Source organism: Taudactylus pleione, unplaced genomic scaffold (assembly GCF_031769625.1).
Source record: "Taudactylus pleione unplaced genomic scaffold, aTauple2 ptg001928l, whole genome shotgun sequence".
Taxonomy (NCBI): Eukaryota; Metazoa; Chordata; class Amphibia; order Anura; family Myobatrachidae; genus Taudactylus; species Taudactylus pleione.
Window position 1 is genome coordinate 770,761 of NW_028286325.1, and position 576,716 is coordinate 1,347,476.

The following is a 576,716-nucleotide window of genomic DNA, read 5'->3' on the forward strand; positions in this document are numbered from 1 at the left end:
TTAATCTATCCTGCAAGAATATTTATTTAGAGCTCAAACGTCAGATTTACAACTGTTTGTACTGTACATACCTCCTGGTACGAGACACGTTTGTTCTTGGTGGATCCCCGGTTCTATTGTCCTCTGTTACTTAAGTGCTTCATTTTGTGTTAAATGTGCTGGGCTGCCGGCCATGCCAGGTTGTGATGGTTTGTACTGTTATTTTCCTCATTTTCTTGTATGTTTACAGTTACACTGTTTTGAAGTGGTGACATTTTTGTATCATCAATCATATTAATCTGTATGTACTATTGTTCCAATAAATATAGAAAATAATGGTGGAGTTTTAAAACTTTTGAACTGTGGTCTGTCTCTGTCTATCTATCTATCTCATATCTATCTATCTAATATCTATCTATCTCATATCTATCTATCTAATATCTATCTATCTCATATCTGTCTATCTCATATATATCTCATATCTATCTATCTATCTATCTATCTATCTATCTATCTATCTATCTATCTATCTATCTCATATGTATTTATCTATCTCATATCTATCTATCTCATATCTATCTATCTATCTATCTATCTATCTATCTATCTATCTATCTATCTATCTATCTATCTATCTATCTATCTCATATCTATCTCATATCTATATATCTCATATCTATCTATCTATCTATCTATCTATCTATCTATCTATCTATCTATCTATCTATCTATCTATCTATCTATCTATCTCATATCTATCTATTATCTATCTATCTATCTATCTATTTATCTCATATCTATCTATCTATCTCATATATATCTCATATCTATCTATCTATCTCATATCTATCTATTATCTATCTATCTATCTATCTATCTATCTATCTATCTATCTATCTATTTATCTCTTCCATAATGTTTTTAAACTGTTGTATAAGTAAGTATGCTGATATATAGATATAAGTGTCTAATTGCTGCTTTATATAACAATGATAATGTATATTTTTTTAGGACTCGTGCAAAGGCCAAATTCTGTGATCCCTGAGAGGAAAGGCAAGGTACACATATGAAGATTTCAGTTGTGTTACATGTATGACAGCTGATATGCGCTTAGTCTATGGAAGTTCAGTCAGACTAAACAGAACACTGTGGACCTGATTCAGACCCGGTCGCTAAGTTGCGCTCGCTCTGAGCGATTTTCGCCCATCTGTGCATGCGTATAATTCGCAGTGCGTGTGCGCAAGCCAGTCTTTGCGATTGGATTTTGGTTGCTCGTAAGCCACTATCAGGTCGTTGCTTGGAGTTACAGATAGCGCCGTTTGTGGGTGGTAACAGGGGAAGGTGCTTGTGAATGGGGGAGTGGTGTTGCGGACGCAGGCGTGTCAGGCCGCCAAAATGCTGTTGATAGGGCGTGCATAATTAGCAAAGTAGCGTCATTGTACACGTCACCTGCATGTATTTCAGCCAGCGATGACCGCAGTGCTTGTGGCAGGTAAAGGCAACCTCAAGGGCTGCGAGCTGCTCCGATGGCTCACGATGGTCCCGATTAATCCTACAGTTCCCGGAGATGACGAGTGTTGCGAGTGGCAAGGGCTCATCTTTATTCACTAGCGAGCGATCAGTGGGGTAGCTCGCTAAGACATAGAGGGCGTCCTTACGTGAAGCAGTGCGAGCGCTTAATTTAAATATCCGGCCCCTTTTTGCCAGCGAGCGACCGCCTTTATTTTTCACTTTAGTTACTTTTCTCATTGTTACAAGTACAGTACACTCTCTGAGCAATATAACCTGTGTGTATATAGATGGTCATAATGACATTAACAAACATACATATACTGTACTTGCTTTTATTTTGCCCTGGTACGTTTAACCATGAATGAAAACATGAGTAGAAGATGGCGTCAGTAGTGCGCATTCTAAGCTTGTTTGTGTATAATATAACCACATACCATGACACTTATCTGCGCACCCATCGGACGCCGTTATCCACCTTTTCCGGCTGGCCCACTCCTTCTATTCACAAATCAATGTAACATACAGCAGTACGTCAGCCAATCTGCACTATGGAGGTCTGAGCATTGCTAAATGCTGTAATTATTCTTCATCATGTATGTTACGCCCTAAAGATGTCAATCTGTTCCTAGGTCCACACAGAGGCGCACACAGAGACCCACACAGAGACCCACACAGAGACCCACACAGAGACCCACACAGAGGCGCACACAGAGGCGCACACAGAGACCCACACAGAGACCCACACAGAGACCCACACAGAGGCGCACACAGAGACCCACACAGAGACCCACACAGAGACCCACACAGAGGCGCACACAGAGGCGCACACAGAGACCCACACAGAGGCCCACACAGAGGCGCACACAGAGACCCACACAGAGACCCACACAGAGACCCACACAGAGACCCACACAGAGGCGCACACAGAGACCCACACAGAGACCCACACAGAGACCCACACAGAGACCCACACAGAGACCCACACAGAGGCCCACACAGAGACAACATCTCTATATAAAATGTTCAATGAGCAAATACAGAGCCCCGATGTGAAAACCTGGTGCCAGTTTCCTCTACATCAGAGAGAGAACTAATGGCGGGTACACTAGACGTTGTGTGTACCCGGCCGACGCACGATGCGATGAATGACATATCATGCGGTCGTTTGACAACGCACGATCTGGTGAATTACCGCACAATATGTCGCTCACCATCCACAAGCATGGGATCGTTCATCACATTGGTAGATTGAGCTGCATGTAGGCTCGATCTGCCGATGCGATGAACGACCCCGCGGGAGCGCGCACGGTCGCTTATAGTGGATACACACTTGCCAATAAGGACAATATGTCGGCCCGATCCGTAGGGTCAGGCGACATCTCGTCTGACGCAGTGATTTTCAACCTTTATCAACTTGCGGCACACCAAACACGTTTTTAAAACTTCCAAGGCACACCATCAGTCCCCACGGGGAAAATACACACATACATTGGCCTCCACATAAAAAACACACATACACTGGCCTCCACATACAAAACACACATACATTGGCATCCACATAAAAAACACACATACACTGGCCTCCACATAGAAAACACACATACACTGGCCTCCACATAAAAAACACACATACACTGGCCTCCACATAAAAAACACACGTACATTGGCCTCCACACAAAAACACACATACATTGGCCTCCACATAAAAAACACACATACACTGGCCTCCACATAGAAAACACACATACATTGGCCTCCACATAAAAAACACACATACACTGGCCTCCACATAAAAAACACACATACACTGGCCTCCACATAAAAAACACACATACACTGGCCTCCACATAGAAAACACACGTACATTAGCCTCCACATTAAAAAACACACATACATTGGCCTCCACATAAAAAACACACATACACTGGCCTCCACATAGAAAACACACGTACATTGGCCTCCACATAAAAAAACACATACATTGGCCTCCACATAAAAAACACATATACATTGGCCTCCACATAAAAAACACACATACACTGGCCTCCACATAGAAAACACACGTACATTGGCCTCCACATAAAAAAACACATACATTGGCCTCCACATAAAAAACACATATACATTGGCCTCCACACAAAAACACACATACATTGGCCTCCACACAAAAACACACGTACATTGGCCTCCACATAAAAAAACACACTTACATTGGCCTCCACATAAAAAACACACATACATTGGCCTCCACATAAAAAACACACATACACTGGCCTCCACATAAAAAACACACATACACTGGCCTCCACATAGAAAACACACGTACATTGGCCTCCACATAAAAAAACACATACATTGGCCTCCACATAAAAAACACATATACATTGGCCTCCACACAAAAACACACATACATTGGCCTCCACACAAAAACACACATACATTGGCCTCCACACAAAAACACACGTACATTGGCCTCCACATAAAAAAACACACTTACATTGGCCTCCACATAAAAAACACACATACATTGGCCTCCACATAAAAAACACACATACACTGGCCTCCACATAGAAAACACACATACATTGGCCTCCACATAAAAAACACACATACACTGGCCTCCACATAAAAAACACACATACACTGGCCTCCACATAAAAAACACACATACACTGGCCTCCACATAGAAAACACACGTACATTAGCCTCCACATAAAAAAACACACATACATTGGCCTCCACATAAAAAACACACATACACTGGCCTCCACATAGAAAACACACGTACATTGGCCTCCACATAAAAAAACACATACATTGGCCTCCACATAAAAAACACATATACATTGGCCTCCACACAAAAACACACATACATTGGCCTCCACACAAAAACACACATACATTGGCCTCCACACAAAAACACACGTACATTGGCCTCCACATAAAAAAACACACATACATTGGCCTCCACATAAAAAACACACATACATTGGCCTCCACATAAAAAACACACATACATTGGCCTCCACATAGAAAACACCCAATCACATTGCTCCCCACATAAAAAAAAATCACATTGGCTCCTAATGGTCAGTAGCTGAGACTGCCCCTGTCCTGCCCCTCATCGCCGGCTGGGGTTGTTGCTGTCACACTGAGCTCAGCACCGTGTGCTGAGTGACTGTGGGCAGCATGTGGGCAGGCTGGTCAGCGGGTGTGCAGGTGGGCAAACGCGGCGTGCATGACCATTGATGTCACACCGCCAAGTCCCCATAGGTCATGGCCTGGGCACGTCTGAGCCTCCCATAAGAGCCCAGTGCTACCTGGGCCCACAGTACAGAAGAAGGCAGCTCTGACTGTGACTACACTGCCGCTGGCTGAAGTGTGCGCTTCCGGCGTGGCACAGCGGTTGAATAACGCTGCTGTAGTGTGTACCCGGTGTCAGAGTCAGCAATCTATGGGATATACGTACAGCAGACTATCTCTGGTATATGCTGTACAGAGAAATCACAGTCATATATTTATTTCCGTATATGGTTGGCCTCCACCGTAACAAGTGGTATCTATAAACTCCCTTGTGGCAATATGTGCCGGCCTGGCAGTGATTACAGGGGGAAAATAACCATTTAGGCCCATATTCAATTAGCCGCGATAATTTCACCACCATCAGCGGAATCTACTTTCCGCCTACATCGCGTGTTTTTGGCGAATTCGCTTTTCGTGTGCGCCCCCGCTTTTTGCCCTATACAATTCCGGAATCCGGCGAAACTCTAACAGGCGGAAAGTGCTGTGAAAAACGAGCAAACCAGCCTGACACCCCCAAAAGATGAACTAACATTGGGGATCACTATAGATGCCCCCGAATAGCCCTGCTGAAGGTATTTGGGGTACTTAAATGCTCTCAGTAGCTGCTATTTAGCGTCTTTGCACAAGTGGAGAATAATAGCATTTAGCAGTTTTTTAGGGTGAATATAAGTAGTCCTGTCACATTTGGGGCACTTGGAAATGGGTGCTGCATATTTTGAAGTCCCTAAAGTGAAGTTTTAAACAATGTGAAAAACGCACCTGCTGCAAGGTCCTGCAATCCCAAAAACACCTGTCCCATACTTGGGGGCACCCAGAAGTCTATTTCGCTATTTTTTATGTTTGTACCCCAACTTAGAACTTTTTCGCCTCCATTTTCAAAGTCATATTTTGGGGAGTCTCTCATTTTTGTTTAGGTTTTTTTTACGCAATTATCCTTTGGGGGGCTGTCCCAAGGCTGCAGAGTGGTTTTCCGTAGTTTGCACCCCAAAACCCCAATTCTGCACTTTTTTCCGCCTGCTATTCATATACGAAACTTTTCCGCCTATTACATTGCATTGACTTTCCACATACACGAAAAGTCTTTGTAATTGAATAGGGCGAAAAGTTTCCGCCTGGCGAAATGAAGTCACCTGCGATACTTTTACGTGGATTCGGACTTATCGCCTCTAATTGAATACGGGACTTAGTTGTACACATTTTATTATCTCTTTCTGGGAAACTAGGGAGCCAATTTACCAAGCATCGGTTTTGCTGTCAATACAAAACCAACTGGCGCTATCATGTAGCTGTTTATATGAGCACAGGGGTCAGGGCCGGCACTACCATTAGGCAGCTAAAAAAGCCTATGTAGCTGCATATATAAGCGCAGGGGTCAGGGCCGGCGCTGCGATTAGGCAGCTAGAAAAGCCTATGTAGCTGTTTATATGAGAGCAGGGGTCAGGGCCGGCGCTGCGATTAGGCAGCTAGAAAAGCCTATGTAGCTGCATATATGAGTGCAGGGGGCAGGGCCAGCACTACCATTAGGCAGCTAGAAAAGTCTATGTAGCTGCTTATATGAGCACAGGGGTCAGGGCCGGCGCTGCGATTAGGCAGCTAGAAAAGCCTATGTAGCTGCTTATATGAGCGCCGGAGTCAGGGCCGGTGCTACCATTAGGCAGCTAGAAAAGCCTATGTAGCTACTTATATGAGTGCAGGGGCAGGGCCGGCGCTACCATTAGGCAGCTAGAAAAGCCTATGTAGCTGCTTATATGAGCACAGGGGTCAGGGCCGGCACTACCATTAGGCAGCTAGAAAAGCCTATGTAGCTGCTTATATGAGAGCAGAGGTCAGGGCCGGCGCTGCGATTAGGCAGCTAGAAAAGCCTATGTAGCTGCATATATGAGTGCAGGGGGCAGGGCCAGCACTACCATTAGGCAGCTAGAAAAGCCTATGTAGCTGCTTATATGAGCACAGGGGTCAGGGCCGGTGCTACCATTAGGCAGCTAGAAAAGCCTATGTAGCTACTTATATGAGCACAGGGGTCAGGGCCGGCGCTACCATTAGGCAGCTAGAAAAGCCTATGTAGCTGCTTATATGAGCGCAGGGGTCAGGGCCGGCGCTGCGATTAGGCAGCTAGAAAAGCCTATGTAGCTGCTTATATGAGCGCCGGAGTCAGGGCCGGTGCTACCATTAGGCAGCTAGAAAAGCCGATGTAGCTGCTTATATAAGCGCAGGGGTCAGGGCCGGCGCTACCATTAGGCAGCCAGAAAAGACTATGTAGCTGCTTATATGAGCGCAGGGGTCAGGGCCGGTGCTACCATTAGGCAGCTAGAAATCCTATGTAGCTGCTTATATGAGTGCAGGGGGCAGGGCCGGCACTACCATTAGGCAGCTAGAAAAGCCTATGTAGCTACTTATATGAGCGCAGGGGTCAGGGCCGGCGCTACCATTAGGCAGCTAGAAAAGCCTATGTAGCTGCATATATGAGTGCAGGGAGCAGGGCCAGCACTACCATTAGGCAGCTAGAAAAGCCTATGTAGCTGCTTATATGAGCACAGGGGTCAGGGTCGGCGCTACCATTAGGCAGCTAGAAAAGCCTATGTAGCTACTTATATGAGCGCAGGGGTCAGGGCCGGCACTACCATTATGCAGCTAGAAATCCTATGTAGCTACTTATATGAGTGCAGGGGTCAGGGCCGGCGCTACCATTAGGCAACTAGAAATCCTATGTAGCTACTTATATGAGTGCAGGGGTCAGGGCCGGCGCTACCATTAGGCAGCTAGAAAAGCCTATGTAGCTGGTTATATGAGTGCAGGGGGCAGGGCCAGCACTACCATTAGGCAGCTAGAAAAGCCTATGTAGCTACTTATATGAGTGCAGGGGTCAGGGCCGGCGCTACCATTAGGCAGCTAGAAAAGCCTATGTAGCTGCTTATATGAGTGCAGGGGCAGGGCCGGTGCTACCATTAGGCAGCTAGAAAAGCCTATGTAGCTGCTTATATGAGTGCAGGGGTCAGGGCCGGCACTACCATTAGGCAGCTAGAAAAGCCTATGTAGCTACTTATATGAGTGCAGGGGCAGGGCCGGGGCTACCATTAGGCAGCTAGAAAAGCCTATGTAGCTGCTTATATGAGTACAGGGGTCAGGGTTGGCGCTACCATTAGGCAGCTAGAAAAGCCTATGTAGCTACTTATATGAGCACAGGGGTCAGGGCCGGCGCTACCATTAGGCAGCTAGAAAAGCCTATGTAGCTGCTTATATGAGCGCAGGGGTCAGGGCCGGCGCTGCGATTAGGCAGCTAGAAAAGCCTATGTAGCTGCTTATATGAGCGCCGGAGTCAGGGCCGGTGCTACCATTAGGCAGCTAGAAAAGCCGATGTAGCTGCTTATATAAGCGCAGGGGTCAGGGCCGGCGCTACCATTAGGCAGCCAGAAAAGACTATGTAGCTGCTTATATGAGCGCAGGGGTCAGGGCCGGTGCTACCATTAGGCAGCTAGAAATCCTATGTAGCTGCTTATATGAGTGCAGGGGGCAGGGCCGGCACTACCATTAGGCAGCTAGAAAAGCCTATGTAGCTACTTATATGAGCGCAGGGGTCAGGGCCGGCGCTACCATTAGGCAGCTAGAAAAGCCTATGTAGCTGCATATATGAGTGCAGGGAGCAGGGCCAGCACTACCATTAGGCAGCTAGAAAAGCCTATGTAGCTGCTTATATGAGCACAGGGGTCAGGGTCGGCGCTACCATTAGGCAGCTAGAAAAGCCTATGTAGCTACTTATATGAGCGCAGGGGTCAGGGCCGGCACTACCATTATGCAGCTAGAAATCCTATGTAGCTACTTATATGAGTGCAGGGGTCAGGGCCGGCGCTACCATTAGGCAACTAGAAATCCTATGTAGCTACTTATATGAGTGCAGGGGTCAGGGCCGGCGCTACCATTAGGCAGCTAGAAAAGCCTATGTAGCTGGTTATATGAGTGCAGGGGGCAGGGCCAGCACTACCATTAGGCAGCTAGAAAAGCCTATGTAGCTACTTATATGAGTGCAGGGGTCAGGGCCGGCGCTACCATTAGGCAGCTAGAAAAGCCTATGTAGCTGCTTATATGAGTGCAGGGGCAGGGCCGGTGCTACCATTAGGCAGCTAGAAAAGCCTATGTAGCTGCTTATATGAGTGCAGGGGTCAGGGCCGGCACTACCATTAGGCAGCTAGAAAAGCCTATGTAGCTACTTATATGAGTGCAGGGGCAGGGCCGGGGCTACCATTAGGCAGCTAGAAAAGCCTATGTAGCTGCTTATATGAGTACAGGGGTCAGGGTTGGCGCTACCATTAGGCAGCTAGAAAAGCCTATGTAGCTACTTATATGAGCGCAGGGGTCAGGGCCGGTGCTATAATTAGGCAGCTAGAAAAGCCTATGTAGCCGCATATATGAGTGCAGGGAGCAGGGCCAGCACTACCATTAGGCAGCTAGAAAAGCCTATGTAGCTGGTTATATGAGTGCAGGGGGCAGGGCCAGCACTACCATTAGGCAGCTAGAAAAGCCTATGTAGCTACTTATATGAGTGCAGGGGCAGGGCCGGTGCTACCATTAGGCAGCTAGAAAAGCCTATGTAGCTGCTTATATGAGTGCAGGGGTCAGGGCCGGCACTACCATTAGGCAGCTAGAAAAGCCTATGTAGCTACTTATATGAGTGCAGGGGCAGGGCCGGGGCTACCATTAGGCAGCTAGAAAAGCCTATGTAGCTACTTATATGAGTGCAGGGGCAGGGCCGGGGCTACCATTAGGCAGCTAGAAAAGCCTATGTAGCTACTTATATGAGCGCAGGGGTCAGGGCCGGTGCTATAATTAGGCAGCTAGAAAAGCCTATGTAGCCGCATATATGAGTGCAGGGAGCAGGGCCAGCACTACCATTAGGCAGCTAGAAAAGCCTATGTAGCTGCTTATATGAGTACAGGGGTCAGGGCCGGCGCTACCATTAGGCAGCTAGAAAATCCTATGTAGCTGCTTATATGAGTGCAGGGGTCAAGGCCAGCGCTACCATTAGGCAGCTAGAAAAGCCTATGTAGCTGCTTATATGAGTGCAGGGGGCAGGGCCAGCGCTACCATTAGGCAGCTAGAAAAGCCTATGTAGCTGCTTATATGAGTACAGGGGTCAGGGCCGGCGCTACCATTAGGCAGCTAGAAAATCCTATGTAGCTGCTTATATGAGTGCAGGGGTCAAGGCCGGGGCTACCATTAGGCAGCTAGAAAAGCCTATGTAGCTGCTTATATGAGTACAGGGGTCAGGGTTGGCGCTACCATTAGGCAGCTAGAAAAGCCTATGTAGCTACTTATATGAGTGCAGGGTCAGGGCCGGAGCTACCATTAGGGCAGCTAGAAAAGCCTATGTAGCTGCTTATATGAGTGCAGGGCTCAGGGCCGGCGCTACCATTAGGCAGCTAGAAAAGCCTATGTAGCTGCTTATATGAGTGCAGGGGGCAGGGCCAGCGCTACCATTAGGCAGCTAGAAAAGCCTATGTAGCTGCATATATGAGCGCAGGGGGCAGGGCCGGCACTACCATTAGGCAGTTAGAAAAGCCTATGTAGCTGCTTATATGAGCACAGGGTTCAGGGCTGGCACTACAATTAGGCAGCTAGAAAAGCCTATGTAGCTACATATATGAGCACTGGGGTCAGGGCCGGCGCTACCATTAGGCAGCTAAAAAAGCCTATGTATAGCTGCTTATATGAGAGCAGGGGTCAGGGCCGGCGCTGCCATTAGGCAGCTAGAAAAGCCTATGTAGCTGCTATATTAGCGCCCATGATCACATTGCAGTATTCGATTATAGTGCCAAATGTATCAAATAGCACAAGCAGGGACCGTCCCTACGATGTACTCAGATTGAAGTGACCACATCAGCCAGGGGCGTATTAAGAGAGGAGGGGGCCCATGCTCATTCCCCATCGGGGTCCCCCTCCTCTCTCCCCGGTGGCCGGCAGCAGACCGACGTTTCTGACCACCGACCACAGCAACAGTGGACTCTGGGCACTACAGTAGAGTGCGCCCAAAGTCTACTGCGCATGCGCAGGGGGAAGTGGCACAGCCGCTATTTTCCCGGTGATTTCCTCATTGTGCGAATGCACAAAATGCCGGAAAAATGGCCGCGACGGCCATTTTACGGTGTTTTGTGCAAGGCTGAGACACCTGACGCGTGACCTCGGCGAGGTAGGTATTAGATAATATGGGTGCAGGGTATGTGGTGCGGGCCCCCCTGGACCCTGCAAGTTTATAGATATGCCTCTGACATCAGCGGTCTTTGGACTCCTCTACTGGGCCTCATGTGCATGTCTACAGACAACGCATGTGCTGCGGCCATTGCTGGGGAGGATTCCAGAGAAGCTCTTTCCTGGTAAATTTTGGTAAGCGTACCCCATAAGCTACAGCAGCACAATGGGCATAAGCTGCGGGGGGCAAACTCTGCAATGAGCTTGGTAAATCTGACGACATCGCATGCCCTATAGAAACCTATGGGGGCTGCGGTTGCTCTCAGACATGGAAGGATCCCTTCATAGTACATCTGGGGGATACTTAATATTTGCGGCTATCCCTTAAAATATGCAGCAAATATTTAATGATAAATAGGCCCCATAGTCTTGATATCCCAGGACATAGCTTGCCGCCATCTTTGAGCGATGCTGGTAACTGCTGCCATTTGACGATTCCTGTTGATACTTCCTTTTGGGAGGTGAGGCGTGAGGCGTACTGGGGGAGGACTGAGATTGTATGTCCCATATAATTTATTTGCGAGGTTCCCTGCCATGTTGACCTATATGTCTATAATGCACCCATCATGCCTGTAGCTCCAGGTTTCAGCTGTGGCTTCCTGCACAGGTGACGATGTGACTGTGGGTCTTGGAGGAAGTGTGGTTTGGGATGGCTTTACTTACTGGGCTGATGAGGGGGTTTCCTTGCCAGCACAGGGCACCGCAGAGCAGGGGGCGCTGCTCGGGCCTGTCAATTTTCTGTTTACAATCACACTCCTCTTCCTCCTTCCTCTCCTCTTTTATCCCTGGCATCTCCTAGCCGCCCCTATCTCCTCCCTGACACACGCCCCCTCCATCTGGCCACCTCCCCAAGCACCTTCAGTCACATCCTGTTTTATTTAATACACACAGTTCAACATACTGTCATACCCAGGATTCAAACCTTTCACCTCTCACATGTCAGTCAGACACCTGCAAATGTAGATATCTGCCCCACATTTTCTGATGGCAGTCCTGAACACAGCCAGCAATTCCCGACCAAGGTGTTACCAGAATACCTCAAGTACCTTTACAGGTGAGTGTCCCATGCACAGATCTCCCCGCTGCTGATAATTGCGCATCTTATGTCCCTATTTGAAAAAGAGGGGGGGGCAATGCTCTTTCTGGCCCAGGGTACCAAAAAGTCCAGTTACAACCTTGCCTGTGGAAAAATAAAAGTCTGGTCTTCCCGGCCTGTGTCTGGACAGCCTGACTCTGAGTTATTGTTATCATAGATAGATCACTCTCCCCTCTAGATAACTCTTCTGAGGAACTGGCTGCCAGTTCTCTCTGACTATGGAGGAAGCCTTGCTGCCTAAGGTCCTGATTCAGACCCGCTCGCGAGCGCATATCGCTCGCAGACGGGTTAATGGTCGGGCAGTGCGCACGTGCGGCGTGCGCGAGCCCCAGAGCGAGTGAGAACTTCACTCGCTCGGGGCTCGCAGCAAAACGGGGCAGCTGTCGATGTTGATCGACAGCTCGCCCCGTTTTGTAGGCAGGTTGGGGGGTGGCTGCATTTCGGAGGCGTTCCTTGCCATTTGTGGGCAGCCCTACTGACATCACACGTGATGTCAGTAGTGAACTTCCTGCTCTATTAGAGCAGGAAGTTCACTGGGGCTTGCGGTGGACGAGACCCTACTACAAGGGTCTCGTCGCAAGCCCGATGGTCGCGATAATCACGACCATCGCCAGGCCGCCCGCACAAGCTGTGGGTGGTCACCCACAGCTTAGCGAGCGGCCTGGAGGCCGGGTTGCAAAAAAAAATTAAAAATCCTGATTCAGAGCGAGCGCCTCTGAATCAGGGCCTGTTTCATGGTTCCTGCTGCTCTTTTACCACCAGGCGGCGCCCTAGCAGCTCTATTTCTGTAATTCAACTGCCCCGAGCCACTCTGCTCCGCCATTTTACTTGTTGGCTGTGGTCCATTTTCCCTTATAACCAAGTTTCCATACTTCATTTTTGCCTTATGTCTCCCACTCTTTTATATCGCTTGAACTTTTGATTAAAAAAATAGATTGTGTAAAATAAACAAACAGACATCAATAAATCTACAACAGAATACTGTATATACTCATATAATATATTCAAAAAGGAAAAATAACTTCATATCCGTGATTGTGAGAACAATTTATTTTTATATACCACATCTTACAGAATATTGCCTAAAGCAAATATAAAAATATAAACTCGGTACAATAATATATTGAATAAATGTTAATGTTTACGCATATATGATACAGAGCAGCATTAAAACTCTGATAACTGATAGTAGAGCTTTAATTAAATGCAGCTAATAAAACCTCAGTTATCTAGGAAAGACGCGTGTACCCTGTAACCAGCAATTAGCAGAAATATATATCGCATACAATCACTGCGCTCAGATGACATCATTCCTCCCAAACCGTGGTGATCATCTCAAACCTATCTGACAACAGTGGCCCTGATTCAGAGCCGGACACTCTGAAAGAGCGCTCGCTCTGAATCAGGGAGGTTTTTTTTTATTTTTGGAGCGGCCTCCTGGCCGCTCGCATAGCTGTGGGTGACCACCCACACCTATAGTGAGTGGCCATGATGATGGTCGCGATGGTCAAGACCATCGCGACCATCGGGCTTGCGACGAGACCCTTGTGGTAGGGTCTCGTTCATCGCAAGCCCCAGAGAGCTTCCGGCTCTAACAGAGCCGGAAGCTCTCCACTGACATTATTCGTGATGTCAGTGGGGCCACCCCCAAACGGTAGGCTTGCGACCGGGTCTGAATCAGACCCAGAGTCCTAATCAATTACAGCGATATATACATATATATATATATATTATCATTATTATCTTTTAAGGCACCATAAGGGTTCAATAGTGCCACACAAGGAGGCAGAACAAACAAGTGTCTAATGTACTGTACAAACAGATATAGGCAATTGCACAGCATAATATATAAATACATAATTACAATGTGCAGCTAACATAATTATGCAGAGATAATAGAAGGGGAGATGCCCTGCTCTCAAGAGCTTACACTCTAGATGGGAAATGCTTGGAGAAAACATGAAGGAGGGGACAGAGAGTGAATTAGGGGGACGGGTGGTAACTCTCACTAAGTACTACTGTAAATTGTTTCTAAAGCTAAAACCCTAGCCCCAGTCACCCCCGCACTCCACAAACCCTCCCACTCTGTAACACTAATGTGCAATAATGTAAATATAATGCTTAGTTCTCAACAAAGTCACTGACTAGTGGCCATTTATAAATTGGTGCACTTTCCAGCATTGTTGGACCCGGGTCTTACAGTATGGAATAATAAACCCAGGGTCTGATTCAGAGATGGACGCTAATGCCACAGCGGCGGCAAATTTCTACACAGCGGCTGTACGAAAATATGCAAATGATACAGCCACCATGATTAGTTTTGAGACTCCCACCAGCGACAGCTGTGCAAATCCAAGTGACTGCATACAAAGACGCAGCTCAGTCGCAGATCAGTAGATTATCGGACTTCTGAGTAACACTATGGCCGCACAGAATTGCTGTGGGAAATGAGAGGAAGGAGCCATTTTGACTGTGTATTGGATCGCAGGCAGAGACATGACCTGAAGAAAGTCACACTTGCATTTGAGTCACCACCTCCCAGTTGCCGCCAACAAATAGTCCCTGTCTGTCAATCACTTTGTGAATAAATCCTCACTTAGGGTTCCATTCATCATCACTTAGGGTTTCATGCATCATCACTTAGGGATCCATGCATCATCACTTAGGGTTCCATGCATCATCACTTAGGGTTCCATGCATCATCACTTAGGGCTCCATGCATCATCACTCAGGGTTCCATGCATCATCACTTAGGGATCCATTCATCCTCACTTAGGGTTCCATTCATCCTCACTTAGGGTTCCATTCATCATCACTTAGGGTTCCATTCATCATCACTTAGGGTTTCATGCATCATCACTTAGGGATCCATTCATCATCACTTAGGGATCCATTCATCCTCACTTAGGGATCCATTCATCCTCACTTAGGGTTCCATTCATCATCACTTAGGGATCCATTCATCATCACTTAGGGCTCCATTCATCATCACTTAAGGTTCCATGCATCATCACTTAGGGCTCCATGCATCATCACTTAGGGTTCCATTCATCATTCCTTAGGGTTCCATTCATCATCACTTAGGGTTCCATGCATCATCACTCAGGGTTCCATGCATCATCACTTAGGGATCCATTCATCCTCACTTAGGGTTCCATTCATCTTCACTTAGGATTCTATTCATCATCACTTAGGGCTCCATGCATCATCACTTAGGGTTCCATTCATCATCACTTAGGGATCCATTCATCATCACTTAGGGTTCCATTCATCATCACTTAGGGTTCCATTCATCATCACTTAGGGATCCATTCATCATCACTTAGGGATCCATTCATCATCACTTAGGGTTCCATGCATCATCACTTAGGGTTCCATGCATCATCACTTAGGGATCCATTCATCATCACTTAGGGATCCATTCATCCTCACTTAGGGATCCATTCATCCTCACTTAGGGTTCCATTCATCATCACTTAGGGATCCATTCATCATCACTTAGGGCTCCATTCATCATCACTTAAGGTTCCATGCATCATCACTTAGGGCTCCATGCATCATCACTTAGGGTTCCATTCATCATTACTTAGGGTTCCATTCATCATCACTTAGGGTTCCATGCATCATCACTCAGGGTTCCATGCATCATCACTTAGGGATCCATTCATCCTCACTTAGGGTTCCATTCATCTTCACTTAGGGTTCTATTCATCATCACTTAGGGCTCCATGCATCATCACTTAGGGTTCCATTCATCATCACTTAGGGATCCATTCATCATCACTTAGGGTTCCATTCATCATCACTTAGGGTTCCATTCATCATCACTTAGGGATCCATTCATCATCACTTAGGGATCCATTCATCATCACTTAGGGTTCCATGCATCATCACTTAGGGTTCCATGCATCATCACTTAGGGATCCATTCATCCTCACTTAGGGTTCCATTCATCATCACTTAGGGATCCATTCATCATCACTTAGGGTTCTATTCATCACTTAGGGTTCCATGCATCATCACTTAGGGATCCATTCATCATCACTTAGGGTTCCGTGCATCATCACTTAGGGTTCCATGCATCATCACTTAGGGATCCATGCATCATCACTTAGGGATCCATTCATCCTCACTTAGGGTTCCATTCATCCTCACTTAGGGTTCCATTCATCCTCACTTAGGGTTCTATTATCATCACTTAGGGATCCTTTCATCATCACTTAGGGTTCCATGCATCATCACTTAGGGTTCCATTCATCCTCACTTAGGGTTCCATTCATCCTCACTTAGGGTTCCATTCATCATCACTTAGGGATCCATTCATCATCACTTAGGGCTCCATGCATCATCACTTAGGGTTCCATGCATCATCACTTAGGGTTCCATGCATCATCACTTAGGGATCTATTCATCATCACTTAGGGTTCTACTCATCATCACTTAGGGTTCCATGCATCATCACTTAGGGTTCTATTCATCATCACTTAGGGATCCATTCATCATCACTTAGGGTTCCATGCATCATCACTTAGGGTTCAATTCATCATCACTTAGGGCTCCATGCATCATCACTTAGGGTTCCATTCATCATCACTTAGGGTTCCATGCATCATCACTTAGGGTTCCATACATCATCACTTAGGGATCCATGCATCATCACTTAGGGTTCTATTCATTATCACTTAGGGTTCCATGCATCATCACTTAGGGATCCATTCATCATCACTTAGGGTTCCATTCATCATCACTTAGGGTTCCATGCATCATCACTTAGGGTTCCATACATCCTCACTTAGGGTTCCATTCATCATCACTTAGGGTTCCATTCATCATCACTTAGGGTTCCATGCATCATCACTTAGGGTTCCATACATCCTCACTAAAGTTCCATTCATCATCACTTAATTTCTACAAAAGTAGGTGAAAATGTCACTATCTTTTGTAGAAATTAAGGATCGGGCCATTCATTATGAAGGTAATGCAGGAGATATTAGTGATATCTCCTGCTTACCTTTTAGCCAAAATGTGTCCCGCTGTCCCCATACACTAGTATTGGGACCTAAATTTATCAAGCTCTGAGAATATAAGATTTTTGGAGTTTAACTGCGGGTTATTTGCCATATTCAGGTGACATTTGCTCCCACACCCCACTCCTTCTCTATGGTTGTGAAGAAAGATCCTTTCGGATCCCTCCACCCTTGTCCCGTTCCTTCCATCAGACGCCAGAGCTTTGTGAAGCCCACGCAGGCGCACCAGCACTGCAGGGTCAGACTCGGCAGTGCTAAGTGTCACTGCTACAGAAGTAGGTGTCAGTCACTGATCACTGGAGAGGACACACATTCCTTCCTCTATAGGTGATCTCCATAATACACACATCACAGTCTGTGCTGTCAGTCACTGATCACTGGAGAGGACACACATTCCTTCCTCTATAGGTGATCTCCATAATACACACATCACAGTCTGTGCTGTCAGTCACTGATCACTGGAGAGGACACACATTCCTTCCTCTATAGGTGATCTCCATAATACACACATCACAGTCTGTGCTGTCAGTCACTGATCACTGGAGAGGACACACATTTCTTCCTCTATAGGTGATCTCCATAATACACACATCACAGGCCGTGCTGTCAGTCACTGATCACTGGAGACGACACACAATTCTTCCTCTATAGGTGATCTCCATAATACACACATCACAGTCTGTGCTGTCAGTCACTGATCACTGGAGACGACACACATTTCTTCCTCTATAGGTGATCTCCATAATACACACATCACAGTCTGTGCTGTCAGTCACTGATCACTGGAGAGGACACACATTCCTTCCTCTATAGGTGATCTCCATAATACACACATCACAGGCCGTGTTGTCAGTCACTGATCACTGGAGACGACACACATTTCTTCCTCTATAGGTGATCTCCATAATACACACATCACAGTCTGTGCTGTCAGTCACTGATCACTGGAGAGGACACACATTCCTTCCTCTATAGGTGATCTCCATAATACACACATCACAGTCTGTGCTGTCAGTCACTGATCACTGGAGACGACACACATTCCTTCCTCTATAGGTGATCTCCATAATACACACATCACAGGCCGTGCTGTCAGTCACTGATCACTGGAGAGGACACACATTTCTTCCTCTATAGGTGATCTCCATAATACACACATCACAGTCTGTGCTGTCAGTCACTGATCACTGGAGAGGACACACATTCCTTCCTCTATAGGTGATCTCCATAATACACACATCACAGGCTGTGCTGTCAGTCACTGATCACTGGAGACGACACACATTTCTTCCTCTATAGGTGATCTCCATAATACACACATCACAGTCTGTGCTGTCAGTCACTGATCACTGGAGAGGACACACATTTCTTCCTCTATAGGTGATCTCCATAATACACACATCACAGTCTGTGCTGTCAGTCACTGATCACTGGAGAGGACACACATTCCTTCCTCTATAGGTGATCTCCATAATACACACATCACAGGCCGTGTTGTCAGTCACTGATCACTGGAGACGACACACATTTCTTCCTCTATAGGTGATCTCCATAATACACACATCACAGTCTGTGCTGTCAGTCACTGATCACTGGAGAGGACACACATTCCTTCCTCTATAGGTGATCTCCATAATACACACATCACAGTCTGTGCTGTCAGTCACTGATCACTGGAGAGGACACACATTCCTTCCTCTATAGGTGATCTCCATAATACACACATCACAGTCTGTGCTGTCAGTCACTGATCACTGGAGAGGACACACATTCCTTCCTCTATCGGTGATCTCCATAATACACACATCACAGTCTGTGCTGTCAGTCACTGATCACTGGAGACGACACACATTCCTTCCTCTATAGGTGATCTCCATAATACACACATCACAGGCCGTGCTGTCAGTCACTGATCACTGGAGAGGACACACATTTCTTCCTCTATAGGTGATCTCCATAATACACACATCACAGTCTGTGCTGTCAGTCACTGATCACTGGAGAGGACACACATTTCTTCCTCTATAGGTGATCTCCATAATACACACATCACAGTCTGTGCTGTCAGTCACTGATCACTGGAGACGACACACATTCCTTCCTCTATAGGTGATCTCCATAATACACACATCACAGTCTGTGCTGTCAGTCACTGATCACTGGAGACGACACACATTCCTTCCTCTATAGGTGATCTCCATAATACACACATCACAGTCTGTGCTGTCAGTCACTGATCACTGGAGACGACACACATTCCTTCCTCTATAGGTGATCTCCATAATACACACATCACAGGCCGTGTTGTCAGTCACTGATCACTGGAGACGACACACATTCCTTCCTCTATAGGTGATCTCCATAATACACACATCACAGTCTGTGCTGTCAGTCACTGATCACTGGAGACGACACACATTCCTTCCTCTATAGGTGATCTCCATAATACACACATCACAGTCTGTGCTGTCAGTCACTGATCACTGGAGACGACACACATTCCTTCCTCTATAGGTGATCTCCATAATACACACATCACAGTCTGTGCTGTCAGTCACTGATCACTGGAGAGGACACAGAAATGAAACACGAGGCTGACATGGGGGATAGGCCTAAAGATGTGTAGTTAGGACACTAGGGGAACACATTTCAGGTGGATGAGGTATAATTAGAGGTGGGAACATGTCAGGGACGTCTGGAACTAATTGTACACTGGTGTCCCGGGGCCGCTGGTGCAAACAATCCCAGTACACACTGACTGTCTGCTAGAGAAAGCCTGGATGAACTCATTATTCCTTTTGGGAATCTCAGATATCTTGTTATTTAATATATTCACTTTATCTAACATTGAATTATCAGTGGCTGTAATATTCTGGATAACAATTAGTTCTGCATTTCCAGACATTGAAGAGACTTGCTGAGGAAATCCGGATAATGTGTAGAGTCTGCAGGATTTTCTGCCAGCGGCTGAGAGGATTCCCTGGATTTCAGCTCACAGCAACAGATTACGCATTATCGGTGGAAGACGTAAGTAATATGGCTGCTTTATAGTGTAGTACTGCAATAAACTGTAATAGATCAAAACAAATAAAGCAGATGGATAAGAAGTTTAGTTACAAATTGGAAAATAATAATTGTACGTCCCCTTACTGGCAGAAGAGTAAATGTGAGCATGTGTAAGGTCACGCTAGCATAGAGTTTGTACACGGAGACCATGTAGCTACTGCACGCTAGCCTAGAGTGAGTACACGGAGACCATGTAGCTACGGCACGCTAGCCTAGAGTGAGTACACGGAGACCATGTAGCTACTGCACGCTAGCCTAGAGTGAGTACACGGAGACCATGTAGCTACGGCACGCTAGCCTAGAGTGAGTACACAGAGACCATGTAGCTACGGCACGCTAGCCTACAGTGAGTACACAGAGACCATGAAGCTACTGCACACTAGCCTAGAGTGAGTACACGGAGACCATGAAGCTACTGCACGCTAGCCTAGAGTGAGTACACGGAGACCATGTAGCTACGGCACGCTAGCATAGAGTGAGTACACGGAGACCATGCAGCTACTGTACGCTAGCCTAGGGTGAGTACACGGAGACCATGTAGCTACTGCACGCTAGCCTAGAGTGAGTACACGGAGACCATGAAGCTACTGCATGCTAGCCTAGAGTGAGTACACGGAGACCATGCAGCTACTGTACGCTAGCCTAGGGTGAGTACACGGAGACCATGAAGCTACGGCACGCTAGCCTAGAGTGAGTACACAGAGACCATGAAGCTACTGCACATTAGCCGCTGTCAGCGACACGACCGTATCTGGCTAACCACCTTCCTGCATCCAAATTTATTCTGTGTCTCAGAGCGGTTACCATCAGAACACATGTGCAGACTTAAAAGATCTGCCGTTTGTGTGCAACATTGCCGGTGTGTCCACCTCAAGTAATTAGACCTCTGTCATTGGCTGCTGGTGTATAGGAAGCCCCCCCGCTGTGCTCGTGCATAGGAAGCGCCCCCCGCTGTGCTGGTGCATAGGAAGCGCCCCCGCTGTGCTGGTGCATAGGAAGCCCCCCCGCTGTGCTGGTGCATAGGAAGCGCCCCCGCTGTGCTGGTGCATAGGAAGCGCCCCCGCTGTGCTGGTGCATAGGAAGTGCCCCCCGCTGTGCTGGTGCATAGGAAGCGCCCCAGCTGTGCTGGTGCATAGGAAGCCCCCCCGCTGTGCTGGTGCATAGGAAGCGCCCCCGCTGTGCTGGTGCATAGGAAGCGCCCCCCGCTGTGCTGGTGCATAGGAAGCGCCCCCCGCTGTGCTGGTTCATAGGAAGCGCCCCCGCTGTGCTGGTGTATAGGAAACCCCCCCGCTGTGCTGGTGCATAGGAAGCCCCCCCGCTGTGCTGGTGTATAGGAACCACCCCCGCTGTGCTGGTGAATAGGAAGCGCCCCCCGCTGTGCTGGTGAATAGGAAGCACCCCCGCTGTGCTGGTGTATAGGAAGCCCCCCCGCTGTGCTGGTGCATAGGAAACCCCCCCGCTGTGCTGGTGTATAGGAACCGCCCCCGCTGTGCTGGTGAATAGGAAGCGCCCCCCCGCTGTGCTGGTGAATAGGAAGCGCCCCGCTGTGCTGGTGTATGGGAAACGCCCCCGCTGTGCTGGTGAATAGGAAGCGCCCCCCGCTGTGCTGCCCCACTTGCACAGATCTACCCTTTCACACAAATCCCCCCACACACAGATTCCCTGTAGCACAGATTCCCCTCACACATATCTCCCACTATCACAGAAGATCCCCCCTAGCACAAAATATGTCACACACACCTGCCCCTAGCAGCGGAACCTCCTCACCTTTTTCTCCTTTGTTTGTTTCCTCTACATATTCCAATTTCCTTCCCTCCTCAATGCTGCTGCTGCTGAGCTCCGATGCCTGAGTACATCATGGACTGGTCACCTGATCGTTTTAGAGGTGTCCATCAGAACTCAAGGCACGCCCCCTCACAGTGAGGCATGCCTCCATTAGCTCTTTTTTTGTGTGTTTTATTGGCAGCTTCGTGGCCTAGCACCCAGCTCCAGGCTAGGTCTGAGCTATCAGAGGTGAGGCTGAGCTTTTACTGCCTCATCTCTCATCTCTCATCTCTCCCTGAGCGAGATATACTAAAGGGGAAAAAGCGGTAAAACCCCTGAAAAGTTCCTTTTTCGGGGGTTTTACCGCATACCCCATGTGTCATCCCAGTGGGTAACGCCATCTTCAGGTGGCTTTACCCAATAGAAGCCTTTGGGCTTCTTTTCGGGACGCCTGTACTGAGACCACCACCCCCCGCGGTCCGCGGCCATCTGCGCATGCGCAGGACGCCATAGGGACTTTTGCCTGTTAAACCCGGAAGTCCCTCTCTCTGGAGCCATCGCAAAGGACAAGAGCTGTCCTTTGCGATATTCTAGGTGCATACCGGGATAATTAACATGCAGGATGTACCACATTGCGGACATGATACTTAGTACATCCCACCTCCTGTATTTCCAGGGAGTGCTGCAATATTGGTGAGTTTTGCCTGTAAAAACAATCAGAATAATACAAAGACGATATTTATAAGTTATAAATAAATATCTTATTTTTATTATTCTAATAATTTTTATGCAAAACCAAAGTGTACGCAGATAAAAGACATATTGCCTTAATAATAGCCATATAAAATATATGTTTCTTAACCTTTGTACAAACAACGAGAGAGGCCGCATGTGACACTTAATTCTGTTTTATTTCAGAGAAATGTGGAAGACAAAATGGCCTTTGACCGTACTCTGTTCAGGACCAGAAAGGTGCCACATATATAACTATTATCATTCTTTATTCTATATCAACATGTACTTTTTAATGAAATACCATATATATATATACTGTATATTTATACACACTGCACATATAGAATCATACAAACTTGGCTCTCACTTTTCAAACTTTCCTTTATATCTATCTATCTATCTATCTATCTATCTATCTATCTATCTATCTATCTATCTATCTATCTATCAATCTCATATCTATCTATCTCATATCTATCTATCTATCTATCTATCTATCTATCTATCTATCTCATATCTATCTATCTATCTAATATCTATCTATCTATCTATCTATCTCATATCTATCTATCTATCTATCTATCTATCTATCTCAAATCTATATCTATCTCATATCTATCTATCTCATATCTATCTATCTAATTTCTATCTATCTATCTATCTCTCATATCTATCTTTCTCATATCTATCTATCGCTATCTCATATCTATCTATCTATCTATGTATCTATCTATGTATCTATCTATCTATCTCATATCTATCTATTAAAGAAAAATAAACTGAGTTTCTAGATCTGGTGCTCAGTATGGACCATTGTAAGGGTGATTGTAAAGAACTATAAACTTAAGGGGGCATCCACTACATGATTTTAGCAGGCGATTGAACGATACCGACGTCATTATCGTTCAATCGTTTAAAAATCATTTATAAATCGTGCATGGTTTGGTCGTTAACGATCAACGATGCGCGCTCCCGCTGTTCGTTTGATCGTCTCGTCAGTCGACTGAACATGCAGGTTAATTTCACTTGATCTATTAAAGATTGTTTGCAAATCGTTCAGCCTGAAAGATAAAATTTCAAGGGAAAATTGTTTAGAGATTGGACAGGGAGTAGATCGTCTAGTGGATGTGCCCCATTACACATTCTTTTTAAAAGGTGACAGTAATAGTTACTTAGATTTTCGGAGCTGCCATCATTTTAAGTGGACAAAGAATTTACCTTCTTCTCAATTGGTTAGACTGAAACGAAATTGTAGCACCCATGAAAAGTTTGATACATAAGGGGGCATATTTATTAAAGTGTGGGAGTTTAGAAGTGGAGATGTTGCCCATAGCAACCAAACAGATTTTAGCTATTATTGTGTAGAAGGTGCTAGACAGGTGTGAAACAGAATCTGATTGGTTGCTATGGGCAACATCTCCACTTCTAAAAACCCGCCCTTTAGTAAATATGCCCCATAGAGAGAGGTTTTTATAGAAAGGATACTCAGCCTCACTTATTAATGCCGATATTAATAGGTCTATATCTTTAGAAAGAGTCTAATTACTTATCAGAATCTCATTATAGTATATTGGGTAACAATCGGCACATTTTAAGTTCCCGTGTTCTTCTACGTCATTTCCTTCCCTTTTCTGATAAGAAATTAGACTTGGCGACAAATGAGACATTAAAGTCCTTGCCCTCCGGAAATACTGGAACATTATAGAAATGGACCCTGTATTATCCACGTATGTTCCTGAGAGACCGGAGAACAAGGACTTTACAGTCTCATTTGTCGCCAAGTCTGTTCCCTGTTTTAAAAGATGATGATAAAAAATATTAATTTTGAAATAAAATTGCTGGGTGTTATACTTGTGGTGGCTGTAAGGTGCTTACATGGTTTACAGGGGAAAAAGTCATTTAGTAATGAAAAGGGAAAAGAAGTTAAAGTAAAAGGAATAATCACTTGTAATAATAATACTTAAACATAAGGTAGAGAAAATCAGTGTACCTAGAGACATTCAGACAATGTACAAGGTAGGAGTCCTGCACCCCTGAAGTTTATGGGAACAGAATATGTACAGGCGGATAAGGGAGGAGATTGGGAGAACGTACGACTGTAGCTAAACGTCAAACCTTTTCATCATCACTTTAAATACTCTGCATCCCCAATGGGTTAAATGAGGGATTCAAGATTACCCCTTTTTTAAAGGGTTAAAAAACATTTGTTTAGTGGTATATTCCCTCTTCCCATCAATTTTTATATATTCTTTGTTTCCCATGAAACATTATATATCCCTTATTTTTATTCATTTTTATTCATTTTTTCCTTCCCATCAACCTTTTTATTATTTTCATTGCAGCGTATGGTTTATATACATAACTTTGTTTTATGGCTATTATTATATGATTATTATAATTGCTATCAGCCTCATCATTATGTGCCACAATTGAGTTAAATGTGGAGTGATCCTAGGGGGTAAATTTACTAACAATCTCGGGTGATTTAAGGGATGATTTTCATCTCGCAAATTTACTAAAGGTAAAGTTGGGTGAGATATAGAGATTTCTCTCTTCTCACTCGTAAAACTCAGGGGATATAGCTAACTCGAATCAACTCACCATCGGGACAACTCGGAAGTACTTTTCACCTAAAATATACATCTCTCAAATTTACCAAGAATCGGGATGACAAGCTCGGGTGAGATAGGTACAAACTCTCTGCCCAAATCACTTTTCTAACTCTCCACCTCCTGAGCCGCGAGTTAGTCTGAAACATTCACAAATCATCGTGATATGTGTATGTTTCTGCCTTTAATTAGTGAAAAACGGGTTAAATTAATAAAAAAAAAATTATGTGAGGTCCCCTCCCCAAAAACCTAACCAGCCCCGGACTTGTCAGCCTGTCCTGGTTCCTAAAATTACGGGAAACAAAACGATTAGGGTTCCACCGTGATTTAGGTACCAGCACCAGGAATAGGACAGAAACATCTGGTAGAAGGTTAGTAAATATTTATTACACACATACCTCAATCACACATACTAACTATGTTGTGTGTGTCATGTCTATTTAACTATTTATTTACAGTGGGGGTACGGTGCCGGCCGCCTGCTGGCACTTGTAGTTCCACAAGTGCCAAAGGGCAGGCATGCTGGCACCTGTAGTTCGACGGTAAAATACAATAGTTTCCATCTATTTTATACTTTATTACTCCCATACCCACAGCTCAGGGGTGCGGGGAAGAGCCCCGGACTTAAGACCAAGCCTGGCATTGCGGGAGAGGGGGGACCATTTTTGGGGGGGTCGACCACCTCCCCTGAGATCCCCAGCTTGGCCTGAGTAGCTTGGGGTGATAATGATTTGGCCCTGGAGACCCGGTAATAGGGTCTACAGGCTGTGGCATTACACCCCGGCCGTTTTGGGTCCGGTGCTGGTTTTAACTATAGAGGGATCCCTACACAATTTTTTCCACCCTATATTTAAAACCAGGACTGGCCCTGCAGCCTGGTGCTGGTTCTTAAATTACTTAAACTCACTCGAACTTGCTTTAAAATCACCCGAGAAACTTGACCTACATCACCATCGGCAAACTTGTTTGGCCTCAAATCGCCTGTTGGTAAATTTGAGAGATAAAAAGTGATTAAATCACCCGAGTTCAGGCGATCTGGAGCGAGATGAATTTCATTGCAAATTGGGAACATCTCAAATCTTAGTAAATTTACCCCTAGGAGCGTCTCTCTATGTCCAAAAGAGCAGTGAGTTCCTTTCTAGCAACAATTAGGTATATAATTATTATATGACCAATGCTCGTCTTTATAAATATGTAGTTGTGATCCAAGTAATTATTATGCCACTATATGTCTTCACTTTATATAATATTGTTTCATAAAACTTGAAGTACTTTGTAATTGTATTTGTAATGTTTTATATAATCTTGTTGTACGTTGTATAAATTATTGTAATAACGGCGCTGTATATATCAGCGGGTGGTAGCGTGTATAAGGGCTATGTCTGTCACGCTATTTTATTGTAACTTTGTTAATACATTGTGATTATGTTTGAAAATTATTGTAATTGTATTGTATGAATATATTGTTATCTGTATGTAACTTTAATAAATACCGTTGTTGTAATCTGGATTTCAAGTCGAAGCCTGTCTTTGTTGCTGCTTTGTTAGATTCTAGAGCAGCTGGAAATTTCACGACTTCCAGTCTAGTTGACAATCTACAGATTCCTTGTTCTTCTCTCAAGCCTTTGACTTCCTTGACTTGACCGCTGTAGATGGCGCCCTCTGACTAATGGAGTTGTTACCAAAGAAATTCTGCCAGTACTGGTCCATATTGGAGCATTGTATTCTGAGTCTCTGAAATTCCTAGTGATTCCTGAAGCCTCTCAAGGCATCATTTTAGGGCTACCCTGGTTACGCCAGCACAAACCCAGGATAGATTGGTGCTCAATGCAAATCATTTCTTGGGGGGCTGTCAAAAATCCTGTCTTCCCAAGATATAACCTGTAAGGAGAACAGTCTCATTAACACCACCAGCAATTCCCAAAGAATATCAAATGTTTACTGAGGTTTTTTCTGAACAGCAAGCAAATATCTTACCTCCTCACAGAGAATGGGATTGTCCAATCGATTTATTGCCAGACAAGATGCCTCCTCGTGGTCGTACCTATCCTCTATCCTTGTCAGAGACCAAAGCTATGTCTGAGTACATCCAGGAGAATTTGGAGAAGAGGTTTATCAGTCCTTCCACCTCTCCTGCCGAAGTTTGGTTCCTTTTTGTTGCTAAGAAGGATGGAGGCCTAAGACCATGTATAGACTATCGCGGTCTTAATGATATAACGGTCAAGAATCGGTACCCACTTCCTTTAATCACAGAGTTATTCGACAGAGTCAAAGGATCCGTCATATTCTCAAAACTAGATTTGCGAGGGGCCTATAATCTCATCCATATCCACGCAGGCGATGAATGGAAAACTGCTTTTAATACCAGGGATGGTCATTTTGAATACCTTGTGATGCCCTTCGGATTATGTAATGCCCCTGCTGTCTTTCAAGGATTTGTAAATGAAATTGTTCGGGACTTACTATATATCTCAGTAGTTGTCTATTTGGACGATATATTAATTTTCTCGTCTTCTCCAGAAGAACATCATAAACATGTGAAGGAGGTGTTATCTCGATTAAGGAAGAATCATCTTTACTGTAAACTGGAGAAATGGATCCCAAGAAGGTTCAGGCAATCCTGGATTGGTCCCGACCTCAAACTCTGAAAGCCATTCAGAGACTGCTTGGATTTGCAAATTATTACAGACGTTTTATCAAGGGATTTTCTTCTTTGTTGGCTCCCATCACGGCCCTGACTCGTAAAGGCGCTAATCCTGCTCTATAGCCACCTGAGGCAGAGACAGCCTTCCAGCTGTTGAAGCAAGCGTTTATTACAGTCCCAGTTCTAAGACAACCAGACCTGGATAGACCCTTCTAGTTGGAGGTCGATGCTTCATCAGAGGCAGTGGGAGCCGTCCTATCCCAGCGCTACGAAGACAACTCTGCAGAGAAAAACTACGCCATAGGAGAACAAGAGCTCTTGGCAGTAAAGTTGGCACTAAAGGAATGGAGATACCTCTTAGAAGGGGCCAAGTTTCCCTTTACTGTCTTCACCGACCATAGGAACCTCCTCTTCCTCAAAAATATCCAGTGTGTAAGTCCTCGCTTGGCCCGGTGGGCAATATTCTTTGTTCGCTTCCAGTTTACTCTGACCTTCCATTCTGGAGCTCTCAATCAAAAGGCAAATGCTTTATCAAGGTCTCTTTCCTGCAACAACAATTCTGAAATTCTGCGCAGTACTCCCGTGTTGGAGTCAAGGGTGTTTGCCACCATACAAATGCAACCACCTACTGGGAAAACCTTCGTGGCCCCAGAGTTAAGAAAGCAGCTTCTCACCTGGGCTCACTCCTCACGCTTTGCAGGCCATTCTGGTACTTGATAAACTCTGGAGCTCTTGAAGAGAGCCTATAGGTGGCCATCGATGAAAGCTGATGTCTTGGAATTCATCTCGTCATGTACCTCACGTGCCCAGCAAAAATCCTCCATGGACTTTGTGACTGATTTGCCAAGTTCCCAGGGTTATACTACCATCTGGGTCGTGGTAGACCGATTTTCGAAAGATGATCCATTATGTTATCCTAAAGAAACTTCCTACTGCTTCGGATTTGGCTCATCTGTTCGTCCAACATATATTTTGTCTCCACGGACTCCCTACAGAAATAGTATCTGATCGTGGAGCTCAATTCGTGGCAAGGTTTTGGAGAGCTCTGTGTTCCGTTCTGCAAGTAAAGTTAAACTTCTCTACAGCTTACCATCCACAAAGTAATGGATCCACGTAGAGGGTTAACCAGGACCTTGAAACCTTCCTAAGGATCTTCATGTCATCCTCTCAAGACAATTGCAGGTGTATTCAATATGAAAAGTAAACTTCGCCGTATATGCGGGTCGAAGTTTTCGCCGCACATCGGAGCTTTTGCCGGCGAAAAAGTATCGCGCGCGCCCCCGATTATACCCATATTCAATATGAAATCATCGAAAACGGCACCCGGCGAATGTGAAATCAGCGAAAACTTCGCTGTTTTTTGGGGAAATCACCCTAACACCCCCAAAAAGATGCTCTGACATGGGGGATCACTCTGGATACCCCCGATTAGCCCTGCTGAAGGTTTTTGGGGTCTTTAAACGGGCTCAATAGCTGCTATTTTGGAGTTTTGGGAAGGTGGTGAAGAATAGTATTTAGAAGGGTTTTATTGCAGAATATAAGTAGTTCCAGCAAATTTTGGGTACTTGAAAAGGGGGTGAGCATATTTAAAAGTTGCTAAAGTGAAGTTTTAAAAAACGTGAAAAATCCACCTGCCGCAAACACCTGCAATGAAAAAACACCTGGGGCATACTTAGGCACCCCCCTAGATTGTAGTTCGCTAGTTTTTAACTTTGTACCTCTCAATTTTTTTTTTCGCCCCCAAAATGAAAGTGCTTTTTCGGGGGTCTTCTGAGGTATTTTTTTTTTTCATTTTTTTTGACACAGTTTACCTTTGGGGGACTGTCTGAAGGTTGCAGGGTGGTTTCCGAAATGTTGCACCCCAAAACCCCAATTCTGCACTTTTTTTCGCCACCCATTTCTTGGTGATACTTTTTCGCAGGGTCGAATGCAATATACTTTTCGCACTGGCGAAAAGTTTTGAAATTGATTACGGTGTAAAAGTAAAAGCGGCGAAAATTACGTCATCCGAGCGAAAACATCGCAGAAACAGCGTTTTCGCTCAATATTGAATACCCCTAATGGTCTGAATTATTGCCCTGGGCTGAATTTGCACATAATGCTTCATATCATTCCTCCACAAAGCAAACCCCGTTCCAGATTGTATACGGTCTCCATCCCCGAGTACCCGAGTTCCAAAGCCTTCCTGCCTTTGATGTTCCAGCTGTGGATGATACTGTACGGAGGTTTGCATCAAATTGGGCTCAGGTATGTGCTGATTTAGAGAAGGCGTCCTCTCGCTACAAACATCAGGCTGATAAACGGAGAAAGGTGCCCTACATGCAAGTTGGAGATCAGGTTTGGTTGTCTACCCGGAACCTGCGGCTCAGAGTACCCTCAATGAAGTTTGCTCCACGTTTTATCGGACCCTTCTCCATCATTGAAATAATTAATCCTGTGGCTTATCGCCTTCAGCTCCCTTCATATTTGAAAATCCCAAACTCCTTCCACATTTCCCTACTCAAACCTCTGATCCTGAACAAATTCCGCAAGGTTCTTCCTGTTCCTCCTCATGTTCAGACAGAAAGAGGCGTGGAATTTGAAGTCTCCCAGGTCCTGGATTCCCGTATCCACAGGGGTCGTTTACAGTATCTCCTGGATTGGAGGGGTTACGGCCCTGAAGAACGCTGCTGGACCGATGCCCGAGACATCCATGCTTCCGCACTCGTCAGGAAGTTTCATACTGCCCATCCTGAAAAGCCTGGTGAGTGTCCTGAGGCCACCCATAAGGAGGGGGGTACTGTCACGACCAGGGTTTCTCGGCATGGTGGTCGGCGGGCGTTACTTGTGAGGATGCTGTGGCGGGGGGCGTCTGGCGGTGGTGCTGGTGCCTGGCATGGAGCATTGGCTGTGCGTGGACCTGTTTGGGCATATTGTCACTCTGTGCTGGGTAGGCCTGGCGGTGCTTCCGTTCCGCTCCGGCATGGGCGCCGCCATCTTACTTTCAGCCATGTGACCTAGTCAGCCAATCCTGGCGTGTCACATGCTCACTCTCTGACCAATCACGGCTTAGCACTGGGTATTTAAGGGAGTTCAGAGCTCCCTTGCATTCCCAGTGCAACGTGTTTCTCAGCGCAAGCTGATAGAGAGTTCCTGAGCTTGTCCGCCTGCCTGTTGGATCTTTGTCTAAGCCTGCTTTACCTGACCTGCTCCACACCCTGCTGGAATCCCCTGCCTCCCCCCATTGCCTCTCCCTTGCCTGAGTACCTATGTCAGCTGTTACCCTGCACCCTGCCTCCACTTACATTTCCTCTGGACATTATTCCCCTCATCCTGCAATTCACCTCAGCCTCCAATTCACCTCAGCCTGCAATTCACCTCGGCCTGCAATTCACCTCAGCCTGCAATTCACCTCAGCCTACAATTCACCTCAGCCTACAATTCACCTCAGCCTACAATTCACCTCAGCCTGCAATTCACCTCAGCCTCCAATTCACCTCAGCCTGCAATTCACCTCAGCCTGCAATTCACCTCAGCCTCCAATTCACCTCAGCCTACAATTCACCTCAGCCTGCAATTCACCTCAGCCTGCAATTCACCTCAGCCTGCAATTCACCTCAGCCTCCAATTCACCTCAGCCTGCAATTCACCTCAGCCTGCAATTCACCTCAGCCTCCAATTCACCTCAGCCTACAATTCACCTCAGCCTGCAATTCACCTCAGCCTGCAATTCACCTCAGCCTCCAATTCACCTCAGCCTCCAATTCACCTCAGCCTACAATTCACCTCAGCCTGCAATTCATTTCAGCCTCACCACACCTGCATACTGGACTGTTCCTGCCTGTCACTATCTGGACATTCTCCCATTTGCTTCACTACAGTTCAGAAGTGCACTTCAGTGCTATACCTGGACTTTTTCTTTTGCCATTTCCATGTCTACTAAACCACTCATTAAAAGTTCCACATTTTCATTTAAATCTGCTTCTGTGTCTGCTCCTATCACCACCCGGGTCAACAACAAAACCAGAACCTCACACCCTGCACCGATTGGGATGAAACCAACACGAAGTGGTCCAGTTGGATCCTGGCCAGGTTTTAAGGGGTTAGGGTCCTGGTCAGACCTCCCATTGGTGTACGCTGGGCGGAACTTTGAACCGGGGACGATGGGCAGAACTTTGACCCAGGGAGCCTTTCTGGGCCTTCCACTAGATGGATTTGGATGAACACTTCAAAGAGGGGTGGCAATTGGTCTGGGATGCCTAATGGAGTGGTTGGGGTCCCGGTCGGACCTCATGGCGGAGTGCGCTGGGCAGAACATTGACCCAGGGAACCTGGTCTGGGCCTTCCACTGGATGGATTTGGACGACATCACATAATTTGGACAAGAACTTTACAGAGTAGTAACATTGGATCCCAGAAGACATATTAGGGGGGTTGAGGTCCCGGTCGGACTACCCATTGGTTTACGATGGACGGAACTTTGACCCGGGGACGCTGGGCAGAACTTTGACCCGGGGAGCCTGTTCTGGACCTTCCACTAAATGGATTTGGATGAAAACTTCACTTTGACCCGGGTAGCCTGTTCTGGGCTTTCCGCTGGATGGATTTGAATTAAAACTTCACAGAGGGGTGGCAATTGGTTTGGGATGCCTAATGGAGTGGTTGGGGTCCCGGTTGAACCTCACGGCGGAGTGCCACCGGGCAGAACTTTGACCCGGGGAGCCTGTTCTCAGCCTTTCACTGGATAAATATGGATGAAAACTTCACAGAGTGGTAACATTGGATCCCAGAAGACATACTAGGGGGTTTAGGTCCCGGTTGGACCTCCCGTTAGTGTACACTGGGCAGAATCTTGACCCCGGGAGCCTGTTCTGGGCCTTTCACTGGATGGATTTGGATGAAAACTTCACAGAGGGGTGGCAATTGGTCTGAGATATCTAATAGAGTGGTTGGGGTCTCGGTCGGACCTCCCGTTGGTGTACGCTGGGCAGAACTTTGACCCAGGGAGCCTGTTGTGGGCCTTCCACTGGATGGATTTGGATGACATCACATAAAAAAACATAATAACTTGAAGATTCAAACCCAGGCAACGCCAGGTACTTCAGCTGGTATATATATATATTAACTCTTATTTCCATTGTACAAGAAATGGTCTCTCTAGCTATATTTAGTAGAGGATATTACAAGGTTGATGGATCTACATAATTTATTTTATTGCCATTTTGGAGTAAAAAAGGAATTGGTGTCCCAGTCTTACACTGGTATCACCAGAATAAGATCTGCATTGTGCTGGTATCACCAGAATAAGCTCTGCATTGTACTGGTATCACCAGAATAGGCTCTGCATTGTGCTGGTACCACCAGATTAGGCTCAGTGTCATTTGCATGTCACCAGAATAGGCTCTGCATTACACTGGTATCACCAGAATAAGATCTGCATTACACTGGTATCACCAGAATTAGCTCTGCATTGTACTGGTATCACCAGAATAGGCTCTGCATTGTGCTGGTATCACCAGAATAAGCTCTGCATTATGCTGGTATCACCAGAATAAGCTCTGCATTACACTGGTATCACCAGAATTGGCTCTGCATTGTACTGGTATCACCAGAATAGGCTCTGCATTGTGCTGGTATCACCAGAATAAGCTCTGCATTGTGCTAGTATCATCAGAATAAGCTCTGCATTATGCTGGTATCACCAGAATAAGCTCATCATTCTGCTGGTATCATCAGAATAAGCTCTGCATTGTGCTGGTATCACCAGAATAAGCTCTGCATCATTTGGATGTCACCAGAATAGGGTCTGTATTGTACAGTCTTTACCACATTAAGTTCTGCTTTACACTGGTATCACCAGAACTGGCTCTGCATTGTGCTGGTATCACCAGAATAAGCTCTGCATTGTACAGATGTCACACATTAGGATTTGCATTACACTGGTATCATCATAATAGGCTCTGCATTACACTGGTATCACCAGAATAAACTCTGCATTGTGCTGGTATCACCAGAATAAGCTCTGCATTGTGCTGGTATCACCAGAATAAGCTCTGCATTGTGCTGGTATCACCAGAATAACCTCTGCATTGTGCTGGTATCACCAGAATAAGCTCTGCATCATTTGGATGTCACCAGAATAAGCTCTGCATTGTGCTGGTATCACCAGAATAGGCTCTGCATTGTGCCGGTATCACCATAATAAGCTCTGCATTGTGCTGGTATCACCAGAATAGGATCTGCATTGTGCTGGTATCACCAGAATTAGCTCTGCATTGTACGGATGTCACACATTAGGATTTGCATTACACTGGTATCACCAGAATAAGCTCTGCATTGTATTGGTATCACCAGAATAGGCTCTGCATTGTGCTGGTATCACCAGAATAAGCTCTGCATTGTGCTGGTATCACCAGAATAAGCTCTGCATTGTGCTGGTATCACCAGAATAAGCTCTGCATCATTTGGATATCACCAGAATAAGCTCTGCATTGCACTGGTATCACCAGAATAAGCTCTGCATTGTGCTGGTATCACCAGAATAAGCTCTGCATCATTTGGATATCACCAGAATAAGCTCTGCATCATTTGGATGTCACCAGAATAAGCTCTGCATTGTGCTGGTATCACCAGAATAGGCTCTGCATTGTGCCGGTATCACCATAATAAGCTCTGCATTGTGCTGGTATCACCAGAATAGGATCTGCATTGTGCTGGTATCACCAGAATTAGCTCTGCATTGTACGGATGTCACACATTAGGATTTGCATTACACTAGTATCACCAGAATAGGCTCTGCATTGTATTGGTATTACCAGAATAGGCTCTGCATTGTGCTGGTATCACCAGAATAAGCTCTGCATTGTACGGATGTCACACATTAGGATTTGCATTACACTGGTATCACCAGAATAAGCGCTGCATTGTACTGGTATCACCAGAATAGGCTCTGCATTGTGCTGGTATCACCATAATAAGCTCTGCATTGTGCTGGTATCACCAGAATAGGCTCTGCATTGTGCTGGTATCACCATAATAAGCTCTGCATTGTGCTGGTATCACCATAATAAGCTCTGCATTGTGCTAGTATCACCAGAATAAGCTCTGCATCATTTGGATATCACCAGAATAGGCTCTGCATTGTGCTGGTACCACCATAATAATCTCTGCATTGTGCTGGTATCACCAGAATAAGCTCTGCATTGTACTGGTATCACCAGAATAGGCTCTGCATTGTGCTGGTATCACCATAATAAGCTCTGCATTGTGCTGGTATCACCAGAATAGGCTCTGCATTGTATTGGTATCACCAGAATAGGCTCTGCATTGTGCTGGTATCACCATAATAAGCTCTGCATTGTGCTGGTATCACCAGAATAGGCTCTGCATTGTGCTGGTATCACCATAATAAACTCTGCATTGTGCTGGTATCACCAGAATAAGCTCTGCATTGTGCTGGTATCACCAGAATAGGATCTGCATTGTGCTAGTATCACCAGAATAAGCTCTGCATCATTTGGATATCACCAGAATAAGCTCTGCATTGTGGGGTATCACCAGAATAAGCTCTGCATTGTGCTGGTATCACCAGAATAGGATCTGCATTGTGCTGGTATCACCAGAATAAGATCTGCATCATTTGGATATCACCAGAATAAGCTCTGCATTATGCTGGTATCACCAGAATAGGCTTTTCATTGTGCTGGTATCACCAGAATAAGCTCTGCATCATTTGGATGCACCAGAATAAGCTCTGCATTATGCTGGTATCACCAGAATAGGCTCTGCATTGTGCTGGTATCACCAGAATAAGATCTGCATTGCACTGGTATCACCAGAATAAGCTCTGCATTGTGCTGGTATCACCAGAATAAGCTCTGCATTGTGCTGGTATCACCAGAATAAGCTCTGCATTGTACTGGTATCACCAGAATAAGCTCTGCATTGCACTGGTATCACCAGAAAAAGCTCTGCATCATTTGGATGCACCAGAATAAGCTCTGCATCATTTGGATGTCACCAGAATAAGCTCTGCATTATATGGATGTCCCCGTAGTAGGCTCTGCACTGTGCTGGGGTTATCAGTTTGGGTTTATCACAATGTTTCTTCTTTGGCAAAGTTCTTACACTTCTCGGCGCACTACAAAGCGCAGTAAGATTTGCAATGAGCAAAAGGCAGCAGCGCTATTCACAGCTTGCTCATCTCTATAAGTGGTATAAAGGGGTCAGGATTGGGGGGTCCTGTGTCTGTTGTATTATAGGTTATAGTACATCACACGACAAATGTCTGTATAGACTTTCATCTGTATGAGGGAATAAGTCCTCCCTGCTTAGTGCAATATTCTGATGTCATCCATAGAATCACTTCCCCAGGAACGCCGAGCTCATCACCCGGAAAGGACCTGACAGGAGAACGGAGGCCGAGACCAAGCTCCTGTGCAGTTTCCTGCAGGTTATCCCAAGCTACCAGCACTACAGTAACCAGCTGCAGATGCTCCTCGCCAAGGTTCTCCGCTTCCAGAGGTGCTATACCGCTACCTGTTATAGGAACGCTGGGTGGGCTGCGCTGAATAATTTAGGGCAACAAGATCCCCAACATTTTTTGAGGGTTATTACTCATATTGCTCAGAGGTGCAAATCTGCTCCATAGTCACCAATTAACTTTTTGCCTTTGCTAAGGCTGCGTTTGCACTGAATCACAGCAACCAATAAGCCACTAGCTCTTGTCCGACTAATGCAAGTCAGATAATGAAGCAAGCGTGCGATTGGCTGGTTTGATGCAAGTTTTGCTACTAAAAGATACAATGTAATTACTCATCCTAATAGAGATTGTATCTTATTGTAGCGTCTGAGGATACTTTCACTTCTTCCCTACACTCGCCCAAAAACAGCTTCTCATCGCCCAATCGTTACACATCGCTGGTGATCTGGGATAAGCGCTAATACATTATTTGCATTTTCACTCAACCTTCCCCATTTATCCTACTTTATAGTAACATTTGCCCCTTGGTTAGCAGGGGACATAGGGCCTGATTCAGACCCGCTCACATGCGCAAGCTCCGTAGCGAGTGAGAACTTCACTCGCTCCGGGGCTCGCAACAAAACGGGGCGGCTGTCAATGTTGATCGACAGCTCGCCCCATTTTGTAGGCGGGGAGGGGGGGTGGCTGCATAAACGGAGGCGTTCCCAAAATAACGCCTGCTGTTTGTGGGCGGCCCTACTGACATCACTCATGATGTCAGTAGTGGACTTCCGGCTCTATTAGAGCAGGAAGTAAACTCGGCATTGCAAGTTCTGAGACCCTACCTTAGGGTCTCCTCGCAATGCCGATGGTCACGATAATTGCGACCATCGCCAGGCCACTCGCACAAGCTGTGGGTGGTCACCCACAGCTGTGCAAGCGGCCTGGAAGCCGGAGAAAAAAAAAAAAAGAACGTCCTGATTCAGGCCCGAATCAGGCTACGAACGCAATGACTGAGGTCTGATTCAGAGATGTACGCTAACCCGATGGTTACTGCACATCTCCGATGATTGAAGGACTGCACATGTGCAGCTCTCCGACTGCGAGCCCGCTCGAAGTGTGTCCCAGCCGCAGCCTGATTGACAGGCTGCAGCGTTTGGGAGGCGGAGTGGGGCCATTCCCTGGCAGCATTCCCGGTAACGTGGGCGTGTCGCCCCCGTTTTGTGGGAGGGACGAGGCCAGGGTCTGCGTAGGTGCACGCAGACTTCCTAGCCTCGCAAACTGCCACAAACCTCCGGGCTGCGGGAAGCTTTAGCTCCCGCAGCCTGGCCAATGGAACATTGACAACAATCACAACCGAATGGTCGCGATTCATTCGATGGTGAACGATGCTGGGATCGCGCAAATGCAGCAAGGAGGTGTATGACACCTCCTTCTGCATTTGCATTTTAAATGGACGGAATAGCACAGCCGCTTGTGTGCGGCTTGTGTGTGCGCTTGTGTGCGGCTTGTGTGTGCGGCTTGTGTGCGCTTGTGTGTGGCTTGTGTGCGCTTGTGTGTGGCTTGTGTGCGGCTTGTGTGTGCGGCTTGTGTGCGCGGCTGTGCAATCATGTCCATCTCTGAATCAGGCCGTTAGACCAGCTTCCACTAAGAGAGTGATTCCCAACCTCGGTCCTCAGGGCACACTAACAGTCCTGGTGTTAGTGATATCCAAATGGTTAAATCAAAATAACTGAGGTACTAATTAAGTCACTTGTGCTCAAGTATGGCTATCCTTAAAACCTGGACTGTTAGTGTGCCTTGGGGATTATGGGTCTCATTCAGACCCGGCCGAAAGCACCGATGCACTCGCAACCGGGTCAGTGGTTAGCCCTGTACACGCGCAGAGGCCGCACTATACGTGCGCAAGCCCCGGAGCGAGAGAGAAACTCTCTCACTCCGGAGCTCTCTACAAAAGGGGCGGCTGTCGATGTTGATCGACAGCTTGCCCCGTTTTGTAGGCGGGGAGGGGGGTAGTTTCACAAACGGAGGCGTTCCTTAAGGAACGCCTGCCGTTTTGTGGGCGGCCGCACTGACATCAGCAATGATGTCAGTGGGGAGCTTCCTGCTCGATCAGAGCAGGAAGCTCCCTGGGGCTCGTGGTTGCTGAGACCCAACCTTAGGGTCTCGTCGCAAGCCCCAATGGTCGCGATGGTTTTCACCATCGCGACCATCAACCTGGTCGGTCGCTAAGCTGTGGGTGGTAACCGACAGCTTAGCTAGCGAGCAGGAGGGCGCACTAAAAAAAAGGAAGCGGCCGCCCTCATTCAGAGAGAGCGATCGCTTCTTGCGACCGCCTCTGAATGAGGGCCTATGTTTTGGAACCCCTGCACTAAGAGATTCATTTCCACCTTATACTCTCGGCTAACAGTTCAGTATTTCAGTTCTCTTGGTCCTCACATACTCGCTTGGGGGGATTGGAGAAAATAGAGGGGATACGAGTGCTAATAACCACAACACGGGCATTAAGCAGCACAGAAAGAGAGCTAATAGAGGCATGCCTCTGAGTATGGGGGGCGTGCCTAGAGCACTGATGGACACCTTGGATGTGTCATGTGACCAGGAAGTGCACTGCAGTGTTTAGAGATCAGAGGGCTAGATTCAGAGCCGCTCGCTAGATGCGTACGCTCGCACCCAGCGTATGCAAATTTGGCTAAGTGACGGCATGGCAGGCGAACGCACGGCAAGGCATTAGCACGCCCACTATGTCCTGGCGTGTGATCGCTTTGTGTATTTAGACACACACCAGCCTGTCTTAGGACGCCCACTTTCGCACGTCATCTCCAGGAATTGTAAGCAACCATCGGTACATTGGGTACCATCGGAACAGTGATGGAGGTAGGAGAATCAATGGTCACTGAGGCTTAGTGTAGTGAGGGGAGAGTTACAGTGAGTAGGGGGAGAGACAGGCTCCCAGCACTCAGACACATCTCCATGTGTGTATCCCCACCTCACTGCATTTACCCCTCTCTCTGCCACAGCCCTCAGGTAATACTCTCTCTCACTGTGACAGCCCTCAGGCTCTCTAATATTCTCTCTCTCTCACTGACAGCCCTCTGGCTCTCTAATATTCTCTCTCTCTCTCACTGTGACAGCCCTCAGGCTCTCTAATATTCTCTCTCTCTCTCACGGACAGCCCTCAGGCTCTCTAATATTCTCTCTCTCTCACTGTGACAGCCCTCAGGCTCTCTAATATTCTCTCTCTCTCACTGTGACAGCCCTCAGGCTCTCTAATATTCTCTCTCTCTCACAGACAGCCCTCAGGCTCTCTAATATTCTCTCACTCTCACTGTGACAGCCCTCAGACTCTCTAATATTCTCTCTCTCTCACTGACAGCCCTCAGGCTCTCTAATGTTCTCTCTCTCTCACTGTGACAGCCCTCAGGCTCTCTAATACTCTCTCTCTCTCTCTCTCACTGTGACAGCCCTCAGGCTCTCTAATGTTCTCTCTCTCTCACTGTGACAGCCCTCAGGCTCTCTAATATTCTCTCTCTCTCACTGTGACAGCCCTCAGGCTCTCTAATATTCTCTCTCTCTCTCATGGACAGCCCTCAGGCTCTCTAATATTCTCTCTCTCTCACTGTGACAGCCCTCAGGCTCTCTAATATTCTCTCTCTCTCACTGTGGCAGCCCTCAGGCTCTCTAATATTCTCTCTCTCTCACAGACAGCCCTCAGGCTCTCTAATATTCTCTCACTCTCACTGTGACAGCCCTCAGACTCTCTAATATTCTCTCTCTCTCACTGACAGCCCTCAGGCTCTCTAATGTTCTCTCTCTCTCACTGTGACAGCCCTCAGGCTCTCTAATACTCTCTCTCTCACTGTGACAGCCCTCAGGCTCTCTAATGTTCTCTCTCTCTCACTGTGACAGCCCTCAGGCTCTCTAATATTCTCTCTCTCTCACTGTGACAGCCCTCAGGCTCTCTAATATTCTCTCTCTCTCTCACTGTGACAGCCCTCAGACTCTCTAATATTCTCTCTCTCTCACTGTGACAGCCTTCAGGTAATAATCTCTCTCTCTCACTGTGACAGCTCTCAGGCTCTCTAATACTCTCTCACTGTGACAGCCTTCAGGTAATAATCTCTCTCTCTCACTGTGACAGCCCTCAGGCTCTCTAATATTCTCTCTCTCTCTCTCTCTCTGTGACAGCCCTCAGGCTCTCTAATGTTCTCTCTCTCTTTCTGTGACAGCCCTCAGGCTTTCTAATACTCTCTCTCTCTCTCACTGTGACAGCCCTCAGGTTCTCCAATACTCTCTCTCACACACTGTGACAGCCCTCAGGCTCTCTAATATTCTCTCTCTCACTGTGACAGCCCTCAGGTTCTCCAATACACTCTCTCTCTCTCACTGTGACAGCCTTCAGGCTCTAATATTCTCTCTCTCACTGTGACAGCCCTCAGGCTCTCTAATATTCTCTCTCTCACTGTGACAGCCCTCAGCCTCTCTAATGTTCTCTCTCTCTGTGTGACAGCCCTCAGGTTCTCTAAAATTCTCTCTCTCTCTGTGACAGCCCTCAGGCTCTCTAATACTCTCTCTTTCTCACTGTGACAGCCCTCAGGCTCTCTAATTCTCTCTCTCTCACTGTGACAGCCCTCAGGTTCTCCAATACACTCTCTCTCTCTCACTGTGACAGCCCTCAGCCTCTCCAAAACTCTCTCTCTCTCTCACTGTGACAGCCCGCAGGCTCTTTAATACACTCTCTCTCTCTCTCACTGTGACAGCCCTCAGGCTCTCTAATAATATCTCTCTCTCTGTGAGATCCCTCAGGTTCTATAATATTCTCTCTCTCTCTCTCTGTCACAGCCCTCAGGTTCTCCAATACTCTCTCTCTCACTGTGACAGCCCTCAGGCTCTCTAATATTCTCTCTCTCTCTGTGACAGCCCTCAGGCTCTCTAATATTCTCTCTCTCTCTCTGTGACAGCCCTCAGGTTCTCTAATACTCTCTCTTTTTCACTGTGACAGCCCTCAGGCTCTCCAATACTCTCTCTCTCACTGTGACAGCCCTCAGGCTAATATTCTCTCTCTCTCTGTGACAGCCCTCAGGCTCTCTAATATTCTCTCTCTCTCTCTCTGTGACAGCCCTCAGGTTCTCTAATACTCTCTCTTTCTCACTGTGACAGCCCTCAGGCTCTCCAAAACTCTCTCTCTCTCACTGTGACAGCCCTCAGGCTCTCTAATATATTCTCTCTCACTGTGACAGCCTTCAGGCTCTCTAATACTCTCTCTCTCTTTCTCTGCAACAGCCCTCAGGCTCTTTAATATTCTCTCTCTGTGACAGCCCTCAGGCTCTCCAATACTCTCTCTCACACACTGTGACAGCCCTCAGGCTCTCCAATACTCTCTCTCACTGTGACAGACCTCAGGTTCTCCAATACTCTCTCTCTCACTGTGACAGCCCTCAGGCTCTCTAATACTCTCTCTCTCTCACTGTGACAGCCCTCAGGCTCTCTAATACTCTCTCTCACTGTGACAGCCCTCAGGTTCTCCAATACTCACTCTCTCCCTGTGACAGACCTCAGGCTCTTCAATACTCACTCTCTCACTGTGACAGCCCTCAGGTTCTCTAATATTCTCTCTCTCTCTCTGTGACAGCCCTCAGGCTCTCTAATACTCTCTCTCACTGTGACAGCCCTCAGGCTCTCTAATACTCTCTCTCACTGTGACAGCCCTCATGTTCTCCAATACACACTCTCTCTCTCTCTCTCTCTCTCTCTCTCTCTCTGTGTGACAGCCCTCAGGCTCTCTAATATTCTCTCTCTCTGTGACAGCCCTCAGGCTCTCTAATATTCTCTCTCTCACTGTGACAGACCTCAGGCTCTCTAATATTCTCTCTCTCACTGTGACAGACCTCAGGCTCTCTAATATTCTCTCACTGTGACAGCCCTCAGGCTCCTCGATACTCTCTCTCTCACAGGGCTCTATTTACTACAATCCGCATATTGAATGCAGATTGTAGTGTGATATTACCGAGTGAATTCGCATTGCGAATTCAGGCAATATCACAGGGATTTACAATAAATCCCTTGCAAGGACAGAGCTTGCGATAAAGCTCTGTCCCTGCGGATCCCATCCGCACTCTAGTCGCGGTATTTTCGGAAAAAATACAGCGGCTAAGAGCCCGCGCATGCGCCGACCAACCACCGCTACTACACCCCCACCGACGCTAAGCCCCGCCCCCGCGATCGTGGACCCCCGCGACCCCCTTCCCCCTTCATTACACTTACCTGCATCCTCCTGGCCTCCGGTGATCTTCTCCTGGCTTCCCGATCAGGTGATCCCCATTCTGCACTGGGGCCCGATCACCTGATGACCGGGCCCCAGTGTACTATGGGAGACCAGCTGACCGGAGAGGAGTCATCACCGGAGGCCCGATCACCGGTCCCTGGATTCAGGTAAGTAAAAAAAAAATGTTTAATTTTTTTTTTTTACAGCAATCAGCTTGCGGTCTGCTTAGACCACATAGCTGATTACTGGTACCGGCTCCCGCCTCTGCTCTCCCTGTTAGAGCAGAGTGGGAGCCCGGTAACCGGGGGAGACCCTGGATAACGCCACCTCCAGGTGGCGTTATTATCACAGGGCTTCCCCCGGTATTTTTTTACCATTTATTTTTAGTAACTGTGGTCGGATCACATTTCCCATTACAATTATGGGAAATGCGATCTGCTTTACTAAAAATAAGTGATACTGGGGTTTGGAGTAGAATTTTACTAATTCTACTCCAATTGCCCTGTAATAACGACAGGTGAAACTAAAATAATGTGAAAAGGGTGTGACAACACAAAACAGCATTTATCACTTTATTTTAGTAAAAATAATGTTAATAAATAGAGCCCACACTGTGACAGCCCTCAGGCTCTTCAATACTCACTCTCTCACTGTGACAGCCCTCAAGTTCTCTAATATTCTCTCTCTCTGTCTCTCTCTCTCTGTGACAGCCCTCAGTCTCTCTAATATTCTCTCCTCTCTCTCTCTGTGACTATCCTCAGTCGCTCTCTCTCTCACTGTGACAGCCCTCAGACTCTTCAATACTCTCTCTCTCACTGTGACAGCCCTCAGGCTCTCTAATATTCTCTCTCTCTCTGTGACAGCCCTCAGGCTCTCTAATATTCTCTCTCTCTCTCTGTGACAGCCCTCAGGTTCTCTAATACTCTCTCTTTCTCACTGTGACAGCCCTCAGGCTCTCCAAAACTCTCTTTCTCACTGTGACAGCCCTCAGGCTCTCTAATATTCTCTCTCTCACTGTGACAGCCCTCAGGCTCTCTAATGTTCTCTCTCTCTCACTGTGACAGCCCTCAGGCTCTCTAATATTCTCTCTCTCTCACTGTGACAGCCCTCAGGCTCTCTAATATTCTCTCTCTCTCTCACTGTGACAGCCCTCAGACTCTCTAATATTCTCTCTCTCTCACTGTGACAGCCTTCAGGTAATAATCTCTCTCTCTCACTGTGACAGCTCTCAGGCTCTCTAATACTCTCTCACTGTGACAGCCTTCAGGTAATAATCTCTCTCTCTCACTGTGACAGCCCTCAGGCTCTCTAATATTCTCTCTCTCTCTCTCTCTCTCTCTCTCTCTGTGACAGCCCTCAGGCTCTCTAATGTTCTCTCTCTCTTTCTGTGACAGCCCTCAGGCTTTCTAATACTCTCTCTCTCTCTCACTGTGACAGCCCTCAGGTTCTCCAATACTCTCTCTCACACACTGTGACAGCCCTCAGGCTCTCTAATATTCTCTCTCTCACTGTGACAGCCCTCAGGTTCTCCAATACACTCTCTCTCTCTCTCACTGTGACAGCCTTCAGGCTCTAATATTCTCTCTCTCACTGTGACAGCCCTCAGGCTCTCTAATATTCTCTCTCTCACTGTGACAGCCCTCAGCCTCTCTAATGTTCTCTCTCTCTGTGTGACAGCCCTCAGGTTCTCTAAAATTCTCTCTCTCTCTGTGACAGCCCTCAGGCTCTCTAATACTCTCTCTTTCTCACTGTGACAGCCCTCAGGCTCTCTAATTCTCTCTCTCTCACTGTGACAGCCCTCAGGTTCTCCAATACACTCTCTCTCTCTCACTGTGACAGCCCTCAGCCTCTCCAAAACTCTCTCTCTCTCTCACTGTGACAGCCCGCAGGCTCTTTAATACACTCTCTCTCTCTCTCACTGTGACAGCCCTCAGGCTCTCTAATAATATCTCTCTCTCTGTGAGATCCCTCAGGTTCTATAATATTCTCTCTCTCTCTCTCTGTCACAGCCCTCAGGTTCTCCAATACTCTCTCTCTCACTGTGACAGCCCTCAGGCTCTCTAATATTCTCTCTCTCTCTGTGACAGCCCTCAGGCTCTCTAATATTCTCTCTCTCTCTCTGTGACAGCCCTCAGGTTCTCTAATACTCTCTCTTTTTCACTGTGACAGCCCTCAGGCTCTCCAATACTCTCTCTCTCACTGTGACAGCCCTCAGGCTAATATTCTCTCTCTCTCTGTGACAGCCCTCAGGCTCTCTAATATTCTCTCTCTCTCTCTCTGTGACAGCCCTCAGGTTCTCTAATACTCTCTCTTTCTCACTGTGACAGCCCTCAGGCTCTCCAAAACTCTCTCTCTCTCACTGTGACAGCCCTCAGGCTCTCTAATATATTCTCTCTCACTGTGACAGCCTTCAGGCTCTCTAATACTCTCTCTCTCTTTCTCTGCAACAGCCCTCAGGCTCTTTAATATTCTCTCTCTGTGACAGCCCTCAGGCTCTCCAATACTCTCTCTCACACACTGTGACAGCCCTCAGGCTCTCCAATACTCTCTCTCACTGTGACAGACCTCAGGTTCTCCAATACTCTCTCTCTCACTGTGACAGCCCTCAGGCTCTCTAATACTCTCTCTCTCTCACTGTGACAGCCCTCAGGCTCTCTAATACTCTCTCTCACTGTGACAGCCCTCAGGTTCTCCAATACTCACTCTCTCCCTGTGACAGCCCTCAGGTTCTCCAATACTCACTCTCTCACTGTGACAGCCCTCAGGTTCTCTAATATTCTCTCTCTCTCTCTGTGACAGCCCTCAGGCTCTCTAATACTCTCTCTCACTGTGACAGCCCTCAGGCTCTCTAATACTCTCTCTCACTGTGACAGCCCTCATGTTCTCCAATACACACTCTCTCTCTCTCTCTCTCTCTCTCTCTCTCTCTCTCTCTGTGTGACAGCCCTCAGGCTCTCTAATATTCTCTCTCTCTGTGACAGCCCTCAGGCTCTCTAATATTCTCTCTCTCACTGTGACAGACCTCAGGCTCTCTAATATTCTCTCTCTCACTGTGACAGACCTCAGGCTCTCTAATATTCTCTCACTGTGACAGCCCTCAGGCTCCTCGATACTCTCTCTCTCACAGGGCTCTATTTACTACAATCCGCATATTGAATGCAGATTGTAGTGTGATATTACCGAGTGAATTCGCATTGCGAATTCAGGCAATATCACAGGGATTTACAATAAATCCCTTGCAAGGACAGAGCTTGCGATAAAGCTCTGTCCCTGCGGATCCCATCCGCACTCTAGTCGCGGTATTTTCGGAAAAAATACAGCGGCTAAGAGCCCGCGCATGCGCCGACCAACCACCGCTACTACACCCCCACCGACGCTAAGCCCCGCCCCCGCGATCGTGGACCCCCGCGACCCCCTTCCCCCTTCATTACACTTACCTGCATCCTCCTGGCCTCCGGTGATCTTCTCCTGGCTTCCCGATCAGGTGATCCCCATTCTGCACTGGGGCCCGATCACCTGATGACCGGGCCCCAGTGTACTATGGGAGACCAGCTGACCGGAGAGGAGTCATCACCGGAGGCCCGATCACCGGTCCCTGGATTCAGGTAAGTAAAAAAAAAATGTTTAATTTTTTTTTTTTACAGCAATCAGCTTGCGGTCTGCTTAGACCACATAGCTGATTACTGGTACCGGCTCCCGCCTCTGCTCTCCCTGTTAGAGCAGAGTGGGAGCCCGGTAACCGGGGGAGACCCTGGATAACGCCACCTCCAGGTGGCGTTATTATCACAGGGCTTCCCCCGGTATTTTTTTACCATTTATTTTTAGTAACTGTGGTCGGATCACATTTCCCATTACAATTATGGGAAATGCGATCTGCTTTACTAAAAATAAGTGATACTGGGGTTTGGAGTAGAATTTTACTAATTCTACTCCAATTGCCCTGTAATAACGACAGGTGAAACTAAAATAATGTGAAAAGGGTGTGACAACACAAAACAGCATTTATCACTTTATTTTAGTAAAAATAATGTTAATAAATAGAGCCCACACTGTGACAGCCCTCAGGCTCTTCAATACTCACTCTCTCACTGTGACAGCCCTCAAGTTCTCTAATATTCTCTCTCTCTGTCTCTCTCTCTCTGTGACAGCCCTCAGTCTCTCTAATATTCTCTCCTCTCTCTCTCTGTGACTATCCTCAGTCGCTCTCTCTCTCACTGTGACAGCCCTCAGACTCTTCAATACTCTCTCTCTCACTGTGACAGCCCTCAGGCTCTCTAATATTCTCTCTCTCTCTGTGACAGCCCTCAGGCTCTCTAATATTCTCTCTCTCTCTCTGTGACAGCCCTCAGGTTCTCTAATACTCTCTCTTTCTCACTGTGACAGCCCTCAGGCTCTCCAAAACTCTCTCTCTCACTGTGACAGCCCTCAGGCTCTCTAATATTCTCTCTCTCACTGTGACAGCCCTCAGGCTCTCTAATGTTCTCTCTCTCTCACTGTGACAGCCCTCAGGCTCTCTAATATTCTCTCTCTCTCACTGTGACAGCCCTCAGGCTCTCTAATATTCTCTCTCTCTCTCACTGTGACAGCCCTCAGACTCTCTAATATTCTCTCTCTCTCACTGTGACAGCCTTCAGGTAATAATCTCTCTCTCTCACTGTGACAGCTCTCAGGCTCTCTAATACTCTCTCACTGTGACAGCCTTCAGGTAATAATCTCTCTCTCTCACTGTGACAGCCCTCAGGCTCTCTAATATTCTCTCTCTCTCTCTCTCTCTCTCTCTCTCTGTGACAGCCCTCAGGCTCTCTAATGTTCTCTCTCTCTTTCTGTGACAGCCCTCAGGCTTTCTAATACTCTCTCTCTCTCTCACTGTGACAGCCCTCAGGTTCTCCAATACTCTCTCTCACACACTGTGACAGCCCTCAGGCTCTCTAATATTCTCTCTCTCACTGTGACAGCCCTCAGGTTCTCCAATACACTCTCTCTCTCTCTCACTGTGACAGCCTTCAGGCTCTAATATTCTCTCTCTCACTGTGACAGCCCTCAGGCTCTCTAATATTCTCTCTCTCACTGTGACAGCCCTCAGCCTCTCTAATGTTCTCTCTCTCTGTGTGACAGCCCTCAGGTTCTCTAAAATTCTCTCTCTCTCTGTGACAGCCCTCAGGCTCTCTAATACTCTCTCTTTCTCACTGTGACAGCCCTCAGGCTCTCTAATTCTCTCTCTCTCACTGTGACAGCCCTCAGGTTCTCCAATACACTCTCTCTCTCTCACTGTGACAGCCCTCAGCCTCTCCAAAACTCTCTCTCTCTCTCACTGTGACAGCCCGCAGGCTCTTTAATACACTCTCTCTCTCTCTCACTGTGACAGCCCTCAGGCTCTCTAATAATATCTCTCTCTCTGTGAGATCCCTCAGGTTCTATAATATTCTCTCTCTCTCTCTCTGTCACAGCCCTCAGGTTCTCCAATACTCTCTCTCTCACTGTGACAGCCCTCAGGCTCTCTAATATTCTCTCTCTCTCTGTGACAGCCCTCAGGCTCTCTAATATTCTCTCTCTCTCTCTGTGACAGCCCTCAGGTTCTCTAATACTCTCTCTTTTTCACTGTGACAGCCCTCAGGCTCTCCAATACTCTCTCTCTCACTGTGACAGCCCTCAGGCTAATATTCTCTCTCTCTCTGTGACAGCCCTCAGGCTCTCTAATATTCTCTCTCTCTCTCTCTGTGACAGCCCTCAGGTTCTCTAATACTCTCTCTTTCTCACTGTGACAGCCCTCAGGCTCTCCAAAACTCTCTCTCTCTCACTGTGACAGCCCTCAGGCTCTCTAATATATTCTCTCTCACTGTGACAGCCTTCAGGCTCTCTAATACTCTCTCTCTCTTTCTCTGCAACAGCCCTCAGGCTCTTTAATATTCTCTCTCTGTGACAGCCCTCAGGCTCTCCAATACTCTCTCTCACACACTGTGACAGCCCTCAGGCTCTCCAATACTCTCTCTCACTGTGACAGACCTCAGGTTCTCCAATACTCTCTCTCTCACTGTGACAGCCCTCAGGCTCTCTAATACTCTCTCTCTCTCACTGTGACAGCCCTCAGGCTCTCTAATACTCTCTCTCACTGTGACAGCCCTCAGGTTCTCCAATACTCACTCTCTCCCTGTGACAGACCTCAGGCTCTTCAATACTCACTCTCTCACTGTGACAGCCCTCAGGTTCTCTAATATTCTCTCTCTCTCTCTGTGACAGCCCTCAGGCTCTCTAATACTCTCTCTCACTGTGACAGCCCTCAGGCTCTCTAATACTCTCTCTCACTGTGACAGCCCTCATGTTCTCCAATACACACTCTCTCTCTCTCTCTCTCTCTCTCTCTCTCTCTCTCTGTGTGACAGCCCTCAGGCTCTCTAATATTCTCTCTCTCTGTGACAGCCCTCAGGCTCTCTAATATTCTCTCTCTCACTGTGACAGACCTCAGGCTCTCTAATATTCTCTCTCTCACTGTGACAGACCTCAGGCTCTCTAATATTCTCTCACTGTGACAGCCCTCAGGCTCCTCGATACTCTCTCTCTCACAGGGCTCTATTTACTACAATCCGCATATTGAATGCAGATTGTAGTGTGATATTACCGAGTGAATTCGCATTGCGAATTCAGGCAATATCACAGGGATTTACAATAAATCCCTTGCAAGGACAGAGCTTGCGATAAAGCTCTGTCCCTGCGGATCCCATCCGCACTCTAGTCGCGGTATTTTCGGAAAAAATACAGCGGCTAAGAGCCCGCGCATGCGCCGACCAACCACCGCTACTACACCCCCACCGACGCTAAGCCCCGCCCCCGCGATCGTGGACCCCCGCGACCCCCTTCCCCCTTCATTACACTTACCTGGGGCGGGGCTTAATACGTTTTTCCGCTCCGTGTTCTCCTAAGCAGGTTTTTCAGAACTAAACAGCTGCTCGACTGGACCGGCCCATCTGGCCATCGGCCCTTCTGGCATTTGCCAGATGGCCAGCCCGGCCCTGGTTACAAGCAGATTGGTTGGTACTTTGGGCCTGATTCAGAGTTGGGAATAGAGTGAGAATTAGCACTTAGCTGTGTACCTGGACAAACCATGTTGCAATGCAAGGAGTGTAGATACATAATTTTTTTTACATGTGGGGTAAATACTGGCTGCTTTTACATGTAGCCCACAAATACAGCACAGCTTTATTATTACTACAAATTAGATGTCAGTTTGGACACCTCCCTCCCAAATCTAAATCTCTCTGCACATTATAAATCTGCCCCCCTGCAGTGCAGCCTGGTGTCACCAAGATAATCAGTGAGAGAGATCTCTCTCTATTCCCAACTCTGAATCAGGCCCTTTATCTCTCTACAAGGTTTGATACATCTCCCCATGTGGCCAGCTGGCGGTTGGTAATCATCATGTTGCCATGTTGATGGGCCTATTTGTATGTAAAGGCCTGGGGCTGTAGTCCCATCAGACCAGGAATGCTGGGAGTGAGGGGTAGAGGGTACTAATTACCTGGGCCCAGGCCAGCTGCTACGGGGGTAAATGTTCCCCTTTGCAGAGTGCAGTGACGCTTCCCGAAGCCACGCATTGTATTTGTCATTGCTTTATTACTCGGAGGGGGCGTGACGCCTCAGGGATTTTGGTCATGCCCCCGTCAGTACCAGGGCCTGGTGCCTGGCTCAGCGGCAGTGCATCAATTGTAGGGATGGACATCGGAAGCCCACTATCATATGATGGCAGTGCTTCAACCATTGAATCTTTCGATGCAAAGGTAACTAATCATAACATCAAAAGCATTTAATGGTAACAACTATTCATATGAATAGTAAAGGGGCGGGGTTAGGGGAGGGGCTCGGACATGAAGCAAAAAAATACACACAGGCAAACATCAACCATCAATGTCCATCACTACCCCATTGTGTAGGAGGCAGCTCCCACCGATCGTCTCACTACCAGAGCACGGTCTCTAACCGCTCCCCCAACTGCTCTTCCACAACCGCCAGCACTGTCTGCTCACCTCCAGCCGCACGCACCTCGCTCCTCTCTGCTCACTTCCACCTGCCCGCACCTCGCTCCTCTCTGCTCACCTCCACCCTTCAGCACCTCGCTCCTCTCTGCTCACCTCCACCCGCCAACACCTCGCTCCTCTCTGCTCACTTCCACCTGCCAGCACCTCGCTCCTCTCTGCTCACTTCCACCCGCCTGCACCTCGCACCTCTCTGCTCACCTCCACCCGCCAGCACCTCGCTCCTCTCTGCTCACCTCAACCCGCCAACACCTCGCTCCTCTCTGCTCACCTCCTCCCGCCCGCACCTCGCTCCTCTCTGCTCATCTCCTCCCGCCCGCACCTCGCTTCTCTCTGCTCACCTCCCCCGCCAGCAGCTCGCTCTTCTCTGCTCACCTCCACCCACCAGCACCTCGCTTCTCTCTGCTCACCTCCACCCACCAGCACCTCGCTCCTCTCTGCTCACCTCCACCCGCCAACACCTCGCTCCTCTCTGCTCACCTCCTCCCGCCAACACCTCGCTCCTCTCTGCTCACCTCCTCCCGCCCGCACCTCACTCCCCTCTGCTCACCTCCACCCGCCCGCACCTCGCTCCTCTCTGCTCACTTCCACCCGCCAGCACCTCGCTCCTCTCTGCTCACTTCCACCCGCCAGCACCTCGCTCCTCTCTGCTCACCTCCACCCGCCAGCACCTCGCTCCTCTCTGCTCACCTCCACCCGCCAGCACCTCGCTCCTCTCTGCTCACCTCCACCCGCCAACACCTCGCTCCTCTCTGCTCACCTCCACCCGCCAACACCTCGCTCCTCTCTGCTCACCTCCTCCCGCCAACACCTCGCTCCTCTCTGCTCACCTCCTCCCGCCCGCACCTCGCTCCTCTCTGCTCACCTCCTCCCGCCCGCACCTCGCTCCTCTCTGCTCACCTCCACCCGCCAGCACCTCGCTCCTCTCTGCTCACTTCCACCCGCCAGCACCTCGCTCCTCTCTGCTCACTTCCACCCGCCAGCACCTCGCTCCTCTCTGTTCACTTCCACCCGCCAGCACCTCGCTCCTCTCTGCTCACCTCCACCCGCCAGCACCTCGCTCCTCTCTGCTCACCTCCTCCCGCCAACACCTCGCTCCTCTCTGCTCACCTCCTCCCGCCCGCACCTCGCTCCCCTCTGCTCACCTCCACCCACCCGCACCTCGCTCCTCTCTGCTCACTTCCACCCGCCAGCACCTCGCTCCTCTCTGCTCACTTCCACCCGCCAGCACCTCGCTCCTCTCTGTTCACTTCCACCCGCCAGCACCTCGCTCCTCTCTGCTCACCTCCACCCGCCAGCAACTCGCTCCTCTCTGCTCACCTCCACCCGCCAACACCTCGCTCCTCTCTGCTCACCTCCACCCGCCAACACCTCGCTCCTCTCTGCTCACCTCCACCCGCCAACACCTCGCTCCTCTCTGCTCACCTCCTCCCGCCACCACCTCGCTCCTCTCTGCTCACCTCCTCCCGCCCGCACCTCGCTCCTCTCTGCTCACCTCCACCCGCCAGCACCTCGCTCCTCTCTGCTCACTTCCACCCGCCAGCACCTCGCTCCTCTCTGCTCACTTCCACCCGCCAGCACCTCGCTCCCCTCTGCTCACCTCCACCCGCCTGCACCTCGCTCCTCTCTGCTCACTTCCACCCGCCAGCACCTCGCTCCTCTCTGCTCACTTCCACCCGCCAGCACCTCGCTCCTCTCTGTTCACTTCCACCCGCCAGCACCTCGCTCCTCTCTGCTCACCTCCACCCGCCAGCTCCTCGCTCCTCTCTGCTCACCTCCACCCGCCAACACCTCGCTCCTCTCTGCTCACCTCCACCCGCCAACACCTCGCTCCTCTCTGCTCACCTCCTCCCGCCAACACCTCGCTCCTCTCTGCTCACCTCCTCCCGCCCGCACCTCGCTCCTCTCTGCTCACCTCCACCCGCCAGCACCTCGCTCCTCTCTGCTCACTTCCACCCGCCAGCACCTCGCTCCTCTCTGCTCACTTCCACCCGCCAGCACCTCGCTCCTCTCTGCTCACTTCCACCCGCCAGCACCTCGCTCCTCTCTGTTCACTTCCACCTGCCAGCACCTCGCTCCTCTCTGCTCACCTCCACCTGCCCGCACCTCGCTCCTCTCTGCTCACCTCCACCCGCCCGCACCTCGCTCCTCTCTGCTCACATCCACCCGCCGCACCTCGCTCCTCTCTGCTCACATCCACCCGCCGCACCTCACTCCTCTCTGCTCACTTCCACCCACCAGCACCTCGCTCCTCTCTGCTCACTTCCACCCGCCAGCACCTCGCTCCTCTCTGCTCACTTCCACCCGCCAGCACCTCGCTCCTCTCTGCTCACTTCCACCCGCCCGCACCTCGCTCCTCTCTGCTCACCTCCACCCGCCTGCACCTCGCTCCTCTCTGCTCACCTCCACCTGCCTGCACCTCGCTCCTCTCTGCTCACTTCCACCTGCCAGCACCTCGCTCCTCTCTGCTCACCTCCTCCCGCCCGCACCTTGCTCCTCTCTGCTCACCTCCCCCGCCAGCAGCTCACTCCTCTCTGCTCACCTCCGCCCACCAGCACCTCGCTCCTCTCTGCTCACCTCCTCCCTCCAGCACCTCGCTCCTCTCTGCTCACCTCCACCCGCCAGCACCTCGCTCCTCTCTGCTCACCTCCTCCCGCCCGCACCTCCCTCCTCTCTGCTCACCTCCACCCGCCAGCACCTCGCTCCTCTCTGCTCACCTCCTCCCGCCAGCACCTCGCTCCTCTCTGCTCACCTCCTCCCGCCCGCACCTCCCTCCTCTCTGCTCACCTCCACCCGCCAGCACCTCGCTCCTCTCTGCTCACCTCCTCCCGCCAGCACCTCGCTCCTCTCTGCTCACCTCCACCCGCCAGCACCTCACTCCTCTCTGCTCACCTCCTCCCGCCAGCACCTCACTCCTCTCTGCTCACCTCCTCCCGCCAGCACCTTGTTCCTCTCTGCTCACCTCCACCCGCCCGCACCTCGCTCTTCTCTGCTCACCTCCACCCGCCAGCACCTCGCTCCTCTCTGCTTACCTCCACCCGCCCGCACCTCGCTCCTCTCTGCTCACCTCCACCCATCAGCACCTTGCTCCTCTCTGCTCACCTCCCCCCCGCACCTCGCTCCTCTCTGGTCACCTCCTCCTGTCCACACCTCGCTCCTTTCTGCACTTCTCCCTGGCGATAGTGCTGGTGGCTAATTGCATTAATTCCTTTCTAGCATCTGAATTATTTATTTTGCAAATGTTCTTTATACCAGTAGTATTTGGACATAAACAGGAGAGATTCTAGTTACATCCTCTATTACCAGTAAGTTAGTCAATAACGCAGTCACTTCTCACTTTAATATTATGGTGCATACACACGGTCAGATTATGGTGCATACACACGGTCAGATTATGGTGCATACACACGGTCAGATTATGGTGCATACACACGGTCAGATTATGGTGCATACACACGGTCAGATTATGGTGCATACACACGGTCAGATTATGGTGCATACACACGGTCAGATTTTTCTTCAGATCTGAACGATAACGATTTCAAAAATCGTTCAATCGTTCATATCTGAAGGAAAATCTGACATGTCTGAACGATGCGCGTTCCCGATGGTCAAATAACGATATCTGATGTGTTTGCAGTCAGATTTGGACGATTCCATTCATTTTAATGCAGTCAAAAATCGTTCAAATCGTTGGTCAAATCGTTCCGATCGTTTCAATCGTTCATCTGACACATCTGACAAATCTGACCGTTTTATGCTCCATAAGGTTAAATGATTCCCGTTTCTATTGTCTGCATGAATCATAGGGGACTTGATAGAGTTGTGATGTGTACATTCGAACAGGACAGACGCTGTATAGAAATATGTTTCATAATTATATATAACTAGTATTTTTCTCCTATCATTCGTCTGGTCATCAGGCAGTGTGGCTAGGTACTGTGACTAGGCAGTGTGATTAGGCAGTGTGGCTAGGTACTGTGACTAGGCAGTGTGATTAGGCAGTGTGGCTAGGTACTGTGACTAGGCAGTGTGATTAGACAGTGTGGCTAGGTACTGTGACTAGGCAGTGTGATTAGGTAGTGTGGCTAGGTACTGTGACTAGGCAGTGTGATTAGGCAGGGTGGCTAGGTACTGTGACTAGGCAGTGTGATTAGGCAGTGTGGCTAGGTACTGTGACTAGGCAGTGTGATTAGGCAGGGTGGCTAGGTACTGTGGCTAGGCAGTGTGATTAGGCAGGGTGGCTAGGTACTGTGACTAGGCAGTGTGGCTAGGTACTGTGACTAGGCAGTGTGATTAGGCAGTGTGGCTAGGTACTGTGACTAGGCAGTGTGGCTAGGTACTGTGACTAGGCAGTGTGATTAGGCAGTGTGGCTAGGTACTGTGACTAGGCAGTGTGATTAGGCAGGGTGGCTAGGTACTGTGACTAGGCAGTGTGATTAGGCAGGGTGGCTAGGTACTGTGACTAGGCAGTGTGATTAGGCAGTGTGACTAGGCAGTGTGGCTAGGTACTGTGACTAGGCAGTGTGATTAGGTAGTGTGGCTAGGTACTGTGACTAGGCAGTGTGATTAGGCAGGGTGGCTAGGTACTGTGACTAGGTAGTGTGATTAGCCAGTGTGGCTAGGTACTGTGACTAGGCAGTGTGGCTGGGTACTGTGACTAGGCAGTGTGATTAGGTAGCGTGGCTAGGTACTGTGACTAGGCAGTGTGATTAGGCAGGGTGACTAGGTACTGTGACTAGGCAGTGTGATTAGGTAGTGTTGGTAGGTACTGTGACTAGGCAGTGTGATTAGGCAGGGTGGCTAGATACTGTGACTAGGCAGTGTGATTAGGCAGTGTGGCTAGGTACTGTGGCTAGGCAGTGTGATTAGGCAGTGTGGCTAGGTACTGTGACTAGGCAGTAGGCTAGGTACTGTGACTAGGCAGTGTGATTAGGTAGTGTGGCTAGGTACTGTGACTAGGCTGTGTGATTAGGTAGTGTGGCTAGGTACTGTGACTAGGCAGTGTGATTAGGTAGTGTAGCTAGGTACTGTGACTACGCAGTGTGATTAGGCAGTGTGGCTAGGTACTGTGCCTAGGCAGTGTGGCTAGGTACAGTGACTAGGCAGTGTACTTAGGTAGTGTGACTAGGCAGTGTGATTAGGCAGTGTGGCTAGGTACTGTGACTAGGCAGTGTGATTAGGCAGTGTGGCTAGGTACTGTGACTAGGCAGTGTGATTAGGCAGTGTGGCTAGGTACTGTGACTAGGCAGTGTGATTAGGCAGTGTGGCTAGGTACTGTGACTAGGCAGTGTGATTAGGCAGTGTGGCTAGGTACTGTGACTAGGTAGTGTGGCTAGGTACTGTGATTAGGCAGTGTGATTAGGCAGTGTGGCTAGGTACTGTGACTAGGCAGTGTGATTAGGCAGTGTGGCTAGGCAGTGTGATTAGGCAGTGTGGCTAGGTACTGTGACTAGGCAGTGTGGCTAGGTAGTGTGGCTAGGTACTGTGACTAGGCAGTGTGATTAGGCAGTGTGGCTAGGAACTGTGACTAGGCAGTGTGACTAGACAGTGTGATTAGGTAGTGTGGCTAGGTACTGTGACTAGGCAGTGTGATTAGGTAGTGTGGCTAGATACTGTGACCAGGCAGTGTGGCTAGGTACTGTGACTAGGCAGTGTGGCTAGATACTATGACTAGGCAAAGTGGCTAGATACTGTGACTAGGCAGTGTGGCTAGGTACTGTGATTAGGTAGTGTGGCTTTGTACTGTGACTAGGCAGTGTGATTAGGTAGTGTGGCTAGGTACTGTGACTAGGCAGTGTGGCTAGGTACTGAGAATAAGCAGTGTGATTAGGTAGTGTGGCTAGATACTGTGACTAGGCAGTGTGATTAGGTAGTGTGGCAAGGTACTGTGACTAGGCAGTGTGGCTAGGTAGTGTGGCTAGGTACTGTGACAAGGCAGTGTGATTAGGCAGTGTGGCTAGGTACTGTGACTAGGCAGTGTGGCTAGGTACTGTGACTTGGCAGTGTGGCTAGATACTGTGACTAGGCAGTGTGGCTAGGTACTGTGATTAGGTAGTGTGGCTAGATACTGTGACTAGGCAGTGTGGCTAGGTACTCAGAATAAGCAGTGTGATTAGGTAGTGTGGCTAGATACTGTGACTAGGCAGTGTGATTAGGTAGTGTGGCAAGGTACTGTGACTAGGCAGTGTGGCTAGGTACTGTGACAAGGCAGTGTGATTAGGCAGTGTGGCTAGGTACTGTGACTAGGCAGTGTGATTAGGTAGTGTGGCTAGGTACTGTGACTAGGCAGTGTGATTAGGTAGTGTGGCTAGGTACTGTGACTAGGCAGTGTGATTAGGCAGTGTGGCTAGGTACTGTGACTAGACAGTGTGGCTAGGTACTGTGACTAGGCAGTGTGATTAGGGAGTGTGGCTAGGTACTGTGACTAGGCAGTGTGGCTAGGTACTGTGACTAGGCAGTGTGATTAGGTAGTGTGACTAGGCAGTGTGGCTAGGTAGTGTGACTAGGCAGTGTGATTAGACAGTGTGGCTAGGTACTGTGATTAGGCAGTGTGGCTAGGTAGTGTGGCTAGGTACTGTGACTAGGCAGTGTGGCTAGGTACTGTGATTAGGTAGTGTGACTAGGCAGTGTGGCTAGGTAGTGTGACTAGGCAGTGTGATTAGACAGTGTGGCTCGTTACTGTGACTAGGCAGAGTGATTAGGCAGTGTGGCTAGGTACTGTGGCTAGGTACTGTGATTAGGCAGTGTGGCTAGGTACTGTGACTAGGCAGTGTGGCTAGGTACTGTGACTAGGCAGTGTGGCTAGGTACTGTGACTTGATAGTGTGATTAGGTAGTGTGGCTAGGTACTGTGACTAGGCAGTGTGATTAGGTAGTGTGGCTAGGTACTGTGACTAGGTAGTGTGGCTAGGTACTGTGACTAGGTAGTGTGATTAGGTAGTGTGGCTAGGTACTGTGACTAGGCAGTGTGATTAGGTAGTGTGGCTAGGTACTGTGACTAGGCAGTGTGATTAGGTAATGTGGCTAGGTACTGTGACTAGGCAGTGTGGTTAGGTACTGTGACTAGGCAGTGTGGCTAGGTACTGTGATTAGGTAGTGTGGCTAGGTACTGTGACGAAGCAGTGTGATTAGATAGTGTGGCTAGATACTGTGACTAGGCAGTGTGGCTCGGTACTGTGATTAGGTAGTGTAATTAGGTAGTGTGGCTAGGTACTGTGACTAGGCAGTGTGATTAGGTAGTGTGGCTAGGTACTGTGACTAAGCAGTGTGGCTAGGTACTGTGACTAGGCAGTGTGATTAGGTAGTGTGGCTAGGTACTGTGACTAGGCAGTGTGATTAGGTAGTGTGGCTAGGTACTGTGACTAGGCAGTGCGGTTAGGTACTGTGACTAGGAAGTGTGGTTAGGTAGTGTGGCTAGGTACTGTGACTAGGCAGTGTGGCTAGGTACTGTGATTAGGTAGTGTGGCTAGGTACTGTGACTAGGCAGTGTGATTAGGTAGTGTGGCTAGGTACTTTGACTAGGCAGTGTGGCCAGATACTGTGATGAGGCAGTGTGGCTAGGTACTGTGACTAGGCAATGTGCCTAGCTACTGTGAGTAGACAGTGTGGCTAGGTACTGTGATTAGGTAGTGTGGCTAGGTACTGTGACTAGGCAGTGTTGCTAGGTACTGTGACTAGGCAGTGTGATTAGGCAGTGTGGTTAGGTACTGTGATTAGGTAGTGTGGCTAGGTACTGTGACTAGGCAGTGTGATTAGATAGTGTGAATAGGCAGTGTGGCTAGGTACTGTGACTATGCAATGTGGCTAGGCAGTGTGGTTATTCAGTGTGATTAGGTAGTGTGACTAGGCAGTGTGATTAGGCAGTGTGGCTAGGTACTGTGACCAGGCAATGTGGCTCGGCAGTATGGTTATTCAGTGTGATTAGGCAGTGTGGCTAGGTACTGTGACTAGGCAGTGTGATTAGGCAGTGTGGCTAGGTACTGTGATTAGGCAGTGTGGCTAGGTACTGTCACTAGGCAGTGTGGCTAGGTACTGTGACTAGGCAGTGTGATTAGGCAGTGTGGCTAGGTAATGTGACTAGGCAGTGTGATTAGGTAGTGTGAATAGGCAGTGTGATTAGGCAGTGTGGCTAGGTATTGTGACTAGGCAATGTGGCTAGGCAGTGTGGTTATTCAGTGTGATTAGGTAGTGTGACTAGGCAGTGTGGCCAGGTACTGTGACTAGGCAGTGTGGCTAGGTACTGTGATTAGGCAGTGTGCCTAGGTACTGTGACTAGGCAGTGTGGCTAGGTACTGTGATTAGGTAGTGTGGTTAGGTACTGTGACTAGGCAGTGTGATTAGGTAGTGTGAATAGGCAGTGTGATTACTCAGTGTGGCTAGGTACTGTGACTAGGCAATGTGGCTAGGCAGTGTGGTTATTCAGTGTGATTAGGTAGTGTGACTAGGCAGTGTGGATTAGGTACTGTGACTAGGCAGAGTGATTAGGCAGTGTGGCTAGGTACTGTGACTAGGCAGAGTGATTAGGCAGTGTGGCTAGGTACTGTGACTACGCAGTGTGATTAGGTAATGTGGCTATGCAGTGTGGCTAGGTACTGTGACTAGGCAGTGTAGCTAGGTAGTGTGGCCAGGTACTGTGACTAGGCAGTGTGATTAGGCAGTGTGGCTAGGTACTGTGACTAGGCAGTGTGATTAGGTAGTGTGGCTAGATAGTGTGATTAGGTAATGTGGCTAGGTACTGTGACTAGGCACTAAGCAGTGTGATTAGGTAGTGTGGGTAAGCAGTGTGGTTAGGCAGTGTGGCTAGATAGTGTTGCTAGGTTGCTAGGCAGTGTGACTAGGCAGTGTGGTTAGGCAGTGTGACTAGGCAGTGTGGTTAGGAAGTGTGGCTAGGTTGCTAGGTAGTGTGAGTAGGTAGTGTGGTTAGGTACTGTGATTAGGTAGTGTGGCTGGGTACTGACTAGGCAGTGTGATTAGGTAGTGTGGCTAGGTACTGTGACTAGGCAGTGTGATTAGGCAGTGTGGCTAGGTACTGTGACTAGACAGTGTGATTAGGTAGTGTGGCTAGGTACTGTGACTAGGCAGTGTGGCTAGGTACTGTGGCTAGGTACTGTGATTAGTTAGTGTGGCTATGTAGTGTGGCTAGGTACTGTGACTAGGCAGTGTGATTAGGCAATGTGGCTAGGTACTGTGATTAGGCAGTGTGGCTAGGTAGTGTGGCTAGGTACTGTGACTATACAGTGTGAAAAGGTAGTGTGGTTAGGTACTGTGACTATACAGTGTTATTAGGTAGTGTGGCTAGGTACTGTGACTAGGCAGTGTGGCTAGGTACTGTGACTAAGCAGTGTGATAGGTAGTGTGGCTAGATACTGTGACTAGGCAGTGTGGCTAGGTACTGTGATTAGGTAGTGTGACTAGGTAGTGTGGCTAGGTACTGTAACTAGGCAGTGTGGCTAGGTACTGTGATTAGGCAGTGTGGCTAGGTACTGTGACTAGGCATTGTGGCTAGGTACTGTGATTAGGTAGTGTGGCTAGGTACTTTGACTAGGCATTGTGGCTAGGTACTGTGATTAGGTAGTATGGCTAGGTACTGTGACTAGGCAGTGTGATTAGGTAGTGTGGCTAGGTACTGTGACTAGGCAGTGTGATTAGGTAGTGTGGCTAGGTACTGTGACTAGGCAGTGTGATTAGGCAGTGTGGCTAGGTACTGTGACTAGGCAATGTGGCTAGGCAGTGTGGTTATTCAGTGTGATTAGGCAGTGTGATTAGGCAGTGTGGCTAGGTAGTGTGATTAGGCAGTGGGGCTATGTACTGTGGCTAGGCAGTGTGATAACGTACTGTGACTAGGCAGTGTGGCCAGGTACTGTGACTAGGCAGTGTGGCTAGGAACTGTTATTAGGCAGTGTGGCTAGGTACTGTGACTAGGCAGTGTGGCTAGGTACTGTGACTAGGCAGTGTGGCTAGGTACTGTGATTAGGTAGTGTGGCTAGGTACTGTGACTAGGCAGTGTGATTAGGTAGTGTGGCTAGGTACTGTACCTTGGCAGTGTGATTAGGTAGTGTGACTAGGTACTGTAACTAGGCAGTGTGATTAGGTAGTGTGATTAGGCAGTGTCGCTAAGTACTGTAACTAGGCAGTGTGATTAGGTAGTGTGGCTAGGTACTGTGACAAGGGGGCGTGGCCACGCCTCCCAAGATTATTCCACGCCCCCCTCTTTACCGGGGTCCGGCGGCGCTCTCTACGGCCCTGACTAGGCAATGTGGTTAGGTAGTGTTACTAGGTCGCTAGGCAATGTGGTTAGGTAGTGTAACTAGGCAGTGTGGTTACGCAGTGTGACTAGGTAGTGTGGTTAGGCAGTGTGGCTAGGTAGTTTTGCTAGGTCACTAGGTAGGGTGACTAGTTAGTGTGGTTAGGCAGTGTGGCTAGGTAGTGTTGCTAGGTCGCTAGGTAGGGTGACTAGATAGCGTGGTTAGGCAGTGTGGTTAGGCAGTGTGGCTAGGCAGTGTTGCTAGGTCGCTAGTTAGGTTGACTAGGTACGGTGACTAGTTCGTGTGGTTAGGAGGTGTGGCTAGGTAGTGTTGCTAGGTCGCTAGGTAGGGTGACTAGTTAGTGTGGTTAGGCAGTGTGGCTAGGTAGTGTTGCTAGGTCGCTAGGTAGGGTGACTAGGTACGGTGACTAGATAGTGTGGTTAGGCAGTGTGGCTAGGTAGTGTTGCTAGGTTGCTAGGTAGGGTGACTAGGTACGGTGACTAGATAGTGTGGTTAGGCAGTGTGGCTAGGCAGTGTTGCTAGGTCGCTAGGTAGGATGACTAGGTACGGTGAACTAGATAGCATGGTTAGGCAGTGTGGCTAGGCAGTGTTGCTATGTCGCTAGTTAGGTTGACTAGGTACGGTGACTAGTTCGTGTGGTTAGGAGGTGTGGCTAGGTAGTGTTGTTAGGTCGCTAGGTAGGGTGACTAGTTAGTGTGGTTAGGCAGTGTGGCTAGGTAGTGTTGCTAGGTCGCTAGGTAGGGTGACTAGGTACGGTGACTAGATAGTGTGGTTAGGCAGTGTGGCTAGGTCGCTTGGTAGGGTGACTAGGTACGGTGACTAGATAGTGTGGTTAGGCAGTGTGGCTAGGCAGTGTTGCTAGGTCGCTAGGTAGGATGACTAGGTACGGTGAACTAGATAGTGTGGTTAGGCAGTGTGGTTAGGCAGTGTTGCTAGGTCGCTAGGCAGTGTGACTAGGTACGGTGACTAAATAGTGTGGTTAGGCAGTGTGGTTAGGCAGTGTTGCTAGGTCGAAAAAGGAGGGGGATTTAACCCCCTATTGTACCTCAGCACACTGAATAATACCTGCAACAATATATGAAGACTATATGGTCATAGAAATTCAGAGATATTAGTTGCATGCATTTGCAAATACATGGGAGGCTGTTGGGCCACGTCACGGCTTCTCTGTTACCAGCAGTCCCTAACACTAAGCCCAGGACCCCCCCAGGGGGGGTCCAGGAATGATGATGTTCGTCCATATAAGATGACGTTTTGCCTCTTTCTGAGTTCCGTTTTTTTGGAGGGAAAAATCCGAACTCAACCTGCAAACTCGAACCTATCCGAGCCTGCACATCCCTACACAGAACATTACATTATATTACAGTAACCTACACATGGAGGCTGGGACAAGGGGGCGGAGCCAGCGCCGTACATACAGTAACAGCAGGACACTACAGGGTACACAGAACATTACATTACATTACAGTAACCTACACATGGAGGTTGGGACAAGGGGGCGGAGACAGCGACGTACCTACAGTAACAGCAGGACAGTACAGGGTACACAGAACATTACATTACATTACAGTAACCTACACATGGAGGCTTGGACAAGGGGGCGGAGCCAGCGCCGTACATACAGTAACAGAAGGACAGTACAGGGTACACAGAACATTACATTACATTACAGTAACCTACACATGGAGGCTGGGACAAGGGGGCGGAGCCAGCGCCGTACATACAGTAACAGAAGGACAGTACAGGGTACACAGAACATTACATTACATTACAGTAACCTACACATGGAAGCTGGGACAAGGGGGCGGAGCCAGCGCCGTACATACAGTAACAGCAGGACAGTACAGGGTACACAGAACATTACATTACATTACAGTAACCTACACATGGAGGCTGGGACAAGGGGGCGGAGCCAGCGCCGTACATACAGTAACAGCAGGACAGTACAGGGTACACAGAACATTACATTACATTACAGTAACCTACACATGGAGGCTGGGACAAGGGGGCGGAGCCAGCGCCGTATATATAGTAACAGCAGGACAGTACAGGGTACACAGAACATTACATTACAGTAACCTACACATGGAGGCTGGGACAAGGGGGCGGAACCAGCGCCGTACATATAGTAACAGCAGGACAGTACAGGGTTCACAGAACATTACATTACAGTAACATACACATGGAGGCTGGGACAAGGGGACGGAGCCAGCGCCGTACATACAGTAACAGAAGGACAGTACAGGGTACACAGAACATTACATTACATTACAGTAACCTACACATGGAGGCTGGGACAAGGGGACGGAGCCAGCGCCGTACATACAGTAACAGCAGGACAGTACAGGGTACACAGAACATTACATTACATTACAGTAACCTACACATGGAGGCTGGGACAAGGGGGCGGAACCAGCGCCGTACATATAGTAACAGCAGGACAGTACAGGGTACACAGAACATTACATTACAGTAACCTACACATGGAGGCTGGGACAAGGGGGCGGAACCAGCGCCGTACATATAGTAACAGCAGGACAGTACAGGGTACACAGAACATTACATTACATTACAGTAACCTACACATGGAGGCTGGGACAAGGGGGCGGAACCAGCGCCGTACATTCAGTAACAGCAGGACAGTACAGGGTACACAGAACATTACATTACATTACAGTAACCTACACATGGAGGCTGGGACAAGGGGGCGGAGACAGTGACGTACATACAGTAACAGTAGGACAGTACAGGGTACACAGAACATTACATTACATTACAGTAACCTACACATGGAGGCTGGGACAAGGGGGCGGAACCAGCGCCGTACATATAGTAACAGCAGGACAGTACAGGGTACACAGAACATTACATTACAGTAACCTACACATGGAGGCTGGGACAAGGGGGCGGAACCAGCGCCGTACATATAGTAACAGCAGGACAGTACAGGGTACACAGAACATTACATTACATTACAGTAACCTACACATGGAGGCTGGGACAAGGGGGCGGAACCAGCGCCGTACATTCAGTAACAGCAGGACAGTACAGGGTACACAGAACATTACATTACATTACAGTAACCTACACATGGAGGCTGGGACAAGGGGGCGGAGACAGTGACGTACATACAGTAACAGTAGGACAGTACAGGGTACACAGAACATTACATTACATTACAGTAACCTACACATGGAGGCTGGGACAAGGGGGCGGAACCAGCGCCGTACATATAGTAACAGCAGGACAGTACAGGGTACACAGAACATTACATTACATTACAGTAACCTACACATGGAGGCTGGGACAAGGGGGCGGAACCAGCGCCGTACATTCAGTAACAGCAGGACAGTACAGGGTACACAGAACATTACATTACATTACAGTAACCTACACATGGAGGCTGGGACAAGGGGGCGGAGACAGTGACGTACATACAGTAACAGTAGGACAGTACAGGGTACACAGAACATTACATTACATTACAGTAACCTACACATGGAGGCTGGGACAAGGGGGCGGAACCAGCGCCGTACATACAGTAACAGCAGGACAGTACAGGGTACACAGAACATTACATTACATTACAGTAACCTACACATGGAGGCTGGGACAAGATAGCGGAGCCAGCGCCGTACATACAGTAACAGCAGGACAGTACAGGGTACACAGAACATTACATTACATTACAGTAACCAACACATGGAGGCTGGGACAAGATAGCGGAGCCAGCGCCGTACATACAGTAACAGCAGGACAGTACAGGGTACACAGAACATTACATTACATTACAGTAACCTACACATGGAGGCTGGGACAAGGGGGCGGAGCCAGCACCGTACATACTGTAACAGCAGGACAGTACAGGGTACACAGAACATTACATTACAGTAACCTACACATGGAGGCTGGGACAAGGGGCGGAGCCAGCACCGTACATACAGTAACAGCAGGACAGTACAGGGTACACAGAACATTACATTACAGTAACCTACACATGGAGGCTGGGACAAGGGGGCGGAGCCAGCGCCGTACATACAGTAACAGGAGGACAGTACAGGGTACACAGAACATTACATTACAGTAACCTACACATGGAGGCTGGGACAAGGGGGCGGAGCCAGCGCCGTACATACAGTAACAGGAGGACAGTACAGGGTACACAGAACATTACATTACAGTAACCTACACATGGAGGCTGGGACAAGGGGGCGGAGCCAGCCCGTACATACAGTAACAGCAGGACAGTACAGGGTACACAGAACATTACATTACATTACAGTAACCTACACATGGAGGCTGGGACAAGGGGGCGGAGCCAGCGCCGTACATACAGTAACAGCAGAACACTACAGGGTACACAGAACATTACATTACATTACAGTAACCTACACATGGAGGCTGGGACAATGGGGCGGAGCCAGCAACGTACATACAGTAACAGCAGGACAGTACAGGGTACACAGAACATTACATTGCATTACAGTAACCTACACATGGAGGCTGGGACAAGGGGGCGGAGCCAGCGCCGTACATAAAGCAACAGCAGGACAGTGCAGGGTACACAGAACATTACATTACATTACATTACAGTAACCTACACATGGAGGCTGGGACAAGGGGGCGGAGCCAGCGCCGTATATACAGTAACAGCAGGACAGTACAGGGTACACAGAACATTACATTACAGTAATCTACACATGGAGGCTGGGACAAGGAGGTGGAGCCAGCGCCGTACATACAGTAACAGCAGGACAGGACAGGGTACACAGAACATTACATTACAGTAACCTACACATGGAGGCTGGGACAAGGGGGCGGAGCCAGTGCCTTACATACAGTAACAGCAGGACAGTACAGGGTACACAGAACATTACATTACATTACAGTAACCTACACATGGAGGCTGGGACAAGGGGGCAAAACCAGCACCGTATATACAGTAACAGCAGGACAGGACAGGGTACACAGAACATTACATTACACTACAGTAACCTCCACATGGAGGCTGGGACAAGGGGGCGGAGCCAGCGCCGTACATACAGTAACAGCTGGACAGTACAGGGTACACAGAACATTACATTACATTACAGTAACCTACACATGGAGGCTGGGACAAGGGGGCGGAGCCAGCACCGTACATATAGTAACAGCAGGACAGTACAGGGTACACAGAACATTACATTACATTACAGTAACCTACACATGGAGGCTGGGAAAAGGGGGCGGAGCCAGCGCCGTACATACTGTAACAGCAGGACAGTACAGGGTACACAGAACATTACATTACATTACAGTAACCTACACATGGAGGCTGGGACAAGGGGGCGGAGCCAGCGCCGTACATACAGTAACAGCAGGACAGTACAGGGTACACAGAACATTACATTACATTACAGTAACCTACACATGGAGGCTGGGACAAGGGGGCGGAGCCAGCGCCGTACATACAGTAACAGCAGGACAGTACAGGGTACACAGAACATTACATTACAATAAAGTAACCTACTCAAGGAGGCTGGGACAAGGGGGCGGAGCCAGCGCCGTACATATAGTAACAGCAGGACAGTACAGGGTACACAGAACATTACATTACATTACAGTAACCTACACATGGAGACTGGGACAATGGGGCGGAGCCAGCGCCGTACATACAGTAACAGCAGGACAGTACAGGGTACACAGAACATTACATTACAGTAACCTACACATGGAGGCTGGGACAAGGGGGCGGAGCCAGCGCTGTACATACAGTAACAGCAGGACAGTACAGGGTACACAGAACATTACATTACATTACAGTAACCTACACATGGAGGCTGGGACAAGGGGGCGGAGCCAGCGCCGTACATACAGTAACAGCAGGACAGTACAGGGTACACAGAACATTACATTACAGTAACCTACACATGGAGGCTTGGACAAGGGGGCGGAACCAGCACCGTATATACAGTAACAGCAGGACAGTACAGGGTACACAGAACATTACATTACATTACAGTAACCTACACATGGAGGCTGGGACAAGGGGGCGGAGCCAGCGCCGTACATACAGTAACAGCAGGACAGTACAGGGTACACAGAGTATTACATTACATTACAGTAACCTACACATGGAGGCTGGGACAAGGGGGCGGAGCCAGCACCGTACATACAGTAACAGCAGGACAGTACAGGGTACACAGAACATTACATTACAGTAACCTACACATGGAGGCTGCGACAAGGGGGCGGAGCCAGCGCTGTACATACTTTAACAGCAGGAGAGTACAGGGTACACAGAACATTACATTGCATTACAGTAACCTACACATGGAGGCTGGGACAAGGGGGCGGAGACAGCGACGTACATACAGTAACAGCAGGACAGTACAGGGTACACAGAACATTACATTACAGTAACCTACACATGGAGGCTGGGACAAGGGGACGGAGCCAGCGCCGTACATACAGTAACAGCAGGACAGTACAGGGTACACAGAACATTACATTACATTACAATAACCTACACATGGAGGCTGGGACAAGGGGGCGGAGCCAGCGCCGTACATACAGTAACAGCAGGACAGTACAGGGTACACACAACATTACTGTACAGTAACCTACACATGGAGGCTGGGACAAGGGGCGGAGCCAGCGCCGTACATACAGTAACAGCAGGACAGTACAGGGTACACAGAACATTACATTACATTACAGTAACCTACACATGGAGGCTGGGACAAGGGGGCGGAGCCAGCGCCGTACATACAGTAACAGCAGGACAGTACAGGGTACACAGAACATTACATTACAGTAACCTACACATGGAGGCTGGGACAAGGGGACGGAGCCAGCGCCGTACATACAGTAACAGTAGGACAGTACAGGGTACACAGAACATTACATTACATTACAGTAACCTACACATGGATGCTGGGACAAGGGGGCGGAGCCAGCGCCGTACATACAGTAACAGTAGGACAGTACAGGGTACACAGAACATTACATTACATTACAGTAACCTACACATGGAGGCTGGGACAAGGGGACGGAGCCAGCGCCGTACATACAGTAACAGTAGGACAGTACAGGGTACACAGAACATTACATTACATTACAGTAACCTACACATGGATGCTGGGACAAGGGGGCGGAGCCAGCGCCGTACATACAGTAACAGCAGGACAGTACAGGGTACACAGAACATTACATTACATTACAGTAACCTACACATGGAGGCTGGGACAAGGGGACGGAGCCAGCGCCGTACATACAGTAACACAAGGACAGTACGGGGTACACAGAACATTACATTACATTACAGTAACCTACACATGGAGGCTGGGACAAGGGGGCGGAGCCAGCGCCGTACATACAGTAACAGCAGGACTGTACAGGGTACACAGAACATTACATTACATTACAGTAACCTACACAGGGAGGCTGGGACAAGGGGGCGGAACCAGCACCGTATATACAGTAACATCAGGACAGTACAGGGTACACAGAACATTACATTACAGTAACCTACACATGGAGGCTGGGACAAGGGGGCGGAGCCAGCGCCGTACATACAGTAACAGGAGGACAGTACAGGGTACACAGAACATTACATTACAGTAACCTACACATGGAGGCTGGGACAAGGGGGCGGAACCAGCACCGTACATACAGTAACAGCAGGACAGTACAGGGTACACAGAACATTACATTACAGTAACCTACACATGGAGGCTGGGACAAGGGGGCGGAGCCAGCGCCGTACATACAGTAACAGGAGGACAGTACAGGGTACACAGAACATTACATTACAGTAACCTACACATGGAGGCTGGGACAAGGGGGCGGAGCCAGCCCGTACATACAGTAACAGCAGGACAGTACAGGGTACACAGAACATTACATTACATTACAGTAACCTACACATGGAGGCTGGGACAAGGGGGCGGAGCCAGCGCCGTACATACAGTAACAGCAGAACACTACAGGGTACACAGAACATTACATTACATTACAGTAACCTACACATGGAGGCTGGGACAAGGGGGCGGAGCCAGCAACGTACATACAGTAACAGCAGGACAGTACAGGGTACACAGAACATTACATTACAGTAACCTACACATGGAGGCTGGGACAAGGGGGCGGAGCCAGCGCCGTACATAAAGCAACAGCAGGACAGTGCAGGGTACACAGAACATTACATTACATTACAGTAACCTACACATGGAGGCTGGGACAAGGGGGCGGAGCCAGCGCCGTATATACAGTAACAGCAGGACAGTACAGGGTACACAGAACATTACATTACATTACAGTAACCTACACATGGAGGCTGGGACAATGGGGCGGAGCCAGCGCCGTACATACAGTAACAGAAGGACAGTGCAGGGTACACAGAACATTACATTACAGTAACCTACACATGGAGGCTGGGACAAGGGGGCGGAGCCAGCGCCGTACATACAGTAACAGAAGGACAGTACAGGGTACACAGAACATTACATTACATTACAGTAACCTACACATGGAGGCTGGGACAAGGGGGCGGAGCCAGCGCCGTACACACAGTAACAGCAGGACAGTACAGGGTACACAGAACATTACATTACATTACAGTAACCTACACATGGAGGCTGGGACAAGGGGGCGGAGCCAGCGCCGTACATACAGTAACAGCAGGACAGTACAGGGTAAACAGAACATTACATTACATTACAGTAACCTACACATTGAGGCTGGGACAAGGGGACGGAGCCAGCGCCGTACATACAGTAACAGCAGGACAGTACAGGGTACACAGAACATTACATTACATTACAGTAACCTACACATGGAGGCTGGGACAAGGGGACGGAGCCAGCGCCGTACATACAGTAACAGCAGGACAGTACAGGGTACACAGAACATTACATTACATTACAGTAACCTACACATGGAGGCTGGGACAAGGGGGCGGAACCAGCGCCGTACATACAGTAACAGCAGGACAGTAAAGGGTACACAGAACATTACATTACATTACAGTAACCTTCACATGGAGGCTGGGACAAGGGGGCGGAGCCAGCGCCGTATATATAGTAACAGCAGGACAGTACAGGGTACACACAACATTACATTACAGTAACCTACACATGGAGGCTGGGACAAGAGGGGAGAGCCAGCGCCGTACATACAGTAACAGCAGGACAGTACAGGGTACACTGAACATTACATTACAGTAACCTACACATGGAGGCTTGGACAAGGGGGCGGAGCCAGCGGCGTACATACTGTAACAGCAGGACAGTACAGGGTACACAGAACATTACATTACAGTAACCTACACATGGAGGCTGGGACAAGGGGGCGGAGCCTGCACCATACATACAGTAACAGCAGGACAGTACAGGGTACACAGAACATTACATTACATTACAGTAACCTACACATGGAGGCTGGGACAAGGGGGCGGAACCAGCGTTGTACATACAGTAACAGCAGGACAGTACAGGGTACACAGAATATTACATTACATTACAGTAACCTACACATGGAGTCTGGGACAAGGGGGCGGAGCCAGCGCCGTACATACAGTAACAGCAGGACAGTACAGGGTACACAGAACATTACATTACATTACAGTAACCTACACATGGAGTCTGGGACAAGGGGGCGGAGCCAGCGCCGTACATACAGTAACAGCAGGACAGTACAGGTTACACAGAACATTACATTACATTACAGTAACCTACACATGGAGGCTGGGACAAGGGGGCGGAACCAGCACCGTATATACAGTAACAGCAGGACAGGACAGGGTACACAGAACATTACATTACATTACTGTAACCTACACATGGAGGCTGGGACAAGGGGCGGAGCCAGCACCGTACATACAGTAACAGCAGGACAGTACAGGGTACACAGAACATTACATTACATTACAGTAACCTACACATGGAGGCTGGGACAAGGGGGCGGAACCAGCACCGTATATACAGTAACAGCAGGACAGGACAGGGTACACAGAACATTACATTACATTACTGTAACCTACACATGGAGGCTGGGACAAGGGGCGGAGCCAGCACCGTACATACAGTAACAGCAGGACAGCACAGGGTACACAGAACATTACATTACAGTAACCTACACATGGAGGCTGGGACAAGGGGGCGGAGCCAGAGCCGTACATACTGTAACAGCAGGACAGTACAGGGTACACAGAACATTACATTACATTACAGTAACCTACACATGGAGGCTGGGACAAGGGGGCGGAGCCAGCGCCGTACATACAGTAACAGCAGGACAGTACAGGGTACACAGAACATTACATTACATTACAGTAACCTACACATGGAGGCTTGGACAAGGGGGCGGAGCCAGCGCCGTACATACAGTAACAGCAGGACAGTACAGGGTACACAGAACATTACATTACATTACAGTAACCTACACATGGAGGCTGGGACAAGGGGGCGGAGCCAGCGCCGTACATACAGTAACAGCAGGACAGTACAGGGTACACAGAACATTACATTACATTACAGTAACCTACACATGGAGGCTGGGACAAGGGGGCGGAGCCAGCGCCGTACATACAGTAACAGCAGGACAGTACAGGGTACACAGAACATTACATTACAGTAACCTACACATGGAGGCTGGGACAAGGGGGCGGAGCCAACACCGTACATACAGTAACAGCAGGACAGTACAGGGTACACAGAACATTACATTACATTACAGTAACCTACACATGGAGGCTGGGACAAGGGGGCGGAGCCAGCGCCGTACATACTGTAACAGCAGGACAGTACAGGGTACACAGAACATTACATTACATTACAGTAACCTACACATGGAGGCTGGGACAAGGGGGCGGAGCCAGCGCCGTACATACAGTAACAGCAGGACAGTACAGGGTACACAGAACATTACATTACATTACAGTAACCTACACATGGAGGCTGCGACAAGGGGGCGGAGCCAGCGCTGTACATACTTTAACAGCAGGAGAGTACAGGGTACACAGAACATTACATTGCATTGCAGTAACCTACACATGGAGGCTGGGACAAGGGGGCGGAGCCAGCACCGTATATACAGTAACAGCAGGACAGTACAGGGTACACAGACCATTACATTATATTACAGTAACCTACACATGGAGGCTGGGACAAGGGGGCGGAGCCAGCGCCGTACATACTGTAACAGCAGGACAGTACAGGGTACACAGAACATTACATTACATTACAGTAACCTACACATGGAGGTTGGGACAAGGGGGCGGAGCCAGCGCCATACATAGAGTAACAGCAGGACAGTACAGGGTACACAGAACATTACATTACATTACAGTAACCTACACATGGAGGCTGGGACAAGGGGGCGGAGCCAGCGCCGTACATATAGTAACAGCAGGACAGTACAAGGTACACAGAACATTACATTACAGTAACCTACACATGGAGGCTGGTACAAGGGGGCGGAACCAGCGCCGTACATACAGTAACAGCAGGACAGTACAGGGTACACAGAACAGAACATTACATTACAGTAACCTACACACGGAGGCTGGTACAAGGGGGCGGAGCCAGTGCTTTACATACAGTAACAGCAGGACAGTACAGGGTACACAGAACATTACATTACAGTAACCTACACATGGAGGCTGGGACAAGGGGGCGGAACCAGCGCCGTACATACAGTAACAGCAGGACAGTACAGGGTTCACAGAACATTAAATTACAGTAACCTACACATGGAGGCTGGGACAAGGGGGCGGAGCCAGCGCCGTACATACAGTAACAGCAGGACAGTACACTGTACACAGAACATTACATTACAATAAAGTAACCTACTCATGGAGGCTGGGACAAGGGGGCGGAGCCAGCGCCGTACATATAGTAACAGCAGGACAGTACAGGGTACACAGAACATTACATTACATTACAGTAACCTACACATTGAGACTGGGACAAGGGGGCGGAGCCAGCGCCGTACATACAGTAACAGCAGGACAGTACAGGGTACACAGAACATTACATTACATTACAGTAACCTACACATGGAGGCTGGGACAAGGGGGCGGAGCCAGCGCCGTACATACAGTAACAGCAGGACAGTACAGGGTACACAGAACATTACATTACAGTAACCTACACATGGAGGCTGCGACAAGGGGGCAAGCCAGCGCTGTACATACTTTAACAGCAGGAGAGTACAGGGTACACAGAACATTACATTACATTACAGTAACCTACACATGGAGGCTGGGACAAGGGGGCGGAGCCAGCGCCGTATATACAGTAACAGCAGGACAGTACAGGGTTCACAGACCATTACATTATATTACAGTAACCTACACATGGAGGCTGGGACAAGGGGGCGGAGCCAGCGCCGTACATACAGTAACAGCAGGACAGTACAGGGTACACAGAACATTACATTACATTACAGTAACCTACACATGGAGGCTGGGACAAGGGGGCGGAGCCAGCGCCGTACATACAGTAACAGCAGGACAGTACAGGGTACACAGAACATTACATTACAGTAACCTACACATGGAGACTGGGACAAGGGGGCGGAGCCAGCGCCGTACATACAGTAACAGCAGGACAGTACAGGGTTCACAGAACATTACATTACAGTAACCTACACATGGAGGCTGGGACAAGGGGGCGGAGCCAGCGCCGTACATACAGTAACAGCAGGACAGTACACTGTACACAGAACATTACATTACAATAAAGTAACCTACTCATGGAGGCTGGGACAAGGGGGCGGAGCTAGCGCCGTACATACAGTAACAGCAGGACAGTACAGGGTACACAGAACATTACATTACATTACAGTAACCTACACATGGAGACTGGGACAAGGGGGCGGAGCCAGCGCCGTACATACAGTAACAGCAGGACAGTACAGGGTACACAGAACATTACATTACATTACAGTAACCTACACATGGAGGCTGGGACAAGGGGGCGGAGCCAGCGCCGTATATATAGTAACAGCAGGACAGTACAGGGTACACAGAACATTACATTACATTACAGTAACCTACACATGGAGGCTGGGACAAGGGGGCGGAGCCAGCGCCGTACATATAGTAACAGCAGGACAGTACAGGGTACACAGAACATTACATTACATTACAGTAACCTACACATGGAGACTGGGACAAGGGGGCGGAGCCAGCGCCGTACCTACAGTAACAGCAGGACAGTACAGGGTACACAGAACATTACATTACATTACAGTAACCTACACATGGAGGCTGGGACAAGGGGGCGGAGCCAACGCCGTACATATAGTAACAGCAGGACAGTACAGGGTACACAGAACATTACATTACATTACAGTAACCTACACATGGAGGCTTGGACAAGGGGGCGGAGCCAGCGCCGTACATATAGTAACAGCAGGACAGTACAGGGTACACAGAACATTACATTACATTACAGTAACCTACACATGGAGGCTGGGACAAGGGGGCGGAGCCAGCGCCGTACATATAGTAACAGCAGGACAGTAGAGGGTACACAGAACATTACATTACAGTAACCTACACATGGAGGCTGGGACAAGGGGGCAGAGCCAGCGCCGTACATACAGTAACAGCAGGACAGTACAGGGTACACAGAACATTACATTATAGTAACCTACACATGGAGGCTGGGACAAGGGGGCAGAGCCAGCGCTGTACATACAGTAACAGCAGGACAGTACAGGGTACACAGAACATTACATTACATTACAGTAACCTACACATGGAGACTGGGACAAGGGGGCGGAGCCAGCGCCGTACATACAGTAACAGCAGGACAGTACAGGGTACACAGAACATTACATTACAGTAACCTACACATGGAGGCTGGTACAAGGGGGCGGAACCAGCGCCGTACATACAGTAACAGCAGGACAGTACAGGGTACACAGAACAGAACATTACATTACAGTAACCTACACATGGAGGCTGGGAGAAGGGGGCGGAGCCAGCGCCGTACATACAGTAACAGCAGGACAGTACAGGGTACACAGAACATTACATTACATTACAGTAACCTACACATGGAGGCTGGGACAAGGGGGCGGAGCCAGCACCATACATACAGTAACAGCAGGACAGTACAGGGTACACAGAACATTACATTACATTACAGTAACCTACACATGGAGGCTGGGACAAGGGGGCGGAGCCAACGCCGTACATATAGTAACAGCAGGACAGTACAGGGTACACAGAACATTACATTACATTACAGTAACCTACACATGGAGGCTGGGACAAGGGAGCGGAGCCAACGCCGTACATATAGTAACAGCAGGACAGTACAGGGTACACAGAACATTACATTACATTACAGTAACCTACACATGGAGGCTTGGACAAGGGGGCGGAGCCAGCGCCGTACATACAGTAACAGCAGGACAGTACAGGGTACACAGAACATTACATTACATTACAGTAACCTACACATGGAGGCTGGGACAAGGGGGCAAAGCCAGCGCCGTACATACAGTAACAGAAGGACAGTACAGGGTACACAGAACAATACATTACAGTAACCTACACATGGAGGCTGAGACAAGGGAGCGGGGCCAGCGCCGTACATACAGTAACAGCAGGACAGTACAGGGTACACAGAGTATTACATTACATTACAGTAACCTACACATGGAAGCTGGGACAAGGGGGCGGAGCCAGCGCCGTATATACAGTAACAGCAGGACAGTACAGGGTACACACAATATTACATTACATTACAGTAACCTACACATGGAGGCTGGGACAAGGGGGCGGAGCCAGCGCCGTACATACAGTAACAGCAGGACAGTACAGGGTACACAGAACATTACATTACAGTAACCTACACATGGAGGCTGAGACAAGGGAGCGGGGCCAGCGCCGTACATACAGTAACAGCAGGACAGTACAGGGTACACAGAGTATTACATTACATTACAGTAACCTACACATGGAGGCTGGGACAAGGGGGCGGAGCCAGCGCCGAACATACAGTAACAGCAGGACAGTACAGGGTTCACAGAACATTACATTACAGTAACCTACACATGGAGGCAGGGATAAGGGGGCGGAGCCAGCGCCGTACATACAGTAACAGCAGGACAGTACAGGGTACACAGAACATTACATTACATTACAGTAACCTACACATGGAGGCTGGGACAAGGGGGCGGAGCCAGCGCCGTACATATAGTAACAGCAGGACAGTACAGGGTACACAGAACATTACATTACATTACAGTAACCTACACATGGAGGCTGGGACAAGGGGACGGAGCCAGCGCCGTACATACAGTAACAGCAGGACAGTACAGGGTACACAGAACATTACATTACAGTAACCTACACATGGAGACTGGGACAAGGGGGCGGAGCCAGCGCCGCACATACAGTAACAGCAGGACAGTACAGGGTACACAGAACATTACATTACAGTAACCTACACATGGAGGCTGAGACAAGGGAGCGGGGCCAGCGCCGTACATACAGTAACAGCAGGACAGTACAGGGTACACAGAACATTACATTACATTACAGTAACTTACACATGGAGGCTGGGACAAGGGGGCGGAACCAGCGCCGTACATACAGTAACAGCAGGACAGTACAGGGTTCACAGAACATTACATTACAGTAACCTACACATGGAGGCTGGGACAAGGGGGCGGAGCCAGTGCCTTACATACAGTAACAGCAGGACAGTACAGGGTACACAGAACATTACATTACAGTAACCTACACATGGAGGCTGAGACAAGGGAGCGGGGCCAGCGCCGTACATACAGTAACAGCAGGACAGTACAGGGTTCACAGAACATTACATTACAGTAACCTACACATGGAGGCTGAGACAAGGGAGCGGGGCCAGCGCCGTACATACAGTAACAGCAGGACAGTACAGGGTACACAGAACATTACATTACAGTAACCTACACATGGAGGCTGGGACAAGGGGGCGGAGCCAGCGCCGTACATACAGTAACAGCAGGACAGTACAGGGTACACAGAACATTACATTACAGTAACCTACACATGGAGGCAGGGATAAGGGGGCGGAGCCAGCGCCGTACATACAGTAACAGCAGGACAGTACAGGGTACACAGAACATTACATTACATTACAGTAACCTACACATGGAGGCTGGGACAAGGGGGCGGAGCCAGCGCCGTACATATAGTAACAGCAGGACAGTACAGGGTACACAGAACATTACATTACAGTAACCTACACATGGAGGCTGAGACAAGGGAGCGGGGCCAGCGCCGTACATACAGTAACAGCAGGACAGTACAGGGTACACAGAGTATTACATTACATTACAGTAACCTACACATGGAGACTGGGACAAGGGGGCGGAGCCAGCGCCGTACATACAGTAACAGCAGGACAGTACAGGGTTCACAGAACATTACATTACAGTAACCTACACATGGAGGCTGGGACAAGGGGGCGGAGCCAGCGCCGTACATATAGTAACAGCAGGACAGTACAGGGTACACAGAACATTACATTACAGTAACCTACACATGGAGGCTGAGACAAGGGAGCGGGGCCAGCGCCGTACATACAGTAACAGCAGGACAGTACAGGGTACACAGAACATTACATTACATTACAGTAACTTACACATGGAGGCTGGGACAAGGGGGCGGAACCAGCGCCGTACATACAGTAACAGCAGGACAGTACAGGGTACACAGAGCATTACATTACAGTAACCTACACCTGGAGGCTGGGACAAGGGGGCGGAACCAGCGCCGTACATACAGTAACAGCAGGACAGTAAAGGGTACACAGAACATTACATTACATTACAGTAACCTACACATGGAGGCTGGGACAAGGGGGCGGAGCCAACGCCGTACATACAGTAACAGCAGGACAGTACAGGGTACACAGAACATTACATTACATTACAGTAACCTACACATGGAGGCTGGGACAAGGGGGCGGAGCCAGTGCCGTACATACAGTAACAGCAGGACAGTACAGGGTACACAGAACATTACATTACATTACAGTAACCTACACATGGAGGCTTGGACAAGGGGGCAGAGCCAGCGCCGTACATACAGTAACAGCAGGACAGTACAGGGTACACAGAACATTACATTACATTACAGTAACCTACACATGGAGGCTTGGACAAGGGGGCAGAGCCAGCGCCGTACATACAGTAACAGCAGGACAGTACAGGGTACACAGAACATTACATTACATTACAGTAACCTACACATGGAGGCTGGGACAAGGGGGCGGAGCCAGCGCTGTACATACAGTAACAGCAGGACAGTACAGGGTACACAGAACATTACATTACAGTAACCTACACATGGAGGCTGGGACAAGGGGGCGGAGCCAGCGCCGTACATACAGTAACAGCAGGACAGTACAGGGTACACAGAACATTACATTACATTACAGTAACCTACACATGGAGGCTTGGACAAGGGGGCAGAGCCAGCGCCGTACATATAGTAACAGCAGGACAGTACAGGGTACACAGAACATTACATTACATTACAGTAACCTACACATGGAGGCTGGGACAAGGGGGCGGAGCCAGCGCTGTACATACAGTAACAGCAGGACAGTACAGGGTACACACAACATTACATTACAGTAACCTACACATGGAGGCTGGGACAAGGGGGCGGAGCCAGCACCGTACATACAGTAACAGCAGGACAGTACAGGGTACACAGAACATTACATTACAGTAACCTACACATGGAGGTTGGGACAAGGGGGCGGAGCCAGCGCCGTACATACAGTAACAGCAGGACAGTACAGGGTACACAGAACATTACATTATAGTAACCTACACATGGAGGCTGGGACAAGGGGGAGGAGCCAGCACCATACATAGAGTAACAGCAGGACAGTACAGGGTACACAGAACATTACATTACAGTAACCTACACATGGAGGTTGGGACAAGGGGGCGGAGCCAGCGCCGTACATACAGTAACAGCAGGACAGTACAGGGTACACATTACATTACATTACAGTAACCTACACATGGAGGCTGGGACAAGGGGGCGGAGCCTGCACCATACATACAGTAACAGCAGGACTGTACAGGGTACACAGAACATTACATTACATTACAGTAACCTACACATGGAGGCTGGGACAAGGGGGCGGAGCCAGCGCCGTACATACAGTAACAGCAGGACAGTACAGGGTACACAGAACATTACATTACATTACAGTAACCTACACATGGAGGCTGGGACAAGGGGGCGGAGCCAGCGCCGTACATACAGTAACAGCAGGACAGTACAGGGTACACAGAACATTACATTACATTACAGTAACCTACACATGGAGGCTGGGACAAGGGGACGGAGCCAGCGCTGTACATACAGTAACAGCAGGACAGTACAGGGTACACAGAACATTACATTACATTACAGTAACCTACACATGGAGGCTGGGACAAGGGGGCGGAGCCAGCGCCGTACATATAGGAACAGCAGGACAGTACAGGGTATACAGAACATTACATTACAGTAACCTACACATGGAGGCTGGGACAAGGGGGCGGAGACAGCTACGTACATACAGTAACAGCAGGACAGTACAGGGTACACAAAACATTACATTACATTACAGTAAACTACACATGGAGGGTGGGACAAGGGGGCGGAGCCAGTGCCGTACATACAGTAACAGCAGGACAGTACAGGGTACACAGAACATTACATTACATTACAGTAACCTACACATGGAGGCTGGGACAAGGGGGCGGAGTCAGCACCGTATATACAGTAACAGCAGGACAGTACAGGGTACACAGAACATTACATTACATTACAGTAACCTACACATGGAGGCTGGGACAAGGGGGCGGAGCCAGCGCCGTATGCCGGGCAGTATGCTACTTTCCTGCCCTGTTCGGCTTGTGGTACTGATGAAATAGGGGTCCCACACGCTGGAGAAGGAAAACCCTCCTCCACGGTAACCCTCTCTATGAATCGCCGAAAGCAGTGAAAATCCCCGTGTTCAGCTAAACAGGACTTTCCAATGCTTTCTGACTATACCACAATGGGCTATGAGTGAGAGGAATTCCAGGCTACTTGGCCAATGAGTAGGTGAAGTGCTAAAGAAGAGGTATGGGAGAACAGGAGGGAAGAGGACCCTGCTCCTAGGAGCTTACAATCTAGGGGAGATAGATGACATGAGGCGTGAGCATGTGGATGGGGTGGGAGGGTGGGGTGAGTGACGTGGTTATGTGGGGGAAGGGTACGCTTTGATGAACAGGTGGGTTTTCAGTGCACGTTTGAAAATTTGCAAGGTTGAAGAGGGCCTGATAGAGCGAGGGGGCTCATTCCAGTGAAGGGGCAGCACGGGCAAAATCTTACATTACAGTGTGAGATGCAGTAACCAGGATAGAGTGCAGGCAATGGTCATTGGCAGAGCGGAGAGAGCGGAGGGGGTATGTAAGGAGAGGAGATAAGAGATGTAGGGAGCAGTGGTGGTAGAGAGGGAGTATGTAAGGAGAGGAGGTAGGAGATGTAGGGAGCAGTGGTGGTAGAGAGGGAGTATGTAAGGAGAGGAGGTAGGAGATGTAGGGAGCAGTGGAGGAAGAGAGGGAGTATGTAAGGAGAGGAGGTAGGAGATGTAGGGAGCAGTGGTGGTAGGAGATGTAGGGAGCAGTGGAGGTAGAGAGGGAGTATGTGAGGAGAGGAGGTAAGAGATGTAGGGAACAGTGGAGGTAGAGAGGGAGTATGTAAGGAGAGGAGGTAGGAGATGTAGGGAGCAGTGGAGGTAGAGAGGGAGTATGTGAGGGTGAGGAGGTAGGAGATGTAGGGATCAGTGGAGGTAGAGAGGGAGTATGTAAGGAGAGGAGGTAGGAGATGTAGGGAGCAGTGGAGGTAGAGAGGGAGTATGTAAGGAGAGGAGATTGGAGATGTAGGGAGCAGTGGTGGTAGAGAGGGAGTATGTAAGGTGAGGAGGTAGGAGATGTAGGGAGCAGTGAAGGTAGAGAGGGAGTATGTAAGGAGAGGTGGTAGGAGATGTAGGGAGCAGTGGAGGTATGGAGGGAGTATGTAAGGAGAGGAAGTAGGAGATGTAGGGAGCAGTGGAGTTAGAGAGGGAGTATGTGAGGATGAGGAGGTAGGAGATGTAGGGAGCAGTGGAGGTAGAGAGGGAGTATGTGAGGATGAGGAAGTAGGAGATGTAGGGAGCAGTGGAGTTAGAGAGGGAGTATGTGAGGATGAGGAGGTAGGAGATGTAGGGAGCAGTGGAGGTAGAGAGGGAGTATGTGAGGATGAGGAGGTAGGAGATGTAGGGAGCAGTGGAGGTAGAGGGAGTATGTAAGGAGAGGAGGTAGGAGATGTAGGGAGCAGTGGAGGTAGGAGATGTAGGGAGCAGAGGAGCTAGAAATGGAGTATGTAAGGAGAGGAGGTAGGAGATGTAGGGAGCAGTGGAGGTAGAGAGGGAATATGTAAGGAGAGGTGGTAGGAGATGTAGGGAGCAGTGGAGGTAGGAGATGTAGGGAGCAGTGGAGGAAGAGAGGGAGTATGTAAGGAGAGGAGGTAGGAGATGTAGGGAGCAGTGGAGGTAGAGAGGGAGTATGTAAGGAGAGGAGGTAGGAGATGTAGGGAGCAGTGGAGGTAGAGAGGGAGTATGTAAGGAGAGGAGGTAGGAGATGTAGGGAGCAGTGGAGGTAGAGAGGGAGTATGTAAGGAGAGGAGGTAGGAGATGTAGGGAGCAGAGGAGGTAGAGAGGGAGTATGTAAGGAGAGGAGGTAGGAGATGTAGGGAGCAGTGGAGGTAGAGAGGGAGTATGTAAGGAGAGGAGATTGGAGATGTAGGGATCAGTGGAGGTAGGGAGGGTGTATGTCAGGAGAGGAGGTAGGAGATGTAGTGAGCAGTTGTGGTAGAGAGGGAGTATGTGAGGATGAGGAGGTAGGAGATGTAGGTAGCAGTGGAGGTAGAGAGGGAGTATGTAAGGAGGGGAGGTAGGAGATGTAGGGAGCAGTGGAGGTAGAGAGGGAGTATGTAAGGAGAGGAGGTAGGAGATGTAGGGAGCAGTGGAGGTAGAGAGGGAATATGTAAGGAGAAGAGGTAGGAGATGTAGGGAGCAGTGGAGGTAGAGAGGGAGTATGTCAGGAGAGGAGGTAGGAGATGTAGTGAGCAGTTGTGGTAGAGAGGGAGTATGTGAGGATGAGGAGGTAGGAGATGTAGGTAGCAGTGGAGGTAGAGAGGGAGTATGTAAGGAGAGGAGGTAGGAGATGTAGAGAGCAGTGGAGGTAGAGAGGGAGTATGTAAGGAGAGGAGGTAGGAGATGTAGAGAGCAGTGGTGGTAGAGAGGGAGTATGTAAGGAGAGGAGGTAGTAGGGAGCAGTAGAGGTAGAGAGGGAGTATGTAAGGAGAGGAGGTAGGAGATGTACGGAGCAGAGGAGGTAGAGAGGGAGTATGTGAGGAGAGGAGGTAGGAGATGTAGGGAGCAGTGGAGGTAGAGAGGGAGTATGTAAGGAGAGGAGGTAGGAAATGTAGGGAGCAGTGGTGGTAGAGAGGGAGTATGTGAGGATGAGGAGGTAGGAGATGTAGGGAGCAGTGGTGGTAGAGATTGAGTATGTAAGGAGAGGAGGTAGGAGATGTAGGGAGCAGTGGAGGTAGAGAAGGAGTAAGGAGAGGTGATAGGAGATGTAGGGAGCAGTGGAGGTAGAAAGGGAGTATATAAGGAGAGGAGGTAGGAGATGTAGGGAGCAGTGGAGGTAGAAAGGGAGTATGTAAGGAGAGGAGGTAGGAGATGTAGGGAGCAGTGGAGGTATAGAGGGAGTATGTGAGGATGAGGAGGTAGGAGATGTAGGGAGCAGTGGTGGTAGAGAGGGAGTATGTAAGGAGAGGAGGCAGTAGTGAGCAGTAGAGGTAGAGAGGGAGTATGTAAGGAGAGGAGGTAGGAGATGTAGGGAGCAGTGGAGGTAGAAAGGGTTTATGTAAGAAGAGGAGGTAGGAGATGTAGGGAGCAGTGGAGGTAGGAGATGTAGGGAGCAGTGGAGGTAGAGAGGTAATATGTAAGGAGAGGAGGAAGGAGATGAAGGAAGCAGTGGAGGTAGAGAGGGTGTATGTAATGAGAGGAGGTAGGAGATGTAGGGAGCAGTGGAGGTAGGAGATGTAGGGAGCAGTGGAGGTAGAGAGGGAATATGTAAGGAGAGGAGGTAGGAGATGTAGGGAGCAGTGGAGCTAGAGAGGAAGGAGGTAGAAGGTGTAGGGAGCAGAGGAGGTAGAGAGGGAGTATGTGAGGAGAGGAGGTAGGAGATGTAGGGAGCAGAGGAGGTAGAGAGGGAGTAGGTGAGAAGAGGAGGTAGGAGATGTAGGGAGCAGTGGAGGTAGAGAGGGAGTATGTAAGGAGAGGAGGTAGGAGATGTAGGGAGCAGTGGGGCTAGAGGGGGAGTATGTAAGGAGAGGAGGTAGGAGATGTAGGGAGCAGAGGAGGTAGAGAGGGAGTATGTGAGGAGAGGAGGTAGGAGATGTAGGGAGCAGTGGAGGCAGAGAGTGAGTATGTGAGGATGAGGAGGTAGGAGATGTAGGGAGCAGTGGTGGTAGAGATGGAGTATGTAAGGAGAGGAGGTAGGAGATGTATGGAGCAGTGGAGGTAGAGAGGGAGTATGTGAGGAGAGGAGGTAGGAGATGTAAGGAGCAGTGGAGGAAGAGAGGGAGTATGTAAGGAGAGGAGGTAGGAGATGTAGGGAGCAGTGGAGGTAGAGAGGGAGTATGTGAGGAGAGGAGGTAGGAGATGTAGGGAGCAGAGGAGGTAGAGAGGGAGTATGTGAGGAGAGGAGGTAGGAGATGTAGGGAGCAGAGGAGGTAGAGAGCGAGTATGTAAGGAGAGGAAGTAGGAAATGTAGGGAGCAGAGGAGTTAGAGAGGGAGTATGTGAGGATGAGGAGGTAGGAGATGTAGGGAGCAGTGGAGGTAGAGAGTGAGTATGTAATGAGAGGAGGTAGGAGATGTCGGGAGCAGTGGAGGTAGGAGATGTAGGGAGCAGTGGAGGTAGAGAGGGAGTATGTAAGGAGAGGAGGTAGGAGATGTAGGGAGCAGTGGAGGTAGAGAGGGAATATGTAAGGAGAGGAGGTAGGAGATGTAGGGAGCAGTGGAGGTAGGAGATGTAGGGAGCAGTGGAGGAAGAGAGGGAGTATGTAAGGAGAGGAGGTAGGAGATGTAGGGAGCAGTGGAGGTAGAGAGGGAGTATGTGAGGGTGAGGAGGTAGGAGATGTAGGGATCAGTGGAGGTAGAGAGGGAGTATGTAAGGAGAGGAGGTAGGAGATGTAGGGAGCAGTGGAGGTAGAGAGGGAGTATGTAAGGAGAGGAGATTGGAGATGTAGGGAGCAGTGGTGGTAGAGAGGGAGTATGTAAGGTGAGGAGGTAGGAGATGTAGGGAGCAGTGAAGGTAGAGGGAGTATGTAAGGAGAGGAGGTAGGAGATGTAGGGTGCAGTGGAGGTATGGAGGGAGTATGTAAGGAGAGGAAGTAGGAGATGTAGGGAGCAGTGGAGTTAGAGAGGGAGTATGTGAGGATGAGGAGGTAGGAGATGTAGGGAGCAGTGGAGGTAGAGAGGGAGTATGTGAGGATGAGGAGGTAGGAGATGTAGGGAGCAGTGGAGGTAGAGGGAGTATGTAAGGAGAGGAGGTAGGAGATGTAGGGAGCAGAGGAGGTAGGAGATGAAGGGAGCAGTGGAGGTTGAAAGGGAGTATGTAAGGAGAGGAGGTAGGAGATGTAGGGAGCAGTGCAGGTAGAGAGGGAATATGTAAGGAGAGGAGGTAGGAGATGTAGGGAGCAGTGGAGGTAGGAGATGTAGGGAGCAGTGGAGGAAGAGAGGGAGTATGTAAGGAGAGGAGGTAGGAGATGTAGGGAGCAGTGGAGGTAGAGAGGGAGTATGTAAGGAGAGGAGGTAGGAGATGTAGGGAGCAGTGGAGGTATGGAGGGAGGATGTAAGGAGAGGAAGTAGGAGATGTAGGGAGCAGTGGAGTTAGAGAGGGAGTATGTGAGGATGAGGAGGTAGGAGATGTAGGGAGCAGTGGAGGTAGAGAGGGAGTATGTAAGGAGAGGAGGTAGGAGATGTAGGGAGCAGAGGTGGTAGAGAGGCAGTATGTGAGGATGAGGAGGTAGGAGATGTAGGTAGCAGTGGAGGTAGAGAGGGAGTATGTAAGGAGAGGAGGTAGGAGATGTAGGGAGCAGTGGAGGTAGAGAGGGAGTATGTCAGGAGAGGAGGTAGGAGATGTAGTGAGCAGTTGTGGTAGAGAGGGAGTATGTGAGGATGAGGAGGTAGGAGATGTAGGTAGCAGTGGAGGTAGAGAGGGAGTATGTAAGGAGAGGAGGTAGGAGATGTAGGGAGCAGTGGAGGTAGAGAGGGAGTATGTAAGGAGAGGAGGTAGGAGATGTAGGGAGCAGTGGTGGTAGAGAGCGAGTATGTAAGGAGAGGAGGTAGTAGGGAGCAGTAGAGGTAGAGAGAGAGTATGTAAGGAGAGGAGGTAGGAGATGTACGGAGCAGAGGAGGTAGAGAGGGAGTATGTGAGGAGAGGAGGTAGGAGATTTAGGGAGCAGTGGAGGTAGAGAGGGAGTATGTAAGGAGAGGAGGTAGGAAATGTAGGGAGCAGTGGTGGTAGAGAGGGAGTATGTGAGGATGAGGAGGTAGGAGATGTAGGGAGCGGTGGTGGTAGAGATTGAGTATGTAAGGAGAGGAGGTAGGAGATGTAGGGAGCAGTGGAGGTAGAGAAGGAGTAAGGAGAGGTGATAGGAGATGTAGGGAGCAGTGGAGGTAGAAAGGGAGTATGTAAGGAGAGGAGGTAGGAGATGTAGGGAGCAGTGGAGGTAGAAAGGGAGTATGTAAGGAGAGGAGGTAGGAGATGTAGGGAGCAGTGGAGGTATAGAGGGAGTATGGGAGGATGAGGAGGTAGGAGATGTAGGGAGCAGTGGTGGTAGAGAGGGAGTATGTAAGGAGAGGAGGCAGTAGTGAGCAGTAGAGGTAGAGAGGGAGTATGTAAGGAGAGGAGGTAGGAGATGTAGGGAGCAGTGGAGGTAGAAAGGGTTTATGTAAGAAGAGGAGGTAGGAGATGTAGGGAGCAGTGGAGGTAGGAGATGTAGGGAGCAGTGGAGGTAGAGAGGTAATATGTAAGGAGAGGAGGAAGGAGAAGAAGGAAGCAGTGGAGGTAGAGAGGGTGTATGTAATGAGAGGAGGTAGGAGATGTAGGGAGCAGTGGAGGTAGGAGATGTAGGGAGCAGTGGAGGTAGAGAGGGAATATGTAAGGAGAGGAGGTAGGAGATGTAGGGAGCAGTGGAGCTAGAGGGGGAGTATGTAAGGAGAGGAGGTAGGAGATGTAGGGAGCAGAGGAGGTAGAGAGGGAGTATGTGAGGAGAGGAAGTAGGAGATGTAGGGAGCAGTGGAGGCAGAGAGTGGGTATGTGAGGATGAGGAGGTAGGAGATGTAGGGAGCAGTGGTGGTAGAGATGGAGTATGTAAGGAGAGGAGGTAGGAGATGTATGGAGCAGTGGTGGTAGAGATGGAGTATGTAAGGAGAGGAGGTAGGAGATGTAGGGAGCAGTGGAGCTACAGGGGGAGTATGTAAGGAGAGGAGGTAGGAGATGTAGGGAGCAGAGGAGGTAGAGAGGGAGTATGTGAGGAGAGGAGGTAGGAGATGTAGGGAGCAGAGGAGGTAGAGAGGGAGTAGGTGAGGAGAGGAGGTAGGAGATGTAGGGAGCAGTGGAGGTAGAGAGGGAGTATGTAAGGAGAGGAGGTAGGAGATGTAGGGAGCAGTGGAGGTAGAGAGGGAGTATGTAAGGAGAGGAGGTAGGAGATGTAGGGAGCAGAGGAGGTAGAGAGCGAGTATGTAAGGAGAGGAAGTAGGAAATGTAGGGAGCAGAGGAGTTAGACAGGGAGTATGTGAGGATGAGGAGGTAGGAGATGTAGGGAGCAGTGGAGGTAGAGAGTGAGTATGTAAGGAGAGGAGGTAGGAGATGTCGGGAGCAGTAGAGGTAGGAGATGTAGGGAGCAGTGGAGGTAGAGAGGGAGTATGTAAGGAGAGGAGGTAGGAGATGTAGGGAGCAGTGGAGGTAGAGAGGGAATATGTAAGGAGAGGAGGTAGGAGATGTAGGGAGCAGTGGAGGTAGGAGATGTAGGGAGCAGTGGAGGAAGAGAGGGAGTATGTAAGGAGAGGAGGTAGGAGATGTAGGGAGCAGTGGAGGTAGAGAGGGAGTATGTGAGGGTGAGGAGGTAGGAGATGTAGGGATCAGTGGAGGTAGAGAGGGAGTATGTAAGGAGAGGAGGTAGGAGATGTAGGGAGCAGTGGAGGTAGAGAGGGAGTATGTAAGGAGAGGAGATTGGAGATGTAGGGAGCAGTGGTGGTAGAGAGGGAGTATGTAAGGTGAGGAGGTAGGAGATGTAGGGAGCAGTGAAGGTAGAGGGAGTATGTAAGGAGAGGAGGTAGGAGATGTAGGGAGCAGTGGAGGTAGAGAGGGAGTATGTAAGGAGAGGAGGTAGGAGATGTAGGGAGCAGTGGTGGTAGAGAGGGAGTATGTAAGGAGAGATGGTAGTAGGGAGCAGTAGAGGTAGAGAGGGATTATGTAATGAGAGGTAGGAGATGTAGGGAGCAGTGGTGGTAAAGAGGGAGTATGTAAGGAGAGGAGGTAGGAGATGTAGGGAGCAGTGGAGGTAGAGAGGGAGTATGTAAGGAGAGGTGGTAGGAGATGTAGGGAGCAGTGGAGGTATGGAGGAAGTATGTAAGGAGAGGAAGTAGGAGATGTAGGGAGCAGTGGAGTTAGAGAGGGAGTATGTGAGGATGAGGAGGTAGGAGATGTAGGGAGCAGTGGAGGTAGAGAGGGAGTATGTGAGGATGAGGAAGTAGGAGATGTAGGGAGCAGTGGAGTTAGAGAGGGAGTATGTGAGGATGAGGAGGTAGGAGATGTAGGGAGCAGTGGAGGTAGAGAGGGAGTATGTAAGGAGAGGAGATTGGAGATGTAGGGAGCAGTGGTGGTAGAGAGGGAGTATGTAAGGTGAGGAGGTAGGAGATGTAGGGAGCAGTGAAGGTAGAGAGGATGTAAGGAGAGGTGGTAGGAGATGTAGGGAGCAGTGGAGGTATGGAGGGAGTATGTAAGGAGAAGAAGTAGGAGATGTAGGGAGCAGTGGAGTTAGAGAGGGAGTATGTGAGGATGAGGAGGTAGGAGATGTAGGGAGCAGTGGAGGTAGAGAGGGAGTATGTGAGGATGAGGAGGTAGGAGATGTAGGGAGCAGTGGAGGTAGAGGGAGTATGTAAGGAGAGGAGGTAGGAGATGTAGGGAGCAGTGGAGGTAGGAGATGTAGGGAGCAGTGGAGGTAGAAATGGAGTATGTAAGGAGAGGAGGTAGGAGATGTAGGGAGCAGTGGAGGTAGAAAGGGAGTATGTAAGGAGAGGAGGTAGGAGATGTAGGGAGCAGTGGAGGTATAGAGGGAGTATGTGAGGATGAGGAGGTAGGAGATGTAGGGAGCAGTGGTGGTAGAGAGGGAGTATGTAAGGAGAGGAGGCAGTAGTGAGCAGTAGAGGTAGAGAGGGAGTATGTAAGAAGAGGAGGTAGGAGATGTAGGGAGCAGTGGAGGTAGAAAGGGTTTATGTAAGAAGAGGAGGTAGGAGATGTAGGGAGCAGTGGAGGTAGGAGATGTAGGGAGCAGTGGAGGTAGAGAGGTAATATGTAAGGAGAGGAGGAAGGAGATGAAGGAAGCAGTGGAGGTAGAGAGGGTGTATGTAATGAGAGGAGGTAGGAGATGTAGGGAGCAGTGGAGCTAGGAGATGTAGGGAGCAGTGGAGGTAGAAAGGGAGTATGTAAGGAGAGGAGGTAGGAGATGTAGGGAGCAGTGGAGGTATAGAGGGAGTATGTGAGGATGAGGAGGTAGGAGATGTAGGGAGCAGTGGTGGTAGAGAGGGAGTATGTAAGGAGAGGAGGCAGTAGTGAGCAGTAGAGGTAGAGAGGGAGTATGTAAGAAGAGGAGGTAGGAGATGTAGGGAGCAGTGGAGGTAGAAAGGGTTTATGTAAGAAGAGGAGGTAGGAGATGTAGGGAGCAGTGGAGGTAGGAGATGTAGGGAGCAGTGGAGGTAGAGAGGTAATATGTAAGGAGAGGAGGAAGGAGATGAAGGAAGCAGTGGAGGTAGAGAGGGTGTATGTAATGAGAGGAGGTAGGAGATGTAGGGAGCAGTGGAGGTAGGAGATGTAGGGAGCAGTGGAGGTAGAGAGGGAATATGTAAGTAGAGGAGGTAGGAGATGTAGGGAGCAGTGGAGCTAGAGAGGAAGGAGGTAGAAGGTGTAGGGAGCAGAGGAGGTAGAGAGGGAGTATGTGAGGAGAGGAGGTAGGAGATGTAGGGAGCAGAGGAGGTAGAGAGGGAGTAGGTGAGGAGAGGAGGTAGGAGATGTAGGGAGCAGTGGAGGTAGAGAGGGAGTATGTAAGGAGAGGAGGTAGGAGATGTAGGGAGCAGTGGAGCTAGAGGGGGAGTATGTAAGGAGAGGAGGTAGGAGATGTAGGGAGCAGAGGAGGTAGAGAGGGAGTATGTGAGGAGAGGAGGTAGGAGATGTAGGGAGCAGTGGAGGCAGAGAGTGAGTATGTGAGGATGAGGAGGTAGGAGATGTAGGGAGCAGTGGTGGTAGAGATGGAGTATGTAAGGAGAGGAGGTAGGAGATGTATGGAGCAGTGGAGGTAGAGAGGGAGTATGTGAGGAGAGGAGGTAGGAGATGTAGGGAGCAGTGGAGGAAGAGAGGGAGTATGTAAGGAGAGGAGGTAGGAGATGTAGGGAGCAGTGGAGGTAGAGAGGGAGTATGTGAGGAGAGGAGGTAGGAGATGTAGGGAGCAGAGGAGGTAGAGAGGGAGTATGTGAGGAGAGGAGGTAGGAGATGTAGGGAGCAGAGGAGGTAGAGAGCGAGTATGTAAGGAGAGGAAGTAGGAAATGTAGGGAGCAGAGGAGTTAGAGAGGGAGTATGTGAGGATGAGGAGGTAGGAGATGTAGGGAGCAGTGGAGGTAGAGAGTGAGTATGTAAGGAGAGGAGGTAGATGTCGGGAGCAGTGGAGGTAGGAGATGTAGGGAGCAGTGGAGGTAGAGAGGGAGTATGTAAGGAGAGGAGGTAGGAGATGTAGGGAGCAGTGGAGGTAGAGAGGGAATATGTAAGGAGAGGAGGTAGGAGATGTAGGGAGCAGTGGAGGTAGGAGATGTAGGGAGCAGTGGAGGAAGAGAGGGAGTATGTAAGGAGAGGAGGTAGGAGATGTAGGGAGCAGTGGAGGTAGAGAGGGAGTATGTGAGGGTGAGGAGGTAGGAGATGTAGGGATCAGTGGAGGTAGAGAGGGAGTATGTAAGGAGAGGAGGTAGGAGATGTAGGGAGCAGTGGAGGTAGAGAGGGAGTATGTAAGGAGAGGAGATTGGAGATGTAGGGAGCAGTGGTGGTAGAGAGGGAGTATGTAAGGTGAGGAGGTAGGAGATGTAGGGAGCAGTGAAGGTAGAGGGAGTATGTAAGGAGAGGCGGTAGGAGATGTAGGGAGCAGTGGAGGTAGAGAGGGAGTATGTAAGGAGAGGACGTAGGAGATGTAGGGAGCAGTGGTGGTAGAGAGGGAGTATGTAAGGAGAGATGGTAGTAGGGAGCAGTAGAGGTAGAGAGGGAGTATGTAAGGAGAGGTAGGAGATGTAGGGAGCAGTGGTGGTAAAGAGGGAGTATGTAAGAAGAGGAGGTAGGAGATGTAGGGAGCAGTGGAGGTAGAGGGAGTATGTAAGGAGAGGAGGTAGGAGATGTAGGGAGCAGTGGAGGTAGGAGATGTAGGGAGCAGTGGAGGTAGAAATGGAGTATGTAAGGAGAGGAGGTAGGAGATGTAGGGAGCAGTGGAGGTAGAAAGGGAGTATGTAAGGAGAGGAGGTAGGAGATGTAGGGAGCAGTGGAGGTATAGAGGGAGTATGTGAGGATGAGGAGGTAGGAGATGTAGGGAGCAGTGGTGGTAGAGAGGGAGTATGTAAGGAGAGGAGGCAGTAGTGAGCAGTAGAGGTAGAGAGGGAGTATGTAAGAAGAGGAGGTAGGAGATGTAGGGAGCAGTGGAGGTAGAAAGGGTTTATGTAAGAAGAGGAGGTAGGAGATGTAGGGAGCAGTGGAGGTAGGAGATGTAGGGAGCAGTGGAGGTAGAGAGGTAATATGTAAGGAGAGGAGGAAGGAGATGAAGGAAGCAGTGGAGGTAGAGAGGGTGTATGTAATGAGGGGAGGTAGGAGATGTAGGGAGCAGTGGAGCTAGGAGATGTAGGGAGCAGTGGAGGTAGAAAGGGAGTATGTAAGGAGAGGAGGTAGGAGATGTAGGGAGCAGTGGAGGTATAGAGGGAGTATGTGAGGATGAGGAGGTAGGAGATGTAGGGAGCAGTGGTGGTAGAGAGGGAGTATGTAAGGAGAGGAGGCAGTAGTGAGCAGTAGAGGTAGAGAGGGAGTATGTAAGAAGAGGAGGTAGGAGATGTAGGGAGCAGTGGAGGTAGAAAGGGTTTATGTAAGAAGAGGAGGTAGGAGATGTAGGGAGCAGTGGAGGTAGGAGATGTAGGGAGCAGTGGAGGTAGAGAGGTAATATGTAAGGAGAGGAGGAAGGAGATGAAGGAAGCAGTGGAGGTAGAGAGGGTGTATGTAATGAGAGGAGGTAGGAGATGTAGGGAGCAGTGGAGGTAGGAGATGTAGGGAGCAGTGGAGGTAGAGAGGGAATATGTAAGTAGAGGAGGTAGGAGATGTAGGGAGCAGTGGAGCTAGAGAGGAAGGAGGTAGAAGGTGTAGGGAGCAGAGGAGGTAGAGAGGGAGTATGTGAGGAGAGGAGGTAGGAGATGTAGGGAGCAGAGGAGGTAGAGAGGGAGTAGGTGAGGAGAGGAGGTAGGAGATGTAGGGAGCAGTGGAGGTAGAGAGGGAGTATGTAAGGAGAGGAGGTAGGAGATGTAGGGAGCAGTGGAGCTAGAGGGGGAGTATGTAAGGAGAGGAGGTAGGAGATGTAGGGAGCAGAGGAGGTAGAGAGGGAGTATGTGAGGAGAGGAGGTAGGAGATGTAGGGAGCAGTGGAGGCAGAGAGTGAGTATGTGAGGATGAGGAGGTAGGAGATGTAGGGAGCAGTGGTGGTAGAGATGGAGTATGTAAGGAGAGGAGGTAGGAGATGTATGGAGCAGTGGAGGTAGAGAGGGAGTATGTGAGGAGAGGAGGTAGGAGATGTAGGGAGCAGTGGAGGAAGAGAGGGAGTATGTAAGGAGAGGAGGTAGGAGATGTAGGGAGCAGTGGAGGTAGAGAGGGAGTATGTGAGGAGAGGAGGTAGGAGATGTAGGGAGCAGAGGAGGTAGAGAGGGAGTATGTGAGGAGAGGAGGTAGGAGATGTAGGGAGCAGAGGAGGTAGAGAGCGAGTATGTAAGGAGAGGAAGTAGGAAATGTAGGGAGCAGAGGAGTTAGAGAGGGAGTATGTGAGGATGAGGAGGTAGGAGATGTAGGGAGCAGTGGAGGTAGAGAGTGAGTATGTAAGGAGAGGAGGTAGATGTCGGGAGCAGTGGAGGTAGGAGATGTAGGGAGCAGTGGAGGTAGAGAGGGAGTATGTAAGGAGAGGAGGTAGGAGATGTAGGGAGCAGTGGAGGTAGAGAGGGAATATGTAAGGAGAGGAGGTAGGAGATGTAGGGAGCAGTGGAGGTAGGAGATGTAGGGAGCAGTGGAGGAAGAGAGGGAGTATGTAAGGAGAGGAGGTAGGAGATGTAGGGAGCAGTGGAGGTAGAGAGGGAGTATGTGAGGGTGAGGAGGTAGGAGATGTAGGGATCAGTGGAGGTAGAGAGGGAGTATGTAAGGAGAGGAGGTAGGAGATGTAGGGAGCAGTGGAGGTAGAGAGGGAGTATGTAAGGAGAGGAGATTGGAGATGTAGGGAGCAGTGGTGGTAGAGAGGGAGTATGTAAGGTGAGGAGGTAGGAGATGTAGGGAGCAGTGAAGGTAGAGGGAGTATGTAAGGAGAGGCGGTAGGAGATGTAGGGAGCAGTGGAGGTAGAGAGGGAGTATGTAAGGAGAGGACGTAGGAGATGTAGGGAGCAGTGGTGGTAGAGAGGGAGTATGTAAGGAGAGATGGTAGTAGGGAGCAGTAGAGGTAGAGAGGGAGTATGTAAGGAGAGGTAGGAGATGTAGGGAGCAGTGGTGGTAAAGAGGGAGTATGTAAGGAGAGGAGGTAGGAGATGTAGGGAGCAGTGGAGGTAGAGAGGGAGTATGTAAGGAGAGGTGGTAGGAGATGTAGGGAGCAGTGGAGGTATGGAGGGAGTATGTAAGGAGAGGAAGTAGGAGATGTAGGGAGCAGTGGAGTTAGAGAGGGAGTATGTGAGGATGAGGAGGTAGGAGATGGAGGGAGCAGTGGAGGTAGAGAGGGAGTATGTGAGGATGAGCAGGTAGGAGATGTAGGGAGCAGTGGAGGTAGAGAGGGAGTATGTAAGGAGAGGAGATTGGAGATGTAGGGAGCAGTGGTGGTAGAGAGGGAGTATGTAAGGTGAGGAGGTAGGAGATGTAGGGAGCAGTGAAGGTAGAGAGGGAGTATGTAAGGAGAGGTGGTAGGAGATGTAGGGAGCAGTGGAGGTATGGAGGGAGTATGTAAGGAGAGGAAGTAGGAGATGTAGGGAGCAGTGGAGTTAGAGAGGGAGTATGTGAGGATGAGGAGGTAGGAGATGTAGGGAGCAGTGGAGGTAGAGAGGGAGTATGTGAGGATGAGGAAGTAGGAGATGTAGGTAGCAGTGGAGTTAGAGAGGGAGTATGTGAGGATGAGGAGGTAGGAGATGTAGGGAGCAGTGGAGGTAGAGAGGGAGTATGTGAGGATGAGGAGGTAGGAGATGTAGGGAGCAGTGGAGGTAGAGGGAGTATGTAAGGAGAGGAGGTAGGAGATGTAGGGAGCAGTGGAGGTAGGAGATGTAGGGAGCAGTGGAGGTAGAAATGGAGTATGTAAGGAGAGGAGGTAGGAGATGTAGGGAGCAGTGGAGGTAGAGAGGGAATATGTAAGGAGAGGAGGTAGGAGATGTAGGGAGTAGTGGAGGTAGGAGATGTAGGGAGCAGTGGAGGAAGAGAGGGAGTATGTAAGGAGAGGAGGTAGGAGATGTAGGGAGCAGTGGAGGTAGAGAGGGAGTATGTAAGGAGAGGAGGTAGGAGATGTAGGGAGCAGTGGAGGTAGAGAGGGAGTATGTAAGGAGAGGAGATTGGAGATGTAGGGATCAGTGGAGGTAGAGAGGGAATATGTAAGGAGAGGAGGTAGGAGATGTAGTGAGCAGTTGTGGTAGAGAGGGATTATGTGAGGATGAGGAGGTAGGAGATGTAGGTAGCAGTGGAGGTAGAGAGGGAGTATGTAAGGAGAGGAGGTAGGAGATGTAGGGAGCAGTGGAGGTAGAGAGGGAGTATGTAAGGAGAGGAGGTAGGAGATGTAGGGAGCAGTGGAGGTAGAGAGGGAGTATGTAAGGAGAGGAGATTGGAGATGTAGGGATCAGTGGAGGTAGAGAGGGAGTATGTCAGGAGAGGAGGTAGGAGATGTAGTGAGCAGTTGTGGTAGAGAGGGAGTATGTGAGGATGAGCAGGTAGGAGATGTAGGTAGCAGTGGAGGTAGAGAGGGAGTATGTAAGGAGGGGAGGTAGGAGATGTAGGGAGCAGTGGAGGTAGAGGGAGTATGTAAGGAGAGGAGGTAGGAGATGTAGGGAGCAGTGGAGGTAGGAGATGTAGGGAGCAGTGGAGGTAGAAATGGAGTATGTAAGGAGAGGAGGTAGGAGATGTAGGGAGCAGTGGAGGTAGAGAGGGAATATGTAAGGAGAGGAGGTAGGAGATGTAGGGAGTAGTGGAGGTAGGAGATGTAGGGAGCAGTGGAGGAAGAGAGGGAGTATGTAAGGAGAGGAGGTAGGAGATGTAGGGAGCAGTGGAGGTAGAGAGGGAGTATGTAAGGAGAGGAGATTGGAGATGTAGGGATCAGTGGAGGTAGAGAGGGAATATGTAAGGAGAGGAGGTAGGAGATGTAGTGAGCAGTTGTGGTAGAGAGGGATTATGTGAGGATGAGGAGGTAGGAGATGTAGGTAACAGTGGAGGTAGAGAGGGAGTATGTAAGGAGAGGAGGTAGGAGATGTAGGGAGCAGTGGAGGTAGAGAGGGAGTATGTAAGGAGAGGAGGTAGGAGATGTAGGGAGCAGTGGAGGTAGAGAGGGAGTATGTAAGGAGAGGAGATTGGAGATGTAGGGATCAGTGGAGGTAGAGAGGGAGTATGTCAGGAGAGGAGGTAGGAGATGTAGTGAGCAGTTGTGGTAGAGAGGGAGTATGTGAGGATGAGCAGGTAGGAGATGTAGGTAGCAGTGGAGGTAGAGAGGGAGTATGTAAGGAGGGGAGGTAGGAGATGTAGGGAGCAGTGGAGGTAGAGAGGGAGTATGTAAGGAGAGGAGGTAGGAGATGTAGGGAGCAGTGGAGGTAGAGAGGGAATATGTAAGGAGAGGAGGTAGGAGATGTAGGGAGCAGTGGAGGTAGGAGATGTAGGGAGCAGTGGACGAAGAGAGGGAGTATGTAAGGAGAGGAGGTAGGAGATGTAGGGAGCAGTGGAGGTAGAGAGGGAGTAAGTGAGGGTGAGGAGGTAGGAGATGTAGGGATCAGTGGAGGTAGAGAGGGAGTATGTAAGGAGAGGAGGTAGGAGATGTAGGGAGCAGTGGAGGTAGAGAGGGAGTATGTAAGGAGAGGAGGTAGGAGATGTAGGGAGCAGTGGAGGTAGAGAGGGAGTATGTAAGGAGAGGAGATTGGAGATGTAGGGATCAGTGGAGGTAGAGAGGGAATATGTAAGGAGAGGAGGTAGGAGATGTAGTGAGCAGTTGTGGTAGAGAGGGATTATGTGAGGATGAGGAGGTAGGAGATGTAGGTAGCAGTGGAGGTAGAGAGGGAGTATGTAAGGAGAGGAGGTAGGAGATGTAGGGAGCAGTGGAGGTAGAGAGGGAGTATGTAAGGAGAGGAGGTAGGAGATGTAGGGAGCAGTGGAGGTAGAGAGGGAGTATGTAAGGAGAGGAGATTGGAGATGTAGGGATCAGTGGAGGTAGAGAGGGAGTATGTCAGGAGAGGAGTTAGGAGATGTAGTGAGCAGTTGTGGTAGAGAGGGAGTATGTGAGGATGAGCAGGTAGGAGATGTAGGTAGCAGTGGAGGTAGAGAGGGAGTATGTAAGGAGGGGAGGTAGGAGATGTAGGGAGCAGTGGAGGTAGAGAGGGAGTATGTAAGGAGAGGAGGTAGGAGATGTAGGGAGCAGTGGAGGTAGAGAGTGAATATGTAAGGAGAGGAGGTAGGAGATGTAGGGAGCAGTGGAGGTAGGAGATGTAGGGAGCAGTGGAGGAAGAGAGGGAGTATGTAAGGAGAGGAGGTAGGAGATGTAGGGAGCAGGGGAGGTAGAGAGGGAGTAAGTGAGGGTGAGGAGGTAGGAGATGTAGGGATCAGTGTAGGTAGAGAGGGAGTATGTAAGGAGAGGAGGTAGGAGATGTAGGGAGCAGTGGAGGTAGAGAGGGAGTATGTAAGGAGAGGAGATTGGAGATGTAGGGAGCAGTGGTGGTAGAGAGGGAGTATGTAAGGTGAGGAGGTAGGAGATGTAGGGAGCAGTGAAGGTAGAGGGAGTATGTAAGGAGAGGAGGTAGGAGATGTAGGGAGCAGTGGAGGTAGAGAGGGAGTATGTAAGGAGAGATGGTAGTAGGGAGCAGTAGAGGTAGAGAGGGAATATGTAAGGAGAGGTAGGAGATGTAGGGAGCAGTGGTGGTAAAGAGGGAGTATGTAAGGAGAGGAGGTAGGAGATGTAGGGAGCAGTGGAGGTAGAGAGGGAGTATGTAAGGAGAGGAGGTAGGAGATGTAGGGAGCAGTGGAGGTATGGAGGGAGTATGTAAGGAGAGGAAGTAGGAGATGTAGGGAGCAGTGGAGTTAGAGAGGGAGTATGTGAGGATGAGGAGGTAGGAGATGTAGGGAGCAGTGGAGGTAGAGAGGGAGTATGTGAGGATGAGGAGGTAGGAGATGTAGGGAGCAGTGGACGTAGAGGGAGTATGTAAGGAGAGGAGGTAGGAGATGTGGGGAGCAGTGGAGGTAGGAGATGAAGGGAGCAGTGGAGGTAGAAAGGGAGTATGTAAGGAGAGGAGGTAGGAGATGTAGGGAGCAGTGGAGGTAGAGAGGGAATATGTAAGGAGAGGAGGTAGGAGATGTAGGGAGCAGTGGAGGTAGGAGATGTAGGGAGCAGTGGAGGAAGAGAGGGAGTATGTAAGGAGAGGAGGTAGGAGATGTAGGGAGCAGTGGAGGTAGAGAGGGAGTATGTAAGGAGAGGAGATTGGAGATGTAGGGAGCAGTGAAGGTAGAGAGGGAGTATGTCAGGAGAGGAGGTAGGAGATGTAGTGAGCAGTTGTGGTAGAGAGGGAGTATGTGAGGATGAGGAGGTAGGAGATGTAGGTAGCAGTGGAGGTAGAGAGGGAGTATGTAAGGAGAGGAAGTAGGAGATGTAGGGAGCAGTGGAGTTAGAGAGGGAGTATGTGAGGATGAGGAGGTAGGAGATGTAGGGAGCAGTGGAGGTAGAGAGGGAGTATGTGAGGATGAGGAGGTAGGAGATGTAGGGAGCAGTGGAGGGAGCATGTAAGGAGAGGAGGTAGGAGATGTAGGGAGCAGTGGAGGTAGAAAGGGAGTATGTAAGGAGAGGAGGTAGGAGATGTAGGGAGCAGTGAAGGTAGAGGGAGTATGTAAGGAGAGGAGGTAGGAGATGTAGGGAGCAGTGGAGGTAGAGAGGGAGTATGTAAGGAGAGGAGGTAGGAGATGTAGGGAGCAGTGGTGGTAGAGAGGGAGTATGTAAGGAGAGATGGTAGTAGGGAGCAGTAGAGGTAGAGAGGGAGTATGTAAGGAGAGGTAGGAGATGTAGGGAGCAGTGGTGGTAAAGAGGGAGTATGTAAGGAGAGGAGGTAGGAGATGTAGGGAGCAGTGGAGGTAGAGAGGGAGTATGTAAGGAGAGGAGTTTGGAGATGTAGGGAGCAGTGGAGGTATGGAGGGAGTATGTAAGGAGAGGAAGTAGGACATGTAGGGAGCAGTGGAGTTAGAGAGGGAGTATGTGAGGATGAGTTGGTAGGAGATGTAGGGAGCAGTGGAGGTAGAGAGGGAGTATGTGAGGATGAGGAGGTAGGAGATGTAGGGAGCAGTGGAGGTAGAGGGAGTATGTAAGGAGAGGAGGTAGGAGATGTAGGGAGCAGTGGAGGTAGGAGATGAAGGGAGCAGTGGAGGTAGAAAGGGAGTATGTAAGGAGAGGAGGTAGGAGATGTAGGGAGCAGTGGAGTTAGAGAGGGAATATGTAAGGAGAGGAGGTAGGAGATGTAGGGAGCAGTGGAGGTAGGAGATGTAGGGAGCAGTGGAGGAAGAGAGGGAGTATGTAAGGAGAGGAGGTAGGAGATGTAGGGAGCAGTGGAGGTAGAGATGGAGTATGTAAGGAGAGGAGGTAGGAGATGTAGGGAGCAGTGGAGGTAGAGAGGGAGTATGTAAGGAGAGGAGATTGGAGATGTAGGGAGCAGTGGAGGTAGAGAGGGAGTATGTCAGGAGAGGAGGTAGGAGATGTAATGAGCAGTTGTGGTAGAGAGGGAGTATGTAAGGAGAGGAGGTAGGAGATGTAGGGAGCAGTGGAGGTAGAGAGGGAGTATGTAAGGAGAGGAAGTAGGAGATGTAGGGAGCAGTGGAGTTAGAGAGGGAGTATGTGAGGATGAGGAGGTAGGAGATGTAGGGAGCAGTGGAGGTAGAGAGGGAGTATGTGAGGATGAGGAGGTAGGAGATGTAGGGAGCAGTGGAGGGAGCATGTAAGGAGAGGAGGTAGGAGATGTAGGGAGCAGTGGAGGTAGAAAGGGAGTATGTAAGGAGAGGAGGTAGGAGATGTAGGGAGCAGTGGAGGTAGAGAGGGAATATGTAAGGAGAGGTGGTAGGAGATGTAGGGAGCAGTGGAGGTAGGAGATGTAGGGAGCAGTGGAGGAAGAGAGGGAGTATGTAAGGAGAGGAGGTAGGAGATGTAGGGAGCAGTGGAGGTAGAGAGGTAGTATGTAAGGAGAGGAGGTAGGAGATGTAGGGAGCAGTGCAGGTAGAGAGGGAGTATGTAAGGAGAGGAGATAGGAGATGTAGGGAGCAGTGAAGGAAGAGAGGGAGTATGTCAGGAGAGGAGGTAGGAGATGTAATGAGCAGTTGTGGTAGAGAGGGAGTATGTGAGGATGAGGAGGTAGGAGATGTACGTAGTAGTGGAGGTAGAGAGGGAGTATGTAAGGAGAGGAGGTAGGAGATGTAGGGAGCAGTGGAGATAGAGAGGGAGTATGTAAGGAGAGGAGGTAGGAGATGTAGGGAGCAGTGGAGGTAGGAGATGTAGGGAGCAGTGGAGGAAGAGAGGGTGTATGTAAGGAGAGGAGGTAGGAGATGTAGGGAGCAGTGGAGGTAGAGAGGGAGTATGTGAGGGTGAGGAGGTAGGAGATGTAGGGATCAGTGGAGGTAGAGAGGGAGTATGTAAGGAGAGGAGGTAGGAGATGTAGGGAGCAGTGGAGGTAGAGAGGGAGTATGTAAGGAGAGGAGATTGGAGATGTAGGGAGCAGTGGTGGTAGAGAGGGAGTATGTAAGGTGAGGAGGTAGGAGATGTAGGGAGCAGTGAAGGTAGAGAGGGAGTATGTAAGGAGAGGTGGTAGGAGATGTAGGGAGCAGTGGAGGTATGGAGGGAGTATGTAAGGAGAGGAAGTAGGAGATGTAGGGAGCAGTGGAGTTAGAGAGGGAGTATGTGAGGATGAGGAGGTAGGAGATGTAGGGAGCAGTGGAGGTAGAGAGGGAGTATGTGAGGATGAGGAAGTAGGAGATGTAGGGAGCAGTGGAGTTAGAGAGGGAGTATGTGAGGATGAGGAGGTAGGAGATGTAGGGAGCAGTGGAGGTAGAGAGGGAGTATGTGAGGATGAGGAGGTAGGAGATGTAGGGAGCAGTGGAGGTAGAGGGAGTATGTAAGGAGAGGAGGTAGGAGATGTAGGGAGCAGTGGAGGTAGGAGATGTAGGGAGCAGTGGAGGTAGAAATGGAGTATGTAAGGAGAGGAGGTAGGAGATGTAGGGAGCAGTGGAGGTAGAGAGGGAATATGTAAGGAGAGGAGGTAGGAGATGTAGGGAGCAGTGGAGGTAGGAGATGTAGGGAGCAGTGGAGGAAGAGAGGGAGTATGTAAGGAGAGGAGGTAGGAGATGTAGGGAGCAGTGGAGGTAGAGAGGGAGTATGTAAGGAGAGGAGGTAGGAGATGTAGGGAGCAGTGGAGGTAGAGAGGGAGTATGTAAGGAGAGGAGATTGGAGATGTAGGGATCAGTGGAGGTAGAGAGGGAATATGTAAGGAGAGGAGGTAGGAGATGTAGTGAGCAGTTGTGGTAGAGAGGGATTATGTGAGGATGAGGAGGTAGGAGATGTAGGTAGCAGTGGAGGTAGAGAGGGAGTATGTAAGGAGAGGAGGTAGGAGATGTAGGGAGCAGTGGAGGTAGAGAGGGAGTATGAAAGGAGAGGAGGTAGGAGATGTAGGGAGCAGTGGAGGTAGAGAGGGAGTATGTAAGGAGAGGAGATTGGAGATGTAGGGATCAGTGGAGGTAGAGAGGGAGTATGTCAGGAGAGGAGGTAGGAGATGTAGTGAGCAGTTGTGGTAGAGAGGGAGTATGTGAGGATGAGGAGGTAGGAGATGTAGGTAGCAGTGGAGGTAGAGAGGGAGTATGTAAGGAGGGGAGGTAGGAGATGTAGGAAGCAGTGGAGGTAGAGAGGGAGTATGTAAGGAGAGGAGGTAGGAGATGTAGGGAGCAGTGTAGGTAGAGAGGGAATATGTAAGGAGAGGGGGTAGGAGATGTAGGGAGCAGTGGAGGTAGGAGATGTAGGGAGCAGTGGAGGAAGAGAGGGAGTATGTAAGGAGAGGAGGTAGGAGATGTAGGGAGCAGTGGAGGTAGAGAGGGAGTAAGTGAGGGTGAGGAGGTAGGAGATGTAGGGATCAGTGGAGGTAGAGAGGGAGTATGTAAAGAGAGGAGGTAGGAGATGTAGGGAGCAGTGGAGGTAGAGAGGGAGTATGTAAGGAGAGGAGATTGGAGATGTAGGGAGCAGTGGTGGTAGAGAGGGAGTATGTAAGGTGAGGAGGTAGGAGATGTAGGGAGCAGTGAAGGTAGAGGGAGTATGTAAGGAGAGGAGGTAGGAGATGTAGGGAGCAGTGGAGGTAGAGAGGGAGTATGTAAGGAGAGGAGGTAGGAGATGTAGGGAGCAGTGGTGGTAGAGAGGGAGTATGTAAGGAGAGATGGTAGTAGGGAGCAGTAGAGGTAGAGAGGGAGTATGTAAGGAGAGGTAGGAGATGTAGGGAGCAGTGGTGGTAAAGAGGGAGTATGTAAGGAGAGGAGGTAGGAGATGTAGGGAGCAGTGGAGGTAGAGAGGGAGTATGTAAGGAGAGGAGGTAGGAGATGTAGGGAGCAGTGGAGGTATGGAGGGAGTATGTAAGGAGAGGAAGTAGGAGATGTAGGGAGCAGTGGAGTTAGAGAGGGAGTATGTGAGGATGAGGAGGTAGGAGATGTAGGGAGCAGTGGAGGTAGAGAGGGAGTATGTGAGGATGAGGAGGTAGGAGATGTAGGGAGCAGTGGAGGTAGAGGGAGTATGTAAGGAGAGGAGGTAGGAGATGTAGGGAGCAGTGGAGGTAGGAGATGAAGGGAGCAGTGGAGGTAGAAAGGGAGTATGTAAGGAGAGGAGGTAGGAGACGTAGGGAGCAGTGGAGGTAGAGAGGGAATATGTAAGGAGAGGAGGTAGGAGATGTAGGGAGCAGTGGAGGTAGGAGATGTAGGGAGCAGTGGAGGAAGAGAGGGAGTATGTAAGGAGAGGAGGTAGGAGATGTAGGGAGCAGTGGAGGTAGAGAGGGAGTATGTAAGGAGAGGAGGTAGGAGATGTAGGGAGCAGTGGAGGTAGAGAGGGAGTATGTAAGGAGAGGAGATTGGAGATGTAGGGAGCAGTGAAGGTAGAGAGGGAGTATGTCAGGAGAGGAGGTAGGAGATGTAGTGAGCAGTTGTGGTAGAGAGGGAGTATGTGAGGATGAGGAGGTAGGAGATGTAGGTAGCAGTGGAGGTAGAGAGGGAGTATGTAAGGAGAGGAGGTAGGAGATGTAGGGAGCAGTGGAGGTAGAGAGGGAGTATGTAAGGAGAGGAGGTAGGAGATGTAGGGAGCAGTGGTGGTAGAGAGGGAGTATGTAAGGAGAGGAGGTAGTAGGGAGCAGTAGAGGTAGAGAGGGAGTATGTAAGGAGAGGAGGTAGGAGATGTAGGGAGCAGTGGTGGTAAAGAGGGAGTATGTAAGGAGAGGAGGTAGGAGATGTAGGGAGCAGTGGTGGTAGAGAGGGAGTATGTGAGGATGAGGAGGCAGGAGATGTAGGGAGCAGTGGTGGTAGAGAGGGAGTATGTAAGGAGAGGAGGTAGGAGATGTACGGAGCAGAGGAGGTAGAGAGGGAGTATGTAAGGAGAGGAGGTAGGAGATGTAGGGAGCAGTGGAGGTAGAGAGGGAGTAAGTGAGGGTGAAGAGGTAGGAGATGTAGGGATCAGTGGAGGTAGAGAGGGAGTATGTAAGGAGAGGAGGTAGGAGATGTAGGGAGCAGTGGAGGTAGAGAGGGAGTATGTAAGGAGAGGAGATTGGAGATGTAGGGAGCAGTGGTGGTAGAGAGGGAGTATGTAAGGTGAGGAGGTAGGAGATGTAGGGAGCAGTGAAGGTAGAGGGAGTATGTAAGAAGAGGAGGTAGGAGATGTAGGGAGCAGTGGAGGTAGAGAGGGAGTATGTAAGGAGAGGAGGTAGGAGATGTAGGGAGCAGTGGTGGTAGAGAGGGAGTATGTAAGGAGAGATGGTAGTAGGGAGCAGTAGAGGTAGAGAGGGAGTATGTAAGGAGAGGTAGGAGATGTAGGGAGCAGTGGTGGTAAAGAGGGAGTATGTAAGGAGAGGAGGTAGGAGATGTAGGGAGCAGTGGAGGTAGAGAGGGAGTATGTAAGGAGAGGAGGTAGGAGATGTAGGGAGCAGTGGAGGTATGGAGGGAGTATGTAAGGAGAGGAAGTAGGAGATGTAGGGAGCAGTGGAGTTAGAGAGGGAGTATGTGAGGATGAGGAGGTAGGAGATGTAGGGAGCAGTGAAGGTAGAGGGAGTATGTAAGGAGAGGCGGTAGGAGATGTAGGGAGCAGTGGAGGTAGAGAGGGAGTATGTAAGGAGAGGACGTAGGAGATGTAGGGAGCAGTGGTGGTAGAGAGGGAGTATGTAAGGAGAGATGGTAGTAGGGAGCAGTAGAGGTAGAGAGGGAGTATGTAAGGAGAGGTAGGAGATGTAGGGAGCAGTGGTGGTAAAGAGGGAGTATGTAAGGAGAGGAGGTAGGAGATGTAGGGAGCAGTGGAGGTAGAGAGGGAGTATGTAAGGAGAGGTGGTAGGAGATGTAGGGAGCAGTGGAGGTATGGAGGGAGTATGTAAGGAGAGGAAGTAGGAGATGTAGGGAGCAGTGGAGTTAGAGAGGGAGTATGTGAGGATGAGGAGGTAGGAGATGGAGGGAGCAGTGGAGGTAGAGAGGGAGTATGTGAGGATGAGCAGGTAGGAGATGTAGGGAGCAGTGGAGGTAGAGAGGGAGTATGTAAGGAGAGGAGATTGGAGATGTAGGGAGCAGTGGTGGTAGAGAGGGAGTATGTAAGGTGAGGAGGTAGGAGATGTAGGGAGCAGTGAAGGTAGAGAGGGAGTATGTAAGGAGAGGTGGTAGGAGATGTAGGGAGCAGTGGAGGTATGGAGGGAGTATGTAAGGAGAGGAAGTAGGAGATGTAGGGAGCAGTGGAGTTAGAGAGGGAGTATGTGAGGATGAGGAGGTAGGAGATGTAGGGAGCAGTGGAGGTAGAGAGGGAGTATGTGAGGATGAGGAAGTAGGAGATGTAGGGAGCAGTGGAGTTAGAGAGGGAGTATGTGAGGATGAGGAGGTAGGAGATGTAGGGAGCAGTGGAGGTAGAGAGGGAGTATGTGAGGATGAGGAGGTAGGAGATGTAGGGAGCAGTGGAGGTAGAGGGAGTATGTAAGGAGAGGAGGTAGGAGATGTAGGAAGCAGTGGAGATAGGAGATGTAGGGAGCAGTGGAGGTAGAAATGGAGTATGTAAGGAGAGGAGGTAGGAGATGTAGGGAGCAGTGGAGGTAGAGAGGGAATATGTAAGGAGAGGAGGTAGGAGATGTAGGGAGTAGTGGAGGTAGGAGATGTAGGGAGCAGTGGAGGAAGAGAGGGAGTATGTAAGGAGAGGAGGTAGGAGATGTAGGGAGCAGTGGAGGTAGAGAGGGAGTATGTAAGGAGAGGAGGTAGGAGATGTAGGGAGCAGTGGAGGTAGAGAGGGAGTATGTAAGGAGAGGAGATTGGAGATGTAGGGATCAGTGGAGGTAGAGAGGGAATATGTAAGGAGAGGAGGTAGGAGATGTAGTGAGCAGTTGTGGTAGAGAGGGATTATGTGAGGATGAGGAGGTAGGAGATGTAGGTAGCAGTGGAGGTAGAGAGGGAGTATGTAAGGAGAGGAGGTAGGAGATGTAGGGAGCAGTGGAGGTAGAGAGGGAGTATGTAAGGAGAGGAGGTAGGAGATGTAGGGAGCAGTGGAGGTAGAGAGGGAGTATGTAAGGAGAGGAGATTGGAGATGTAGGGATCAGTGGAGGTAGAGAGGGAGTATGTCAGGAGAGGAGGTAGGAGATGTAGTGAGCAGTTGTGGTAGAGAGGGAGTATGTGAGGATGAGCAGGTAGGAGATGTAGGTAGCAGTGGAGGTAGAGAGGGAGTATGTAAGGAGGGGAGGTAGGAGATGTAGGGAGCAGTGGAGGTAGAGGGAGTATGTAAGGAGAGGAGGTAGGAGATGTAGGGAGCAGTGGAGGTAGGAGATGTAGGGAGCAGTGGAGGTAGAAATGGAGTATGTAATGAGAGGAGGTAGGAGATGTAGGGAGCAGTGGAGGTAGAGAGGGAATATGTAAGGAGAGGAGGTAGGAGATGTAGGGAGTAGTGGAGGTAGGAGATGTAGGGAGCAGTGGAGGAAGAGAGGGAGTATGTAAGGAGAGGAGGTAGGAGATGTAGGGAGCAGTGGAGGTAGAGAGGGAGTATGTAAGGAGAGGAGGTAGGAGATGTAGTGAGCAGTTGTGGTAGAGAGGGATTATGTGAGGATGAGGAGGTAGGAGATGTAGGTAGCAGTGGAGGTAGAGAGGGAGTATGTAAGGAGAGGAGGTAGGAGATGTAGGGAGCAGTGGAGGTAGAGAGGGAGTATGTAAGGAGAGGAGGTAGGAGATGTAGGGAGCAGTGGAGGTAGAGAGGGAGTATGTAAGGAGAGGAGATTGGAGATGTAGGGATCAGTGGAGGTAGAGAGGGAGTATGTCAGGAGAGGAGGTAGGAGATGTAGTGAGCAGTTGTGGTAGAGAGGGAGTATGTGAGGATGAGCAGGTAGGAGATGTAGGTAGCAGTGGAGGTAGAGAGGGAGTATGTAAGGAGGGGAGGTAGGAGATGTAGGGAGCAGTGGAGGTAGAGAGGGAGTATGTAAGGAGAGGAGGTAGGAGATGTAGGGAGCAGTGGAGGTAGAGAGGGAATATGTAAGGAGAGGAGGTAGGAGATGTAGGGAGCAGTGGAGGTAGGAGATGTAGGGAGCAGTGGACGAAGAGAGGGAGTATGTAAGGAGAGGAGGTAGGAGATGTAGGGAGCAGTGGAGGTAGAGAGGGAGTAAGTGAGGGTGAGGAGGTAGGAGATGTAGGGATCAGTGGAGGTAGAGAGGGAGTATGTAAGGAGAGGAGGTAGGAGATGTAGGGAGCAGTGGAGGTAGAGAGGGAGTATGTAAGGAGAGGAGGTAGGAGATGTAGGGAGCAGTGGAGGTAGAGAGGGAGTATGTAAGGAGAGGAGATTGGAGATGTAGGGATCAGTGGAGGTAGAGAGGGAATATGTAAGGAGAGGAGGTAGGAGATGTAGTGAGCAGTTGTGGTAGAGAGGGATTATGTGAGGATGAGGAGGTAGGAGATGTAGGTAGCAGTGGAGGTAGAGAGGGAGTATGTAAGGAGAGGAGGTAGGAGATGTAGGGAGCAGTGGAGGTAGAGAGGGAGTATGTAAGGAGAGGAGGTAAGAGATGTAGGGAGCAGTGGAGGTAGAGAGGGAGTATGTAAGGAGAGGAGATTGGAGATGTAGGGATCAGTGGAGGTAGAGAGGGAGTATGTCAGGAGAGGAGTTAGGAGATGTAGTGAGCAGTTGTGGTAGAGAGGGAGTATGTGAGGATGAGCAGGTAGGAGATGTAGGTAGCAGTGGAGGTAGAGAGGGAGTATGTAAGGAGGGGAGGTAGGAGATGTAGGGAGCAGTGGAGGTAGAGAGGGAGTATGTAAGGAGAGGAGGTAGGAGATGTAGGGAGCAGTGGAGGTAGAGAGTGAATATGTAAGGAGAGGAGGTAGGAGATGTAGGGAGCAGTGGAGGTAGGAGATGTAGGGAGCAGTGGAGGAAGAGAGGGAGTATGTAAGGAGAGGAGGTAGGAGATGTAGGGAGCAGTGGAGGTAGAGAGGGAGTAAGTGAGGGTGAGGAGGTAGGAGATGTAGGGATCAGTGTAGGTAGAGAGGGAGTATGTAAGGAGAGGAGGTAGGAGATGTAGGGAGCAGTGGAGGTAGAGAGGGAGTATGTAAGGAGAGGAGATTGGAGATGTAGGGAGCAGTGGTGGTAGAGAGGGAGTATGTAAGGTGAGGAGGTAGGAGATGTAGGGAGCAGTGAAGGTAGAGGGAGTATGTAAGGAGAGGAGGTAGGAGATGTAGGGAGCAGTGGAGGTAGAGAGGGAGTATGTAAGGAGAGGAGGTAGGAGATGTAGGGAGCAGTGGTGGTAGAGAGGGAGTATGTAAGGAGAGATGGTAGTAGGGAGCAGTAGAGGTAGAGAGGGAGTATGTAAGGAGAGGTAGGAGATGTAGGGAGCAGTGGTGGTAAAGAGGGAGTATGTAAGGAGAGGAGGTAGGAGATGTAGAGAGCAGTGGAGGTAGAGAGGGAGTATGTAAGGAGAGGAGGTAGGAGATGTAGGGAGCAGTGGAGGTATGGAGGGAGTATGTAAGGAGAGGAAGTAGGAGATGTAGGGAGCAGTGGAGTTAGAGAGGGAGTATGTGAGGATGAGGAGGTAGGAGATGTAGGGAGCAGTGGAGGTAGAGAGGGAGTATGTGAGGATGAGGAGGTAGGAGATGTAGGGAGCAGTGGAGGTAGAGGGAGTATGTAAGGAGAGGAGGTAGGAGATGTGGGGAGCAGTGGAGGTAGGAGATGAAGGGAGCAGTGGAGGTAGAAAGGGAGTATGTAAGGAGAGGAGGTAGGAGATGTAGGGAGCAGTGGAGGTAGAGAGGGAATATGTAAGGAGAGGAGGTAGGAGATGTAGGGAGCAGTGGAGGTAGGAGATGTAGGGAGCAGTGGAGGAAGAGAGGGAGTATGTAAGGAGAGGAGGTAGGAGATGTAGGGAGCAGTGGAGGTAGAGAGGGAGTATGTAAGGAGAGGAGATTGGAGATGTAGGGAGCAGTGAAGGTAGAGAGGGAGTATGTCAGGAGAGGAGGTAGGAGATGTAGTGAGCAGTTGTGGTAGAGAGGGAGTATGTGAGGATGAGGAGGTAGGAGATGTAGGTAGCAGTGGAGGTAGAGAGGGAGAATGTAAGGAGAGGAAGTAGGAGATGTAGGGAGCAGTGGAGTTAGAGAGGGAGTATGTGAGGATGAGGAGGTAGGAGATGTAGGGAGCAGTGGAGGTAGAGAGGGAGTATGTGAGGTTGAGGAGGTAGGAGATGTAGGGAGCAGTGGAGGGAGCATGTAAGGAGAGGAGGTAGGAGATGTAGGGAGCAGTGGAGGTAGAAAGGGAGTATGTAAGGAGAGGAGGTAGGAGATGTAGGGAGCAGTGAAGGTAGAGGGAGTATGTAAGGAGAGGAGGTAGGAGATGTAGGGAGCAGTGGAGGTAGAGAGGGAGTATGTAAGGAGAGGAGGTAGGAGATGTAGGGAGCAGTGGTGGTAGAGAGGGAGTATGTAAGGAGAGATGGTAGTAGGGAGCAGTAGAGGTAGAGAGGGAGTATGTAAGGAGAGGTAGGAGATGTAGGGAGCAGTGGTGGTAAAGAGGGAGTATGTAAGGAGAGGAGGTAGGAGATGTAGGGAGCAGTGGAGGTAGAGAGGGAGTATGTAAGGAGAGGAGTTTGGAGATGTAGGGAGCAGTGGAGGTATGGAGGGAGTATGTAAGGAGAGGAAGTAGGACATGTAGGGAGCAGTGGAGTTAGAGAGGGAGTATGTGAGGATGAGTTGGTAGGAGATGTAGGGAGCAGTGGAGGTAGAGAGGGAGTATGTGAGGATGAGGAGGTAGGAGATGTAGGGAGCAGTGGAGGTAGAGGGAGTATGTAAGGAGAGGAGGTAGGAGATGTAGGGAGCAGTGGAGGTAGGAGATGAAGGGAGCAGTGGAGGTAGAAAGGGAGTATGTAAGGAGAGGAGGTAGGAGATGTAGGGAGCAGTGGAGTTAGAGAGGGAATATGTAAGGAGAGGAGGTAGGAGATGTAGGGAGCAGTGGAGGTAGGAGATGTAGGGAGCAGTGGAGGAAGAGAGGGAGTATGTAAGGAGAGGAGGTAGGAGATGTAGGGAGCAGTGGAGGTAGAGAGGGAGTATGTAAGGAGAGGAGGTAGGAGATGTAGGGAGCAGTGGAGGTAGAGAGGGAGTATGTAAGGAGAGGAGATTGGAGATGTAGGGAGCAGTGGAGGTAGAGAGGGAGTATGTCAGGAGAGGAGGTAGGAGATGTAATGAGCAGTTGTGGTAGAGAGGGAGTATGTAAGGAGAGGAGGTAGGAGATGTAGGGAGCAGTGGAGGTAGAGAGGGAGTATGTAAGGAGAGGAAGTAGGACATGTAGGGAGCAGTGGAGTTAGAGAGGGAGTATGTGAGGATGAGGAGGTAGGAGATGTAGGGAGCAGTGGAGGTAGAGAGGGAGTATGTGAGGATGAGGAGGTAGGAGATGTAGGGAGCAGTGGAGGGAGCATGTAAGGAGAGGAGGTAGGAGATGTAGGGAGCAGTGGAGGTAGAAAGGGAGTATGTAAGGAGAGGAGGTAGGAGATGTAGGGAGCAGTGGAGGTAGAGAGGGAATATGTAAGGAGAGGTGGTAGGAGATGTAGGGAGCAGTGGAGGTAGGAGATGTAGGGAGCAGTGGAGGAAGAGAGGGAGTATGTAAGGAGAGGAGGTAGGAGATGTAGGGAGCAGTGGAGGTAGAGAGGTAGTATGTAAGGAGAGGAGGTAGGAGATGTAGGGAGCAGTGGAGGTAGAGAGGGAGTATGTAAGGAGAGGAGATAGGAGATGTAGGGAGCAGTGAAGGAAGAGAGGGAGTATGTCAGGAGAGGAGGTAGGAGATGTAATGAGCAGTTGTGGTAGAGAGGGAGTATGTGAGGATGAGGAGGTAGGAGATGTACGTAGTAGTGGAGGTAGAGAGGGAGTATGTAAGGAGAGGAGGTAGGAGATGTAGGGAGCAGTGGAGATAGAGAGGGAGTATGTAAGGAGAGGAGGTAGGAGATGTAGGGAGCAGTGGAGGTAGGAGATGTAGGGAGCAGTGGAGGAAGAGAGGGTGTATGTAAGGAGAGGAGGTAGGAGATGTAGGGAGCAGTGGAGGTAGAGAGGGAGTATGTGAGGGTGAGGAGGTAGGAGATGTAGGGATCAGTGGAGGTAGAGAGGGAGTATGTAAGGAGAGGAGGTAGGAGATGTAGGGAGCAGTGGAGGTAGAGAGGGAGTATGTAAGGAGAGGAGATTGGAGATGTAGGGAGCAGTGGTGGTAGAGAGGGAGTATGTAAGGTGAGGAGGTAGGAGATGTAGGGAGCAGTGAAGGTAGAGAGGGAGTATGTAAGGAGAGGTGGTAGGAGATGTAGGGAGCAGTGGAGGTATGGAGGGAGTATGTAAGGAGAGGAAGTAGGAGATGTAGGGAGCAGTGGAGTTAGAGAGGGAGTATGTGAGGATGAGGAGGTAGGAGATGTAGGGAGCAGTGGAGGTAGAGAGGGAGTATGTGAGGATGAGGAAGTAGGAGATGTAGGGAGCAGTGGAGTTAGAGAGGGAGTATGTGAGGATGAGGAGGTAGGAGATGTAGGGAGCAGTGGAGGTAGAGAGGGAGTATGTGAGGATGAGGAGGTAGGAGATGTAGGGAGCAGTGGAGGTAGAGGGAGTATGTAAGGAGAGGAGGTAGGAGATGTAGGGAGCAGTGGAGGTAGGAGATGTAGGGAGCAGTGGAGGTAGAAATGGAGTATGTAAGGAGAGGAGGTAGGAGATGTAGGGAGCAGTGGAGGTAGAGAGGGAATATGTAAGGAGAGGAGGTAGGAGATGTAGGGAGCAGTGGAGGTAGGAGATGTAGGGAGCAGTGGAGGAAGAGAGGGAGTATGTAAGGAGAGGAGGTAGGAGATGTAGGGAGCAGTGGAGGTAGAGAGGGAGTATGTAAGGAGAGGAGGTAGGAGATGTAGGGAGCAGTGGAGGTAGACAGGGAGTATGTAAGGAGAGGAGATTGGAGATGTAGGGATCAGTGGAGGTAGAGAGGGAATATGTAAGGAGAGGAGGTAGGAGATGTAGTGAGCAGTTGTGGTAGAGAGGGATTATGTGAGGATGAGGAGGTAGGAGATGTAGGTAGCAGTGGAGGTAGAGAGGGAGTATGTAAGGAGAGGAGGTAGGAGATGTAGGGAGCAGTGGAGGTAGAGAGGGAGTATGAAAGGAGAGGAGGTAGGAGATGTAGGGAGCAGTGGAGGTAGAGAGGGAGTATGTAAGGAGAGGAGATTGGAGATGTAGGGATCAGTGGAGGTAGAGAGGGAGTATGTCAGGAGAGGAGGTAGGAGATGTAGTGAGCAGTTGTGGTAGAGAGGGAGTATGTGAGGATGAGGAGGTAGGAGATGTAGGTAGCAGTGGAGGTAGAGAGGGAGTATGTAAGGAGGGGAGGTAGGAGATGTAGGGAGCAGTGGAGGTAGAGAGGGAGTATGTAAGGAGAGGAGGTAGGAGATGTAGGGAGCAGTGTAGGTAGAGAGGGAATATGTAAGGAGAGGGGGTAGGAGATGTAGGGAGCAGTGGAGGTAGGAGATGTAGGGAGCAGTGGAGGAAGAGAGGGAGTATGTAAGGAGAGGAGGTAGGAGATGTAGGGAGCAGTGGAGGTAGAGAGGGAGTAAGTGAGGGTGAGGAGGTAGGAGATGTAGGGATCAGTGGAGGTAGAGAGGGAGTATGTAAAGAGAGGAGGTAGGAGATGTAGGGAGCAGTGGAGGTAGAGAGGGAGTATGTAAGGAGAGGAGATTGGAGATGTAGGGAGCAGTGGTGGTAGAGAGGGAGTATGTAAGGTGAGGAGGTAGGAGATGTAGGGAGCAGTGAAGGTAGAGGGAGTATGTAAGGAGAGGAGGTAGGAGATGTAGGGAGCAGTGGAGGTAGAGAGGGAGTATGTAAGGAGAGGAGGTAGGAGATGTAGGGAGCAGTGGTGGTAGAGAGGGAGTATGTAAGGAGAGATGGTAGTAGGGAGCAGTAGAGGTAGAGAGGGAGTATGTAAGGAGAGGTAGGAGATGTAGGGAGCAGTGGTGGTAAAGAGGGAGTATGTAAGGAGAGGAGGTAGGAGATGTAGGGAGCAGTGGAGGTAGAGAGGGAGTATGTAAGGAGAGGAGGTAGGAGATGTAGGGAGCAGTGGAGGTATGGAGGGAGTATGTAAGGAGAGGAAGTAGGAGATGTAGGGAGCAGTGGAGTTAGAGAGGGAGTATGTGAGGATGAGGAGGTAGGAGATGTAGGGAGCAGTGGAGGTAGAGAGGGAGTATGTGAGGATGAGGAGGTAGGAGATGTAGGGAGCAGTGGAGGTAGAGGGAGTATGTAAGGAGAGGAGGTAGGAGATGTAGGGAGCAGTGGAGGAAGAGAGGGAGTATGTAAGGAGAGGAGGTAGGAGATGTAGGGAGCAGTGGAGGTAGAGAGGGAGTATGTAAGGAGAGGAGGTAGGAGATGTAGGGAGCAGTGGAGGTAGAGAGGGAGTATGTAAGGAGAGGAGATTGGAGATGTAGGGAGCAGTGAAGGTAGAGAGGGAGTATGTCAGGAGAGGAGGTAGGAGATGTAGTGAGCAGTTGTGGTAGAGAGGGAGTATGTGAGGATGAGGAGGTAGGAGATGTAGGTAGCAGTGGAGGTAGAGAGGGAGTATGTAAGGAGAGGAGGTAGGAGATGTAGGGAGCAGTGGAGGTAGAGAGGGAGTATGTAAGGAGAGGAGGTAGGAGATGTAGGGAGCAGTGGTGGTAGAGAGGGAGTATGTAAGGAGAGGAGGTAGTAGGGAGCAGTAGAGGTAGAGAGGGAGTATGTAAGGAGAGGAGGTAGGAGATGTAGGGAGCAGTGGTGGTAAAGAGGGAGTATGTAAGGAGAGGAGGTAGGAGATGTAGGGAGCAGTGGTGGTAGAGAGGGAGTATGTGAGGATGAGGAGGCAGGAGATGTAGGGAGCAGTGGTGGTAGAGAGGGAGTATGTAAGGAGAGGAGGTAGGAGATGTACGGAGCAGAGGAGGTAGAGAGGGAGTATGTAAGGAGAGGAGGTAGGAGATGTAGGGAGCAGTGGAGGTAGAGAGGGAGTAAGTGAGGGTGAAGAGGTAGGAGATGTAGGGATCAGTGGAGGTAGAGAGGGAGTATGTAAGGAGAGGAGGTAGGAGATGTAGGGAGCAGTGGAGGTAGAGAGGGAGTATGTAAGGAGAGGAGATTGGAGATGTAGGGAGCAGTGGTGGTAGAGAGGGAGTATGTAAGGTGAGGAGGTAGGAGATGTAGGGAGCAGTGAAGGTAGAGGGAGTATGTAAGAAGAGGAGGTAGGAGATGTAGGGAGCAGTGGAGGTAGAGAGGGAGTATGTAAGGAGAGGAGGTAGGAGATGTAGGGAGCAGTGGTGGTAGAGAGGGAGTATGTAAGGAGAGATGGTAGTAGGGAGCAGTAGAGGTAGAGAGGGAGTATGTAAGGAGAGGTAGGAGATGTAGGGAGCAGTGGTGGTAAAGAGGGAGTATGTAAGGAGAGGAGGTAGGAGATGTAGGGAGCAGTGGAGGTAGAGAGGGAGTATGTAAGGAGAGGAGGTAGGAGATGTAGGGAGCAGTGGAGGTATGGAGGGAGTATGTAAGGAGAGGAAGTAGCAGATGTAGGGAGCAGTGGAGTTAGAGAGGGAGTATGTGAGGATGAGGAGGTAGGAGATGTAGGGAGCAGTGGAGGTAGAGAGGGAGTATGTGAGGATGAGGAGGTAGGAGATGTAGGGAGCAGTGGAGGTAGAGGGAGTATGTAAGGAGAGGAGGTAGGAGATGTAGGGAGCAGTGGAGGTAGGAGATGAAGGGAGCAGTGGAGGTAGAAAGGGAGTATGTAAGGAGAGGAGGTAGGAGATGTAGGGAGCAGTGGAGGTAGAGAGGGAATATGTAAGGAGAGGAGGTAGGAGATGTAGGGAGCAGTGGAGGTAGGAGATGTAGGGAGCAGTGGAGGAAGAGAGGGAGTATGTAAGGAGAGGAGGTAGGAGATGTAGGGAGCAGTGGAGGTAGAGAGGGAGTATGTAAGGAGAGGAGATTGGAGATGTAGGGAGCAGTGAAGGTAGAGAGGGAGTATGTCAGGAGAGGAGGTAGGAGATGTAGTGAGCAGTTGTGGAAGAGAGGGAGTATGTGAGGATGAGGAGGTAGGAGATGTAGGTAGCAGTGGAGGTAGAGAGGGAGTATGTAAGGAGAGGAGGTAGGAGATGTAGGGAGCAGTGGAGGTAGAGAGGGAGTATGTAAGGAGAGGAGGTAGGAGATGTAGGGAGCAGTGGTGGTAGAGAGGGAGTATGTAAGGAGAGGAGGTAGTAGGGAGCAGTAGAGGTAGAGAGGGAGTATGTAAGGAGAGGAGGTAGGAGATGTAGGGAGCAGTGGTGGTAGAGAGGGAGTATGTAAGGAGAGGAGGTAGTAGGGAGCAGTAGAGGTAGAGAGGGAGTATGTAAGGAGAGGAGGTAGGAGATGTAGGGAGCAGTGGTGGTAAAGAGGGAGTATGTAAGGAGAGGAGGTAGGAGATGTAGGGAGCAGTGGTGGTAGAGAGGGAGTAAGTGAGGAGAGGAGGTAGGAGATGTAGGGAGCAGTGGAGGTAGAGAGGGAGTAAGTGAGGGTGAAGAGGTAGGAGATGTAGGGATCAGTGGAGGTAGAGAGGGAGTATGTAAGGAGAGGAGGTAGGAGATGTAGGGAGCAGTGGAGGTAGAGAGGGAGTATGTAAGGAGAGGAGATTGGAGATGTAGGGAGCAGTGGTGGTAGAGAGGGAGTATGTAAGGTGAGGAGGTAGGAGATGTAGGGAGCAGTGAAGGTAGAGGGAGTATGTAAGGAGAGGAGGTAGGAGATGTAGGGAGCAGTGGAGGTAGAGAGGGAGTATGTAAGGAGAGGAGGTAGGAGATGTAGGGAGCAGTGGTGGTAGAGAGGGAGTATGTAAGGAGAGATGGTAGTAGGGAGCAGTAGAGGTAGAGAGGGAGTATGTAAGGAGAGGTAGGAGATGTAGGGAGCAGTGGTGGTAAAGAGGGAGTATGTAAGGAGAGGAGGTAGGAGATGTAGGGAGCAGTGGAGGTAGAGAGGGAGTATGTAAGGAGAGGAGGTAGGAGATGTAGGGAGCAGTGGAGGTATGGAGGGAGTATGTAAGGAGAGGAAGTAGGAGATGTAGGGAGCAGTGGAGTTAGAGAGGGAGTATGTGAGGATGAGGAGGTAGGAGATGTAGGGAGCAGTGGAGGTAGAGAGGGAGTATGTGAGGATGAGGAGGTAGGAGATGTAGGGAGCAGTGGAGGTAGAGGGAGTATGTAAGGAGAGGAGGTAGGAGATGTAGGGAGCAGTGGAGGTAGGAGATGAAGGGAGCAGTGGAGGTAGAAAGGGAGTATGTAAGGAGAGGAGGTAGGAGATGTAGGGAGCAGTGGAGGTAGAGAGGGAATATGTAAGGAGAGGAGGTAGGAGATGTAGGGAGCAGTGGAGGTAGGAGATGTAGGGAGCAGTGGAGGAAGAGAGGGAGTATGTAAGGAGAGGAGGTAGGAGATGTAGGGAGCAGTGGAGGTAGAGAGGGAGTATGTAAGGAGAGGAGATTGGAGATGTAGGGAGCAGTGAAGGTAGAGAGGGAGTATGTCAGGAGAGGAGGTAGGAGATGTAGTGAGCAGTTGTGGTAGAGAGGGAGTATGTGAGGATGAGGAGGTAGGAGATGTAGGTAGCAGTGGAGGTAGAGAGGGAGTATGTAAGGAGAGGAGGTAGGAGATGTAGGGAGCAGTGGAGGTAGAGAGGGAGTATGTAAGGAGAGGAGGTAGGAGATGTAGGGAGCAGTGGTGGTAGAGAGGGAGTATGTAAGGAGAGGAGGTAGTAGGGAGCAGTAGAGGTAGAGAGGGAGTATGTAAGGAGAGGAGGTAGGAGATGTAGGGAGCAGTGGTGGTAAAGAGGGAGTATGTAAGGAGAGGAGGTAGGAGATGTAGGGAGCAGTGGTGGTAGAGAGGGAGTATGTGAGGATGAGGAGGTAGGAGATGTAGGGAGCAGTGGTGGTAGAGAGGGAGTATGTAAGGAGAGGAGGTAGGAGATGTAGGGAGCAGTGGTGGTAGAGAGGGAGTATGTAAGGAGAGGAGGTAGTAGGGAGCAGTAGAGGTAGAGAGGGAGTATGTAAGGAGAGGAGGTAGGAGATGTAGGGAGCAGTGGTGGTAAAGAGGGAGTATGTAAGGAGAGGAGGTAGGAGATGTAGGGAGCAGTGGTGGTAGAGAGGGAGTATGTGAGGATGAGGAGGCAGGAGATGTAGGGAGCAGTGGTGGTAGAGAGGGAGTATGTAAGGAGAGGAGGTAGGAGATGTACGGAGCAGAGGAGGTAGAGAGGGAGTATGTAAGGAGAGGAGGTAGGAGATGTAGGGAGCAGTGGAGGTAGAGAGGGAGTAAGTGAGGGTGAAGAGGTAGGAGATGTAGGGATCAGTGGAGGTAGAGAGGGAGTATGTAAGGAGAGGAGGTAGGAGATGTAGGGAGCAGTGGAGGTAGAGAGGGAGTATGTAAGGAGAGGAGATTGGAGATGTAGGGAGCAGTGGTGGTAGAGAGGGAGTATGTAAGGTGAGGAGGTAGGAGATGTAGGGAGCAGTGAAGGTAGAGGGAGTATGTAAGAAGAGGAGGTAGGAGATGTAGGGAGCAGTGGAGGTAGAGAGGGAGTATGTAAGGAGAGGAGGTAGGAGATGTAGGGAGCAGTGGTGGTAGAGAGGGAGTATGTAAGGAGAGATGGTAGTAGGGAGCAGTAGAGGTAGAGAGGGAGTATGTAAGGAGAGGTAGGAGATGTAGGGAGCAGTGGTGGTAAAGAGGGAGTATGTAAGGAGAGGAGGTAGGAGATGTAGGGAGCAGTGGAGGTAGAGAGGGAGTATGTAAGGAGAGGAGGTAGGAGATGTAGGGAGCAGTGGAGGTATGGAGGGAGTATGTAAGGAGAGGAAGTAGGAGATGTAGGGAGCAGTGGAGTTAGAGAGGGAGTATGTGAGGATGAGGAGGTAGGAGATGTAGGGAGCAGTGGAGGTAGAGAGGGAGTATGTGAGGATGAGGAGGTAGGAGATGTAGGGAGCAGTGGAGGTAGAGGGAGTATGTAAGGAGAGGAGGTAGGAGATGTAGGGAGCAGTGGAGGTAGGAGATGAAGGGAGCAGTGGAGGTAGAAAGGGAGTATGTAAGGAGAGGAGGTAGGAGATGTAGGGAGCAGTGGAGGTAGAGAGGGAATATGTAAGGAGAGGAGGTAGGAGATGTAGGGAGCAGTGGAGGTAGGAGATGTAGGGAGCAGTGGAGGAAGAGAGGGAGTATGTAAGGAGAGGAGGTAGGAGATGTAGGGAGCAGTGGAGGTAGAGAGGGAGTATGTAAGGAGAGGAGATTGGAGATGTAGGGAGCAGTGAAGGTAGAGAGGGAGTATGTCAGGAGAGGAGGTAGGAGATGTAGTGAGCAGTTGTGGTAGAGAGGGAGTATGTGAGGATGAGGAGGTAGGAGATGTAGGTAGCAGTGGAGGTAGAGAGGGAGTATGTAAGGAGAGGAGGTAGGAGATGTAGGGAGCAGTGGAGGTAGAGAGGGAGTATGTAAGGAGAGGAGGTAGGAGATGTAGGGAGCAGTGGTGGTAGAGAGGGAGTATGTAAGGAGAGGAGGTAGTAGGGAGCAGTAGAGGTAGAGAGGGAGTATGTAAGGAGAGGAGGTAGGAGATGTAGGGAGCAGTGGTGGTAGAGAGGGAGTATGTAAGGAGAGGAGGTAGTAGGGAGTAGTAGAGGTAGAGAGGGAGTATGTAAGGAGAGGAGGTAGGAGATGTAGGGAGCAGTGGTGGTAAAGAGGGAGTATGTAAGGAGAGGAGGTAGGAGATGTAGGGAGCAGTGGTGGTAGAGAGGGAGTAAGTGAGGAGAGGAGGTAGGAGATGTAGGGAGCAGTGGAGGTAGAGAGGGAGTAAGTGAGGGTGAAGAGGTAGGAGATGTAGGGATCAGTGGAGGTAGAGAGGGAGTATGTAAGGAGAAGAGGTAGGAGATGTAGGGAGCAGTGGAGGTAGAGAGGGAGTATGTAAGGAGAGGAGATTGGAGATGTAGGGAGCAGTGGTGGTAGAGAGGGAGTATGTAAGGTGAGGAGGTAGGAGATGTAGGGAGCAGTGAAGGTAGAGGGAGTATGTAAGGAGAGGAGGTAGGAGATGTAGGGAGCAGTGGAGGTAGAGAGGGAGTATGTAAGGAGAGGAGGTAGGAGATGTAGGGAGCAGTGGTGGTAGAGAGGGAGTATGTAAGGAGAGATGGTAGTAGGGAGCAGTAGAGGTAGAGAGGGAGTATGTAAGGAGAGGTAGGAGATGTAGGGAGCAGTGGTGGTAAAGAGGGAGTATGTAAGGAGAGGAGGTAGGAGATGTAGGGAGCAGTGGAGGTAGAGAGGGAGTATGTAAGGAGAGGAGGTAGGAGATGTAGGGAGCAGTGGAGGTATGGAGGGAGTATGTAAGGAGAGGAAGTAGGAGATGTAGGGAGCAGTGGAGTTAGAGAGGGAGTATGTGAGGATGAGGAGGTAGGAGATGTAGGGAGCAGTGGAGGTAGAGAGGGAGTATGTGAGGATGAGGAGGTAGGAGATGTAGGGAGCAGTGGAGGTAGAGGGAGTATGTAAGGAGAGGAGGTAGGAGATGTAGGGAGCAGTGGAGGTAGGAGATGAAGGGAGCAGTGGAGGTAGAAAGGGAGTATGTAAGGAGAGGAGGTAGGAGATGTAGGGAGCAGTGGAGGTAGAGAGGGAATATGTAAGGAGAGGAGGTAGGAGATGTAGGGAGCAGTGGAGGTAGGAGATGTAGGGAGCAGTGGAGGAAGAGAGGGAGTATGTAAGGAGAGGAGGTAGGAGATGTAGGGAGCAGTGGAGGTAGAGAGGGAGTATGTAAGGAGAGGAGATTGGAGATGTAGGGAGCAGTGAAGGTAGAGAGGGAGTATGTCAGGAGAGGAGGTAGGAGATGTAGTGAGCAGTTGTGGTAGAGAGGGAGTATGTGAGGATGAGGAGGTAGGAGATGTAGGTAGCAGTGGAGGTAGAGAGGGAGTATGTAAGGAGAGGAGGTAGGAGATGTAGGGAGCAGTGGAGGTAGAGAGGGAGTATGTAAGGAGAGGAGGTAGGAGATGTAGGGAGCAGTGGTGGTAGAGAGGGAGTATGTAAGGAGAGGAGGTAGTAGGGAGCAGTAGAGGTAGATAGGGAGTATGTAAGGAGAGGAGGTAGGAGATGTAGGGAGCAGTGGTGGTAAAGAGGGAGTATGTAAGGAGAGGAGGTAGGAAATGTAGGGAGCAGTGGTGGTAGAGAGGGAGTATGTGAGGATGAGGAGGTAGGAGATGTAGGGAGCAGTGGTGGTAGAGAGGGAGTATGTAAGGAGAGGAGGTAGGAGATGTAGGGAGCAGTGGTGGTAGAGAGGGAGTATGTAAGGAGAGGAGGTAGTAGGGAGCAGTAGAGGTAGAGAGGGAGTATGTAAGGAGAGGAGGTAGGAGATGTAGGGAGCAGTGGTGGTAAAGAGGGAGTATGTAAGGAGAGGAGGTAGGAGATGTAGGGAGCAGTGGTGGTAGAGAGGGAGTATGTGAGGATGAGGAGGCAGGAGATGTAGGGAGCAGTGGTGGTAGAGAGGGAGTATGTAAGGAGAGGAGGTAGGAGATGTACGGAGCAGAGGAGGTAGAGAGGGAGTATGTAAGGAGAGGAGGTAGGAGATGTAGGGAGCAGTGGAGGTAGAGAGGGAGTAAGTGAGGGTGAAGAGGTAGGAGATGTAGGGATCAGTGGAGGTAGAGAGGGAGTATGTAAGGAGAGGAGGTAGGAGATGTAGGGAGCAGTGGAGGTAGAGAGGGAGTATGTAAGGAGAGGAGATTGGAGATGTAGGGAGCAGTGGTGGTAGAGAGGGAGTATGTAAGGTGAGGAGGTAGGAGATGTAGGGAGCAGTGAAGGTAGAGGGAGTATGTAAGAAGAGGAGGTAGGAGATGTAGGGAGCAGTGGTGGTAGAGAGGGAGTATGTAAGGAGAGATGGTAGTAGGGAGCAGTAGAGGTAGAGAGGGAGTATGTAAGGAGAGGTAGGAGATGTAGGGAGCAGTGGTGGTAAAGAGGGAGTATGTAAGGAGAGGAGGTAGGAGATGTAGGGAGCAGTGGAGGTAGAGAGGGAGTATGTAAGGAGAGGAGGTAGGAGATGTAGGGAGCAGTGGAGGTATGGAGGGAGTATGTAAGGAGAGGAAGTAGGAGATGTAGGGAGCAGTGGAGTTAGAGAGGGAGTATGTGAGGATGAGGAGGTAGGAGATGTAGGGAGCAGTGGAGGTAGAGAGGGAGTATGTGAGGATGAGGAGGTAGGAGATGTAGGGAGCAGTGGAGGTAGAGGGAGTATGTAAGGAGAGGAGGTAGGAGATGTAGGGAGCAGTGGAGGTAGGAGATGAAGGGAGCAGTGGAGGTAGAAAGGGAGTATGTAAGGAGAGGAGGTAGGAGATGTAGGGAGCAGTGGAGGTAGAGAGGGAATATGTAAGGAGAGGAGGTAGGAGATGTAGGGAGCAGTGGAGGTAGGAGATGTAGGGAGCAGTGGAGGAAGAGAGGGAGTATGTAAGGAGAGGAGGTAGGAGATGTAGGGAGCAGTGGAGGTAGAGAGGGAGTATGTAAGGAGAGGAGATTGGAGATGTAGGGAGCAGTGAAGGTAGAGAGGGAGTATGTCAGGAGAGGAGGTAGGAGATGTAGTGAGCAGTTGTGGTAGAGAGGGAGTATGTGAGGATGAGGAGGTAGGAGATGTAGGTAGCAGTGGAGGTAGAGAGGGAGTATGTAAGGAGAGGAGGTAGGAGATGTAGGGAGCAGTGGAGGTAGAGAGGGAGTATGTAAGGAGAGGAGGTAGGAGATGTAGGGAGCAGTGGTGGTAGAGAGGGAGTATGTAAGGAGAGGAGGTAGTAGGGAGCAGTAGAGGTAGAGAGGGAGTATGTAAGGAGAGGAGGTAGGAGATGTAGGGAGCAGTGGTGGTAGAGAGGGAGTATGTAAGGAGAGGAGGTAGTAGGGAGCAGTAGAGGTAGAGAGGGAGTATGTAAGGAGAGGAGGTAGGAGATGTAGGGAGCAGTGGTGGTAAAGAGGGAGTATGTAAGGAGAGGAGGTAGGAGATGTAGGGAGCAGTGGTGGTAGAGAGGGAGTATGTGAGGATGAGGAGGCAGGAGATGTAGGGAGCAGTGGTGGTAGAGAGGGAGTATGTAAGGAGAGGAGGTAGGAGATGTACGGAGCAGAGGAGGTAGAGAGGGAGTATGTAAGGAGAGGAGGTAGGAGATGTAGGGAGCAGTGGAGGTAGAGAGGGAGTAAGTGAGGGTGAAGAGGTAGGAGATGTAGGGATCAGTGGAGGTAGAGAGGGAGTATGTAAGGAGAGGAGGTAGGAGATGTAGGGAGCAGTGGAGGTAGAGAGGAAGTATGTAAGGAGAGGAGATTGGAGATGTAGGGAGCAGTGGTGGTAGAGAGGGAGTATGTAAGGTGAAGAGGTAGGAGATGTAGGGAGCAGTGAAGGTAGAGGGAGTATGTAAGGAGAGGAGGTAGGAGATGTAGGGAGCAGTGGAGGTAGAGAGGGAGTATGTAAGGAGAGGAGGTAGGAGATGTAGGGAGCAGTGGTGGTAGAGAGGGAGTATGTAAGGAGAGATGGTAGTAGGGAGCAGTAGAGGTAGAGAGGGAGTATGTAAGGAGAGGTAGGAGATGTAGGGAGCAGTGGTGGTAAAGAGGGAGTATGTAAGGAGAGGAGGTAGGAGATGTAGGGAGCAGTGGAGGTAGAGAGGGAGTATGTAAGGAGAGGAGGTAGGAGATGTAAGGAGCAGTGGAGGTATGGAGGGAGTTTGTAAGGAGAGGAAGTAGGAGATGTAGGGAGCAGTGGAGTTAGAGAGGGAGTATGTGAGGATGAGGAGGTAGGAGATGTAGGGAGCAGTGGAGGTAGAGAGGGAGTATGTGAGGATGAGGAGGTAGGAGATGTAGGGAGCAGTGGAGGTAGAGGGAGTATGTAAGGAGAGGAGGTAGGAGATGTAGGGAGCAGTGGAGGTAGGAGATGAAGGGAGCAGTGGAGGTAGAAAGGGAGTATGTAAGGAGAGGAGGTAGGAGATGTAGGGAGCAGTGGAGGTAGAGAGGGAATATGTAAGGAGAGGAGGTAGGAGATGTAGGGAGCAGTGGAGGTAGGAGATGTAGGGAGCAGTGGAGGAAGAGAGGGAGTATGTAAGGAGAGGAGGTAGGAGATGTAGGGAGCAGTGGAGGTAGAGAGGGAGTATGTAAGGAGAGGAGATTGGAGATGTAGGGAGCAGTGAAGGTAGAGAGGGAGTATGTCAGGAGAGGAGGTAGGAGATGTAGTGAGCAGTTGTGGTAGAGAGGGAGTATGTGAGGATGAGGAGGTAGGAGATGTAGGTAGCAGTGGAGGTAGAGAGGGAGTATGTAAGGAGAGGAGGTAGGAGATGTAGGGAGCAGTGGAGGTAGAGAGGGAGTATGTAAGGAGAGGAGGTAGGAGATGTAGGGAGCAGTGGTGGTAGAGAGGGAGTATGTAAGGAGAGGAGGTAGTAGGGAGCAGTAGAGGTAGAGAGGGAGTATGTAAGGAGAGGAGGTAGGAGATGTAGGGAGCAGTGGTGGTAAAGAGGGAGTATGTAAGGAGAGGAGGTAGGAGATGTAGGGAGCAGTGGTGGTAGAGAGGGAGTATGTGAGGATGAGGAGGTAGGAGATGTAGGGAGCAGTGGTGGTAGAGAGGGAGTATGTAAGGAGAGGAGGTAGGAGATGTAGGGAGCAGTGGTGGTAGAGAGGGAGTATGTAAGGAGAGATGGTAGTAGGGAGCAGTAGAGGTAGAGAGGGAGTATGTAAGGAGAGGTAGGAGATGTAGGGAGCAGTGGTGGTAAAGAGGGAGTATGTAAGGAGAGGAGGTAGGAGATGTAGGGAGCAGTGGAGGTAGAGAGGGAGTATGTAAGGAGAGGAGGTAGGAGATGTAGGGAGCAGTGGAGGTATGGAGGGAGTATGTAAGGAGAGGAAGTAGGAGATGTAGGGAGCAGTGGAGTTAGAGAGGGAGTATGTGAGGATGAGGAGGTAGGAGATGTAGGGAGCAGTGGAGGTAGAGAGGGAGTATGTGAGGATGAGGAGGTAGGAGATGTAGGGAGCAGTGGAGGTAGAGGGAGTATGTAAGGAGAGGAGGTAGGAGATGTAGGGAGCAGTGGAGGTAGGAGATGAAGGGAGCAGTGGAGGTAGAAAGGGAGTATGTAAGGAGAGGAGGTAGGAGATGTAGGGAGCAGTGGAGGTAGAGAGGGAATATGTAAGGAGAGGAGGTAGGAGATGTAGGGAGCAGTGGAGGTAGGAGATGTAGGGAGCAGTGGAGGAAGAGAGGGAGTATGTAAGGAGAGGAGGTAGGAGATGTAGGGAGCAGTGGAGGTAGAGAGGGAGTATGTAAGGAGAGGAGATTGGAGATGTAGGGAGCAGTGAAGGTAGAGAGGGAGTATGTCAGGAGAGGAGGTAGGAGATGTAGTGAGCAGTTGTGGTAGAGAGGGAGTATGTGAGGATGAGGAGGTAGGAGATGTAGGTAGCAGTGGAGGTAGAGAGGGAGTATGTAAGGAGAGGAGGTAGGAGATGTAGGGAGCAGTGGAGGTAGAGAGGGAGTATGTAAGGAGAGGAGGTAGGAGATGTAGGGAGCAGTGGTGGTAGAGAGGGAGTATGTAAGGAGAGGAGGTAGTAGGGAGCAGTAGAGGTAGAGAGGGAGTTTGTAAGGAGAGGAGGTAGGAGATGTAGGGAGCAGTGGTGGTAAAGAGGGAGTATGTAAGGAGAGGAGGTAGGAGATGTAGGGAGCAGTGGTGGTAGAGAGGGAGTATGTGAGGATGAGGAGGTAGGAGATGTAGGGAGCAGTGGTGGTAGAGAGGGAGGATGTAAGAAGAGGAGGTAGGAGATGTACGGAGCAGAGGAGGTAGAGAGGGAGTATGTAAGGAGAGGAGGTAGGAGATGTACGGAGCAGAGGAGGTAGAGAGGGAGTATGTAAGGAGAGGAGGTAGGAGATGTACGGAGCAGAGGAGGTAGAGAGGGAGTATGTGAGGAAAGGAGGTAGGAGATGTAGGGAGCAGTGGAGGTAGAGAGGGAGTATGTAAGGAGAGGAGGTAGGAAATGTAGGGAGCAGTGGTGGTAGAGAGGGAGTATGTGAGGATGAGGAGGTAGGAGATGTAGGGAGCAGTGGTGGTAGAGAGGGAGTATGTAAGGAGAGGAGGTAGGAGATGTAGGGAGCAGTGGAGGTAGAAAGGGTTTATGTAAGAAGAGGAGGTAGGAGATGTAGGGAGCAGTGGAGGTAGGAGATGTAGGGAGCAGTGGAGGTAGAGAGGTAATATGTAAGGAGAGGAGGAAGGAGATGAAGGAAGCAGTGGAGGTAGAGAGGGTGTATGTAATGAGAGGAGGTAGGAGATGTAGGGAGCAGTGGAGGTAGGAGATGTAGGGAGCAGTGGAGGTAGAGAGGGAATATGTAAGGAGAGGAGGTAGGAGATGTAGGGAGCAGTGGAGCTAGAGAGGAAGGAGGTAGAAGGTGTAGGGAGCAGAGGAGGTAGAGAGGGAGTATGTGAGGAGAGGAGGTAGGAGATGTAGGTAGCAGAGGAGGTAGAGAGGGAGTAGGTGAGGAGAGGAGGTAGGAGATGTAGGGAGCAGTGGAGGTAGAGAGGGAGTATGTAAGGAGAGGAGGTAGGAGATGTAGGGAGCAGTGGAGCTAGAGGGGGAGTATATAAGGAGAGGAGGTAGGAGATGTAGGGAGCAGAGGAGGTAGAGAGGGAGTATGTGAGGAGAGGAGGTAGGAGATGTAGGGAGCAGTGGAGGCAGAGAGTGAGTATGTGAGGATGAGGAGGTAGGAGATGTAGGGAGCAGTGGTGGTAGAGATGGAGTATGTAAGGAGAGGAGGTAGGAGATGTATGGAGCAGTGGAGGTAGAGAGGGAGTATGTAAGGAGGAGGTAGGAGATGTAGGGAGCAGTGGAGCTAGAGAGGGAGGAGGTAGAAGATGTAGGGAGCAGAGGAGGTAGAGAGGGAGTATGTGAGGAGAGGAGGTAGGAGATGTAGGGAGCAGAGGAGGTAGAGAGGGAGTATGTAAGGAGAGGAGGTAGGAGATGTAGGCAGCAGTGGAGGTAGAGAGGGAGTATGTAAGGAGAGGAGGTAGGAGATGTAGGGAGCAGTGGAGCTAGAGAGGGAGGAGGTAGAAGATGTAGGGAGCAGAGGAGGTAGAGAGGGAGTATGTGAGGAGAGGAGGTAGGAGATGTAGGGAGCAGAGGAGGTAGAGAGGGAGTATGTAAGGAGAGGAGGTAGGAGTTGTAGGGAGCAGTGGAGGTAGAGAGGGAGTATGTAAGGAGAGGAGGTAGGAGATGTAGGGAGCAGTGTAGCTAGAGAGGGAGGAGGTAGGAGATGTAGGGATCAGTGGAGGTAGAGAGGGAGAAGGTAGATGATGTAGGGAGCAGTGGAGCTAGAGAGGGAGGAGGTAGGAGATGTAAGGAGCAGAGGAGGTAGAGAGGGAGTATGTAAGGAGAGGAGGTAGGAGATGTAGGGAGCAGTGGAGCTAGAGAGGGAGTAGGTAGAAGATGTAGGGAGCAGTGGAGGTAGAGAGGGAGTATGTGTGGAGAGGAGGTAGAAGTAGGGAGCAGTGGAGCTAGAGAGGGAGGAGGTAGGAGATGTAGGGAGCAGTGGAGCTAGAGAGGGAGGAGGTAGAAGATGTAGGGTGCTGTGGAGGTAGAGAGGGAATATGTATGGAGAGGAGGTAGGAGATGTAGGGAGCAGTGGAGCTAGAGAGGGAGGAGGTAGAAGATGTAGGGAGCTGTGGAGGTAGAGAGGGAGTATGTAAGGAGAGGAGGTAGGAGATGTAGGGAGCAGTGGAGCTAGAGAGGGAGGAGGTAGGAGATGTAGGGATCAGTGGATGTAGAGAGGGAGGAGATGTAGGGAGCAGTGGAGGTAGAGAGGGAGTATGTAAGGAGAGGAGGTAGGAGATGTAGGGAGCTGTGGAGCTAGAGAGGGAGGAGCTAGGAGATGTAGGGATCAGTGGAGGTAGAGAGGGAGGAGATGTAGGGATCAGTGGAGGTAGAGAGGGAAGAGATGTAGGGAGCAGTGGAGCTAGAGAGGGAGGAGGTAGGAGATGTAGGGAGCAGTGGAGCTAGAGAGGGAGGAGGTAGAAGATGTAGGGAGCAGTGGAGGTAGAGAGGGAGGTGTATGTGAGGGTGATCAGGTAGGAGATGATTCTGTAGGGGAACGGGAGCCAGCGCAGGTTTGGCGGAGGGGATGGATAATGTGATCTGTAGTAGTCTGAGCACATGTGAATGTAATTTAATGACTGTCGCTGTTCTAGGTTTGGCCGCAGGAGAGTGATCATCAGAAAGGGTCACATTGGAGTCAGTTTCTACTTCATCTACTCGGGCTGCGTCGCTGTTACTAACGATGAGGACGGCGGCAGCACCTACCTAGACCAGGAGCCTGTTCTTCTGGGCGCAGGAGCTAAATTTGGGGTAAGGAATAAGTAGTAAAGTTTGATACAGGGGAACGACGCAGCGAATGTCCTGGTTGCTAGGGAACGGTCGGGCTTTTCTATGGTAAATGTGTGATTTGGAATTTGTACGTGTACACAGAATAGTGATGTATTCAAATTAACAGGAGTAAATTAAACAAGATCTCCAGTTATTCAGGTTTACTGACAAATTGCACCTATAAGAGGTAAATTAATTGCTCTGAAAGTAAAAATATGTCACCCTTCAGCCACTTTCCCTGTATGGGCGGGATGTACATCTCGCCTGTCTTTGGGTACATTCCACGGTTTATTACCACCGTATGTACCAAGAATATCACAAAGGACAGCTCTCCCGATCCTTTTGCGACGGCTCCGGAGAGAGGGACGTCCGGGTTTACCACCCAGAAGCCCCTCTGGCGTCCTTCTGTGCATTCCGGTGCTTAGTACATATGGGGTATGCGGTAAAACCCCCGAAAACCGCATTTTCAGGGGTTTTACTGCATTTTACCCTTTAGTACATCCCGCCCTATGTCTTATATCCGCCTGTACAGCTGTAACTGCTCCAAATACTAAGACGTTCCGTGTGTAGAAAGTAAATACATTGAAAAACCAGCAGATAGTTAATAATATGTAAATAAATAATTATTAATATACAAAATAAAATGTGAACAAAAGCAGTTATGTGTGATAGCCCCCGCCCCCAGCCCCCGCCACCTCAGCACCAGCCCATTCGGCCTTTCCCTAGCCCATACGGCCATCGGCTGATGCAGACTAGTAACAGACAGATGACATTGTACAAGCAGGTGAGAGTATAACCGCAGTGACTCGCACACCCTCTAGGACATTGCATTGCTGAGAGGACACAGGAGGAATGCCACAGTGCTCTGCATGGAGGAGTCGGAATTTCTGGTGGTGGACAAAGAGGATTTCTTCACAAATAAGCTGGATGCAGAATTGCAGAAAGAATTTCAGTCTCGCTATGAATATTTCAGGTGAGTTTGGGAGTGAGATCCCGCATTATTACTATGGGTGTCATTGGGCATTTTCCCAAGCGCAGAGCGTTATGGGTGTCATTGGGCATTTTCCCAAGCGCAGAGCGTTCTGGGTGTCATTAGGCATTTTCCCAAGCGCAGAGCGTTCTGGGTGTCATTGGGCATTTTCCCAAGCGCAGAGCGTTCTGGGTGTCATTGGGCATTTTCCCAAGCGCAGAGCGTTCTGGGTGTCATTGGGCATTTTCCCAAGCGCAGAGCGTTCTGGGTGTCATTAGGCATTTTCCCAAGCGCAGAGCGTTCTGGGTGTCATTGGGCATTTTCCCAAGCGCAGAGCGTTCTGGGTGTCATTGGGCATTTTCCCAAGCGCAGAGCGTTCTGGGTGTCATTGGGCATTTTCCCAAGCGCAGAGCGTTCTGGGTGTCATTGGGCATTTTCCCAAGCGCAGAGCGTTATAGGTGTCATTGGGCATTTTCCCAAGAGCAGAGCATTATTACTATGGGTTTCATTAGGCATCCCCAAGAGCAGAGCATTATGGGTGTCATTGGGCATTTTCCCAAGCTCAGAGCGTTATGGGTGTCATTAGGCATTTTCCCAAGCGTAGAGCGTTATGGGTGTCATTGGGCATTTTCCCAAGCGCAGAGCATTATGGGTGTCATTGGGCATTTTCCCAAGCTCAGAGCGTTATGGGTGTCATTGGGAATTTTCCCAAGCGCAGAGCATTATGGGTGTCATTGGGCATTTTCCCAAGCGCAGAGCGTTCTGGGTGTCAGTGGGCATTTTCCCAAGCAGAGAGCGTTATGGGTGTCATTAGGCATTTTCCCAAGCACATAGCGTTATGGGTGTCTTTGGGCATTTTCCCAAGCGCAGAGCGTTAGGGGTGTCATTGGGCATTTTCCCAAGCGCAGAGCGTTCTGGGTGTCAGTGGGCATTTTCCCAAGCGCAGAGCGTTATGGGTGTCAGTGGGCATTTTCCCAAGCAGAGAGCGTTATGGGAGTCATTAGGCATTTTCCCAAGCACAGAGCATTATGGGTGTCATTGGGCATTTTCCCAAGCGCAGAGCATTATGGGTGTCAGTGGGCATTTTCCCGAGCGCAGAGCGTTATGGGTGTCATAAGGCATTTTCCCAAGCACAGAGCGTTATGGGTGTCATTAGGCTTTTTCCCAAGCTCAGAGCGTTATGGGTGTCATTAGGCATTTTCCCAAGCACAGAGCGTTATGGGTGTCATTAGGCTTTTTCCCAAGCTCAGAGCGTTATGGGTGTCATTAGGCATTTTCCCAAGCTCAGAGCGTTATGGGTGTCATTAGGCATTTTCCCAAGCGCAGAGCGTTCTGGGTGTCATTAGGCATTTTCCCAAGCGCAGAGCGTTATGGGTGTCATTGGGCATTTTCCCAAGCGCAGAGCATTATGGGTGTCATTGGGCTTTTTCCCAAGCGCAGAGCGTTATGGGTGTCATTGGGCATTTTCCCAAGCGCAGAGCGTTATGGGTGTCATTGGGAATTTTCCCAAGCTCAGAGCGTTATGGGTGTCATTAGGCTTTTTCCCAAGCGCAGAGCATTATGGGTGTTATTGGGCTTTTTCCCAGGCGCAGAGCGTTATGGGTGTCATTGGGCATTTTCCCAAGCGCAGAGCGTTATGGGTGTCATTGGGAATTTTCCCAAGCTCAGAGCGTTCTGGGTGTCAGTGGGCATTTTCCCAAGCGCAGAGCGTTCTGGGTGTCAGTGGGCATTTTCCCAAGCTCAGAGTGTTATGGGTGTCATTAGGCATTTTCCCAAGCTCAGAGCGTTATGGGTGTCATTAGGCTTTTTCCCAAGCGCAGAGCATTATGGGTGTCATTGGGCATTTTCCCAAGCGCAGAGCATTATGGGTGTCATTGGGCATTTTCCCAAGCTCAGAGCGTTATGGGTGTCATTGGGCATTTTCCCAAGCGCAGAGCGTTCTGGGTGTCAGTGGGCATTTTCCCAAGCAGAGAGTGTTATGGGTGTAATTAGGCATTTTCCCAAGCACAGAGCGTTATGGGTGTCTTTGGGCATTTTCCCAAGCGCAGAGCGTTAGGGTGTCATTGGGCATTTTCCCAAGCGCAGAGCGTTCTGGGTGTCAGTGGGCATTTTCCCAAGCGCAGAGCGTTATGGGTGTCATTAGGCATTTTCCCAAGCACAGAGCGTTATGGGTGTCATTAGGCTTTTTCCCAAGCTCAGAGCGTTATGGGTGTCATTAGGCATTTTCCCAAGCTCAGAGCGTTATGGGTGTGATTAGGCTTTTTCCCAAGCTCAGAGCGTTATGTGTCATTGGGCATTTTCCCAAGCGCAGAGCATTATGGGTGTCAGTGGGCATTTTCCCAAGCACAGAGCATTACATAACAGATAGCGAAGGTGTGAGATCCATATTATCTAAGGAATTCATCCCTGCTCTTATCGTATTCCACCAAGGGGTCAGACGAACCTCTGATAGTCCTCCTGGGTCTGATGATAATTATTTAAGAACGAACTTTAACAAAATGTTATATAGTGAGCTGTTCCTGAAACAAGTTAGAAATGTTTTACTCTTATAGAATATTTCAGTCACATCTTAATACTCTTCAGAGAATTGTATTCAACCATGGGATATAATGTCCACTGGTAGGCTCTGAGTATTATTAATGGGTGACAGATACTGTAGGCTCTGAGCATTATTAATGGGTGACAGGTACTGTAGGCTCTGAGCATTATTAATGGGTGACAGGTACTGTAGGCTCTGAGCATTAATAATGGGTGACAGGTACTGTAGGCTCTGAGCATTATTAATGGGTGACAGGTACTGTAGGCTCTGAGCATTATTAATGGGTGACTGGTACTGTAGGCTCTGAGCATTATTAATAGGTGACAGATAGGCTCTGAGCATTATTAATGGGTGACAGGTAGGCTCTGAGCATTAGTAATGGGTGACAGGTAGGCTCTGAGCATTATTAATGGGTGACTGGTAGGCTCTGAGTATTAGTAATGGGTGACAGGTAGGCTCTGAGTATTTGTAATGGGTGACAGGTACAGTAGGCTCTGAGCATTACTAATGGGTGACAGGTACTGTAGGCTCTGAGCATTATTAATGGGTGACAGGTAGGCTCTGAGCATTATTAATGGGTGACAGGTAGGCTCTGAGCATTATTAATGGGTGACGTGTAGGCTCTGAGCATTATTAATGGGTGACAGGTACTGTAGGCTCTGAGCATTATTAATGGGTGACAGGTACTGTAGGCTCTGAGCATTATTAATGGGTGACAGGTACTGTAGGCTCTGAGCATTATTAATGGGTGACTGATACTGTAGGCTCTGAGCATTATTAATGGGTGACAGGTACTGTAGGCTCTGAGCATTATTAATGGGTGACAGGTACTGTAAGCTCTGAGCATTATTATAAGGTGACAGGTACTGTAGGCTCTGAGCATTATTAATGGGTGACAAGTACAGTAGGCTCTGAGCATTATTAATGGGTGACAGGTACTGTAGGCTCTGAGCATTATTAATGGGTGACAGGTACTGTAGGCTCTGAGCATTATTAATGGGTGACAGGTACTGTAGGCTCTGAGCATTATTAATGGGTGACTGGTACTGTAGGCTCTGAGCATTATTAATGGGTGACAGGTACTGTAGGCTCTGAGCATTATTAATGGGTGACAGGTACTGTAGGCTCTGAGCATTATTATAAGGTGACAGGTACTGTAGGCTCTGAGCATTATTAATGGGTGACGGGTACTGTAGGCTCTGAGCATTAATAATGGGTGACAGGTACTGTAGGCTCTGATCATTATTAATGGGTGACAGGTACTGTAGGCTCTGAGCATTATTAATGGGTGACTGGTACTGTAGGCTCTGAGCATTAATAATGGGTGACAGGTACTGTAGGCTCTGATCATTATTAATGGGTGACAGGTACTGTAGGCTCTGAGCATTATTAATGGGTGACAGGTACTGTAGGCTCTGAGCATTATTAATGGGTGACTGGTACTGTAGGCTCTGAGCATTATTAATGGGTGACAGGTACTGTAGGCTCTGAGCATTATTAATGGGTGACAGGTACTGTAGGCTCTGAGCATTATTAATGGTTGACTGGTACTGTAGGCTCTGAGCATTATTAATGGGTGACTGGTACTGTAGGCTCTGAGCATTATTAATAGGTGACAGGTACTGTAGGCTCTGAGCATTATTAATGGGTGACAGGTACTGTAGGCTCTGAGCATTATTAATGGGTGACAGGTACTGTAGGCTCTGAGCATTATTAATGGGTGACAGGTAGGCTCTGAGCATTATTAATTGGTGACAGGTACTGTAGGCTCTGAGCATTAGTAATGGGTGACAGGTAGGCTCTGAGCATTATTAATGGGTGACAGGTACTGAAGGCTCTGAGCATTATTAATGGGTGACTGGTACTGTAGGCTCTGAGCATTATTAATAGGTGACAGGTACTGTAGGCTCTGAGCATTATTAATGGGTGACAGGTATTGTAGGCTCTGAGCATTATTAATTGGTGACGAGTAGACTCTGAACATTATTAATAGGTGACAGGTACTGTAGGCTCTGATCATTATTAATAGGTGACAGGTACTGTAGGCTCTGAGCATTATTAATGGGTGACTGGTACTGTAGGCTCTGAGCATTATTAATAGGTGACAGGTACTGTAGGCTCTGAGCATTATTAATTGGTGACGAGTAGACTCTGAACATTATTAATAGGTGACAGGTACTGTAGGCTCTGAGCATTATTAATAGGTGACAGGTACTGTGGGCTCTGAGCATTATTAATAGGTGACAGGTACTGTAGGCTCTGAGCATTAGTAATGGGTGACAGGTACTGTAGGCTCTGAGCATTATTAATGGGTGACAGGTACTGTAGGCTCTGAGCATTATTATAAGGTGACAGGTACTGTAGGCTCTGAGCATTATTAATAGGTGACAGGTACTGTAGGCTCTGAGCATTATTAATAGGTGACAGGTACTGTAGGCTCTGAGCATTATTAATAGGTGACAGGTACTGTAGGCTCTGAGCATTATTAATGGATGACAGGTACTGTAGGCTCTGAGCATTATTAATGGGTGACAGGTACAGTAGGCTCTGAGCATTATTAATGGGTGACAAGTACTGTAGGCTCTGAGCATTATTAATGGGTGACAGGTACTGTAGGCTCTGAGCATTATTAATGGGTGACTGGTACTGTAGGCTCTGAGCATTATTAATGGGTGACTGGTACTGTAGGCTCTGAGCATTATTAATAGGTGACAGGTACTGTAGGCTCTGAGCATTATTAATGGGTGACAGGTACTGTAGGCTCTGAGCATTATTAATGGGTGACAGGTACTGTAGGCTCTGAGCATTATTAATGGGTGACAGGTAGGCTCTGAGCATTATTAATTGGTGACAGGTACTGTAGGCTCTGAGCATTAGTAATGGGTGACAGGTAGGCTTTGAGCATTATTAATGGGTGACAGGTACTGAAGGCTCTGAGCATTATTAATGGGTGACTGGTACTGTAGGCTCTGAGCATTATTAATAGGTGACAGGTACTGTAGGCTCTGAGCATTATTAATGGGTGACAGGTATTGTAGGCTCTGAGCATTATTAATGGGTGACAGGTACTGTAGGCTCTGAGCATTAGTAATGAGTGACAGGTACTGTAGGCTCTGAGCATTATTAATAGGTGACAGGTACTGTAGGCTCTGAGCATTTTTAATGGGTGACAGGTACTGTAGGCTCTGAGCATTATTAATGGGTGACTGGTACTGTAGGCTCTGAGCATTATTAATGGGTGACAGGTACTGTAGGCTCTGAGCATTATTAATGGGTGACAAGTACTGTAGGCTCTGAGCATTAGTAATGGGTGACAGGTAGGCTCTGAGCATTAGTAATAGGTGACAGGTACTGTAGGCTCTGAGCATTATTAATGGGTGACGAGTAGGCTCTGAGCATTATTAATGGGTGACGGGTAGGCTCTGACCATTATTAATGGGTGACAGGTACTGTAGGCTCTGAGCATTAGTAATGGGTGACAGGTACTGTAGGCTCTGAGCATTAGTAATGGGTGACAGGTACTGTAGGCTCTGAGCATTATTAATGGGTGACAGGTACTGTAGGCTCTGAGCATTATTAATGGGTGACAGGTAGGCTCTGAGCATTATTAATGGGTGACAGGTACTGTAGGCTCTGAGCATTATTAATAGGTGACAGGTACTGTAGGCTCTGAGCATTATTAATGGGTGACTGGTACTGTAGGCTCTGAGCATTATTAATAGGTGACAGGTACTGTAGGCTCTGAGCATTATTAATGGGTGACTGGTACTGTAGGCTCTGAGCATTATTAATAGGTGACAGGTACTGTAGGCTCTGAGCATTATTAATGGGTGACAGGTACTGTAGGCTCTGAGCATTATTAATTGGTGACGAGTAGACTCTGAACATTATTAATAGGTGACAGGTACTGTAGGCTCTGAGCATTATTAATAGGTGACAGGTACTGTGGGCTCTGAGCATTATTAATAGGTGACAGGTACTGTAGGCTCTGAGCATTAGTAATGGGTGACAGGTACTGTAGGCTCTGAGCATTATTAATGGGTGACAGGTACTGTAGGCTCTGAGCATTATTATAAGGTGACAGGTACTGTAGGCTCTGAGCATTATTAATAGGTGACAGGTACTGTAGGCTCTGAGCATTATTAATAGGTGACAGGTACTGTAGGCTCTGAGCATTATTAATGGATGACAGGTACTGTAGGCTCTGAGCATTATTAATGGGTGACAGGTACAGTAGGCTCTGAGCATTATTAATGGGTGACAAGTACTGTAGGCTCTGAGCATTATTAATGGGTGACAGGTACTGTAGGCTCTGAGCATTATTAATGGGTGACTGGTACTGTAGGCTCTGAGCATTATTAATGGGTGACTGGTACTGTAGGCTCTGAGCATTATTAATAGGTGACAGGTACTGTAGGCTCTGAGCATTAGTAATGGGTGACAGGTACTGTAGGCTCTGAGCATTATTAATGGGTGACAGGTACTGTAGGCTCTGAGCATTATTAATGGGTGACAGGTACTGTAGGCTCTGAGCATTATTAATGGGTGACAGGTAGGCTCTGAGCATTATTAATTGGTGACAGGTACTGTAGGCTCTGAGCATTAGTAATGGGTGACAGGTAGGCTCTGAGCATTATTAATGGGTGACAGGTACTGAAGGCTCTGAGCATTATTAATGGGTGACTGCTACTGTAGGCTCTGAGCATTATTAATAGGTGACAGGTACTGTAGGCTCTGAGCATTATTAATGGGTGACAGGTATTGTAGGCTCTGAGCATTATTAATGGGTGACAGGTACTGTAGGCTCTGAGCATTAGTAATGAGTGACAGGTACTGTAGGCTCTGAGCATTATTAATAGGTGACAGGTACTGTAGGCTCTGAGCATTATTAATGGGTGACAGGTACTGTAGGCTCTGAGCATTATTAATGGGTGACTGGTACTGTAGGCTCTGAGCATTATTAATGGGTGACAGGTACTGTAGGCTCTGAGCATTATTAATGGGTGACAAGTACTGTAGGCTCTGAGCATTAGTAATGGGTGACAGGTAGGCTCTGAGCATTAGTAATAGGTGACAGGTACTGTAGGCTCTGAGCATTATTAATGGGTGACGAGTAGGCTCTGAGCATTTTTAATGGGTGACGGGTAGGCTCTGACCATTATTAATGGGTGACAGGTACTGTAGGCTCTGAGCATTAGTAATGGGTGACAGGTTCTGTAGGCTCTGAGCATTAGTAATGGGTGACAGGTACTGTAGGCTCTGAGCATTATTAATGGGTGACAGGTACTGTAGGCTCTGAGCATTATTAATGGGTGACAGGTAGGCTCTGAGCATTATTAATGGGTGACAGGTACTGTAGGCTCTGAGCATTATTAGTGGGTGACAGGTAGGCTCTGAGCATTATTAATGGGTGACAGGTACTGTAGGCTCTGAGCATTATTAATGGGTAACAGGTAGGCTCCGAGCATTATTAATGGGTGACGAGTAGGCTCTGAGCATTATTAATAGGTGACAGGTACTGTAGGCTCTGAGCATTAGTAATAGGTGACAGGTACTGTAGACTCTGAGCATTATTAATGGGTGACAGGTACTGTAGGCTCTGAGCATTATTAATGGGTGACAGGTACTGTAGGCTCTGAGCATTATTAATGGGTGACAGATACTGTAGGCTCTGAGCATTATTAATGGGTGACAGGTAGGCTCTGAGCATTATTAATGGGTGACAGGTACTGTAGGCTCTGAGCATTATTAATGGGTGACAGGTAGGCTCTGAGCATTATTAATGGGTGACAGGTACTGTAGGCTCTGAGCATTATTAATAGGTGAGAGGTACTGTAGGCTATGAGCATTATTAATGGGTGACAGGTACTGTAGGCTCTGAGCATTATTAATGGGTGACAGGTACTGTAGGCTCTGAGCATTATTAATGGGTGACAGGTACTGTAGGCTCTGAGCATTATTAATGGGTGACAGGTACTGTAGGCTCTGAGCATTATTAATGGGTGACAGGTAGGCTCTGAGCATTATTAATGGGTGACAAGTACTGTAGGTTCTGAGCATTATTAATAGGTGACAGGTACTGTAGGCTCTGAGCATTATTAATGGGTGAGAAGTACTGTAGGTTCTGAGCATTATTAATAGGTGACAGGTACTGTAGACTCTGAGCATTATTAATGGGTGACGTGTAGGCTCTGAGCATTATTAATGGGTGACGTGTAGGCTCTGAGCATTATTAATGGGTGACAGGTACTGTAGGCTCTGAGCATTAGTAATGGGTGACAAGTACTGTAGGCTCTGAGCATTATTAATGGGTGACAGGTACTGTAGGCTCTGATCATTATTAATAGGTGACAGGTACTGTAGGCTCTGAGCATTAGTAATGGGTGACAGGTACTCTAGGCTCTGAGCATTATTAATGGGTGACAAGTACTGTAGGCTCTGAGCATTATTAATGGGTGACAGGTACTGTAGGCTCTGATCATTATTAATGGGTGACAGGTACTGTAGGCTCTGAGCATTAGTAATGGGTGACAGGTACTGTAGGCTCTGAGCATTATTAATGGGTGACGGGTAGGCTCTGACCACTATTAATGGGTGACAGGTACTGTAGGCTTTGAGCATTAGTAATAAGTGACACGTAGGCTCTGAGCATTATTAATGGGTGACAGGTAGGCTCTGAGCATTATTAATGGGTGACAGGTACTGTAGGCTCTTAGCATTATTAATGGGTGACAGGTACTGTAGGCTCTGAGCATTATTAATGGGTGACAGGTAGGCTCTGAGCATTATTAATGGGTGACAGGTAGGCTCTGAGCATTATTAATGGGTGACAAGTACTGTAGGTTCTGAGCATTATTAATAGGTGACAGGTACTGTAGGCTCTGATCATTATTAATGGGTGAGAAGTACTGTAGGTTCTGAGCATTATTAATAGGTGACAGGTACTGTAGACTCTGAGCATTATTAATGGGTGACGTGTAGGCTCTGAGCATTATTAATGGGTGACGTGTAGGCTCTGAGCATTATAAATAGGTGACAGGTACTGTAGGCTCTGAGCATTATTAATGGGTGACAGGTACTGTAGGCTCTGAGCATTTGTAATGGGTGACAGGTAGGCTCTGAGCATTAGTAATTGGTGACAGGTAGGCTCTGAGCATTAGTAATAGGTGACATGTACTGTAGGCTCTGAGCATTATTAATGGGTGACAGGTAGGCTCTGAGCATTATTAATGGGTGACAGGTAGGCTCTGAGCATTATTAATTGGTGACAGGTACTGTAGGCTCTGAGCATTATTAATGGGTGACAGGTACTGTAGGCTCTGAGCATTAGTAATGGGTGACAGGTAGGCTCTGAGCATTAGTAATAGGTGACAGGTACTGTAGGCTCTGAGCATTATTAATGGGTGACGAGTAGGCTCTGAGCATTATTAATGGGTGACGGGTAGGCTCTGACCATTATTGAAGGGTGACAGGTACTATAGGCTCTAAGCATTAGTAATGGGTGACAGGTACTGTAGGCTCTGAGCATTATTAATGGGTGACAGGTACTGTAGGCTCTGAGCATTATTAATAGGTGACAGGTACTGTAGGCTCTGAGCATTATTAATGGGTGACAGGTACTGTAGGCTCTGAGCATTATTAATGGGTGACAGGTACTGTAGGCTCTGAGCATTATTAATAGGTGACAGGTACTGTAGGCTCTGAGCATTATTAATGGGTGACAGGTACTGTAGGCTCTGAGCATTATTAATAGGTGACAGGTACTGTAGGCTCTGAGCATTATTAATGGGTGACAGGTAGGCCCTGAGCATTATTAACGGGTGACAGGTACTGTAGGCTCTGAGAATTATTAATGGGTGACAGGTACTGTAGGCTCTGAGCATTATTAATGGGTGACAGGTACTGTAGGCTCTGAGCATTATTAGTGTGTGACAGGTACTGTAGGCTCTGAGCATTATTAATGGGTGACAGGTAGGCTCTGAGCATTATTAATGGGTGACAGGTAGGCTCTGAGCATTATTAATGGGTGACAGGTACTGTAGGCTCTGAGCATTATTAATGGGTGAAAGGTAGGCTCTGAGCATTATTAATGGGTGACAGGTACTGTAGGCTCTGAGCATTATTAATGGGTGACGAGTAGGCTCTGAGCATTATTAATGGGTGACGGGTAGGCTCTGACCATTATTAATGGGTGACAGGTACTGTAGGCTCCGAGCATTATTAATGGGTGACAGGTACTGTAGGCTCTGAGCATTATTAATGGGTGACAGGTAACCTCGGAGCATTATTAATGGGTGACAGGTACTGTATGCTCTGAGCATTATTAATGGGTGACAGGTAGGCTCTGTGCATTATTATTTGGTGACGAGTAGGCTCTGAACATTATTAATAGGTGACAGGTACTGTAGGCTCTGAGCATTAGTAATAGGTGACAGGTACTTTAGGCTCTGAGCATTATTAATAGGTGACAGGTACTGTAGGCTCTGAGCATTATTAATAGGTGACAGGTACTGTAGGCTCTAAGCATTATTTATGGGTGACAGGTACTGTAGGCTCTGAGAATTAATAATGGGTGACAAGTACTGTAGGCTCTGAGCATTATTAATGGGTGACAGGTACTGTAGGCTCTGAGCATTATTAATGGGTGACAGGTACTGTAGACTCTGAGCATTATTAATGGGTGACAGATACTGTAGGCTCTGAGCATTATTAATGGGTGAAAGGTACTGTAGGCTCTGAGCATTATTAATGGGTGACAGGTACTGTAGGCTCTGAGAATTATTAATGGGTGACAGGTACTGTAGGCTCTGAGCATTATTAATAGGTGACAGGTACTGTAGGCTCTGAGCATTATTAATGGCTGACAGGTACTGTAGGCTCTGAGCATTAGTAATGGGTGACAAGTACTGTAGGCTCTGAGCATTAGTAATGGGTGACAGGTAGGCTCTGAGCATTAGTAATAGGTGACAGGTACTGTAGGCTCTGAGCATTTTTAATGGGTGACGAGTAGGCTCTGAGCATTATTAGTGGGTGACGGGTAGGCTCTGAGCATTATTAATGGGTGACAGGTACTGTAGGCTCTGAGCATTATTAATAGGTGACAGGTACTGTAGGCTCTGAGCATTAGTAATGGGTGACAGGTACTGTAGGCTCTGAGCATTAGTAATGGGTGACAGGTACTGTAGACTCTGAGCATTATTAATGGGTGACAGGTACTGTAGGCTCTGAGCATTATTAATGGGTGACAGGTAGCCTCTGAGCATTATTAATAGGTGACAGGTACTGTAGGCTCTGAGCATTATTAATAGGTGACAGGTACTGTAGGCTCTGAGCATTAGTAATAGGTGACAGGTACTGTATGCTCTGAGCATTATTAATGGGTGACAGGTACTGTAGGCTCTGAGCATTATTAATGGGTGACAGATACTGTAGGCTCTGAGCATTATTAATGGGTGACAGGTACTGTAGGCTCTGAGCATTATTAATGGGTGACAGGTAGGCTCTGAGCATTATTAATGGGTGACAGGTACTGTAGGCTCTGAGAATTATTAATGGGTGACAGGTACTGTAGGCTCTGAGCATTATTAATGGGTGACAGGTACTGTAGGCTCTGAGCATTATTAGTGGGTGACAGGTACTGTAGGCTCTGAGCATTATTAATGGGTGACAGGTAGGCTCTGAGCATTATTAATGGGTGACAGGTAGGCTCTGAGCATTATTAATGGGTGACAGGTACTGTAGGCTCTGAGCATTATTAATGGGTGAAAGGTAGGCTCTGAGCATTATTAATGGGTGACAGGTACTGTAGGCTCTGAGCATTATTAATGGGTGACGAGTAGGCTCTGAACATTATTAATGGGTGACAGGTACTGTAGGCTCTGAGCATTAGTAATAGGTGACAGGTACTGTAGGCTCTGAGCATTATTAATGGGTGACAGGTACTGTAGGCTCTGAGCATTAGTAATGGGTGACAAGTACTGTAGGCTCTGAGCATTAGTAATGGGTGACAGGTACTGTAGGCTCTGAGCATTATTAATGGGTGACGAGTAGGCTCTGAGCATTATTAGTGGGTGACGGGTAGGCTCTGAGCATTATTAATGGGTGACAGGTACTGTAGGCTCTGAGCATTATTAATAGGTGACAGGTACTGTAGGCTCTGAGCATTAGTAATGGGTGACAGGTACTGTAGGCTCTGAGCATTAGTAATGGGTGACAGGTACTGTAGACTCTGAGCATTATCAATGGGTGACAGGTACTGTAGGCTCTGAGCATTATTAATGGGTGACAGGTACTGTAGGCTCTGAGCATTATTAATGGGTGACGAGTAGGCTCTGAACATTATTAATAGGTGACAGGTACTGTAGGCTCTGAGCATTATTAATAGGTGACAAGTACTGTAGGCTCTGAGCATTATTAATAGGTGACAGGTACTATAGGCACTGAGCATTAGTAATAGGTGACAGGTACTGTAGGCTCTGAGCATTATTAATGGGTGACAGGTACTGTAGGCTCTGAGCATTACTAATGGGTGACAGATACTGTAGGCTCTGAGCATTATTAATGGGTGACAGGTACTGTAGGCTCTGAGCATTATTAATGGGTGACAGGTAGGCTCTGAGCATTATTAATGGGTGACAGGTACTGTAGTCTCTGAGAATTATTAATGGGTGACAGGTACTGTAGGCTCTGAGCATTATTAATGGGTGACAGGTACTGTAGGCTCTGAGCATTATTAGTGAGTGACAGGTACTGTAGCTCTGAGCATTATTAATGGGTGACAGGTAGGCTCTGAGCATTATTAATGGGTGACAGGTACTGTAGGCTCTGAGCATTATTAATGGGTGAAAGGTAGGCTCTGAGCATTATTAATGGGTGACAGGTACTGTAGGCTCTGAGCATTATTAATGGGTGACGAGTAGGCTCTGAACATTATTAATGGGTGACAGGTACTGTAGGCTCTGAGCATTAGTAATAGGTGACAGGTACTGTAGGCTCTGAGCATTATTAATGGGTGACAGGTACTGTAGGCTCTGAGCATTATTAATTGGTGACGAGTAGACTCTGAACATTATTAATAGGTGACAGGTACTGTAGGCTCTGAGCATTATTAATAGGTGACAGGTACTGTGGGCTCTGAGCATTATTAATAGGTGACAGTTACTGTAGGCTCTGAGCATTAGTAATGGGTGACAGGTACTGTAGGCTCTGAGCATTAGTAATAGGTGACAGGTACTGTAGGCTCTGAGCATTATTAATAGGTGACAGGTACTGTAGGCTCTGAGCATTATTAATAGGTGACAGGTACTGTAGGCTCTGAGCATTATTAATAGGTGACAGGTACTGTAGGCTCTGAGCATTAGTAATGTGTGACAGGTACTGTAGGCTCTGAGCATTAGTACTGGGTGACAGGTACTGTAGGCTCTGAGAATTATTAATGGGTGACAGGTACTGTAGGCTCTGAGCATTATTAATAGGTGACAGGTACTGTAGGCTCTGAGCATTAGTAATGGGTGACAGGTAGGCTCTGAGCATTAGTAATGGGTGACAAGTACTGTAGGCTCTGAGCATTAGTAATGGGTGACAGGTAGGCTCTGAGCATTAGTAATAGGTGACAGGTACTGTAGGTTCTGAGCATTATTAATGGGTGACGAGTAGGCTCTGAGCATTATTAGTGGGTGACGGGTAGGCTCTGAGCATTATTAATGGGTGACAGGTACTGTAGGCTCTGAGCATTATTAATAGGTGACAGGTACTGTAGGCTCTGAGCATTAGTAATGGGTGACAGGTACTGTAGGCTCTGAGCATTAGTAATGGGTGACAGGTACTGTAGACTCTGAGCATTATTAATGGGTGACAGGTACTGTAGGCTCTGAGCATTATTAATGGGTGACAGGTAGGCTCTGAGCATTATTAATGGGTGACAGGTAGGCTCTGAGCATTATTAATGGGTGACAGGTACTGTAGGCTCTGATCATTATTAATAGGTGACAGGTACTGTAGGCTCTGAGCATTATTAATGGGTGACGAGTAGGCTCTGAGCTTTATTAATAGGTGACAGGTTGGCTCTGAGCATTATTAATGGGTGACAGGTAGGCTCTGAGCATTATTAATGGGTTACAGGTAACCTCTGACCATTATTAATGGGTGACAGGTACTGTACGCTCTGAGCATTATTAATGGGTGACAGGTAGGCGCTGAGCATTATTAATGGGTGACAGGTACTGTAGGCTCTGAGCATTATTAATGGGTGACGAGTAGGCTCTGAACATTATTAATGGGTGACAGGTAATGTAGGCTCTGAGCATTATTAATAGGTGACAGGTACTGTAGGCTCTGAGCATTAGTAATAGGTGACAGGTACTGTTGGCTCTGAGCATTATTAATGGGTGACAGGTACTGTAGGCTCTGAGCATTATTAATGGGTGACAGGTACTGTAGGCTCTGAGCATTATTAAAGGGTGTCAGGTACTGTAGGCTCTGAGCATTATTAATGGGTGACAGGTACTGTAGGCTCTGAGCATTATTAATGGGTGACAGGTACTGTAGGCTCTGAGCATTATTAATGGGTGACAGGTACTGTAGGCTCTGAGCATTAGTAATGGGTGACAGGTACTGTAGGCTCTGAGCATTAGTAATGGGTAACAGGTACTGTAGGCTCTGAGAATTATTAATGGGTGACAGGTACTGTAGGCTCTGAGCATTAGTAATGGGTGACAGGTACTGTAGGCTCTGAGCATTAGTAATGGGTGACAGGTACTGTAGGCTCTGAGCATTATTAATGGGTGACATGTAGGCTCTGAGCATTATTAATGGGTGACGAGTAGGCTCTGAGCTTTATTAATAGGTGACAGGTTGGCTCTGAGTATTAGTAATGTGTGACAGGTAGGCTCTGAGCATTATTAATGGGTGACAGGTACTGTAGGCTCTGATCATTATTAATAGGTGACAGGTACTGTAGGCTCTGAGCATTATTAATGGGTGACAGGTAGACTCTGAGCATTATTTATGGGTGACAGGTACTGTAGGCTCTGATCATTATTAATAAGTGACAGGTAGGCTCTGAGCATTATTAATGGGTGACAGGTAGGCTCTGAGAATTATTAATGGGTGACAGGTACTGTAGGCTCTGAGCATTAGTAATGGGTGACAGGTACTGTAGACTCTGAGCATTAGTAATGGGTGAGAGGTACTGTAGGCTCTGAGCATTATTAATGGGTGACAGGTACTGTAGGCTCTGAGCATTATTTATGGGTGACAGGTACTGTAGGCTCTGAGCATTATTAATGGCTGACGAGTAGGCTCTGAGCATTATTAATGGGTGACGGGTAGGCTCTGACCATTATTAATGGGTGACAGGTATTGTAGGCTCCGAGCATTATTAATAGGTGACAGGTACTGTAGGCTCTGAGCATTATTAATGGGTGACAGGTAACCTCTGAGCATTATTAATGGGTGACAGGTACTGTAGGCTCTGAGCATTATTAATGGGTGACAGGTAGGCTCTGTGCATTATTATTTGGTGACGAGTAGGCTCTGAACATTATTAATAGGTGACAGGTACTGTAGGCTCTGAGCATTATTAATAGGTGACAGGTACTGTAGGCTCTGAGCATTATTAATAGGTGACAGGTACTGTAGGCTCTGAGCATTATTAATAGGTGACAGGTACTGTAGGCTCTAAGCATTATTAATGGGTGACAGGTACTGTAGGCTCTGAGAATTAGTAATGGGTGACAGGTACTGTAGGCTCTGAGCATTATTAATAGGTGACAGGTACTGTAGGCTCTGAGCATTATTAATGGGTGACAGGTACTGTAGGCTCTGAGAATTAGTAATGGGTGACAGGTACTGTAGGCTCTGAGCATTATTAATAGGTGACAGGTACTGTAGGCTCTGAGCATTATTAATGGGTGACAGGTACTGTAGGCTCTGAGCATTAGTAATGGGTGACAAGTACTGTAGGCTCTGAGCATTAGTAATGGGTGACAGGTAGGCTCTGAGCATTAGTAATAGGTGACAGGTACTTTAGGCTCTGAGCATTATTAATAGGTGACAGGTACTGTAGGCTCTAAGCATTATTAATGGGTGACAGGTACTGTAGGCTCTGAGAATTAGTAATGGGTGACAGGTACTGTAGGCTCTGAGCATTATTAATAGGTGACAGGTACTGTAGGCTCTGAGCATTATTAATGGGTGACAGGTACTGTAGGCTCTGAGCATTAGTAATGGGTGACAAGTACTGTAGGCTCTGAGCATTAGTAATGGGTGACAGGTAGGCTCTGAGCATTAGTAATAGGTGACAGGTACTGTAGGCTCTGAGCATTATTAATGGGTGACGAGTAGGCTCTGAGCATTATTAGTGGGTGACGGGTAGGCTCTGAGCATTATTAATGGGTGACAGGTACTGTAGGCTCTGAGCATTATTAATAGGTGACAGGTACTGTAGGCTCTAAGCATTATTAATGGGTGACAGGTACTGTAGGCTCTGAGCATTAGTAATGGGTGACAGGTAGGCTCTGAGCATTAGTAATAGGTGACAGGTACTGTAGGCTCTGAGCATTATTAATGGGTGACGAGTAGGCTCTGAGCATTATTAGTGGGTGACGGGTAGGCTCTGAGCATTATTAATGGGTGACAGGTACTGTAGGCTCTGAGCATTATTAAAAGGTGACAGGTACTGTAGGCTCTGAGCATTAGTAATGGGTGACAGGTACTGTAGGCTCTGAGCATTAGTAATGGGTGACAGGTACTGTAGACTCTGAGCATTATTAATGGGTGACAGGTACTGTAGGCTCTGAGCATTATTAATGGGTGACAGGTAGCCTCTGAGCATTATTAATGGGTGACAGGTACTGTAGGCTCTGAGCATTATTAATGGGTGACGAGTAGGCTCTGAACATTATTAATAGGTGACAGGTACTGTAGGCTCTGAGCATTATTAATAGGTGACAGGTACTGTAGGCTCTGAGCATTATTAATAGGTGACAGGTACTGTAGGCTCTGAGCATTAGTAATAGGTGATAGGTACTGTAGGCTCTGAGCATTATTAATGGGTGACAGGTACTGTAGGCTCTGAGCATTATTAATGGGTGACAGATACTGTAGGCTCTGAGCATTATTAATGGGTGACAGGTACTGTAGGCTCTGAGCATTATTAATGGGTGACAGGTAGGCTCTGAGCATTATTAATGGGTGACAGGTACTGTAGGCTCTGAGAATTATTAATGGGTGACAGGTACTGTAGGCTCTGAGCATTATTAATGGGTGACAGGTACTGTAGGCTCTGAGCATTATTAGAGGGTGACAGGTACTGTAGGCTCTGAGCATTATTAATGGGTGACAGGTAGGCTCTGAGCATTATTAATGGGTGACAGGTAGGCTCTGAGCATTATTAATGGGTGACAGGTACTGTAGGCTCTGAGCATTATTAGTGGGTGACGGGTAGGCTCTGAACATTATTAATGGGTGACAGGTACTGTAGGCTCTGAGCATTAGTAATGGGTGACAAGTACTGTAGGCTCTGAGAATTAGTAATGGGTGACAGGTAGGCTCTGAGCATTAGTAATAGGTGACAGGTACTGTAGGCTCTGAGCATTATTAATGGGTGACGAGTAGGCTCTGAGCATTATTAGTGGGTGACGGGTAGGCTCTTAGCATTATTAATGGGTGACAGGTACTGTTGGCTCTGAGCATTATTAATAGGTGACAGGTACTGTAGGCTCTGAGCATTAGTAATGGGTGACAGGTACTTTAGGCTCTGAGCATTAGTAATGGGTGACAGGTACTGTAGGCTCTGAGCATTATTAATGGGTGACAGGTAGGCTCTGAGCATTATTAATGGGTGACAGGTACTGTAGGCTCTGAGCATTATTAATGGGTGACGAGTAGGCTCTGAACATTATTAATAGGTGACAGGTACTGTAGGCTCTGAGCATTATTAATAGGTGACAGGTACTGTAGGCTCTGAGCATTATTAATAGGTGACAGGTACTGTAGGCTCTGAGCATTAGTAATAGGTGACAGGTACTGTAGGCTTTGAGCATTATTAATGGGTGACAGGTACTGTAGGCTCTGAGCATTACTAATGGGTGACAGATACTGTAGGCTCTGAGCATTATTAATGGGTGACAGGTACTGTAGGCTCTGAGCATTATTAATGGGTGACAGGTAGGCCCTGAGCATTATTAATGGGTGACAGGTACTGTAGGCTCTGAGAATTATTAATGGGTGTCAGGTACTGTAGGCTCTGAGCATTATTAATGGGTGACAGGTACTGTAGGCTCTGAGCATTATTAGTGTGTGACAGGTACTGTAGGCTCTGAGCATTATTAATGGGTGACAGGTAGGCTCTGAGCATTATTAATGGGTGACAGGTACTGTAGGCTCTGAGCATTATTAATGGGTGAAAGGTAGGCTCTGAGCATTATTAATGGGTGACAGGTACTGTAGGCTCTGAGCACTAGTAATAGGTGACAGGTACTGTAGGCTCTGAGCATTATCAATGGGTGACAGGTACTGTAGGCTCTGAGCATTATTAATTGGTGACGAGTAGGCTCTGAACATTATTAATAGGTGACAGGTACTGTAGGATCTGAGCATTATTAATAGGTGACAGGTACTGTGGGCTCTGAGCATTATTAATAGGTGACAGGTACTGTAGGCTCTGAGCATTAGTAATGGGTGACAGGTACTGTAGGCTCTGAGCATTAGTAATAGGTGACAGGTACTGTAGGCTCTGAGCATTATTAATAGGTGACAGGTACTGTAGGCTCTGAGCATTATTAATAGGTGACAGGTACTGTAGGCTCTGAGCATTAGTAATGTGTGACAGGTACTGTAGGCTCTGAGCATTAGTAATGGGTGACAGGTACTGTAGGCTCTGAGAATTATTAATGGGTGACAGGTAATGTAGGCTCTGAGCATTATTAATAGGTGACAGGTACTGTAGGCTCTGAGCATTAGTAATGGGTGACAGGTAGGCTCTGAGCATTAGTAATGGGTGACAAGTACTGTAGGCTCTGAGCATTAGTAATGGGTGACAGGTACTGTAGACTCTGAGCATTATTAATGGGTGACAGGTACTGTAGGCTCTGAGCATTATTAATGGGTGACAGGTACTGTAGGCTCTGAGCATTAGTAATGGGTGACAGGTAGGCTCTGAGCATTAGTAATGGGGGACAGGTACTGTAGGCTCTGAGCATTAATAAGGGGTGACAGGTACTGCAGACCCTCCAACATGACCCATTCCATTAGGTACAAAATGCTCTGCTCCTGGACTTTCCTCTTAAGTTTTGATTGCAGACACCTGTCTCATCTGTTACCTAGTTCAACACAGGTGACTGCAATCCTAAATTAGGTGGGAAATCAAGGAGCAGAGCATTTTGTACCTGATGGGAGGGGTCATGTTGGAGGGTAGGGTACTGTAGGCTCTGAGCATTAGTAATAAGTGACAGGTAGGCTCTGAGCATTATTAATGGGTGACAGGTAGGCTCTGAGCATTATTAATGGGTGACAGGTAGACTCTGAGCATTATTAATGGGTGACAGGTACTGTAGGCTCTGAGCATTATTAATGGGTGAAAGGTAGGCTCTGAGCATTATTAATGGGTGACAGGTACTGTAGGCTCTGAGCATTATTAATGGGTGACGAGTAGGCTCTGAACATTATTAATGGTGGACAGGTACTGTAGGCTCTGAGCATTAGTAATAGGTGACAGGTACTGTAGGCTCTGAGCATTATTAATGGGTGACAGGTACTGTAGGCTCTGAGCATTATTAATTGGTGACGAGTAGACTCTGAACATTATTAATAGGTGACAGGTACTGTAGGCTCTGAGCATTATTAATAGGTGACAGGTACTGTGGGCTCTGAGCATTATTAATAGGTGACAGGTACTGTAGGCTCTGAGCATTAGTAATGGGTGACAGGTACTGTAGGCTCTGAGCATTAGTAATAGGTGACAGGTACTGTAGGCTCTGAGCATTATTAATAGGTGACAGGTACTGTAGGCTCTGAGCATTATTAATAGGTGACAGGTACTGTAGGCTCTGAGCATTATTAATAGGTGACAGGTACTGTAGGCTCTGAGCATTAGTAATGTGTGACAGGTACTGTAGGCTCTGAGCATTAGTACTGGGTGACAGGTACTGTAGGCTCTGAGAATTATTAATGGGTGACAGGTACTGTAGGCTCTGAGCATTATTAATAGGTGACAGGTACTGTAGGCTCTGAGCATTAGTAATGGGTGACAGGTAGGCTCTGAGCATTAGTAATGGGTGACAAGTACTGTAGGCTCTGAGCATTAGTAATGGGTGACAGGTAGGCTCTGAGCATTAGTAATAGGTGACAGGTACTGTAGGTTCTGAGCATTATTAATGGGTGACGAGTAGGCTCTGAGCATTATTAGTGGGTGACGGGTAGGCTCTGAGCATTATTAATGGGTGACAGGTACTGTAGGCTCTGAGCATTATTAATAGGTGACAGGTACTGTAGGCTCTGAGCATTAGTAATGGGTGACAGGTACTGTAGGCTCTGAGCATTAGTAATGGGTGACAGGTACTGTAGACTCCGAGCATTATTAATGGGTGACAGGTACTGTAGGCTCTGAGCATTATTAATGGGTGACAGGTAGGCTCTGAGCATTATTAATGGGTGACAGGTAGGCTCTGAGCATTATTAATGGGTGACAGGTACTGTAGGCTCTGAGCATTAGTAATGGGTGACAGGTAGGCTCTGAGCATTATTAATGGGTGACAGGTACTGTAGGCTCTGATCATTATTAATAGGTGACAGGTACTGTAGGCTCTGAGCATTATTAATGGGTGACGAGTAGGCTCTGAGCTTTATTAATAGGTGACAGGTTGGCTCTGAGCATTAATAATGGGTGACAGGTAGGCTCTGAGCATTATTAATGGGTTACAGGTAACCTCTGACCATTATTAATGGGTGACAGGTACTGTACGCTCTGAGCATTATTAATGGGTGACAGGTAGGCGCTGAGCATTATTAATGGGTGACAGGTACTGTAGGCTCTGAGCATTATTAATGGGTGACGAGTAGGCTCTGAACATTATTAATGGGTGACAGTTAATGTAGGCTCTGAGCATTATTAATAGGTGACAGGTACTGTAGGCTCTGAGCATTAGTAATAGGTGACAGGTACTGTTGGCTCTGAGCATTATTAATGGGTGACAGGTACTGTAGGCTCTGAGCATTATTAATGGGTGACAGGTACTGTAGGCTCTGAGCATTATTAAAGGGTGTCAGGTACTGTAGGCTCTGAGCATTATTAATGGGTGACAGGTACTGTAGGCTCTGAGCATTATTAATGGGTGACAGGTACTGTAGGCTCTGAGCATTATTAATGGGTGACAGGTACTGTAGGCTCTGAGCATTAGTAATGGGTGACAGGTACTGTAGGCTCTGAGCATTAGTAATGGGTAACAGGTACTGTAGGCTCTGAGAATTATTAATGGGTGACAGGTACTGTAGGCTCTGAGCATTAGTAATGGGTGACAGGTACTGTAGGCTCTGAGCATTAGTAATGGGTGACAGGTACTGTAGGCTCTGAGCATTATTAATGGGTGACATGTAGGCTCTGAGCATTATTAATGGGTGAAAGGTAGGCTCTGAGCATTATTAATGGGTGACAGGTACTGTAGGCTCTGAGCATTATTAATGGGTGACAGGTACTGTAGGCTCTGAGCATTAGTAATGGGTGACAGGTAGGCTCTGAGCATTAGTAATGGGGGACAGGTACTGTAGGCTGTGAGCATTAGTAAGGGGTGACAGGTACTGCAGACCCTCCAACATGACCCATTCCATTAGGTACAAAATGCTCTGCTCCTGGACTTTCCTCTTAAGTTTTGATTGCAGACACCTGTCTCATCTGTTACCTAGTTCAACACAGGTGACTGCAATCCTAAATTAGGTGGGAAATCCAGGAGCAGAGCATTTTGTACCTGATGGGAGGGGTCATGTTGGAGGGTAGGGTACTGTAGGCTCTGAGCATTAGTAATAAGTGACAGGTAGGCTCTGAGCATTATTAATGGGTGACAGGTAGGCTCTGAGCATTAGTAATGGGTGACAGGTAGGCTCTGAGCATTATTAATGGGTGACAGGTAGACTCTGAGCATTATTAATGGGTGACGAGTAGGCTCTGAGCTTTATTAATAGGTGACAGGTTGGCTCTGAGCATTATTAATGGGTGACAGATAGGCTCTGAGCATTATTAATGGGTTACAGGTAGGCTCTGACCATTATTAATGGGTGACGAGTAGGCTCTGAGCTTTATTAATAGGTGACAGGTTGGCTCTGAGTATTAGTAATGTGTGACAGGTAGGCTCTGAGCATTATTAATGGGTGACAGGTACTGTAGGCTCTGAGCATTATTAATGGGTGACAGGTAGACTCTGAGCATTATTTATGGGTAACAGGTACTGTAGGCTCTGATCATTATTAATAGGTGACAGGTACTGTAGGCTCTGAGCATTATTAATGGGTGACAGGTACTGTAGGCTCTGATCATTATTAATAAGTGACAGGTAGGCTCTGAGCATTATTTATGGGTGACAGGTACTGTAGGCTCTGATCATTATTAATAAGTGACAGGTAGGCTCTGAGCATTATTAATGGGTGACAGGTACTGTAGGCTCTGAGAATTATTAATGGGTGACAGGTACTGTAGGCTCTGAGCATTAGTAATGGGTGACAGGTACTGTAGACTCTGAGCATTAGTAATGGGTGAGAGGTACTGTAGGCTCTGAGCATTATTAATGGGTGACAGGTACTGTAGGCTCTGAGCATTGTTTATGGGTGACAGGTACTGTAGGCTCTGAGCATTATTAATGGCTGACGAGTAGGCTCTGAGCATTATTAATGGGTGACGGGTAGGCTCTGACCATTATTAATGGGTGACAGGTACTGTAGGCTCCGAGCATTATTAATGGGTGACAGGTACTGTAGGCTCTGAGCATTATTAATGGGTGACAGGTAACCTCTGAGCATTATTAATGGGTGACAGGTACTGTAGGCTCTGAGCATTATTAATGGGTGACAGGTAGGCTCTGTGCATTATTATTTGGTGACGAGTAGGCTCTGAACATTATTAATAGGTGACAGGTACTGTAGGCTCTGAGCATTATTAATAGGTGACAGGTATTGTAGGCTCTGAGCATTATTAATAGGTGACAGGTACTGGAGGCTCTGAGCATTAGTAATAGGTGACAGGTACTGTAGGCTCTAAGCATTATTAATGGGTGACAGGTACTGTAGGCTCTGAGAATTAGTAATGGGTGACAAGTACTGTTGGCTCTGAGCATTATTAATGGGTGACAGGTACTGTAGGCTCTGAGCATTATTAATGGGTGACAGGTACTGTAGACTCTGAGCATTATTAATGGGTGACAGATACTGTAGGCTCTGAGCATTATTAATGGGTGAAAGGTACTGTAGGTTCTGAGCATTATTAATGGGTGACAGGTACTGTAGGCTCTGAGAATTATTAATGGGTGACAGGTACTGTAGGCTCTGAGCATTATTAATAGGTGACAGGTACTGTAGGCTCTGAGCATTATTAATGGGTGACAGGTACTGTAGGCTCTGAGCATTAGTAATTAATGGGTGACAAGTACTGTAGGCTCTGAGCATTAGTAATGGGTGACAGGTAGGCTCTGAGCATTAGTAATAGGTGACAGGTACTGTAGGCTCTGAGCATTATTAATGGGTGACGGGTAGGCTCTGAGCATTATTAGTGGGTGACGGGTAGGCTCTGAGCATTATTAATGGGTGACAGGTACTGTAGGCTCTGAGCATTATTAAAAGGTGACAGGTACTGTAGGCTCTGAGCATTAGTAATGGGTGACAGGTACTGTAGGCTCTGAGCATTAGTAATGGGTGACAGGTACTGTAGACTCTGAGCATTATTAATGGGTGACAGGTACTGTAGGCTCTGAGCATTATTAATGGGTGACAGGTAGCCTCTGAGCATTATTAATGGGTGACAGGTACTGTAGGCTCTGAGCATTATTAATGGGTGACGAGTAGGCTCTGAACATTATTAATAGGTGACAGGTACTGTAGGCTCTGAGCATTATTAATAGGTGACAGGTACTGTAGGCTCTGAGCATTATTAATAGGTGACAGGTACTGTAGGCTCTGAGCATTAGTAATAGGTGACAGGTACTGTAGGCTCTGAGCATTATTAATGGGTGACAGGTACTGTAGGCTCTGAGCATTATTAATGGGTGACAGATACTGTAGGCTCTGAGCATTATTAATGGGTGACAGGTACTGTAGGCTCTGAGCATTATTAATGGGTGACAGGTAGGCTCTGAGCATTATTAATGGGTGACAGGTACTGTAGGCTCTGAGAATTATTAATGGGTGACAGGTACTGTAGGCTCTGAGCATTATTAATGGGTGACAGGTACTGTAGGCTCTGAGCATTATTAGAGGGTGACAGGTACTGTAGGCTCTGAGCATTATTAATGGGTGACAGGTAGGCTCTGAGCATTATTAATGGGTGACAGGTAGGCTCTGAGCATTATTAATGGGTGACAGGTACTGTAGGCTCTGAGCATTATTAATGGGTGAAAGGTAGGCTCTGAGCACTATTAATGGGTGACAGGTACTGTAGGCTCTGAGCATTATTAATGGGTGACGAGTAGGCTCTGAACATTATTAATGGGTGACAGGTACTGTAGGCTCTGAGCATTAGTAATATGTGACAGGTACTGTAGGCTCTGAGCATTATTAATAGGTGACAGGTACTGTAGGCTCTGAGCATTAGTAATGGGTGACAAGTACTGTAGGCTCTGAGCATTAGTAATGGGTGACAGGTAGGCTCTGAGCATTAGTAATAGGTGACAGGTACTGTAGGCTCTGAGCATTATTAATGGGTGACGAGTAGGCTCTGAGCATTATTAGTGGGTGACGGGTAGGCTCTGAGCATTATTAATGGGTGACAGGTACTGTAGGCTCTGAGCATTATTAATAGGTGACAGGTACTGTAGGCTCTGAGCATTAGTAATGGGTGACAGGTACTGTAGGCTCTGAGCATTAGTAATGGGTGACAGGTACTGTAGACTCTGAGCATTATTAATGGGTGACAGGTACTGTAGGCTCTGAGCATTATTAATGGGTGACAGGTAGGCTCTGAGCATTATTAATGGGTGACAGGTACTGTAGGCTCTGAGCATTATTAATGGGTGACGAGTAGGCTCTGAACATTATTAATAGGTGACAGGTACTGTAGGCTCTGAGCATTATTAATAGGTGACAGGTACTGTAGGCTCTGAGCATTAGTAATAGGTGACAGGTACTGTAGGCTCTGAGCATTATTAATGGGTGACAGGTACTGTAGGCTCTGAGCATTACTAATGGGTGACAGATACTGTAGGCTCTGAGCATTATTAATGGGTGACAGGTACTGTAGGCTCTGAGCATTATTAATGGGTGACAGGTAGGCCCTGAGCATTATTAATGGGTGACAGGTACTGTAGGCTCTGAGAATTATTAATGGGTGACAGGTACTGTAGGCTCTGAGCATTATTAATGGGTGACAGGTACTGTAGGCTCTGAGCATTATTAGTGTGTGACAGGTACTGTAGGCTCTGAGCATTATTAATGGGTGACAGGTAGGCTCTGAGCATTATTAATGGGTGACAGGTAGGCTCTGAGCATTATTAATGGGTGACAGGTACTGTAGGCTCTGAGCATTATTAATGGGTGAAAGGTAGGCTCTGAGCATTATTAATGGGTGACAGGTACTGTAGGCTCTGAGCATTATTAATGGGTGACGAGTAGGCTCTGAACATTATTAATGGGTGACAGGTACTGTAGGCTCTGAGCATTAGTAATAGGTGACAGGTACTGTAGGCTCTGAGCATTATTAATGGGTGACAGGTACTGTAGGCTCTGAGCATTATTAATTGGTGACGAGTAGGCTCTGAACATTATTAATAGGTGACAGTTACTGTAGGCTCTGAGCATTATTAATAGGTGACAGGTACTGTGGGCTCTGAGCATTATTAATAGGTGACAGGTACTGTAGGCTCTGAGCATTAGTAATGGGTGACAGGTAGGCTCTGAGCATTAGTAATAGGTGACAGGTACTGTAGGCTCTGAGCATTATTAATGGGTGACGAGTAGGCTCTGAGCATTATTAGTGGGTGACGGGTAGGCTCTGAGCATTATTAATGGGTGACAGGTACTGTAGGCTCTGAGCATTATTAATAGGTGACAGGTACTGTAGGCTCTGAGCATTAGTAATGGGTGACAGGTACTGTAGGCTCTGAGCATTAGTAATGGGTGACAGGTACTGTAGACTCTGAGCATTATTAATGGGTGACAGGTACTGTAGGCTCTGAGCATTATTAATGGGTGACAGGTAGGCTCTGAGCATTATTAATGGGTGACAGGTACTGTAGGCTCTGAGCATTATTAATGGGTGACAAGTAGGCTCTGAACATTATTAATAGGTGACAGGTACTGTAGGCTCTGAGCATTATTAATAGGTGACAGGTACTGTAGGCTCTGAGCACTATTAATAGGTGACAGGTACTGTAGGCTCTGAGCATTAGTAATAGGTGACAGGTACTGTAGGCTCTGAGCATTATTAATGGGTGACAGGTACTGTAGGCTCTGAGCATTACTAATGGGTGACAGATACTGTAGGCTCTGAGCATTATTAATGGGTGACAGGTACTGTAGGCTCTGAGCATTATTAATGGGTGACAGGTAGGCCCTGAGCATTATTAATGGGTGACAGGTACTGTAGGCTCTGAGAATTATTAATGGGTGACAGGTACTGTAGGCTCTGAGCATTATTAATGGGTGACAGGTACTGTAGGCTCTGAGCATTATTAGTGTATGACAGGTACTGTAGGCTCTGAGCATTATTAATGGGTGACAGGTAGGCTCTGAGCATTATTAATGGGTGACAGGTAGGCTCTGAGCATTATTAATGGGTGACAGGTACTGTAGGCTCTGAGCATTATTAATGGGTGAAAGGTAGGCTCTGAGCATTATTAATGGGTGACAGGTACTGTAGGCTCTGAGCATTATTAATGGGTGACGAGTAGGCTCTGAACATTATTAATGGGTGACAGGTACTGTAGGCTCTGAGCATTAGTAATAGGTGACAGGTACTGTAGGCTCTGAGCATTATTAATGGGTGACAGGTACTGTAGGCTCTGAGCATTATTAATTGGTGACGAGTAGGCTCTGAACATTATTAATAGGTGACAGTTACTGTAGGCTCTGAGCATTATTAATAGGTGACAGGTACTGTGGGCTCTGAGCATTATTAATAGGTGACAGGTACTGTAGGCTCTGAGCATTAGTAATGGGTGACAGGTACTGTAGGCTCTGAGCATTAGTAATAGGTGACAGGTACTGTAGGCTCTGAGCATTATTAATAGGTGACAGGTACTGTAGGCTCTGAGCATTATTAATAGGTGACAGGTACTGTAGGCTCTGAGCATTAGTAATGTGTGACAGGTACTGTAGGCTCTGAGCATTAGTAATGGGTGACAGGTACTGTAGGCTCTGAGAATTATTAATGGGTGACAGGTACTGTAGGCTCTGAGCATTATTAATAGGTGACAGGTACTGTAGGCTCTGAGCATTAGTAATGGGTGACAGGTAGGCTCTGAGCATTAGTAATGGGTGACAAGTACTGTAGGCTCTGAGCATTAGTAATGGGTGACAGGTACTGTAGACTCTGAGCATTATTAATGGGTGACAGGTACTGTAGGCTCTGAGCATTATTAATGGGTGACAGGTACTGTAGGCTCTGAGCATTAGTAATGGGTGACAGGTAGGCTCTGAGCATTAGTAATGGGGGACAGGTACTGTAGGCTCTGAGCATTAATAAGGGGTGACAGGTACTGCAGACCCTCCAACATGACCCATTCCATTAGGTACAAAATGCTCTGCTCCTGGACTTTCCTCTTAAGTTTTGATTGCAGACACCTGTCTCATCTGTTACCTAGTTCAACACAGGTGACTGCAATCCTAAATTAGGTGGGAAATCAAGGAGCAGAGCATTTTGTACCTGATGGGAGGGGTCATGTTGGAGGGTAGGGTACTGTAGGCTCTGAGCATTAGTAATAAGTGACAGGTAGGCTCTGAGCATTATTAATGGGTGACAGGTAGGCTCTGAGCATTAGTAATGGGTGACAGGTAGGCTCTGAGCATTATTAATGGGTGACAGGTAGACTCTGAGCATTATTAATGGGTGACGAGTAGGCTCTGAGCTTTATTAATAGGTGACAGGTTGGCTCTGAGCATTATTAATGGGTGACAGGTAGGCTCTGAGCATTATTAATGGGTTACAGGTAGGCTCTGACCATTATTAATGGGTGACGAGTAGGCTCTGAGCTTTATTAATAGGTGACAGGTTGGCTCTGAGTATTAGTAATGTGTGACAGGTACTGTAGGCTCTGAGCATTATTAATGGGTGACAGGTACTGTAGGCTCTGAGCATTATTAATGGGTGACAGGTAGACTCTGAGCATTATTTATGGGTAACAGGTACTGTAGGCTCTGAGCATTATTAATAGGTGACAGGTACTGTAGGCTCTGAGCATTATTAATGGGTGACAGGTAGACTCTGAGCATTATTTATGGGTGACAGGTACTGTAGGCTCTGATCATTATTAATAAGTGACAGGTAGGCTCTGAGCATTATTAATGGGTGACAGGTACTGTAGGCTCTGAGCATTAGTAATGGGTGACAGGTACTGTAGACTCTGAGCATTAGTAATGGGTGAGAGGTACTGTAGGCTCTGAGCATTATTAATGGGTGACAGGTACTGTAGGCTCTGAGCATTATTTATGGGTGACAGGTACTGTAGGCTCTGAGCATTATTAATGGGTGACGAGTAGGCTCTGAGCATTATTAATGGGTGACGGGTAGGCTCTGAGCATTATTAATGGGTGACAGGTACTGTAGGCTCTGAGAATTTTTAATGGGTGACAGGTACTGTAGGCTCTGAGCATTATTAATGGGTGACAGGTACTGTAGGCTCTGAGCATTATTAGTGGGTGACAGGTACTGTAGGCTCTGAGCATTATTAATGGGTGACAGGTAGGCTCTGAGCATTATTAATGGGTGACAGGTAGGCTCTGAGCATTATTAATGGGTGACAGGTACTGTAGGCTCTAAGCATTATTAATGGGTGAAAGGTAGGCTCTGAGCATTATTAATGGGTGACAGGTACTGTAGGCTCTGAGCATTATTAATGGGTGACGAGTAGGCTCTGAACATTATTAATGGGTGACAGGTACTGTAGGCTCTGAGCATTAGTAATAGGTGACAGGTACTGTAGGCTCTGAGCATTATTAATGGGTGACAGGTACTGTAGGCTCTGAGCATTATTAATTGGTGACGAGTAGGCTCTGAACATTATTAAAAGGTGACAGGTACTGTAGGCTCTGAGCATTATTAATAGGTGACAGGTACTGTGGGCTCTCAGCATTATTAATAGGTGACAGGTACTGTAGGCTCTGAGCATTAGTAATGGGTCACAGGTACTGTAGGCTCTGAGCATTAGTAATAGGTGACAGGTACAGTAGGCTCTGAGCATTATTAATAGGTGACAGGTACTGTAGGCTCTGAGCATTATTAATAGGTGACAGGTACTGTAGGCTCTGAGCATTATTAATAGGTGACAGGTACTGTAGGCTCTGAGCATTATTAATAGGTGACAGGTACTGTAGGCTCTGAGCATTAGTAATGGGTGACAGGTACTGTAGGCTCTGAGCATTAGTAATGGGTGACAGGTACTGTAGACTCTGAGCATTATTAATGGGTGACAGGTACTGTAGGCTCTGAGCATTATTAATGGGTGACAGGTAGGCTCTGAGCATTATTAATGGGTGACAGGTACTGTAGGCTCTGAGCATTATTAATGGGTGACAAGTAGGCTCTGAACATTATTAATAGGTGACAGGTACTGTAGGCTCTGAGCATTATTAATAGGTGACAGGTACTGTAGGCTCTGAGCACTATTAATAGGTGACAGGTACTGTAGGCTCTGAGCATTAGTAATAGGTGACAGGTACTGTAGGCTCTGAGCATTATTAATGGGTGACAGGTACTGTAGGCTCTGAGCATTACTAATGGGTGACAGATACTGTAGGCTCTGAGCATTATTAATGGGTGACAGGTACTGTAGGCTCTGAGCATTATTAATGGGTGACAGGTAGGCCCTGAGCATTATTAATGGGTGACAGGTACTGTAGGCTCTGAGAATTATTAATGGGTGACAGGTACTGTAGGCTCTGAGCATTATTAATGGGTGACAGGTACTGTAGGCTCTGAGCATTATTAGTGTATGACAGGTACTGTAGGCTCTGAGCATTATTAATGGGTGACAGGTAGGCTCTGAGCATTATTAATGGGTGACAGGTAGGCTCTGAGCATTATTAATGGGTGACAGGTACTGTAGGCTCTGAGCATTATTAATGGGTGAAAGGTAGGCTCTGAGCATTATTAATGGGTGACAGGTACTGTAGGCTCTGAGCATTATTAATGGGTGACGAGTAGGCTCTGAACATTATTAATGGGTGACAGGTACTGTAGGCTCTGAGCATTAGTAATAGGTGACAGGTACTGTAGGCTCTGAGCATTATTAATGGGTGACAGGTACTGTAGGCTCTGAGCATTATTAATTGGTGACGAGTAGGCTCTGAACATTATTAATAGGTGACAGTTACTGTAGGCTCTGAGCATTATTAATAGGTGACAGGTACTGTGGGCTCTGAGCATTATTAATAGGTGACAGGTACTGTAGGCTCTGAGCATTAGTAATGGGTGACAGGTACTGTAGGCTCTGAGCATTAGTAATAGGTGACAGGTACTGTAGGCTCTGAGCATTATTAATAGGTGACAGGTACTGTAGGCTCTGAGCATTATTAATAGGTGACAGGTACTGTAGGCTCTGAGCATTAGTAATGTGTGACAGGTACTGTAGGCTCTGAGCATTAGTAATGGGTGACAGGTACTGTAGGCTCTGAGAATTATTAATGGGTGACAGGTACTGTAGGCTCTGAGCATTATTAATAGGTGACAGGTACTGTAGGCTCTGAGCATTAGTAATGGGTGACAGGTAGGCTCTGAGCATTAGTAATGGGTGACAAGTACTGTAGGCTCTGAGCATTAGTAATGGGTGACAGGTACTGTAGACTCTGAGCATTATTAATGGGTGACAGGTACTGTAGGCTCTGAGCATTATTAATGGGTGACAGGTACTGTAGGCTCTGAGCATTAGTAATGGGTGACAGGTAGGCTCTGAGCATTAGTAATGGGGGACAGGTACTGTAGGCTCTGAGCATTAATAAGGGGTGACAGGTACTGCAGACCCTCCAACATGACCCATTCCATTAGGTACAAAATGCTCTGCTCCTGGACTTTCCTCTTAAGTTTTGATTGCAGACACCTGTCTCATCTGTTACCTAGTTCAACACAGGTGACTGCAATCCTAAATTAGGTGGGAAATCAAGGAGCAGAGCATTTTGTACCTGATGGGAGGGGTCATGTTGGAGGGTAGGGTACTGTAGGCTCTGAGCATTAGTAATAAGTGACAGGTAGGCTCTGAGCATTATTATTGGGTGACAGGTAGGCTCTGAGCATTAGTAATGGGTGACAGGTAGGCTCTGAGCATTATTAATGGGTGACAGGTAGACTCTGAGCATTATTAATGGGTGACGAGTAGGCTCTGAGCTTTATTAATAGGTGACAGGTTGGCTCTGAGCATTATTAATGGGTGACAGGTAGGCTCTGAGCATTATTAATGGGTTACAGGTAGGCTCTGACCATTATTAATGGGTGACGAGTAGGCTCTGAGCTTTATTAATAGGTGACAGGTTGGCTCTGAGTATTAGTAATGTGTGACAGGTACTGTAGGCTCTGAGCATTATTAATGGGTGACAGGTACTGTAGGCTCTGAGCATTATTAATGGGTGACAGGTAGACTCTGAGCATTATTTATGGGTAACAGGTACTGTAGGCTCTGAGCATTATTAATAGGTGACAGGTACTGTAGGCTCTGAGCATTATTAATGGGTGACAGGTAGACTCTGAGCATTATTTATGGGTGACAGGTACTGTAGGCTCTGATCATTATTAATAAGTGACAGGTAGGCTCTGAGCATTATTAATGGGTGACAGGTACTGTAGGCTCTGAGCATTAGTAATGGGTGACAGGTACTGTAGACTCTGAGCATTAGTAATGGGTGAGAGGTACTGTAGGCTCTGAGCATTATTAATGGGTGACAGGTACTGTAGGCTCTGAGCATTATTTATGGGTGACAGGTACTGTAGGCTCTGAGCATTATTAATGGGTGACGAGTAGGCTCTGAGCATTATTAATGGGTGACGGGTAGGCTCTGAGCATTATTAATGGGTGACAGGTACTGTAGGCTCTGAGCATTATTAATGGGTGACAGGTAGGCTCTGAGCATTATTAATGGGTGACAGGTACTGTAGGCTCTGAGAATTTTTAATGGGTGACAGGTACTGTAGGCTCTGAGCATTATTAATGGGTGACAGGTACTGTAGGCTCTGAGCATTATTAGTGGGTGACAGGTACTGTAGGCTCTGAGCATTATTAATGGGTGACAGGTAGGCTCTGAGCATTATTAATGGGTGACAGGTAGGCTCTGAGCATTATTAATGGGTGACAGGTACTGTAGGCTCTAAGCATTATTAATGGGTGAAAGGTAGGCTCTGAGCATTATTAATGGGTGACAGGTACTGTAGGCTCTGAGCATTATTAATGGGTGACGAGTAGGCTCTGAACATTATTAATGGGTGACAGGTACTGTAGGCTCTGAGCATTAGTAATAGGTGACAGGTACTGTAGGCTCTGAGCATTATTAATGGGTGACAGGTACTGTAGGCTCTGAGCATTATTAATTGGTGACGAGTAGGCTCTGAACATTATTAAAAGGTGACAGGTACTGTAGGCTCTGAGCATTATTAATAGGTGACAGGTACTGTGGGCTCTCAGCATTATTAATAGGTGACAGGTACTGTAGGCTCTGAGCATTAGTAATGGGTCACAGGTACTGTAGGCTCTGAGCATTAGTAATAGGTGACAGGTACAGTAGGCTCTGAGCATTATTAATAGGTGACAGGTACTGTAGGCTCTGAGCATTATTAATAGGTGACAGGTACTGTAGGCTCTGAGCATTATTAATAGGTGACAGGTACTGTAGGCTCTGAGCATTATTAATAGGTGACAGGTACTGTAGGCTCTGAGCATTAGTAATGTGTGACAGGTACTGTAGGCTCTGAGCATTAGTAATGGGTGACAGGTACTGTAGGCTCTGAGAATTATTAATGGGTGACAGGTACTGTAGGCTCTGAGCATTATTAATAGGTGACAGGTACTGTAGGCTCTGAGCATTAGTAATGGGTGACAGGTAGGCTCTGAGCATTAGTAATGGGTGACAAGTACTGTAGGCTCTGAGCAATAGTAATGGGTGACAGGTAGGCTCTGAGCATTAGTAATAGGTGACAGGTACTGTAGGTTCTGAGCATTATTAATGGGTGACGAGTAGGCTCTGAGCATTATTAGTGGGTGACGGGTAGGCTCTGAGCATTATTAATGGGTGACAGGTACTGTAGGCTCTGAGCATTATTAATAGGTGACAGGTACTGTAGGCTCTGAGCATTAGTAATGGGTGACAGGTACTGTAGGCTCTGAGCATTAGTAATGGGTGACAGGTACTGTAGACTCTGAGCATTATTAATGGGTGACAGGTACTGTAGGCTCTGAGCATTATTAATGGGTGACAGGTAGCCTCTGAGCATTATTAATGGGTGACAGGTACTATAGGCTCTGAGCATTATTAATGGGTGACAGGTAGGCTCTGAGCATTATTAATGGGTGACGAGTAGGCTCTGAACATTATTAATAGGTGACAGGTACTGTAGGCTCTGAGCATTATTAATAGGTGACAGGTACTGTAGGCTCTGAGCATTATTAATAGGTGACAGGTACTGTTGGCTCTGAGCATTAGTAATAGGTGACAGGTACTGTAGGCTCTGAGCATTATTAATAGGTGACAGGTACTGTAGGCTCTGAGCATTATTAATGGGTGACAGGTACTGTAGGCTCTGAGCATTATTAATGGGTGACAGGTACTGTAGGCTCTGAGCATTATTAATGGGTGACAGGTACTGTAGGCTCTGAGCATTATTAATGGGTGACAGGTACTGTAGGCTCTGAGAATTATTAATGGGTGACAGGTACTGTAGGCTCTGAGCATTATTAATGGGTGACAGGTACTGTTGGCTCTGAGTATTATTAGTGAGTGACAGGTACTGTAGGCTCTGAGCATTATTAATGGGTGACAGGTAGGCTCTGAGCATTATTAATGGGTGACAGGTAGGCTCTGAGCATTATTAATGGGTGACAGGTACTGTAGGCTCTGAGCATTATTAATGGGTGAAAGGTAGGCTCTGAGCATTATTAATGGGTGACAGGTACTGTAGGCTCTGAGCATTATTAATGGGTGACGAGTAGGCTCTGAACATTATTAATGGGTGACAGGTACTGTAGGCTCTGAGCATTATTAATAGGTGACAGGTACTGTAGGCTCTGAGCATTAGTAATAGGTGACAGGTACTGTAGGCTCTGAGCATTATTAATAGGTGACAGGTACTGTAGGCTCTGAGCATTAGTAATAGGTGACAGGTACTGTAGGCTCTGAGCATTATTAATGGCTGACAGGTACTGTAGGCTCTGAGCATTATTAATTGGTGACAAGTAGGCTCTGAACATTATTAATAGGTGACAGGTACTGTAGGCTCTGAGCATTATTAATAGGTGACAGGTACTGTGGGCTCTGAGCATTATTAATAGGTGACAGGTACTGTAGGCTCTGAGCATTAGTAATGGGTGACAGGTACTGTAGGCTCTGAGCATTAGTAATAGGTGACAGGTACTGTAGGCTCTGAGCATTATTAATAGATGACAGGTACTGTAGGCTCTGAGCATTATTAATAGGTGACAGGTACTGTAGGCTCTATGCATTATTAATGGGTGACAGGTACTGTAGGCTCTGAGCATTATTAATTGGTGACAGATACTGTAGGCTCTGAGTATTATTAATGGGTGACAGGTACTGTAGGCTCTGAGCATTATTAATCGGTGACAGGTAGGCTCTGAGCATTATTAATGGGTGACAGGTACTGTAGGCTCTGAGCATTATTAATGGGTGACAGGTACTGTAGGCTCTGAGCATTAGTAATGGGTGGCAGGTACTGTAGGCTCTGAGAAATATTAATGGGTGACAGGTACTGTAGGCTCTGAGCATTATTAATAGGTGACAGGTACTGTAGGCTCTGAGCATTATTAATGGGTGACAGGTACTGTAGGCTCTGAGCATTAGTAATGGGTGACAGGTTGGCTCTGAGCATTAGTAATGGGTGACAAGTACTGTAGGCTCTGAGCATTAGTAATGGGTGACAGGTAGGCTCTGAGCATTAGTAATAGGTGACAGGTACTGAAGGCTCTGAGCATTATTAATGGGTGATGAGTAGGCTCTGAGCATTATTGATGGGTGACGGGTAGGTTCTGACCATTATTAATGGGTGACAGGTACTATAGGCTCTGAGCATTATTAATGGGTGACAGGTACTGTAGGCTCTGAGCATTATTAATGGGTGACAGGTAGCCTCTGAGCATTATTAATGGGTGACAGGTACTGTAGGCTCTGAGCATTATTAATGGGTGACAGGTAGGCTCTGAGAATTATTAATGGGTGACAGGTACTGTAGGCTCTGAGCATTATTAATGGGTGACAGGTACTGTAGGCTCTGAGCATTATTAGTGGGTGACAGGTACTGTAGGCTCTGAGCATTATTAATGGGTGACAGGTAGGCTCTGAGCATTACTAATGGGGACAGGTAGGTTCTGAGCATTATTAATGGGTGACAAGTACTGTAGGTTCTGAGCATTATTAATAGGTGACAGGTACTATAGACTCTGAGCATTATTAATGGGTGACGTGTAGGCTCTGAGCATTATTAATGGGTGACGAGTAGGCTCTGAGCATTATTAATAGGTGACAGGTTTTCTCTGAGCATTTTTAATGGGTGACAGGTACTGTAGGCTCTGAGCATTATTAATGGGTGACAGGTAGGCTCTGAGCATTATTAATGGGTGACAGGTACTGTAGGCTCTGAGCATTATTAATGGGTGACGAGAAGGCTCTGAACATTATTAATGGGTGACAGGTACTGTAGGCTCTGAGCATTATTAATAGGTGACAGGTACTGTAGGCTCTGAGCATTAGTAATAGGTGACAGGTACTGTAGGCTCTGAGCATTATTAATGGGTGACAGGTACTGTAGGCTCTGAGTATTATTAATGGGTGACAGGTACTGTAGGCTCTGAGCATTATTAAAGGGTGTCAGATACTGTTGGCTCTGAGCATTATTAATGGGTGACAGGTACTGTAGGCTTTGAGCATTATTAATGGGTAAAAGGTACTGTAGGCTCTGAGAATTATTAATGGGTGACAGGTACTGTAGGCTCTGAGCTTTAGTAATGGGTGACAGGTACTGTAGGCTCTGAGCATTATTAATGGGTGACAGGTAGGCTCTGAGCATTATTAATGGGTGACAGGTAGGCTCTGAGCATTAGTAATGGGTGACAGGAACTGTAGGCTCTGAGCATTATTAATTGGTGACAGGTAGACTCTGAGCATTATTAATGGGTGACAGGTAGGCTCTGAGCATTATTAATGGGTGACAGGTACTGTAGGCTCTGAGCATTATTAATGGGTGACAGGTACTGTAGGCTCTGAGCTTTAGTAATGGGTGACAGGTACTGTAGGCTCTGAGCCTTATTAATGGGTGACAGGTAGACTCTGAGCATTAGTAATGGGTGACAGGTACTGTAGGCTCTGAGCATTATTAATGGGTGACAGCTACTGTAGGCTCTGAGCATTATTAATGGGTGACAGGTACTGTAGGCTCTGAGCATTATTAATGGGTGACAGGTACTGTAGGCTCTGAGCATTAGTAATGGGTGACAGGTAGGCTCTGAGCATTAGTAATGGGTGACAGGTACTGTAGGCTCTGAGCATTATTAATGGGTGACAGGTACTGTAGGCTCTGAGAATTATTAATGGGTGACAGGTTCTGTAGGATCTGAGCATTATTATTGGGTGACAGGTACTGTAGGCTCTGAGCATTATTAATAGGTGACAGGTACTGAAGGCTCTGAGCATTAGTAATAGGAGACAGGTACTGTAGGCTCTGAGCATTATTAATGGGTGACAGGTACTGTAGGCTCTGAGCATTATTAATGGGTGACAGGGACTGTAGGCTCTGAGCATTATTAATGGCTGACAGGTACTGTAGGCTCTGAGCATTATTAATGGGTGACAGGTACTGTAGGCTCTGAGCATTATTAATAGGTGACAGGTACTGTAGGCTCTGAGCATAAGTAATGGGTGACAGGTCGGCTCTGAGCATTATTAATGGGTGACAGGTACTGTAGGCTCTGAGCATTAATAATGGGTGACAAGTACTGTAGGCTCTGAGCATTATTAATGGGTGACAGGTACTGTAGCCTGTGAGCATTATTAATAGGTGACAGGTACTGTAGGCTCTGAGCATTAGTAATAGGTGACAGGTACTGTAGGCTCTGAGCATTATTAATGGGTGACAGGTACTGTAGGCTCTGAGCATTATTAATGGGTGACAGGGACTGTAGGCTCTGAGCATTATTAATGGCTGACAGGTACTGTAGGCTCTGAGCATTATTAATGGGTGACAGGTACTGTAGGCTATGAGCATTAGTAATAGGTGACAGGACGGCTCTGAGCATTAACAATGGGTGACAGGTACTGTAGGCTCTGAGCATTAATAATGGGTGACAGGTACTGTAGGCTCTGAGCATTATTAATGGGTGACAGGTACTGTAGGCTATGAGCATTATTAATGGGTGACAGTTACTGTAGGTCTGAGCATTATTAATGGGTGACAGGTACTGTAGGCTCTGAGCATTATTAATGGGTGACAGGTACTGTAGGCTCTGAGCATTATTAATAGGTGACAGGTACAGTACGATCTGAGCATTATTAATGGGTGACAGGTACTGTAGGCTCTGAGCATTAGTAATGGATGACAGGTACTGTAGGCTCTGAGCATTAGTAATGGTTGACAGGTACTGTAGGCTCTGAGCATTATTAATAGGTGACAGGTACTGTAGGCTCTGAGCGTTATTAATGGGTGACAGGTAGGCTCTGAGCATTAGTAATAGGTGACAGGTACTGTAGGCTCTGAGCATTATTAATGGGTGACAGGTAGGCTCTGAGCATTATTAATGGGTTACAGGTAGCGTAGGCTCTGAGCATTAGTAATGGGTGACAGGTACTGTAGGCTCTGAGCATTATTAATGGGTGACGTGTAGGCTCTGAGCATTAGTAATAGGTGACAGGTTCTGTAGGCTCTGAGCATTAGTAATGGGTGACAGGTACTGTAGGCTCTGAGCATTAGTAATGGGTGACAGGTACTGTAGGCTCTGAGAATTATTAATGGGTGACAGGTACTGTAGGTTCTCAACATTATTAATGGGTGACAGGTACTGTAGGTTCTCAACATTATTAATGGGTGACAGGTACTGTAGGCTCTGATCATTATTAATGGGTGACAGGTACTGTACGCTCTGAGCATTAGTAATGGGTGACAGGTACTGTAGGCTCTGAGCATTAGTAATGGGTGACAGGTACTGTAGGCTCTGAGCATTAGTAATGGGTGACAGGTACTGTAGGCTCTGAGCATTATTAATGGGTGACAGGTACTGTAGGCTCTGAGCATTATTAATGGATGTCAGGTACTGTAGGCTCTGAGCATTATTAATGGGTGACAGGTACTGTAGGCTCTGAGCATTAGTAATTGGTGACAGGTACTGTAGGCTCTGAGCATTATTAATAGGTGACTGGTACTGTAGGCTCTGTGCATTATTAATGGGTGACAGGTACTGTAGGATCTGAGCATTATTATTGGGTGACAGGTACTGTAGTCTCTGAGCATTAGTAATGGGTGACAGGTAGGCTCTGAGCATTAGTAATGGGTGACAAGTACTGTAGGCTCTGAGCATTAGTAATGGGTGACAGGTAGGCTCTGAGCATTAGTAATAGGTGACAGGTACTGTAGGTTCTGAGCATTATTAATGGGTGACGAGTAGGCTCTGAGCATTATTAGTGGGTGACGGGTAGGCTCTGAGCATTATTAATGGGTGACAGGTACTGTAGGCTCTGAGCATTATTAATAGGTGACAGGTACTGTAGGCTCTGAGCATTAGTAATGGGTGACAGGTACTGTAGGCTCTGAGCATTAGTAATGGGTGACAGGTACTGTAGAATCTGAGCATTATTAATGGGTGACAGGTACTGTAGGCTCTGAGCATTATTAATGGGTGACAGGTAGCCTCTGAGCATTATTAATGGGTGACAGGTACTGTAGGCTCTGAGCATTATTAATGGGTGACAGGTAGGCTCTGAGCATTATTAATGGGTGACGAGTAGGCTCTGAACATTATTAATAGGTGACAGGTACTGTAGGCTCTGAGCATTATTAATAGGTGACAGGTACTGTAGGCTCTGAGCATTATTAATAGGTGACAGGTACTGTAGGCTCTGAGCATTAGTAATAGGTGACAGGTACTGTAGGCTCTGAGCATTATTAATGGGTGACAGATACTGTAGGCTCTGAGCATTATTAATGGGTGACAGGTACTGTAGGCTCTGAGCATTATTAATGGGTGACAGGTACTGTAGGCTCTGAGCATTATTAATGGGTGACAGGTACTGTAGGCTCTGAGCATTATTAATGGGTGACAGGTACTGTAGGCTCTGAGCATTATTAATGGGTGACAGGTACTGTAGGCTCTGAGAATTATTAATGGGTGACAGGTACTGTAGGCTCTGAGCATTATTAATGGGTGACAGGTACTGTAGGCTCTGAGCATTATTAGTGGGTGACAGGTACTGTAGGCTCTGAGCATTATTAATGGGTGACAGGTAGGCTCTGAGCATTATTAATGGGTGACAGGTAGGCTCTGAGCATTATTAATGGGTGACAGGTAGGCTCTGAGCATTATTAATGGGTGACAGGTACTGTAGGCTCTGAGCATTATTAATGGGTGAAAGGTAGGCTCTGAGCATTATTAATGGGTGACAGGTACTGTAGGCTCTGAGCATTATTAATGGGTGACGAGTAGGCTCTGAACATTATTAATGGGTGACAGGTACTGTAGGCTCTGAGCATTATTAATAGGTGACAGGTACTGTAGGCTCTGAGCATTAGTAATAGGTGACAGGTACTGTAGGCTCTGAGCATTATTAATAGGTGACAGGTATTGTAGGCTCTGAGCATTAGTAATAGGTGACAGGTACTGTAGGCTCTGAGCATTATTAATGGGTGACAGGTACTGTAGGCTCTGAGCATTATTAATTGGTGACAAGTAGTCTCTGAACATTATTAATAGGTGACAGGTACTGTAGGCTCTGAGCATTATTAATGGGTGACAGATACTGTAGGCTCTGAGTATTATTAATGGGTGACAGGTACTGTAGGCTCTGAGCATTATTAATGGGTGACAGGTACTGTAGGCTCTGAGCATTATTAATGGGTGACAGGTACTGTAGGCTCTGAGCATTAGTAATGGGTGGCAGGTACTGTAGGCTCTGAGAAATATTAATGGGTGACAGGTACTGTAGGCTCTGAGCATTATTAATAGGTGACAGGTACTGTAGGCTCTGAGCATTATTAATGGGTGACAGGTACTGTAGGCTCTGAGCATTAGTAATGGGTGACAGGTTGGCTCTGAGCATTAGTAATGGGTGACAAGTTCTGTAGGCTCTGAGCATTAGTAATGGGTGACAGGTAGGCTCTGAGCATTAGTAATAGGTGACAGGTACTGAAGGCTCTGAGCATTATTAATGGGTGACGAGTAGGCTCTGAGCATTATTAATGGGTGACGGGTAGGTTCTGACCATTATTAATGGGTGACAGGTACTATAGGCTCTGAGCATTATTAATGGGTGACAGGTACTGTAGGCTCTGACCATTATTAATGGGTGACAGGTAGCCTCTGAGCATTATTAATGGGTGACAGGTACTGTAGGCTCTGAGCATTATTAATGGGTGACAGGTAGGCTCTGAGAATTATTAGTGGGTGACAGGTACTGTAGGCTCTGAGCATTATTAATGGGTGACAGGTACTGTAGGCTCTGAGCATTATTAGTGGGTGACAGGTACTGTAGGCTCTGAGCATTATTAATGGGTGACAGGTAGGCTCTGAGCATTATTAATGGGGACAGGTAGGCTCTGAGCATTATTAATGGGTGACAAGTACTGTAGGTTCTGAGCATTATTAATAGGTGACAGGTACTATAGACTCTGAGCATTATTAATGGGTGACGTGTAGGCTCTGAGCATTATTAATGGGTGACGAGTAGGCTCTGAGCATTATTAATAGGTGACAGGTTGTCTCTGAGCATTTTTAATGGGTGACAGGTACTGTAGGCTCTGAGCATTATTAATGGGTGACAGGTAGGCTCTGAGCATTATTAATGGGTGACAGGTACTGTAGGCTCTGAGCATTATTAATGGGTGACGAGTAGGCTCTGAACATTATTAATGGGTGACAGGTACTGTAGGCTCTGAGCATTATTAATAGGTGACAGGTACTGTAGGCTCTGAGCATTAGTAATAGGTGACAGGTACTGTAGGCTCTGAGCATTATTAATGGGTGACAGGTACTGTAGGCTCTGAGTATTATTAATGGGTGACAGGTACTGTAGGCTCTGAGCATTATTAAAGGGTGTCAGATACTGTTGGCTCTGAGCATTATTAATGGGTGACAGGTACTGTAGGCTCTGAGAATTATTAATGGGTGACAGGTACTGTAGGCTCTGAGCATTATTAATAGGTGACAGGTACTGTAGGCTCTGAGCATTAGTAATGGGTGACAGGTACTGTAGGCTCTGAGCATTAGTAATGGGTGACAAGTACTGTAGGCTCTGAGCATTATTAATGGGTGACAGGTACTGTAGGCTCTGAGAATTAGTAATGCGTGACAGGTAGGCTCTGAGCATTAGTAATGGGTGACAGGAACTGTAGGCTCTGAGCATTATTAATGGGTGACAGGTAGACTCTGAGCATTATTAATGGGTGACAGGTACTGTAGGGCTCTGAGCATTAGTAATGGGTGACAGGTAGGCTCTGAGCATTATTAATGGGTGACAGGTACTGTAGGCTCTGAGCATTATTAATGCGTGACAGGTAGGCTCTGAGCATTAGTAATGGGTGACAGGAACTGTAGGCTCTGAGCATTATTAATGGGTGACAGGTAGACTCTGAGCATTATTAATGGGTGACAGGTAGGCTCTGAGCATTATTAATGGGTGACAGGTACTGTAGGCTCTGAGCATTGTTAATGGGTGACAGGTACTGTAGGCTCTGAGCATTAGTAATGGGTGACAGGTACTGTAGGCTCTGAGCCTTATTAATGGGTGACAGGTAGACTCTGAGCATTAGTAATGGGTGACAGGTACTGTAGGCTCTGAGCATTATTAATGGGTGACAGCTACTGTAGGCTCTGAGCATTATTAATGGGTGACAGGTACTGTAGGCTCTGAGCATTATTAATGGGTGACAGGTACTGTAGGCTCTGAGCATTAGTAATGGGTGACAGGTAGGCTCTGAGCATTAGTAATGGGTGACAGGTACTGTAGGCTCTGAGCATTATTAATGGGTGACAGGTACTGTAGGCTCTGAGAATTATTAATGGGTGACAGGTTCTGTAGGATCTGAGCATTATTATTGGGTGACAGGTACTGTAGGCTCTGAGCATTATTAATAGGTGACAGGTACTGTAGGCTCTGAGCATTAGTAATAGGAGACAGGTACTGTAGGCTCTGAGCATTATTAATGGGTGACAGGTACTGTAGGCTCTGAGCATTATTAATGGGTGACAGGGACTGTAGGCTCTGAGCATTATTAATGGCTGACAGCTACTGTAGGCTCTGAGCATTAGTAATGGGTGACAGGTACTGTACGCTCTGAGCATTATTAATAGGTGACTGGTACTGTAGGCTCTGAGCATTATTAATGGGTGACAGGTACTGTAGGATCTGAGCATTATTATTGGGTGACAGGTACTGTAGTCTCTGAGCATTTTTAATAGGTGACAGGTACTGTAGCCTCTGAGCATTATTAATGGGTGACAGGTACTGTAGGCTCTGAGCATTATTAATGGGTGACAGGTACTGTAGGCTCTGAGCATTAGTAATGGGTGACAGGCTCTGAGCATTAGTAATAGGTGACAGGTACTGTAGGCTCTGAGCATTATTAATGGGTGACAGGTACTGTAGCCTCTGAGCATTATTAATGGGTGACAGGGACTGTAGGCTCTGAGCATTATTAATGGCTGACAGGTACTGTAGGCTCTGAGCATTATTAATAGGTGACAGGTACTGTAGGCTATGAGCATTAGTAATGGGTGACAGGTCGGCTCTGAGCATTAACAATGGGTGACAGGTACTGTAGGCTCTGAGCATTAATAATGGGTGACAGGTACTGTAGGCTCTGAGCATTATTAATGGGTGACAGGTACTGTAGGCTATGAGCTTTATTAATGGGTGACAGGTACTGTAGGTCTGAGCATTATTAATGGGTGACAGGTACTGTAGGCTCTGAGCATTATTAATGGGTGACAGGTACTGTAGGCTCTGAGCATTATTAATAGGTGACAGGTACAGTACGATCTGAGCATTATTAATGGGTGACAGGTACTGTAGGCTCTGAGCATTAGTAATGGATGACAGGTACTGTAGGCTCTGAGCATTAGTAATGGTTGACAGGTACTGTAGGCTCTGAGCATTATTAATAGGTGACAGGTACTGTAGGCTCTGAGCATTATTAATGGGTGACAGGTAGGCTCTGAGCATTAGTAATAGGTGACAGGTACTGTAGGCTCTGAGCATTATTAATGGGTTACAGGTAGCGTAGGCTCTGAGCATTAGTAATGGGTGACAGGTACTGTAGGCTCTGAGCATTATTAATGGGTGACGTGTAGGCTCTGAGCATTAGTAATAGGTGACAGGTTCTGTAGGCTCTGAGCATTAGTAATGGGTGACAGGTACTGTAGGCTCTGAGCATTAGTAATGGGTGACAGGTACTGTAGGCTCTGAGCATTATTAATGGGTGACAGGTACTGTAGGCTCTGATCATTATTAATGGGTGACAGGTACTGTACGCTCTGAGCATTATTAATGGGTGACAGGTACTGTAGGCTCTGAGCATTAGTAATGGGTGACAGGTACTGTAGGCTCTGAGCATTAGTAATGGGTGACAGGTACTGTAGGCTCTGAGCATTATTAATGGGTGACAGGTACTGTAGACTCTGAGCATTAGTAATGGGTGACAGGTACTGTAGGCTCTGAGCATTATTAATGGGTGACAGGTACTGTAGGCTCTGAGCATTAGTAATGGGTGACAGGTACTGTAGGCTCTGAGCATTATTAATAGGTGACTGGTACTGTAGGCTCTGAGCATTATTAATAGGTGACAGGTACTGTAGGCTCTGAGCATTAGTAATGGGTGACAGGTACTGTAGGCTCTGAGCATTAGTAATGGGTGACAGGTACTGTAGAATCTGAGCATTATTAATGGGTGACAGGTACTGTAGGCTCTGAGCATTATTAATGGGTGACAGGTAGCCTCTGAGCATTATTAATGGGTGACAGGTACTGTAGGCTCTGAGCATTATTAATGGGTGACAGGTAGGCTCTGAGCATTATTAATGGGTGACGAGTAGGCTCTGAACATTATTAATAGGTGACAGGTACTGTAGGCTCTGAGCATTATTAATAGGTGACAGGTACTGTAGGCTCTGAGCATTATTAATAGGTGACAGGTACTGTAGGCTCTGAGCATTAGTAATAGGTGACAGGTACTGTAGGCTCTGAGCATTATTAATGGGTGACAGATACTGTAGGCTCTGAGCATTATTAATGGGTGACAGGTACTGTAGGCTCTGAGCATTATTAATGGGTGACAGGTACTGTAGGCTCTGAGCATTATTAATGGGTGACAGGTACTGTAGGCTCTGAGCATTATTAATGGGTGACAGGTACTGTAGGCTCTGAGCATTATTAATGGGTGACAGGTACTGTAGGCTCTGAGAATTATTAATGGGTGACAGGTACTGTAGGCTCTGAGCATTATTAGTGGGTGACAGGTACTGTAGGCTCTGAGCATTATTAATGGGTGACAGGTAGGCTCTGAGCATTATTAATGGGTGACAGGTAGGCTCTGAGCATTATTAATGGGTGACAGGTAGGCTCTGAGCATTATTAATGGGTGACAGGTACTGTAGGCTCTGAGCATTATTAATGGGTGAAAGGTAGGCTCTGAGCATTATTAATGGGTGACAGGTACTGTAGGCTCTGAGCATTATTAATGGGTGACGAGTAGGCTCTGAACATTATTAATGGGTGACAGGTACTGTAGGCTCTGAGCATTATTAATAGGTGACAGGTACTGTAGGCTCTGAGCATTAGTAATAGGTGACAGGTACTGTAGGCTCTGAGCTTTATTAATAGGTGACAGGTATTGTAGGCTCTGAGCATTAGTAATAGGTGACAGGTACTGTAGGCTCTGAGCATTATTAATGGGTGACAGGTACTGTAGGCTCTGAGCATTATTAATTGGTGACAAGTAGTCTCTGAACATTATTAATAGGTGACAGGTACTGTAGGCTCTGAGCATTATTAATAGGTGACAGGTACTGTGGGCTCTGAGCATTATTAATAGGTGACAGGTACTGTAGGCTCTGAGCATTAGTAATGGGTGACAGGTACTGTAGGCTCTGAGCATTAGTAATAGGTGACAGGTACTGTAGGCTCTGAGCATTATTAATAGGTGACAGGTACTGTAGGCTCTGAGCATTATTAATAGGTGACAGGTACTGTAGGCTCTATGCATTATTAATGGGTGACAGGTACTGTAGGCTCTGAGAATTAGTAATGGGTGACAGGTACTGTAGGCTCTGAGCATTATTAATGGGTGACAGGTACTGTAGGCTCTGAGCATTATTAATGGGTGACAGATACTGTAGGCTCTGAGTATTATTAATGGGTGACAGGTACTGTAGGCTCTGAGCATTATTAATGGGTGACAGGTAGGCTCTGAGCATTATTAATGGGTGACAGGTACTGTAGGCTCTGAGCATTATTAATGGGTGACAGGTACTGTAGGCTCTGAGCATTAGTAATGGGTGGCAGGTACTGTAGGCTCTGAGAAATATTAATGGGTGACAGGTACTGTAGGCTCTGAGCATTATTAATAGGTGACAGGTACTGTAGGCTCTGAGCATTATTAATGGGTGACAGGTACTGTAGGCTCTGAGCATTAGTAATGGGTGACAGGTTGGCTCTGAGCATTAGTAATGGGTGACAAGTTCTGTAGGCTCTGAGCATTAGTAATGGGTGACAGGTAGGCTCTGAGCATTAGTAATAGGTGACAGGTACTGAAGGCTCTGAGCATTATTAATGGGTGACGAGTAGGCTCTGAGCATTATTAATGGGTGACGGGTAGGTTCTGACCATTATTAATGGGTGACAGGTACTATAGGCTCTGAGCATTATTAATGGGTGACAGGTACTGTAGGCTCTGACCATTATTAATGGGTGACAGGTAGCCTCTGAGCATTATTAATGGGTGACAGGTACTGTAGGCTCTGAGCATTATTAATGGGTGACAGGTAGGCTCTGAGAATTATTAGTGGGTGACAGGTACTGTAGGCTCTGAGCATTATTAATGGGTGACAGGTACTGTAGGCTCTGAGCATTATTAGTGGGTGACAGGTACTGTAGGCTCTGAGCATTATTAATGGGTGACAGGTAGGCTCTGAGCATTATTAATGGGGACAGGTAGGCTCTGAGCATTATTAATGGGTGACAAGTACTGTAGGTTCTGAGCATTATTAATAGGTGACAGGTACTATAGACTCTGAGCATTATTAATGGGTGACGTGTAGGCTCTGAGCATTATTAATGGGTGACGAGTAGGCTCTGAGCATTATTAATAGGTGACAGGTTGTCTCTGAGGATTTTTAATGGGTGACAGGTACTGTAGGCTCTGAGCATTATTAATGGGTGACAGGTAGGCTCTGAGCATTATTAATGGGTGATAGGTACTGTAGGCTCTGAGCATTATTAATGGGTGACGAGTAGGCTCTGAACATTATTAATGGGTGACAGGTACTGTAGGCTCTGAGCATTATTAATAGGTGACAGGTACTGTAGGCTCTGAGCATTAGTAATAGGTGACAGGTACTGTAGGCTCTGAGCATTATTAATGGGTGACAGGTACTGTAGGCTCTGAGTATTATTAATGGGTGACAGGTACTGTAGGCTCTGAGCATTATTAAAGGGTGTCAGATACTGTTGGCTCTGAGCATTATTAATGGGTGACAGGTTCTGTAGGCTTTGAGCATTATTAATGGGTGACAGGTACTGTAGGCTCTGAGAATTATTAATGGGTGACAGGTACTGTAGGCTCTGAGAATTATTAATGGGTGACAGGTACTGTAGGCTCTGAGCATTATTAATAGGTGACAGGTACTGTAGGCTCTGAGCATTAGTAATGGGTGACAGGTACTGTAGGCTCTGAGCATTAGTAATGGGTGACAAGTACTGTAGGCTCTGAGCATTATTAATGGGTGACAGGTACTGTAGGCTCTGAGAATTAGTAATGCGTGACAGGTAGGCTCTGAGCATTAGTAATGGGTGACAGGAACTGTAGGCTCTGAGCATTATTAATGGGTGACAGGTAGACTCTGAGCATTATTAATGGGTGACAGGTACTGTAGGGCTCTGAGCATTAGTAATGGGTGACAGGTAGGCTCTGAGCATTATTAATGGGTGACAGGTACTGTAGGCTCTGAGCATTATTAATGCGTGACAGGTAGGCTCTGAGCATTAGTAATGGGTGACAGGAACTGTAGGCTCTGAGCATTATTAATGGGTGACAGGTAGACTCTGAGCATTATTAATGGGTGACAGGTAGGCTCTGAGCATTATTAATGGGTGACAGGTACTGTAGGCTCTGAGCATTGTTAATGGGTGACAGGTACTGTAGGCTCTGAGCATTAGTAATGGGTGACAGGTACTGTAGGCTCTGAGCCTTATTAATGGGTGACAGGTAGACTCTGAGCATTAGTAATGGGTGACAGGTACTGTAGGCTCTGAGCATTATTAATGGGTGACAGCTACTGTAGGCTCTGAGCATTATTAATGGGTGACAGGTACTGTAGGCTCTGAGCATTATTAATGGGTGACAGGTACTGTAGGCTCTGAGCATTAGTAATGGGTGACAGGTAGGCTCTGAGCATTAGTAATGGGTGACAGGTACTGTAGGCTCTGAGCATTATTAATGGGTGACAGGTACTGTAGGCTCTGAGAATTATTAATGGGTGACAGGTTCTGTAGGATCTGAGCATTATTATTGGGTGACAGGTACTGTAGGCTCTGAGCATTATTAATAGGTGACAGGTACTGTAGGCTCTGAGCATTAGTAATAGGAGACAGGTACTGTAGGCTCTGAGCATTATTAATGGGTGACAGGTACTGTAGGCTCTGAGCATTATTAATGGGTGACAGGGACTGTAGGCTCTGAGCATTATTAATGGCTGACAGGTACTGTAGGCTCTGAGCATTAGTAATGGGTGACAGGTACTGTACGCTCTGAGCATTATTAATAGGTGACTGGTACTGTAGGCTCTGAGCATTATTAATGGGTGACAGGTACTGTAGGATCTGAGCATTATTATTGGGTGACAGGTACTGTAGTCTCTGAGCATTTTTAATAGGTGACAGGTACTGTAGCCTCTGAGCATTATTAATGGGTGACAGGTACTGTAGGCTCTGAGCATTATTAATGGGTGACAGGTACTGTAGGCTCTGAGCATTAGTAATGGGTGACAGGCTCTGAGCATTAGTAATAGGTGACAGGTACTGTAGGCTCTGAGCATTATTAATGGGTGACAGGTACTGTAGCCTCTGAGCATTATTAATGGGTGACAGGGACTGTAGGCTCTGAGCATTATTAATGGCTGACAGGTACTGTAGGCTCTGAGCATTATTAATAGGTGACAGGTACTGTAGGCTATGAGCATTAGTAATGGGTGACAGGTCGGCTCTGAGCATTAACAATGGGTGACAGGTACTGTAGGCTCTGAGCATTAATAATGGGTGACAGGTACTGTAGGCTCTGAGCATTATTAATGGGTGACAGGTACTGTAGGCTATGAGCATTATTAATGGGTGACAGGTACTGTAGGTCTGAGCATTATTAATGGGTGACAGGTACTGTAGGCTCTGAGCATTATTAATGGGTGACAGGTACTGTAGGCTCTGAGCATTATTAATAGGTGACAGGTACAGTACGATCTGAGCATTATTAATGGGTGACAGGTACTGTAGGCTCTGAGCATTAGTAATGGATGACAGGTACTGTAGGCTCTGAGCATTAGTAATGGTTGACAGGTACTGTAGGCTCTGAGCATTATTAATAGGTGACAGGTACTGTAGGCTCTGAGCATTATTAATGGGTGACAGGTAGGCTCTGAGCATTAGTAATAGGTGACAGGTACTGTAGGCTCTGAGCATTATTAATGGGTTACAGGTAGCGTAGGCTCTGAGCATTAGTAATGGGTGACAGGTACTGTAGGCTCTGAGCATTATTAATGGGTGACGTGTAGGCTCTGAGCATTAGTAATAGGTGACAGGTTCTGTAGGCTCTGAGCATTAGTAATGGGTGACAGGTACTGTAGGCTCTGAGCATTAGTAATGGGTGACAGGTACTGTAGGCTCTGAGCATTATTAATGGGTGACAGGTACTGTAGGCTCTGATCATTATTAATGGGTGACAGGTACTGTACGCTCTGAGCATTATTAATGGGTGACAGGTACTGTAGGCTCTGAGCATTAGTAATGGGTGACAGGTACTGTAGGCTCTGAGCATTAGTAATGGGTGACAGGTACTGTAGGCTCTGAGCATTATTAATGGGTGACAGGTACTGTAGACTCTGAGCATTAGTAATGGGTGACAGGTACTGTAGGCTCTGAGCATTATTAATGGGTGACAGGTACTGTAGGCTCTGAGCATTAGTAATGGGTGACAGGTACTGTAGGCTCTGAGCATTATTAATAGGTGACTGGTACTGTAGGCTCTGAGCATTATTAATGGGTGACAGGTACTGTAGGATCTGAGCATTATTATTGGGTGACAGGTAGGCTCTGAGCATTATTAATGGGTGACAGGTACTGTAGGCTCTGAGCATTATTAATGGGTGACAGGTACTGTAGGCTCTGAGCATTAGTAATGGGTGGCAGGTACTGTAGGCTCTGAGAAATATTAATGGGTGACAGGTACTGTAGGCTCTGAGCATTATTAATAGGTGACAGGTACTGTAGGCTCTGAGCATTATTAATGGGTGACGAGTAGGCTCTGAGCATTATTAATGGGTGACGGGTAGGTTCTGACCATTATTAATGGGTGACAGGTACTATAGGCTCTGAGCATTATTAATGGGTGACAGGTACTGTAGGCTCTGAGCATTATTAATGGGTGACAGGTAGCCTCTGAGCATTATTAATGGGTGACAGGTACTGTAGGCTCTGAGCATTATTAATGGGTGACAGGTAGGCTCTGAGAATTATTAATGGGTGACAGGTACTGTAGGCTCTGAGCATTATTAATGGGTGACAGGTACTGTAGGCTCTGAGCATTATTAGTGGGTGACAGGTACTGTAGGCTCTGAGCATTATTAATGGGTGACAGGTAGGCTCTGAGCATTATTAATGGGGACAGGTAGGCTCTGAGCATTATTAATGGGTGACAAGTACTGTAGGTTCTGAGCATTATTAATAGGTGACAGGTACTATAGACTCTGAGCATTATTAATGGGTGACGTGTAGGCTCTGAGCATTATTAATGGGTGACGAGTAGGCTCTGAGCATTATTAATAGGTGACAGGTTGTCTCTGAGCATTTTTAATGGGTGACAGGTACTGTAGGCTCTGAGCATTATTAATGGGTGACAGGTAGGCTCTGAGCATTATTAATGGGTGACAGGTACTGTAGGCTCTGAGCATTATTAATGGGTGACGAGTAGGCTCTGAACATTATTAATGGGTGACAGGTACTGTAGGCTCTGAGCATTATTAATAGGTGACAGGTACTGTAGGCTCTGAGCATTAGTAATAGGTGACAGGTACTGTAGGCTCTGAGCATTATTAATGGGTGACAGGTACTGTAGGCTCTGAGTATTATTAATGGGTGACAGGTACTGTAGGCTCTGAGCATTATTAAAGGGTGTCAGATACTGTTGGCTCTGAGCATTATTAATGGGTGACAGGTTCTGTAGGCTTTGAGCATTATTAATGGGTGACAGGTACTGTAGGCTCTGAGAATTATTAATGGGTGACAGGTACTGTAGGCTCTGAGAATTATTAATGGGTGACAGGTACTGTAGGCTCTGAGCATTATTAATAGGTGACAGGTACTGTAGGCTCTGAGCATTAGTAATGGGTGACAGGTACTGTAGGCTCTGAGCATTAATAATGGGTGACAGGTACTGTAGGCTCTGAGCATTATTAATGGGTGACAGGTACTGTAGGCTCTGAGAATTAGTAATGCGTGACAGGTAGGCTCTGAGCATTAGTAATGGGTGACAGGAACTGTAGGCTCTGAGCATTATTAATGGGTGACAGGTAGACTCTGAGCATTATTAATGGGTGACAGGTACTGTAGGCTCTGAGCATTAGTAATGGGTGACAGGTACTGTAGGCTCTGAGCATTATTAATGGGTGACAGGTACTGTAGGCTCTGAGCATTATTAATGCGTGACAGGTAGGCTCTGAGCATTAGTAATGGGTGACAGGAACTGTAGGCTCTGAGCATTATTAATGGGTGACAGGTAGACTCTGAGCATTATTAATGGGTGACAGGTAGGCTCTGAGCATTATTAATGGGTGACAGGTACTGTAGGCTCTGAGCATTATTAATGGGTGACAGGTACTGTAGGCTCTGAGCATTAGTAATGGGTGACAGGTACTGTAGGCTCTGAGCCTTATTAATGGGTGACAGGTAGACTCTGAGCATTAGTAATGGGTGACAGGTACTGTAGGCTCTGAGCATTATTAATGGGTGACAGCTACTGTAGGCTCTGAGCATTATTAATGGGTGACAGGTACTGTAGGCTCTGAGCATTATTAATGGGTGACAGGTACTGTAGGCTCTGAGCATTAGTAATGGGTGACAGGTAGGCTCTGAGCATTAGTAATGGGTGACAGGTACTGTAGGCTCTGAGCATTATTAATGGGTGACAGGTACTGTAGGCTCTGAGAATTATTAATGGGTGACAGGTTCTGTAGGATCTGAGCATTATTATTGGGTGACAGGTACTGTAGGCTCTGAGCATTATTAATAGGTGACAGGTACTGTAGGCTCTGAGCATTAGTAATAGGAGACAGGTACTGTAGGCTCTGAGCATTATTAATGGGTGACAGGTACTGTAGGCTCTGAGCATTATTAATGGGTGACAGGGACTGTAGGCTCTGAGCATTATTAATGGCTGACAGGTACTGTAGGCTCTGAGCATTAGTAATGGGTGACAGGTACTGTAGGCTCTGAGCATTATTAATAGGTGACTGGTACTGTAGGCTCTGAGCATTATTAATGGGTGACAGGTACTGTAGGATCTGAGCATTATTATTGGGTGACAGGTACTGTAGTCTCTGAGCATTTTTAATAGGTGACAGGTACTGTAGCCTCTGAGCATTATTAATGGGTGACAGGTACTGTAGCTCTGAGCATTATTAATGGGTGACAGGGACTGTAGGCTCTGAGCATTATTAATGGCTGACAGGTACTGTAGGCTCTGAGCATTATTAATAGGTGACAGGTACTGTAGGCTATGAGCATTAGTAATGGGTGACAGGTCGGCTCTGAGCATTAACAATGGGTGACAGGTACTGTAGGCTCTGAGCATTAATAATGGGTGACAGGTACTGTAGGCTCTGAGCATTATTAATGGGTGACAGGTACTGTAGGCTATGAGCTTTATTAATGGGTGACAGGTACTGTAGGTCTGAGCATTATTAATGGGTGACAGGTACTGTAGGCTCTGAGCATTATTAATGGGTGACAGGTACTGTAGGCTCTGAGCATTATTAATAGGTGACAGGTACAGTATGATCTGAGCATTATTAATGGGTGACAGGTACTGTAGGCTCTGAGCATTAGTAATGGATGACAGGTACTGTAGGCTCTGAGCATTAGTAATGGTTGACAGGTACTGTAGGCTCTGAGCATTATTAATAGGTGACAGGTACTGTAGGCTCTGAGCATTATTAATGGGTGACAGGTAGGCTCTGAGCATTAGTAATAGGTGACAGGTACTGTAGGCTCTGAGCATTATTAATGGGTTACAGGTAGCGTAGGCTCTGAGCATTAGTAATGGGTGACAGGTACTGTAGGCTCTGAGCATTATTAATGGGTGACAGGTACTGTAGGCTCTGAGCATTAGTAATGGGTGACAGGTACTGTAGGCTCTGAGCATTAGTAATGGGTGACAGGTACTGTAGGCTCTGAGCATTATTAATGGGTGACAGGTAGGCTCTTAGCATTATTAATGGGTGACAGGTACTGTAGGCTCTGAGCATTATTAATAGGTGACAGGTACTGTAGGCTCTGAGCATTATTAATAGGTGACAGGTACTGTAGGCTCAGAGCATTATTAATGGGTGACAGGTACTGTAGGCTCTGAGCATTATTAATCGGTGACAGGTAGGCTCTGAGCATTATTATTGGGCGACAGGTACTGTAGGCTCTGAGCATTAGTAATGGGTGACAGGTACTGTAGGCTCTGAGCATTATTAATGGGTGATAGGTACTGTTGGCTCTGAGCATTATTAATGGGTGACAGGTACTGTAGGCTCTGAGAATTATTAATGGGTGACAGGTACTGTAGGATCTGAGCATTATTATTGTGTGACTGGTACTGTAGGCTCTGAGCATTATTAATGGGTGACAGGTACTGTAGTCTCTGAGCATTATTAATGGATGACAAGTAGGCTCTGAACATTATTAGTGGGTGACAGGTACTGTAGGCTCTGAGCATTATTAATTGGTGACAGGTACTGTAGGCTCAGAGCATTATTAATGGGTGACAGGTACTGTATGCTCTGAGCATTAGTAATGGGTGACAAGTACTGTAGGCTCTGAGCATTATTAATGGGTGACAGGTACTGTAGGCTCTGAGCATTAGTAATGGTTGACAGGTACTGTAGGCTCTGAGCATTAGTAATGGGTGAGAGGTACTGTAGGCTCTGAGCATTAGTAATGGGTGACAGGTACTGTAGGCTCTGAGCATTAGTAATGGGTGACAGGTACTGTAGGCTCTGAGCATTAGTAATGGGTGACAGGTACTGTAGGCTCTGAGCATTATTAATGGGTGACAGGTACTGTAGGCTCTGAGCATTAGTAATGTGTGACAGGTACTGTAGACTCTGATCATTAGTAATTGGTGACAGGTACTGTAGGCTCTGATCATTATTAATGGGTGACAGGTAGGCTCTGACCGTTATCAATGGGTGACAGGTAGGCTCTAAGCATTATTAATGGGTGACAGGTACTGTAGGCTCTGAGCATTATTAATGGGTGACAGGTAGGCTCTTAGCATTATTAATGGGTGACAGGTACTGTAGGCTCTGAGCATTATTAATAGGTGACAGGTACTGTAGGCTCTGAGCATTATTAATAGGTGACAGGTACTGTAGTCTCTGAGCATTATTAATGGGTAACAGGTACTGTAGGCTCTGAGCATTATTAATCGGTGACAGGTAGGCTCTGAGCATTAGTAATGGGTGACAGGTAGGCTCTGAGCATTATTATTGGGCGACAGGTACTGTAGGCTCGGAGCATTAGTAATGGGTGACAGGTACTGTAGGCTCTGAGCATTAGTAATGCGTGACAGGTACTGTAGGCTATGAGCATTATTAACGGGTGACAGGTACTGTAGGCTCTGAGCATTAGTAATGGGTGACAGGAAGGCTCTGAGCATTATTAATGGGTGACAGGTACTGTAGGCTCTGAGCATAATGGGTGACAGGTACTGTAGGCTCTGAGCATTATTAATAGGTGACAGGTACTGTAGGCTCTGAGCATTATTAATGGGTGAAAGGTACTGTAGGCTCTGAGCATTAGTAATGGGTGACAGGTACTGTTGGCTCTGAGCATTATTAATGGGTGACAGGTACTGTAGGCTCTGAGAATTATTAATGGGTGACAGGTACTGTAGGATCTGAGCATTATTATTGGGTGACAGGTACTGTAGGCTCTGAGCATTATTAATGGGTGACAGGTACTGTAGGCTCTGAGCATTATTAATAGGTGACAGGTACTGTAGGCTCTGAGTATTATTAATGGGTGACAGGTACTGTAGGCTCTGAACATTATTAATGGGTGACAGGTACTGTAGGCTCTGAGCATTATTAATAGGTGACAGGTACTGTAGGCTCTGAGTATTATTAATGGGTGACAGGTACTGTAGGCTCTGAGCATTATTAATGGGTGACAGGTACTGTAGGCTCTGAGCATTAGTAATGGGTGACAGGTACTGTAGGCTCTGAGCATTATTAATGGGTGACAGGTACTGTAGGCTCTGAGCATTAGTAATGGGTGACAGGTACTGTAGGCTCTGAGCATTAGTAATGGGTGACAGGTACTGTAGGCTCTGAACATTAGTAATGGGTGACAGGTACTGTAGGCTCTGAGCATTAGTAATGGGTGACAGGTACTGTAGGCTCTGAGCATTAGTAATGGGTGACAGGTACTGTAGGCTCTGAGCATTAGTAATGGGTGACAGGTACTGTAGGCTCTGAGCATTATTAATGGGTGACAGGTACTGTAGGCTCTGAGCATTATTAATGGGTGACAGGTAGGCTCTGAGCATTATTAATGGGTGACAGGTACTGTAGGCTCTGAGCATTATTAACAGGGGACAGGTACTGTAGGCTCTGAGCATTATTAATGGGTGACAGGTACTGTAGGCTCTGAGCATTATTAATGGGTGACAGGTACTGTAGGCTCTGAGCATTAGTAATGGGTGACAGGTACTGTAGGCTCTGAGCATTATTAATAGGTGACAGGTACTGTAGGCTCTGAGCATTATTAATGGGTGACAGGTAGGTTCTGAGCATTATTAATAGGTGACAGGTAGGCTCTGAGCATTAGTAATAGGTGACAGGTAGTGTAGGCTCTGAGCATTAGTAATGGGTGACAGGTACTGTAGGCTCTGAGCATTATTAATGGGTGACGGGTAGGCTCTGAGAATTAGTAATAGGTGACAGGTACTGTAGCCTCTGAGCATTATTAATAGGTGACAGGTAGGCTCTGAGCATTATTAATGGGTGACAGGTAGGCTCTGAGCATTAATAATGGGTGACAGGTACTGTAGGCTCTGAGCATTATTAATGGGTGACAGGTACTGTAGGCTCTGAGCATTATTAATGGGTGACAGGTACTGTACGCTCTGAGCATTATTAATGGGTGACAGGTACTGTAGCCTCTGAGCATTATTAATGGGTGACAGGTACTGTAGGCTCTGAGCATTATTAATGGGTGACAGGTACTGTAGGCTCTGAGCACTATTAATAGGTGACAGGTACTGTAGCCTCTGAGCATTATTAATAGGTGACAGGTAGGCTCTGAGCATTATTAATGGGTGACAGGTAGGCTCTGAGCATTTGTAATAGGTGACAGGTAGTGTAGGCTCTGAGCATTAGTAATGGGTGACAGATACTGTAGGCTCTGAGCATTATTAATGGGTGACGTGTAGGGTCTGAGAATTAGTAATAGGTGACAGGTACTGTAGCCTCTGAGCATTATTAATAGGTGACAGGTAGGCTCTGAGCATTATTAATGGGTGACAGGTACTGTAGGCTCTGAGCATTATTAATGGGTGACAGGTAGGCTCTGAGCATTAATAATGGGTTACAGGTAGGCTCTGACCATTATTAATGGGTGACAGGTACTGTACGCTCTGAGCATTATTATTGGGTGACAGGTACTGTAGGCTCTGAGCATTATTAATGGGTGACGAGTAGGCTCTGAACATTATTAATGGGTGACAGGTACTGTAGGCTCTGAGCATTATTAATAGGTGACAGGTACTGTAGGCTCTGAGCATTAGTAATGGGTGACAGGTACTGTAGGCTCTGAGCCTTATTAATGGGTGACAGGTAGACTCTGAGCATTAGTAATGGGTGACAGGTACTGTAGGCTCTGAGCATTATTAATGGGTGACAGCTACTGTAGGCTCTGAGCATTATTAATGGGTGACAGGTACTGTAGGCTCTGAGCATTATTAATGGGTGACAGGTACTGTAGGCTCTGAGCATTAGTAATGGGTGACAGGTAGGCTCTGAGCATTAGTAATGGGTGACAGGTACTGTAGGCTCTGAGCATTATTAATGGGTGACAGGTACTGTAGGCTCTGAGAATTATTAATGGGTGACAGGTTCTGTAGGATCTGAGCATTATTATTGGGTGACAGGTACTGTAGGCTCTGAGCATTATTAATAGGTGACAGGTACTGTAGGCTCTGAGCATTAGTAATAGGAGACAGGTACTGTAGGCTCTGAGCATTATTAATGGGTGACAGGTACTGTAGGCTCTGAGCATTATTAATGGGTGACAGGGACTGTAGGCTCTGAGCATTATTAATGGCTGACAGGTACTGTAGGCTCTGAGCATTAGTAATGGGTGACAGGTACTGTAGGCTCTGAGCATTATTAATAGGTGACTGGTACTGTAGGCTCTGAGCATTATTAATGGGTGACAGGTACTGTAGGATCTGAGCATTATTATTGGGTGACAGGTACTGTAGTCTCTGAGCATTTTTAATAGGTGACAGGTACTGTAGCCTCTGAGCATTATTAATGGGTGACAGGTACTGTAGCTCTGAGCATTATTAATGGGTGACAGGGACTGTAGGCTCTGAGCATTATTAATGGCTGACAGGTACTGTAGGCTCTGAGCATTATTAATAGGTGACAGGTACTGTAGGCTATGAGCATTAGTAATGGGTGACAGGTCGGCTCTGAGCATTAACAATGGGTGACAGGTACTGTAGGCTCTGAGCATTAATAATGGGTGACAGGTACTGTAGGCTCTGAGCATTATTAATGGGTGACAGGTACTGTAGGCTATGAGCTTTATTAATGGGTGACAGGTACTGTAGGTCTGAGCATTATTAATGGGTGACAGGTACTGTAGGCTCTGAGCATTATTAATGGGTGACAGGTACTGTAGGCTCTGAGCATTATTAATAGGTGACAGGTACAGTATGATCTGAGCATTATTAATGGGTGACAGGTACTGTAGGCTCTGAGCATTAGTAATGGATGACAGGTACTGTAGGCTCTGAGCATTAGTAATGGTTGACAGGTACTGTAGGCTCTGAGCATTATTAATAGGTGACAGGTACTGTAGGCTCTGAGCATTATTAATGGGTGACAGGTAGGCTCTGAGCATTAGTAATAGGTGACAGGTACTGTAGGCTCTGAGCATTATTAATGGGTTACAGGTAGCGTAGGCTCTGAGCATTAGTAATGGGTGACAGGTACTGTAGGCTCTGAGCATTATTAATGGGTGACAGGTACTGTAGGCTCTGAGCATTAGTAATGGGTGACAGGTACTGTAGGCTCTGAGCATTAGTAATGGGTGACAGGTACTGTAGGCTCTGAGCATTATTAATGGGTGACAGGTAGGCTCTTAGCATTATTAATGGGTGACAGGTACTGTAGGCTCTGAGCATTATTAATAGGTGACAGGTACTGTAGGCTCTGAGCATTATTAATAGGTGACAGGTACTGTAGGCTCTGAGCATTATTAATGGGTGACAGGTACTGTAGGCTCTGAGCATTATTAATCGGTGACAGGTAGGCTCTGAGCATTATTATTGGGCGACAGGTACTGTAGGCTCTGAGCATTAGTAATGGGTGACAGGTACTGTAGGCTCTGAGCATTATTAATGGGTGATAGGTACTGTTGGCTCTGAGCATTATTAATGGGTGACAGGTACTGTAGGCTCTGAGAATTATTAATGGGTGACAGGTACTGTAGGATCTGAGCATTATTATTGTGTGACTGGTACTGTAGGCTCTGAGCATTATTAATGGGTGACAGGTACTGTAGTCTCTGAGCATTATTAATGGATGACAAGTAGGCTCTGAACATTATTAGTGGGTGACAGGTACTGTAGGCTCTGAGCATTATTAATTGGTGACAGGTACTGTATGCTCTGAGCATTAGTAATGGGTGACAAGTACTGTAGGCTCTGAGCATTATTAATGGGTGACAGGTACTGTAGGCTCTGAGCATTAGTAATGGTTGACAGGTACTGTAGGCTCTGAGCATTAGTAATGGGTGAGAGGTACTGTAGGCTCTGAGCATTAGTAATGGGTGACAGGTACTGTAGGCTCTGAGCATTAGTAATGGGTGACAGGTACTGTAGGCTCTGAGCATTAGTAATGGGTGACAGGTACTGTAGGCTCTGAGCATTATTAATGGGTGACAGGTACTGTAGGCTCTGAGCATTAGTAATGTGTGACAGGTACTGTAGACTCTGATCATTAGTAATTGGTGACAGGTACTGTAGGCTCTGATCATTATTAATGGGTGACAGGTAGGCTCTGACCGTTATCAATGGGTGACAGGTAGGCTCTAAGCATTATTAATGGGTGACAGGTACTGTAGGCTCTGAGCATTATTAATGGGTGACAGGTAGGCTCTTAGCATTATTAATGGGTGACAGGTACTGTAGGCTCTGAGCATTATTAATAGGTGACAGGTACTGTAGGCTCTGAGCATTATTAATAGGTGACAGGTACTGTAGTCTCTGAGCATTATTAATGGGTAACAGGTACTGTAGGCTCTGAGCATTATTAATCGGTGACAGGTAGGCTCTGAGCATTAGTAATGGGTGACAGGTAGGCTCTGAGCATTATTATTGGGCGACAGGTACTGTAGGCTCGGAGCATTAGTAATGGGTGACAGGTACTGTAGGCTCTGAGCATTAGTAATGCGTGACAGGTACTGTAGGCTATGAGCATTATTAACGGGTGACAGGTACTGTAGGCTCTGAGCATTAGTAATGGGTGACAGGAAGGCTCTGAGCATTATTAATGGGTGACAGGTACTGTAGGCTCTGAGCATAATGGGTGACAGGTACTGTAGGCTCTGAGCATTATTAATAGGTGACAGGTACTGTAGGCTCTGAGCATTATTAATGGGTGAAAGGTACTGTAGGCTCTGAGCATTAGTAATGGGTGACAGGTACTGTTGGCTCTGAGCATTATTAATGGGTGACAGGTACTGTAGGCTCTGAGAATTATTAATGGGTGACAGGTACTGTAGGATCTGAGCATTATTATTGGGTGACAGGTACTGTAGGCTCTGAGCATTATTAATGGGTGACAGGTACTGTAGGCTCTGAGCATTATTAATAGGTGACAGGTACTGTAGGCTCTGAGTATTATTAATGGGTGACAGGTACTGTAGGCTCTGAACATTATTAATGGGTGACAGGTACTGTAGGCTCTGAGCATTATTAATAGGTGACAGGTACTGTAGGCTCTGAGTATTATTAATGGGTGACAGGTACTGTAGGCTCTGAGCATTATTAATGGGTGACAGGTACTGTAGGCTCTGAGCATTAGTAATGGGTGACACGTACTGTAGGCTCTGAGCATTATTAATGGGTGACAGGTACTGTAGGCTCTGAGCATTAGTAATGGGTGACAGGTACTGTAGGCTCTGAGCATTAGTAATGGGTGACAGGTACTGTAGGCTCTGAACATTAGTAATGGGTGACAGGTACTGTAGGCTCTGAGCATTAGTAATGGGTGACAGGTACTGTAGGCTCTGAGCATTAGTAATGGGTGACAGGTACTGTAGGCTCTGAGCATTAGTAATGGGTGACAGGTACTGTAGGCTCTGAGCATTATTAATGGGTGACAGGTACTGTAGGCTCTGAGCATTATTAATGGGTGACAGGTAGGCTCTGAGCATTATTAATGGGTGACAGGTACTGTAGGCTCTGAGCATTATTAACAGGGGACAGGTACTGTAGGCTCTGAGCATTATTAATGGGTGACAGGTACTGTAGGCTCTGAGCATTATTAATGGGTGACAGGTACTGTAGGCTCTGAGCATTAGTAATGGGTGACAGGTACTGTAGGCTCTGAGCATTATTAATAGGTGACAGGTACTGTAGGCTCTGAGCATTATTAATGGGTGACAGGTAGGTTCTGAGCATTATTAATAGGTGACAGGTAGGCTCTGAGCATTAGTAATAGGTGACAGGTAGTGTAGGCTCTGAGCATTAGTAATGGGTGACAGGTACTGTAGGCTCTGAGCATTATTAATGGGTGACGGGTAGGCTCTGAGAATTAGTAATAGGTGACAGGTACTGTAGCCTCTGAGCATTATTAATAGGTGACAGGTAGGCTCTGAGCATTATTAATGGGTGACAGGTAGGCTCTGAGCATTAATAATGGGTGACAGGTACTGTAGGCTCTGAGCATTATTAATGGGTGACAGGTACTGTAGGCTCTGAGCATTATTAATGGGTGACAGGTACTGTACGCTCTGAGCATTATTAATGGGTGACAGGTACTGTAGCCTCTGAGCATTATTAATGGGTGACAGGTACTGTAGGCTCTGAGCATTATTAATGGGTGACAGGTACTGTAGGCTCTGAGCATTATTAATAGGTGACAGGTACTGTAGCCTCTGAGCATTATTAATAGGTGACAGGTAGGCTCTGAGCATTATTAATGGGTGACAGGTACTGTAGGCTCTGAGCATTTGTAATAGGTGACAGGTAGTGTAGGCTCTGAGCATTAGTAATGGGTGACAGATACTGTAGGCTCTGAGCATTATTAATGGGTGACGTGTAGGGTCTGAGAATTAGTAATAGGTGACAGGTACTGTAGCCTCTGAGCATTATTAATAGGTGACAGGTAGGCTCTGAGCATTATTAATGGGTGACAGGTACTGTAGGCTCTGAGCATTATTAATGGGTGACAGGTAGGCTCTGAGCATTAATAATGGGTTACAGGTAGGCTCTGACCATTATTAATGGGTGACAGGTACTGTACGCTCTGAGCATTATTATTGGGTGACAGGTACTGTAGGCTCTGAGCATTATTAATGGGTGACGAGTAGGCTCTGAACATTATTAATGGGTGACAGGTACTGTAGGCTCTGAGCATTATTAATAGGTGACAGGTACTGTAGGCTCTGAGCATTAGTAATAGGTGACAGGTACTGTAGGCTCTGAGCATTGGTAATAGGTGACAGGTACTGTAGGCTCTGAGCATTATTAATGGGTGACAGGTACTGTAGGCTCTGAGCATTATTAATGGGTGACAGGTACTGTAGGCTCTGAGCATTATTAATGGGTGACAGGTACTGTAGGCTCTGAGCATTATTAAAGGGTGTCAGGTACTGTAGGCTCTGAGCATTATTAATGGGTGACAGGTACTGTAGGCTCTGAGCATTAGTAATGGGTGACAGGTACTGTAGGCTCTGAGCATTATTAATAGGTGACAGGTACTGTAGGCTCTGAGCATTATTAATGGGTGACAGGTAGGTTCTGAGCATTATTAATAGGTGACAGGTAGGCTCTGAGTATTAGTAATAGGTGACAGGTAGTGTAGGCTCTGAGCATTAGTAATGGGTGACAGGTACTGTAGGCTCTGAGCATTATTAATGGGTGACAGGTACTGTAGGCTCTGAGCATTATTAATGGGTGACAGGTACTGTACGCTCTGACCATTATTAATGGGTGACAGGTACTGTAGCCTCTGACCATTATTAATGGGTGACAGGTACTGTAGGCTCTGAGCATTATTAATGGGTGACAGGTACTGTAGGCTCTGAGCATTATTAATAGGTGACAGGTACTGTAGCCTCTGAGCATTATTAATAGGTGACAGGTAGGCTCTGAGCATTATTAATGGGTGACAGGTAGGCTCTGAGCATTAGTAATAGGTGACAGGTAGTGTAGGCTCTGAGCATTAGTAATGGGTGACAGATACTGTAGGCTCTGAGCATTATTAATGGGTGACGTGTAGGCTCTGAGAATTAGGAATAGGTGACAGGTACTGTAGCCTCTGAGCATTATTAATAGGTGACAGGTAGGCTCTGAGCATTATTAATGGGTGACAGGTAGGCTCTGAGCATTATTAATGGGTGACAGGTACTGTAGGCTCTGAGCATTATTAATGGGTGACAGGTAGGCTCTGAGCATTAATAATGGGTTACAGGTAGGCTCTGACCATTATTAATGGGTGACAGGTACTGTACGCTCTGAGCATTATTAATGGGTGACAGGTAGGCTCTGAGCATTATTAATGGGTGACAGGTACTGTAGGCTCTGAGCATTATTAATGGGTGACGAGTAGGCTCTGAACATTATTAATGGGTGACAGGTACTGTAGGCTCTGAGCATTATTAATAGGTGACAGGTACTGTAGGCTCTGAGCATTAGTAATAGGTGACAGGTACTGTAGGCTCTGAGCATTATTAATGGGTGACAGGTACTGTAGGCTCTGAGCATTATTAATGGGTGACAGGTACTGTAGGCTCTGAGCATTATTAATGGGTGACAGGTACTGTAGGCTCTGAGCATTATTAATGGGTGACAGGTACTGTAGGCTCTGAGCATTATTAAAGGGTGTCAGGTACTGTAGGCTCTGAGCATTATTAATGGGTGACAGGTACTGTAGGCTATGAGCATTATTAATGGGTGACAGGTACTGTAGGCTCTGAGCATTATTAATAGGTGACAGGTACTGTAGGCTCTGAGCATTATTAATGGGTGACAGGTACTGTAGCTTTGAGTATTATTAATGGGTGACAGGTACTGTAGGCTCTGAGAATTATTAATGGGTGACAGGTACTGTAGGCTCTGAGAATTATTAATGGGTGACAGGTACTGTAGGCTCTGATCATTATTAATAGGTGACAGGTACTGTAGGCTCTGAGCATTAGTAATGGGTGACAGGTACTGTAGGCTCTGAGCATTATTAATGGGTGCCATGTAGGCTCTGGGCATTATTAATGGGTGACAGGTAGGCTCTGACCATTATTAATGGGTGACAGGTAATGTAGGCTCTGAGCATTATTAATGGGTGACAGGTACTGTAGGCTCTGAGCATTAGTAATGGGTGACAGGTTGGCTCTGAGCATTAGTAATGGGTGACAAGTACTGTAGGCTCTGAGCATTAGTAATGGGGGACAGGTACTGTAGGCTCTGAGCATTAGTAAGGGGTGACAGGTACTGCAGACCCTCCAACATGACCCATTCCATTAGGTACAAAATGCTCTGCTCCTGGACTTCCCTCTTAAGTTTTGATTGCAGACACCTGTCTCATCTGTTACCTAGTTCAACACAGGTGACTGCAATCCTAAATTAGGTGGGAAATCCAGGAGCAGAGCATTTTGTACCTGATGGGAGGGGTCATGTTGGAGGGTAGGGTACTGTAGGCTCTGAGCATTAGTAATAAGTGACAGGTAGGCTCTGAGCATTATTAATGGGTGACAGGTAGGCTCTGAGCATTAGTAATGTGTGACAGGTAGGCTCTGAGCATTATTAATGGGTGACAGGTACTGTAGGCTCTGAGCATTATTAATGGGTGACAGGTAGACTCTGAGCATTATTTATGGGTAACAGGTACTGTAGGCTCTGATCATTATTAATAGGTGACAGGTACTGTAGGCTCTGAGCATTATTAATGGGTGACAGGTACTGTAGGCTCTGATCATTATTAATAAGTGACAGGTAGGCTCTGAGCAATATTAATGGGTGACAGGTACTGTAGGCTCTGAGCATTAGTAATGGGTGACAGGTACTGTAGACTCTGAGCATTAGTAATGGGTGACAGGTACTGTAGGCTCTGAGCATTATTAATGGGTGACAGGTACTGTAGGCTCTGAGCATTATTTATGGGTGACAGGTACTGTAGGGTCTGAGCATTATTTATGGGTGACAGGTAGGCTCTGAGCATTAGTAATGGGTGACAGGTACTGTAGGCTCTGAGCATTTGTAATGGGTGACAGGTACTGTAGGCTCTGAGCATTAGTAATGGGTAACTGGTAGGCTCTGAGCATTAGTAATGGGTGACAGGTAGGCTCTGGGCATTATTAATGGGTGACTGGTAGGCTCTGAGCATTATTATTATGGGTGGTGAAATCGCACAGTATTTATGATGAGTTTGCTGTGAAGGACTAATTAGAGTTTGTAGAGTAATTGGAGTTTTCCTTCTTGCAACGTCACCAGATCCCTGGACATCATCTCTCATTGGCCACCTGAGCACATTGAAAGCATTTCGGGAAGTTGCCAGATTAGATCATTTCACTTTGGCCAACTGGTCCGACGCGATACCAATGAGAGTAACAGCATTGCATTCATCACCAAGGTAACCACTGGCAAATGGCGCTTATTATATGGCAGAAACAGACTGTGATTCACGGGCACATTCTGAAAAGTAAATATGAGGTACCTGCCTTATTACCAAGATACCAACAGCAGAAGCACTGCCTTATTACCTAGATACCAACAGCAGGCGCACTGCCTTATTACCTAGATACCAACAGCAGGTGCACTGCCTTATTACCTAGATACCAACAGCAGGTGCACTGCCTTATTACCTAGATACCAACAGCAGGTGCACTGCCTTATTACCAAGATACCAACAGCAGAAGCACTGCCTTATTACCTAGATACCAACAGCAGGTGCACTGCCTTATTACCTAGATACCAACAGCAGGTGCACTGCCTTATTACCTAGATACCAACAGCAGACGCACTGCCTTATTACCTAGATACCAACAGCAGACGCACTGCCTTATTACCTAGATACCAACAGCAGGCGCACTGCCTTATTACCTAGATACCAACAGCAGGTGCACTGCCTTATTACCTAGATACCAACAGCAGGTGCACTGCCTTATTACCTAGATACCAACAGCAGGTGCACTGCCTTATTACCTAGATACCAACAACAGATGCACTGCCTTATTACATAGATACCAACAGCAGGTGCACTGCCTTATTACGTAGATACACACAGCAGGTGCACTGCCTTATTACCTAGATACCAACAGCAGGCGCACTGCCTTATTACCTAGATACCAACAGCAGGCGCACTGCCTTATTACCTAGATACCAACAGCAGGCGCACTGCCTTATTACCTAGATACCAACAGCAGGATGAGCAGGCCTTATGTCCAAAAAGAGAACTCTGCAATTGCTGCTGGACATTGTGGGTCTGATGCTGAGTGATAATTGTGTGCCAGTTTGCGGAGCTGAAATCGCAAAGATCGCTCTGCAAATGCCCAGAAATCTGTCGGCACATAATGCTCCAGTGCAGATATACATGATTGTGGGATGTACGCCGGCTGGCTCCGGGAGATGGGGACTCTAACAGTTGTGAGCACAGTAATACAGCTTTTACACCTAAATTCCGGGTCTGACATGGAGGTTGGAACAGGGTTCCAATCCAGATCAGACCCGGAAATTAGCCGGCGCCGAACCACGATTTTCCCAAGCCGGCGCAGTTCACACCGTAGCTGGGTCTGCATAGGCCACGCTTTTCCGGCGTTGAAGTGGACACTTGGAGATGACGTCATCTCCAAGCGCCACTGAAGCCGGCCAATCAGCAGGCATGTGGCACAATCCCGGTCACCGTGACCCGGATCGCGCCGCTTACACAGCAGAGTTTCACGGGTCAGTTACCTGCTTTGGATTGCTGGGTCACTCAGGCTCCCATATATTTACCATGTAACGATACATAACACTTTTAGCACTCGCTATAGGGGTTACAGTAGGTCATGATTATTATTATGATCTAAATTACCGCTGTTTGTCACTGCATAGCTCTCGCTATCTTTAGATGAGGAGACAATGCGGTCCCCATTGCCGGCAATGGGGACACGGCTGCAGCAGTCTTTCCCGGCTTCATCGAAGCCTTCTAGGCAATGCCGAGTCCCTCCAGGTTATAGAGACATGCACAGACTGACCGCCGCGTATGCGCATGACACAGACTGACCGCCATGTATGCGCATGACACAGACTGACCGCCGCGTATGCGCATGACACCGACTGAACGCCGCGTATGCGCATGACACAGACTGACCGTCGCGTATGCGCATGAGACAGACTGACCGCCGCGTATGCGCATGACACAGACTGACCACCGCGTATGCGCATGACACAGACTGACCGCCGCGTATGCGCATGACACAGATTGACCGCCGCGTATGCACATGACAGACTGACCGCCACGTATGCGCATGAGACAGACTGACCGCCACGTATGCACTTGACAGACTGACCGCCGTACATGCACATGACACAGACTGACCGCCAGGCATGCACATGACACAGACTGACTGCCGTGCATGCATATGACACAGACTGACCGCCAGGCATGCACATGACACAGACTGACCGCCAGGCATGCACATGACACAGACTGACCGCCAGGCATGCACATGATACAGACTGACCGCCGCGCATGCACATGACACAGACTAACCGCCAGGCATGCACATGACACAAACTGACCGCGAGGCATGCACATGACACAGACTGACCGCCGCGTATGCGCATGACACAGACTGACCGCCGCGTATGCGCATGACACAGACTGACCGCCGCGTATGCGCATGACCCAGACTGACCGCCGTGTATGCGCATGACACAGACTGACCACCGCGTATGTGCATGACACAGACTGACCGCCGCGTATGCACATGACAGACTGACCGCCACGTATGCACATGAGACAGACTGACCACCGCGTATGCACTTGACAGACTGACCGCCGCGCATGCGCATGAGAAAGACTGACCGCCGTGCATGCACATGACACAGACTGACCGCCGTGCATGCACATGACACAGACTGACCGCCGTGCATGCACATGACACAGACTGACCGCCGTGCATGCACATGACACAGACTGACCGCCAGGCATGCACATGACACAAACTGACCGCCAGGCATGCACATGACACAGACTGACCGCCGCGCATGCACATGATACAGACTGACCGCCGCGCATGCACATGACACAGACTAACCGCCAGGCATGCACATGACACAAACTGACTGCCAGGCATGCACATGAGACAGACTAACCGCCAGGCATGCACATGAGACAGACTGACCGCCGTGCATGCACATGAGACAGACTGACCGCCAGGCATGCACATGAGACAGACTGACCTCCAGGCATGCACATGAGACAGACTGACCGCCACGCATGCACAGACTGACCGCCGCGCATGCACATGCACAGACTGACCGCCGCACATGCGCAGTACACAGGATGACCTCCGCGCATGCGCATGACACAGACTGACCGCCACGCATGCACATGACACAGACTGACCACCACGCATGACACAGACTGACCGCCGCACATGCACAGTGCACAGGATGACCTCCGCGCATGCGCATGACACAGACTGCTCGCTACGCATGCACATGCACAGACTGACCGCCGCGTATGCACATGAGACAGACTGACCGCCGCCCATGACACAGACTGACCTCCGTGCATGTGCATGACACAGACTGACCGCCACGCATGACACAGACTGACCGCCGCACATGCACAGTACACAGGATGACCTCCACGCATGCGCATGACACTGACTGATCGCCACGCATGCACAGACTGACCACCGCGTATGCACATGAGACAGACAGACCGCCGCGCATGCGCATGACACAGACAGACCGCCACGCATGACACAGACTGACCGCCGCGCATGCGCAGGACAGACTGAACGCCGCACATGCGCAGTACACAGGATGACCTCCGCGCATGCGCATGACACAGACTGATCGCCACGCATGCACATGCACAGACTGACCACCGCGTATGCACATGAGACAGACTGACCGGCGCGCATGCGCATGACACAGACTGACCGCCACGCATGACACAGACTGACCGCCGCATTTGCGCAGGACAGACTGACCGCCGCACATGCGCAGTACACAGGATGACCTCCGCGCATGCGCATGACACAGACTGATCGCCTCGCATGCACATGCACAGACTGACCACCGCGTATGCACATGAGACAGACTGACAGCCGCGCATGCGCAAGACACAGACTGACCGCCGCGTATGTGCAGGACAGACTGACCGCCGCACATGTAGAAGCCCGGCGCTAGCAGCAATAGGCTGCCAGCAGCTGAGCGAAGAACCCCGCCAACAAGGAGAACATCACTGGACCTCACTGATGAGGTAATGATAAATACTAGTGGTATATTCGCATGTATTTCTGTGATACTAAATAAAATATGTCCCTGGTATTTAGATTCATTGTTAATTGGGGCCCAAAGTATGTACTAAGCAAACAAGAAGATACATCCTAACACCATAAACTGGGACAACATGGGCCACCCGCAGACCCTCCGTCTAACACTGCACCCCTATCCTCATAGGGCGAGTACCCTATTACCCCCTGTCTAACAGGACTAATACTATGAAGGGCCAGGCTGAGGTGAGGATACAGGGGATGCAGCAATGGGGGGGCACTCGTGTCATTTTCCTCTTTATTTATATATATATATATATATATATATTTATTTATCTGAACAGATAAAACCCAGCTCTTTTATATTGAGCCTCAGTATATGGCGTCAGGTATTGTGATGACAGCGGTATGGTAAATACTAACTTTTATTTGTATTTAGGGCACTTGTGAGGTGCTGCGGCTTGTGAATTTGGCAAACTGCCCATCATACCACAAATGGCTGCGCACGTCTCTGCCATTGCCGAACCCATCACCCTCTGTGCAGCCGAGTAAGCAATCTCCTTTTATGGTCTTTTCTGTATGAAATAAAAACTACTACTAGTGTTTCCCAACTCCAGGCCTCAGGGGACCCTAACTGTATGGCATATTGGCTAGCATTACTTTCTCATAGCACTGGGGTCATGAGTTCCATTCCTGGCCAAGACACTATCTGCATAGAGTTTGTATGTTCTCCTTGTGTGGGTTCCTTCTAGATTTCCTCACAAACTCATTGGCACCTGACAAATATTATATCCTGTAGATCTAGTTCTAAAACATGTCAGTCAGTATTGAGTACTCCTGTGCACCAGCAAGTAGTAAGGAAAACATGCGCTGCCAGGGGTAGTGTGGAAAACATGCACTGTCAGGGTTCTCAGGACCAGAGCTGGGCTTAAAGAGAGGCAGGAGCTAAAGTGAGATTTCGGTGGCCGGTCTGATGGAATACGTTAGGATGGACTAGTAAGGAAATATCGCCCATAGTCACAAAGCGAAAATTTATATTGTCATTTGTAATTATTTATCTTCCGATACCGCGACACAGCCGCTAGAACCCAATCACTTTGTTTCCAGGTTCGGACACGGCGAGCCTAATGTGCGTGCGTAGATGTCAGTATGGGCAGGAAGAAGGAACCCTCTCCGAAAACAAATTTGCTACATTGCACAGGGGGGACATCCTGCAAATGTGTCTTTATTGTTAATAATCAATAAACAGAGATGTTATACTTTCATATGGGAAACTCTCCCTTCTCTAAGAGTAACTATCCCACAAATACTTACTGTCGGGATAATACCTACATCCCGGGCCACCTACTGTATGTGGGAGAGTTACTCTTAGAGAAGGGAGAGTTTCCCATATGAAAGTATAAGGGTCTCCCTATTCTCCATTACTCCAACCTGGGAGGAATTAATAAATAATGTGATAACGTCACTATAAAAGTTTCTTGTACAATTTATGAGCACAGTCTGCGGCCACTTTTGGCTCAGAGAGTAATTGAATTGGAACATGGGGTTTTATGTGTCATTGTGGTGGGATTCTTTCCTTTGAAGAGTTTCACTATAATCTTGTATCTTCTCCTCTAGCGATCTGTGATCGGCCGCCCGTCGCCAGGAAGGCGCTGCAGGAGAGGCTGGCATCGCTGAAGGAAGAGGCCGCCCTCCTTAGTACCAAGAAGAAAAGGTAAAACACTGTGCTGTATTTGGCAATGGTAATAAAATCCGCTTATTTATGACTAGAACAAAAGAAAGGATAAAGTAATAATATCTAACTACCTGGAACATTCCTCAGGGGAAAGCACAGCAATTATTATTACTATCTGTAACTGAGGCAGCTAAGCTGGAAACAGGAGACAAGAGCATTCTCTGGTAGCAGGTTGTCTGTGGCCTTCCCTCATACACTAATAGAGTGTTAGAGCCCATCCATTCCTACTGGTTGGGTTGCCAACTGTGCAGTAATATATCAGCCTGGCCAGTAGTAGATCAGCCTGGCCAGTAATCTATCAGTCTGACCAGTAGTAGATCAGCCTGGCCAGTAATAGATCAGCCTGGCCAGTAGTAGATCAGCCTGGCCAGTAATAGATCAGCCTGGCCAGTAATCTATCAGTCTGACCAGTAGTAGATCAGCCTGGCCAGTAATCTATCAGTCTGACCAGTAGTAGATCAGCCTGGCCAGTAGTAGATCAGCCTGGCCAGTAATATATCAGCCTGGCCAGTAATCTATCAGTCTGACCAGTAGTAGATCAGCCTGGCCAGTAGTAGATCAGCCTGGCCAGTAATAGATCAGCCTGGCCAGTAATCTATCAGTCTGACCAGTAGTAGATCAGCCTGGCCAGTAATAGATCAGCCTGGCCAGTAATCTATCAGTCTGACCAGTAGTAGATCAGCCTGGCCAGTAATAGATCAGCCTGGCCAGTAATCTATCAGTCTGACCAGTAGTAGATCAGCCTGGCCAGTAATAGACCAGCCTGGCCAGTAATAGATCAGCCTGGCCAGTAATCTATCAGTCTGACCAGTAGTAGATCAGCCTGGCCAGTAGTAGATCAGCCTGGCCAGTAATAGATCAGCCTGGCCAGTAATCTATCAGTCTGACCAGTAGTAGATCAGCCTGGCCAGTAATATATCAGCCTGGCCAGTAATCTATCAGCCTGGCCAGTAATCTATCAGTCTGACCAGTAGTAGATCAGCCTGGCCAGTAGTAGATCAGCCTGGCCAGTAATCTATCAGTCTGACCAGTAGTAGATCAGCCTGGCCAGTAATAGATCAGCCTGGCCAGTAATCTATCAGTCTGACCAGTAGTAGATCAGCCTGGCCAGTAATAGATCAGCCTGGCCAGTAATCTATCAGTCTGACCAGTAGTAGATCAGCCTGGCCAGTAGTAGATCAGCCTGGCCAGTAATAGATCAGCCTGGCCAGTAATCTATCAGTCTGACCAGTAGTAGATCAGCCTGGCCAGTAATAGATCAGCCTGGCCAGTAATAGATCAGCCTGGCCAGTAATCTATCAGTCTGACCAGTAGTAGATCAGCCTGGCCAGTAATAGATCAGCCTGGCCAGTAATAGATCAGCCTGGCCAGTAATCTATCAGTCTGACCAGTAGTAGATCAGCCTGGCCAGTAATAGATCAGCCTGGCCAGTAATAGATCAGCCTGGCCAGTAATAGATCAGTCTGACCAGTAGTAGATCAGCCTGGCCAGTAATAGATCAGCCTGGCCAGTAGTAGATCAGCCTGCCCAGTAGTAGATCAGCCTGCCCAGTAGTAGATCAGCCTGGCCAGTAGTAGATCAGCCTGGCCAGTAGTAGATCAGCCTGGCCAGTAATAGATCAGCCTGGCCAGTAGTAGATCAGCCTGGCCAGTAGTAGATCAGCCTGGCCAGTAATCTATCAGTCTGACCAGTAGTAGATCAGCCTGGCCGGTAGTAGATCAGCCTGGCCAGTAGTAGATCAGTAATACATGGAATGGCCGTTGCTCAAATCAATGTATTGATACATCACAGATGCATGTAAGGAAAGAGCAAAACACAGAATTCCCCAGCACACTTTTTTACTCGGCTGGAAGGCTCATGAAAATCCGGTGATGTTCCCGGCGGCCTGCAAGAGAGGGCAAGTCTCCCGGACAGGTCACCACCAGCCTGGTCAGTAATATATCAGCCTGACCAGTAGGGATGTGTGCCGGACCATTTTTGTCGGATTTGGATTTGGTTCTAATTCGTCGTCCGGCTTTGGATTTGCCAAACTGCGGTGACTGGCTTTGGATTTGGATTTGGATTTTTTTACAAAAATTGACAAAAAAAGCTAAAATCACATAAATTGGTCTTTTTTTTCTTCCTAGAGTATTATTAACCTCAATAACATTAATTTCCAGTCAATTTAGACCATATCACAGCTTATAATATTGTTTTCAACATTATTGGCCAAAGGTTGCAGTGAGCTGACTGGTTACTAAGCGACAAAGCAGCGGCACAACGACACAGACACCACAGTATAAAGCACATCTATGACACATTGCCACACAGCAGTGGCAGAAATGAAAAGTAGTGCACCCACCCAGTGGGGTACGGCCAGCAGAATCATAGTACTTGTTTACATAGTGGGCTACGGCCCAAGGAGTCAGTGCACAATCTTATTCACATTACACCGCACATAGTGCCCCTGATTCACATTACACTATAAAGTAGTGTCTCTTATTTATGTTACCACACACAGTAGTGCCCCTTTTACACAATGCCCACAGTAGTGACCCTTATACACAAAGCCCATAGTAGTAGCACTGGATGGACAGCACAGCCCAGCCCTGGATGGGCTATCCATTCCTACTGGTTAGCAGTAGCAGCCCCCCCAGTAGAATGGCCCCCCAAGTAGCAGACCTCCCCAGTAGCGCCCCCGGCCCTTACACACATAAAAAAATATAAAACTTACCTGAATCCCCGCGCCGTCCGCTCTGCATCCATGCGCCGAGGAGGGAGCCAGAAGACGGAGCTCCTGAATGAGGTCCAGCCGGCTCCCTCCGTGCAGCAGCCAATGAGAGTCTGTGTGACTCTCGTTGGCTGCTGTAACAAACACACAGCTGCCGCTGGCGGCTGTGTGTTTGTGTCTGTGTAGGGCAGACCTCTATCACAGCAGTCTGCCCTACACTCGAGGAGCCCTGATGTCGGATTCTCTAGCGAGAATCCGACATCAGGCGGCCGCCGTTCGGCCCCGAACGGGGATCCGAGTCAGGCGGGGAACACCCGAACAGCGTTCGGGTGGACTCAGACCCCCTATGTCGGAGCGGTTTGGATTCCACAGAATCCGAACCGCTCATCTCTACTGACCAGTAACATATTGGCCTGAGCACTAATATATCAGCCTGGGCAAATATATATTAGGCTGGCCAGAAATATATCACCCTGGGCAGTAATACTCGTATATATCTGCTTGACCAGTAATAGTATATATCAGCTTGGCTAGTAATTAGAGATGAGCGGGTCCAGTTCTCAGAGAACCAGACCCGCCCAAACATGCCCCTGGTTTTCCAGCCAGACGGATCCAAAAACGAGGCAAAACTTCATCAATCCCGCATCAGATTCTCACGAGTTTTGGATTGGAGTCCAATCCAGGGCTGTGCTGTCCATCCAGTGCTGTGCTGTGCTGTGCTGTCCATCCAGTGCTCTGCTGTGCTGTCCATCCAGTGTACTGTCTATCCAGGGCTTTGCTGTGCTGTCCATCCAGTGCTGTGCTGTCCATCCAGTGTGCTGTCCATCCAGTGCTGTGCTGTCCATCCAGTGCTGTGCTGTGCTGTCCATCCAGTGCTCTGCTGTGCTGTCCATCCAGTGCTGTGCTGTCCATCCAGGGCTGTGCTGTGCTGTCCATCCAGTGTACTGTCCATACAGGGCTTTGCTGTGCTGTCCATCCAGGGCTGTGCTGTGCTGTCCATCCAGGGCTGGGCTGTGCTGTCCTTCCAGTGTGCTGTCCATCCAGGGCTGGGTTGTGCTGTCCATCCAGGGCTGGGCTGTCCATCCAGTGCTGTGCTGTCCATTCAGTGTACTGTCCATCCAGGGCATTGCTGTGCTGTCCATCCAGTGCTGTGCTGTCCATCCAGGGCTGTGCTGTCCATCCAGTGTACTGTCCATCCAGGGCTTTGCTGTGCTGTCCATCCAGGGCTGTGCTGTGCTGTCCTTCCAGTGTGCTGTCCATCCAGGGCTGGGTTGTGCTGTCCAACCAGTGCTGTGCTGTGCTGTCCATCCAGGGCTGGGCTGGGCTGTCCTTCCAGGGCTGGGCTGGGCTGTCCTTCCAGGGCTGGGCTGGGCTGTCCATCCTGGGCTGGGTTGTGCTGTCCATCCAGGGCTGGGCTGTGCTGTCCATCCAGGGCTGGTCTGTGCTGTCCATCCAGGGCTGGGCTGTCCATCCAGTGCTGTGCTGTGCTGTCCATCCAGGGCTGGGCTGGGCTGTGCTGTCCATCCAGGACTGTGCTGTGCTGTCCATCCAGTGCTGTGCTGTGCTGTCCATCCAGTGCTGTGCTGTGCTGTGCTGTCCATCCAGGGCTGTGCTGTGCATCCAGGGCTGGGCTGTGCTGTCCATCCAGGGCTGGGCTGTGCTGTCCATCCAGGGCTGGGCTGTGCTGTCCATCCAGGGCTGGGCTGTGCTGTCCATCCAGTGCTGTGCTGTGCTGTCCATCCAGTGCTGTGCTGTCCATCCAGGGCTGTGCTGTGCATCCAGGGCTGTGGTGTGCTATCCATCCAGGGCTGGGCTGTGCATCCAGAGCTGTGCTGTGTTGTCCATCCAGGGCTGTGCTGTACTGTCCTTCCAGTGTGCTGTCCGTCCAGGCTGTGCTGTGCCCAGAGTGTATCCAGGGGCGGAACTCCCGGAGACAATGGAGTCATTTGCCGCCGGGCGCCAGCCCTGAAGGAGGCACCTGGTTCCACTGTCCCCCGGCCGTTCCAGGCACTGCATGGAGAAGGAGAGTCGCTGATCGGCGCTCCACCTCCATTGGCGTATCTACGGGCGGTGCGGTAGCACCCCTTGCACCCCTCCATATGCCGGGAGCCCGCTGAGTGTGTTACCAGCGGGCGCCCGCTGAGTGTGTTGAGAGCACTACAGGGGCTAACTACAGGGGCTTACTACAGGGGGCATTACTGGGGGCACTACTGGGGCTCACTAAGGGGCTTACTACAGGGGGCATTACTAGGGGCACTACTGGGGCTCACATGTTAGTGCCGCCCACTGCTGTCGCTTAGCTTAGTCAGCCAGCTAGCTGGATGCAACCTTTTGGCCTAAACTGAATGAAATCAATATTGTGAGCTGTGAGGTGGTCAAAACTGACTGGAAATAAATGTTATTGAGGTTAATAATACTGTAGGAACAAAAATAGGCCCAAATTATATGATTTTAGCTGATTTTATGACTTTTTAGAAAAAATACAGATCCAAAACCAAAACACGCAAGAGCAGTTTTGAAAAACCAAATCGAGATCCAAGACACGAAGGAGATATCTATCTATTTATCTCATATCTATCTATCTCATATCTATCTATCTCATATCTATCTATTTATCTCATATCTATCTATCTATCTCATATCTATCTATCTCATATCGATCTATCTATCTCATATCTATTTATCTCATATCTACTACTACTGGGGCTCACTACAGGGGGCACTACTGGGGCTTACTACAGGGGGCATTACTGGGGTCACTACAGGGGCTTACTACTGGGGCACTGCAGGGAGCATTACTACTGAGGGCACTACAAGGGCATTACAACTGGGGGTACTACAGGGGCCCTTACTACCAGGGGCACTGCATAGGGGCACAACTACTGGAGGTACTGCATAGGGGGACCATTACTGGGGGGCACTACATAGGTGGGCACTGCATAGGGGAACCTCTGCAGAGGGCACCACTACTGGTGGAACTGCATAGGGGGGCGATGGCATCTGGGGCTGGCATAGGTGCTGGGATGATGGTTAATTATTATTTTTTTTGGGTGGGGGGGAGGGGCACCAACATTTATCTTGCCTCCGGGCACCTGGGATGAAGTTACGCCACTGAGTGTATCCATATAAGCACTGTGATGCTGCAGGCCGTAACCCCCACCCAGTGTATCTATATAAGCACTGTGATGCTGCAGGCTGTACCCCACACCCAGTGTATCCATATAAGCACTGTGATGCTGCAGGCTGTACCCCCCACCCAGTGTATATATATAAGCACTGTGATGCTGCAGGCTGTACCCCCCACCCAGTGTATCCATATAAGCACTGTGATGCTGCAGGCTGTACCCCCCACCCAGTGTATATATATAAGCACTGTGATGCTGCAGGCTGTACCCCCCACCCAGTGTATATATATAAGCACTGTGATGCTGCAGGCTGTACCTCCCACCCAGTGTATCTATATAAGCACTGTGACGCTGCAGACCATACCCCAGTGTATGTTTCCATACCCCACTATATGCATATAAGCACTGTGACGCTGCAGGCTGTACCCCACATGTTAGTGCCGCCCACTGCTGTCGCTTAGCTTAGTCAGCCAGCTAGCTGGATGCAACCTTTTGGCCTAAACTGAATGAAATCAATATTGTGAGCTGTGAGGTGGTCAAAACTGACTGGAAATAAATGTTATTGAGGTTAATAATACTGTAGGAACAAAAATAGGCCCAAATTATATGATTTTAGCTGATTTTATGACTTTTTAGAAAAAATACAGATCCAAAACCAAAACACGCAAGAGCAGTTTTGAAAAACCAAATCGAGATCCAAGACACGAAGGAGATATCTATCTATTTATCTCATATCTATCTATCTCATATCTATCTATTTATCTCATATCTATCTATCTATCTCATATCTATCTATCTCATATCGATCTATCTATCTCATATCTATTTATCTCATATCTATCTATCTATCTCATATCTATCTATCTATCTATCTCATATCTATCTATCTATCTCATATCTATTTATCTCATATCTATCTATCTCATATCTATCTATCTATCTCATATCTATCTATCTCATATCTATCTATCTATCTCATATCTATTTATCTCATATCTATCTAGAGGTCTCATCTATCTAATATCTATCTCTAATATCTATCTATCTGTCTATCTATTTATCTCATATCTGTCTATCTCATATCTATCTAATATATATCTCCTATCTATCTAATATCTATCTATCGCATATATAACTCATATCTATATCTATCTATTTATCTCATATCTATCTATCTCATATCTATCTAATATATATCTCCTATCTATCTAATATCTATTTCATATCTATTTATCTTCTATCTATCTATCAATCACATATCTATCTCATATCTATCTATCACATGTCTATCTCATATCTATCTATTTATCTTCTATCTATCTATCTCATATCTATCTATCACATATCTATCTCATATCTATCTATCTATCACATATCTAACTCATATCTATCTATCACATATCTATCTCATATCTATCTATCTATCTATCACATATCTATCTCATATCTATCTATCACATATCTATCTCATATCTATCTATCTATCTCATATCTATCACATATCTATCTCATATCTATCTATCACATATCAATCTCATATCTATCTATCACATATCAATCTCATATCTATCTATCTATCTATCTATCTATCTATCTATCTATCTATCTATCTATCTATCACATATCTAACTCATATCTATCTATCACATATCTATCTCATATCTATCTATCTATCTATCTATCTATCTATCACATATCTATCTCATATCTATCTATCACATATCTATCTCATATCTATCTATCTATCTATCTATCTATCTATCTCATATCTATCTAGTTACGGCTCTGCTCATATCTATCTATCTATCTATCTATCTATCTATCTATCTATCTGTCTATCTATCTCATATCTATGTTTCTATCTATTTCATATCTATCTATTTCATATCTATCTAGTTACGGCACTGCTCATATCTATCTATGTTTTTATCTATCTATCTCATATCTATCTTCTATCTACCTCAGATCTATCTATTTATCTCATATCTATCTATCTCTCTCTCGCATATCTGTTTCTATATATCTATTTATCTCATATCTATTTATCTCATTATCTATCTATCTATCTATCTAATATCTATCTATCTATCTAATTTCTATCTCATATCTATCTATCTTCATTCTATCTCATATCTATCATCTATCTTCTATCTATCTACCTACCTCATATCTATATATCTATTTAATATGTCTTCTATCTATCTATCTAATATATATCTTCTATCTATCTAATATCATCTATCTCTTTTTTTTGCTTTGCTCCCAACTCTGAATCTGCTCCCAAATTTGAATCCGTTATTCCAGAAGTTACAGAACGGCGTTCCAGAACCGCATAATAAGTTTTATTTTTCCTGCATGCTGCATAGTAAAGCTTGCGTTGCAGGAACTAATGGCAATGTGACTGACTTGGGCGGCGGCCATCTTGCGGCATTTGGCTTGCTGCTAAGGGTCCTGACAGGAGGTGAAACCTGTGAGAACCCTAAGCAGCCTGCCAGATGCTGCAAGATGGCCGTCGCAAGACGAGAGGCAAGCGGCACAGTCAAATTGGAGCCATTAGACCGGCTCAAGTTCCAATCAGGGGCGTACACAGCCCCTCAGGGCCAATTCAGGAGTGGACTTGCGGTGTGCGGGCACACAATCTGGAACATGCGGCCCCTGCAGTTCTCTCAGGACCCAGCAGGTGTTACTGTGCTGAGAGCGGCATGATGGGGGTGTCAGGTGGGTGTGCAGCTGCAGTGGCCTCAATCCCTGATGAGTATCAGGTGATCCGCGGGTACCAGAGAGGTTCTTCTGACACATGGGCACTTCCTGTGATACATAGCAACAGCTTAGCCGCTCCTCCATGGTTACATGAGCATAGCTCCCAACATGACCCTCTCCAGCAGGGACACAATGCTCTGGTCCTGGACGTCCCTGGTAATTTATGATTGCCAACACCTGTGGTGAAACACATTTATTATCCATTAACTAGTTCAACACAGGTGATAGCAATCAGAAATTACCAGGAAAGTCCAGGAACAGAGCATTGTGTCCCTGCTGGAGAGGGTCATGTTGGGAGATATTCGTGAGTGTTAGTGCACAACATTGTGTGGTGACTGCATAGCCCTAGTGTGAGAGTGTGAGTGTTACTGCACAGCATTGTGTGGTGACTGCATAGCCCTAGTGTGAGAGTGTGAGTGTTACTGCACAGCATTGTGTGGTGACTGCATAGCCCTAGTGTGAGAGTGTGAGTGTTACTGCACAGCATTGTGTGGTGACTGCATAGCTCTAGTGTGAGAGTGTGAGTGTTAGTGCACAGCATTGTGTGGTGACTGCATAGCTCTAGTGTGAGAGTGTGAGTGTTACTGCACAGCATTGTGTGGTGACTGCATAGCTCTAGTGTGAGAGTGTGAGTGTTACTGCACAGCATTGTGTGGTGACTGCATAGCTCTAGTGTGAGAGTGTGAGTGTTACTGCACAGCATTGTGTGGTGACTGCATAGCCCTAGTGTGAGAGTGTGAGTGTTACTGCACAGCATTGTGTGGTGACTGCATAGCTCTAGTGTGAGAGTGTGAGTGTTACTGCACAGCATTGTGTGGTGACAGCATAGCTCTAGTGTGAGTGTGAGTGTTACTGCACAGCATTGTGTGGTGACTGCATAGCCCTAGTGTGAGAGTGTGAGTGTTACTGCACAGCATTGTGTGGTGACTGCATAGCCCTAGTGTGAGAGTGTGAGTGTTACTGCACAGCATTGTGTGGTGACTGCATAGCTCTAGTGTGAGAGTGTGAGTGTTACTGCACAGCATTGTGTGGTGACTGCATAGCTCTAGTGTGAGAGTGAGTGTTACTGCACAGCATTGTGTGGTGACTGCATAGCTCTAGTGTGAGAGTGTGAGTGTTACTGCACAGCATTGTGTGGTGACTGCATAGCTCTAGTGTGAGAGTGTGAGTGTTACTGCACAGCATTGTGTGGTGACTGCATAGCTCTAGTGTGAGAGTGTGAGTGTTACTGCACAGCATTGTGTGGTGACTGCATAGCCCTAGTGTGAGAGTGTGAGTGTTACTGCACAGCATTGTGTGGTGACTGCATAGCTCTAGTGTGAGAGTGTGAGTGTTACTGCACAGCATTGTGTGGTGACAGCATAGCTCTAGTGTGAGTGTGAGTGTTACTGCACAGCATTGTGTGGTGACTGCATAGCCCTAGTGTGTGAGTGTTACTGCACAGCATTGTGTGGTGACTGCATAGCCCTAGTGTGAGAGTGTGAGTGTTACTGCACAGCATTGTGTGGTGACTGCATAGCTCTAGAGTGAGAGTATGAGTGTTACTGCACAGCATTGTGTGGTGACTGCATAGCCCTAGTGTGAGAGTGTGAGTGTTACTGCACAGCATTGTGTGGTGACTGCATAGCTCTAGTGTGAGAGTGTGAGTGTTACTGCACAGCATTGTGTGGTGACAGCATAGCTCTAGTGTGAGAGTGTGAGTGTTACTGCACAGCATTGTGTGGTGACTGCATAGCCCTAGTGTGAGAGTGTGAGTGTTACTGCACAGCATTGTGTGGTGACTGCATAGCTCTAGTGTGAGAGTGTGAGTGTTACTGCACAGCATTGTGTGGTGACTGCATAGCCCTAGTGTGAGAGTGTGAGTGTTACTGCACAGCATTGTGTGGTGACTGCATAGCCCTAGTGTGAGAGTGTGAGTGTTACTGCACAGCATTGTGTGGTGACTGCATAGCCCTAGTGTGAGAGTGTGAGTGTTACTGCACAGCATTGTGTGGTGACTGCATAGCTCTAGTGTGAGAGTGTGAGTGTTAGTGCACAGCATTGTGTGGTGACTGCATAGCTCTAGTGTGAGAGTGTGAGTGTTACTGCACAGCATTGTGTGGTGACTGCATAGCTCTAGTGTGAGAGTGTGAGTGTTACTGCACAGCATTGTGTGGTGACTGCATAGCTCTAGTGTGAGAGTGTGAGTGTTACTGCACAGCATTGTGTGGTGACTGCATAGCCCTAGTGTGAGAGTGTGAGTGTTACTGCACAGCATTGTGTGGTGACTGCATAGCTCTAGTGTGAGAGTGTGAGTGTTACTGCACAGCATTGTGTGGTGACAGCATAGCTCTAGTGTGAGTGTGAGTGTTACTGCACAGCATTGTGTGGTGACTGCATAGCCCTAGTGTGAGAGTGTGAGTGTTACTGCACAGCATTGTGTGGTGACTGCATAGCCCTAGTGTGAGAGTGTGAGTGTTACTGCACAGCATTGTGTGGTGACTGCATAGCTCTAGTGTGAGAGTGTGAGTGTTACTGCACAGCATTGTGTGGTGACTGCATAGCTCTAGTGTGAGAGTGAGTGTTACTGCACAGCATTGTGTGGTGACTGCATAGCTCTAGTGTGAGAGTGTGAGTGTTACTGCACAGCATTGTGTGGTGACTGCATAGCTCTAGTGTGAGAGTGTGAGTGTTACTGCACAGCATTGTGTGGTGACTGCATAGCTCTAGTGTGAGAGTGTGAGTGTTACTGCACAGCATTGTGTGGTGACTGCATAGCCCTAGTGTGAGAGTGTGAGTGTTACTGCACAGCATTGTGTGGTGACTGCATAGCTCTAGTGTGAGAGTGTGAGTGTTACTGCACAGCATTGTGTGGTGACAGCATAGCTCTAGTGTGAGTGTGAGTGTTACTGCACAGCATTGTGTGGTGACTGCATAGCCCTAGTGTGTGAGTGTTACTGCACAGCATTGTGTGGTGACTGCATAGCCCTAGTGTGAGAGTGTGAGTGTTACTGCACAGCATTGTGTGGTGACTGCATAGCTCTAGAGTGAGAGTATGAGTGTTACTGCACAGCATTGTGTGGTGACTGCATAGCCCTAGTGTGAGAGTGTGAGTGTTACTGCACAGCATTGTGTGGTGACTGCATAGCTCTAGTGTGAGAGTGTGAGTGTTACTGCACAGCATTGTGTGGTGACAGCATAGCTCTAGTGTGAGAGTGTGAGTGTTACTGCACAGCATTGTGTGGTGACTGCATAGCCCTAGTGTGAGAGTGTGAGTGTTACTGCACAGCATTGTGTGGTGACTGCATAGCTCTAGTGTGAGAGTGTGAGTGTTACTGCACAGCATTGTGTGGTGACTGCATAGCCCTAGTGTGAGAGTGTGAGTGTTACTGCACAGCATTGTGTGGTGACTGCATAGCCCTAGTGTGAGAGTGTAGTGTTACTGCACAGCATTGTGTGGTGACTGCATAGCCCTAGTGTGAGAGTGTGAGTGTTACTGCACAGCATTGTGTGGTGGCTGTATAGCCCTAGTGTGAGTGTGTGAGTGTTACTGCACAGCATTGTGTGGTGACTGCATAGCCCTAGTGTGAGAGTGTGAGTGTTACTGCACAGCATTGTGTGGTGACTGCATAGCCCTAGTGTGAGTGTTACTGCACAGCATTGTGTGGTGACTGCATAGCCCTAGTGTGAGTGTGTGAGTGTTACTGCACAGCATTGTGTGGTGACTGCATAGCCCTAGTGTGAGTGTGTGAGTGTTACTGCACAGCATTGTGTGGTGACTGCATAGCCCTAGTGTGAGAGTGTAGTGTTACTGCACAGCATTGTGTGGTGACTGCATAGCCCTAGTGTGAGTGTTACTGCACAGCATTGTGTGGTGACTGCATAGCCCTAGTGTGAGAGTGTGAGTGTTACTGCACAGCATTGTGTGGTGACTGCATAGCCCTAGTGTGAGAGTGTGAGTGTTACTGCACAGCATTGTGTGGTGACTGCATAGCCCTAGTGTGAGAGTGTGAGTGTTACTGCACAGCATTGTGTGGTGAATGCATAGCCCTAGTGTGAGAGTGTAGTGTTACTGCACAGCATTGTGTGGTGACTGCATAGCCCTAGTGTGAGAGTGTAGTGCTACTGCACAGCATTGTGTGGTGACTGCATAGCTCTAGTGTGAGAGTGTAGTGTTACTGCACAGCATTGTGTGGTGACTGCATAGCCCTAGTGTGAGTGTGTGAGTGTTACTGCACAGCATTGTGTGGTGACTGCATAGCCCTAGTGTGAGAGTGTGAGTGTTACTGCACAGCATTGTGTGGTGACTGCATAGCCCTAGTGTGAGTGTTACTGCACAGCATTGTGTGGTGACTGCATAGCCCTAGTGTAAGTGTGTGAGTGTTACTGCACAGCATTGTGTGGTGACTGCATAGCCCTAGTGTGAGTGTGTGAGTGTTACTGCACAGCATTGTGTGGTGACTGCATAGCCCTAGTGTGAGAGTGTAGTGTTACTGCACAGCATTGTGTGGTGACTGCATAGCCCTAGTGTGAGTGTTACTGCACAGCATTGTGTGGTGACTGCATAGCCCTAGTGTGAGAGTGTGAGTGTTACTGCACAGCATTGTGTGGTGACTGCATAGCCCTAGTGTGAGAGTGTGAGTGTTACTGCACAGCATTGTGTGGTGACTGCATAGCCCTAGTGTGAGAGTGTGAGTGTTACTGCACAGCATTGTGTGGTGACTGCATAGCCCTAGTGTGAGAGTGTAGTGTTACTGCACAGCATTGTGTGGTGACTGCATAGCTCTAGTGTGAGAGTGTAGTGTTACTGCACAGCATTGTGTGGTGACTGCATAGCCCTAGTGTGAGAGTGTGAGTGTTACTGCACAGCATTGTGTGGTGACTGCATAGCCCTAGTGTGAGAGTGTGAGTGTTACTGCACAGCATTGTGTGGTGACTGCATAGCCCTAGTGTGAGAGTGTGAGTGTTACTGCACAGCATTGTGTGGTGAATGCATAGCCCTAGTGTGAGGGTGTAGTGTTACTGCACAGCATTGTGTGGTGACTGCATAGCTCTAGTGTGAGAGTGTAGTGTTACTGCACAGCATTGTGTGGTGACTGCATAGCCCTAGTGTGAGTGTTACTGCACAGCATTGTGTGGTGACTGCATAGCTCTAGTGTGAGAGTGTGAGTGTTACTGCACAGCATTGTGTGGTGACTGCATAGCTCTAGTGTGAGAGTGTGAGTGTTACTGCACAGCATTGTGTGGTGACTGCATAGCCCTAGTGTGAGAGTGTGAGTGTTATTGCACAGCATTGTGTGGTGACTGCATAGCCCTAGTGTGAGAGTGTGAGTGTTATTGCACAGCATTGTGTGGTGACTGCATAGCCCTAGTGTGAGAGTGTGAGTGTTACTGCACAGCATTGTGTGGTGACTGCACAGCCCTAGTGTGAGAGTGTGAGTGTTACTGCACATCATTGTGTGGTGACTGCATAGCCCTAGTGTGAGAGTGTGAGTGTTACTGCACAGCATTGTGTGGTGACTGCATAGCCCTAGTGTGAGAGTGTGAGTGTTACTGCACAGCATTGTGTGGTGGCTGTATAGCCCTAGTGTGAGAGTGTGAGTGTTACTGCACAGCATTGTGTGGTGACTGCATAGCCCTAGTGTGAGAGTGTGAGTGTTACTGCACAGCATTGTGTGGTGACTGCATAGCCCTAGTGTGAGAGTGTGAGTGTTACTGCACAGCATTGTGTGGTGACTGTATAGCCCTAGTGTGAGAGTGTGAGTGTTACTGCACAGCATTGTGTGGTGACTGCATAGCCCTAGTGTGAGAGTGTGAGTGTTACTGCACAGCATTGTGTGGTGACTGCATAGCCCTAGTGTGAGAGTGTGAGTGTTACTGCACAGCATTGTGTGGTGATTGCATAGCCCTAGTGTGAGTGTTACTGCACAGCATTGTGTGGTGACTGCATAGTCCTAGTGTGAGAGTGTGAGTGTTACTGCACAGCATTGTGTGGTGACTACCTAGCCCTAGTGTGAGTGTTACTGCACAGCATTGTGTGGTGACTGCATAGCCCTAGTGTGAGAGTGTGAGTGTTACTGCACAGCATTGTGTGGTGACTGCATAGCTCTAGTGTGAGAGTGTGAGTGTTACTGCACAGCATTGTGTGGTGACTGCATAGCCCTAGTGTGAGAGTGTAGTGTTACTGCACAGCATTGTGTGGTGACTGCATAGCCCTAGTGTGAGAGTGTGAGTGTTACTGCACAGCATTGTGTGGTGACTGCATAGCCCTAGTGTGAGAGTGTGAGTGTTACTGCACAGCATTGTGTGGTGACTGCATAGCCCTAGTGTGAGAGTGTGAGTGTTACTGCACAGCATTGTGTGGTGACTGCATAGCCCTAGTGTGAGAGTGTAGTGTTACTGCACAGCATTGTGTGGTGACTGCATAGCCCTAGTGTGAGAGTGTGAGTGTTACTGCACAGCATTGTGTGGTGGCTGTATAGCCCTAGTGTGAGAGTGTAGTGTTACTGCACAGCATTGTGTGGTGACTGCATAGCCCTAGTGTGAGTGTTACTGCACAGCATTGTGTGGTGACTGCATAGCCCTAGTGTGAGTGTTACTGCACAGCATTGTGTGGTGACTGCATAGCCCTAGTGTGAGAGTGTGAGTGTTACTGCACAGCATTGTGTGGTGACTGCATAGCCCTAGTGTGAGAGTGTGAGTGTTACTGCACAGCATTGTGTGGTGACTGCATAGCCCTAGTGTGAGTGTTACTGCACAGCGTTGTGTGGTGACTGCATAGCTCTAGTGTGAGAGTGTGAGTGTTACTGCACAGCATTGTGTGGTGACTGCATAGCCCTAGTGTGAGTGTTACTGCACAGCATTGTGTGGTGACTGCATAGCTCTAGTGTGAGAGTGTGAGTGTTACTGCACAGCATTGTGTGGTGACTGCATAGCCCTAGTGTGAGAGTGTGAGTGTTACTGCACAGCATTGTGTGGTGACTGCATAGCCCTAGTGTGAGAGTGTGAGTGTTACTGCACAGCATTGTGTGGTGGCTGTATAGCCCTAGTGTGAGAGTGTGAGTGTTACTGCACAGCATTGTGTGGTGACTGCATAGCCCTAGTGTGAGAGTGTGAGTGTTACTGCACAGCATTGTGTGGTGACTGCATAGCCCTAGTGTGAGAGTGTGAGTGTTACTGCAAAGCATTGTGTGGTGACTGCATAGCCCTAGTGTGAGAGTGTGAGTGTTACTGCACAGCATTGTGTGGTGACTGCATAGCCCTAGTGTGAGAGTGTGAGTGTTACTGCACAGCATTGTGTGGTGACTGCATAGCCCTAGTGTGAGAGTGTGAGTGTTACTGCACAGCATTGTGTGGTGACTGCATAGCCCTAGTGTGAGTGTTACTGCACAGCATTGTGTGGTGACTGCATAGCCCTAGTGTGAGTGTTACTGCACAGCATTGTGTGGTGACTGCATAGCCCTAGTGTGAGAGTGTGAGTGTTACTGCACAGCATTGTGTGGTGACTGCATAGCCCTAGTGTGAGAGTGTAGTGTTACTGCACAGCATTGTGTGGTGACTGCATAGCCCTAGTGTGAGTGTTACTGCACAGCATTGTGTGGTGACTGCATAGCTCTAGTGTGAGAGTGTGAATGTTACTGCACAGCATTGTGTGGTGACTGCATAGCCCTAGTGTGAGAGTGTAGTGTTACTGCACAGCATTGTGTGGTGACTGCATAGCCCTAGTGTGAGTGTTATTGCACAGCATTGTGTGGTGACTGCATAGCCCTAGTGTGAGAGTGTGAGTGTTACTGCACAGCATTGTGTGGTGACTGCATAGCTCTAGTGTGAGAGTGTGAGTGTTACTGCACAGCATTGTGTGGTGACTGCATAGCCCTAGTGTGAGAGTGTAGTGTTACTGCACAGCATTGTGTGGTGACTGCATAGCCCTAGTGTGAGTGTTACTGCACAGCATTGTGTGGTGACTGCATAGCCCTAGTGTGAGAGTGTGAGTGTTACTGCACAGCATTGTGTGGTGACTGCATAGCTATAGTGTGTTAGTGTGAGTGTTACTGCACAGCATTGTGTGGTGACTGCATAGCTCTAGTGTGAGAGTGTGAGTGTTACTGCACAGCATTGTGTGGTGACTGCATAGCCCTAGTGTGAGAGTGTGAGTGTTACTGCACAGCATTGTGTGGTGACTGCATAGCTCTAGTGTGAGAGTGTGAGTGTTACTGCACAGCATTGTGTGGTGACTGCATAGCCCTAGTGTGAGAGTGTAGTGTTACTGCACAGCATTGTGTGGTGACTGCATAGCCCTAGTGTGAGTGTTACTGCACAGCATTGTGTGGTGACTGCATAGCTCTAGTGTGAGAGTGTGAGTGTTACTGCACAGCATTGTGTGGTGACTGCATAGCCCTAGTTTGAGAGTGTAGTGTTACTGCACAGCATTGTGTGGTGACTGCATAGCCCTAGTGTGAGTGTTACTGCACAGCATTGTGTGGTGACTGCATAGCCCTAGTGTGAGAGTGTGAGTGTTACTGCACAGCATTGTGTGGTGACTGCATAGCTCTAGTGTAAGAGTGTGAGTGTTACTGCACAGCATTGTGTGGTGACTGCATAGCCCTAGTGTGAGAGTGTAGTGTTACTGCACAGCATTGTGTGGTGACTGCATAGCCCTAGTGTGAGTGTTACTGCACAGCATTGTGTGGTGACTGCATAGCCCTAGTGTGAGAGTGTGAGTGTTACTGCTCAGCATTGTGTGGTGACTGCATAGCTATAGTGTGTTAGTGTGAGTGTTACTGCACAGCATTGTGTGGTGACTGCATAGCTCTAGTGTGAGAGTGTGAGTGTTACTGCACAGCATTGTGTGGTGACTGCATAGCCCTAGTGTGAGTGTTACTGCACAGCATTGTGTGGTGACTGCATAGCCCTAGTGTGAGAGTGTAGTGTTACTGCACAGCATTGTGTGGTGACTGCATAGCCCTAGTGTGAGAGTGTGAGTGTTACTGCACAGCATTGTGTGGTGACTGCATAGCTCTAGTGTAAGAGTGTGAGTGTTACTGCACAGCATTGTGTGGTGACTGCATAGCCCTAGTGTGAGAGTGTAGTGTTACTGCACAGCATTGTGTGGTGACTGCATAGCCCTAGTGTGAGTGTTACTGCACAGCATTGTGTGGTGACTGCATAGCCCTAGTGTGAGAGTGTGAGTGTTACTGCACAGCATTGTGTGGTGACTGCATAGCTCTAGTGTGAGAGTGTGAGTGTTACTGCACAGCATTGTGTGGTGACTGCATAGCTCTAGTGTGAGAGTGTGAGTGTTACTGCACAGCATTGTGTGGTGACTGCATAGCTCTAGTGTGAGAGTGTGAGTGTTACTGCACAGCATTGTGTGGTGACGGCATAGCCCTAGTGTGAGAGTGTGAGTGTTAGTGCACAGCATTGTGTGGTGACGGCATAGCCCTAGTGTGAGAGTGTGAGTGTTACTGCACAGCATTGTGTGGTGAATGCATAGCCCTAGTGTGAGAGTGTGAGTGTTACTGCACAGCATTGTGTGGTGAATGCATAGCCCTAGTGTGAGAGTGTAGTGTTACTGCACAGCATTGTGTGGTGACTGCATAGCTCTAGTGTGAGAGTGTGAGTGTTACTGCACAGCATTGTGTGGTGACTGCATAGCCCTAGTGTGAGTATTACTGCACAGCATTGTGTGGTGACTGCATAGCCCTAGTGTGAGAGTGTTACTGCACAGCATTGTGTGGTGACTGCATAGCCCTAGTGTGAGAGTGTGAGTGTTACTGCACAGCATTGTGTGGTGACTGCATAGCCCTAGTGTGAGTGTTACTGCACAGCATTGTGTGGTGACTGCATAGCCCTAGTGTGAGAGTGTAGTGTTACTGCACAGCATTGTGTGGTGACTGCATAGCCCTAGTGTGAGTGTTACTGCACAGCATTGTGTGGTGACTGCATAGCCCTAGTGTGAGAGTGTGAGTGTTACTGCACAGCATTGTGTGGTGACTGCATACCTAGTGTGAGTGTTACTGCACAGCATTGTGTGGTGAATGCATAGCCCTAGTGTGAGAGTGTGAGAGTTACTGCACAGCATTGTGTGGTGACTGAATAGCTCTAGTATGAGAGTGTGAGTGTTACTGCACAGCATTGTGTGGTGACTGCATAGCCCTAGTGTGAGAGTGTGAGTGTTACTGCACAGCATTGTGTGGTGACTGCATAGCCCTAGTGTGAGAGTGTAGTGTTACTGCACAGCATTGTGTGGTGACTGCATAGCCCTAGTGTGAGTGTTACTGCACAGCATTGTGTGGTGACTGCATAGCCCTAGTGTGAGAGTGTGAGTGTTACTGCACAGCATTGTGTGGTGAATGCATAGCTCTAGTGTGAGAGTGTGAGTGTTACTGCACAGCATTGTGTGGTGACTGCATAGCTCTAGTGTGAGAGTGTGAGTGTTACTGCACAGCATTGTGTGGTGACTGCATAGCCCTAGTGTGAGAGTGTGAGTGTTAGTGCACAGCATTGGGTGGTGACTGCATAGCCCTAGTGTGAGAGTGTGAGTGTTACTGCACAGCATTGTGTGGTGACTGCATAGCTCTAGTGTGAGAGTGTGAGTGTTACTGCACAGCATTGTGTGGTGACAGCATAGCTCTAGTGTGAGAGTGTGAGTGTTACTGCACAGCATTGTGTGGTGACTGCATAGCCCTAGTGTGAGAGTGTGAGTGTTACTGCACAGCATTGTGTGGTGACTGCATAGCCCTAGTGTGAGAGTGTAGTGTTACTGCACAGCATTGTGTGGTGACAGCATAGCTCTAGTGTGAGAGTGTGAGTGTTACTGCACAGCATTGTGTGGTGACTGCATAGCCCTAGTGTGAGAGTGTAGTGTTACTGCACAGCATTGTGTGGTGACTGCATAGCCCTAGTGTGAGTGTTACTGCACAGCATTGTGTGGTGACTGCATAGCCCTAGTGTGAGAGTGTGAGTGTTACTGCACAGCATTGTGTGGTGACTGCATAGCTCTAGTGTGAGAGTGTGAGTGTTACTGCACAGCATTGTGTGGTGACTGCATAGCCCTAGTGTGAGAGTGTAGTGTTACTGCACAGCATTGTGTGGTGACTGCATAGCCCTAGTGTGAGTGTTACTGCACAGCATTGTGTGGTGACTGCATAGCCCTAGTGTGAGAGTGTGAGTGTTACTGCACAGCATTGTGTGGTGACTGCATAGCTATAGTGTGTTAGTGTGAGTGTTACTGCACAGCATTGTGTGGTGACTACATAGCTCTAGTGTGAGAGTGTGAGTGTTACTGCACAGCATTGTGTGGTGACTGCATAGCCCTAGTGTGAGAGTGTAGTGTTACTGCACAGCATTGTGTGGTGACTGCATAGCCCTAGTGTGAGTGTTACTGCACAGCATTGTGTGGTGACTGCATAGCCCTAGTGTGAGAGTGTGAGTGTTACTGCACAGCATTGTGTGGTGACTGCATAGCTCTAGTGTGAGAGTGTGAGTGTTACTGCACAGCATTGTGTGGTGACTGCATAGCTCTAGTGTGAGAGTGTGAGTGTTACTGCACAGCATTGTGTGGTGACTGCATAGCCCTAGTGTGAGAGTGTGAGTGTTACTGCACAGCATTGTGTGGTGACTGCATAGCCCTAGTGTGAGAGTGTGAGTGTTACTGCACAGCATTGTGTGGTGAATGCATAGCCCTAGTGTGAGAGTGTAGTGTTACTGCACAGCATTGTGTGGTGACTGCATAGCTCTAGTGTGAGAGTGTGAGTGTTACTGCACAGCATTGTGTGGTGACTGCATAGCCCTAGTGTGAGTATTACTGCACAGCATTGTGTGGTGACTGCATAGCCCTAGTGTGAGAGTGTTACTGCACAGCATTGTGTGGTGACTGCATAGCCCTAGTGTGAGAGTGTGAGTGTTACTGCACAGCATTGTGTGGTGACTGCATAGCCCTAGTGTGAGAGTGTGAGTGTTACTGCACAGCATTGTGTGGTGACTGCATAGCCCTAGTGTGAGAGTGTGAGTGTTACTGCACAGCATTGTGTGGTGAATGCATAGCCCTAGTGTGAGAGTGTAGTGTTACTGCACAGCATTGTGTGGTGACTGCATAGCTCTAGTGTGAGTGTGTGAGTGTTACTGCACAGCATTGTGTGGTGACTGCATAGCCCTAGTGTGAGTATTACTGCACAGCATTGTGTGGTGACTGCATAGCCCTAGTGTGAGTGTTACTGCACAGCATTGTGTGGTGACTGCATAGCCCTAGTGTGAGAGTGTAGTGTTACTGCACAGCATTGTGTGGTGACTGCATAGCCCTAGTGTGAGTGTTACTGCACAGCATTGTGTGGTGACTGCATAGCCCTAGTGTGAGAGTGTGAGTGTTACTGCACAGCATTGTGTGGTGACTGCATACCTAGTGTGAGTGTTACTGCACAGCATTGTGTGGTGAATGCATAGCCCTAGTGTGAGAGTGTGAGAGTTACTGCACAGCATTGTGTGGTGACTGAATAGCTCTAGTATGAGAGTGTGAGTGTTACTGCACAGCATTGTGTGGTGACTGCATAGCCCTAGTGTGAGAGTGTGAGGGTTACTGCACAGCATTGTGTGGTGACTGCATAGCCCTAGTGTGAGAGTGTAGTGTTACTGCACAGCATTGTGTGGTGACTGCATAGCCCTAGTGTGAGTGTTACTGCACAGCATTGTGTGGTGACTGCATAGCCCTAGTGTGAGAGTGTGAGTGTTACTGCACAGCATTGTGTGGTGACTGCATAGCTCTAGTGTGAGAGTGTGAGTGTTACTGCACAGCATTGTGTGGTGACTGCATAGCTCTAGTGTGAGAGTGTGAGTGTTACTGCACAGCATTGTGTGGTGACTGCATAGCCCTAGTGTGAGAGTGTGAGTGTTACTGCACAGCATTGTGTGGTGACTGCATAGCCCTAGTGTGAGAGTGTGAGTGTTACTGCACAGCATTGTGTGGTGACTGCATAGCTCTAGTGTGAGAGTGTGAGTGTTACTGCACAGCATTGTGTGGTGACAGCATAGCTCTAGTGTGAGAGTGTGAGTGTTACTGCACAGCATTGTGTGGTGACTGCATAGCCCTAGTGTGAGAGTGTGAGTGTTACTGCACAGCATTGTGTGGTGACTGCATAGCCCTAGTGTGAGAGTGTAGTGTTACTGCACAGCATTGTGTGGTGACTGCATAGCCCTAGTGTGAGTGTTACTGCACAGCATTGTGTGGTGACTGCATAGCTCTAGTGTGAGAGTGTGAGTGTTACTGCACAGCATTGTGTGGTGACTGCATAGCCCTAGTGTGAGAGTGTAGTGTTACTGCACAGCATTGTGTGGTGACTGCATAGCCCTAGTGTGAGTGTTACTGCACAGCATTGTGTGGTGACTGCATAGCCCTAGTGTGAGAGTGTGAGTGTTACTGCACAGCATTGTGTGGTGACTGCATAGCTCTAGTGTGAGAGTGTGAGTGTTACTGCACAGCATTGTGTGGTGACTGCATAGCCCTAGTGTGAGAGTGTAGTGTTACTGCACAGCATTGTGTGGTGACTGCATAGCCCTAGTGTGAGTGTTACTGCACAGCATTGTGTGGTGACTGCATAGCCCTAGTGTGAGAGTGTGAGTGTTACTGCACAGCATTGTGTGGTGACTGCATAGCTATAGTGTGTTAGTGTGAGTGTTACTGCACAGCATTGTGTGGTGACTGCATAGCTCTAGTGTGAGAGTGTGAGTGTTACTGCACAGCATTGTGTGGTGACTGCATAGCCCTAGTGTGAGAGTGTAGTGTTACTGCACAGCATTGTGTGGTGACTGCATAGCCCTAGTGTGAGAGTTACTGCACAGCATTGTGTGGTGACTGCATAGCCCTAGTGTGAGAGTGTGAGTGTTACTGCACAGCATTGTGTGGTGACTGCATAGCCCTAGTGTGAGAGTGTGAGTGTTACTGCACAGCATTGTGTGGTGACTGCATAGCCCTAGTGTGAGAGTGTGAGTGTTACTGCACAGCATTGTGTGGTGACTGCATAGCCCTAGTGTGAGAGTGTGAGTGTTACTGCACAGCATTGTGTGGTGACTGCATAGCCCTAGTGTGAGAGTGTGAGTGTTACTGCACAGCATTGTGTGGTGAATGCATAGCCCTAGTGTGAGAGTGTAGTGTTACTGCACAGCATTGTGTGGTGACTGCATAGCTCTAGTGTGAGAGTTTGAGTGTTACTGCACAGCATTGTGTGGTGACTGCATAGCCCTAGTGTGAGTATTACTGCACAGCATTGTGTGGTGACTGCATAGCCCTAGTGTGAGAGTGTTACTGCACAGCATTGTGTGGTGACTGCATAGCCCTAGTGTGAGAGTGTGAGTGTTACTGCACAGCATTGTGTGGTGACTGCATAGCCCTAGTGTGAGTGTTACTGCACAGCATTGTGTGGTGACTGCATAGCCCTAGTGTGAGAGTGTAGTGTTACTGCACAGCATTGTGTGGTGACTGCATAGCCCTAGTGTGAGTGTTACTGCACAGCATTGTGTGGTGACTGCATAGCCCTAGTGTGAGAGTGTGAGTGTTACTGCACAGCATTGTGTGGTGACTGCATAGCCCTAGTGTGAGAGTGTGAGAGTTACTGCACAGCATTGTGTGGTGACTGAATAGCGCTAGTATGAGAGTGTGAGTGTTACTGCACAGCATTGTGTGGTGACTGCATAGCTCTAGTGTGAGAGTGTGAGTGTTACTGCACAGCATTGTGTGGTGACTGCATAGCCCTAGTGTGAGAGTGTAGTGTTACTGCACAGCATTGTGTGGTGACTGCATAGCCCTAGTGTGAGTGTTACTGCACAGCATTGTGTGGTGACTGCATAGCCCTAGTGTGAGAGTGTGAGTGTTACTGCACAGCATTGTGTGGTGACTGCATAGCTCTAGTGTGAGAGTGTGAGTGTTACTGCACAGCATTGTGTGGTGACTGCATAGCTCTAGTGTGAGAGTGTGAGTGTTACTGCACAGCATTGTGTGGTGACTGCATAGCCCTAGTGTGAGAGTGTAGTGTTACTGCACAGCATTGTGTGGTGACTGCATAGCCCTAGTGTGAGTGTTACTGCACAGCATTGTGTGGTGACTGCATAGCCCTAGTGTGAGAGTGTGAGTGTTACTGCACAGCATTGTGTGGTGACTGCATAGCTCTAGTGTGAGAGTGTGAGTGTTACTGCACAGCATTGTGTGGTGACTGCATAGCTCTAGTGTGAGAGTGTGAGTGTTACTGCACAGCATTGTGTGGTGACTGCATAGCCCTAGTGTGAGAGTGTAGGGTTACTGCACAGCATTGTGTGGTGACTGCATAGCCCTAGTGTGAGTGTTACTGCTCAGCATTGTGTGGTGACTGCATAGCCCTAGTGTGAGAGTGTGAGTGTTACTGCACAGCATTGTGTGGTGACTGCATAGCTCTAGTGTGAGAGTGTGAGTGTTACGACACAGCATTGTGTGGTGACTGCATAGCTCTAGTGTGAGAGTGTGAGTGTTACTGCACAGCATTGTGTGGTGACGGCATAGCCCTAGTGTGAGAGTGTGAGTGTTACTGCACAGCATTGTGTGGTGACTGCATAGCTATAGTGTGTTAGTGTGAGTGTTACTGCACAGCTTTGTGTGGTGACTGCATAGCTCTAGTGTGAGAGTGTGAGTGTTACTGCACAGCATTGTGTGGTGACTGCATAGCCCTAGTGTGAGAGTGTAGTGTTACTGCACAGCATTGTGTGGTGTCTGCATAGCCCTAGTGTGAGTGTTACTGCACAGCATTGTGTGGTGACTGCATAGCCCTAGTGTGAGAGTGTTAGTGTTACTGCACAGCATTGTGTGGTGACTGCATAGCTCTAGTGTGAGAGTGTGAGTGTTACTGCACAGCATTGTGTGGTGACTGCATAGCTCTAGTGTGAGAGTGTGAGTGTTACTGCACAGCATTGTGTTGTGAATGCATAGCCCTAGTGTGAGAGTGTGAGTGTTACTGCACAGCATTGTGTGGTGAATGCATAGCCCTAGTGTGAGAGTGTAGTGTTACTGCACAGCATTGTGTGGTGACTGCATAGCGCTAGTGTGAGAGTGTGAGTGTTACTGCACAGCATTGTGTGGTGACTGCATAGCCCTAGTGTGAGTATTACTTCACAGCATTCTGTGGTGACTGCATAGCCCTAGTGTGAGAGTGTTACTGCACAGCATTGTGTGGTGACTGCATAGCCCTAGTGTGAGTGTTACTGCACAGCATTGTGTGGTGACTGCATAGCTCTAGTGTGAGAGTGTGAGTGTTGCTGCACAGCATTGTGTGGTGACTGCATAGCCCTAGTGTGAGAGTGTGAGTGTTACTGGACAGCATTGTGTGGTGACTGCATAGTCCTAGTGTGAGAGTGTAGTGTTACTGCACAGCATTGTGTGGTGACTGCATAGCTCTAGTGTGAGTGTTACTGCACAGCATTGTGTGGTGACTGCATAGCCCTAGTGTGAGAGTGTGAGTGTTACTGCACAGCATTGTGTGGTGACTGCACAGCTTTAGTGTGAGAGTGTGAGTGTTACTGCACAGCATTGTGTGGTGACTGCATAGCCCTAGTGTGAGAGTGTAGTGTTACTGCACAGCATTGTGTGGTGACTGCATAGCCCTAGTGTGAGTGTTACTGCACAGCATTGTGTGGTGACTGCATAGCCCTAGTGTGAGAGTGTGAGTGTTACTGCACAGCATTGTGTGGTGACTGCATAGCCCTAGTGTGAGTGTTACTGCACAGCATTGTGTGGTAACTGCATAGCCCTAGTGTGAGAGTGTAGTGTTACTGCACAGCATTGTGTGGTGACTGCATAGCCCTAGTGTGAGTGTTACTGCACAGCATTGTGTGGTGACTGCATAGCTCTAGTGTGAGAGTGTGAGTGTTGCTGCACAGCATTGTGTGGTGACTGCATAGCCCTAGTGTGAGAGTGTGAGTGTTACTGCACAGCATTGTGTGGTGACTGCATAGCCCTAGTGTGAGAGTGTAGTGTTACTGCACAGCATTGTGTGGTGACTGCATAGCTCTAGTGTGAGTGTTACTGCACAGCATTGTGTGGTGACTGCATAGCTCTAGTGTGAGAGTGTGAGTGTTACTGCACAGCATTGTGTGGTGACTGCACAGCTTTAGTGTGAGAGTGTGAGTGTTACTGCACAGCATTGTGTGGTGACTGCATAGCCCTAGTGTGAGTGTTACTGCACAGCATTGTGTGGTGACTGCATAGCCCTAGTGTGAGAGTGTGAGTGTTACTGCACAGCATTGTGTGGTGACTGCATAGCCCTAGTGTGAGAGTGTGAGTGTTACTGCACAGCATTGTGTGGTGACTGCATACCTAGTGTGAGTGTTACTGCACAGCATTGTGTGGTGAATGCATAGCCCTAGTGTGAGAGTGTGAGTGTTACTGCACAGCATTGTGTGGTGACTGCATAGACCTAGTATGAGAGTGTGAGTGTTACTGCACAGCATTGTGTGGTGACTGCATAGACCTAGTATGAGAGTGTGAGTGTTACTGCACAGCATTGTGTGGTGACTGCATAGACCTAGTATGAGTATTACTGCACAGCATTGTGTGGTGACTGCATAGCTCTAGTGTGAGAGTGTGAGTGTTGCTGCACAGCATTGTGTGGTGACTGCATAGCTCTAGTGTGAGAGTGTGAGTGTTACTGCACAGCATTGTGTGGTGACTGCTTAGCTCAAGTGTGAAAATGTGAGTGTTACTGCACAGCATTGTGTGGTCACTGTATAGCCCTAGTGTGAGAGTGTGACAGTTACTGCACAGCATTGTGTGGTGACTGCATAGCTCTAGTGTGAGAGTGAGTGTTACTGCACAGCATTGTGTGGTGACTGCATAGACCTAGTGTGTGAGTGTTACTGCACAGCATTGTGTGGTGACTGCACAGCTTTAGTGTGAGAGTGTGAGTGTTACTGCACAGCATTGTGTGGTGACTGCATAACCCTAGTGTGAGAGTGTGAGTGTTACTGCACAGCATTGTGTGGTGACTGCATAACCCTAGTGTGAGTGTTACTGCACAGCATTGTGTGGTGACTGCATAGTCCTAGTGTGAGAGTGTTACTGCACAGCATTGTGTGGTGACTGCATAGACCAAGTATGAGTATTACTGCACAGTATTGTGTGGTGACTGCATAGCTCTAGTGTGAGAGTGTGAGTGTTACTGCACAGCATTGTGTGGTGACTGCATAGCTCTAGTATGAGAGTGTGAGTGTTACTGCAGAGCATTGTGTGGTGACTGCATAGCTCTAGTGTGATGGTGCCAGTGTTACTGCACAGCATTGTGTGGTGACTGCATAGCTCAAGTGTGAGAGTGTGAGTGTTACTGCACAGCATTGTGTGGTGACTGCATAGCCCTAGTGTGAGAGTGTGAGTGTTACTGCACAGCATTGTGTGGTGACTGCATAGCTCTAGTGTGATGGTGTGAGTGTTACTGCACAGCATTGTGTGGTGACTGCATAGCTCTAGAGTGAGAGTATGAGTGTTACTGCACAGCATTGTGTGGTGACTGCATAGCCCTAGTGTGAGAGTGTGAGTGTTACTGCACAGCATTGTGTGGTGACTGCATAGCTCTAGTGTGAGAGTGTGAGTGTTACTGCACAGCATTGTGTGGTGACTGCATAGATCTAGTATGAGAGTGTGACTGTTACTGCACAGCATTGTGTGGTGACTGCATAGCTCTAGTGTTAGAGTGTGAGTGTTACTGCACAGCATTGTGTGGTGACTGCATAGCTCAAGTGTGAGAGTGTGAGTGTTACTGCACAGCATTGTGTGGTGACTGCATCGCTCTAGTGTGAGAGTGTGAGTGTTACTGCACAGCATTGTGTGGTGACTGCATAGCCCTAGTGTGAGAGTGTGAGTGTTACTGCATAGCATTGTGTGGTGACTGCATAGCTCTAGTGTGAGAGTGTGAGTGTTACTGCACAGCATTGTGTGGTGACTGCATAGCTCTAGTGTGAGAGTGTGAGTGTTACTGCACAGCATTGTGTGTTGACTGCATAGCTCTAGTGTGAGAGTGTGAGTGTTACTGCACAGCATTGTGTGGTGACTGCATAGCCCTAGTGTGAGTGTTACTGCACAGCATTGTGTGGTGACTGCATAACTCTAGTGTGAGTATTACTGCACAGCATTGTGTGGTGACTGCATAGCTTTAGTGTGAGAGTATGAGTGATACTGCACAGCATTGTGTGGTGACTGCATAGCTTTAGTGTGAGAGTATGAGTGATACTGCACAGCATTGTGTGGTGACTGCATAGCCCTAGTATGAGTATTACTGCACAGCATTGTGTGGTGACTGCATAGCTCTAGTGTGAGAGTGTGAGTGTTACTGCACAGCATTGTGTGGTGACTGCATAGCTCTAGTATGAGAATGTGAGTGTTACTGCACAGCATTGTGTGGTGACTGCATAGCTCTAGTGTGAGAGTGTGAGTGTTACTGCACAGCATTGTGTGGTGACTGCATAGCCCTAGTGTGAGTGTTACTGCACAGCATTGTGTGGTGACTGCATAGCCCTAGTGTGAGTGCTACTGCACAGCATTGTGTGCTGACTGCATAGCCCTAGTGTGAGAGTGTGAGTGTTACTGCACAGCATTGTGTGCTGACTGCATAGCTCTAGTGTGAGAGTGTGAGTGTTACTGCACAGCATTGTGTGGTGACTGCATAGCTCTAGTGTGAGAGTGTGAGTGTTACTGCACAGCATTGTGTGGTGACTGTATAGCCCTAGTGTGTGTGTTACTGCACAGCATTGTGTGGTGACTGCATAGCCCTAGTGTGAGAGTGTGAGTGTTACTGCACAGCATTGTGTGGTGACTGCATAGCTCTAGTGTGAGAGTGTGAGTGTTACTCCACAGCATTGTGTGGTGACTGCATAGCTATAGTGTGAGAGTGTAGTGTTACTGCACAGCATTGTGTGGTGACTGCATAGCCCTAGTGTGAGTGTTAGTGCACAGCATTGTGTGGTGACTGCATAGCCCTAGTGTGAGAGTGTGAGTGTTACTGCACAGCATTGTGTGGTGACTGCATAGCTCTAGTGTGAGAGTGTGAGTGTTACTGCACAGCATTGTGTGGTGACTGCATAGCCCTAGTGTGAGAGTGTGAGTGTTACTGCACAGCATTTTGTGGTGACTGCATAGCCCTAGTGTGAGTGTTACTGCACAGCATTGTGTGGTGACTGCATAGCCCTAGTGTGAGAGTGTAGTGTTACTGCACAGCATTGTGTGGTGACTGCATAGCCCTAGTGTGAGTGTGTGAATATTACTGCACAGCATTGTGTGGTGACTGCATAGCCCTAGTGTGAGAGTGTGAGTGTTAGTGCACAGCATTGTGTGGTGACTGCATAGCCCTAGTGTGAGAGTGTAGTGTTGCTGCACAGCATTGTGTGGTGACTGCATAGCCCTAGTGTGAGAGTGTGAGTGTTACTGCACAGCATTGTGTGGTGACTGCATAGCTCTAGTGTGAGAGTGTGAGTGTTACTGCACAGCATTGTGTGGTGACTGCACAGCCCTAGTGTGAGTGTTACTGCACAGCATTGTGTGGTGACTGCATAGCCCTAGTATGAGAGTGTGAGTGTTACAGCACAGCATTGTGTGGTGACTGCATAGCCCTAGTGTGAGAGTGTGAGTGTTACTGCACAGCATTGTGTGGTGACTGCATAGCTCTAGTGTGAGAGTGTGAGTGTTACTGCACAGCATTGTGTGGTGACTGCATAGCTCTAGTATGAGAATGTGAGTGTTACTGCACAGCATTGTGTGGTGACTGCATAGCTCTAGTGTGAGAGTGTGAGTGTTACTGCACAGCATTGTGTGGTGACTGCATAGCCCTAGTGTGAGTGTTACTGCACAGCATTGTGTGGTGACTGTATAGCCCTAGTGTGTGTGTTACTGCACAGCATTGTGTGGTGACTGCATAGCCCTAGTGTGAGAGTGTGAGTGTTACTGCACAGCATTGTGTGGTGACTGCATAGCTCTAGTGTGAGAGTGTGAGTGTTACTCCACAGCATTGTGTGGTGACTGCATAGCTATAGTGTGAGAGTGTAGTGTTACTGCACAGCATTGTGTGGTGACTGCATAGCCCTAGTGTGAGTGTTAGTGCACAGCATTGTGTGGTGACTGCATAGCCCTAGTGTGAGAGTGTGAGTGTTACTGCACAGCATTGTGTGGTGACTGCATAGCTCTAGTGTGAGAGTGTGAGTGTTACTGCACAGCATTGTGTGGTGACTGCATAGCCCTAGTGTGAGAGTGTGAGTGTTACTGCACAGCATTTTGTGGTGACTGCATAGCCCTAGTGTGAGTGTTACTGCACAGCATTGTGTGGTGACTGCATAGCCCTAGTGTGAGAGTGTAGTGTTACTGCACAGCATTGTGTGGTGACTGCATAGCCCTAGTGTGAGTGTGTGAATATTACTGCACAGCATTGTGTGGTGACTGCATAGCCCTAGTGTGAGAGTGTGAGTGTTAGTGCACAGCATTGTGTGGTGACTGCATAGCCCTAGTGTGAGAGTGTAGTGTTGCTGCACAGCATTGTGTGGTGACTGCATAGCCCTAGTGTGAGAGTGTGAGTGTTACTGCACAGCATTGTGTGGTGACTGCATAGCTCTAGTGTGAGAGTGTGAGTGTTACTGCACAGCATTGTGTGGTGACTGCACAGCCCTAGTGTGAGTGTTACTGCACAGCATTGTGTGGTGACTGCATAGCCCTAGTATGAGAGTGTGAGTGTTACAGCACAGCATTGTGTGGTGACTGCATAGCCCTAGTGTGAGAGTGTGAGTGTTACTGGACAGCATTGTGTGGTGACTGCATAGCTCTAGTGTGAGAGTGTGAGTGTTACTGCACAGCATTGGGTGGTGACTACATAGCCCTAGTGTGAGTGTTACTGCACAGCATTGTGTGGTGACTGCATAGCCCTAGTATGAGAGTGTGAGTGTTACAGCACAGCATTGTGTGGTGACTGCATAGCCCTAGAGTGAGAGTGTGAGTGTTACTGCACAGCATTGTGTGGTGACTGCACAGCCCTAGTGTGAGAGTGTGAGTGTTACTGCACAGCATTGTGTGGTGACTGCACAGCCCTAGTGTGAGAGTGTGTGTTACTGCACAGCATTGTGTGGTGACTGCATAGCTCTACTGTGAGAGTGTGAGTGTTACTGCACAGCATTGTGTGGTGACTGCATAGCTCTAGTGTGAGAGTGTAGTGTTACTGCACAGCATTGTGTGGTGACCGCATAGCCCTAGTGTGAGAGTGTAGTGTTACTGCACAGCATTGTGTGGTGACTGCATAGCCCTAGTGTGAGAGTGTGAGTGTTACTGCACAGCATTGTGTGGTGACTGCATAACCCTAGTATGAGAGTGTGAGTGTTACTGCACATTATTGTGTGGTGGCTGTATAGCTCTAGTGTGAGAGTGTGAGTATTACTGCACAGCATTGTGTGGTGACTACATAGCTCTAGTGTGAGAGTGTGAGTGTTACTGCACAGCATTGTGTGGTGACTACATAGCCCTAGTGTGAGAGTGTGAGTGTTACTGCACAGCATTGTTTGGTGACTGCATAGCCTTAGTGTGAGTGTTACTGCACAGCATTGTGTGGTGACTGCATAGCTCTAGTGTGAGAGTGTGAGTGTTACTGCACAGCATTGTGTGGTGACTGCATAGCCCTAGTGTGAGAGTGTGAGTGTTACTGCACAGCATTGTGTGGTGACTGCATAGCCCAAGTGTGACAGTGTGAGTGTTACTGCACAGCATTGTGTGGTGACTGCATAGCTCTAGTGTGAGAGCGTGAGTGTTACTGCACAGCATTGTGTGGTGACTGCATAGCTCTAGTGTGAGAGTGTGAGTGTTACTGCACAGCATTGTGTGGTGACTGCATAGCCCTAGTGTGAGAGTGTGAGTGTTACTGCACAGCATTTTGTGGTGACTGCATAGCTCTAGTGTGAGAGTGTGAGTGTTACTGCACAGCATTGTGTGGTGACTGCATAGCTCTAGTGTGAGAGTGTGAGTGTTACTGCACAGCATTGTGTGGTGACTGCATAGCTCTAGTGTGAGAGTGTGAGTGTTACTGCACAGCATTGTGTGGTGACTGCATAGCTTTAGTGTGAGTGTTACTGCACAGCATTGTGTGGTGACTGCATAGTCCTAGTGTGAGAGTGTGAGTGTTACTGCACAGCATTGTGTGGTGACTGCATAGCTCTAGTGTGAGAGTGTGAGTGTTACTGCACAGCATTGTGTGGTGACTGCATAGCTCTAGTATGAGAGTGTGAGTGTTACTGCAGAGCATTGTGTGGTGACTGCATAGCTCTAGTGTGAGAGTGCGAGTGTTACTGCACAGCATTGTGTGGTGACTGCATAGCTCAAGTGTGAGAGTGTGAGTGTTACTGCATAGCATTGTGTGGTGACTGCATAGCTCTACTATGAGAGTGTAACTGTTACTGCACAGCATTGTGTGGTGACTGCATAGCTCTAGTGTGAGAGTGTGAGTGTTACTGCACAGCATTGTGTGGTGACGGCATAGCCCTAGTGTGAGAGTGTGAGTGTTACTGCACAGCATTGTGTGGTGACTGCATAGCCCTAGTGTGAGAGTGTGAGTGTTACTGCACAGCATTGTGTGGTGACTGCATAGCTCTACTATGAGAGTGTAACTGTTACTGCACAGCATTGTGTGGTGACTGCATAGCTCTAGTGTGAGAGTGTGAGTGTTAGTGCACAGCATTGTGTGGTGACGGCATAGCCCTAGTGTGAGAGTGTGAGTGTTACTGCACAGCATTGTGTGGTGACTGCATAGCCCTAGTGTGAGAGTGTGAGTGTTACTGCATAGCATTGTGTGTTGACTGCATAGCTCTAGTGTGAGAGTGTGAGTGTTACTGCACAGCATTGTGTGGTGACTGCATAGCTCTAGTGTGAGAGTGTGAGTGTTACTGCACAGCATTGTGTGGAGACTGCATAGCTCTAGTGTGAGAGTGTGAGTGTTACTGCACAGCATTGTGTGGTGACTGCATAGCTCTAGTGTGAGAGTGTGAGTGTTACTGCACAGCATTGTGTGGTGACTGCATAGCCCTAGTGTGAGAGTGTAGTGTTACTGCACAGCATTGTGTGGTGACTGCATAGCCCTAGTGTGAGTGTTACTGCACAGCATTGTGGGGTGACTGCATAGCTCTAGAATGAGAGTGTGAGTGTTACTGCACAGCATTGTGTAGTGACTGCATAGCTCTAGTGTGAGTATTACTGCACAGCATTGTGTGGTGACTGCATAGCTTTAGTGTGAGAGTATGAGTGATACTGCACAGCATTGTGTGGTGACTGCATAGCCCTAGTATGAGTATTACTGCACAGCATTGTGTGGTGACTGCATAGCTCTAGTGTGAGATTGTGAGTGTTACTGCACAGCATTGTGTGGTGACTGCATAGCTCTAGTATGAGAATGTGAGTGTTACTGCACAGCATTGTGTGGTGACTGCATAGCTTTAGTGTGAGAGTATGAGTGATACTGCACAGCATTGTGTGGTGGCTGTATAGCCCAAGTGTGAGTATTACTGCACAGCATTGTGTGGTGACTACATAGCCCTAGTGTGAGAGTGTGAGTGTTACTGCACAGCATTGTGTGGTGACTGCATAGCTCTAGTGTGAGAGTGTGAGTGTTACTGCACAGCATTGTGTGGTGACTGCATAGCCCTAGTGTGAGAGTGTGAGTGTTACTGCATAGCATTGTGTGGTGACTGCATAGCCCTAGTGTGAGAGTGTGAGTGTTACTGCACAGCATTGTTTGGTGACTGCATAGCTCTAGTGTGAGAGTGTGAGTGTTACTGCATAGCATTGTGTGGTGACTGCATAGCCCTAGTGTGAGAGTGTGAGTGTTACTGCATAGCATTGTGTGGTGACTGCATAGCCCTAGTGTGAGAGTGTGAGTGTTGCTGCACAGCATTGTGTGGTGACTGCATAGCCCTAGTATGAGTATTACTGCACAGCATTGTGTGGTGACTGCATAGCCCTAGTGTGAGAGTGTGAGTGTTACTGCACAGCATTGTTTGGTGACTGCATAGCTCTAGTGTGAGAGTGTGAGTGTTGCTGCACAGCATTGTGTGGTGACTGCATAGCTCTAGTGTGAGAGTGTGAGTGTTACTGCACAGCATTGTGTGGTGACTGCATAGCTCTAGTGTGAGAGTGTGAGTGTTACTGCACAGCATTGTGTGGTGACTGCATAGCTCTAGTGTGAGAGTGTGAGAGTGTGAGAGTTACTGCACAGCATTGTGTGGTGACTGCATAGCTCTAGTGTGAGAGTGTGAGTGTTGCTGCACAGCATTGTGTGGTGACTGCATAGCTCTAGTGTGAGAGTGTGAGTGTTGCTGCACAGCATTGTGTGGTTACTGCATAGCCCTAGTGTGAGTGTTACTGCACAGCATTGTGTGGTGACTGCATAGCCCTAGTGTGAGTGTTACTGCACAGCATTGTGTGGTGACTGCATAGCCCTAGTGTGTGTGTTACTGCACAGCATTGTGTGGTGACTGCATAGCCCTAGTGTGAGAGTGTGAGTGTTACTGCACAGCATTGTGTGGTGACTGCATAGCTCTAGTGTGAGAGTGTGAGTGTTACTCCACAGCATTGTGTGGTGACTGCATAGCTATAGTGTGAGAGTGTAGTGTTACTGCACAGCATTGTGTGGTGACTGCATAGCTCTAGTGTGAGAGTGTGAGTGTTACTGCACAGCATTGTGTGGTGACTGCATAGCCCTAGTGTGAGAGTGTGAGTGTTACTGCACAGCATTTTGTGGTGACTGCATAGCCCTAGTGTGAGTGTTACTGCACAGCATTGTGTGGTGACTGCATAGCCCTAGTGTGAGAGTGTGAGTGCTAGTGCACAGCATTGTGTGGTGACTGCATAGCCCTAGTGTGAGAGTGTAGTGTTGCTGCACAGCATTGTGTGGTGACTGCATAGCCCTAGTGTGAGAGTGTGAGTGTTACTGCACAGCATTGTGTGGTGACTGCATAGCTCTAGTGTGAGAGTGTGAGTGTTACTGCACAGCATTGTGTGGTGATTGCACAGCCCTAGTGTGAGAGTGTGAGTGTTACTGCACAGCATTGTGTGGTGACTGCATAGCTCTAGTGTGAGAGTGTGAGTGTTACTGCACAGCATTGTGTGGTGACTGCATAGCTTTAGTGTGAGTGTTACTGCACAGCATTGTGTGGTGACTGCATAGCCCTAGTGTGAGAGTGTGAGTGTTACTGCACAGCATTGTGTGGTGACTACCTAGCCCTAGTGTGAGTGTTACTGCACAGCATTGTGTGGTAACTGCATAGCTCTAGTGTGAGAGTGTGAGTTTTACTGCATAGCGTTGTGTGGTGACTGCATAGCTCTAGTGTGAGAGTGTGAGTGTTACTGCACAGCATTGTGTGGTGACTGCATAGCCCTAGTGTGAGAGTGTGAGTGTTACTGCACAGCATTGTGTGGCGACTGCATAGCCCTAGTGTGAGAGTGTGAGTGTTACTGCACAGCATTGTGTGGTGACTGCATAGCTCTAGTGTGAGTGTTACTGCACAGCATTGTGTGGTGACTGCATATCTTTAGTGTGAGTGCTACTGCACAGCATTGTGTGGTGACTGCACAGCCCTAGTGTGAGAGTGTGAGTGTTACTGCACAGCATTGTGTGGTGACTGCATAGCTCTAGTGTGAGAGTGTGAGTGTTACTGCACAGCATTGTGTGGTGACTGCATAGCTCTAGTGTGAGAGTGTAGTGTTACTGCACAGCATTGTGTGGTGACTGCATAGCCCTAGTGTGAGAGTGTGAGTGTTACTGCACAGCATTGTGTGGTGGCTGTATAGCCCTAGTGTGAGTATTACTGCACAGCATTGTGTGGTGACTACATAGCTCTAGTGTGAGAGTGTGAGTGTTACTGCACAGCATTGTGTGGTGGCTGTATAGCCCTAGTGTGAGAGTGTGAGTGTTACTGCACAGCATTGTTTGGTGACTGCATAGCCTTAGTGTGAGTGTTACTGCACAGCATTGTGTGGTGACTGCATAGCTCTAGTGTGAGAGTGTGAGTGTTACTGCACAGCATTGTGTGGTGACTGCATAGCCCTAGTGTGACAGTGTGAGTGTTACTGCACAGCATTGTGTGGTGACTGCATAGCTCTAGTGTGAGAGTGTGAGTGTTACTGCACAGCATTGTGTGGTGACTGCATAGCCCTAGTGTGAGAGTGTGAGTGTTACTGCACAGCATTGTGTGGTGACTGCATAGGTCTAGTGTGAGAGTGTGAGTGTTACTGCACAGCATTGTGTGGCGACTGCATAGCCCTAGTGTGAGAGTGTGAGTGTTACTGCACAGCATTGTGTGGTGACTGCATAGCCCTAGTGTGAGTGTTACTGCACAGCATTGTGTGGTGACTGCATAGCTCTAGTGTGACCGTGTGAGTGTTACTGCACAGCATTGTGTGGTGACTACCTAGCCCTAGTGTGAGTGTTACTGCACAGCATTGTGTGGTAACTGCATAGCTCTAGTGTGAGAGTGTGAGTTTTACTGCATAGCGTTGTGTGGTGACTGCATAGCTCTAGTGTGAGAGTGTGAGTGTTACTGCACAGCATTGTGTGGCGACTGCATAGCCCTAGTGTGAGAGTGTGAGTGTTACTGCACAGCATTGTGTGGTGACTGCATAGCCCTAGTGTGAGAGTGTAGCACAGCATTGTGTGGTGACTGCATAGCCCTAGTGTGAGAGTGTGAGTGTTACTGCACAGCATTGTGTGGTGACTGCATAGCCCTAGTGTGAGAGTGTGAGTGTTACTGCACAGCATTGTGTGGTGACTGCATAGCTCTAGTTTGAGAGTGTGAGTGTCACTGCACAGCATTGTGTGGCGACTGCATAGCCCTAGTGTGAGTGTTACTGCACAGCATTGTGTGGTGACTGCATAGCTCTAGTGTGAGAGTGTGAGTGTTACTGCACAGCATGGTGTGGTGACTACATAGCCCTAGTGTGAGAGTGTGAGTGTTACTGCACAGCATTGTGTGGTGACTGCATAGCCTTAGTGTGAGTGTTACTGCACAGCATTGTGTGGTGACTGCATAGCCCTAGTGTGAGAGTGTGAGTGTTACTGCACAGCATTGTGTGGTGACTGCATATCTTTAGTGTGAGTGTTACAGCACAGCATTGTGTGGTGACTGCATAGCTTTAGTGTGAGAGTGTGAGTGTTGCTGCACAGCATTGTGTGGTGACTGCATAGCTCTAGTGTGAGAGTGTGAGTGTTACTGCACAGCATTGTGTGGTAACTGCATAGCTTTAGTGTGAGTGTTACTGCACAGCATTGTGTGGTAACTGCATAGCTTTAGTGTGAGTGTTACTGCACAGCATTGTGTGGTGACTGCATAGCTTTAGTGTGAGTGTTACTGCACAGCATTGTGTGGTGACTGTATAGCCCTAGTGTGAGAGTGTGAGTGTTACTGCACAGCATTGTGTGGTAACTGCATAGCTTTAGTGTGAGTGTTACTGCACAGCATTGTGTGGTAACTGCATAGCCCTAGTGTGAGTGTTAGTGCACAGCATTGTGTGGTGACTGCATAGCCCTAGTGTGAGAGTTACTGCACAGCATTGTGTGGTGACTGCATAGCCCTAGTGTGAGAGTGTAGTGTTACTGCACAGCATTGTGTGGTGACTGCATAGCCCTAGTGTGAGAGTGTGAGTGTTACTGCACAGCATTGTGTGGTGACTGCATAGCCCTAGTGTGAGAGTGTAATGTTACTGCACAGCATTGTGTGTTGACTGCATAGCCCTAGTGTGAGTGTGTGAGTGTTACTGCACAGCATTGTGTGGCGACTGCATAGCCCTAGTGTGAGAGTGTGAGTGTTACTGCACAGCATTGTGTGGTGACTGCATAGCCCTAGTGTGAGAGTGTGAGTGTTACTGCACAGCATTGTGTGGTGACTGCATAGCCCTAGTGTGAGAGTGTGAGTATTACTGCACAGCATTGTGTGGTGACTGCATAGCCCTAGTGTGAGTGTTACTGCACAGCATTGTGTGGTGACTGCATAGCCCTAGTGTGAGAGTGTGAGTGTTACTGCACAGCATTGTGTGGTGACTGCATATCTTTAGTGTGAGAGTGTGAGTGTTACTGCACAGCATTGTGTGGTGACTGCATAGCCCTAGTGTGAGAGTGTAGTATTACTGCACAGCATTGTGTGGTGACTACATAGATTTAGTGAGAGTGTTACTGCACAGCATTGTGTGGTAACTGCATAGCTTTAGTGTGAGTGTTACTGCACAGCATTGTGTGGTGACTGCATAGCCCTAGTGTGAGTGTTACTGCACAGCATTGTGTGGTGACAGCATAGCTCTAGTGTGAGAGTGTGAGTGTTACTGCACAGCATTGTGTGGTGACTGCATAGCCCTAGTGTGAGAGTGTGAGTGTTACTGCACAGCATTGTGTGGTGACTGCATAGCTCTAGTGTGAGAGTGTGAGTGTTACTGCACAGCATTGTGTGGTGACTGCATAGCCCTAGTGTGAGAGTGTGAGTGTTACTGCACAGCATTGTGTGGTGACTGCATAGCCCTAGTGTGAGAGTGTAGTGTTACTGCACAGCATTGTGTGGTGACTGCATAGCCCTAGTGTGAGAGTGTGAGTGTTACTGCACAGCATTGTGTGGTGGCTGTATAGCCCTAGTGTGAGTGTGTGAGTGTTACTGCACAGCATTGTGTGGTGACTGCATAGCCCTAGTGTGAGAGTGTGAGTGTTACTGCACAGCATTGTGTGGTGTCTGCATAGCCCTAGTGTGAGTGTTACTGCACAGCATTGTGTGGTGACTGCATAGCCCTAGTGTGAGTGTGTGAGTGTTACTGCACAGCATTGTGTGGTGACTGCATAGCCCTAGTGTGAGTGTGTGAGTGTTACTGCACAGCATTGTGTGGTGACTGCATAGCCCTAGTGTGAGAGTGTAGTGTTACTGCACAGCATTGTGTGGTGACTGCATAGCCCTAGTGTGAGTGTTACTGCACAGCATTGTGTGGTGACTGCATAGCCCTAGTGTGAGAGTGTGAGTGTTACTGCACAGCATTGTGTGGTGACTGCATAGCCCTAGTGTGAGAGTGTGAGTGTTACTGCACAGCATTGTGTGGTGACTGCATAGCCCTAGTGTGAGAGTGTGAGTGTTACTGCACAGCATTGTGTGGTGACTGCATAGCCCTAGTGTGAGAGTGTAGTGTTACTGCACAGCATTGTGTGGTGACTGCATAGCTCTAGTGTGAGAGTGTAGTGTTACTGCACAGCATTGTGTGGTGACTGCATAGCCCTAGTGTGAGAGTGTGAGTGTTACTGCACAGCATTGTGTGGTGACTGCATAGCCCTAGTGTGAGAGTGTGAGTGTTACTGCACAGCATTGTGTGGTGACTGCATAGCTCTAGTGTGAGAGTGTGAGTGTTACTGCACAGCATTGTGTGGTGACTGCATAGCCCTAGTGTGAGAGTGTGAGTGTTACTGCACAGCATTGTGTGGTGACTGCATATCTTTAGTGTGAGAGTGTGAGTGTTGCTGCACAGCATTGTGTGGTGACTGTATAGCCCTAGTGTGAGAGTGTGAGTGTTACTGCACAGCATTGTGTGGTGACTGTATAGCCCTAGTGTGAGAGTGTGAGTGTTACTGCACAGCATTGTGTGGTAACTGCATAGCTTTAGTGTGAGTGTTACTGCACAGCATTGTGTGGTAACTGCATAGCTTTAGTGTGAGTGTTACTGCACAGCATTGTGTGGTGACTGCATAGCTCTTGTGTGAGAGTGTGAGTGTTACTGCACAGCATTGTGTGGTGACTGCATAGCTCTAGTGTGAGAGTGTGAGTGTTACTGCACAGCATTGTGTGGTGACTGCATAGCTCTAGTGTGAGAGTGTGAGAGTTACTGCACAGCATTGTGTGGTGACTGCATAGCTCTAGTGTGAGAGTGTGAGTGTTATTGCACAGCATTGTGTGGTGACTGCATAGCTCTAGTGTGAGAGTGTGAGTGTTGCTGCACAGCATTGTGTGGTTACTGCATAGCCCTAGTGTGAGTGTTACTGCACAGCATTGTGTGGTGACTGCATAGCCCTAGTGTGAGTGTTACTGCACAGCATTGTGTGGTGACTGCATAGCCCTAGTGTGTGTGTTACTGCACAGCATTGTGTGGTGACTGCATAGCCCTAGTGTGAGAGTGTGAGTGTTACTGCACAGCATTGTGTGGTGACTGCATAGCTCTAGTGTGAGAGTGTGAGTGTTACTCCACAGCATTGTGTGGTGACTGCATAGCTATAGTGTGAGAGTGTAGTGTTACTGCACAGCATTGTGTGGTGACTGCATAGCTCTAGTGTGAGAGTGTGAGTGTTACTGCACAGCATTGTGTAGTGACTGCATAGCTCTAGTATGAGAGTGTGAGTGTTATTGCACAGCATTGTGTGGTGACTGCATAGCGCTAGTGTGAGAGTGAGTGTTATTGCACAGCATTGTGTGGTGACTGCATAGCCCTAGTGTGAGAGTGTGAGTGTTACTTCACAGCATTGTGTGGTGACTGCATAGCTCTAGTGTGAGAGTGTGAGTGTTACTGCACAGCATTGTGTGGTGACTGCATAGCCCTAGTGTGAGAGTGTGAGTGTTACTGCACAGCATTTTGTGGTGACTGCATAGCCCTAGTGTGAGTGTTACTGCACAGCATTGTGTGGTGACTGCATAGCCCTAGTGTGAGAGTGTGAGTGTTAGTGCACAGCATTGTGTGGTGACTGCATAGCCCTAGTGTGAGAGTGTAGTGTTGCTGCACAGCATTGTGTGGTGACTGCATAGCCCTAGTGTGAGAGTGTGAGTGTTACTGCACAGCATTGTGTGGTGACTGCATAGCTCTAGTGTGAGAGTGTGAGTGTTACTGCACAGCATTGTGTGGTGACTGCACAGCCCTAGTGTGAGAGTGTGAGTGTTACTGCACAGCATTGTGTGGTGACTGCATAGCTCTAGTGTGAGAGTGTGAGTGTTACTGCACAGCATTGTGTGGTGACTGCATAGCTTTAGTGTGAGTGTTACTGCACAGCATTGTGTGGTGACTGCATAGCCCTAGTGTGAGAGTGTGAGTGTTACTGCACAGCATTGTGTGGTGACTACCTAGCCCTAGTGTGAGTGTTACTGCACAGCATTGTGTGGTAACTGCATAGCTCTAGTGTGAGAGTGTGAGTTTTACTGCATAGCGTTGTGTGGTGACTGCATAGCTCTAGTGTGAGAGTGTGAGTGTTACTGCACAGCATTGTGTGGTGACTGCATAGCCCTAGTGTGAGAGTGTGAGTGTTACTGCACAGCATTGTGTGGCGACTGCATAGCCCTAGTGTGAGAGTGTGAGTGTTACTGCACAGCATTGTGTGGTGACTGCATAGCTCTAGTGTGAGTGTTACTGCACAGCATTGTGTGGTGACTGCATATCTTTAGTGTGAGTGCTACTGCACAGCATTGTGTGGTGACTGCACAGCCCTAGTGTGAGAGTGTGAGTGTTACTGCACAGCATTGTGTGGTGACTGCATAGCTCTAGTGTGAGAGTGTGAGTGTTACTGCACAGCATTGTGTGGTGACTGCATAGCTCTAGTGTGAGAGTGTAGTGTTACTGCACAGCATTGTGTGGTGACTGCATAGCCCTAGTGTGAGAGTGTGAGTGTTACTGCACAGCATTGTCTGGTGGCTGTATAGCCCTAGTGTGAGTATTACTGCACAGCATTGTGTGGTGACTACATAGCTCTAGTGTGAGAGTGTGAGTGTTACTGCACAGCATTGTGTGGTGGCTGTATAGCCCTAGTGTGAGAGTGTGAGTGTTACTGCACAGCATTGTTTGGTGACTGCATAGCCTTAGTGTGAGTGTTACTGCACAGCATTGTGTGGTGACTGCATAGCTCTAGTGTGAGAGTGTGAGTGTTACTGCACAGCATTGTGTGGTGACTGCATAGCCCTAGTGTGACAGTGTGAGTGTTACTGCACAGCATTGTGTGGTGACTGCATAGCTCTAGTGTGAGAGTGTGAGTGTTACTGCACAGCATTGTGTGGTGACTGCATAGCCCTAGTGTGAGAGTGTGAGTGTTACTGCACAGCATTGTGTGGTGACTGCATAGGTCTAGTGTGAGAGTGTGAGTGTTACTGCACAGCATTGTGTGGCGACTGCATAGCCCTAGTGTGAGAGTGTGAGTGTTACTGCACAGCATTGTGTGGTGACTGCATAGCCCTAGTGTGAGTGTTACTGCACAGCATTGTGTGGTGACTGCATAGCTCTAGTGTGAGCGTGTGAGTGTTACTGCACAGCATTGTGTGGTGACTGCATAGCTCTAGTGTGAGAGTGTGAGTGTTACTGCACAGCATTGTGTGGTGACTGCATAGCCCTAGTGTGAGAGTGTGAGTGTTACTGCACAGCATTGTGTGGTGACTACCTAGCCCTAGTGTGAGTGTTACTGCACAGCATTGTGTGGTAACTGCATAGCTCTAGTGTGAGAGTGTGAGTTTTACTGCATAGCGTTGTGTGGTGACTGCATAGCTCTAGTGTGAGAGTGTGAGTGTTACTGCACAGCATTGTGTGGCGACTGCATAGCCCTAGTGTGAGAGTGTGAGTGTTACTGCACAGCATTGTGTGGTGACTGCATAGCCCTAGTGTGAGAGTGTAGTATTACTGCACAGCATTGTGTGGTGACTGCATAGCCCTAGTGTGAGAGTGTGAGTGTTACTGCACAGCATTGTGTGGTGACTGCATAGCCCTAGTGTGAGAGTGTGAGTGTTACTGCACAGCATTGTGTGGTGACTGCATAGCTCTAGTTTGAGAGTGTGAGTGTCACTGCACAGCATTGTGTGGCGACTGCATAGCCCTAGTGTGAGTGTTACTGCACAGCATTGTGTGGTGACTGCATAGCTCTAGTGTGAGAGTGTGAGTGTTACTGCACAGCATGGTGTGGTGACTACATAGCCCTAGTGTGAGAGTGTGAGTGTTACTGCACAGCATTGTGTGGTGACTGCATAGCCTTAGTGTGAGTGTTACTGCACAGCATTGTGTGGTGACTGCATAGCCCTAGTGTGAGAGTGTGAGTGTTACTGCACAGCATTGTGTGGTGACTGCATATCTTTAGTGTGAGTGTTACAGCACAGCATTGTGTGGTGACTGCATAGCTTTAGTGTGAGAGTGTGAGTGTTGCTGCACAGCATTGTGTGGTGACTGCATAGCTCTAGTGTGAGAGTGTGAGTGTTACTGCACAGCATTGTGTGGTAACTGCATAGCTTTAGTGTGAGTGTTACTGCACAGCATTGTGTGGTAACTGCATAGCTTTAGTGTGAGTGTTACTGCACAGCATTGTGTGGTGACTGCATAGCTTTAGTGTGAGTGTTACTGCACAGCATTGTGTGGTGACTGTATAGCCCTAGTGTGAGAGTGTGAGTGTTACTGCACAGCATTGTGTGGTAACTGCATAGCTTTAGTGTGAGTGTTACTGCACAGCATTGTGTGGTAACTGCATAGCTTTAGTGTGAGTGTTACTGCACAGCATTGTGTGGTGACTGCATAGCCCTAGTGTGAGTGTTACTGCACAGCATTGTGTGGTGACTGCATAGCTCTTGTGTGAGAGTGTGAGTGTTACTGCACAGCATTGTGTGGTGACTGCATAGCTCTAGTGTGAGAGTGTGAGTGTTACTGCACAGCATTGCGTGGTGACTGCATAGCTCTAGTGTGAGAGTGTGAGAGTTACTGCACAGCATTGTGTGGTGACTGCATAGCTCTAGTGTGAGAGTGTGAGTGTTACTGCACAGCATTGTGTGGTGACTGCATAGCCCTAGTGTGAGAGTGTGAGTGTTACTGCACAGCATTGTGTGGTGACTGCATAGCTTTAGTGTGAGAGTGTGAGTGTTATTGCACAGCATTGTGTGGTGACTGCATAGCTTTTGTGTGAGAGTGTGAGTGTTGCTGCACAGCATTGTGTGGTGACTGCATAGCCCTAGTGTGAGAGTGTGAGTGTTTCTGCACAGCATTGTGTGGTGACTGTATAGCCCTAGTGTGAGAGTGTGAGTGTTACTGCACAGCATTGTGTGGTGACTGTATAGCCCTAGTGTGAGAGTGTGAGTGTTACTGCACAGCATTGTGTGGTGACTGCATAGCTCTAGTGTGAGAGTGTGAGTGTTACTGCACAGCATTGTGTAGTGACTGCATAGCCCTAGTGTGAGAGTGTGAGTGTTACTGCACAGCATTGTGTGGTGACTGCATAGCTCTAGTGTGAGAGTGTGAGTGTTACTGCACAGCATTGTGTGGTGACTGCATAGCTCTAGTGTGAGAGTGTGAGTGTTACTGCACAGCATTGTGTGGTGACTGCATAGCCCTAGTGTGAGAGTGTGAGTGTTACTGCACAGCATTGTGTGGTGACTGCATAGCCCTAGTGTGAGTGTTACTGCACAGCATTGTGTGGTGACTGCATAGCCCTAGTGTGATAGTGTAGTGTTACTGCACACAATTGTGGTGACTGCATAGCCCTAGTGTGAGTGTTAGTGCACAGCATTGTGTGGTGACTGCATAGCCCTAGTGTGAGAGTTACTGCACAGCATTGTGTGGTGACTGCATAGCCCTAGTGTGAGAGTGTAGTGTTACTGCACAGCATTGTGTGGTGACTGCATAGCCCTAGTGTGAGAGTGTAATGTTACTGCACAGCATTGTGTGTTGACTGCATAGCCCTAGTGTGAGTGTGTGAGTGTTACTGCACAGCATTGTGTGGCGACTGCATAGCCCTAGTGTGAGAGTGTGAGTGTTACTGCACAGCATTGTGTGGTGACTGCATAGCCCTAGTGTGAGAGTGTGAGTGTTACTGCACAGCATTGTGTGGTGACTGCATAGCCCTAGTGTGAGAGTGTGAGTATTACTGCACAGCATTGTGTGGTGACTGCATAGCCCTAGTGTGAGTGTTACTGCACAGCATTGTGTGGTGACTGCATAGCCCTAGTGTGAGAGTGTGAGTGTTACTGCACAGCATTGTGTGGTGACTGCATATCTTTAGTGTGAGAGTGTGAGTGTTACTGCACAGCATTGTGTGGTGACTGCATAGCCCTAGTGTGAGAGTGTAGTATTACTGCACAGCATTGTGTGGTGACTACATAGCTTTAGTGAGAGTGTTACTGCACAGCATTGTGTGGTAACTGCATAGCTTTAGTGTGAGTGTTACTGCACAGCATTGTGTGGTGACTGCATAGCCCTAGTGTGAGTGTTACTGCACAGCATTGTGTGGTGACAGCATAGCTCTAGTGTGAGAGTGTGAGTGTTACTGCACAGCATTGTGTGGTGACTGCATAGCCCTAGTGTGAGAGTGTGAGTGTTACTGCACAGCATTGTGTGGTGACTGCATAGCTCTAGTGTGAGAGTGTGAGTGTTACTGCACAGCATTGTGTGGTGACTGCATAGCCCTAGTGTGAGAGTGTGAGTGTTACTGCACAGCATTGTGTGGTGACTGCATAGCCCTAGTGTGAGAGTGTAGTGTTACTGCACAGCATTGTGTGGTGACTGCATAGCCCTAGTGTGAGAGTGTGAGTGTTACTGCACAGCATTGTGTGGTGGCTGTATAGCCCTAGTGTGAGTGTGTGAGTGTTACTGCACAGCATTGTGTGGTGACTGCATAGCCCTAGTGTGAGAGTGTGAGTGTTACTGCACAGCATTGTGTGGTGACTGCATAGCCCTACTGTGAGTGTTACTGCACAGCATTGTGTGGTGACTGCATAGCCCTAGTGTGAGTGTGTGAGTGTTACTGCACAGCATTGTGTGGTGACTGCATAGCCCTAGTGTGAGTGTGTGAGTGTTACTGCACAGCATTGTGTGGTGACTGCATAGCCCTAGTGTGAGAGTGTAGTGTTACTGCACAGCATTGTGTGGTGACTGCATAGCCCTAGTGTGAGTGTTACTGCACAGCATTGTGTGGTGACTGCATAGCCCTAGTGTGAGAGTGTGAGTGTTACTGCACAGCATTGTGTGGTGACTGCATAGCCCTAGTGTGAGAGTGTGAGTGTTACTGCACAGCATTGTGTGGTGACTGCATAGCCCTAGTGTGAGAGTGTGAGTGTTACTGCACAGCATTGTGTGGTGACTGCATAGCCCTAGTGTGAGAGTGTAGTGTTACTGCACAGCATTGTGTGGTGACTGCATAGCTCTAGTGTGAGAGTGTAGTGTTACTGCACAGCATTGTGTGGTGACTGCATAGCCCTAGTGTGAGAGTGTGAGTGTTACTGCACAGCATTGTGTGGTGACTGCATAGCCCTAGTGTGAGAGTGTGAGTGTTACTGCACAGCATTGTGTGGTGACTGCATAGCCCTAGTGTGAGAGTGTAGTATTACTGCACAGCATTGTGTGGTGACTACATAGCTTTAGTGAGAGTGTTACTGCACAGCATTGTGTGGTAACTGCATAGCTTTAGTGTGAGTGTTACTGCACAGCATTGTGTGGTGACTGCATAGCCCTAGTGTGAGTGTTACTGCACAGCATTGTGTGGTGACAGCATAGCTCTAGTGTGAGAGTGTGAGTGTTACTGCACAGCATTGTGTGGTGACTGCATAGCCCTAGTGTGAGAGTGTGAGTGTTACTGCACAGCATTGTGTGGTGACTGCATAGCTCTAGTGTGAGAGTGTGAGTGTTACTGCACAGCATTGTGTGGTGACTGCATAGCCCTAGTGTGAGAGTGTGAGTGTTACTGCACAGCATTGTGTGGTGACTGCATAGCCCTAGTGTGAGAGTGTAGTGTTACTGCACAGCATTGTGTGGTGACTGCATAGCCCTAGTGTGAGAGTGTGAGTGTTACTGCACAGCATTGTGTGGTGGCTGTATAGCCCTAGTGTGAGTGTGTGAGTGTTACTGCACAGCATTGTGTGGTGACTGCATAGCCCTAGTGTGAGAGTGTGAGTGTTACTGCACAGCATTGTGTGGTGACTGCATAGCCCTACTGTGAGTGTTACTGCACAGCATTGTGTGGTGACTGCATAGCCCTAGTGTGAGTGTGTGAGTGTTACTGCACAGCATTGTGTGGTGACTGCATAGCCCTAGTGTGAGTGTGTGAGTGTTACTGCACAGCATTGTGTGGTGACTGCATAGCCCTAGTGTGAGAGTGTAGTGTTACTGCACAGCATTGTGTGGTGACTGCATAGCCCTAGTGTGAGTGTTACTGCACAGCATTGTGTGGTGACTGCATAGCCCTAGTGTGAGAGTGTGAGTGTTACTGCACAGCATTGTGTGGTGACTGCATAGCCCTAGTGTGAGAGTGTGAGTGTTACTGCACAGCATTGTGTGGTGACTGCATAGCCCTAGTGTGAGAGTGTGAGTGTTACTGCACAGCATTGTGTGGTGACTGCATAGCCCTAGTGTGAGAGTGTAGTGTTACTGCACAGCATTGTGTGGTGACTGCATAGCTCTAGTGTGAGAGTGTAGTGTTACTGCACAGCATTGTGTGGTGACTGCATAGCCCTAGTGTGAGAGTGTGAGTGTTACTGCACAGCATTGTGTGGTGACTGCATAGCCCTAGTGTGAGAGTGTGAGTGTTACTGCACAGCATTGTGTGGTGACTGCATAGCTCTAGTGTGAGAGTGTGAGTGTTACTGCACAGCATTGTGTGGTGACTGCATAGCCCTAGCGTGAGAGTGTGAGTGTTACTGCACAGCATTGTGTGGTGACTGCATATCTTTAGTGTGAGAGTGTGAGTGTTGCTGCACAGCATTGTGTGGTGACTGTATAGCCCTAGTGTGAGAGTGTGAGTGTTACTGCACAGCATTGTGTGGTGACTGTATAGCCCTAGTGTGAGAGTGTGAGTGTTACTGCACAGCATTGTGTGGTAACTGCATAGCTTTAGTGTGAGTGTTACTGCACAGCATTGTGTGGTAACTGCATAGCTTTAGTGTGAGTGTTACTGCACAGCATTGTGTGGTGACTGCATAGCTCTTGTGTGAGAGTGTGAGTGTTACTGCACAGCATTGTGTGGTGACTGCATAGCTCTAGTGTGAGAGTGTGAGTGTTACTGCACAGCATTGTGTGGTGACTGCATAGCTCTAGTGTGAGTGTGTGAGAGTTACTGCACAGCATTGTGTGGTGACTGCATAGCTCTAGTGTGAGAGTGTGAGTGTTATTGCACAGCATTGTGTGGTGACTGCATAGCTTTAGTGTGAGAGTGTGAGTGTTGCTGCACAGCATTGTGTGGTGACTGCATAGCCCTAGTGTGAGAGTGTGAGTGTTACTGCACAGCATTGTGTGGTGACTGCATAGCTATAGTGTGAGAGTGTAGTGTTACTGCACAGCATTGTGTGGTGACTGCATAGCCCTAGTGTGAGAGTGTGAGTGTTGCTGCACAGCATTGTGTGGTGACTGTATAGCCCTAGTGTGAGTGTTACTGCACAGCATTGTGTGGTGACTGTATAGCCCTAGTGTGAGAGTGTGAGTGTTACTGCACAGCATTGTGTGGTGACTGCATAGCTCTAGTGTGAGAGTGTGAGTGTTACTGCACAGCATTGTGTGGTGACTGCATAGCCCTAGTGTGAGTGTTACTGCACAGCATTGTGTGGTGACTGCATAGCCCTAGTGTGAGAGTGTGAGTGTTACTGCACAGCATTGTGTGCTGACTGCATAGCTCTAGTGTGAGAGTGTGAGTGTTACTGCACAGCATTGTGTGGTGACTGCATAGCTCTAGTGTGAGAGTGTGAGTGTTACTGCACAGCATTGTGTGGTGACTGTATAGCCCTAGTGTGTGTGTTACTGCACAGCATTGTGTGGTGACTGCATAGCCCTAGTGTGAGAGTGTGAGTGTTACTGCACAGCATTGTGTGGTGACTGCATAGCCCTAGTGTGAGAGTGTGAGTGTTACTGCACAGCATTGTGTGGTGACTGCATAGCCCTAGTGTGAGAGTGTGAGTGTTACTGCACAGCATTGTGTGGTGACTGCATAGCTCTAGTGTGAGAGTGTGAGTGTTACTGCACAGCATTGTGTGGTGACTGCATAGCCCTAGTGTGAGAGTGTGAGTGTTACTGCACAGCATTGTGTGGTGACTGCATAGCCCTAGTGTGAGAGTGTGAGTGTTACTGCACAGCATTGTGTGGTGACTGCATAGCCCTAGTGTGAGAGTGTAGTGTTACTGCACAGCATTGTGTGGTGACTGCATAGCCCTAGTGTGAGAGTGTGAGTGTTACTGCACAGCATTGTGTGGTGGCTGTATAGCCCTAGTGTGAGTGTGTGAGTGTTACTGCACAGCATTGTGTGGTGACTGCATAGCCCTAGTGTGAGAGTGTGAGTGTTACTGCACAGCATTGTGTGGTGACTGCATAGCCCTAGTGTGAGTGTTACTGCACAGCATTGTGTGGTGACTGCATAGCCCTAGTGTGAGTGTGTGAGTGTTACTGCACAGCATTGTGTGGTGACTGCATAGCCCTAGTGTGAGTGTGTGAGTGTTACTGCACAGCATTGTGTGGTGACTGCATAGCCCTAGTGTGAGAGTGTAGTGTTACTGCACAGCATTGTGTGGTGACTGCATAGCCCTAGTGTGAGTGTTACTGCACAGCATTGTGTGGTGACTGCATAGCCCTAGTGTGAGAGTGTGAGTGTTACTGCACAGCATTGTGTGGTGACTGCATAGCCCTAGTGTGAGAGTGTGAGTGTTACTGCACAGCATTGTGTGGTGACTGCATAGCCCTAGTGTGAGAGTGTGAGTGTTACTGCACAGCATTGTGTGGTGACTGCATAGCCCTAGTGTGAGAGTGTAGTGTTACTGCACAGCATTGTGTGGTGACTGCATAGCTCTAGTGTGAGAGTGTAGTGTTACTGCACAGCATTGTGTGGTGACTGCATAGCCCTAGTGTGAGAGTGTGAGTGTTACTGCACAGCATTGTGTGGTGACTGCATAGCCCTAGTGTGAGAGTGTGAGTGTTACTGCACAGCATTGTGTGGTGACTGCATAGCTCTAGTGTGAGAGTGTGAGTGTTACTGCACAGCATTGTGTGGTGACTGCATAGCCCTAGCGTGAGAGTGTGAGTGTTACTGCACAGCATTGTGTGGTGACTGCATATCTTTAGTGTGAGAGTGTGAGTGTTGCTGCACAGCATTGTGTGGTGACTGTATAGCCCTAGTGTGAGAGTGTGAGTGTTACTGCACAGCATTGTGTGGTGACTGTATAGCCCTAGTGTGAGAGTGTGAGTGTTACTGCACAGCATTGTGTGGTAACTGCATAGCTTTAGTGTGAGTGTTACTGCACAGCATTGTGTGGTAACTGCATAGCTTTAGTGTGAGTGTTACTGCACAGCATTGTGTGGTGACTGCATAGCTCTTGTGTGAGAGTGTGAGTGTTACTGCACAGCATTGTGTGGTGACTGCATAGCTCTAGTGTGAGAGTGTGAGTGTTACTGCACAGCATTGTGTGGTGACTGCATAGCTCTAGTGTGAGAGTGTGAGAGTTACTGCACAGCATTGTGTGGTGACTGCATAGCTCTAGTGTGAGAGTGTGAGTGTTATTGCACAGCATTGTGTGGTGACTGCATAGCTTTAGTGTGAGAGTGTGAGTGTTGCTGCACAGCATTGTGTGGTGACTGCATAGCCCTAGTGTGAGAGTGTGAGTGTTACTGCACAGCATTGTGTGGTGACTGCATAGCTATAGTGTGAGAGTGTAGTGTTACTGCACAGCATTGTGTGGTGACTGCATAGCCCTAGTGTGAGAGTGTGAGTGTTGCTGCACAGCATTGTGTGGTGACTGTATAGCCCTAGTGTGAGTGTTACTGCACAGCATTGTGTGGTGACTGTATAGCCCTAGTGTGAGAGTGTGAGTGTTACTGCACAGCATTGTGTGGTGACTGCATAGCTCTAGTGTGAGAGTGTGAGTGTTACTGCACAGCATTGTGTGGTGACTGCATAGCCCTAGTGTGAGTGTTACTGCACAGCATTGTGTGGTGACTGCATAGCCCTAGTGTGAGAGTGTGAGTGTTACTGCACAGCATTGTGTGCTGACTGCATAGCTCTAGTGTGAGAGTGTGAGTGTTACTGCACAGCATTGTGTGGTGACTGCATAGCTCTAGTGTGAGAGTGTGAGTGTTACTGCACAGCATTGTGTGGTGACTGTATAGCCCTAGTGTGTGTGTTACTGCACAGCATTGTGTGGTGACTGCATAGCCCTAGTGTGAGAGTGTGAGTGTTACTGCACAGCATTGTGTGGTGACTGCATAGCCCTAGTGTGAGAGTGTGAGTGTTACTGCACAGCATTGTGTGGTGACTGCATAGCCCTAGTGTGAGAGTGTGAGTGTTACTGCACAGCATTGTGTGGTGACTGCATAGCTCTAGTGTGAGAGTGTGAGTGTTACTGCACAGCATTGTGTGGTGACTGCATAGCCCTAGTGTGAGAGTGTGAGTGTTACTGCACAGCATTGTGTGGTGACTGCATAGCCCTAGTGTGAGAGTGTAGTGTTACTGCACAGCATTGTGTGGTGACTGCATAGCCCTAGTATGAGTATTACTGCACAGCATTGTGTGGTGACTGCATAGCTCTAGTGTGAGAGTGTGAGTGTTACTGCACAGCATTGTGTGGTGACTGCATAGCCCTAGTGTGAGAGTGTGAGTGTTACTGCACAGCATTTTGTGGTGACTGCATAGCCCTAGTGTGAGTGTTACTGCACAGCATTGTGTGGTGACTGCATAGCCCTAGTGTGAGAGTGTAGTGTTACTGCACAGCATTGTGTGGTGACTGCATAGCCCTAGTGTGAGAGTGTGAATATTACTGCACAGCATTGTGTGGTGACTGCATAGCCCTAGTGTGAGTGTTAGTGCACAGCATTGTGTGGTGACTGCATAGCCCTAGTGTGAGTGTAGTGTTGCTGCACAGCATTGTGTGGTGACTGCATAGCCCTAGTGTGAGAGTGTGAGTGTTACTGCACAGCATTGTGTGGTGACTGCACAGCCCTAGTGTGAGTGTTACTGCACAGCATTGTGTGGTGACTGCATAGCCCTAGTATGAGAGTGTGAGTGTTACAGCGCAGCATTGTGTGGTGACTGCATAGCCCTAGTGTGAGAGTGTGAGTGTTACTGCACAGCATTGTGTGGTGACTGCATAGCTCTAGTGTGAGAGTGTGAGAGTTACTGCACAGCATTGGGTGGTGACTACATAGCCCTAGTGTGAGTGTTACTGCACAGCATTGTGTGGTGACTGCATAGCCCTAGTATGAGAGTGTGAGTGTTACAGCACAGCATTGTGTGGTGACTGCATAGCCCTAGAGTGAGAGTGTGAGTGTTACTGCACAGCATTGTGTGGTGACTGCACAGCCCTAGTGTGAGAGTGAGTGTTACTGCACAGCATTGTGTGGTGACTGCACAGCCCTAGTGTGAGAGTGTGAGTGTTACTGCACAGCATTGTGTGGTGACTGCATAGCTCTAGTGTGAGAGTGTGAGTGTTACTGCACAGCATTGTGTGGTGACTGCATAGCTCTAGTGTGAGAGTGTAGTGTTATTGCACAGCATTGTGTGGTGACTGCATAGCCCTAGTGTGAGAGTGTAGTGTTACTGCACAGCATTGTGTGGTGACTGCATAGCCCTAGTGTGAGAGTGTGAGTGTTACTGCACAGCATTGTGTGGTGACTGCATAACCCTAGTATGAGAGTGTGAGTGTTACTGCACATTATTGAGTGGTGGCTGTATAGCTCTAGTGTGAGAGTGTGAGTATTACTGCACAGCATTGTGTGGTGACTACATAGCTCTAGTGTGAGAGTGTGAGTGTTACTGCACAGCATTGTGTGGTGACTACATAGCCCTAGTGTGAGAGTGTGAGTGTTACTGCACAGCATTGTTTGGTGACTGCATAGCCTTAGTGTGAGTGTTACTGCACAGCATTGTGTGGTGACTGCACAGCCCTAGTGTGAGTGTTACTGCACAGCATTGTGTGGTGACTGCATAGCCCTAGTATGAGAGTGTGAGTGTTACAGCGCAGCATTGTGTGGTGACTGCATAGCCCTAGTGTGAGAGTGTGAGTGTTACTGCACAGCATTGTGTGGTGACTGCATAGCTCTAGTGTGAGAGTGTGAGAGTTACTGCACAGCATTGGGTGGTGACTACATAGCCCTAGTGTGAGTGTTACTGCACAGCATTGTGTGGTGACTGCATAGCCCTAGTATGAGAGTGTGAGTGTTACAGCACAGCATTGTGTGGTGACTGCATAGCCCTAGAGTGAGAGTGTGAGTGTTACTGCACAGCATTGTGTGGTGACTGCACAGCCCTAGTGTGAGAGTGAGTGTTACTGCACAGCATTGTGTGGTGACTGCACAGCCCTAGTGTGAGAGTGTGAGTGTTACTGCACAGCATTGTGTGGTGACTGCATAGCTCTAGTGTGAGAGTGTGAGTGTTACTGCACAGCATTGTGTGGTGACTGCATAGCTCTAGTGTGAGAGTGTAGTGTTATTGCACAGCATTGTGTGGTGACTGCATAGCCCTAGTGTGAGAGTGTAGTGTTACTGCACAGCATTGTGTGGTGACTGCATAGCCCTAGTGTGAGAGTGTGAGTGTTACTGCACAGCATTGTGTGGTGACTGCATAACCCTAGTATGAGAGTGTGAGTGTTACTGCACATTATTGAGTGGTGGCTGTATAGCTCTAGTGTGAGAGTGTGAGTATTACTGCACAGCATTGTGTGGTGACTACATAGCTCTAGTGTGAGAGTGTGAGTGTTACTGCACAGCATTGTGTGGTGACTACATAGCCCTAGTGTGAGAGTGTGAGTGTTACTGCACAGCATTGTTTGGTGACTGCATAGCCTTAGTGTGAGTGTTACTGCACAGCATTGTGTGGTGACTGCATAGCTCTAGTGTGAGAGTGTTACTGCACAGCATTGTGTGGTGACTGCATAGCCCAAGTGTGACAGTGTGAGTGTTACTGCACAGCATTGTGTGGTGACTGCATAGCTCTAGTGTGAGAGCGTGAGTGTTACTGCACAGCATTGTGTGGTGACTGCATAGCTCTAGTGTGAGAGTGTGAGTGTTACTGCACAGCATTGTGTGGTGACTGCATAGCCCTAGTGTGAGAGTGTGAGTGTTACTGCACAGCATTTTGTGGTGACTGCATAGCTCTAGTGTGAGAGTGTGAGTGTTACTGCACAGCATTGTGTGGTGACTGCATAGCTCTAGTGTGAGAGTGTGAGTGTTACTGCACAGCATTGTGTGGTGACTGCATAGCTCTAGTTTGAGAGTGTGAGTGTTACTGCACAGCATTGTGTGGTGACTGCATAGCTTTAGTGTGAGTGTTACTGCACAGCATTGTGTGGTGACTGCATAGTCCTAGTGTGAGAGTGTGAGTGTTACTGCACAGCATTGTGTGGTGACTGCATAGCTCTAGTGTGAGAGTGTGAGTGTTACTGCACAGCATTGTGTGGTGACTGCATAGCTCTAGTATGAGAGTGTGAGTGTTACTGCAGAGCATTGTGTGGTGACTGCATAGCTCTAGTGTGAGAGTGTGAGTGTTACTGCACAGCATTGTGTGGTGACTGCATAGCTCAAGTGTGAGAGTGTGAGTGTTACTGCACAGCATTGTGTGGTGACTGCATAGCTCTAATGTGAGAGTATGAGTGTTACTGCACAGCATTGTGTGGTGACTGCATAGCCCTAGTGTGAGAGTATGAGTGTTACTGCACAGCATTGTGTGGTGACTGCATAGCTCTAGTGTGAGAGTGTGAGTGTTACTGCACAGCATTGTGTGGTGACTGCATAGCTCTACTATGAGAGTGTAACTGTTACTGCACAGCATTGTGTGGTGACTGCATAGCTCTAGTGTGAGAGTGTGAGTGTTACTGCACAGCATTGTGTGGTGACGGCATAGCCCTAGTGTGAGAGTGTGAGTGTTACTGCACAGCAATGTGTGGTGACTGCATAGCCCTAGTGTGAGAGTGTGAGTGTTACTGCACAGCATTTTGTGGTGACTGCATAGCTCTACTATGAGAGTGTAACTGTTACTGCACAGCATTGTGTGGTGACTGCATAGCTCTAGTGTGAGAGTGTGAGTGTTAGTGCACAGCATTGTGTGGTGATGGCATAGCCCTAGTATGAGAGTGTGAGTGTTACTGCACAGCATTGTGTGGTGACTGCATAGCCCTAGTGTGAGAGTGTGAGTGTTACTGCATAGCATTGTGTGTTGACTGCATAGCTCTAGTGTGAGAGTGTGAGTGTTACTGCACAGCATTGTGTGGTGACTGCATAGCTCTAGTGTGAGACTGTGAGTGTTACTGCACAGCATTGTGTGGAGACTGCATAGCTCTAGTGTGAGAGTGTGAGTGTTACTGCACAGCATTGTGTGGTGACTGCATAGCCCTAGTGTGAGAGTGTAGTGTTACTGCACAGCATTGTGTGGTGACTGCATAGCCCTAGTGTGAGTGTTACTGCACAGCATTGTGGGGTGACTGCATAGCTCTAGTATGAGAGTGTGAGTGTTACTTCACAGCATTGTGTAGTGACTGCATAGCTTTAGTGTGAGTATTACTGCACAGCATTGTGTGGTGACTGCATAGCTTTAGTGTGAGAGTATGAGTGATACTGCACAGCATTGTGTGGTGACTGCATAGCCCTAGTATGAGTATTACTGCACAGCATTGTGTGGTGACTGCATAGCTCTAGTGTGAGAGTGTGAGTGTTACTGCACAGCATTGTGTGGTGACTGCATAGCTCTAGTATGAGAATGTGAGTGTTACTGCACAGCATTGTGTGGTGACTGCATAGCTTTAGTGTGAGAGTATGAGTGATACTGCACAGCATTGTGTGGTGGCTGTATAGCCCAAGTGTGAGTATTACTGCACAGCATTGTGTGGTGACTACATAGCCCTAGTGTGAGAGTGTGAGTGTTACTGCACAGCATTGTGTGGTGACTGCATAGCTCTAGTGTGAGAGTGTGAGTGTTACTGCACAGCATTGTGTGGTGAGTGCATAGCCCTAGTGTGAGAGTGAGAGTGTTACTGCATAGCATTGTGTGGTGACTGCATAGCCCTAGTGTGAGAGTGTGAGTGTTACTGCACAGCATTGTTTGGTGACTGCATAGCTCTAGTGTGAGAGTGTGAGTGTTACTGCACAGCATTGTGTGGTGACTGCATAGCTCTACTATGAGAGTGTAACTGTTACTGCACAGCATTGTGTGGTGACTGCGTAGCTCTAGTGTGAGAGTGTGAGTGTTAGTGCACAGCATTGTGTGGTGACGGCATAGCCCTAGTGTGAGAGTGTGAGTGTTACTGCACAGCATTGTGTGGTGACTGCATAGCCCTAGTGTGAGAGTGTGAGTGTTACTGCATAGCATTGTGTGTTGACTGCATAGCTCTAGTGTGAGAGTGTGAGTGTTACTGCACAGCATTGTGTGGTGACTGCATAGCTCTAGTGTGAGACTGTGAGTGTTACTGCACAGCATTGTGTGGAGACTGCATAGCTCTAGTGTGAGAGTGTGAGTGTTACTGCACAGCATTGTGTGGTGACTGCATAGCTCTAGTGTGAGAGTGTGAGTGTTACTGCACAGCATTGTGTGGTGACTGCATAGCCCTAGTGTGAGAGTGTAGTGTTACTGCACAGCATTGTGTGGTGACTGCATAGCCCTAGTGTGAGTGTTACTGCACAGCATTGTGGGGTGACTGCATAGCTCTAGTATGAGAGTGTGAGTGTTACTTCACAGCATTGTGTAGTGACTGCATAGCTCTAGTGTGAGTATTACTGCACAGCATTGTGTGGTGACTGCATAGCTTTAGTGTGAGAGTATGAGTGATACTGCACAGCATTGTGTGGTGACTGCATAGCCCTAGTATGAGTATTACTGCACAGCATTGTGTGGTGACTGCATAGCTCTAGTGTGAGAGTGTGAGTGTTACTGCACAGCATTGTGTGGTGACTGCATAGCTCTAGTATGAGAATGTGAGTGTTACTGCACAGCATTGTGTGGTGACTGCATAGCTTTAGTGTGAGAGTATGAGTGATACTGCACAGCATTGTGTGGTGGCTGTATAGCCCAAGTGTGAGTATTACTGCACAGCATTGTGTGGTGACTACATAGCCCTAGTGTGAGAGTGTGAGTGTTACTGCACAGCATTGTGTGGTGACTGCATAGCCCTAGTGTGAGAGTGAGAGTGTTACTGCATAGCATTGTGTGGTGACTGCATAGCCCTAGTGTGAGAGTGTGAGTGTTACTGCACAGCATTGTTTGGTGACTGCATAGCTCTAGTGTGAGAGTGTGAGTGTTACTGCATAGCATTGTGTGGTGACTGCATAGCCCTAGTGTGAGAGTGTGAGTGTTACTGCATAGCATTGTGTGGTGACTGCATAGCCCTAGTGTGAGAGTGTGAGTGTTACTGCACAGCATTGTTTGGTGACTGCATAGCCCTAGTGTGAGAGTGTGAGTGTTGCTGCACAGCATTGTGTGGTGACTGCATAGCCCTAGTATGAGTATTACTGCACAGCATTGTGTGGTGACTGCATAGCCCTAGTGTGAGAGTGTGAGTGTTACTGCACAGCATTGTTTGGTGACTGCATAGCTCTAGTGTGAGAGTGTGAGTGTTGCTGCACAGCATTGTGTGGTGACTGCATAGCTCTAGTGTGAGAGTGTGAGTGTTACTGCACAGCATTGTGTGGTGACTGCATAGCTCTAGTGTGAGAGTGTGAGTGTTACTGCACAGCATTGTGTGGTGACTGCATAGCTCTAGTGTGAGAGTGTGAGAGTTACTGCACAGCATTGTGTGGTGACTGCATAGCTCTAGTGTGAGAGTGTGAGTGTTGCTGCACAGCATTGTGTGGTGACTGCATAGCTCTAGTGTGAGAGTGTGAGTGTTGCTGCACAGCATTGTGTGGTGACTGCATAGCCCTAGTGTGAGTGTTACTGCACAGCATTGTGTGGTGACTGCATAGCCCTAGTGTGAGTGTTACTGCACAGCATTGTGTGGTGACTGCATAGCCCTAGTGTGTGTGTTACTGCACAGCATTGTGTGGTGACTGCATAGCCCTAGTGTGAGAGTGTGAGTGTTACTGCACAGCATTGTGTGGTGACTGCATAGCTCTAGTGTGAGACTGTGAGTGTTACTCCACAGCATTGTGTGGTGACTGCATAGCTATAGTGTGAGAGTGTAGTGTTACTGCACAGCATTGTGTGGTGACTGCATAGCTCTAATGTGAGAGTGTGAGTGTTACTGCACAGCATTGTGTAGTGACTGCATAGCTCTAGTATGAGAGTGTGAGTGTTATTGCACAGCATTGTGTGGTGACTGCATAGCGCTAGTGTGAGTGTTACTGCACAGCATTGTGTGGTGACTGCATAGCCCTAGTGTGAGTGTGTGAGTGTTACTGCACAGCATTGTGTGGTGACTGCATAGCCCTAGTGTGAGTGTGTGAGTGTTACTGCACAGCATTGTGTGGTGACTGCATAGCCCTAGTGTGAGAGTGTAGTGTTACTGCACAGCATTGTGTGGTGACTGCATAGCCCTAGTGTGAGTGTTACTGCACAGCATTGTGTGGTGACTGCATAGCCCTAGTGTGAGAGTGTGAGTGTTACTGCACAGCATTGTGTGGTGACTGCATAGCCCTAGTGTGAGAGTGTGAGTGTTACTGCACAGCATTGTGTGGTGACTGCATAGCCCTAGTGTGAGAGTGTGAGTGTTACTGCACAGCATTGTGTGGTGACTGCATAGCCCTAGTGTGAGAGTGTAGTGTTACTGCACAGCATTGTGTGGTGACTGCATAGCTCTAGTGTGAGAGTGTAGTGTTACTGCACAGCATTGTGTGGTGACTGCATAGCCCTAGTGTGAGAGTGTGAGTGTTACTGCACAGCATTGTGTGGTGACTGCATAGCCCTAGTGTGAGAGTGTGAGTGTTACTGCACAGCATTGTGTGGTGACTGCATAGCTCTAGTGTGAGAGTGTGAGTGTTACTGCACAGCATTGTGTGGTGACTGCATAGCCCTAGCGTGAGAGTGTGAGTGTTACTGCACAGCATTGTGTGGTGACTGCATATCTTTAGTGTGAGAGTGTGAGTGTTGCTGCACAGCATTGTGTGGTGACTGTATAGCCCTAGTGTGAGAGTGTGAGTGTTACTGCACAGCATTGTGTGGTGACTGTATAGCCCTAGTGTGAGAGTGTGAGTGTTACTGCACAGCATTGTGTGGTAACTGCATAGCTTTAGTGTGAGTGTTACTGCACAGCATTGTGTGGTAACTGCATAGCTTTAGTGTGAGTGTTACTGCACAGCATTGTGTGGTGACTGCATAGCTCTTGTGTGAGAGTGTGAGTGTTACTGCACAGCATTGTGTGGTGACTGCATAGCTCTAGTGTGAGAGTGTGAGTGTTACTGCACAGCATTGTGTGGTGACTGCATAGCTCTATTGTGAGAGTGTGAGAGTTACTGCACAGCATTGTGTGGTGACTGCATAGCTCTAGTGTGAGAGTGTGAGTGTTATTGCACAGCATTGTGTGGTGACTGCATAGCTTTAGTGTGAGAGTGTGAGTGTTGCTGCACAGCATTGTGTGGTGACTGCATAGCCCTAGTGTGAGAGTGTGAGTGTTACTGCACAGCATTGTGTGGTGACTGCATAGCTATAGTGTGAGAGTGTAGTGTTACTGCACAGCATTGTGTGGTGACTGCATAGCCCTAGTGTGAGAGTGTGAGTGTTGCTGCACAGCATTGTGTGGTGACTGTATAGCCCTAGTGTGAGTGTTACTGCACAGCATTGTGTGGTGACTGTATAGCCCTAGTGTGAGAGTGTGAGTGTTACTGCACAGCATTGTGTGGTGACTGCATAGCTCTAGTGTGAGAGTGTGAGTGTTACTGCACAGCATTGTGTGGTGACTGCATAGCCCTAGTGTGAGTGTTACTGCACAGCATTGTGTGGTGACTGCATAGCCCTAGTGTGAGAGTGTGAGTGTTACTGCACAGCATTGTGTGCTGACTGCATAGCTCTAGTGTGAGAGTGTGAGTGTTACTGCACAGCATTGTGTGGTGACTGCATAGCTCTAGTGTGAGAGTGTGAGTGTTACTGCACAGCATTGTGTGGTGACTGTATAGCCCTAGTGTGTGTGTTACTGCACAGCATTGTGTGGTGACTGCATAGCCCTAGTGTGAGAGTGTGAGTGTTACTGCACAGCATTGTGTGGTGACTGCATAGCCCTAGTGTGAGAGTGTGAGTGTTACTGCACAGCATTGTGTGGTGACTGCATAGCCCTAGTGTGAGAGTGTGAGTGTTACTGCACAGCATTGTGTGGTGACTGCATAGCTCTAGTGTGAGAGTGTGAGTGTTACTGCACAGCATTGTGTGGTGACTGCATAGCCCTAGTGTGAGAGTGTGAGTGTTACTGCACAGCATTGTGTGGTGACTGCATAGCCCTAGTGTGAGAGTGTAGTGTTACTGCACAGCATTGTGTGGTGACTGCATAGCCCTAGTATGAGTATTACTGCACAGCATTGTGTGGTGACTGCATAGCTCTAGTGTGAGAGTGTGAGTGTTACTGCACAGCATTGTGTGGTGACTGCATAGCCCTAGTGTGAGAGTGTGAGTGTTACTGCACAGCATTTTGTGGTGACTGCATAGCCCTAGTGTGAGTGTTACTGCACAGCATTGTGTGGTGACTGCATAGCCCTAGTGTGAGAGTGTAGTGTTACTGCACAGCATTGTGTGGTGACTGCATAGCCCTAGTGTGAGAGTGTGAATATTACTGCACAGCATTGTGTGGTGACTGCATAGCCCTAGTGTGAGTGTTAGTGCACAGCATTGTGTGGTGACTGCATAGCCCTAGTGTGAGTGTAGTGTTGCTGCACAGCATTGTGTGGTGACTGCATAGCCCTAGTGTGAGAGTGTGAGTGTTACTGCACAGCATTGTGTGGTGACTGCATAGCTCTAGTGTGAGAGTGTGAGTGTTACTGCACAGCATTGTGTGGTGACTGCACAGCCCTAGTGTGAGTGTTACTGCACAGCATTGTGTGGTGACTGCATAGCCCTAGTATGAGAGTGTGAGTGTTACAGCGCAGCATTGTGTGGTGACTGCATAGCCCTAGTGTGAGAGTGTGAGTGTTACTGCACAGCATTGTGTGGTGACTGCATAGCTCTAGTGTGAGAGTGTGAGAGTTACTGCACAGCATTGGGTGGTGACTACATAGCCCTAGTGTGAGTGTTACTGCACAGCATTGTGTGGTGACTGCATAGCCCTAGTATGAGAGTGTGAGTGTTACAGCACAGCATTGTGTGGTGACTGCATAGCCCTAGAGTGAGAGTGTGAGTGTTACTGCACAGCATTGTGTGGTGACTGCACAGCCCTAGTGTGAGAGTGAGTGTTACTGCACAGCATTGTGTGGTGACTGCACAGCCCTAGTGTGAGAGTGTGAGTGTTACTGCACAGCATTGTGTGGTGACTGCATAGCTCTAGTGTGAGAGTGTGAGTGTTACTGCACAGCATTGTGTGGTGACTGCATAGCTCTAGTGTGAGAGTGTAGTGTTATTGCACAGCATTGTGTGGTGACTGCATAGCCCTAGTGTGAGAGTGTAGTGTTACTGCACAGCATTGTGTGGTGACTGCATAGCCCTAGTGTGAGAGTGTGAGTGTTACTGCACAGCATTGTGTGGTGACTGCATAACCCTAGTATGAGAGTGTGAGTGTTACTGCACATTATTGAGTGGTGGCTGCATAGCTCTAGTGTGAGAGTGTGAGTATTACTGCACAGCATTGTGTGGTGACTACATAGCTCTAGTGTGAGAGTGTGAGTGTTACTGCACAGCATTGTGTGGTGACTACATAGCCCTAGTGTGAGAGTGTGAGTGTTACTGCACAGCATTGTTTGGTGACTGCATAGCCTTAGTGTGAGTGTTACTGCACAGCATTGTGTGGTGACTGCATAGCTCTAGTGTGAGAGTGTGAGTGTTACTGCACAGCATTGTGTGGTGACTGCATAGCCCAAGTGTGACAGTGTGAGTGTTACTGCACAGCATTGTGTGGTGACTGCATAGCTCTAGTGTGAGAGCGTGAGTGTTACTGCACAGCATTGTGTGGTGACTGCATAGCTCTAGTGTGAGAGTGTGAGTGTTACTGCACAGCATTGTGTGGTGACTGCATAGCCCTAGTGTGAGAGTGTGAGTGTTACTGCACAGCATTTTGTGGTGACTGCATAGCTCTAGTGTGAGAGTGTGAGTGTTACTGCACAGCATTGTGTGGTGACTGCATAGCTCTAGTGTGAGAGTGTGAGTGTTACTGCACAGCATTGTGTGGTGACTGCATAGCTCTAGTTTGAGAGTGTGAGTGTTACTGCACAGCATTGTGTGGTGACTGCATAGCTTTAGTGTGAGTGTTACTGCACAGCATTGTGTGGTGACTGCATAGTCCTAGTGTGAGAGTGTGAGTGTTACTGCACAGCATTGTGTGGTGACTGCATAGCTCTAGTGTGAGAGTGTGAGTGTTACTGCACAGCATTGTGTGGTGACTGCATAGCTCTAGTATGAGAGTGTGAGTGTTACTGCAGAGCATTGTGTGGTGACTGCATAGCTCTAGTGTGAGAGTGTGAGTGTTACTGCACAGCATTGTGTGGTGACTGCATAGCTCAAGTGTGAGAGTGTGAGTGTTACTGCACAGCATTGTGTGGTGACTGCATAGCTCTAATGTGAGAGTATGAGTGTTACTGCACAGCATTGTGTGGTGACTGCATAGCCCTAGTGTGAGAGTATGAGTGTTACTGCACAGCATTGTGTGGTGACTGCATAGCTCTAGTGTGAGAGTGTGAGTGTTACTGCACAGCATTGTGTGGTGACTGCATAGCTCTACTATGAGAGTGTAACTGTTACTGCACAGCATTGTGTGGTGACTGCATAGCTCTAGTGTGAGAGTGTGAGTGTTACTGCACAGCATTGTGTGGTGACGGCATAGCCCTAGTGTGAGAGTGTGAGTGTTACTGCACAGCATTGTGTGGTGACTGCATAGCCCTAGTGTGAGAGTGTGAGTGTTACTGCACAGCATTTTGTGGTGACTGCATAGCTCTACTATGAGAGTGTAACTGTTACTGCACAGCATTGTGTGGTGACTGCATAGCTCTAGTGTGAGAGTGTGAGTGTTAGTGCACAGCATTGTGTGGTGACGGCATAGCCCTAGTATGAGAGTGTGAGTGTTACTGCACAGCATTGTGTGGTGACTGCATAGCCCTAGTGTGAGAGTGTGAGTGTTACTGCATAGCATTGTGTGTTGACTGCATAGCTCTAGTGTGAGAGTGTGAGTGTTACTGCACAGCATTGTGTGGTGACTGCATAGCTCTAGTGTGAGACTGTGAGTGTTACTGCACAGCATTGTGTGGAGACTGCATAGCTCTAGTGTGAGAGTGTGAGTGTTACTGCACAGCATTGTGTGGTGACTGCATATCCCTAGTGTGAGAGTGTAGTGTTACTGCACAGCATTGTGTGGTGACTGCATAGCCCTAGTGTGAGTGTTACTGCACAGCATTGTGGGGTGACTGCATAGCTCTAGTATGAGAGTGTGAGTGTTACTTCACAGCATTGTGTAGTGACTGCATAGCTTTAGTGTGAGTATTACTGCACAGCATTGTGTGGTGACTGCATAGCTTTAGTGTGAGAGTATGAGTGATACTGCACAGCATTGTGTGGTGACTGCATAGCCCTAGTATGAGTATTACTGCACAGCATTGTGTGGTGACTGCATAGCTCTAGTGTGAGAGTGTGAGTGTTACTGCACAGCATTGTGTGGTGACTGCATAGCTCTAGTATGAGAATGTGAGTGTTACTGCACAGCATTGTGTGGTGACTGCATAGCTTTAGTGTGAGAGTATGAGTGATACTGCACAGCATTGTGTGGTGGCTGTATAGCCCAAGTGTGAGTATTACTGCACAGCATTGTGTGGTGACTACATAGCCCTAGTGTGAGAGTGTGAGTGTTACTGCACAGCATTGTGTGGTGACTGCATAGCTCTAGTGTGAGAGTGTGAGTGTTACTGCACAGCATTGTGTGGTGAGTGCATAGCCCTAGTGTGAGAGTGAGAGTGTTACTGCATAGCATTGTGTGGTGACTGCATAGCCCTAGTGTGAGAGTGTGAGTGTTACTGCACAGCATTGTTTGGTGACTGCATAGCTCTAGTGTGAGAGTGTGAGTGTTACTGCACAGCATTGTGTGGTGACTGCATAGCTCTACTATGAGAGTGTAACTGTTACTGCACAGCATTGTGTGGTGACTGCGTAGCTCTAGTGTGAGAGTGTGAGTGTTAGTGCACAGCATTGTGTGGTGACGGCATAGCCCTAGTGTGAGAGTGTGAGTGTTACTGCACAGCATTGTGTGGTGACTGCATAGCCCTAGTGTGAGAGTGTGAGTGTTACTGCATAGCATTGTGTGTTGACTGCATAGCTCTAGTGTGAGAGTGTGAGTGTTACTGCACAGCATTGTGTGGTGACTGCATAGCTCTAGTGTGAGACTGTGAGTGTTACTGCACAGCATTGTGTGGAGACTGCATAGCTCTAGTGTGAGAGTGTGAGTGTTACTGCACAGCATTGTGTGGTGACTGCATAGCTCTAGTGTGAGAGTGTGAGTGTTACTGCACAGCATTGTGTGGTGACTGCATAGCCCTAGTGTGAGAGTGTAGTGTTACTGCACAGCATTGTGTGGTGACTGCATAGCCCTAGTGTGAGTGTTACTGCACAGCATTGTGGGGTGACTGCATAGCTCTAGTATGAGAGTGTGAGTGTTACTTCACAGCATTGTGTAGTGACTGCATAGCTCTAGTGTGAGTATTACTGCACAGCATTGTGTGGTGACTGCATAGCTTTAGTGTGAGAGTATGAGTGATACTGCACAGCATTGTGTGGTGACTGCATAGCCCTAGTATGAGTATTACTGCACAGCATTGTGTGGTGACTGCATAGCTCTAGTGTGAGAGTGTGAGTGTTACTGCACAGCATTGTGTGGTGACTGCATAGCTCTAGTATGAGAATGTGAGTGTTACTGCACAGCATTGTGTGGTGACTGCATAGCTTTAGTGTGAGAGTATGAGTGATACTGCACAGCATTGTGTGGTGGCTGTATAGCCCAAGTGTGAGTATTACTGCACAGCATTGTGTGGTGACTACATAGCCCTAGTGTGAGAGTGTGAGTGTTACTGCACAGCATTGTGTGGTGACTGCATAGCCCTAGTGTGAGAGTGAGAGTGTTACTGCATAGCATTGTGTGGTGACTGCATAGCCCTAGTGTGAGAGTGTGAGTGTTACTGCACAGCATTGTTTGGTGACTGCATAGCTCTAGTGTGAGAGTGTGAGTGTTACTGCATAGCATTGTGTGGTGACTGCATAGCCCTAGTGTGAGAGTGTGAGTGTTACTGCATAGCATTGTGTGGTGACTGCATAGCCCTAGTGTGAGAGTGTGAGTGTTACTGCACAGCATTGTTTGGTGACTGCATAGCCCTAGTGTGAGAGTGTGAGTGTTGCTGCACAGCATTGTGTGGTGACTGCATAGCCCTAGTATGAGTATTACTGCACAGCATTGTGTGGTGACTGCATAGCCCTAGTGTGAGAGTGTGAGTGTTACTGCACAGCATTGTTTGGTGACTGCATAGCTCTAGTGTGAGAGTGTGAGTGTTGCTGCACAGCATTGTGTGGTGACTGCATAGCTCTAGTGTGAGAGTGTGAGTGTTACTGCACAGCATTGTGTGGTGACTGCATAGCTCTAGTGTGAGAGTGTGAGTGTTACTGCACAGCATTGTGTGGTGACTGCATAGCTCTAGTGTGAGAGTGTGAGAGTTACTGCACAGCATTGTGTGGTGACTGCATAGCTCTAGTGTGAGAGTGTGAGTGTTGCTGCACAGCATTGTGTGGTGACTGCATAGCTCTAGTGTGAGAGTGTGAGTGTTGCTGCACAGCATTGTGTGGTGACTGCATAGCCCTAGTGTGAGTGTTACTGCACAGCATTGTGTGGTGACTGCATAGCCCTAGTGTGAGTGTTACTGCACAGCATTGTGTGGTGACTGCATAGCCCTAGTGTGTGTGTTACTGCACAGCATTGTGTGGTGACTGCATAGCCCTAGTGTGAGAGTGTGAGTGTTACTGCACAGCATTGTGTGGTGACTGCATAGCTCTAGTGTGAGACTGTGAGTGTTACTCCACAGCATTGTGTGGTGACTGCATAGCTATAGTGTGAGAGTGTAGTGTTACTGCACAGCATTGTGTGGTGACTGCATAGCTCTAATGTGAGAGTGTGAGTGTTACTGCACAGCATTGTGTAGTGACTGCATAGCTCTAGTATGAGAGTGTGAGTGTTATTGCACAGCATTGTGTGGTGACTGCATAGCGCTAGTGTGAGAGTGTGAGTGTTATTGCACAGCATTGTGTGGTGACTGCATAGCCCTAGTGTGAGAGTGTGAGTGTTACTGCACAGCATTGTGTGGTGACTGCATAGCCCTAGTGTGAGAGTGTAGTGTTACTGCACAGCATTGTGTGGTGACTGCATAGCCCTAGTATGAGTATTACTGCACAGCATTGTGTGGTGACTGCATAGCTCTAGTGTGAGAGTGTGAGTGTTACTGCACAGCATTGTGTGGTGACTGCATAGCCCTAGTGTGAGAGTGTGAGTGTTACTGCACAGCATTTTGTGGTGACTGCATAGCCCTAGTGTGAGTGTTACTGCACAGCATTGTGTGGTGACTGCATAGCCCTAGTGTGAGAGTGTAGTGTTACTGCACAGCATTGTGTGGTGACTGCATAGCCCTAGTGTGAGAGTGTGAATATTACTGCACAGCATTGTGTGGTGACTGCATAGCCCTAGTGTGAGTGTTAGTGCACAGCATTGTGTGGTGACTGCATAGCCCTAGTGTGAGTGTAGTGTTGCTGCACAGCATTGTGTGGTGACTGCATAGCCCTAGTGTGAGAGTGTGAGTGTTACTGCACAGCATTGTGTGGTGACTGCATAGCTCTAGTGTGAGAGTGTGAGTGTTACTGCACAGCATTGTGTGGTGACTGCACAGCCCTAGTGTGAGTGTTACTGCACAGCATTGTGTGGTGACTGCATAGCCCTAGTATGAGAGTGTGAGTGTTACAGCGCAGCATTGTGTGGTGACTGCATAGCCCTAGTGTGAGAGTGTGAGTGTTACTGCACAGCATTGTGTGGTGACTGCATAGCTCTAGTGTGAGAGTGTGAGAGTTACTGCACAGCATTGGGTGGTGACTACATAGCCCTAGTGTGAGTGTTACTGCACAGCATTGTGTGGTGACTGCATAGCCCTAGTATGAGAGTGTGAGTGTTACAGCACAGCATTGTGTGGTGACTGCATAGCCCTAGAGTGAGAGTGTGAGTGTTACTGCACAGCATTGTGTGGTGACTGCACAGCCCTAGTGTGAGAGTGAGTGTTACTGCACAGCATTGTGTGGTGACTGCACAGCCCTAGTGTGAGAGTGTGAGTGTTACTGCACAGCATTGTGTGGTGACTGCATAGCTCTAGTGTGAGAGTGTGAGTGTTACTGCACAGCATTGTGTGGTGACTGCATAGCTCTAGTGTGAGAGTGTAGTGTTATTGCACAGCATTGTGTGGTGACTGCATAGCCCTAGTGTGAGAGTGTAGTGTTACTGCACAGCATTGTGTGGTGACTGCATAGCCCTAGTGTGAGAGTGTGAGTGTTACTGCACAGCATTGTGTGGTGACTGCATAACCCTAGTATGAGAGTGTGAGTGTTACTGCACATTATTGAGTGGTGGCTGCATAGCTCTAGTGTGAGAGTGTGAGTATTACTGCACAGCATTGTGTGGTGACTACATAGCTCTAGTGTGAGAGTGTGAGTGTTACTGCACAGCATTGTGTGGTGACTACATAGCCCTAGTGTGAGAGTGTGAGTGTTACTGCACAGCATTGTTTGGTGACTGCATAGCCCTAGTGTGAGAGTGTGAGTGTTACTGCACAGCATTGTTTGGTGACTGCATAGCCTTAGTGTGAGTGTTACTGCACAGCATTGTGTGGTGACTGCATAGCTCTAGTGTGAGAGTGTGAGTGTTACTGCACAGCATTGTGTGGTGACTGCATAGCCCAAGTGTGACAGTGTGAGTGTTACTGCACAGCATTGTGTGGTGACTGCATAGCTCTAGTGTGAGAGCGTGAGTGTTACTGCACAGCATTGTGTGGTGACTGCATAGCTCTAGTGTGAGAGTGTGAGTGTTACTGCACAGCATTGTGTGGTGACTGCATAGCCCTAGTGTGAGAGTGTGAGTGTTACTGCACAGCATTTTGTGGTGACTGCATAGCTCTAGTGTGAGAGTGTGAGTGTTACTGCACAGCATTGTGTGGTGACTGCATAGCTCTAGTGTGAGAGTGTGAGTGTTACTGCACAGCATTGTGTGGTGACTGCATAGCTCTAGTATGAGAGTGTGAGTGTTACTGCAGAGCATTGTGTGGTGACTGCATAGCTCTAGTGTGAGAGTGTGAGTGTTACTGCACAGCATTGTGTGGTGACTGCATAGCTCAAGTGTGAGAGTGTGAGTGTTACTGCACAGCATTGTGTGGTGACTGCATAGCTCTAATGTGAGAGTATGAGTGTTACTGCACAGCATTGTGTGGTGACTGCATAGCCCTAGTGTGAGAGTATGAGTGTTACTGCACAGCATTGTGTGGTGACTGCATAGCTCTAGTGTGAGAGTGTGAGTGTTACTGCACAGCATTGTGTGGTGACTGCATAGCTCTACTATGAGAGTGTAACTGTTACTGCACAGCATTGTGTGGTGACTGCATAGCTCTAGTGTGAGAGTGTGAGTGTTACTGCACAGCATTGTGTGGTGACGGCATAGCCCTAGTGTGAGAGTGTGAGTGTTACTGCACAGCATTGTGTGGTGACTGCATAGCCCTAGTGTGAGAGTGTGAGTGTTACTGCACAGCATTTTGTGGTGACTGCATAGCTCTACTATGAGAGTGTAACTGTTACTGCACAGCATTGTGTGGTGACTGCATAGCTCTAGTGTGAGAGTGTGAGTGTTAGTGCACAGCATTGTGTGGTGACGGCATAGCCCTAGTATGAGAGTGTGAGTGTTACTGCACAGCATTGTGTGGTGACTGCATAGCCCTAGTGTGAGAGTGTGAGTGTTACTGCATAGCATTGTGTGTTGACTGCATAGCTCTAGTGTGAGAGTGTGAGTGTTACTGCACAGCATTGTGTGGTGACTGCATAGCTCTAGTGTGAGACTGTGAGTGTTACTGCACAGCATTGTGTGGAGACTGCATAGCTCTAGTGTGAGAGTGTGAGTGTTACTGCACAGCATTGTGTGGTGACTGCATAGCCCTAGTGTGAGAGTGTAGTGTTACTGCACAGCATTGTGTGGTGACTGCATAGCCCTAGTGTGAGTGTTACTGCACAGCATTGTGGGGTGACTGCATAGCTCTAGTATGAGAGTGTGAGTGTTACTTCACAGCATTGTGTAGTGACTGCATAGCTTTAGTGTGAGTATTACTGCACAGCATTGTGTGGTGACTGCATAGCTTTAGTGTGAGAGTATGAGTGATACTGCACAGCATTGTGTGGTGACTGCATAGCCCTAGTATGAGTATTACTGCACAGCATTGTGTGGTGACTGCATAGCTCTAGTGTGAGAGTGTGAGTGTTACTGCACAGCATTGTGTGGTGACTGCATAGCTCTAGTATGAGAATGTGAGTGTTACTGCACAGCATTGTGTGGTGACTGCATAGCTTTAGTGTGAGAGTATGAGTGATACTGCACAGCATTGTGTGGTGGCTGTATAGCCCAAGTGTGAGTATTACTGCACAGCATTGTGTGGTGACTACATAGCCCTAGTGTGAGAGTGTGAGTGTTACTGCACAGCATTGTGTGGTGACTGCATAGCTCTAGTGTGAGAGTGTGAGTGTTACTGCACAGCATTGTGTGGTGAGTGCATAGCCCTAGTGTGAGAGTGAGAGTGTTACTGCATAGCATTGTGTGGTGACTGCATAGCCCTAGTGTGAGAGTGTGAGTGTTACTGCACAGCATTGTTTGGTGACTGCATAGCTCTAGTGTGAGAGTGTGAGTGTTACTGCACAGCATTGTGTGGTGACTGCATAGCTCTACTATGAGAGTGTAACTGTTACTGCACAGCATTGTGTGGTGACTGCGTAGCTCTAGTGTGAGAGTGTGAGTGTTAGTGCACAGCATTGTGTGGTGACGGCATAGCCCTAGTGTGAGAGTGTGAGTGTTACTGCACAGCATTGTGTGGTGACTGCATAGCCCTAGTGTGAGAGTGTGAGTGTTACTGCATAGCATTGTGTGTTGACTGCATAGCTCTAGTGTGAGAGTGTGAGTGTTACTGCACAGCATTGTGTGGTGACTGCATAGCTCTAGTGTGAGACTGTGAGTGTTACTGCACAGCATTGTGTGGAGACTGCATAGCTCTAGTGTGAGAGTGTGAGTGTTACTGCACAGCATTGTGTGGTGACTGCATAGCTCTAGTGTGAGAGTGTGAGTGTTACTGCACAGCATTGTGTGGTGACTGCATAGCCCTAGTGTGAGAGTGTAGTGTTACTGCACAGCATTGTGTGGTGACTGCATAGCCCTAGTGTGAGTGTTACTGCACAGCATTGTGGGGTGACTGCATAGCTCTAGTATGAGAGTGTGAGTGTTACTTCACAGCATTGTGTAGTGACTGCATAGCTCTAGTGTGAGTATTACTGCACAGCATTGTGTGGTGACTGCATAGCTTTAGTGTGAGAGTATGAGTGATACTGCACAGCATTGTGTGGTGACTGCATAGCCCTAGTATGAGTATTACTGCACAGCATTGTGTGGTGACTGCATAGCTCTAGTGTGAGAGTGTGAGTGTTACTGCACAGCATTGTGTGGTGACTGCATAGCTCTAGTATGAGAATGTGAGTGTTACTGCACAGCATTGTGTGGTGACTGCATAGCTTTAGTGTGAGAGTATGAGTGATACTGCACAGCATTGTGTGGTGGCTGTATAGCCCAAGTGTGAGTATTACTGCACAGCATTGTGTGGTGACTACATAGCCCTAGTGTGAGAGTGTGAGTGTTACTGCACAGCATTGTGTGGTGACTGCATAGCCCTAGTGTGAGAGTGAGAGTGTTACTGCATAGCATTGTGTGGTGACTGCATAGCCCTAGTGTGAGAGTGTGAGTGTTACTGCACAGCATTGTTTGGTGACTGCATAGCTCTAGTGTGAGAGTGTGAGTGTTACTGCATAGCATTGTGTGGTGACTGCATAGCCCTAGTGTGAGAGTGTGAGTGTTACTGCATAGCATTGTGTGGTGACTGCATAGCCCTAGTGTGAGAGTGTGAGTGTTACTGCACAGCATTGTTTGGTGACTGCATAGCCCTAGTGTGAGAGTGTGAGTGTTGCTGCACAGCATTGTGTGGTGACTGCATAGCCCTAGTATGAGTATTACTGCACAGCATTGTGTGGTGACTGCATAGCCCTAGTGTGAGAGTGTGAGTGTTACTGCACAGCATTGTTTGGTGACTGCATAGCTCTAGTGTGAGAGTGTGAGTGTTGCTGCACAGCATTGTGTGGTGACTGCATAGCTCTAGTGTGAGAGTGTGAGTGTTACTGCACAGCATTGTGTGGTGACTGCATAGCTCTAGTGTGAGAGTGTGAGTGTTACTGCACAGCATTGTGTGGTGACTGCATAGCTCTAGTGTGAGAGTGTGAGAGTTACTGCACAGCATTGTGTGGTGACTGCATAGCTCTAGTGTGAGAGTGTGAGTGTTGCTGCACAGCATTGTGTGGTGACTGCATAGCTCTAGTGTGAGAGTGTGAGTGTTGCTGCACAGCATTGTGTGGTGACTGCATAGCCCTAGTGTGAGTGTTACTGCACAGCATTGTGTGGTGACTGCATAGCCCTAGTGTGAGTGTTACTGCACAGCATTGTGTGGTGACTGCATAGCCCTAGTGTGTGTGTTACTGCACAGCATTGTGTGGTGACTGCATAGCCCTAGTGTGAGAGTGTGAGTGTTACTGCACAGCATTGTGTGGTGACTGCATAGCTCTAGTGTGAGACTGTGAGTGTTACTCCACAGCATTGTGTGGTGACTGCATAGCTATAGTGTGAGAGTGTAGTGTTACTGCACAGCATTGTGTGGTGACTGCATAGCTCTAATGTGAGAGTGTGAGTGTTACTGCACAGCATTGTGTAGTGACTGCATAGCTCTAGTATGAGAGTGTGAGTGTTATTGCACAGCATTGTGTGGTGACTGCATAGCGCTAGTGTGAGAGTGTGAGTGTTATTGCACAGCATTGTGTGGTGACTGCATAGCCCTAGTGTGAGAGTGTGAGTGTTACTGCACAGCATTGTGTGGTGACTGCATAGCTCTAGTGTGAGAGTGTGAGTGTTACTGCACAGCATTGTGTGGTGACTGCATAGCCCTAGTGTGAGAGTGTGAGTGTTACTGCACAGCATTTTGTGGTGACTGCATAGCCCTAGTGTGAGTGTTACTGCACAGCATTGTGTGGTGACTGCATAGCCCTAGTGTGAGAGTGTGAGTGTTACTGCACAGCATTGTGTGGTGACTGCATAGCCCTAGTGTGAGAGTGTGAATATTACTGCACAGCATTGTGTGGTGACTGCATAGCCCTAGTGTGAGAGTGTGAGTGTTAGTGCACAGCATTGTGTGGTGACTGCATAGCCCTAGTGTGAGAGTGTAGTGTTGCTGCACAGCATTGTGTGGTGACTGCATAGCCCTAGTGTGAGAGTGTGAGTGTTACTGCACAGCATTGTGTGGTGACTGCATAGCTCTAGTGTGAGAGTGTGAGTGTTACTGCACAGCATTGTGTGGTGACTGCACAGCCCTAGTGTGAGAGTGTGAGTGTTACTGCACAGCATTGTGTGGTGACTGCATAGCTCTAGTGTGAGAGTGTGAGTGTTGCTGCACAGCATTGTGTGGTGACTGCATAGCTTTAGTGTGAGTGTTACTGCACAGCATTGTGTGGTGACTGCATAGCCCTAGTGTGAGAGTGTGAGTGTTACTGCACAGCATTGTGTGGTGACTACCTAGCCCTAGTGTGAGTGTTACTGCACAGCATTGTGTGGTAACTGCATAGCTCTAGTGTGAGAGTGTGAGTTTTACTGCATAGCGTTGTGTGGTGACTGCATAGCCCTAGTGTGAGAGTGTGAGTGTTACTGCACAGCATTGTGTGGTGACTGCATATCTTTAGTGTGAGTGTTACTGCACAGCATTGTGTGGTGACTGCATAGCTCTAGTGTGAGTGTTACTGCACAGCATTGTGTGGTGACTGCATATCTTTAGTGTGAGTGTTACTGCACAGCATTGTGTGGTGACTGCACAGCCCTAGTGTGAGAGTGTGAGTGTTACTGCACAGCATTGTGTGGTGACTGCATAGCTCTAGTGTGAGAGTGTGAGTGTTACTGCACAGCATTGTGTGGTGACTGCATAGCTCTAGTGTGAGAGTGTAGTGTTACTGCACAGCATTGTGTGGTGACTGCATAGCCCTAGTCTGAGAGTGTGAGTGTTACTGCACAGCATTGTGTGGTGGCTGTATAGCCCTAGTGTGAGTATAACTGCACAGCATTGTGTGGTGACTACATAGCTCTAGTGTGAGAGTGTGAGTGTTACTGCACAGCATTGTGTGGTGGCTGTATAGCCCTAGTGTGAGAGTGTGAGTGTTACTGCACAGCATTGTTTGGTGACTGCATAGCCTTAGTGTGAGTGTTACTGCACAGCATTGTGTGGTGACTGCATAGCTCTAGTGTGAGAGTGTGAGTGTTACTGCACAGCATTGTGTGGTGACTGCATAGCCCTAGTGTGACAGTGTGAGTGTTACTGCACAGCATTGTGTGGTGACTGCATAGCTCTAGTGTGAGAGTGTGAGTGTTACTGCACAGCATTGTGTGGTGACTGCATAGCCCTAGTGTGAGAGTGTGAGTGTTACTGCACAGCATTGTGTGGTGACTGCATAGGTCTAGTGTGAGAGTGTGAGTGTTACTGCACAGCATTGTGTGGCGACTGCATAGCCCTAGTGTGAGAGTGTGAGTGTTACTGCACAGCATTGTGTGGTGACTGCATAGCCCTAGTGTGAGTGTTACTGCACAGAATTGTGTGTGGTGACTGCATAGCTCTAGTGTGAGCGTGTGAGTGTTACTGCACAGCATTGTGTGGTGACTGCATAGCTCTAGTGTGAGAGTGTGAGTGTTACTGCACAGCATTGTGTGGTGACTGCATAGCCCTAGTGTGAGAGTGTGAGTGTTACTGGACAGCATTGTGTGGTGACTACCTAGCCCTAGTGTGAGTGTTACTGCACAGCATTGTGTGGTAACTGCATAGCTCTAGTGTGAGAGTGTGAGTTTTACTGCATAGCGTTGTGTGGTGACTGCATAGCTCTAGTGTGAGAGTGTGAGTGTTACTGCACAGCATTGTGTGGCGACTGCATAGCCCTAGTGTGAGAGTGTGAGTGTTACTGCACAGCATTGTGTGGTGATTGCATAGCCCTAGTGTGAGAGTGTAGTGTTACTGCACAGCATTGTGTGGTGACTGCATAGCCCTAGTGTGAGAGTGTGAGTGTTACTGCACAGCATTGTGTGGTGACTGCATAGCCCTAGTGTGAGAGTGTGAGTGTTACTGCACAGCATTGTGTGGTGACTGCATAGCTCTAGATTGAGAGTGTGAGTGTCACTGCACAGCATTGTGTGGCGACTGCATAGCCCTAGTGTGAGAGTGTGAGTGTTACTGCACAGCATTGTGTGGTGACTGCATAGCTCTAGTGTGAGAGTGTGAGTGTTACTGCACAGCATGGTGTGGTGACTGCAAAGCTCTAGTGTGAGAGTGTGAGTTTTACTGCATAGCGTTGTGTGGTGACTGCATAGCTCTAGTGTGAGAGTGTGAGTGTTACTGCACAGCATTGTGTGGCGACTGCATAGCCCTAGTGTGAGAGTGTGAGTGTTACTGCACAGCATTGTGTGGTGACTACATAGCTCTAGTGTGAGAGTGTGAGTGTTACTGCACAGCATTGTGTGGTGACTACATAGCCCTAGTGTGAGAGTGTGAGTGTTACTGCACAGCATTGTGTGGTGACTGCATAGTCTTAGTGTGAGTATTACTGCACAGCATTGTGTGGTGACTACATAGCCCTAGTGTGAGAGTGTGAGTGTTACTGCACAGCATTGTGTGGTGACTGCATAGCTCTAGTGTGAGAGTGTGAGTGTTACTGCACAGCATTGTGTGGTGAGTGCAGAGCCCTAGTGTGAGAGTGAGAGTGTTACTGCATAGCATTGTGTGGTGACTGCATAGCCCTAGTGTGAGAGTGTGAGTGTTACTGCACAGCATTGTTTGGTGACTGCATAGCTCTAGTGTGAGAGTGTGAGTGTTACTGCACAGCATTGTGTGGTGACTGCATAGCTCTACTATGAGAGTGTAACTGTTACTGCACAGCATTGTGTGGTGACTGCGTAGCTCTAGTGTGAGAGTGTGAGTGTTAGTGCACAGCATTGTGTGGTGACGGCATAGCCCTAGTGTGAGAGTGTGAGTGTTACTGCACAGCATTGTGTGGTGACTGCATAGCCCTAGTGTGAGAGTGTGAGTGTTACTGCATAGCATTGTGTGTTGACTGCATAGCTCTAGTGTGAGAGTGTGAGTGTTACTGCACAGCATTGTGTGGTGACTGCATAGCTCTAGTGTGAGACTGTGAGTGTTACTGCACAGCATTGTGTGGAGACTGCATAGCTCTAGTGTGAGAGTGTGAGTGTTACTGCACAGCATTGTGTGGTGACTGCATAGCTCTAGTGTGAGAGTGTGAGTGTTACTGCACAGCATTGTGTGGTGACTGCATAGCCCTAGTGTGAGAGTGTAGTGTTACTGCACAGCATTGTGTGGTGACTGCATAGCCCTAGTGTGAGTGTTACTGCACAGCATTGTGGGGTGACTGCATAGCTCTAGTATGAGAGTGTGAGTGTTACTTCACAGCATTGTGTAGTGACTGCATAGCTCTAGTGTGAGTATTACTGCACAGCATTGTGTGGTGACTGCATAGCTTTAGTGTGAGAGTATGAGTGATACTGCACAGCATTGTGTGGTGACTGCATAGCCCTAGTATGAGTATTACTGCACAGCATTGTGTGGTGACTGCATAGCTCTAGTGTGAGAGTGTGAGTGTTACTGCACAGCATTGTGTGGTGACTGCATAGCTCTAGTATGAGAATGTGAGTGTTACTGCACAGCATTGTGTGGTGACTGCATAGCTTTAGTGTGAGAGTATGAGTGATACTGCACAGCATTGTGTGGTGGCTGTATAGCCCAAGTGTGAGTATTACTGCACAGCATTGTGTGGTGACTACATAGCCCTAGTGTGAGAGTGTGAGTGTTACTGCACAGCATTGTGTGGTGACTGCATAGCCCTAGTGTGAGAGTGAGAGTGTTACTGCATAGCATTGTGTGGTGACTGCATAGCCCTAGTGTGAGAGTGTGAGTGTTACTGCACAGCATTGTTTGGTGACTGCATAGCTCTAGTGTGAGAGTGTGAGTGTTACTGCATAGCATTGTGTGGTGACTGCATAGCCCTAGTGTGAGAGTGTGAGTGTTACTGCATAGCATTGTGTGGTGACTGCATAGCCCTAGTGTGAGAGTGTGAGTGTTACTGCACAGCATTGTTTGGTGACTGCATAGCCCTAGTGTGAGAGTGTGAGTGTTGCTGCACAGCATTGTGTGGTGACTGCATAGCCCTAGTATGAGTATTACTGCACAGCATTGTGTGGTGACTGCATAGCCCTAGTGTGAGAGTGTGAGTGTTACTGCACAGCATTGTTTGGTGACTGCATAGCTCTAGTGTGAGAGTGTGAGTGTTGCTGCACAGCATTGTGTGGTGACTGCATAGCTCTAGTGTGAGAGTGTGAGTGTTACTGCACAGCATTGTGTGGTGACTGCATAGCTCTAGTGTGAGAGTGTGAGTGTTACTGCACAGCATTGTGTGGTGACTGCATAGCTCTAGTGTGAGAGTGTGAGAGTTACTGCACAGCATTGTGTGGTGACTGCATAGCTCTAGTGTGAGAGTGTGAGTGTTGCTGCACAGCATTGTGTGGTGACTGCATAGCTCTAGTGTGAGAGTGTGAGTGTTGCTGCACAGCATTGTGTGGTGACTGCATAGCCCTAGTGTGAGTGTTACTGCACAGCATTGTGTGGTGACTGCATAGCCCTAGTGTGAGTGTTACTGCACAGCATTGTGTGGTGACTGCATAGCCCTAGTGTGTGTGTTACTGCACAGCATTGTGTGGTGACTGCATAGCCCTAGTGTGAGAGTGTGAGTGTTACTGCACAGCATTGTGTGGTGACTGCATAGCTCTAGTGTGAGACTGTGAGTGTTACTCCACAGCATTGTGTGGTGACTGCATAGCTATAGTGTGAGAGTGTAGTGTTACTGCACAGCATTGTGTGGTGACTGCATAGCTCTAATGTGAGAGTGTGAGTGTTACTGCACAGCATTGTGTAGTGACTGCATAGCTCTAGTATGAGAGTGTGAGTGTTATTGCACAGCATTGTGTGGTGACTGCATAGCGCTAGTGTGAGAGTGTGAGTGTTATTGCACAGCATTGTGTGGTGACTGCATAGCCCTAGTGTGAGAGTGTGAGTGTTACTGCACAGCATTGTGTGGTGACTGCATAGCTCTAGTGTGAGAGTGTGAGTGTTACTGCACAGCATTGTGTGGTGACTGCATAGCCCTAGTGTGAGAGTGTGAGTGTTACTGCACAGCATTTTGTGGTGACTGCATAGCCCTAGTGTGAGTGTTACTGCACAGCATTGTGTGGTGACTGCATAGCCCTAGTGTGAGAGTGTGAGTGTTACTGCACAGCATTGTGTGGTGACTGCATAGCCCTAGTGTGAGAGTGTGAATATTACTGCACAGCATTGTGTGGTGACTGCATAGCCCTAGTGTGAGAGTGTGAGTGTTAGTGCACAGCATTGTGTGGTGACTGCATAGCCCTAGTGTGAGAGTGTAGTGTTGCTGCACAGCATTGTGTGGTGACTGCATAGCCCTAGTGTGAGAGTGTGAGTGTTACTGCACAGCATTGTGTGGTGACTGCATAGCTCTAGTGTGAGAGTGTGAGTGTTACTGCACAGCATTGTGTGGTGACTGCACAGCCCTAGTGTGAGAGTGTGAGTGTTACTGCACAGCATTGTGTGGTGACTGCATAGCTCTAGTGTGAGAGTGTGAGTGTTGCTGCACAGCATTGTGTGGTGACTGCATAGCTTTAGTGTGAGTGTTACTGCACAGCATTGTGTGGTGACTGCATAGCCCTAGTGTGAGAGTGTGAGTGTTACTGCACAGCATTGTGTGGTGACTACCTAGCCCTAGTGTGAGTGTTACTGCACAGCATTGTGTGGTAACTGCATAGCTCTAGTGTGAGAGTGTGAGTTTTACTGCATAGCGTTGTGTGGTGACTGCATAGCCCTAGTGTGAGAGTGTGAGTGTTACTGCACAGCATTGTGTGGTGACTGCATATCTTTAGTGTGAGTGTTACTGCACAGCATTGTGTGGTGACTGCATAGCTCTAGTGTGAGTGTTACTGCACAGCATTGTGTGGTGACTGCATATCTTTAGTGTGAGTGTTACTGCACAGCATTGTGTGGTGACTGCACAGCCCTAGTGTGAGAGTGTGAGTGTTACTGCACAGCATTGTGTGGTGACTGCATAGCTCTAGTGTGAGAGTGTGAGTGTTACTGCACAGCATTGTGTGGTGACTGCATAGCTCTAGTGTGAGAGTGTAGTGTTACTGCACAGCATTGTGTGGTGACTGCATAGCCCTAGTCTGAGAGTGTGAGTGTTACTGCACAGCATTGTGTGGTGGCTGTATAGCCCTAGTGTGAGTATAACTGCACAGCATTGTGTGGTGACTACATAGCTCTAGTGTGAGAGTGTGAGTGTTACTGCACAGCATTGTGTGGTGGCTGTATAGCCCTAGTGTGAGAGTGTGAGTGTTACTGCACAGCATTGTTTGGTGACTGCATAGCCTTAGTGTGAGTGTTACTGCACAGCATTGTGTGGTGACTGCATAGCTCTAGTGTGAGAGTGTGAGTGTTACTGCACAGCATTGTGTGGTGACTGCATAGCCCTAGTGTGACAGTGTGAGTGTTACTGCACAGCATTGTGTGGTGACTGCATAGCTCTAGTGTGAGAGTGTGAGTGTTACTGCACAGCATTGTGTGGTGACTGCATAGCCCTAGTGTGAGAGTGTGAGTGTTACTGCACAGCATTGTGTGGTGACTGCATAGGTCTAGTGTGAGAGTGTGAGTGTTACTGCACAGCATTGTGTGGCGACTGCATAGCCCTAGTGTGAGAGTGTGAGTGTTACTGCACAGCATTGTGTGGTGACTGCATAGCCCTAGTGTGAGTGTTACTGCACAGAATTGTGTGTGGTGACTGCATAGCTCTAGTGTGAGCGTGTGAGTGTTACTGCACAGCATTGTGTGGTGACTGCATAGCTCTAGTGTGAGAGTGTGAGTGTTACTGCACAGCATTGTGTGGTGACTGCATAGCCCTAGTGTGAGAGTGTGAGTGTTACTGGACAGCATTGTGTGGTGACTACCTAGCCCTAGTGTGAGTGTTACTGCACAGCATTGTGTGGTAACTGCATAGCTCTAGTGTGAGAGTGTGAGTTTTACTGCATAGCGTTGTGTGGTGACTGCATAGCTCTAGTGTGAGAGTGTGAGTGTTACTGCACAGCATTGTGTGGCGACTGCATAGCCCTAGTGTGAGAGTGTGAGTGTTACTGCACAGCATTGTGTGGTGATTGCATAGCCCTAGTGTGAGAGTGTAGTGTTACTGCACAGCATTGTGTGGTGACTGCATAGCCCTAGTGTGAGAGTGTGAGTGTTACTGCACAGCATTGTGTGGTGACTGCATAGCCCTAGTGTGAGAGTGTGAGTGTTACTGCACAGCATTGTGTGGTGACTGCATAGCTCTAGATTGAGAGTGTGAGTGTCACTGCACAGCATTGTGTGGCGACTGCATAGCCCTAGTGTGAGAGTGTGAGTGTTACTGCACAGCATTGTGTGGTGACTGCATAGCTCTAGTGTGAGAGTGTGAGTGTTACTGCACAGCATGGTGTGGTGACTGCAAAGCTCTAGTGTGAGAGTGTGAGTTTTACTGCATAGCGTTGTGTGGTGACTGCATAGCTCTAGTGTGAGAGTGTGAGTGTTACTGCACAGCATTGTGTGGCGACTGCATAGCCCTAGTGTGAGAGTGTGAGTGTTACTGCACAGCATTGTGTGGTGACTACATAGCTCTAGTGTGAGAGTGTGAGTGTTACTGCACAGCATTGTGTGGTGACTACATAGCCCTAGTGTGAGAGTGTGAGTGTTACTGCACAGCATTGTGTGGTGACTGCATAGTCTTAGTGTGAGTGTTACTGCACAGCATTGTGTGGTGACTGCATAGCCCTAGTGTGAGAGTGTGAGTGTTACTGCACAGCATTGTGTGGTGACTGCATATCTTTAGTGTGAGTGTTACTGCACAGCATTGTGTGGTGACTGCATAGCTTTAGTGTGAGAGTGTGAGTGTTGCTGCACAGCACTGTGTGGTGACTGCATAGCCCTAGTGTGAGAGTGTGAGTGTTGCTCCACAGCATTGTGTGGTGACTGCATAGCCTTAGTGTGAGTGTTACTGCACAGCATTGTGTGGTAACTGCATAGCTTTAGTGTGAGTGTTACTGCACAGCATTGTGTGGTAACTGCATAGCTTTAGTGTGAGTGTTACTGCACAGCATTGTGTGGTGACTGCATAGCTCTTGTGTGAGAGTGTGAGTGTTACTGCACAGCATTGTGTGGTGACTGCATAGCTCTAGTGTGAGAGTGTGAGTGTTACTGCACAGCATTCTGTGGTGACTGCATAGCTCTAGTGTGAGAGTGTGAGTGTTACTGCACAGCATTGTGTGGTGACTGCATAGCTCTAGTGTGAGAGTGTGAGAGTTACTGCACAGCATTGTGTGGTGACTGCATAGCTCTAGTGTGAGAGTGTGAGTGTTATTGCACAGCATTGTGTGGTGACTGCATAGCTTTAGTGTGAGAGTGTGAGTGTTGCTGCACAGCATTGTGTGGTGACTGCATAGCCCTAGTGTGAGAGTGTGAGTGTTACTGCACAGCATTGTGTGGTGACTGCATAGCTATAGTGTGAGAGTGTAGTGTTACTGCACAGCATTGTGTGGTGACTGCATAGCCCTAGTGTGAGAGTGTGAGTGTTGCTGCACAGCATTGTGTGGTGACTGTATAGCCCTAGTGTGAGTGTTACTGCACAGCATTGTGTGGTGACTGTATAGCCCTAGTGTGAGAGTGTGAGTGTTACTGCACAGCATTGTGTGGTGACTGCATAGCTCTAGTGTGAGAGTGTGAGTGTTACTGCACAGCATTGTGTGGTGACTGCATAGCCCTAGTATGAGAGTGTGAGTGTTACTGCACAGCATTGTGTGGTGACTGCATAGCCCTAGTGTGAGAGTGTGAGTGTTACTGCACAGCATTGTGTGGTGACTGCATAGCCCTAGTGTGAGAGTGTGAGTGTTACTGCACAGCATTGTGTGGTGACTGCATAGCTCTAGTGTGAGAGTGTGAGTGTTACTGCACAGCATTGTGTGGTGACTGCATAGCTCTAGTGTGAGAGTGTGAGTGTTACTGCACAGCATTGTGTGGTGACTGCATAGCCCTAGTGTGAGAGTGTGAGTGTTACTGCACAGCATTGTGTGGTGACTGCATAGCCCTAGTGTGAGTGTTACTGCACAGCATTGTGTGGTGACTGCATAGCTCTATTGTGAGAGTGTAGTGTTACTGCACAGCATTGTGGTGACTGCATAGCCCTAGTGTGAGTGTTACTGCACAGCATTGTGTGGTGACTGCATAGCCCTAGTGTGAGTGTTAGTGCACAGCATTGTGTGGTGACTGCATAGCCCTAGTGTGAGAGTGTAGTGTTACTGCACAGCATTGTGTGGTGACTGCATAACCCTAGTGTAAGAGTGTGAGTGTTACTGCACAGCATTGTGTGGTGACTGCATAGCCCTAGTGTGAGAGTGTAATGTTACTGCACAGCATTGTGTGTTGACTGCATAGCCCTAGTGTGAGTGTGTGAGTGTTACTGCACAGCATTGTGTGGCGACTGCATAGCCCTAGTGTGAGAGTGTGAGTGTTACTGCACAGCATTGTGTGGTGACTGCATAGCCCTAGTGTGAGAGTGTGAGTGTTACTGCACAGCATTGTGTGGTGACTGCATATCCCTAGTGTGAGTGTTACTGCACAGCATTGTGTGGTGACTGCATAGCCCTAGTGTGAGAGTGTAGTGTTACTGCACAGCATTGTGTGGTGACTGCATAGCCCTAGTGTGAGAGTGTGAGTATTACTGCACAGCATTGTGTGGTGAATGCATAGCCCTAGTGTGAGTGTTACTGCACAGCATTGTGTGGTGACTGCATAGCCCTAGTGTGAGAGTGTGAGTGTTACTGCACAGCATTGTGTGGTAACTGCATAGCTTTAGTGAGAGTGTTACTGCACAGCATTGTGTGGTAACTGCATAGCTTTAGTGTGAGTGTTACTGCACAGCATTGTGTGGTGACTGCATAGCCCTAGTGTGAGTGTTACTGGACAGCATTGTGTGGTGACTGCATAGCCCTAGTGTGAGAGTGTGAGTGTTACTGCACAGCATTGTGTGGTGACTGCATATCTTTAGTGTGAGAGTGTGAGTGCTACTGCACATCATTGTGTGGTGACTGCATATCTTTAGTGTGAGAGTGTGAGTGTTACTGCACAGCATTGTGTGGTGACTGCATAGCTCTAGAGTGAGAGTTACTGCACAGCATTGTGTGGTGACTGCATAGCTCTAGTGTGAGTGTTACTACACAGCATTGTGTGGTGACTGTATAGCTCTAGTGTGAGAGTGTGAGTGTTACTGCATAGCGTTGTGTGGTGACTGCATAGCTCTTGTGTGAGAGTGTGTGTTACTGCACAGCATTGTTTGGTGACTGCATAGCTCTAGTGTGAGAGTGTGAGTGTTACTGCACAGCATTGTGTGGTGACTGCATAGCTCTTGAGTGAGAATGTGAGTGTTGCTGCACAGTATTGTGTGGTGACTGCATAGCCCTAGTGTGAGAGTGTGAGTGTTACTGCACAGCATTGTGTGGTGACTGCATAGCCCTAGTGTGAGAGTGTGAGTGTTACTGCACAGCATTGTGTGGTGACTGCATAGCTCTAGAGTGAGAGTTACTGCACAGCATTGTGTGGTGACTGCATAGCTCTAGTGTGAGTGTTACTACACAGCATTGTGTGGTGACTGTATAGCTCTAGTGTGAGAGTGTGAGTGTTACTGCATAGCGTTGTTTGGTGACTGCATAGCTCTAGTGTGAGAGTGTGAGTGTTACTGCACAGCATTGTTTGGTGACTGCATAGCTCTAGTGTGAGAGTGTGAGTGTTACTGCACAGCATTGTGTGGTGACTGCATAGCTCTAGTGTGAGAGTGTGAGTGTTACTGCACAGCATTGTGTGGTGACTGCATAGCCCTAGTGTGAGAGTGTGAGTGTTACTGCACAGCATTGTGTGGTGACTGCATAGCCCTAGTGTGAGTGTTACTGCACAGCATTGTGTGGTGACTGCATAGCCCTAGTGTGAGAGTGTGAGTGTTACTGCACAGCATTGTGTGGTGACTGCATAGCTCTAGTGTGAGAGTGTGAGTGTTACTGCACAGCATTGTGTGGTTACTGCATAGCTCTAGTGTGAGAGTGTAGTGTTACTGCACTGCATTGTGTGGTGACTGCATAGCCCTAGTGTGAGAGTGTGAGTGTTACTGCACAGCATTGTGTGGAGACTGCATAGCCCTAGTGTGAGAGTGTGAGTGTTACTGCACAGCATTGTGTGGTGACTGCATAGCTCTAGTGTGAGAGTGTGAGTGTTGCTACACAGCATTGTGTAGTGACTGCATAGCCCTAGTGTGAGAGTGTGAGTGTTACTGCACAGCATTGTGAGGTGACTGCATAGCCCTAGTGTGAGTGTGTGAGTGTTACTGCACAGCATTGTGTGGCGACTTCATAGCCCTAGTGTGAGAGTGTGAGTGTTACTGCACAGCCCTAGTGTGAGAGTGTGAGTGTTACTGCACAGCATTGTGTGGTGACTGCATAGCCCTAGTGTGAGAGTGTGAGTATTACTGCACAGCATTGTGTGGTGACTGCATAGCTCTAGTGTGAGAGTGTGAGTGTTGCTACACAGCATTGTGTAGTGACTGCATAGCCCTAGTGTGAGAGTGTGAGTGTTACTGCACAGCATTGTGTGGTAACTGCATAGCTTTAGTGTGAGTGTTACTGCACAGCATTGTGTGGTGACTGCATAGCTCTTGTGTGAGAGTGTGAGTGTTACTGCACAGCATTGTGTGGTGACTGCATAGCTCTAGTGTGAGTGTGAGTGTTACTGCACAGCATTGTGTGGTGACTGCATAGCTCTAGTGTGAGAGTGTGAGTGTTACTGCACAGCATTGTGTGGTGACTGCATAGCTCTAGTGTGAGAGTGTGAGAGTTACTGCACAGCATTGTGTGGTGACTGCATAGCTCTAGTGTGAGAGTGTGAGTGTTATTGCACAGCATTGTGTGGTGACTGCATAGCTTTAGTGTGAGAGTGTGAGTGTTGCTGCACAGCATTGTGTGGTGACTGCATAGCCCTAGTGTGAGAGTGTGAGTGTTACTGCACAGCATTGTGTGGTGACTGCATAGCTATAGTGTGAGAGTGTAGTGTTACTGCACAGCATTGTGTGGTGACTGCATAGCCCTAGTGTGAGAGTGTGAGTGTTGCTGCACAGCATTGTGTGGTGACTGTATAGCCCTAGTGTGAGTGTTACTGCACAGCATTGTGTGGTGACTGCATAGCTCTAGTGTGAGAGTGTGAGTGTTACTGCACAGCATTGTGTGGTGACTGCATAGCTCTAGTGTGAGAGTGTGAGTGTTACTGCACAGCATTGTGTGGTGACTGCATAGCCCTAGTGTGAGAGTGTGAGTGTTACTGCACAGCATTGTGTGGTGACTGCATAGCCCTAGTGTGAGTGTTACTGCACAGCATTGTGTGGTGACTGCATAGCTCTATTGTGAGAGTGTAGTGTTACTGCACAGCATTGTGGTGACTGCATAGCCCTAGTGTGAGTGTTACTGCACAGCATTGTGTGGTGACTGCATAGCCCTAGTGTGAGTGTTAGTGCACAGCATTGTGTGGTGACTGCATAGCCCTAGTGTGAGAGTGTAGTGTTACTGCACAGCATTGTGTGGTGACTGCATAACCCTAGTGTAAGAGTGTGAGTGTTACTGCACAGCATTGTGTGGTGACTGCATAGCCCTAGTGTGAGAGTGTAATGTTACTGCACAGCATTGTGTGTTGACTGCATAGCCCTAGTGTGAGTGTGTGAGTGTTACTGCACAGCATTGTGTGGCGACTGCATAGCCCTAGTGTGAGAGTGTGAGTGTTACTGCACAGCATTGTGTGGTGACTGCATAGCCCTAGTGTGAGAGTGTGAGTGTTACTGCACAGCATTGTGTGGTGACTGCATATCCCTAGTGTGAGTGTTACTGCACAGCATTGTGTGGTGACTGCATAGCCCTAGTGTGAGAGTGTAGTGTTACTGCACAGCATTGTGTGGTGACTGCATAGCCCTAGTGTGAGAGTGTGAGTATTACTGCACAGCATTGTGTGGTGACTGCATAGCCCTAGTGTGAGTGTTACTGCACAGCATTGTGTGGTGACTGCATAGCCCTAGTGTGAGAGTGTGAGTGTTACTGCACAGCATTGTGTGGTAACTGCATAGCTTTAGTGAGAGTGTTACTGCACAGCATTGTGTGGTAACTGCATAGCTTTAGTGTGAGTGTTACTGCACAGCATTGTGTGGTGACTGCATAGCCCTAGTGTGAGTGTTACTGGACAGCATTGTGTGGTGACTGCATAGCCCTAGTGTGAGAGTGTGAGTGTTACTGCACAGCATTGTGTGGTGACTGCATATCTTTAGTGTGAGAGTGTGAGTGCTACTGCACATCATTGTGTGGTGACTGCATATCTTTAGTGTGAGAGTGTGAGTGTTACTGCACAGCATTGTGTGGTGACTGCATAGCTCTAGAGTGAGAGTTACTGCACAGCATTGTGTGGTGACTGCATAGCTCTAGTGTGAGTGTTACTACACAGCATTGTGTGGTGACTGTATAGCTCTAGTGTGAGAGTGTGAGTGTTACTGCATAGCGTTGTGTGGTGACTGCATAGCTCTTGTGTGAGAGTGTGAGTGTTACTGCACAGCATTGTTTGGTGACTGCATAGCTCTAGTGTGAGAGTGTGAGTGTTACTGCACAGCATTGTGTGGTGACTGCATAGCTCTTGAGTGAGAATGTGAGTGTTGCTGCACAGTATTGTGTGGTGACTGCATAGCCCTAGTGTGAGAGTGTGAGTGTTACTGCACAGCATTGTGTGGTGACTGCATAGCCCTAGTGTGAGAGTGTGAGTGTTACTGCACAGCATTGTGTGGTGACTGCATAGCTCTAGAGTGAGAGTTACTGCACAGCATTGTGTGGTGACTGCATAGCTCTAGTGTGAGAGTGTGAGTGTTACTGCACAGCATTGTGTGGTGACTGCATAGCTCTTGAGTGAGAATGTGAGTGTTGCTGCACAGTATTGTGTGGTGACTGCATAGCCCTAGTGTGAGAGTGTGAGTGTTACTGCACAGCATTGTGTGGTGACTGCATAGCCCTAGTGTGAGAGTGTGAGTGTTACTGCACAGCATTGTGTGGTGACTGCATAGCTCTAGAGTGAGAGTTACTGCACAGCATTGTGTGGTGACTGCATAGCTCTAGTGTGAGAGTGTGAGTGTTACTGCACAGCATTGTGTGGTGACTGCATAGCTCTTGAGTGAGAATGTGAGTGTTGCTGCACAGTATTGTGTGGTGACTGCATAGCCCTAGTGTGAGAGTGTGAGTGTTACTGCACAGCATTGTGTGGTGACTGCATAGCCCTAGTGTGAGAGTGTGAGTGTTACTGCACAGCATTGTGTGGTGACTGCATAGCCCTAGTGTGAGAGTGTGAGTGTTACTGCACAGCATTGTGTGGTGACTGCATAGCTCTAGTGTGAGAGTGTGAGTGTTACTGCACAGCATTGTGTGGTGACTGCATAGCTCTAGTATGAGAATGTTAGTGTTACTGCACAGCATTGTGTGGTGACTGCATAGCTTTAGTGTGAGAGTATGAGTGATACTGCACAGCATTGTGTGGTGGCTGTATAGCCCAAGTGTGAGTATTACTGCACAGCATTGTGTGGTGACTACATAGCCCTAGTGTGAGAGTGTGAGTGTTACTGCACAGCATTGTGTGGTGACTGCATAGCTCTAGTGTGAGAGTGTGAGTGTTACTGCACAGCATTGTGTGGTGAGTGCATAGCCCTAGTGTGAGAGTGAGAGTGTTACTGCATAGCATTGTGTGGTGACTGCATAGCCCTAGTGTGAGAGTGTGAGTGTTACTGCACAGCATTGTTTGGTGACTGCATAGCTCTAGTGTGAGAGTGTGAGTGTTACTGCACAGCATTGTGTGGTGACTGCATAGCTCTACTATGAGAGTGTAACTGTTACTGCACAGCATTGTGTGGTGACTGCGTAGCTCTAGTGTGAGAGTGTGAGTGTTAGTGCACAGCATTGTGTGGTGACGGCATAGCCCTAGTGTGAGAGTGTGAGTGTTACTGCACAGCATTGTGTGGTGACTGCATAGCCCTAGTGTGAGAGTGTGAGTGTTACTGCATAGCATTGTGTGTTGACTGCATAGCTCTAGTGTGAGAGTGTGAGTGTTACTGCACAGCATTGTGTGGTGACTGCATAGCTCTAGTGTGAGACTGTGAGTGTTACTGCACAGCATTGTGTGGAGACTGCATAGCTCTAGTGTGAGAGTGTGAGTGTTACTGCACAGCATTGTGTGGTGACTGCATAGCTCTAGTGTGAGAGTGTGAGTGTTACTGCACAGCATTGTGTGGTGACTGCATAGCCCTAGTGTGAGAGTGTAGTGTTACTGCACAGCATTGTGTGGTGACTGCATAGCCCTAGTGTGAGTGTTACTGCACAGCATTGTGGGGTGACTGCATAGCTCTAGTATGAGAGTGTGAGTGTTACTTCACAGCATTGTGTAGTGACTGCATAGCTCTAGTGTGAGTATTACTGCACAGCATTGTGTGGTGACTGCATAGCTTTAGTGTGAGAGTATGAGTGATACTGCACAGCATTGTGTGGTGACTGCATAGCCCTAGTATGAGTATTACTGCACAGCATTGTGTGGTGACTGCATAGCTCTAGTGTGAGAGTGTGAGTGTTACTGCACAGCATTGTGTGGTGACTGCATAGCTCTAGTATGAGAATGTGAGTGTTACTGCACAGCATTGTGTGGTGACTGCATAGCTTTAGTGTGAGAGTATGAGTGATACTGCACAGCATTGTGTGGTGGCTGTATAGCCCAAGTGTGAGTATTACTGCACAGCATTGTGTGGTGACTACATAGCCCTAGTGTGAGAGTGTGAGTGTTACTGCACAGCATTGTGTGGTGACTGCATAGCCCTAGTGTGAGAGTGAGAGTGTTACTGCATAGCATTGTGTGGTGACTGCATAGCCCTAGTGTGAGAGTGTGAGTGTTACTGCACAGCATTGTTTGGTGACTGCATAGCTCTAGTGTGAGAGTGTGAGTGTTACTGCATAGCATTGTGTGGTGACTGCATAGCCCTAGTGTGAGAGTGTGAGTGTTACTGCATAGCATTGTGTGGTGACTGCATAGCCCTAGTGTGAGAGTGTGAGTGTTACTGCACAGCATTGTTTGGTGACTGCATAGCCCTAGTGTGAGAGTGTGAGTATTACTGCACAGCATTGTGTGGTGACTGCATAGCCCTAGTGTGAGTGTTACTGCACAGCATTGTGTGGTGACTGCATAGCCCTAGTGTGAGAGTGTGAGTGTTACTGCACAGCATTGTGTGGTAACTGCATAGCTTTAGTGAGAGTGTTACTGCACAGCATTGTGTGGTAACTGCATAGCTTTAGTGTGAGTGTTACTGCACAGCATTGTGTGGTGACTGCATAGCCCTAGTGTGAGTGTTACTGGACAGCATTGTGTGGTGACTGCATAGCCCTAGTGTGAGAGTGTGAGTGTTACTGCACAGCATTGTGTGGTGACTGCATATCTTTAGTGTGAGAGTGTGAGTGCTACTGCACATCATTGTGTGGTGACTGCATATCTTTAGTGTGAGAGTGTGAGTGTTACTGCACAGCATTGTGTGGTGACTGCATAGCTCTAGAGTGAGAGTTACTGCACAGCATTGTGTGGTGACTGCATAGCTCTAGTGTGAGTGTTACTACACAGCATTGTGTGGTGACTGTATAGCTCTAGTGTGAGAGTGTGAGTGTTACTGCATAGCGTTGTGTGGTGACTGCATAGCTCTTGTGTGAGAGTGTGTGTTACTGCACAGCATTGTTTGGTGACTGCATAGCTCTAGTGTGAGAGTGTGAGTGTTACTGCACAGCATTGTGTGGTGACTGCATAGCTCTTGAGTGAGAATGTGAGTGTTGCTGCACAGTATTGTGTGGTGACTGCATAGCCCTAGTGTGAGAGTGTGAGTGTTACTGCACAGCATTGTGAGGTGACTGCATAGCCCTAGTGTGAGAGTGTGAGTGTTACTGCACAGCATTGTGTGGTGACTGCATAGCTCTAGAGTGAGAGTTACTGCACAGCATTGTGTGGTGACTGCATAGCTCTAGTGTGAGTGTTACTACACAGCATTGTGTGGTGACTGTATAGCTCTAGTGTGAGAGTGTGAGTGTTACTGCATAGCGTTGTTTGGTGACTGCATAGCTCTAGTGTGAGAGTGTGAGTGTTACTGCACAGCATTGTTTGGTGACTGCATAGCTCTAGTGTGAGAGTGTGAGTGTTACTGCACAGCATTGTGTGGTGACTGCATAGCTCTAGTGTGAGAGTGTGAGTGTTACTGCACAGCATTGTGTGGTGACTGCATAGCCCTAGTGTGAGAGTGTGAGTGTTACTGCACAGCATTGTGTGGTGACTGCATAGCCCTAGTGTGAGTGTTACTGCACAGCATTGTGTGGTGACTGCATAGCCCTAGTGTGAGAGTGTGAGTGTTACTGCACAGCATTGTGTGGTGACTGCATAGCTCTAGTGTGAGAGTGTGAGTGTTACTGCACAGCATTGTGTGGTTACTGCATAGCTCTAGTGTGAGAGTGTAGTGTTACTGCACTGCATTGTGTGGTGACTGCATAGCCCTAGTGTGAGAGTGTGAGTGTTACTGCACAGCATTGTGTGGAGACTGCATAGCCCTAGTGTGAGAGTGTGAGTGTTACTGCACAGCATTGTGTGGTGACTGCATAGCTCTAGTGTGAGAGTGTGAGTGTTGCTACACAGCATTGTGTAGTGACTGCATAGCCCTAGTGTGAGAGTGTGAGTGTTACTGCACAGCATTGTGTGGTGACTGCATAGCTCTAGAGTGAGAGTTACTGCACAGCATTGTGTGGTGACTGCATAGCTCTAGTGTGAGTGTTACTACACAGCATTGTGTGGTGACTGTATAGCTCTAGTGTGAGAGTGTGAGTGTTACTGCATAGCGTTGTGTGGTGACTGCATAGCTCTTGTGTGAGAGTGTGAGTGTTACTGCACAGCATTGTTTGGTGACTGCATAGCTCTAGTGTGAGAGTGTGAGTGTTACTGCACAGCATTGTGTGGTGACTGCATAGCTCTTGAGTGAGAATGTGAGTGTTGCTGCACAGTATTGTGTGGTGACTGCATAGCCCTAGTGTGAGAGTGTGAGTGTTACTGCACAGCATTGTGTGGTGACTGCATAGCCCTAGTGTGAGAGTGTGAGTGTTACTGCACAGCATTGTGTGGTGACTGCATAGCTCTAGAGTGAGAGTTACTGCACAGCATTGTGTGGTGACTGCATAGCTCTAGTGTGAGAGTGTGAGTGTTACTGCACAGCATTGTGTGGTGACTGCATAGCTCTTGAGTGAGAATGTGAGTGTTGCTGCACAGTATTGTGTGGTGACTGCATAGCCCTAGTGTGAGAGTGTGAGTGTTACTGCACAGCATTGTGTGGTGACTGCATAGCCCTAGTGTGAGAGTGTGAGTGTTACTGCACAGCATTGTGTGGTGACTGCATAGCTCTAGAGTGAGAGTTACTGCACAGCATTGTGTGGTGACTGCATAGCTCTAGTGTGAGAGTGTGAGTGTTACTGCACAGCATTGTGTGGTGACTGCATAGCTCTTGAGTGAGAATGTGAGTGTTGCTGCACAGTATTGTGTGGTGACTGCATAGCCCTAGTGTGAGAGTGTGAGTGTTACTGCACAGCATTGTGTGGTGACTGCATAGCCCTAGTGTGAGAGTGTGAGTGTTACTGCACAGCATTGTGTGGTGACTGCATAGCCCTAGTGTGAGAGTGTGAGTGTTACTGCACAGCATTGTGTGGTGACTGCATAGCTCTAGTGTGAGAGTGTGAGTGTTACTGCACAGCATTGTGTGGTGACTGCATAGCTCTAGTATGAGAATGTTAGTGTTACTGCACAGCATTGTGTGGTGACTGCATAGCTTTAGTGTGAGAGTATGAGTGATACTGCACAGCATTGTGTGGTGGCTGTATAGCCCAAGTGTGAGTATTACTGCACAGCATTGTGTGGTGACTACATAGCCCTAGTGTGAGAGTGTGAGTGTTACTGCACAGCATTGTGTGGTGACTGCATAGCTCTAGTGTGAGAGTGTGAGTGTTACTGCACAGCATTGTGTGGTGAGTGCATAGCCCTAGTGTGAGAGTGAGAGTGTTACTGCATAGCATTGTGTGGTGACTGCATAGCCCTAGTGTGAGAGTGTGAGTGTTACTGCACAGCATTGTTTGGTGACTGCATAGCTCTAGTGTGAGAGTGTGAGTGTTACTGCACAGCATTGTGTGGTGACTGCATAGCTCTACTATGAGAGTGTAACTGTTACTGCACAGCATTGTGTGGTGACTGCGTAGCTCTAGTGTGAGAGTGTGAGTGTTAGTGCACAGCATTGTGTGGTGACGGCATAGCCCTAGTGTGAGAGTGTGAGTGTTACTGCACAGCATTGTGTGGTGACTGCATAGCCCTAGTGTGAGAGTGTGAGTGTTACTGCATAGCATTGTGTGTTGACTGCATAGCTCTAGTGTGAGAGTGTGAGTGTTACTGCACAGCATTGTGTGGTGACTGCATAGCTCTAGTGTGAGACTGTGAGTGTTACTGCACAGCATTGTGTGGAGACTGCATAGCTCTAGTGTGAGAGTGTGAGTGTTACTGCACAGCATTGTGTGGTGACTGCATAGCTCTAGTGTGAGAGTGTGAGTGTTACTGCACAGCATTGTGTGGTGACTGCATAGCCCTAGTGTGAGAGTGTAGTGTTACTGCACAGCATTGTGTGGTGACTGCATAGCCCTAGTGTGAGTGTTACTGCACAGCATTGTGGGGTGACTGCATAGCTCTAGTATGAGAGTGTGAGTGTTACTTCACAGCATTGTGTAGTGACTGCATAGCTCTAGTGTGAGTATTACTGCACAGCATTGTGTGGTGACTGCATAGCTTTAGTGTGAGAGTATGAGTGATACTGCACAGCATTGTGTGGTGACTGCATAGCCCTAGTATGAGTATAACTGCACAGCATTGTGTGGTGACTGCATAGCTCTAGTGTGAGAGTGTGAGTGTTACTGCACAGCATTGTGTGGTGACTGCATAGCTCTAGTATGAGAATGTGAGTGTTACTGCACAGCATTGTGTGGTGACTGCATAGCTTTAGTGTGAGAGTATGAGTGATACTGCACAGCATTGTGTGGTGGCTGTATAGCCCAAGTGTGAGTATTACTGCACAGCATTGTGTGGTGACTACATAGCCCTAGTGTGAGAGTGTGAGTGTTACTGCACAGCATTGTGTGGTGACTGCATAGCCCTAGTGTGAGAGTGAGAGTGTTACTGCATAGCATTGTGTGGTGACTGCATAGCCCTAGTGTGAGAGTGTGAGTGTTACTGCACAGCATTGTTTGGTGACTGCATAGCTCTAGTGTGAGAGTGTGAGTGTTACTGCATAGCATTGTGTGGTGACTGCATAGCCCTAGTGTGAGAGTGTGAGTGTTACTGCATAGCATTGTGTGGTGACTGCATAGCCCTAGTGTGAGTGTTACTGCACAGCATTGTTTGGTGACTGCATAGCCCTAGTGTGAGAGTGTGAGTATTACTGCACAGCATTGTGTGGTGACTGCATAGCCCTAGTGTGAGTGTTACTGCACAGCATTGTGTGGTGACTGCATAGCCCTAGTGTGAGAGTGTGAGTGTTACTGCACAGCATTGTGTGGTAACTGCATAGCTTTAGTGAGAGTGTTACTGCACAGCATTGTGTGGTAACTGCATAGCTTTAGTGTGAGTGTTACTGCACAGCATTGTGTGGTGACTGCATAGCCCTAGTGTGAGTGTTACTGGACAGCATTGTGTGGTGACTGCATAGCCCTAGTGTGAGAGTGTGAGTGTTACTGCACAGCATTGTGTGGTGACTGCATATCTTTAGTGTGAGAGTGTGAGTGCTACTGCACATCATTGTGTGGTGACTGCATATCTTTAGTGTGAGAGTGTGAGTGTTACTGCACAGCATTGTGTGGTGACTGCATAGCTCTAGAGTGAGAGTTACTGCACAGCATTGTGTGGTGACTGCATAGCTCTAGTGTGAGTGTTACTACACAGCATTGTGTGGTGACTGTATAGCTCTAGTGTGAGAGTGTGAGTGTTACTGCATAGCGTTGTGTGGTGACTGCATAGCTCTTGTGTGAGAGTGTGTGTTACTGCACAGCATTGTTTGGTGACTGCATAGCTCTAGTGTGAGAGTGTGAGTGTTACTGCACAGCATTGTGTGGTGACTGCATAGCTCTTGAGTGAGAATGTGAGTGTTGCTGCACAGTATTGTGTGGTGACTGCATAGCCCTAGTGTGAGAGTGTGAGTGTTACTGCACAGCATTGTGTGGTGACTGCATAGCCCTAGTGTGAGAGTGTGAGTGTTACTGCACAGCATTGTGTGGTGACTGCATAGCTCTAGAGTGAGAGTTACTGCACAGCATTGTGTGGTGACTGCATAGCTCTAGTGTGAGTGTTACTACACAGCATTGTGTGGTGACTGTATAGCTCTAGTGTGAGAGTGTGAGTGTTACTGCATAGCGTTGTTTGGTGACTGCATAGCTCTAGTGTGAGAGTGTGAGTGTTACTGCACAGCATTGTTTGGTGACTGCATAGCTCTAGTGTGAGAGTGTGAGTGTTACTGCACAGCATTGTGTGGTGACTGCATAGCTCTAGTGTGAGAGTGTGAGTGTTACTGCACAGCATTGTGTGGTGACTGCATAGCCCTAGTGTGAGAGTGTGAGTGTTACTGCACAGCATTGTGTGGTGACTGCATAGCCCTAGTGTGAGTGTTACTGCACAGCATTGTGTGGTGACTGCATAGCCCTAGTGTGAGAGTGTGAGTGTTACTGCACAGCATTGTGTGGTGACTGCATAGCTCTAGTGTGAGAGTGTGAGTGTTACTGCACAGCATTGTGTGGTTACTGCATAGCTCTAGTGTGAGAGTGTAGTGTTACTGCACTGCATTGTGTGGTGACTGCATAGCCCTAGTGTGAGAGTGTGAGTGTTACTGCACAGCATTGTGTGGAGACTGCATAGCCCTAGTGTGAGAGTGTGAGTGTTACTGCACAGCATTGTGTGGTGACTGCATAGCTCTAGTGTGAGAGTGTGAGTGTTGCTACACAGCATTGTGTAGTGACTGCATAGCCCTAGTGTGAGAGTGTGAGTGTTACTGCACAGCATTGTGAGGTGACTGCATAGCCCTAGTGTGAGTGTGTGAGTGTTACTGCACAGCATTGTGTGGCGACTTCATAGCCCTAGTGTGAGAGTGTGAGTGTTACTGCACAGCCCTAGTGTGAGAGTGTGAGTGTTACTGCACAGCATTGTGTGGTGACTGCATAGCCCTAGTGTGAGAGTGTGAGTATTACTGCACAGCATTGTGTGGTGACTGCATAGCTCTAGTGTGAGAGTGTGAGTGTTGCTACACAGCATTGTGTAGTGACTGCATAGCCCTAGTGTGAGAGTGTGAGTGTTTCTGCACAGCATTGTGTGGTAACTGCATAGCTTTAGTGTGAGTGTTACTGCACAGCATTGTGTGGTGACTGCATAGCTCTTGTGTGAGAGTGTGAGTGTTACTGCACAGCATTGTGTGGTGACTGCATAGCTCTAGTGTGAGAGTGTGAGTGTTACTGCACAGCATTGTGTGGTGACTGCATAGCTCTAGTGTGAGAGTGTGAGTGTTACTGCACAGCATTGTGTGGTGACTGCATAGCTCTAGTGTGAGAGTGTGAGAGTTACTGCACAGCATTGTGTGGTGACTGCATAGCTCTAGTGTGAGAGTGTGAGTGTTATTGCACAGCATTGTGTGGTGACTGCATAGCTTTAGTGTGAGAGTGTGAGTGTTGCTGCACAGCATTGTGTGGTGACTGCATAGCCCTAGTGTGAGAGTGTGAGTGTTACTGCACAGCATTGTGTGGTGACTGCATAGCTATAGTGTGAGAGTGTAGTGTTACTGCACAGCATTGTGTGGTGACTGCATAGCCCTAGTGTGAGAGTGTGAGTGTTGCTGCACAGCATTGTGTGGTGACTGTATAGCCCTAGTGTGAGTGTTACTGCACAGCATTGTGTGGTGACTGTATAGCCCTAGTTTGAGAGTGTGAGTGTTACTGCACAGCATTGTGTGGTGACTGCATAGCTCTAGTGTGAGAGTGTGAGTGTTACTGCACAGCATTGTGTGGTGACTGCATAGCCCTAGTATGAGAGTGTGAGTGTTACTGCACAGCATTGTGTGGTGACTGCATAGCCCTAGTGTGAGAGTGTGAGTGTTACTGCACAGCATTGTGTGGTGACTGCATAGCCCTAGTGTGAGAGTGTGAGTGTTACTGCACAGCATTGTGTGGTGACTGCATAGCTCTAGTGTGAGAGTGTGAGTGTTACTGCACAGCATTGTGTGGTGACTGCATAGCTCTAGTGTGAGAGTGTGAGTGTTACTGCACAGCATTGTGTGGTGACTGCATAGCCCTAGTGTGAGAGTGTGAGTGTTACTGCACAGCATTGTGTGGTGACTGCATAGCCCTAGTGTGAGTGTTACTGCACAGCATTGTGTGGTGACTGCATAGCTCTATTGTGAGAGTGTAGTGTTACTGCACAGCATTGTGGTGACTGCATAGCCCTAGTGTGAGTGTTACTGCACAGCATTGTGTGGTGACTGCATAGCCCTAGTGTGAGTGTTAGTGCACAGCATTGTGTGGTGACTGCATAGCCCTAGTGTGAGAGTGTAGTGTTACTGCACAGCATTGTGTGGTGACTGCATAACCCTAGTGTAAGAGTGTGAGTGTTACTGCACAGCATTGTGTGGTGACTGCATAGCCCTAGTGTGAGAGTGTAATGTTACTGCACAGCATTGTGTGTTGACTGCATAGCCCTAGTGTGAGTGTGTGAGTGTTACTGCACAGCATTGTGTGGCGACTGCATAGCCCTAGTGTGAGAGTGTGAGTGTTACTGCACAGCATTGTGTGGTGACTGCATAGCCCTAGTGTGAGAGTGTGAGTGTTACTGCACAGCATTGTGTGGTGACTGCATATCCCTAGTGTGAGTGTTACTGCACAGCATTGTGTGGTGACTGCATAGCCCTAGTGTGAGAGTGTAGTGTTACTGCACAGCATTGTGTGGTGACTGCATAGCCCTAGTGTGAGAGTGTGAGTATTACTGCACAGCATTGTGTGGTGACTGCATAGCCCTAGTGTGAGTGTTACTGCACAGCATTGTGTGGTGACTGCATAGCCCTAGTGTGAGAGTGTGAGTGTTACTGCACAGCATTGTGTGGTAACTGCATAGCTTTAGTGAGAGTGTTACTGCACAGCATTGTGTGGTAACTGCATAGCTTTAGTGTGAGTGTTACTGCACAGCATTGTGTGGTGACTGCATAGCCCTAGTGTGAGTGTTACTGGACAGCATTGTGTGGTGACTGCATAGCCCTAGTGTGAGAGTGTGAGTGTTACTGCACAGCATTGTGTGGTGACTGCATATCTTTAGTGTGAGAGTGTGAGTGCTACTGCACATCATTGTGTGGTGACTGCATATCTTTAGTGTGAGAGTGTGAGTGTTACTGCACAGCATTGTGTGGTGACTGCATAGCTCTAGAGTGAGAGTTACTGCACAGCATTGTGTGGTGACTGCATAGCTCTAGTGTGAGTGTTACTACACAGCATTGTGTGGTGACTGTATAGCTCTAGTGTGAGAGTGTGAGTGTTACTGCATAGCGTTGTGTGGTGACTGCATAGCTCTTGTGTGAGAGTGTGAGTGTTACTGCACAGCATTGTTTGGTGACTGCATAGCTCTAGTGTGAGAGTGTGAGTGTTACTGCACAGCATTGTGTGGTGACTGCATAGCTCTTGAGTGAGAATGTGAGTGTTGCTGCACAGTATTGTGTGGTGACTGCATAGCCCTAGTGTGAGAGTGTGAGTGTTACTGCACAGCATTGTGTGGTGACTGCATAGCCCTAGTGTGAGAGTGTGAGTGTTACTGCACAGCATTGTGTGGTGACTGCATAGCTCTAGAGTGAGAGTTACTGCACAGCATTGTGTGGTGACTGCATAGCTCTAGTGTGAGAGTGTGAGTGTTACTGCACAGCATTGTGTGGTGACTGCATAGCTCTTGAGTGAGAATGTGAGTGTTGCTGCACAGTATTGTGTGGTGACTGCATAGCCCTAGTGTGAGAGTGTGAGTGTTACTGCACAGCATTGTGTGGTGACTGCATAGCCCTAGTGTGAGAGTGTGAGTGTTACTGCACAGCATTGTGTGGTGACTGCATAGCTCTAGAGTGAGAGTTACTGCACAGCATTGTGTGGTGACTGCATAGCTCTAGTGTGAGAGTGTGAGTGTTACTGCACAGCATTGTGTGGTGACTGCATAGCTCTTGAGTGAGAATGTGAGTGTTGCTGCACAGTATTGTGTGGTGACTGCATAGCCCTAGTGTGAGAGTGTGAGTGTTACTGCACAGCATTGTGTGGTGACTGCATAGCCCTAGTGTGAGAGTGTGAGTGTTACTGCACAGCATTGTGTGGTGACTGCATAGCCCTAGTGTGAGAGTGTGAGTGTTACTGCACAGCATTGTGTGGTGACTGCATAGCTCTAGTGTGAGAGTGTGAGTGTTACTGCACAGCATTGTGTGGTGACTGCATAGCTCTAGTATGAGAATGTTAGTGTTACTGCACAGCATTGTGTGGTGACTGCATAGCTTTAGTGTGAGAGTATGAGTGATACTGCACAGCATTGTGTGGTGGCTGTATAGCCCAAGTGTGAGTATTACTGCACAGCATTGTGTGGTGACTACATAGCCCTAGTGTGAGAGTGTGAGTGTTACTGCACAGCATTGTGTGGTGACTGCATAGCTCTAGTGTGAGAGTGTGAGTGTTACTGCACAGCATTGTGTGGTGAGTGCATAGCCCTAGTGTGAGAGTGAGAGTGTTACTGCATAGCATTGTGTGGTGACTGCATAGCCCTAGTGTGAGAGTGTGAGTGTTACTGCACAGCATTGTTTGGTGACTGCATAGCTCTAGTGTGAGAGTGTGAGTGTTACTGCACAGCATTGTGTGGTGACTGCATAGCTCTACTATGAGAGTGTAACTGTTACTGCACAGCATTGTGTGGTGACTGCGTAGCTCTAGTGTGAGAGTGTGAGTGTTAGTGCACAGCATTGTGTGGTGACGGCATAGCCCTAGTGTGAGAGTGTGAGTGTTACTGCACAGCATTGTGTGGTGACTGCATAGCCCTAGTGTGAGAGTGTGAGTGTTACTGCATAGCATTGTGTGTTGACTGCATAGCTCTAGTGTGAGAGTGTGAGTGTTACTGCACAGCATTGTGTGGTGACTGCATAGCTCTAGTGTGAGACTGTGAGTGTTACTGCACAGCATTGTGTGGAGACTGCATAGCTCTAGTGTGAGAGTGTGAGTGTTACTGCACAGCATTGTGTGGTGACTGCATAGCTCTAGTGTGAGAGTGTGAGTGTTACTGCACAGCATTGTGTGGTGACTGCATAGCCCTAGTGTGAGAGTGTAGTGTTACTGCACAGCATTGTGTGGTGACTGCATAGCCCTAGTGTGAGTGTTACTGCACAGCATTGTGGGGTGACTGCATAGCTCTAGTATGAGAGTGTGAGTGTTACTTCACAGCATTGTGTAGTGACTGCATAGCTCTAGTGTGAGTATTACTGCACAGCATTGTGTGGTGACTGCATAGCTTTAGTGTGAGAGTATGAGTGATACTGCACAGCATTGTGTGGTGACTGCATAGCCCTAGTATGAGTATTACTGCACAGCATTGTGTGGTGACTGCATAGCTCTAGTGTGAGAGTGTGAGTGTTACTGCACAGCATTGTGTGGTGACTGCATAGCTCTAGTATGAGAATGTGAGTGTTACTGCACAGCATTGTGTGGTGACTGCATAGCTTTAGTGTGAGAGTATGAGTGATACTGCACAGCATTGTGTGGTGGCTGTATAGCCCAAGTGTGAGTATTACTGCACAGCATTGTGTGGTGACTACATAGCCCTAGTGTGAGAGTGTGAGTGTTACTGCACAGCATTGTGTGGTGACTGCATAGCCCTAGTGTGAGAGTGAGAGTGTTACTGCATAGCATTGTGTGGTGACTGCATAGCCCTAGTGTGAGAGTGTGAGTGTTACTGCACAGCATTGTTTGGTGACTGCATAGCTCTAGTGTGAGAGTGTGAGTGTTACTGCATAGCATTGTGTGGTGACTGCATAGCCCTAGTGTGAGAGTGTGAGTGTTACTGCATAGCATTGTGTGGTGACTGCATAGCCCTAGTGTGAGAGTGTGAGTGTTACTGCACAGCATTGTTTGGTGACTGCATAGCCCTAGTGTGAGAGTGTGAGTGTTGCTGCACAGCATTGTGTGGTGACTGCATAGCCCTAGTATGAGTATTACTGCACAGCATTGTGTGGTGACTGCATAGCCCTAGTGTGAGAGTGTGAGTGTTACTGCACAGCATTGTTTGGTGACTGCATAGCTCTAGTGTGAGAGTGTGAGTGTTGCTGCACAGCATTGTGTGGTGACTGCATAGCTCTAGTGTGAGAGTGTGAGTGTTACTGCACAGCATTGTGTGGTGACTGCATAGCTCTAGTGTGAGAGTGTGAGTGTTACTGCACAGCATTGTGTGGTGACTGCATAGCTCTAGTGTGAGAGTGTGAGAGTTACTGCACAGCATTGTGTGGTGACTGCATAGCTCTAGTGTGAGAGTGTGAGTGTTGCTGCACAGCATTGTGTGGTGACTGCATAGCTCTAGTGTGAGAGTGTGAGTGTTGCTGCACAGCATTGTGTGGTGACTGCATAGCCCTAGTGTGAGTGTTACTGCACAGCATTGTGTGGTGACTGCATAGCCCTAGTGTGAGTGTTACTGCACAGCATTGTGTGGTGACTGCATAGCCCTAGTGTGTGTGTTACTGCACAGCATTGTGTGGTGACTGCATAGCCCTAGTGTGAGAGTGTGAGTGTTACTGCACAGCATTGTGTGGTGACTGCATAGCTCTAGTGTGAGACTGTGAGTGTTACTCCACAGCATTGTGTGGTGACTGCATAGCTATAGTGTGAGAGTGTAGTGTTACTGCACAGCATTGTGTGGTGACTGCATAGCTCTAATGTGAGAGTGTGAGTGTTACTGCACAGCATTGTGTAGTGACTGCATAGCTCTAGTATGAGAGTGTGAGTGTTATTGCACAGCATTGTGTGGTGACTGCATAGCGCTAGTGTGAGTGTTATTGCACAGCATTGTGTGGTGACTGCATAGCCCTAGTGTGAGAGTGTGAGTGTTACTGCACAGCATTGTGTGGTGACTGCATAGCTCTAGTGTGAGAGTGTGAGTGTTACTGCACAGCATTGTGTGGTGACTGCATAGCCTTAGTGTGAGAGTGTGAGTGTTACTGCACAGCATTTTGTGGTGACTGCATAGCCCTAGTGTGAGTGTTACTGCACAGCATTGTGTGGTGACTGCATAGCCCTAGTGTGAGAGTGTGAGTGTTACTGCACAGCATTGTGTGGTGACTGCATAGCCCTAGTGTGAGAGTGTGAATATTACTGCACAGCATTGTGTGGTGACTGCATAGCCCTAGTGTGAGAGTGTGAGTGTTAGTGCACAGCATTGTGTGGTGACTGCATAGCCATAGTGTGAGAGTGTAGTGTTGCTGCACAGCATTGTGTGGTGACTGCATAGCCCTAGTGTGAGAGTGTGAGTGTTACTGCACAGCATTGTGTGGTGACTGCATAGCTCTAGTGTGAGAGTGTGAGTGTTACTGCACAGCATTGTGTGGTGACTGCACAGCCCTAGTGTGAGAGTGTGAGTGTTACTGCACAGCATTGTGTGGTGACTGCATAGCTCTAGTGTGAGAGTGTGAGTGTTGCTGCACAGCATTGTGTGGTGACTGCATAGCTTTAGTGTGAGTGTTACTGCACAGCATTGTGTGGTGACTGCATAGCCCTAGTGTGAGAGTGTGAGTGTTACTGCACAGCATTGTGTGGTGACTACCTAGCCCTAGTGTGAGTGTTACTGCACAGCATTGTGTGGTAACTGCATAGCTCTAGTGTGAGAGTGTGAGTTTTACTGCATAGCGTTGTGTGGTGACTGCATAGCCCTAGTGTGAGAGTGTGAGTGTTACTGCACAGCATTGTGTGGTGACTGCATATCTTTAGTGTGAGTGTTACTGCACAGCATTGTGTGGTGACTGCATAGCTCTAGTGTGAGTGTTACTGCACAGCATTGTGTGGTGACTGCATATCTTTAGTGTGAGTGTTACTGCACAGCATTGTGTGGTGACTGCACAGCCCTAGTGTGAGAGTGTGAGTGTTACTGCACAGCATTGTGTGGTGACTGCATAGCTCTAGTGTGAGAGTGTGAGTGTTACTGCACAGCATTGTGTGGTGACTGCATAGCTCTAGTGTGAGAGTGTAGTGTTACTGCACAGCATTGTGTGGTGACTGCATAGCCCTAGTCTGAGAGTGTGAGTGTTACTGCACAGCATTGTGTGGTGGCTGTATAGCCCTAGTGTGAGTATTACTGCACAGCATTGTGTGGTGACTACATAGCTCTAGTGTGAGAGTGTGAGTGTTACTGCACAGCATTGTGTGGTGGCTGTATAGCCCTAGTGTGAGAGTGTGAGTGTTACTGCACAGCATTGTTTGGTGACTGCATAGCCTTAGTGTGAGTGTTACTGCACAGCATTGTGTGGTGACTGCATAGCTCTAGTGTGAGAGTGTGAGTGTTACTGCACAGCATTGTGTGGTGACTGCATAGCCCTAGTGTGACAGTGTGAGTGTTACTGCACAGCATTGTGTGGTGACTGCATAGCTCTAGTGTGAGAGTGTGAGTGTTACTGCACAGCATTGTGTGGTGACTGCATAGCCCTAGTGTGAGAGTGTGAGTGTTACTGCACAGCATTGTGCGGTGACTGCATAGGTCTAGTGTGAGAGTGTGAGTGTTACTGCACAGCATTGTGTGGCGACTGCATAGCCCTAGTGTGAGAGTGTGAGTGTTACTGCACAGCATTGTGTGGTGACTGCATAGCCCTAGTGTGAGTGTTACTGCACAGAATTGTGTGTGGTGACTGCATAGCTCTAGTGTGAGCGTGTGAGTGTTACTGCACAGCATTGTGTGGTGACTGCATAGCTCTAGTGTGAGAGTGTGAGTGTTACTGCACAGCATTGTGTGGTGACTGCATAGCCCTAGTGTGAGAGTGTGAGTGTTACTGGACAGCATTGTGTGGTGACTACCTAGCCCTAGTGTGAGTGTTACTGCACAGCATTGTGTGGTAACTGCATAGCTCTAGTGTGAGAGTGTGAGTTTTACTGCATAGCGTTGTGTGGTGACTGCATAGCTCTAGTGTGAGAGTGTGAGTGTTACTGCACAGCATTGTGTGGCGACTGCATAGCCCTAGTGTGAGAGTGTGAGTGTTACTGCACAGCATTGTGTGGTGACTGCATAGCCCTAGTGTGAGAGTGTAGTGTTACTGCACAGCATTGTGTGGTGACTGCATAGCCCTAGTGTGAGAGTGTGAGTGTTACTGCACAGCATTGTGTGGTGACTGCATAGCCCTAGTGTGAGAGTGTGAGTGTTACTGCACAGCATTGTGTGGTGACTGCATAGCTCTAGATTGAGAGTGTGAGTGTCACTGCACAGCATTGTGTGGCGACTGCATAGCCCTAGTGTGAGAGTGTGAGTGTTACTGCACAGCATTGTGTGGTGACTGCATAGCTCTAGTGTGAGAGTGTGAGTGTTACTGCACAGCATGGTGTGGTGACTGCAAAGCTCTAGTGTGAGAGTGTGAGTTTTACTGCATAGCGTTGTGTGGTGACTGCATAGCTCTAGTGTGAGAGTGTGAGTGTTACTGCACAGCATTGTGTGGCGACTGCATAGCCCTAGTGTGAGAGTGTGAGTGTTACTGCACAGCATTGTGTGGTGACTACATAGCTCTAGTGTGAGAGTGTGAGTGTTACTGCACAGCATTGTGTGGTGACTACATAGCCCTAGTGTGAGAGTGTGAGTGTTACTGCACAGCATTGTGTGGTGACTGCATAGTCTTAGTGTGAGTGTTACTGCACAGCATTGTGTGGTGACTGCATAGCCCTAGTGTGAGAGTGTGAGTGTTACTGCACAGCATTGTGTGGTGACTGCATATCTTTAGTGTGAGTGTTACTGCACAGCATTGTGTGGTGACTGCATAGCTTTAGTGTGAGAGTGTGAGTGTTGCTGCACAGCACTGTGTGGTGACTGCATAGCCCTAGTGTGAGAGTGTGAGTGTTGCTCCACAGCATTGTGTGTTGACTGCATAGCTCTAGTGTGAGAGTGTGAGTGTTACTGCACAGCATTGTGTGGTAACTGCATAGCTTTAGTGTGAGTGTTACTGCACAGCATTGTGTGGTAACTGCATAGCTTTAGTGTGAGTGTTACTGCACAGCATTGTGTGGTGACTGCATAGCTTTAGTGTGAGTGTTACTGCACAGCATTGTGTGGTGACTGTATAGCCCTAGTGTGAGAGTGTGAGTGTTACTGCACAGCATTGTGTGGTAACTGCATAGCTTTAGTGTGAGTGTTACTGCACAGCATTGTGTGGTAACTGCATAGCTTTAGTGTGAGTGTTACTGCACAGCATTGTGTGGTGACTGCATAGCCCTAGTGTGAGTGTTACTGCACAGCATTGTGTGGTGACTGCATAGCTCTTGTGTGAGAGTGTGAGTGTTACTGCACAGCATTGTGTGGTGACTGCATAGCTGTAGTGTGAGAGTGTGAGTGTTACTGCACAGCATTGTGTGGTGACTGCATAGCTCTAGTGTGAGAGTGTGAGTGTTACTGCACAGCATTGTGTGGTGACTGCATAGCTCTAGTGTGAGAGTGTGAGTGTTACTGCACAGCATTGTGTGGTGACTGCATAGCCCTAGTGTGAGAGTGTGAGTGTTACTGCACAGCATTGTGTGGTGACTGCATAGCTTTAGTGTGAGAGTGTGAGTGTTATTGCACAGCATTGTGTGGTGACTGCATAGCTTTAGTGTGAGAGTGTGAGTGTTGCTGCACAGCATTGTGTGGTGACTGCATAGCCCTAGTGTGAGAGTGTGAGTGTTGCTGCACAGCATTGTGTGGTGACTGTATAGCCCTAGTGTGAGAGTGTGAGTGTTACTGCACAGCATTGTGTGGTGACTGTATAGCCCTAGTGTGAGAGTGTGAGTGTTACTGCACAGCATTGTGTGGTGACTGCATAGCTCTAGTGTGAGAGTGTGAGTGTTACTGCACAGCATTGTGTAGTGACTGCATAGCCCTAGTGTGAGAGTGTGAGTGTTACTGCACAGCATTGTGTGGTGACTGCATAGCTCTAGTGTGAGAGTGTGAGAGTTACTGCACAGCATTGTGTGGTGACTGCATAGCTCTAGTGTGAGAGTGTGAGTGTTGCTGCACAGCATTGTGTGGTGACTGCATAGCTCTAGTGTGAGAGTGTGAGTGTTGCTGCACAGCATTGTGTGGTGACTGCATAGCCCTAGTGTGAGTGTTACTGCACAGCATTGTGTGGTGACTGCATAGCCCTAGTGTGAGTGTTACTGCACAGCATTGTGTGGTGACTGCATAGCCCTAGTGTGTGTGTTACTGCACAGCATTGTGTGGTGACTGCATAGCCCTAGTGTGAGAGTGTGAGTGTTACTGCACAGCATTGTGTGGTGACTGCATAGCTCTAGTGTGAGACTGTGAGTGTTACTCCACAGCATTGTGTGGTGACTGCATAGCTATAGTGTGAGAGTGTAGTGTTACTGCACAGCATTGTGTGGTGACTGCATAGCTCTAATGTGAGAGTGTGAGTGTTACTGCACAGCATTGTGTAGTGACTGCATAGCTCTAGTATGAGAGTGTGAGTGTTATTGCACAGCATTGTGTGGTGACTGCATAGCGCTAGTGTGAGTGTTATTGCACAGCATTGTGTGGTGACTGCATAGCCCTAGTGTGAGAGTGTGAGTGTTACTGCACAGCATTGTGTGGTGACTGCATAGCTCTAGTGTGAGAGTGTGAGTGTTACTGCACAGCATTGTGTGGTGACTGCATAGCCTTAGTGTGAGAGTGTGAGTGTTACTGCACAGCATTTTGTGGTGACTGCATAGCCCTAGTGTGAGTGTTACTGCACAGCATTGTGTGGTGACTGCATAGCCCTAGTGTGAGAGTGTGAGTGTTACTGCACAGCATTGTGTGGTGACTGCATAGCCCTAGTGTGAGAGTGTGAATATTACTGCACAGCATTGTGTGGTGACTGCATAGCCCTAGTGTGAGAGTGTGAGTGTTAGTGCACAGCATTGTGTGGTGACTGCATAGCCATAGTGTGAGAGTGTAGTGTTGCTGCACAGCATTGTGTGGTGACTGCATAGCCCTAGTGTGAGAGTGTGAGTGTTACTGCACAGCATTGTGTGGTGACTGCATAGCTCTAGTGTGAGAGTGTGAGTGTTACTGCACAGCATTGTGTGGTGACTGCACAGCCCTAGTGTGAGAGTGTGAGTGTTACTGCACAGCATTGTGTGGTGACTGCATAGCTCTAGTGTGAGAGTGTGAGTGTTGCTGCACAGCATTGTGTGGTGACTGCATAGCTTTAGTGTGAGTGTTACTGCACAGCATTGTGTGGTGACTGCATAGCCCTAGTGTGAGAGTGTGAGTGTTACTGCACAGCATTGTGTGGTGACTACCTAGCCCTAGTGTGAGTGTTACTGCACAGCATTGTGTGGTAACTGCATAGCTCTAGTGTGAGAGTGTGAGTTTTACTGCATAGCGTTGTGTGGTGACTGCATAGCCCTAGTGTGAGAGTGTGAGTGTTACTGCACAGCATTGTGTGGTGACTGCATATCTTTAGTGTGAGTGTTACTGCACAGCATTGTGTGGTGACTGCATAGCTCTAGTGTGAGTGTTACTGCACAGCATTGTGTGGTGACTGCATATCTTTAGTGTGAGTGTTACTGCACAGCATTGTGTGGTGACTGCACAGCCCTAGTGTGAGAGTGTGAGTGTTACTGCACAGCATTGTGTGGTGACTGCATAGCTCTAGTGTGAGAGTGTGAGTGTTACTGCACAGCATTGTGTGGTGACTGCATAGCTCTAGTGTGAGAGTGTAGTGTTACTGCACAGCATTGTGTGGTGACTGCATAGCCCTAGTCTGAGAGTGTGAGTGTTACTGCACAGCATTGTGTGGTGGCTGTATAGCCCTAGTGTGAGTATTACTGCACAGCATTGTGTGGTGACTACATAGCTCTAGTGTGAGAGTGTGAGTGTTACTGCACAGCATTGTGTGGTGGCTGTATAGCCCTAGTGTGAGAGTGTGAGTGTTACTGCACAGCATTGTTTGGTGACTGCATAGCCTTAGTGTGAGTGTTACTGCACAGCATTGTGTGGTGACTGCATAGCTCTAGTGTGAGAGTGTGAGTGTTACTGCACAGCATTGTGTGGTGACTGCATAGCCCTAGTGTGACAGTGTGAGTGTTACTGCACAGCATTGTGTGGTGACTGCATAGCTCTAGTGTGAGAGTGTGAGTGTTACTGCACAGCATTGTGTGGTGACTGCATAGCCCTAGTGTGAGAGTGTGAGTGTTACTGCACAGCATTGTGCGGTGACTGCATAGGTCTAGTGTGAGAGTGTGAGTGTTACTGCACAGCATTGTGTGGCGACTGCATAGCCCTAGTGTGAGAGTGTGAGTGTTACTGCACAGCATTGTGTGGTGACTGCATAGCCCTAGTGTGAGTGTTACTGCACAGAATTGTGTGTGGTGACTGCATAGCTCTAGTGTGAGCGTGTGAGTGTTACTGCACAGCATTGTGTGGTGACTGCATAGCTCTAGTGTGAGAGTGTGAGTGTTACTGCACAGCATTGTGTGGTGACTGCATAGCCCTAGTGTGAGAGTGTGAGTGTTACTGGACAGCATTGTGTGGTGACTACCTAGCCCTAGTGTGAGTGTTACTGCACAGCATTGTGTGGTAACTGCATAGCTCTAGTGTGAGAGTGTGAGTTTTACTGCATAGCGTTGTGTGGTGACTGCATAGCTCTAGTGTGAGAGTGTGAGTGTTACTGCACAGCATTGTGTGGCGACTGCATAGCCCTAGTGTGAGAGTGTGAGTGTTACTGCACAGCATTGTGTGGTGACTGCATAGCCCTAGTGTGAGAGTGTAGTGTTACTGCACAGCATTGTGTGGTGACTGCATAGCCCTAGTGTGAGAGTGTGAGTGTTACTGCACAGCATTGTGTGGTGACTGCATAGCCCTAGTGTGAGAGTGTGAGTGTTACTGCACAGCATTGTGTGGTGACTGCATAGCTCTAGATTGAGAGTGTGAGTGTCACTGCACAGCATTGTGTGGCGACTGCATAGCCCTAGTGTGAGAGTGTGAGTGTTACTGCACAGCATTGTGTGGTGACTGCATAGCTCTAGTGTGAGAGTGTGAGTGTTACTGCACAGCATGGTGTGGTGACTGCAAAGCTCTAGTGTGAGAGTGTGAGTTTTACTGCATAGCGTTGTGTGGTGACTGCATAGCTCTAGTGTGAGAGTGTGAGTGTTACTGCACAGCATTGTGTGGCGACTGCATAGCCCTAGTGTGAGAGTGTGAGTGTTACTGCACAGCATTGTGTGGTGACTACATAGCTCTAGTGTGAGAGTGTGAGTGTTACTGCACAGCATTGTGTGGTGACTACATAGCCCTAGTGTGAGAGTGTGAGTGTTACTGCACAGCATTGTGTGGTGACTGCATAGTCTTAGTGTGAGTGTTACTGCACAGCATTGTGTGGTGACTGCATAGCCCTAGTGTGAGAGTGTGAGTGTTACTGCACAGCATTGTGTGGTGACTGCATATCTTTAGTGTGAGTGTTACTGCACAGCATTGTGTGGTGACTGCATAGCTTTAGTGTGAGAGTGTGAGTGTTGCTGCACAGCACTGTGTGGTGACTGCATAGCCCTAGTGTGAGAGTGTGAGTGTTGCTCCACAGCATTGTGTGTTGACTGCATAGCTCTAGTGTGAGAGTGTGAGTGTTACTGCACAGCATTGTGTGGTAACTGCATAGCTTTAGTGTGAGTGTTACTGCACAGCATTGTGTGGTAACTGCATAGCTTTAGTGTGAGTGTTACTGCACAGCATTGTGTGGTGACTGCATAGCTTTAGTGTGAGTGTTACTGCACAGCATTGTGTGGTGACTGTATAGCCCTAGTGTGAGAGTGTGAGTGTTACTGCACAGCATTGTGTGGTAACTGCATAGCTTTAGTGTGAGTGTTACTGCACAGCATTGTGTGGTAACTGCATAGCTTTAGTGTGAGTGTTACTGCACAGCATTGTGTGGTGACTGCATAGCCCTAGTGTGAGTGTTACTGCACAGCATTGTGTGGTGACTGCATAGCTCTTGTGTGAGAGTGTGAGTGTTACTGCACAGCATTGTGTGGTGACTGCATAGCTGTAGTGTGAGAGTGTGAGTGTTACTGCACAGCATTGTGTGGTGACTGCATAGCTCTAGTGTGAGAGTGTGAGTGTTACTGCACAGCATTGTGTGGTGACTGCATAGCTCTAGTGTGAGAGTGTGAGTGTTACTGCACAGCATTGTGTGGTGACTGCATAGCCCTAGTGTGAGAGTGTGAGTGTTACTGCACAGCATTGTGTGGTGACTGCATAGCTTTAGTGTGAGAGTGTGAGTGTTATTGCACAGCATTGTGTGGTGACTGCATAGCTTTAGTGTGAGAGTGTGAGTGTTGCTGCACAGCATTGTGTGGTGACTGCATAGCCCTAGTGTGAGAGTGTGAGTGTTGCTGCACAGCATTGTGTGGTGACTGTATAGCCCTAGTGTGAGAGTGTGAGTGTTACTGCACAGCATTGTGTGGTGACTGTATAGCCCTAGTGTGAGAGTGTGAGTGTTACTGCACAGCATTGTGTGGTGACTGCATAGCTCTAGTGTGAGAGTGTGAGTGTTACTGCACAGCATTGTGTAGTGACTGCATAGCCCTAGTGTGAGAGTGTGAGTGTTACTGCACAGCATTGTGTGGTGACTGCATAGCTCTAGTGTGAGAGTGTGAGTGTTACTGCACAGCATTGTGTGGTGACTGCATAGCTCTAGTGTGAGAGTGTGAGTGTTACTGCTCAGCATTGTGTGGTGACTGCATAGCCCTAGTGTGAGAGTGTGAGTGTTACTGCACAGCATTGTGTGGTGACTGCATAGCCCTAGTGTGAGTGTTACTGCACAGCATTGTGTGGTGACTGCATAGCCCTAGTGTGATAGTGTAGTGTTACAGCACAGCATTGTGGTGACTGCATAGCCCTAGTGTGAGTGTTAGTGCACAGCATTGTGTGGTGACTGCATAGCCCTAGTGTGAGAGTGTGAGTGTTACTGCACAGCATTGTGTGGTGACTGCATAGCCCTAGTGTGAGAGTGTAGTGTTACTGCACAGCATTGTGTGGTGACTGCATAGCCCTAGTGTGAGAGTGTGAGTGTTACTGCACAGCATTGTGTGGTGACTGCATAGCCCTAGTGTGAGAGTGTAATGTTACTGCACAGCATTGTGTGTTGACTGCATAGCCCTAGTGTGAGTGTGTGAGTGTTACTGCACAGCATTGTGTGGCGACTGCATAGCCCTAGTGTGAGAGTGTGAGTGTTACTGCACAGCATTGTGTGGTGACTGCATAGCCCTAGTGTGAGAGTGTGAGTGTTACTGCACAGCATTGTGTGGTGACTGCATAGCCCTAGTGTGAGAGTGTGAGTATTACTGCACAGCATTGTGTGGTGACTGCATAGCCCTAGTGTGAGTGTTACTGCACAGCATTGTGTGGTGACTGCATAGCCCTAGTGTGAGAGTGTGAGTGTTACTGCACAGCATTGTGTGGTGACTGCATATCTTTAGTGTGAGAGTGTGAGTGTTACTGCACAGCATTGTGTGGTGACTGCATAGCCCTAGTGTGAGAGTGTAGTATTACTGCACAGCATTGTGTGGTGACTACATAGCTTTAGTGAGTGTGTTACTGCACAGCATTGTGTGGTAACTGCATAGCTTTAGTGTGAGTGTTACTGCACAGCATTGTGTGGTGACTGCATAGCCCTAGTGTGAGTGTTACTGCACAGCATTGTGTGGTGACTGCATAGCCCTAGTGTGAGAGTGTGAGTGTTACTGCACAGCATTGTGTGGTGACTGCATATCTTTAGTGTGAGAGTGTGAGTGTTGCTGCACAGCATTGTGTGGTGACTGCATAGCCCTAGTGTGAGAGTGTGAGTGTTGCTGCACAGCATTGTGTGGTGACTGTATAGCCCTAGTGTGAGAGTGTGAGTGTTACTGCACAGCATTGTGTGGTGACTGTATAGCCCTAGTGTGAGAGTGTGAGTGTTACTGCACAGCATTGTGTGGTAACTGCATAGCTTTAGTGTGAGTGTTACTGCACAGCATTGTGTGGTAACTGCATAGCTTTAGTGTGAGTGTTACTGCACAGCATTGTGTGGTGACTGCATAGCTCTTGTGTGAGAGTGTGAGTGTTACTGCACAGCATTGTGTGGTGACTGCATAGCTCTAGTGTGAGAGTGTGAGTGTTACTGCACAGCATTGTGTGGTGACTGCATAGCTCTAGTGTGAGAGTGTGAGTGTTACTGCACAGCATTGTGTGGTGACTGCATAGCTCTAGTGTGAGAGTGTGAGAGTTACTGCACAGCATTGTGTGGTGATTGCATAGCTCTAGTGTGAGAGTGTGAGTGTTATTGCACAGCATTGTGTGGTGACTGCATAGCTTTAGTGTGAGAGTGTGAGTGTTGCTGCACAGCATTGTGTGGTGACTGCATAGCCCTAGTGTGAGAGTGTGAGTGTTACTGCACAGCATTGTGTGGTGACTGCATAGCTATAGTGTGAGAGTGTAGTGTTACTGCACAGCATTGTGTGGTGACTGCATAGCCCTAGTGTGAGAGTGTGAGTGTTGCTGCACAGCATTGTGTGGTGACTGTATAGCCCTAGTGTGAGTGTTACTGCACAGCATTGTGTGGTGACTGTATAGCCCTAGTGTGAGAGTGTGAGTGTTACTGCACAGCATTGTGTGGTGACTGCATAGCTCTAGTGTGAGAGTGTGAGTGTTACTGCACAGCATTGTGTGGTGACTGCATAGCCCTAGTATGAGAGTGTGAGTGTTACTGCACAGCATTGTGTGGTGACTGCATAGCCCTAGTGTGAGAGTGTGAGTGTTACTGCACAGCATTGTGTGGTGACTGCATAGCCCTAGTGTGAGAGTGTGAGTGTTACTGCACAGCATTGTGTGGTGACTGCATAGCTCTAGTGTGAGAGTGTGAGTGTTACTGCACAGCATTGTGTGGTGACTGCATAGCTCTAGTGTGAGAGTGTGAGTGTTACTGCACAGCATTGTGTGGTGACTGCATAGCCCTAGTGTGAGAGTGTGAGTGTTACTGCACAGCATTGTGTGGTGACTGCATAGCCCTAGTGTGAGTGTTACTGCACAGCATTGTGTGGTGACTGCATAGCTCTATTGTGAGAGTGTAGTGTTACTGCACAGCATTGTGGTGACTGCATAGCCCTAGTGTGAGTGTTACTGCACAGCATTGTGTGGTGACTGCATAGCCCTAGTGTGAGTGTTAGTGCACAGCATTGTGTGGTGACTGCATAGCCCTAGTGTGAGAGTGTAGTGTTACTGCACAGCATTGTGTGGTGACTGCATAACCCTAGTGTAAGAGTGTGAGTGTTACTGCACAGCATTGTGTGGTGACTGCATAGCCCTAGTGTGAGAGTGTAATGTTACTGCACAGCATTGTGTGTTGACTGCATAGCCCTAGTGTGAGTGTGTGAGTGTTACTGCACAGCATTGTGTGGCGACTGCATAGCCCTAGTGTGAGAGTGTGAGTGTTACTGCACAGCATTGTGTGGTGACTGCATAGCCCTAGTGTGAGAGTGTGAGTGTTACTGCACAGCATTGTGTGGTGACTGCATATCCCTAGTGTGAGTGTTACTGCACAGCATTGTGTGGTGACTGCATAGCCCTAGTGTGAGAGTGTAGTGTTACTGCACAGCATTGTGTGGTGACTGCATAGCCCTAGTGTGAGAGTGTGAGTATTACTGCACAGCATTGTGTGGTGACTGCATAGCCCTAGTGTGAGTGTTACTGCACAGCATTGTGTGGTGACTGCATAGCCCTAGTGTGAGAGTGTGAGTGTTACTGCACAGCATTGTGTGGTAACTGCATAGCTTTAGTGAGAGTGTTACTGCACAGCATTGTGTGGTAACTGCATAGCTTTAGTGTGAGTGTTACTGCACAGCATTGTGTGGTGACTGCATAGCCCTAGTGTGAGTGTTACTGGACAGCATTGTGTGGTGACTGCATAGCCCTAGTGTGAGAGTGTGAGTGTTACTGCACAGCATTGTGTGGTGACTGCATATCTTTAGTGTGAGAGTGTGAGTGCTACTGCACATCATTGTGTGGTGACTGCATATCTTTAGTGTGAGAGTGTGAGTGTTACTGCACAGCATTGTGTGGTGACTGCATAGCTCTAGAGTGAGAGTTACTGCACAGCATTGTGTGGTGACTGCATAGCTCTAGTGTGAGTGTTACTACACAGCATTGTGTGGTGACTTTATAGCTCTAGTGTGAGAGTGTGAGTGTTACTGCATAGCGTTGTGTGGTGACTGCATAGCTCTTGTGTGAGAGTGTGTGTTACTGCACAGCATTGTTTGGTGACTGCATAGCTCTAGTGTGAGAGTGTGAGTGTTACTGCACAGCATTGTGTGGTGACTGCATAGCTCTTGAGTGAGAATGTGAGTGTTGCTGCACAGTATTGTGTGGTGACTGCATAGCCCTAGTGTGAGAGTGTGAGTGTTACTGCACAGCATTGTGTGGTGACTGCATAGCCCTAGTGTGAGAGTGTGAGTGTTACTGCACAGCATTGTGTGGTGACTGCATAGCTCTAGAGTGAGAGTTACTGCACAGCATTGTGTGGTGACTGCATAGCTCTAGTGTGAGTGTTACTACACAGCATTGTGTGGTGACTGTATAGCTCTAGTGTGAGAGTGTGAGTGTTACTGCATAGCGTTGTTTGGTGACTGCATAGCTCTAGTGTGAGAGTGTGAGTGTTACTGCACAGCATTGTTTGGTGACTGCATAGCTCTAGTGTGAGAGTGTGAGTGTTACTGCACAGCATTGTGTGGTGACTGCATAGCTCTAGTGTGAGAGTGTGAGTGTTACTGCACAGCATTGTGTGGTGACTGCATAGCCCTAGTGTGAGAGTGTGAGTGTTACTGCACAGCATTGTGTGGTGACTGCATAGCCCTAGTGTGAGTGTTACTGCACAGCATTGTGTGGTGACTGCATAGCCCTAGTGTGAGAGTGTGAGTGTTACTGCACAGCATTGTGTGGTGACTGCATAGCTCTAGTGTGAGAGTGTGAGTGTTACTGCACAGCATTGTGTGGTTACTGCATAGCTCTAGTGTGAGAGTGTAGTGTTACTGCACTGCATTGTGTGGTGACTGCATAGCCCTAGTGTGAGAGTGTGAGTGTTACTGCACAGCATTGTGTGGAGACTGCATAGCCCTAGTGTGAGAGTGTGAGTGTTACTGCACAGCATTGTGTGGTGACTGCATAGCTCTAGTGTGAGAGTGTGAGTGTTGCTACACAGCATTGTGTAGTGACTGCATAGCCCTAGTGTGAGAGTGTGAGTGTTACTGCACAGCATTGTGAGGTGACTGCATAGCCCTAGTGTGAGTGTGTGAGTGTTACTGCACAGCATTGTGTGGCGACTTCATAGCCCTAGTGTGAGAGTGTGAGTGTTACTGCACAGCCCTAGTGTGAGAGTGTGAGTGTTACTGCACAGCATTGTGTGGTGACTGCATAGCCCTAGTGTGAGAGTGTGAGTATTACTGCACAGCATTGTGTGGTGACTGCATAGCTCTAGTGTGAGAGTGTGAGTGTTGCTACACAGCATTGTGTAGTGACTGCATAGCCCTAGTGTGAGAGTGTGAGTGTTACTGCACAGCATTGTGTGGTAACTGCATAGCTTTAGTGTGAGTGTTACTGCACAGCATTGTGTGGTGACTGCATAGCTCTTGTGTGAGAGTGTGAGTGTTACTGCACAGCATTGTGTGGTGACTGCATAGCTCTAGTGTGAGAGTGTGAGTGTTACTGCACAGCATTGTGTGGTGACTGCATAGCTCTAGTGTGAGAGTGTGAGTGTTACTGCACAGCATTGTGTGGTGACTGCATAGCTCTAGTGTGAGAGTGTGAGAGTTACTGCACAGCATTGTGTGGTGACTGCATAGCTCTAGTGTGAGAGTGTGAGTGTTATTGCACAGCATTGTGTGGTGACTGCATAGCTTTAGTGTGAGAGTGTGAGTGTTGCTGCACAGCATTGTGTGGTGACTGCATAGCCCTAGTGTGAGAGTGTGAGTGTTACTGCACAGCATTGTGTGGTGACTGCATAGCTATAGTGTGAGAGTGTAGTGTTACTGCACAGCATTGTGTGGTGACTGCATAGCCCTAGTGTGAGAGTGTGAGTGTTGCTGCACAGCATTGTGTGGTGACTGTATAGCCCTAGTGTGAGTGTTACTGCACAGCATTGTGTGGTGACTGTATAGCCCTAGTTTGAGAGTGTGAGTGTTACTGCACAGCATTGTGTGGTGACTGCATAGCTCTAGTGTGAGAGTGTGAGTGTTACTGCACAGCATTGTGTGGTGACTGCATAGCCCTAGTATGAGAGTGTGAGTGTTACTGCACAGCATTGTGTGGTGACTGCATAGCCCTAGTGTGAGAGTGTGAGTGTTACTGCACAGCATTGTGTGGTGACTGCATAGCCCTAGTGTGAGAGTGTGAGTGTTACTGCACAGCATTGTGTGGTGACTGCATAGCTCTAGTGTGAGAGTGTGAGTGTTACTGCACAGCATTGTGTGGTGACTGCATAGCTCTAGTGTGAGAGTGTGAGTGTTACTGCACAGCATTGTGTGGTGACTGCATAGCCCTAGTGTGAGAGTGTGAGTGTTACTGCACAGCATTGTGTGGTGACTGCATAGCCCTAGTGTGAGTGTTACTGCACAGCATTGTGTGGTGACTGCATAGCTCTATTGTGAGAGTGTAGTGTTACTGCACAGCATTGTGGTGACTGCATAGCCCTAGTGTGAGTGTTACTGCACAGCATTGTGTGGTGACTGCATAGCCCTAGTGTGAGTGTTAGTGCACAGCATTGTGTGGTGACTGCATAGCCCTAGTGTGAGAGTGTAGTGTTACTGCACAGCATTGTGTGGTGACTGCATAACCCTAGTGTAAGAGTGTGAGTGTTACTGCACAGCATTGTGTGGTGACTGCATAGCCCTAGTGTGAGAGTGTAATGTTACTGCACAGCATTGTGTGTTGACTGCATAGCCCTAGTGTGAGTGTGTGAGTGTTACTGCACAGCATTGTGTGGCGACTGCATAGCCCTAGTGTGAGAGTGTGAGTGTTACTGCACAGCATTGTGTGGTGACTGCATAGCCCTAGTGTGAGAGTGTGAGTGTTACTGCACAGCATTGTGTGGTGACTGCATATCCCTAGTGTGAGTGTTACTGCACAGCATTGTGTGGTGACTGCATAGCCCTAGTGTGAGAGTGTAGTGTTACTGCACAGCATTGTGTGGTGACTGCATAGCCCTAGTGTGAGAGTGTGAGTATTACTGCACAGCATTGTGTGGTGACTGCATAGCCCTAGTGTGAGTGTTACTGCACAGCATTGTGTGGTGACTGCATAGCCCTAGTGTGAGAGTGTGAGTGTTACTGCACAGCATTGTGTGGTAACTGCATAGCTTTAGTGAGAGTGTTACTGCACAGCATTGTGTGGTAACTGCATAGCTTTAGTGTGAGTGTTACTGCACAGCATTGTGTGGTGACTGCATAGCCCTAGTGTGAGTGTTACTGGACAGCATTGTGTGGTGACTGCATAGCCCTAGTGTGAGAGTGTGAGTGTTACTGCACAGCATTGTGTGGTGACTGCATATCTTTAGTGTGAGAGTGTGAGTGCTACTGCACATCATTGTGTGGTGACTGCATATCTTTAGTGTGAGAGTGTGAGTGTTACTGCACAGCATTGTGTGGTGACTGCATAGCTCTAGAGTGAGAGTTACTGCACAGCATTGTGTGGTGACTGCATAGCTCTAGTGTGAGTGTTACTACACAGCATTGTGTGGTGACTGTATAGCTCTAGTGTGAGAGTGTGAGTGTTACTGCATAGCGTTGTGTGGTGACTGCATAGCTCTTGTGTGAGAGTGTGAGTGTTACTGCACAGCATTGTTTGGTGACTGCATAGCTCTAGTGTGAGAGTGTGAGTGTTACTGCACAGCAATGTGTGGTGACTGCATAGCTCTTGAGTGAGAATGTGAGTGTTGCTGCACAGTATTGTGTGGTGACTGCATAGCCCTAGTGTGAGAGTGTGAGTGTTACTGCACAGCATTGTGTGGTGACTGCATAGCCCTAGTGTGAGAGTGTGAGTGTTACTGCACAGCATTGTGTGGTGACTGCATAGCTCTAGAGTGAGAGTTACTGCACAGCATTGTGTGGTGACTGCATAGCTCTAGTGTGAGAGTGTGAGTGTTACTGCACAGCATTGTGTGGTGACTGCATAGCTCTTGAGTGAGAGTGTGAGTGTTACTGCATAGCGTTGTTTGGTGACTGCATAGCTCTAGTGTGAGAGTGTGAGTGTTACTGCACAGCATTGTTTGGTGACTGCATAGCTCTAGTGTGAGAGTGTGAGTGTTACTGCACAGCATTGTGTGGTGACTGCATAGCTCTAGTGTGAGAGTGTGAGTGTTACTGCACAGCATTGTGTGGTGACTGCATAGCCCTAGTGTGAGAGTGTGAGTGTTACTGCACAGCATTGTGTGGTGACTGCATAGCCCTAGTGTGAGTGTTACTGCACAGCATTGTGTGGTGACTGCATAGCCCTAGTGTGAGAGTGTGAGTGTTACTGCACAGCATTGTGTGGTGACTGCATAGCTCTAGTGTGAGAGTGTGAGTGTTACTGCACAGCATTGTGTGGTTACTGCATAGCTCTAGTGTGAGAGTGTAGTGTTACTGCACTGCATTGTGTGGTGACTGCATAGCCCTAGTGTGAGAGTGTGAGTATTACTGCACAGCATTGTGTGGAGACTGCATAGCCCTAGTGTGAGAGTGTGAGTGTTACTGCACAGCATTGTGTGGTGACTGCATAGCTCTAGTGTGAGAGTGTGAGTGTTGCTACACAGCATTGTGTAGTGACTGCATAGCCCTAGTGTGAGAGTGTGAGTGTTACTGCACAGCATTGTGAGGTGACTGCATAGCCCTAGTGTGAGTGTGTGAGTGTTACTGCACAGCATTGTGTGGCGACTTCATAGCCCTAGTGTGAGAGTGTGAGTGTTACTGCACAGCCCTAGTGTGAGAGTGTGAGTGTTACTGCACAGCATTGTGTGGTGACTGCATAGCCCTAGTGTGAGAGTGTGAGTATTACTGCACAGCATTGTGTGGTGACTGCATAGCTCTAGTGTGAGAGTGTGAGTGTTGCTACACAGCATTGTGTAGTGACTGCATAGCCCTAGTGTGAGAGTGTGAGTGTTACTGCACAGCATTGTGTGGTGACTGCATAGCTCTAGTGTGAGAGTGTGAGTGTTACTGCACAGCATTGTGTGGTGACTGCATAGCCCTAGTGTGAGAGTGTGAGTGTTACTGCACAGCATTGTGTGGTGACTGCATAGCCCTAGTGTGAGTGTTACTGCACAGCATTGTGTGGTGACTGCATAGCTCTAGTGTGAGAGTGTAGTGTTACTGCACAGCATTGTGGTGACTGCATAGCCCTAGTGTGAGTGTTAGTGCACAGCATTGTGTGGTGACTGCATAGCCCTAGTGTGAGAGTGTAGTGTTACTGCACAGCATTGTGTGGTGACCGCATAGCCCTAGTGTGAGAGTGTGAGTGTTACTGCACAGCATTGTGTGGTGACTGCATAGCCCTAGTGTGAGAGTGTAGTGTTACTGCACAGCATTGTGTGGTGACTGCATAGCCCTAGTGTGAGTGTGTGAGTGTTACTGCACAGCATTGTGTGGTGGCTGTATAGCCCTAGTGTGAGTGTGTGAGTGTTACTGCACAGCATTGTGTGGTGACTGCATAGCCCTAGTGTGAGTGTTACTGCACAGCATTGTGTGGTGACTGCATAGCCCTAGTGTGAGTGTGTGAGTGTTACTGCACAGCATTGTGTGGTGACTGCATAGCCCTAGTGTGAGTGTGTGAGTGTTACTGCACAGCATTGTGTGGTGACTGCATAGCCCTAGTGTGAGAGTGTAATGTTACTGCACAGCATTGTGTGTTGACTGCATAGCCCTAGTGTGAGTGTGTGAGTGTTACTGCACAGCATTGTGTGGCGACTGCATAGCCCTAGTGTGAGAGTGTGAGTGTTACTGCACAGCATTGTGTGGTGACTGCATAGCCCTAGTGTGAGAGTGTGAGTATTACTGCACAGCATTGTGTGGTGACTGCATATCCCTAGTGTGAGTGTTACTGCACAGCATTGTGTGGTGACTGCATAGCCCTAGTGTGAGAGTGTAGTGTTACTGCACAGTATTGTGTGGTGACTGCATAGCCCTAATGTGAGAGTGTGAGTATTACTGCACAGCATTGTGTGGTGACTGCATAGCCCTAGTGTGAGTGTTACTGCACAGCATTGTGTGGTGACTGCATAGCCCTAGTGTGAGAGTGTGAGTGTTACTGCACAGCATTGTGTGGTAACTGCATAGCTTTAGTGAGAGTGTTACTGCACAGCATTGTGTGGTAACTGCATAACTTTAGTGTGAGTGTTACTGCACAGCATTGTGTGGTGACTGCATAGCCCTAGTGTGAGTGTTACTGGACAGCATTGTGTGGTGACTGCATAGCCCTAGTGTGAGAGTGTGAGTGTTACTGCACAGCATTGTGTGGTGACTGCATATCTTTAGTGTGAGAGTGTGAGTGCTACTGCACATCATTGTGTGGTGACTGCATATCTTTAGTGTGAGAGTGTGAGTGTTACTGCACAGCATTGTGTGGTGACTGCATAGCTCTAGAGTGAGAGTTACTGCACAGCATTGTGTGGTGACTGCATAGCTCTAGTGTGAGTGTTACTACACAGCATTGTGTGGTGACTGTATAGCTCTAGTGTGAGAGTGTGAGTGTTACTGCATAGCGTTGTGTGGTGACTGCATAGCTCTTGTGTGAGAGTGTGAGTGTTACTGCACAGCATTGTGTGGTGACTGCATAGCCCTAGTGTGAGTGTTACTGCACAGCATTGTGTGGTGACTGCATAGCTCTAGTGTGAGAGTGTAGTGTTACTGCACAGCATTGTGGTGACTGCATAGCCCTAGTGTGAGTGTTAGTGCACAGCATTGTGTGGTGACTGCATAGCCCTAGTGTGAGAGTGTAGTGTTACTGCACAGCATTGTGTGGTGACCGCATAGCCCTAGTGTGAGAGTGTGAGTGTTACTGCACAGCATTGTGTGGTGACTGCATAGCCCTAGTGTGAGAGTGTAGTGTTACTGCACAGCATTGTGTGGTGACTGCATAGCCCTAGTGTGAGTGTGTGAGTGTTACTGCACAGCATTGTGTGGTGGCTGTATAGCCCTAGTGTGAGTGTGTGAGTGTTACTGCACAGCATTGTGTGGTGACTGCATAGCCCTAGTGTGAGTGTTACTGCACAGCATTGTGTGGTGACTGCATAGCCCTAGTGTGAGTGTGTGAGTGTTACTGCACAGCATTGTGTGGTGACTGCATAGCCCTAGTGTGAGTGTGTGAGTGTTACTGCACAGCATTGTGTGGTGACTGCATAGCCCTAGTGTGAGAGTGTAATGTTACTGCACAGCATTGTGTGTTGACTGCATAGCCCTAGTGTGAGTGTGTGAGTGTTACTGCACAGCATTGTGTGGCGACTGCATAGCCCTAGTGTGAGAGTGTGAGTGTTACTGCACAGCATTGTGTGGTGACTGCATAGCCCTAGTGTGAGAGTGTGAGTATTACTGCACAGCATTGTGTGGTGACTGCATATCCCTAGTGTGAGTGTTACTGCACAGCATTGTGTGGTGACTGCATAGCCCTAGTGTGAGAGTGTAGTGTTACTGCACAGTATTGTGTGGTGACTGCATAGCCCTAGTGTGAGAGTGTGAGTATTACTGCACAGCATTGTGTGGTAACTGCATAGCTTTAGTGAGAGTGTTACTGCACAGCATTGTGTGGTAACTGCATAACTTTAGTGTGAGTGTTACTGCACAGCATTGTGTGGTGACTGCATAGCCCTAGTGTGAGTGTTACTGGACAGCATTGTGTGGTGACTGCATAGCCCTAGTGTGAGAGTGTGAGTGTTACTGCACAGCATTGTGTGGTGACTGCATATCTTTAGTGTGAGAGTGTGAGTGCTACTGCACATCATTGTGTGGTGACTGCATATCTTTAGTGTGAGAGTGTGAGTGTTACTGCACAGCATTGTGTGGTGACTGCATAGCTCTAGAGTGAGAGTTACTGCACAGCATTGTGTGGTGACTGCATAGCTCTAGTGTGAGTGTTACTACACAGCATTGTGTGGTGACTGTATAGCTCTAGTGTGAGAGTGTGAGTGTTACTGCATAGCGTTGTGTGGTGACTGCATAGCTCTTGTGTGAGAGTGTGAGTGTTACTGCACAGCATTGTTTGGTGACTGCATAGCTCTAGTGTGAGAGTGTGAGTGTTACTGCACAGCATTGTGTGGTGACTGCATAGCTCTTGAGTGAGAATGTGAGTGTTGCTGCACAGCATTGTGTGGTGACTGCATAGCCCTAGTGTGAGAGTGTGAGTGTTACTGCACAGCATTGTGTGGTGACTGCATAGCCCTAGTGTGAGAGTGTGAGTGTTACTGCACAGCATTGTGTGGTGACTGCATAGCTCTAGAGTGAGAGTTACTGCACAGCATTGTGTGGTGACTGCATAGCTCTAGTGTGAGTGTTACTACACAGCATTGTGTGGTGACTGTATAGCTCTAGTGTGAGAGTGTGAGTGTTACTGCATAGCGTTGTTTGGTGACTGCATAGCTCTAGTGTGAGAGTGTGAGTGTTACTGCACAGCATTGTTTGGTGACTGCATAGCTCTAGTGTCAGAGTGTGAGTGTTACTGCACAGCATTGTGTGGTGACTGCATAGCTCTAGAGTGAGAATGTGAGTGTTGCTGCACAGCATTGTGTGGTGACTGCATAGCCCTAGTGTGAGAGTGTGAGTGTTACTGCACAGCATTGTGTGGTGACTGCATAGCCCTAGTGTGAGAGTGTGAGTGTTACTGCACAGCATTGTGTGGTGACTGCATAGCTCTAGTGTGAGAGTGTGAGTGTTACTGCACAGCATTGTGTGGTGACTGCATAGCTCTAGTGTGAGAGTTTGAGTGTTACTGCACAGCATTGTGTGGTGACTGCATAGCCCTAGTGTGAGAGTGTGAGTGTTACTGCACAGCATTGTGTGGTGACTGCATAGCCCTAGTGTGAGTGTTACTGCACAGCATTGTGTGGTGACTGCATAGCCCTAGTGTGAGAGTGTGAGTGTTACTGCACAGCATTGTGTGGTAACTGCATAACTTTAGTGTGAGTGTTACTGCACAGCATTGTGTGGTGACTGCATAGCCCTAGTGTGAGTGTTACTGGACAGCATTGTGTGGTGACTGCATAGCCCTAGTGTGAGAGTGTGAGTGTTACTGCACAGCATTGTGTGGTGACTGCATATCTTTAGTGTGAGAGTGTGAGTGCTACTGCACATCATTGTGTGGTGACTGCATATCTTTAGTGTGAGAGTGTGAGTGTTACTGCACAGCATTGTGTGGTGACTGCATAGCTCTAGAGTGAGAGTTACTGCACAGCATTGTGTGGTGACTGCATAGCTCTAGTGTGAGTGTTACTACACAGCATTGTGTGGTGACTGTATAGCTCTAGTGTGAGAGTGTGAGTGTTACTGCATAGCGTTGTGTGGTGACTGCATAGCTCTTGTGTGAGAGTGTGAGTGTTACTGCACAGCATTGTGTGGTGACTGCATAGCCCTAGTGTGAGTGTTACTGCACAGCATTGTGTGGTGACTGCATAGCTCTAGTGTGAGAGTGTAGTGTTACTGCACAGCATTGTGGTGACTGCATAGCCCTAGTGTGAGTGTTAGTGCACAGCATTGTGTGGTGACTGCATAGCCCTAGTGTGAGAGTGTAGTGTTACTGCACAGCATTGTGTGGTGACCGCATAGCCCTAGTGTGAGAGTGTGAGTGTTACTGCACAGCATTGTGTGGTGACTGCATAGCCCTAGTGTGAGAGTGTAGTGTTACTGCACAGCATTGTGTGGTGACTGCATAGCCCTAGTGTGAGTGTGTGAGTGTTACTGCACAGCATTGTGTGGTGGCTGTATAGCCCTAGTGTGAGTGTGTGAGTGTTACTGCACAGCATTGTGTGGTGACTGCATAGCCCTAGTGTGAGTGTTACTGCACAGCATTGTGTGGTGACTGCATAGCCCTAGTGTGAGTGTGTGAGTGTTACTGCACAGCATTGTGTGGTGACTGCATAGCCCTAGTGTGAGTGTGTGAGTGTTACTGCACAGCATTGTGTGGTGACTGCATAGCCCTAGTGTGAGAGTGTAATGTTACTGCACAGCATTGTGTGTTGACTGCATAGCCCTAGTGTGAGTGTGTGAGTGTTACTGCACAGCATTGTGTGGCGACTGCATAGCCCTAGTGTGAGAGTGTGAGTGTTACTGCACAGCATTGTGTGGTGACTGCATAGCCCTAGTGTGAGAGTGTGAGTATTACTGCACAGCATTGTGTGGTGACTGCATATCCCTAGTGTGAGTGTTACTGCACAGCATTGTGTGGTGACTGCATAGCCCTAGTGTGAGAGTGTAGTGTTACTGCACAGTATTGTGTGGTGACTGCATAGCCCTAGTGTGAGAGTGTGAGTATTACTGCACAGCATTGTGTGGTAACTGCATAGCTTTAGTGAGAGTGTTACTGCACAGCATTGTGTGGTAACTGCATAACTTTAGTGTGAGTGTTACTGCACAGCATTGTGTGGTGACTGCATAGCCCTAGTGTGAGTGTTACTGGACAGCATTGTGTGGTGACTGCATAGCCCTAGTGTGAGAGTGTGAGTGTTACTGCACAGCATTGTGTGGTGACTGCATATCTTTAGTGTGAGAGTGTGAGTGCTACTGCACATCATTGTGTGGTGACTGCATATCTTTAGTGTGAGAGTGTGAGTGTTACTGCACAGCATTGTGTGGTGACTGCATAGCTCTAGAGTGAGAGTTACTGCACAGCATTGTGTGGTGACTGCATAGCTCTAGTGTGAGTGTTACTACACAGCATTGTGTGGTGACTGTATAGCTCTAGTGTGAGAGTGTGAGTGTTACTGCATAGCGTTGTGTGGTGACTGCATAGCTCTTGTGTGAGAGTGTGAGTGTTACTGCACAGCATTGTTTGGTGACTGCATAGCTCTAGTGTGAGAGTGTGAGTGTTACTGCACAGCATTGTGTGGTGACTGCATAGCTCTTGAGTGAGAATGTGAGTGTTGCTGCACAGCATTGTGTGGTGACTGCATAGCCCTAGTGTGAGAGTGTGAGTGTTACTGCACAGCATTGTGTGGTGACTGCATAGCCCTAGTGTGAGAGTGTGAGTGTTACTGCACAGCATTGTGTGGTGACTGCATAGCTCTAGAGTGAGAGTTACTGCACAGCATTGTGTGGTGACTGCATAGCTCTAGTGTGAGTGTTACTACACAGCATTGTGTGGTGACTGTATAGCTCTAGTGTGAGAGTGTGAGTGTTACTGCATAGCGTTGTTTGGTGACTGCATAGCTCTAGTGTGAGAGTGTGAGTGTTACTGCACAGCATTGTTTGGTGACTGCATAGCTCTAGTGTCAGAGTGTGAGTGTTACTGCACAGCATTGTGTGGTGACTGTATAGCTCTAGTGTGAGAGTGTGAGTGTTACTGCATAGCGTTGTGTGGTGACTGCATAGCTCTTGTGTGAGAGTGTGAGTGTTACTGCACAGCATTGTTTGGTGACTGCATAGCTCTAGTGTGAGAGTGTGAGTGTTACTGCACAGCATTGTGTGGTGACTGCATAGCTCTTGAGTGAGAATGTGAGTGTTGCTGCACAGCATTGTGTGGTGACTGCATAGCCCTAGTGTGAGAGTGTGAGTGTTACTGCACAGCATTGTGTGGTGACTGCATAGCCCTAGTGTGAGAGTGTGAGTGTTGCTACACAGCATTGTGTAGTGACTGCATAGCCCTAGTGTGAGAGTGTGAGTGTTACTGCACAGCATTGTGTGGTGACTGTATAGCTCTAGTGTGAGAGTGTGAGTGTTACTGCATAGCGTTGTGTGGTGACTGCATAGCTCTTGTGTGAGAGTGTGAGTGTTACTGCACAGCATTGTTTGGTGACTGCATAGCTCTAGTGTGAGAGTGTGAGTGTTACTGCACAGCATTGTGTGGTGACTGCATAGCTCTTGAGTGAGAATGTGAGTGTTGCTGCACAGCATTGTGTGGTGACTGCATAGCCCTAGTGTGAGAGTGTGAGTGTTACTGCACAGCATTGTGTGGTGACTGCATAGCCCTAGTGTGAGAGTGTGAGTGTTACTGCACAGCATTGTGTGGTGACTGCATAGCTCTAGAGTGAGAGTTACTGCACAGCATTGTGTGGTGACTGCATAGCTCTAGTGTGAGTGTTACTACACAGCATTGTGTGGTGACTGTATAGCTCTAGTGTGAGAGTGTGAGTGTTACTGCATAGCGTTGTTTGGTGACTGCATAGCTCTAGTGTGAGAGTGTGAGTGTTACTGCACAGCATTGTTTGGTGACTGCATAGCTCTAGTGTCAGAGTGTGAGTGTTACTGCACAGCATTGTGTGGTGACTGCATAGCTCTAGAGTGAGAATGTGAGTGTTGCTGCACAGCATTGTGTGGTGACTGCATAGCCCTAGTGTGAGAGTGTGAGTGTTACTGCACAGCATTGTGTGGTGACTGCATAGCCCTAGTGTGAGAGTGTGAGTGTTACTGCACAGCATTGTGTGGTGACTGCATAGCTCTAGTGTGAGAGTGTGAGTGTTACTGCACAGCATTGTGTGGTGACTGCATAGCTCTAGTGTGAGAGTTTGAGTGTTACTGCACAGCATTGTGTGGTGACTGCATAGCCCTAGTGTGAGAGTGTGAGTGTTACTGCACAGCATTGTGTGGTGACTGCATAGCCCTAGTGTGAGTGTTACTGCACAGCATTGTGTGGTGACTGCATAGCCCTAGTGTGAGAGTGTGAGTGTTACTGCACAGCATTGTGTGGTGACTGCATAGCTCTAGTGTGAGAGTGTGAGTGTTACTGCACAGCATTGTGTGGTTACTGCATAGCTCTAGTGTGAGAGTGTAGTGTTACTGCACTGCATGGTGTGGTGACTGCATAGCCCTAGTGTGAGAGTGTGAGTGTTACTGCACAGCATTGTGTGGAGACTGCATAGCCCTAGTGTGAGAGTGTGAGTGTTACTGCACAGCATTGTGTGGTGACTGCATAGCTCTAGTGTGAGAGTGTGAGTGTTGCTACACAGCATTGTGTAGTGACTGCATAGCCCTAGTGTGAGAGTGTGAGTGTTACTGCACAGCATTGTGAGGTGACTGCATAGCCCTAGTGTGAGAGTGTAGTGTTACTGCACAGCATTGTGTGGTGACTGCATAGCCCTAGTGTGAGTGTGTGAGTGTTACTGCACAGCATTGTGTGGCGACTTCATAGCCCTAGTGTGAGAGTGTGAGTGTTACTGCACAGCCCTAGTGTGAGAGTTTGAGTGTTACTGCACAGCATTGTGTGGTGACTGCATAGCCCTAGTGTGAGAGTGTGAGTATTACTGCACAGCATTGTGTGGTGACTGCATAGCTCTAGTGTGAGAGTGTGAGTGTTGCTACACAGCATTGTGTAGTGACTGCATAGCCCTAGTGTGAGAGTGTGAGTGTTACTGCACAGCATTGTGTGGTGACTGCATAGCTCTAGTGTGAGAGTGTGAGTGTTACTGCACAGCATTGTGTGGTGACTGCATAGCTCTAGTGTGAGAGTGTGAGTGTTACTGCACAGCATTGTGTGGTGACTGCATAGCCCTAGTGTGAGAGTGTGAGTGTTACTGCACAGCATTGTGTGGTGACTGCATAGCCCTAGTGTGAGTGTTACTGCACAGCATTGTGTGGTGACTGCATAGCTCTAGTGTGAGAGTGTAGTGTTACTGCACAGCATTGTGGTGACTGCATAGCCCTAGTGTGAGTGTTAGTGCACAGCATTGTGTGGTGACTGCATAGCCCTAGTGTGAGAGTGTAGTGTTACTGCACAGCATTGTGTGGTGACCGCATAGCCCTAGTGTGAGAGTGTGAGTGTTACTGCACAGCATTGTGTGGTGACTGCATAGCCCTAGTGTGAGAGTGTAGTGTTACTGCACAGCATTGTGTGGTGACTGCATAGCCCTAGTGTGAGTGTGTGAGTGTTACTGCACAGCATTGTGTGGTGGCTGTATAGCCCTAGTGTGAGTGTGTGAGTGTTACTGCACAGCATTGTGTGGTGACTGCATAGCCCTAGTGTGAGTGTGTGAGTGTTACTGCACAGCATTGTGTGGTGACTGCATAGCCCTAGTGTGAGTGTGTGAGTGTTACTGCACAGCATTGTGTGGTGACTGCATAGCCCTAGTGTGAGAGTGTAGTGTTACTGCACAGCATTGTGTGGTGACTGCATAGCCCTAGTGTGAGTGTTACTGCACAGCATTGTGTGGCGACTGCATAGCCCTAGTGTGAGAGTGTGAGTGTTACTGCACAGCATTGTGTGGTGACTGCATAGCCCTAGTGTGAGAGTGTAGTATTACTGCACAGCATTGTGTGGTGAATGCATAGCCCTAGTGTGAGTGTTACTGCACAGCATTGTGTGGCGACTGCATAGCCCTAGTGTGAGAGTGTGAGTGTTACTGCACAGCATTGTGTGGTGACTGCATAGCCCTAGTGTGAGAGTGTGAGTGTTACTGCACAGCATTGTGTGGTGACTGCATATCCCTAGTGTGAGTGTTACTGCACAGCATTGTGTGGTGACTGCATAGCCCTAGTGTGAGAGTGTGAGTGTTACTGCACAGCATTGTGTGGTGACTGCATAGCCCTAGTGTGAGAGTGTGAGTGTTACTGCACAGCATTGTGTGTTGACTGCATAGCCCTAGTGTGAGAGTGTGAGTGTTACTGCACAGCATTGTGTGGTGACTGCATAGCTCTAGTGTGAGAGTGTGAGTGTTGCTACACAGCATTGTGTAGTGACTGCATAGCCCTAGTGTGAGAGTGTGAGTGTTACTGCACAGCATTGTGAGGTGACTGCATAGCCCTAGTGTGAGAGTGTAGTGTTACTGCACAGCATTGTGTGGTGACTGCATAGCCCTAGTGTGAGTGTGTGAGTGTTACTGCACAGCATTGTGTGGCGACTTCATAGCCCTAGTGTGAGAGTGTGAGTGTTACTGCACAGCATTGTGTGGTGACTGCATAGCCCTAGTGTGAGAGTGTGAGTATTACTGCACAGCATTGTGTGGTGACTGCATAGCTCTAGTGTGAGAGTGTGAGTGTTGCTACACAGCATTGTGTAGAGGCTGCATAGCCCTAGTGTGAGAGTGTGAGTGTTACTGCACAGCATTGTGTGGTGACTGCATAGCTCTAGTGTGAGAGTGTGAGTGTTACTGCACAGCATTGTGTGGTGACTGCATAGCTCTAGTGTGAGAGTGTGAGTGTTACTGCACAGCATTGTGTGGTGACTGCATAGCCCTAGTGTGAAAGTGTGAGTGTTACTGCACAGCATTGTGTGGTGACTGCATAGCCCTAGTGTGAGTGTTACTGCACAGCATTGTGTGGTGACTGCATAGCTCTATTGTGAGAGTGTAGTGTTACTGCACAGCATTGTGGTGACTGCATAGCCCTAGTGTGAGTGTTACTGCACAGCATTGTGTGGTGACTGCATAGCCCTAGTGTGAGTGTTACTGCACAGCATTGTGTGGTGACTGCATAGCCCTAGTGTGAGAGTGTGAGTGTTACTGCACAGCATTGTGTGGTGACTGCATATCCCTAGTGTGAGTGTTACTGCACAGCATTGTGTAGAGGCTGCATAGCCCTAGTGTGAGAGTGTGAGTGTTACTGCACAGCATTGTGTGGCGACTGCATAGCCCTAGTGTGAGTGTTACTGCACAGCATTGTGTGGTGACTGCATAGCCCTAGTGTGAGAGTGTAGTGTTACTGCACAGCATTGTGTGGTGACTGCATAGCTCTAGTGTGAGAGAGTGAGTATTACTGCACAGCATTGTGTGGTGACTGCATAGCCCTAGTGTGAGAGAGTGAGTATTACTGCACAGCATTGTGTGGTGACTGCATAGCCCTAGTGTGAGTGTTACTGCACAGCATTGTGTGGTGACTGCATAGCCCTAGTGTGAGAGTGTGAGTGTTACTGCACAGCATTGTGTGGTGACTGCATATCTTTAGTGTGAGAGTGTGAGTGTTACTGCACAGCATTGTGTGGTAACTGCATAGCTTTAGTGTGAGTGTTACTGCACAGCATTGTGTGGTAACTGCATAGCTTTAGTGTGAGTGTTACTGCACAGCATTGTGTGGTGACTGCATAGCCTTAGTGTGAGTGTTACTGCACAGCATTGTGTGGTGACTGCATAGCCCTAGTGTGAGAGTGTGAGTGTTACTGCACAGCATTGTGTGGTGACTGCATAGCCCTAGTGTGAGTGTTACTGCACAGCATTGTGTGGTGACTGCATAGCTCTATTGTGAGAGTGTAGTGTTACTGCACAGCATTGTGGTGACTGCATAGCCCTAGTGTGAGTGTTACTGCACAGCATTGTGTGGTGACTGCATAGCCCTAGTGTGAGTGTTACTGCACAGCATTGTGTGGTGACTGCATAGCCCTAGTGTGAGAGTGTGAGTGTTACTGCACAGCATTGTGTGGTGACTGCATATCCCTAGTGTGAGTGTTACTGCACAGCATTGTGTAGAGGCTGCATAGCCCTAGTGTGAGAGTGTGAGTGTTACTGCACAGCATTGTGTGGCGACTGCATAGCCCTAGTGTGAGTGTTACTGCACAGCATTGTGTGGTGACTGCATAGCCCTAGTGTGAGAGTGTAGTGTTACTGCACAGCATTGTGTGGTGACTGCATAGCTCTAGTGTGAGAGAGTGAGTATTACTGCACAGCATTGTGTGGTGACTGCATAGCCCTAGTGTGAGAGAGTGAGTATTACTGCACAGCATTGTGTGGTGACTGCATAGCCCTAGTGTGAGTGTTACTGCACAGCATTGTGTGGTGACTGCATAGCCCTAGTGTGAGAGTGTGAGTGTTACTGCACAGCATTGTGTGGTGACTGCATATCTTTAGTGTGAGAGTGTGAGTGTTACTGCACAGCATTGTGTGGTAACTGCATAGCTTTAGTGTGAGTGTTACTGCACAGCATTGTGTGGTAACTGCATAGCTTTAGTGTGAGTGTTACTGCACAGCATTGTGTGGTGACTGCATAGCCCTAGTGTGAGTGTTACTACACAGCATTGTGTGGTGACTGCATATCTTTAGTGTGAGAGTGTGAGTGTTACTGCACAGCATTGTGTGGTAACTGCACAGCTTTAATGTGAGTGTTACTGCACAGCATTGTGTGGTGACTGCATAGCCCTAGTGTGAGAGTTACTGCACAGCATTGTGTGGTGACTGCATAGCTCTAGTGTGAGAGTGTGAGTGTTACTGCACAGCATTGTGTGGTGACTGCATAGCCCTAGTATGAGAGTGTGAGTGTTACTGCACAGCATTGTGTGGTGACTGCATAGCTCTAGTGTGAGAGTGTGAGTGTTACTGCACAGCATTGTGTGGTGACTGCATAGCTCTAGTGTGAGAGTGTGAGTGTTACTGCACAGCATTGTGTGGTGACTGCATAGCTCTAGTATGAGAGTGTGAGTGTTATTGCACAGCATTGTGTGGTGACTGCATAGCTCTAGTGTGAGAGTGTGAGTGTTGTTGCACAGCATTGTGTGGTGACTGCATAGCTTTAGTGTGAGAGTGTGAGTGTTGCTGCACAGCATTGTGTGCTGACTGCATAGCCCTAGTGTGAGAGTGTGAGTGTTACTGCACAGCATTGTGTGGTGACTGTATAGCCCTAGTGTGAGTGTTACTGCACAGCATTGTGTGGTAACTGCATAGCTTTAGTGTGAGTGTTACTGCACAGCATTGTGTGGTGACTGCATAGCCCTAGTGTGAGTGTTACTACACAGCATTGTGTGGTGACTGCATATCTTTAGTGTGAGAGTGTGAGTGTTACTGCACAGCATTGTGTGGTAACTGCACAGCTTTAATGTGAGTGTTACTGCACAGCATTGTGTGGTGACTGCATAGCCCTAGTGTGAGAGTTACTGCACAGCATTGTGTGGTGACTGCATAGCTCTAGTGTGAGAGTGTGAGTGTTACTGCACAGCATTGTGTGGTGACTGCATAGCCCTAGTATGAGAGTGTGAGTGTTACTGCACAGCATTGTGTGGTGACTGCATAGCTCTAGTGTGAGAGTGTGAGTGTTACTGCACAGCATTGTGTGGTGACTGCATAGCTCTAGTGTGAGAGTGTGAGTGTTACTGCACAGCATTGTGTGGTGACTGCATAGCTCTAGTATGAGAGTGTGAGTGTTATTGCACAGCATTGTGTGGTGACTGCATAGCTCTAGTGTGAGAGTGAGTGTTGTTGCACAGCATTGTGTGGTGACTGCATAGCTTTAGTGTGAGAGTGTGAGTGTTGCTGCACAGCATTGTGTGCTGACTGCATAGCCCTAGTGTGAGAGTGTGAGTGTTACTGCACAGCATTGTGTGGTGACTGTATAGCCCTAGTGTGAGTGTTACTGCACAGCATTGTGTGGTGACTGCATAGCCCTAGTGTGAGTGTTACTGCACAGCATTGTGTGGTGACTGCATAGCTCTAGTGTGAGAGTGTGAGTGTTACTGCACAGCATTGTGTGGAGATTGCATAGCCCTAGTGTGAGAGTGTGAGTATTACTGCACAGCATTGTGTGGTGACTGCATAGCTCTAGTGTGAGAGTGTGAGTGTTGCTACACAGCATTGTGTGGTGACTGCATAGCCCTAGTGTGAGAGTGTGAGTGTTACTGCACAGCATTGTGTGGTGACTGCATAGCTCTAGTGTGAGAGTGTGAGTGTTACTGCACAGCATTGTGTGGTGACTGCATAGCTCTAGTGTGAGAGTTACTGCACAGCATTGTGTGGTGACTGCATAGCCCTAGTGTGAGAGTGTGAGTATTACTGCACAGCATTGTGTGGTGACTGCATAGCCCTAGTGTGAGTGTTACTGCACAGCATTGTGTGGTGACTGCATAGCTCTAGTGTGAGAGTGTAGTGTTACTGCACAGCATTGTGGTGACTGCATAACCCTAGTGTGAGTGTTAGTGCACAGCATTGTGTGGTGACTGCATAGCCCTAGTGTGAGAGTGTAGAGTTACTGCACAGCATTGTGTGGTGACTGCATAGCCCTAGTGTGAGTGTTACTGCACAGCATTGTGTGGTGACTGCATAGCCCTAGTGTGAGAGTGTAGTGTTACTGCACAGCATTGTGTGGTGACTGCATAGCTCTAGTGTGAGTGTGTGAGTGTTACTGCACAGCATTGTGTGGCGACTGCATAGCCCTAGTGTGAGAGTGTGAGTGTTACTGCACAGCATTGTGTGGTGACTGCATAGCCCTAGTGTGAGAGTGTGAGTGTTACTGCACAGCATTGTGTGGTGACTGCATATCCCTAGTGTGAGTGTTACTGCACAGCATTGTGTGGTGACTGCATAGCCCTAGTGTGAGAGTGTAGTGTTACTGCACAGCATTGTGTGGTGACTGCATAGCCCTAGTGTGAGAGTGTGAGTGTTACTGCACAGCATTGTGTGGTGACTGCATAGCTCTAGTGTGAGAGTGTGAGTGTTACTGCACAGCATTGTGTGGTGACTGCATAGCCCTAGTGTGAGAGTGTGAGTGTTACTGCACAGCATTGTGTGGTGAATGCATAGCCCTAGTGTGAGAGTGTGAGTGTTACTGCACAGCATTGTGTGGTGACTGCATAGCTCTAGTGTGAGAGTGCAGTGTTACTGCACTGCATTGTGTGGTGACTGCATAGCCCTAGTGTGAGAGTGTGAGTGTTACTGCACAGCATTGTTTTGAGACTGCATAACTCTAGTGTGAGAGTGTGAGTGTTACTGCACAGCATTGTGTGGTGACTGCATAGCCTTAGTGTGAGTGTTACTGCACAGCATTGTGTGGTGACTACATAGCCCTAGTGTGAGAGTTACTGCACAGCATTGTGTGGTGACTACATAGCCCTAGTGTGAGTGTTACTGCACAGCATTGTGTGGTGACTGCATAGCCCTAGTATGAGAGTGTGAGTGTTACTGCACAGCATTGTGTGGTGACTGCATAGCCATAGTGTGAGAGTGTGAGTGTTACTGCACAGCATTGTGTGGTGACTACATAGCCCTTGTGTGAGAGTGTGAGTGTTACTGCACAGCATTGTGTGGTGGCTGTATAGCCCTAGTGTGAGAGTGTGAGTGTTACTGCACAGCATTGTGTGGTGACTGCATAGCCCTAGTGTGAGAGTGTGAGTGTTACTGCACAGCATTGTGTGGTGACTGCATAGCCATAGTGTGAGAGTGTGAGTGTTACTGCACAGCATTGTGTGGTGACTACATAGCCCTTGTGTGAGAGTGTGAGTGTTACTGCACAGCATTGTGTGGTGGCTGTATAGCCCTAGTGTGAGAGTGTGAGTGTTACTGCACAGCATTGTTTGGTGACTGCATAGCTCTAGTGTGAGAGTGTGAGTGTTACTGCACAGCATTGTTTGGTGACTGCATAGCCTTAGTGTGAGTGTTACTGCACAGCATTGTGTGGTGGCTGTATAGCTCTAGTGTGAGAGTGTGAGTGTTACTGCACAGCATTGTGTGGTGACTGCATAGCTCTAGTGTGAGTGTTACTGCACAGCATTGTTTGGTGACTGCATAGCCTTAGTGTGAGTGTTACTGCACAGCATTGTGTGGTGGCTGTATAGCTCTAGTGTGAGAGTGTGAGTGTTACTGCACAGCATTGTTTGGTGACTGCATAGCCTTAATGTGAGTGTTACTGCACAGCATTGTGTGGTGACTGCATAGCCCCAGTGTAAGAGTGTGAGTGTTACTGCACAGCATTGTGTGGTGACTGCATAGCCCTAGTGTGAGAGTGTGAGTGTTACTGCACAGCATTGTGTGGTGACTGCATAGCCCTAGTATGAGTATTACTGCACAGCATTGTGTGGTGACTGCATAGCTTTAGTGTGAGTGTTACTGCACAGCATTGTGTGGTGACTGCATAGCCCTAGTGTGACAGTGTGAGTGTTACTGCACAGCATTGTGTGGTGACTGCATAGCTCTAGTGTGAGAGTGTGAGTGTTACTGCACAGCATTGTGTGGTAACTGCATAGCTCTAGTGTGAGAGTGTGAGTGTTACTGCACAGCATTGTGTGGTGACTGCATAGCCCTAGTGTGAGAGTGTGAGTGTTACTGCACAGCATTGTTTGGTGACTGCACAGCTCTAGTGTGAGAGTGTGAGTGTTACTGCACAGCATTGTGTGGTGACTGCATAGCTCTAGTGTGAGAATGTGAGTGTTGCTGCACAGCATTGTGTGGTGACTGCATAGCCCTAGTCTGAGAGTGTGAGTGTTACTGCACAGCATTGTGTGGTGACTGCATAGCCCTAGTGTGAGAGTGTGAGTGTTACTGCACAGCATTGTGTGGTGACTGCATATCTTTAGTGTGAGAGTGTGAGTGTTACTGCACAGCATTGTGTGGTAACTGCATAGCTTTAGTGTGAGTGTTACTGCACAGCATTGTGTGGTAACTGCATAGCTTTAGTGTGAGTGTTACTGCACAGCATTGTGTGGTGACTGCATAGCCCTAGTGTGAGAGTGTGAGTGTTACTGCACAGCATTGTCTGGTGACTGCATAGCCCTAGTGTGAGTGTTACTGCACAGCATTGTGTGGTGACTGCATAGCCCTAGTGTGAGAGTGTGAGTGTTACTGCACAGCATTGTGTGGTGACAGCATAGCTCTAGTGTGAGAGTGTGAGTGTTACTGCATAGCATTGTGTGGTGACTGCATAGCCCTAGTGTGAGTGTGTGAGTGTTACTGCACAGCATTGTGTGGTTACTGCATAGCTCTAGTGTGAGAGTGTAGTGTTACTGCACAGCATTGTGTGGTGACTGCATAGCCCTAGTGTGAGTGTTAGAGCACAGCATTGTGTGGCGACTGCATAGCCCTAGTGGGAGAGTGTGAGTGTTACTGCACAGCATTGTGTGGCGACTGCATAGCCCTAGTGTGAGAGTGTGAGTGTTACTGCACAGCATTGTGTGGTGACTGCATAGCCCTAGTGTGAGAGTGTGAGTGTTACTGCACAGCATTGTGTGGAGACTGCATAGCCCTAGTGTGAGAGTGTGAGTGTTACTGCACAGCATTGTGTGGTGACTGCATAGCTCTAGTGTGAGAGTGTGAGTGTTGCTACACAGCATTGTGTAGTGACTGCATAGCCCTAGTGTGAGAGTGTGAGTGTTACTGCACAGCATTGTGAGGTGACTGCATAGCCCTAGTGTGAGAGTGTAGTGTTACTGCACAGCATTGTGTGGTGACTGCATAGCCCTAGTGTGAGTGTGTGAGTGTTACTGCACAGCATTGTGTGGCGACTTCATAGCCCTAGTGTGAGAGTGTGAGTGTTACTGCACAGAATTGTGTGGTGACTGCATAGCCCTAGTGTGAGAGTGTGAGTATTACTGCACAGCATTGTGTGGTGACTGCATAGCTCTAGTGTGAGAGTGTGAGTGTTGCTACACAGCATTGTGTAGAGGCTGCATAGCCCTAGTGTGAGTGTTACTGCACAGCATTGTGTGGTGACTGCATAGCTCTAGTGTGAGAGTGTGAGTGTTACTGCACAGCATTGTGTGGTGACTGCATAGCTCTAGTGTGAGAGTGTGAGTGTTACTGCACAGCATTGTGTGGTGACTGCATAGCTCTAGTGTGAGAGTGTGAGTGTTACTGCACAGCATTGTGTGGTGACTGCATAGCCCTAGTGTGAGTGTTACTGCACAGCATTGTGTGGTGACTGCATAGCTCTATTGTGAGAGTGTAGTGTTACTGCACAGCATTGTGGTGACTGCATAGCCCTAGTGTGAGTGTTACTGCACAGCATTGTGTGGTGACTGCATAGCCCTAGTGTGAGTGTTACTGCACAGCATTGTGTGGTGACTGCATAGCCCTAGTGTGAGAGTGTGAGTGTTACTGCACAGCATTGTGTGGTGACTGCATATCCCTAATGTGAGTGTTACTGCACAGCATTGCGTAGAGGCTGCATAGCCCTAGTGTGAGAGTGTGAGTGTTACTGCACAGCATTGTGTGGCGACTGCATAGTACTAGTGTGAGTGTTACTGCACAGCATTGTGTGGTGACTGCATAGCCCTAGTGTGAGAGTGTAGTGTTACTGCACAGCATTGTGTGGTGACTGCATAGCTCTAGTGTGAGAGAGTGAGTATTACTGCACAGCATTGTGTGGTGACTGCGTAGCCCTAGTGTGAGAGAGTGAGTATTACTGCACAGCATTGTGTGGTGACTGCATAGCCCTAGTGTGAGTGTTACTGCACAGCATTGTGTGGTGACTGCATAGCCCTAGTGTGAGAGTGTGAGTGTTACTGCACAGCATTGTGTGGTGACTGCATATCTTTAGTGTGAGAGTGTGAGTGTTACTGCACAGCATTGTGTGGTAACTGCATAGCTTTAGTGTGAGTGTTACTGCACAGCATTGTGTGGTAACTGCATAGCTTTAGTGTGAGTGTTACTGCACAGCATTGTGTGGTGACTGCATAGCCCTAGTGTGAGTGTTACTACACAGCATTGTGTGGTGACTGCATATCTTTAGTGTGAGAGTGTGAGTGTTACTGCACAGCATTGTGTGGTAACTGCACAGCTTTAGTGTGAGTGTTACTGCACAGCATTGTGTGGTGACTGCATAGCCCTAGTGTGAGAGTTACTGCACAGCATTGTGTGGTGACTGCATAGCTCTAGTGTGAGTGTTACTGCACAGCATTGTGTGGTGACTGTATAGCTCTAGTGTGAGAGTGTGAGTGTTACTGCACAGCATTGTGTGGTGACTGCATAGCCCTAGTATGAGAGTGTGAGTGTTACTGCACAGCATTGTGTGGTGACTGCATAGCTCTAGTGTGAGAGTGTGAGTGTTACTGCACAGCATTGTGTGGTGACTGCATAGCTCTAGTGTGAGAGTGTGAGTGTTACTGCACAGCATTGTGTGGTGACTGCATAGCTCTAGTATGAGAGTGTGAGTGTTATTGCACAGCATTGTGTGGTGACTGCATAGCTCTAGTGTGAGAGTGTGAGTGTTGTTGCACAGCATTGTGTGGTGACTGCATAGCTTTAGTGTGAGAGTGTGAGTGTTGCTGCACAGCATTGTGTGCTGACTGCATAGCCCTAGTGTGAGAGTGTGAGTGTTACTGCACAGCATTGTGTGGTGACTGTATAGCCCTAGTGTGAGTGTTACTGCACAGCATTGTGTGGTGACTGCATAGCCCTAGTGTGAGTGTTACTGCACAGCATTGTGTGGTGACTGCATAGCTCTAGTGTGAGAGTGTGAGTGTTACTGCACAGCATTGTGTGGAGACTGCATAGCCCTAGTGTGAGAGTGTGAGTATTACTGCACAGCATTGTGTGGTGACTGCATAGCTCTAGTGTGAGAGTGTGAGTGTTGCTACACAGCATTGTGTGGTGACTGCATAGCCCTAGTGTGAGAGTGTGAGTGTTACTGCACAGCATTGTGTGGTGACTGCATAGCTCTAGTGTGAGAGTGTGAGTGTTACTGCACAGCATTGTGTGGTGACTGCATAGCTCTAGTGTGAGAGTTACTGCACAGCATTGTGTGGTGACTGCATAGCCCTAGTGTGAGAGTGTGTGTGTTACTGCACAGCATTGTGTGGTGACTGCATAGCCCTAGTGTGAGTGTTACTGCACAGCATTGTGTGGTGACTGCATAGCTCTAGTGTGAGAGTGTAGTGTTACTGCACAGCATTGTGGTGACTGCATAACCCTAGTGTGAGTGTTAGTGCACAGCATTGTGTGGTGACTGCATAGCCCTAGTGTGAGAGTGTAGAGTTACTGCACAGCATTGTGTGGTGACTGCATAGCCCTAGTGTGAGTGTTAGTGCACAGCATTGTGTGGTGACTGCATAGCTCTAGTGTGAGTGTGTGAGTGTTACTGCACAGCATTGTGTGGCGACTGCATAGCCCTAGTGTGAGAGTGTGAGTGTTACTGCACAGCATTGTGTGGTGACTGCATAGCCCTAGTGTGAGAGTGTGAGTGTTACTGCACAGCATTGTGTGGTGACTGCATATCCCTAGTGTGAGTGTTACTGCACAGCATTGTGTGGTGACTGCATAGCCCTAGTGTGAGAGTGTAGTGTTACTGCACAGCATTGTGTGGTGACTGCATAGCCCTAGTGTGAGAGTGTGAGTGTTACTGCACAGCATTGTGTGGTGACTGCATAGCTCTAGTGTGAGAGTGTGAGTGTTACTGCACAGCATTGTGTGGTGACTGCATAGCCCTAGTGTGAGAGTGTGAGTGTTACTGCACAGCATTGTGTGGTGAATGCATAGCCCTAGTGTGAGAGTGTGAGTGTTACTGCACAGCATTGTGTGGTGACTGCATAGCTCTAGTGTGAGAGTGCAGTGTTACTGCACTGCATTGTGTGGTGACTGCATAGCCCTAGTGTGAGAGTGTGAGTGTTACTGCACAGCATTGTTTTGAGACTGCATAACTCTAGTGTGAGAGTGTGAGTGTTACTGCACAGCATTGTGTGGTGACTGCATAGCCTTAGTGTGAGTGTTACTGCACAGCATTGTGTGGTGACTACATAGCCCTAGTGTGAGAGTTACTGCACAGCATTGTGTGGTGACTACATAGCCCTAGTGTGAGTGTTACTGCACAGCATTGTTTTGAGACTGCATAACTCTAGTGTGAGAGTGTGAGTGTTACTGCACAGCATTGTGTGGTGACTGCATAGCCTTAGTGTGAGTGTTACTGCACAGCATTGTGTGGTGACTGCATAGCCATAGTGTGAGAGTGTGAGTGTTACTGCACAGCATTGTGTGGTGACTACATAGCCCTTGTGTGAGAGTGTGAGTGTTACTGCACAGCATTGTGTGGTGGCTGTATAGCCCTAGTGTGAGAGTGTGAGTGTTACTGCACAGCATTGTGTGGTGACTGCATAGCCCTAGTGTGAGAGTGTGAGTGTTACTGCACAGCCTTGTGTGGTGACTGCATAGCCATAGTGTGAGAGTGTGAGTGTTACTGCACAGCATTGTGTGGTGACTACATAGCCCTTGTGTGAGAGTGTGAGTGTTACTGCACAGCATTGTGTGGTGGCTGTATAGCCCTAGTGTGAGAGTGTGAGTGTTACTGCACAGCATTGTGTGGTGACTGCATAGCTCTAGTGTGAGAGTGTGAGTGTTACTGCACAGCATTGTTTGGTGACTGCATAGCCTTAGTGTGAGTGTTACTGCACAGCATTGTGTGGTGGCTGTATAGCTCTAGTGTGAGAGTGTGAGTGTTACTGCACAGCATTGTGTGGTGACTGCATAGCTCTAGTGTGAGTGTTACTGCACAGCATTGTTTGGTGACTGCATAGCCTTAGTGTGAGTGTTACTGCACAGCATTGTGTGGTGGCTGTATAGCTCTAGTGTGAGAGTGTGAGTGTTACTGCACAGCATTGTTTGGTGACTGCATAGCCTTAGTGTGAGTGTTACTGCACAGCATTGTGTGGTGACTGCATAGCCCCAGTGTAAGAGTGTGAGTGTTACTGCACAGCATTGTGTGGTGACTGCATAGCCCTAGTGTGAGAGTGTGAGTGTTACTGCACAGCATTGTGTGGTGACTGCATAGCCCTAGTATGAGTATTACTGCACAGCATTGTGTGGTGACTGCATAGCTTTAGTGTGAGTGTTACTGCACAGCATTGTGTGGTGACTGCATAGCCCTAGTGTGACAGTGTGAGTGTTACTGCACAGCATTGTGTGTCGACTGCATAGCTCTAGTGTGAGAGTGTGAGTGTTACTGCACAGCATTGTGTGGTAACTGCATAGCTCTAGTGTGAGAGTGTGAGTGTTACTGCACAGCATTGTGTGGTGACTGCATAGCCCTAGTGTGAGAGTGTGAGTGTTACTGCACAGCATTGTTTGGTGACTGCATAGCTCTAGTGTGAGAGTGTGAGTGTTACTGCACAGCATTGTGTGGTGACTGCATAGCTCTAGTGTGAGAATGTGAGTGTTGCTGCACAGCATTGTGTGGTGACTGCATAGCCCTAGTCTGAGAGTGTGAGTGTTACTGCACAGCATTGTGTGGTGACGGCATAGCCCTAGTGTGAGAGTGTGAGTGTTACTGCACAGCATTGTGTGGTGACTGCATAGTTCTAGTGTGAGAGTGTGAGTGTTACTGCACAGCATTGTGTGGTGACTGCATAGCTCTAGTGTGAGAGTGTGAGTGTTACTGCACAGCATTGTGTGGTGACTGCATAGCCCTAGTGTGAGTGTTACTGCACAGCATTGTGTGGTGACTGCATAGCCCTAGTGTGAGAGTATGAGTGTTACTGCACAGCATTGTGTGGTGACAGCATAGCTCTAGTGTGAGAGTGTGAGTGTTACTGCACAGCATTGTGTGGTGACTGCATAGCTCAAGTGTGAGAGTGTAGTGTTACTGCACAGCATTGTGTGGTGACTGCATAGCCCTAGTGTGAGTGTTAGTGCACAGCATTGTGTGGTGACTGCATAGCCCTAGTGTGAGAGTGTGAGTGTTACTGCACAGCATTGTGTGGCGACTGCATAGCCCTAGTGTGAGAGTGTGAGTGTTACTGCACAGCATTGTGTGGTGACTGCATAGCCCTAGTGTGAGTGTTACTGCACAGCATTGTGTGGTGACTGCATAGCCCTAGTGTGAGAGTGTAGTGTTACTGCACAACATTGTGTGGTGACTGCATAGCCCTAGTGTGAGAGTGTGAGTATTACTGCACAGTATTGTGTGGTGACTGCATAGCCCTAGTGTGAGAGTGTGAGTGTTACTGCACAGCATTGTGTGGTGACTGCATAGCTCTAGTGTGAGAGTGTGAGTGTTACTGCACAGCATTGTGTGGTGACTGCATAGCTTTAGTGTGAGTGTTACTGCACAGCATTGTGTGGTGACTGCATAGCTCTAGTGTGAGAGTGTAGTGTTACTGCACAGCATTGTGTGGTGACTGCATAGCCCTAGTGTGAGTGTTAGTGCACAGCATTGTGTGGTGACTGCATAGCACTAGTGTGAGAGTGTGAGTGTTACTGCACAGCATTGTGTGGCGGCTGCATAGCCCTAGTGTGAGAGTGTGAGTGTTACTGCACAGCATTGTGTGGTGACTGCATAGCCCTAGTGTGAGTGTTACTGCACAGCATTGTGTGGTGACTGCATAGCCCTAGTGTGAGAGTGTAGTGTTACTGCACAACATTGTGTGGTGACTGCATAGCCCTAGTGTGAGAGTGTGAGTATTACTGCACAGTATTGTGTGGTGACTGCATAGCCCTAGTTTGAGAGTGTGAGTGTTACTGCACAGCATTGTGTGGTGACTGCATAGCTCTAGTGTGAGAGTGTGAGTGTTACTGCACAGCATTGTGTGGTGACTGCATAGCTTTAGTGTGAGTGTTACTGCACAGCATTGTGTGGTGACTGCATAGCTCTAGTGTGAGAGTGTGAGTGTTACTGCACAGCATTGTGTGGTGACTGCATAGCCTTAGTGTGAGTGTTACTACACAGCATTGTGTGGTGACTGCATAGCCCTAGTGTGAGAGTTACTGCACAGCATTGTGTGGTGACTGCATAGCTTTAGTGTGAGAGTGTGAGTGTTACTGCACAGCATTGTGTGGTGACTGCATAGCCCTAGTGTGAGAGTGTGAGTGTTACTGCACAGCATTGTATGGTGACTGCATAGCCCTAGTGTGAGAGTGTGAGTGTTACTGCACAGCATTGTTTGGTGACTGCATAGCGTTAGTGTGATTGTTACTGCACAGCATTGTGTGGTGACTGCATAGCTCTAGTGTGAGAGTGTGAGTGTTACTGCACAGCATTGTGTGGTGACTGCATAGCCCTAGTGTGAGAGTGTGAGTGTTACTGCACAGCATTGTGTGGTGAATGCATAGCCCTAGTTTGAGAGTGTGAGTGTTACTGCACAGCATTGTGTGGTGACTGCATAGCCCTAGTATGAGTATTACTGCACAGCATTGTGTGGTGACTGCATAGCCCTAGTGTGAGAGTACGAGTGTTACTGCACAGCATTGTGTGGTGACTGCATAGCTCTAGTGTGAGAGTGTGAGTGTTACTGCACAGCATTGTGTGGTGACTGCATAGCCCTAGTGTGAGAGTGTGCGTGTTACTGCACAGCATTGTGTGGTGACTGCATAGCTCTAGTGTGAGAGTGTGAGTGTTACTGCACAGCATTGTGTGGTGACTGCATAGCTCTAGTGTGAGTGTGTGTGTGTGTTGCTGCACAGCATTGTGTGGTGACTGCATAGCCCTAGTGTGAGAGTGTGAGTGTTACTGCACAGCATTGTGTGGTGACTGCATAGCTCTAGTGTGAGAGTGTGAGTGTTACTGCACAGCATTGTGTGGTGACTGCATAGCTCTAGTGTGAGAGTGTGAGTGTTACTGCACAGCATTGTGTGGTGACTGCATAGCCCTAGTGTGAGAGTGTGAGTGTTACTGCACAGCATTGTGTGGTGAATGCATAGCCCTAGTGTGAGTGTTACTGCACAGCATTGTGTGGTGACTGCATAGCCCTAGTGTGAGAGTGTGAGTGTTACTGCACAGCATTGTGTGGTGACTGCATAGCTCTAGTGTGAGAGTGTGAGTATTACTGCACAGCATTGTGTGGTGACTGCATAGCCCTAGTGTGAGAGTGTGAGTGTTACTGCACAGCATTGTGTGGTGAATGCATAGCCCTAGTGTGAGTGTTACTGCACAGCATTGTGTGGTGACTGCATAGCCCTAGTGTGAGAGTGTGAGTGTTACTGCACAGCATTGTGTGGTGACTGCATAGCTCTAGTGTGAGAGTGTGAGTGTTACTGCACAGCATGGTGTGGCGACTGCATAGCCCTAGTGTGAGAGTGTGAGTGTTACTGCACAGCATTGTGTGGTGACTGCATAGCCCTAGTGTGAGAGTGTGAGTGTTACTGCCCAGCATTGTGTGGTGACTGCATAGCTTTAGTGTGAGTGTTACTGCACAGCATTGTGTGGTGACTACCTAGCCCTAGTGTGAGAGTGTAGTGTTACTGCACAGCATTGTGTGGTGACTGCATAGCTCTAGTGTGAGAGTGTGAGTGTTACTGCACAGCATTGTGTGGTGACTACCTAGCCCTAGTGTGAGTGTTACTGCACAGCATTGTGTGGTGACTGCATAGCCCTAGTGTGAGAGTGTAGTGTTACTGCACAGCATTGTGTGGTGACTGCATAGCCCTAGTGTGAGAGTGTAGTGTTACTGCACAGCATTGTGTGGTGACTGCATAGCCCTAGTGTGAGAGTGTGAGTATTACTGCACAGCATTGTGTGGTGACTGCATAGCCCTAGTATGAGTATTACTGCACAGAATTGTGTGGTGACTGCATAGCTTTAGTGTGAGTGTTACTGCACAGCATTGTGTGGTGACTGCATAGCCCTAGTGTGACAGTGTGAGTGTTACTGCACAGCATTGTGTGGTGACTGCATAGCTCTAGTGTGAGAGTGTGAGTGTTACTGCACAGCATTGTGTGGTAACTGCATAGCTCTAGTGTGAGAGTGTGAGTGTTACTGCACAGCATTGTGTGGTAACTGCATAGCCCTAGTGTGAGAGTGTGAGTGTTACTGCACAGCATTGTTTGGTGACTGCATAGCTCTAGTGTGAGAGTGTGAGTGTTACTGCACAGCATTGTGTGGTGACTGCATAGCCCTAGTGTGAGAGTGTGAGTGTTACTGCACAGCATTGTGTGGTGACGGCATAGCCCTAGTGTGAGAGTGTGAGTGTTACTGCACAGCATTGTGTGGTGACTGCATAGCTCTAGTGTGAGAGTGTGAGTGTTACTGCACAGCATTGTGTGGTGACTGCATAGCTCTAGTGTGAGAGTGTGAGTGTTACGGCACAGCAATGTGTGGTGACTGCATAGCCCTAGTGTGAGAGTGTGAGTGTTACTGCACAGCATTGTGTGGTGACTGCATAGCCCTAGTGTGAGTGTTACTGCACAGCATTGTGTGGTGACTGCATAGCCCTAGTGTGAGAGTGTGAGTGTTAGTGCACAGCATTGTGTGGTGACTGCATAGCCCTAGTGTGAGAGTGTGAGTGTTACTGCACAGCATTGTGTGGTGACAGCATAGCTCTAGTGTGAGAGTGTGAGTGTTACTGCACAGCATTGTGTGGTGACTGCATAGCTCTAGTGTGAGAGTGTAGTGTTACTGCACAGCATTGTGTGGTGACTGCATAGCCCTAGTGTGAGTGTTAGTGCACAGCATTGTGTGGTGACTGCATAGCCCTAGTGTGAGAGTGTGAGTGTTACTGCACAGCATTGTGTGGCGACTGCATAGCCCTAGTGTGAGAGTGTGAGTGTTACTGCACAGCATTGTGTGGTGACTGCATAGCCCTAGTGTGAGAGTGTGAGTGTTACTGCACAGCATTGTGTAGAGGCTGCATAGCCCTAGTGTGAGAGTGTGAGTGTTACTGCACAGCATTGTGTGGTGACTGCATAGCCCTAGTGTGAGTGTTACTGCACAGCATTGTGTGGTGACTGCATAGCCCTAGTGTGAGAGTGAAGTGTTACTGCACAGCATTGTGTGGTGACTGCATAGCCCTAGTGTGAGAGTGTGAGTGTTACTGCACAGCATTGTGTGGTGACTGCATAGCTCTAGTGTGAGAGTGTGAGTGTTACTGCACAGCATTGTGTGGTGACTGCATAGCTCTAGTGTGAGAGTGTGAGTGTTACTGCACAGCATTGTGTGGTGACTGCATAGCTTTAGTGTGAGTGTTACTGCACAGCATTGTGTGGTGACTGCATTGCCCTAGTGTGAGAGTGTGAGTGTTACTGCACAGCATTGTGTGGTGACTGCATAGCCCTAGTGTGAGAGTGTGAGTGTTACTGCACAGCATTGTGTGGTGACTGCATAGCTCTAGTGTGAGAGTGTAGTGTTACTGCACAGCATTGTGTGGTGACTGCACAGCATTGTGTGGTGACTGCATAGCCCTAGTGTGAGAGTTACTGCACAGCATTGTGTGGTGACTGCATAGCTTTAGTGTGAGAGTGTGAGTGTTACTGCACAGCATTGTGTGGTGACTGCATAGCCCTAGTGTGAGAGTGTGAGTGTTACTGCACAGCATTGTATGGTGACTGCATAGCCCTAGTGTGAGAGTGTGAGTGTTACTGCACAGCATTGTTTGGTGACTGCATAGCTCTAGTGTGAGAGTGTGAGTGTTACTGCACAGCATTGTGTGGTGACTGCATAGCCCTAGTGTGAGAGTGTGAGTGTTACTGCACAGCATTGTGTGGTGACTGCATAGCCTTAGTGTGAGTGTTACTGCACAGCATTGTGTGGTGACTGCATAGCTTTAGTGTGAGAGTGTGAGTGTTACTGCACAGCATTGTGTGGTGACTGCATAGCCCTAGTGTGAGAGTGTGAGTGTTACTGCACAGCATTGTATGGTGACTGCATAGCCCTAGTGTGAGAGTGTGAGTGTTACTGCACAGCATTGTGTGGTGACTGCATAGCCCTAGTTTGAGAGTGTGAGTATTACTGCACAGCATTGTGTGGTGACTGCATAGCTCTAGTGTGAGAGTGTGAGTGTTACTGCACAGCATTGTGTGGTGAATGCATAGCTCTAGTGTGAGAGTGTGAGTGTTACTGCACAGCATTGTGTGGTGACTGCATAGCCCTAGTGTGAGAGTGTGAGTGTTACTGCACAGCATTGTGTGGTGACTGCATAGCTCTAGTGTGAGAGTGTGTGTGTGTTGCTGCACAGCATTGTGTGGTGACTGCATAGCCCTAGTGTGAGAGTGTGAGTGTTACTGCACAGCATTGTTTGGTGACTGCATAGCTCTAGTGTGAGAGTGTGAGTGTTACTGCACAGCATTGTGTGGTGACTGCATAGCTCTAGTGTGAGAGTGTGTGTGTGTTGCTGCACAGCATTGTGTGGTGACTGCATAGCCCTAGTGTGAGAGTGTGAGTGTTACTGCACAGCATTGTGTGGTGACTGCATAGCTCTAGTGTGAGAGTGTGAGTGTTACTGCACAGCATTGTGTGGTGACTGCATAGCTCTAGTGTGAGAGTGTGAGTGTTACTGCACAGCATTGTGTGGTGACTGCATAGCTCTAGTGTGAGAGTGTGAGTGTTACTGCACAGCATTGTATGGTGACTGCATAGCCCTAGTGTGAGAGTGTGAGTGTTACTGCACAGCATTGTGTGGTGACTGCATAGCTCTAGTGTGAGAGTGTGAGTGTTACTGCACAGCATTGTGTGGTGAATGCATAGCCCTAGTGTGAGTGTTACTGCACAGCATTGTGTGGTGACTGCATAGCCCTAGTGTGAGAGTGTGAGTGTTACTGCACAGCATTGTGTGGTGACTGCATAGCCCTAGTGTGAGAGTGTGAGTGTTACTGCACAGCATTGTGTGGTGAATGCATAGCCCTAGTGTGAGTGTTACTGCACAGCATTGTGTGGTGACTGCATAGCCCTAGTGTGAGAGTGTGAGTGTTACTGCACAGCATTGTGTGGTGACTGCATAGCTCTAGTGTGAGAGTGTGAGTGTTACTGCACAGCATTGTGTGGTGACTGCATAGCTCTAGTGTGAGAGTGTAGTATTACTGCACAGCATTGTGTGGTGACTGCATAGCCCTAGTGTGAGTGTTACTGCACAGCATTGTGTGGCGACTGCATAGCCCTAGTGTGAGAGTGTGAGTGTTACTGCACAGCATTGTGTGGCGACTGCATAGCCCTAGTGTGAGAGTGTGAGTGTTACTGCACAGCATTGTGTGGTGACTGCATAGCCCTAGTGTGAGTGTTACTGCACAGCATTGTGTGGTGACTGCATAGCCCTAGTGTGAGAGTGTGAGTGTTACTGCACAGCATTGTGTGGTGACTGCATAGCTCTAGTGTGAGAGTGTGAGTGTTACTGCACAGCATTGTGTGGTGACTGTATAGCTCTAGTGTGAGTATTACTGCACAGCATTGTGTGGTGACTGCATAGCCTTAGTGTGAGTGTTACTGCACAGCATTGTGTGGTGACTGCATAGCCTTAGTGTGAGTGTTACTGCACAGCATTGTGTGGTAACTGCATAGTTTTAGTGTGAGTGTTACTGCACAGCATTGTGTGGTAACTGCATAGCTTTAGTGTGAGTGTTACTGCACAGCATTGTGTGGTGACTGCATAGCCCTAGTGTGAGAGTGTGAGTGTTACTGCACAGCATTGTGTGGTGACTGCATATCTTTAGTGTGAGAGTGTGAGTGTTACTGCACAGCATTGTGTGGTAACTGCATAGCTTTAGTGTGAGAGTTACTGCACAGCATTGTGTGGTGACTGCATAGCTCTAGTGTGAGTGTTACTGCATAGCGTTGTGTGGTGACTGCATAGCTCTAGTGTGAGAGTGTGAGTGTTACTGCACAGCATTGTGTGGTGACTGCATAGCCCTAGTATGAGAGTGTGAGTGTTACTGCACAGCATTGTGTGGTGACTGCATAGCTCTAGTGTGAGAGTGTGAGTGTTACTGCACAGCATTGTGTGGTGACTGCATAGCCCTAGTGTGAGAGTGTGAGTGTTACTGCATAGCGTTGTGTGGTGACTGCATAGCTCTAGTGTGAGAGTGTGAGTGTTACTGCACAGCATTGTGTGGTGACTGCATAGCCCTAGTATGAGAGTGTGAGTGTTACTGCACAGCATTGTGTGGTGACTGCATAGCTCTAGTATGAGAGTGTGAGTGTTACTGCACAGCATTGTGTGGTGACTGCATAGCTCTAGTGTGAGAGTGTGAGTGTTACTGCACAGCATTGTGTGGTGACTGCATAGCTCTAGTGTGAGAGTGTGAGTGTTACTGCACAGCATTGTGAGGTGACTGCATAGCCCTAGTGTGAGAGTATGAGTGTTACTGCACAGCATTGTGTGGTGACTGCATAGCTCTAGTGTGAGAGTGTGAGTGTTACTGCACAGCATTGTGTGGTGACTGCATAGCTCTAGTGTGAGAGTGTAGTGTTACTGCACAGCATTGTGTGGTGACTGCATAGCTCTAGTGTGAGAGTGTGAGTGTTACTGCACAGCATTGTGTGGTGACTGCACAGCCCTAGTGTGAGAGTGTAGTGTTACTGCACAGCATTGTGTGGTGACTGCACAGCTCTAGTGTGAGAGTGTGAGTGTTACTGCACAGCATTGTGTGGTGACTGCACAGCCCTAGTGTGAGAGTGTGAGTGTTACTGCACAGCATTGTGTGGTGACTGCACAGCCCTAGTGTGAGAGTGTGAGTGTTATTGCACAGCATTGTGTGGTGACTGCATAGCTTTAGTATGAGAGTGTGAGTGTTGCTGCACAGCATTGTGTGGTGACTGCATAGCCCTAGTCTGAGAGTGTGAGTGTTACTGCACAGCATTGTGTGGTGACTGCATAGCTCTAGTGTGAGAGTGTGAGTGTTACTGCACAGCATTGTGTGTTGACTGCATAGCTTTATTGTGAGAGTTATTGCACAGCACAATGTTGACAATTAAAACAAAAAGAATTGGTTTATGCATCAATATTTGCCCCACCCTGCTGTAGCTCCACCCACATTATCCACAGCGACCACCCACCTCTGCCCCCTCCCCTGGAGTTTCTGAACTTATGTTTTTAAAAAAAAGAGCACTGACACAAAGTATACCCACAAGTATGACACATAGTATACACACAAGTATGACACAAAGTATATACACAAGTATGACACAAAGTATATACACAAGTATGACACAAAGTATACCCACAAGTATGACACAAAGTATACCCACAAGTATGACACAAAGTATATACACAAGTATGACACAAAGTATATACACAAGTATGACACAAAGTATATACACAAGTATGACACAAAGTATACCCACAAGTATGACACAAAGTATATACACAAGTATGACACAAAGTATACCCACAAGTATGACACAAAGTATACCCACAAGTATGGCACAAAGTATACCCACAAGTATGACACAAAGTATACCCACAAGTATGACACAAAGTATACACAAGTATGACACAAAGTATATACACACAAGTATGACACAAAGTATACACACAAGTATGACACAAAGTATACTCACAAGTATGACACAAAGTATACTCACACAAGTATGACACAAAGTATACACACAAGTATGACACAAAGTATACCCACAAGTATGACAAAGAATATACACAAGTATGACACAAAGTATACACACAAGTATGACACAAAGTATACACACAAGTATGACACATAGTACACCCACAAGTATGACACAAAGTATACCCACAAGTATGACACAAAGTATACACACACTAGTATGACACAAAGTATACCCACTAGTATGACACAAAGTATACCCACAAGTATGACACAAAGTATACACACAAGTATGACACAAAGTATACACACAAGTATGACACACAGTATACACACAAGTATGACACATAGTATACCCACAAGTATGACACAAAGTATACCCACAAGTATGACACAAAGTATATACACTAGTATGACACAAAGTATACACACAAGTATGACACATAGTATACATACACAAGTATGACACAAAGAATATACACAAGTATGACACAAAGTATACACACAAGTATGACACAAAGTATACACACAAGTATGACACATAGTATACCCACAAGTATGACACAAAGTATACCCACAAGTATGACACAAAGTATACACACAAGTATGACACAAAGTATACCCACAAGTATGACACAAAGTATACCCACAAGTATGACACAAAGTATACACACACAAGTATGACACAAAGTATACCCACTAGTATGACACAAAGTATACACACAAGTATGACACAAAGTATACACACAAGTATGACACAAAGTATACACACAAGTATGACACAAGTATACCCACTAGTATGACACAAAGTATACACACAAGTATGACAAAGTATACACACAAGTATGACACAAGTATACCCACTAGTATGACACAAAGTATACACACAAGTATGACACAAAGTATACACACAAGTATGACACAAAGTATACACACAAGTATGACACACAGTATACACACAAGTATGACACATAGTATACCCACAAGTATGACACAAATTATACCCACAAGTATGACACAAAGTACACACACAAGTATGACACAAAGTATACCCACAAGTATGACACAAAGTATATACACTAGTATGACACAAAGTTTACACACAAGTATGACACAAAGTATACCCACAAGTATGACACAAAGAATATACACAAGTATGACACAAAGTATACACACAAGTATGACACATAGTATACCCACAAGTATGACACAAAGTATACCCACAAGTATGACACAAAGTATACACACACAAGTATGACACAAAGTATACCCACTAGTATGACACAAAGTATACACACAAGTATGACACAAAGTATACACACAAGTATGACACAAAGTATACACACAAGTATGACACACAGTATACACACAAGTATGACACATAGTATACCCACAAGTATGACACAAATTATACCCACAAGTATGACACAAAGTATACACACACAAGTATGACACAAAGTATACCCACAAGTATGACACAAAGTATATACACTAGTATGACACAAAGTATACACACAAGTATGACACATAGTATACATACACAAGTATGACACAAAGTATACACACAAGTATGACACATATTATACACACACAAGTATGACACAAAGTATACACACAAGTATGACACAAAGTATACACACAAGTATGACACATAGTATACATACACAAGTATGACACAAAGTATACACACAAGTATGACACATATTATACACACACAAGTATGACACAAAGTATACACACAAGTATGACACAAAGTATACACACAAGTAGGGCTATTGTTCATTTTGGCCCAAGATCGTTAATGAGAAAGTCCAGGAACTGAGGGCCTGATTCAGAGGCGGACGCTGTTAGCGGTCGCGCGTTCTAAAAAAGGGGCCGGATATTTAAATTGAGCGGTCGCTCTTTGCGGTGTGTTGACGCCTCTATGTCTGAGTGAACGTCCGAAAAATGCGCTCGCTATTTTGTAAAGACGCCCCTTTGCCATTCGCATCACACGTTATCTCCGGTATTTATTAGATTAATCGGGTACATCGGAAGGCATCAGAACTGCTCGCAGTGCTTGTGGTAGGTTTTTCTTATCGCTATCACTGCGAGCAGTTCAGGCTAAAAGACAACCAAGTGACGTGGTCGATGACGCTCCTTTACTAATCATGCACTCCCATTAAACGCCCTTTTGACCATTTGGCACGCCTGCGTTCGGATCTCCACTCCCCCGTTTTCAAGCACCTTCCCCTGTTACCACCCACAAACGGTACAATCTGTCACTCAAATTAGCAGCCCCTCGCTGTTTTACGACCGCACGATTTCCGACCGCAATGACTGTTTTGCTCATGCGCATTACGACCCATATGCATCGGCAGTTGTGCGAACATTGCTCAGAGTGAACGAGCGGCCGCTTACGAGCGGCTCTGAATCAGGCCCTAAGTTCCTGCTGAAATACAGCCCTGACCCGCATGACTAGAGGACCATGGCACGATTCAGGATTTGGATACCTATAGTATGAGGGGTTTGGCTGAACAGACAACTCAGTTACAATTTTGTTTGGTCTTCGATAAGAGTTACGGTGCTTTTTATGAAGGTTATGTAGACATTTCTGTCAATGACGTGTTAATTGTAGTTTACTAATCTTTGTTTTACACATTCTCCCCTTCTCCATCATTGTGTAATAGAGACATTAAGGAAACCCCACCGGAAGAATTACGCAGTGCCGCGTCTGCCGCAGTTTATATGAAGATAGACTTGCTACATGAAAACGAGTTCTTTGTGAGTATTCCCGAGTATTAATCATATAAAAGTGCTTCATTGTTAGAAATATAAGAATAACTCAGCTAAAAGTGACAGTTTTACTGCTCAGACAGTAACCTGGCAGCGTAACCTCCACTTAGGGGCAGAACGGAAACCTCTGAGGCTCATCACTAAGGCTTTACCGAATCTCAGGAGGAAGAAGGGGGAACCCGCCAGGACCTGGGGGGTCATTCAGACCCGGTCGTTGGCGGCGATGCGCTCGGACCGGGTCGATGGCCCCCCACAGAGCATGCGCGCGCGACGGCGCCGTCGTGCGCATGCGTGAGACCCGCTACGACCGACAGTCCCGGTCCTAGCGGGTCTCGATCCAAAGGGGGCGAGCTGTCGATGTTGATTGACAGCTCGCCCCGTTTGGAAGGCGGGCCGGGGGGTGGCGGCAGCCCAAACGGAGGCGTTCCCATGGGAACGCCTACCGTTTGGGGGAGGCCCCACTGACATCACTAGTGATGTCGGTGGAGAGCTTCCGGCTCAGACAGAGCCAGAAGCTCTGCGGGGCTTACGACAAGGGAGACCCTACCCTAGGGTCTCGTCGTAAGCCCCGATGGTCGCGATGGTCTCTGACGATCGCGACCATCACCGGAGCGGTCGTTAGAGCTGTGGGTGTTAACCCACAGCCTAAATACCGCAACAGAGGCGGGCGGTCAGGATGCAAGCGGCCGCCCAGTTTCTAAGCGACCGCTTGCATCCTCCGACCGCCTCTGAATGAGGCGCCTGGTCTCTTTGTGATCTCCTATATTATATATTGTGTATTTAGCTGTGTCCCCAATCTGTGTACCGTTACTAAACATGTGTAATTGCTGAAGCCGCCCTGGACCTGCGACCAGTTAGAAACGCCCACAGTGCGGCTGCTGGAAGATAATCAGTCGCCAATGGCAGAAGGACCTCCCTATCTCCTCTGCCTATCTGTACCCTCCCCCAGTGTCTGCCGTGCTGCCGATCAGTGCTAATAGGGCCGCCCTGCAGCACCCCCCACCCGGCGGCTGCAGAGAGGAGTAACTGCCGGGGAAATGTAAATGTATCAGGCCTCAGAGGAGCAGCCACTGGGAAATGCAAAGTTGCGATGTCGGGATGGTCATATCTATATACACATTACTTAGGAACGTCTCCGCTGCTATGATCCTAAGGTCATCTAAGTACCTACGACACATATAGCGCATTACGGGAATGGCGGTTTGTTGTATATGAGAATACTCTGGTATCCAGCAACAGTCCTATGCCCCTGGTACGGTGACTCTCTATTAAGTCACATGTGTGGCGAGATACCGCGTACTAGGAAGGCGCATGCCGGGCCCACAAACTAAGCTGCATGCTGAGAGGCCAACCAGTATCTAACATTTGGCTACAGCAGAATAACAATGTATCACACAACTGAGCCGTGACAGGGACTCCTCTCATTATCATCACAGGGCCTGCGGGGGGCGCTATTGCAGCACAGCCAGAGGGACCTGCGGAGCCTCATTCTTCTCAGTAACAACTGTAAAATCCTTTTCCTTAAAAAGATGAAGTTTGATGAATTTTGTGACGGCGAAACACTACAAAAACTCCAAAACTATCAAAAGAGCTACCCCAGGTACGTAGGCGGAATATGAAACCTGTAAGTGACTAGATTCAAAAAGTTACATTTGTTGATCCAGAGCTGGTCTAAGACTTTGGGGGGCTTGTGGCCCTGAGGCAGGAGGACCCCCCTATAGCTAGAGAGAGAGTAAGTGGTAATAATAAATACAGAGCGAATCTCACTCATTACTACAGTGTAATTACTATTACTGCTATTACTGAGCGCTCTATATAGTAACCACACAATCACCTTCTCTCCTGTATTATATCACATGTAATGTATTATAGAGAATATACCTGCAGTGTAATTACTATTACTGCTATTACTGAGCGCTCTATATAGTAACCACACAATCACCTTCTCTCCTGTATTATATCACATCTAATGTATTATAGACAATAGACCTGCAGTGTAATTACTATTACTGCTATTACTGAGCGCTCTATATAGTAACCACACAATCACCTTCTCTCCTGTATTATATCACATCTAATGTATTATAGACAATAGTCCTGCAGTGTAATTACTATTACTGCTATTACTGAGCGCTCTATATAGTAACCACACAATCACCTTCTCTCCTGTATTATATCACATCTAATTTATTATAGACAATAGTCCTGCAGTGTAATTACTATTACTGCTATTACTGAGCGCTCTATATAGTAACCACACAATCACCTTCTCTCCTGTATTATATCACATGTAATGTATTATAGACAATATACCTGCAGTGTAATTACTATTACTGCTATTACTGAGCGCTCTATATATAGTAACCACACAATCACCTTCTCTCCTGTATTATATCACATCTAATGTATTATAGACAATAGACCTGCAGTGTAATTACTATTACTGCTATTACTGAGCACTCTATATAGTAACCACACAATCACCTTCTCTCCTGTATTATATCACATCTAATGTATTATAGACAATATACCTGCAGGGTAATTACTATTACTGCTATTACTGAGCGCTCTATATAGTAACCACACAAACACCTTCTCTCCTGTATTATATCACATGTAATGTATTATAGACAATATACCTGCAGTGTAATTACTATTACTGCTATTACTGAGCGCTCTATATAGTAACCACACAATCACCTTCTCTCCTGTATTATATCACATGTAATGTATTATAGACAATACACCTGCAGTGTAATTACTATTACTGCTATTACTGAGGTCTCTATATAGTAACCACACAATCACCTTCTCTCCTGTATTATATCACATCTAATGTATTATAGAGAATAGACCTGCAGTGTAATTACTATTACTGCTATTACTGAGCGCTCTATATAGTAACCACACAATCACCTTCTCTCCTGTATTATATCACATCTAATGTATTATAGACAATATACCTGCAGTGTAATTACTATTACTGCTATTACTGAGCGCTCTATATAGTAACCACACAATCACCTTCTCTCCTGTATTATATCACATGTAATGTATTATAGACAATAGACCTGCAGTGTAATTACTATTACTGCTATTACTGAGGTCTCTATATAGTAACCACACAATCACCTTCTCTCCTGTATTATATCACATGTAATGTATTATAGACAATATACCTGCAGTGTAATTACTATTACTGCTATTACTGAGCGCTCTATATAGTAACCACACAATCACCTTCTCTCCTGTATTATATCACATCTAATGTATTATAGACAATAGACATGCAGTGTAATTACTATTACTGCTATTACTGAGCACTCTATATAGTAACCACACAATCACCTTCTCTCCTGTATTATATCACATCTAATGTATTATAGACAATAGACCTGCAGTGTAATTACTATTACTGCTATTACTGAGCGCTCTATATAGTAACCACACAATCACCTTCTCTCCTGTATTATATCACATCTAATGTATTATAGACAATAGTCCTGCAGTGTAATTACTATTACTGAGCGCTCTATATAGTAACCACACAATCACCTTCTCTCCTGTATTATATCACATCTAATGTATTATAGACAATAGTCCTGCAGGGTAATTACTATTACTGCTATTACTGAGCGCTCTATATAGTAACCACACAATCACCTTCTCTCCTGTATTTTATCACATCTAATGTATTATAGACAATAGACCTGCAGTGTAATTACTATTACTGCTATTACTGAGCGCTCTATATAGTAACCACACAATCACCTTCTCTCCTGTATTTTATCACATCTAATGTATTATAGACAATATACCTGCAGTGTAATTACTATTACTGCTATTACTGAGCGCTCTATATAGTAACCACACAATCACCTTCTCTCCTGTATTATATCACATCTAATGTATTATAGACAATAGACCTGCAGTGTAATTACTATTACTGCTATTACTGAGCGCTCTATATAGTAACCACACAATCACCTTCTCTCCTGTATTATATCACATCTAATGTATTATAGACAATATACCTGCAGTGTAATTACTATTACTGCTATTACTGAGCGCTCTATATAGTAACCACACAATCACCTTCTCTCCTGTATTATATCACATGTAATGTATTATAGACAATAGTCCTGCAGTGTAATTACTATTACTGCTATTACTGAGCGCTCTATATAGTAACCACACAATCACCTTCTCTCCTGTATTATATCACATGTAATGTATTATAGACAATAGTCCTGCAGTGTAATTACTATTACTGCTATTACTGAGCGCTCTATATAGTAACCACACAATCACCTTCTCTCCTGTATTATATCACATCTAATGTATTATAGACAATAGACATGCAGTGTAATTACTATTACTGCTATTACTGAGCGCTCTATATAGTAACCACACAATCACATTCTCTCCTGTATTATATCACATCTAATGTATTATAGACAATAGTCCTGCAGTGTAATTACTATTACTGCTATTACTGAGCGCTCTATATAGTAACCACACAATCACCTTCTCTCCTGTATTATATCACATGTAATGTATTATAGACAATATACCTGCAGTGTAATTACTATTACTGCTATTACTGAGCGCTCTATATAGTAACCACACAATCACCTTCTCTCCTGTATTATATCACATGTAATGTATTATAGATAATAGTCCTGCAGTGTAATTACTATTACTGCTATTACTGAGCGCTCTATATAGTAACCACACAATCACCTTCTCTCCTGTATTATATCACATCTAATGTATTATAGACAATAGACCTGCAGTGTAATTACTATTACTGCTATTACTGAGCGCTCTATATAGTAACCACACAATCACCTTCTCTCCTGTATTTTATCACATCTAATGTATTATAGACAATAGTCCTGCAGTGTAATTACTATTACTGCTATTACTGAGCGCTCTATATAGTAACCACACAATCACCTTCTCTCCTGTATTATATCACATGTAATGTATTATAGACAATAGTCCTGCAGTGTAATTACTATTACTGCTATTACTGAGCACTCTATATAGTAACCACACAATCACCTTCGCTCCTGTATTATATCACATCTAATGTATTATAGACAATATAACTGCAGTGTAATTACTATTACTGCTATTACTGAGCGCTCTATATAGTAACCACACAATCACCTACTCTCCTGTATTTTATCCCATCTAATGTATTATAGACAATAGTCCTGCAGTGTAATTACTATTACTGCTATTACTGAGCGCTCTATATAGTAACCACACAATCACCTTCTCTCCTGTATTATATCACATGTAATGTATTATAGATAATAGTCCTGCAGTGTAATTACTATTACTGCTATTACTGAGCGCTCTATATAGTAACCACACAATCACCTTCTCTCCTGTATTATATCACATCTAATGTATTATAGACAATATAACTGCAGTGTAATTACTATTACTGCTATTACTGAGCGCTCTGTATAGTAACCACACAATCACCTACTCTCCTGTATTATATCACATGTAATGTATTATAGAGAATATAACTGCAGTGTAATTACTATTACTGCTATTACTGAGCGCTCTATATAGTAACCACACAATCACCTTCTCTCCTGTATTATATCACATGTAATGTATTATAGACAATAGACCTGCAGTGTAATTACTATTACTGCTATTACTGAGCTCTATATAGTAACCACACAATCACCTTCTCTCCTGTATTTTATCCCATCTAATGTATTATAGATAATAGTCCTGCAGTGTAATTACTATTACTGCTATTACTGAGCGCTATATATAGTAACCACACAATCACCTTCTCTCCTGTATTTTATCCCATCTAATGTATTATAGACAATAGTCCTGCAGTGTAATTACTATTACTGCTATTACTGAGCGCTCTATATAGTAACCACACAATCACCTTCTCTCCTGTATTATATCACATCTAATGTATTATAGACAATAGACCTGCAGTGTAATTACTATTACTGCTATTACTGAGCGCTCTGTATAGTAACCACACAATCACCTTCTCTCCTGTATTTTTTCACATCTAATGTATTATAGACAATATACCTGCAGTGTAATTACTATTACTGCTATTACTGAGCTCTCTATATAGTAACCACACAATCACCTTCTCTCCTGTATTATATCACATCTAATGTATTATAGACAATATACCTGCAGTGTAATTACTATTACTGCTATTACTGAGCTCTATATAGTAACCACACAATCACCTTCTCTCCTGTATTATATCACATCTAATGTATTATAGACAATAGTCCTGCAGTGTAATTACTATTACTGCTATTACTGAGCTCTCTATATAGTAACCACACAATCACCTTCTCTCCTGTATTATATCAGATGTAATGTATTATAGACAATAGTCCTGCAGTGTAATTACTATTACTGCTATTACTGAGCGCTCTATATAGTAACCACACAATCACCTTCTCTCCTGTATTATATCACATCTAATGTATTATAGACAATAGACCTGCAGTGTAATTACTATTACTGCTATTACGGAGCGCTCTATATAGTAACCACACAATCACCTTCTCTCCTGTATTTTATCACATCTAATGTATTATAGACAATATAACTGCAGTGTAATTACTATTACTGCTATTACTGAGCTCTCTATATAGTAACCACACAATCACCTTCTCTCCTGTATTATATCACATCTAATGTATTATAGACAATATAACTGCAGTCTAATTACTATTACTGCTATTACTGAGCGCTCTATATAGTAACCACACAATCACCTTCATCCTGTATTATATCACATCTAATGTATTATAGACAATATACCTGCAGTGTAATTACTATTACTGCTATTACTGAGCGTTCTATATAGTAACCACACAATCACCTTCTCTCCTGTATTATATCACATCTAATGTATTATAGACAATATACCTGCAGTGTAATTACTATTACTGCTATTACTGAGCGCTCTATATAGTAACCACACAATCACCTTCTCTCCTGTATTATATCACATCTAATGTATTATAGACAATATACCTGCAGTCTAATTACTATTACTGCTATTACTGAGCGCTCTATATAGTAACCACACAATCACCTTCTCTCCTGTATTTTTTCACATCTAATGTATTATAGATAATATACCTGCAGTGTAATTACTATTACTGCTATTACTGAGCGCTCTATATAGTAACCACACAATCACCTTCTCTCCTGTATTATATCACATCTAATGTATTATAGACAATAGACCTGCAGTGTAATTACTATTACTGCTATTACTGAGCGCTCTATATAGTAACCACACAATCACCTTCTCTCCTGTATTATATCACATCTAATGTATTATAGACAATAGTCCTGCAGTGTAATTACTATTACTGCTATTACTGAGCGCTCTATATAGTAACCACACAATCACCTACTCTCCTGTATTATATCACATCTAATGTATTATAGACAATATACCTGCAGTGTAATTACTATTACTGCTATTACTGAGCGCTCTATATAGTAACCACACAATCACCTTCTCTCCTGTATTTTTTCACATCTAATGTATTATAGACAATATACCTGCAGTGTAATTACTATTACTGCTATTACTGAGCGCTCTATATAGTAACCACACAATCACCTTCTCTCCTGTATTATATCACATCTAATGTATTATAGACAATAGACCTGCAGTGTAATTACTATTACTGCTATTACTGAGCGCTCTATATAGTAACCACACAATCACCTTCTCTCCTGTATTATATCACATCTAATGTATTATAGACAATAGTCCTGCAGTGTAATTACTATTACTGCTATTACTGAGCGCTCTATATAGTAACCACACAATCACCTTCATCCTGTATTATATCACATCTAATGTATTATAGACAATATACCTGCAGTGTAATTACTATTACTGCTATTACTGAGCGCTCTATATAGTAACCACACAATCACCTTCTCTCCTGTATTATATCACATCTAATGTATTATAGACAATAGTCCTGCAGTGTAATTACTATTACTGCTATTACTGAGCGCTCTATATAGTAACCACACAATCACCTTCTCTCCTGTATTATATCACATCTAATGTATTATAGACAATATAGCTGCAGTGTAATTACTATTACTGCTATTACTGAGCGCTCTATATAGTAACCACACAATCACCTTCTCTCCTGTATTATATCACATCTAATGTATTATAGACAATAGTCCTGCAGTGTAATTACTATTACTGCTATTACTGAGCGCTCTATATAGTAACCACACAATCACCTTCTCTCCTGTATTATATCACATCTAATGTATTATAGACAATAGACCTGCAGTGTAATTACTATTACTGCTATTACTGAGCGCTCTCTATAGTAACCACACAATCACCTACTCTCCTGTATTATATCACATCTAATGTATTATAGACCATAGACCTGCAGTGTAATTACTATTACTGCTATTACTGAGCGCTCTATATAGTAACCACACAATCACCTACTCTCCTGTATTATATCACATCTAATGTATTATAGACAATAGACCTGCAGTGTAATTACTATTACTGCTATTACTGAGCGCTCTATATAGTAACCACACAATCACCTTCTCTCCTGTATTATATCACATGTAATGTATTATAGACCATATACCTGCAGTGTAATTACTATTACTGCTATTACTGAGCGCTCTATATAGTAACCACACAATCACCTTCTCTCCTGTATTATATCACATCTAATGTATTATAGACAATATACCTGCAGTGTAATTACTATTACTGCTATTACTGAGCACTCTATATAGTAACCACACAATCACCTTCTCTCCTGTATTATATCACATCTAATGTATTATAGACCATATACCTGCAGTTTAATTACTATTACTGCTATTACTGAGCTCTATATAGTAACCACACAATCACCTTCTCTCCTGTATTATATCACATGTAATGTATTATAGACAATAGACCTGCAGTGTAATTACTATTACTGCTATTACTGAGTGCTCTATATAGTAACCACACAATCACCTTCTCTCCTGTATTATATCACATCTAATGTATTATAGACAATATAACTGCAGTGTAATTACTATTACTGCTATTACTGAGCTCTCTATATAGTAACCACACAATCACCTTCTCTCCTGTATTATATCACATCTAATGTATTATAGACAATATACCTGCAGTGTAATTACTATTACTGCTATTACTGAGCGCTCTATATAGTAACCACACAATCACCTTCTGTCCTGTATTATATCACATCTAATGTATTATAGATAATATACCTGCAGTGTAATTACTATTACTGCTATTACTGAGCGCTCTATATAGTAACCACACAATCACCTTCTCTCCTGTATTATATCACATCTAATGTATTATAGACAATAGACCTGCAGTGTAATTACTATTACTGCTATTACTGAGCGCTCTATATAGTAACCACACAATCACCTTCTCTCCTGTATTATATCACATCTAATGTATTATAGACAATAGTCCTGCAGTGTAATTACTATTACTGCTATTACTGAGCGCTCTATATAGTAACCACACAATCACCTTCTCTCCTGTATTTTTTCACATCTAATGTATTATAGACAATATACCTGCAGTGTAATTACTATTACTGCTATTACTGAGCGCTCTATATAGTAACCACACAATCACCTTCTCTCCTGTATTATATCACATCTAATGTATTATAGACAATAGACCTGCAGTGTAATTACTATTACTGCTATTACTGAGCGCTCTATATAGTAACCACACAATCACCTTCTCTCCTGTATTATATCACATCTAATGTATTATAGACAATAGTCCTGCAGTGTAATTACTATTACTGCTATTACTGAGCGCTCTATATAGTAACCACACAATCACCTTCATCCTGTATTATATCACATCTAATGTATTATAGACAATATACCTGCAGTGTAATTACTATTACTGCTATTACTGAGCGCTCTATATAGTAACCACACAATCACCTTCTCTCCTGTATTATATCACATCTAATGTATTATAGACAATAGTCCTGCAGTGTAATTACTATTACTGCTATTACTGAGCGCTCTATATAGTAACCACACAATCACCTTCTCTCCTGTATTATATCACATCTAATGTATTATAGACAATATAGCTGCAGTGTAATTACTATTACTGCTATTACTGAGCGCTCTATATAGTAACCACACAATCACCTTCTCTCCTGTATTATATCACATCTAATGTATTATAGACAATAGTCCTGCAGTGTAATTACTATTACTGCTATTACTGAGCGCTCTATATAGTAACCACACAATCACCTTCTCTCCTGTATTATATCACATCTAATGTATTATAGACAATAGACCTGCAGTGTAATTACTATTACTGCTATTACTGAGCGCTCTATATAGTAACCACACAATCACCTACTCTCCTGTATTATATCACATCTAATGTATTATAGACCATAGACCTGCAGTGTAATTACTATTACTGCTATTACTGAGCGCTCTATATAGTAACCACACAATCACCTACTCTCCTGTATTATATCACATCTAATGTATTATAGACAATAGACCTGCAGTGTAATTACTATTACTGCTATTACTGAGCGCTCTATATAGTAACCACACAATCACCTTCTCTCCTGTATTATATCACATGTAATGTATTATACACCATATACCTGCAGTGTAATTACTATTACTGCTATTACTGAGCGCTCTATACAGTAACCACACAATCACCTTCTCTCCTGTATTATATCACATCTAATGTATTATAGACAATATACCTGCAGTGTAATTACTATTACTGCTATTACTGAGCTCTATATAGTAACCACACAATCACCTTCTCTCCTGTATTATATCACATGTAATGTATTATAGACAATAGACCTGCAGTGTAATTACTATTACTGCTATTACTGAGTGCTCTATATAGTAACCACACAATCACCTTCTCTCCTGTATTATATCACATCTAATGTATTATAGACAATATAACTGCAGTGTAATTACTATTACTGCTATTACTGAGCTCTCTATATAGTAACCACACAATCACCTTCTCTCCTGTATTATATCACATCTAATGTATTATAGACAATATACCTGCAGTGTAATTACTATTACTGCTATTACTGAGCGCTCTATATAGTAACCACACAATCACCTTCTCTCCTGTATTTTATCACATCTAATGTATTATAGACAATAGACCTGCAGTGTAATTACTATTACTGCTATTACTGAGCGCTCTATATAGTAACCACACAATCACCTTCTCTCCTGTATTATATCACATCTAATGTATTATAGACAATAGTCCTGCAGTGTAATTACTATTACTGCTATTACTGAGCGCTCTATATAGTAACCACACAATCACCTTCATCCTGTATTATATCACATCTAATGTATTATAGACAATATACCTGCAGTGTAATTACTATTACTGCTATTACTGAGCGCTCTATATAGTAACCACACAATCACCTTCTCTCCTGTATTATATCACATCTAATGTATTATAGACAATAGTCCTGCAGTGTAATTACTATTACTGCTATTACTGAGCGCTCTATATAGTAACCACACAATCACCTTCTCTCCTGTATTATATCACATCTAATGTATTATAGACAATAGTCCTGCAGTGTAATTACTATTACTGCTATTACTGAGCGCTCTATATAGTAACCACACAATCACCTTCTCTCCTGTATTATATCACATCTAATGTATTATAGACAATATAGCTGCAGTGTAATTACTATTACTGCTATTACTGAGCGCTCTATATAGTAACCACACAATCACCTTCTCTCCTGTATTATATCACATCTAATGTATTATAGACAATAGTCCTGCAGTGTAATTACTATTACTGCTATTACTGAGCTCTATATAGTAACCACACAATCACCTTCTCTCCTGTATTTTATCACATCTAATGTATTATAGACAATAGACCTGCAGTGTAATTACTATTACTGCTATTACTGAGCGCTCTATATAGTAACCACACAATCACCTTCTCTCCTGTATTATATCACATCTAATGTATTATAGACAATAGTCCTGCAGTGTAATTACTATTACTGCTATTACTGAGCGCTCTATATAGTAACCACACAATCACCTTCTCTCCTGTATTATATCACATCTAATGTATTATAGACAATAGTCCTGCAGTGTAATTACTATTACTGCTATTACTGAGCTCTCTATATAGTAACCACACAATCACCTTCTCTCCTGTATTATATCACATCTAATGTATTATAGACAATAGACCTGCAGTATAATTACTATTACTGCTATTACTGAGCGCTCTATATAGTAACCACACAATCACCTTCTCTCCTGTATTATATCACATGTAATGTATTATAGACAATAGTCCTGCAGTGTAATTACTATTACTACTATTACTGAGCGCTCTATATAGTAACCACACAATCACCTTCTCTCCTGTATTATATCACATCTAATGTATTATAGACAATATACCTGCAGTGTAATTACTATTACTGCTATTACTGAGCTCTATATAGTAACCACACAATCACCTTCTCTCCTGTATTATATCACATCTAATGTATTATAGACAATAGTCCTGCAGTGTAATTACTATTACTGCTATTACTGAGCTCTATATAGTAACCACACAATCACCTTCTCTCCTGTATTATATCACATGTAATGTATTATAGACAATAGACCTGCAGTGTAATTACTATTACTGCTATTACTGAGCTCTATACAGTAACCACACAATCACCTTCTCTCCTGTATTATATCACATCTAATGTATTATAGACAATATACCTGCAGTGTAATTACTATTACTGCTATTACTGAGCGCTCTATATAGTAACCACACAATCACCTTCTCTCCTGTATTATATCACATGTAATGTATTATAGACAATATACCTGCAGTGTAATTACTATTACTGCTATTACTGAGCGCTCTATATAGTAACCACACAATCACCTTCTCTCCTGTATTTTATCACATCTAATGTATTATAGACCATAGACCTGCAGTGTAATTATTACTATTACTGCTATTACTGAGCGCTCTATATAGTAACCACACAATCACCTTCTCTCCTGTATTATATCACATCTAATGTATTATAGACAATATACCTGCAGTGTAATTACTATTACTGCTATTACTGAGCGCTCTATATAGTAACCACACAATCACCTTCTCTCCTGTATTATATCACATCTAATGTATTATAGACAATATACCTGCAGTGTAATTACTATTACTGCTATTACTGAGCGCTCTATATAGTAACCACACAATCACCTTCTCTCCTGTATTATATCACATCTAATGTATTATAGACAATAGACCTGCAGTGTAATTACTATTACTGCTATTACTGAGCGCTCTATATAGTAACCACATAATCACCTTCTCTCCTGTATTATATCACATATAATGTATTTTAGACAATACACCTGCAGTGTAATTACTATTACTGCTATTACTGAGCTCTATATAGTAACCACACAATCACCTTCTCTCCTGTATTATATCACATCTAATGTATTATAGACAATAGACCTGCAGTGTAATTACTATTACTGCTATTACTGAGCGCTCTATATAGTAACCACACAATCACCTTCTCTCCTGTATTATATCACATGTAATGTATTATAGACAATAGACCTGCAGTGTAATTACTATTACTGCTATTACTGAGCTCTATATAGTAACCACACAATCACCTTCTCTCCTGTATTATATCACATCTAATGTATTATAGATAATAGACCTGCAGTGTAATTACTATTACTGCTATTACTGAGCGCTCTATATAGTAACCACACAATCACCTTCTCTCCTGTATTATATCACATCTAATGTATTATAGACCATAGACCTGCAGTGTAATTACTATTACTGCTATTACTGAGCGCTCTATATAGTAACCACACAATCACCTTCTCTCCTGTATTATATCACATCTAATGTATTATAGACAATAGACCTGCAGTGTAATTACTATTACTGCTATTACTGAGCTCTATATAGTAACCACACAATTACCTTCTCTCCTGTATTATATCACATCTAATGTATTATAGACAATAGACCTGCAGTGTAATTACTATTACTGCTATTACTGAGCTCTATATAGTAACCACACAATCACCTTCTCTCCTGTATTATATCACATCTAATGTATTATAGACAATGGACCTGCAGTGTAATTACTATTACTGCTATTACTGAGCGCTCTATATAGTAACCACACAATCACCTTCTCTCCTGTATTATATCACATCTAATGTATTATAGACAATATACCTGCAGTGTAATTACTATTACTGCTATTACTGAGCGCTCTATATAGTAACCACACAATCACCTTCTCTCCTGTATTATATCACATCTAATGTATTATAGACAATAGACCTGCAGTGTTATTACTATTACTGCTATTACTGAGCGCTCTATATAGTAACCACACAATCACCTTCTCTCCTGTATTATATCACATCTAATGTATTATAGACAATATACCTGCAGTGTAATTACTATTACTGCTATTACTGAGCGCTCTATATAGTAACCACACAATCACCTTCTCTCCTGTATTTTATCACATCTAATGTATTATAGACCATAGACCTGCAGTGTAATTATTACTATTACTGCTATTACTGAGCGCTCTATATAGTAACCACACAATCACCTTCTCTCCTGTATTATATCACATCTAATGTATTATAGACAATATACCTGCAGTGTAATTACTATTACTGCTATTACTGAGCGCTCTATATAGTAACCACACAATCACCTTCTCTCCTGTATTATATCACATCTAATGTATTATAGACAATATACCTGCAGTGTAATTACTATTACTGCTATTACTGAGCGCTCTATATAGTAACCACACAATCACCTTCTCTCCTGTATTATATCACATCTAATGTATTATAGACAATAGACCTGCAGTGTAATTACTATTACTGCTATTACTGAGCGCTCTATATAGTAACCACATAATCACCTTCTCTCCTGTATTATATCACATATAATGTATTTTAGACAATACACCTGCAGTGTAATTACTATTACTGCTATTACTGAGCTCTATATAGTAACCACACAATCACCTTCTCTCCTGTATTATATCACATCTAATGTATTATAGACAATAGACCTGCAGTGTAATTACTATTACTGCTATTACTGAGCGCTCTATATAGTAACCACACAATCACCTTCTCTCCTGTATTATATCACATGTAATGTATTATAGACAATAGACCTGCAGTGTAATTACTATTACTGCTATTACTGAGCTCTATATAGTAACCACACAATCACCTTCTCTCCTGTATTATATCACATCTAATGTATTATAGATAATAGACCTGCAGTGTAATTACTATTACTGCTATTACTGAGCGCTCTATATAGTAACCACACAATCACCTTCTCTCCTGTATTATATCACATCTAATGTATTATAGACCATAGACCTGCAGTGTAATTACTATTACTGCTATTACTGAGCGCTCTATATAGTAACCACACAATCACCTTCTCTCCTGTATTATATCACATCTAATGTATTATAGACAATATACCTGCAGTGTAATTACTATTACTGCTATTACTGAGCGCTCTATATAGTAACCACACAATCACCTTCTCTCCTGTATTATATCACATCTAATGTATTATAGACAATATACCTGCAGGGTAATTACTATTACTGCTATTACTGAGCGCTCTATATAGTAACCACACAATCACCTTCTCTCCTGTATTATATCACATCTAATGTATTATAGACAATATACCTGCAGTGTAATTACTATTACTGCTATTACTGAGCGCTCTATATAGTAACCACACAATCACCTTCTGTCCTGTATTATATCACATCTAATGTATTATAGACAATAGTCCTGCAGTGTAATTACTATTACTGCTATTACTGAGCACTCTATATAGTAACCACACAATCACCTTCTCTCCTGTATTATATCACATCTAATGTATTATAGACAATATACCTGCAGTGTAATTACTATTACTGCTATTACTGAGCGCTCTATATAGTAACCACACAATCACCTTCTGTCCTGTATTATATCACATCTAATGTATTATAGACAATAGTCCTGCAGTGTAATTACTATTACTGCTATTACTGAGCGCTCTATATAGTAACCACACAATCACCTTCTCTCCTGTATTATATCACATCTAATGTATTATAGACAATATACCTGCAGTGTAATTACTATTACTGCTATTACTGAGCGCTCTATATAGTAACCACACAATCACCTTCTCTCCTGTATTATATCACATCTAATGTATTATAGACAATAGACCTGCAGTGTAATTACTATTACTGCTATTACTGAGCGCTCTATATAGTAACCACACAATCACCTTCTCTCCTGTATTATATCACATCTAATGTATTATAGACAATATACCTGCAGTGTAATTACTATTACTGCTATTATAGAGCGCTCTATATAGTAACCACACAATCACCTTCTCTCCTGTATTATATCACATCTAATGTATTATAGACAATAGACCTGCAGTGTAATTACTATTACTGCTATTACTGAGCGCTCTATATAGTAACCACACAATCACCTTCTCTCCTGTATTATATCACATCTAATGTATTATAGACAATAGACCTGCAGTGTAATTACTATTACTGCTATTACTGAGCGCTCTATATAGTAACCACACAATCACCTTCTCTCCTGTATTATATCACATGTAATGTATTATAGACAATATACCTGCAGTGTAATTACTATTACTGCTATTACTGAGCGCTCTATATAGTAACCACACAATCACCTTCTCTCCTGTATTATATCACATGTAATATATTATAGACAATATACCTGCAGTGTAATTACTATTACTGCTATTACTGAGCGCTCTATATAGTAACCACACAATCACCTTCTCTCCTGTATTATATCACATGTAATGTATTATAGACAATATACCTGCAGTGTAATTACTATTACTGCTATTACTGAGCGCTCTATAAAGTAACCACACAATCACCTTCTCTCCTGTATTATATCACATCTAATGTATTATAGACAATAGACATGCAGTGTAATTACTATTACTGCTATTACTGAGCGCTCTATAAAGTAACCACACAATCACCTTCTCTCCTGTATTATATCACATCTAATGTATTATAGACAATAGACCTGCAGTGTAATTACTATTACTGCTATTACTGAGCGCTCTATATAGTAACCACACAATCACCTTCTTTCCTGTATTTTATCACATCTAATGTATTATAGACAATAGACCTGCAGTGTAATTACTATTACTGCTATTACTGAGCGCTCTATATAGTAACCACACAATCACCTTCTCTCATGTATTATATCACATCTAATGTATTATAGACAATATACCTGCAGTGTAATTACTATTACTGCTATTACTGAGGTCTCTATATAGTAACCACACAATCACCTTCTCTCCTGTATTATATCACATCTAATGTATTATAGACAATAGACCTGCAGTGTAATTACTATTACTGCTATTACTGAGCGCTCTATATAGTAACCACACAATCACCTTCTCTCCTGTATTATATCACATCTAATGTATTATAGACCATAGACCTGCAGTGTAATTACTATTACTGCTATTACTGATCTCTCTATATAGTAACCACACAATCACCTTCTCTCCTGTATTATATCACATGTAATGTATTATAGACAATAGACCTGCAGTGTAATTACTATTACTGCTATTACTGAGCTCTATATAGTAACCACACAATCACCTTCTCTCCTGTATTATATCACATCTAATGTATTATAGACAATATACCTGCAGTGTAATTACTATTACTGCTATTACTGAGCGCTCTATATAGTAACCACACAATCACCTTCTCTCCTGTATTATATCACATGTCATGTATTAGAGACAATAGACCTGCAGTGTAATTACTATTACTGCTATTACTGAGCACTCTATACAGTAACCACACAATCACCTTCTCTCCTGTATTATATCACATCTAATGTATTATAGACAATAGACCTGCAGTGTAATTACTATTACTGCTATTACTGAGCGATCTATATAGTAACCACACAATCACCTTCTCTCCTGTATTATATCACATCTAATGTATTATAGACAATAGACCTGCAGTGTAATTACTATTACTGCTATTACTGAGCGCTCTATATAGTAACCACACAATCACCTTTTATCCTGTATTATATCACATCTAATGTATTATAGACAATAGACCTGCAGTGTAATTACTATTACTGCTATTACTGAGGTCTCTATACAGTAACCACACAATCACCTTCTCTCCTGTATTATATCACATCTAATGTATTATAGAGAATAGACCTGCAGTGTAATTACTATTACTGCTATTACTGAGCGCTCTATATAGTAACCACACAATCACCTTCTCTCCTGTATTATATCACATATAATGTATTTTAGACAATACACCTGCAGTGTAATTACTATTACTACTATTACTGAGCGCTCTATATAGTAACCACACAATCACCTTCTCTCCTGTATTATATCACATCTAATGTATTATAGACAATAGACCTGCAGTGTAATTACTATTACTGCTATTACTGAGCGCTCTATATAGTAACCACACAATCACCTTCTCTCCTGTATTATATCACATCTAATGTATTATAGACAATATACCTGCAGTGTAATTACTATTACTGAGCGCTCTATATAGTAACCACACAATCACCTTCTCTCCTGTATTTTATCACATCTAATGTATTATAGAGAATAGACCTGCAGTGTAATTACTATTACTGCTATTACTGAGCGCTCTATATAGTAACCACACAATCACCTTCTCTCCTGTATTATATCACATGTAATGTATTATAGACAATAGACCTGCAGTGTAATTACTATTACTGCTATTACTGAGCGCTCTATATAGTAACCACACAATCACCTTCTCTCCTGTATTATATCACATCTAATGTATTATAGACAATACACCTGCAGTGTAATTACTATTACTGCTATTACTGAGCGCTCTATATAGTAACCACACAATCACCTACTCTCCTGTATTTTATCACATGTAATGTATTATAGACAATATACCTGCAGTGTAATTACTATTACTGCTATTACTGAGCGCTCTATATAGTAACCACACAAACACCTTCTCTCCTGTATTATATCACATGTAATGTATTATAGACAATAGACCTGCAGTGTAATTACTATTACTGCTATTACTGAGCGCTCTATATAGTAACCACACAATCACCTTCTGTCCTGTATTATATCACATCTAATGTATTATAGACAATAGTCCTGCAGTGTAATTACTATTACTGCTATTACTGAGCACTCTATATAGTAACCACACAATCACCTTCTCTCCTGTATTATATCACATCTAATGTATTATAGACAATATACCTGCAGTGTAATTACTATTACTGCTATTACTGAGCGCTCTATATAGTAACCACACAATCACCTTCTCTCCTGTATTATATCACATCTAATGTATTATAGACAATAGACCTGCAGTGTAATTACTATTACTGCTATTACTGAGCGCTCTATATAGTAACCACACAATCACCTTCTCTCCTGTATTATATCACATCTAATGTATTATAGACAATATACCTGCAGTGTAATTACTATTACTGCTATTATAGAGCGCTCTATATAGTAACCACACAATCACCTTCTCTCCTGTATTATATCACATCTAATGTATTATAGACAATAGACCTGCAGTGTAATTACTATTACTGCTATTACTGAGCGCTCTATATAGTAACCACACAATCACCTTCTCTCCTGTATTATATCACATCTAATGTATTATAGACAATAGACCTGCAGTGTAATTACTATTACTGCTATTACTGAGCGCTCTATATAGTAACCACACAATCACCTTCTCTCCTGTATTATATCACATGTAATGTATTATAGACAATATACCTGCAGTGTAATTACTATTACTGCTATTACTGAGCGCTCTATATAGTAACCACACAATCACCTTCTCTCCTGTATTATATCACATGTAATGTATTATAGACAATATACCTGCAGTGTAATTACTATTACTGCTATTACTGAGCGCTCTATATAGTAACCACACAATCACCTTCTCTCCTGTATTATATCACATGTAATGTATTATAGACAATATACCTGCAGTGTAATTACTATTACTGCTATTACTGAGCGCTCTATAAAGTAACCACACAATCACCTTCTCTCCTGTATTATATCACATCTAATGTATTATAGACAATAGACCTGCAGTGTAATTACTATTACTGCTATTACTGAGCGCTCTATATAGTAACCACACAATCACCTTCTTTCCTGTATTTTATCACATCTAATGTATTATAGACAATAGACCTGCAGTGTAATTACTATTACTGCTATTACTGAGCGCTCTATATAGTAACCACACAATCACCTTCTCTCATGTATTATATCACATCTAATGTATTATAGACAATATACCTGCAGTGTAATTACTATTACTGCTATTACTGAGGTCTCTATATAGTAACCACACAATCACCTTCTCTCCTGTATTATATCACATCTAATGTATTATAGACAATAGACCTGCAGTGTAATTACTATTACTGCTATTACTGAGCGCTCTATATAGTAACCACACAATCACCTTCTCTCCTGTATTATATCACATCTAATGTATTATAGACCATAGACCTGCAGTGTAATTACTATTACTGCTATTACTGATCTCTCTATATAGTAACCACACAATCACCTTCTCTCCTGTATTATATCACATGTAATGTATTATAGACAATAGACCTGCAGTGTAATTACTATTACTGCTATTACTGAGCTCTATATAGTAACCACACAATCACCTTCTCTCCTGTATTATATCACATCTAATGTATTATAGACAATATACCTGCAGTGTAATTACTATTACTGCTATTACTGAGCGCTCTATATAGTAACCACACAATCACCTTCTCTCCTGTATTATATCACATGTAATGTATTAGAGACAATAGACCTGCAGTGTAATTACTATTACTGCTATTACTGAGCACTCTATACAGTAACCACACAATCACCTTCTCTCCTGTATTATATCACATCTAATGTATTATAGACAATAGACCTGCAGTGTAATTACTATTACTGCTATTACTGAGCGATCTATATAGTAACCACACAATCACCTTCTCTCCTGTATTATATCACATCTAATGTATTATAGACAATAGACCTGCAGTGTAATTACTATTACTGCTATTACTGAGCGCTCTATATAGTAACCACACAATCACCTTTTATCCTGTATTATATCACATCTAATGTATTATAGACAATAGACCTGCAGTGTAATTACTATTACTGCTATTACTGAGGTCTCTATACAGTAACCACACAATCACCTTCTCTCCTGTATTATATCACATCTAATGTATTATAGAGAATAGACCTGCAGTGTAATTACTATTACTGCTATTACTGAGCGCTCTATATAGTAACCACACAATCACCTTCTCTCCTGTATTATATCACATATAATGTATTTTAGACAATACACCTGCAGTGTAATTACTATTACTACTATTACTGAGCGCTCTATATAGTAACCACACAATCACCTTCTCTCCTGTATTATATCACATCTAATGTATTATAGACAATAGACCTGCAGTGTAATTACTATTACTGCTATTACTGAGCGCTCTATATAGTAACCACACAATCACCTTCTCTCCTGTATTATATCACATCTAATGTATTATAGACAATATACCTGCAGTGTAATTACTATTACTGAGCGCTCTATATAGTAACCACACAATCACCTTCTCTCCTGTATTTTATCACATCTAATGTATTATAGAGAATAGACCTGCAGTGTAATTACTATTACTGCTATTACTGAGCGCTCTATATAGTAACCACACAATCACCTTCTCTCCTGTATTATATCACATGTAATGTATTATAGACAATAGACCTGCAGTGTAATTACTATTACTGCTATTACTGAGCGCTCTATATAGTAACCACACAATCACCTTCTCTCCTGTATTATATCACATCTAATGTATTATAGACAATAGACCTGCAGTGTAATTACTATTACTGCTATTACTGAGCGCTCTATATAGTAACCACACAATCACCTACTCTCCTGTATTTTATCACATGTAATGTATTATAGACAATATACCTGCAGTGTAATTACTATTACTGCTATTACTGAGCGCTCTATATAGTAACCACACAAACACCTTCTCTCCTGTATTATATCACATGTAATGTATTATAGACAATAGACCTGCAGTGTAATTACTATTACTGCTATTACTGAGCGCTCTATATAGTAACCACACAATCACCTTCTGTCCTGTATTATATCACATCTAATGTATTATAGACAATAGTCCTGCAGTGTAATTACTATTACTGCTATTACTGAGCACTCTATATAGTAACCACACAATCACCTTCTCTCCTGTATTATATCACATCTAATGTATTATAGACAATATACCTGCAGTGTAATTACTATTACTGCTATTACTGAGCGCTCTATATAGTAACCACACAATCACCTTCTCTCCTGTATTATATCACATCTAATGTATTATAGACAATATACCTGCAGTGTAATTACTATTACTGCTATTATAGAGCGCTCTATATAGTAACCACACAATCACCTTCTCTCCTGTATTATATCACATCTAATGTATTATAGACAATAGACCTGCAGTGTAATTACTATTACTGCTATTACTGAGCGCTCTATATAGTAACCACACAATCACCTTCTCTCCTGTATTATATCACATCTAATGTATTATAGACAATAGACCTGCAGTGTAATTACTATTACTGCTATTACTGAGCGCTCTATATAGTAACCACACAATCACCTTCTCTCCTGTATTATATCACATGTAATGTATTATAGACAATATACCTGCAGTGTAATTACTATTACTGCTATTACTGAGCGCTCTATATAGTAACCACACAATCACCTTCTCTCCTGTATTATATCACATGTAATGTATTATAGACAATATACCTGCAGTGTAATTACTATTACTGCTATTACTGAGCGCTCTATATAGTAACCACACAATCACCTTCTCTCCTGTATTATATCACATGTAATGTATTATAGACAATATACCTGCAGTGTAATTACTATTACTGCTATTACTGAGCGCTCTATAAAGTAACCACACAATCACCTTCTCTCCTGTATTATATCACATCTAATGTATTATAGACAATAGACCTGCAGTGTAATTACTATTACTGCTATTACTGAGCGCTCTATATAGTAACCACACAATCACCTTCTTTCCTGTATTTTATCACATCTAATGTATTATAGACAATAGACCTGCAGTGTAATTACTATTACTGCTATTACTGAGCGCTCTATATAGTAACCACACAATCACCTTCTCTCATGTATTATATCACATCTAATGTATTATAGACAATATACCTGCAGTGTAATTACTATTACTGCTATTACTGAGGTCTCTATATAGTAACCACACAATCACCTTCTCTCCTGTATTATATCACATCTAATGTATTATAGACAATAGACCTGCAGTGTAATTACTATTACTGCTATTACTGAGCGCTCTATATAGTAACCACACAATCACCTTCTCTCCTGTATTATATCACATCTAATGTATTATAGACCATAGACCTGCAGTGTAATTACTATTACTGCTATTACTGATCTCTCTATATAGTAACCACACAATCACCTTCTCTCCTGTATTATATCACATGTAATGTATTATAGACAATAGACCTGCAGTGTAATTACTATTACTGCTATTACTGAGCTCTATATAGTAACCACACAATCACCTTCTCTCCTGTATTATATCACATCTAATGTATTATAGACAATATACCTGCAGTGTAATTACTATTACTGCTATTACTGAGTGCTCTATATAGTAACCACACAATCACCTTCTCTCCTGTATTATATCACATGTAATGTATTAGAGACAATAGACCTGCAGTGTAATTACTATTACTGCTATTACTGAGCACTCTATACAGTAACCACACAATCACCTTCTCTCCTGTATTATATCACATCTAATGTATTATAGACAATAGACCTGCAGTGTAATTACTATTACTGCTATTACTGAGCGATCTATATAGTAACCACACAATCACCTTCTCTCCTGTATTATATCACATCTAATGTATTATAGACAATAGACCTGCAGTGTAATTACTATTACTGCTATTACTGAGCGCTCTATATAGTAACCACACAATCACCTTTTATCCTGTATTATATCACATCTAATGTATTATAGACAATAGACCTGCAGTGTAATTACTATTACTGCTATTACTGAGGTCTCTATACAGTAACCACACAATCACCTTCTCTCCTGTATTATATCACATGTAATGTATTATAGACAATAGACCTGCAGTGTAATTACTATTACTGCTATTACTGAGGTCTCTATATAGTAACCACACAATCACCTTCTCTCCTGTATTATATCACATCTAATGTATTATAGACAATAGACCTGCAGTGTAATTACTATTACTGCTATTACTGAGCGCTCTATATAGTAACCACACAATCACCTTCTCTCCTGTATTATATCACATCTAATGTATTATAGAGAATAGACCTGCAGTGTAATTACTATTACTGCTATTACTGAGCGCTCTATATAGTAACCACACAATCACCTTCTCTCCTGTATTATATCACATATAATGTATTTTAGACAATACACCTGCAGTGTAATTACTATTACTACTATTACTGAGCGCTCTATATAGTAACCACACAATCACCTTCTCTCCTGTATTATATCACATCTAATGTATTATAGACAATAGACCTGCAGTGTAATTACTATTACTGCTATTACTGAGCGCTCTATATAGTAACCACACAATCACCTTCTCTCCTGTATTATATCACATCTAATGTATTATAGACAATATACCTGCAGTGTAATTACTATTACTGAGCGCTCTATATAGTAACCACACAATCACCTTCTCTCCTGTATTTTATCATATCTAATGTATTATAGAGAATAGACCTGCAGTGTAATTACTATTACTGCTATTACTGAGCGCTCTATATAGTAACCACACAATCACCTTCTCTCCTGTATTATATCACATGTAATGTATTATAGACAATAGACCTGCAGTGTAATTACTATTACTGCTATTACTGAGCGCTCTATATAGTAACCACACAATCACCTTCTCCCCTGTATTATATCACATCTAATGTATTATAGACAATAGACCTGCAGTGTAATTACTATGACTGCTATTACTGAGCCAGCGCTCTATATAGTAACCACACAATAACCTTCTCTCCTGTATTATATCACATCTAATGTATTATAGACAATAGACCTGCAGTGTAATTACTATTACTACTATTACTGAGCGCTCTATATAGTAACCACACAATCACCTTCTCTCCTGTATTATATCACATCTAATGTATTATAGACAATAGACCTGCAGTGTAATTACTATTACTGCTATTACTGAGCGCTCTATATAGTAACCACACAATCACCTTCTCTCCTGTATTATATCACAACTAATGTATTATAGACAATATACCTGCAGTGTAATTACTATTACTGCTATTACTGAGCGCTCTATATAGTAACCACACAATCACATTCTCTCCTGTATTATATCACATCTAATGAATTATAGAGAATATACCTGCAGTGTAATTACTATTACTGAGCGCTCTATATAGTAACCACACAAACACCTTCTCTCCTGTATTTTATCACATCTAATTTATTATAGACAATATACCTGCAGTGTAATTACTATTACTGCTATTACTGAGCGCTCTATATAGTAACCACACAATCACCTTCTCTCCTGTATTATATCACATGTAATTTATTATAGACAATAGACCTGCAGTGTAATTACTATTACTGCTATTACTGAGCGCTCTATATAGTAACCACACAATCACCTTCTCTCCTGTATTATATCACATCTAATGAATTATAGACAATAGTCCTGCAGTGTAATTACTATTACTGCTATTACTGAGCGCTCTATATAGTAACCACACAATCACCTTCTCTCCTGTATTATATCACATCTAATGTATTATAGACAATATACCTGCAGTGTAATTACTATTACTGCTATTACTGAGCGCTCTATATAGTAACCACACAATCAACTTCTCTCCTGTGTTATATCACATGTAATTTATTATAGACAATAGACCTGCAGTGTAATTACTATTACTGCTATTACTGAGCGCTCTATATAGTAACCACACAATCACCTTCTCTCATGTATTATATCACATCTAATGTATTATAGACAATATACCTGCAGTGTAATTACTATTACTGCTATTACTGAGCGCCCTATATAGTAACCACACAATCACCTTCTCTCCTGTATTTTATCACATCTAATTTATTATAGACAATAGACCTGCAGTGTAATTACTATTACTGCTATTACTGAGCCAGCGCTCTATATAGTAACCACACAATCACCTTCTCTCCTGTATTATATCACATGTAATGTATTATAGATAATAGACCCGCAGTGTAATTACTATTACTGCTATTACTGAGCTCTATATAGTAACCACACAATCACCTTCTCTCCTGTATTATATCACATGTAATGTATTATAGACAATAGACCTGCAGTGTAATTACTATTACTGCTATTACTGAGCTCTATATAGTAACCACACAATCACCTTCTCTCCTGTATTATATCACATGTAATGTATTATAGACAATATACCTGCAGTGTAATTACTATTACTGCTATTACTGAGCGCTCTATATAGTAACCACACAATCACCTTCTCTCCTGTATTATATCACATGTAATGTATTATAGACAATGTACCTGCAGTGTAATTACTATTACTGCTATTACTGAGCTCTATATAGTAACCACACAATCACCTTCTCTCCTGTATTATATCACATCTAATGTATTATAGACAATAGTCCTGCAGTGTAATTACTATTACTGCTATTACTGAGCGCTCTATATAGTAACCACACAATCACCTTCTCTCCTGTATTATATCACATCTAATGTATTATAGACAATAGACCTGCAGTGTAATTACTATTACTGCTATTACTGAGCCAGCGCTCTATATAGTAACCACACAATCACCTTCTCTCCTGTATTATATCACATCTAATGTATTATAGACAATATACCTGCAGTGTAATTACTATTACTGCTATTACTGAGCACTCTATATAGTAACCACACAATCACCTTCTCTCCTGTATTTTATCACATGTAATGTATTATAGACAATAGACCTGCAGTGTAATTACTATTACTGCTATTACTGAGCTCAATATATAGTAACCACACAATCACCTTCTCTCCTGTATTATATCACATCTAATGTATTATAGACAATAGACCTGCAGTGTAATTACTATTACTGCTATTACTGAGCTCTATATAGTAACCACACAATCACCTTCTCTCCTGTATTATATCACATCTAATGTATTATAGACAATAGACCTGCAGTGTAATTACTATTACTGCTATTACTGAGCGCTCTATATAGTAACCACACAATCACCTTCTCTCCTGTATTTTATCACATCTAATGTATTATAGACAATAGACCTGCAGTGTAATTACTATTACTGCTATTACTGAGCGCTCTATATAGTAACCACACAATCACCTTCTCTCCTGTATTTTATCACATCTAATTTATTATAGACAATAGACCTGCAGTGTAATTACTATTACTGCTATTACTGAGCGCTCTATATAGTAACCACACAAACACCTTCTCTCCTGTATTATATCACATGTAATGTATTATAGACAATAGTGCTGCACTGTAATTACTATTACTGCTATTACTGAGCGCTCTATATAGTAACCACACAATCACCTTCTCTCCTGTATTATATTACATCTAATGTATTATAGAGAATAGACCTGCAGTGTAATTACTATTACTGCTATTACTGAGCGCTCTATATAGTAACCACACAATCACCTTCTCTCCTGTATTTTATCACATCTAATGTATTATAGACAATATACCTGCAGTGTAATTACTATTACTGCTATTACTGAGCGCTCTATATAGTAACCACACAATCACCTTCTCTCCTGTATTATATCACATCTAATGTATTATAGACAATATACCTGCAGTGTAATTACTATTACTGCTATTACTGAGCTCTATATAGTAACCACACAAACACCTTCTCTCCTGTATTATATCACATGTAATGTATTATAGACAATAGACCTGCAGTGTAATTACTATTACTGCTATTACTGAGCGCTCTATATAGTAACCACACAATCACCTTCTCTCCTGTATTATATCACATCTAATGTATTATAGACAATATACCTGCAGTGTAATTACTATTACTGCTATTACTGAGCGCTCTATATAGTAACCACACAATCACCTTCTCTCCTGTATTATATCACATCTAATGTATTATAGACAATATACCTGCAGTGTAATTACTATTACTGCTATTACTGAGCTCTATATAGTAACCACACAAACACCTTCTCTCCTGTATTATATCACATCTAATGTATTATAGACAATATACCTGCAGTGTAATTACTATTACTGCTATTACTGAGCGCTCTATATAGTAACCACACAATCACCTTCTCTCCTGTATTATATCACATGTAATGTATTATAGACAATAGTCCTGCAGTGTAATTACTATTACTGCTATTACTGAGCACTCTATATAGTAACCACACAATCACCTTCTCTCCTGTATTATATCACATCTAATGTATTATAGACAATAGTCCTGCAGTGTAATTACTATTACTGCTATTACTGAGCGCTCTATATAGTAACCACACAATCACCTTCTCTCCTGTATTATATCACATCTAATGTATTATAGACAATATACCTGCAGTGTAATTACTATTACTGCTATTACTGAGCTCTATATAGTAACCACACAATCACCTTCTCTCCTGTATTATATCACATCTAATGTATTATAGACCATAGACCTGCAGTGTAATTACTATTACTGCTATTACTGAGCGCTCTATATAGTAACCACACAATCACCTTCTCTCCTGTATTATATCACATCTAATGTATTATAGACAATAGTCCTGCAGTGTAATTACTATTACTGCTATTACTGAGCGCTCTATATAGTAACCACACAATCACCTTCACTCCTGTATTATATCACATCTAATGTATTATAGACAATATACCTGCAGTGTAATTACTATTACTGCTATTACTGAGCTCTATATAGTAACCACACAATCACCTTCTCTCCTGTATTATATCACATCTAATGTATTATAGACCATAAACCTGCAGTCTAATTACTATTACTGCTATTACTGAGCGCTCTATATAGTAACCACACAATCACCTTCTCTCCTGTATTATATCACATCTAATGTATTATAGACAATAGTCCTGCAGTGTAATTACTATTACTGCTATTACTGAGCGCTCTATATAGTAACCACACAATCACCTTCTCTCCTGTATTATATCACATGTAATGTATTATAGACAATATACCTGCAGTGTAATTACTATTACTGCTATTACTGAGCGCTCTATATAGTAACCACACAATCACCTTCTCTCCTGTATTATATCACATCTAATGTATTATAGACAATAGTGCTGCACTGTAATTACTATTACTGAGCGCTCTATATAGTAACCACACAATCACCTTCTCTCCTGTATTATATCACATGTAATGTATTATAGACAATATATCTGCAGTGTAATTACTATTACTGCTATTACTGAGCGCTCTATATAGTAACCACACAATCACCTTCTCTCCTGTATTATATCACATCTAATGTATTATAGACAATAGACCTGCAGTGTAATTACTATTACTGCTATTACTGAGCGCTCTATATAGTAACCACACAATCACCTTCTCTCCTGTATTTTATCACATCTAATGTATTATAGACAATAGACCAGCACTGTAATTTAATATTACTGCTATTACTGAGCGCTCTATATAGTAACCACACAATCACCTTCTCTCCTGTATTTTATCACATCTAATGTATTATAGACAATATACCTGCAGTGTAATTTAATATTACTGCTATTACTGAGCGCTCTATATAGTAACCACACAATCACCTTCTCTCCTGTATTATATCACATATAATGTATTATAGACTATAGTCCTGCAGTGTAATTACTATTACTGCTATTACTGAGCGCTCTATATAGTAACCACACAATCACCTTCTCTCCTGTATTATATCACATGTAATGTATTATAGACAATACACCTGCAGTGTAATTACTATTACTGCTATTACTGAGCGCTCTATATAGTAACCACACAATCACCTTCTCTCCTGTATTTTATCACATCTAATGTATTATAGAGAATAGACCTGCAGTGTAATTACTATTACTGCTATTACTGAGCGCTCTATATAGTAACCACACAATCACCTTCTCTCCTGTATTTTATCTCATCTAATGTATTATAGAGAATAGACCTGCAGTGTAATTACTATTACTGCTATTACTGAGCTCTATATAGTAACCACACAATCACCTTCTCTCCTGTATTATATCACATGTAATGTATTATAGACAATAGTCCTGCAGTGTAATTACTATTACTGCTATTACTGAGCGCTCTATATAGTAACCACACAATCACCTTCTCTCCTGTATTATATCACATGTAATGTATTATAGACAATATACCTGCAGTGTAATTACTATTACTGCTATTACTGAGCGCTCTATATAGTAACTACACAATCACCTTCTGTCCTGTATTTTATCACATCTAATGTATTATAGACAATATAGCTGCAGTGTAATTACTATTACTGCTATTACTGAGCGCTCTATATAGTAACCACACAAACACCTTCTCTCCTGTATTATATCACATCTAATGTATTATAGACAATAGTCCTGCAGTGTAATTACTATTACTGCTATTACTGAGCGCTCTATATAGTAACCACACAAACACCTTCTCTCCTGTATTATATCACATGTAATGTATTATAGACAATAGACCTGCAGTGTAATTACTATTACTGCTATTACTGAGCGCTCTATATAGTAACCACACAATCACCTTCTCTCCTGTATTATATCACATCTAATGTATTACAGACAATATAGCTGCAGTGTAATTACTATTACTGCTATTACTGAGCGCTCTATATAGTAACCACACAATCACCTTCTCTCCTGTATTATATCACATCTAATGTATTATAGACAATAGTCCTGCAGTGTAATTACTATTACTGCTATTACTGAGCGCTCTATATAGTAACCACACAATCACCTTCTCTCCTGTATTATATCACATCTAATGTATTATAGACAATATACCTGCAGTGTAATTACTATTACTGCTGTTACTGAGCGCTCTATATAGTAACCACACAATCACCTTCTCTCCTGTATTATATCACATGTAATGTATTATAGAGAATAGACCTGCAGTGTAATTACTATTACTGCTATTACTGAGCGCTCTATATAGTAACCACACAATCACCTTCTCTCCTGTATTATATCACATCTAATGTATTATAGACAATAGACCTGCAGTGTAATTACTATTACTGCTATTACTGAGCGCTCTATATAGTAACCACACAATCACCTTCTCTCCTGAATTATATCACATCTAATGTATTATAGACAATAGTCCTGCAGTGTAATTACTATTACTGCTATTACTGAGCGCTCTATATAGTAACCACACAATCACCTTCTCTCCTGTATTATATCACATCTAATGTATTATAGACAATAGACCTGCAGTATAATTACTATTACTGCTATTACTGAGTGCTCTATATAGTAACCACACAATCACCTTCTCTCCTGTATTATATCACATCTAATGTATTATAGACCATAGACCTGCAGTGTAATTACTATTACTGCTATTACTGAGCGCTCTATATAGTAACCACACAATCACCTTCTCTCCTGTATTATATCACATCTAATGTATTATAGACAATAGACCTGCAGTGTAATTACTATTACTGCTATTACTGAGCGCTCTATATAGTAACCACACAATCACCTTCTCTCCTGTATTATATCACATGTAATGTATTATAGACAATAGACCTGCAGTGTAATTACTATTACTGCTATTACTGAGCGCTCTATATAGTAACCACACAATCACCTTCTCTCCTGTATTATATCACATCTAATGTATTATAGACAATAGACCTGCAGTGTAATTACTATTACTGCTATTACTGAGCGCTCTATATAGTAACCACACAATCACCTTCTCTCCTGTATTATATCACATCTAATGTATTATAGACAATAGACCTGCAGTGTAATTACTATTACTGCTATTACTGAGCGCTCTATATAGTAACCACACAATCACCTTCTCTCCTGTATTATATCACATCTTATGTATTATAGACAATAGACCAGCAGTGTAATTACTATTACTGCTATTACTGAGCGCTCTATATAGTAACCACACAATCACCTTCTCTCCTGTATTATATCACATCTAATGTATTATAGACAATAGACCTGCAGTGTAATTACTATTACTGCTATTACTGAGCGCTCTATATAGTAACCACACAATCACCTTCTCTCCTGTATTATATCACATCTAATGTATTATAGACAATAGACCTGCAGTGTAATTACTATTACTGCTATTACTGAGCGCTCTATATAGTAACCACACAATCACCTTCTCTCCTGTATTATATCACATCTTATGTATTATAGACAATAGACCAGCAGTGTAATTACTATTACTGCTATTACTGAGCGCTCTATATAGTAACCACACAATCACCTTCTCTCCTGTATTATATCACATCTAATGTATTATAGACAATAGTCCTGCAGTGTAATTACTATTACTGCTATTACTGAGCGCTCTATATAGTAACCACACAATCACCTTCTCTCCTGTATTATATCACATGTAATGTATTATAGACAATAGACCTGCAGTGTAATTACTATTACTGCTATTACTGAGCGCTCTATATAGTAACCACACAATCACCTTCTCTCCTGTATTATATCACATATAATGTATTATAGACAATATACCTGCAGTGTAATTACTATTACTGCTATTACTAAGCGCTCTATATAGTAACCACACAATCACCTTCTCTCCTGTATTATATAACATCTAATGTATTATAGACAATACACCTGCAGTGTAATTACTATTACTGCTATTACTGAGCTCTATATAGTAACCACACAATCACCTTCTTTCCTGTATTTTATCACATCTAATGTATTATAGACAATAGACCTGCAGTGTAATTACTATTACTGCTATTACTGAGCTCTATATAGTAACCACACAATCACCTTCTCTCCTGTATTTTATCACATCTAATGTATTATAGACAATAGTCCTGCAGTGTAATTACTATTACTGCTATTACTGAGCGCTCTATATAGTAACCACACAATCACATTCTCTCCTGTATTATATCACATGTAATGTATTATAGACAATATACCTGCAGTGTAATTACTATTACTGCTATTACTGAGCGCTCTATATAGTAACCACACAATCACCTTCTCTCCTGTATTATATCACATCTAATGTATTATAGACAATAGTCCTGCAGGGTAATTACTATTACTGCTATTACTGAGCGCTCTATATAGTAACCACACAATCACCTTCTCTCCTGTATTATATCACATGTAATGTATTATAGACAATATAGCTGCAGTGTAATTACTATTACTGCTATTACTGAGCGCTCTATATAGTAACCACACAATCACCTTCTCTCCTGTATTATATCACATCTAATGTATTATAGACAATAGTCCTGCAGTGTAATTACTATTACTGCTATTACTGAGCGCTCTATATAGTAACCACACAATCACCTTCTCTCCTGTATTATATCACATCTAATGTATTATAGACAATAGTCCTGCAGTGTAATTACTATTACTGCTATTACTGAGCGCTCTATATAGTAACCACACAATCACCTTCTCTCCTGTATTATATCCCATCTAATGTATTATAGACAATAGACCTGCAGTGTAATTACTATTACTGCTATTACTGAGCGCTCTATATAGTAACCACACAATCACCTTCTCTCCTGTATTTTATCACATGTAATGTATTATAGATAATAGACCTACAGTGTAATTACTATTACTGCTATTACTGAGCGCTCTATATAGTAACCACACAATCACCTTCTCTCCTGTATTTTATCACATGTAATGTATTATAGATAATAGACCTACAGTGTAATTACTATTACTGCTATTACTGAGCGCTCTATATAGTAACCACACAAACACCTTCTCTCCTGTATTTTATCACATGTAATGTATTATAGATAATAGACCTACAGTGTAATTACTATTACTGCTATTACTGAGCGCTCTATATAGTAACCACACAATCACCTTCTCTCCTGTATTATATCACATCTAATGTATTATAGACAATAGTCCTGCAGTGTAATTACTATTACTGCTATTACTGAGCGCTCTATATAGTAACCACATAATCACCTTCTCTCCTGTGTTATATCACATGTAATTTATTATAGACAATAGACCTGCAGTGTAATTACTATTACTGCTATTACTGAGCGCTCTATATAGTAACCACACAATCACCTTCTCTCCTGTATTTTATCACATCTAATGTATTATAGACAATAGACCTGCAGTGTAATTACTATTACTGCTATTACTGAGCGCTCTATATAGTAACCACACAATCACCTTCTCTCCTGTATTATATCACATCTAATGTATTATAGATAATAGTCCTGCAGTGTAATTACTATTACTGCTATTACTGAGCGCTCTATATAGTAACCACACAATCACCTTCTCTCCTGTATTATATCACATCTAATGTATTATAGACAATAGACCTGCAGTGTAATTACTATTACTGCTATTACTGAGCGCTCTATATAGTAACCACACAATCACCTTCTCTCCTGTATTATATCACATCTAATGTATTATAGACAATAGACCTGCAGTGTAATTACTATTACTGCTATTACTGAGTGCTCTATATAGTAACTACACAATCACCTTCTCTCCTGTATTATATCACATGTAATTTATTATAGACAATAGTCCTGCAGTGTAATTACTATTACTGCTATTACTGAGCGCTCTATATAGTAACCACACAAACACCTTCTCTCCTGTATTATATCACATCTAATGTATTATAGACAATACACCTGCAGTGTAATTACTATTACTGCTATTACTGAGCGCTCTATATAGTAACCACACAATCACCTTCTCTCCTGTATTATATCACATCTAATGTATTATAGACAATAGTCCTGCAGTGTAATTACTATTACTGCTATTACTGAGCGCTCTATATAGTAACCACACAAACACCTTCTCTCCTGTATTATATCACATCTAATGTATTATAGACAATACTCCTGCAGTGTAATTACTATTACTGCTATTACTGAGCGATCTATATAGTAACCACACAATCACCTTCTCTCCTGTATTATATCACATCTAATGTATTATAGACAATAGTCCTGCAGTGTAATTACTATTACTGCTATTACTGAGCGCTCTATATAGTAACCACACAATCACCTTCTCTCCTGTATTATATCACATCTAATGTATTATAGACAATAGTCCTGCAGTGTAATTACTATTACTGCTATTACTGAGCGCTCTATATAGTAACCACACAATCACCTTCTCTCCTGTATTATATCACATCTAATGTATTATAGACAATACACCTGCAGTGTAATTACTATTACTGCTATTACTGAGCTCTATATAGTAACCACACAATCACCTTCTCTCCTGTATTATATCACATCTAATGTATTATAGACCATAGACCTGCAGTGTAATTACTATTACTGCTATTACTGAGCGCTCTATATAGTAACCACACAATCACCTTCTCTCCTGTATTATATCACATCTAATGTATTATAGACAATAGACCTGCAGTGTAATTACTATTACTGCTATTACTGAGTGCTCTATATAGTAACCACACAATCACCTTCTCTCCTGTATTATATCACATCTAATGTATTATAGACAATACACCTGCAGTGTAATTACTATTACTGCTATTACTGAGCGCTCTATATAGTAACCACACAATCACCTTCTCTCCTGTATTATATCACATCTAATGTATTATAGACAATAGTGCTGCAGTGTAATTACTATTACTGCTATTACTGAGGTCTCTATATAGTAACCACACAATCACCTTCTCTCCTGTATTATATCACATCTAATGTATTATAGACAATAGTCCTGCAGTGTAATTGTTAAGTGTTCCTGTACCTACTCTTAGACAACTTTCAGGCATAAATTCCTGGCTTCAACCCGGCTCGGTCCCGGGACACCCCCTTTTACAATTAGGGGGACGACCCAGGTTATTCCTGAGTCGTTACCCTTCACACCTGACCTGGGTCTTGCAGTGAGCCGTCTCTTCTCTTCTCCAAATTATTCTCCCAAAGATAGCACCATTTCTTGGTCCCTGGGAGGGGGAAGCGCAGCAGAGGGTATGGTGGCGGCAATGGTGGGCGATGCGGAGGCACCACGTCAGGATTACTGGTATTGTAAATCGGGGGCATGGCTACGATAGCGCCATTCAGCGTGAATTGTGTCCTTAAATCCTGTACAGCCCTCTTTCACTGAGTAAGTGTGCGGCTGTGGGGGGGGGGGGGATTTTGTTCGGGTGGCGGATTGGCTGGGAGACTTGCCATCTCTAGCAAGCGGCCATGAGTGCAACTGGATCAGGAGCCTCCCACCCATTCTGGCAGAGTAGTCAGGTAATGGGCGATATTGGAAAAGCAATTTTGTCTGATCTCTGTAAATACAGCCCTATACTGTAATGTCATTACTGTACTATTACTAAATGTAATGTCATTACTATAGTATAGTACTATTACTAAATGTGACGTCATTACTTTACTATAGTACTATTACTAAATGTGATGTCAGTTACTATAGTATAGTACTATTACTAAATGTGACGTCATTACTGTACTATTACTGTATGTGACGTCATTTCTGTACTATTGCTGTATGTGATGTCATTACTGTAGAATAGTACTATTACTAAATGTGACATCATTACTGTACTATAGTACTATTACTAAATGTGATGTCATTACTGTAGTATAGTACTATTACTAAATGTGATGTCATTACTGTAGTATAGTACTATTACTAAATGTGATGTCAGTACTGTAGTATAGTACTATTACTAAATGTGATGTCATTACTGTAGTATAGTACTATTACTAAATGTGACGTCATTACTGTACTATTACTGTATGTGACGTCATTTCTCTACTATTGCTGTATGTGATGTCAATACTGTAGTATAGTACTATTACTAAATGTGACATCATTACTGTAGTATAGTACTATTACTAAATGTGATGTCAGTACTGTAGTATAGTACTATTACTAAATGTGATGTCATTACTGTAGTATAGTACTATTACTAAATGTGATGTCAGTACTGTAGTATAGTACTATTACTAAATGTGACGTCATTACTGTAGTATAGTAGTATAACTTAATGTGACGTCATTACTGTAGTATATTACTAAATGTGACATCATTACTGTAGTATAGTACTATTATTAAATGTGATGTCATTACTGTAGTATAGTACTATTACTAAATATGTTGTCATTACTGTAGTATAGTACTAATACTAAATGTGATGTCATTACTGTAGTATAGTACTATTATTAAATGTGATGTCATTACTGTAGTATAGTACTATTACTAAAAATGTTGTCATTACTTTAGTATAGTACTAATACTAAATGTGATGTCATTACTGTAGTATAGTACTATTACTAAATATGTTGTCATTACTGTAGTATAGTACTAATACTAAATGTGATGTCATTACTGTAGTATAGTACTATTACTAAATGTGACATTACTGTAGTTTAGTATTATTACTAAATGTGACATTACTGTACTATTACTAAATGTGATGTCATTACTGTAGTATAGTACTAATACTAAATGTGATGTCATTACTGTAGTATAGTACTAATACTAAATGTGATGTCATTACTGTAGTATAGTACTATTACTAAATGTGTTGTCATTACTGTAGTATAGTACTAATACTAAATGTGTTGTCATTACTGTAGTTTAGTACTAATACTAAATGGGACATTACTGTAGTATAGAACTATTACTAAATGTGACGTCATTACTGTAGTATAGTACTATTACTAAATGTGATGTCATTACTGTAGTATACTACAATTACTAAATGTGATGTCATTACTGTAGTTTAGTACTATTACTAAATGTGACGTCATTACTGTACTATTACTGTATGTGATATTACTGTACTATTACTGTATGTGATGTCATTACTGTACTATTACTGTATGTGACGTCATTTCTGTACTATTGCTGTATGTGATGTCATTACTGTAGTATAGTACTATTACTAAATGTGACATCATTACTGTAGTATAGTACTATAATTAAATGTGATGTCAGTACTGTAGTATAGTACTATTACTAAATGTGATGTCAGTACTGTAGAATAGTACTATTACTAAATGTGATGTCAGTACTGTAGTATAGTACTATTACTAAATGTCACATCATTACTGTAGTATAGTACTATTACTAAATGTGATGTCAGTACTGTAGTATAGTACTATTACTAAATGTGACGTCATTACTGTAGTATATTACTATTACTAAATGTGACATCATTACTGTAGTATAGTACTATTATTAAATGTGATGTCATTACTGTAGTATAGTACTATTACTAAATATGTTGTCATTACTGTAGTATAGTACTAATACTAAATGTGATGTTATTACTGTAGTATACTACAATTACTAAATGTGATGTCATTACTGTAGTATAGTACTATTACTAAATGTGACATCATTACTGTAGTATAGTACTATTACTAAATGTGACATCATTACTGTAGTATAGTACTATTACTAAATGTGACATCATTACTGTAGTATAGTACTATTACTAAATGTGACATCATTACTGTAGTATAGTACTATTACTAAATGTGATGTCAGTACTGTAGTATAGTACTATTACTAAATGTGACGTCATTACTGTAGTATATTACTATTACTAAATGTGACATCATTACTGTAGTATAGTACTATTACTAAATGTGACATTACTGTATTATAGTACTATTACTAAATGTGATGTCAGTACTGTAGTATAGTACTATTACTAAATGTGACGTCATTACTATAGTATAGTACTATTACTAAATGTGACATCATTACTGTAGTATAGTACTATTATTAAATGTGATGTCATTACTGTAGTATAGTACTATTACTAAATGTGATGTTATTACTGTAGTATACTACAATTGCTAAATGTGACGTCATTACTGTAGTATAGTACTATTACTAAATGTAAAATTACTGTAGTTTAGTACTATTACTAAATGTGACATTACTGTACTATTACTAAATGTGATGTCATTACTGTAGTATAGTACTATTAGTAAATGTGACATTACTGTAGTATAGTACTAATACTAAATGTGATGTCCTTACTGTAGTATACTACAATTACTAGATGTGATGTCATTACTGTAGTATAGTACTATTAGTAAATGTGACATTACTGTAGTATAGTACTAATACTAAATGTGATGTCATTACTGTAGTATAGTACTATTACTAAATGTGATGTCATTACTGTAGTTTAGTACTACTACTAAATGTGACATTACTGTAGTATAGTACTAATACTAAATGTGATGTCATTACTGTAGTATAGTACTATTACTAAATGTGATGTCATTACTGTAGTTTAGTACTACTACTAAATGTGACATTACTGTAGTATAGTACTAATACTAAATGTGATGTCATTACTGTGGTATAGTACTATTACTAAATGTGAAGTCATTACTGTAGTATAGTACTATTACTAAATGTGATGTCATTACTGTAGTATACTACAATTACTAAATGTGATGTCATTACTATAGTTTAGTACTATTACTAAATGTGACGTCATTACTGTACTATTACTGTATGTGATATTACTGTACTATTGCTGTATGTGATGTCATTAAGGTAGTATAGTACTATTACTAAATGTGACATCGTTACTGTACTATAGTACTATTACTAAATGTGATGTCAGTACTGTAGTATAGTACTATTACTAAATGTGATGTCATTACTGTAGTATAGTACTATTACTAAATGTGACATCATTACTGTAGTATAGTACTATTACTAAATGTGACATTACTGTAATATAGTACTATTACTAAATGTGATGTCATTACTGTAGTATAGTAGTATAACTTAATCTGACGTCATTACTGTAGTATAGTACTATTACTAAATGTGACATCATTACTGTAGTATAGTACTATTACTAAATGTGACGTCATTACTGTAGTATAGTACTATTACTAAATGTGACATCATTACTGTAGTATAGTACTATTATTAAATGTGATGTCATTACTGTAGTATAGTACTATTACTAAATGTGACATTACTGTAGTTTAGCACTATTACTAAATGTGATGTCATTACTGTAGTATAGTACTATTACTAAATGTGATGTCATTACTGTAGTATAGTACTATTACTAAATATGTTGTCATTACTGTAGTATAGTACTAATACTAAATGTGATCCTATTACTGTAGTATACTACAATTACTAAATGTGCTGTCATTACTGTAGTATAGTACTATTACTAAATGTGACATTACTGTAGTTTAGTACTATTATTAAATGGGACATTACTGTACTATTACTAAATGTGATGTCATTACTGTAGTATAGTACTAATACTAAATGTGATGTCATTACTGTAGTATACTACAATTACTAAATGTGATGTCATTACTGTAGTATAGTACTATTAGTAAATGTGACAATACTGTAGTTTAGTACTATTACTAAATGTGATGTCATTACTGTACTATAGTACTATTACTAAATGTGACATTACTGTAGTTTAGTACTATTACTAAATGTGATGTCATTACTGTAGTATACTACAATTACTAAATGTGACGTCATTGCTGTACTATATTAGTAAATGTGATGTCATTACTGTAGTTTAGTACTATTACTAAATGTGACATAATTACTGTAGTACAGTACTATTACTAAATGTGATGTCATTACTGTAGTATAGTACTAATACTAAATGATGTCAATACTGTAGTATAGTACTAATACTAAATGTGACATCATTACTGTAGTATTATAGTTCTATTACTAAATGTGATGTCATTACTGTACTATATTACTATTACTAAATGTGATGTCATTACTGTAGTATAGTACTATTACTAAATGTGACATCATTACTGTACTATTACTAAATGTGATGTCATTACTGTAGAATACTACAATTACTAAATGTGATGTCATTACTGTAGTATAGTACTAATACTAAATGTGATGTCATTACTGTAGTATAGTACTAATACTAAATGTGATGTCATTACTGTACTTTAGTACTATTACTAAATGTGACATAATTACTGTAGTATAGTACTATTACTGAATGTGATGTCATTACTGTAGTATAGTACTAATACTAAATGTGATGTCATTACTGTAGTATAGTACTAATACTACATGTGATGTCATTACTGTAGTATAGTACTAATACTAAATGTGATGTCATTACTGTACTTTAGTACTATTACTAAATGTGACATAATTACTGTAGTATAGTACTATTACTGAATGTGATGTCATTACTGTAGTATAGTACTATTACTAAATGTGATGTCAGTACTGTAGAATAGTACTATTACTAAATGTGACATCATTACTGTACTATACTACTATTACTAAATGTGATGTCAGTACTGTAGTATAGTACTATTACTAAATGTGATGTCATTACTGTAGTATAGTACTATTACTAAATGTGATGTCAGTACTGTAGTACAGTACAATTACTAAATGTGATGTCAGTACTGTAGTATAGTACTATTACTAAATGTGACGTCATTACTGTAGTATAGTAGTATAACTTAATGTGACGTCATTACTGTAGTATATTACTAAATGTGACATCATTACTGTAGTATAGTACTATTATTAAATGTGATGTCATTACTGTAGTATAGTACTATTACTAAATATGTTGTCATTACTGTAGTATAGTACTAATACTAAATGTGATGTTATTACTGTAGTATAATACTATTATTAAATGTGATGTCATTACTGTAGTATAGTACTATGACTAAATATGTTGTCATTACTGTAGTATAGTACTAATACTAAATGTGATGTCATTACTGTAGTATAGTACTATTACTAAATATGTTGTCATTACTGTAGTATAGTACTAATACTAAATGTGATGTCATTACTGTAGTATAGTACTATTACTAAATATGTTGTCATTACTGTAGTATAGTACTAATACTAAATGTGATGTCATTACTGTAGTATAGTACTATTACTAAATGTGACATTACTGTAGTTTAGTATTATTACTAAATGTGACATTACTGTACTATTACTAAATGTGATGTCATTACTGTAGTATAGTACTAATACTAAATGTGATGTCATTACTGTAGTATAGTACTAATACTAAATGTGATGTCATTACTGTAGTATAGTACTATTACTAAATGTGTTGTCATTACTGTAGTATAGTACTAATACTAAATGTGATGTCATTACTGTAGTATACTACAATTACTAAATGTGATGTCATTACTGTAGTATAGTACTAATACTAAATGTGATGTCATTACTGTAGTATAGTACTATTACTAAATGTGTTGTCATTACTGTAGTATAGTACTAATACTAAATGTGTTGTCATTACTGTAGTTTATTACTAATACTAAATGTGACATTACTGTAGTATAGAACTATTACTAAATGTGACGTCATTACTGTAGTATAGTACTATTATTAAATGTGATGTCATTACTGTAGTATACTACAATTACTAAATGTGATGTCATTACTGTAGTTTAGTACTATTACTAAATGTGACGTCATTACTGTACTATTACTGTATGTGATATTACTGTACTATTACTGTACTATTACTGTATGTGACGTCATTTCTGTACTATTGCTGTATGTGACGTCATTTCTGTACTATTGCTGTATGTGATGTCATTACTGTAGTATAGTACTATTACTAAATGTGACATCATTACTGTAGTATAGTACTATAACTAAATGTGATGTCAGTACTGTAGTATAGTACTATTACTAAATGTGATGTCAGTACTGTAGTATAGTACTATTACTAAATGTGATGTCAGTACTGTAGTATAGTACTATTACTAAATGTGACATCATTACTGTAGTATAGTACTATTACTAAATGTGATGTCAGTACTGTAGTATAGTACTATTACTAAATGTGACGTCATTACTGTAGTATATTACTATTACTAAATGTGACATCATTACTGTAGTATAGTACTATTATTAAATGTGATGTCATTACAGTAGTATAGTACTATTACTAAATATGTTGTCATTACTGTAGTATAGTACTAATACTAAATGTGATGTTATTACTGTAGTATACTACAATTACTAAATGTGATGTCATTACTGTAGTATAGTACTATTACTAAATGTGACATTACTGTAGTATAGTACTATTACTAAATGTGACATCATTACTGTAGTATAGTACTATTACTAAATGTGATGTCAGTACTGTAGTATAGTACTATTACTAAATGTGACGTCATTACTGTAGTATATTACTATTACTAAATGTGACATCATTACTGTAGTATAGTACTATTACTAAATGTGACATTACTGTATTATAGTACTATTACTAAATGTGACATCATTACTGTAGTATAGTACTATTACTAAATGTGATGTCAGTACTGTAGTATAGTACTATTACTAAATGTGACGTCATTACTATAGTATATTACTATTACTAAATGTGACATCATTACTGTAGTATAGTACTATTATTAAATGTGATGTCATTACTGTAGTATAGTACTATTACTAAATGTGATGTTATTACTGTAGTATACTACAATTACTAAATGTGACGTCATTACTGTAGTATAGTACTATTACTAAATGTGACATCACTGTACTATCACTAAATGTGATGTCATTACTGTAGTATAGTACTATTAGTAAATGTGACATTACTGTAGTATAGTACTAATACTAACTGTGATGTCATTACTGTAGTATACTACAATTACTAAATGTGATGTCATTACTGTAGTATAGTACTATTAGTAAATGTGACATTACTGTAGTATAGTACTATTACTAAATGTGATGTCATTACTGTACAATAGTACTATTACTAAATGTGACATTACTGTAGTTTAGTACTATTACTAAATGTGACATTACTGTAGTATAGTACTAATACTAAATGTGATGTCATTACTGTAGTATAGTACTATTACTAAATGTGACATCATTACTGTACTATAGTACTATTACTAAATGTGATGTCAGTACTGTAGTATAGTACTATTACTAAATGTGATGTCATTACTGTAGTATAGTACTATTACTAAATATTACATCATTACTGTAGTATAGTACTATTACTAAATGTGACATTACTGTAATATAGTACTATTACTAAATGTGATGTCATTACTGTAGTATAGTAGTATAACTTAATCTGACGTCATTACTGTAGTATAGTACTATTACTAAATGTGACATCATTACTGTAGTATAGTACTATTACTAAATGTGACGTCATTACTGTACTATTACTAAATGTGACGTCATTACTGTAGTATAGTACTATTACTAAATGTGACGTCATTACTGTAGTATAGTACTATTACTAAATGTGACATCATTACTGTAGTATAGTACTATTATTAAATGTGATGTCATTACTGTAGTATAGTACTATTACTAAATGTGACATTACTGTAGTTTAGTAATATTACTAAATGTGACGTCATTACTGTAGTATAGTACTATTACTAAATGTGACGTCATTACTGTAGTATAGTACTATTACTAAATGTGACATCATTACTGTAGTATACTACAATTACTAAATGTGACATTACTGTAGTTTAGTACTATTACTAAATGTGACATTACTGTACTATTACTAAATGTGATGTCATTACTGTAGTATAGTACTAATACTAAATGTGACATTACTGTAGTTTAGTACTATTACTAAATGTGATGTCATTACTGTACTATAGTACTATTACTAAATGTGACATTACTGTAGTTTAGTACTATTACTAAATGTGATGTCATTACTGTACTATACTACAATTACTAAATGTGACGTCATTGCTGTACTATATTAGTAAATGTGATGTCATTACTGTAGTTTAGTACTATTTCTAAATGTGACATAACTACTGTAGTACAGTACTATTACTAAATGTGATGTCATTACTGTAGTATAGTACTAATACTAAATGATGTCAATACTGTAGTATAGTACTAATACTAAATGTGACGTCATTACTGTAGTTTTATAGTACTATTACAAAATGTAACGTCATTACTGTAGTATAGTACTATTACTAAATGTGATGTCATTACTGTACTATATTACTATTACTAAATGTGATGTCATTACTGTAGTATACTACAATTACTAAATGTGATGTCATTACTGTAGTTTAGTACTACTACTAAATGTGACATTACTGTAGTATAGTACTATTACTAAATGTGATGTCATTACTGTAGTATACTACAATTACTAAATGTGATGTCATTACTGTAGTATAGTACTAATACTAAATGTGATGTCATTACTGTAGTATAGTACTAATACTAAATGTGATGTCATTACTGTACTTTAGTACTATTACTAAATGTGACATAATTACTGTAGCATAGTACTATTACTGAATGTGATGTCATTATTGTAGTATAGTACTAATACTAAATGTGATGTCATTACTGTAGTATAGTACTAATACTAAATATGATGTTATTACTGTAGTATAGTACTAATACTAAATGTGATGTCATTACTGTAGTATAGTACTATTACTAAATGTGTTGTCATTACTGTAGTATAGTACTAATACTAAATGTGATGTCATTACTGTAGTATACTACAATTACTAAATGTGATGTCATTACTGTAGTATAGTACTATTACTAAATGTGATGTCAGTACTGTAGTATAGTACTATTACTAAATGTGACGTCATTACTATAGTATATTACTATTACTAAATGTGACATCATTACTGTAGTATAGTACTATTATTAAATGTGATGTCATTACTGTAGTATAGTACTATTACTAAATGTGATGTTATTACTGTAGTATACTACAATTACTAAATGTGACGTCATTACTGTAGTATAGTACTATTACTAAATGTGACATCACTGTACTATCACTAAATGTGATGTCATTACTGTAGTATAGTACTATTAGTAAATGTGACATTACTGTAGTATAGTACTAATACTAACTGTGATGTCATTACTGTAGTATACTACAATTACTAAATGTGATGTCATTACTGTAGTATAGTACTATTAGTAAATGTGACATTACTGTAGTATAGTACTATTACTAAATGTGATGTCATTACTGTACAATAGTACTATTACTAAATGTGACATTACTGTAGTTTAGTACTATTACTAAATGTGACATTACTGTAGTATAGTACTAATACTAAATGTGATGTCATTACTGTAGTATAGTACTATTACTAAATGTGACATCATTACTGTACTATAGTACTATTACTAAATGTGATGTCAGTACTGTAGTATAGTACTATTACTAAATGTGATGTCATTACTGTAGTATAGTACTATTACTAAATATTACATCATTACTGTAGTATAGTACTATTACTAAATGTGACATTACTGTAATATAGTACTATTACTAAATGTGATGTCATTACTGTAGTATAGTAGTATAACTTAATCTGACGTCATTACTGTAGTATAGTACTATTACTAAATGTGACATCATTACTGTAGTATAGTACTATTACTAAATGTGACGTCATTACTGTACTATTACTAAATGTGACGTCATTACTGTAGTATAGTACTATTACTAAATGTGACGTCATTACTGTAGTATAGTACTATTACTAAATGTGACATCATTACTGTAGTATAGTACTATTATTAAATGTGATGTCATTACTGTAGTATAGTACTATTACTAAATGTGACATTACTGTAGTTTAGTAATATTACTAAATGTGACGTCATTACTGTAGTATAGTACTATTACTAAATGTGACGTCATTACTGTAGTATAGTACTATTACTAAATGTGACATCATTACTGTAGTATACTACAATTACTAAATGTGACATTACTGTAGTTTAGTACTATTACTAAATGTGACATTACTGTACTATTACTAAATGTGATGTCATTACTGTAGTATAGTACTAATACTAAATGTGACATTACTGTAGTTTAGTACTATTACTAAATGTGATGTCATTACTGTACTATAGTACTATTACTAAATGTGACATTACTGTAGTTTAGTACTATTACTAAATGTGATGTCATTACTGTACTATACTACAATTACTAAATGTGACGTCATTGCTGTACTATATTAGTAAATGTGATGTCATTACTGTAGTTTAGTACTATTTCTAAATGTGACATAACTACTGTAGTACAGTACTATTACTAAATGTGATGTCATTACTGTAGTATAGTACTAATACTAAATGATGTCAATACTGTAGTATAGTACTAATACTAAATGTGACGTCATTACTGTAGTTTTATAGTACTATTACAAAATGTAACGTCATTACTGTAGTATAGTACTATTACTAAATGTGATGTCATTACTGTACTATATTACTATTACTAAATGTGATGTCATTACTGTAGTATACTACAATTACTAAATGTGATGTCATTACTGTAGTTTAGTACTACTACTAAATGTGACATTACTGTAGTATAGTACTATTACTAAATGTGATGTCATTACTGTAGTATACTACAATTACTAAATGTGATGTCATTACTGTAGTATAGTACTAATACTAAATGTGATGTCATTACTGTAGTATAGTACTAATACTAAATGTGATGTCATTACTGTACTTTAGTACTATTACTAAATGTGACATAATTACTGTAGCATAGTACTATTACTGAATGTGATGTCATTATTGTAGTATAGTACTAATACTAAATGTGATGTCATTACTGTAGTATAGTACTAATACTACATGTGATGTCATTACTGTAGTATAGTACTAATACTAAATGTGATGTCATTACTGTTCTTTAATACTATTACTAAATGTGACATAATTACTGTAGTATAGTACTATTACTGAATGTGATGTCATTACTGTAGTATAGTACTAATACTAAATGTGATGTAATTACTGTAGTATATTACTAAATGTGACATTACTGTAGTTTAGTACTATTACTAAATGTGATGTCATTACTGTAGTATAGTACTATTACTAAATGTGAGGTCTTTACTGCACTATTACTAAATGTGATGTCATTACTGTAGTTTAGTACTACTACTAAATGTGACATTACTGTAGTATAGTACTATTACTAAATGTGATGTCATTACTGTAGTATAGTACTATTACTAAATGTGATGTCATTACTGTAGTATACTGCAATTACTAAATGTGACATTACTGTAGTATAGTACTATTACTGAATGTGATGTCATTACTGTAGTATAGTACTAATACTAAATGTGATGTCATTACTGTAGTATAGTACTAATACTACATGTGATGTAATTACTGTAGTATAGTACTAATACTAAATGTGATGTCATTACTGTACTTTAGTACTATTACTAAATGTGACATAATTACTGTAGTATAGTACTATTACTGAATGTGATGTCATTACTGTAGTATAGTACTATTACTAAATGTGATGTCAGTACTGTAGTATAGTACTATTACTAAATGTGACATCATTACTGTACTATACTACTATTACTAAATGTGATGTCAGTACTGTAGTATAGTACTATTACTAAATGTGATGTCATTACTGTAGTATAGTACTATTACTAAATGTGATGTCAGTACTGTAGTATAGTACAATTACTAAATGTGATGTCAGTACTGTAGTATAGTACTATCACTAAATGTGACGTCATTACTGTAGTATAGTAGTATAATTAATGTGACGTCATTACTGTAGTATATTACTAAATGTGACATCATTACTGTAGTATAGTACTATTATTAAATGTGATGTCATTACTGTAGTATAGTACTATTACTAAATATGTTGTCATTACTGTAGTATAGTACTAATACTAAATGTGATGTCATTACTGTAGTATAGTACTATTACTAAATATGTTGTCATTACTGTAGTATAGTACTAATACTAAATGTGATATCATTACTGTAGTATAGTACTATTACTAAATATGTTGTCATTACTGTAGTATAGTACTAATACTAAATGTGATGTCATTACTGTAGTATAGTACTATTACTAAATGTGACATTACTGTAGTTTAGTATTATTACTAAATGTGACATTACTGTACTATTACTAAATGTGATGTCATTACTGTAGTATAGTACTAATACTAAATATGATGTTATTACTGTAGTATAGTACTAATACTAAATGTGATGTCATTACTGTAGTATAGTACTATTACTAAATGTGTTGTCATTACTGTAGTATAGTACTAATACTAAATGTGATGTCATTACTGTAGTATACTACAATTACTAAATGTGATGTCATTACTGTAGTATAGTACTAATACTAAATGTGATGTCATTACTGTAGTATAGTACTATTACTAAATGTGTTGTCATTACTGTAGTATAGTACTAATACTAAATGTGTTGTCATTACTGTAGTTTATTACTAATACTAAATGTGACATTACTGTAGTATAGAACTATTACTAAATGTGACGTCATTACTGTAGTATAGTACTATTACTAAATGTGATGTCATTACTGTAGTATACTACAATTACTAAATGTGATGTCATTACTGTAGTATAGTACTAATACTAAATGTGATGTCATTACTTGTAGTATAGTACTATTACTAAATGTGTTGTCATTACTGTAGTATAGTACTAATACTAAATGTGTTGTCATTACTGTAGTTTATTACTAATACTAAATGTGACATTACTGTAGTATAGAACTATTACTAAATGTGACGTCATTACTGTAGTTTAGTACTATTACTAAATGTGACGTCATTACTGTACTATTACTGTATGTGATATTACTGTACTATTACTGTATGTGATGTCATTACTGTACTATTACTGTATGTGACGTCATTTCTGTACTATTGCTGTATGTGACGTCATTTCTGTACTATTGCTGTATGTGATGTCATTACTGTAGTATAGTACTATTACTAAATGTGACATCATTACTGTAGTATAGTACTATAACTAAATGTGATGTCAGTACTGTAGTATAGTACTATTACTAAATGTGATGTCAGTACTGTAGTATAGTACTATTACTAAATGTGATGTCAGTACTGTAGTATAGTACTATTACTAAATGTGACATCATTACTGTAGTATAGTACTATTACTAAATGTGATGTCAGTACTGTAGTATAGTACTATTACCAAATGTGACGTCATTACTGTAGTATATTACTATTACTAAATGTGACATCATTACTGTAGTATAGTACTATTATTAAATGTGATGTCATTACAGTAGTATAGTACTATTACTAAATATGTTGTCATTACTGTAGTATAGTACTAATACTAAATGTGATGTTATTACTGTAGTATACTACAATTACTAAATGTGATGTCATTACTGTAGTATAGTACTATTACTAAATGTGACATTACTGTAGTATAGTACTATTACTAAATGTGACATCATTACTGTAGTATAGTACTATTACTAAATGTGATGTCAGTACTGTAGTATAGTACTATTACTAAATGTGACGTCATTACTGTAGTATATTACTATTACTAAATGTGACATCATTACTGTAGTATAGTACTATTACTAAATGTGACATTACTGTATTATAGTACTATTACTAAATGTGACATCATTACTGTAGTATAGTACTATTACTAAATGTGATGTCAGTACTGTAGTATAGTACTATTACTAAATGTGACGTCATTACTATAGTATATTACTATTACTAAATGTGACATCATTACTGTAGTATAGTACTATTATTAAATGTGATGTCATTACTGTAGTATAGTACTATTACTAAATGTGATGTTATTACTGTAGTATACTACAATTACTAAATGTGACGTCATTACTGTAGTATAGTACTATTACTAAATGTGACATTACTGTACTATTACTAAATGTGATGTCATTACTGTAGTATAGTACTATTAGTAAATGTGACATTACTGTAGTATAGTACTAATACTAAATGTGATGTCATTACTGTAGTATACTACAATTACTAAATGTGATGTCATTACTGTAGTATAGTACTATTAGTAAATGTGACATTACTGTAGTATAGTACTATTACTAAATGTGATGTCATTACTGTACAATAGTACTATTACTAAATGTGACATTACTGTAGTTTAGTACTATTACTAAATGTGACATTACTGTAGTATAGTACTAATACTAAATGTGATGTCATTACTGTAGTATAGTACTATTACTAAATGTGACATCATTACTGTACTATAGTACTATTACTAAATGTGATGTCAGTACTGTAGTATAGTACTATTACTAAATGTGATGTCATTACTGTAGTATAGTACTATTACTAAATGTTACATCATTACTGTAGTATAGTACTATTACTAAATGTGACATTACTGTAATATAGTACTATTACTAAATGTGATGTCATTACTGTAGTATAGTAGTATAACTTAATCTGACGTCATTACTGTAGTATAGTACTATTACTAAATGTGACATCATTACTGTAGTATAGTACTATTACTAAATGTGACGTCATTACTGTACTATTACTAAATGTGACGTCATTACTGTAGTATAGTACTATTACTAAATGTGACGTCATTACTGTAGTATAGTACTATTACTAAATGTGACATCATTACTGTAGTATAGTACTATTACTAAATGTGACATCATTACTGTAGTATAGTACTATTACTAAATGTGACGTCATTACTGTACTATTACTAAATGTGACGTCATTACTGTAGTATAGTACTATTATTAAATGTGATGTCATTACTGTAGTATAGTACTATTACTAAATGTGACATTACTGTAGTTTAGTACTATTACTAAATGTGACGTCATTACTGTAGTATAGTACTATTACTAAATGTGACGTCATTACTGTAGTATAGTACTATTACTAAATGTGACATCATTACTGTAGTATACTACAATTACTAAATGTGACATTACTGTACTATTACTAAATGTGATGTCATTACTGTAGTATAGTACTAATACTAAATGTGATGTCATTACTGTAGTATACTACAATTACTAAATGTGATGTCATTATTGTAGTATAGTACTATTAGTAAATGTGACAATACTGTAGTTTAGTACTATTACTAAATGTGATGTCATTACTGTACTATAGTACTATTACTAAATGTGACATTACTGTAGTTTAGTACTATTACTAAATGTGATGTCATTACTGTAGTATACTACAATTACTAAATGTGACGTCATTGCTGTACTATATTAGTAAATGTGATGTCATTACTGTAGTACAGTACTATTACTAAATGTGATGTCATTACTGTAGTATAGTACTAATACTAAATGATGTCAATACTGTAGTATAGTACTAATACTAAATGTGACGTCATTACTGTAGTTTTATAGTACTATTACAAAATGTAACGTCATTACTGTAGTATAGTACTATTACTAAATGTGATGTCATTACTGTACTATATTACTATTACTAAATGTGATGTCATTACTGTAGTATACTACAATTACTAAATGTGATGTCATTACTGTAGTTTAGTACTACTACTAAATGTGACATTACTGTAGTATAGTACTATTACTAAATGTGATGTCATTACTGTAGTATACTACAATTACTAAATGTGATGTCATTACTGTAGTATAGTACTAATACTAAATGTGATGTCATTACTGTAGTATAGTACTAATACTAAATGTGATGTCATTACTGTACTTTAGTACTATTACTAAATGTGACATAATTACTGTAGTATAGTACTATTACTGAATGTGATGTCATTATTGTAGTATAGTACTAATACTAAATGTGATGTCATTACTGTAGTATAGTACTAATACTACATGTGATGTCATTACTGTAGTATAGTACTAATACTAAATGTGATGTCATTACTGTTCTTTAATACTATTACTAAATGTGACATAATTACTGTAGTATAGTACTATTACTGAATGTGATGTCATTACTGTAGTATAGTACTAATACTAAATGTGATGTAATTACTGTAGTATATTACTAAATGTGACATTACTGTAGTTTAGTACTATTACTAAATGTGATGTCATTACTGTAGTATAGTACTATTACTAAATGTGATGTCATTACTGTAGTATCCTGCAATTACTAAATGTGACATTACTGTAGTATAGTACTATTACTGAATGTGATGTCATTACTGTAGTATAGTACTATTACTAAATGTGATGTCATTACTGTAGTATAGTACTAATACTAAATGTGATGTCATTACTGTAGTATAGTACTAATACTAAATGTGATGTCATTACTGTACTTTAGTACTATTACTAAATGTGACATAATTACTGTAGTATAGTACTATTACTGAATGTGATGTCATTACTGTAGTATAGTACTAATACTAAATGTGATGTCATTACTGTACTATTACTAAATGTGATGTAATTTCTGTAGTATAGTACTATTACTAAATGTGACGTCATTGCTGTACTATATTAGTAAATGTGATGTCATTACTGTAGTTTAGTACTATTACTAAATGTGACATAACTACTGTAGTACAGTACTATTACTAAATGTGATGTCATTACTGTAGTATAGTACTAATACTAAATGTGATGTCATTACTGTAGTAAAGTACTATTACTAAATGTGACATCATTACTGTAGTATTATAGTACTATTACTAAATGTAACGTCATTACTGTAGTATAGTACTATTACTGAATGTGATGTCATTACTGTAGTATATTACTAAATGTGACATTACTGTAGTTTAGTACTATTACTAAATGTGATGTCATTACTGTAGTATAGTACTATTACTAAATGTGAGGTCTTTACTGCACTATTACTAAATGTGATGTCATTACTGTACTTTAGTACTATTACTAAATGTGACATAATTACTGTAGTATAGTACTATTACTGAATGTGATGTCATTACTGTAGTATAGTACTAATACTAAATGTGATGTAATTACTGTAGTATATTACTAAATGTGACATTACTGTAGTTTAGTACTATTACTAAATGTGATGTCATTACTGTAGTATAGTACTATTACTAAATGTGAGGTCTTTACTGCACTATTACTAAATGTGATGTCATTACTGTGGTATAGTACTATTACTAAATGTGATGTCATTACTGTACTATTACTAAATGTGATGTAATTTCTGTAGTATAGTACTATTACTAAATGTGACGTCATTGCTGTACTATATTAGTAAATGTGATGTCATTACTGTAGTTTAGTACTATTACTAAATGTGACATAACTACTGTAGTACAGTACTATTACTAAATGTGATGTCATTACTGTAGTATAGTACTAATACTAAATGTGATGTCATTACTGTAGTAAAGTACTATTACTAAATGTGACGTCATTACTGTAGTATTATAGTACTATTACTAAATGTAACGTCATTACTGTAGTATAGTACTATTACTAAATGTGATGTCATTACTGTACTATATTACTAAATGTGATGTCATTACTGTAGTATAGTACTATTACTAAATGTGACGTCATTACTGTAGTATAGTACTATTACTAAATGTGACGTCATTACTGTAGTATAGTACTATTACTAAATGTGATGTCATTACTGTACTATATTACTATTACTAAATGTGACGTCATTACTGTAGTATAGTACTATTACTAAATGTGATGTCATTACTGTACTATATTACTATTACTAAATGTGATGTCATTACTGTAGTATAGTACTATTACTAAATATGTTGTCATTACTGTACTATTACTAAATGTGATGTAATTTCTGTAGTATAGTACTATTACTAAATGTGACGTCATTGCTGTACTATATTAGTAAATGTGATGTCATTACTGTAGTATAGTTCTATTACTAAATGTGATGTCATTACTGTACTATATTACTATTACTAAATGTGACGTCATTACTGTAGTATAGTACTATTACTAAATGTGATGTCATTACTGTACTATATTACTATTACTAAATGTGATGTCATTACTGTAGTATAGTACTATTACTAAATATGTTGTCATTACTGTACTATTACTAAATGTGATGTAATTTATGTAGTATAGTACTATTACTAAATGTGACGTCATTGCTGTACTATATTAGTAAATGTGATGTCATTACTGTAGTATAGTACTATTACTAAATGTGACGTCATTACTGTAGTATAGTACTATTACTAAATGTGATGTCATTACTGTACTATATTACTATTACTAAATGTGACGTCATTACTGTAGTATAGTACTATTACTAAATGTGATGTCATTACTGTAGTATAGTACTATTACTAAATGTAGGTGCTGTTGGACAGTGACAGTGCCACCCCCAGGGCACACCACTCGCACACCCATAGTTATGGCCCTGGTATTAGCTGAGTGACCTTTGTCAGGATGATTGTGGTGACATCGGTGGCACAATTCCTTATTATGTAACTTCTAGTCTAGTGAAACCCAGTGCGCTCTGTGGATACCCGCCGGAGGCATGCCCAGACGAAAAGGGTGTGTGACCTAAATAAAGGGGCATGGCCTCGCGGGGATTCCGATAACATCACTCCGGGGGCAGCCCAGCATGGCCGGAGATCCTGGGCTGCCCCTGGAGACTGGGCTGTTGGCACTGTCGGCTCCTCTTCTGTGCCAGGAGCATGTCACAGTGCAGCACCCAGCTCCTGTCACTGCAGAGGAGATGGCATTTTGGTGTCACCCCCTCCGAGGGTGACACCCGGGTGCGGGCCACCCCCACCTCATGACGCCACTGGCTTGAGTGTAGCTCCAGCAGACTCCCTATGGCAGAACCATCCATTGTCGCAGCAGTAGGGACGGTATATAGCACAATCACTGGGAAAGACTGGAGCAACCTTGTTACTATTTCATGAAGCCATTTATATTGGTGCAATAAAGCAGCTGGAGGCTACAGCCAAATAAAGGTTTCTGTTCCCTACAGCGACGACAATCTTTGCAAACAGTTCCTACAGCAGAATGACTGGAATATGTTCAAGAAGGACTTGGTAACCCAACTCCTGAAGCCTCCGACTACCAATCGGCATGTAAAGAAAAAGAAACACATGCAGGCTTTAGCCAGCTGCAGTCCGGCCGGTGTATTAGATCTATTTCCTGGCTCCAGAAAGAACGTCAGCACCCCCGGTACACCAAGGGGCGTCTACGTGTCAGCACAGAACGGAACGGCCCGACTTATTCATGCAATTACTGTACCAAGGCCCCAGCTGAGAGGATTATTGTTATAAGATAGAACCTTCATGCAGCGCAATTACTTCATGTGTCCGGGTGTGGAACTTGGCCGCTATTAAAGACAAAATATACTAAATTCTGTGAAGATCCAAGGAATATATGTGCAATTATAATATGTATATGATATAAGGTGATTGTACTGGTGCATATTAATGTATCATACAGGTTCTCCTGTCCTTAATATCCTCAATTATAAACACATAAGTTACAGACAAACCAGGAGCTGCTCAATAAAGGAAAATACATATTGTGCTCACAGACAGGTCAGACCGTGTGCTGAACACGTGTCAAGCTATGGACGGGATTGTGCTCATACATGAGTGCATGTGTCCTACATAAAGATCTGTGGACCTCATTCAGAGCCGGTCGCACAGAGCGTGCGGTCGGTCTGAATGAGGGCAGGACCTCTTGAATTTTCAAGACGTCCTCCTGTGCGGTGGTAAGGCTGTGGGTTAACACCCACAGCCTTACGACCACCTAAGGTGATGGTCGCGATGGTCAAGACCATCGCGACCATCGGGGCTTACGACGAGACCCTAGGGTAGGGTCTCCCTTGTCGTAAGCCCTGGAGAGCTTTCGACTCTGTCTGAGTCGGAAGCTCTCCACTGACATCACTAGTGATGTCATTGGGGCCCCCCCCAAACGGTAGGCGTTCCCATGGGATGCCCCCGTTTGGGCGGCCAGCCCCCCGGCCCACCTTCCAACGGGGCGAGCTGTCAATCAACATCGACAGCTCGCCCCCTCTTTGGATCGAGACCCGCTACGACCGGCGCTGTCGGTCATAGCGGGTCTCACGCATGCGCACGACGGCACCGGCACAGTCGTGCGCATGCTCTGCGGGGGGCCATCGACCCGGTCTGAGCGCATCGGCGCTAAGGACCGGGTCTGAATGACCCCCTGTGTACCTAGGAGGAAAATACACGGGATAAGGCTCATACATACAGGACGATATTGGTAAAAGATTTCCCTCAAACTTTCTGTAGTGCAGGACAAATGAAATTGGGTATACACACTGATAGATATATATGATAGACATTGGGTGTACACACTGATAGATATATATGATAGATATTGGGTGTACCTACTGATAGATACAGTATATATGATAGACATTGGGTGTACACACTGATAGATACAGTATATATGATAGACATTGGGTGTACACACTGATAGATACAGTATATATGATAGACATTGGGTATACACACTGATAGATATATATGATAGACATTGGGTGTACACACTGATAGATACAGTATATATGATAGACTTTGGGTGTACACACTGATAGATACATATGATAGACATTGGGTGTACACACTGATAGATATATATGATAGACATTGGGTGTACACACTGATAGATCTCTATGATAGACATTGGGTGTACACACTGCTAGATCTCTATGATAGACATTGGGTGTACACACTGATAGATATATATGATAGATATTGGGTGTACACACTGATAGATACAGTATATATGATAGACATTGGGTGTACACACTGATAGATATATATGATAGATATTGGGTGTACACACTGATAGATACAGTATATATGATAGACATTGGGTGTACACACTGATAGATACAGTATATATGATAGACATTGGGTGTACACACTGATAGATATATATGATAGACATTGGGTGCACACACTGATAGATCTCTATGATAGACATTGGGTGTACACACTGATAGATATATATGATAGACATTGGGTATACACACTGATAGATATATATGATAGACATTGGGTGTACACACTGATAGATACAGTATATATGATAGACATTGGGTGTACACACTGATAGATCTCTATGATAGACATTGGGTGTACACACTGATAGATATATATGATAGATATTGGGTGTACACACTGATAGATATATATGATAGATATTGGGTGTACACACTGATAAATATCTTTCAGTGAAGACATCCTGCCACATCTCTGAACAGGCAATTCTTGACGATATCTTCAGATTGGCCAGCGGACAACAAAAGACATCGTTAACAAGCCACGGGAGCGAGCATCGTTAGTCATTCAATGCATACACACTGAACGATATTAACGATATATTGTTACAATTGGTGTCTGCGAGTTACTTGTCTCAGGTGGTGATCGGGTTTCAACGGAGGCCGGTATGACTGGAACCACAGATGATGTAGATGAATAGCTCTTTTATTATAAGAAGTGGGTAGCAGTGAGAACTGCCTTTGGTGATGAGTGACTGGAACTGGAAACTTGAGACGTTGGAATGTAACCAGAAGGAACTTGGAGGGACCGGCAGGTAGGCTGACTGAGCTGGTCGGGTTACTAGTAGATGGGCTTGCAGACGGATGGTAGCGTGGAAGCTACGTGGAGCGGCTGGATAGCCGTGGGTAAACGCTGGTATCTGGGTAGCTAGTGGAGGGGCCGGTCAGCCGTGGATAGACGCTGGTAGCTGGGTGGCTACGTGGAGCGGCTGGATAGCCGTGGGTAGATGCTGGTAGCTACGTGGAGTGGCTGGATAGCCGTGGGTAGACGCTGGTAGCTGGGTGGCTACATGGAGCGGCTGGATAGCCGTGGGTAGACGCTGGTAGCTGGGTGGCTACGTGGATAGAACTGATGAGCTTGGAACTTGACTCTGGACTGGAATAACGTGACAATGGCTGAAGGGAAATCAGGTAATGCTGAGACGAGAGTTAAACAGGGTGATCCGGAAATGCTGTGACAAGGTTGGAACTCAGGTGCAGGCTGGATTGGATAATTGGGAATTTTAGGTTCAGGCAGGGAGTAGGTAGGTAAAAGGAGCTGGAGTTGATCCACAGCAGGAAGCAAGGCAGGGTGACACGATGCAGGTTTACAGAGTATCAGGGACCAACCAGAAGTAGGACTAGCAGCAGAGCACAGGCCAGGTATTGCTGTAACAGGATGACTGGATGCCAGGTATTACTGTAGCAGGTTTACGGGATGCACCAGGGGTTGCTGCCAGCAAGTTAACTGGATTGCCAGGTATAGCTGTAACAGGTTTCAGGGATACACTTGAAATGCAGAAACAGCATGAACCATACACCACGGGAAGACGAGATGTTCAGGCCCAGAATGCTATCAGGGGAGGAAACATATACCCTGGGTCTGGCAGCAATTGGTGGATATGGACAGGTGGTCTGGTAGTAGCATTCTGAGTGGTGGAAGGCACAACATGCAGAGGGAGTATTCATCTCTGCAGCTCTGAGAATCAGAACCACACCTGCGACTCCAATCAGGGCTAGCAGTGCTCACAGACAGGAGAGACCAGGTGCAATAATCACTGTGACAGGAATGCATAGAGAAGTCAGAGCAGATCCCCCAGGAGAACTACAAACTCAGATCCATGGGACAGCTGACAGGGGTAAGTCTCAAGGCAAAAGGTGACAACTAGACAGGGTTGTGACAGTATCCCCCTTTTTATGGGTGGACTCCGGACACAAACAAAAAAAAACTTTCTTCAAAGCTCTTCCCAATTCTCAATTTGTTGGGGTACTTAGAGTGCAAAGTCTACAAGGGAGATAGTTCAAGACCTTCGCCGATTCTTCTTTTTGCTGTGAGAACATTTTGTGCCAATCAACGGACAAGGAATCTCTGGTAACTCCTGTGGAAATATGTGGCTGGGAAGGACAGGATCAGAATTTTGGGAGGAACAGTAGCAGAAAGGGGACAAGGAGGTGTGTGCACAAGTTATGTTCTGGGTTACAGATTCAAAAGTGCTGCTCTCTTGGGATGCCTGGAATTCGGCACACTGGCCCTTGAAAACTTGACCTTGTTCGGATTTCAGAGGAGTGGAGGACGAATTCTTGGTAGCACAAACAGACTGCTCGGACAATATTTTGGAACTGAGAACTTCGCTAGAATTTTGGTTTACAGGGTAAGGACCAAATTCTTTGACAACAGCTTCACTGAAAGTCTTTATATTTTGAAGCATTGGAGTTGTAAATAGGGGCAACCCAGTCCCAAGCTTTACCCTGAAAAGATGAGATAATAAACTCTACCATATTAGTAGACTTGACTCCACATGACAAAGAAGAATTCATCATACCGAAGAATTGTTTCAATAAAGCATAGTATTGAGTTAAGTCCCCATCAAAATAAATGCATGTTGGAGTATCCGACGAATCTTGTGTGTTCAAGGACTGTGGAGCACATTCAGGTGCAGGGCTGGTAGAGACTAGAGGATGCTCCGATTTATGAGGAGTCAAAACAACAGAAGCTGACAGATGTTCGGTATTCGGACCAACTGATGGGACTGGAAGGGGTCCAGAGGAGCTAGAGACAGTAGCATCAACAATCAAAGCTGAGAACAGACTACAGAGATTGTCATCTTCTGGAACAATATATGCAGGAGACGGTGAACAGGAACCATAATCAGATTTTGTAGTACAAGACACTTCTCCCTGATAACAGGAACTTGAAACCCCCTCCTAAGGCATGAGACTTGAGACCCCCTCCTGGAGCGCGAGACTTGAGACCCCATCCTGGGGCGCGAGACTTGAGACCCCCTCCTGGGGCGCGAGACTTGAGACCCCCTCCTGGGGCGCGAGACTTGAGATCCCCTCCTGGGGTACCAGACTTGAGATCCCTTCCTGGGGTACCAGACTTGAGATCCCCTCCTGGGGTACCAGACTTGAGATCCCCTTCTGGGGAATGGGAGTTGAAACCCCTTGCTGGGGTGCAAGACTTGAAACCCCCTCCTGGGGTACGAGACTTGAAACCCCCTTCTGGGGTACGAGACTAGAAACCTCCTCCTGGGGTACGAGACTTGAAACCCCCTCCTGGGGTATGAGACTTGAAACCCCCTCCTGGGGTACGAGACTTGAAACCCCTCCTGGGGCTGCTGACTGGAGTCCCCTGCTGGGACAAGCAGAATCCGGGCTGGGACCGGAACAGGCAGAATCCGGGCTGGGACCGGAACGGGCAGAATCCGGGCTGGAGCCGGAACGGGTAGAATCCGGGCTGGAGCCGGAACGGGCAGAATCCGGGCTGGAGCAGGAATGGGCAGAATCTGGGCTGGAGCCGGAACGGGCACTGAGACGTTGACACTTGGAACCACTGCTGGAGTTGCAAAGGGAACAGTCTTTAATGAAGTGGTCAGAACTCCCACAATAGACACAGAGCTGTAAATCTTTGCGCCGCAGGCGTTCGGCCACAGAGAGCTTGGGGCGTGGGTAACTACGATGTCTGACATTACTTGGTTTGGAAGAATCCTTGTTTCTTAGGGATTCCAAGGCAGAGGTTTTAGTCGAGACAGAGGCAGCTCTAAGAAATTCAGGAATGATCTGAAAAATTTTGCTGAGTAGAGCCTGAAGCTGTTCCAGCAGTCGATGGAAGGTAAGGTTTGGGTAACATCTAGCCGGTTATTCAGGATTTTCAAAAGCTGTAGCACTTGATGCTGTACGGCCTCCTGTGAATCCAAGCGGGTGACCAGGTTACGGAAAGCATCTAGTCCCTTAATAGGTGCTTGATCCGCCACCATCGTTGGGCCTGAACATTCTGTCACACTTGGTGTCTGCGAGTTACCTGTCTCAGGTGGTGATCGGGTTTCAACGGAGGCCGGCATGACTGGAACCACAGATGATGTAGATGAATAGCTCTTTTATTATAAGAAGTGGGTAGCAGTGAGAACTGCCTTTGGTGATGAGTGACTGGAACTGGAAACTTGAGACGTTGGAATGTAACCAGAAGGAACTTGAAGGGACCGGACTGGGATCGGCAGGTAGGCTGACTGAGCTGGTCGGGTTACTAGTAGATGGGCTTGCAGATGGATGGTAGCGTGGAAGCTACGTGGAGCGGCTGGATAGCCGTGGGTAAACGCTGGTATCTGGGTAGCTACGTGGAGCGGCCGGTTAGCCGTGGGTAGACACTGGTAGCTGGGTGGCTACGTGGAGCAGCTGGATAGCCGTGGGTAGACGCTGGTAGCTACGTGGAGCGGCTGGATAGCCGTGGGTAGACGCTGGTAGCTGGGTGGCTACGTGGAGCGGCTGGATAGCCGTGGGTAGACGCTGGTAGCTGGGTGGCTACGTGGATAGAACTGATGAGCTTGGAACTTGACTCTGGACTGGAATAACGTGACAATGGCTGAAGGGAAATCAGGTAATGCTGAGACGAGAGTTAAACAGGGTGATCCGGAAATGCTGTGACAAGGTTGGAACTCAGGTGCAGGCTGGATTGGATAATTGGGAATTTTAGGTTCAGGGAGGGAGTAGGTAGGTAAAAGGAGCAGGAGTTGATCCACAGCAGGAAGCAAGGCAGGGTGGCACGATGCAGGTTTACAGAGTGCCAGGGACCAACCAGGAGTAGGACTAGCAGCAGAGCACAGGCCAGGTATTGCTGTAACAGGACGACTGGATGCCAGGTATTACTGTAGCAGGTTTACGGGATGCACCAGGGTTTGCTGCCAGCAGGTTAACTGGATTGCCAGGTATAGCTGTAACAGGTTTCAGGGATACACTTGAAATGCAGAAACAGCATGAACCATACACCACGGGAAGACGAGATGTTCAGGCCCAGAATGCTATCAGGAGAGGATATATATACCCTGGGTCTGGCTACAATTGGTGGATACGGACAGGTGGTCTGGTAGTAGCATTCTGAGTGGTGGAAGGTACAACATACAGAGGGAGTATTCATCTCTGCAGCTCTGAGAATCAGAACCACACCTGCGACTCCAATCAGGGCTAGCAGTGCTCACAGACAGAGGAGAGACCAGGTGCAATAATCACTGTGACAGGAATGCATAGAGAAGTCAGAGCAGATCCCCCAGGAGAACTACAAACACAGATCCATGGGACAGCTGACAGGGGTAAGTCTCAAGGCAAAAGGTGACAACTAGACAGGGTCGTGACATATATCGTGGAACAATATCGTTATAGTCCATAACAATCGTCTAGTGTGTTTGTGGCTTAAGTTCTAAAAAGACGAATGGCCCTAAAATACTCACACGTAAAATACATACACTGGATACACAAATACAGGGCAAGATTAATAAAGGGACGGATGGGACTACAGCTCCAGACTGCCCAACATGACAACATGATGATGACCAGCTGCCCATCTGGCGCTATGGTCACCCATAAATCATAAGTATTAAAATTGTAATTCTATTTTCCTTCACAAAATAAAGCAGTATTTCTAATTTTATGTATTTATGGAGACATTGGGGCTGTTAGTGAAGGGGGTTGTGTACGCTCACATGGCCCTGGCCACACCCACACAGCACTGGCCACACCTACATTGCACTGGCCACACAAACACAGCACTGGACACACCCGCACATCACTGGCCACATCCACACACACGGCACTAGTTAAATCCAAATGGCACTGGTCACACCATCTCAAAATAGGCCCATGATCATTTTCAGTCAATCATAGGAGGTCTTCCCTCCATTCCTCTGTCTCTCAAACCCATATATCCAGATTCTGTCTAGCCAGACGAGCTCATGAATCTATCACCGGTTAGCTGCGCTATTCTGTAAGAGCAGATGACCGGGGTCTCAGAGCACGATCCCAGAGACCAGCTGACTGGGGTCTCAGAGCACGATCCCGGAGACCAGCTGACTGGGGTCTCAGAGCACGATCCCAGAGACCAGCTGACTGGGGTCTCAGAGCACGATCCCGGAGACCAGCTGACTGGGGTCTCAGAGCACGATCCCGGAGACCAGCTGACTGGGGTCTCAGAGCACGATCCCAGAGACCAGCTGACTGGGGTCTCAGAGCACGATCCCGGAGACCAGCTGACTGGGGTCTCAGAGCACGATCCCGGAGACCAGCTGACTGGGGTCTCAGAGCACGATCCCGGAGACCAGCTGACTGGGGTCTCAGAGCACGATCCCGGAGACCAGCTGACTGGGGTCTCAGAGCACGATCCCGGAGACCAGCTGACTGGGGTCTCAGAGCACGATCCCGGAGACCAGCTGACTGGGGTCTCAGAGCACGATCCCGGAGACCAGCAGACTAGGGTCTCAGAGGACCTTACCAGAGCAACGATCACCGGGTAGGCAAGTGTAAGTTTAGCAGTTGTGGGGGGGAAAGGGTTATAAGGATGTATATATGATATATCCTTCCAATGTATTCAAATATCACACTGTGAATCCTGGTGAATTAAGCACATCACTACTGAGATGTGCATTGTGATAAATAGGACCCATAATGAGGAGAGGCCTTAGCAATGGGGAGAATACACATAATGAGGAGAGGCCTTAGCAATGGGGAGAATACACATAATGAGGAGAGGCCTTAGCAAAGGGGAGAATACACATAATGAGGAGAGGCCTTAGCAATGGGGAGAATACACATAATGAGGAGAGGCCTTAGCAATGGGGAGAATACACATAATGAGGAGAGGCCTTAGCAAAGGGGAGAATACACATAATGAGGAGAGGCCTTAGCAATGGGGTGAATACACATAATGAGGAGAGGCCTTAGCAATGGGGAGAATACACATAATGAGGAGAGGCCTTAGCAATGGGGAGAATACACATAATGAGGAGAGGACTTAGCAATGGGGAGAATACACATAAGGAGGTGTCAGACTTGTATTAGTTTGTGAACTCTGTGTCTGAAGAAAGTCTGTATGGGTGTCTTGAGGTGTTTATAGGAAGCTGGCAGGTCTAAGGAGACCTCCTGACATGAAATAGAGAATACCTCCCTGACCGGGAATCGAACCCGGGTCTCGGTGGAGAGATGCCGGTTCGTACTTACTAGACCACCAGGGACTTCGGTGTTGGAGACAGGTTGATATGCGTTGTAGGGAAGAGTGGAACAGCAGTTTAACCAGGCTGGTACTGGATTATTACTGAAGATATTATTATATAATGACTCTCTGATCACTTGAGACTGCAACTGGAGATGCTGGAGTGGTTGATCTTAGCAACGGATTAACCAGGCTGAAACTGGGTTGTCGCTGTAGTCCAGGATCCGGGAGTACTCAGACGATAGCAGGACCGGAAGCAGACCAACACCGGAATCGGTAGTGGAAACTAGTACTAGGAACAGAACAGATGGAGCGGAACCAGCAGGCTCATGGGCAGCAGGCAGGATACTGGTTGGGGTAACTGGAACTGGCAAAGATTACCTGTGTAGCCAGTGGGATAGCTGACACAGGTGTAGAACACTCGCAGAGATCCGTGCAGCAATCTGGAACAAAACTGCACAAACAGGAAAGCAATAGGAGCACAGTATATCTTACTCAGCAAGGACTGAGGATAGACGTTGTACTGGCAATTAGGTAGAGTCAGCAGCTGGGATTTATACCCCTGGGTTCCCAAGGATAGGCTGAAATGAGTCAGGTGGTACAAGGAGGCTCAGGCTGTCACTCAATTGGACGTTGCAGTCAGCTGATCAGGACTTGTCATCACAGAACTTTAGCACAGGCTTTGATGTTGTCTGAGGCCTAGCAGGCCGGGAAATACTGCAGTCTATATGACCAGGATGTGACAGAGAGTGCTGGCAGAATAGGTAAGTGACTCGGCGGCAAGGAAAACAGACCCGGGTTGTGACAGTACCCCGTCCTTGAGGAGTGGCCTCAGGACATCTCTTTGGTTTCCTAGGAAACTTGACATGGAAACTGGAGATGAGACGAGGAGCATTAACATCTTCAGAACTCACCCAAGAGCTCTCTTCAAGGCAGTATCCCTTCCAATGGACCAGATATTGAAGTTTTCCATAATGACACTGTGAGTCGAATATGCTCTCAATCTCAAATTCAACACCTCGCTGGGTCTTAACTGGGGGTGGTTTAGGAGGAGAAGACTTGAACCTGTTGAGAATAAGAGGTTTGAGAAGAGTCACAAGAAATGAATCTTAAGTGATGGAGGAAGCTGTAAACGATAAGCCACTGGATTAATGATCTTGATGATAGGAAATGGACCGATGAAACGAGGAGAAAACTTCATTGATGCTACTCATAGTCTGATATTCCGTGTAGATAGCCAAACCCGATCTCCCGCTTTGAGATGTTAAATGACCCTCCTCTTTCGGTCAGCAAAGACTTTATAACGAGCAGAGGATTTTTTCAAAGTGGCATGAACTTCTTTCCAGATATTGGAGAAATATTGAAGAGAGGCTTTGGCTGCTGGTACATAGAGTACGGGAAGAGACTGGAACTCATGAATACAAGAATTTTGTCCATAAACCATCAGGAAAGGAGTAGTTCCAGAAGATTTGTGGTATGAATTGTTGTGGGAGAATTCTGCCCAAGGCAGGAAATCAGACCAATCATCTTGGGAAGACGTGATGTACATACGGAGGAAGGTTTCTAGATCCTGATTAACCCTCCTCAGTCTGCCCATTGGATTGTGGGTGATAAGCTGTGGAAAACTTTATTTCTATCTGTAAGGAAGAGCAGAGGGCTCGCCAGAAACGAGCAACAAACTGTGAGCCTCTATTGGAGACAATGTCTTTGGGTAATCCATGGAGACAAAATATTTCTGAGATGAATAGTTGAGAGAGGCATGGAGCATATGGTAGGCCGGCTAAGGGTACACAAGGTGCCATTTTAGAAAATCCGATCATCTACAACCCAGTTGGTAGTAAAGCCCTAGGAGGCTGGGAGATCAGTGATAAAATCCATTGATAAAATGAGTCCAGGATTGTAGTGGAATGGACAGCGGCTGTAACGGTCCAACAGGTAGCGGACAAGAGATTTTATGCTGAGCACACTGGGGGCAAGAAGATATAAACTCTTCAGATCGCATGGAAGGCCACCAATATAATCTTTTGATAAATTCCAGGGTCTTTTTAATGCCAGTGTGGCCGGAGAACTTGGAAGCATGAGCCCACACTAACAACTGATGACGAAGTTCAGGAGAGATAAAAGATTTCCCTGGAGGAGGTGTGACTACATCAGTAGCAGCAAAAACAGTGGGGTTTAACAGTGGATACTGGGCCTGATTCAGAGCCGCTCGTAAGCGGCCGCTTGTTCGCTCCGAGCGATGTTCGCACATCTGCGCATGCGTATGGGTCATAATGCGCATGCGCCAACCAGTCAGTGCGGTCGGAAATCGAGCGCTCCCAAAATAGCGAGTGCCTGCTAATTTGAGTGACAGGATGAGGCGTTTTTGGGTGGTAACAGGGGAAGGTGCTTGAAAACGGGGAGTGGAGATCCGAACGCAGGCGTGCCAAACGGTCAAAACGGGCGTTTTAAGGGTGTGCATAATTAACAAAGCAGCGTCATCAACCACGTCACTTGGTTGTTTCTTAGCCTGAACTGTTCGCATGATTGCGGTAGGAAAATCCTACCACAAGCACTGCGAGCAGTTCAGACGCCTTTCGATGTACTCGATTAATCAAATAAATAGCGGAGATGACGTAGGATGTGAGCGGCCAGGGGGCGTCTTTACAAAATAGCGAGCGCATGTTTCGTTCGCTCGCTCAGACATAGAGGAGTCAACAGACCGCAAAGAGCGAGCGCTCAATTTAAATAGCCGGCCCCTTTTTCTGAACGAGCGAGCGCAAATAGCGTCCGGCTCTGAATCAGGCCCACTGTTCGGATACCTCAGATTTGTCCGCTGGGTTCATGGACTGAGAAAAGGCATCCACTTTGCAGTTACGTTCAAAATGCAGGAAGAATAATGCCCATCGGGCTTGTCTGGGCGTGAGGCATTGGGCAGTCTTTAGAAACAATAAATTCTTGCAGTTGGTAAGTACAGAGATTGGGAAGCAGGCTCCCTCCAACAGATAGCGCCGTTCTTCAAAGGCGAGTTTAATGGCTAAAAGTTCCTTCTCTCCAATAGGATAGTTCCTTTCAGCAGGTAAAATTTTTTAGAAAAGAATCCACATGGATGTAGCTTGTCCTCAGATCTCTGTGAAAGAACTTCCCCTACTCCTTCCGATAATGCGTCCATCTCGAGGATAAAAGGTTGAGAGATATCTGGATGGACGAGAACTGGAGCAGAAATAAACGCTTGCTTAAGTAGCTGGAATGCCGACTTTGCCTCTGGTGACCACTGCGCTGGATTGGCACCTTTGTGAGTTAATGCAGAGATTTATTTATTAGGTATTAACAGTTCCTTATATAGTGCAGAAAATTCCGTTGCGCTTTACTATTTGAATCAACATTAACATTTTACTGGGTTGTAAAAGACATACATATATAAAAGACATACGTAAAAGACATACATAAAGGTAAGAGGGCCCTGCTCGCAAGCTTACAATCTATAGGAAATAGGTGTTGATACACATGGATAGGTGCTACATATTGCATATTGGTCCAGCCCGACTGGTGGGCTGTATAATCCAATCACACTGGAAAGTTGGCCTAGGGTTAGGAGGAAGTTAAATTGAAGAAAGAGAAGATGTGATAGGTGTTTACTATGAGAAGAGAGTTAAGCTGGCCACACACTAGACCAACTTACATCCAACCAGCCAAATTGTTGATTGGTTGGAATGAAAATCTGGTAACGTATGGGAGTAACTGATGATCAGCAATTTGCTCCTAAATGTCAGAAAACAGATGAAAATGGTCGTTCAGACAAGTTTGTTAAATGTTTGATCTAAACTATTTGTTCAAACAACAGTTTTGGTCCATTTTCCAGCGTTTGGGAGCAAATTGCTGATTGTATTCCTTACCAGATTTTCATTCCAACCAATCAACTAGTTGGCTGGTTGGACAGATAATCTTTAGATGTGTGGCCAAGCTTTAGATAGGGAGCTATGAAAGGTTATGTGGGAGCTCCTGGAATCTGATAAGCTAGTCTGAAGAGGTGAGTTTTCAGAGAACGCTTGAATGTTTGGAAACTAGTGGAAAGTCTTATTGTGCGTGGGAGGGCATACCACAGGGTGGGTGCAGCCCAAAGAAAGCCCTGTAACCGTGCATGGGAACAAGTAATGCGCGGGGATGAGAGACGCAGATTTTGTGCAGAGCGGAGATGTCATGTTGGAAACATATTTCGAGATAAGTGAAGAGTTGTATGTTGGTGTGGTTTGGTTAATAGCTTTATATGTGAGTGTAAGTACTTTAGTGCAAATTGGTTTGTATTAATTAATATGCTTATGGTAAAACAGACATAAAAAAATCTTGATCACCAATTACATACAAATACACACAAAAAAAACAAAACAAAAACAAGAAAAATAATAGATAAATAAAAATAAAATACAATAAAATACAATACAGCTCCGGTATCAACAAAAGCAAACAAAGAAAAGCAACTCCACCCTATTGAATCTAGGGGCCAGACAAGTTATAGGTATCATAAACCATCAAGAGGTTTAGGGGGGACATGCAGCAATAATATTTTTAAAGGTGTTTGAATCCTTGAAATCCAGCCAATGAAACCAAGTATCCCTAAAAGCTGCATAGTTGTCTTCAGTAGAAGACAGAATATCTTCCATCTCCATGTAACGGTCAATCGTATCGAACCAGTCTCTAACCGTTGGAGAAGAGGAGCGCCACGTTACCGGGATAACTGACTAAGCCGCATTATTTAAATGGCACAACAGTGACTTCTTATATCTCGAGATGGGGGCGGGGGATAGGTGAAATAGCCAAAACAACTGATCAAATGGAACCGGTTCCCCCATTATAATTGTAGAGAGTTGGGGGCGTGGCTTGGTGGCCTAAGATGGTGGCTGCTTTTTGCAGAGCTCCACATCCATTATCCCTAAGTAAATTCCCCTGCTGATCTAGAGGGACGAATCCACTATTATCCCTTACTTGGTGCCCTGCTGAGGACATAGGGGTTCTGGTGAGTGCATCTGTGGGGCTCCCTGTTGGCGTTTCAGCCCGCAACACTAACCCAGAGGCCTGCCCTTGGTGTCCCCCACCGCCATTAACCCCGCTCACATCAACCTCCTCACGCGCCTTACCTGAAGCGGCATCCGTGGCTGGACCTACGCTCCCGATGAGGGGACCGGCTTCTCTGCTCGCGGCCACAGCTGGACGCCGCCGAAGCTCACAGCCGCATCACCATCCTCCATCCCTCCCCGTCAAGTGCTGCGGCCGGCGCCTGACGCTCCCGCGCCCTGCACTCTGGGACTCCTGCTGCCCGTTCCTTGCTATCCCCGGCTGAGGAGCTGTGGACTGCAGGCACATCGCCTCCTGCCCCCCCGCGGGGTCTCCCGCCGGTGGCGCTCATAACTGCTGGCCTGGGCTCCCTGCTCCCTGCTGCATGCTGACTGCTTCCTCCTGTTAGCTCTGCAGCCCTCCCCTGGTGACAACTACATACCAGCCCAGGAACTTCACTATTAAGGCCTGTACTGCAAAATTGAATTGGAGACCACTCTTCATATGTGCCCATCTACCTGTTACAGACCTTAGATACCTCACAGGATACCTCCATCTTTTTTACAACAACTGTGTGGACACACTACTTCTCCTTTTTGGATTTATATATTATAATAATTATGTGAAGTAGTTTTCTACCTGGTATCTCTCAATAATATTGGCTGCCTTCCAGTATATTTCCAGATGGTTCTCTTGTGCTGAAGCCCCACCTAGTGGTCACTATCTACGACTACATCCCAACTGCAACTCCCAAATATGCTCTGGAGATACTCAGATCCGTTATATAATGGGATAACTCCAATCATACAAGCTCCGGGTGTGCCTTACTGACAAGAAGTTACAACCACCCCTGCCCACCTCCCTACGTGTTCCTATACCCTATGTCCCCTAATATGCCTAGAAACAAAAAATCGGGCTCTCAAGGCCTTGTGTCCTATTTTAAAGCAAACCAGGCCAGTGACTCTCAAAGACCACCTTCTACCCCGTCTCTAGGTGGTACTTCTGAAGCAGAAGATCCAGCAGCCCCATCTACCTAAGCAGATATTGCTGCAATCCTCACTGAGATGCGAAGTTTTCGTCAAACAATTCATGACGAAGTCCACAAGGCAATTTCCGGCCTCCAGTCTGAGATTACTGACATAGGTTCCCGTGTAGATGCTCTTGAGAGGAAACAAGAAGAGATTATTAATTTCCAACAGATGTCTGAATAGGATAATATCCAACTAATGCGGGACTTTGTGTTACTTACTGACAAACAGGAGGACCTTGATAACAGGGGGCGCAGAAATAACATCAGGAATAGTAATATCCCTGAGTCCGTTGAGCCTGCTCACCTCGAAGATTATCTCCTGCGTCTCTTCCGCTCCCTAGTCCCTACCATTCCAGATGATATGCTCCTCGACAGAGCTCACCGGGCCCTTCGACCTCGCTCCCAAGCATCTGATTCGCCGAGAGACTTAATTCTCTGATTCCACTATTTTAAGGTGAAATAACAGGTTTGCTCCTAGGCCAGACGTTCTCCAGATATTGCCTTTGAGGGTGCCAAGCTACTATTCTTCCAGGACCTTTCTTCTCTTTATCAAAGCGACGTGAAATGAAGGACATCACTATAATACTGCGTGACCACAACATCCGCTATCGCTAGGGCTTCCCCTTCAGTCTGCAGGTTCGATCAGGAGATAATTCCTCACTGCAAGGTCTCCAGATGAAGCCCTACGTCTACTTTCCCAACTGCACCTCCCTCTCCCTACGCCTCCCACCACAAATGGTCCTTCCAAAGGTGACATGAGGCCCTCACCCTCAAGGGTCCCCGGATTCCTGATGAAGGATGTGGGGCCCATACCTCAACGAGCCCCGAAGAATGTATGGCATGTAGTTGGCGCTAGCCCTAATCCTTCCGCAGTAACCTGACTTATCTATCGTCCCTTCTCTGCTACTAATATTTTTCCCGATTTGGGAACTAGGTCCTTTTATTGGACTTAAAACTTCATTACGGTTGAAGAATTTATATTGTTGATGCAGATTTCAGGTTTTGCAATATTTTATTATATTATATTCTAGAAATAATGTTTTCTATTTCGGTTATTATGTACCCCTTGGTAACCCACTGTATTTCTTTAATTTTTTGTCCTCTCATTTATGGAGTAAGTCATTCCCCTATTATGTTACTACCAATATCCCCCATAGCCGTTTACCAATTATTTTTATAGATTTTGGGACAAGCTATACTGTAGATCGGAGGTTTACTGTTCTGCTTCTGATGTTCCTATGGGCTACCAAATTTTACAGTCTGCCGTATCTATTTTTCTAGAAATCTCTATAGAAGTTCTATGCTGTTGGACTTCTATTTCTGATGACGGCCAATTTCCTGACCTATTTTGGCTACTGCCTTTCCTTGTCGTATTTAAATTATAAATGTGGTTCCTAGGAATATTTATAGTTTTGTCTGCTGTTATGGTTACTTTATGATGGTACTGTAATAGGCAAAATACTTTCTTTTTTGTTGTACTTACTGCTATTGAGCCTTATTCTATTGTACTCCATCCTTGCCTTATCAACCACACTATTTTTAATATGGTTTCTGTAGGTTGCCCCCCTCACCCTCTCCCCCTCTTAACCATTTGTATTAATCTCCGACCCCATTTGACCATCCTTCCAGTGGTGGTTATACTGCCACCCTCCTTCCCCTAATTCACCCTGTTTTCTTGTATCCCCTTTACTATTGATTCACACCTAGAGCTTGTTTTCCATTCTACTGTATCTTCATAGATTAGTGCTACTTCTTTGGCACCTTTGACCACTTACCCCCAAGCGGTCATAATGACTGGCCTCGGACACTCTAGGCTTTTTAGCCAATTACTTCCGTGGGTCCGACCACAAGGACGGGGCCTTCCCTGTTCCTCTTTTTCTCTTCCTTTCTTTCCCTATCTTCTCTTTTTTACTTCTTTCCCTGAGACGAAAGTCCGGACTTTCTGGTACATTACTCACCTACTCTATTTTGACCATTACACATTAACCATTTTATACACACCCCCATGACTACCAAACTCATCACATTCAACGTTAGAGGTTTGAATAGCCCACAACGTCGATCCACCCTGTTCCATACTCTTCGCCAGCTTCAAGGCGATGTTATTTTTCTTCAAGAGACCCATTTCACGGGCGCTCGTCACCCCGAACTGAAATCCAAATACTTCCCCTCCACTTACCATGCTTGTGACCCTTCCCGTAAAAAGAAGGGTGTTGCTATACTATTCTCTCGTCGGGTCTCCTTTACCCCCTCCTTAGTTGTTCGAGATCCAGAGGGGCGCTATCTTCTCTTGGTTGGGGAACTAGATGGTACCCTTTTTACGTTTGTTAATGTTTACGCCCCCAATTCTGCACAACCACGCTTTTTTTGAACTCTAAGTTTGCTGTTGTCCCAACATAGAAGAGGTAGAGTGGTTGTAGCAGGTGACTTTAATACTACCTTAGATTCACGGCTTGATAGATCTAAACCTCCCACACGATCGTCGGTTAGCTCGGTTCGTGCTAATTCTGATGCTTTATAACAGTTTCTCTCCCACCACCTCCTATTTGACGCTTGGCGCGTGAAAGAACCCAATGCTAAAGATTTTACCTTTTATTCACCTGTCCATGATGTCCATACAAGGCTGGATATGATTTTTCTTGGGATTGACCCCGCACAACTAATTCTAGATGCCAGCATTCACCACAGCACTTGGTCAGACCACTCCCCATTCTCAGTAGACATTGAATCTCCCTTTCCTCATAATAACTCTCATACTTGGTGCCTTAATGACAGGCTCCTTATGAATCCTGCCCTGCGTTCACAGCTGGCCTCTGAGATTACAGAATACTTCTCTCTTAACTCTAATCCTACCATCTCTCCCCAGCTTCTCTGGGATGCTCACAAAGCAGTGATCCGAGGGTCTCTGATTAAGTCTGCGGCTCTTGCTAGGAGGGCCAGAGGCAAGAGGCTTCTTGAACTCATGGATCTTGTTGCTAGTTTAGATAAAACCCACAAAACATCAGGAGTGGTGGATGATTACCGTAACCTTGTAGCCGCCAGGGGTGAACTTGGCCTCCTTCTTACAGCAAAAGTGGAGACCTCTCTTAAATGGCTTAACCAAACATTTTACGAGAAGGGGAAAGCTGATAGAATGCTGGCGTCTAGATTACGATCTAAACTCTCGCAGAACAATGTTCTGACAATTAAATCTAGCTCAGGTGAACCTATTAGAGATCCCTAACACATTACTGAGGAATTTTGTAAATTTTATACTAATTTATATAACCTTTCGTCTTCTTCAGGTAGTTCATTACCTACTAAGGACTCAGTACAAAACTTCTTGTTGTCATTTACCTAAATTATTCTCATCAGTCCTTGAATCCTTAAACATTCCGGTTGAGATGATCTCAGAGGTGATAAAGAACCTTAAAGCCAATAAGGCCCCTGGCCCTGATGGCTTTACAGCTACCTACTATAAATCCTTTGCCTCCCTGTTCTCCCCCCACCTTGCCGTGGTGTTCAATGGTGTGATGTCTGGTGGTTCTTTCTCCAAAGAGGCCCTTGAGGCGAGGATTATTGTTATTCCCAAAGAAGGTAAAGACCATTCCAACTGTGCCCATTACAGACCCATCTCGCTGTTAAACGCTGACGTCAAGCTTTATGCAAAGATACTTGCCAACCACCTGAATTCAGTACTGCCCGACTTGGTCCATAACGATCAGGTTGGCTTTATTCTGGGGAGGCAAGCCAAGGACAACACCAGATGAGTTGTTAGTCTCATTCATTCCATCAATTCTACTCGAACCCCAGCTTTGGTGCTCTCCTTGGACACTGAGAAGGCCTTTGACCGGATCTGCTGGCCCTTCATGTTTCAAACTTTGAGGGCCTTCGCCTTGGGTGGCAATTTTCTCCAGGGCATCTTGGCCCTATATTCTATCCCTTCAGCTAGGGTCTCCGTCAATGGTCTTCTCTTGTCCTCTTTCCGGATAACTAATGGCACTAGACAGGGGTGCCCTTTGTCGCCCCTGATCTTCGCTCTTGTCATCGAACCCCTTGCAGCTCAAATACGCCTTGACTCGGATATTAGGGGTACGTCACTTGGAAAAACTGAATGCAAAATATCTCTTTTCGCTGATGACGTACTCCTGACCCTAACTTCTCCTCATACATCTCTCCCGAAACTTTTCCAAGTTTTGACTGTTTACGGCTCACTTTCGGGCTAGAAGGTAAACTTTTCTAAAACTGAGTCTCTTGCACTCAATATAACACCTAGGGTCTTGGATCTCCTGTGTCACAATTATAACTTTGCCTGGTGCCCCTCTAAAATTAAATATTTAGGTGTCTACATAACAAACACTTATGACACTTTATACTCTGCGAATTTCCCCCCTATGCTTAAAAAAATTAAACTGGACCTTCTTCGATGGCGTGATCTAATAATTTCCTGGTTATGCAGGATAGAAGCAGTGAAGATTAACCTTATGCCTAGATTATTCTACCTCTTCAGACTCTCCCTGTTGCTGTTCCCAAATCAATTTTATTGCAAATACACAGGTGGTTTGTCCAATTTGTATGGAAATCGAAACCTCCCGGCATTAGTTTTCTGACTCTTCGTCGTCCCACCACTAATGGGGGAAATGGATTTCCTGATGTGAACCTTTATTATTATGCTACCCATTTAAGTCAGGCAATAGCCTGGTTTACATTATCTCAAACACCCCGCTGGGTGGAAATTGAAACAAGTCGTGTAATGTCTCCTCCATATTTACAATTATAGACTTGGCTACACCTGATAGACCCCAACCTGCCCGCTCACACCCAGTTATCTCCTTCATATGCTCCATATGGGATTACTGTAAATCCCATTTTAACATCACCTCCTATCCATCCCCCATTACCCCTATATGGTCGAACCCAGCATTTACTCCAGGTTTCGACCTTGCCCGCTTTTCTTCATGGATTAAAGGTGGGGTTAGGGTGGTATCTGATGTTTTTGAGTCGGGTGGATGCGTCTCTCTGGATTCCCTACAGAATAAATTTAATATATCTTCTGTCAATACTTTTGCTTATATTCAAATACGTCATTTTATTAACTCTTTCCCCATTAATTCAATTATTATTATTATTATTATCGTTTATTTATATGGCGCCATAAGTGTTCCGCAGCGCCTTACAAAGTACATAACAAATAGATTGATTTACAGTACAGTACATTACAGGACATGCATAATATACATTGCTAAATTCACGGCCATAACACCCAGATAAGCAACAATGCAAAGCAATCAAGTGTTAGGTGCCCTGGTAGAGAGTAGAATGGCTGAGGGCTTTGTAAGTGAGTGTGAGAACCTTAAATTGGGTTCTAAATGGGAAGGGGAGCCAGTGGAGGGCTTGTAGGAGAGGGGAGGCAGATGCAGAGCATTTTGAGAGGAAGATGAGCCGAGCAGCAGCATTGAGGACAGACTGGAGGAGGGGAGAGAAGGGATTTGGGGAGGCCAGATAGGAGAAGGTTACAGTAGTCCAATCTGGAGATGACCAATGAGTGTATGAGGGTTTTAGTGGCATCCTGGGTGAGAAAGGGTCTAATCTTGGAAATATTTTTAAGATGAAAGCGACAGGACTGTGAGAGGTTCTGGATATGTGGTTTGAAGGAGAGGGAGGAGTCCAGGATAACTCCAAGACAGCGCACTTTGGGGCTAGAGGAGATAGTTGTGCCATCAATTGATAAAGAAATGGTGGGAAGTGTGGTTATGTAGGGGGGAGGGAAGATGATTAGCTCAGTCTTAGACATATTAAGTTTAAGAAATCGCTGGGACATCCAGGAAGAAATGGCAGACAGTTGGAGACACGAGTGAGGAGAGAGGGAGAGAGGTCAGGGGAGGAAAGGTAGATTTGAGTATCATCAGCATAGAGATGATATTGGAGGTCAAAAGAGCTGATGAGTTCACCTAGTGAGGATGTATAGAGTGAGAAAAGGAGAGGTCCAAGAACAGAACCTTGGGGAACACCCACTGCAAGAGGCTGTGGGGGAGAAGAGGAGTCATGAGAGGAGACAGAGAAGGATCAGTCAGAGAGGTAGGAGGACAGCCAGGAGAGGGCAGTGTCATGCAGACCAAGGGAGTGAAGGATTTGCAGAAGGAGAGGGTGGTCCACAGTGTCAAAAGCAGCAGAAAGGTCAAGGAGAATGAGCAGAGAGTAGTGGCCCTTGGATTTAGCAGCAAGGAGGTCATTGCTGACTTTTGTGAGGGCAGTTTCAGTGGAGTGGAGAGAACGGAAGCCAGACTGAAAAGGGTCAAGGAGGGAATGAGAGGAAAGAAAGGTGGTAAGGCGGTTGAAAACAACACGCTCAAGGACCTTGGAAGCAAAAGGAAGGAGAGAGATGGGACGGTAGTTGGAGAGAGTGTTAGAATCAAGGGTTGTTTTTTTTAGTATGGGGGAGACAAGGGCATGTTTGAATGCAGACGGGACAGTGCCTGATGATAGGGAGTGATTAAAGAGGTGGGCAAGATGGGAGCAGGCAGAAGGAGAGAGGTAGCGGAGGAGACGTGAAGGGATAGGGTCAAGGGGGGAGGTGGAAGGAGGGGAGGACTGGATGAGGGACATGACTTCCTCTCCAGATACAGGGGAGAAGAAAGTTAGAGTCAGTAAAATTGAAGGAGAGGGGTGATCTCTAACACCTTATGAGTCCTTATGTCTCCGCAATCCTCTCATGAAAGGTATTATATCTGTCATTTATAATCTTTTATTGTATGTTAATTTACCAGATAGACCTGGCCATGAACTTCAGTGGGAAAAGGATCTGGGGAGCCCACCGGACGAGGGCACATGGTTTGTGGTGCGGGAGAGGGTATCCAAATCTTCTATTTCCACCTTAATAAAGGAAAATGCCTACAAGATATATTATAGATGGTACCTGGTGCCTACCTGCCTGCATAGAATATATCATCTAGCCTCTCATCGTTGCCGGAGAGGTTGCGGCGAGACGGGCACCTACATTCATATATGGTGGTCATGTCCTATAATAGCTAAATTCTGGGATGAGGTTGCTGTTCTCCTTTCGGAGATTCTTAAAGTGCCACTGACTAAATCTCACTGGTCTTTTCTCCTTGTCTGTACACTTGAGGGTCTCAACCCACATGCTGATAAGCTTTCTTCACACATTTTAAACGCGGCTTGATGTTTAGTTGCAAGGCACTGGAAAGATATCAACCCTCCTCCTCACCAACAACTCATAAATAAAATCTGGCATGTGGCGGCCATGGAGAAAATATCAGCGTATCTCCATAACACCTCCCATAAGTTTCTTATAGTTTGGGGTAACTGGTTTCTTTATAATAACACCACACCACATGGATCCCTATCCTCAGGCTTTTCGAACCTACTACTTTGATGTCCATAATTCACCTATTATTTTTATGTCTGGACTCGGTCTCCTTCTTAACTCCCATATCCTCTCCAACATACTTTCCCCCTTCTTTTTTCGTCTTTCCTTTTCTTTCTTTTCCCTCTCTCTACCCCTCTAAGTAGTTCTGCTTTCCATTTATATTTTTTCAATGTTTTATATTTTGCATTGCTCTATATGATTTACTCTAATTAGAATGGAATGTTGATATATGTGTTCATATGATATCATGCTATTCTGTTGGTCTGAGTATTTCATATACCTCTTTATTTGAGTATGCATGTATAGTTGTATTATTTTACTTCTGTAAAATCTAAAAATAAACTTGTTAAAATAATTGTAGAGAGTTTAAAGACGGAGATGAGAGCATTGCCACCATATGTGGAAGGGGTTGCCAGGGGCATTTAAGCACCGCCAGCATGTATTTGGCATGCCTTATCCCATTTTTGAGAGGACATCTGGAGACCTGTACCAGCGGGATGTCAACTTGTACTGGGTCTCCCGAACACCAACACTAGGAGAGCAAGCATGTGCCAAATGAAATATTTTAACCCAATTAGCCTCCCCCACCTCAGCGCCCAACTCCAAATCCCATGTTTTAGTAAAGTGTGGAAGACGGGTACTCACATCATCCGAAAGAAAATTATATATCAGAGAAATAATATGAGCAGGGGGCCAGGGGCCGGCACAAAGGAGCTCAAAAGGTGTCAAAATTGTATGTAGGGTACCAGAGGGGCCAAGAGAGTAAAGGAAGTGGTGAACCTGGAGGTATCGCCAGAATTCCCATTGAGGTAAGTTCCAATTGCTTTGTATGTCGGCAAAGGATGCCACTTTGTCCCCACTCACCAGCTGTCCGACTTGAAAAACACCTTTTTCCAACCAACAACTAAAAGCTCTGTGGTCTAATGCGGGAGGAAAATTAACATTAGACAAGAAAGACAAATACGGGGAAGTCCGAGAGGAGATGGTGGGGTTCTTTTGGATAGACTTCCAACAAACCAATGTAGGTCCAATAGTAGGGTGGGATGAATTGGGAGGTTTTGGAAGCCACAGAGCTATAAAAATAGGGACAGGCAATGACTGCATTTCAATCTGCACCCATTGTGTTTGTATATCAGTCCTCGACCATTCCAGGATTCTAGTGAGCAGATATGAGTGATAATAACCCTGAATATTAGGGAGCTGGAGGCCCACTCTATGTGTCGTCCTATACATCAAGTCAAATTTCAAGCGTGGTCTTTTACCTCCCCACACAAAGGGCCTTAATCAGACTTGGGAATAGAGAGAGATCTCTCTAACTGATCATCTTGGTGACACCATGCTGCACTGCAGGGGGGCAGATTTAAAATGTGCAGAGAGATTTAGATTTGGAAGGAGTGTTTCCAAACCGGCACCTAAATTGTAGAGTAATAATAAAGCTGTGCAGTATTTGTGGGCTACATGCAAAAGCAGCCAGTATTTACACCACATGTAAAAAATTTTTTATGTATTTACACCCCTTACATTGCAATATGGTTTGTTCAGGTTCAAAGTTAAGAGAGATATCTCTCTCTATTCCCAAGTCGGAATCAGGCCCAAAATCTCTAAAGAGGGCCTGAATATCCAAAAACCATCGCTGGGGAATCTTAATGGGTAGAGTTTTCAGAAGATACAGAATCTTGGGGAGAGAATTCATCTTCAGTACACCCAACCTCCCAAACCATGAAAAGGGACAAGTTCTCCAAGATTGCAGATCAGTACGTATTTTGGCCAAGAGGGGGGAAAAATTAGCTTTAAACAAGTGGCCTAGGTCTCTGGTAATGACTACTCCAAGGTATTTTAATTGGGAAGCATGCCAGGTAAAAGGGAAAGCAGTTTTAAGTCCTGCTAACATTTGGTGCGGTGCGGTGATATTGAGGGCAACCGATTTAGTATAATTAATCTTGAAGTTGGAAAGGTCCCCGAATAACTTAAACTCATCCAACAAATTAGGTAAGGAAATGATTGGAGAAGTAATAATAGCTAATAAATCGTCGTCAAAAAGAGCCAATTTATATTACTTATCGTGGAGGGCATAACCAGAAATATTAGGGTTTAAGTGAATAGACTGGGCCAGGGCCTCCATACAAAGAATAAAAATCAAGGGTGACAGCGGACAGCCTTGTCGAGTACCATTGTTAATAGCAAAAGAGCTTGAAAGGGAGCCGTTGACTCTAACCTTGGCCGAGGGGGAGCAGTAGAGGGGAAAGGATGCGCTGAACAAAGACAGGAACTAATCCCAAATATCTCAGCACACTGGTCATAAAACCCCAGTCAATCCTATCAAACGCCTTTTCGGCATCAGTAGACAATAAAATCGCTGGGGTCTTTGTTGTGGCAATATGGTGAACAAGAGCTAGGATCTTAGAAATATTGATCCTAGCCTCACGACCTGGGACAAACCCAACCTGATCACTATGTATAATTGATGGGAGAAAAACTTTCAATCTATTCGCAAGAAGTTTTGCGAATAATTTGATGTCGACATTAAGGAGAGAGATTGGCCGGTAGCTAGGACAGAGGGAGGGGTCCTTGCCTTCCTTAGGGATTACTGTGAATTGGGCCTCCAGGGATTGGGGAGTGAAAGGAGATCGGTCTGAGATTGAGTTAAAAGCATCTAGGAGCAATAGCAACAGCCTACTCTTAAAGGTTGACAGTAAAACCGTCTAGGCCAGGACTCTTCCCAGAAGGAGTAGATTTAAGAGCCTCATCCAATACAAGCATAGTAAAAGGCTTCTCCAGCTCAACACAATCAGAAACCGAGAGACTAGTGAACACAACTCTAACCAGGTAATCGCTAATGGCCCATTATTTCACCAAGGCATCAGGGTAAGCCTCAGAAGGGGGAGACTATAAAGAGAAGAATAGAAAAAACAGAAGGATGCCGCAATCCCCCTAGTGTCGTGGAGAGTCTGGCCTTTCTCATCCTTGATAATAATAATAATAATCATTTTATTTATATGGCGCTTTTCTCCTAAAGGGCTCAAAGTGCTTTACATTTACAGTACAAAATACAAAATAAGCTTAAACAAGGGACATTAGTGAAATGTTTGGGTATAGAGTTAAGTCTTGAGTCTATTTTTGAAGGATTCTAGAGTGGAGGCCTCTCGAACTGTGCGGGGAAGTGAGTCCCAAAAGGTTGGAGCCACAAAACTGAAAGCTCGACCCCCAGACAAATTCCGTCATCCTTAATAGAGAGTATAAAGGAAAGAGCTCTAACATTTTTCCAGGTTTGTTGCCCCCACTCATAGTATCTGCTACGACATTTTCTGAAAGAATATTTAACTTTATCAAGAAGGAGCTTATTCAATGCCGAATGTGCAGCAACTAATTCAACGTAAATATCAGAAGAAAGGGAAGCTTTATGAGAAGACCAAGTTCTGTATCTTCTGCAACAAACTCTCAATTTGGGCCACCCTTCTTTTTTTCAAATAAGCACCCAATTGGATACACTTCCCTCTAAGCACGCTTTTATGCGCCTCCCAGATAGTTAGCCCCGACACGTCATGGGTTACATTACAGTAATATACCCATCGATAGTCTTGGCAATGTGGGATCTACAGTAGGGCTCAGTCAGTAGGGATTCATTAAAACGCCAAGATCGGCGTGAGGGATCAACTACTCCTAAGGATAGGTCCAACAAGACAGGGGCATGGTCTGACCAAGTCATCAAGCCAACAGAAGCGGTACAGACCAAATGTAAAGGTCTATGGCCTAACAGTATATAGTCTATCCTGGAATAGGACTGATGTGGCTGTGAGAAATGAGTAAAGTCCCTATCTGTAGGATGAAGAATATGCCAGACATCGGACAGCTGATGAGTGTGGAGCAGACACCTTACCCTGCGAAATGTACGTTCGGGGGTGGTAGAAGGAACCAGAGGACACATCCACTTGGTGATCTAGAGCCCAATTCAGATCTCCTCCAACTACTAGGATCCCTTCCTGGAGAGGGGCAATCTTATCAAACACCTTTTCGAGAAAAACCAGTTGACCCTGATTCGGGACATAAATATTAACAATGGTGAAAACTTGGGTAAACACAGTACAGTTAACAAGTAGGCACCTCCCCTCCAATCTATGGACCTCTACATTGGATACAGGTAAATGTTTGGCAAACAAAAATTGCCACTCCCTTAGATTTAGATTGAGTGTAATTACAGTAATAGGCCGTGGGGTAGAATCAATTACTGAAGCACGGAGAGGAATCGGAATGACGGAAATGGGTTTCCTGCACTAGGACGATATCAGCTCCTTCAGCATGAAAGTAGCGTAGGGCCCTAACTCTATTCTCAGGTACATTAAGCCCTCTGGCATTGATAGAAATTATTCTGAGAGAGGTAGCCATGGGCAAAAAGGGAGAACAAAAAAACTTCAAAACACTGGAACAGTATGAAAAAAAAAAAAAAAGACAAAAACACATAAAATAAATAGAAAACACAAATTGAAAAACATAAAATGACAATAAAAAAAGGGGGACCGCCAGGGTACCCATGTCATGGAGGAAATATTTGCGGGGGCAATGACTCTGTCAACCAAGACATTACACTAATAAAACTAAATAGTAAAAATATAGAACAGTGCTAACTGCTAAGTCTGTACCACTAAATGTAACTTTATTAAACGACATATCTCCATGAAGGAGAGAAAACTAAAATGTGCTAAGAACCAACCGCCAAGATGGGAAGGGCCCAAATGACGAGGTCAGGGAAGAAGGGTCTAGAGGGACTGGGTAAACTTCTGGTAAGAATAAATATGGAAAACAAAGTACTAACCCTATAACTATACCTTGCAATAGACTCCCAGAAAAAAAAAAAACACAAAGCCTATAATAACTCACAGGAACAGCAGAAAAATATAATGAAATACAAAAAGGATATATATATATATATATATATATATATATATATATACACATACTTATATTCACAAAGTCAAAGAGCGGAATTATTAGAAAGACCACGTGGAGGTCAGGTAGGATCAGCTACACAAGGAGAATCATCTCCTCTAGGTTTCTTATTGGAGTTTTGGACTTGTTCCCAATGGGGTCTTCTCGGAAGGCTAGGAGGTAATGTGTTTGGGAGAGAGCGAGCTTGCCTATCAGGAAGAGTTATAGCGTCCAGACCCAATGCTGAGCAGAAATTAGGGAGATCTGTGGGAGCCAGGAGAGTGAGGGCTCTGCCTTATACAACACCTGGAGGGATAGTGGAAACCCCCATCTATATTTGATTTCCTTTTTGCGGAGAGCTTTCGTGAGGGGTTTCAGCAACCTTCGCTACTGGAGCGTATGCCACGAAAGGTCCTGTAAAATCTGTAAGTGAGTACCATTGAAATCCACCCCCTCAAAGCTGCGGACCTTGCGTAGAATATCCTCCTTTTGCGAGAAGTAGTGGACACGACAAATCACATCATGTGGGCGATCAGATGCCGAGCCCTTTGGACGAAGGGCTCTGTGAGCTCGGTCAAATTCAATGGAATCATTTGGAACCAGAGGCAGAATCTCCCCGAAAATTTTATTAAGGACATCTGTGAGGCCCAAAGGAGGAATATCTTCTGTGAGGGCCACAAATTCGAAGGTTATTTCTACGACCTCTGTTGTCCAAATCATCCAGCCTGGTTTGCATAGCCCTCATATCCAGAGACTGTTGAGTGAATGTCTCATGAAGAAGAGCTAGTTGGGAATGTACAGCATCTCTGTCCTCTTCTAAAGTTACCACACAAGAACCCAGATGAGCGACATCGGTTTGGACCAGTGAAATTTCAGTTTTGTCGAGATTCCACTGCTTGCATATATTGTTTGGAAGGGAGGGACCTGACATGGGACAGAATCTCCGCAATTTCACCTCTCAGCTGCACTACGTGATCCTGAGAACCCCTGGAGGGAGAAGAAGCGGGGTCATGGTGGTAGGGGAGCTGATGATTTCCCCGAACGGAACCTCAGAGGAATCCGTAGAGCGTGATATAGACAGATAAGAGTGTAAATTCTGTTGGGGGGTGCTGACACTCGATTTCCGGGGAGTTTTACTTTGAGACCCCTTCAATGACTTGCCCATTAGAAAAATAGAATAGTGGAAGTTACATTTAAATTTAAAAAAAAAAAAAGAGCACTTGTGAATAAAAAGGATGACAGAATCACATTCCCCTGTTAGTGGCTTGGCATGGCGAACCGAAAAGTGTCTACATGAGGCCACAGATGTCGGCAGTTTATGATCACATTGGGAGGCAGACAAGGACAGGGGTACAGAGAAATGTTCCTAGTTAGATCAGTTCTCCATGACACTGCGTTACAAAGCACAATGTAGAGTACATATAATGAGGCAGCTGGTTCTGTATTCGACCACTAGGGGGAGCTCAAACCAAGGCAAAGTGTCTGAAACAGTATAACTCAGGGGAGTCATTTCACAATAGCTGTAGGGAGAAAAGAATATACAGGAATAAATCCTCAGCAAAGGCCAGTATAATGTACAGTCAGCTGAGAGATAGATGAAATCCAGCATAGGAAATTTGTATTCACTTTGTATTTTCCTATATCAGGAGCAGGGAGCCCAACAATAATGGGACTACTATAAGGGACCTTGTTGCTTTTCCCACATAGGCAATTCCCCAGCCAGGAGAGCAGACCCCAGGGGCATAGGAGCAGATGGCCCAAGTTGAGGAACCTCACAGGAGAATGAGCGGTACCTGAGGCCAGAGATGCAGTCTCCTTTGTCCAGCGGTCTGGTAACGCGGCTTTCAAAATGGTGGTCGGGCCCCCGCGCAGGACCGCAACTTCGGGAACTGGCCGGCCCTCCAAATCGGCAAGGGAGCCAGGAGTCGGTGGCGGGAGGTAGTGGCTCATCAGGAGCCGAGCAAGGCGGTGAGCTGTGAGCAGCCGGAAGCCGCAGAGGTACAGGAGCCATGCGGCAGCAACACAGACCGTGGCTCCAGGAATGCAGACGCCGCGGCTTGAGGACAGCTAGAGAGGCGCACGGCCAGCAGCGGGAGGGAGCCTACGGGTAAGGGACCCGATCAGGTAGCAGGAGGGTCGTCAGTGGGTGCGGGGAGCCCCAGAAACAGCCCCAAATGTAGATGGCAGTGAGAGCTGGTGCGAGGCACGTCCGTCCGCACAGCCTGCCAAGCCATGCCCAAGTGTAAGTATTTTAAATTGAATACGGTAGAAGACCGGCAGCCAATGGAGGGACTGACAGTGTGGATCAGCAGACACTGAGGAAGATCAGCCTCGCAGCTGCATTCAAAACAGATTGTAGTGGGGAGAGCCTGATTTTGGGAAGACCAGTAAGGAGACTATTGCAATAGTCAGTGCAGGAAATAATAAGTGCATGGATTAGAGTTTTTGCAGTGTCTTGTGTGAGATATGGCAGAATTTTTAATATGTTTTTTAGATGTATGTAACAGGATTTAGAGACAGATTGAATGTGGGGAACAAAGGACAGTTCAGAGACAAGGATGACACCTGGGCAGCGAGCTTGTGGGGTTGATTGTTGAGTTGTCAACAGTAATAGAGATATCAGGTTGGTATCTACTGTTGGCCGGTGGAAATATAATTAATTCTGTTTTGGATATAGTAAGTTTGAGGTGGTGAGATGACATCCAAGATGAAATGGCAGAGAGACATTCAGTGACACGGACCAGCACAGATGGTGATAAATATTGGGAGGATAGGTAGAAATGAGTATCGTCCGTGTACAGATGATACTGAAAACCAAAGAGCTGATAGTTTGCTAAGAGAGGTGGTATAGATTGAGAATAGCAGAGGACGTAAGACTGAGCCTTGTAGTACTCCCACTGATCAGGGGCATCTTAAGAGAGGAGGGGGCCCGTGTGCACTCCCTGTGCGGGGCCCCCTCCTCTCTCCATGGTGGCTGGCAGCCAACTGATGCACCTAACCAGCCACCGGAGCCTTAGTACTGACCCCGGGCACTAGAGTGTGCCCGTAGTCTACTGCGCATGCGTAGAACACCGGAAATAGGCCGCGGCGGCCATTTTCCGGTGTTCTGAGCAGCGCAGACACCCGAAGTGGGACCACGGACAGGTAAGTCTGAAATAATATGGGTGCAGTGTGTGCGGTGCGGGACCCCTCTGGACCCGGGGGGCCCATGTGCCCACTGCACCCATTATAGATACGCCACTGATAGAGGTAGCGAAGTGGAGGCAGAATCAGAAAAGCGAACAGTGAAAGAGCGATCAGATAGGTAGGATGAGAACCTAGAAAGAGCTGTTGTTGTTTTATCCCGCACTAGTAATTTGGTTATTTTTTAATCCATATTCAATGTATAGTACTGACACTGTAAAAGGATTATTTCTGATGGATAATATTATCTTATCTACAGTATTTCACTGGAATCCTTTTATTCCAATAGATCCTTATTGTTAATGTGCTACCATAGACTCTATATATACATATTTCAAACACAAAGAGAAAAAAGTAGAGTATTTACTATGATGCACTATTACGTCAGTCACGGTAATCATTCTATTCTCCATTTTAAAAGATATTAATCTTTATTTGTTTTTATATAAAATGATGTCATTTAGGGGTTACCACAACTGGCGAAATATTTTAAAAAATAGTTCAAGCAAAATAGAAAGATGTGCATGAGAAAGAAGGGACATTTTGTGTATTAACACTTAGAGGGGTATTCAATATGAAACGTTAACTTCACTGCCGAAGTTTACGTTTCATATCGGAGTTTTTTTCTGCGTTAAAGTATCGGGCGCGCTCCCGCTTATCCCCGTATTCAATTTGAAATCGTCGAAAACGGGAACCTCCGAAGTTGGATTTGCGTAAAGTTACGATTTTTTTCATAAAAAATTTGTAAGACCCCCCTAAAGTTGTAAAATCATGGGGGATCACTATGGGTACCCCCGTTTTAGCCTTTAAATGAAAGTCGGGGATTTAAATAGCCGCAGCAGGTGTTTTTTTTCCGACATTGAAGAAGTGCAGAAGAGCACTTAGGTTATTTTTTTCGTTTTTTTAAGTGGTCCCATCAAATTTGGGGTACATGAAAATGGGTACTAGCATATTTTGATGTCCCTAAAGTAAGTTTTTAAAAATTCTGCATTTGTGCACCTGCCGCTACTTTGCGCAATGAATAAAACACCTGCCCCATACTTGGGGACCCCACCAGAAATTATTTAGTCAGTTTGGTAATTTTTTTACATAAATTTTATTTTTTTTAACCCAAATTTTTTTTTATTTTTTTTTTATTTATTTTTTTTTGACACAGATCATTTCAAGGGGTCATTCTGAAGGGTGCAGGCTATTTTTTTTTTATGCTGCACCCCTAAACCCCAATTCTGCACTTTTTTCGCCACCTATTCAGTGGTGAAAAGTTATCCCCGTTTTTTATCAAAGACTTTTCAAAACTGCGATAAGTCTCTGAAATTGAATACGGTGTAAAAGTAAAACCTGCGATAATGACGTCATACCTCCGATATTAACGCAAAAACGGACTTATCGCTCCTATATTGAATACCCCTGTTAGTATAATACCGCTGGTTATACTGTACTGTATATACCTATATCCTTGTATGGTAGGGCTAATGCTATTCTCTTGATATCACTGTTATTAAATGAATTCAATTTATATAGAGGTTTATTTCTAGTTTCCTTTATCAGTGATATTCATTTGTATAGGAGTGTTTATCTGCTGCCGTTGTAATGTAACAAATTATGTTACAATTGAATCGCAATGTATCAATTTAAGAGAAACAGTCCCAGAGTAGTTAGTTTAGTAACAATTCATATTTGTTTGCTCCGAGGCAACCCGCTTATAATTCAATCAGGACAAATCAGCCAGGCGAAACGCGCGTTGGCGTTTCATTACACATACCGCTGGTTACACATTGATTATTATAGGGATGGATTAATATGAAAATATGTTCTATAACTGCAGCAGTCTGAATAATTACTAGACTATCAAGACAGTATTATGACTGATAATAGATACAGCAATACTATCTAATGAATATCCCAGTGGTTCCCAAACTGTGTGCTGTGGCACCCTGGGGTGCCTCACGGCAGTTACAGGGGTGCCTCGGGTTGGTGCTCCAGTACCAAATAAAATGACTTTTAGTCATGTGATAGGCAAAACCAGTGCTAATGACTGACAATCAAAGAATATCTGGACAAAAAGAAGCGCAGCCCTGTCACCCACCATATAACTGACCCTAATGGTGACATATAAGCACAGCCCTGTCAGTCACCATATAACTGAACCTAATGGTGACATATAAACACAGCCCTGTCAGTCACCATATAACTGACCCTAAGGGTGACATGTAAGCACAGCCCTATACACCACCGTATAACTGACCCTAAGGGTGACATATAAGCACAGCCCTATCAGTCACCACATAACTGACCCTAAGGGTGACATATAAGCACAGCCCTGTCAGTCACCATATAACTGAGCCTAAGGGTGACATATAAGCACAGCCCTGTCAGTCACCATATAACTGAGCCTAAGGGTGAAATATAAGCACAGCCCTGTCAAGTCACCATATAACTGACCCTAAGGGTGACATATAAGCACAGCCCTGTCAGTCACCATATAACTGAACCTAAGGGTGACATATAAGCGCAGCCCTGTCAGTCACCATATAACTGACCCTAAGGGTGACATATAAGCGCAGCCCTGTCAAGTCACCATATAACTGACCCTAAGGGTGACATATAAGCACAGCCCTGTCAAGTCACCATATAACTGACCCTAAGGGTGACATATAAACACAGCCCTGTCAGTCACCATATAACTGACCCTAAGGGTGACATGTAAGCACAGCCCTATACACCACCGTATAACTGACCCTAAGGGTGACATATAAGCACAGCCCTATCAGTCACCACATAACTGACCCTAAGGGTGACATATAAGCACAGCCCTGTCAGTCACCATATAACTGAGCCTAAGGGTGAAATATAAGCACAGCCCTGTCAAGTCACCATATAACTGACCCTAAGGGTGACATATAAGCACAGCCCTGTCAGTCACCATATAACTGAACCTAAGGGTGACATATAAGCGCAGCCCTGTCAGTCACCATATAACTGACCCTAAGGGTGACATATAAGCGCAGCCCTGTCAAGTCACCATATAACTGACCCTAAGGGTGACATATAAGCACAGCCCTGTCAAGTCACCATATAACTGACCCTAAGGGTGACATATAAGCACAGCCCTGTCAGTCACCATATACCTGATCCTAAGGGTGACATATAAGCGCAGCCCTGTCACCATATAACAAACCCTAAGGGTGACATAGAGGCACAGCCCTGTCAGCCACCATATAACTGACCCTAAGGGTGACATATAAGCACAGCCCTGTCAGTCACCATATAACTGACCCTAAGGGTGACATATAGGCGCAGCCCTATCACCCACCATATAACTGACCCTAAGGGTGACATATAAGCACAGCCCTGTCACCCACCATATAACTTAACCTAAGGGTGACAAATAAGCACAGCCCTGTCACCCACCATATAACTGACCCTAAGGGTGACATATAAGCGCAGCCCTGTCAGTCACAATATAACTGACCCTAAGGGTGACATATTAGCGTAGCCCTGTCAGTCACCATATAACTGACCCTAAGGGTGACATATAAGCGCAGCCCTGTCAGTCACCATATAACTGACCTTAAGGGTGACATATAAGCACAGCCCTGTCAGTCACCATATAACTGACCCTAATGGTGACATATAAGCACAGCCCTGTCAGTCACCATATAACTGACCCTAAGGGTGACATATAAGCACAGCCCTGTCAGTCACCATATAACTGACCCTAATGGTGACATATAAGCACAGCCCTATACACCACCGTATAACTGACCCTAAGGGTGACATATAAGCACAGCCCTATCAGTCACCACATAACTGACCCTAAGGGTGACATATAAGCACAGCCCTGTCAGTCACCATATAACTGAGCCTAAGGGTGAAATATAAGCACAGCCCTGTCAAGTCACCATATAACTGACCCTAAGGGTGACATATAAGCACAGCCCTGTCAGTCACCATATAACTGAACCTAAGGGTGACATATAAGCGCAGCCCTGTCAGTCACCATATAACTGACCCTAAGGGTGACATATAAGCGCAGCCCTGTCAAGTCACCATATAACTGACCCTAAGGGTGACATATAAGCACAGCCCTGTCAAGTCACCATATAACTGACCCTAAGGGTGACATATAAACACAGCCCTGTCAGTCACCATATAACTGACCCTAAGGGTGACATGTAAGCACAGCCCTATACACCACCGTATAACTGACCCTAAGGGTGACATATAAGCACAGCCCTATCAGTCACCACATAACTGACCCTAAGGGTGACATATAAGCACAGCCCTGTCAGTCACCATATAACTGAGCCTAAGGGTGAAATATAAGCACAGCCCTGTCAAGTCACCATATAACTGACCCTAAGGGTGACATATAAGCACAGCCCTGTCAGTCACCATATAACTGAACCTAAGGGTGACATATAAGCGCAGCCCTGTCAGTCACCATATAACTGACCCTAAGGGTGACATATAAGCGCAGCCCTGTCAAGTCACCATATAACTGACCCTAAGGGTGACATATAAGCACAGCCCTGTCAAGTCACCATATAACTGACCCTAAGGGTGACATATAAGCACAGCCCTGTCAGTCACCATATACCTGATCCTAAGGGTGACATATAAGCGCAGCCCTGTCACCATATAACAAACCCTAAGGGTGACATAGAGGCACAGCCCTGTCAGCCACCATATAACTGACCCTAAGGGTGACATATAAGCACAGCCCTGTCAGTCACCATATAACTGACCCTAAGGGTGACATATAGGCGCAGCCCTATCACCCACCATATAACTGACCCTAAGGGTGACATATAAGCACAGCCCTGTCACCCACCATATAACTTAACCTAAGGGTGACAAATAAGCACAGCCCTGTCACCCACCATATAACTGACCCTAAGGGTGACATATAAGCGCAGCCCTGTCAGTCACAATATAACTGACCCTAAGGGTGACATATTAGCGTAGCCCTGTCAGTCACCATATAACTGACCCTAAGGGTGACATATAAGCGCAGCCCTGTCAGTCACCATATAACTGACCTTAAGGGTGACATATAAGCACAGCCCTGTCAGTCACCATATAACTGACCCTAATGGTGACATATAAGCACAGCCCTGTCAGTCACCATATAACTGACCCTAAGGGTGACATATAAGCACAGCCCTGTCAGTCACCATATAACTGACCCTAATGGTGACATATAAGCGCAGCCCTGTCACCCACCATATAACTGACCCTAAGGGTGACATATAAGCACAGCCCTGTCAGTCACCATATAACTGACCCTAAGGGTGACATATAAGCACAGCCCTGTCAGTCACCATATAACTGACCCTAAGGGTGACATATAAGCACAGCCCTGTCAGTCACCATATAACTGACCCTAAGGGTGACATATAAGCACAGCCCTATACACCACCATATAACTGACCCTAAGGGTGACATATAAGCACAGCCCTGTCAGTCACCATATAACTGACCCTAAGGGTGACATATAAGCACAGCCCTATACACCACCATATAACTGACCCTAAGGGTGACATATAAGCACAGCCCTATAAATCACCATATAACTGACCCTAAGGGTGACATATAAGCACAGCCCTATAAACCACCATATAACAGACTCTAAGGGTGACATATAAGCACAGCCCTATAAACCACCATATAACTGACCCTAAGGGTGACATATAAGCACAGCCCTGTCAGTCACCATATAACAGACCCTAAGGGTGACATATAAGCACAGCCCTGTCACCCACCATATAACAGACCCTAAGGGTGACATATAAGCACAGCCCTGTCACCCACCATATAACTGACCCTAAGGGTGACATATAAGCACAGCCCTGTCAGTCACCATATAACAGACCCTAAGGGTGACATATAAGCACAGCCCTGTCAGTCACCATATAACAGACCCTAAGGGTGACATATAAGCGCAGTCCTATACACCACCATATAACAGACCCTAAGGGTGACATATAAGCACAGCCCTGTCAGTCACCATATAACTGACCCTAAGGGTGACATATAAGCGCAGCCCTGTCCGTCACCATATAACTGACCCTAAGGGTGACATATAAGCACAGCCCTATACACCACCATATAACTGACCCTAAGGGTGACATATAAGCGCAGCCCTGTCCGTCACCATATAACTGACCCTAAGGGTGACATATAAGCACAGCCCTATACACCACCATATAACTGACCCTAAGGGTGACATAAGCGCAGCCCTGTCCGTCACCATATAACTGACCCAACCCAAACTGATATAAGCGCAATTTACTACATTTCATTTTTGCTGAATTTCTCAACTTTTGGCCATGAGGTGCCTTGGAACAAATGCTGATACTCCAGGGCGCCATGATTCTAAAAAGTTTGGCAACCCCTGGAATAGCCACTGAGGAGCTGGGTGGGAAGTGTATGGAGCCGGCTAGCTCAGAGCAGATTAGTAACGTGATTGAATTATAAGCGGGTTGCCACGGAGCAGAGAAATATGAATTGTTACTAAACGAACTACTCTGGGACTGTTTCCCTTAAATTGATACATTGCGATTCAATTGTAGTATAATTTGTTACATTACAATGGCAGCAGATAAACACTCCTATACAAATGAATATCACGGAAAAAGGAAACTAGAAATAAACCTCTATCTAAATTGAATTCAATCAATAACAGTGATATCAAGAGAATAGCATTAGCCCTACCATACAAGGATATAGGTATATACAGTACAGTATAACCAGCGGTATTATACTAAGTGTTAATATACAAAATGTCTTTCTTTCTCATGCACATCTTTCGAAGGATGAGAACCAAGAAAGAGCTGTGTCCTGAAGACCTAGGGATTGTAGTGTATGTATGAGGAGAGAGCGGTCACAGTGTCACATACAGCAGAGAGACCTAGGGATTGTAGTGTATGTATGAGGAGAGAGCGGTCACAGTGTCACATACAGCAGAGAGACCTAGGGATTGTAGTGTATGTATGAGGAGAGAGCGGTCACAGTGTCACATACAGCAGAGACCTAGGGATTGTAGTGTACGTATGAGGAGAGAGCGGTCACAGTGTCACATACAGCAGAGAGACCTAGGGATTGTAGTGTATGTATGAGGAGAGAGCGGTCACAGTGTCACATACAGCAGAGAGACCTAGGGACTGTAGTGTCTGTATGAGGAGAGAGCGGTCACAGTGTCACATACAGCAGAGAGACCTAGGGATTGTAGTGTATGTATGAGGAGAGAGCGGTCACAGTGTCACATACAGCAGAGAGACCTAGGGATTGTAGTGTATGTATGAGGAGAGAGCGGTCACATTGTCACATACAGCAGAGAGACCTAGGGATTGTAGTGTATGTATGAGGAGAGAGCGGTCACAGTGTCACATACAGCAGAGAGACCTAGGGACTGTAGTGTCTGTATGAGGAGAGAGCGGTCACAGTGTCACATACAGCAGAGAGACCTAGGGATTGTAGTGTATGTATGAGGAGAGAGCGGTCACAGTGTCACATACAGCAGAGAGACCTAGGGATTGTAGTGTATGTATGAGGAGAGAGCGGTCACAGTGTCACATACAGCAGAGAGACCTAGGGATTGTAGTGTATGTATGAGGAGACAGTGGTCACAGTGTCACATACAGCAGAGACCTAGGGATTGTAGTGTATGTATGAGGAGAGAGCGGTCACAGTGTCACATACAGCAGAGAGACCTAGGGATTGTAGTGTATGTATGAGGAGAGAGCGGTCACAGTGTCACATACAGCAGAGACCTAGGGATTGTAGTGTATGTATGAGGAGAGAGCGGTCACAGTGTCACATACAGCAGAGACCTAGGGATTGTAGTGTATGTATGAGGAGAGAGTGGTCACAGTGTCACATACAGCAGAGACCTAGGGATTGTAGTGTATGTATGAGGAGAGAGCGGTCACAGTGTCACATACAGCAGAGAGACCTAGGGATTGTAGTGTATGTATGAGGAGAGAGCGGTCACAGTGTCACATACAGCAGAGAGACCTAGGGATTGTAGTGTATGTATGAGGAGAGAGCGGTCACAGTGTCACATACAGCAGAGAGACCTAGGGATTGTAGTGTATGTATGAGGAGAGAGCGGTCACAGTGTCACATACAGCAGAGAGACCTAGGGACTGTAGTGTACGTATGAGGAGAGAGCGGTCACAGTGTCACATACAGCAGAGAGACCTAGGGAATGTAGTGTACGTATGAGGAGAGAGCGGTCACAGTGTCACATACAGCAGAGAGACCTAGGGATTGTAGTGTACGTATGAGGAGAGAGCGGTCACAGTGTCACATACAGCAGAGAGACCTAGGGATTGTAGTGTACGTATGAGGAGAGAGCGGTCACAGTGTCACATACAGCAGAGAGACCTAGGGATTGTAGTGTACGTATGAGGAGAGAACGGTCACAGTGTCACATACAGCAGAGAGACCTAGGGATTGTAGTGTACGTATGAGGAGAGAGCGGTCACAGTGTCACATACAGCAGAGAGACCTAGGGATTGTAGTGTACGTATGAGGAGAGAGCGGTCACAGTGTCACATACAGCAGAGAGACCTAGGGATTGTAGTGTACGTATGAGGAGAGAGCGGTCACAGTGTCACATACAGCAGAGAGACCTAGGGATTGTAGTGTACGTATGAGGAGAGAGCGGTCACAGTGTCACATACAGCAGAGAGACCTAGGGATTGTAGTGTACGTATGAGGAGAGAGCGGTCACAGTGTCACATACAGCATAGAGACCTAGGGATTGTAGTGTACATATGAGGAGAGAGCGGTCACAGTGTCACATACAGCAGAGAGACCTAGGGATTGTAGTGTCTGTATGAGGAGAGAGCGGTCACAGTGTCACATACAGCAGAGAGACCTAGGGATTGTAGTGTATGTATGAGGAGAGAGCGGTCACAGTGTCACATACAGCAGAGAGACCTAGGGATTGTAGTGTATGTATGAGGAGCGGTCACAGTGTCACATACAGCAGAGAGACCTAGGGATTGTAGTGTATGTATGAGGAGAGAGCGGTCACAGTGTCATATACAGCAGAGAGACCTAGGGATTGTAGTGTATGTATGAGGAGAGAGCGGTCACAGTGTCACATACAGCAGAGAGACCTAGGGATTGTAGTGTATGTATGAGGAGAGAGCGGTCACAGTGTCACATACAGCAGAGACCTAGGGATTGTAGTGTACGTATGAGGAGAGAGCGGTCACAGTGTCACATACAGCATAGAGACCTAGGGATTGTAGTGTCTGTATGAGGAGAGAGCGGTCACAGTGTCACATACAGCAGAGAGACCTAGGGATTGTAGTGTATGTATGAGGAGAGAGCGGTCACAGTGTCACATACAGCAGAGAGACCTAGGGATTGTAGTGTATGTATGAGGAGAGAGCGGTCACAGTGTCACATACAGCAGAGAGACCTAGGGATTGTAGTGTATGTATGAGGAGAGAGCGGTCATAGTGTCACATACAGCAGAGACCTAGGGATTGTAGTGTATGTATGAGGAGAGAGCGGTCACAGTGTCACATACAGCAGAGAGACCTAGGGATTGTAGTGTATGTATGAGGAGAGAGCGGTCACAGTGTCACATACAGCAGAGAGACCTAGGGATTGTAGTGTATGTATGAGGAGAGAGCGGTCACAGTGTCACATACAGCAGAGAGACCTAGGGATTGTAGTGTATGTATGAGGAGAGAGCGGTCACAGTGTCACATACAGCAGAGAGACCTAGGGATTGTAGTGTATGTATGAGGAGAGAGCGGTCACAGTGTCACATACAGCAGAGACCTAGGGATTGTAGTGTATGTATGAGGAGCGGTCACAGTGTCACATACACCAGAGAGACCTAGGGATTGTAGTGTATGTATGAGGAGAGAACGGTCACAGTGTCACATACAGCAGAGACCTAGGGATTGTAGTGTATGTATGAGGAGAGAGCGGTCACAGTGTCACATACAGCAGAGAGACCTAGGGATTGTAGTGTCTGTATGAGGAGCGGTCACAGTGTCACATACAGCAGAGAGACCTAGGGATTGTAGTGTATGTATGAGGAGAGAGCGGTCACAGTGTCACATACAGCAGAGACCTAGGGATTGTAGTGTATGTATGAGGAGAGAGCGGTCACAGTGTCACATACAGCAGAGACCTAGGAATTGTAGTGTATGTATGAGGAGAGAGCGGTCACAGTGTCACATACAGCAGAGAGACCTAGGGATTGTAGTGTACGTATGAGGAGAGAGCGGTCACAGTGTCACATACAGCAGAGAGACCTAGGGATTGTAGCGTATGTATGAGGAGAGAGCGGTCACAGTGTCACATACAGCAGAGAGACCTAGGGATTGTAGCGTACGTATGAGGAGAGAGCGGTCACAGTGTCACATACAGCAGAGAGACCTAGGGATTGTAGTGTACGTATGAGGAGAGAGCGGTCACAGTGTCACATACAGCAGAGAGACCTAGGGATTGTAGTGTACGTATGAGGAGAGAGCGGTCACAGTGTCACATACAGCAGAGAGACTTAGGGATTGTAGTGTACGTATGAGGAGAGAGCGGTCACAGTGTCACATACAGCAGAGAGACCTAGGGATTGTAGTGTACGTATGAGGAGAGAGCGGTCACAGTGTCACATACAGCAGAGAGACCTAGGGATTGTAGTGTCTGTATGAGGAGAGAGCGGTCACAGTGTCACATACAGCAGAGAGACCTAGGGATTGTAGTGTATGTATGAGGAGAGAGCGGTCACAGTGTCACATACAGCAGAGAGACCTAGGGATTGTAGTGTACGTATGAGGAGAGAGCGGTCACAGTGTCACATACAGCAGAGACCTAGGGATTGTAGTGTATGTATGAGGAGAGAGCGGTCACAGTGTCACATACAGCAGAGAGACCTAGGGATTGTAGTGTCTGTATGAGGAGAGAGCGGTCACAGTGTCACACACAGCAGAGAGACCTAGGGATTGTAGTGTATGTATGAGGAGAGAGCGGTCACAGTGTCACATACAGCAGAGAGACCTAGGGATTGTAGTGTATGTATGAGGAGCGGTCACAGTGTCACATACAGCAGAGAGACCTAGGGATTGTAGTGTATGTATGAGGAGTGGTCACAGTGTCACATACAGCAGAGAGACCTAGGGATTGTAGTGTATGTATGAGGAGAGAGCGGTCACAGTGTCATATACAGCAGAGAGACCTAGGGATTGTAGTGTATGTATGAGGAGAGAGCGGTCACAGTGTCACATACAGCAGAGAGACCTAGGGATTGTAGTGTATGTATGAGGAGAGAGCGGTCACAGTGTCACATACACCAGAGAGACCTAGGGATTGTAGTGTATGTATGAGGAGAGAGCGGTCACAGTGTCACATACAGCAGAGAACTAGGGATTGTAGTGTACGTATGAGGAGAGAGCGGTCACAGTGTGACATACAGCAGAGAGACCTAGGGATTGTAGTGTATGTATGAGGAGAGAGCGGTCACAGTCACATACAGCAGAGAGACCTAGGGATTGTAGTGTATGTATGAGGAGAGAGCGGTCACAGTGTCACATACAGCAGAGAGACCTAGGGATTGTAGTGTATGTATGAGGAGAGAGCGGTCACAGAGTCACATACAGCAGAGACCTAGGGATTGTAGTGTATGTATGAGGAGAGAGCGGTCACAGTGTCACATACAGCAGAGACCTAGGGATTGTAGTGTATGTATGAGGAGAGAGCGGTCACAGTGTCACATACAGCAGAGAGACCTAGGGATTGTAGTGTAAGTATGATGAGAGAGCGGTCACAGTGTCACATACAGCAGAGAGACCTAGGGATTGTAGTGTACGTATGAGGAGAGAGCGGTCACAGAGTCACATACAGCAGAGACCTAGAGATTGTAGTGTATGTATGAGGAGAGAGCGGTCACAGTGTCACATACAGCAGAGAGACCTAGGGATTGTAGTGTATGTATGAGGAGAGAGCCGTCACAGTGTCACATACAGCAGAGAGACCTAGGGATTGTAGTGTACGTATGATGAGAGAACGGTCACAGTGTCACATACAGCAGAGACCTAGGGATTGTAGTGTATGTATGAGGAGAGAGCGGTCACAGTGTCACATACAGCAGAGAGACCTAGGGATTGTAGTGTCTGTATGAGGAGCGGTCACAGTGTCACATACAGCAGAGAGACCTAGGGATTGTAGTGTATGTATGAGGAGAGAGCGGTCACAGTGTCACATACAGCAGAGACCTAGGGATTGTAGTGTATGTATGAGGAGAGAGCGGTCACAGTGTCACATACAGCAGAGACCTAGGAATTGTAGTGTATGTATGAGGAGAGAGCGGTCACAGTGTCACATACAGCAGAGAGACCTAGGGATTGTAGTGTACGTATGAGGAGAGAGCGGTCACAGTGTCACATACAGCAGAGAGACCTAGGGATTGTAGCGTATGTATGAGGAGAGAGCGGTCACAGTGTCACATACAGCAGAGAGACCTAGGGATTGTAGCGTACGTATGAGGAGAGAGCGGTCACAGTGTCACATACAGCAGAGAGACCTAGGGATTGTAGTGTACGTATGAGGAGAGAGCGGTCACAGTGTCACATACAGCAGAGAGACCTAGGGATTGTAGTGTACGTATGAGGAGAGAGCGGTCACAGTGTCACATACAGCAGAGAGACCTAGGGATTGTAGTGTACGTATGAGGAGAGAGCGGTCACAGTGTCACATACAGCAGAGAGACCTAGGGATTGTAGTGTCTGTATGAGGAGAGAGCGGTCACAGTGTCACATACAGCAGAGAGACCTAGGGATTGTAGTGTATGTATGAGGAGAGAGCGGTCACAGTGTCACATACAGCAGAGAGACCTAGGGATTGTAGTGTACGTATGAGGAGAGAGCGGTCACAGTGTCACATACAGCAGAGACCTAGGGATTGTAGTGTATGTATGAGGAGAGAGCGGTCACAGTGTCACATACAGCAGAGAGACCTAGGGATTGTAGTGTCTGTATGAGGAGAGAGCGGTCACAGTGTCACATACAGCAGAGAGACCTAGGGATTGTAGTGTATGTATGAGGAGAGAGCGGTCACAGTGTCACATACAGCAGAGAGACCTAGGGATTGTAGTGTACGTATGAGGAGAGAGCGGTCACAGTGTCACATACAGCAGAGACCTAGGGATTGTAGTGTATGTATGAGGAGAGCGCGGTCACAGTGTCACATACAGCAGAGACCTAGGGATTGTAGTGTATGTATGAGGAGAGAGCGGTCACAGTGTCACATACAGCAGAGACCTAGGGATTGTAGTGTACGTATGAGGAGAGAGCGGTCACAGTGTCACATACAGCAGAGAGACCTAGGGATTGTAGTGTATGTATGAGGAGAGAGCGGTCACAGTGTCACATACAGCAGAGAGACCTAGGGATTGTAGTGTATGTATGAGGAGAGAGCGGTCACAGTGTCACATACAGCAGAGAGACCTAGGGATTGTAGTGTATGTATGAGGAGAGAGCGGTCACAGTGTCACATACAGCAGAGAGACCTAGGGATTGTAGTGTATGTATGAGGAGCGGTCACAGTGTCACATACAGCAGAGAGACCTAGGGATTGTAGTGTATGTATGAGGAGAGAGCGGTCACAGTGTCACATACAGCAGAGAGACCTAGGGATTGTAGTGTATGTATGAGGAGAGAGCGGTCACAGAGTCACATACAGCAGAGACCTAGGGATTGTAGTGTATGTATGAGGAGAGAGCGGTCACAGTGTGACATACAGCAGAGAGACCTAGGGATTGTAGTGTATGTATGAGGAGAGAGCGGTCACAGTCACATACAGCAGAGAGACCTAGGGATTGTAGTGTATGTATGAGGAGAGAGCGGTCACAGTGTCACATACAGCAGAGAGACCTAGGGATTGTAGTGTATGTATGAGGAGAGAGCGGTCACAGAGTCACATACAGCAGAGACCTAGGGATTGTAGTGTATGTATGAGGAGAGAGCGGTCACAGTGTCACATACAGCAGAGACCTAGGGATTGTAGTGTATGTATGAGGTGAGAGCGGTCACAGTGTCACATACAGCAGAGAGACCTAGGGATTGTAGTGTATGTATGATGAGAGAGCGGTCACAGTGTCACATACAGCAGAGAGACCTAGGGATTGTAGTGTACGTATGAGGAGAGAGCGGTCACAGAGTCACATACAGCAGAGACCTAGAGATTGTAGTGTATGTATGAGGAGAGAGCCGTCACAGTGTCACATACAGCAGAGAGACCTAGGGATTGTAGTGTACGTATGAGGAGAGAGCGGTCACAGGGTCACATACAGCAGAGAGACCTAGGGATTGTAGTGTATGTATGAGGAGAGAGCGGTCACAGTGTCACATACAGCAGAGACCTAGGGATTGTAGTGTCTGTATGAGGAGAGAGCGGTCACAGTGTCACATACAGCAGAGAGACCTAGGGATTGTAGTGTATGTATGAGGAGAGAGCGGTCACAGTGTCACATACAGCAGAGAGACCTAGGGATTGTAGTGTATGTATGAGGAGCGGTCACAGTGTCACATACAGCAGAGAGACCTAGGGATTGTAGTGTATGTATGAGGAGAGAGCGGTCACAGTGTCATATACAGCAGAGAGACCTAGGGATTGTAGTGTATGTATGAGGAGAGAGCGGTCACAGTGTCACATACAGCAGAGACCTAGGGATTGTAGTGTATGTATGAGGAGAGAGCGGTCACAGTGTCACATACAGCAGAGAGACCTAGGGATTGTAGTGTCTGTATGAGGAGCGGTCACAGTGTCACATACAGCAGAGACCTAGGGATTGTAGTGTATGTATGAGGAGCGGTCACAGTGTCACATACAGCAGAGAGACCTAGGGATTGTAGTGTATGTATGAGGAGAGAGCGGTCACAGTGTCACATACAGCAGAGACCTAGGGATTGTAGTGTATGTATGAGGAGAGAGCGGTCACAGTGTCACATACAGCAGAGAGACCTAGGGATTGTAGTGTATGTATGAGGAGAGAGCGGTCACAGTGTCACATACAGCAGAGAGACCTAGGGATTGTAGCGTATGTATGAGGAGAGAGCGGTCATAGTGTCACATACAGCAGAGAGACCTAGGGATTGTAGTGTCTGTATGAGGAGCGGTCACAGTGTCACATACAGCAGAGACCTAGGGATTGTAGTGTCTGTATGAGGAGAGAGCGGTCACAGTGTCACATACAGCAGAGAGACCTAGGGATTGTAGTGTATGTATGAGGAGAGAGCGGTCACAGTGTCACATACAGCAGAGAGACCTAGGGATTGTAGTGTATGTATGAGGAGAGAGCGGTCACAGTGTCACATACAGCAGAGAGACCTAGGGATTGTAGTGTATGTATGAGGAGAGAGCGGTCACAGTGTCACATACAGCAGAGAGACCTAGGGATTGTAGTGTATGTATGAGGAGAGAGCGGTCACAGTGTCACATACAGCAGAGAGACCTAGGGATTGTAGTGTATGTATGAGGAGAGAGCGGTCACGGTGTCACATACAGCAGAGAGACCTAGGGATTGTAGTGTATGTATGAGGAGAGAGCGGTCACGGTGTCACATACAGCAGAGACCTAGGGATTGTAGTGTATGTATGAGGAGAGAGCGGTCAAAGTGTCACATACAGCAGAGAGACCTAGGGATTGTAGTGTATGTATGAGGAGAGAGCGGTCACAGTGTCACATACACCAGAGAGACCTAGGGATTGTAGTGTATGTATGAGGAGAGAGCGGTCACAGTGTCACATACAGCAGAGAGACCTAGGGATTGTAGTGTATGTATGAGGAGAGAGCGGTCACAGTGTCACATACAGCAGAGAGACCTAGGGATTGTAGTGTCTGTATGAGGAGAGAGCGGTCACAGTGTCACATACAGCAGAGAGACCTAGGGATTGTAGTGTATGTATGAGGAGAGAGCGGTCACAGTGTCACATACAGCAGAGAGACCTAGGGATTGTAGTGTATGTATGAGGAGAGAGCGGTCACAGTGTCACATACAGCAGAGAGACCTAGGGATTGTAGTGTCTGTATGAGGAGAGAGCGGTCACAGTGTCACATACAGCAGAGACCTAGGGATTGTAGTGTCTGTATGAGGAGAGAGCGGTCACAGTGTCACATACAGCAGAGACCTAGGGATTGTAGTGTATGTATGAGGAGAGAGCGGTCACAGTGTCACATACAGCAGAGAGACCTAGGGATTGTAGTGTATGTATGAGGAGAGAGCGGTCACAGTGTCACATACAGCAGAGAGACCTAGGGATTGTAGTGTATGTATGAGGAGAGAGCGGTCACAGTGTCACATACAGCAGAGACCTAGGGATTGTAGTGTCTGTATGAGGAGAGAGCGGTCACAGTGTCACATACAGCAGGGAGACCTAGGGATTGTAGTGTATGTATGAGGAGAGAGCGGTCACAGTGTCACATACAGCAGAGACCTAGGGATTGTAGTGTATGTATGAGGAGAGAGCGGTCACAGTGTCACATACAGCAGAGAGACCTAGGGATTGTAGTGTCTGTATGAGGAGAGAGCGGTCACAGTGTCACATACAGCAGAGAGACCTAGGGATTGTAGTGTATGTATGAGGAGAGAGCGGTCACCGTGTCACATACAGCAGAGAGACCTAGGGATTGTAGTGTATGTATGAGGAGAGAGCGGTCACAGTGTCACATACAGCAGAGACCTAGGGATTGTAGTGTCTGTATGAGAGTGCTCACAGTGTCACATACAGCAGAGAGACCTAGGGAGTGTAGTGTATGTATGAGGAGAGAGCGGTCACAGTGTCACATACAGCAGAGAGACCTAGGGATTGTAGTGTATGTATGAGGAGAGAGCGGTCACAGTGTCACATACAGCAGAGAGACCTAGGGATTGTAGTGTCTGTATGAGGAGAGAGCGGTCACAGTGTCACATACAGCAGAGACCTAGGGATTGTAGTGTCTGTATGAGGAGAGAGCGGTCACAGTGTCACATACAGCAGAGAGACCTAGGGATTGTAGTGTATGTATGAGGAGAGAGCGGTCAGTGTCACATACAGCAGAGAGACCTAGGGATTGTAGTGTCTGTATGAGGAGAGAGCGGTCACCGTGTCACATACAGCAGAGAGACCTAGGGATTGTAGTGTATGTATGAGGAGAGAGCGGTCACCGTGTCACATACAGCAGAGAGACCTAGGGATTGTAGTGTATGTATGAGGAGAGAGCGGTCACAGTGTCACATACAGCAGAGAGACCTAGGGATTGTAGTGTATGTATGAGGAGAGAGCGGTCACCGTGTCACATACAGCAGAGAGACCTAGGGATTGTAGTCTATGTATGAGGAGAGAGCGGTCACAGTGTCACATACAGCAGAGAGACCTAGGGATTGTAGTGTATGTATGAGGAGAGAGCGGTCACAGTCACATACAGCAGAGAGACCTAGGGATTGTAGTGTATGTATGAGGAGAGAGCGGTCACAGTGTCACATACAGCAGAGAGACCTAGGGATTGTAGTGTATGTATGAGGAGAGAGCGGTCACAGTGTCACATACAGCAGAGAGACCTAGGGATTGTAGTGTATGTATGAGGAGAGAGCGGTCACAGTGTCACATACAGCAGAGACCTAGGGATTGTAGTGTATGTATGAGGAGAGAGCGGTCACAGTGTCACATACAGCAGAGACCTAGGAATTGTAGTGTATGTATGAGGAGAGAGCGGTCACAGTGTCACATACAGCAGAGAGACCTAGGGATTGTAGTGTATGTATGAGGAGAGAGCGGTCACAGTGTCACATACAGCAGAGAGACCTAGGGATTGTAGTGTATGTATGAGGAGAGAGCGGTCACAGTGTCACATACAGCAGAGAGACCTAGGGATTGTAGTGTATGTATGAGGAGAGAGCGGTCACAGTGTCACATACAGCAGAGACCTAGGGATTGTAGTGTACGTATGAGGAGAGAGCGGTCACAGTGTCACATACAGCAGAGAGACCTAGGGATTGTAGTGTACGTATGAGGAGAGAACGGTCACAGTGTCACATACAGCAGAGAGACCTAGGGATTGTAGTGTATGTATGAGGAGAGAGCGGTCACAGTGTCACATACAGCAGAGAGACCTAGGGATTGTAGTGTATGTATGAGGAGAGAGCGGTCACAGTGTCACATACAGCAGAGACCTAGGGATTGTAGTGTATGTATGAGGAGAGAGCGGTCACAGTGTCACATACAGCAGAGACCTAGGGATTGTAGTGTATGCATGAGGAGAGAGCGGTCACAGTGTCACATACAGCAGAGAGACCTAGGGATTGTAGTGTATGTATGAGGAGAGAGCGGTCACAGTGTCACATACAGCAGAGACCTAGGGATTGTAGTCTATGTATGAGGAGAGAGCGGTCACAGTGTCACATACAGCAGAGAGACCTAGGGATTGTAGTCTATGTATGAAGAGAGAGCGGTCACAGTGTCACATACAGCAGAGACCTAGGGATTGTAGTGTATGTATGAGGAGAGAGCGGTCACAGTGTCACATACAGCAGAGAGACCTAGGGATTGTAGTGTATGTATGAGGAGAGAGCGGTCACAGTGTCACATACAGCAGAGAGACCTAGGGATTGTAGTGTATGTATGATGAGAGAGCGGTCACAGTGTCACATACAGCAGAGAGACCTAGGGATTGTAGTGTATGTATGATGAGAGAGCGGTCACTGTGTCACATACAGCAGAGAGACCTAGGGATTGTAGTGTATGTATGAGGAGAGAGCGGTCACAGTGTCACATACAGCAGAGACCTAGGGATTGTAGTGTATGTATGAGGAGAGAGCGGTCACAGTGTCACATACAGCAGAGAGACCTAGGGATTGTAGTGTCTGTATGAGGAGAGAGCGGTCACAGTGTCACATACAGCAGAGAGACCTAGGGATTGTAGTGTATGTATGAGGAGAGAGCGGTCACAGTGTCACATACAGCAGAGAGACCTAGGGATTGTAGCGTATGTATGAGGAGAGAGCGGTCACAGTGTCACATACAGCAGAGAGACCTAGGGATTGTAGTGTATGTATGAGGAGAGAGCGGTCACAGTGTCACATACAGCAGAGAGACCTAGGGATTGTAGTGTATGTATGAGGAGAGAGCGGTCACAGTGTCACATACAGCAGAGAGACCTAGGGATTGTAGTGTATGTATGATGAGAGAGCGGTCACAGTGTCACATACAGCAGAGAGATCTAGAGGAGTAAGAAGTGAGTAATAACCTTTAGCCTTGGCAGTAACCAGATCATTCACTACCTTAGTCAGTGCCGTCTCTGTGAGTGTTGGGAATGAAAGCCAGACTGAAGTGGGTCCAATAAGGTACACCTGTGTGTCTCTCCCTATGGGGCATGTACCTGTCGGTACACCTGTGTGTCTCTCCCTATGGGGCATGTACCTGGCGGTACACCTGTGTCTCTCCCTATGGGGCAGGTACCTGGTGGTAGACCTCTGTGTCTCTACCTATGGGGCAGGTACTTGGTGGTAGACCTCTGCGTCTCTCCCTATGGGGCAGGTACCTGGTGGTAGACCTCTGCGTCTCTCCCTATGGGGCATGTACCTGGTGGTACACCTGTGTCTCTCCCTATGGGGCATGTACCTGGTTGTACACCTGTGTCTCTCCCTATGGGGCAGGTACACCTGTGTCTCTCTCCCTATGGGGCATGTACCTGGTGGTACCAGTATCTCTCCCTATGGGGCATGTACCTGGTGGTAGACATGTCTCTCCCTATGGGGCGTGTACCTGGTGGTAGACCTATGTGTCTCTCCCTATGGGGCATGTACCTGGTGGTAGACCTCTGTGTCTCACCCTATGGGGCAGGTACCTGGTGGTACACCTGTGTCTCACCCTATGGGGCATGTACCTGGTGGTACACCTGTGTCTCTCCCTATAGGGCATGTACCTGGTGGTACACCTCTGTCTCTCTCCCTGTGGGGCATGTACCTGGTTGTAGACCTCTGTGTCTCTCCCTATGGGGCATGTTCCTGGTGGTAGACCTCTGCGCCTCTCCCTATGGGGCAGGTACCTGGTGGCACACCTGTGTCTCTCCCCCTATGGGGCAGGTACCTGGTGGTAGACCTCTGTGTCTCTCCCTATGGGGTAGGTACCTGGTGGTACATCTGTGTCTCACCCTTTGGGGCATGTACCTAGTGGTATACCTGTGTGTCTCTCTTCCTATGGGGCATGTACCTGGTGGTACACTTCTGTGTCTGAGGAAGCCCGGGGCTCAGTGATGGACTCTGCTTCTTCCCGGCTCCCGGTGCGGTCGTTATGTGAGATCGGAGAGGTGCGACCCGAGGTCCCGGGACACACACACACAGTGACACACACACACAGTGACACAGATAGAGTGTTACACACACACAGAGTGATACACACACAGTGATACACACACAGTGATACACACACACAGTGACACAGACAGAGTGATACACACACACACAGTGACACACAGAGTGATACACACAGTGACACACACACAGAGTGATACACACACACACACAGTGACACATATAGAGTGATACACACACACACAGAGTGATACACACACAGTGACACAGATAGAGTGATACACAGACAGAGACACACACACAGTGTGATACACACACACAGTGACACAGATAGAGTGATACACACACACTGTGACACAGACAGAGTGATACACACACAGTGACAGAGTGACACACACAGACACAGATAGAGTGATACACACACACACAGTGACACACAGAGTGATACACACACAGTGACACAGAGTGATACACACACAGTGACACAGTGATACAAACACACTGTGACACAGAGAGTGATACACACACACATAGTGACACACACACAGAGTGATACACAGACACAGAATGACACACACATAGTGACACACACAGTGACACACAGTCACACACACAGTCACACACACAGTGACACAGACACACACACACACACACAGTGACACAGACACACACACACAGTGACACACACACACACAGTGACACTGACACAGACACACAGTGACACACACACAGTGACACTGACACACACACACAGAGTGACACACACACACACACAGTGACACTGACACAGACACACACAGTGACACTGACACAGACACACACACACAGTGACACAGAGTGACACACACACAGAGTGATACACACACACAGTGACACATATAGAGTGATACACACACACACAGAGTGATACACACACAGTGACACAGATAGAGTGATACACAGACAGAGACACACACACAGTGTGATACACACACACAGTGACACAGATAGAGTGATACACACACACTGTGACACAGACAGAGTGATACACACACAGTGACAGAGTGACACACACAGACACAGATAGAGTGATACACACACACACACAGTGACACACAGAGTGATACACACACAGTGACACACAGAGTGATACACACACAGTGACACAGAGTGATACACACACAGTGACACAGTGATACAAACACACTGTGACACAGATAGAGTGATACACACACACAGAGTGATACACAGACACAGAATGACACACACATAGTGACACACACAGTGACACACAGTCACACACACAGTGACACAGACACACACACACAGTCACACACACAGTGACACAGACACACACACACAGTGACACACACACACACAGTGACACTGACACAGACACACAGTGACACACACACAGTGACACTGACACACACACACAGAGTGACACACACACACACACAGTCACACACACAGTGACACTGACACAGACACACACAGTGACACTGACACAGACACACACACACAGTGACACAGACACACACAGTGACAGTGACACAGACACACACACAGTGACACAGACACACACACACAGTAACACACACACACACAGTGACACACACACACACAGTGACACAGACACACACACAGTGACACAGACACACACACACACACACACAGTGACACAGACACACACACACACACAGTGACACAGACACACACACACAGTGACACTGACACAGACACACAGTGACACACACACAGTGACACTGACACACACACACAGTCACACACACACAGAGTGACACACAGTCACACACACAGTGACACTGACACAGACACACACAGTGACACACACAGTGACACTGACACAGACACACACACACAGTGACACACACACACAGTGACACAGACACACACACAGTGACAGTGACACAGACACACACACAGTAACACACACACACACAGTGACACACACACACACACAGTGACACAGACACACACACACACACACACAGTAACACACACACACACAGTGACACACACACACACACACACACACACACAGTGACACACACACACACACACACACACACACACAGTGACACAGGCTGCTCAGCTGCTGCCCCGCCCCCAGTGTGTATGGTATTATTATGGCGGAATCAGGGGCGTGCCCTCTAGTGGCGTCATGAAGAGGCGGGGCACGGAGAGGGGGCGGTGTATATGCTGTGTTCTGAGGCGTGGCTATAGCTTACGTCGCGGTGTGGGCGGAGCTTACTGCTCGTTCCCGGAGGTGACAGCTCGTGAGTACACGGGAGCGCGGAGGGGACGGCGCCGCCCCAGGGACACGGTGACCGGAGCACACACCGGAGACCGGCGCACACACCGGGGGAGAGTGGGGAAGGTGAGGACTGCCTGCAAGCTGGCAGGGCCCGGGTGGTGATGTGGAAGGCGGAGAGGAGGCTGTCACAGGGGGGAGACATTCCGTGAGGGGACTGTGTGTGACGGCGGCCGTGACCCCCGGGGGGAGGGAGAGAGACAGTGTGTGTGCAGGTGAGGGAGAGAGTGCAGGTGAGGGAGAGAGTGCAGGTGGGTGAGAGTGCAGGTGAGAGAGTGCAGGTGAGGGAGAGAGTGCAGGTGAGGAAGTGAGGGGAGGTGGGTGAGAGAGTGCAGGTGAGGAAGTGAGGGGGGGTGGGTGAGAGTGCAGGTGAGGAAGTGAGGGGAGGTGAGGGTGAGGGTGAGAGTGCAGGTGAGGAAGTGAGGGGAGGTGGGTGAGAGAGTGCAGGTGAGGAAGTGAGGGGAGGTGGGTGAGAGAGTGCAGGTGAGGAAGTGAGGGGGGGTGGGTGAGAGTGCAGGTGAGGAAGTGAGGGGGGGTGGGTGAGAGTGCAGGTGAGGAAGTGAGGGGAGGTGAGGGTGAGGGTGAGAGTGCAGGTGAGGAAGTGAGGGGAGGTGGGTGAGAGAGTGCAGGTGAGAGAGTGAGGGGAGGTGGGTGAGAGAGTGCAGGTGAGGGGAGGTGGGTGAGAGTGCAGGTGAGGAAGTGAGGGGAGGTGGGTGAGAGTGCAGGTGAGGAAGTGAGGGGAGGTGGGTGAGAGAGTGCAGGTGAGAGAGTGCAGGTGAGGAAGTGAGGGGAGGTGGGTGAGAGAGTGCAGGTGAGAGAGTGCAGGTGAGAGAGTGCAGGTGAGAGAGTGCAGGTGAGAGAGTGCAGGTGAGAGAGTGCAGGTGAGAGAGTGCAGGTGAGAGAGTGCAGGTGAGAGAGTGCAGGTGAGGAAGTGAGGGGAGGTGGGTGAGAGAGTGCAGGTGAGGAAGTGAGGGGAGGTGGGTGAGAGAGTGCAGGTGAGGAAGTGAGGGGAGGTGGGTGAGAGAGTGCAGGTGAGAGAGTGAGGGGAGGTGGGTGAGAGAGTGCAGGTGAGGGGAGGTGGGTGAGAGTGCAGGTGAGGAAGTGAGGGGAGGTGGGTGAGAGTGCAGGTGAGGAAGTGAGGGGAGGTGGGTGAGAGAGTGCAGGTGAGAGAGTGCAGGTGAGGAAGTGAGGGGAGGTGGGTGAGAGAGTGCAGGTGAGAGAGTGCAGGTGAGAGAGTGCAGGTGAGAGAGTGCAGGTGAGAGAGTGCAGGTGAGAGAGTGCAGGTGAGAGAGTGCAGGTGAGAGAGTGCAGGTGAGAGAGTGCAGGTGAGAGAGTGCAGGTGAGGAAGTGAGGGGGGGTGAGGGTGAGAGTGCAGGTGAGGAAGTGAGGGGAGGTGGGTGAGAGAGTGCAGGTGAGAGAGTGAGGGGAGGTGGGTGAGAGAGTGCAGGTGAGGGGAGGTGGGTGAGAGTGCAGGTGAGGAAGTGAGGGGAGGTGGGTGAGAGTGCAGGTGAGGAAGTGAGGGGAGGTGGGTGAGAGAGTGCAGGTGAGAGAGTGCAGGTGAGGAAGTGAGGGGAGGTGGGTGAGAGAGTGCAGGTGAGAGAGTGCAGGTGAGAGAGTGCAGGTGAGAGAGTGCAGGTGAGAGAGTGCAGGTGAGAGAGTGCAGGTGAGAGAGTGCAGGTGAGAGAGTGCAGGTGAGAGAGTGCAGGTGAGAGAGTGCAGGTGAGGAAGTGAGGGGAGGTGGGTGAGAGAGTGCAGGTGAGGAAGTGAGGGGAGGTGGGTGAGAGAGTGCAGGTGAGGAAGTGAGAGAGTGCAGGTGAGGAAGTGAGGGGAGGTGGGTGAGAGTGCAGGTGAGAAAGTGAGGGGAGGTGAGGGAGAGAGCACAGGTGAGGAAGTGAGGGGAGGTGAGGGTGAGGGTGAGAGTGCAGGTGAGGAAGTGAGGGGAGGTGGGTGAGAGAGTGCAGGTGAGGAAGTGAGGGGGGGTGGGTGAGAGTGCAGGTGAGGAAGTGAGGGGAGGTGGGTGAGAGAGTGCAGGTGAGAGAGTGAGGGGAGGTGGGTGAGAGAGTGCAGGTGAGGGGAGGTGGGTGAGAGTGCAGGTGAGGAAGTGAGGGGAGGTGGGTGAGAGTGCAGGTGAGGAAGTGAGGGGAGGTGGGTGAGAGAGTGCAGGTGAGAGAGTGCAGGTGAGGAAGTGAGGGGAGGTGGGTGAGAGAGTGCAGGTGAGAGAGTGCAGGTGAGAGAGTGCAGGTGAGAGAGTGCAGGTGAGAGAGTGCAGGTGAGAGAGTGCAGGTGAGAGAGTGCAGGTGAGAGAGTGCAGGTGAGAGAGTGCAGGTGAGAGAGTGCAGGTGAGAGAGTGCAGGTGAGAGAGTGCAGGTGAGGAAGTGAGGGGAGGTGGGTGAGAGAGTGCAGGTGAGGAAGTGAGGGGAGGTGGGTGAGAGAGTGCAGGTGAGGAAGTGAGAGAGTGCAGGTGAGGAAGTGAGGGGAGGTGGGTGAGAGTGCAGGTGAGAAAGTGAGGGGAGGTGAGGGAGAGAGCACAGGTGAGGAAGTGAGGGGAGGTGAGGGTGAGGGTGAGAGTGCAGGTGAGGAAGTGAGGGGAGGTGGGTGAGAGAGTGCAGGTGAGGAAGTGAGTGGAGGTGGGTGAGAGAGTACAGGTGAGGAAGTGAGGGGAGGTGGGTGAGAGTGCAGGTGAGGAAGTGAGGTGGGGTGAGAGTGCAGGTGAGGAAGTGAGGGTGAGAGTGCAGGTGAGAAAGTGAGGGGAGGTGAGGGAGAGTGCAGGTGAGGAAGTGAGGGGAGGTGGGTGAGAGTGCAGGTGAGGAAGTGAGGTGGGGTGAGAGTGCAGGTGAGGAAGTGAGGGTGAGAGTGCAGGTGAGGAAGTGAGGGTGAGAGTGCAGGTGAGAAAGTGAGGGGAGGTGAGGGAGAGAGCACAGGTGAGGAAGTGAGGGGAGGTGAGGGTGAGGGTGAGAGTGCAGGTGAGGAAGTGAGGGGAGGTGGGTGAGAGAGTGCAGGTGAGGAAGTGAGGGGAGGTGGGTGAGAGAGTGCAGGTGAGGAAGTGAGGGGAGGTGGGTGAGAGTGCAGGTGAGGAAGTGAGGGGGGGTGGGTGAGAGTGCAGGTGAGGAAGTGAGGGGAGGTGGGTGAGAGTGTAGGTGAGGAAGTGAGGGGGGGTGGGTGAGAGTGCAGGTGAGGAAGTGAGGGGAGGTGGGTGAGAGAGTGCAGGTGAGAGAGTGAGGGGAGGTGGGTGAGAGTGCAGGTGAGGGGAGGTGGGTGAGAGTGCAGGTGAGGAAGTGAGGGGAGGTGGGTGAGAGTGCAGGTGAGGAAGTGAGGGGAGGTGGGTGAGAGAGTGCAGGTGAGAGAGTGCAGGTGAGGAAGTGAGGGGGGGTGGGTGAGAGTGCAGGTGAGGAAGTGAGGGGAGGTGGGTGAGAGAGTGCAGGTGAGAGAGTGAGGGGAGGTGGGTGAGAGAGTGCAGGTGAGGGGAGGTGGGTGAGAGTGCAGGTGAGGAAGTGAGGGGAGGTGGGTGAGAGTGCAGGTGAGGAAGTGAGGGGAGGTGGGTGAGAGAGTGCAGGTGAGAGAGTGCAGGTGAGGAAGTGAGGGGAGGTGGGTGAGAGAGTGCAGGTGAGAGAGTGCAGGTGAGAGAGTGCAGGTGAGAGAGTGCAGGTGAGAGAGTGCAGGTGAGAGAGTGCAGGTGAGAGAGTGCAGGTGAGAGAGTGCAGGTGAGAGAGTGCAGGTGAGAGAGTGCAGGTGAGAGAGTGCAGGTGAGAGAGTGCAGGTGAGAGAGTGCAGGTGAGAGAGTGCAGGTGAGGAAGTGAGGGGAGGTGGGTGAGAGAGTGCAGGTGAGGAAGTGAGGGGAGGTGGGTGAGAGAGTGCAGGTGAGGAAGTGAGAGAGTGCAGGTGAGGAAGTGAGGGGAGGTGGGTGAGAGTGCAGGTGAGAAAGTGAGGGGAGGTGAGGGAGAGAGCACAGGTGAGGAAGTGAGGGGAGGTGAGGGTGAGGGTGAGAGTGCAGGTGAGGAAGTGAGGGGAGGTGGGTGAGAGAGTGCAGGTGAGGAAGTGAGGGGGGGTGGGTGAGAGTGCAGGTGAGGAAGTGAGGGGAGGTGGGTGAGAGAGTGCAGGTGAGAGAGTGAGGGGAGGTGGGTGAGAGAGTGCAGGTGAGGGGAGGTGGGTGAGAGTGCAGGTGAGGAAGTGAGGGGAGGTGGGTGAGAGTGCAGGTGAGGAAGTGAGGGGAGGTGGGTGAGAGAGTGCAGGTGAGAGAGTGCAGGTGAGGAAGTGAGGGGAGGTGGGTGAGAGAGTGCAGGTGAGAGAGTGCAGGTGAGAGAGTGCAGGTGAGAGAGTGCAGGTGAGAGAGTGCAGGTGAGAGAGTGCAGGTGAGAGAGTGCAGGTGAGAGTGCAGGTGAGGAAGTGAGGGGAGGTGGGTGAGAGAGTGCAGGTGAGGAAGTGAGGGGAGGTGGGTGAGAGAGTGCAGGTGAGGAAGTGAGAGAGTGCAGGTGAGGAAGTGAGGGGAGGTGGGTGAGAGTGCAGGTGAGAAAGTGAGGGGAGGTGAGGGAGAGAGCACAGGTGAGGAAGTGAGGGGAGGTGAGGGTGAGGGTGAGAGTGCAGGTGAGGAAGTGAGGGGAGGTGGGTGAGAGAGTGCAGGTGAGGAAGTGAGTGGAGGTGGGTGAGAGAGTACAGGTGAGGAAGTGAGGGGAGGTGGGTGAGAGTGCAGGTGAGGAAGTGAGGTGGGGTGAGAGTGCAGGTGAGGAAGTGAGGGTGAGAGTGCAGGTGAGAAAGTGAGGGGAGGTGAGGGAGAGTGCAGGTGAGGAAGTGAGGGGAGGTGGGTGAGAGTGCAGGTGAGGAAGTGAGGTGGGGTGAGAGTGCAGGTGAGGAAGTGAGGGTGAGAGTGCAGGTGAGGAAGTGAGGGTGAGAGTGCAGGTGAGAAAGTGAGGGGAGGTGAGGGAGAGAGCACAGGTGAGGAAGTGAGGGGAGGTGAGGGTGAGGGTGAGAGTGCAGGTGAGGAAGTGAGGGGAGGTGGGTGAGAGAGTGCAGGTGAGGAAGTGAGGGGAGGTGGGTGAGAGAGTGCAGGTGAGGAAGTGAGGGGAGGTGGGTGAGAGTGCAGGTGAGGAAGTGAGGGGGGGTGGGTGAGAGTGCAGGTGAGGAAGTGAGGGGAGGTGGGTGAGAGTGTAGGTGAGGAAGTGAGGGGGGGTGGGTGAGAGTGCAGGTGAGGAAGTGAGGGGAGGTGGGTGAGAGAGTGCAGGTGAGAGAGTGAGGGGAGGTGGGTGAGAGAGTGCAGGTGAGGGGAGGTGGGTGAGAGTGCAGGTGAGGAAGTGAGGGGAGGTGGGTGAGAGTGCAGGTGAGGAAGTGAGGGGAGGTGGGTGAGAGAGTGCAGGTGAGAGAGTGCAGGTGAGAGAGTGCAGGTGAGGAAGTGAGGGGAGGTGGGTGAGAGAGTGCAGGTGAGAGAGTGCAGGTGAGGAAGTGAGGGGAGGTGGGTGAGAGAGTGCAGGTGAGAGAGTGCAGGTGAGAGAGTGCAGGTGAGAGAGTGCAGGTGAGAGAGTGCAGGTGAGAGAGTGCAGGTGAGAGAGTGCAGGTGAGAGAGTGCAGGTGAGAGAGTGCAGGTGAGAGAGTGCAGGTGAGAGAGTGCAGGTGAGAGAGTGCAGGTGAGAGAGTGCAGGTGAGGAAGTGAGGGGAGGTGGGTGAGAGAGTGCAGGTGAGGAAGTGAGGGGAGGTGGGTGAGAGAGTGCAGGTGAGAGAGTGAGGGGAGGTGGGTGAGAGAGTGCAGGTGAGGGGAGGTGGGTGAGAGTGCAGGTGAGGAAGTGAGGGGAGGTGGGTGAGAGAGTGCAGGTGAGGAAGTGAGGGGGGGTGGGTGAGAGTGCAGGTGAGGAAGTGAGGGGAGGTGGGTGAGAGAGTGCAGGTGAGAGAGTGAGGGGAGGTGGGTGAGAGAGTGCAGGTGAGGGGAGGTGGGTGAGAGTGCAGGTGAGGAAGTGAGGGGAGGTGGGTGAGAGTGCAGGTGAGGAAGTGAGGGGAGGTGGGTGAGAGAGTGCAGGTGAGAGAGTGCAGGTGAGGAAGTGAGGGGAGGTGGGTGAGAGAGTGCAGGTGAGAGAGTGCAGGTGAGAGAGTGCAGGTGAGAGAGTGCAGGTGAGAGAGTGCAGGTGAGAGAGTGCAGGTGAGAGAGTGCAGGTGAGAGAGTGCAGGTGAGAGAGTGCAGGTGAGAGAGTGCAGGTGAGAGAGTGCAGGTGAGAGAGTGCAGGTGAGAGAGTGCAGGTGAGAGAGTGCAGGTGAGAGAGTGCAGGTGAGAGAGTGCAGGTGAGAGAGTGCAGGTGAGAGAGTGCAGGTGAGAGAGTGCAGGTGAGGAAGTGAGGGGAGGTGGGTGAGAGAGTGCAGGTGAGGAAGTGAGGGGAGGTGGGTGAGAGAGTGCAGGTGAGGAAGTGAGAGAGTGCAGGTGAGGAAGTGAGGGGAGGTGGGTGAGAGTGCAGGTGAGAAAGTGAGGGGAGGTGAGGGAGAGAGCACAGGTGAGGAAGTGAGGGGAGGGGAGGTGAGGGAGAGAGCACAGGTGAGGAAGTGAGGGGAGGTGAGGGTGAGGGTGAGAGTGCAGGTGAGGAAGTGAGGGGAGGTGGGTGAGAGAGTGCAGGTGAGGAAGTGAGTGGAGGTGGGTGAGAGAGTACAGGTGAGGAAGTGAGGGGAGGTGGGTGAGAGTGCAGGTGAGGAAGTGAGGTGGGGTGAGAGTGCAGGTGAGGAAGTGAGGGTGAGAGTGCAGGTGAGAAAGTGAGGGGAGGTGAGGGAGAGTGCAGGTGAGGAAGTGAGGGGAGGTGGGTGAGAGTGCAGGTGAGGAAGTGAGGTGGGGTGAGAGTGCAGGTGAGGAAGTGAGGGTGAGAGTGCAGGTGAGGAAGTGAGGGTGAGAGTGCAGGTGAGAAAGTGAGGGGAGGTGAGGGAGAGAGCACAGGTGAGGAAGTGAGGGGAGGTGAGGGTGAGGGTGAGAGTGCAGGTGAGGAAGTGAGGGGAGGTGGGTGAGAGAGTGCAGGTGAGGAAGTGAGGGTAGGTGGGTGAGAGAGTGCAGGTGAGGAAGTGAGGGGAGGTGGGTGAGAGTGCAGGTGAGGAAGTGGGGGGGGCGGTGAGGGTGAGAGTGCAGGTGAGGAAGTGAGGGGAGGTGGGTGAGAGAGTGCAGGTGAGGAAGTGAGGGGAGGTGGGTGAGAGTGCAGGTGAAGAAGTGAGGGAGAGAGAGCAGGTGAGGAAGTGGTGGGTGAGAGAGTGCAGGTGAATTAGTGAGGGAAAGAGTGCAGGTGAGGAAGTGAGGGGAGGTGGGTGAGAGTGCAGGTGAAGAAGTGAGGGGAGGTGAGGGAGAGAGTGCAGGTGAATTAGTGAGGGAAAGAGTGCAGGTGAGGAAGTGAGGGGAGGTGGGTGAGAGTGCAGGTGAGGACGTGAAGTGAGAGTGATGGTGAGGAAGTGAGGGGAGGTTGGTGAGAGTGCAGGTGAGGAAGTGAAGTGAGGTGGGTGAGAGTGCTGGTGAGGAAGTGATGGGGGGTGAGGGTGAGAGTGCAGGTGAGGAGGTGAAGGGAAGTGGGTGAGTGTGCAGGTGAAGAAGTGAGGGGAGGTGAGGGAGAGAGTGCTGCTGAGGAAGTGAGGGGAGTTGAGGAAGAGAGTGCAGGTGAGGAAGTGAGGGGAGGTGAGAGAGTGCAGGTGAGGAAGTGAGGGCAGGTGGGTGAGAGAGTGCAGGTGAGGAAGTGAGGGGAGGTGGGTGAGAGAGTGATGGGAGGTGGGTGAGAGAGTGCAGGTGAGGAAGTGAGGGGAGGTGGGTGAGAGAGTGCAGGTGAGAGAGTGCAGGTGAGGAAGTGAGGGGAGGTGGGTGAGAGAGTGCAGGTGAGAGAGTGCAGGTGAGAGAGTGCAGGTGAGAGAGTGCAGGTGAGAGAGTGCAGGTGAGAGAGTGCAGGTGAGGAAGTGAGGGGAGGTGGGTGAGAGAGTGCAGGTGAGGAAGTGAGGGGAGGTGGGTGAGAGAGTGCAGGTGAGGAAGTGAGAGAGTGCAGGTGAGGAAGTGAGGGGAGGTGGGTGAGAGTGCAGGTGAGAAAGTGAGGGGAGGTGAGGGAGAGAGCACAGGTGAGGAAGTGAGGGGAGGTGAGGGTGAGGGTGAGAGTGCAGGTGAGGAAGTGAGGGGAGGTGGGTGAGAGAGTGCAGGTGAGGAAGTGAGTGGAGGTGGGTGAGAGAGTACAGGTGAGGAAGTGAGGGGAGGTGGGTGAGAGTGCAGGTGAGGAAGTGAGGTGGGGTGAGAGTGCAGGTGAGGAAGTGAGGGTGAGAGTGCAGGTGAGAAAGTGAGGGGAGGTGAGGGAGAGTGCAGGTGAGGAAGTGAGGGGAGGTGGGTGAGAGTGCAGGTGAGGAAGTGAGGTGGGGTGAGAGTGCAGGTGAGGAAGTGAGGGTGAGAGTGCAGGTGAGGAAGTGAGGGTGAGAGTGCAGGTGAGAAAGTGAGGGGAGGTGAGGGAGAGAGCACAGGTGAGGAAGTGAGGGGAGGTGAGGGTGAGGGTGAGAGTGCAGGTGAGGAAGTGAGGGGAGGTGGGTGAGAGAGTGCAGGTGAGGAAGTGAGGGTAGGTGGGTGAGAGAGTGCAGGTGAGGAAGTGAGGGGAGGTGGGTGAGAGTGCAGGTGAGGAAGTGGGGGGGGCGGTGAGGGTGAGAGTGCAGGTGAGGAAGTGAGGGGAGGTGGGTGAGAGAGTGCAGGTGAGGAAGTGAGGGGAGGTGGGTGAGAGTGCAGGTGAAGAAGTGAGGGAGAGAGAGCAGGTGAGGAAGTGGTGGGTGAGAGAGTGCAGGTGAATTAGTGAGGGAAAGAGTGCAGGTGAGGAAGTGAGGGGAGGTGGGTGAGAGTGCAGGTGAAGAAGTGAGGGGAGGTGAGGGAGAGAGTGCAGGTGAATTAGTGAGGGAAAGAGTGCAGGTGAGGAAGTGAGGGGAGGTGGGTGAGAGTGCAGGTGAGGAAGTGAAGTGAGAGTGATGGTGAGGAAGTGAGGGGAGGTTGGTGAGAGTGCAGGTGAGGAAGTGAAGTGAAGTGAGGTGGGTGAGAGTGCTGGTGAGGAAGTGATGGGGGGTGAGGGTGAGAGTGCAGGTGAGGAGGTGAAGGGAAGTGGGTGAGTGTGCAGGTGAAGAAGTGAGGGGAGGTGAGGGAGAGAGTGCTGCTGAGGAAGTGAGGGGAGTTGAGGAAGAGAGTGCAGGTGAGGAAGTGAGGGGAGGTGAGAGAGTGCAGGTGAGGAAGTGAGGGCAGGTGGGTGAGAGAGTGCAGGTGAGGAAGTGAGGGGAGGTGGGTGAGAGAGTGAAGGGAGGTGGGTGAGAGAGTGCAGGTGAGGAAGTGAGGGGAGGTGGGTGAGAGAGTGCAGGTGAGGAAGTGAGGGGAGGTGGGTGAGAGAGTGAAGGGAGGTGGGTGAGAGAGTGCAGGTGAGGAAGTGAGGGGAGGTGGGTGAGAGTGCAGGTGAGAGGAACGTGTAAAAAATTTTTTTTTACGATTTTTGCAAATTTAATTGAAAAAAAACAAGACTAAGAAATCACATGTACATAAGTAGTCACAGCCTTTGCTCGATACTTTGTTGATGCACCTTTGGCAGCAATTATAGCCTCAAGTCTTTTTGAATATGATGCCACAAGCTTGGCACACCTATCTTTGGGCAGTTTCGCCCATTCCTCTTTGCAGCACCTCTCAAGCTCCATCAGGTTGGATGGGAAGCGTCGGTGCACAGCCATTTTCAGATCTTTCCAGAGATGTTCAATCGGATTCTTGTCTGGGCTCTGGCTGGGCCACTCAAGTACATTCACAGAATTGTCCTGAAGCCACTCCTTTGATATCTTGGCTGTGTGCTTAGGGTCGTTGTCCTGCTTAAAGATGAACCGTCACCCCAGTCTGAGGTCAAGAGCGCTCTGGAGCAGGTTTTCATCCAGGACGTCTCTGTACATTGCTGCATTCATCTTTCCCTATATCCTGACTAGTCTCAGTTAATGCTGCTGAAAAACATCCCCTGAGGATGATGCTGCCACCTCCATGCTTCACTGTAGGGATGGTATTGGCCTGGTGATAAGCGGTCCCTGGTTTTCTCCAAACATAATGCCTGACATTCACGCCAAAGAGTACAATCTTTGTCTCTCATGGTCTGAGAGTCCTTCCGGTGCATTTTGGCAAACTCCAGGCGGGCTGCCATGTGCTTTTTACTAAGGAGTGGCTTCCGTCTGGCCACTTTACCATACAGGCCTGATTGATGGATTACTGCACAGATGGTTGTCCTTCTGGAAGGTTCTCCTCTCTCCTCAGAGGAATGCTGTAGCTTTGACAGAGTGACCATCGGGTTGCCCTTATCCCCCGATCGCTCAGTTTAGACGGCCGGCCAACTCTAGGAAGAGTCCTGGTGGTTCCGAACTTCTTCCTTTTACGGATGATGGAGACCGCTGTGCTCATTGGGACCTTCAAAGCTGCAGATATTTTTCTGTACCCTTCCCAGATTTGTGTCTCGAGACAATCCTGTCTCAGAGGTCTACAGACAATTCCTTGGACTTCATGCTTGGTTTGTGCTCTGACATGCACTGTCAAGTGTGGGACCTTATATAGACAGGTGTATGCCTTTCAAAATCCTGTCAAATCAACTGAATTTACCACAGGTGGACTCCAATTAAGCTGTAGGAACATCTCAAGGATGATCAGTGGTAACAGGTTGCACCTGAGCTCAATTTTGAGCTTCATGGCAAAGGCCGTGAATACTTATGTACATGTGATTTCTTAAGGTGCATACACACACAACGATTTTTTGAACGATTATCGATTAAAAAAATCGTTCACTTTCTGAGTTAAAACGATGAACGATTATCGTTCATGCGCGTTCACGTTTGTAGTTCAGTCAGACTGACCAACTGAACAATTTCAGTAAAGGAATATGCAAAAAATCGTTGGTAGTTCAAAAAAATCGTTCAATGCATTTAGTAAGTGAACGATTTTAGTAACCGATTTTCGTTCATTTTTTCCCTTGAAAAATGACCGAAAATCGTTTACTAAAATCGATATTGTATTGATTGGAAAATCTCCTGAAAGTATTCGCCAGTGGTCAGTAGTGATTGGTAACTGACAGGTGTAGATTCTGGAGAGGGGTGTATGTGAGCACAGAGTATGTGAGGGGTGACAATATACAGGGGGACGTATACAGAGAGCACAGAGTATGTGAGGGGTGACAATATACATGGGGACGTACACAGAGAGCACAGTGTATGTGAGGGGTGACAATATACAGGGGGACGTATACAGAGAGAGCACAGAGTATGTGAGGGGTGACAATGTATAGGGGGACGTATACAGAGAGAGCACAGAGTATGTGAGGGGTGACAATATACAGGGGGACGTATACAGAGAGAGCACAGAGTATGTGAGGGGGTGACAATATACAGGGGGAAGTATACAGAGAGAGCACAGTGTATGTGAGGGGTGACAATATACAGGGGGACGTATACAGAGAGAGCACAGTGTATGTGAGGGGTGACAATATACATGGGGACGTATACAGAGAGAGCACAGAGTATGTGAGGGGTGACAATATACAGGGGGAAGTATACAGAGAGAGCACAGTGTATGTGAGGGGTGACAATATACAGGGGGACGTATACAGAGAGAGCACAGAGTATGTGAGGGGTGACCATATACAGGGGGACGTATACAGAGAGCACAGAGTATGTGAGGGGTGACAATGTACAGGGGGACGTATACAGAGAGAGCACAGAGTATGTGAGGGGTGACAATGTACAGGGGGACGTATACAGAGAGAGCACAGTGTATGTGAGGGGTGACAATATACAGGGGGACGTATACAGAGAGAGCACAGAGTATGTGAGGGGGGACGTATACAGAGAGAGCACAGAGTATGTGAGGGGTGACAATATACAGGGGGACGTATACAGAGAGAGCACAGAGTATGTGAGGGGTGACAATATACAGGGGACGTATACAGAGAGAGCACAGAGTATGTGAGGGTTGACAATATACAGGGGGACGTATACAGAGAGCACAGAGTATGTGAGGGGTGACAATATACAGGGGGACGTATACAGAGAGCACAGAGTATGTGAGGGGTGACAATATACAGGGGGACGTTTACAGAGAGAGCACAGAGTATGTGAGGGGTGACAATATACAGGGGGATGTATACAGAGAGCACAGAGTATGTGAGGGGTGACAGTATACAGGGGGACGTATACAGAGAGAGCACAGAGTATGTGAGGGGTGACAATATACAGGGGGACGTATACAGAGAGAGCACAGAGTATGTGAGGGGGGACAATATACAGGGGGACGTATACAGAGAGAGCACAGAGTATGTGAGGGGGGACAATATACAGGGGGACGTATACAGAGAGAGCACAGTGTATGTGAGGGGGGACGTATACAGGGGGACGTATACAGAGAGAGCACAGAGTATGTGAGGGGTGACAATATACAGGGGGACGTATACAGAGAGAGCACAGAGTATGTGAGGGGTGACAATATACAGGGGGACGTATACAGCGAGCACAGTGTATGTGAGGGGTGACAATATACAGGGGGACGTATACAGAGAGAGCACAGTGTATGTGAGGGGTGACAATATACAGGGGGACGTATACAGAGAGAGCACAGAGTATGTGAGGGGGGACCATATACAGGGGGAAGTATACAGAGAGAGCACAGAGTATGTGAGGGGTGACAATATACAGGGGGACGTATACAGAGAGAGCACAGAGTATGTGAGGGGGGACGTATACAGAGAGAGCACAGAGTATGTGAGGGGGGACGTATACAGGGGGACGTATACAGAGAGAGCACAGAGTATGTGAGTGGGGACGTATACAGAGAAAGCACAGAGTATGTGAGGGGACAATATACAGGGGGACATATACAGAGAGAGCACAGAGTATGTGAGGGGGGACGTATACAGAGAGAGCACAGAGTATGTGAGGGGGGACGCATACTGGGGGACGTATACAGAGAGAGCACAGAGTATGTGAGGGGTGACAATATACAGGGGGATGTATACAGAGAGAGCACAGAGTATGTGAGGGGTGACAATATACAGGGGGACGTATACAGAGAGAGCACAGAGTATGTGAGGGGTGACAATATACAGGGGGACGTATACAGAGAGCACAGAGTATGTGAGGGGGGACAATATACAGGGGGACGTATACAGAGAGAGCACAGTGTATGTTAGGGTTGATAATATACAGGGGAACGTATACAGAGAGAGCACAGAGTATGTGAGGGGTGACAGTATACAGAGAGAGCACAGAGTATGTGAGGGGTGACAGTATACAGAGAGAGCACAGAGTATGTGAGGGGTGACAGTATACAGAGAGAGCACAGAGTATGTGAGGGGTGACAGTATACAGAGAGAGCACAGAGTATGTGAGGGGTGACAGTATACAGAGAGAGCACAGAGTATGTGAGGGGTGACAATATACAGGGGGACGTATACAGAGAGAGCACAGAGTATGTGAGGGGGGACGTATACAGAGAGAGCACAGAGTATGTGAGGGGGGACGTATACAGGGGGACGTATACAGAGAGAGCACAGAGTATGTGAGTGGGGACGTATACAGAGAAAGCACAGAGTATGTGAGGGGACAATATACAGGGGGACATATACAGAGAGAGCACAGAGTATGTGAGGGGGGACGTATACAGAGAGAGCACAGAGTATGTGAGGGGGGACGCATACTGGGGGACGTATACAGAGAGAGCACAGAGTATGTGAGGGGTGACAATATACAGAGGGACGTATACAGAGAGAGCACAGAGTATGTGAGGGGTGACAATATACAGGGGGACGTATACAGAGAGAGCACAGAGTATGTGAGGGGTGACAATATACAGGGGGACGTATACAGAGAGAGCACAGTGTATGTTAGGGTTGATAATATACAGGGGAACGTATACAGAGAGAGCACAGAGTATGTGAGGGGTGACAGTATACAGAGAGAGCACAGAGTATGTGAGGGGTGACAGTATACAGAGAGAGCACAGAGTATGTGAGGGGTGACAGTATACAGAGAGAGCACAGAGTATGTGAGGGGTGACAGTATACAGAGAGAGCACAGAGTATGTGAGGGGTGACAGTATACAGAGAGAGCACAGAGTATGTGAGGGGTGACAGTATACAGAGAGAGCACAGAGTATGTGAGGGGTGACAGTATACAGAGAGAGCACAGAGTATGTGAGGGGTGACCATATACAGGGGGACGTATACAGAGAGAGCACAGAGTATGTGAGGGGGGACGTATACAGAGAGAGCACAGAGTATGTGAGGGGGGACGTATACAGGGGGACGTATACAGAGAGAGCACAGAGTATGTGAGGGGGGACGTATACAGAGAGAGCACAGAGTATGTGAGGGGGGACAATGTACAGGGGGACATATACAGAGAGAGCACAGAGTATGTGAGGGGGGACGTATACAGAGAGAGCACAGAGTATGTGAGGGGGGACAATATACAGGGGGACATATACAGAGAGAGCACAGAGTATGTGAGGGGGGACGTATTCAGAGAGAGCACAGAGTATGTGAGGGGGGACGTATACTGGGGGACGTATACAGAGTGAGCACAGAGTATGTGAGGGGGAACGTATACAGAGAGAGCACAGAGTATGTGAGGGGTGACAATATACAGGGGGACGTATACAGAGAGACCACAGAGTATGTGAGGGGTGACAATATACAGGGGGACGTATACAGAGAGAGCACAGAGTATGTGAGGGGGGACAATATACAGGGGGACGTATACAGAGAGAGCACAGAGTATGTGAGGGGGGACAATATACAGGGGGACGTATACAGAGAGACCACAGAGTATGTGAGGGGTGACAATATACAGGGGGACGTATACAGAGAGACCACAGAGTATGTGAGGGGGGGACAATATACAGGGGGACGTATACAGAGAGAGCACAGAGTATGTGAGGGGTGACAGTATACAGAGAGAGCAAAGAGTATGTGAGGGGTGACAGTATACAGAGAGAGCACATAGCATGTGAGGGGTGACAGTATACAGAGAGAGCACAGAGTATGTGAGGGGTGACAGTATACAGAGAGAGCACAGAGTATGTGAGGGGTGACAGTATACAGAGAGAGCACAGAGTATGTGAGGGGTGACAGTATACAGAGAGAGCACAGAGTATGTGAGGGGTGACAGTATACAGAGAGAGCACAGAGTATGTGAGGGGTGACAGTATACAGAGAGAGCACAGAGTATGTGAGGGGGGACAATATACAGGGGGACGTATACAGAGAGAGCACAGAGTATGTGAGGGGGGACAATATACAGGGGTACATATACAGAGAGAGCACAGAGTATGTGAGGGGGGACGTATACAGAGAGAGCACAGAGTATGTGAGGGGGGACGTATACAGAGAGAGCACAGAGTATGTGAGGGGTGACAATATACAGGGGGACGTATACAGAGAGAGCACAGTGTATGTGAGGGGGACGTATACAGAGAGAGCTCAGAGTATGTGAGGGGTGACAGTATACAGAGAGAGCACAGAGTATGTGAGGGGTGACAGTATACAGAGAGAGCACAGAGTATGTGAGGGGTGACAGTGTACAGAGAGAGCACAGAGTATGTGAGGGGTGACAGTATACAGAGAGAGCACAGAGTATGTGAGGGGTGACAGTATACAGAGAGAGCACAGAGTATGTGAGGGGTGACAGTATACAGAGAGAGCACAGAGTATGTGAGGGGTGACAGTATACAGAGAGAGCACAGAGTATGTGAGGGGTGACAGTATACAGAGAGAGCACAGAGTATGTGAGGGGGGACAGTATACAGGGGGACGTATACAGAGAGAGCACAGAGTATGTGAGGGGTGACAGTATACAGAGAGAGCACAGAGTATGTGAGGGGGGACGTATACAGAGAGAGCACAGAGTATGTGAGGGGTGACAGTATACAGAGAGAGCACAGAGTATGTGAGGGGTGACAGTATACAGAGAGAGCACAGAGTATGTGAGGGGTGACAGTATACAGAGAGAGCACAGAGTATGTGAGGGGTGACAGTATACAGAGAGAGCACAGAGTATGTGAGGGGTGACAGTATACAGAGAGAGCACAGAGTATGGCTAGAAGTGCTTTATGCAGAAAGTAGACTAATTGGTTGCACGTTACTTATAGAGGACAAAGGACTGATTTATGATATCGCGGCTATTTAATTAGAGCTTAATGCATGAGGTAACTGAGCTATAATCTGCATTAGGTGAAATAATGGTGCAGACCGCAGTCCCCATTGTTGCCATTAGAGATTGCAGTCTGCCCCTATTTATCCAGCTCCAGAAAGCTTAGACTATAGCAGAGCATACTGGCCAACTCTTCCTGGGGGCGATGAAATTCAGCGCAAATTGAATAGTGCCGAGAGCGAGCTCCTGGAGCTATTCAATTCAGTGCGCTATGCTGTTGGAGAATGCCGGTGATCTCCCCTAAACAAGGGTGTTAAGGCGCGTTAACCGGCATTTTCTGACCAAAGTGCCGGGTGCGCGGCTGTCAGCGCCGCGCTAAGCAGAAAAATAGCTGTGCACCCGGCACTTTGGTCGGATTTCTCCTCGCAACCCCAGGGGGATGTGAGAAGAAATCCTTAGCGCGCCCAAACTGCGGTGTATTGAATAGCTGCAGGAGCTTCCTCCCGTGGCTATTCAACATCGCGTTTAATTGAATTCCCCCCCGATTGTCAGGGAGACTCCCTGATATAGTATTAATCTCCCTGAAGAGTCTGACAATATCCCTGATTACACCTTACCCCATTATGAAGCTGTTATATAAAAAAAACAGATCTAAATATACATGCAAATGGGATTATTAGTAGCATGTCCCTGCATTGATATAAGGCACAATGATCCCTATGGCTACATGTATTAGTAGCATGTCCCTGCATTGGGTATAAGGCACAATGATCCCTATGGCTACATGTATTAGTATAATGTCCATGCATTGGGTATAAGGCACAATGGCCCTCATTCAGAGCCGCTCGTTAGCGGCAGTACGCTCGTTCCGAGCGATGTTTGCACATCTGCGCATGCGTACGGTTTTTAGTACGCATGCGCGAACCAGTCAGTGCGGCCAAAAATCGTTTGTACGCTATATAGCGAGTGCCTGCTATTTTGAGTGACAGAATGAGGCGTATGTGGGTGGTAACAGGGGAAGGTGCTTGAAAATGGGGAGTGGAGATCCGAACGCAGGCGTGCTTAAAGGTCAAAACGGGCGTATTATGGGTGTGCATAATTAATACAGCAGCGTCATTGACCACGTCACTGGGTTATTTTATAGCCAGAACTGCTCGCAAATTTGTGGTAGCAAACACCAACCACAAGAATAGCGAGCAGTTCATACGCTGGTCGATGTACTCGATTAATCTAATAAATAGCGGACATGACGTATGGTGCGAGCGGCCAGGGGGCGTTTTTAACAAATAAACGAGCGTATGTTTTGCACGCTCGTTCAGACTTAGAGGTGGGAACAGACTGCAATTTGCGAACGGATCATTTGAATAGCCACCCCTTGTTTTTGAACGAACGACCGCAAATAGCGAGCGGCTCTGAATGAGGGCCAATGATCCCTATGGCTACATGTATTAGTATAATGTCCATGCATTGGGTATAAGGCACAATGATCCCTATGGCTACATGTATTAGTATAATTTCCCTGCATTGGGTATAAGGCACAATGATCCCTATGGCTACATGTATTAGTATAATTTCCCTGCATTGGGTATAAGGCACAGTGATCCCTATGGCTACATGTATTAGTATAATTTCCCTGCATTGATATAAGGCACAATGATCCCTATGGTTACATTCATTGCCTGTACAGTATCAGTGTGATTTCATCAACACATAGATCTTACTAACTGCTTTGGGGCTCATTTACATTTGGATGTAAGTCAGGTTTATGACACGCCTCTCAGATGTAGCAGTACACGCCTATCACATGCCCCTCAGATGTAGCAGTACACGCCTATCACATGCCCCTCAGATGTAGCAGTACACGCCTATCACATGTATGAGATACCTCTCAGATGTAGCAGTACACGCTTGTCACATGTATGAAACACTTCTCAGATGAAGCAGTACATGCCTATCACATGTATGACACACCTCAGATGTAGCAGTACATGCCTATCACATGTAAGATACACCTCTCAGTTGTTGCAGTACACACCTGTCACATGTATGAAACACTTCTCAGATGAAGCAGTACACGCCTATCACATGTATGACACACCTCAGATGTAGCAGTACATGCCTATCACATGTAAGATACACCTCTCAGATGTAGCAGTACACACCTGTCGCATTTAACACACCTCTCAGATGTAGCAGTACACACCTATCGCATGTATGACACACCTCTCAGATGTAGCAGTACATGCCCATCACATGTATGGCACACCTCTCAGATGTAGCAGTACACGCCTATCACATGTATGACACACCTCTCAGATGTAGCAGTACACGCCTATCACATGTATGACACACCTCCCAGATGTAGCAGTACACGCCTATCACATGTATGACACACCTCCCAGATGTAGCAGTACACGCCTATCACATGTATGACACACCTCCCAGATGTAGCAGTACATGCCTATCACATGTATGACACACCTCCCAGATGTAGCAGTACACACCACTTTAACGCGTGCTCATAACAGCTGCTATCACACTCTCCCTGAAATGCTTTTCAAAGTTAAGCTTGTATGTGGCAGAGGTTCCCAAGCTCCACCATTACAGTCCATGTTTTAAGGCTAACCATGCTTGAGCACAGGTGACTTATTTAGTATCTTAGCTAATTAGATTTAACCATCTGGGCTCAATTATGGATATCCTTAAAACCTGGACTGTAATGGCGGAATTTGAGAACCTCTGGCCTATAGGCTACATTTACACATTTTTAATCCGCAAAAAAAAAAGTTTTGCAGTGTTGTGAAGCGGCGCTCTGTGCTGGCGAGGGGGGCGTAGTGTGGCCCCTGAGCCCGGCGCATAACCTGTGGGGGGTGTGATCAGCTTGGTCGCTCCCCCCACAGGCATAGGAGACTGCTGTGGCTGCTTCTTAGTAGCCGTGAGCAGTCTCCCAGTGCCGCCCAGCGCACAGCAGCGTGTGCTGTGCTGCTGTGATGTAAGAGGGGGGTGAGCGGTGCCGGACCAGGGCACCCGCCGGGCCCCTCCAGCAAGCCCGGTAATTAGTACCCCCCCCCTCTCAGCACCCCTGGAAACACCCACCTATTTATTCACACACACTTTACATGGCAAGCAGCTGATTCATGCACAAGTGAGGAAGGGCAGCATGCAGACAAATGGGCGCCTGCCCGTGCCACAACGCCGATGCTCCTAGCCAGAAGGATACTGATTGGCTGCTCTGTCCGGTCATAACTGTCATTTATTCCCATTGTGTGTTCTGCCAGTGAAGCCTCCATTCACATTCCAGCCTCACCTCAGCCAGGTATGACAATGGGAGCGAGGTCACAGAGATGAGACTTTTTAGACAATGGCAAATTGCGATGACGTTTCACGCTGACTCTGAATAACACCCCATATGTGGGTTCTGTACACGCTGACTCTGAATAACACCCCATATGTGGGTTCTGTACACGCTGACTCTGAATAACACCCCATATGTGGGTTCTGTACACGCTGACTCTGAATAACACCCCATATGTGGGTTCTGTACACGCTGACTCTGAATAACACCCCATATGTGGGTTCTGTACACGCTGACTCTGAAGAACACCCCATATGTGGGTTCTGTACACGCTGACTCTGAAGAACACCCCATATGTGGGTTCTGTACACGCTGACTCTGAAGAACACCCCATATGTGGGTTCTGTACACGCTGACTCTGAAGAACACCCCATATGTGGGTTCTGTACACGCTGACTCTGAAGAACACCCCATATGTGGGTTCTGTACACGCTGACTCTGAAGAACACCCCATATGTGGGTTCTGTACACGCTGACTCTGAAGAACACCCCATATGTGGGTTCTGTACACGCTGACTCTGAAGAACACCCCATATGTGGGTTCTGTACACGCTGACTCTGAAGAACACCCCATATGTGGGTTCTGTACACGCTGACTCTGAAGAACACCCCATATGTGGGTTCTGTACACGCTGACTGTGAAGAACACCCCATATGTGGGTTCTGTACACGCTGACTCTGAAGAACACCCCATATGTGGGTTCTGTACACGCTGACTCTGAAGAACACCCCATATGTGGGTTCTGTACACGCTGACTCTGAAGAACACCCCATATGTGGGTTCTGTACACGCTGACTCTGAAGAACACCCCATATGTGGGTTCTGTACACGCTGACTCTGAAGAACACCCCATATGTGGGTTCTGTACACGCTGACTCTGAAGAACACCCCATATGTGGGTTCTGTACACGCTGACTCTGAAGAACACCCCATATGTGGGTTCTGTACACGCTGACTCTGCAGAACACCCCATATGTGGGTTCTGTACACGCTGACTCTGAAGAACACCCCATATGTGGGTTCTGTACACGCTGACTGAAGAACACCCCATATGTGGGTTCTGTACACGCTGACTCTGAAGAACACCCCATATGTGGGTTCTGTACACGCTGACTCTGAAGAACACCCCATATGTGGGTTCTGTACACGCTGACTCTGAAGAACACCCCATATGTGGGTTCTGTACACGCTGACTCTGAAGAACACCCCATATGTGGGTTCTGTACACGCTGACTCTGCAGAACACCCCATATGTGGGTTCTGTACACGCTGACTCTGCAGAACACCCCATATGTGGGTTCTGTACACGCTGACTCTGCAGAACACCCCATATGTGGGTTCTGTACACGCTGACTCTGCAGAACACCCCATATGTGGGTTCTGTACACGCTGACTCTGCAGAACACCCCATATGTGGGTTCTGTACACGCTGAGATTCTGATGGTGTCGCATTGAAAGTTGATGGCTGATTTCTGAAACCTCCAAGGGCTGGCAGAAGGAAGACCGAACTCTTTGCTAAAATTAGGACTGGCTCCTAAATGCATACTCTCTAACCCTATAAGTTATTATAAATATCACACCCTGAAATCTAGTTACTCGTGTGGTTGAAATATCCGTTTCATTTATGTATCCAGCAGAAAGCAGAACTTCAGACTAGACCCTTGCACCAGAAAGCTCCCCGTTATCATGGGCCACAGAAGTCACCATTGTACGGCCATGTGCTTTCCCATTTAAACGGATTTAAAAGCTAAAAACAACGGACGCATGACATGACTAGATGGAATTTCCTCTGCCGACCTGCATTCATGGAACCTTTTATTTCTTTGACTGTATTACCAGCTGGATTAATGGTCTGTTTAGTCTTTTCATTATAAATGATTGGCTGTTTTGTAGCTCTTCTCTTTGCTGTATTACCTTGCTGTCTGCATATATATCGCCTCAGGTTCTTTCTGCATATATATCGCCCTCAGGTTCTGTGGCGCACCCCTGGAGTCATTAGGATTAGCCGTATCCTCACCCCTTGTATTTCTAATACTTGAGACTGAAGAATTTTAGGTAATACAGCTTCCCAGTCACCAGAATCTGCTATGTAACCACCATAACTACACTAGTTTTCTCATCTGTGCTAAATACAATTGTTATAGGCATTACTGTACCTCTTCTGTCCATAGAGTGCAGCTTCTACCCCTGAGCGGGGTAATGCTGCCATTGTTTGCCTGGGTGCGAGCTTACAGCTGGGAGATGTAGTGCATGTCCTCTTATCGCTCCCATAATGCCTTGTCTGCCCTTAGCAATCTCATTTCTACATTGGTTAATGGCAAAACAAAATAAGAAAATATATAATTAGTATAATTATGAACATATATTTTTTGCATTAAAATGATTGGTAATGTTCTGTTGTTTATATCCCAGGACCTAGCCAGTGGTTACTATAGTAGCAGACCTATAGATGTGGGTTACACACACTGTAGTTGGGATTATCGGTAGAAATATTTCAGAATCATTACATGACATTGCTTTGCACAGTAACTCATTTATATAATGTATAGATCTCTTCCCAGCCTGTAGTGCTGTAACCATGTACTAATATTTTGTGTCCCACGTTTAACCATCCCACGCCATCCTGAGTGGTCATACCTTGTACTGTATTTATGGTTACAGTCAGGACTGCACGGACTATCCTGTGCTTAGCTTGGGATGTAGTCGGCAAGCCCAGAAGTAAGCGTGTAGGAAATTTAAGTTTCGTTATGTCCTTTCCAAGTGGTTTCTGTGTTTATTGTGAATGCACTTTCATGTATGTGCAGTATGCATGATTGTAATAGGTATGATATTTATATGGTATTCACTAACAAACAGTATACCATGCCCCATCTCTTTACACCCCTACAGACATTATGCTCCTACAACTCTCATCATAACCCTTCTATCGCCACAAGTAAATTATTTTTGCTGCCTCTATCTCCTCACCCCACTTGTCCACTCAATCCTCTTCTTCATCTTATTGTTCCCTCATCATCCTCCTCACTACCGCCATCCTGGCTCCCTTGTCCTCCTTATCGCCATCCTGGCTCCCTTGTCCTCCTTATCGCCATCCTGGCTCCCTTGCCCTCCTCACTACCGCCATACTGGCTCCCTTGCCCTCCTCCCTATCGCCATCCTGGCTCCCTTGCCCTCCTCCCTATCGCCATCCTGGCTCCCTTGCCCTCCTACCTGTCGCCATCCTGGCTCCCTTGCCCTCCTCCCTATGGCCATCCTGGCTCCCTTGCCCTCCTCCCTATGGCCATCCTGGCTCCCTTGCCCTCCTCCCTATGGCCATCCTGGCTCCCTTGCCCTCCTCCCTATGGCCATCCTGGCTCCCTTGCCCTCCTCCCTATGGCCATCCTGGCTCCCTTGCCCTCCTCCCTATGGCCATCCTGGCTCCCTTGCCCTCCTCCCTATGGCCATCCTGGCTCCCTTGCCCTCCTCCCTATGGCCATCCTGGCTCCCTTGCCCTCCTCCCTATGGCCATCCTGGCTCCCTTGCCCTCCTCCCTATGGCCATCCTGGCTCCCTTGCCCTCCTCCCTATGGCCATCCTGGCTCCCTTGCCCTCCTCCCTATGGCCATCCTGGCTCCCTTGCCCTCCTCCCTATGGCCATCCTGGCTCCCTTGCCCTCCTCCCTATGGCCATCCTGGCTCCCTTGCCCTCCTCCCTATGGCCATCCTGGCTCCCTTGCCCTCCTCCCTATGGCCATCCTGGCTCCCTTGCCCTCCTCCCTATGGCCATCCTGGCTCCCTTGCCCTCCTCCCTATGGCCATCCTGGCTCCCTTGCCCTCCTCCCTATGGCCATCCTGGCTCCCTTGCCCTCCTCCCTATGGCCATCCTGGCTCCCTTGCCCTCCTCCCTATCGCCATCCTGGCTCCCTTGCCCTCCTCCCTATGGCCATCCTGGCTCCCTTGCCCTCCTCCCTATCGCCATCCTGGCTCCCTTGCCCTCCTCCCTGTGGCCATCCTTGCTCCCTTGTCCTCCTCGCTATCGCCATCCTGGCTCCCTTGTCCTCCTCGCTATCGCCATCCTGGCTCCCTTGTCCTCCTCGCTATCGCCATCCTGGCTCCCTTGCCGTCCTCCCTATCGCCATCCTGGCTCCCTTGCCGTCCTCCCTATCGCCATCCTGGCTCCCTTGCCGTCCTCCCTATCGCCTTCCTGGCTCCCTTGCCGTCCTCCCTATCGCCATCCTGGCTCCCTTGTCCTCCTCCCTATCGCCATCCTGGCTCCCTTGTCCTCCTCCCTATCGCCATCCTGGCTCCCTTGCCCTCCTCCCTATCGCCATCCTGCTGTCCTCTCTCCCTCATTAGATTCTCTAATGTTGAGCAGCTCGAGTGATGTCTGACACATTCATTTCTATGGTTTGTTCATTTTTGCGGCATTTCTACGTGCTGCGCACAACTCCATTGACAAGAATATAAACTAGAAATCATTGGGAAGCGTACAGCACAGCTCTGTCCCCCCCCCCCCCCCCATGTGAGTATATACACATTGGGTCTGATACAGAGATGGACACTAATAACATTGCGACCGCGTCTTTGTACATAGCGGTGCTGAGAAGTTATGCTGATGCTGCAGCTGCTATAATGTGAGATGCCCACCAGCTTCGTCTCTAATCCGCCACTTTACGTACAAAGACGCACCATCAGGCGCATCTACTGAGCAACCCCTTTGGGCCAGTGAAACTGCGCACAATGTCTCCGTCACTGGCTGCGACATACCCACAAAACGCTAGCGACACGCCCACATTTGGTCAGATTCACTGTGTCCAAATACTCGCTATGACCACCATCGGTAAACCATTGCGACACGTGTAGTGCGACTCAGACGCATCCACGGCACAAGAAACATCGGCCAACTGTGTAAATATCGGCATAGCGTCCACCCCTAATTCAGCGCTGTTCCGTAGAGATTAATAAACTACAAGTGCCAGGAAACGCTGTGTCCAGAGTCCACCCGGTGTGATGAACGGAGCAGCGTAGGGACCACGCACCGTAGGACGGGGCTGTATTAGTGACCAGCCAATGGGCTCCCACCCTGATGTGCCTGATGTGTAAGCTTCCCCTAACCCAGCCACATGCACAAGTCACAGGGAGTCAGTACAGTGGCTAAGTGACAGCTGTATACTACTGCATGGAGTATATATACGCATTATCCTGCCGCAGATAAGTGCATAACACAGCTCTGGCCGCACAATTTCTAGGGGTCAGGCAGCAGACTTCTAGCTCCAATCACGGGTTCCGCAACAAGTAGACAATGATTAGGTCGACTGTTACAAAAGGTTGACATGTAAATGGTCAACACACTTATTTTTTTGTTAGGGTTAGGCCTTTTGTACAGATCGAACTTTTTTCGTGTCGATCTTTTTTCCATGTCGGCCTTTTGCATCACCCCTCCCATCACAGCTTTAACATTATTCCTTGTATTTACTAAGACGAGTATCCACTGTGTATATAAAGCTCTTATTGTATATGCACTGTAGTCATAATAGTTCATTGTTTTGCATTAATCTCTTTATTGTGTTTGTATCTGTACTGAAGCCTCTGTTTCCCCCAGGTGACTCGGCTGTCGGGTGCCCCTTCCAGACCCCACTACGTAATCTGACAGCGCGTCCTGATGCGCCTGACAGATTATATATTGACTGATGATCTACGTGGCTTTATCTAATACTGAAGCTAATGAAGACCTTTTGGAATTTGGGAGGAAAAATAACATCTTGTTTTAAAAACTGCTGGACGACCGATAATACTTCTGGGCTCCCCCGGTGATCTATCCCCCGGCTGACACCTGACCTTTTCCCGTGCCGCTGCTGTGTAGCCTGCAGAAGGGCTCCGGGCTGGCTGAGCATGTTCCGTTCCTGCTAAGCTGGTTTTCTGCTGGTTTCATCTGCTGGGAACTCGCCTCTGTATATTTTGGTTGTGTGCTGGGAGTACAACAACGGCAACGCTCCTGTAACCGGCTACAGGTGAAACGCTGGGCGATGTCCATGGATTAGTTCTTACAGAGATATCTGGGGAGTCAGGAGAGGAGGTGACAGGATGGCGTCTCGGGAGAGGCTCTATGAGCTTTGGATGCTGTACTGTAATAAGGTCAGTATTGCAGTTTTTGTTTTTATACCTGTCTTGTAGTGTTCTTGCTGAGTAAAAGTGTTCTTATATTTAGGCTACGTAACGTTCGTGTCCTGGCGGCGTTTTTCTATTAGCGTTTATGGGTGTTTTGCTGAGGCTGATCTAGCAATGTGGTTTCACCGGTGGAATCTGTCATTTGTGAGGTTGACGCTTATAGTAAAATCCGCCTCGGTTCTGCCGAGCACCTCGATATGACCCACAGATCTGTAGGTTTGCATTGGCGGTAGGTGTTCAGCGCAGGGGGCGACGGTGATGAGGGAGATTATTGCCATGATACAGCACATTTTAAGGCAAATTGTTGATGTGCGGAGGGGCGCTGGGACATTGCTGCTCTGTGAATATACTGGATTAATAAAATGCAAATGTAAGCTACAAGCTCCTACCTCTCTGAGTTGTTTTTTGCCTGATCTAGGAGCACTTTTACTGTGCAGAGGTGTCTCCTGAGAGGAGCGAGCAAGTGACGTGTGCTGTGCGGCCTACGTGACTGTGCTCCCAGGCATTCTGTGCTGCTTGTCAAGTGCACCTCTAAAATGACTCCTTCAAGTTTTTTGATGATCTTATCCTGTGCCCGTATGTTGTACTGTGCCCGTATGTTGTACTGTGCCCGCATTATTATTATTATCTTTTATTTTTATGGTGCCACAAGGGTTCCGCAGCGCCTTACAAAGTACATAAACATTTGAACAAAACAAGAAAACAGTGACATACAGTACAAGACATTGCAGGACAAGTACATGGTATATAAACATTTGGAGTATAGAGTAGATAACGATGTAAGTAAAGGATGAAAAATACATGAGGTAAGAGGGCCCTGCTCATGAGAGCTTACATTCTAAATGTTGTACTGTGCCCGTATGTTGTACTGTGCCCGTATGTTGTACTGTGCCCGTATGGTTGTACTGTGCCCGTATGTTGTACTGTGCCCGTATGGTTGTACTGTGCCCGTATGGTTGTACTGTGCCCGTATGGTTGTACTGTGCCCGTATGTTGTACTGTGCCCGTATGGTTGTACTGTGCCCGTATGGTTGTACTGTGCCCGTATGGTTGTACTGTGCCCGTATGGTTGTACTGTGCCCGTATGGTTGTACTGTGCCCGTATGTTGTACTGTGCTAATTGCTGGTTTATATGACAAAAAAAGAAAACAAACCTTTCTTACAAACTGCGCTGAGGCAGCGACGGGACCTGGTGAGAGTGAGGACCTGTGATAGCAGCGCAGGGGATATAGGAAGGTGACATCTGATACCTTTATCTTACGGCCCCTCAATTATACATGATATTAGCCAGACCAATATGTATATGTGGATTATATTTCAGTAATGCACCTAGTACGTCTATGAACGAGCTGCCCGCATGGCACAAGCATGGAGGTGGTTAGCGCTATACTGTGAGCCAGGCTGCAAATACCCTGCCTAAGGAATGAGCCAGCGTCTGTAGCGTGCGTTTATAGCGTGCGTCTGATAAATACAGATCATAAACACTCGCTTAGGATATTAAGCTGCTAGTGCCTGACAGATTAGACCCTGTTCCTGCAGCAACACTGCGGAGCTTCGCAGAGCCCACAGAGCACAGCAGGCTGCTGGTATACACAGAGACAAGGCGTTAGTCCACGACGCAATGTCTCCCAGCAATCGGAGACTCCCGAATACACTACTTGCTCTGTCTGCATCTGAACTTTAAATCTCCTCAGCCTGCATTGTTTATTTTCTGGCAGTGCACCACCACGTCCTGCAAAGTCTTCTCATACAATATTCACTACTTTATGTTCTATAATACTTCTACTCAATTAAATAATCACTATTGGATCACTGCAACTTGTGTTCTTTAGTTATCAGCAGAACTCTTTATAGTAAAGCAACCCAAGCCTCTCAGTGACACTCGGCAGTATACTGTTCTTGTGATACTGTTACTCAGTAGCAATACATGTATGTGATGATGATGTGCATTACTGATTGCTAATTTTATCTCCTCTCTGTGTGACCTCACCGTCACCTCTCCCTCCTATATCTGTGACCTCACCGTCACCTCTCCCTCCTATATCTGTGACCTCACCATCACCTCTCCCTCCTATATCTGTGACCTCACCATCACCTCTCCCTCCTATATCTGTGACCTCACCGTCACCTCTCCCTCCTATATCTGTGACCTCACCATCACCTCTCCCTCCTATATCTGTGTGTGACCTCACCAACACCTCTCCCTCCTATATCTGTGACCTCACCGTCACCTCTCCCTCCTATATCTGTGACCTCACCGTCACCTCTCCCTCCTATATCTGTGACCTCACCAACACCTCTCCCTCCTATATCTGTGACCTCACCAACACCTCTCCCTCCTATATCTGTGACCTCACCAACACCTCTCCCTCCTATATCTGTGACCTCACCAACAACTCTCCCTCCTATATCTGTGACCTCACCAACACCTCTCCCTCTTATATCTGTGACCTCCCCAACACCTCTCCCTCCTATATCTGTGACCTCACCATCACCTCTCCCTCCTATATCTGTGACCTCACCAACACCTCTCCCTCCTATATCTGTGACCTCACCAACACCTCTCCCTCCTATATCTGTGACCTCACCAACAACTCTCCCTCCTATATCTGTGACCTCACCAACACCTCTCCCTCTTATATCTGTGACCTCCCCAACACCTCTCCCTCCTATATCTGTGACCTCACCGTCACCTCTCCCTCCTATATCTGTGACCTCACCATCACCTCTCCCTCCTATATCTGTGTGTGACCTCACCAACACCTCTCCCTCCTATATCTGTGACCTCACCGTCACCTCTCCCTCCTATATCTGTGACCTCACCGTCACCTCTCCCTCCTATATCTGTGACCTCACCAACACCTCTCCCTCCTATATCTGTGACCTCACCAACACCTCTCCCTCCTATATCTGTGACCTCACCAACAACTCTCCCTCCTATATCTGTGACCTCACCAACACCTCTCCCTCTTATATCTGTGACCTCCCCAACACCTCTCCCTCCTATATCTGTGACCTCCACCATCACCTCTCCCTCTTATATCTGTGACCTCCCCAACACCTCTCCCTCCTATATCTGTGACCTCCACCATCACCTCTCCCTCCTATATCTGTGACCTCCACCATCACCTCTCCCTCCTATATCTGTGACCTCCACCATCACCTCTCCCTCCTATATCTGTGACCTCACCATCACCTCTCCCTCCTATATCTGTGACCTCCACCATCACCTCTCCCTCCTATATCTGTGACCTCCACCATCACCTCTCCCTCCTATATCTGTGACCTCCACCAACACCTCTCCCTCCTATATCTGTGACCTCACCAACACCTCTCCCTCCTATATCTGTGACCTCCACCATCACCTCTCCCTCCTATATCTGTGACCTCACCATCACCTCTCCCTCCTATATCTGTGACCTCACCAACACCTCTCCCTCCTATATCTGTGACCTCACCAACACCTCTCCCTCCTATATCTGTGACCTCACCGTCACCTCTCCCTCCTATATCTGTGACCTCACCATCACCTCTCCCTCCTATATCTGTGACTCGCACCTCATCGCTCCCTTCTCCCATGCTGCTGCCGTATCTCACCTGACCCGGCTCCTCCTGAACCTTCAGTCTTTGAAATGTTTTCTCAAATTAATTTCTTCAGTGTGTGTGTATGTATATGTATATGTATATATATCTCTTGTCCTGCTGCCTTTTGGTACTATTGTCTCAGTGCTGCCCTACACTGCCTATTCTTCAGTGTGTATATAATTATATATATATATCTATCTATCTATCTATCTATCTATCTATCTATCTATCTATCTATCTATCTATCTATCTATCTATCTATCTATCTATCTATCTTGTCCTGCTGCCTTTTGGTACTATTGTCTCAGCGCTGCCCTACACTGCCTATTCTTCAGGAATATCAGCTCTCACAGGCAGGGCCCTCACCACACTGTCTGCACTTTCTGGCCTCCTGGTATATCCTTCATTTATTTTTATGTTTCATTTGTTTTTTTTATATGTAATACTGACTGGAGTTTTCTGATGCCTCACAAATAAACAGTGACGTGGTCCTTGATGTCTTAATTGATATTAGTCATATTAATTAGTTGTCTCCCTGCTTTAGTGATACTTGGCAGTTTATGAAAGCATTGTGCCATTGTAGCAGCTCTGTGTAGTTTATGGCACAGTAACTCTCTATGTATCTGTCACAGGATGGAGAATCAACAGCAACGTTCTGTTAATTGGGGGGGATGCGACTGGGAATTGTTGCTGCGTGTATATATAAATGCAGCAGCAGGATCTCTGGCCCTTCATAGTCAGTCAGTCAGTGTGCAGCCAGCCAGTCAGTCAGTGTGCAGCCAGCCAGCCAGCCAGTCAGTGTGCAGCCAGCCAGTCAGTCAGTGTGCAGCCAGCCAGTCAGTCAGTGTGCAGCCAGCCAGTCAGTCAGTGTGCAGCCAGCCAGCCAGTCAGTCAGTGTGCAGCCAGCCAGCCAGTCAGTCAGTGTGCAGCCAGCCAGCCAGTCAGTCAGTGTGCAGCCAGCCAGCCAGTCAGTCAGTGTGCAGCCAGCCAGTCAGTGTACAGTCAGTCAGTGAACAGCCAGTAATGGGTCTGTAACAAATGGACATGTTCATTGCTGAAGGTGCTTGGGGCAGTCACTGCATTCAAAATGTTATAGAAGTACAATCCTTGTTCCAGGGGATATCCACATGCAGGGTACACAAGCCCTATTTTTATCCAGTCCTGACACACAATACCACTGAGGTCCCTGGGTCACTTAATCACGCTAAGTGCATGTGCTGTGTATGCACACATATACTATTGTCCCTAATGGTGGGGAATGGTCACTCCTCTTCTCCTGAGACCACCTGGACAGATGACCGCTGCCCAGGTGCCGGCAAGTCTAGATTGGGGAGATAATTACCCCCAAACCTTTACTTCCAGGATTCTGCTAGGGGACCTTTTTACATTCACTGGCCAGATTTGGGCTTCAGAGGCAGGTAGACAGGATCCCCAGGCAGCAGACTCCTGGCCATGGAGTGGAAGCTCTTTGGAATTACAGGGAAATAATTAGCTGGCTGTGCTGGCCAGCTCCCTCTGCACCTCCTCATACCCCTGTGAGGCATGAGGCTGCAGAGGAGGACATTCCTATTCCCTGGGAGGTGAACGGGGAACCAGCAGCCCACATTGGGCCCCAGATCCTCCTAGACCACCAGGGAAGAGGTAAGTGCTTTTTACTTTAAATGTACATTTTAAACCTGTTAAATACATTTCAAAATATATACATACTATGTGCGGCTTCCATACCATGTGAGCGGCAGCGCTTTACAGCTATAAATATTTTGAATACAGTTTATTTGTGGTGTATGTGCATCGCCGTTACACTAGTCCCAGCACCCAGAGCTGGCGACATCGGGAGTTCCTCTCCTGGTCCCCGGCATTCTGCACAGTCCTGGGCTCCCCTTCCTGCATGTCACCGCCTGAGCGCTGCAGCCACTGAACTCAGTCCGGGGTGTGCGTGCGGCATACAGAAATACATTGTATATCCATAGAAGGCCTGGCGCCCGTCCTGTTGATAAATGATGCTCAGCACCAACTGGTAGATCCAAAAATGGCACCTAGCACTGATTGGTGTTTTTGAAAATGGTGCAGCGGCACATGGTGTCAACCCCATCAGTGCCGCAGCGGGCGTTTTAGCCATGTGGATCTGGTCTCCAGCCACAATTTCCATTAGAGAAGGAAAATGTTTCTTTTATTTTTTTGTTCCTATAGGAGAGATTCAATCTGCATTGCAGGTATGTAGCTTCCAGGTCAAGTGCCCGGAGCTATTCAATGGCTCCCACGGTAATACCGCGACTTCCAGATATCTGTTCACACCCTCCCGGGGCTAGTCGCGAGCTTAGCACATGCAGTAACTGCATTGCGCCTGGCACTAGGTTTAAGTGTCGGGCTGGATGCAGTCAGTTGACTAGCTAGGAGTACTTATTAAAGCTTTATCTCCACAATGTTAATTGAATTGCCCCCTATGTGTTTGTAATAATATATATACATTTTGTGACTTAAGCTGGGTACACACCTAACAGATATATCTGCAGATGATGGTGGTTCATACACACTGACCACAACCATCATCTGTCCTGGGGGCGTGTCGCGCCCCCCTCCCTGTGGCCTCACTAGCAAGTGTACGGGCAGTCAGTTAGGGGCGGTCGGCTGATCGCTCAGCACGATGCCCCAATATATCTGCAGATTGAACATCGGCTGTGCAGCACAACCGGCTAACACTGGCCGATGCACACACGATATATTGGCGGATCCACGGATATCTGCCAGTGTGTACCCAGCGTTAGAAGTACAAACAATAGGACTGATTAGAGCTGTACGCAGGGCCGATGGTTTTGCAAATGGAGCAATATTTATTTTTTCCCATGCGCATATGTCTGTTGCACTGCGTATGTGTTACATTGTCCTAGTCGCACGATTCAGGTCTTTGTTCGCAGTGTGACTGACAGACAGGGAGCATTTGTGGGTGGAAACGTGGAGTATCGGCTAGAAGCGCAGGCGTGTCTCGACCATTGCGGGGGGCCGTGTCACATGCTGCGTCTGTGATCTTGTACGCAGGACACAGGGCTCCAGCGTCAGTTATGGCGGCCGTTCTGAGTGACCATAGACTAACGCAGGAAGTCGATGTTTGCCTGATCTGCGTCCGATGCTGCATTGTGTACGCAGTTGAGGACGGCTGCGATGGCTCCGTTGGGAGTCTCGGTACAGGTCTCGGTGGCTGTTCCATCAGCATATTTTTGCGAATCATCAGCTGAAAACATTGCGGCAATAATAGAGTGCGTCTTTGGATCAGGACCAATAACGTTATTCCGGTGATTACAAAACAACACAAAGGGGATCTGTCTGTGTGACGATATATCGGCCAGTTACGTTAGTACAGACATCGCAGGTGGAGGGACATCGTAGGATGCCAGTGGAAGAACACAACAATTGTTCCATTCATTATGGCGCAATCTGCCTCCTGTTATGGTGGTGGGAATAGCAGCCTGGTTACCAAACCGTAACATTAATGTAAAATAATGAATTTCTTACATGTCATTGTCCTACACTGAAGCCATCTATAAGGACATAAAGCCTTTCGTTCTCCGTGCCTGCTAGCCCTAAGAGGAAGAACATTTGCATTGATAAATAGGTACCATGGTGTAGACTGAGGTCATGTTGTGTTTGGCAGTAGTTAGATGGACACGTTTATTTTTAGTCTGTTTTTTATGACCAGAGCGCTCGCTCTGAATCAGGGCCCTCCTACCTTTTTTTGGAGCGTCCTCATGGACGCTTGCATAGCTGTGGGTTACCACCCACAGCTATAGCGAGCGTCCATGATGATGGTCGCGATGGTCTTGACCATCGCGACCATCGGGCTTGCGACGGAGACCCTGCGGTAGGGTCTCGCTGCCGCAAGCCATGGAGTGATTTTGGCGAGTCCGGGTCTCGCGCATGCGCACGATGGAGCTCCCTCCGTCGTGCGCATGCGCAGTGGGGCAACATCGACCCGTTTGCGAGCGTCCTTTGCTCGCGAACGGGTCTGAATGACCCCCATAGTTATTTTCATACTTTTTTTTTTTTGTCTAATCTGAAAGGAAAATATCATTACTGGTAGCTAAACATAATGTATTATAATGCTGAATTAAATCCAGTGCAATAGCACATTTCATGCAAATATTTATTTGTTGGGGGCTCCGGTTTTCATGGTTTGATTTAAACTTCATATAGGATCTTTCCTACAGTATAATTCCGGGTTGGTGGCAGATTTCATTAGGCGCAAGGGGGCAGATGTATGAAGCTATGGAGAGAGATAAACGACCAACCACTCAGCTCCTAACTGTCATGTTACAGGCTGTGTTTGAAAAATGACAGTTGGGAGCACATTGGTTGGTTGTTTACACTCGATCACTTCCCAGAGCTTTATACAGTACATCTGCCTAATGGTTCCTTCAGAGAGTTTGCTCTACGCACATTGTGGGTGATTAAAACCTCATAGAGGTGTGAGGTGAAGCTTGCCCAGGCAACACACGTTATAATAGTGAATAAGGTTTTAACTAGTGAATTGGAGTTTCCTTGATCATGTAGCACAGTAGCAGCTCTCCTCACAGTGATTACAGGAGGAGGCGCTCGGCAATCTGTCTGTATGTATCGTCCTATAACAGAATGGAAGTAATTGTGTCCTTTTGTGTCTTTGTAATTCTGACGGCTTTTCCATAAACTGGACGCAGACAACATTATATTTTACCTACGGTTTGTGCTCACATAAGGGAGAGCTGTATTTTTTATTCAGTTGTTTTAAAGTATTTCAATCCTGTCCTTGTTATGTGTACTAGTAAGAGGTATTTGTTTCCGTAGGGGCGATTCAATTCAGAGCAATGCTAAATAGCCCCGGGAAGGTGTTCCCTGAGCTATTCAATTCAGCTCGCTCTTAGCCCGACTAAGGGAGGATGCGAGCAGAAATCCAACCAAGTTGCGGCCGCAAAGCTGCTTTCCTGCTCAGCGCGGCACTCACATCCTCATGGCTGGCACTTTAGTCGGAGAATGCTGGTTAGCGTGACTAAACACCTGGCTTTAGTCGCGCTGACTGGCATTCCCCCGAATTAAGTGGCTTTAGTTGGACTTGACAGCGCGCTGAATTGAATTGCCCCGTGAACTCCTTCCCGGCGCTATTACCAGCACGTTAAATTGAATCTCCCCCATTGAGTGATCCTGAATATGTGATTTACTAGAATAACTGCAAATACGAATACGGTTACTTGTAAAACAATACGGTGGTAAATACAGTAGTGTTATAGCAGCACTGTCCTTTTGTGTTTGTCTAAACCTTAGCAAAGGTTCCCATCCTTCTAGGCAAGTGTACATAGAACATAAGGAGGATTGAGGCAAAGTTATAGCAAGCGCAGGATGGTATTTATATGAAAATCTGGTAACACCAAGCAGTATAAATTATGATTGTATTGCTGAATACGCCGCAGGGAATGTGTCTATCTTTAATCTGGATCTTGTTATACATCTGAAGTCCTATTTTGCAAACTGAACACTGCAGCACAATGATACAATGTTATTATACAGTACAAATCCATGTCTGTAATTCCCACTACTTGCTGATCTACCTCTTGGTGTAACCGGTCATCAGCTGACTCAGAGAAGAGAATAAACCGTTACACCGGTGAAAATAATGATATACCGTTCACCTTTCATTCTCCGTGACCGGCCTGTATAAAATGTGCCCCGTCAGGTCTGCAATCACTGCCCAACGATAAGCGTCTGATGGAATCGCAGGGGAACGGTGTCCCGAATGAATCACAATTCTTCAGTTTGCCCTAAAATGTTCTTTAAGGAATAATCTTATTATTTGTTTAGGGTTGGTTTTTTTGTGTGATGTCCTACATAAGATTAAATTGTTAAGGATTATTGCTGATGAGATGTTGGATCTGGGGCTCAGTTTTGCTGAAATGACTAAGTTTGGAGATAATAACATCTGTGAAACCACCTTGCCTCCGCTGAGTGGCCAGGTGTGAGGGGTCTTAGCCCCCATATCCCATCTGTACTAACATTGAGATCATCGTGGCTAGGTAATAGATACAGGACGGACAAGGATTACAGTGTATTCCAAAATCTACCCCGTGTGTTACTGTCTCGCTCTGTAGTAGCCCCTCCACCGCAGCAGTGTGTTACTGTCTCGCTCTGTAGTAGCCCCTCCACCGCAGCAGTGTGTTACTGTCTCGCTCTGTAATAGCCCCTCCACCGCAACAGTGTGTTACTGTCTCGCTCTGTAATAGCCCCTCCACCACAGCAGTGTGTTACTGTCTCGCTCTGTAATAGCCCCTCCACCACAGCAGTGTGTTACTGTCTCGCTCTGTAATAGCCTCTCCAACACAGCAGTGTGTTACTGTCTCGCTCTGTAATAGCCCCTCCACCCAAGCAGTGTGTTACTGTCTCGCTCTGTAATAGCCCCTCCACCCAAGCAGTGTGTTACTGTCTCGCTCTGTAATCTCTGTAATAGCCCCTCCACCCAAGCAGTGTGTTACTGTCTCGCTCTGTAATAGCCCCTCCACCACAGAAGTGTGTTACTGCCTCGCTCTGTAATAGCCCCTCCACCCAAGCAGTGTGTTACTGTCTCGCTATGTAATAGCCCCTCCACCCAAGCAGTGTGTTACTGTCTCGCTATGTAATAGCCCCTCCACCCAAGCAGTGTGTTACTGTCTCGCAATGTAATAGCCCCTCCACCCAAGCAGTGTGTTACTGTCTCGCTCTGTAATAGCCCCTCCACCCAAGCAGTGTGTTACTGTCTCGCTCTGTAATAGCCCCTCCACCACAGCAGTGTGTTACTGTCTCGCTCTGTAATAGCCCCTCCACCACAGCAGTGTGTTACTGTCTCGCTCTGTAATAGCCCCTCCACCACAGCAGTGTGTTACTGTCTCGCTCTGTAATAGCCCCTCCACCGCAGCAGTGTGTTACTGTCTCGCTCTGTAATAGCCCCTCCACTGCAGCAGTGTGTTACTGTCTCGCTCTGTAATAGCTCCTCCACCACAGCAGTGTGTTACTGCCTCGCTCTGTAATAGCCCCTCCACCGCAGCAGTGTGTTACAAAGTCCAGGAATGATGATGTTTGTCCACATAAGATGACGTTTTGCCTCTTTCTGAGTTCCGTTTTTTTGAGGGAAAAATCCGAACTCGGCGTGCAAACTCGAACCTATCCGAGCCTGCACATCCCTAATGTTGAACCACGTCTGTACTTAATGTGTTAGTGGATAATTTATTGATGACACCTTTTTATAGAGGCATTACCATCCACATTGTTTATAATTTGTTAAAAAATGATAGTAATTGTAGGAGGAGGCAGCTGACCGTGTCTGATATTTTTACTGTTTTTACTTTTTATCTTTCTAATTTTTGGAGCATTTTGGGCAACCCATTTGTACACCCCCTCAAATTGCCATCAGACAGCAAATCCAGGGAAGCAGTGATACAGGGTGCGCGGAGGTGACTGCAGGAACATGATGCTGGTAGTACTAGTGTATGGCCAGACTAAGGTGATATAGAGAGAGATGGGAAGCAGTGATACATGGTGCGCGGAGGTTACTGCAGGAACATGATGCTGGTAGTACTAGTGTATGGCCAGACTAAGGTGATATAGAGAGAGATGGGAAGCAGTGATACAGGGTGTGCGGTGGTGACTGCAGGAACATGATGCTGGTAGTACTAGTGTATGGCCAGACTAAGGTGATATAGAGAGAGATGGGAAGCAGTGATACATGGTGTGCGGAGGTTACTGCAGGAACATGATGCTGGTAGTAGTAGTGTATGGCCAGACTAAGGTGATAGAGAGAGAGAGATGGGAAGCAGTGATACAGGGTGTGCGGAGGTTACTGCAGGAACATGATGCTGGTAGTCATAGTGTATGGCCAGACTAAGGTGATATAGAGAGTGATGGGAAGCAGTGATACAGGGTGTGCGGAGGTGACTGCAGGAACATGATGCTGGTAGTAGTAGTGTATGGCCAGACTAAGGTGATAGAGAGAGATGGAAAGCAGTGATACAGGGTGTGCGGAGGTGACTGCAGGAACATGATGCTGGTAGTACTAGTGTATGGCCAGACTAAGGTGATACCAGAGAGAGATGGGAAGCAGTGATACAGGGTGCGCGGAGGTGACTGCAGGAACATGATGCTGGTAGTACTAGTGTATGGCCAGACTAAGGTGATACCAGAGAGAGATGGGAAGCAGTGATACATGGTGTGCGGAGGTTACTGCAGGAACATGATGCTGGTAGTAGTAGTGTATGGCCAGACTAAGGTGATATAGAGAGAGATGGGAAGCAGTGATACAGGGTGTGCGGAGGTTACTGCAGGAACATGATGCTGGTAGTACTAGTGTATGGCCAGACTAAGGTGATATAGAGAGAGATGGGAAGCAGTGATACAGGGTGTGCGGTGGTGACTGCAGGAACATGATGCTGGTAGTAGTAGTGTATGGCCAGACTAAGGTGATATAGAGAGTGATGGGAAGCAGTGATACAGGGTGTGCGGAGGTGACTGCAGGAACATGATGCTGGTAGTAGTAGTGTATGGCCAGACTAAGGTGATAGAGAGAGATGGAAAGCAGTGATACAGGGTGTGCGGAGGTGACTGCAGGAACATGATGCTGGTAGTACTAGTGTATGGCCAGACTAAGGTGATACCAGAGAGAGATGGGAAGCAGTGATACAGGGTGCGCGGAGGTGACTGCAGGAACATGATGCTGGTAGTACTAGTGTATGGCCAGACTAAGGTGATACCAGAGAGAGATGGGAAGCAGTGATACAGGGTGTGCGGAGGTTACTGCAGGAACATGATGCTGGTAGTAGTAGTGTATGGCCAGACTAAGGTGATACCAGAGAGAGATGGGAAGCAGTGATACAGGGTGTGCGGAGGTTACTGCAGGAACATGATGCTGGTAGTACTAGTGTATGGCCAGACTAAGGTGATATAGAGAGAGATGGGAAGCAGTGATACAGGGTGTGCGGTGGTGACTGCAGGAACATGATGCTGGTAGTACTAGTGTATGGCCAGACTAAGGTGATATAGAGAGAGATGGGAAGCAGTGATACAGGGTGTGCGGAGGTTGCTGCAGGAACATGATGCTGGTAGTACTAGTGTATGGCCAGACTAAGGTGATATAGAGAGAGATGGGAAGCAGTGATACAGGGTGTGCGGTGGTGACTGCAGGAACATGATGCTGGTAGTAGTAGTGTATGGCCAGACTAAGGTGATAGAGAGAGAGATGGGAAGCAGTGATACAGGGTGTGCGGAGGTTGCTGCAGGAACATGATGCTGGTAGTACTAGTGTATGGCCAGACTAAGGTGATATAGAGAGAGATGGGAAGCAGTGATACAGGGTGTGCGGTGGTGACTGCAGGAACATGATGCTGGTAGTACTAGTGTATGGCCAGACTAAGGTGATATAGAGAGAGATGGGAAGCAGTGATACATGGTGCGCGGAGGTTACTGCAGGAACATGATGCTGGTAGTACTAGTGTATGGCCAGACTAAGGTGATATAGAGAGAGATGGGAAGCAGTGATACAGGGTGTGCGGAGGTTGCTGCAGGAACATGATGCTGGTAGTACTAGTGTATGGCCAGACTAAGGTGATATAGAGAGAGATGGGAAGCAGTGATACAGGGTGTGCGGTGGTGACTGCAGGAACATGATGCTGGTAGTAGTAGTGTATGGCCAGACTAAGGTGATAGAGAGAGAGATGGGAAGCAGTGATACAGGGTGTGCGGAGGTTGCTGCAGGAACATGATGCTGGTAGTACTAGTGTATGGCCAGACTAAGGTGATATAGAGAGAGATGGGAAGCAGTGATACATGGTGTGCGGAGGTTACTGCAGGAACATGATGCTGGTAGTAGTAGTGTATGGCCAGACTAAGGTGATATAGAGAGTGATGGGAAGCAGTGATACAGGGTGTGCGGAGGTGACTGCAGGAACATGATGCTGGTAGTAGTAGTGTATGGCCAGACTAAGGTGATAGAGAGAGATGGAAAGCAGTGATACAGGGTGTGCGGAGGTTGCTGCAGGAACATGATGCTGGTAGTACTAGTGTATGGCCAGACTAAGGTGATATAGAGAGAGATGGGAAGCAGTGATACAGGGTGTGCGGTGGTGACTGCAGGAACATGATGCTGGTAGTACTAGTGTATGGCCAGACTAAGGTGATATAGAGAGAGATGGGAAGCAGTGATACAGGGTGTGCGGAGGTTGCTGCAGGAACATGATGCTGGTAGTACTAGTGTATGGCCAGACTAAGGTGATATAGAGAGAGATGGGAAGCAGTGATACAGGGTGTGCGGTGGTGACTGCAGGAACATGATGCTGGTAGTAGTAGTGTATGGCCAGACTAAGGTGATAGAGAGAGAGATGGGAAGCCGTGATACAGGGTGTGCGGAGGTTGCTGCAGGAACATGATGCTGGTAGTACTAGTGTATGGCCAGACTAAGGTGATATAGAGAGAGATGGGAAGCAGTGATACAGGGTGTGCGGAGGTTGCTGCAGGAACATGATGCTGGTAGTACTAGTGTATGGCCAGACTAAGGTGATATAGAGAGAGATGGGAAGCAGTGATACAGGGTGTGCGGTGGTGACTGCAGGAACATGATGCTGGTAGTAGTAGTGTATGGCCAGACTAAGGTGATAGAGAGAGAGATGGGAAGCAGTGATACAGGGTGTGCGGAGGTTGCTGCAGGAACATGATGCTGGTAGTACTAGTGTATGGCCAGACTAAGGTGATACCAGAGAGAGATGGGAAGCAGTGATACAGGGTGTGCGGAGGTTACTGCAGGAACATGATGCTGGTAGTACTAGTGTATGGCCAGACTAAGGTGATATATAGAGAGATGGGAAGCAGTGATACATGGTGTGCGGAGGTGACTGCAGGAACATGATGCTGGTAGTACTAGTGTATGGCCAGACTAAGGTGATACCAGAGAGAGATGGGAAGTAGTGATACAGGGTGTGCGGAGGTGACTGCAGGAACATGATGCTGGTAGTACTAGTGTATGGCCAGACTAAGGTGATAGAGAGAGAGATGGGAAGCAGTGATACAGGGTGTGCGGAGGTGACTGCAGGAACATGATGCTGGTAGTAGTAGTGTATGGCCAGACTAAGGTGATACCAGAGAGTGATGGGAAGCAGTGATACAGGGTGTGCGGAGGTTACTGCAGGAACATGATGCTGGTAGTAGTAGTGTATGGCCAGACTAAGGTGATATAGAGAGAGATGGGAAGCAGTGATACAGGGTGTGCGGAGGTGACTGCAGGAACATGATGCTGGTAGTACTAGTGTATGGCCAGACTAAGGTGATATATAGAGAGATGGGAAGCAGTGATACAGGGTGTGCGGAGGTGACTGCAGGAACATGATGCTGGTAGTACTAGTGTATGGCCAGACTAAGGTGATACCAGAGAGTGATGGGAAGCAGTGATACAGGGTGTGCGGAGGTTACTGCAGGAACATGATGCTGGTAGTAGTAGTGTATGGCCAGACTAAGGTGATATAGAGAGAGATGGGAAGCAGTGATACAGGGTGTGCGGAGGTTACTGCAGGAACATGATGCTGGTAGTACTAGTGTATGGCCAGACTAAGGTGATATAGAAAGAGATGGGAAGCAGTGATACAGGGTGTGCGGAGGTTGCTGCAGGAACATGATGCTGGTAGTAGTAGTGTATGGCCAGACTAAGGTGATATAGAGAGAGATGGGAAGCAGTGATACAGGGTGTGCGGAGGTGACTGCAGGAACATGATGCTGGTAGTACTAGTGTATGGCCAGACTAAGGTGATATAGAGAGAGATGGGAAGCAGTGATACAGGGTGTGCGGAGGTGACTGCAGGAACATGATGCTGGTAGTACTAGTGTATGGCCAGACTAAGGTGATAGAGAGAGATGGGAAGCAGTAATACAGGGTGTGCGGAGGTGACTGCAGGAACATGATGCTGGTAGTACTAGTGTATGGCCAGACTAAGGTGATAGAGAGAGAGATGGGAAGCAGTAATACAGGGTGTGCGGAGGTTGCTGTAGGAACATGATGCTGTGACCTCCATGTGTGCCAGTTGTTTTGCTGGAGCTGCTCATTTCTCTGTGTATTCTCACTTTATGCTACAAACACTAGACCTCCTATTTATATATTAAAGCAATTGCCACCTACCCCCACTTCACACACACACTTCACACCTAGACACCAGCACTACCAGTACATTTATTGTGGTGAATCTCAGTCCTTGCTGCAAATTACAGCTGTATTCCTGCCACATCCCATCTTTCTGCTGCACACTGAGATGTGACCCCTCCACCTTCCTCATAGTACTGAGCAGACCCTCCACTCCCCCCTGACGCTATGTAACCCTGTGCCTGCAACATACAAAATCCCCCCCCCCCATCACTGCAGCAATATTTACATCATCAGCTTTATATGAACCCTTCTAGGAAATGTATATGTCTGTGTGTATGATGTGTCTGTGTGCACGTGTGGCAAAATCATACACACTGAAACCTGCAGAACTGGGAAAAAAAACAGATGCACAAACAAAATACACACTTGCCAGAGGAGTAGGAACACACAGCCACACGTACACACATGCACCCAGCCAGCCACACGTACACACATGCACCCAGCCAGCCACACGTACACACATGCACCCAGCCAGCCACACGGCTCCTTATAGTGTCGTATAAAGTTATATAACATTTTCTCGTCTTGCAACATTGTTTGCTTGTATCCGTTATTAATATAGCACTTACATATTACACAGCCATTTACTCCTTTACCCCTGTCCCAGTGGGACTTACAGTCCTATACACACACATGCCACATGCCACACACACACACACACACACACACGTTACAATCTGTGTCCACATATGTATTGTCAGTCCGGTAAATACTAATAGCTTACATGTGATGGTCACTTATACCTCTTTTTAGATCAAATTGCCGGATCGCACCCGGGATTCAGAACGCGGCTGAAACCCCTATCAGACAGGCGGCTTATTCCCGGGTCGGCCATGTCGGTGCAGTGTCGGCACTTGGAGATGAGATCATTCATGCAGCTTGTTCCTCCTTTGCTGTAAATGGGTCCCACGTCGGATGACCACGGTTACACTGCACCGCCACCCAGATAGATTCCGGGTACAACCCTTGTACCTACCCCGGTTTCAGACTAAGCAAAATCTCGGGTTCACGTGCAATACCCCAGGATTTAGCTGCTAGTCTGACAGGGGTATTACAGAAATGGGAAAATGGCATCTGGTAACCGCTCCGCAGTATTAAGCGGAATTGTGCTGCTGCGGTGACCAGAGATGGCGACCTTTGTGCTGCTATGGCTACCAGGGAGGGCGACCTTTGTGCTGCTATGGCTACCAGGGAGGGCGACCTTTGTGCTGCTATGGCTACCAGGGAGGGCGACCTTTGTGCTGCTATGGCTACCAGAGAGGGCGACCTTTGTGCTGCTGTGGCTACCAGGGAGAGCGACCTTTGTGCTGCTATGGCTACCAGGGAGGGCGACCTTTGTGCTGCTATGGCGACCAGGGAGGGCGACCTTTCCGCACACTAAACTTAGCGCTTTCATGATAGAACCTGATTGGGTCATTTCCTGCGGCTACCAGAGAGGACGACCTCTCCGCACACTAAACTTAGCGCTTTCATGATAGAACCTGATAGGGTCATTTCCTGCGGCTACCAGAGAGGGCGACCTTTCCTCACACTAAACTTAGCGCTGTCATGATAGAACCTGATTGGGTCATTTCCTGCGGCTACCAGAGAGGGCGACCTTTCCGCACACTAAACTTAGCGCTTTCATGATAGAACCTGATTGGGTCATTTCCTGCGGCTACCAGAGAGGGCGACCTCTCCTCACACTAAACTTAGCGCTTTCATGATAGAACCTGATTGGGTCATTTCCTGCGGCTACCAGAGAGGGCGACCTTTCCGCACACTAAACTTAGCGCTGTCATGATAGAACCTGATTGGGTCATTTCCTGCGGCTACCAGAGAGGGCGACCTTTCCTCACACTAAACTTAGCGCTTTCATGATAGAACCTGATTGGGTCATTTCCTGCGGCTACCAGAGAGGACGACCTCTCCGCACACTAAACTTAGCGCTTTCATGATAGAACCTGATAGGGTCATTTCCTGCGGCTACCAGAGAGGGCGACCTTTCCTCACACTAAACTTAGCGCTGTCATGATAGAACCTGATTGGGTCATTTCCTGCGGCTACCAGAGAGGGCGACCTTTCCGCACACTAAACTTAGCGCTTTCATGATAGAACCTGATTGGGTCATTTCCTGCGGCTACCAGAGAGGGCGACCTCTCCTCACACTAAACTTAGCGCTTTCATGATAGAACCTGATTGGGTCATTTCCTGCGGCTACCAGAGAGGGCGACCTTTCCGCACACTAAACTTAGCGCTGTCATGATAGAACCTGATTGGGTCATTTCCTGCGGCTACCAGAGAGGGCGACCTTTCCTCACACTAAACTTAGCGCTTTCATGATAGAACCTGATTGGGTCATTTCCTGCGGCTACCAGGGAGGGCGACCTTTCCGCACATTAAACTTAGCGCTTTCATGATAGAACCTGATTGGGTCATTTCCTGCGGCTACCAGGGAGGGTGACCTTTCCGCACATTAAACTTAGCGCTTTCATGATAGAACCTGATAGGGTAATTTCCTGCGGCTACCAGGGAGGACGACCTTTCCGCACATTAAACTTAGCGCTTTCATGATAGAACCTGATAGGGTCATTTCCTGCGGCTACCAGAGAGGGCGACCTTTCCTCACACTAAACTTAGCGCTGTCATGATAGAACCTGATTGGGTCATTTCCTGCGGCTACCAGAGAGGGCGACCTCTCCTCACACTAAACTTAGCGCTGTCATGATAGAACCTGATAGGGTCATTTCCTGCGGCTACCAGAGAGGGCGACCTTTCCTCACACTAAACTTAGCGCTGTCATGATAGAACCTGATTGGGTCATTTCCTGCGGCTACCAGAGAGGGCGACCTCTCCTCACACTAAACTTAGCGCTTTCATGTTAGAACCTGATTGGGTAATTTCCTGCGGCTACCAGAGAGGGCAACCTTTCCTCACACTCAACTTAGCGCTGTCTTGATAGAACCTGATTGGGTAATTTCCGATGCCATAACCGGGATGAATCGGCAATAGGACAAGAGTCCGCCCTGTGCAGCCATTATTCCGAGGGGCTCTTCCAATGCTCTCATCTCCTGCAGAAAACGGGAGCAGAGGGGGCAGCTGGCGGTTGATCCTCTCACCCATGCCACCTTCACCATGCTGCCATATCAGAGTGGGGAACACAACTGATTTGCCAGTTCCTGTATTACATAACCGGAGGGTCCCAGGTAATATGGATCCCAGAACGTTGGTCACATTTATGCAGATTTACATGGCGCTAACCTTCATTTTATAAACAAACCTTTTCTTTTACTATACATCATTCTGTTCCCATCCATTCAAACCAACTCGTTCTCGCGTAACATAAGGCTATGGTATTATCACATCAAGACTTAGTACAATCCTCCCGTGCCCATTACTAGAGAAGTGGTGTATGTCTTGTGCCCAGTACGTGCCCACATGGCATGCCAGCCGTTAGCCACCCTTCCTTACTACATGATGTTCTCCACTGTTTTGTGATTAGTGTAATAATACGTCCACGTCTTTGCAGATAATTAATTTAGGAGTTTCCTCTGTTACTTTCTGGCAGAAGTACTTTGTCCGGACAGCGCCATACCCGACGCAGGCGATGTCGCAGGCATTAGGCCCTCTGTGGCCGCAGGAAGTAATGATACGAATGTGCTGACTTGTAGGTTTATCTCTGATCTCTTTGAAGGTTGGAACTGGTGTAAATGGTCACAGCATGATTTAGTGGTGTCATGTATTGTATTCTCTGCAGTGAGCGATCATTACTGCGATCGCCATATGGATGAGAATAGCTACACGCCAGGGCTGCTGGTTTAGTACAAAGGTCTTGTCAGATAAGTTCAGCCGGCTGTGCGTAGTGCGGTCACAGGCGCCTTTTGTCTCCTAAGCAGGATAAGTATCAGGAATGTGCGGATTACATAACGAGAGGCTGTTTTCCATTTTTTAATTGGAAACTTTCTAACTGCAAAACTGAGACTTTAGTTAATCCTTAATTCTTAAGCCAGTACAACACATTGCCTTAGGGGTGACAGACGAGCTCCAGGTCTCTGCCTACCCTATAACCGTATATCGTCTCCGTTATAGGTCTGGCAGAGCTTTTTATAGGCTTATGAGTCATTTCTGAATACAGTCTGTAATGTACAGGTAACAGGCGCATTTCTAAACTAATTAATTGTAAAAATAATAATAAAAAAACCTGCGTTATTAATACGGTATCTTGAATTCACCCTTTAAATTCCTGCCTGTATTTACGTTTCAGTAACTATCCAGATATATATAAATGGCAAATATGGACTGTTCGGGTGCTTTGAGGAATGACTGCACTATACTATAAAAGCAATAAGGAGTCCAGAGAGAGATGATGCCCAGAGCCCCCTCGTACTGCGGAGCCCCCTCATTCCATGCACTGGGGTGTCTGTGTCACAATGATAATGGTCTTGTTGGGCACCCTACACATCTTCCTATGCGTATCCTTCTGTTTTCCTATGTGTGTACAGAGTAGAGTGTTATACAGTGCATCCGGAAAGTATTCACAGCGCTTCACTTTTTCCACATTTTGTTATGTTACAGCCTTATTCCAAAATGGAATAAATTCATTTTTATCCTCAAAATTCCACCCGCAATACCCCATAATGACAACGTGTAAAAAGTTTTCTTGAGATTTTTGCAAATTTAATTGAAAAACCCCCCAAAAAACTAAGAAATCACATGTACATAAGTATTCACAGCCTTTGCCATGAAGCTCAAAATTGAGCTCAGGTGCATCTTGTTTCCACTGATCATCCTTGAGATGTTCCTACAGCTTAAGGCCCCCATACATCAGAGATTGATTGCAGCAATCGTGCAATTTGCAATCGATTGTGGCAATTCTTCAATCTGCAATCGATTGAAAAAGGGAAAGATTTTTATACACAATCGATTGCAAATTGCACGATTGCTGCAATCAATCTCTGATGTATGGGGGCCTTAAGCTGTAGGAACATCTCAAGGATGATCAGTGGTAACAGGATGCACCTGAGTTCAATTTTGAGCTTCATGGCAAAGGCCGTGAATACTTATGTACATGTGATTTCTTAAGGTGCATACACACACAACGATTTTTTGAACGATTATCGATAACGATATTGTTTATCGTTCAATCGTTGAAAAAATCGTTCACTTTCTGAGTTAAAACGATGAACGATTATCGATTGTAGTTCAGTCAGACTGACCAACTGAACAATTTCAGTAAGGGAATATGCAAAAATCGTTGGTAGTTCAAAAAAATCGTAGTAAGTGACCGATTTTAGTAAACGATTTTCGTTCATTTTTTCCCTTGAAAAGATGAACGAATATCGTTTACTAAAATCGATATTGTATTGAATGGCAAATCTCCTGAAAGTGTTCGCCAGTGGATGCACCTGAGCTCAATTTTGAGCTTCATGGCAAAGGCTGTGAATACTTATGTACATGTGATTTCTTAGTTTTTTGGGGGTTTTTTTCAATTAAATTTGAAAAAATCTCAAGAAAACTTTTTTACACGTTGTCATTATGGGGTATTGCGGGTGGAATTTTGAGGACAAAAATGAATTTATTCCATTTTGGAATAAGGCTGTAACATAACAACATGTGGAAAAAGTGAAGCGCTGTGAATACAATGAGTATTCTCATTGCTATCTCACATATAAACCTGTTTTATGTGTTGTGCAACAACATAAGGGCGTTTCCAAAATTCCTGCTGCACTCTCCATTCTCAGTAACTGTCTCTCACACTGGGTGACCTCCTCTAGCACGCCTGCACTCTCCATTCTCAGTAACTGTCTCTCACACTGGGTGACCTCCTCTTGCACGCCTGTACTCTCCATTCTCAGTAACTGTCTTGCACACTGGGTGACCTCCTCTAGCACGCCTGCACTCTCCATTCTCAGTAACTGTCTCGCACACTGGGTGACCTCCTCTAGCATGCCTGCACTCTCCATTCTCAGTAACTGTCTCTCACACTGGGTGACCTCCTCTAGCACGCCTGCACTCTCCATTCTCAGTAACTGTCTCTCACACTGGGGGACCTCCTCTAGCACGCCTGTACTCTCCATTCTCAGTAACTGTCTCTCACACTGGGTGACCTCCTCTAGCACGCCTGCACTCCATTCTCAGTAACTGTCTCTCACACTGGGTGGGTTAGGTTTAGCGCACCCGGGGGGACTTAAGGTGCCCACACACATAGCGACATTTTACACGATTTGGCCGATTTCGACGAATCGTGACAACAAATCGTGAGTTTATACTCACGAGCACGATGCCGATGCGCGTCCCCGCTCGTCGTACATCGCATCTTCTGATCTGCCGTGCTGTAGGGCAGATTAGCCAATCTGGGATACAATGCATTGGCTGCAAGATAGATCTTTAGTCAGATTGGACATTTTTAACTCCAAATCGTGATCACGACGGCAAGGGAGCTCCCGTGAAAGTTCATGAGGAAATTGGCCATAAAATCGTATCGTGAGGACATCGTTATGTGTGTGGGCACCTTTAGGGTTAGGCACCCCCCCGAGAGGGTTAGGGTTAGGCTAGGGGAAGCGAGGGTTAGGTACCCCTGGGGGGGACTTAGATTTAGGCAGCAGGGAAGGGGGATGTTAGGCACTTACAGGGGGGATTAGGGTTAGGCACTTGGGGGGGAAGTTAGGGTTAGGCACCCCTTAGGAGGGTTAGGTTAGTTATTACTTACCTGAGGACAATCGGGATTTCCAGCACTGTTGGGCTGCCGCTGCCGGGAATCGAACAGTATTTCATACCAACTCCCACGTCTGCACTGTATCTTTGATCTGTTGCTACTGTAAGGTAACAATTCACATCTGCCTAAGGGCCTGATTCAGAACCGCTCGCTCGCGAAATAGGGAGTGTTTTTTTTTTTCTCCAGCCCGCTCACAAAGCTTGTGTGAGCGGCCTGGAGTCCGCCGCGATTATCTCAACCTTCGTGCTTGCGACGAGATTCTGTGGTAGAGTCTCGGCTCCCGCAAGCCCGAGTGAACTTCCTGCTGTAATAGAGCAGGAAGTCCACTAGTGATGCCAGTGGGGCCGCCCACAAACGCCAGACTTTCCTAAGGCAACGCCTGCGTTCGTGCAGCCACCCCCCTCCCCGCCTACAAAATGGGGCGAGCTGTCACTCACCATCGACAGCCGCCCCGTCTTGTAGCGAGACCCGTAGCGACTGAGCTGCAGTCGCTGGATGGGTCCCTCGCATGCGCACGCTGGAGACGGCGCAAGCGCAGTGGGGTAACATCGAGCCGCTTGCGAGCGGCTCTCAATCAGCCTCTAAGTGCGATCCCAAATCCTGCGTAATATTAAAGTACCCTGGTTCTGGTTCACTATTTGGGGGAGGGGGGATGCTGCCTGGTTTTTAGTCACATTACTGTTTCATCATACAGTAGAAGATCTGAGGGCTGAGCGGAGGTGACTGTCAAGGCCCCCATACATCAGAGATTGATTGTAGCAATCGTGCAATTTGCAATCGATTGTGTATAAAAATCTTTCCCTTTCAATCGATTGCAGAATTGCCACAATCGATTGAAAAAGGGAAAGATTCTTATACACAATCGATTGCAAATTGCACGATTGCTACAATCAATCTCTAATGTATGGGGGCCTTCAGTCATTTGCAGTATCAGCTGTGTGTGACATTAATTACATTAATTACCACTCAGACCACAGATGTTTTTATTCATTTAATATAATGTTTTTCAATGATGTATTGTTGGCAGTATCTGCAATTCAGAGTAAAGTGAGGATTACACCACAACCTCCTTATTAATAGAGATTAAACCCTTCCTGTGCCTGTAGCCGCAGAATTACTAATATAACTTGTCCAAGGTTTGTGCTGAGCATTGACGTCACACGTGAAGAGATTGTTCTGCGTGTTACAGTGTTATTACTACACGTGCAGCTCCATTCACTTCCAACACGCTTCCCTCACGCTGTAAGATGCCTTTTGCATACGAATGTACTATTTTAGTGTGTTTTGCTTTGTCCAGAATTAACAGCGGAACAGGTGGGTTTGACTTGCGCTGAGTAGTGATTATTTCCCCGCAGACAGTACGCAGTGTCCTGTACACCGCGCTCGGCAGCTGCATTCTTCCTTTATTTATCATTGTACGGTCTCTGGAAGTTGGAAAGTCAGATGGATCTAAGCCTGGTACAGTAATTCCACTTCTACAATTGGCCAGAATCTTGTTCTTAAGCTTCCAACCTTCCTCGGCTATTACTGTGCAATGTGTGCATACACCAGAGCAGCTGTAGTGTAACCGGTAAGTGCTGCCGCATGTGTGTATATTAGGGGTGTGCACCGGCCACTTTTCGTGTTTTGTGTTTTGGTTTTGGATCTGGATCTTTCTTCGTGTTTTGGATCTGGATTGGTTTTGCCAAAACCACCCTTCCGTGTTTTGGGTTCTGGGTTTTGTGTTTTGGATCTGTATTTTTTTGAAAAAAAGCATAAAAACAGCTAAAATCACAGAATTTGTAGGTTTTTCTGCTCCTATGCTATTATTAACCTCAATAACCTTAATTTCCACTCATTTCCAGTCTATTCTGAACACCTCACACCTCACAATAGTGTTTTTATGTCCAAAAGGTTGCACCGAGGTAGCTGGATGACTATGCTAAGCGACACGAGTGGGCGGCACAAACACGTGACCCATCTAGGAGTGACACTGCAGTGGCAGACAGGATGGCAGTTAGAAAAACTAGGCCCCAAACTGTACATAATGCAAAGAAAAAAAAGAGGTGCAAGATGGAATTGTCCTTGGGCCCTCCCACCCACCCTTATGTTGTATAAACAGGACATGCACACTTTAACAAACCAATCATTTCAGCGCCAGGGTCTGCCACACAACTGTGGCTGAAATGATTGGTTCGTTTGGGCCCCCACAAAACAAGCTGGCAATTAATGTGTCCCTGCACAAACTGGCTCTACGGAGGCAAGATGTCATCCTCATCCTCCTCATCCACCGATTCCTCACCCTCTTCAGTGTGTACATCCTCATCCTCACAAAGTATTAACTCGTCCCCACTTGAATCCACCACCACAGGTCCCTCTGTACCTTCTGGAGGCTGGTCTCCCTGGAAGAGCTGATAATTCATTTTGATGAACATCATCTTCTCCACATTCTGTGGAAGCAACCTCCTACGCCTTTCGCTGACAAGGTTCCCAGCTGCACTAAACACTCTTTCGGAGTACACACTGGAGGGGGGGCAACTCAGGTAAAATAGAGCCAGTACAGGTATGGACTGTCTGACATGCCTACTTGGGTGCTGTCACCGATGTAATCCTCCACCATTCTGTCAATGGTGACAGTATCATATGCAGTGACAGTAGACATGTCAGAAATTGTTGCCAGGTCCTTCAGTCCGGACCAGATGTCCAAACTTGGTCCTGCCTGCCCTGCATCACCGCCAGCGGGTTGCTTAGGATACCTAAGTTTTTTTTCTGGCAGCCCCAGTTGCGGGAGAAAATGAAGAAGGAGCCGTTGACGTGTCACGTTCCGCTTCAGCTGACAGTGTGTTCACCAGCAGGTCTTTGCACCTCTGCAGGCTTGTGTCGGCCGGAAAGAGAGACACCACATAGGCTTTAAACCTAGGATCGAGAGCGGTGGCCAAAATGTAGTGGTCTGATTTCAACAGATTGACCACCCTGGAATCCTGGCAAAGCGAATGAAGGGCTTCATCCACAAGTCCCACATGCCGAGCGGAATCGCTCCGTCTTAGCTCCTCCTTCACCTTCTCCAGCTGCTTCTGCAAAAGCCTGATGAGGGGAATGACCTGACTCAAGCTGGCAGTGTCTGAACTGACTTCACGTGTGGCAAATTCGAAGGGCTGGAGAACCTTGCACAACACGGAAATCATTCTCCACTGCGCTTGAGTCAGGTGCATACCCCCTCCTTTGCCTATGTCATAGGTGGATGTATATTCTTGTATGGCCTTTTGCTGCTCCTCCATCCTCTGAAGCATATAGAGGGTTGAGTTCCACCGCGTCACAACCTCTTGCTTCAGGTGATGGCGGGGCAGGTTCAAGAGTGTTTGCTGGCGCTCCAGTCTTCGGCACACAGTCGCTGAATGGCGAAAGTGGCCAGAAATTTTTCGGCCCACCCAAAGCGTCGCCTGCACGCCCCTGTCGCTTTTCAGAAAATTCTGCACCACCAAGTTTATTGTGTGAGCAAAACATGGGACGTGCTGGAATTTGCCCAGATGTAATGCCCGCACAATATTGGTGGCGTTGTCAGATATCACAAATCCCCAGGAGAGTCTAAGTGGGGTAAGCCACTGGGCGATGATTTCCCTCAGTTTCTCTAAGAGGTTGTCGGCGGTGTGCCTCTTACTGAAACCGGTGATACACAGCGTAGCCTGCCTTGGAACGAGCTGGCGTTTCTGAGATGCTGCTACTGGTGACGCTGCTGCTGTTGCTGCGTAAGGTGATACATCTACCCAGTGGGCTGTCACAGTCATATAGTCCTTAGTCTGCCCTGTTCCACTTGTCCACATGTCCGTGGTTAAGTGGACATTGTGTACAACGGCATTTTTCAGGACACTGAGGACACTTTTTCTGACGTTTCTGTACAGTCTCGGTATCGCCTGCCTAGTGAAGTGGAATCTAGACGGGATTTGGAACCGGGGCCACACTACCTCCATCAATTGTCTAAATCCCACTGCACTAATGGCGGATACCGGACGCACGTCTAACACCAACATAGCAGTCAAGGCCTCAGTTATACGTTTTGCTTCAGGATGACTGCTGTCGTACTTCATCCTCCTCGCTAAGGACTGTTGGAGGGTCAATTGTTTAGTAAAAGTAGTGGTGTTCCTACTTCCTCTCTGGGATGATGAACGACTCCCAGCAGCAGCAACAGCAGCAGCGGCAGCAGTAGGCGTAGCAATGCAGGATCCTCCGGAGGAATCCCGGATAGGAGAGTCAGTCATGCCAGTGACATGGCCTGCAGGACTACTTCCGATCCTGACAAAGGAGGAAATTGACGAGGAGGGAGTTGACGGTGTGGTTTGCAGGCGCTTGGATACAACAGGACAACGGGATTTAGGTGTCCCTGGACTGCTTACGGTCTTAGCCAAAGTTTCTGAACTTGACAGTAACTTTTTATGAACGCGCTGCAGGTGCCGTATAAGGGAGGATGTTCCTAGGTGGTTGACGTCCCTACCCCTACTTATTTCACCTTTACATATGGTACATATGGCAAGACAGTTGTTGTCCGGATTTGGATCGAAATATTGCCAGACCAAAGAGGTGGAATGTTTGGTCTTCTGCCCAGGCATGACCGTGATGGGCTTTTTCATCCCACGGACAACAACTGTCTCCCCCAGAGCCTGATTTAAACAAACCACATCACCATCAGAATCCTCCTCGCCAACTTCCTCCTCAGCGCCAGCTACACCAGTATCCTCATCCTGTTGTACTTCAACAGTGACCTCTTCAATTTGCATATCAGTAAGTGGACTGTGGGTGCTCCTTTCAGCACTTGCAGGGGGCGTGCAAATGGTGGAAAGAGCCACCTCTTCCCGTCCAGTGCTGGGAAGGTCAGGCATCGCAACCACCACCACACTTGGACTCTCCTTGGGGGATTTGTGATATCTTCTTAGAAAGCACAGTTCTTCGCTGTGCTTTTGCCAGCTTAACTCTTTTGATTCTTTTAGTGGGAGGAGGGCTTCCATCGTCATGTGAAGCTGAACCCACTAGTCATGAACATACTAGGGATCGACCTTAGCCGTTCCTTGCCACTCCGTGTCGTAAATGGCATATTGGCAAGTTTACGTTTCTCTTCAGCTGATTTAAATGTTTTTTTCAAGGTCATTTTCCTGAACTTTGTCATTTGGGATTGTATGTGCCCTCTACTATGACATTGGGCATCGGCCTTGGCAGACGACGTTGATGGCATGTTATCGTCTATGTCATGACTAGTGGCAGCAGCTTCAGCACTAGGAGGAAGTGGTTCTTGATCTTTCTCTATTTTATTTTTATCGGAGAAAGTTTGGTCCTCCATTTATGTTATATCGATTTGATATATACGTGCGGCTAAACACAGAAAATTAATTATTTTTTTGGTTTGGACTGGAGTGTACTTTCGGGGGTTACAGCACCCTTTAACGGTCAAGCCAGCCGGCCCTTTACTTATGACACAGGCGCACGCTTGGCACTACTTTGTTGATGCACGTGCGGCTACTGCGCACACAATTCACAAACACAGAAAATAATTTTTTTTTTGGTTTGGACTGGAGTGTACTTTCGGGGGTTACAGCACCCTTAACGGTCAAGCCAGCCGGCCCTTTACTTATGACACAGGCGCACGCTTGGCACTACTTTGTTGATGCACGTGCGGCTACTGCGCACACAATTCACAAACACACAAAAAATATTATTTTTTTAGCACTTGGGGGGAGCACCCCTGATGGACAGAGCACCCCCTGGACAACACTACAGCACCCCTTTAGGACTGGGACACTGCACAGGACTTTGGAGTGGACACAGCCCCTATGGAGAACTGACTGCACAACACAGTCCAGCCAGCCCCTATGGACTTTGAAGTAGTGGACACAGCCCCTATTAACAACAGCAGCACAGCACAACACAGCCAGCCCCTATGGACTTTGAAGTAGTGGACAACAGCAGCACTACACTACACTACACTACACTACACTACACTACACAGCCCTAACTCCCACCCTCCCTCTTCACTGTCCACAGCCGAGTGAGAAAATGGCGCAGACGCGGGTACCTTATATAGGATCCAAAACCCGCGAGACTCGGAAGGCGGGATGATGACGTTTTGCCCCGATTTCAGATCCGAGTCAGGCGGGAAGAGTCGAGCCTGACTCAGATCGGACTCGGATCGGGGGGGCTCGGGGGGGTTCGGATTTCAGAAATCCGAACCCGCTCACCCCTAGTGTATATATATGTATGTACAGTATATAATATACACACACAGCCCCCAAAATACGCCCAGGAAACCTGCATTTCTCTGGCGTGTCTCTGGCGTGTCTCACCAGCGGAATACAGCTGCACACGGCCGATCATACATGTTTGAGAGGGGGATTGCTGCAGTTATTATGCATGTACACATTGTTAGAAGTTGTGACGCATAGGTAAGAGTTTAGAAAGTCCCCCAGGTTGTGATCAGTTGGATCATTTTCCCACCGTAGGTAAATAGTAGCGTTATAATAAGATCCCTTCCTGTGCCCCGCAGGCCGCAAGAGAGATCCTTCCTGGGAGCTGGGTGTGTTTTGAACATAACATTTAATGGCACATTTAGCACATTCCCAGGCAAAGTAAATAAAGGCTGAGTCTTTCCAGGAGTATCTGTGTGTATGGGACTCATTACCTACAAGATATATAGTATATGTTACCTGCCCACTCACCTGTATCAGATGGCTCATCACTGCCGACCTACACATCTGATAATGTTCATTCCACTGGTCATTTACCTACACAGGTAGATATGATTCACCTGCTCTTAATACTTTTACTACCCCTTCTAGTATTATTACCACAGCTGTCTTCTGCCCGACTGGGGGCAGTGACTGACCATAAAGATAAATAATGGTATGTGTGTGTGTGTGTGTGTGTGTGTGTGTGTGTGTGTGTGTGTGTGTGTGTGTGTGTGTGTATATATATGTGTATATATATATATATATATATATATATATCTATATATCTATCTCTGAACATAACTCCCTTAGCACTCTGGGGTGGTCACCTGCACTTTCCCCTGTGTCAGAGCAATGCTATCTTTTGGTGTGTACAGGTTATTACAGCACCATGCGCTTCTTCCTTATAAGGGAACATAACAAAGATTACCCCTTCACTGCCTATACATTAACACTGGGGTATACGGGCCTGATTCAGCTTTGGGAATAGAGTAAGATATAGTAAGTAACTGGACCTGAACCCATGTTGCAATGTAAGGGGTGCACATAAATAAATTTTTATTGCATGTAGGGTAAATACTGGCTGCTTTTGCATGTAGCCCAGAAATACTGCACAGCTTTATTATTACACTGCAATTTAGGTGTCAGTTTGGACTCACCCCTCCCAAATCTACAACTCTCTGCACATTGTAAATTTGTCCCCCTGCAGTGCAGCCTGGTGTCACCAAGATGATCAGTTACCGGCTATATCTTACGCTACTCACAAAGCTGAATCAGGCCCTTAAGGCACCCATACATGGTGCGATGCGATAGGGGATCCGTCGGCCAACATATCGGGCGGTCCGCAAACACAGTGCGATCGGGTGGCTACCGCGCGATGTGCTGGCTCCCCCTCTCACCAGCATAGCAGTCCATGGGATCACACATCGCATCCCCTGATTTTATGGTCCTGCAGAAAGTTTAGGGGGTGTACGACCCCACGTGTGCACACTCGGCCCGACATCAGGACCATGCATGGCGTCATATAGCAGGCAAATCGCACCAATCACATCGCCTGCTTTATGGGGGCCCATAGTCTGTAAGCCCAGTGATGCTAGACGGGAAGTGAATGAAAACGAATGGGAAAAAAATGTCCCTCTATCTCCCCAACTGCACAAGGTAGAAAGATGGGGGTATCCTCGTTTTGAAAGAGGGAGAGAGTCCCCTCCATCAGTCTGTGCCCCTATAGGAATATGATCACCAGATAAAACCCCCCTGCATTACAGTGATACCGCGGAGTTCTGAGATGGGGAGATCTCCCCCAACCTGGCTTCCGGTAATGGACACCAGGCGGGTCCCCTGCGCAGTATATGCAGCACGCCCCGTCAGCGCTGCTGGTCTGCGCATTGTAATGGTGTGTGCGACTCGGAGGGGGGCAAGCTGGCGCAGGGCACAATTATGCCCTGTTACTGCTCTGTCCATATGAGACAGAGGGGAAGCGCCTCTTTCAGATGACGTGGCTCCCTATTAGCTATTGTCTTGTGATCACCATTAATATTACCCTGTATATGGGCGAGAGGCCACAGAACCATAATTGTACCTGTTCATCTAGGGGCACCCTCGTTTGGAAGAGAGGAGTCTCCCCGATAATGATGTGCACAGATGGGGTCTCAAGTTCAATCTCCCTCATCTTCAGTCATTATTATTTAAACAAAGGTCCTTTAATCCTGTAGGTTTGGTAGTTTAAAACATTATTCCTGTACGTAGTAAGCATTTAAATTGAGATGATGAAAATGGGCCTCAGCCTGGGGGTGATAAAACCACCAGCAGTGTAGGGGTTAGTAGCCCCCTCCTAATCTGTCTCACTAGTTTCTCTGCTTGGTGTTACATCTTCAATGTTCAATACTTGAAGAAACATTTTGTTCCGCTCTGTACGTTTATTCAGTTCCCTCTCAGTTCCCTTTCTGTTTATAAACCTAAATACGTTCATATTTTTCCCATAAACTGAATTTCTGTTCATTGTAAATGACCCTTTATGGGAAATAAAAAATCTTCCAGCCGGCGCACACACAAATATTCTTATTGGTCAGACTGAGAAGTGTCTGAGGTGTGTTTAGTAGTATAATCCGCTTTGTGCACTTATGCCCGGCGAGGCCTCGGTGATGGATACTGTAAAGTTAGCATACACACATCTAGAGATTATCTGTCCAACCAGCCAGCTAGGTGATTGGTTGGAATGAAAATCTGGTAATGTATGGAAGTAACTGACAATCAGCAATTTGCTCCCAAACGCCGGAAAATGGACAAAAATTGTTTAGATCAAACATTTAACAAACTTGTCTGACGCCATTTTCATCTGTTTTCTGGCATTTAGGAGCAAATTGCTGATCATCAGTTACTCCCATACATTACCAGACTTTCATTCCAACCAATCAACTAGTTGGCTGGTTGGATGTAAGTTGGTCTAGTGTGTGGTGCCAGCTTTAGTCTCTGTGAGGCTCATCCAGTCAGACACAAAGTGACGTCGTCTGCCATTTTTTACAGCGCGCATATGTCCGAGTACATACTCATCTCAGCAGATCTGCTGGTTATTCAAATTCGCATGAAAGTCGAGTGGATCTTCACTTGCAGCTAAATGGTTGTAACTGGGACACAATGGCGTGCTCGCAATGTAGCGCACAAAGATTCAGCTATAGCAGGTGGATAGGTGATAGTGGTGATGGCAGCCCCTGTATCTGCTACACAGAAAGCTGCGAGGTTACCCCTGTGCCTCTCACTGACCTCTGATGTCTGGGGTGCGAAGTTACCCCTGTGCCTTTCACTGACCTGATGTCTGGGGTGCAAGGTTACCCCCTGTGCCTCTCACTGACCTCTGATGTCTGGGGTGCAAGGTTACCCCTGTGCCTCTCACTGACCTCTGATGTCTGGGGTGCAAGGTTACCCCCTGTGCCTCTCACTGACCTGATGTCTGGGGTGCAAGGTTACCCCCTGTGCCTCTCACTGACCTCTGATGTCTGGGGTGCAAGGTTACCCCTGTGCCTCTCACTGACCTCTGATGTCTGGGGTGCAAGGTTACCCCTGTGCCTCTCACTGACCTCTGATGTCTGGGGGCAAGGTTACCCCTGTGCCTCTCACTGACCTCTGATGTCTGGGGGCAAGGTTACCCCCTGTGCCTCTCACTGACCTCTGATGTCTGGGGGCAAGGTTACCCCTGTGCCTCTCACTGACCACCTGATGTCTGGGGTGCAAGGTTACCCCTGTGCCTTTCACTGATGTCTGGGGTGCAAGGTTACCCCTGTGCCTCTCGCTGACCTCTGATGTCTGGGGTGACTCTGTGTACGACACACAGGACATGCCTGCATCACGCAGAGTTTTCTGGTGTATATTTTCTACCAACGAAATAGTTAAGATTTGGACACCAGAAGAAAAAAAAGTGGCATAGAAACAGTTCACGTACTTTAATGTGTGGAAATGTCCCGTGCGTCACACAGAGAATCGCCCTAAGAGGTCTTGTTATTCAGTCCTGAGCTGGGTACATACTATACGATGTGTGTACCCAGCTTGAGAACGATGCACCTCCGTGTTTGACGTTTGATGGTGTCGTTCATGGAATCATCCCTTATGACGTGCAGCACAGCAGATGGGACGATGCGAGGAATGATTCCCGTGCATGCGTAGTCGGTCGTATTCACTATATGATCTGCACGATCCATCGTTCCGGTCCCCATCAGAACGATTTATTGTACAATATATCTTGTAGTATGTGTCCAGCCTAAAGGTGCGTACACACACACACAACGATTTTTTGAATCATTTAACTATGACGACGTCGTTATCCTTAAATCGTTAGTAAAATCGTTCATCTTTTTTAGCTGAATGATCGTTGATGCACGTTCACGTTTGTAGTTTATCGTCCATCATGACTGTCCAACAAACGATTTTCGTTTACAAAATCGTTCATGTTGTGCAGAATGAACGATAACCTATTTCCATTCACTTCCAGGCATGATTAAAAAATCGTTCATCGTTTATGAAAATCGTTCAGAATTTTAGTAACCAACGATTTTTAGTGAACGATTTTCATTCACTTTTTCAAGGGAAAATCTGAATGAAAATCGTTCCCTAAAATCGTTGGTTACTAACATCGTTGTGTGTGTACGCAGCTTTAGCCCTTCACGTGGTTACTGAGCAGTTCATGTCTTTCTCCTTTGATAATTGACCGTTTCCTAACCTTTATCTCCTTTATCTGCCTGTGGAATGAGGTTCTGCCACCAACAATCTTTGCTTTGTAAATAAGTCTGAAAACCGTTGTCATCATGTAGAACCTGTTCTGCTTGAAACCAGAGCGGACTATGATAGGGGAAGTAATTTGTTTATACAGTAACTCTACCGCCCTTGTGTGTGTGTGCGCGCGTGTGTGTGCGCGTGTGTGTGCGTGTGCGCACGTGTGTATTAGCTTAGTACCGATTACTAACACTCAGGGGCACTCATTCACATTATGTGGCCCCTCAAGTGGTTATTGTCTGGTGACGAGCATTATACCTAAACATTCAGGGGTGCCATTGTGTGTACCCGAGTATTGTCTGGGGATCACCCTATACTACCTACAGAAAGGGGGGAACTGAAATGTTTATCGCAGCCGAAGCTCCTGTCTAAAGTGACCGGGAATTATTCATTGGTTTTGGCGCCCATTACTCATCGCAAATCTCTGCTCGCACCTCGAAGGCTGGAAGTAGGATTATTGGCCACATTAGCTGCAGCGTTCCTGGAACTTTACTTCACTCAGGAGAAGACGCTTTACACGCCTAATCCTTGCATTTCCGATGCACGAATGCCGCAGTCATGACCAGTGCGCGGCTAGATGCGTACACAATTGAATAGTTCCCGTCACTTTAGACAGCAGCTCAGGACACCCAGAAACAATGAAATCGCCCCCTAAGTATTAGTAAGCACTGAGATGTCACTTTCTAATGCCCGTATTGGATAAATTGATTTAGTTTTGTGAGGAGAACTGAGCAAACTACAGATCTGTCCTCATAACGTAGCGTCTATGCGCCATACGAGATGCCCGGTGTGACTGAGCCGCCCCGAGAGCTGCAGCTGTTTCTTATTTGCATCTCAGACGCAGTGAACCACCGCAGTGTGTGAGAGACGCTGGCCTGCGACGCTAACTGCACAGGGATTAGTTTTAAACATGTAAAGATGAAGCACAACAGAACTTATTGTGCGACAAACCCGCGGCCGCTTCATCGCATCACTTTGTACACAGGGCCTGATTCAGCAAGGATCGCTGATGCAATCGCGCACGCAGTTCTGCTGCGAAAGTATGCTAATAATTACAATTGTAAAGCAAGCGCACAAACAACATGCAGATGCCATTTCCCCTCACGCACATCCGTAATACCTGGCAATCCATCCAAAACATCGGTAACATGGAAGCACATGGGAGCCGCTCGCACATTTACAGCAGGTCAGACCTCACTTATAAATTGCTAACTTTCCTGTACGCAGTGAGCACCCAAGCTGCGTGTGCCGTCGCAGGGGCTAATTTATGCTCACCTCTGCGCTTCTCCGACCACTCCCCCATCCAGAGGCGTCACTAGGGTTGGTGTCACCCGGTGTGGTAGCTCATGGGCAATACCCCTTAAGCTGTGCCCCCAGTAGTGCCCTTATATAGTGCCCCCAGTATTGCCTCTCTTATGCAGTGCCCCCAGCATTGCCCCTTATGCTGTGCCCCCTGTAGCACCCTTTATGCAGTGGCTCAGCAATACCCCTTAAGCTGTGCCCCCAGTAGTGCCCTTATACAGTGCCCCCAGTATTGCCTCTTGTGACCGGACGCCTTTCGTCTAGGCCGTCCCTGGTCACGGGTTAGCGCTTTTGGACTCCCACTCACCGTCGGTGACCGCCTGTCACTGACTCCGCCCACTGCGCTGTGGGCGTGTAACGATGCTGCCACCACCAAACTACCATCGGCGTTTGGAACCGCTTTGCTGCATATGCGTTTGATTAGCTGCGGACACACCACCTGTTTGGTGTCGGCTGTTCCCCACCTGATCCCTCGCAATGGACCAAGTCTGCACGGTAGCTGGCAGAGAGCTTGAACTTTGAGACACGGAGCTCTTACCCAGAACAGCAGGAGAACGGAATAGCGTTTTGCGCAATTCTGTTGGTCGCAGGATTGAGATACAATTGAATTCAGGCAAGATGTTTATTGCTCAAAGTCTTAAAGAAGACCCTCCCTTCCGTCTGAAGGGGAATATGACACAGAATCAAACAGCAATTCTCCACAAAGGATTTCCAAAGATGTACCACATACAGGAATCTTATCAGCAGGTCTCCTCCACACAGAAGTTACAGGGTTGTACACATACAGGGCTCACAGTCCCTCTTTTTATGTCATTTTTACACACAACATCACAGGGGGGCAAATCCACCCTGTGCTCCTTCCAGCCAATCATTCTATCTCAGAAAACATAAATAAATACGTCTTACATTTCACAGAAATGAAATCAATTTCCTTCATACCACCCAAAAACATTTGGTTTCCTAAGCACAAACAGCTTGTCTTTTACACCTATGCTTGGTATCGTATACAGACACACAGGAGTCTCCCTAGCCCGCATTACATAGGAAAGGCTTCTTCAGTCACCACCTAACCCCCCACTGCCAGGCTAGGGTCATAACCATATCCATCCCCACTGCCAGGCTATAGGGTAATTACCATATCCATCCCCACTGCCAGGCTAGGGTCATAACCATATCCATCCCCACTGCCAGGCTAGGGTCATAACCATATCCATCCCCACTGCCAGGCTAGGGTAATTACCATATCCATCCCTAGGTGAGGATGCCAGGCTAGGGTAATTACCATATCCATCCCTAGGTGAGGCTGCCAGGCTATAGGGTAATTACCATATCCATCCCCACTGCCAGGCTAGGGTAATTACCATATCCATCGCTAGGTGATGCTGCCAGGCTATAGGGTAATTACCATATCCATCCCTAGGTGAGGCTGCCAGGCTATAGGGTAATTACCATATCCATCCCTAGGTGAGGCTGCTAGGCTATAGGGTAATTACCATATCCATCCCTAGGTGAGGCTGCCAGGCTATAGGGTAATTACCATATCCATCCCTAGGTGAGGCTGCCAGGCTAGGGTAATTACCATATCCATCCCTAGGTGAGGATGCCAGGCTATAGGGTAATTACCATATCCACCCCACTGCCAGGCTAGGGTAATTACCATATCCATCCCCACTGCCAGGCTAGGGTAATTACCATATCCATCCCTAGGTGAGGCTGCCAGGCTAGGGTAATTACCATATCCATCCCTAGGTGAGGCTGCCAGGCTATAGGGTAATTACCATATCCATCCCTAGGTGAGGCTGCCAGGCTATAGGGTAATTACCATATCCATCCCTAGGTGAGGCTGCCAGGCTATAGGGTAATTACCATATCCATCCCTAGGTGAGGCTGCCAGGCTATAGGGTAATTACCATATCCATCCCTAGGTGAGGCTGCCAGGCTATAGGGTAATTACCATATCCATCCCTAGGTGAGGCTGCCAGGCTATAGGGTAATTACCATATCCATCCCTAGGTGAGGCTGCCAGGCTATAGGGTAATTACCATATCCATCCCTAGGTGAGGCTGCCAGGCTATAGGGTAATTACCATATCCATCCCTAGGTGAGGCTGCCAGGCTATATGGTAATTACCATATCCATCCCTAGGTGAGGATGCCAGGCTATAGGGTAATTACCATATCCATCCCCACTGCCAGGCTAGGGTCATTACCATATCCATCCCCACTGCCAGGCTAGGGTAATTACCATATCCATCCCTAGGTGAGGATGCCAGGCTAGGGTAATTACCATATCCATCCCTAGGTGAGGCTGCCAGGCTATAGGGTAATTACCATATCCATCCCTAGGTGAGGCTGCCAGGCTATAGGATAATTACCATATCCATCCCTAGGTGAGGCTGCCAGGCTATAGGGTAATTACCATATCCATCCCTAGGTGAGGCTGCCAGGCTATAGGGTAATTACCATATCCATCCCTAGGTGAGGCTGCCAGGCTATAGGGTAATTACCATATCCATCCCTAGGTGAGGCTGCCAGGCTATAGGGTAATTACCATATCCATCCCTAGGTGAGGCTGCCAGGCTATAGGGTAATTACCATATCCATCCCTAGGTGAGGCTGCCAGGCTATAGGGTAATTACCATATCCATCCCTAGGTGAGGCTGCCAGGCTATAGGGTAATTACCATATCCATCCCTAGGTGAGGCTGCCAGGCTATAGGGTAATTACCATATCCATCCCTAGGTGAGGCTGCCAGGCTAGGGTAATTACCATATCCATCCCTAGGTGAGGCTGCCAGGCTATAGGGTAATTACCATATCCATCCCTACGTGAGGCTGCCAGGCTATAGGGTAATTACCATATCCATCCCTAGGTGAGGCTGCCAGGCTATAGGGTAATTACCATATCCATCCCTAGGTGAGGCTGCCAGGCTAGGGTAATTACCATATCCATCCCTAGGTGAGGCTGCCAGGCTATAGGGTAATTACCATATCCATCCCTAGGTGAGGCTGCCAGGCTATAGGGTAATTACCATATCCATCCCTAGGTGAGGCTGCCAGGCTATATGGTAATTACCATATCCATCCCTAGGTGAGGATGCCAGGCTATAGGGTAATTACCATATCCATCCCCACTGCCAGGCTAGGGTCATTACCATATCCATCCCCACTGCCAGGCTAGGGTAATTACCATATCCATCCCTAGGTGAGGATGCCAGGCTAGGGTAATTACCATATCCATCCCTAGGTGAGGCTGCCAGGCTATAGGGTAATTACCATATCCATCCCTAGGTGAGGCTGCCAGGCTATAGGATAATTACCATATCCATCCCTAGGTGAGGCTGCCAGGCTATAGGGTAATTACCATATCCATCCCTAGGTGAGGCTGCCAGGCTATAGGGTAATTACCATATCCATCCCTAGGTGAGGCTGCCAGGCTATAGGGTAATTACCATATCCATCCCTAGGTGAGGCTGCCAGGCTATAGGGTAATTACCATATCCATCCCTAGGTGAGGCTGCCAGGCTATAGGGTAATTACCATATCCATCCCTAGGTGAGGCTGCCAGGCTATAGGGTAATTACCATATCCATCCCTAGGTGAGGCTGCCAGGCTATAGGGTAATTACCATATCCATCCCTAGGTGAGGCTGCCAGGCTATAGGGTAATTACCATATCCATCCCTAGGTGAGGCTGCCAGGCTATAGGGTAATTACCATATCCATCCCTAGGTGAGGCTGCCAGGCTAGGGTAATTACCATATCCATCCCTAGGTGAGGCTGCCAGGCTATAGGGTAATTACCATATCCATCCCTAGGTGAGGCTGCCAGGCTATAGGGTAATTACCATATCCATCCCTAGGTGAGGCTGCCAGGCTAGGGTCATTACCATATCTATCCCTAGGTGAGGCTGCCAGGCTAGGGTAATTACCATATCCATCCCTAGGTGAGGCTGCCAGGCTATAGGGTAATTACCATATCCATCCCTAGGTGAGGCTGCCAGGCTATAGGGTAATTACCATATCCATCCCTAGGTGAGGACGTCTAACCAGCAGTTTGTCTCCAAAGGTCAGGACATGTTACATTTCTATAAGTGCATTTACACCCAGTTTACATTTAAAATCATACATTTTGAATACATGTCCTGGCTCAGTGCTGCACATACCATCCTGAATACGTTTTTATGTATAAACACTTGGCGCCTAGCGCCGGTAATACATTTAAACATGGCACCAAGCGCTCTTTGTCTCTTTAAATATGATGCCACAACACAGGGGGTTAACCCTTTCAGCGGCCACACCTCTCTTATGCAGTGCCCCCAGCATTGCCCCTTAAACTGTGTCCCGAGTAGCACATGGAGTGCCCCTTAAGCTGTGCCCCCATTAGTGCCCTTACAGTACCCCAGCAATGCCCCTTAAGATGTGCTTCCAGTAGCGCTACTTATGCTGTGCCCCCTCCCCTGTGCTGCGCGGTCAGTACTTACCTCGTCTCCTCTCATTCAGGCCAGCACTGGGTGTGTCCGGTGCGGTGCGCAGTCCTTCTTGGCAGCAGCGCGCTCAGGCCCGTAGTCCCTCCTCCATCAGGCTGAGCGGCCCCCAGAACCCCAAGCGGAGCCGGCATGCGCGATGACGTCATCGCGGCCGCGTCCAGAACCACACACAGGCACAGAGATTCTCTGTGCCTGTGTGTGGCTCTGGACGCCGGCCGCGGTGAGAGAATGAGCGGCGCCGGGCAGAGCAGAGGAGGACAAGCACACGGCACTGCAGGACGGACCAGCCAGCTATACAGTGAAGGTGTCAGACTCCGGCTCCAGCAGCAGCTCACGGTCGGCGGTGCGTGATGGTGCCGTTGGTGTGCAGCCCGCGGGTGTGAAGTGCGGTGTTGAACTTCTTGCTCTTGGTAAGATAAGTTGTCACCCCCTTCAAGGGTGACACCCGGTGCGTGCCGCACCCCCCTAGTGACGCCACTGCCCCCGTCACCACCCCCAAATGCTATTTCTGTCAAACACTCTGCAATTGCTCTGCATGATCTCTGCGATCGCAGTGAAGTATTCCCGCACTGCGATGCATGCGCAGTACGCAAAAATCGTCAGTCTGTGTACGTGATTGCATTAGCCTAGCCTTCCACATCCCCTGCCTACTGTACCCTAGCCATCCACATCCCCTGCCTACTGTACCCTAGCCTTCCACATCCCCTGCCTACTGTACCCTAGCCATCCACATCCCCTGCCTACTGTAGCCTAGCCTTCCATATCCCCTGCCTACTGTAGCCTAGCCTTCCATATCCCCTGCCTACTGTAGCCTAGCCTTCCACATCCCCTGCCTACTGTAGCCTAGCCTTCCACATCCCCTGCCTACTGTAGCCTAGCCTTCCACATCCCCTGCCTACTGTAGCCTTCCATATCCCCTGCCTACTGTAGCCTTCCACATCCCCTGCCTACTGTAGCCTAGCCTTCCACATCCCCTGCCTACTGTAGCCTAGCCTTCCATATCCCCTGCCTACTGTAGCCTAGCCTTCCACATCCCCTGCCTACTGTAGCCTAGCCTTCCACATCCCCTGCCTACTGTAGCCTAGCCTTCCACATCCCCTGCCTACTGTAGCCTAGCCTTCCACATCCCCTGCCTACTGTAGCCTAGCCTTCCACATCCCCTGCCTACTGTAGCCTAGCCTTCCACATCCTCTGCCTACTGTAGCCTAGCCTTCCACATCCCCTGCCTACTGTAGCCTAGCCTTCCACATCCCCTGCCTACTGTAGCCTAGCCTTCCACATCCCCTGCCTACTGTAGCCTAGCCTTCCACATCCCCTGCCTACTGTAGCCTAGCCTTCCACATCCCCTGCCTACTGTAGCCTAGCCTTCCACATCCCCTGCCTACTGTAGCCTAGCCTTCCACATCCCCTGCCTACTGTAGCCTAGCCTTCCACATCCCCTGCCTACTGTAGCCTAGCCTTCCACATCCCCTGCCTACTGTAGCCTAGCCTTCCACATCCCCTGCCTACTGTAGCCTAGCCTTCCACATCCCCTGCCTACTGTAGCCTAGCCTTCCACATCCCCTGCCTACTGTAGCCTAGCCTTCCACATCCCCTGCCTACTGTAGCCTAGCCTTCCACATCCCCTGCCTACTGTAGCCTAGCCTTCCACATCCCCTGCCTACTGTAGCCTAGCCTTCCACATCCCCTGCCTACTGTAGCCTAGCCTTCCACATCCCCTGCCTACTGTAGCCTAGCCTTCCACATCCCCTGCCTACTGTAGCCTAGCCTTCCACATCCCCTGCCTACTGTAGCCTAGCCTTCCACATCCCCTGCCTACTGTAGCCTAGCCTTCCACGTCCCCTGCCTACTGTAGCCTAGCCTTCCACGTCCCCTGCCTACTGTAGCCTAGCCTTCCACGTCCCCTGCCTACTGTAGCCTAGCCTTCCACGTCCCCTGCCTACTGTAGCCTAGCCTTCCACATCCCCTGCCTACTGTAGCCTAGCCTTCCACATCCCCTGCCTACTGTAGCCTAGCCTTCCACGTCCCCTGCCTACTGTAGCCTAGCCTTCCACGTCCCCTGCCTACTGTAGCCTAGCCTTCCATATCCCCTGCCTACTGTAGCCTAGCCTTCCACATCATCGTCCCTGTTAATATGCAGCCCGTACCTGCGAGATTTTCTGCCCATTTCTCTAGAAAAAAGCCCCCTACATACAGCTATTGTCCTCCCGGAGTGTCTACTTTCTGTCACCTGTAGCACAGAAGATTGGGAAGTCCTTTGCTGTACAGCCTTGTACCCTGTGTGACTCTCCCATCCATCTGTAACCATGGTATTAGCCATGACTGCATTGGTTGCTGCCTTTGTATGATCAGAACTGCGGCTGCATATCTTTCACATTACGTTATATCTGTCAGCCCGTGGCCTTGCTGGCCAGTTCCAGTTCTGCACCAGACCACTGTACGTCATCTTCACTGCCACGGTTATATTACTGTATCCTTATTATGTCACTGCTGGGATCTTCCTGTCATTACATAGTTCTAGCCGCAGTGCCCACACATACTGAGGACATGTGCTGTAATAGTCCACCTGGTGTCATTCCTGCTGACACATACTATATCACTACAGAAATAACCAACAGCTGCTTTTGTCTCTAATGTCTATGACGTGACGTGTGTTAGTTCGGGCGCTGTGAGAGCGTTGTGCTTTGTGTTACACGGGAACATGTGTAAGCCATGACATCATATCATATTTTCCCTTACATTGAGGGTCTGCTGATTACTTGTTTTGTTGGGTGATTCTTCCTGATGCCAGGATGGGTGGGCACAGGAGGCAGACGTGTGTAGACTGTTGTGTGTTGCTGCTGGCATGCCCTGTGAATGGTCATACATGTCTGTCTGGCCTGTTGGGTGATTCTTCCTGATGCCAGGATGGGTGGGCACAGGAGGCAGACGTGTGTAGACTGTTGTGTGTTGCTGCTGGCATGCCCTGTGAATGGTCATACATGTCTGTCTGGCCTGTTGGGTGATTCTTCCTGATGCCAGGATGGGTGGGCACAGGAGGCAGACGTGTGTAGACTGTTGTGTGTTGCTGCTGGCATGCCCTGTGAATGGTCATACATGTCTGTCTGGCCTGTTGGGTGATTCTTCCTGATGCCTGGATGGGTGGGCACAGGAGGCAGACGTGTGTAGACTGTTGTGTGTTGCTGCTGGCATGCCCTGTGAATGGTCATACATGTCTGTCTGGCCTGTTGGGTGATTCTTCCTGATGCCAGGATGGGTGGGCACAGGAGGCAGACGTGTGTAGACTGTTGTGTGTTGCTGCTGGCATGCCCTGTGTATGGTCATACATGTCTGTCTGGCCTGTTGGGTGATTCTTCCTGATGCCAGGATGGGTGGGCACAGGAGGCAGACGTGTGTAGAGTAGACTGTTGTGTGTTGCTGCTGGCATGCCCTGTGAATGGTCATACATGTCTGTCTGGCCTGTTGGGTGATTCTTCCTGATGCCAGGATGGGTGGGCACAGGAGGCAGACGTGTGTAGACTGTTGTGTGTTGCTGCTGGCATGCCCTGTGAATGGTCATACATGTCTGTCTGGCCTGTTGGGTGATTCTTCCTGATGCCAGGATCGGTGGGCACAGGAGGCAGACGTGTGTAGACTGTTGTGTGTTGCTGCTGGCATGCCCTGTGAATGGTCATACATGTCTGTCTGGCCTGTTGGGTGATTCTTCCTGATGCCAGGATGGGTGGGCACAGGAGGCAGACGTGTGTAGAGTAGACTGTTGTGTGTTGCTGCTGGCATGCCCTGTGAATGGTCATACATGTCTGTCTGGCCTGTTGGGTGATTCTTCCTGATGCCTGGATGGGTGGGCACAGGAGGCAGACGTGTGTAGAGTAGACTGTTGTGTGTTGCTGCTGGCATGCCCTGTGAATGGTCATACATGTCTGTCTGGCCTGTTGGGTGATTCTTCCTGATGCCAGGATGGGTGGGCACAGGAGGCAGACGTGTGTAGACTGTTGTGTGTTGCTGCTGGCATGCCCTGTGAATGGTCATACATGTCTGTCTGGCCTGTTGGGTGATTCTTCCTGATGCCAGGATCGGTGGGCACAGGAGGCAGACGTGTGTAGACTGTTGTGTGTTGCTGCTGGCATGCCCTGTGAATGGTCATACATGTCTGTCTGGCCTGTTGGGTGATTCTTCCTGATGCCAGGATGGGTGGGCACAGGAGGCAGACGTGTGTAGAGTAGACTGTTGTGTGTTGCTGCTGGCATGCCCTGTGAATGGTCATACATGTCTGTCTGGCCTGTTGGGTGATTCTTCCTGATGCCAGGATGGGTGGGCACAGGAGGCAGACGTGTGTAGACTGTTGTGTGTTGCTGCTGGCATGCCCTGTGAATGGTCATACATGTCTGTCTGGCCTGTTGGGTGATTCTTCCTGATGCCTGGATGGGTGGGCACAGGAGGCAGACGTGTGTAGAGTAGACTGTTGTGTGTTGCTGCTGGCATGCCCTGTGAATGGTCATACATGTCTGTCTGGCCTGTTGGGTGATTCTTCCTGATGCCAGGATGGGTGGGCACAGGAGGCAGACGTGTGTAGACTGTTGTGTGTTGCTGCTGGCATGCCCTGTGAATGGTCATACATGTCTGTCTGGCCTGTTGGGTGACCTCACATGAGCAGCAAGCAGAGAGGGAAGATGCCCGGGGAGGACTGCCTGCCTCAGATCAGCGCTTGCAGCAGGGAAGGAATGCCTGGCCCTGCCCTCTGTTTTGGCTTTGCTCCCAGTCCCAGCTCATTTTTCCTCAGGAGATTTGGAAATGATTTGCAGTATAACCATTAAGATTAATTATGATCTTGAAATACCAGTGTAGACTGGGGCACATTAAATATGTGGCTCAATTTATATTTTTATTGATAGGTGACACAATTATTATTTTGCATTTTAATGGACTTTGAGTGTAATATTTAGTTCTGGAAATTTGCGAAGTGCCAGTTTGGAGATAGGTGAGAGGGGGGAGATAGGTGAGAGGGGGGAGATAGGTGAGAGGGGGGAGATAGGTGAGAGGGGGGAGATAGGTGAGAGGGGGGAGGATTTGTAGTAGCGGAAAATCTAAGTATGTTCTACACATTTTATCTTCCAGCCGTGTAATCGTCAGCGCAGTGGAAGACACTTTGGCGTACAGTTTTTTTTTTTTTTTTTTCACTTCCACTCACTGTTCCGGCGAGGTTAGATTTATATTTTCATGGAACCGGTGTGAACACACAATGGGTACATTTGTGACCAGCTGCATGTATGTATTTATCTATACTGTAATGGTTGTGTCTGTATGTTTGGAGAAATGTTCTCCTTGGGACTGTGTATGAACTATGGAGACAAAAAATTATTTCTGAATTTTTGTTAATTCGTTCCGGCATAACGCAAAAACTACAGGATGGTGTAATGGTTAACGTTACTGCCTCACAGCACTGAGGTTGTGGGTTCGATTCCCACCACAGCCCTAACTGTGTGGAGTTTGTATGTTCTCCCTGTGCGTGCGTGGGTTTCCTCCGGGTACTCCGGTTTCCTCCCACACTCCAAAAATATACTGGTAGGTTAATTGGCTCCAAACATAAATTAACCCTAGTGTGTATGTGTGTGTGTGCATGTGTTAGGGAATATAGATTGTAAGCTCCACTGGGGCAGGGACTGATGTGAATGACCAAATATTCTCTGTAAAGCGCTGCGGAATATGTGTGTGCTGTATAAATAACTGGTAATAAATAAAATAATACAGGATGAATTTCGATTGCTTTTTCAATATTGTATAGCTTGGTCACCTAGAAAGAAACTGAGCTATGTATTATCTCACTGTGACATCAGGGAGAGGAGCTATAAAGGAAAAGCACAGAGCGTGCAGCGTGCAGGCTCCTCAGGCCACATGTTACTAGTTGTAGTGTGTATAAATATATTTTTGGTGGGAAGACATTTGCAGTAGAGGCCTGGCAGAGCATCACCAGGGATGAAACCCAGCGTCTGGTGATGTCTATGCGTTCCAGACTTCAGGCTGTAATTGCCTGCAAAGGATTTGCAACAAAGTATTAAAAAGTGAAAGTTAGATTTAGGATTGTTTAGTTTGTCCCATTACTTTTGGCCCCTTAAAAAGTGGGAGGCACATATAGAAACCGTTGTAATTCCTACACCGTTCACCTGATTTAGATGTAATTACCCTCAAATTAAATCTGAAAGTCTGCAGGTAAATCACATCTTGTTTGTTTCATTTCAAAGCCATTGTGGTGGTGAATAGAGGCCAAAATATGAAAATTCTGTCAATGTCCCAATATTTATGCACCTGACTGTATATATCACTATCAGAGAGTGCCGGATCGTGGATGTTTATGTATACTCTATAATATATATTTTCAAGATCTATATTGCAGGAAAATCCAACTATAAAGCACTGATCAGGCAGCTTATCTCGACTCATGAAGTTGCAGTATACTGTACATGTCAAATCCAATAGATGGCTCACCAAGACAAATACAACATATCATAGAGTCGCTGCTCATTTTACTTGGAATCTTTCAGTGTTACTGTAGGTTAAGTGGCTTGCTCACGAGTTAGTAGCCCCAAAGTTCTTTTTATATTAATTCCTGAAGAAAAAGTGCATTTTGTGATCAATGTCTACAATATAAAATATACATCACAAAATTAGATGCCACTACTGTCTTAGTAAAATTAGTTTAGCTGAGCAATAACAGACACATGAGTGAAGCTGAGGGCAAACGCTAGTATAAAATGTATGTATGTATGTATATATATATATATATCTCACACACACACTACTGTGCAAAAGTTTTATGTTGCATATATAGATTATAGACAAATTTCTTTTATCATGCGCTTAGTAATGGCGGTTTCTAGTGTTCTTCTGTGCCACGATCTGTCAATGAGAATTAGAATAATGTACTTGTTATTTTATTGACCATGAAATATTTGTTCTCTTTACACAGAAGAACCCCGACTACCTGCGGCTCTGGCTGGATAGTTTTGTTTCCAGTTATGAACAATTCCTTGATGTTGATTTTGAGGAGATGCCAACCAGGTACTGAGCGTGGCGATAAGTAATTATATGCCTTACACACTTAGGTACTGAGCGTGGTGATAAGTAATTGTATGCCTTACACACCCTGGTACTGAGCGTGGCGATAAGTAATTGTATGCCTTACACACTTAGGTACTGAGCGAGGCGATAAGTAATTGTATGCCTTACACACTTAGGTACTGAGCGTGGCGATAAGTAATTGTATGCCTTACACACCAGGCACTGAGCGTGGTAATAAGTAATTGTATGCCTTACACACCCAGGTACTGAGCACGGTAATAAGTAATTGTATGCCTTACACACCCAGGTACTGAGCGCGGTAATAAGTAATTATATGCCTTACACACCCAGGTACTGAGCGTGGCGATAAGTAATTGTATGCCTTACACACCCAGGTACTGAGCGTGGCGATAAGTAATTATATACCTTACACACCCAGGTACTGAGCACGGTAATAAGTAATTGTATGCCTTACACACCCAGGTACTGAGCGAGGCGATAAGTAATTGTATACATTACACACCCAGGTACTGAGCGAGGCGATAAGTAATTGTATGCCTTACACACCCAGGTACTGAGCGAGGCGATAAGTAATTGTACGCCTTACACACCCAGGTACTGAGCGGGGTAATAAGTAATTGTATGCCTTACACACCCAGGTACTGAGCGCAGTAATAAGTAATTATATGCCTTACACACCCAGGTACTGAGCACGGTAATAAGTAATTGTATGCCTTACACACCCAGGTACTGAGCGAGGCGATAAGTAATTGTATACATTACACACCCAGGTACTGAGCGAGGCGATAAGTAATTGTATGCCTTACACACCCAGGTACTGAGCACGGTAATAAGTAATTGTACGCCTTACACACCCAGGTACTGAGCGCAGTAATAAGTAATTGTATGCCTTACACACCCAGGTACTGAGCGCAGTAATAAGTAATTGTACGCCTTGCACACCCAGGTACTGAGCGCAGTAATAAGTAATTGTACGCCTTGCACACCCAGGTACTGAGCGCAGTAATAAGTAATTGTACGCCTTACACACCCAGGTACTGAGCGCAGTAATAAGTAATTGTACGCCTTACACACCCAGGTACTGAGCGCAGTAATAAGTAATTGTACGCCTTACACACCCAGGTACTGAGCGAGGCGATAAGTAATTGTATACATTACACACCCAGGTACTGAGCGAGGCGATAAGTAATTGTACGCCTTACACTGGAGGAGGTTGTTGCCATGCTGGGAGGGGGCTGATGGACTTTATACACACACAGGACCCGGGACCAGGAGGATCTCTGTAGTGTAGGGGCATGGACTCCCTGACCCCCGTCATGACCATAGGTTTGGTGTATTTGTGAGCAGACAGATAGATGGGTTTGTAGGACAGTAGGAATAAGTGTAACAGATATACACTGCCCAGCCCTGACCCTCGTTTACTCTGTGCAATCTGAAAGTGCGGCTTTGATTTTACAATAATGGGAAAACATGAATTATATTATTAGTGGTAAATATGTTTCATGTACAGGGCATTAGCCTTTGCTGAATCTACTGACCATTCAGCAGTGTGTTATAGTATATATGAGTATGATAACACAAATAGAGAATATATAGCCTTTGCGCTTCAAAATAGGATACAAGTACAAAATAATAAACAATGAAAAAATATATATGTAAAAATTAATGGGTATTAAATAGTAAATAATAATGAATAATAATAATGAAAATACTCCTAATTTAAGTTTGATACTACCCTTTAGCTGCAGTAATTGATGGACGCCACCCAATTTCAAACAGAAAAATGAAGATTTTTACTGCGCTTAATGACTACCCAGTTCCAATAATAGTCAACTAAACATCAAAAATTAGTAAAGAATTAACAGAAAATAACAATAGGTTTAAAAAACAAATATTTTAATAGATCATGTATATCGTAATGGTTGTATAAAAATGCAACACAATATTACTTTGAGCAATAGAGAAATTGCTCATTCAAGCACATATTAGCTCATAAAATAATCAATTCAATATAGAACAGCCGCGTCCGGCTGATAAAAAACAAAGATAAAACAATAATAATATAAAAAGTATCAGTGTGATTTTCCTCAATGAAGCTTCATTGCTATAGCAGCCAAAAAATCAACTCACAAGTCCAAACTGCTCAGAACGTTGTTACATCGATTTGTATCCAATGTTAAAGTGAGGTTTAAAGCATGTAGCAAATTTTCTTATACGGTGATGAGACTTTTGGTTATCATGTGTATTTCTTTAGCAGCTCCTATCTCAAAGTTCCACCACATGTATATGTGTATATCTCTGTGTTTATTGATAATCCACAGTCTTTTGTAGCAATAATTTGCCTCAATGAGAATATATTAAAGTATGTCTGGCAGTGTATAGAAATAAACAGTGACTATTTCCCATTCAGCACAAGATAAAGCCGTCCATACAACTCACTTATAGTGGTTGGTTCTTTTATCTATAGGCATAGTCTTACAGGTATAGGAGGCAGTAATGATAAAGGACTCAGTAATGTAATCTCCCACCTTAAGCACGATCTCCAATGGGGGCTGCAGCGGCTATTGCACCTGGACGTCCCGTCTGTTAGAGGTGCGGGAGCTGAAGTCCCTCTCAGCCAAGCCTCCAAAGTTAGCAGCCACGGGTGTGCACCGTGGCGATCGCGACCTCCCGCCTGAGGGTATACTCTCCAATCGGGGTTGCAGCTGCCACTACACCTGGACGTCTTGTCTCGTCCCACGGGGATGGGGAAACTGAAGTGTCTCAGCTCGGTTTCCAGAGTCAGCGGCTACGCTGTAAGCTGATAAACTGGGTGGCCACACAAATGCGTGCTGCGGCGGTCCCAATCAGTGCAACGGTGAGCGGAGCTGCTGGTGATTCACCGGAGCAATGAGCGTGAATTGTGGTGAGTAAGATAGCAGTCCCTAACGCGTTTCTTCCATTAGGATTTCTTCAGAGGGGTGTGGTAATAGGATGGGATTGTCTTCCTCTTTTTATACACACAGAGATCTTTAGAGAAGTGGTTTGTTCACATGTGTAAGTAATTAAAAAACTAATCAAGGTGCAAAAAATAAGCAGTGATGTAATTCTTATTTAGAGGATATAAAAACACATAATCCAATTCACTCTTTCTATAATAAATGATGGTATTTGATGTATTCTATAATCTATACTACATACTATAATTAATTTAATATATATTTGTACATTATTCTTAATTTTTAATTCTAACACCTTTTTGTAATTTACGCCATAAGGTACTAAATTAATGTTAGTGACTAGCAAGAACAAAAACAAGGATCGATGAATATTCTAATATAACCAGTAAGAAAATACGCATATAAACATATACACATATAATTGACTCAACATTTGAAAATAAATTATCTATAATAGATTACATACTCTATAATATTTTTATTGAATCTAAAAAAATCATTACTGACCAGATTTTAATTTTGATGTCGTCTTAATTCCAGAACATCTTAATTCTGGAAGTATCTTGATTTTAGAGCTGTCTAACCTTAGGAAAGGCTTATTTGAATATAAAAAGAGGCTTATTATAACAATACTTAATCTTATATTATATATATATTGTGTTGTATCAAATCAGGCTGTTTCTTCAGTATTCATTGATGGTACATGTTGTTTGAAGGATAGATCAAAAATCATACCAACAATGGAATCCACTAGGTACCCAACCATATATGAAAAAAAAGGGGAGGGGGAAACTTATTTCATATATCACTATATTGCATGTATCAGACTAACAAAGGTAAGGCAACTATAAATGCATATATTAGAAATAGTCTCATAAGTATATCTCTCTAGCGCTAGGGACGTAGCGTCGCCAGGAGAAATGCTATGAGACAAAACATAGACTCATCAACCTTCCACCGTGTATCAGTTAGATAGCTGGAGCACAGTGGGCGTAGTGAAAGTAGTAGCAGAATGAAGTGATGAAGTGGAAGGGTGACTAATGAAGAAAACTAGGATCATATATATTAAAGGAGTAAGAGAATTATTATACAAATCGTGTGTGAGCTGTTATAACACTAGATTTAAATCTAAAGTCTCATTGAGACCATCAGGGAACAAACAATTGAATTCATGTATCCAGAATACTTCTCCTTTACATAGCTTCTTATACCGATCTCCTCCTCTTCTAGTCAATGTAACATGCTCAATGCCTGTTATTGTCAAACTTTCTGGGTTCCCATTATACCACTGGGAGAAATGTCGGGATACACTATGCGTCATGATTTTATTGTTAATGTTTCTTTTATGTTCCCCAAATCTGATTTTAACTTTTCTCGTAGTCCTACCAATATATGCTAAATTGCAACCACAACGCAATAAATAAATAACATATTGTGTGTTACAATTAATAAACTCCTTAAGTGTATATACTTTGTTGGAAAAGCACAAATCTACTTCTTTTGTTTTATTCATAGTATATGGACACATGATACAGCGTGTAGTGGGTTTTAGGAAGCTAGGGGCTAATAAGCTTTTTAGATTTTGATTCTTTTTAAAAATCACTAATGGTTCTTCGGCAATAATATCCTTTAGAATGGGATCTCTTTTCAATAATACATAGTTCTTCTTAATTAAATTATTTATCAGATAAGCTGATTTGTTATATCTACATATGTAAGGTATATTTTGTGGCCCTTCATCATTATCTGATAAATATTTAGTAGATTTATTTGTATTTATTCTCGATGTTGATCTTAGTAGATCCTTTCTATGGATTTGCCTAACTTCTAACAAAGCTTTTTCAAGTAAATCAGCAGGATACCCTCTTTCTGAGACATTTTTAATCATTTCTCGGGATTGTTCCAAAAATGTAGTCTCTGAGCTGCAGTTACGGTTGAGTCTTATAAGTTGTCCCTTTGGTATATTATTTCTCCATGGTTTGTAGTGCGCGCTTTTATAATGGAGAAAAGTGTTTGGTATCAACTTTTTTACGATAGGTTGATGAGACTTTCTCATTACCATTAATCTGCAAGTTCAAATCCAGAAAGGAAATGGAGGTGCTGTGAGACTGGTGTGTACATTTTAAATGATACAAATTATTATTTAGTGAATCAACAAAACAAAGTGTTTGTGTTTCATTGCCATCCCAAATAATAAATAAATCATCAATATAGCGGCCATAGAAGACGAGGTTCGCGCCAAAGTCACCGCCCCAAATGAGTGACTCTTTGTGTAATGGCAGCTGGTGTAAACAAGCTCTCACACCTTGTTATATATGAGAAATGACAGCGTTATTATAACACACACGTCCTATAACTGTACCTAGCATACAGATGCCCAGGTGGCCAGGTGTTGGCTCTGTGTGTTGGCCATTGAATACTAGTAGCTCATCTCCCTTTCTGCTATATGTGAGGAATGACAGCGTTATTATAGCACACACACGTCCTATAACTGTACCTAGCGCACAGATGCCCAGGTGGCCGGGTGTTGGCTCTGTGTGTTGGCCAGGTGTTGGCTCTGGGTGTTGGCCAGGTGTTGGCTCTGGGTGTTGGCCAGTGAATACTAGTAGCTCATCTCCCTTTCTGCTATATATGAGGAATGACAGCGTTATTATAACACACACACGTCCTATAACTGTACCTAGCGCACAGATGCCCAGGTGTTGGCTCTGTGTGTTGGCCAGGTGTTGGCTCTGGGTGTTGGCCAGAGAATACTAGTAGCTCATCTCCCTTTCTGCTATATATGAGGAATGACGGCGTTATTATATCACACACACGTCCTATAACTGTACCTAGCGCACAGATGCCCAGGTGGCCGGGTGTTGGCTCTGTGTGTTGGCCAGGTGTTGGCTCTGGGTGTTGGCCAGTGAATACCAGTAGCTCATCTCCCTTTCTGCTATATATGAGGAATGACAGCGTTATTATATCACACACACGTCCTATAACTGTACCTAGCGCACAGATGCCCAGGTGTTGGCTAGGTGTTGGCTGTGGGTGTTGGCTGTGGGTGTTGGCCAGGTGTTGGCTCTGGGTGTTGGCCATTGAATACTAGTAGCTCATCTCCCTTTCTGCTGTATTAATCTGTTTTTCCTTCTCGTGAAGGATTGATGATGAGCCCCCAGCGCTGTCACTGCTCCCCGACCACATCCTGCGAGTGCTCCGGCTCCAGCTGCTGCATTGCGTGGAGAAGACGGCTGACGGGCTGGAGGAGGCGCAGCAGGCGCTATCACTTCTGCTTGTCAAGTTCTTCATAATAATTTGCAGGTGCGTAACTTCTCCTTCTCCCCAGCCTGGGTCAGCGACACATGTCCTTATTGCTGCAACATAGTTATTAAGTTATCCGCCGAGGAAGTGAATTTATGGGTGTTGAATATGCCCCGTAGAACACTTACTGTAGTCTTTCATTATGCCAGGTGTACCTGGAATATAAGGGATCAGTGTGACACCTGGCAAAGGACAAAATTCCCAAATGTTAGACTCTGTGTCTTACACATAAACCATCACCTGCCACTAACGCAGCCTGCTCACACTCACTTACAGCCAGCATGGGTGACTCAGGTCTGCACTGCTCACACTCACTTACAGCCAGCACGGGTGACTCAGGACTGCACTGCTCACACTTACTTACAGCCAGCACGGGTGACTCAGGACTGCACTGCTCACACTTACTTACAGCCAGCACGGGTGACTCAGGACTGCACTGCTCACACTTACTTACAGCCAGCACGGGTGACTCAGGACTGCACTGATCACACTTACTTACAGCCAGCACTGGTGACTCAGGACTGCACTGCTCACACTTGCTTACAGCCAGCACGGGTGAATTTGGACTGCACTGCTCACACTTACTTACAGCCAGCACGGGTGACTCAGGACTGCACTGCTCACACTCACTTACAGCCAGCACGGGTGACTCAGGACTGCACTGATCACACTTACTTATAGCCAACACGGGTGACTCAGGACTGCACTGCTCACACTTACTTACAGCCAGCACGGGTGACTCAGGACTGCACTGCTCACACTTACTTACAGCCAGCACGGGTGACTCAGGACTGCACTGCTCACACTTGCTTACAGCCAGCACGGGTGAATTTGGACTGCACTGCTCACACTTACTTACAGCCAGCACGGGTGACTCAGGACTGCACTGCTCACACTCACTTACAGCCAGCACGGGTGACTCAGGACTGCACTGATCACACTTACTTACAGCCAGCACGGGTGACTCAGGACTGCACTGATCACACTTACTTACAGCCAGCACGGGTGACTCAGGACTGCACTGATCACACTTACTTACAGCCAGCACTGGTGACTCAGGACTGCACTGCTCACACTTGCTTACAGCCAGCACGGGTGAATTTGGACTGCACTGCTCACACTTACTTACAGCCAGCACGGGTGACTCAGGACTGCACTGCTCACACTCCCTTACAGCCAGCACGGGTGACTCAGGACTGCACTGATCACACTTACTTATAGCCAACACGGGTGACTCAGGACTGCACTGCTCACACTTACTTACAGCCAGCACGGGTGACTCAGGACTGCACTGCTCACACTTACTTACAGCCAGCACGGGTGACTCAGGACTGCACTGCTCACACTTGCTTACAGCCAGCACGGGTGAATTTGGACTGCACTACTGACACTTACTTACAGCCAGCATGGGTGACTCAGGTCTGCACTGCTCACACTTACTTACAGCCAGCACGGGTGACTCAGGACTGCACTGCTCACACTTACTTACAGCCAGCACGGGTGACTCAGGACTGCACTGCTCACACTTACTTACAGCCAGCACTGGTGACTCAGGACTGCACTGCTCACACTTGCTTACAGCCAGCACGGGTGAATTTGGACTGCACTGCTCACACTTACTTACAGCCAGCACGGGTGACTCAGGTCTGCACTGCTCACACTTACTTACAGCCAGCACGGGTGACTCAGGACTGCACTGCTCACACTTACTTACAGCCAGCACGGGTGACTAAGGACTGCACTGATCACACTTACTTACAGCCAGCACGGGTGACTCAGGACTGCACTGATCACACTTACTTACAGCCAGCACGGGTGACTCAGGACTGCACTGCTCACACTTGCTTACAGCCAGCACGGGTGACTCAGGACTGCACTGCTCACACTTACTTACAGCCAGCACGGGTGACTCAGGTCTGCACTGCTCACACTTACTTACAGCCAGCACTGGTGACTCAGGACTGCACTGCTCACACTTACTTACAGCCAGCACAGGTGACTCACGACTGCCCTGATTACATTTGCATCTCATCTTGCTGCTGAGTGACTATTGAAGAGGGACGGCCATATTTTACCAGAACAACATTTTGATAGGAGCCTCGTGCCATATGTATGTCCTAGCTACATTCTCTCTCTGTCCCCGTACCGGACATTCCCCCGGAGGGAGCTTGCTCAGTACAAATGCTAATGGTGGTCCGCTTAGAGTTTTCTTCCTTCTCTGAAGACATTATTGGGTTCTTAGGCAACCTTGGGTGATTGCAGATATAATTTATGATCTCTCCTGGGCGCAGGGGGGGGCATCTGTAAATAAGGGGACTTTATATGACCCAAGAATAGTGCCCTATGTACCATGTACTTTAGCTGGAAAGGATAGGTCATCTTTATGGTAATTAATGCCACTCATTCTTCAGAAGTTTACTCAGCCCTGGAAAATCTGCACTCATTACTGGGCGGGCAAAGGTCTGTGTGCTCAAGCGATGAAACAGGATGTAATGGTAATTGTACAAGTGCTGTGTGCTTAGTATTACTGGGTCTTTCCATACTTCACATCTGTATACTGGTAGCATGTAAATAGTCTTTGCTGTAGGACCGCCCTACACTGAACCAAGTTATCATGTCTCTGTAATTACAGGATATGAGGCTAGTCTCTAGCACCATTGTGTTAGGTGTCCCTATATGAGGTGACTACATCCCGCTTTAACGATCTTGCCTACAGTCGTGCCAGGGGAGCCTGTAGGGTAGTACAGACCATCATGGGCCCATATTGTTACCAATGGCCCATTTAGGATTATAGTTGAAAAATCAATGTGACAATGGCAGATTTAAGTGGGCTTCTCGCTCTCCAGGGGAGGAAATGGGGAGCTACCGCAAATTCCATCAGTGTTATTATGACAGACTCTCGCAGTAACTGAGATATAATGAGAATAATAAGATATAATGATCTTCTCCCAGAAATCTGTCCAACGTGGAGGAGATTGGAAGCTGCTCGTACATTAACTATGTGATCACCATGACCACGCTCTACATCCAGCAGGTAATCTGTGCTCTCTGCGCAGTATTGCGTTATTTATAGTAGTGGTAATATAACTTGTACTCTCTGCGCAGTATTGTGTTATATGTAGTAGTGGTAATATAACCTGTGCTTTCTGCGCAGTATTGCGTTATTTATAGTACTGGTAATATAACTTGTACTCTCTGCGCAGTATTGTGTTATATATAGTACTGGTAATATAACCTGTACTCTCTGTGCAGTATTGTGTTATTTATAGTACTGGTAATATAACCTGTACTCTCTGTGCAGTATTGTGTTATTTATAGTACTGGTAATATAACCTGTGCTCTCTGCGCAGTATTGTGTTATTTATAGTACTGGTAATATAACCTGTACTCTCTGTGCAGTATTGCGTTATATATAGTAGTGGTAATATAACCTGTACTCTCTGTGCAGTATTGTGTTATTTATAGTAGTGGTAATATAACCTGTGCTTTCTGCGCAGTATTGCGTTATATATAGTAGTGGTAATATAACCTGTACTCTCTGTGCAGTATTGCGTTATATATAGTAGTGGTAATATAACCTGTACTTTCTGTGCAGTATTGTGTTATATATAGTACTGGTAATATAACCTGTACTCTCTGTGCAGTATTGCGTTATATATAGTAGTGGTAATATAACCTGTACTCTCTGTGCAGTATTGTGTTATTTATAGTAGTGGTAATATAACCTGTGCTTTCTGCGCAGTATTGCGTTATATATAGTAGTGGTAATATAACCTGTACTCTCTGTGCAGTATTGCGTTATATATAGTAGTGGTAATATAACCTGTACTCTCTGCGCAGTATTGCGTTATATATAGTAGTGGTAATATAACCTGTACTCTCTGCGCAGTATTGCGTTATATATAGTAGTGGTAATATAACCTGTGCTTTCTGCGCGGTATTGTGTTATTTATAGTAGTTGTAGGGCTATAACTTGCACTTTCTGCATAGTATTGCGTTATTTATAGTAGTGGAAGGGCGGCTATAACCTGTACTTTCTGCGCAGTATTGCGTTATTTATAGTAGTGTTAGGGCTATAACTTGTACTTTCTGCGCAGTATTGCATTATTTATAGTAGTGTTAGGGCTATAACTTGTACTTTCTGTGTAGTATTTCGTTATTTATAGTAGTGTTAGGGCTATAACCTCTGCTTTCTGTGCAGTATTGCGTTATTTATAGAAGTGGTAATATAACCTGTACTTTCTGTGCAGTATTGCGTTATTTATAGTAGTGTTAGGGCTATAACTTGTACTTTCTGTGCAGTATTGCATTATTTATAGTAGTGGTAATATAACCTGTGCTTTCTGTGCAGTATTGCATTATTTATGGTAGTGTTAGGGCTATAACCTGTGCTTTCTGCGCAGTATTGCATTATTTATGGTAGTGTTAGGGCTATAACCTGTGCTTTCTGTGCAGTATTGCATTATTTATAGTAGTGTTAGGGCTATAACCTGTCCTTTCTGTGCAGTATTGCATTATTTATAGTAGTGGTAATATAACCTGTCCTTTCTGCGCAGTATTGCATTATTTATAGTAGTGGTAGGACTATAACCTGTGCTTTCTGTGCAGTATTGCATTATTTATGGTAGTGTTAGGGCTATAACCTGTACTTTCTGCGTAGTATTTCGTTATTTATAGTAGTGTGTTAGGGCTATAACCTGAACTTTCTGTGCAGTATTGCGTTATTTATACTAGTTGTAGGGCTGTAACATGTGCTTTCTGTGCAGTATTGCGGTATTTATACTAGTTGTAGGGCTATAACCTGTGCTTTCTGTGCAGTATTGCGGTATTTATAGTAGTGGTAGGGCTATAACCTGTGCTTTCTGTGCAGTATTGCGGTATTTATAGTAGTGTTAGGGCTATAACTTGTACTTTCTGTGCAGTATTGCATTATTTATAGTAGTGTTAGGGCTATAACCTGTGCTTTCTGCGCAGTATTGCATTATTTATAGTAGTGTTAGGGCTATAACCTGTGCTTTCTGCGCAGTATTGCGGTATTTATAGTAGTGTTAGGGCTATAACCTGTGCTTTCTGTGCAGTATTGCGTTATTTATAGTAGTTGTAGGGCTGTAACATGTGCTTTCTGTGCAGTATTGCGGTATTTATAGTAGTGGTAGGGCTATAACCTGTGCTTTCTGTGCAGTATTGCGGTATGTATAGTAGTGTTAGGGCTATAACTTGTACTTTCTGTGCAGTATTGCGTTATTTATAGAAGTGGTAATATAACCTGTGCTTTCTGCGCAGTATTGCATTATTTATGGTAGTGTTAGGGCTATAACTTGTACTTTCTGCGTAGTATTTCGTTATTTATAGTAGTGTGTTAGGGCTATAACCTGAACTTTCTGTGCAGTATTGCATTATTTATAGTAGTGTTAGGGCTATAACTTGTACTTTCTGCGCAGTATTGCATTATTTATAGTAGTGTTAGGGCTATAACCTGTGCTTTCTGCGCAGTATTGCGGTATTTATAGTAGTGTTAGGGCTATAACCTGTGCTTTCTGTGCAGTATTGCGTTATTTATAGTAGTTGTAGGGCTGTAACATGTGCTTTCTGTGCAGTATTGCGGTATTTATAGTAGTGGTAGGGCTATAACCTGTGCTTTCTGTGCAGTATTGCGGTATGTATAGTAGTGTTAGGGCTATAACCTGTCCTTTCTGTGCAGTATTGCGTTATTTATAGAAGTGGTAATATAACCTGTGCTTTCTGCGCAGTATTGCATTATTTATGGTAGTGTTAGGGCTATAACTTGTACTTTCTGCGTAGTATTTCGTTATTTATAGTAGTGTGTTAGGGCTATAACCTGAACTTTCTGTGCAGTATTGCATTATTTATAGTAGTGTTAGGGCTATAACTTGTACTTTCTGCGTAGTATTTTAGTTATTTATAGTAGTGTGTTAGGGCTATAACCTGAACTTTCTGTGCAGTATTGCGTTATTTATAGTAGTTTTAGGGCTATAACCTGTGCTTTCTGTGCAGTATTGCATTATTTATAGTAGTGTCAGGGCTATAACTTGTACTTTCTGCGTAGTATTTCGTTTTTTATAGTAGTGTGTTAGGGCTATAACCTGAACTTTCTGTGCAGTATTGCATTATTTATAGTAGTGTTAGGGCTATAACCTGAACTTTCTGCGCAGTATTGCCTTATTTATAGAAGTGATAATATAACCTGTGCTTTCTGCGCAGTATTGCGTTATTTATAGTAGTTGTAGGGCTATAACCTGTGCTTTCTGCGCAGTATTGTGTTATTTATAGTAGTGGTAATATAACCTGTGCTCTCTGGGCCTGATTCAGAGCCAGACGCTCTGAACGAGCGCCCGCTCTGAATCAGGGCGTGTTTTTTTTTTTTGGTGTGTCCTCATGGACGCTCGCATAGCTGTGGGTCAAGACCATCGCGACCATCGGGCTTGCGACGAGACCCTGCGGAAGGGTCTCGGTGCCGCAAGCCAAGAAGTGATTTTGGCTATATCAGAGCCAAAATCACTCCCACTGACATCACTAGTGATGTCAGTGGGGCCGGACCCAGATGGTAGGCGTTCCCATGGGAACGCCTCCGTCTGGGCAGCCACGCCCCGGCACGCCCTCCAAAGGGGGCGTGCTGTCACTCACCATCGACCGCACGCCCCCTTTGGTGCGAGACGGCTTCCCCGTCGCTCGCCAGGTCTCGCGCATGTGCACGACGGAGCAGCCTCCCCCGTGCGCATGCGCATTGGGTAACCATCGACCCGCTTGCAAGCGTCCTGCGCTCGCGAGCGGGTCTGAATGAGACCCTCTGTGCAGCGTTGCATTATTTATAGTAGTGGTAGGGCTACAACCTGTACATTCTGCGCAGTATTGCATTATTTATTGTAGTGGTAGGGCTATAACTTGTCCTTTCTGTGCAGTATTGTGTTATTTATAGTAGTGGTAATATAACCTGTGCTTTCTGCGCAGTATTGCATTATTTATTGTAGTGGTAGGGCTACAACCTGTACATTCTGCGCAGTATTGCATTATTTATTGTAGTGGTGGGGCTATAACTTGTGCTTTCTGCACAGTATTGCGTCATTTATAGTAGTGGTAGGGCTATAACCTCTGCTTTCTGCGCAGTATTGTGTTATTTATAGTAGTGTGTTAGGGCTATAACCTCTGCTTTCTGCACAGTGTTGTGTTATTTATAGTAGTGGTAATATAACCTGTGCTTTCTGCGCAGTATTGCATTATTTATAGTAGTGGTAGGGCTACAACCTCTGCTTTCTGCGCAGTATTGCATTATTTATAGTAGTGGTAGGGCTACAACCTCTGCTTTCTGCACAGTATTGTGTTATTTATAGTAGTGGTAGGGCTACAACCTCTGCTTTCTGCACAGTGTTGTGTTATTTATAGTAGTGGTAATATAACCTGTGCTTTCTGCGCAGTATTGCATTATTTATAGTAGTGGTAATATAACCTGTACTTTCTTCGCAGTATTGCATTATTTATTGTAGTGGTGGGGCTATAACTTGTCCTTTCTGTGCAGTATTGTGTTATTTATAGTAGTGGTAATATAACCTGTGCTTTCTGCGCAGTATTGCATTATTTATTGTAGTGGTAGGGCTACAACCTGTACATTCTGCGCAGTATTGCATTATTTATTGTAGTGGTGGGGCTATAACTTGTGCTTTCTGCACAGTATTGCGTCATTTATAGTAGTGGTAGGGCTATAACCTCTGCTTTCTGCGCAGTATTGTGTTATTTATAGTAGTGTGTTAGGGCTATAACCTCTGCTTTCTGCACAGTGTTGTGTTATTTATAGTAGTGGTAATATAACCTGTGCTTTCTGCGCAGTATTGCATTATTTATAGTAGTGGTAGGGCTACAACCTCTGCTTTCTGCGCAGTATTGCATTATTTATAGTAGTGGTAGGGCTACAACCTCTGCTTTCTGCACAGTATTGTGTTATTTATAGTAGTGGTAGGGCTACAACCTCTGCTTTCTGCACAGTGTTGTGTTATTTATAGTAGTGGTAATATAACCTGTGCTTTCTGCGCAGTATTGCATTATTTATAGTAGTGGTAATATAACCTGTACTTTCTTCGCAGTATTGCATTAATTATAGTAGTGGTAGGGCTACAACCTCTGCTTTCTGCACAGTGTTGTGTTATTTATAGTAGTGGTAATATAACCTGTGCTTTCTGTGCAGTATTGCGTTATTTATAGAAGTGGTAATATAACCTGTGCTTTCTGCGCAGTATTGCATTATTTATAGTAGTGGTAATATAACCTGTACTTTCTTCGCAGTATTGCATTAATTATAGTAGTGGTAGGGCTATAACCTGTGCTTTCTGCACAGTATTGTGTTATTTATAGTAGTGGTAGGGCTACAACCTGTACATTCTGCACAGTGTTGTGTTATTTATAGTAGTGGTAATACAACCTGTACATTCTGCGCAGTATTGCATTATTTATTGTAGTGGTGGGGCTACAACCTGTACATTCTGCGCAGTATTGCATTATTTATTGTAGTGGTGGGGCTATAACTTGTGCTTTCTGTGCAGTATTGCGTCATTTATAGTAGTGTTAGGGCTATAACCTCTGCTTTCTGCGCAGTATTGTGTTATTTATAGTAGTGGTAATATAACCTGTGCTTTCTGCGCAGTATTGCATTATTTATAGTAGTGGTAGGGCTACAACCTGTACATTCTGCGCAGTATTGTGTTATTTATAGTAGTGGTAATATAACCTGCGCAGTATTGCATTATTTATAGTAGTGGTAGGGCTACAACCTCTGCTTTCTGCACAGTATTGTGTTATTTATAGTAGTGGTAGGGCTACAACCTCTGCTTTCTGCACAGTGTTGTGTTATTTATAGTAGTGGTAATATAACCTGTGCTTTCTGCGCAGTATTGCATTATTTATAGTAGTGGTAATATAACCTGTACTTTCTTCGCAGTATTGCATTAATTATAGTAGTGGTAGGGCTATAACCTGTGCTTTCTGCACAGTATTGTGTTATTTATAGTAGTGGTAGGGCTACAACCTCTGCTTTCTGCACAGTATTGTGTTATTTATAGTAGTGGTAGGGCTACAACCTCTGCTTTCTGCACAGTGTTGTGTTATTTATAGTAGTGGTAGGGCTACAACCTGTACATTCTGCACAGTGTTGTGTTATTTATAGTAGTGGTAATATAACCTGTGCTTTCTGCGCAGTATTGCATTATTTATAGTAGTGGTAATATAACCTGTACTTTCTTCGCAGTATTGCATTAATTATAGTAGTGGTAGGGCTATAACCTGTGCTTTCTGCACAGTATTGTGTTATTTATAGTAGTGGTAGGGCTACAACCTCTGCTTTCTGCACAGTATTGTGTTATTTATAGTAGTGGTAGGGCTACAACCTCTGCTTTCTGCACAGTGTTGTGTTATTTATAGTAGTGGTAGGGCTACAACCTGTACATTCTGCGCAGTATTGTGTTATTTATAGTAGTGGTAATATAACCTGTGCTTTCTGCGCAGTATTGCATTATTTATTGTAGTGGTAGGGCTACAACCTGTACATTCTGTGCAGTATTGCATTATTTATTGTAGTGGTAGGGCTATAACCTGTGCACTATTGCGTTATTTATAGAAGTGTTAATATAACCTGTCCTTTCTGCGCAGTATTGCATTATTTATAGTAGTGGTAGGGCTATAACCTGTGCTTTCTGCGCAGTATTGCATTATTTATTGTAGTGGTATGGCCATAACCTGTGCACTATTGCGTTATTTATAGAAGTGGTAATATAACCTGTCCTTTCTGTGCAGTATTGCATTATTTATAGTAGTGGTAATATAACCTGTCCTTTCTGCGCAGTATTGCATTATTTATAGTAGTGGTAATATAACCTGTCCTTTCTGTGCAGTATTGCATTATTTATAGTAGTGGTAATATAACCTGTCCTTTCTGCGCAGTATTGCATTATTTATAGTAGTGGTAATATAACCTGTCCTTTCTGCGCAGTATTGCATTATTTATAGTAGTGGTAATATAACCTGTCCTTTCTGTGCAGTATTGCATTATTTATAGTAGTGGTAATATAACCTGTCCTTTCTGCGCAGTATTGCATTATTTATAGTAGTGGTAATATAACCTGTCCTTTCTGCGCAGTATTGCATTATTTATAGTAGTGGTAGGGCTATAACCTGTACTTTATGTGCAGTATTGTTATGTTGTGTATCCTGAAGAAGGGATTTTAAAGTCCCGAAACGTAGATTAAAAGAACAAAGTTTTTCACTATTTCTACAAAAGTCTCCTGAGTGCCGCCAGTTCTTTATTTCTTTATTGTGGGGGATTCGTACCCCAGTGGAGGGCACCAGGAGCAAGCTGTCTGCGGATATTGGAGGGGAGTGCCGGGCTGAATTTGGACTTCTATATAAAATATCTCAGAAATCCACAGCACTCGCCACTCCCTGACTAGTGGCGAGTGCAGTGGATTTCTGACTTTGTTTATTTGGCTAATCTTTAATTGGCCTTTTTGTGATCACAGCTGTCTCATGCACCCCTGTGCAAGCTCATTTATAATAACCTGTGTCAGCTGCCTGTTTGGTAGTGTGATAGAAGCTATGTGGTGAGTGCCTTGCCTTTAAAAGCCATAAGTTGGCAGGTGAGCTTCAAACCAGGTAACATTTTGTCAGTTTAAACTCTGTGATAGCAGCCACCAGGTTTCCATAAGTATGACAGATAGTGTAGGACCTGTAGAGAAGTGGGGTCCCGTGATGAGGGCTGCAGGCTTATATGCATTGATCTATCCATGAACCAATACCCCGTTATTTATGTATTATTGTGAGTGATTTAACAATGGTGAGTGCTGAGTTTTATGTGTGTGTGTGTGTGTGTGTGTGTGTGTGTGTGTGTGTGTGTGTGTATATATATATATATATATGTATATGTGGGACGCCTTTCGCCTAGGCCGTCCCTGGTCACGGGTTTTTGGACTCCCACTCACCGTCAGTGACCACCTGTCACTGACTCCGCCCACTGCGCCGTGGGCGTGTAACGATGCTGCCACCACCAAACTCTACCATCGGCGTTTGGAACCGCTTATTAGATACCCTCAGGCTCCTGCCTCGGAACCTGGAACCGCTTCTGCTGCGTATGCGTTTGATTAACTGCGGACACACCTCCTGTTTGGTGTCGGCTGTTCCCCCCTTGATCCCTCGCAATGGACCAGGTCTGCACGGTAGCTGGCAGAGGGCTTGAACTTGGAGACGCTGAGCTCTTACCCAGAACAGCAGGAGAACGGAATAGCGTTTTGCGCAAATCTGTTGGTCTCAAGATTGAAGCAATTGAAGTAACGGCAAACGGTGTTTATTTGCTCAATGTCTTAAAGAAGAGCCTCCCTTCCGTCTGAAGGGGAATATCACACAGAAATCAAACAGCAATTCTCCACACAGGATTTCCAAAGATGTACCACATACAGGAATCTTATCAGCAGGTCTTCTCCACACAGGAGTTACAGGGTTGTACCACCATACAGGGCTCACAGTCCCTCTTTTTATGTAATTCTTACACACAACATCACAGGCGGGCAAATCCACCCTGTGTTCCTTCTAGCCAATCATTCTAGCTCAGAAAACATAAATTAACAACATATTACATTTCAAAGGAGTCTCTCAATATCCTCCTTCCTAATCCACCAACACAAACTGATTTATCATACATTATACTGTCTCCTATAATGTTGGTATAACATGTCACAGGAAATGGTAAATGACATTCATCCTTATCAGTTTGGCATTTCCAACCTTAACACATTCAGCTTTTAGAAGTGGCATCCAAAAGGATCTTCTTAAAAACAAATTGTCTTTTCAAAAGTAAGTTCTGTATGTGAAGTGTTTGGCTATATGACACCATTCACACCTTCACACAGTAACCTTCCAGCCAGAGGTCACTGACCACAACAGGTCTCTTCCTATTCATCAGACCTCCTGCTAGTTTCTGCAGACACAGAGGCTGGTCATGTCATATACAGGCATATATTCAATAAGTGCATTTTCTCTACAAAATATACATTTAAACCATATAGTGCACAGCCTATTAAATATATACGTTGCCTCATGCACTAATGCATTGTAGATCAGCTGCAGTACATTACAGCAATACATATATACTTTAATACAGTTTACTATGAACCATGTGCAGTGTGCTTTTAAACTGTCCACTTTAACTGTTTCAGCGCTGGTCGCAGTGGGAGCTGGTTCTCCCTGTCCCGCAGCGGCCATGACGCACTCTACCTACACTCCCCCAGTGCAGCAAGTCAAGGCCGCTGCATATAAAACATTAAAAACAGACTTAACACTCAGCACATAGCGCAGAGTATACATTTACAATGGGCGCCTGGCGCCTTTTTGTCCTATTAAAAATGGCGGCACAGCACGGGGGTTAACCCCTTTAGTGCTGTGGCAGCCATTAACCCCGTGTTGCCAGCCTCCGGCCACAATATATATATATACATACAAGCATGTGTTGTCATATTAACAGAAATGCGCGAGTCTCAGTGATAAATGACAAGTATATACAAATTATTTATATTTTGCCTTAGTAACTTATTATACAAATGCACCAGATACCTGCAAAAGTGTTCTCGTACTGCCGACCGACAGTGGAGAAGATCACGCTCTAAGGCAGATTTTCTCCATTTCAGATTTATGCTCTCATCCTATAGTGCTGCGCTCTCCCTCTCTAAACAGTCATACTTTAAGAACCTCATCTCCTCTCAGTCCTCTAATCCCCAGCGTCTCTTCACCACTTTCAACTCCCTCCTTCGCCCACCCCCTCCTCGTCTCCCCTCCTTGCTCACTGCCCTTGACTTTGCTACCTACTTTACATCTAAAATTGATTCCATACGTCAGGACATCATATCCAACCAGTCCCCCAGCTCTCCACCTCCTCCTTTCCCAAATCACCCCTCCCCATCAACTTTACCAACTCTAACATCTTTCTCCCCTGTATCTGGAGAGGAAGTCATGGCCCTCATCCGGTCCCCCCCCACCCTTCCACCTCCCCCCTTGATCCCATCCCCTCCTGCCTCCTCCGCTTCCTCTCTCTCTCTGCCTGCTCCCATCTTGCCCACCTCATTAACTTCTCCCTCTCATCAGGCACTGTTCCTTCTGCATTCAAGCATGCCCTTGTCTCCCCCATTCTTAAAAAATCTACCCTTGATCCTAACCTACTTTCTAACTACCGACCCATCTCTCTCCTCCCTTTTGCCTCCAAACTCCTTGAGCGGATTGTCTACAAACGCCTTACCACTTTTCTTTCCTCCCACTCCCTCCTTGACCCTTTTCAGTCCGGCTTCCGTTCTCTCCACTCCACTGAAACTGCCCTCACAAAAGTTAGCAATGACCTCCTTGCTGCCAAATCCCAAGGCCACTACTCTCTTCTCATTCTCCTTGATCTCTCTGCTGCTTTTGACACTGTGGACCACCCTCTCCTGCTGAATATCCTTCACTCCCTTGGGCTACGTAAAACTGCCCTCTCCTGGCTGTCGTCCTACCTCTCTGACCGATCTTTCTCAGTTTCCTCTCATGACTCCTCTTCCCCCCCCACAGCCTCTTACAGTAGGTGTTCCCCAAGGTTCTGTTCTTGGTCCTCTCCTATTCTTCCTCTATACGTCCTCTCTAGGTGAACTCATCAGCTCTTTTGACCTCCATTATCATCTCTATGCTGATGATACTCAAATCTACCTTTCCTCCCCTGATCTCTCACCCTCTCTTCTGACTCGTATCTCCAACTGTCTCTCTGCTGTCTCTTCCTGGATGTCCCAGCGATTTCTTAAACTTAATATGTCTAAGACAGAGCTGATCGTCTTCCCACCCTCCCACATAACCTCACTTCCCACTACTTATTTATCAATTGATGGAATAACTATCTCATCTAGTCCCAAGGTGCGCTGTCTTGGAGTTATCCTGGACTCATCCCTCTCCTTCAAACCACATATCCAGAACCTTTCACAGTCCTGTCGTTTCCATCTCAAAAATATTTCTAAGATCAGACCCTATCTCACCCAGGATGCTGCTAAAACCCTCATACACTCACTGGTCATCTCCAGATTGGACTACTGTAACCTCCTCCTATCTGGCTTCCCCAAATCCCATCTCTCTCTTCTCCAGTGTATCCTTAATGCTGCTGCTTGACTCATCCTCCTCTCCAATCGCTCTACATCTGCCTCCCCTCTCCTACTAGCCCTCCACTGGCTCCCCTTCCCTTTTAGAATCCAATTTAAGGTTCTCACGCTCGCTCACAAAGCCCTCACCCATTCCTCTCCCATTTACATCTCTGACCTCATCTCCCTCCACTCTCCTGGCCGCCCCCTTCGCTCAACTAATGCACGCCGCCTCTCATGCCAACTGATTACTTCCTCCCACTCCCGCCTCCAAGATTTTGCCCGCACTGCTCACCACCTCTGGAACTCTCTCCCACTCCCTATCAGACTCTCCACCGGTTTGCGATCCTTCAAACGGGCTCTCAAGACCCACTACTTCATCAAAGCCTTCCAGCTATCATTCTAACTCCTTGCTACATGCTCCTTCGTCCCCATCTACCCCATCTGTGTCACCCCTGTTTGTCTTCCCCCACCTTTTTAGATTGTAAGCTCTTACGAGCAGGGCCCTCTACCCTCTTGTGCTTCTCCTTACTATAGTGTCATTTACTTCTTACTCACCACTAGGGCACCTAACACTTGGCTGCTTATGCTCTGTTGCGTAAATGGGTGATATGGTCGCTAATGTAGCAATATATAGTATCCATGTCCTGTATTGTATTGTATTCTGTAAGTCACTTGTATACAATTTGTTTATGTACTTTGTAAGGAGCTGCAGAACACTTGTGGCGCCATATAAATAAATGATAATAATAATTATACAGTGTGAGATCTGATTTTGTTGTTAGTGTTACATACGGGGGGTTAGTAATGATCTTGTTAGTGTTACATACGGGGGGTTAGTAATGATCTTGTTAGTGTTACATACGGGGGGTTAGTAATGATCTTGTTATTGTTACATACGGGGGGTTAGTAATGATCTTGTTAGTGTTACATACGGGGGGTTAGTAATGATCTTGTTGTTAGTGTTACATACGGGGGGGTTAGTAATGATCTTGTTAGTGTTACATACGGGGGGTTAGTAATGATCTTGTTGTTAGTGTTACATACGGGAGGGTTAGTAATGATCTTGTTAGTGTTACATACGGGGGTTAGTAATGATCTTGTTAGTGTTACATACGGGGGGTTAGTAATGATCTTGTTAGTGTTACATACGGGGGGGTTAGTAATGATTTTGTTGTTAGTGTTACATACGGGGGGTTAGTAATGATCTTGTTAGTGTTACATACGGGGGGTTAGTAATGATCTTGTTAGTGTTACATACGGGGGGGGTTAGTAATGATCTTGTTAGTGTTACATACGGGGGGGTTAGTAATGATATTGTCCATTTGGCTTTTGCAGTTGAAAAGTAAAACGAAGGAGAAGGAAGTGACTGACCACGGCCCTGTGGAGGAGTTTGTGAGGCACGCCTTGGCGTTTTGCGAGAGCCTCTATGATCCGTATCGGAACTGGCGGCATATTGTGGCTGGGTATGTTCTTTGTGTACACTTACCTGCTCCGCCTAATATATACGGATTTGTCATTGTACAGAATATAGAGGGATTTGTGCTGCTTTCTGATAACTTACATCAGTTACAATGTTGTTTTTTTTATTTGGATGCAAGTAGAGGAAAACAGTAAATTGCACCCAAAGGCATCAATAAATGTTACACATTACAGTCCCCAAACCTTCCTTACTCACAGCGCCTTAGAGTATCAGCATTTTATCTGCGCTGCCCCTGGGCCAAAAGGTTCTTATTCAGAAATTATATAGTCATCCTTAGGGTCAGTTATGTGGTGGGGACAGGGATGTGCTGACCTGTCATCCTTAGGGTCAGTTATGTGGTGGGGACAGGGATGTGCTGACCTGTCATCCTTAGGGTCAGTTATGTGGTGGGGGACAGGGATGTGCTGACATGTCACCCTTAGGGTCAGTTATGTGGTGAGGACAGGGATGTGCTGACCTGTCACCCTTAGGGTCAGTTATGTGGTGAGGACAGGGATGTGCTGACCTGTCACCCTTAGGGTCAGTTATGTGGTGAGGACAGGGATGTGCTGACCTGTCACCCTTAGGGTCAGTTATGTGGTGGGGACAGGGATGTGCTGACCTGTCATCCTTAGGGTCAGTTATGTGGTGAGGACAGGGATGTGCTGACCTGTCATCCTTAGGGTCAGTTATGTGGTGAGGACAGGGATGTGCTGACCTGTCATCCTTAGGGTCAGTTATGTGGTGGGGACAGGGATGTGCTGACCTGTCATCCTTAGGGTCAGTTATGTGGTGAGGACAGGGATGTGCTGACCTGTCATCCTTAGGGTCAGTTATGTGGTGGGGACAGGGATGTGCTGACCTGTCATCCTTAGGGTCAGTTATGTGGTGGGGACAGGGATGTGCTGTGCTGTGATCCTTAGGGTCAGTTATGTGGTGGGGACAATGATGTGCTGACCTGTCATCCTTAGGGTCAGTTATGTGGTGAGGACGGGGATGTGCTGACCTGTCATCCTTAGGGTCAGTTATGTGGTGAGGACGGGGATGTGCTGACCTGTCACCCTTAGGGTCAGTTATGTGTTGAGGACGGGGATGTGCTGACCTGTAATCCTTAGGGTCAGTTATGTGGTGAGGACGGGGATGTGCTGACCTGTCACCCTTAGGGTCAGTTATGTGTTGAGGACGGGGATGTGCTGACCTGACATCTTTAGGGTCAGTTATGTGGTGAGGACAGGGATGTGCTGACCTGTCATCCTTAGGGTCAGTTATGTGGTGAGGACAGGAATGTGCTGACCTGTCATCCTTAGGGTCAGTTATGTGGTGAGGACAGGAATGTGCTGACCTGTCATCCTTAGGGTCAGTTATGTGGTGAGGACGGGGATGTGCTGACCTGTCACCCTTAGGGTCAGTTATGTGGTGGGGACAGGGATGTGCTGACCTGCCACCCTTAGGGTCAGTTATGTGTTGAGGACAGGGATGTGCTGACATGTCACCCTTAGGGTCAGTTATGTGGTGAGGACAGGAATGTGCTGACCTGTCACCCTTAGGGTCAGTTATGTGGTGAGGACAGAGATGTGCTGACCTATTTTTTATGGAGTGTTTTTTTTATGACGGACAATAGAGAGGAATCGCCCCTCTGTAATAGTTACGTTCCCCACTCACAATAAACGTGGGATAGTTTCAATATATAAAGTTATTGTTTGACAATTGGCTTTAGGAGTTAGGAATAAGGTATTTTCTTTAGGTATAGTATTACCCCAAACACAGCATATAAATAATGCAGACTCCCATAAAGGTATCTTTAGGATGGTCATAATAGCATACCCCAACTCGCACTCCATTTCCAGATATAAATCCCATAAAGGTATCTTTCAAAATGATTTATGGAGATATCTCACAATTTGTAGTAAATAATCTGTCAGTCTTCATAAATCAATGATATGATACGATGTAGCGTACCCCAGCTCACACTTTAAGTAACATTGACGGTCACATAAAGGTATCTTTTTTTAAGATCCAGATGTTGGTAAGGAACTTTAATAAGTCCCCCAAGAGAAGAATAAATCGCAAGTCCAAAAATACTTCTCTTTAGAAAACCAGACTTCTACTATAGGACCAAAAAATACTTCTTTATTTTAAAAGGACAAGGGGTACATTATCAATGACAAAACCCCAAATGGTAAAAGAATGGTTTACACACAATTCATCCAAAGGTTAGCCAACATACAAATTAAAAAAAAATATAAAATATCAAAAAAATTCATATAGATAAAAATGTAAATAAATAGCCATAAAAAATGAAAAAATGTCCGCACTTGTAGAAAAGGCTACTCCACACCCCTTGTAAATCGACGCGTTTCGGTCTCCAAGACATGCTAGGTGTTGTGAGTAGCTCGATAATTATAGGGTGGTCAGTCTATCATTAAAGGACAGGACGTGGTCATCCATCGATTAGAACAGTGGGTCTCAAACTCAGTCCTCAGGACCCCACACAGGTCACATTTCCAAGTCACCCAGGAGTTGCACGTGTGATTTCATTACTCACTAACACAATTTAAAAGTTCCACAGGTGGAGCTAATTATTTCACTTGTGATTCTGTGAGGAGATCTGGAAAACATGGACTGTTTGGGGTCCTGAGGACCGAGTTTGAGAACCTGTGGATTAGAACAATTAAGGTGTAATACTTAGGGTTAAGAGTTTCATAAAAAAAAAAAATAATGTGTAAACGGCAGATGGTAACAAACATGTAACGGGTATTTTCTGTACGCACTTACGCATTTTGCGAACGCTGACAAGCTATTGGTGTATTCCTAACCGCCTACCTGTACATCACATGCTATTTTCAGGGGAACCGTATGTCTGGTAGAGAAGAGCAGGCAGAAGTACAAAGCCGCCACGCTGACCGTTGAGTTCATACCCTTCTTTTACCGTGAGTATTGCTGGCGAGTAACCAGTAACCGCATGGTTTCATTGTATCGGTCTTAAGGACAAAATTTTTTTCTCTATTATAGAGTGTTTCCAAGAAAGTGAACATCTCAAAGAAAGTTTAAAGTGCTGCTTATTACATCTCTTCGGAGCGGTATTATCAGGTGGGCAGGTGAGTGGATGACATGTCCCAGAGGTGGGCAGGTGAGTGGATGGGATGTCCCAGAGCTGTATTATAAGGTGGGCAGGTGAGTGGATGGGATGTCCCAGAGGTGGGCAGGTGAGTGGAGGAGATGTCCCAGAAAAGCATTATCAGGTGGGCAGGTGAGTGGATGGGATGTCCCAGAGTGGTATTATCAGGTGGGCAGGTGAGTGGATGAGATGTCCCAGAAAAGCATTATCATGTGGGCAGGTGAGTGGATGGGATGTCCCAGAGCGGTATTATCAGGTGGGGAGGTGAGTGGATGATATGTCCCAGAACGGTATTATCAGGTGGGCAGGTGAGTGGATGAGATACAGTGCATCCGGAAAGTGTTCACAGCGCTTCACTCTTTCCACATTGTGTTATGTTACAGCCTTATTCCAAAAGGGAATAAATTAATTTTTGTCCTCAAAATTCTACACACAATACCCCATAATGACAACGTGTAAAAATGTTTTTTTGAGATTTTTGCAAATTTTATAAAAAAAAACACCTAAGAAATAACACGTACATAAGTATTCACAGCCTTTGCTCAATACTTTGTTGATGCACCTTTGGCAGCAATTACAGCCTCAAGTCTTATTGAATATGATGCCACAAGCTTGGCACACCTATCTTTGGGCAGTTTCGCCCATTCCTATTTGCAGCACCTCTTAAGCTCCATCAGGTTGGACGGGAAGCGTCGGTGCACAGACATTTTCAGATCTCTCTAGAGGTGTTCAATTGGAGTCTGGGCTCTGGCTGGGCCACTCAAGGACATTCACAGAGTTGTCCTGAAGCCACTCCTTTGATATCTTGGCTGTGTGCTTAGGGTCGTTGTCCTGCTGAAAGATTAACCATCACCCCAATCTGCGGTCAAGAGCACTCTGGAGCAGGTTTTCATCCAGGATGTCTCTGTACATTGCTGCATTCATCTTTCCCTGTATCCTGACTTGTCTCCCAGTTCCTGCCGCTGAAAAACATCCCCACAGCATGATGCTGCCACCTCCATGCTTCACTGTAGGGATGGTATTGACCTGGTGATGAGCGGTGCCTGGTTTCCTCTAAACATAACGCCTGGCATTCACGCCAAAGAGTTCAATCTTTGTCCCATCAGACCAGAAAATTTTGTGAGTCCTTCAGGTGGATTTTGGCAAGCACCAGGCGGGCTGCCATGTGCTTTTTACTAAGGAGTGGCTTCCGTCTGGCCACTCTACCATACAGGCCTGATTGGTGGATTGCTGCAGAGATGGTTGTCCTCCTGGAAGGTTCTCCTCTCCCCACAGAGGAATGCTGTAGCTCTGACAGAGTGGCCATCGGGTTCTTGGTCACCTCCCTGACTAGGGCCCTTCTCCCCCGATCGCTCAGTTTAGACAGCCGGCCAACTCTAGGAAGAGTCCTGGTGGTTCTGAACTCCTTCCATTTGCGGATGATGGAGGCCACTGTGCTCCTTGGGACCTTCAAAGCAGCAGATATTTTTCTGTACCCTTCCCCAGATTTGTGCCTTCGAGACAATCCTGTCTCGGAGGTCTACAGACAATTCCTTGGACTTCATGCCTGGTTTGTGCTCTGACATGCACTCTCAAGTGTGGGACCTTATATAGACAGGTGTATGCCTTTCAAAATCATGTCCAATCAACTGAATTTACCACAGGTGTACTCCAATTAAGCTGTAGGAACATCTCGAGGATGATCAGTGGTAACAGGATGCACCTGAGATCAATTTTGAGCTTCATGGCAAAGGCTGTGAATACTTATGTACGTGTGATTTCTTAGGTTTTTTTTTTTTTTATAAAAATTTGCAAAAATCTCCAAAAAACTTTTACACGTTGTCATTATGGGGTATTGTGTGTAGAATTTTGAAGACAAAAATTAATTTATTCCATTTTGCAATAAGGCTGGAACATAACAAAATGTGGAAAAAATGAAGCGCTGTGAATAATTTCCAGATGCACCGTACATACGTACATACATTCAACATAAATGTAGACACCTCGGAAGAAGGAGGCACCTATCTGCGTGTTACTCCGTGTGGATTAGTTTGGCTCCTTTCTGTTGCAGCGGAACGCTCTCCAGGTCATCTCTCCGGCTACCATGGAAGTCCTGATGCGTGTATTGGCAGATTGCGACACGTGGGAAGAGCGTGACCCCGAGGAAGTGAGTCGTAAGGCAGAACTGACCCTGAAGTGTCTGACGGAGGTGGTGCACATTCTGCTGGTCAGCAGCTCCGACCAGCGGCAAGTGGAAATCGGCACCATCTTAGAGAATTACTTCAAGCTGCTGAACTCTGACCACTCAGCGTTACAGAGCGGGAGAGGGTCCCGGCAGTGGGAGAGCAGGTTCATCACACTACAGATAAAGATGCTACGTAAGCGCCCCTTCTCTCCCCTGGTTCTCCATGCCACACGTGGGCATTTATGTCAGCTGGTGCACTGGGAAAGTCTGGGATTGTCTTTCACAATCAGAATTTTATTTATGTTTTATTTTACTGCAGTCTGCAAAGTGAAGGAAATCACCTTGTTTGTTACTATGGGTGACTGGGTCATTTCCCTTTACCCCAATGTTCTTCTATTTATATGATGATTATTAGTCCTCTGGCTGCATGGTACCGCCATGGGTTACGTATGTCCTTACAGTTACACTTTGTTCCTCTTCTCCTTTGCATCCGTCATTCATGAGGATTATTCCTCTGCTCTCACCAGGCCGCTGCGGAGCACAGATACACTGTGTATCTGTGGTGTAGGTCAGAGAGATCCTTACACTGTGTATCTGTGGTGTAGGTCAGAGAGATCCTTACACTGTGTATCTGTGGCGTAGGTCAGAGAGATCCTTACACTGTGTATCTGTGGTGTAGATCAGAGGGATCCTTACACTGTGTATCTGTGGTGTAGGTCAGAGAGATCCTTACACTGTGTATCTGTGGTGTAGGTCAGAGAGATCCTTACACTGTGTATCTGTGGTGTAGGTCAGAGGGATCCTTACACTGTGTATCTGTGGCGTAGACAGAGGGATCCTTACACTGTGTATCTGTGGTGTAGGTCAGAGAGATCCTTACACTGTGTATCTGTTGTGTAGATCAGAGAGATCCTTACACTGTGTATCTGTGGTGTATGTCAGAGGGATCCTTACACTGTGTATCTGTGGTGTAGGTCAGAGAGATCCTTACACTGTGTATCTGTGGTGTAGACAGAGGGATCCTTACACTGTGTATCTGTGGTGTAGATCAGAGAGATCTTTACACTGTGTATCTGTGGTGTAGACAGAGGGATCCTTACACTGCGTATCTGTGGTGTAGGTCAGAGGGATCCTTACACTGTGTATCTGTGGTGTAGGTCAGAGGGATCCTTACACTGTGTGTATCTGTGTTGTAGGTCAGAGGGATCCTTACACTGTGTATCTGTGGTGTAGGTCAGAGGGATCCTTACACTGTGTATCTGTGGTGTAGGTCAGAGGGATCCTTACACTGTGTATTTGTGGTGTAGGTCAGAGGGATCCTTACACTGTGTATCTGTGGTGTAGGTCAGAGAGATCCTTACACTGTGTATCTGTGGTGTAGATCAGAGGGATCCTTACACTATGTATCTATGGTGTAGGTCAGAGAGATCCTTACACTGTGTATCTGTGGCGTAGGTCAGAGGGATCCTTACACTGTGTATCTGTGGTGTAGGTCAGAGGGATCCTTACAATGTGTATCTGTGGTGTAGACAGAGGGATCCTTACACTGTGTATCTGTGGTGTTGGTCAGAGGGATCCTTACACTGTGTATCTGTGGTGTAGGTCAGAGGGATCCTTACACTGTGTATATCTGTGGTGTAGGTCAGAGGGATCCTTACACTGTGTATCTGTGGTGTAGGTCAGAGGGATCCTTACACTGTGTATTGGTGGCGTAGGTCAGAGGGATCCTTACACTGTGTATCTGTGGTGTAGGTCAGAGGGATCCTTACACTGTGTGTATCTGTGGTGTAGGTCAGAGGGATCCTTACACTGTGTGTATCTGTGGTGTAGGTCAGAGGGATCCTTACACTGTGTATCTGTGGTGTAGGTCAGAGGGATCCTTACACTGTGTATCTGTGGCGTAGGTCAGAGGGATCCTTACACTGTGTATCTGTGGCGTAGGTCAGAGGGATCCTTACACTGTGTATATCTGTGGTGTAGGTCAGAGAGATCCTTACACTATCTATCTGTGGTGTAGGTCAGAGAGATCCTTACACTGTGTATCTGTGGTGTAGGTCAGAGGGATCCTTACACTGTGTATCTGTGGTGTAGGTCAGAGGGATCCTTACACTGTGTATCTGTGGTGTAGATCAGAGGGATCCTTACAATGTGTGGAAATGATCCACCATGGACCTCACGGCTCTTACTGAGCTCTGCAAGCCTGTACAGGTGTCTCTACGGCACAAACGTACTGTAGCCAAATGTGTCATCTTGGTGCTATACAATTATCCTTGTACTCAGGGGCCACATTTTTGCACACGAGGATTATGGTTCTCTCCAACCAGAACTACATTACAGAATTTTATATAGCGTTATATAGTCCTATGCTGTGTGTGAGGCTTTTATGTGGACTTAGTTACTGGCCCATAAGATGTCCTGGGACGAGGAACTAGTGAAACCAAGTCCTGCTCCACCTCCACCTAATTTATTTAGAGCCAGATCTGGCTCTGCAGCGTCTTGGGTACTGTGGTAGGTGCCAGTATAGAGATTGGGATGGGTTGTTAGAAGTTTGATAATGTCAATAGCATTTATTCTTATCCAAGAACAACTATGTGGTTTCAATCATTTTATTTGGCTATAAAGGGAAATAAACATCTGGAAATAGTTGGCATCTGGTAAAGTCTCCGTTCGGAGTCTGATTTCCGGCCCAGCAGCTGGCACTGTCGTGGGGACGAGAGTTATACTCTGACATCTTTCTATGGTTTATTGTGCAGCCAGAGTATTCGCTGAATCTGAGACCAGATAAAATTAGTATAGGGCGGCAAAATCACCCGTCACACTCTCTGTGCCATGTCAGCGGTACAGTGACTGCAATGGGTGCCCCCAAGGCTGCCAATTGCCTGGCATGAATGGTTGAAGCGTGGGAGCCTAGCTTAAATTAATACATTAAATAATACAATTATAAAACACTGTTGAGACATGAACAAGAAATTAATAAGTAAAAATCTTGATCGGTCTCATATATTTATTGTAGAATATTGACGATAAACATATTTTTCTAATTGCTATTTGTGATCTTTATTTGTGCAGATTACATGACTGCTATGTTGAACTGCAAGGACCGGCCAGTACTGCAGGCGATTTTCTTACACAGCAACTGCTTTGAGCATTTGATCCGTCTGCTCCAGAACTGCAGGGTAAGGCTCTCGCCAGGGGCCGGCGTGCCCTGTGTATAACGGCCGGCGTGCCCTGTGTATAACGGCCGGCGTGCCCTGTGTATAACGGCCGGCGTGTCCTGTGTATAACGGCCGGCGTGTCCTGTGTATAACGGCCGGCGTGTCCTGTGTATAACGGCCGGCGTGTCCTGTGTATAAAGGCCGGCGTGTCCTGTGTATAAAGGCCGGCGTGTCCGGCTATGCTGTGTGCATGGTTCTGTCACTCACATTGTCCTTACCAGAAGATGCTTTTATATAACCTCATGTGTGTGTGGCTTATACCGTCTGCTCATTACTAGAAAACCATTAATGGTCGCATTGACTGACACCGTAATATAAACCAAACAGATGGACCCCTTCCAATTTATATGCTTGTAAAATGAACATGCTTTCAGTGGTTTGGTAAATACCTAGTATCTTTTAGATATGCATGATACTGCCAAGATTAACGATTCATTAACACGCCAGCGCAATAATACTATATTCCCTTAGAGACCGTCTTCTTTTCACGGCTTAAACAGAAGCGTATTGAAGGTTTTAATGTCTCTTAAATGCAGTGGGACACGGATATGTTGTCTCTTAATTTTGTAATATTTCACATATTTTTATCTGCAAATATTCTGATTAGTCATTGATTAAATCAATTTCCATTGAAATAATTGACGGATTAATATTGAATAGTATGGTATTTCGATAGGAAAGCGACGAGGCTTATAAATCTTGGCAATCGATCACACAAATGTTTTATGTGCTAAACCGATGAAGCCCGATGTATAATTACTCAATGCGGGTTTAGACCGACACATTTGTGTTCCTTGGCCACAGTTGCTAAGAGCGATTGGAAGGTGTAGTATGTGTTCTGTGCGCAGTGTATGATAACCTTATGTCACGGTATGATCCTGGTAATATGCATGTTCTCGTCCAGACACGACCCTCTCTCCTTTTGGCTGCTGCTAACGTATAATCCACCTTTCTGCAATGTTCTTGTCTCCATCCCGCAGCTCTTGTTAAACGCTAACACTAGAGGGGCAGACAAGAGTGAGAAAGACCTTGCCAACAAATTACTGACAGAAATGACTGAAGATCAGGTACACACAGCCGGCAACGCTGTAACATTGGGCTGGAGGCTCCTCACAATAACACTGCCACAACTTTACTCCCACCTGGCTTATTACCTGCTGGGGGTCCTCTTATCAGCGTGTGTGCGTTCAGAAGAATTTGGAGAACCTGGGAATACACAGTGTGTGGGGGACATGATGAGGCTCTTGCTGATGCTTGGCGGATGCTCCTTTGCTTAGTGTAAAATCTATAGGTCTTTTTTTTAAATACGTCTAAATGAGAATGAGCCCCAATGCGTGCATTTTGTGCAGCTACAGATGCGTCCAAGTTCATTGTGGCTGATCGCGCCACAAACGTGCTCATGCTATGCGCCATGATACGATATGGCGCGTCCACGATCGCGGGAGTGCGTCTCCATTCAATCCTATGGAGACACAAATGCGCGTCTCCGATTGCGGGAGTGCGTCTCCCATTCATTCCTATGCAAATGCACGTCTCCGATCGCAGGAGTCCGTCTCGCGCCACGCATGGTGTGATTCGCTCGCTACAGGAAAGGATGTAGTGGGCAGATCTGTACACAAGTTTATTCATATTAAGGGAGTGACCTAGAATGAGGCTCAGTGATCCTGTCCTTCTCCAGCTTCTCCTCACCATGGCTGACATCAAGGTTTCCTGGGAATGTGTATAAATGGGATCGCAATAACGAGGCTGATTCTAAGTGAGAGCAAAGCACAAAACAAGAGCCAGTAACACTGCACCTGGGTAGCACCGTGCTGCTCTGCAGGGGGTAGGGGGAGATGATATGTTGGAGGGGGGCTGAGATGATATGCTGTCCTAGCTCAGATCTACATTGCAGTGTAATGCTGGGTACACACTAGGTCTATGGGTCGGCTGCCCTATCTGACGATTGGTAAGTGCATTCACACTTACCAATCATCCGCCCGATGTGTCGGGCCTGACGTCACAACTGGGCGAGCTATCGCTCACCACCTGGTCCCTGCAGGATGTGTATGGGTGATCGGCAGGTTGCCCGTACACACCAGCAGATGCACCAGTATATCTGCAGATATATCGGCCATCTACTGTGCTGCACAGCCAATGCAATATGTTTGAGAACGACGTCATTGACAAACGTATCTGGGGGGTCCATGCCTGCCGACATGCTCGCGAAACCTGTCGCCCAGGGTGTTCTCAGCTTAAGAATAAGGCTCTCCAGCTTCTGTTGGCTGCACATCATACATGGACTTGCTCCCCCTTTCCCTTCCTGCAGTGCAGTAGGATTTGTCCAGGGGCAAAGGTACTGGCTCATTTTTTGCTTGGCCCCTGACACTGGATCAGACCCTCTATCCGTTAAGGTACAGGCCAGACGCTTGCTTTGTCGGTAAGATTTGCTTTAGCTTATGCCTTTTTATGAAGCTCTTTAAATTTTTATTTATGACAGCAAAGCGAAGTCTCAATGTTGATGCTCCTGATTGGGACAGCATGAGGCGAGGGCTCAGATAGCCGCTCAGCACTGGCTGAGATGGCAGATAGACAGCTAGTGTACACGTATGGAGATAAACATTACACGTATGTGGCTCTCCCTCTCCTGCGCACATTCCCTGAGGCACTGAGGCGTGTGCTGGAGGCTTTGCTGAGTGTAATCTGTCATTGGGGAAAGCGACCTGGACCTCCGGCCCGGATGACTAATCTCAGTATAGTCCTCTTCACTTATTAATCTCTTTCCAGAATTATTGTCTGGGACACACAATTAAGCCGAGTAGAAGTAACGTGGTGGCTTTGTTATACTGTGATACAGTAGTGATAGCAATATTTTATTCTATAATTATAATGTACAAGTGTCATTTCCATGCACTGGTCTCATGGGTCTCTTTGTATGGATGCTATCTGTCTGTGTGAGAACACGTCGGTATAAAGGCAAATTCTATATATTCTTACCTATATATTCCCCCTACAACTCAAATACATTAAGGAGATATCTTTGTAAAACCCAGTTTAATTTATTCTCCAATTTAGATTAATTTATGCCATCAACCATAAGAAACCATATTGGGGTTTTAACTCGACCCTGGGTCCCTGTACCTGCACTATATAGATTTTGGTTAAAAGAAACATCCCCCCCCCTCTCCCCCCTCTCCCTCCCTCATCCCCTTCTCCCTCCCTTTCCCCTTCTCCCTCTTCTCCCTCCCTTTCCCCCTTCTCCCTCTTCTCCCTTCCTTTCCCCCTTCTCCCTCTTCTCCCTCCCTTTCCCCCTTCTCCCTTCCTTTCCCCCTTCTCCCCCTTCTCCCTCTTCTCCCTCCCTTTCCCCCTTCTCCCTCCCTTTCCCCCTTCTCCCTCCCTTTCTCCCTCCCTTTCCCCCTTCTCCCTCCCTTTCCCCCTTCTCCCTCCCTTTCCCCCTTCTCCCTCCCTTTCCCCCTTCTCCCTCCCTTTCCCCCTTCTCCCTCCCTTTCCCCCTTCTCCCTCCCTCTCCCCCTTCTCCCTCCTTCTCCCCCTTCTCCCTCCTTCTCCCCCTTCTCCCTCCTTCTCCCCCTTCTCCCTCCTTCTCCCCCTTCTCCCTCCTTCTCCCCCTTCTCCCTCCTTCTCCCCCTTCTCCCTCCCTCTCTTCTCCCTCCCTCTCCCCCCTCTCTTCTCCCTCCCTCTCCCCCTCTCTTCTCTCTCCCTCTCCCCCTTCTCCCTCCCTCTCCCCCTTCTCCCTCCCTCCCCCCCTCTCTTCTCCCATGCCCTCGCTCTCTTCTCCCTTCCTCTCCCCCCTCTCTTCTCCCATGCCCTCGCTCTCTTCTCCCATTCCCTAGGCTACTACATAGGGCTAGCTTTGGATGTCATTCCTTTTGCCAAATTTGAAGCTGTAGTAATACCCCACAGCTTCTCAGGGGATAATATGGACTTCTGCAGCTCCTAGATTGCTGTCCGTATAACCACTATATTAGGTGAATAAATTGTGCTGGAATATGGAACGTAACCCAGAGGAGTCCTATAGTAGAGGGTTACAAGTATACAGGGGTCTATTTACTAAGCTGTGTTAGGAGTCTGTTACGTAATGGCGACGGTGAGAGCAACATGACATCCCTCAGCTGTCCTCCGCTACGATGACATACATAATCCTATCTAGTGATCTTCAGCAGAACGTTGGCGTGTGTGCGCTGTCCTTCTCTCCCGGCTTTGCTTTACCGGCTGTCTGTCTTGCTGGTGGTGGTGGGATTGTGTTGCTATTGGTAATGTGCAAGTTCTATAAATGATCAAATTGACAATATTTTATTTATTTGAATTCCAGCCAAAAGGTCCAGATGCGTTTACAGAACGGCCGTTGTTTTTAGTTTTCTGTATGTTTCTATCACTTTTAGGTGTTTCAGGAACAGTTGGACTCTTTGTGCATGTCGACAATTAAGGCGCTTACAGCTGTGAAACACAAATCTCCTGGGGCAAAGGTAAAACACAACGTTCTGCTTACTGTTTAGCCAAATCACCGTACTGTTCCCAAGAGTTTACGTGAAATGCAGCTCTGCGCTGTTGGATTAGTAATCCTGAGTTCCCGTGTAATTGTGTTTTTATGGAATAGATCCGGGTCTTAAAGTCTGAGGGTACAAGCTTGCGGTAATTACCATGGGCATTTATATCCGGCCCTAAGTATTTATGCCAGAAAGAAGAGTGGAAAAGGAGGATTTGTGAGCGAGTACAACTTGCCCAAGACTTTGACCTATTTTATTTCACGTCATACATATATCACCGTGTGTGCAAAAAAGTGAATAAGGGCGAACGAGCCCTAAAATAACCATTATACAATGTGTTAATCTTCTTTTTGTTAGATCTTTTACCTGGTTGTCACCAGGTTTATTGTCTCTGGATTGTATGAGCTCTCACATTGCCGGTTTTATGTCACATAACTTTTGTGCTAAAGTAAAACTGAGAAATGTTTTATTTCAGTCTATGTCCCAATGACCATGTGTCCTCCTTATATTTAGGAAGTATTTAAGGAAAGAATTGGTTATACTCACTTACTGGAAGTGCTGAAGTCTCTGGGTCAGCCGTCACGAATGTTACTGGAAGAGCTGCTGAACATGGTAAATGTCATTGGAGACATCACGTAAGCTGGTCACACATCTAGAGATTATCTGTCCAACCAGCCAACTAGGTGATTGGCTGGAATGAAAATCTGGTAATGTATGGAAGTAAATGACAATCAGCAATTTGCTCCTAAACGCCGGATAATGGACAAAAACTGTTGTTTGAACAAATTGTTTAGATCAAACATTTAACAAACTTGTCTGACGCCATTTTCATCTGTTTTCTGGCATTTAGGAGCAAATTGCTGATCATCAGTTACTCCCATACATTACCAGATTCTCATTCCAACCAATCAGCTGGCTGGTTGGATGTAAGTTGGTGTAGTGTGTGGCGCCAGCTTTAGTCTCTGTGCGATTGATAAAAAGATACCAGGAGAATTGCTGTGATACGGCTGCAGCATGATGATGTCTATAGATATACCGGGAAACGCCTAATCTTACTGAGCATGTGCAATAACCCTTAGTGATAGCGTAACGGACATGTTGTTATTCAGGGCGCTACCTTAGGAGGTAGATGATCATAGGTGTAGTGACCGCTGGCAGAGACGTGATCTTGTTCTGAGCAGCGTCGGCAGACGCCATGAGGGCTCAGTCCGTATCTAACCTGCACCTTTCTTGTATATAGCGTATGGCATTATATATAAAATGTAGCTTAATGCTGAATATTTTTAGAACTACAATAAATAAAGGTAAGACACAAAGGGGTCAATTCAATTGCAGGTGATGTGCAGCTGCAAAGGCGTTGGCGCACCAGCAGCGTCATCCTCAATTCAACCCGAAATTGCGTTTTTATTTTGTAGTTTCATATGTGCGAGTACAAATTTACGCAATATAGGGACTACTGTAAGTGTGGAAAATGCGCAGCAGAACATGGGCTGATTCAGAGATGGACGGAATTGTAGAGACGCACACAAGCGTCCATGAATGCAGATCCCTGACCTTCCCCCCCCTATTCCCTGACCTTCCCACGCCCTCTTCCCTGCCCTTCCCCCCCATCCTCCTCCCTGCCCTTCCCCCCATCCTCCTCCCTGCCCTTTCCCCCCATCCTCCTCCCTGCCCTTTCCCCCCATCCTCTTCCCTGCCCTTCTCCCACCTCTTCCCCCTGCCCTCTTCCCCCTGCCCTCTTCCCCCTGCCCTCTTCCCCCTGCCCTCTTCCCCCTGCCCTCTTCCCCCTGCCCTCTTCCCCCTGCCCTCTTCCCCCTGCCCTCTTCCCCCACCCTCTTCTCCGCCCTTCCCCCCCGCCCTCTTCCCCGCCCTTCCCCCCGCCATTCCCCCCACCCTCTTCTCTGCCCTTCCCTCCTGCCCTCTTCTCTGCCCTTCCCCCCCACACCCTCTTCCCTGACCTTTCCCCCCATGTCCTCTTCCCTGTCCTTTCCCCCCCATGCCCTCTTCCCTGTCCTTTCCCCCCACGCCCTCTTCCCGGAATTGCAGAGCCGCAGGCAAGCGTCCATGGATGCAGATCCCGCCCTCTTCCCTGACCTTCCCACACCCTCTTCCCTGCCCTTCCCCCTTGTCCTCTTCCCTGCCCTTCCCCCACCTTTTCCCCCTGCCCTCTTCCCTGCCCTTCCCCCACGCCCTCTTTCCTGATCTTTCCCCCACGCCCTTTCTCCTGACCTTTCCTCCCCGCCCTCTTACTTCGTGACCTTTCCACCCGCCTTCTTTCCTGACCTTTCCCCCCGCCCTCTTTCCTGACCTCCCCCCCACCCTCTTTCCTGACCTTCCCCCCTCGCCCTCTTTCCTGACCTTTCCCCCCTTGCCCTCTTTCCTGACTTTCCCCCCTCGCCCTCTTTCCTGACTTTCCCCCCTTGCCCTCTTACCTGACCTTTCCCCCCTCGCCCTCTTTCCTCACCTCCCCCCCCCTCGCCCTCTTTCCTCACCTCCCCCCTCGCCCTCTTTCCTCACCTCCCCCCTCGCCCTCTTTCTTCACCTCCCCCCTCGCCCTCTTTCTTCACCTCCCCCCTCGCCCTCTTTCTTCACCTCCCCCCTCGCCCTCTTTCTTCACCTCCCCCCTCGCCCTCTTTCTTCTCCTTCCCCCCTCGCCCTCTTTCTTCTCCTTCCCCCCTCGCCCTCTTTCTTCTCCTTCCCCCCCCGCCCTCTTTCTTCTCCTTCCCCCCCCCGCCCTCTTTCTTCTCCTTCCCCCCCCGCCCTCTTTCTTCTCCTTCCCCCCCCCGCCCTCTTTCTTCTCCTTCCCCCCCCCGCCCTCTTTCTTCTCCTTCCCCCCCCCGCCCTCTTTCTTCTCCTTCCCCCCCCCCGCCCTCTTTCTTCTCCTTCCCCCCCCGCCCTCTTTCTTCTCCTTCCCCCCCGCCCTCTTTCTTCTCCTTCCCCCCCCGCCCTCTTTCTTCTCCTTCCCCCCCCGCCCTCTTTCTTCTCCTTCCCCCCCGCCCTCTTTCCTGACCTTCCCCCCCCGCCCTCTTTCCTGAACTTCCCCCCCCGCCCTCTTTCCTGACCTTCCCCCCCCGCCCTCTTTCCTGACCTTCCCCCCCCGCCCTCTTTCCTGACCTTCCCCCCCCGCCCTCTTTCCTGACCTTCCCCCCCCCGCCCTCTTTCCTGACCTTCCCCCCCCCGCCCTCTTTCCTGACCTTCCCCCCCCCGCCCTCTTTCCTGACCTTCCCCCCCGCCCTCTTTCCTGACCTTCCCCCCCCCGCCCTCTTTCCTGACCTTCCCCCCCCGCCCTCTTTCCTGACCTTCCCCCCCCGCCCTCTTTCCTGACCTTCCCCCCCCCGCCCTCTTTCCTGACCTTCCCCCCCGCCCTCTTTCCTGACCTTCCCCCCCCGCCCTCTTTCCTGACCTTCCCCCCCCGCCCTCTTTCCTGACCTTCCCCCCCGCCCTCTTCCCCCATGGTTTACATAGTCAGCTCCCTTATATCACTGTAACTGGCAGCTTTTTATCATTAATCTTAGGCGGAGTTAGTAATTGATAAAGGTATAGTATTGCTGCGGTCCCTGTGCCTTATGTATGTGTCCATATGCATTATGTGTTGCTGTTCCTGGTCACTGATTTGATCTGCGCTGATAATCATACACCTATATCTCTGTGTCTCTGTATCAGGCTGTGGAAGGCGAGCATACATCTGTCGGCATTTATGGGATAAGTAACGTCCAGCCGCTTCTGCTGCTTATACAATGGCTGCCGGAGGTGGCGTCACATGATCTGCAGATCTTCATCTCTGACTGGCTGAAGAGGATCTGCTGCATAAACAAGCAGAGTCGGACAATGTGTGTCAATGCCAGCATGGTTATTACTATCATAGACACCCTGAACTATCACTACTCCCTACATCCCACCTGTGCTGATAATCTCATCAGCCTCCTGGGCTCTCTGGGCTGTCAGTCAGTGGGCTCAGAGGAACTCTTTCATCTTATTGCTTTGCTGCGAACCGATGAACCCAAGAAGAGCCATCCCTACGTTGTTCCGGTCACCCGGGCGATGCTCACTATTGCCCGCAAGCAGGGGATGGAGAGCGCCTTGCAGTACTTTAACTTGTCCCATAGCTCTTCAGGAATTGCTGTTCCCACGATTCAGAAGTGGCCTGGCTCCGCATTCACGTTTTTTGCCTGGTTCTGTCTTGACCAAGACCAATCCACCATTGGTATTTGTAGCGGTGGCACAAAGAGAAAGCAGCTGTATAGGTAATGCCTTTATGCCGTCCCAAGTGCAGCCATTCTCAGCATTTACAGTCCCGTTCATGTCCAGTCATTTGGTCCAGCTTTAGAATAGAGACACAGGTGAAGTGTGTCCAAGGGTGAAGGGGCAGGCACACAGGGTGGCAGTAAGAGGGAAGTTAGAGATGGTAGGAAAGGCAGAGGCATTAGAAGGGCTGAATGAAGAGGTGGGTTATGGGGAAGGGTCAGACATACGGTGGCAGTAAGAGGGAAGTTAGAGATGGTAGGAAAGGCAGAGGCATTAGAAGGGCTGAATGAAGAGGTGAGTTATGGGGGGGGGGGAGGGTCAGAAATACGGTGGCAGTAAGAGGGGAGTTAGAGATGGTAGGAAAGGCAGAGGCATTAGAAGGGCTGAATGAAAAGGTGGGTTATGGGGGGGAGGGGCAGGGACACAGGGTGGCAGTAAGAGGTTGTTAGAGATGGTAGGAAAGGCAGAGGCATTAGAAGGGCTGAATGAAGAGGTGGGTTATGGGGGCATGTTTAAAGTCTTGGAGACAAGTGGCTAATCTGATATAATGTGGGAGTGTGTTCCACAGGTCAAGAGCAGCACTGGTCTAATCCTGGGTGGGTAATCAGTGTGGCAGTAAGGTGGTGGTCACTGGCAGAGCAGAGGAGGTGGGAGGGAGAGTACATTGGAGATGTAGGTGGAGAGGACTAGATGGGGGGCTCGGTAGGTTAGGGGTAAGGCATGTGAACTTGGCTGAGGTACAGTAGATGGACAAGAGAGGGAGTGAAGGCTGGCAGAATGGATGGAGGGGTGAGGTGGGAAGGCCAGAGAGAATAAGTTGGATAGAGGGCGCAGAGCTGGCTCTGCAGGTTAAGGCTTGCCAGGCCTCTGCCCATCTATTACCCACCCCTGCTCATTCATGTGTGGTTCAGCACCTGTGCACTTGTTCTGCAGCCCTGATACCTCTGTGTGTTACATGTTTAGTAGCAATTTTCTTTATTCCAACGTATATTGTATTCCCTGATTCTGATGCGTTACTGGGCACAAAGTGGCAAAACAAATACTAGTAATCATACTTCAGAGATAGTAGCACCAGCTATCATACCAGGTCCTGCCAGCTGCTTAGTACATAATAAACTGGTTTAGGCTTATCTTTATGGGGTTTTCCACTTTTGCACAAACCTTTCTTAATCCGTTTCCTCGTGTGTAGTAATTTGAAAAAATCCCCTTATCTAAAGCCGAGCTGTGCATCACTGCAGAGAGCATGAGGGTATGGCCAGCCGCCCCGCACTGCAGAGAGCATGAGGGTATGGCCAGCCGCCCCGCACTGCAGAGAGCATGAGGGTATGGCCAGCCGCCCCGCACTGCAGAGAGCATGAGGGTATGGCCAGCCGCCCCGCACTGCAGAGAGCATGAGGGTATGGCCAGCCGCCCCGCACTGCAGAGAGCATGAGGGTATGGCCAGCCGCCCCGCACTGCAGAGAGCATGAGGGTATGGCCAGCCGCCCCGCACTGCAGAGAGCATGAGGGTATGGCCAGCCGCCCCGCACTGCAGAGAGCATGAGGGTATGGCCAGCCGCCCCGCACTGCAGAGAGCATGAGGGTATGGCCAGCCGCCCCGCACTGCAGAGAGCATGAGGGTATGGCCAGCCGCCCCGCACTGCAGAGAGCATGAGGGTATGGCCAGCCGCCCCGCACTGCAGAGAGCATGAGGGTATGGCCAGCCGCCCCGCACTGCAGAGAGCATGAGGGTATGGCCAGCCGCCCCGCACTGCAGAGAGCATGAGGGTATGGCCAGCCTCCCCGCACTGCAGAGAGCATGAGGGTATGGCCAGCCGCCCCGCACTGCAGAGAGCATGAGGGTATGGCCAGCCGCCCCGCACTGCAGAGAGCATGAGGGTATGGCCAGCCGCCCCGCACTGCAGAGAGCATGAGGGTATGGCCAGCCTCCCCGCACTGCAGAGAGCATGAGGGTATGGCCAGCCGCCCCGCACTGCAGAGAGCATGAGGGTATGGCCAGCCGCCCCGCACTGCAGAGAGCATGAGGGTATGGCCAGCCGCCCCGCACTGCAGAGAGCATGAGGGTATGGCCAGCCGCCCCGCACTGCAGAGAGCATGAGGGTATGGCCAGCCGCCCCGCACTGCAGAGAGCATGAGGGTATGGCCAGCCGCCCCGCACTGCAGAGAGCATGAGGGTATGGCCAGCCGCCCCGCACTGCAGAGAGCATGAGGGTGTGGCCAGCCTCCCCGCACTGCAGAGAGCATGAGGGTGTGGCCAGCCTCCCCGCACTGCAGAGAGCATGAGGGTGTGGCCAGCCTCCCCGCACTGCAGAGAGCATGAGGGTGTGGCCAGCCGCCCCGCGCTGCAGAGAGCATGAGGGTGTGGCCAGCCGCCCCGCGCTGCAGAGAACATGAGGGTGTGGCCAGCCGCCCCGCGCTGCAGAGAGCATGAGGGTATTGTCATCAGCCCGCACTGCAGAGAGCATGAGGGTACTGTCATCCGCCCGCACTGCAGAGAGCATGAGGGTACTGTCATCCGCCAGCACTGCAGAGAGCATGAGGGTACTGTCATCCGCCCCGCACTGCAGAGAGCATGAGGGTATTGTCATCCGCCCCGCACTGCAGAGAACATGAGGGTACTGTCATCCGCCCCGCACTGCAGAGAACATGAGGGTACTGTCATCCGCCCCGCACTGCAGAGAACATGAGGGTACTGTCATCCGCCCCCGCACTGCAGAGAGCATGAGGGTATTGTCATCCGCCCCGCACTGCAGAGAGCATGAGGGTACTGTCATCCGCCCGCACTGCAGAGAACATGAGGGTATTGTCATCCGCCCGCACTGCAGAGAGCATGAGGGTATTGTCATCCGCCCGCACTGCAGAGAACATGAGGGTATTGTCATCCGCCCCGCACTGCAGAGAGCATGAGGGTATTGTCATCCGCCCGCACTGCAGAGAACATGAGGGTATTGTCATCCGCCCCGCACTGCAGAGAGCATGAGGGTATTGTCATCCGCCCCGCACTGCAGAGAGCATGAGGGTATTGTCAGCCGCCCCGCACTGCAGAGAGCATGAGGGTATTGTCATCCGCCCCGCACTGCAGAGAGCATGAGGGTATTGTCATCTGCCCCGCACTGCAGAGAGCATGAGGGTATTGTCAGCCGCCCCGCACTGCAGAGAACATGAGGGTACTGTCATCTGCCCCGCACTGCAGAGAACATGAGGGTACTGTCATCCGCCCGCACTGCAGAGAACATGAGGGTACTGTCATCCGCCCGCACTGCAGAGAGCATGAGGGTACTGTCATCCGCCCGCACTGCAGAGAGCATGAGGGTATTGTCATCCTCCCCGCACTGCAGAGAGCATGAGGGTATTGTCATCCTCCCCGCACTGCAGAGAACATGAGGGTATTGTCATCCTCCCCGCACTGCAGAGAGCATGAGGGTATTGTCATCCGCCCGCACTGCAGAGGGCATGAGGGTATTGTCAGCCGCCCTGCGCTCTAGCATAGGGCATTGTGGAAAGCAGCTGTGAAAATGTTAAGGTCAGCCAAAGCTCAGCTGGCATAGAGACGCCCACTGCTGCCTTCTCACATGCGTGTGACATCGCGCACTCTGCGTAAACATCGGTACCATCGACGCACATCAGCCCCATTATGTAGCATTTACAGCCGGTCTGACCAGCCGCAGACACTGCCAGTCTCCTCGCATATACTGGGCTCTCAGGCTACGTAGGCAATCGCATCGGCTAATTTATGCAGGTCCATGCAACAGCGTTCAAACGGACAGACACACCTGCGTTTCTCCAGCCACTCCCCCGTCACCACCCCCAAATGCTTACAGCCGTCGCTCACTCTGCAATGGATTCCTGTATGATTGCCTAATCGCAGTGCGATCACAGCGCACCTGCAGTGTGGATTATACACATTCACAATAGCTAACAATCGCGCGATCTGTGTACGTACTGTAGTTGCATTAGCGATTGCTGCAGAATTAGGTCGTTAATCTGTCGGTTTATAGGGCCCAAACCAGCTCCAGTAAGAAAGGTGCACGCGGGAGAAAGGGAACACATTGCCTTCTGCTAATGGCGCCTATGTCTATGCATTTAGCAGACTCCTGACATTATTGGTGTTGAGCCCTGAGTGTAGTGATTAATCCTGGAGGCGTCCGCTGAGTCCTGTAATGTGTTCTGTAGTCTGTAGTGGGATTATGGGAATCCGGAAACCATGTACTTCTCACGTCTAATTTACAGGGCTTCATTTAGCGTGGCGTAACTGATAGCCACATGCACCAATTATGCCGCCTCCTTCTATAACCACATTTTCTACTGCTTGGTTTCAGCTTTTTTACAAATAGCGGCACAGGGTTTGAGGCCTTCATCTCGTCCTCCGGATTCCTGGTTGTCGCAGTCTGCACAAAGAAAGAGTACACGACCGTTATCTTGCCCGACCACTGCTTCTGTGACTCGTTGTGGGTAAGGAAATTTGCTAGAGGCACAGGAGATGATTGTCTCCATTAATGCGCCTGACAGTCGCCATGCTGAGTATCATTGTAGTCCCTGTGTATACACTGCACCACGTACAGGTAGCTAATACTAGCACTGCGCAGTCTGCACAGTAACTGGACACGTGTTATAGTCAGGAATATACAGAGGTGCACGTTGTATAAATCACTGTATTCTTCTCACTGTATTAAGGTCTTTGCATTGAATATACTTGTACCCATCAGCCATGTTACATATATCTTATGTTCTCTGAAGCCCTGGAAATATTGTGTAAACCGTATTTATTGTGTGATTTGCTTTTAATTAGAGGCTGATATCCTCAGGAGCAAACTCGTATCTCAAGGCACTCTAACAGTCCAGGTTTTAAGGAAATCCATGGTTGAGAACATGGTTAAATTAACTTCACTAAGATACTAATTAAGGGCCTGATTCAGAGCCGCTCGTTCGCTCCGAGCGATGTTCGCACATCTGCGCATGTGTATGGGTCGTAATGCGCATGCGCCAACCAGTCATTGTGGTCGGAAATTGTGCGCTCGTAAAACAGCGAGGGGCTGCTAATTTGAGTGACAGAATGAGGCGTTTGTGGGTGGTAACGGGAAGGTGCTTGAAAACGGGGAGTGGAGATCAGAACGCAGGCGTGCCTAACGGTCAAAACGGGCGTTTTATGGGAGTGCATAATTAGTAAAGCAGCGTCATCGACCACGTCACTTGGTTGTGTTTTAGCCTGAACTGCTCGCAGTGATTGCGGGAAGTAAAACCTACCACAAGCACTGCGAGCAGTTCAGACTCCTTTCGATGTACTCGATTAATCTAATAGCGGAGATGAAGTGTGATGCGCACGGCAAAGGGGCGTCTTTAGAAAATAGCGAGCGCATGTTTCGGACGCTCGCTCAGACATAGAGGCGTCCACAGACCGCAAAGAGCGAGCGCTCAATTTAAATATCCGGCCCCTTTTTCTGAACGAGCGTCCGCAAATAGCGTCCGGCTCTGAATCAGGCCCTAAGTCACCTGTGCTATAACCTGGCCTGTCAGGGCACCTTAAGGAACAAGTTTCAGAACCACTGGCTTATACATTGGTCGTGTTGACCCACTGCTGTGCTACAGAGACTTTAATGTGAGATTACTTTTGTTTTCATTATTATTTTGTTTTATTCATTTGTGATTTACATCCACAGCACAGTGTAACAATTGTTCACGTACCTTCTAAGAGGTCCCTCGGATTCTTCGGACAAAGCAATGTATACATTTATGTTAATGGACATCTGAAAATCACTTCCCCCCTGAGGTTTCCTGCTCTGGGTGAAGTAAGTACATTGTTTATGCTGTATAGGTCACCTTAGCTGTTCTGCAAGTGGTTTGAGCCATTGCTTCTCCTGCATAAAACACACACATGTACTAAAGCAGGGATGGGGAACCTCAGACCCGGGGCCGTATAAGGCTCTTGGAAACATTTGGTCTGGCCCTCTGAGCCTTTTTCTGCTAACCTCATTTGGCTATCAGGGTGCCTAGAATGGCCCCCTACAGCCAGAATCTATGCAGCAGTGCGGCCTGGAGCGTCCTTTGGATGCTTCAGATGGTCACACCGCTGCTCTGAGGATGCTTCGGGCATTGCTGTAATCACCGGTGATTGTGGCCCCGCCCTGTGTCACATCACACGGAGGAGGCGTGGCCTACACCGGGCCTGCAAATAATGT

The 576,716-nt window shown here is 46.5% G+C and overlaps 2 protein-coding genes across 2 annotated transcripts in view; both read left to right on the top strand.

The window, feature by feature from the left end:
* The first annotated feature begins 17,099 nt into the window (after positions 1-17,099).
* CNBD2 (cyclic nucleotide binding domain containing 2) lies at positions 17,100-406,772 on the top strand. The gene is made up of 13 exons (XM_088465256.1): positions 17,100-17,105; positions 17,258-17,395; positions 20,059-20,184; positions 22,906-22,959; positions 36,314-36,477; positions 125,650-125,806; positions 126,646-126,797; positions 192,785-192,923; positions 197,222-197,330; positions 198,400-198,496; positions 349,665-349,758; positions 351,207-351,370; positions 406,423-406,772. The coding sequence occupies exons 1-13, from the start codon at positions 17,100-17,102 to the stop codon at positions 406,721-406,723; spliced, it is 1,701 nt and encodes a 566-aa protein (XP_088321382.1). The 3' UTR covers positions 406,724-406,772.
* A 52,764-nt stretch (positions 406,773-459,536) lies between these two features.
* Positions 459,537-576,716, top strand: part of LOC148436175 (neurobeachin-like protein 1) — a gene marked incomplete at its 3' end in the record, with an annotated part of 147,504 nt that continues 30,324 nt past the window's right edge. Inside the window, exons 1-16 of the mRNA XM_088465257.1 lie at positions 459,537-459,570; positions 484,642-485,174; positions 531,360-531,451; positions 537,553-537,714; positions 540,667-540,748; positions 553,191-553,318; positions 556,162-556,244; positions 556,327-556,412; positions 558,483-558,789; positions 561,666-561,772; positions 562,792-562,878; positions 566,191-566,274; positions 566,809-566,907; positions 569,959-570,539; positions 574,860-574,992; positions 576,198-576,326. Coding sequence (XP_088321383.1) covers positions 485,124-485,174; positions 531,360-531,451; positions 537,553-537,714; positions 540,667-540,748; positions 553,191-553,318; positions 556,162-556,244; positions 556,327-556,412; positions 558,483-558,789; positions 561,666-561,772; positions 562,792-562,878; positions 566,191-566,274; positions 566,809-566,907; positions 569,959-570,539; positions 574,860-574,992; positions 576,198-576,326 — 2,211 coding nt within the window. The remainder of the gene's footprint in view (positions 459,571-484,641; positions 485,175-531,359; positions 531,452-537,552; positions 537,715-540,666; positions 540,749-553,190; positions 553,319-556,161; positions 556,245-556,326; positions 556,413-558,482; positions 558,790-561,665; positions 561,773-562,791; positions 562,879-566,190; positions 566,275-566,808; positions 566,908-569,958; positions 570,540-574,859; positions 574,993-576,197; positions 576,327-576,716) is intronic.

Bases quoted from the DNA above. Each gene is read 5' to 3' on its own strand.
- CNBD2 (XM_088465256.1), top strand. The intron at 192,924-197,221 runs GTAACCACTGGC...ATTTGTATTTAG, and splicing joins GCATTGCATTCATCACCAAG to GGCACTTGTGAGGTGCTGCG. The intron at 351,371-406,422 runs GTACGTAGGCGG...TGTTCCCTACAG, and splicing joins TATCAAAAGAGCTACCCCAG to CGACGACAATCTTTGCAAAC.